Consider the following 576,716-nt stretch of genomic DNA (forward strand, 5'->3'; position numbering starts at 1 on the left):
TATAATTTAATCTATGGTATGCTCAGGGATAGAGATATTTGTTTTTTGTTTTTTTGATTAACACTGCCGATTTGTCAAAATGAACATTCATTAAAATAAACTGTATAGTAATCCTCCAAGCTATGTAAAAACTTGCATGCAAAGCACTCCAAAAGTCTGAGTTCACCGCTGACAAATACTGTCACTGGGTATATTAATGTGATGCGAATTATCTGTGACAGTTTTACTTGTAAAATCTTTTGAATATGTTCAGACAACTCAGGTCATTCTCTCAGTTGAACTCTCATGTAGCACTTTCAAATCATTGTTTCATTTCACTATTCTTCTTGTCTGTGATGGAACGTTTCGGGTGTAATTTGGATTTTCTCTTGTGCATATGTATATTAAATTTAAGATTCAGATCAGTTTTCTAAATAGTACATTTAAAGTAAAGAGACCTAATCCCTTTTAACACACAGCAATGACAAGCACAAATATTGAACCACACTAATGGGGAATCTACATTTGCCCTTTGTATCTTCACAAACAACTCAGACTGTATCTTAGAAGTGTTTATATCTTCATGTTTTTATTACATGCGAGGCGTTACAACAATTAGATACCAAATTAAATATACATTCATTTTATTTTCATACAAAATAGGAATGATCAGATTTTAATAATTTGCTGCTTATCTAAAAAAAAAAAAAAATTGCTTGAATAACAGACTTAAGCTTAGTACAAAAAATACTTTCAAGAAATGTTAAAAACCCAAAGGTTCTTGGACTCAGAACTTTGGATCCAACTGTGCATGTTGGTATTTTGTTTTCCAAACCGGAGACTATTATTGTAAATATAAGGAACAAGCAGTCCTGTCTTTTGTTTACATTTTTCCTTTTCTTTTTAAATTGGAGGAATGTTGTCAGATAATCTACTGGATAATAGTCTGCGATTCAAATTTGGCCTCACGTTGTTTAGGGTGTTTTGCTGGTCCCTCCATTCAAATTACATTTCTCCTTTGTAGGTCTCCAGCAAAGCCTGGAAAACGTGCAAGAGAAACATTGTTCGTAATTGTTCTTTACATGTGGTGTTTTTTAATGTCTCATAACTTTTTGCATCAGAGCATCAGTTACTGAATATTAGCAGCATTCAAAATTGAGTTGAATAAATTTGGAGAGGAACATATCAATACTTACCCTTGACATGCTTGCATTTCCTCTGCTGTTTCTGGAAGATCTTTATTTAGGGTCTCTGGAAGGAAGATGTTAACCACAGCTGAGACGATTGTAAGACTTCCCATAAGAATGTAGGGCAGAGCTTTATTGTATGTTCCTGTAAATCAGAAAGCAACAGAACTGGAAGTTGAAAATGGCATACTTTTTTCCAATTATACAGTAGAATATGATAACCTGACAATGTCTTTTCAAGCACATATGGAGTATCTTCTTCTTCTCCTTTCGACTTTTCCCTTCAAGGGTCGCCACAGCGAATCAACCTTGTCCATCTAACCCTATTCTCTGTATCCTCCTCTCTCACACCAACTACCTTCATATTTTCTCTCACTACGTCCATAAATCTTGTCTTTGGTCTTCCTCCAGACCTCCTACCTGGCAGTTCCAATTCCAGCATCCATCTACCAATATATTCACTATCCCTCCTCTGGTCATGACCGAACCATCTCAGTCTGGCTTCTCTGACTTTCTCTCCAAAACTTCTAACATGTGCTGTTCCTCTGATAGACTCATTCCTGATCCTATCCATCCTGGTCACTCCCAAAGAGAACCTCAACCTCTTCATCTCTGTGACTTCTAGCTCTGCCTCCTGTCTTTTGGTCATTGGAGGTGTTTCTAGGCCATCAAGTATGGGTATAATAATGGGAAAAGTATTCCATGCGGGAAATTTCTACTTACCCAAATAGATCACATAAGGTGCTGTGATACTGCCAATCCGTGCGGCAGAAGAGCACATTCCCATGCCAACATTCCTGAGTACTGTGGGGTAGAGCTCAGCTGTGTAGATGTATACAATGCTAAATGCCATGGTGAAGCCAAACTTCCCAGTCAATTCCAGTGCAAGAGCAACATAGTGAAGAGCTGAAGATGACAAAGTGAACGCAATTAAGATTTGAGAAAAAGCGCTGCAAAGTGATACTAGTTTTGTTCTCTTAACCTTTTGGAAATCATGTCCTTTCTTTCTTAAAATGTGCACTTTTATTCTACAGTGAAAGTCACAGCTTCTGCAATAGTTGCCTGCATTCATTACCTACTGTGTACTGTGCTACACAAATCTAGTCTTTTACTGGTTTCTCCTTGGAAAAATGCTTCAGAGCAAATTTGTACAAGCAGTAAATCAAGGTGCTTCCGTGCTATAGTTTTTAAACTTTGAACAACTATCTTTTCAGTGTTCATTTAGTGTGTTCACAATAATTGATAAGCAAGGAAAAAGCAATCCAAGTGGTTTGGGATGGCACTCATCAAGGCACAAAGGTCGAATCACAATATTGAGCTCTCTAAACTGCTTGATGAGACACTCACTGGTAAAACTTATTACTGTATATCTTACTATCATAATTTTATTATATAAAATTATATTTGAATACCAAGACGGCTTGCTGGCAAGGTGCATAATGCACACACATCTCTGGCAGAGAAATATGGAGGTCTTTCAAAGTTGTGTTATCAAAGGGTTTGCTTGTCAATCTTTACATCGAATATAGATGAAGTGTTCTCACGTTAGGTATTCAGCTTCCGCATTCGCAGAATGAGTAGCCTGTTTTAAAATTCTTTCTTGCTTCCTGCCTTCTATCACCCAAGCTAACCTTTGTAATTTAGCATAACCGGCTATACATTAAACATCGCTGCCATACACTTTAGGCAAACTATATTTTTTGGAGGTTTTAAGGTCTTAAAGTGTTCCAACCACACCCTTTAAGGTAACTCTGCCGCTGCCCACATACATGTAATAGTCTCCTAGAAGATAAGTGAGGTTATTTGAGTGTGTCCCATCCAGGACATTGTCATTTGATTCAAACAAGACTGGATACTCTGCTAGAATTTAGCCGTGTGAGTGCAATTTTCCAACACAGATCCTCTCCTGTCTCCACATAATCGAAAGGTGACCATTAGGAAAAACTGAGTCACACTCGGCTGAGGAATTGCGAGCATCCCCATTCTGATCGGTTCAAGAGCCGAATCCAACACATCTCCAGGAACTTGATTCCAGAGTCAATGATTACATGTGGAGGAGACTTTAACCATTTCTTGCTGGTACTGTTCCATATCTTAACACTACTTCTGTCTCCTTCCCCACTGGAGAGGTAACATTCCAGATCTAAAGAAACAGTCTGCCACACAGGGGTTTGTATACTAGTGCCTCCACATCGTTTGCTGCTCAAAATACACAGCGGCCAACCCTGATGCCTCTTCCTGTAGCTGGTGAACTATACATTTACTGAACAATGGAGGGACACTGTCAGCAAGGTCTTAAGTCTCCTTACATGTCCCGTTATCCCCTGTTAAAATGGCTCTTGGAGGTAGGGAGTCAAAAGTTTGTCTTCTTGTGACAACTACCGAAGAACTTGTTGTTGGACACTGCCAGTGACGGAGGTCATCAGGCAGAAGACAAGGCCTTTCAGGCATGGCTTAACTGGGTGTCTCCTGTTACTGCTGATAAGCACAGAAGGGCCAGGAGCCTTTGTGATGTAAAAAACATGGCATAAGAGCAGTAAAATAGAATAATTATACCTTTGATTCAAGGGGATCACTGAAGATTCTGTATAGGTTGTGGAGCAGTATGTCAGCTCTTGGAGTACTTGGTGGGTTCATGGGAGTACACTGATCCTCTCTACATGTACTTTGGAGAGGGGGTATGACAGCGACACATAAGGTGTCCTGTGGAGGTTGCTGCAGGACTATGGGGTAATGGGGTTGTTATTATGAGCCATCTGGTCTCTGTACAAATGTTGTGAGAGCTGCATCCGCATTCTTGGCGCAATGTCAGCCCCATTTACAGGGCTGCCCTTCGTCACCTATTGTTTTTTGTGATCTTCATAGACTTTAAGATTTTTAGATATAGTCAAGGGGAGGAGAAAGTCAAAAATGCAAAGACCATGATCACTTCTCTGCTTTGTGCAGATAATGTAGTCCTGTTAACAATATTGCTAGATGTCCTCCAATAGGGAAAGAGATGATTTGCAGCCAAGTGTGAAGCAGCTGGGATGAGAGCTGGCACCCTCAAGTTAGAAAAAAAGGAGAAGCAGTGTAAGGGATAGAGGTTGACAGGGAAGTATTGCTTCAAATGAAGGGGATTAAGTGCCTTGGTGTCTTGTTAATCAGTGAAGTTAGGATTGAGGATGAACTGGGCAGGTTGATGATGTGGCGTCTGCCAGTCATGTGAGCACTGCATCGGTTTGGTCGTGGGAAAGAAGGAGCTCACCCAGAGAGAGGAAGCAGTGCCAACCTTTGGAGATAGCAAGGAGCAAAGACATCTAGGACAAGCTTGGAGTAGAAGTGCTGGGCTTTCATACAGAAAGTGAAGATCTAAGTTAGTTTTATCACTTCATAAGGACACTTCCTCACTAGGTGCCTCCCTTTAGCTTTGTCTAGGGCACCTGTTGCAGGCCATTTGATTGACCCAGAACATGCTAGAGTGATTATCCAATCTGGTCAGGGGACACATTCCCCAGGCAAGAACAAGAGTGCGTCTCTGTGTACAGGATCTCCTGGGATGACCAACTAAGTCTGCTTCTGCTACCACATAAACCGGACAGTGGATAAGCAGTGGAATAGCTATGATGATACTGATGATGTTGATGCTGCTGCTGCTGTTGCTGCTGATGGCTGAGCATGTCTTTACAACAGAATAAAAGACAGCTAAAGTACCAGATGGAGTTTTTTTTCTTTAACAAAATACATCTCTACAAAAGAAGCTTATCTTACTTATCTTTCCTGATTTTTGGCTGAAAACCTGTGTTCAATTGATCTATGGCAAAGATGCCATATATACTCAATTAGATGGAGGCCTCCATCCTCAATACAACAATACAATGTGCCAAATAGCATGATTGTTTTTTCTAATTATTCAACTGAAAATAGATAGTTGCTGTTGTACTGCTGTTGTACTTTGTAAAATCTCTTATAATTTCTTTAGATTAAGTGATCATAATAAATGACATCATTCCATGCAAATGAGATCATGACTTGTTCATGAACATTTACAGCCACATTGTATTTGGTTGTACAGTCATTTTACTGTAATTCTCACAGTAAGGGATCAACTGGATGAGCAGAAGAACTCCTCCTCCAAGCACTAAGAAGGATGACAGAAGTGCTCTTCTTGAACATTTTTTCAGGAGCCATGTGGATACAACATAAGCGGGGACCTCCGTTGCAGCAGAAATAAAACAGTTCATGTACGGGTTTCCGCTCAGATTGGAGGTATTCAGAGATAAACCATAATACCCTATGTTTACTGCCATCCTAGATGCGAAACAGAAAAAGAAAGAAAAATACAGTTATTAACCGTATCATGTTTCTATCAATGTTAGTTGCATTCTATTTTTAGATTTATGTTTTTAAAAACACTCACCATAAGACAAGACACATCAGTGTGATGCATCTTATATTCTGGGATTTCAAAACATCAACCATGGTGTAAGATTTGCTTGGAATCTTTGATGGTTGCTAAAACAAAAGCAAACGATACAGCTTCTCAGAGACTGACAAAGCGACTTATCCAAAGCGACTTACAAAAAGAGTCGCTTTGGATAAAAGCGCCTGCCAAATGACAGTAATGTAATATAATGTAATGTAATGTAATGTCTGACAAACGTATTAAAAAAACAACAGTCTAAATACAATAAATACAATATAGTCAGTAGTTACCTCACAAGAAAATGGTTATCTATTGCACAAAATGAAAAGTGGAATTTTTAATTATCTTACCTCCATCTCTCTGAATATTATAGGTGGAGGCTCAATGTTGTTTTTTCTTGCAGCTTCTCTGATAATGACCTCAGCCTCCTGTATTTTCCCCTGAGTGATAAGCCACCGTGGGGATTCTGGGATGAACCTGTGTGATACATTCAGTTTACAACAAAAAGGTATTTGAATGCAAATAAGTAAGAATTCATAGATTGTATACTTTATTCTTATATTTTCTAATTAATTATCTCTTACTTAAAAATTTCAATTATATAATTGATATTTGATTTTATAATGTTAGCATACCACCACAGGGGGATATAGACCACAACGGTTGCCGACAAAACAGCAAGCAGTGTCCTCCATTCTCGGATTCCATATGCAATCCAAGGTAGAACCATGTACCCAATGCAATAAAAAAGGAAGGCCCCAAGAGTAGTGAAGACAACTCGCAGAGATTTACTCAGCACTTCAGTACCTGTGATATATGCATAATTACATGTGAACATATCTCTGCATGTGGAGTACATGAATGGATGCCCCACGGAATATGCTAAGAATATTTTACATTTCATACCTAATACAAATGTAGAAATGTAAATGGAAATCTGGGAGGCTCCTATAAAGAGGAATGTAATACAGAACATCATCCAGGATTTTGAGAAAGACTGAAGCAGGAGTGAGACACACAGGCAAGCAAGAGAGATGAAGACTATTTTCTTCCTTCCGAACCTGAATCAGAAAAAAACAGAGAATTTGCATTTTGGTACTGTGATGATGGCATTCATACATTTGTCTCTGTTATAGATATAAACAGCATGATCATGACAATGTTGCTATCAAATACATAAACAGACAGAAGAACGCTGACCAAAAAATGTTCCGTGTACATTTACGGCTGTCAAAAAAAGTTTTCTGCACATTTTCTATATCGGCAGCTGTTTGCCAACATGGTAGTAATGCACTGAAAATCTGCTGGAAGTCAGTTATTGCGTCCTTTAGTTGAAGGAACTGAGGAAAAATAGGACTAACTGATATTGTCATTTATTTCATTTCAATGTTCTGTTGTCCTTCAAATCTATAATCTAAACACCACAGAAAATAGAGAGCGGTTTGTTGCTCTTGCATCACACATCACCAAATGTACACCACTGGGTGTTAAGTTATGACAGCTGCAAAGAGCAGCTTGGTTTTGCTGTGTGCCCTCTTAAGTCACCCCTCATATATCTATCCCTTCACTAATCAAATCCCTAAAACTCTGAAAATAAAAAAAAGTCTACATCTGGTTTTAAAAGATAAATAAATGGATGTTGAAAAAACATCTTGGAGTATGTCAACATCACCAGTAGATGGGGCAACTGTCATGCTCGAAACAGACATGCTCTTTGTGATACCATGCAACCCATTACAGGGTCAGTGAGTCAAAAACCAGTCAATTTCTGGCTTTATAATAAATAACCATGACACTAGCCAGATGGACTTGTAGTATGGACTTAAGAAGCCTTGTGACTATACAGTCAGTGACAAATGTCTCTAAGGTGCAGAAGTACAAATTCAAATATCTTTGTTTCTGAACAGCTTGTTTAAAGTGGCTTTTAGAGACTGATGGATTGAATATGCACATTGCAGTTCATGTGACCAGCCAATACCTGTCAGAAAGCTGGCCTGAGATCAGGGACCCGATGAGGACTCCTATATAGAGAGTGGAGGATGCAAAAGGAACTTTCCACTGGTCGGCACAAACAAGGTCCCACTGGGAAAAGATTGGTTTGCATACATAGCAAAACTTTCAGACCTGTAAAATCCATCATGTAAATAACCATTTTAGCAGGAAGCAATGAAGCAAATGCATACTAACCTCGGTGACAATAGTGGTTTCGTAAATCTCTTTACTGTAGTTCCATCCATCTAGACATCCCTCCTGCTCAAGGTTAGTGAGGTTGATATCCCTTCCAGGATGATAACCCTGAGCAGAGAGATTTCTAACCATATCCAGCCTATATCTGTTGCATTGACTGTGCTGCTCTTGACCATCCACGTCTATAATGGGAATAATTGCATTTCTCCACTCTTCAGTTAGATTGACATCCGGAATGAGGCACTGATGTTTCGGAGCTGCACCAACAAAGACAATGTAAAGTCCATTGAATCCAGTTGACATGAAAATCGTATTCAAAAGGAAGAATGTTATCCAGAAGTAAGGACCGGTCTGGCCAAGAAACGCAGTATCTTCATCGTAGTCACCCATGCTTCACACAAGAGTCCCCCTTTTCTGAGGGAAAATGATCGTCCTCTGAAAATTCTTCTGGGTATTAGATGCTGTATCCTTCTTAAACTCTTCAGCTTGAGAGTGGTGAGGTCTCACACCATGTGGGCAGACTGAGCTTTTCCCTTTGTGGGGCAGGGTCCCAATTGGAAAAAAAAAACAACTTCACAATTCAGTCCTGAGACAGAATTAAAGCTCTTTTGTAGGTGATAACTTTTTGTGTCCCACAGTGAAACTCCAACAGGCCTATTCAAGATAAGGCTGGACTTTAGTTGAACAACCCCTGTCACTTTATCCAAGTTGAAAGAATGACACACCCTTCACTCACTGATTTGATTTACCAAAAGCACAATAACCAAAGGCCCCATAGTGGCCAATCCATCTGCCCAGCCCCCCACACCACTGTAGTCTAACTAGCAATTTCTCCAAACAACATTCCTCACTTTTAAATACCCCCAAAGACCTGCATGTGGCTTTAATCTAAATGTCGCTAAGCAGTATTAGGAATCTTGAAGGGTTATATTTGTGCTGCACTGTGGAAACAAAAATTCCTTTATGCACTATGTTCATCAAATATCAAGTTGTCAGGAATATTGCACATTATCTGTTAATGTACAGGAAGGAATGGGTAAATTGCATCACATACGTGCACTTTATCTTACAAGAATTCCCATGAGATCAAATTTTGAATACTGACAATTGATAATTTAACATGCATTATTGTTTGATGGATACTTTCTTTTTGATGCATTCCTCAAATTAGACCCAAAAAACAACAAACTGATCTATTCCATTGGCACTCACAAGAAGGAATAATCAAGGCAAGTTTCAGGTGAAGACAAGAGGGGAACAAATTATTCCTGATACCACACAGTGGTGGTGGTAAGAACATTAGTGCAAGTCAGGATAGGCGTTGATCCCCTGCTGTCTTTTATTAGCGAAGATAATCATTGCCAGTAAACCACCAGATTCAATCAACACCATAGAAATACCACAAAAAACACAATAACCCTGATCTTTCCAGGTTGTTTAGATTTTGTATTATATTATTTTATATGACTGATAACAGTGATATTTGCAGTCCCTATGTCCTCCATTGTAAGTCGCTTTGGATAAAAGCGTCTGCCAAATGCAATGTAATGTAATGTAATGTAATGATGTCAACTCGTAACTCTACTTGGACCCAAAATTGTGATAGTGTAACAAAAATACTTTCAGTATTCTGCAGATGATAGACATTCATTTGTAGCACAAGAGTAGCCTCTGTTATCCTTGCTACATGAAGAAATAGTCAAATGTTTACAACAACCCCACGTTGGGCACAGTATGTGGGGACGGCGTGGCTTAGGAGGTCGTGCAATCAGCTTTGGACTCAAACTGGTTCCTGGTTCAATTCCTGGCTCCTCCTAGTTTGTCAAAGTGTTTTTGAATTCCCCTCGAGGGATTAATAAAGGATCATTTAAATTAAATATTATTTGAAAAAAGAAGTTTAATCCCATTCTTTCAGGTGGATAATTCTCCAAAAATAGTTTGCCCTTTTGCTTGGCTGATAAACATGTATGTTTAGCAGTTTAATAAGTAATGCTATCTGTGGCTTTATGCTGTCATTGAGTAGCTGGCTTAAGACTAACTACATGTAGTCAATTTAGACAGCTTTCGAAAATGAAAAGTTTTGAAATGTAATTTTTCTGCTGAAACTAAATTTCTACCTTCTTCTCCCCCAGCATGAAAGCTTTCAAGTTGTTGCTGTTTATTTTTACAGCGCAGATACTCATCCAGGCTCTAGTCATCTCTCGTTTGGACTACTGCAACTCCCTCCTTGCCTGTGCCCGAGCCGTGACCATCAGGCCTCAGGAGCTTATTCAGAAAGCAGCATCCCGCCCGTTGTTCAACCGTCCCAAATTCTCCCACACAACTCCCCTTCTTATGTCTCTACACTGGCTCCCGGTAACCGCCCGCATCAAGGTTAAGTCCCTGGTGCTCGCCAAACATGCAGTGAATGGGACAGCCCCGTCTTATCTCCAGGTTATGGTCAAGCCACATGTCCCTAACCGTGCTCTCTGATCTGCCTCCTCTGGGCGACTGTCAACTCCATTACTCAGATCCCCTGGCTGCCAATTGAACCAGCCTTGGCTCTTTCTCGGTCTTGGCTCCTCAGTGGTAGTGGAAATATGAAATACATGTATGTAAGGCTCTGAGATGGGTATTTGGTGTCACTTCTGAGTAGTCACCTCTGATTTATGACTACTGGTACTTTGGATCCTTGGTGACTGAATTGCACCTACTGTAAGTCGCTTTGAATAAAAGCGTCTGCCAAATGACTGTTATGTAATTTATGTAATCATGTTCTTTGAATCAGCAACTGCCAAATAAGTATAACGAGATTAAATCTTAAAACATAAGAACACAGGTATGATTTCCAGACATCGTAGCGATGGTAGGATAAAGGATCAGACCAGTCAAAAACTGTTCATGCATACAGAATATAGAAATTCAAACTAACATACTGAAACATACTGTGGTGAACCAAGGTTGCAGTAGGCATAGATGGATCACTTTTTCAAGGATTATGCCTAATGTATGATTATGACTGTGTGTGTATGATTGTGTATGATTATGTGTACATATGATTATGACTATGTGTTTGTAATGCAGCATCAGGGGGCGTTGGCTGGTGTCTCCCCGAGCCATCTTTGGGGGAGCATGGGGCAGTGTCTCCCTGATCCAGCCCCAAGCCCGGATAAATGCAAAGGGTTTTGTCAGGAAGGGCATCCGGCATAAAACTTTTGCCAAAACCAAGCATGCGAATCAAACATAATAACCAGATCATACCAAATTGGTCGAGGCCCTGGTTAACAACAAATGCCATTGGTACTGATGACCTACAGGGAAGCAATGGAAACTGGGCTACTGTAGGTCAAAGAAGGAGAGGAGGAAGACGTGTTTGGAAACAGAGAGAGAAAAGAAAAGGCAAGAGTCTGGGACTAAGAGTTGGCGCTTTGAATATTTTTACTATGACAGGAAAAGGTAGAGAGTTGGTCGGCATGATGCAGAGAAGGAAGGTGGATATACTGTGTATCCAGGAAACCAGGTGGAAAAGCTCAGGAGCAGGCTTGAAGTTGTGCTATCATAGTACTGACAAGAAGAGAAATGGAGTACGAGTTATCGTGAAGGGGGAGTTTGTTAGGAACATCCTAGAAGTGAAAAGAATGTCAGATAGACTTATGTGTCTGAAATTGGAAATTGAAGGTGCGATGCTCAATGTTGTTAATGGCTATGTGGGATGTGAATATGAGGAGAAGGAAAAGTTCTGGAATGAGTTAGATGAAGTGATGCAGAATATCCCCAGAAATGGGAGAGTAGAAATTGGCGCAGACTTCAATTGACATGTTGGTGAAGGTAATAGAGGGGATGAAGAAGTGATGGGCAGATAAGGTATACAGGATAGGAACGCAGAGGGACAGATGATGGTAGATTTTACAAAAAGGATGGAAATGGCTGTAGTGAACACTAGGTACATAGGGTAACTTATAAGGGCAGAGGAAGGAGCACGCGGGTGTGGACACCTGGTGTGTCAAGGGTAGATGAGGTGATTAGTAAAAGTGAAGTGAGGAAAGCATTGAAGAGGATGAGGAGTGGAAAAGCAGTTGGTCCTGATGATATACCTGTGGAAGTGTGGAAGTGTCTAGGAGAGGCAGTGGTAGAGTTTCTGACTAGATTATTCAAAAGGGTCTTGTGAGTGAGAAGGTGCCTGAAGAATGGAGACAAAGTGTGATGGTGCCTATTTTTAAGAATAAGGGGGATATGCAGAAGTTGATAAGTTGATAAGCCATACAATTAAGTTATTGGAAAGAGTAGTAGAAACTAGACTGAGAGCACAAGTCAGCATTTGTGAACAGAATTACGGCTCTTCATGCCTAGAAAGAGTACTTTAGATGCAGTATTTGCTTTGAGAATGCTAATAGAGAAGTACAGAGAAGGCCAGAGGGAGCTGCATTGTGTTTTCATAGACCTAGAAAAAGCATATGACAGGTTGCCAAGAGAGGAGCTCTGGTATTGTATTAGGAAATCTGGAGTGGCAGAGAAGAATGTTAGACTGGTACAGGGCATCTATACTAGCTGTGAGACAGGGGTGCTGTGTGCTGTAGGGGTAACAGAGAAATTCAAAGTGGAGGTGGGACTCCATCAGGGATCAGCTCTGAGCCACTTCTTGGTTGCAGTGGTGATGGACGGGCTGACAGATGACGTTAGACAGGAATCTCCATAGACCATGATGTTTGCAGATGACATTGTGATCTGTAGCGAGGGCAGAGAACAGGTTGAGGAAAATCTAGCAAGGTGGCGGTATGCGCTGGGTAGGAGAGGAATGAATGTTAGTCACAGCAAGCCAGAGTATATGTGTGTGAATGAGAGGAACTCAGTTTGAAAGGTGAGGCTCCAGTGAGTGGAGATCAGGAAGTTGGAGGATTTCAGGTACTTGGGCAAAAGTCCAGAGCAACGGAGAGTGTGGAAAAGAGGTGAAGAGACGGGTTAAAGCAGGTTGGAATGGGTGTTGGAAATTGTCACGGGTACTATGTGATAGAAGACCATCGGCCAGAATGAAAGGACAGGTGTACAAGACAGTGGTGAGACAAGAGATGCTGTATGGACTAGAAAGAGTTAAAATGACCAAAAGACAGGTGGCAGAGCTAGAAGTCGCAGAGATGAAGATGTTGAGGTTCCCTTTGGGAGTGACCAGGATGGATAGGATCAGGAACTAATCTATCAGAGGAGCAACACATGTTAGATGTCTTGGAGAGAAGGTCAGAGAAGCAAGACTGAGATGGTTCGGTCATGTACAGAGGAGGGATGGTGAATATATTGGTAGACGGATGCTGGAATTGGAGCTGCCAGCCTGGAGGTCTCGAGGAAGACCAAAGAGAAGATTAATGGACGTAGTGAGAGAGGATGTAAAGGTAGTTGGTGTGAGAGCGGAGGATACAGAGAATAGGGTTAGATGGAGAAAGTTGATTTGCTGTGGTGACCCCTGAAGGGAAAAGTCGAACGGGGAAGAAGAATGCCTTTTAATAAATGCAAAGGTTAGTAAACTATGCAAAAAAATAAAAAACCTCAAGGAGTGATTAACAACACAACAAAGCTTGTTCATGTTGATTCCACACATCCCCAAAAGTAGAGTGCTGGTCGGTCCCAATCTTGCTGTTATTGGTCAGTTGACAAGGGTGTGGTTGAGCTGCTCAACCTACTCGTCACTCTAAGGGGTAGAGAGGACTATTCAGTTTTTTGACGCCCAGCCACCGGCAGACCCCGCTGAATGACCGGGCCTCAACCACCCCTGGTTGCTGTGCAACTCATCCAGCACCCTGATTTGGCAAAAAATCTTGTCCACCAACACTCAGGGGTTGTGACAGCTCTCTGCCGAAGACTGCAAATGCTTCTGACTATCTAGTAAAATAACCTATGGCAACCAGGATGTAATGGGTACCTTGTTCTGTGAGCCCACGGAACAAGGTATGTTGACGGCCACACATTCCATGGAGGTGAGGGCCTAATACTGCTGTAGGTAAACAAAATTCCCACTGCTGCAGCAAAGGATTATTGCGCTGGACACAATAATCTAAGTGTACAGCACCTGTCATATTACTTTATTGATGTAGTATAATATATCAAAAAGATGCTGCGATAAAGACTATCGTTCTTAATGGAAATGTCAGCAGTATCCATAACTTTTCAGTGCTGCATCATGAAGCTTGAACTCCTTGGAGAAAGAGTGTGGCTAAAACATAACAGTGTCTATAAATGATTAGCATAATTTATGGAACTCACTGCAGCAATCACTGCTTTTACCATTGCTACGTAATCTGATTAATGTGGTAGCCTCTACAGCGGCGGTTGTTACCTATGGCTTGCGAGCCATATGTGGCTTTTAATGCAGTTTCATATTTGTATCATCTCTTGCTACTACAGGACTTTTACTTTTTCTTTGAAGGTAATTAATTTTTGGCTGCTGTCTGTAGAAAAATGTTTTCAATTGAATTTACTCTGGGGAGGTTGCAGATAGGGCCAGATATCATTTTTTTATTTCTTTATATCATTGATTAGATCAACAGTGTTTCATAACTAATAGGCTTTGTTAGTTCCGGGATCAATATGTGTGATAAGGTATCTTCAATAAGTATTGAACTAGTCCAGCCCTTGACTAGTACAATATTTTTGGCCAGATGGTTGTCTTAAGTGGGTACTGCTACATGGACCCCTCTCCCAGATTCCCTTCATCCCTTTCTGGTGAGCCATCCTCTCCATCATGCCATTCACCCATTCCAGGTGGATCTTCATCCCCAAAGTAAGATCTATTTTCATTCCTGAGCCCAGAATTTGCCGCCCGTACCCGACCGGGTCGCCTCTCTTGTCGGTGTATGCTAGCTGCCCGTCCCCTGACCAGCCTTCCTAGTTCTAGGGGGTCGACGCCTCTCCAAACCCCAAGAAACCACTCAAACTCTACACAGCCTTCAATTCATCCCCTTGTAAATAAAACCCCTTAAAACACTTTACTACCTGAGTGTCTTTGCATTTGAGTCAAGTTTCACCTCCGGAATCCATGACAGTGACAGAAAGAGAGTAAGTGAGAGAGAGAGAGAGAGAGAGAGTGCTTACTCATACTTTTCAAGTGAGGGCCTTTTTGTGAGTCAAAGTTCTTCCCTTTAAGAGCAGACCACAAATCCTTTACTTATTATGACTTAATGTCTGTTATCTGTTAAACTACAGGTCAGCGAGGCCATGCTGAACACCACAAGTGATTGTTTTTAGACTCCCATAGACGGGGGGGAGGGGGGGGGGGGATAACATGCATGTCATTGTCTGCTCCTCAGCTGTCTAAAGATCACCTTCAAAATTAGCTGAGTGTTCATAACATGGATGTGAACCTGTAGAGGGAATCATCGGATTACTTCCTTCAGTGTTGGGAAATGGATGAAAATGTCACTGGTGCATTTCTGTTAGGATATGAGTTCGTTCATCAATTATGTATCAAATATATCAAAAGCACCTCTAAAATCTACAAGCCAGTCACATCTGAGAATCATTCCCTTTCTTCTAACTGAACTCACATGTCTTCCTTCCTTCCTATGCACTTTCCCTGGCTGAGCCAGGTGTGCCATAGCTTGTATCACAAACTTCAGACTCCTGCTCCTCCTGAAATGTATAATAGTACATTTCAATGCTCTTGCCCTGAGGAAGTCACTTACATGACACCGCCTAATGTAAAATACAATGAAAGAACAACACACAAAATTTGTAGCAGCTGCCAGTGTGTCCTGAAGCTGGCCCAGGTTTTCCAAGCAGAAATTTCCTTTTGTGAACAACCCCCGCAACTCACTTTCAAAGGCCAGTTTGCTGTGGCTCCACCATAATTTTCTTGATCCCATGTATGAAGATGAGTACTTGAGGTATATGGTGGACAATGAAACTCTAAAGCCTTGAGGAGTCAGAATTGTTGGCTTTCTTTTGCAGCAGGTGCTCAAGATTTCCCGAGGTGCTCATACCGGCACACACACACTTCTGTGCATTCAAATACACATATACATTTATTGTTTCAAAATAAAAGTAATCTAAAGTAGTGCCTTTGCATGCATGGTGTGCTCACACAAACGTATTTAGCTGGGGGATAAAAAAAAAATGCCTGGGTTTGCTGTATCAGGTCTGAAAAGGCAGTCTGATTTGAATGGAGTCAACCTGGACAAAAGGTGGCATCATGCTATGGGCAGATCACATCACAAACTCATTGAGCGAAGGTGTCAGTGCTTACTCCTGCTCCGCTTTGCTTGATGTCATCAGCACATTTAAGTTAAACTGGTCAGACATAGGGCTTACTCTCTGCAGACAAGCTAACTTTTTGCTAACTTTTAAGCTTTTTGCCATGGAACCAGCAGCTCCCACATCACTACCCTGGTACAATAAAAGTGTCTAATAGTCAGTTAGGTGCCAGACTACCAGAATAACTTATGCTAATAGGGTAGGTTGCGGCCTTTGTGATACTTGTAATACATGGTGCAATGTTGATCCTTCTAACTTTTTCTGATAGTATTGGGTGGCACCAATTCTAAGGCCTTTTTCAGTCATGCTTGTGCAAAGGCTCTAGGGCCTGCTGTATTCTAAAACTATGCCAATAGTGGGGTTCGTCTTGTCTGAACAGTATCTCAAACCTTTGAGGCCATCGTCACTGGGAATTACAGCAATTCCAAAAAACTTTTAATAGATCACGGCCCTAGAGATTACATGGACGTACTATTTGGGTTCGGAGTTCCTTTTTGGTGTAAGGACATCTCATGGAGATTGTCAGATGGGGGCTCCCTGCTTTTTTTTTTTCATGAGCCGATTTTACAAAAATGCTGTAAGCTGACTTAAAATCTGAGGTAACTGAATAGTGTAGTACTGTTCTGGATGTCAAAAAGAATCTTTTCCCTGCTATAGGTTATTTCCATTCTTTCAGTGCCGATCAAATATTGTTTGCCTGCTCTGAAATTTAACACTTCTACCCCATCATTTACAGGGATTGCTTCTGTTTTCAGAAGTTGTTCCTATGTTTTATTTAATTTTTTAACCACCTGTCCCTGTTCTACATATTTTTTCCCTCCTTTTACAAGAATCCCTTCAGATTCTGAACTGCTGTTTTGCAAGTAAAAAGAGTGGATCAACTAAGGGGCCAAAGAGGGAGCTAGAGCACAACCTGAAAACAACATACTCAGATGAGCAAAAGCTGGAACAATGGGTGTTCCATCAGACATATTGCCAATTTCCCATCCAGGACAACAATTCAATCTGCTAAATGTGGAAGGCAGTCTTTTTAAGCATTGTTGCTCAAAGACCACCTACTTACCTGAAAACGAATAATGTCATTGACATGTTGATACAGAAAGCTGTTGTACCAGCTTTCTCAGGATGCCTTGAACACACAAGGATTATTTGGCATCAATTGCAATGTGCCAAAGGGGAAGGAAAAGACTTGCATGTTTCATTCTTTGATCAGTATTGACAAGACTCAACTTCTTGGCAAGTTGAAGCAGTAGAGTCTGCAGTTTGGGTTCCTCCCCTGCCTGATGTGAAGCTGGACAGTCCATTTACCAAGAAGTGGCTGGGACTCCTGTGATGCCTCAGCAACATGGGGCACCGAAACCACTTCTCTCTAGCCTCACTGAAAAATACAAGTGCACCAAAGTGAGGCTGGACATGACCCTGGCAGAGTCTTGAGATGCCAAGACTGCCAACCAGCAGGAAGTGGACCCCAGCTGAGGCTGCAGAGCAGGCACAGTCTGCCCTCAGGCATGTTGACATAGTGGGACAGGTGCAGCAACAAAGAGGTGGATTTGGACTTGCGACAAGTCAATCCTACATGGACTAAGGCAACATCCGCAGGGAGAAAAAAAAGCCAGTAATTGCTGAGACTTGGCAACAACGGGAAGCAGATATGTGCACAGGCAGTGTAACAAGCCAAGTGGGGCCAGTGGACTCTCTGGGAAAACCTGGAGTGCTGTAAAATCACTTGGAGAGATCTATGGGAAATGGAGGGGAGCTAAATCAGCTTCATCATCATGGCCACCTATGATATTTTCCTAAACCCAAAAATCTCAACCGGTGGATAGGAGAAGATCCAGAAGATTCAGTTTGGCCCTCTCTGCCAAACCCCAGCAATGCTCAGGCACATCCTCCTCAACTGCAAAACCATGCAGTCCCAGGGCTTTGACATCTGGAGGCATAACCAAGCCCTATGCCAAATGGCACCAATGGCCCACCTCAATCCCCTACCTCTTCAACTGGGCACTGATCCAATACTCCCTTCATGAGAGCAAGACAGGGCCCAGCCAAAATAGCTGCAAGAGTGGCTAGCACTTTTTTGGACACCGTAAGATACTGGAAAATACAAGCTGATCTAGATCGACAATTCAAGTTTCCACCTGAGATTCTGAACAGCAATCAGATCTTATTTTGTGTTAAATTCCACAGAAATTCCTGTTCATAGTGGAACTAACTGTGTCATGGGAGGCCACAGTGGGAGAAGCATATGAATGGAAAAAGCTGAAGTACACTGACATAGTTTTTGAGGCTCAACAACAAGGGGGGCGTACACAGGTGCTACCATTAGGGGCTGAGTGCAGAGGCTTTGTGGCTACCTCCTTAACCAGCCTCTTGAATGGGGAGGTCTATCTGGATAAAGAAGAAGGACCCAAATTGGGCTGCAAAGAACAACAAAGAGGGTTAAAAGCAGAAGGGGATGCACCTGGGACTTCTGGTGTTGTTGTTGAGCCCTGTAGAGATGTTGTGGGCCTATCAACCAAGTAACAATGACAGAGGGTTCCCATCTGAAGACTCCTGATGTTGTTCATACCGCTCTCCCCACTTACAGGAAGTGATGATTATTAGAGATATCAATATATAGTCTTCTAGCTGAACTTTTTGGACATCATCTGGTCATACTGAATTGTTGTGCTAATTCCTGGACCTAACTCTGTATTCAAAGGTCTGCCTCATCCTATTCTTCAGACTCTGAATCCTACTGACGTATTCAGATATCCCCCTGCGACTCGAAGCGGCCCTACCCAAGTGGGCGCCAACCGCACTGACTACAACACTGACTACAGGCAAAAGAACAAGAGGTGTGGCACAGAATTGATAGAGATCTGAATAGCATCCTGGGACATGCTTTGTGAGGCACAGTTGAAGACAAGCTAAGGGCACTCAGTAACATCTACTTCGAGGAGTGCAAAGACAGGTGCGGGGAAAGTATAGTGAAGCTAGCCACAGTCCCAGCCCAGAAAGGACTGAGGGTGAAATACATAGAGGAGCTCCTATGCAACAGACGCCAGCTATGGAAAAGGTGGAGGATTTCACCAATACTTTTTGTGGCTGCCATTGAGATCATTCCTTATGGAGTTAGACAAGTAGTTGGGGGCATGAGAGTACCATCTGGGGACAGGCTAACCGTTATATGGATGACTTGACAAGCATTCTACAGACAGCACCATGTACAGCAAGACTCTTCAAGTGCCGAGATGAGCTCACTCAATGGGCAAGGATGAAAATCAAGTCGGCCAAGTCCCGGAGCCTTTCAATCAGAAGAGGAGGGAGGACCGATAGGATAGTGTTCATGGCAGGTGGTGAGAAGATCCCCCTGCTATCAGAGCAGCCTATTAGATTCCCATTCTCTCTAACAGAAAAATGGGCAGGCTGGTGCAAAAACAGCTTCCAGACGGCCTGGCAAGAATTGATTGTAGCCAACTCCCTGGGAAACTCAAACTCTGGTGCTACCAGTTCACATTATTCCAATGTGTGATGTGGCCATTTAAAATGTGTGAAATCCCATCGACCACAGCCAGTGGGTTAGACAGCATTGCCAACACCTACCTAGGCCTCCCTCGCTACTTCTCCAATGCAGGATTCTTTGGCAAGAATGTGCTCCAGCTTCCACTGAAGTCTGTGGGCCTTGGGTACAAGCAGGAGAAGGCCCACCTAGTGTTTGAGCTTAAGGAGTCCAGGGACCACACAATAAAAGGCGCTGCAGAAACTGACCAAACAGGGCGCAATTGGAGGGCACAGACAGAAGCAGACCAGGCTATCAGCAGATTGCAACATAGAGAGGTCATGGGGAGTGTCCAGGAAGGCTGGGCTGGAGTTGGTTCTGGAGAACAAGTCAGGTTCTGGTAAAAAGCTTTGAGGGTGGAGAGAAAGGACATCATTGTGGAGGAAGTTTCTCGGGTGGAGCAGGAGCACTACCTTGACAAGGCTGTGTCCAAGGGCAAGCAGGGGGCATGGCCCCAATGGGAAGACACCTTCCATAGGGTCGCTACCTGGCAGGACATCTGGCAAACCCCACAGAGGCTCAGCTTCATGGTTAGGGCAGCGTATGACACCCTCTCTTGCTCTTAGAACCTGTCAATATGGTTTGGGAAAGAAGACAGACGCCCTCTGTGTGGGAGAGACAACGCAGGCCTCGAGCACATCCTGTCTTCATGCAGAGTGGCACTGTCACAGGAACGCCCTAGATGGCAGCACAATCAAGTGCTAAGGAAGATGGCAGAGCACCTGGAGACGAGCAGAGCAGCTGCAAACACCTAAAACAGGCAACCCGCAAGTGTCTCCTTAATGTGACCAGGAGAGAACTGGCAGAAGCCACAAGGGGGTCACTGCTGAGTCCTGGAAAGGCGTGGGAGATGTACGTTGACCTGGTTAGGCAACTAATCTTTCCATGTGCGATCACTGAAACAAGACCAGACATCATCATGTGGTCCAAGCCTGCCAAGCAGGTCCTCATCATCGAGTTGACCGTGCCCTGGGAAGAGGGCATACCTGCTGCATGCGAGCTAAAGCGGCTCAAGTACACAGAGCTGGTGATGAAGTGCAGAGAGGCAGGGTGGTCAGCATCCATCCACCCAGCGGAGGTTGGGTGCAGGGACTTTGTAGGCCGGTCAGTGATCCAACTACCACGGGCTACAGGAACAACAGGGGCAAGGTTGCAGCGAACTGTCAAAGAGCTAGAGAGGGAGGTGCAGAAAGAAAGCTTCTGGTTGTGGGTACGGGGGAAGGATAGCAGATGGGGTCGAACACCCCAGTTGGGTCAGATGCAAGGAGTGGTGGGGGGACGTCCCTGAGAAGCCACTTGCCCACCTGGAGATATACTGGCTAGGGGGCTAAACATCAGTGAATGGTGGCACCAACTGACGACCCAGCACCACAGTGTTCATAGGCTTCCTCAATAGTGTCCTCCTATGACACCATTAGATCGATGATGTAAGGAAGTTGACAGGATTTAGATCAAAGAATGATGTCTGGTCAAGGTGTGGTTGCTGCAATCTCCTGGGGGTGGGGGGTCAAGAGCCTCTCGTCCTAGTCAACTTTTATCTGTCATAGCTACATTCAGAGAGCCCATTCAGGATTGAATGGCTAGGCTTCCATTTGTCCCCATCACTGATAAATGGTTGTCGGTGGTGGCACACATCCTGGTTGGTGAGTAATGGGGCGTTGATGGATACCCTCTAGTGCTCCAGTTTTTTGGCAAGGCACCGGAGCACTTGCTTGTGTCTCCATGTGTACCTGCCTTGAGTGAAGCTGGTCCTGAAGCCAACTAAGATGCCCTTGAGCGTTGCTGGGACTGTACACAGGGGGCAAGATGGGTGCTTTCCAAGCCACAGCTGTAGAATTGTGGGAGAGGGCACATCTTGCATGGCTTGTATGATGCAACGACTGTTGCCGTCCATGCTCCAGAGTTCGCTTCATGGGAGTTTCCTCTTTTTGACACCCTCCAACTTCCTCCAGCGATCACCCTCCAACTTCCTCCAGCTGCCTTCTTTGGCCTGCACCATGACCCTGAAATGTCTGGTTGCCTCCTTCTGCCAGTGAACCTCTTCAACCACCATGGCTCAACATTCAGTGTTACTGTACCAGGGCAAAGCGTCCTCTGCCTTGTTGGATGTGGCCCACTCTGTCCTGATAGAGGAGTGATATTTGAACTGTGTCATAGCTTTGGCTAGGGTCCACTTCCTCCCTGTTGCTAAGACAGGAGTGACGCCTTGTAGAGTTCAACGCTGCGGAGGCATTTTGAGAGTCTGAGACACTTCCTAACATGAGTGTTCATTAGCCTCTCCAGTCAATAGGGATGGGTGAGTGAGACCTCATACATGGTCTGCAGCCACTACAGTATGGGTAACAGCCCAAACTTGGAGGCACCAGAGCTTCAGTTTTCCTGGGAGTACGGTGTTGTTAATGTGCCTGAGACCGTTTGCTGTGTCCTGCATGGGTTTTCCAGTTGCTGGGTGTCATTGAAATCTTAGTTATACCCCGACCTGAGGCTCATGATGGGCTTCTTCTGGATTGTTGGGATTAGGTCATCACTGCTGTGGACCTGCTTGGCTGTAAGTTGTGCTTTTATGATGGAGATGGAGCGAGATTTGCTTGGCTTGAACTTCAAACTCGCCCGCTAAGAGTTTTCCATAAGTTTCTGTAGCAAGCATGCAGTAAATGGCTTTCTTGTTGTAATGATGATCATCCATATAAGCTCTATTGGGAGGAAGTTGGAGGCGACTCTTGGTTCTCTTGCCTCTCATTACCTACCAAGATGCCAGTATCATCAGTATCATCACATCTACATTGCCATGATGTGTGATGCCATGATGTGTGATGCCATGATGCAAGAGAGGAAATACTAAAACCTACCATGATACTGATTTTCCAGGTGCGGCTGTAGCACAGTACTGGAGATCCTGAATGTAGTATACCAAAGTAGATGAACGCCGTCCACAAGCTCTCATGGGGCACTGGCAAGGTCTAAGAAAATAAAATTAAGGTCTCACTGTTACTTCTTGGCAGTCTGAAACGAGTGCCAGATGATACTGACATGGTCCAGAAACTCTAGCTACCAGCCTTCTGCTCTGATGTGTCAACAAAGTTGTTTCTCTGCAGGAATATTGACAGCCTATTGACAGTGTCGCTAAAAATCTTTTCCTCCACGTTCAGCAGGTTGATCACGCGAAAACTTCTTGATGGATGTGAATTTCCTCTCCTTAGGGATCAGGATGCCTCCTGCTCTTTTCCATGGCCTTGGACTCTCTCCTGCCATGCTACCTTCATTAGCCTCCATTAGTCTCTAGTTGAGGTCTCCAGGGGTGTGCTTATTGAGCCGATATAGGATACCGTTGGGTCCAGCCTAGATATTACTGTATATAGATTCATTACATATCATTTCAAAAAGGATATTTTAAACAGAAATGTCAGGTTTATGGAAAAGTTAGTTCATTTCCATGCACTCAGTACTTGATTGTGTGTTTAGTATTGGATAGGTCTGGACCCAAAAGCAGACCCAGACACCAGGAAAAATGTGCAGCTTTACACTGAGGGCCAATCAGGCTTAGGAAGGAGACTCAGGTACCATGACAAGGGGGGTGGCAGGATCAGAACCTCAGGCCAAAATTGGGGTTGGGGCTGGATGGCCAGAGGGTTGAGAGCAGGAACTCTGGAGAGAAATAACACACTAATAGGACTGAGAGCAAAATTATTTTCTCACTCGAGATGGCTGGAACCTGCCTGAGCTGATCTACCACTAAAGGGTGACCATCTGGCAGTGAGCACAGCCTAAATATGGCTCCTAACAAAGATGGAGCAGTACAAACAGTCGTTTCAAAATCAGCTTGTAAGTCACACCTGGCCACTACAAAAGAAGGTACAGTGGGCCACCTTTTGCCTGAATAACTGCATCAACGCAGTATTGCCTGGGGGAGAGCAGCCTCTGCTACTGCTCAGGTGCAATGGTATCCAGGTTGCTCTGATAGTGGCCTTCAGGTCATGTGCATTATTCGATTCGATGTCTCATCTTCCTCTCGACAATACCCCATAAATACTCTATGGGGTTCAGGTCAAGGTTCCCGACACCAGCAGTCTTCCCCATGATTGTGTAACCTATTTATCCAGACTGAGACTGCTTAAAGGCTCAGGAACCATTGCAGGTGTTTTGACTTAATATTGTACTTTTTCATTGTATTCTAATTTATGAGACACTGAATTTTACATTTAACTATCTGTAAGCATACACATTTAAATTTCAAGCAATACAGGGTTGAAATTTCACTCTGTGTAATAAATCTATATGAGATACAGATTTCACTTTCTGTAATGAGTCACAAAAAATACTGAACTTCTTCATGATATTCTACTTTTTTTGAGATATACTTGTATGTAACCAAAGCTGTGGTTCACGTGTTGTGGAGCCTACAGTTTTCTTCAAATGGTTTCTTTTAGGTATATATTTACTCACTTCACTTCACCCCTCCATTTTCTCCAGGCAATTATTTTCAAATGTCAAATACCTTCTTGTGTAGTTTGGTTACAGTGTGGTTGTGTCTTTAAATATTAATTTGTTGAGTGAAACCCAGCCATAATCATTTTTTGAGTGAAATAGTGGGTGGGATTTTTGAGTTGATGGGAAAACCTTTTTATAAATATATATATATATATATATACACACACACACACACACACACACATATATATATGTATTTATTTAACCACTGGTGTGAATTCTCGCAATTTTCAGCTCACATGACAGTAGACGACAGGCTCGCTTTTCTGGGGGAATGGGGTTGTTTCCAACAGCAGGTCTTTTTCCTACTTTGTCTGTCAGCCGTACCAAATGGTTTGATCTCCACTGCCATTGTTTTTCTCGGCGACACACCACCCCACTGGTGCCTGATTCCTACACACGCCAACCTGACTGCCGCATGGAGGAACTTCAGCATTCCAGTGGATGAATCAATGACCGGGGGCAAGCAGGTACGCGCCCAGTGCACCAGATACAGGCTTGCCGACATCCAGGCCTTTTCAGAGAGAGACTTGCTACCAGGCGTGGATGTCAACCTGTCCACTGTGTCCCAAGAAGACTGCATGGATGGATGGGAATACGACCGCAGCCTTTATGCTTCCACTATTGTGACTGAGGTTAGTGAAGCAGTAACTGATCCAAGAAGAGGGATAGTTTATTCCTACCAAATGTTTTGATGACTAAAAGAAATTCCTTTGGGGGTCAAAATAGTAGACACAAAGTTAATTAGTCATGACTAGAAAATGCAAACTGAATGTGTGATTGTTTTTTTCTTCTTATAATTATTATGTATAATTATCCTAGCTGGTGTGTTTGTATGTTCATAACTTGATAACACAAATCCGGATAATGAGACACTAATGGGGGATTTACACGTGCGCACACACACACACACACACACACACACACTCACACAAATATAATGAATAGAACAAAGGGAGCATCTTCAGAAATCACCAATCTTCATATAGTTATCATACTTTCTTTGTTTATATGTATTTTTACAGTGGGACCTTGTTTGTGATAACCAGTGGAAGAATCCATTGACCTCTTCTGTTTTCTTCTGCGGAGTTCTTGCTGGCTCAGCTGTTACAGGACAGTTCTCGGACAGGTTAAGAGCAAGACAATACTAAGCTTTTGAAGCCAATCCCCAACATACTCCATTAATAGGTTACTGTGATCAATAATTTGCTCTTTCAAGTAAAGTACTTTCCTCACAGTTTCACAGTTTGCACAAGCACATTTGGGGATATAAGGGCTCCAGTTTTGTTTGAACTCTTAGCAAGTAGGGGGCATGTTGTTTTACACTGATTGTCAGTCACATCTAATTATTTTGTAGTTTAGGTTTTCTAGTGGAATAAACGTCACTTTAATAGGCAACAGTGTGTGGTGGTATATATATGTGTGTGTGGGTGTGTGGGTGTTTATATATATACATGTACTGCATACATATGTATATGTATATTCATACACACATATATATATACATACATACATACATGTGAATATATGTATGTATATATGTTTGTATGTGTATATGTAAATATACATGTATATACATGTGTGTGTATGTATGTATGTATATGTATGTATGTTATATAAATATATGGTTTGCATGAGCATGTGCGCACACACACACACTCTATATACATATTCATATGTATGTATATTTATGTGTGTGTATTTATATATGTGTGTGTGTGTGTGTATGTATGTATATATATGTATGTATATGTATGCATATGTATGTAAGTATATATATGTATGTATATATCTGTGTGTATATGCATGTGTATATATATGTGTATGGATGCATGTGCCTGTTGTTTATAAGCATACATGTGCACAGTTATCCAAATATAAATATATACTCGCACAGTTGCCTGCATCCTGCAGTATTTACTAATTTAAGTACTCATCACTATCCAAGGACATCAGCTGAACTTCTCACAATCCCCCTCTTCATATGAAGCCGGGGAAAAGCACACGCTGAAACTTCAGATTTATTTAGGGGGTCCTTTATTTCCCGAAAAATAAAAAATAAAACACTCGCAACAATTCACAAGATATGTACAAACTACTATGTGGAGAAACAAGGAAATGAGGAAACAAAAAAGACACGCTTAGCTTTGGCAGCATACAGGCAGTATTTTACCATCAGCAATCCTATCCAAATTCAACAAAGTGGCTTTTTACGGTAAAAATCCCATTTTACCACAAAATTTTCATAATTTATCAGTCCCCTTACAGGATTATTAAATTGTCTAACCATCTCCCCCCGTGGCTATCATCTGAGCAAGGCTTGTCTGAACTTCTGAAGTTTCATTCTGACCCCGAAATACTGTAACAGCATGCTCACACCATCGATAGTACACCCCCTGCTGTCCAACATAAAAATGCAACAGGCTCAACAAACGGGGACTGCAAGACAGTTCAGTGGGTTTTTTTTAATTAATTTAATTATTATCATTTACCACCTGGTTACAGATGTTTTTAGCCAAAGCTCCGTTGAAGTCCTGCCCAATTTGCATCTTACATCTATAAGTGGCCTTTTAAGTCATATCTCTCGATAAAAGACTCATTGATATTATTCTACGTTTTTCATTTCTATTTGTCATCTACGATGCCATTTAATACTTCTCTTAATTTCTGGGTCCACTTTTATTTCTGAATTTCAAAACTTTATTTTATTCCATCAATTTGCAAATATTTTCTATCAAACTTTTGGGATTTAATAAGTGCTGTTCATAGCATTTAATGGCAATAGTAAAAATCAGTTGATTAAAAATAAGTTATAAATAACAGATGACACAGGTCAAATGTTTGCTTATCTAAATGTAAAATTTTATGTTATGAAATATTCATGTTGGCATTAATATGTTTAACTTTCTCATGCAGAGCATTCACTGAGTAACTTATCTGGCCCTTCTCTCCAAGGTATGGGAGAAAAATCATGTTGCTTCTTTCTTTGGCGATCCCGACAGGGGTCCAAATCATCCAAGCATTTTCTCAATCCTGGGTCATGTTCTGCATTTTGTTCTTTTTCGTTGGCTTTGGACACATCTCCAATTACTTGATTGCCTTTGTGTTAGGTATTTTCATTTGCCTACCTCCAAATATTTTGCTGTCATTCATTTCATGAATTTTGAATCACCTTTTGCCCTTTGCCCATAGGATTTGAGTTATTAGGGCCTCGTATGCGGAACATTTTCTGCACTGCAGGCATATGCCTGTTCTTCTCTCTTGGCTATATGCTGCTGCCGTTGTTAGCCTTCCTCTTCCGCAGCTGGAATGGACTTCTCCTGGCTCTTTCTGTACCTAACTTCCTCTTGGTGCCTCTCTATTGGTAAGCGTTATCCCTCCTGGCAATGGATGCAACATTTATACATTCCTCCTCAATACTGCTTATCCCACACTCATGAACACTGAAGCCTATCCCAGTTATCATTGGGTGAAAGGTGAGGTACGCCCTGGACATGTTGCTGGTCGATCACAGGGTCACCTGTATATCCGCCACCAAATATTATTTTGTCCAATGGGTTTTTTTAATTTTTTTTTTATAATTTGTACATTCTTAGCTGAGTTTTACTATTTAGTAGATAGTTGTTTTAAGCTTTAAGAAAATAATGGTATGTCTTGTTTCTTTCACTCTGGTGTTTACTGAGACAGGTACGTTCCAGAGTCTCCTCGGTGGCTACTCTCTCAGGGAAGAGTAGAGGAAGCTGAAGTTATTGTGAAAGCTGCCGCCAAGAGGAACAAAGTTATGCCATTGGAGAGGATATTTAGTCATCTTCAGGTTAGAGTGAACTAGAATAAATTGCACACGTGGTAGGAAAACCATTTGGTTAGAAGAATTGTCCTATAGTAAATATGTATTTATTAAACATGATGCAAAATTGGCTGATTTTCACAAAGCTCCATAAAAGGGCATAAATGTATATGCGTAGAGATAGCCCTATGATTTTGTGGTAAAATCATTTAACTTAATTTTGGAAGTTTTTTCCCCTCCCATGATCTTGTAGTTTATACTGCTCTTATGTGAATTTTATAAATATAAAATGTTGTCTTAAACTCAGACAAGTGTGTACTTTTACCCAATTGGGAAGAATAGAAATTTTAAAAGAAAATCAAAACAAATCCTTGTTGACATTGATGTCCTGACTTAGGAGTAGGTTAAATAGCTTAATTGTCAGTCTAAAATCACTGAAAAGACCAACGTGATCCCAAAGAGTTCAGATCTCTGTATTTAACTTCAAAGTTACCAAATAATGTATAAGTTCTTTAGCTATTTATTGTAATGGTGTCTTTATATTTTTTCATATCTCAATATTATAAAGAATGTGCGTTTTATTTATTTGCAAGCTGGGATGGACTAACTGGATTTTTTTATTTGCAACAAATCAACCTGCAATGTGGAAGCATGTGAAAAGTACACGCTGTACACATTTCACTTGACAATTTCTTCTTTTGATCAGTTCAATGAAAGATTAGACTAAATTTAATATTTATGGTTCAGTGCTACAAATTATTCTCTGCTTGTATGTGAAGCTTAATCCCATTAGCATTTATTTCCCACATGCTCCTATTAACATGCTTTAGAATTGTTGCTTGTTGGTTTTAATGTCATAGAAAAGTACCAGTACCTGCCACTTAAACTAATTCATATACTCTTTGACGTTGTATTAAGAGTAATTTTCTAAATGCTAATGCAGTAAATAGATTTCATGGCGTCTTTCAAATTACACAGGGTAATGTGGTATTACTGTTTAACTTACTGAATTAAAATGTTACAAATATATTGTGAATGTCAAAGTTTGCTATCCTTAAATTAGTTTCTCCTTAAAGTTTTACCTCCCTTAACAAGGTCATTCTGTTCTTTTTACCTGGTTATGTTGTTGAAATGTTTGAACATGAACAAGTGACGCTTGCAAACGCCTCTTTCTAATAAAATTTGTTCAAGGCTGATGATCTACTTTAATGATTCTATAGTTCCACATGCTCTCTTGCTCTATAGACAGATTGTCAGCTGAAAGAGAGGAAGGCCCACATCTGTGACCTGCTTCGTTCTAGGAACATCCGTTGGATCTCTATCACGCTGTGGTTTGTCTGGTAATATCCCACCCTCCAGTCTGACCTCCACATTCAATTCAGTGACCCTGCACTTATAAACAGACACGCACACATGCACGTCAGCATTTGAGGTTTAGTCTTGGCAAGCACACATAACTGCATAGGAAAAAGAATAAAAAAATCAGTCACGCATCAGCCAAACAGCATGTCAGTTCATTTCACTGACAAAAAAAAAAAAATCTGCTGGTTGTTTTGCTTTAGGTTTATGTAACAGCACAGCATCTTCTGCTCTTAAGCTCATTTCCTTGAGGAGTCATGTGTTGTATGATATAAGTACAACCCCTGAAGGAAACGATCAGTGGTTTACAACAAGTAGTAATCACATGGAAAATTTAGCTTTTGAGTGCATGTGAATAATTGCAAATTCTAATTTCTTCCTGTGCTTGTTTATCCTATGATGAGCACATGATGTTGGCAAAATCAGGATGACAAGAGTCATCCTTTTACATATTCAAAAAACATATTGGACCTACCTACCAAGCCGAAATACATAACAATACTGATGGATGGCCCCAGTCTTTATATTGCCATCTGTACATTGTAAAAAAAGGAATGGAGGGTGTCTCTTGAGTGGACATATTAGACTAATGGATTGTTCCAGGTATTTGCCATTGCCTACCAGCATCCACATGTGTCAGGGTTCCTAATTCTACAGAGCATCAGGACTTCTCAGCAACATCACTTAGGGTTGGAGTTACTAGCAGAATTTTCAAACAGATTCTGCTTATTGTGGCTAAAGAGCACAGTTTTTACAGCATGATCTTCCATTCTCTGGGTGTGTGAACAGGGTAATAGAAAAATAATTAATCTGAACTTTGTACCTTGAACATGACCCTTGAAGTTTTGACTCATTAAGAACGTGGCCCCAACGTGATGCCACTAAAGTTGCTCCCTCTCTGCAATCATCTCAAGTATTGGCAAGCCATTAAATGAAGTGAGATGGGCATCTTTTGCTCTCCGTTGTCTCAGTTTTATTGAGTCTAATATGTAATCTCGGTCTGATTGACCTCCGCTTAGGTCAAAAAGTCATAACAAGGGGTGCGAAATTGAAATATTGATTTTAGTTCTTGTTTTTATTCTTTCTCAGGAACTCTTTGACATTAGGCTACTATGTTCTATCCCTGAACACATCAAACATTCATGGGAGCCCATACCTCAACTGCTTCCTGTCAGCTGTGGTAGAGCTTCCAGCCTACATTCTGTCATGGCTTTTGTTTCACTGGTGTGAAAGGCGACTGACTCTCTCTTCGATACTAATTATTGGAGGATTATGCCTATTTGCCATCCCTCTTATGCCAGCAAGTATGAATTTTCAAGGGTTGAATTAACATATCTATTTCTGACATATGCTTATCTGAACCTTAATCATATGAATGTATATATGAATACACATGCACATGCACACACACGGACACACACACGGACACACACACACACAAAAAAAAAAAACACACTGCTGATCTCTCACTTACTCTAGCTAAGCAATTTTCCCTCAGCTCAATACACTATGTACTTTGAATTCTTGCCTTATTGAAGTCATAACTCTTTTAAGTTTCTCGAACACTTTATTGCTATGTTCCCTTTAGATCTTATTTCTTTCGCTTTCGTTATGGAAATAATGGGGAAGTTTGGAATTACAACTGCCTTTGCTATCACATATGCTTATTGTGGGGAACTCTATCCCACTGTCCTAAGGAATACAGCAGTTGGTACTTGCTCCACAATTGCAAGGATAGGCAGCATCATTGCTCCGTATGTCCTTGAACTGAGTAAGTATATTCTGTTTTCTTAAGGGCAGTGCATTCATTTCACCCACCAGGGTAGCCTTTACCAGCTTAACAGCATCTAGACAACCATTAGATGTTTTCCTCCTTTTGTACACTTAAGAACATCTCTGTTTCTTGCAAAATATTTTTTTTCAATATGGATCACCCCAGTATATGTATCTTGAGAACATTCAAACACTAGTCATGTTTTTACATGTAAAACTAAAGCTTCATGTTTCAAAACACGTTGTTTATATCCATGTAAATATATCCATATATACTGCTCAAAAAAATAAAGGGAACACTTGAACAACACAATGTAACTCCAAGTCAATCACACTTCTGTGAAATCATAGTGTCCACTCAGGAAGCAACACAGATTCATTTTGACTTGTTTTAAGGACATTACATCAAAGTTGGATCAGCCTGGAGTGTGTTTTTACACTTTAATTTTGAGTGTGATTCCTAATCCAGACCTCCATGGGTTAATACATTTGATTTCCATTGATCATTTTTGTGTGATTTTGTTGTCAGCACATTCAACTGTGTAAAGAGCAAAGTATTTCATAAGAATATTTCATTCATTTAGATCTAGGATGTGTTTTTAAGTGTTCCCTTTATTTTATTGAGCAGTGTACATATGTACATCCTCTCAAGTTTTAACCTACAGTGTACTACAAAAACCATGTCCACTTCTTCATCCTACCTGCTTATCTTTATGCTGCATTACAAAAGTTGGATAGCTGAGTATACAAAAAGAATGAGAAATGGCTGTACACTTCCAGAAGGTGCTGTTGGGTAAATATGAAAGCTTTTTAAACACGGAAAATGCAACCACCATGAAAAGAAAGCTTAGACTTGTTTTAATGATTCACTTGTATAGAAAAGCCTGCTTAGTATCCCAAGGAATTATCCTATAATCAAGATGTTCATTTTGAGTTTTGGACCGAATTTCAACTAATTCCAGCAGCCATTTCAAACTTTTCTTCATTTTTCAAATGGCACCTCTTCTTTGGTTTTCTTTTTAGCTGCTCTATTTTACCATTTGTACTGAGGTTTTTTCTCAGTGTCTCACCCTTTGATATGTTGCCACAGGAAGCTATTCGACTTCACTGTCTTACACTCTTGTTGGAAGCACAACAGTTCTGTCTGGGTTGCTGAGTCTCCTGCTGCCTGAGAGCTATGGAATTCCCCTGCCTGACACCATCACTCACATGCAACAGTTTCCTGGGTAAGACTTCAATCCCCACCTCTGACTTTTTCATGGTACCACACAGTGTGCTCGGATTTTTACCCTCCCAATGTTTTAGCAAATAACAACACTTTTTATTTTACGTACAGTAATCCCTAAATTTTCATTAGGGACAGCACATTCGCAGAAATAACCAAAAAAATATTTAACAGAAACACACAAAATTGGTAATATGTAATACAAGTTTGCCACAATAAGAACTTAAACAATTACTATATGTAACAGACAGCCTTATAATTTACATAAACACCCACAGCTACAATTTGAGCTTGAAAATAAATAAAATCTCTCTCAAAACTCTACATAATCAGAGAATTTACCCACAGATTTAAAAGAATCAGGTTATGATTGAAATGTAAATCTTTTCTTTTTTTATTCAGATGTTGCAAGAAGACAAAATATGCACTAACTCACACAGCTGAAGAGGAGAATAACAGTGACCCAGAAAGCCCCAGGAAAGAAAATTCTGGAAATGCAATCGATGTCCCTGTTGCTGTACACTAGAGCCCCATTAGCTCAAGCTTTGCTTGTCATGGCAATCATCAGAAATGCTCCGGTAGCAACACCAAATTTACCAAGCATCTGCAATAAAGGATTATTTTGAGACATGGTTTGTCCACAAACAGAATAAACAAAAAAAAATATGAAAAATGTGGGAAATATATCCACTTTTTTAATGTAAAAAAAAAAAAAGTAAACCTAAAAATGAAATTTCGTCATTTATTATTTACACTGCTTGTCCTAAACACATTGTTACAAATGGGCAGAATAAGGAATTGAAAAAGTAAAGGTAAGGAACTGGTAAAAAACTTCCCGTTATGAAGAAATAACATACAGACTGTTATGTATTATACACTGGATAATATACCAAAATTTCAACAAAAAGTTCATCCATCCATTTTCCCCTGCTTGTCTGGAGTCAGTTCACATGGCATTCCCAGGTTAGCCGAGGGACATAGTTTCTCCAGCGTGTTCTGGGTCTTCCCAGTGGTCTCCTCCCAGATGGACAAGCCCAGAATACCTCCCCTGGAATACGTCCAGGAGGCATCCTGACCAGATGCCCGAGCCACCTCATCTGACCCCTCTCTATGGGGAGGAGCAGTGACTCTAGTCTGAGCTCCTCCCGGATGACCAAACTTCTCACCCGATCTCTTAGAGAGAGTCCAGCCACCCTGCAAATAAAACTTATTTTGGCCATTTTGTATCCGTGATGTCATTCTTTTTGATCACTACCCACAGCTTGTGACTATAGGAGGAGCTGGGAATGTAGATCGACCAGTAAATTGATAGCTTCACCTTCTGGCTCAGCTCCGTCTTTACCATGACAGACTGGTACAGAGTAAGCATCACTGCAGACGCTACACCAATCCGACTGTAGATCTCCCATTCCATCCCTCCTTCACTTGAGAACAAGACCCCAAGATTTTTGAACTCCTCCACTTGGGTCAGAACCTCTTTCATGAGGTTCCATGAAGAAACGCCACCCATTTCTGGCTGAGCATCATGGTTTTGGATTGCAAATCCTGGTCACTTCCCACACGGCTGCAAACCACTTCAGTGAGAGTTGGTGATCATGGCCCGATGAAGCCAACAGAATCACATCATATGCATAAAGCAGAGTCTCGATCCTGCAGCCACCAAACCGGATTCCCTCAACCCCCTGGCAAGAAATTCTGCCCATAAAAGTTGTAAACAGAATTAGGGACAAAGGGCAGCCCTGGCGTAGTCCAACTCTCACCAGAAACAGGTCCGACTTACAACCAGCAATGCGGACCAACCTCTGACACTGATCATACATGGACCAAACAGCTTGTATAATGGGGTTCGATACGCCATACTCCTAGAGCACCCCCCGCAGGATTGCCCGTGGCAAACAGGCGAATGCCTTCTCCAGATCCACAAAACACATATAGACTGGTTGGGCAAACTCCCATGCTTCCTCGAGGACCCTGCCAAGGGAATAGAGCTGCTCTACTGTTCCACAACCAGGACAAAAACTGCTCCACCTGGATCTGAGGTTCAGCAAGGTTTGTCCCTCTTCTCCAGCACTGCTGAATAGACCTTACCAGGAAGGGTGAGGGGTGTGATCCCGACAGATGGAGAACACCCTCCGATCCTCCTTTTTAAAAAGTCGCACTGTCCACCGACATCCATACAATGGTGCAGAGGTGTGTCAGCCATGACAGCCCTACAGCATCGAGCCTTGAGGAACCAAGGGTGGACCTCATCCACCCTAGTACTGACCAGATCCCCGAGCATGCCCCGGTACTGAAGAGCTTTTTGACTACTTCAGCAACTTCAGCCCCAGATAGGTGTGTCAGCTCCTGAGTCCCTCCGCTCTGCTTCCTCATTGGAAGGCGTTTCAACAGGGTTCAGGAGGTCTCGAAAGTATTCCTGCCATAGATTTACAATGCTTTGGGTTGAGGTCAGCACCGCCCCACTCCCACTGTACACAGTGTTGACAGAGCACTTCTTCCCTCTCCTGAGCTGCCAGATGGTGGACCAGAATCTCCTCAAATGTCCTTGAATCTTCACCGGAAGTTGTTTGCCATGGTCTCCCCCAACGCCTCCCATGCCCAAGTTTTTGCGTCAGCTACCACCAAAGCCACATACCACTTGGCTTGACAGTGCCTGTCAGTTACCTCTGGAGCACGACAAGCCAAAAAGGCCCAATGGGACTCCTTCTTCAGTTTGACGGCATCCCTCACCACTGGGGTCAACCAGCAGGTTTGAGGGTCTCTCCCTTGACGGGTGCCAACTGTCTTGTGGACGCAGCTCCTGTCTGCCCCCTTGAAAATAGAAGCATGGAACGTGGCGCCACTCAATGTACCCTACTTTCCTCGGGAAATGGTTGTAGCTCTGCCGGAGGTGGAAGTTGAAACTCCTTCTGACAGGGGACTCTACCAGATTTCCGCAGCAGACTCTCACCTTATGTTTGGGTCTGCCAAGTCTGACGGCATCTTCCACCACCATCGCAGCCACCTCAGCACCAGGTGATGATCAGTTGACATCTCTGTCCCTCTCTTCACCCGAGTGTCCAGGACATGGACATGGCTGCAAGTCCGACGCCACAACCATCGAAGAAATGTGGCCTTAGGTGCGTTGATGCCAAGCGCATATATGGACACCTTTTTGCCTGAACATGGTGTATGTTATGGACAATCCGTAACAAGCACAGAGGTCCAATAACAAAACACCACTTGGGTTCAGATTGCGGGGGGCCATTCCACCCAATCACCCCCTTCCAAGTCGCACTGTCATTGCCCATAGCCACAAACCACAGTCAAAACCCATACCCCTCCCACCTGAGGGTGGAGGGAGGCTACCCTCTCCCCCACCAGGTTGAACCCCATTGTATAGGAGCCGAGTCAGGGGGCAATCAATATTTTTTTCAAAGTCAGCTTTATTTCAATGCAATCAGGGATTCAAGATGACGTTTCTCAAAATCCCATGGTAAGTATAAAGTACAAGCAGATATAGACTGATATTTTGAGTAGCAGCAGAATTTTTTTTTTTACCATTTTACCATTTTAGTAACGTGATTGAATATGGACAATATTGGCATGGAGGTTTTCAAAGCAAAGTAGCAGTAGTACAAAAAAAAAGATAAGAAAGTGACAATGTTTCAGTATGTTATCAGAGTCCAATAAAGACAGATTGGCATCCGGGGCATGGGGAGGCAGTTGGGGGAGGAGCAGGGGGGTAGAGTTCAGCATCTTTGGGTGGGGCGTAATATAAGGAGTTGGGATGGTGAGAAGAAAGTTCAGCATCCTAACAGCCTGGTGTATGAAGCTATTGTTGAGTCTGGTGGAGCGGGCCCGGAGGCTCCGGTACCTTCTTCCTGAAGGCAGGAGGCTGAACAGACTGTGTGCAGGGTGGCTTGTGTCGCTCACAATCGAGGACGCATTACGGGTGAGGCAGGTGGTGTGTGTCTTTCAGGGAGGTGAGTGGGGCACTGATGATCCTTCCAGCTGTGATCACGATGCTCCGCACAGCTTTTCTGTTGTAGTCCGTGCAGCTCCCACCCCACACAGTGATACAGCTAGTCAGAATGCTTTTGATGGTGCCCTGTAGAAAGTGTGCATGATGGGTGGAAGGTTGAGGAAGTAGAGACGCCGCTGTGCCTCCGTCATCAGTGATGTGGTGTTGGTGGTCCAGGAGAGGTCTTCACTGATGTGCACACCCAGGAATTTGGTGCTGCTCACTCTCTCCACAGGAGTGCAATTGATGGTCAGTTGGGAGTGCTTGGTGTGGCCTCTCCAGAAATCAACAACAATCTCCTTGATCTTGCTGACATTCAGCAGGAGGTTGTTGTCCCTGCACCACGTGTTTAGAAGGCCGACCTCTTTCCTGTAGTGGGTCTTGTCATCCTTGGTGATGAGACCTACTAGAGTGGTGTCGTCCGCAAACTTCACCATGTGATTGGTGCTGTAGGTTTGCAGTCGTGTCAGCAGGGTGAAGAGCAGGGAATGGAGCATGCAGGGGACGTAGCAGCACAGGGCCCCCCCAGGGCCCTGATGATGCTGCTTGAGATGTTGTTGCCAACTTGTATGGCTTGTAACCTCTCGCAGAGGAAGTCCAGCAGCCAGTTGCAGCAGGAGGTGTTGAGCCCCAGATGTTGTGGTTTGGTGATCAGCTGTTGCTGGATTAGGTGTTGAACGCTGAGCTGAAGTCCATGAACAGACTTCTCACACAAGAGTCTTTGGTGTCCAGGGCTTAGTGGGCCTTTAGAGCTGAGCAGATTGCTTCATCTGTGGAGCGACTGGCCCAGTATGCAAACTGGTAGGGGTCTAGGGTAGGTGGGAGGATGGTTCTGATGTGTGCCATGACTAAGCACTTCATGGTGATCGGGGTCAGTGCTACGGGGCCATAGTCATTGTTGGGATTAGGGACCACCGCCCTAAACCCTGGATTGGGTTTCTAGATTGGGCTTTACCTAGGATTTTGGCATAGGGACAGGAACACCTTGTCCTGTGTATTAATGAATGCTATAGCTAGCTTAGGCTAGTTACTTCCCTTACTTATTACCTCCTGCTTCGACTGAATTTTGCTGTTTCCTCTCTTTACATGGTTCCATTTTGATAAAGTTCTCAAACCCATTAGCGGAAAAACACCCCTAAAATATTCGAGTCCCACATTTGACAGGGAGGATGGTGTTCTTGGGATTGACAGCTTCTTGTCTTTTTGCCAAATGTAGGCTGTATAACTGTGGCCAAACAATTCAATTTTTGTTTCATCTGACCATAAACCAGAAGCCCACAAGTCTTCTTGGTCCAGAAGAGCCTATACAAAGGCCAAGCAGTCTTTTGTCTGCCTTATTTGGAGAAGTGGCATCCGCCTTTGTCTGCATCTATGGAACCCATCAGTGTGCTGTGTCTGTTAGACAATCTGCCTTGAGAGGTTTGTCGCTACCAGCAAGGCCCAGATTCTCCAGGATGGCTTTGGTGGTTTCACCTCTCTCACTAGCCCCCTGGCCAGTACAGGTGTCCCTTTTGGCTTCCAGAGAATTTTTCACAGCATCGAAGGTCTTGTATTTTTTAATAATACTTTGTACTGTAGCCACTGGAATTTGAAACCATCTTGATATGGCGTTTTAGCCCTTTCCTTACTTGTGAGCAGCCACAATGCATAGCCACAGAGCCCCAGTGAGCTCCTTTTTCTGAGCCATGACTGTTCATGAACCAACTGCAGACAGCTGCTGAATTTCACATGTTGCATTGATCAGAACAGCTGTTTCCAACAAATCATTGTAATTTGGATGCTTTAGAGCAGCTTGAAGATTAGCTTTTCCTAAAACTTTTGACAGTTTGCAAGGTATGAGTAATTTTGAACATGTCACTTTTTGTTCAAAAGGAAATAAAAGTTGAGAAATTATTTTTTTCCCACAAAACCTCTTGTACATTTTCTTATTATCATTTGAGAGAAGCTGTTGCCGTTTATAATTAAAAAAAACTTGTTGGTTGAATAAAGTAACTTTAAGTCAAAAAATGCCCAAAATACATGCCCTTTACTTTATACAAGTCAATTTTCAACGCATGCTTTAACTTACCTGGTTGGAGCCATTTTTTTGAATCCTTTGATACCCTGACAGGGTGATCACATTTTGGAAAAAGGGGGTCAGTGTACACATGGACATCCTGAATATGGTGTACCAGTGATTTCCACTTGGCCACCTTTTCAGGCCCTGATGTTGAAGAGGTCAAACTCCAGTAAACATGATTTTTAATCCAGCGTTGCCACTCTTTCAACAGCTCAGCTGCTTGTATTTTGTGTTTTGCTCAAGTTTCTTGGACAAACCTTATGTAAAGTACAAACGTCTTCTTCTCCTTTTTGCTTTTCCCGTCAGGGGTCACCACAGTGAATCAACCTTCTCCATCCAACCCTATTCTCTGTATCCTCCTCTCTCACACCAACTACCTTCTTATCCTCTCTCACTACGACCATAAATCTTCTCCTTGGTCTTCCTCGAGACCTCTTGCCTGGCAGCTCCAATTCCAGCATCCATCGACCAATATATTCACTATTCCTCCTTTGTACATGACCGAACCATCTCAGTCTGGCTTCTCTGACCTCCTCTCCAAAACATCTAACATGTGTTGTTCCTCTGATAGACTCATTCCTGATCCTATCCATCCGGGTCACTCCCAAAGAGAACCTTAGCATATTCATCTCGAGGACCTCTTGCAACAGTCATTGTAACTGTTTCAAGGCCATACAGCATCGCTGGTCTCACCACTGTCTTGTACAACTTTCCTTTCATTCTGGCTGATGGTCTTCTATCGTACCCCTGACGCTCTTCTCCACTTCCAACCTGCTTGAACCCGTCTCCTCACCTCTTTTCCAAACTCTCCGTTGCTCTGGACTGTTGAACCCAAGTACCTGAAATGCTAAAACTTCTTGATCTCCACCCCCTGTAGCCTCACAGTTCCTCCCGAGTTCCTCTCATTCACACACATATACTCTGCCTTGCTGCAACTAACTTTCATTCCGCTCCTTTCCAGCGCATACCTCCACCTTTCTAGATTTTCCTCAACCTTGGTCTCTACTCTCAATGCAGATCACAATGTCATCTGCAAACATCATGGTCCATGGAGATTCCTGTCCAACCTCATCTGTCAGTCTGTCCATCACCACTGCAACCAAGAGGTGGCTCAGAGCTGATCCCTGATGGAGTTCCACCTCCACTTTGAATTTCTCTGTTACCTCTACAGCACACAGCACCACTGTCTCACAGCTAGTATAGATGCCCTGCACCAGTCTAACATACTTCTCTGCCACTCCAGATTTCCTCATACAATACCAGAGCTCCTCTCTTGGCATCTTGTCTTATGCTTTTTCTAGGTCTACAAAAACACAATGCAGCTCCCTCTGGCCTTCTCTGTACTTCTCTATTAGCATTCTCAAAGCAAATACTGCATCTGTAGTAATCTTTCTAGGCATGAAGCCATACTGCTGTTCACTAATGCTGACTTCTGCTCTTAGTTTAGTTTCCACTACTCTTTCCCATAACTTCATTGCATGGCTCATCAGCTTTATCCCTCTATAGTTGCTGCAATTCTGCACATCCCTTTTATTCTTAAAAATGGGCACCATCACACTTTGTCTCCATTCTTCAGGCATCTTCTCACTCTCTAAGATTCTGCTGAATAATCTAGTCAGAAACTCTACCGCTGCCTCTCCTAGACACTTTCACACCTCCACAGGTATATCATCAGGAAGAACTGCCTTTCCACTCTTCATCCTCTTCAATGCCTTCCTCACACTAATCTCTGCTACTTTGTGGTCTACAATAGTCACCTCTTCTACCCTTGCCTCTCTTTCATTTTCCACATACATCAGCTCTTCAAAGTACTCTTTCAATCTTAGCATCACTCTTCTAGCATCTGTCGATACATTCCCCTCTCTATCCTTAATCACCAGACCTGTTGTAGATCCTTTCCATCTTTATCTCTCTGTTTTGCCCTTGCTACCTCTATCTTTACCTTATGTTGTCATCTTGTACTTCTCATCTTTATATGCAAACTTTGGCTAAAACCCTAAAACATCAAATGAAGGATAACCACATATTTGATCATTAGCTTACCAAAAAGATGTTTTTATATCTGATGATAACATGATGGCATGGAACCCAAAATTAAACCTACATTCTCGGAGATCAGTCTGTACCAGTAGAGTAATCATGGTTATAATCGAAGTTATGAGGCAGAGCGTCTCCCTCTACCTCATCAAACAATTCAAGATGAGATCTCTTACTAGGTCTTAATCTGGGGCCCCTACAGGCTTGGAACACAGTTGTGAATTTGGGAAACTCAAAGTTTCTGTGCCAACACTGAAGCCAGACACCATCACCTGAAGTTCTATGAGTAAATAGGAATGAAAAAATATTTTAATGTTCTTCTATTTATAGGAAGAATATGACAATAATCATAATTTTACAATTTTACTAACCTTTGCTTGGCATATGTACTTTCAGTGATCCAGTAGAAAGCTGTGCACCCACTGTTCTACTAGGGGGAGCAGTCTGTGTGGCAATTTGACTGAAGGTGACGGGCTGTGATGGGATTATTTAATACTAAAAACAACAACATCTGTCAATGTTTACTAGTTTTACTTAAAAGGTTTGTGTGGCATTTGTATTTCAATGTACAATACTGTGAGTGGATTATATCTTTTTGTCATTGCATGTGTTTTTTTTTTAAACACTATACACATGGTTAATAATATCCTTTATATGGTTTGCGCTTTCACCTCATAGCACGAAGAACCCTGGTTCAATTCCATCAGGGGCCTGTGTTAAGTTTGCATGAGTGTGTCTGACCGATTCTCCAGTTTCCTCCCATAGTCCAAAAACACGCAAGAGGTCAATTGGAATACATTGGAAAAAATGCCCAAATGTATGAATGAGAGAGTGAGTGGTTGTTTGTCTCCTTATATGGCTGTGTGATTGTCTGGCAACTGGTCCCAGGTGTGCCACGCCACCAATGACAGCATGCTGAGGCCTATCCCTGCTCTCATTGGTGGCGTGGCACACCTGGGACCAGGGATAGGCCTCAGCATCCCCGTCACTATGACTGCAGGATAGACAGTAGATAATGAAAGGATATTTGGAACCCTCAAACAGTTCCCCTGCCTGATGTCATGATGTGAATCTACAATTCACTTGGAATCTTTGTACAACTCTGTTGTACCTTTGGATAACAACAAAATAAAAAACAAGCATTTGTAAAAGTTAGAGGAGAATCAAAGATTTATTTGTACCCATGAGTGTTCTTTTTAACCCTTGCTGAAGCATGAATACATGAAATGTTTCCCTATTATTTCTCTTCTAATCTAAATTATATCAGAACTTCTTCATTAATATTCAGGTCTGTGTTTCTCTTGCCACATTAAAAAAACACTTTTTTGTGAGGGCTGCCTTGGTCTCCAGGTCTACCATCTTCTAAGCGGATCAGATTTCAGGCTCCCTGTGCATCAATATGCGAGAGAAGCAACTGGCTAATCACAACAGATTGAATTTTGGGAATAACAAGGACAGGGCAAGGACTTTTCATAGCAAGCGAGTAGGAGTTTGCATACGCAACCCATTCTGCAGTCACTAGGTGCTGTCTAACTCGGAAGTCATGGCAATATTCCTTGATCAACCACAAACATAAACTTGGGAACTTTGGAATGGGGCATAAATTCTCCCTTAGAGAAACCTATTCACACAAATGTTAATAGGGGGCAAACTGTGCAACTGCAAGTATCCGATCATTAATTAGTATAGTGAAAAACAAGTTGCTGTAACACCATGGAATGTAATAATCAGCCAAAACTTATGATAAGAATGGCATAACACTACAGAAAAAAGTACTGATATAAGAATAAGACATTATATCAGGGGTCAGGAACCTTTTTGACTGGGAGAGCCATAAAACCCAAATATTTCTAAATATATTTCATTGAGAGCCATATTGTATTTTTAACATATAATAAATAAAATATGTCTTACTTTTAATGTGACCTCTGGTGCTGCATGGTTTTGTTCGAAGTGCCGCTTTATATTTGACCGTTTCATCAATGCAATTTTATCATTGCATTTTAGACATACCGCAGATCCTGCTCTCTCCACAAATGCAAATTCCTCTGTCCACGCAGCCTGGAATGCACGGTAATCATCGTCTTTTTTTCTTTTCGCCATCTTTTCCGCTGCAAGGGTTGAAGCGGATAAGTAGTTGGCTATCTGATAAATTTATTTCTTCATCTTTACAATTACCCAGACATGCTGGGAAGCCATTGGATAAATTTCATGGGTCAACCATGGGTCAAAACTAATTTCTGTTCATTTTAAAATGACACAGTATTATGAAGTAATCACAAGTCAGTTCCAAACTGATATTTTTTTTCAAGTCAAAATTGTCTGGGAGCCATAAGCCATCACTGGAAGAGCCATTGGTTCCCGACTGCTGCATAATATCATGGGGAAATTTCATGAAAATTCAATCTTAATAACAACTTATTTTTCCTACTTATTTTTGGCCCAGTGTATACATGATCTTATGTTTGGTCTGTACCTACCGCTTGTGAGGCTAACAGAACCATATAATCTGCAGACAATAAGCAGATGCTCAATCCTGATGCCACTAAAACGTGAGCCCTTCAGCGTCCAGGCTACCTTGAAACTCTGTCCATAAAGGTCATGAACAAGATTGGTGACAAAGTGCAGTCCTGGCAGTTTAACCCTCGTCAGAGAAACAAATCTGACTTAAACTCGGCAATGCAGACCAAGCAAGGTGTCCTGTACCCCATACTCACACAGCACTCCCTGAAGTACAGGGTTGAAAGCCCTTTTTAAGTCCCCCAAAGCACACAGAGACTGGTATAGTGAACCCCGATACACCCTCCAGGACACAATGTCTCGAGTCAGGGTCAACAGTACCACATCCCCACCATACACAGTGATGATGGTTCCTCGCTTTCCCCTCCTCAGCTGCTGGGCGGTGGATTAGAATCTCCCATAAGTCGTTCTCTATGCCCTCATTGAACTCTTTCCACTCTCTAGTTTTGCCTCAATGAATGGAGTGCTGAAGCTGGATTCTACTTGGCTTGCCCACATCTGTCAGCTACCTCTGGAACTCCACAGGCCAAAACGGTCTGACAGGACTTGTTCTTCACAGTGACAGTGTCCCTCAATCCTGGTGTCCACCAACATGTTTGGGGGTTAACCCAAGAACCATCCACCATGCGATGACTATTCCAGTCAATCAACTCAACAATTGAGACACAAAAGTAACCCACTCAATCTTAGTGTCCTCTGCCTTGCCCTGGTAGACAGCTGAAGTTTTGTTTGAGATATTAATATCAGACAGAGGACAGAAGGATCATTTGTGGGGGAGGTTGCAGGTCACGCCAAATGAAGGGGTTACCACTCATGGGCTAATGTCCCAGACCTCCGTTTGACAGTGAAGGCAGGCCAGTGCCACTATGTCCAGTGCCTTTAACATCTGTGGACAAATCTCATTTGCATTTACTTCCTTCTTGACTAACCCAATAACCTCTAAAATGACTATGAATAAAGCTTTGTCTCCATCACCAGGGGCATGTCAGTTGGATTCAGGAGTTCCTCCAAGTGCTCTTTCCAGCACTCAACAACATCCCGAGTTGAGCTCAACATATCTCCTGTACTATAGACAACTTGGGATAACTGACGTTTTCCTTTCCGACTGTTTTCTGAAACTCCTCGAGGCCAATGCAAAATCCTCTCCAAACTCTTCTCACACTGGAGTTTTTGCTTCAAGGGCTGCAGAGGCAGCAGCTGCACTGGCCCTCCTGTACCTGTCCACAGCTCAGGGGACCCCTCTCCATGTATTAAAATGAGCTGAATTGTCAGGTCCCGAAATACAGATATGTGATCCTTTTCTACTGTATTTAATACAAATTCCACTCCAGTCAATGGGAAATGGCCAATAATTTCTTAACTCACTTATGCACATTTCCTGCGGCTTCAAAACACATCGAGTATGATGGAGTGACTGGCCTGTCATATGACTATTTAGGAAATGATTGTGACTATGACAAAGTGACTCCTATCACTTCCAGCATTGTCAGAGGCAGTTTTCATAATAATCCAGCGAGTAATATAAGAGTATAAAAGTAGTCGCCTGTAGAGTAGGAGGATGGTTGTTAACATTTCGGGGAGGCCATCATAACTGTCTTTCAGTGGAACTTAGCTCAGTGGCCATCAGTTACAAGGAGATAGCAACAGCAGAGGGCAGTAACACACCGTTTGCAATGCAGCATGCTGGTAACCACTAAAGTGAAACTGTCAGAAAAGTACACTGCTCAAAAAAATAAAGGGAACACTTAAACAACACAATGCAACGCCAGGTCAATCACACTTCTGTGAAATCGAACTGTCCACTTTGGAAGCAACACTGATTCATTTTGACTTGTTTTAAGGACGTTATGTCAAAGTTGGATCAGCCTGTAGTGTGTTTTTACACTTTCATTTGGAGTGTGACTCAAAATCCAGACCTCCATGGGTTAATACATTTGATTTCCATTGATACTTTTTGTGTGATTTTGTTGTCAGCACATTCAACTATGTAAAGAGCAAAGTATTTACCGGTAATAAGAATATTTCATCCATTCAGATCTGGGATGTGTTATTTTAGTGTTCCCTTTATTGTTTTGAGCAGGGTATATCCAACCAGTAAACAGGGCTCTGCTAGGATAACTGAAGCAGGTATTAGGTTTGTCCAAGCAATATAACCACACATTATCCTCCCCACAAAACAGAAACCAGTGAGGCTCATGCTCATTGCAGGAGCTTCGCAACAGACAGGCAGGCACAGAACTGACAGGTCAGCAGAGATTGGCAGCCCAACCTAAACCTCACCAGTGTAATTTCAAATGAATTTGTACAAAAGGGTGAAAAGGCATATGAAACAGCACAATGGAGAAGTTGGTGAGATGTTCAAAGCTTGAGAAATCTTTTTTATAGCCTTAACCTACTTTAAACTCCACAACTTTATCCCTGACCTTTTTGGTGTGTTCCTTGGTCTTCAGGATGCTTTATTCTCTTAACAAACCTCTGAGGCCATCACAAAACTTTTACTTTACTGAGATTACTTTACTCCATTTTGTCATTAGATCAACATTTGATTATTCAGCAATCATCAAGCAACTTCTGAAGGCAATTTGTTGCACTCAGAGAAAAAGGGGGGGTGAATACTTTTGCAAACAGCACTTCAATTTTTTCTATTTCTTAGAAAATAGATATACAAAATATCATTGTTTTTGTACTTCACAATTGTCAGGCACTTTGTGTTTGTCTGTCACAAAAAAATGAACCCAAATTTATTGGTGATGTTACAAAATGTGGAAAAGTTCAGCGGGTATGACTACTTATGCAAGCCACTGTATAATAATAATAATGCCTTTTGAAAAACCTCTCAATCTTAACTTGTCCTTTGGTTGTAAAGAGACATTATTTTGTTGAATAACTGAATTTATCCTCTATAAAGAGGATGCATATATCAATGTTGAATGTGTGTGTGTGTGTGTGTGTGTGTGTGTGTGTGTGTGTGTGTGTGTGTGTGTGTGTGTGTGTGTGTGTGTGTGTGTGTGTGTGTGTTTAGGGGATGTAATTATATTTTCTAGATTTTATTTTCAAGTATTTTGCTTGAATTGAATACGAGTTTGTATTTTCTAATAAATTCTCTTGAAACTCCATCAACACTGGTATCGCTGCCCCTCTGACTCAGCATCTCTGCTATTATCTTCTACTTATCTTCTCAGTGATAATCAACAAATGTACTCTTTTTGACTGGATTATGGAAACTATATTTCGATTTCCAATAAAGAGGACACTCAGCTCTGCCTGGAGATACTTAAATGAAACTCGAAGTTTACTCAAAGATACCTAATAACTTTAATGTATTGAATTGTGTAGATGAGCTTTTTAGTCCAGACCAAGTGCATGACGAATCATAATGAGATGGTTCATGAGCATCAGCATGAAGCCAACCCTCCTATAGTTCCAGCAGATTTCCTCCCATGCAGTATCCGGTTTGAATTTCTCTTCTCGGTACAGCTTAGCCATCATCAAATTGGTTTAACTTTCACCGCCAGCTCTCACTTGACTGTGAGACAAATGAGTGAATTAACTCTTTGCATTTGGATTTGTGTACCTTTCAAATTGAGTAAAATCACAATTTAAAAATACCTATTGATCGCTTCCTATTTCATTTCATATCTTTCATTGTGTCAAATATATTGTTAAACATTTTTGATGTGTTCCTTTTTTTCATTGTCTTTTATTGGAGCAATGCATTTAATCACCAGCTTCCTTTAGACAGATCTGTTCCCACGATGAACATTGTCAATTATGTTAGTCTATTTGGTCTGCTCACTTCAGACACTTAAGAATTTGACTCGCTGAATGTACCATTAATTGACATTCAGAAGCCAGATGATTGAATAATGGCAGCTTGTGTCCTTAATAGGCATGTAGGAAGTACACAGACAACATTCTTATTGCTACAAATCAAAATAAAAGGAAGGGGCAAACAGCCCATCTGACAGGGCTGGGAATAAGAAACAAACAGACATTTAATTCAACATTTGTGATCATTAATGTGATTCTGAGAAAGTACTGCTATCAAATCAATTCAGTATAAAATGTAGGATTAAAATGACATTTCCATAGTTTAAAAGCAATGAAAGCGACAGAAATGTTTCTACTGCTTCACATTGAGTGCTGTTTTTGTAGTTCAAATGATTCTGTGACGGCAGTATGCTGTACAAAATCACCTAATATAGGAACAAGTACTTAATGAATGCATATGAGAACAAGTTGGGGGTAGTTCCAATTCTTAATTTCTTGTTCTATGATTGTGAGACAATGTACGAGACACATCCTACAGCACATCCTGACCAATATTGTGCATGTGTCTCATGTGCGCCTACTTTTTGTTGATCTTTTTTGGTGTACTACTTGCCAGAGTCTAAAGCTATCAGATGGAAAAAAACAAAAGTTGTGTCAGAATGAACAGTAAATTATTGTATCAGTAGAACTTTCTTGTCATAAGAAAGCAGCATATATTCGATTATATTCAATAATCAATATCATTATTTTATGTGTACTTACAACAGATTTTTTATTACGATGACTTCTCTTTCCCTCCGTGAGCTGCCATCTTACCATGGTGGATGAGTTCGTGTTTCCCAGTGATCCTGGGAGCTATGTTGTTGGGGGCTTTATCCCCCTGGAAGGATCACCAAACAGGTCCCAGGTGAGGGACCAGACAAAGTGCAGCTCAGAAGAACCTCATGAAGAAGAAAAGCTTTGGATCCAGTCTTTCTCTGCTCGGATGCAGGTCACCAGGTTCCCCCCCTAGAGCCAGGCCCGTGGCTTGGGCTTGATGGCAAGCGCCTGAGAGCCAGGCTCTCACCCATGGGGCTCGGCCAGGCACAGGCCGAAGGATTGACATGGGTCCCTCTTCCCCTGGGCTCACCACCCACAGTAAGGGCCAAGGGGGTCGAGTGTAGAGCGAGCCAGGCGGTGGCCAGAGTGGGGGACCTTGGCGGTCTGATCCTTGGCTGCAGAAGCTGGCTCGTGAGACCCGGAATGTCACCTTTAGTGGGGAAGGAGCCCGAGCTAGTGCGCGAGGCTGAGAGATTCCAACTAGATATACTCAGACTCACTTCGACGCACACTGCTGAGTCTGAAACCTGGCCTCTCGAGAGGGGCTGGACTCTTTTTTTACTCCAGAGTTTCCCCCGGTGAGTGGCGTTGGGCAGGTGTGGGCATATTGATTGCCCCATGGCTTAGTGCCTGTACGCTAGGGTTCAACCAGATGTACGAGAAGGTAGCCTCACTCCACCTTCAGGTCGGGGTGAGGTTCTGACTGTTATTTGTGTCTATGCATCCAACAAGACTTCAGTTTATGCACCCTTCTTGGGGTTCCTAGAAGGGATACTCGAGAACGCTACTACTGGGAACGCCCTTGTTCTACTGGGAGAGTACATTACTCACATGGGCAAGAACTTGGAAGGGCATGATTGGGAGGAATGGCCCCCCAAAACTGAACCTGAGTGGTGTTTTGTTATTGGACTTGTGTGCTCGTCACAGATTGCCCATAACAAACACCATGTTCAGGAATAAAGGTTTCCATATGTGCACTTGGCGCCAACACAACTTAGGCCAGAGTTCTTTGATCGACCTTGCGGTCATGCCGTCACACCTGCGGCTGCATGTCCTGGACACTTGGGTGAAGAGAGGGGCGGAGCTGCCAATTGATCATCACCTAGTGGTGAGCTGGCTCCGATGGTGGTGGAGGTTACGAGGCAGACCCAAATGTAACGAGAGGGTCTTTGGGGATTATCTGGCAGAGTACCCTGTCAGATAGAGTTTCAACTTCCACCTCCAGCAGAACTACATCCATGTCCCAAGGGAGGCCGGGGACATTGAGTCCGAATGGGCCATGTTCCGTGCCTCCATTGTCAAGGCGGCAGACTGAAGCTGTAGTAGTAAGGCAGTCAGCGTCTGTCGGGTCGCCAACCCTTTAGCTTGCTGGTGGACCCCAGCAGTGAGGGATACCATCAAACTGTAAAAAGAGTCCTATCAGGCCTTTCTGGCCTGTGGGGCTCCAGAGGCAGCTGACAGGTACCGGCAGGCCAAGCGCCATGCAGCTTCAGTGGTTGCCGGGGCAAAAACTCAGGCGCAGGAGAATTTCGGGGAGATTTTTGAGAATGACTTCCAGTGGGCATCAAGGAGATTCTGGTCCACCATCTGGTGGCTCAGGAGTAGGAAGCAGTGCTCAAAAATATGTACAGTGGGAGTGGGGCACTGCTGACCTCAACTCAAGACATTGTAGATCGGTGGCAGGAATACCTCTGAGACCTCCTCAATCCCATCGAAACACCTTCTAATGAGGAAGTAGAGCTGAGGGACTCTGGAGTGGACACACCTAATGCAACAACCATTTCCACTTTGGTGCCATCTTACAGTTTCATGACACAACCAAAAGACAGCATTCTTACATCACCAGCTTCATTGCTATCCATAACGATCCTAAAATCTTCTACAATGCCAATCAAAGCCCCCCCCACTAACTCCTGAGGCTTTGTATTTACTGTATTTGCATTGCTATTTACTATTAGCGTGTTGACAATTCCAATGGGATACTCCATGTCATGAGGCACAACTTGAGGACACAAATTGTGAAAATGGAGGACGACGTGGGCTTTAGGTTGAGGCCAGTGTGGTATGGGCCGGAGGAGGAAGGAAAGAAAAGACAAGATGAAGCGGAAGTGAAGAAGGAGATGAAGGAAATCGCAGTACGGAGGGAAGAAAATAGGGACTTCGAAGAGGAAGAGTCTTCTGATGATTATTCCAGGATGGAGGATGAGAACTTGAGGGAGGTTGCACTGGCAGGATGAGAGAACAAGGAAAAGGAGCAGGGTGGCCAAACAAGCAGTGTAAGGGGAACAGGCCAAAGAGCCACAGATGGAGTGAGCAATAAAAAGAATGGTAATTAAAAGTATGAATTTTGCGAAGTTCTGAAAAGCAGAGTTTTGGCCAAATGAACTTCTTCACTACTTTACATTCAATTCTAATTCAATTCTGAGTATTAACATCATTATGTAATGTTCTAGTGGAAAAGCATTTCATTCTTCTGTCTGTCACTGCATGCTGCCCACATAGATAGATGAGCGAAGACACATTATTTACATTAAATAAATAATTTTTGGAACAATCAGGTGAAAGTGAGCATTTTTCCACGGCACACCTGATGATCACTCACGACTCACTAATGTCACAATGCACAGTGGGCACAGTGGTTGGGAAACACTGCTGTACAGCACACATACGAAAGGACTTGGGCTTAAAAGTGTTAAACTATAGGAGGTTAGCAGAGTTCCAACTGCTGAAGCAGAGGATGCTGAAAAGACTCTTGCAAGTCCCTCCACAACCCATTACAGTATTTTTTCACTTTGGTTGTAAGGGTTGAATTTTTAGATAAAATTCTTGAACCTTTTGTGTCTATTTTCTTAGTTCCAGGATTAAACTCTTCTCATAAGTATCTTCTAAACCATCAAGAGACTAAATGTCTAAATTGGAAACTGACATCTGAAACCATAGCCAAAAAGCTGTTTTTACTCATTACAGGCTGTGGTGGGAAGTTCTATAAGGAACATGAGACGACGTCACATGGTGTTTGCTTATTGAATCTATTGCCTTTTCCTGTGCAGCATTCACTTGATCTGTTATTTCCCGTCCTCTATCCTTTCACATAAAGCTTACTTGATAAATGACCTCCCAGCTTCATTCCTCCCTGTCTTACGTTGCATTTAATGTGACACTAGAGAAAATAGAAAGCATTTTCCAGAATTTTGAAATGTATTCAGAATGTATCCAACTTGACCAATTCCACGCTTTATTTTTGCATTTTGATTTTAGCGTACCTCCAAAACCCTGGTATGCAATAAAAGTGAATTGAGTGAGTGCCAGTAGAATTATTGTGTCAAGGAGTAAAATGCTGCACCTTCCTTTTAGCCAGTATCAGCAAGCATGACCCTACCTGCTGTCATGGCCAGGAGCTATGCCCCTCTTCACGCCCTATTACTGGCTTTACATATGCCAGTGCCCCCCCCCCCCCCAAAAAAAAAAACAGGGAATAATGAAGCCCTTTCAACTCTTCCTCCAGCAACAAAGATGTTCAACATAGCATTGCCACCTGTCGAGGACCCTTCATCAGTACCAAGCAGCCAATGGTTCTGCTGTTGTATTTTCAGCCACACCATTCCAACCACCTTAACCAAATTCCACCAAAACTGAGTAAGAAATGGGTGACCTGTACCACAGGAGTCATAAGGCCCTCATAGGGCATGGCGTCCAAATAAAAAACACTAGATACAAGATCTGTTGATCCTATTCACCAACACCCGCACCTACAGAGACAATGACTGTATACACACACTAGCTTGGAAGATTAAAGAGATGAAGGAGGTGGGAATAATTGATCCTTCGACCAGCCTGTGGGCAACGCCGGTGCTCTTGGTCAAGAACAAGGATGGAACCTGCTACTTCTGCATTGACTATTGCCCTCTAACAAAGTCACCTGCAGGGACTGTCATCCCTTGCCAAAGTTTGATGATACTCTTGAATATGTTACCCTGCTTGTTCAGCTCCCTCATCCTCAGGAGTGGCTACTCGCAAGTGGCGCAAGCACCGGAGAAAACCTCTTAGTCAGGGGCTGTGGCAATTCAAAGATCTCTACAATGCCCTAGGCATCTTTGAATGTCTGTGGAGAGGTTGTTCCTCAAATACAGAATTTTAACAGAAAACTCATGTCTGTTATTCAACCACCATGTGTTGAATACACAGGGGATTAAATCCTTTATTCTAAGGATCAACCCCCACCCAGTGTGCTGCAATAAACTCTGGCATCACCTTCCCCCTAATTCTGGTACACATTCCAGAGGTGATTGATGAGATGAGAGGCCGTCTACTATGGGGGGGGGGGGCTCGTTCCAGCGCCCTCACCCATTGGACCACACAGTTACACACTGTGACACCACCAACCAGTATATAACTGCACGTATTGAAGTGAAACAACTTTCTTATAGCTATTCTCCAGTGCACAAGAGTTGGCTGTATATAGACACAAAATCTATTTTTTTCCTATTGATCCTGACCGTGGCTCCAAGCTCAACGTCATCAGGCTAATAACGCTAACTCCTGCTCTGGTTCCTCTTTATTTCACTAACACGAAAGCACCTCCAAGTACATCCCAGAACACAGGATATATTCTTATTGCTCCTCATTCATTACTGTGTGTCTTCTGGCCACGATCATGTGATTGCCCCATTTGGTAGACTTTGGACTATAACTGCCGCCATTTTGATAGTTTTTCATTAAGGCCCCTATTGTGTAGATATTTCTGAGGCCACCACAATTTTTGCAGTCTTTATACACACACACACACGCACGCACACGCACACACATTTCAGGTTGTTAAATAAGCTTTTTTGTATTTTAAAGGGGAATTTCCTGGTATCTTGTGTGTGCATATAATGACAAGACTGTTTGAATTTACACCTTATTCATCTAAAATATTGTCCTGCTTCAATGAAGACATCTGCGGCGAGGCTTTCACTCCAAACGTCGACGCTTTACTGCCAACAATTTCTCTTTATATGACTGTACGAGGGACATCAATTCTACATTCTCGAATCTTCCCGCTCCCACACCTGTCGACCCCACCTCTCTCCGCCAATCATTGGGCCTTTACCTATATGACAAACCTGCAGTCCAGTGATCAGTTGGAGAGTGACAGGTCGACAGCCTATAGCTTCTATTCCGGGGTCGCCACAATAGAACTGAACCACAAGGTTCGGTTCTAGGCCCTCCCCTCTCCCTGAACACAACATTGCTTGGTTCTGTCATTCGCTCACATGGCTTCTCTTACCACTGCTATGCCGACAACACACAGGTGATCCTGTCCTTCCCTTCATCAGACACACAGGTGGAAACCCGAATTACAGCTTGCCTGTCCGACATCTGAGATTGGATGGCAACTAACCACCTGAAGCTCAACCTGGACAAGACTGTGCGGACAACCTTTCCCCAAGACAAAGAGCAGCTCAGAGACCTTGCCATCACCATCGACAACACTGTGGTAAGGCCAACCACAACCGCGAGAAACCTGGGTGTGGTCCTACACAGCCAACTGTCGTTCTCAGCAGACGTTGCAGCAGTCGCATGTTCCTGCAGATTCCTCCTCTACAGCATTAGAGAGTTTCGCAGATTCCTCACGGAGGACACAGCGCAGATACTCATCCAGGCTCTAGTCATCTCTCGTTTGGACTACTGCAACTCCTTCCTTGCTGGTGCCCCAATGGTCACCATCAGGCCTCTGGATGTCACGATGTGCTGGGGCGGACTCGAGCAGGGAACCACACTTCGGGACAGAGATGGGTGGAAAGCGCTTTTATTCGGTTGAAGTTGCAGAACTGGATGCGAACGGGACGGGTTGCAGACCGGACCGGACGGGTTGCAGACCGGACCGGACGAGTTGCAGACCGGACGAGACGAGTTGCAGACCGGACGAGACGAGTTGCAGACCGGACGAGACGAGTTGCAGACCGGACGAGACGAGTTGCAGACCGGACGAGACGAGTTGCAGACCGGACGGCAGAGGCTGGGCCTCAACAGTACGGGTTGCGGGAGGGAACAGAGGTCACGCCGGCCGTCTGGGCCCGGCCGTGACTCGGGAAGGGAACAGAGGTCACGCCGGCCGTGACTCGGGAAGGGAACAGAGGTCACGCCGGCCGTGACTCGGGAAGGGAACAGAGGTCACGCCGGCCGTGACTCGGGAAGGGAACAGAGGTCACGCCGGCCGTGACTCGGGAAGGGAACAGAGGTCACGCCGGCCGTGACTCGGGAAGGGAACAGAGGTCACGCCGGCCGTCTGGGCCCGGCCGTGACTCGGGAAGGGAAAGGAGGTCACACCTGGGGTCCGGTCATAGCAGGGGTGAGGTCCGGGTTGGTGAGGGTGGTGGCAGGGTCCCACAGTAGTCCATGAAGACCACAATCCCCCGGTGCCAGGCAGAGAGTGCCGCTGCCCTTTATAGGGATCTCGATTAGCGGCATCTGCTGCAGCTGGCGCAGATTACAACGGGGATCAGCTGTGAACCCTGACACTGGAGCTTATTCAGAAAGCGGCAGCCTGCTTGGTGTTCTACCATCCCAAATTCTCCCACACAACTCCCCTTCTTATGTCCCTACACTGGCTCCCGGTAGCCCCCCTCATCAAGTTCAAGACCCTGGTGCTCGCTTACCCGGCAGTCTTATCTTCAGGATATGGTCAAGCCACTTCTCCACGACTGTCCACCCCATCACTCAGAGCCCCTGGCTGCCGATTGAACCGGTCTCGGCTCTTTTGGCTCCTTGGCTTCTCAGTGGTGGAACGAACCCCCGAAAAAGGCCAGAACAGAGGGGTCGCTGCTCATCTTTTGCCGTGAGCTGAAAACATACCTTTTCACGAAGCACTACCCTACTGATCGCACTTAGCCCCCAAACCCACCGAGAAAAAAACGAAAAAAAAAAAAAAAACAACGAAATTAATGTATGTATGAATATGGTTCTGAGATGGTTAATTGGTTGAGTGGTCACTTCTGACTTCCAACTACTGGTACTTTGGATCTTCGGTGACGGGATTGCACTTTTTGTAAGTCACTTGGACCAAAGCGTCTGCCAAATGCCTGTAATATGATGTAATATAAATATTGTTAAATGTTGACATTTTTTGACAAATACCTTTTAGTTATTTTTTTCCAGCTTTGCTGGTTCTGCACCAAACAAATGTTAATATGATTATTGAATTAATGATATTTCAATAATTTTGATAATTTTGAACAACTAATAATCATCATTGATAAATGGTTAGTTATTACTAATAACTAATTCGGCTCCATTCACTACACAACAGAGTCCTGACAGGTATTCCATGGAACTGCTGTGTAATCTACTTGGATAACCTCCTCATCCATGCTGCAGCTTTCCAGAATACACTGTACTACCAGAGTGGTATCTTCCTTTCTATTTGGTAAACTAGTCTTCTTTTCCATCTTAAGACGTTTTTTTTTTTTTTGTAAGTCACTTTGGATAAAAGCATCTGCTAAACGGCTGTAATGTAATGTAATGTAATGTAAAGAAGTGTCATCTGTTCTGATGAAAAACATCCTTTCCTGTGTCACGTTGTAAGTACAGCAGGGGTGATGACTGACCTGGCAAAGATAGTGGCTGTAAGGGACTTGCCTTATCCCTCACAATGTCAGTGAGCTGTGATCCTCTTGAGCCTGGCTTCCTGCTACCAGCGGTTCGTCAAGGACTTTACTACCTTTTGCAAGCCTTCTACATCGATTGATCCGGAGCGAGGGTTGTGAGGGCTCTTTCCTAGTTGCAGTTGATGCGAATCAGGTCCACGGTATTGGGCTACCCAAGCCATCTCCAAGGGGATACAATGACTCAAGTGTTGGCAGCTCCATGTGACATCCCGGCACCCAGACTTCAGCTTGGGTGACCCCTAAGCATTATCTGCAACCCCAAGTTTTGAGAACATTTATAAAGCACATCTCCAGAATGACCAGAGCAATGAGCGTAGCCTTGGCCGCATAAAGGCTGCATGGAGACGGGCCAGCTACTGGCATGGCCGACGGTTGTCGGTCCAGAGAGCTAAATCTAGAGAGATCAATCTAACACAGGAGACTCAAACATGCATCCGGTGGGCCAACAATTGTTTGTGGCCCCCGCCCCGAGTTTAATATGTATAGCACTTTACAGTGTTGTGTGCAGAGCTGAACGAACCTACCAATCACGGCAAGCAGAGAAACATTTCTCAAAATGGCCCTCAGCCTGGCTGGCTGCCTCATTTCTATTGGCCAAATGTGGGCATTCGTCCCATATATATATATGTGTATATATATATATATATATATATACACACACACACACACACACACACACACACACACACACACACACACACACACACACACACACACACATATATATATACATATATATATATATATATATATATATATATATATATATATATATACATACATACATACATACATATATATTTATACACACAGGTCAATAGCACGTAGAGACTTAATATGAGGTCTCTCTCTGACAAAATTAATCAAAGTGATGCGTACGTGGTGGGATAAAGGACAAGTAAGAAACTCAATGTAGCCTAATGTAGTCTGCAGTCACATAGCGACACCCGTCCATCGGCAATAACAGTCCCCTGTAACCCGGACCAATTCTAGGGTTGCACCCCTATTTGTGGGTCATTGTTTTTTTTAATTGCATCGCACCATTTGCATTCTCTTGCATTGCCTCAAACAATGAACATTACATTTCTATATGATGTAAAAGAAGTCAAAACAAATTAAATCAATAACAGCATAAAGGAGTAAAAACAAGCAACTTCTACCGGGTTTTTATCTGCCGACTACCATGCTGCGGTTACCAGGAAAAGAAGCGGAAATTATGGTCTCCATGCATTTAGACGTTCTCCATGAGTCTCAACATTGCGTAGACATTTGAATCTGAATACAGCAGATATAGAAGACACATAAAAAATAAATAAACAAACAAACAAACAAATAAATAAATAAATAAAATAAAATAAAATAAAATAATTAATTAAAAAAAACACATAGTCACTGACTAGAGAAATCTGATTATTATTATTATTATTATTATTATTGATACATTTATGTATGCACTTCCTTATTAATTCTCAGTTTGTTTATTTGTTTTTTCATCTTATTTTGTGTAAAAAAATCAAAATAGATTTGAGAAGAATTGAGTTTCTTAACAAAACTTTTCTTGTGGAAAACCTAATGTGGCCCAGCCCCACCGAGATTCTGCCTCCAGCAGCCCCCAGGTAAATTAAGTTTGAGACACTTGATGTAACACAAGAGGCATATCAGACTGTTACAGTCTGCTTCGCAGAACCACACGCAACACAGGACCCACCCGTGTTTCTCCAGTGCCATGGTTCTGGCAGCAGGTGAACAGCCTGTCTTTTGCGCTGCTTGTATGAGCCAGGATAACGATTTGTTTATTCGGTATGGTGTCGGCACCGGAGAACACTGGTGCAGGCATCCACCAGGAGGCCCGGCAGGGAAGCACCAGCAATCAAAACAAAACTCGAGGAGTACTCAGGCCAGGGCTGGAAGGTCAAGCAGAAGGGCACTGCCCCAGAGGAAACTGGAAGGCCAGGTGGAGAAAACGCTGGCACTCATGACTCGAAGCTTAAGGAGGGGGCTCGGTCGGGAAAAGGAACTGCCATACTCCGACAGGCAGGAGAAAAGAGACTAAGAGATGCAGACCCGACAGAACTCAGGAAAGTCCGCGGGAAGGGCGAGGTGACGCGTGAGACAGAGGGCATGAGTAGGGATGCGTAGGAACAACCTGGCAACCAGTGGGACAGAGACTATTGCTTTTGAGTCATCGTGTGTTGCCATAATGGGCGGCAGCCGTATGTCAGCAGCTGTGAGCCAAACCACAACATCATCCAAAAATTGCAATCATGGAATGACAGCATTCATATAATTTTCTTTTCATTCCCAGTGTCAGAGAAATTTGATGTTGGTAAATGTTGTGTATGAAGAAAAATATTTAATTATGATCCTTTGGCCTCTGACTAATGAAATACAAACTGGTCGTGAAGATTAGCTTTCTTGTTTAGTCGAATTTTATTTAACATTGTATACGGTATCATATAAGCAAAGTCATACAATTACAGAACACAATTAACATGAGTGCTATTCATAAAAATAAACATGATAAAGGAGAATCACATTTAAATGACATAAAAACTCTAATATGTACCATTAACATGACAGAGGACAGACTAATTCACCACCATATGTAGAAGATATCTATGAAAAGGACATGTTTTAGCACAAATTCATGACACAAAGTAATTTCCCTCTGAAAGGATTCAGAGAAATGCTTGTTTGGAATTAAATCAACTGTAAACTGATGATCGAACATCAACCTTTTTTACAGAACAATATGTGAAAACATAATAATGATACTTTTCACTGAGGAAAGGAAAAATGGTTACACGTGAAAATTGGTAACAAAAATGTGGAAGAACAATTACATTTCAAAGTGAATAAGCTGTTACTAGCCTCTGAAATCTCTAAAGTAAAAAATACACATGAAAAAAAAATTACTAAAAATCTGAAAGAAGAAAGATCGCATTTGAAACTGTAGAAATGATTCACAGCATCTAAAACTTCTACAATAAAAATACAAATGAATAAAAATGTATTTTTAACCATTTTGCAAGCTCAACATTTTCAAATAGCAAAGTCAGACAAATTATTCCAGATAGCAGCAACACCATTTTGGTCTCGTAATAAAATTAATATATATACTTGTCATAATTACAGCAGTGATGCAAGATCACAGTGACAATAAACCAGTCTGATAGAGGGGAGACTTAACATCAAATCTGACCGAGTACTTACGTTTGGTATTGTAGTTAATTTTTTTGTGGAGAATAAATTAGATCATTAATTGAGATGTTCTGTAGCTATTTGCATGATCCCTGCGTTTGGGCTGCCATCACTGCTGTGGCTTTATCCTTGAATCACATCAAACCACAATTCAGCTCCATTACTCTTACATCTAGTGAAGGACTCTGGTTCAATTCCTGCAGGGGGTTTGTTAGTGTGGAGTTTGCATGTTCTCCCTGTGTCTGCATGGACTTCCTCCAGGTTCTCTGGTTTCCTCCCATAGTCCAAAAACATCCAGAAGGTTAATTGGAATAAATTCGAAAAATTGCCCAGATGTGTGAAAGAGAGTGTGAATGGCTATTTTTCTCCATTTGTTGGCCTAAGATCCGCTGGCGACCGGTCCAGCATATACCCCACCTTTCATCCCAATGACAGCTGGGATAGACACCAGCATCCCTGTGACCCTGACTGTAGGATAAGCGGTACATAATGGATGGATGGATGAAAAAATTGCCAATGAGAGTGAATGCCTGTTTTTCTCTGGCCCTGCGATCAACTGGTCCAGGGTGTACGGTGCCTCTGGACCAATGAAAGATGTGATAGCTGAGATAGGCTCCAGCATCCTCGTAACCTTGAGTGCAGGATAAGCAGTAGATAATAGATGGAGGTCCATGCAGACAACCTTCCTTACTTCTGCTTCATAAATTATTAGTGGGGAATTCTAATAATTTCAATCTGAATCTAAAATGGGGAATGGCACCTAAATTCCATAATACCAAACAAAACAAAACAAAAAAATATTTGCAATAAACAATAGTATGAACTATACAGAATTTCTTGAAAAACTGAAGTCTGTGGGTTCCTCTTTTCTCATGCATAACTTATGTAGCAGTAGCAATACAGTTTTCCAGGTATTAAGGATGGTTATTGCTGAGTGATTGACATGACTCAGACAAGTCACCACAGTGTAAATGTGCTCTATTGTAATTGACTAAACATCAAGACTTGATTATATTTTCGAGGCTCTTGTGTCTATATAGGAATTGTGTAGAATATTTTGGAATTTTAAATTTTCAAGTGAGAAGAAATAATGTTTTTTGGGGGATACCCCAGTAAAGTTGGAATGGTTAATATGAATTTTAAATAGCCAACAAATAGTTGTATGTTTGTGACTGTGATGGCTGGTCCATCTTCAACTATAAACACAATAAACAAGTCATACACAATTTATATATACTGTACACTTAACAACATGGCATAATGTATTAAAGGCTGATAATCCTTGAATATCATCAAAACTACAGTGCTAATTAATTTGAGAGTTTTTGAGCCTTGAATCTCACTGATTTCATATCAGTGCATTTATTATTAATTACTCATTTTTTTCAAAACATAAAAATTTGTCTTACCATGCAGCCATTATTTTTCCTTTTTTTCATAACTATATTGTCACTTGTTCTCTGACAAGTTCTTGTTCCCTATACATTCTTTGTGTTTTCAAAATCTGCAGTGTTGCAGATGTTTTTTGTGTGTATGCATATATATGTGTGTATATTTAAGTGTCTGTGTGTGTGTATGTGTGCGTGTGTATGTGTGTGTGCGTGTGTGTGTGTACATTAAAAGCCTTGAAAACAGTCAAAGCATTTGACATGACACACATCAATTCTGCTGCTTCCATGTATTAACTGTATCGTTCAATAGAAAAAGCACCTGAATCATTGGACTTCATGATTGACCGGTTGTGCCGCAGTGAGAGTTGGGAGCGGTACAGGCTGCTCTCATGGTCCAGTGCATCATCAGACACCTATGTATATATGAGAGACCATGAGACTGGCTCTTTAACCTCTGTTGTCACACTTATCACTCTCTCAATAATTCACAAAATTTATGTTGTGGGAGCAGGTTTATAGCAAGAGATTTGGAATCGCCTTTATATGTTAAACCACATACATAACAGACGGTACTATGGTTGAGGAAAACCACCAGATAATCCATATATCACACAATAGCTTTCTACTGTTCAGATTGGAGTTCCCAATGCTGTATGTCTCAGAAAAAAGGGTTGGATATCATGAAATTGAATATGGATACAATTATTGAACTACTTATTGGATAATAACAGATTAACATATTCACAGGGACAGCCGCAATGGTAATAACAATCAAATTGAAGATGTGGTTGCAAGTGGCATGTAGATGAAACAATAAATGACCTAGATTAAACTACATTTAATAAATCAGATTGAATGACATTTCGGTAGACTCAAAATAAAGCAGGCTTGACAGAAGTTCATCCTTTACCTGTTACAATATAAGAATTTGTAGTGAATATCAACCGTGCCTGCTTTACTGATTCAGTTTTGGAAAAATCTGGATAGTATCCCAATCATGCCACATGTTGGACTTACGACACTATAATAAGCCGAATTTGAACTTTTGCTGTGTACACTGTACATTAGTTGCCCACCACCAATAATACAACTTCCAGCATCCATCAATGGAAATGTTACTGAGAACAAAAAACTGTCAATCAGATTTTGTATTAGATTCATAATATAAGGGCAAACAGGACTTAAATGAACTGAGATACTATTAGATTCCAAAGGTGTAACTCTGGCCCTTTTTAAAGCTCAACATGCAATTCTTACTAAGTAACCACAATATAAAATGAATAGAAAAGGTCCACATAATTTGTCTTAACATATTAATAGAGTTTACCTCTTCAAATTTCTTGGCCTTGTATTGCTCTGCTCCTTTCAGGAAGTTCAGCAGGATAATGTCACATAGCACAGTTCCCTGCATTTTATCAAGGTTGTTAGTGAGATACTCAGTGGTGCAAAAGACAAGATCTGACGTTGCCTATTTTATTACACTCACTCATTGCTTTCAAATTGTATTTTTAGGTACTTACCTGAGATATGTACAGGTCTTAGGTGGTTTGCATAACTGAATGATGAAAATTATGTGGTATTGTTTAGTGTATTTGACACATATTACAAGTAAAATTGGCCTTTAGGCAGTTTGGTACAGTTCAAGGGTAAAAATCTGTTCATAATAAATGTTGGTCGAACTGAAGAATAGCCCTGAATTCTGCTTCCCTCAGTCACCAAAAAGGAGGAAAGGAAACGGCAATATTCTGTGTATACTTGCTTTTGTTAAGTAACAAAAAGGTTGTTGAGTAGCTGTTAAACGGTTGGTGTGACAATAATTTTGATCAACAAACACAAATAATGTAAAACTCAGGTTTTTTACAAGAGCATTTCAAGTATTGTTAATACCTATGAGGTATTTTAAATTATTCAGACAAAAACCAGGCCTTTGAAAAGGTCATGTTATCATGCTATTAACACTCACCACTCCCACTGAAGTAAAGGCTGCCACCATGTTGATGAGTGTGGGGATCATGTTGAACTTCCCTGCCTAGAAACACAGGTATCAGTTTCCCAGGTATCTCAAGGCTAATTTAATCCCATTTGTTTGATCACAGAAGCGCAAGGCAGGATAAACAAGTCTATGTTGCAAATTGGCATATTGTGGTCTGATGTTAATAATTAATCAATTAATATTGCTAATCGAAAGCATAAACATTTCTGCTAAACATCTAGTGATGCTAAGAAGACATTTTTCAGACTAATAGTTTCAAAACATAATATACAAGCATTGACATACTCAGATATATTGGCTTTTATTTGATCTAAATGTCAACTAAAACTGGATTAGAAAGTGTTATGTACTTACATTCCCATTGACAAGTACATCAAAACGAATGGCAAAGGCTTTGACTAGGGTTCGATAGTCAGTTCCATTTTCCATTTTATAATATCTTGCAAACCTTAAATAAAACAAAAAAAAAAAGAAAATATATACAGTGAAGATTTTGTTAAAGAGAGTTTATAAAAAGGTCAAAAGAGTAGATACAGTAGATAAGTGTGTCTCATGCTGGGATCATCTACCATGAATAAACCATGAATAAAAACACTTTGATTTATAACAGCTAAAGATGTGATTCATTGGATGTCGTAGGAATGAAACAGGATTGTACAACATTACTCACTTTAAAGATTATTTTGTGAGAATCCACCAACAAACTGATTTTGTCTAAAAGAGCTACTCTGTCATCCACAGATAAGATCAGTAACACTTGAGGACATGGGTACAAATACACAGAGGTCACTTTTATTTAACCATAAAATAATATGTAAAAATCAGATAACATTAATTCTCAGCAAATTCTATTAAGACTTTCAAAAATCAAAGTCAATATGCCATGAGTACAATGGTAAGACATTACGTTACATTATAAAGAAGTTTATATGTGATGGACAATTTTTTTGAACAATTTGAATATTATTTCACTGCATTGATTTAATCAGCGAAAAAATCATGATCAAAATGCACTCAATTTGGTCAAAATTGACAGAAAAAAAGGACTCTGCAAATATTTAAAAGAAAATGAGAATACCTGCACCTTTGACAAAAGCAGAGGGTAAGAAAAATGCTCTAACTGCTCAAATTATAAACTTGCCAGTCTGATCAGAAATTGTTTTTATGCTCAGAACATGCACAAATCCTTAATTTTAAACAGATAATTTTTCTGGTTTTAACATATTCTCTTCAATATCATCTGGCAGCTGCTCATCTGGTTTTCCTATTTATACTTGTATATTCTGTAAAATTCTGTATATTCTGTATAATTGTTCATAAGATATCTCTATATTATCCATTCTGTAGAGTTACTGTATAAGGCACCTGTATAATTATAGTTCCATCCATATATTGCAATTTGTTAATCATACTAATCACTACCTATTTGTACATAACCTGCACACAACAATTATCCACAACACTTGCACTAGTTGTACATATTCTGCTCATATATTTTCCACCTCTACTTGCACTGGCTGTAAAAATAAGAGAAAAAGAAAAGGAAAATTGCATTTATTCTTTAATGCTGCATTAGTCTGTAAATACTGCACATTCTGTACAGATGCACTTCTGCCTTTTGCACTTCTGATTAGATGCTACCTGCATTTTGTTACCGTATCATTACATGTATAATGACAATAAAGTTTGATCTACTCTCATCTATTTGTTAAAACCCAGTCATACTCAAATTGCTGTCACTCCATGTGCAAATATTATTTGATTGCTATTTCATGTACTATTATATCACCATTACTACTATATCAACATTTCACAGTACAAAAACCTTACCAAAATGACACTTAAAAATGAAGCCATGGACATCATCGGAATCATTGAATTTAAGTACCTGAAATTATAACCTGGTGAGACATTGCTCTTCTGTGACATGGCATCCAGACGGGTGAATGAGTAAGATGGTTTACACTGGTCATCTGATTTGTCCAGGTCACACGTCCACCCGATTTTTATTCCTATCACTCCTCCCTGGTAGAAGATGTGTATAGATGAGTCTTTGAGTGTATGTGTGTGTCTTCAAACGGTTAGCAAACATGAAACAGTGCAAGGAGATTGCTCTTACTCAATTTCTGGATGTGTCGAATTTGTTTATAAATGTATATAAATTATATATTTTTCCTAGTCAGGTTTCATTTGAATTTCTACAAAAACATTATAATAACATGGAGTTTCATTTAGGGGACAAAGACACAAAATTTGACTGTATCAAAAACATGTTTTACTTTGAAATGCTTTGAAATCGATTGAAAAAAAAAGATTGACTATTCAGTTGGAAAATAACTTATAAAGGCATAAAAACAAATCAGATCTGGTTTTTACCTGGGCAAGTGATAAAGCTGCAGGAAGAACTTACTTGGCATACATAGGATTCTGTCACTAGTGATAGTAATCACCATTGAATAAAATAAAAAAAAGGCCTAATGTTACAATTCAGGAGTCAACTATCACATGCAACTCTTCCTATGCCTATGTATATTAACACCACTGGTTTTCTTTACCGATGAGTCAAATGACATTTTGACTGATAGTTGGAAAGCTAAATAACAAAATAAAAGTAAATATGGAAAAGAGTATCAGAGATGATCAATTCTCCATAGACATACATTACATGTCTTTCTATCCGCAAACCCACTGTCATGGTTCATCTTTGTTGGTGGTGCACATTCCTTTAGCAAGGCATAATATCAAACTATAGGATTGTTTTTTAAATTTTTGCTCAAAACACACCAATACATTTTAAAATAGTTTGGGACAATCTCAGGCATTTGTGTTTTTTTATTGCAGAGGTTAATGCTTTAGGGATTATGTAAAGTTGTGAAAAGAATTAAAAAAATATCCGTTATGTTAAAAGGAAAGAAATATATGGTTTTAAGGTATGTAATGTGAAATTAGGAACAAGGCATGATCGTTATCATGCTTGTGTTTTGATTGTTACGAGTTATGCACAGAGAACTTGTTTAAATGTTTTGTGATCAAGGAAAAAGTTAGCAATATTTCATATTACCTTGTCTGCTAGTATGGTGAAGTTCTGCTGAGCATAGAGAACCACGTCTCCCACTCTGAAGATGGGGCAATAGATGTGGGTGACCATGTCAAAATTGCAGGTTTCAATGTAACTCTTTGTGATGGAAGGTAGGAAGTTCCCTCTGCATGCACAGACATATCACCATTTTGTCAGAGTTACTGTCTACTGAAATAATTACTGTGATGCAAATGATCATTGCCATACTTAGTGTAGTTGAAAGTTGGAAAGCGGATGCTATTTTTGATGAAAACGGTGAAATTCTCCACTTCCATCATTGGTATCCTGTAGGCACAAAAGGAAGATAGTAAAGAAAAACACATAGATTGTTAAGTCACACTTAATCAAAATTCCTTTGCTTTTGAAGTTAAGCAACTGTTTAAGGCCAGCCCAACTTGTAATTTTCCGTGTCATCAGTGCATCAACAGAATCATGTCAACTTCACTACAATATGTTTTTGGTGCAACACACACACAAAAAAAAAATATTTTAATTGATCCTGTATTAATCCCCATGGGGAAATTCATTCTCTGCAATTAACCCATCATAGATGAATCGTGACCAATAGGCTGCAGTCGACCAGCGCCAGGGAACCAGTTTCTTGCTCAACAACACTTTGAAAGACGAGGAGAAGCCAGGAATCAAAAACCAGGACTATTTGGTTACAAAGACGATTGCTCTACCTCCTGAGCCACACTGCCCCCAATAAATAATGACTAGAATCATGGGTCTACAAGTGGAGATGCAATTATTACCCCAAAATACTGGCTATAAAATATTAATGCAGCCTCAGGGCGGCATGGGCCAGTGTCTCCCTGAGCCGGTCCAAAGCCTAAAAAAATGCAGAGGGTTGTGTCAAGAAGGGCATCCGAAGTAAAACTTTTGCCAAAACCATACATGCGATTCAAACATAATATCCAGATCATATCAGATCTGGCCATTGGTCGCAATGACCTACAGGGAACCAATGGAAACTGGGCTACTGCAGGTCAAAGAAGGAGAGGAGGAAGGCATGTTCGGAGGCAGAGAGAGAAGAGGAAAGGCAAGAGTCTGGAACTGAGAGTAGGGACTTTGAATTTTGTGACTGTGACAGGAAAAGGTAGAGATTTGGTCAACATGATGCAGAGAAGGAAAGTGGATATACTGTGTGTCCAGGAAACCAGGTGGAAAGGTAGCAGTGGCGGGCCGTGCATTTTACACCAAGGCCTTCAGTGGTGCTCCGAATCAATCCACCCCCCAATAATTACTTTATGGCTATAAAAAAATTTTTATTATGCAGAAATGCAGTATAATGAGGGGTGCATCGCAGATAGATAACTCGTTTAGTGTTAATATTCGCCCAACTCTGGACTCTTCCACTGACACCCCCTGCGCGTTATCGATCATGCACCTCGCGGCTTTGTCCGGGACGCAGCCCGGCACCCCAAGGGCCACAATTCCAAGAGTGTGTAAAGCAAGTTCTTATTAAGAAATAAACCCAACCATTTCGGCGATGGTATAAAATGACCGCGCCTCCCTGGCTCGGGGCCAGAACCTCCTCACCTGCACATCCGCTGGACGCGTCTCAGCGGGTGTGCAGAGAGGGTGAACCATCCTCTCGGGGTGACATTCATTGTACCTCGGGATATCTCTGGCCCAGGATATCTCGTAAGTGTATTTCCTTATTTTGAATACACCATTCTTGCTTGATCAGTTCCTGACCATTATGACGTTTTTTCCCTGAATGAAATCTGAGCACACCGAGACAAAGTCCGGTCCCTGGCGGGGGTCACAAAAATGGACAGAAGCCACAATAAATGCCTTTGTAGCAAACAGCTGCAAAACATAAAAAACACCAATAATAACCTTATAAACTTTCAGTATTATTAAGGGAAATAGCAGCATTTTACTCACCAAAATTCTGATCATTTGTAGACAAAATCTATCCTCCTTCCTTTCCTCAAACAGAGTTCTATTATCCTGTCACACAGATTATCTGTGCGCTTCGTCTCTAAGCACTCCCAGCAATACAATTTGCAGTGTACCTCGGAGCCTGTGAGCCAGGGCTACCAGTTGTAGTTCATGGCTTGAAAAATGTCGGACAAATCCTTTCCTGGTTGTGACAGGTTCGCTAACCTTTCCTTACGATGTCCAGCTTTTCTGCAGAACTCCATCTAGAAAATGGCTTTAACAATACATTAGCAACTAAATCGATTTCTTCTCCTCCTGCAGCCATTGTGGGTTGACAATACCGATATTAAACAAACACAACTAATTTCTTTTCGCAGCTCCCTAGTGCACTTCTCCTCGCTAATACACTTGTCCTCTCTGTGACTATGCAATCCCAGGGTGTGAATACCTGACGTTGCTGTAGCCGGTCTCTAAGTGGCGAAGCAATTTTGAAGGCTTCATTGCCTCATTAGAGACCCAGTCGCTGCATATTATGCAGAGCGGGCTTGGTGCATGGGAATCACCTGTCGCGATAAATCCATATTTCAAACAGGACTCCTGGTATTGTCTGTTGAAAGCGTTCTTTTTCTTGGAAGTCATAGGCTGTTCTCTTCACTGTGCCTTTTCCCCTTCGCAAAAACCTTTCCATAGACATTTGTTTCTTAGTCATTTTGCTAGCTGGGTTAAATTCATCTCAAGTGACCAAGATATAAATGAGAGAATCTTTCAAAATAAAAGATCGTTCAGACTCAGATAATAAATAAAACGGAAATAATTCATTATTTCTTCCGCGACCCGGTACCAATTGATCCACCGACCGGGGGCCCGGGGGTTGGGGACCACTGGTCTATATTACCTTGTTTAAATAATATGGGTATGAATAGATTAATAATACTGTTTGAAATCTGTTCAGTCAAATTGTATATAGATATATTGTCTATATATTGTATATATTGTATATATATGTATTGTATCTATATGGTGCTAAATCACAGATCAGTTCTGGACCACACTTCTCATCCTCATCTTAATGAAGTGTCGAAATCCCTGTTGATATTAAATCAGAACATGGTACTTACACCTTGACAGTGTCTATCTCAGCAGGACACCATCCTTTGATCTCACAGCTTTGGTAAGTGCTGTTGAAAGGAACACATCTTCCTGTAAAAATTCCTAAGGAGGCAAAAATAAAATATATATATTTTACTTTGAGATTCAGCTTCACAATAGTTCTAACATAAACAGTCATTACATTTTATCATGAAAAGTTGAGGTTCTTAAGGGATATGGTTACAAACCTCACCATTTTGACCTGTCTTGTTGAAGAATCTCGTGCAGTCACTGTCTTTGTTACAACTATATGATTTATCACTCTGGTTAACAGGGAAACACACAATTAATTATCCCTTTAGAAATAGTTATTCAAGGATAGGCAGTTCTGAACCATGTCTGAGCTACGTTGTGCTGCCAAAGTCATCTGGCAGCAGACCAGATGACCTGTGAATGAACCAGAATTGGTTCAGAAGAAGTAATAGGCCAAAAAAAATTATAAACCAACCAATACGGTCAACTTATTTTTGATCAAACATTCATGCTATACAGTACTATATATGGGCCAAAATTGAGCTTTTGAGATGTATGCTTTAGCTGGAACATCAATACAGTATATAAATAAAAACAGCAAGAGGAGGATCTCATCGACACTAATATATTGAGTATAGCTGACCTCAGGACAGTATCCTTGGACCTGATTCTCAGACATTATCATTTTGGTGATGATGCAGAAGACAGAAGCACCCTGCAAAATACATTTACAGCAAAAAAAACATCACTGTGTCATAATGCTGGTCATTATCAATCAATTCATTGATCATCCATCCGTCTACCCTTAGAAGGCGCTTCTCAATAGGCTTACTGGACTAGTTAAAAAAGCAGTGTTTAACCTTACTGAACAAAATGGTCAAGCGCACATCTGTTCAAAAGCATATATAGGATTAAAACATAGACACACACGTACAGACTTGGGGTGTGAATTTGTCAGGTAGTAAGTCATATAGTATGTGCATCACATGATCATATTGTACTTTCAGGACCTTTTATTTATTTATTCATTTTATTTTTGGTATACTTTCAGTTGCATAATGTTATGTTGCTGTTTAATGGTTCTTCCTTTTGATGTTTTGGGTCTGGCCGTTTTTCAACCATAACACCATTTTGCCTGTGGTGCGACAACAAACGGACAATCTCTATTCAACAGATCTTCTCTTATTTGTCCATACCTGTGTTGGAGTGACATAGTCTGCAACATCCATGACTTTGTCATTATAGTATCCATAACCTTTGACCTTTGTCATCACTGACGATTCAACAGCTGTGTCTTTCACCTGATAGGCCTTCTCATGAAGAAATACCCACCTGAAATACACACAATTTGATTATAAACTATTAGGTATGTACAGTTTTTAGCGCTCCTCTCCTATTTATGTGATCCATATTTTCAAAAATGGAAACATTAAAAGAAACGACCAGAACTTCAAGATTTAGCCTGTTCTTCTCAGATGGCCTTCTAAAACTTGTACCTTGTGCATAAAAAAGACCAATGAGTTAAGCTGACCCTTTGCACAACACAAAATGCTGTAATATAATAATATTGTCATTAATTATCAGGGCTGGCCTACAGCACGATGTATCTTATTTATTTACCTTTTGGAAATCTAATAATTGCATGTCTTTTTTTCATATATAAATGTCCCACCATTTTCAGGACACCTGCTTGAGCTGGATTTGTGGCGTATCCCGGTTTCAAAAGTTCAGCTCATACCTGCGCCAAAATTATTTTCTCCCTGTGCCCAAATTCAGTTTTCACTCATAAGTTATTTGTTCTTCTTTGTTTCCCTCTGGTGCAGCTTTTTTGGGGGGCCCTCTAGCACTGGCCCTTAGAGGGGGTAATACCGTCATGCGTCGTCTCACTGCTCTCCCTCCATTGATATCTGCCAAGTGTTTAATAAGATCGCCAGCGCTTTGTTAGTTCCCCTTCTTGGGGGTTACAGCCGCCCTCTGCTTTTATTTTTGTATCATTTACAATATCTTATCTCCTTGTGTATCTCCCCCAATGTTCCCTCTAAGCTGCGCAACTGCGCAATTGCACAGAGCTCGCACACTCAGCACACAAGGAAACCCATCCAGCGCAGTGAGCATACAGTAAATGAATTAGATATATAACATGTTTTTCGGTATCATTTTGCTGTGTAACTCAGTGAGACAGGTGTCCCGCCAATCAAACAATATGATGCAATTACGCTATGCAACCAATCACGGAATTGACAGTACTTGCGCACGTGCTCTGCCCATACACGCCATGTAATAATAAAGTGTGGCGGAGTTAAGTGACGCTAACACTAACATGCTAACCCCTTATCATCGCGAAACGAGCGGGTAGTGAATGTGATACGTCCACTCACCAAACCAAAGTAAAAAGGAAATGCAGTTCTTTTAAGTTGGAATGGCTGTCGCAGTACGTGCAAATAGAGGAACAAGTGGTGAAACTGGGTGATATTTTTTCTCATTTGAGTGAGAAGTAGTTAGCGAGTTTTCTGATGAAAAAAAATTAACTAAATGGAAGCTGTCAAGCGACACATTCAGCAGAAAAGTAATATGAATGCCGTTGGAATTATATGAAGACTCGAGATGGGAAAAGGGATCGGTACATTATTGCGGGAGAGCGCAAACGACCGGGAGTAAAAGAACGAGCTGTCAAACAAAAAAAGTCTGACTCTGAGCAAATTAAAGTTCTCATTGACAATATTTTATTTGCCATCAAATTGAACGCAATCATTGAGATAGTGCAGAATGAGACTGTGTAAGTGGTGTGTGGTCACAGCGTGCACATCTAATGTTGCTCACAGTGGTCCTCAGTGTGCTCAGGGAGGTTATCTGTATGCCCAGACATGTGAAAAATTAGAGGGAATATTGATCTGCCCTGTGTTGATTTCCTGTTTTCCTTTGTTCAAATAAAAATCTTAATTCTGCATTGTGAGTCCAGCATTTGTGAATCCTGACAAGTGTTTGTCTCGTTAGGATGTTATTGTTACTCACAATATGAATGTCAGTGAGAGCAATGATTGCAGTTAGATGTGCCTCTAAGATCGACTGGCGACCGGTCCAGGGTGTACCCTGCCTCTCACCCAATCTTCAGAAGTGGTAGATAATGAATTAATGAAAAATAAAATAAAAATAAGGAGGACTTTTACACCAAAGAAACAGAGCTTTTCATGGAAAAGGAAAGGTGCAGGACCTCCATTCAAAAATAAGGGTAAGACCACACATTTTTCAGTTCAGCAACAATGTGAGATAAGACAAAATAAAAAATAAGATTTCCCTGAAAATTGCATGAAATCATGACTCTTCATTCAAAGCGCTGCTCTTGGCTCAACCCACACACACACACAGTCATATAAAAATCCAGTATGTCAACGTTTCTGTTGTCTGTTTTCCCTGTTGCCATTTCAAAATCTTATAATAAAATATATAAAATATAAATATATACAATTATATAAAATAAAGCAGAGCCAGAAAAATGTAATGATCAATACCTTCAGGACCAGTAAATAAAATTCTTGTATTCTGGCCATTTGTTAATGTAATTTAAGTGAGAAATAAAATGGAACGTACTCACCCAACAAAATAAGTGATGATGAGAAGTTGGACAACACGATTGATGATGCCAATAGTCCAGCTCTTCACCACCACTGACTTGGTGGTTTCATATGTGAAAAAGTCAGTTATGCAAGACCACATTGCAGCACTGTGCAAGGATAAGAAATTGGCTCAACTTCTGGTATGTGTATGCAAGTGTGTCATAAAAATTTAAAAAAAAAATCTTATTCAAGCCTATTGAAGATGCATATTTCAAAAATGACGTTTCGATCTTCGGTGTAATTTTGCTTGAGAAAAAAAATATGAAAATTAAAATTATAAATAACTGAGTGCCGGATCCAGATATGTTTCTTTAGTGATGCAATAATAGACCTAACCAAATTTTTTGAACGTACGCCCTTTCTTCTGTTACGTTAGAGCTTCGAGATTGAACTGTTTTAGAAAACAGACAAATGAACAGCTGTTGCTCTCTCTCTCTCTCTCTCTCTCTCTCTCTCTCTCTCTCTCTCTCTCTCTCTCTCCTTCCATATGATATGGACTCCTCCTACTTTCTATTCACCCAGTATTCTCCAGTCAACCTATTTGATAAAGCTATGTGCCTGTAAAGAATTAAATTATAAAAGAAGGATACTTAACTTGAATCCTTGTGCTGTAGAAGATGGCAGATTTAGCAATACAATAGAAGTAAAAAAAATGTTGTTGTTCTTAGCAATATCATGTCTTAACAACTCACATCATCCATTTTATTCATTATTTAATTTGCTTCTCCGTGAGGTAAGGACGGCATGGTGGCACAGTGGTGAGAACTTCGGCCTCACAGCACGAAGGACCCTGGACCCCCTGTCTGTGTGGGTTTCATCAGGGTTCTCCGGTTTCCTCCCAATCCAAAAACATGCTGGGGGTTAATTGGAAAAAATTGGGACAATTGCCCCGATTGAGTAAGTGAATGATTGTTTATTTCTGCATGCGACTCTGCGATTGACTGGCGACCGGTCCAGGGTGTACTCCGCCTCTCGCTTGATGACAGCTTGGATAGACTCCAGAATCCCCCGCAAACCAGAGTGTAGGATAAGCAGCAGACGATGGATGGAGGACATTGTGACAGAAGTTATTTTTGTAAAAGTAACAATTCTGCATTCAAATGTAGTGATTTGAAACTGTCAATTTGGTGACGTAGCCTATCTAAAACTTAAATATGTATTTGGAAAAAATCAGAAAATCCGTACTGCTCCAATGAGTAGATTAGACTGAATAAAATTAATCATGCTTATTTTCCTTGGATGCCTTTTCAAAACCACCATGTTTTTGGTTAGGCTCATTTCATCGCTTTATTATACTAGCATGAGAAAGACTGCATAAATAATGATAATGGGGGAAGATATAGGGTTAGATATATAGATATATAGGGTTAGATGGAGGAAGTTGATTCGCTGTGGCGACCCCTGAAGGGAAAAGCCGAAAGAAGAAGAAGAAGAAGAAGAAGAAGAAGAAGAAGAAGAAGAAGAAGAAGAAGAAGAAGAAGAAGAAGAAGAAGAAGAAGAAGATATTCCTTCACACAAGAAGTGAAACCGAGCAACTACAAGATAAACATTTCTTGTTTTAAACTGCATTCCAGCCATCATATCAGATTCGAACCAAAGTGGTTTAGTATAAAAGCCTCTGTATCTGTCTCATATATCAACCTCTACATCCAAAATCTCACCACAAACCACATCCAGGAGATAACATTTCACACTAATCAGATAACAACTGCCTGTCTTCTAATGTCATCTTTGGATGCCGCCATTAAACCACAGTCACTTATGATGAGTCCGCAAATGGACTGCCATTGGATAAGAATCTGGAAGTGGAAGTATCATTAATTCACTCTCCAGTTCCTTTGGAAGAAACAAGGTTAAAGGAGTGACAGTCAAAAGGGGAAAGACAACAAACTAACTGAGGTCATACAGGGAGAGGAGGGCAAAGATGGAAGTATACCTATCTATATCTAAGCCAGAGGTAAAATAGCATCAATTATAAATTAGCATGCAAAGCCAATTAACAGCAGACAAGGATGAGGACCAAAAATTAAGATGTTGCTTTGTTTAAGTTTTATTTCTATTGTTTATAACTGGCCTTGGTTTCAGTGCTGATCGATGGCTAATAATCTTTGTTGTATTTAGATCTCTGGATGATTTGTCAGTTTCAGGGCTTTTGCAGATGGTGCTGTTATAGCCAATCTGACAATCCAAGAGGTTTTTCTCGGATAAAATATTATTTGTCGCCAAATACATTAAAACTGAGCTTTTTGTTGAATAAAAAGTGAAATGAAAAAAATTAATTACACATATTTCAACCCTTGATTTCTTGGAATTTAGATTACTGCTAAATTAAGAGCAAAATTCAGTGTCTGACTTAGAAATTAGAATAATGTGAATCAATGTTGCTCGAAGTCCAGTGTAAAGTTTCCACTGTCAGTGATAATTTATGCAGCCATGCCATGTGCTGGTCCACTGCTTTTTCTGAAGTCCACTGCTGACTAGTTTTATGGAGATGATTTATTTTTTCCAGAAACACCTGCCCACACTGGTTCAATAATCACGGTGTTACTATGTTTGAGTGGCTGACAAAAACTCCAACATGAACCCTATGGAGAAAGTATGGGGTGTGAGGAGGAAGTTTACCTGAAGGCTGATATCAATAGGCTTACATACTGTATGAGCAGAGCCACAGTCTGACTGCCTCCGTGCCCAGTCATATTGATGCAATAATTCATGCAAAAGGAGGCTCAACCAAGTATGAGTGCACAGACATGAAAACACTTTTCAGAAGCCTGACATTTCTGTTTTTCATTGATCTTGTGTAATATGGGACACTTAAAATTTGTTTTCATTATCAGTCAGCCAAAACTATCAAAATTTCAAGAAATAAAAGCTTTACATTTTCAGTCTGTTATCTATTCAATATGTGGGTTTCACTTTCTTGAATGAGTGACAAAAAATATTGAACTTTTAAAGATATTCCTGAGATGTTCCTGTATTGTCCTGTTTCCTTTCACTGGTGTTTTGGTGTTGCATTTTTTCTTTTACTTTGTTTTTTTTTACTCTACCAAGCATTTCATGTGAAGCCACACAATTGTATATCGCTACACAATTCATATAAAAAAAATAGAATTGATATGTCAAGCTAAAAGACGTTTTAAAATATACAGATCTTCAGTATATAGAAGTGTTTGTTTTTTTTAGAGTTAAAAACTTCGATCATTTGTTTTTCCCCAAAGCATCAGATAGCTGCTTAAATCTTTGTGCTGCATCATGACTAAAATGGTTTGTCTTTCTTTAACTCCTCTCCTATGTGATCATCGAAGTTTTATTAGGGTATAATGCATCCTATAATATCATATTATATTATCACCTGTATTGAGGACCAGCCTCATAAAATTGAGGTTTAAAAACCATTTCTAAAATGTTTTAATCAATTCTATGGCCTTCCAGACAGGGGTTATGTGAGCCATCCAACATTTTAGTCAGAACTCACGTGGCTTCATTTTGAATGAGTCATGTTCATAGTCAATTGATGCAGTAAATTTGACCTCAAATAAAAGCACGAATTCCACTTCCCGAACTACCATCGTCTGATGCATGGCCTTTTCTTTTTTCAAAACAACATTGATTGAGTTCAAGTATGGTAGAAATTAATGTATGCGGCAAAATTCTGAAGTCAAACTCCATTATTAATGTGAAAAATCCCAGGGCAGCCACAAGTTTACAATTTTGTCATTAAGTATTTTTCCAGGCAGAAACTAGCCTTTGCAATTGGCATATTTACATCATCAATTATCTGAATGCCTTAAATTAATTTTTGATTCACAATAATTGCCGGAAACCATTCCAATCATCTGCATAGTTTTTATGAAGATGCTAAGTCATCCAGGTCATGACACATGTTTAACCCTAGAACACTAACGTCGGGTGATTTTCACCCACACAATTCTTGTCATGTGATTTTCATTGTGTTGTCACATTATCTGAGTTTTATGAGTCCTTGGGTAGCTTCTGGCTGCTCACTGATGTTATTAATTGTATGTTTGTTTCCCTCCTCCCATCGGCCCATCTATAAATTGATGAAAACTGTATTTTATCCAGGATATATTGGGTAAAATCTACCCAACGTCAGTGATGGTGTTACTTATTTTAACATTAGTGTTCTAGGGTTAAGTTTGACTTAGTAACGTACATTTTGTTTCTTAAAGATTTGTCAACTCTTACTTCTTCACTTCTGACTGCCAGGATCTTTTGTTATACATAGTAAGCAGGGGGGTGGGCCTTCTTTTACCTTGTTCTTTGTATGAAAAGGAGTCATGAGAAGAAAATTGAAATGATTTGGTCACATGAGACTAAATCCATTCAACAGCAACAGCAGAGTGTAGCATTCTAAAATGCATACTAACATGCTGAACTGAGGAACGGCAAATAAACAACTGCATGAATAAATGTTATCTCCACCATACCATGAGATAACTATTTCAGAAACGAACATTTATCATAACAAAATATAATAAAAACATTTGTAACTGCAGCCATGCCCACAAACCTGAACCCTCAAGGTGACGTGATTATTTCAGCCTTTCACAATAATGGGGGAATTTAACAGCTTATTTCAGTGTTTATGATCTTGATTTCTAGCCAGTCATTACTTCACTTTTAGTGTAATTGTCATGCACACACACACACACACACACACACACACACACACACACACACACACAGATGTGTTCTTTCAATTAGATTAACCAGTAATCGATCCTTCAGAATGAGGCGTGACAGAAAAATAAATATCATGGAAATTGCTGCAGAAGAGGTCAGAGGATTTGTATTGATTTTCATATTTACATCCAGTAGGAGGATGACAAATGGCACTAATATTGCTTCTTCCTTCCTATCATCCATCATCATCACAATCATTTCCACTGTGAAGATTTGTCAATAAGAATGAGGAGCATTAGAGGAAAGGAGCTAGTCAGTACATTGTCATGTCCACAAAAGATAGCAACCACTTAATGGAAACTAATGGAAATGAAAATGATGAAACAGGTATTTTTATACAACTGTCTCATCACGCTGTCACATGGTGAAAATGGTAATGTGACACTAAATATGCTACTTCTACTAGAATACAGGCCTGTTATGTTGAGGGAACAACAATAAAACTGACAGCATTAAAAGTTTTTTTGCAGTTAACATCACACAGAGGTGGGGGATCTGGGTAGATGGTGGCTGGAGTCAATCCCAGTTGTGTAGATAGATCTTCTACTTCTTCTTCTTCTTCTTCTTCTTCTTCTTCTTCTTCTTCTTCTTCTTCTTCTTCTTCTTCTTCTTCTTCTTCTTCTTCTTCCGGCTTTTCCCTTCAGGGGTCGCCACAGTGAGTCAACTTTCTCCATCTAACCCTATTCTCTGTATCCTCCTCGCTCACACCAACTACCTTCATATCATCTCTCACTACGTCCACAAATCTTCTCTTTGGTCTTCGTCGAGACCTCTTGCCTGGCAGCTCCAATTCCAGCATCCGTCTACCAATATATTCACTATTCCTCCTCTGTACATGACCGAACCATCTCAGTCTGGCTTCTCTGACCTTCTCTCCAAAACATATAACATGTGCTGTTCCTCTGATAGACTCATTCCTGATCCTATCCATCCTGGTCATTCCCAAAGAGAACGTCAACATCTTCATCTCTGCAACCTCTCATTCTGCCTCCTGTCTTTTGGTCATTGTAACAGTTTCTAGTCCATACAGCATCGCTGGCTTCACCACTGTCTTGTACACCTTTCCTTTTATTCTGGCCGATAGTCTTCTATCACATAGTACCCCTGACACGTTTTCATGTACTGTACATATTTATATATATATATTAATTGGCATGAGTTTGACCATACATTTACACATTTCTTTTACATATCTATAAAACAGCAAAAAGCACATCAAATCATGTGAAACTCTGTGTCAGTTACAGCAGCTGTATCTCCCTTTTGGAAGGGAGAATAAACCAATAAAGAGAATAAACCAATTTAAAAGTAGTAACGGTGTGTTAGAGTAATTTACCTTATGTAGCAAGACTGTCTGTATTATATTATCATGTGTGAGAACCATATTCTGTTTTGCTAGCTATACAAGCTGTAACCTTATCCTGTTGTACTTCTACAATGCAACCTGTACCCACGTCCTCTGATGCAAACAATCCTGTGAAAAGTGCTGGCTGTACTAAAAACATGATTATCCCGTGAGAAGCGACACCCAACATGCGTCTACCCGTTAACTATTATCTTGCTTGCGCAAATGTAACGACACCCATTACAAATAAAAGCTCATGCTATCGAAGGGAGCTCAGAGCTGTCAGGAGACTACTACGGCGGTGCTCCAACTGACTCTCCTCACGAGCTGAACAGACGTGACTCGTCTCCTGTCTTCCTTTTCGTGTTGATGTCGGCCTTTGAACCCCGACACAGTGACAGGAATGTAGCCCTAAATGAACTGTCCCAGGCCGTCAGTATACAACAGACAGCACATCCAGATGCCTTCACACTTCTCTTTGGGGATTTTAACCATACTGATCTCAAAACTGTCTAACCAAAACTTCACCAGTATGCGCACTTTCCAACAAGAGGGAATAACATACCGGACCTTGCCAACAACCCACACAAAGGGGCCTACAGAGCTACCCCACAGACCATTCAACTAATGCCCGCATACAGACAGAGGGTGAAACTTGCCAAACCGTTTCTGAAGGAGGTAAGAGTGTGGCCAGTGGGGGCCTCCTCTGCACTTCAGGACTGCTTTGATGCAACAGACAAGGATATGTTCAAATAAGCTGCCACCTACAATAACCATACAGACATTGAGGAGTACACTGACACAGTGACCTCTTACATCACCAAGTGCACCAATGATGTGAACCACATCAAAAGCATCACGGCTCAGGCTACCCAAAAGCCATGGCTGACAGGGGACGTCTACAGGCTGCTTAGCGTTCTCCGCGCACAACAAAGCTGAACTGTTAATAAATTAAACACATTTATTTAATTTTCAGTTCAGCTTGGATATCATTTTGTGCGCAGCATAGATTTGCTGTGCGCGGAGAACACTGGAGCAGTGCACGATTGCGCACGCGCACGGCTTGGAGGGAACAGTGCTCACAAACATCAACCCACGCAAAGCAGCAGGCCCAGACAATATCCCAGGTTGTGTACTGAAGGACTGTGCAGAGGAGTTAGAAGATGTCTTCACAGACATCTTTAACACCTTGCTGGAGCAAGCCATCGTCCCATCACGTTTCAAAGCCACCATCATACCGGTTCCAAAGAAATCGTCTCCATCATGCTTTAATGATTACCAACCTGTAGCACTGACACCCATCATCATGAAGTGTTGAGGGAGGTGCTGAGACCCAGCTTGTCCAGTTTGCAGATGAATCGTTGAGGTGTAATGGTGTTGAATGTAATTACTCCGGAAATTAAACAGGAGAAGCAGCTTATAGCGGCCCATTCCCATCCTAATGCATCAACCGGCTGACAAATGTTGAAGGCTTCCTTTCACGTCCCATACAGACGCATTAGGGGCAACTTTCTCGTCATTTTTTGGCAGACCTGGAGCATCATGTCGAAGTCAACAGTTCTATTTCTCTCTAAATCTATTGAAAATAAAACTGGAGTTAGTATTTTGCATACATTTGTGTTCTCAATGAGAAATCGCATATCTCCACTCGACACCTGACGAGAAAGGGGTGCCTAATGCACCAGTATATGAATGTATGGGAATGTGTTTTCTTTTCGGCTTTTCCCATCAAGGGTTGCCAGAGTGAATCAACCTTCTCCATCTGACCATATTCTCTGTATCCTCTCTCATACCAGCTAACTTGATATCCTCTCTCACTATGTTCGTAACTCTTCTCTTTGGTCTTCCTCTAGACCTCCTGCCTGGCAGCTCCAATTCCAGCATCCACCGATCAATATACTCAATATCCCTCCATTGTACATGACCGAACTATCTCAGTCTGGCTTCTCAGACCTTCTCTTCAAAACATCTAACATGTGCTTGTTAGGGTTTTCTCACTATATTTATAACTATGTTATTTCAATTACTCACAAGATGACGACCAGACATGTTTTCTTTCTTTGAGCACAGCCATCCGTGAACAGGAGTGTATCCTCCCTGTGTATAATTTTGTTTCTGAAGCACAGTACAGTCGTCCTTGAACTAGGAACCTATCCTCCCTGAGCATATCATCCTTGGACAACACATCACAAAGCACAAAGGAACTGTATAAAAAACTATGCACAGGCGCAGCATGAGCTGACCTCATTCCTGTATGACTATGCATGAACTGTATTATCCAATTAAAGTTATTATGTAAATAAACACACTCACACATTAAAAAGCCGAGCAAGGAGGAACTGAGTCTCCCCCTCTGCAGAGCTCAAAAGAATAACTGCTTGTCTGTATTATTTCTTATGATAACCTCAGTCTCCTCTTTACAGGCTTCAACCTAGACCAGCATGAATTAGAGTTACTCTCCAACAGTGCTGTTCCCCTGATGGTGTCATCCCTGATCATATCCATCCTCGTCACTTCCAAAGAGAACCTCAATGTCTTCATCTTTGCAGCCTCTAGCTCTCCCTCCTGTCTTTTTATCAATGTCACTGTTTCTAAACTATATAGCAGTGGTCCCCAAACTACGGCCCGGGGGCCAGATACGGCCCGCCTCCACATTTTGCCTGGCCCCTGAACAATACCAGAGATGCATGATGATTTTTTTTTCATTCGGGCCACGTAATCATGACTTGTAATCTGTACCTTATCTGAAACCCCTCCCTCAAAAAAAAAAAAATCCTGGACACACCCCTGTCAAATAAAACAGAATAATGCGGAAAGGTTAGGTAAGAGAAAAATAGACTCAGACTGCAGGGTATTTAATCTGCAGTGGACAAACAATTGTTTTTTTGTTAAATTCAAAGAAAAGGCTTTTTGTCTCATCTGTCAAGACATTATTCATTGATAATGTTATCATTTATTTTCAGATTTCTTTTTCCCTGTCAAGATCCCAGAAAGGATTAATTTTTGGTTATGTGTGGCTTTCTGGAAAACAATAAATGTTTATGTTTAGATACTTCTATCGCAGGACACATGGGTTCCGCAGTTCACAGTTTCTCCTGCAATACAGTCGTGAACTTAGCAGGTAAATGTTCAAAGTAACCACAGTCTATCAACATAGACAGAACATTCAGTAAACACTTTGCAAGATAAAATAAATGTCAGAAATACTCAATATCTGTTCCTGTCTTTGTTCACTGACTCAATCAACGCAACAAAATGACTTTCTATATCCTGTTTTTTTTTTTTCACTGATTTCAAATTCTCTGAAATCCAGTTGTTGGAATAAAAATAATAATCATTTGGTCAAAAAGGATTTATCTCTCTAAGTTGAAGCTTTTTGGCACAAGTGGTAAATAACTTTGGAATTCTTTGAAACTAGTGTCTGATGCTGAAATATGTAGAGTAGGACGTGATTGTAGCACTTACTACAAATATAATAGGATTTGGTCCAGCACTATATCAGGGGGAAGAGCAGTTAAAATGGTTACAAGATAAAGAGACACAACAGACCAATAGTTTAAATGTCAGCTTGTTTATCAAAACAATTTAAGAAGTTAGAAGTAGTAGTAATTATAAAACAGTACCATATAGACATTTACACAGACACAACATTAAGTCCACAAAATCATTTGAATAGACATACAAATATGAGTATCAGTTTCAACCCTTGTTTACCTTAAAGATACAAATACCATATTTTCACGACACCGTACTAAAAGGCGCAGTCTCAGTTATGTGTGCCATTATTGTATTTTACACACACTTAAGGCGCACGTGATTATAGGGCGCAGGTTTTATATACAATCCACGCCCACACTTCCCCCTTTAATGTTCCCATGGTGTCCTCTACTACGTCCACCTGACAACAACACACACACAAGCATAAAAGTGTGAGTATTTAAAAATAGAGCGGGAGCAAAATTGAGTTTGGTATGCACATTTTGCTACTGGTAATCGTCATCAATCAAACCCATCGAAGTCCTCATCCTCTGTTTCTGATTTGAACAGCTGCTCTAAATCTCCATCAAACATGCCAGGTTTACTTTCTTCACTGTCAGAGTCACTTTCCGTGCCGTGCAGCTTTCCACCAGGTGTCCTGGACACACAATATATCCACTTTCCTTCTCTGCATCATGTCGACCAACTCTTATCCTTTTCCTGTCATAGTGCCAATACTCAAAGTCTCTACTCGCAGTCCCACACTCTTGCCTTTCCTCTTCTCTCTCTGCTTCCAAAAACGCCTTCCCCTTCTCCTTCTTTGACCTACAGTAGCCCAGTTTCCATTGGTTCCCTGTAGGGTCATCAGTACCAATGGCGGTCGTTGTTAACCCGGACCTCGACCGATCCGGTACGATCTGGTTATTATGATTGATTTGCATGTTTGGTTTTGGCAAAAGTTTTACGCCGGATGCCCTTCCTGATGAAAACCTCTGCATTTTTCCGGGCTTAGTTACGAGAAGAAAAAAAAAGATATAGAGAGTCATGTTGTTGAGTTGATTGAGTTAGTGAAAAAAGAAAGGAACAGATATTGAGTATTTCTGACATTTATCAAAGTCAAAGTGTTTTATTGAAGGTTCTGTCTATGTTGATAGACTGTGGTTACTTTGAACATTTACCTACTAAGTTAAGGACTGTATTGCAGGAGAAACAGTGAATTGCGGAACCCATGTGTCCCGCGCATTGATATGAATGCCTGATTGCGAGCCACTACAATAAGAGCCTCAACTCGACTGGATTTGACATCGGTAGGAAAACCTCCCTACTCTTCTGTTCTCTTTGCCTTTGAGGAACATGGATTTTGAACTGCAATGCCGATAGTACAGTTTATCCAAATGTCTACCGAGAGCGGATCTCAACACGGTTGTAAGAAGAGATAGCTTTCACTTGCTAATCTGCATTTACTTGCTAAAGGACTGATTGAGAAGCAAGATTTTGGTAACTATGGCACTGTGTATTCACTTTATTTTTCCTTTTATGTGACATATCTTGAATATGTTGACCTGTGAATCTGATTGGTATTGCAATTGAGGGTGTTCATTTCCTATTGGGTTAATTATCTTTTGTACCTGCAGCTGGATTTGAGTGATTTTGACATTTATTGGGCAGAATCAGGTCTTATTCAAAATATTACATCAGCAGACACAAGCTCAAAGGAATTCATATGTTTATTTACAATTTCTGCCATAAACGCTTCAACTCTGTGAGATAAGCCCTTTTTCATCACATTGCAATATATTTTGAACCTGCGGCTAGATTTGAAGGATTTTGACATCTATTGTACAGAATCATGTCCTATTCAACATATTACAGCACCAGACACAAGCTTGAAAGAATTCATAAGTTATTAACAATTTCTACCATAAAAGCCTTAACTCGGTGGAATAAGCACTTTTTGACCATAGAGCTATATCTTTTAATGATGATTCTACAAAATACATGTCAAAATCACTCAAATCCAGCAACAGGATAAAACAATAAAGCTATTCTTTAAACCTGGTGTTTGGAGCTGAAATATCTTCAATGAGGCACTATTCTACACAACGTATGTTCAAATCACTCAAATCCAGCTGCAGGTTTAAAAGATATAGCCATGTGGTCAAAAAGTGCTTATCTCAATGAGTTGAAGCTTTTATGGTGCATAACAAGCAACAGGCGGTGCATTGATAATGTCTGCTGATTGGTCCGTCTCAGTGATGCGAAATGTCGTCTACTCTGACCAAAATAGTGCGGCCCCCCAGCGGAAAAATCTCGAATTGCATTTAATAAAAAAAGTTAAATCCTTGTCTTTTATGCATTTTTTCACTTTCAAATTATCCTGCGGGCCTGATCGAATCCCCTTGCGGGCCGGTTCCGGACATATGTTTGACACCGCTGTTGTAAAGCTTCAAATATTTCAGCACCAGACACAAGCTTTAAAGAATTCCATAGTTATATGCAAATTGTCTCCAACAGCTTTGCCACGGTGAGATAAAAACTTTTTGATCCAATTGCTATATCTTTTAAACCTGCAGCTGGATTTGAGTGAATTCAATATATTTTTTGTAGGATCACGTCTAATTCAACATATTTCATAGTTTCAACTGGGTAGGATTAACTCTTTTTGACCACCTTGGCTAAATCTTTTAAACCTGCTCATGGATTTGTGTGATTTTGACATTTTATGTAGAATTATGTCCTTTTCAATATATTTCAGCACCAGATCCTAGCTTTAAAGAATTCCATAGTTACTTGCAAATTGTGCCAAATAGCTTCAACATGGTGAGATGAGCACGTCTTGACCAAATGGCTATATCTTTTAAACCTGCAGCTGGATTTTACTGATTTTGAAATATATTGTGTAGAATCAGGTCCTATTAAACATATTTCAGCACCAGTCATCAGCTTTAAGAATTCCTAAGTTATTTACATCTTGTGCCATATAGCTTCAACTTGGTGAGATAAACACTTTTTGACCAAATGGCTATATCTTAAACGTGCAGCTGGATTTGAGTGATCTTAACACATATTGTGTAGAATCATGCCTTATTGAACATATTTCAGTTCCAAACACCAGCTTTAAAGAACAGCTATATTGTTTAATCCTGTGGCTGGATTTGAGTGATTTTGGCATATATTGTTCAGAATCACATCCTATTCATCATATCTCAGCGCCAGACATCGGCTTTCGAGTATTCCTAAGTTATTTACAACTACCGGGAGTCCCAAAAACCATCAACATGGTGAGATAAAGACTTTTTGACCCCATGGTTATATCTTTTAAAAATGTGACTGAATTTCAGTGAATTAGACATATAGTGTGTAGAATCATGTCCTATGCAACATATTTCAGCTCCAGACACCAGCTGTAAAGAATTCCATAATCATTTACAACTTGTTCCAAAAACCTTCAACATGGTGAGATACACACTTATTGACCAAATTGCTATATCTGTTAAACCTGCTACTGCATTTGTGTGATTTTGACATTTATTGTGTAGAATCACGCCCTATTCATTATATTTCGGCACCACACAGCAGCTTTAAAGAATTCATTAGTTATTTGAAACTTGTTCCAAACAGCTTCAACATGGTGAGATAAACACATTTTGACCAAATGGCTATTTCTTTTAAACAAGGGATTGTATTTGAGTGGATTTGACACATTTTGTGTAGAATCACATCTTGTTCAACATATTTAAGCACCAAACACCAGCTTTAAAGAAAATCCAAAGTTATTCATAACTTTTTCCAAAAATCTTCTTTAACCCACTTGAAGATAGCTCTAAGTCAATAATTGCTTTAATAAATAAGAGTAAATATTGTGTAGTATACCACCGTTTATTTTAAAACAAATGGTCATATTAGTGATACAAAAATGTCCAAATGAGATAAATAGGATTAAAAATATTATTTCAGTCATTTATTTTAACAGTACTGATGCTTTAGGAAGTGGTAGATCTATCAGCCAATCATCACACTAATACAGATTTTGTTCGAGAAGTTACAAGAAAAAAAAAGAAAAAAATGATTTAATTAATTGAGATGTGACTCAGCGGTTACTGTAGTTGAAATAACCTGCTATTGGGCAGATAATACTAATACTGGATTTCTTCACACTAAAAAAGCCTATGTTGATTTGAAAGAAAGATAAGTAGTTAAAACAAAACATAAGTAGTTAAAACAAAATAATTTACTGCTTAAACAAGTGTAAATCCATGGAAGAATCATAAATTCATATTTGTTTCTTTACTTTAAGGGACACAAGGGTTGAAACTGAAACTCATATTTGTATGTATATACAAATTATTTTGCGTACTTAATGTTATCTGTGTAAATGTCCAAGCTATCTCTTCTAACAGTGAGATCCATTCTCGGTAGATCGTTGGAAAAACTGTACTCGTACCTTTGCAGTTCAAAATCCACATTCGCCAAAAGCGAGGAGAGTACCGATTTGTAATTACTACTATTTCTAGCCACTTAAATTGTTTTGATAAATAAGCCGGCATTTAAACTAATTATTGGTCTTTGTTGTCTCTTAGACTTTTAACCATTTTAACTGTTCTTCGGAATTTAGTTCTGGTCAAAACCCTATATATTTGTAGTAAGTGCAACATAACCTATGGCAAGCCAGCCAGGAGCAGTTGTGTGTTAAAATGAAGGAACAATATACTTAACTGAGCTCCCAGATCCAGATTCGAACAAGTCAGCCTGATTTAGAGGTAGTTTATAGAGAAAACGTTAAAATGCCAAACTCAATCATTATTAGTGGACTTACAGAGACAGTCCTGTCAAGTGAATATATCTCTACTGAGACTGAGAGCGCCACCCAGAGTTTCCTGAGTGAACTGCAAAAAATTGTAAAACTAATTGCAAAGTCCTTTGAAGACAGTCTGAAAGATGTATTGTCAAAACTTCGTAGAACAGGTGTCGTTGCAGAGGCAGAGCCTGTGAATTAGCCTGAAACCGTGCCATCACACAGAGAAATAATACAACCAGCAGTGACTCAGCCGCAAGCAGCTGAAGATGTTTCTCCTGCTAAGACCGTGGCGCAAGCTGAATGACTTTCCTGTTACTGCAATGAGCTATGCTAATCCACCAGCAGTGCAGCGAATAGTTGCAGAGCATGTGCTGAGAAGTGAAGCAGCAATGTCATTGATGAATGCATAATTTAGACAATTTTCTGGCAAAACCCTTGCGCGACTTAAGAGACAGACTTTGACACTTGGCAAAATGCTGTTGAGTTCATTCTCAGTGGTCCAGCTCTATCTGACTTGCATCGTTCCAGGAAAATATTAGATAGTTTAGTGCCACCAGCAGCTAATGTGGTAAAGCCCTGAAGGCCCAAATGCCATGCCAGCTGCCTTCCTCGAGCTCTTAGACTCAGCCTTCAGAACAGTGGAAGATGGAGATGAGCTTTTTGCTGCGTTCCTCAGTACACTTCAAGATTACGGAGAGAAGCCATTTCAGTATCTACACAGACTTCAGACTGTTCTTGTCAAAATGTTGAAAAGAGGCAGTGTGCCTGTGGATGAAGTTGATCGGCATCTGCTGCGTCAATTCTGTCGTGGGCGCTGGGTTAGTGTGCTAATAGTTAACCTCCAGCTTGAGCGTAAGAGAGACAATCCCCCTCCATTTCTCGGAGTTGTTGTTGCAGCATCGTGTTGAGGAAGATAAGCAGAGTGCTAAAGAATCTGGCAAGAAGATACATCTTGGTGCAGCAAAGCAGAAAGCCAATGCACACCTGTCAGCTGCAAACCCTCTTGAAAGTGCCCCATTAGTAGGAGATAATATCATTGAAATTAGACAGCTGGGTCAACTCACTCAATTAAAGACACAGAAAGTTGAGTCAAGTGAGCCTTCCCTTGACAGAGTTGTCATTGATTTAAAGAAACAAGTTGCTGAGCTTCAGAGCCAGCTTACAGGCAGACAAGCCAAAGTACCATGAAAGACAAAGACCAATGCATCAAAGCATGGTGCAAAGTGCAGAACAAACAGCCTGATGCTCCCTCAGCTGTTCTGATCTGAAATATTAGTGTCCACCCTTGCATTAGTTGTCCCATACACAAGATCAAATGTATAATCCAAACTCTTGATAGGCACCAAAACCTTGGATTTGGTGTATGAGAACTGCTGCAGTGTGAACACAGATCTTCAAGCTCTTCCATATGGTTACAGAGTTGTCCTGAAAGTGATGCAGCAGCAAAACAAGCAGACAAAAGACAGAAGCTTCAGGAAAGTGAGGCTACCAGATAAGGAAAGGGTTGTTCCTTCGGGACAAAGCTGTGTCATAGAATGACTAGCTCCTGTCAACAGCCAAGCCTCGGCCTTATCTAAGTCCTTATCTTTCCTGCCTGGAGGCATGGTCGCCACAAGCTGTCTACTCACTCTTCCTGATGATCCACCTAGAAAACTACCAGTTGTGCTGCGCAATGAGAGTAATCATGACATCACAATTCCAGCAAAGAGTATCATAGCTGAAATTCATGCCCTGCAGGAAATAGTTCAATGTAAGAAAAGCCCTGCTGAGCCAGCACACTCCAATAACCTCCCAAGGTCTTCTAAAAATGTAAAGCTGAACTTGAACTTCAATGGCTCCCCACTTTCCAGCTGAATGGAGAAAGAGGATAGAGAAGAAGCTGCATGCTATGCCCGAAGTGTTCGCTGTACATGATTTAGACTTTGGTCGAACAGATAAAGTAAAGCATCGGATGAAACTGAGTGATGAGACTCCCTTTAAGCACCCTCCGCAACCGATAAGTCCACAAGATCTCAAAATGCGGAGACACCTGCAAGAGCTAAGTGAGGCAGGAGTAATCCGTGAGTCAGTCACCTTTCTCTTTGCCCATAGTGGTGGTTAGAAAGAAGAACGGAGATAAAAGACTCTGCATCGATCACCGTAAGCTTAACTTCCAAACTATCAAGGAAGCTTATGCACTACCTAACCTGGTAGAAGCCTTTTCTGCGCTCACAGGCTCAACGTGGTTCTTGGTGCTGGACTTCAAGTCCAGTTATTATCAGGTTGAAGTTGAGGAGACAGACAAACTGAAAACAGCCTTTGTATGCCTGTTGAAGTTCTGGGCGTTCAATAGGATGCCACAAGGCTAATGCTCCCAGTACATTCCAAAGGCTAATGGAGAGGTGCATGGGGATATCAACCTCAAAGAAGTCTGCGTATTTTTGGACGATCTGATAATCTTTTCAGACACTACTGAAGAACATGAAACACGCCTTCTATGGTTTGAAACTGTCCTTGGAAAATGTAAATTTTTCCAAACATCAGTGAAGTATTAAGGACATGTAGTGTCACAGTACGGGGTTGAAACCAATCCTGAAAAGATCGTGGCCCTGAGAACCTGGTCTAGCCCACAGAACCTGAAAGAGCTACGCTCGATATTGGATATTACTTGCAGTCTATCAGGAATTTCTCAAAGATAGTAAAGCTGTTAAACCACCTCACCGCTGGGTACCCACCACTTAGAGTGATAAGCCAAATTAGAACAGAACTGGGATTCCTCACGCTCAATTAGGCTGTATCAGAGATGTTTGCAGATTACCTGTATGGCGTCTCTTTTACAGTGGTTACAGACAGCAACCCATTAACTTACCTGCTCACCGCCGCTAAGTTAGATACAACTAGCTAGATACGACTTTTGATGCTGATGGCCTCTTGCAACATCCACATACTAAACCTCTAACACTGATGAGTTCATCCGTCTCTCTGCCAAGACTGTTAATGCAGATTTTGAGAAGCATCTAGTCTGCCGTCCTGTGAGAACCAGCAATAGTAGTCCCATCATCCCTTTTGCCACATCTCTTGCTATGTCGACTACAGCTATTCCAGACAGCTTGGAGAACTGTGATGGTTTTCCTGTCATTCCTAGTGTATCAGAGCAAGATTTGAGACAATGGCACAAAGCAGATCCTGCCATCTGTGAAATCCTCCATCTGATGGAGACTGGGGTGATCCCTTTCCCAGCTGTGAGGAAAGAGCCGCCTGATCTTCCCATCTACTTGCGAGAGATGAACAAGCTGGAGTTGAAGCATGACATCCTCCATAGGGAAAAGGCAGATTAGCGATGAAACTCACTACCAAATAGTCTTTCCTGAGAAGTACAGAGACATGGTTATGACAAGCCTTCATGATGATATGGGTGATTTAGATTTCAACCAGACCCTTGATCTCACAAGATCCAGATTCTTCTGGCAAAGAATGGCTAAGGATATTGAGAGGACGATAAAGTGTTGCGGTGTCGCTATGTTCGTCGAAAAGCACTGCCAGAGGAGGCAGCGGCTTTAGTGAACATCCTAGTTACTGGACCCTTGGAGTTACTCTGTATGGATTTCCTTTCAAATGGACCAGACCAAAGTAACACAAAGGATGTGCCCGTGATACCTGACTTCTTCACGAAATACACAGTGGCAATACCAACTCCAAACTAACAAGCTCAAACAGTAGCCAAGTGCCTTTGGGAAAATTTCATACTACATTATGGTTTCTCTGAAAAGTTGCACAGTGATCAAGCCTCAGACTTTGACTCTAAAACAATCAAAGAACTCTGTGATGTTGCTGGCATACACAAGGTTAGAACAACAACCCATCACCCCAGAAGAAACCCTGTTGAAATATTTATTAAAACATTTTTAAGAATGCTTGGTGCACTCAAAGCTCAAGACAAGACCCACTGGCAAGACTCTGTAAAGCCGCTAGTGCACGCTTATTTTTTTATCTTTTTATTTTTTTCTTAACAGTCACACACATTCTTACAAAACCTCATTACAAGATACACATTATACTATATTCTTTATAGGTCACTTATTTCCTCACTAGCACGCGAAAAATAAAATAAAAAAAAAATAAAAATAAAAAAAAAAACACAAAAACAAACAAACAAAAAAAAAAACATCTAACTCAGTCAAATAGAGATAATATCTTCAACTCTCCAAATATTTTTTAATGGGTGCCCATTTGTCAAGATATAGGTCTGTCTGAAGTCGTAAGTTTGCTGTTATGCGTTCCATGCAGTTTACATCCTTAAGCCTCTGACGCCACTGGTCCAGGGTAGGTGGGTGGGGTTTGAGCCAGTTTACTGTGATCATTTTATGTGCAATTAATAGAAGAACTCTGAGCGAAAACACCTGGTTTTTCCTTAAATCGCTTGTCGATGCTGTATCCATAAAAAATTGCTGTGGATCAATTGGTCTGTTTAATTTTAAAATCTCACTTATTTGTTTTTTTACCTCTTCCCAGAATTTCATCAATTTAGGGCAGTCCCAAAAAATGTGGGAAAAGTCCCCTGCTATGCCACAGCCCCTCCAACACAGGGGAGAACAGTTATTATCATAAGAAGCTATTATCAAGGGAGTTTTGAAATACCTTATTCTTAACTTCCAGCTGAACTCCCTCCATGTTGGGCTGCTTAAACATTTTTGCCCGGGCAACCAAGAACTCTCCCATTCTCCATCAGCAATCACGGCATTAGATTCCAGTTCCCACTTAGCTTTCACATCCAGTGTGTCTACTAAAGTGTCCATATATATCCTGCCATATATATCTGATATTGTATTTTTAATGTTCATTTTGTTCTCAACTATCTCAATCCAATATTGTTCAAAATTAGTTGAAGCTTCTTTAATATTGTCCCATTCTTTGTGTGTCATCAAATAGTGTTGAATGTGAAAATATCTAAATAAATCCTTTAAGTCAATGTCGTATTTTGCCTGAAGTTGTGAAAAAGCCCTCAGAGTTCTTCTTTCAAATAACTGATTTATTGTGATTAAACCTTTCCCTGCCCATCCAATGAAACCACCGTCCATCTTTGCTGGCAGAAAGTCACCTGCTGCTGTTATTTTTGCTGCCCTTGATAGAGATAGAGGTAGATTCAGGAATCGTCTTGTCGTTTCCCAAACCTTAAGTGTACGGTTGACATATTCATTTTGTATCTTAAGTCCACGTCTTGCTTTTGAATTTAGAAAGGGAAGAGTTGAAAGCGACACATTTTTAACTGAACCTTGCTCTATATGCACCCATCTTGTGTCCATATCTAGTTTTATCCATGAGACCAATTTTCCAAGTTGTGATGCCAGGTAGTAACTCCGGAAGTGTGGCAAGGCCAATCCACCCTTATCTCTGGGTGCACAGAGTATTTTCAATCTCACTCTGGGCCTCTTGTTCTGCCATATAGTGCACGCTTATAATTGCACTAAGCACGAAACAACTGGGTTCAAACCCTACAACCTAATGTTTGTACGACAGTCTTGGTTAAGTATTGACCTTACCTTTAATATTCAATTGAACAATAGTGAACAGATGTCTCACACCCAGTACATAGGACCCAAGAAAGACCATCTTCAGGAGAGTTACCACCTTGCAAGGAAGGATGCTGCTAAAGCAGCGGAGGGAACAAGTCAGGTTCGACAGACGTGCCACTGAATCCATCTTAGATGTGGGTGACGGGGTACTTGTCAGAAATGTACATCGAAGAGGGAAAAACAAGTTCACTGACCAGTGGGAAGAAACAGTGCATGTTGTTGTGAGCCAGAAGGGAGACCTTCCAGTTTAACCATCCAGCCCGTAAACAAAGATGATCCACTTCAAACACTGCACAGAGACCTCCTGCTACCTTATGGGTGCTTGCCAGTCCTCAATGAAGAATCTCCCACCTTGATTAAACCCAAAAGGCCTAGAACTCGTTAACGTCCACACTGTTGAACAGGACGTGATTCTACACAATATTTGTCAAAATCACGGAAATCCTACCGCAAGAATAAAAGATATAGCCATGGTGGTCCAAAAGTGTTTTACTCACCAAGTTGAAGTTTTTTGGCACAAGTTGTAAATAACTTTAGAATCCTTTATAGGCAGTATCTGGTGCTAGAATATGTTGAATGTGAAATTATTCTGCACAACATATGTCAAATTCACTCAAATCCAGCAGCAGGAATAAAATATAGCCATTGTGGTCAAAAGGTCTTCATCTCACCAAGTAGAAGTGATTGGGCTCAAGTTGTGTACAACTTTGAAATTCTTTACAGCTGGTATCTGTTTCTGAAATATGTTTAATAGAACATGATTATGCCTATTATATGTCAGATTCACTGAAATTAAACCACAGGAATGAGTTCTATAGCCATGCTGGTCAAAAAGTATTTATCTCACCGAGTTGAAGCTTTTTTGTACGAACAATAAATAACTTTGAATTTCTTTACAGGTGATGCCTCGTGCTGAAACATGTTGAATGATTCTACACAATATAGGTCAAATTCAATGAAATCCAGCAGCAGGAATAAAATATATAGATTTGGTGGTCAAAAAGTTTTTATCCCACCAAGTTGAAGCTTTTTGGCAAAAGTTGTAAATAACTTTGAAATTCAATAAAGCCTGTGTCTGGTGCTGAAATTTTTTGAATAGGACATGATTCTACACATGTTTTTTTCAAAATCACTCAAATCCAGACGCAGATTTAAAAGATATAACCATGTCGGGCCAAAAGTGTTCATCTTGCCAAGTTAAAGCATTTTGGACTAGTTTATAAATAACTTTGGAATTTGTAAGACCTGGTGTCTGCCGCTGAAATGACCTGAATCGGACATGAATCTACTCAATATATGTAAAAATCACTGAAAATCAACCTCAACCATACAAGTTAAACGGCCATTCACTCACTTCACCGGCAATCTTTCGCTTGTTTATACCTATTTACATTTTGTTATAAATCTTTACCTGTAACACAGACATTAGCCACATTACTGGCGTCCAACCTCTTTGCCGCCGACAGCACTGAACTAATGCTGTGACCGGTTCTCGGCAAACTAATCACAGTTGGTTTCACGCCATCCTGTGGTGGAATGTGGTACTATATACTTACGAACAGTGAGTGAGAGGAAAGGAGCAAGTTGCTAACTCAGGAAATAAAATAAATTAAATATCAAAAAAAGGGGAGGGGGATGTCTAGTCTTTGCACTCTCACACACACTCAATACTTTTGACAGCAAAACATTATACAACACAAGTTCAAGGATGTTACAACAGTGGTGAGACTGATCCAAGACGACTTGTATGCATGCTGAAACAACATCTACAAACTCATAGTTTGATGCTCTAAAAACACCCAGGCACTGAACTCCAAAGAAAAGGAAAGATCTGATAGTGCACCTCAGGAGGAGGAGCATATCACAGGACTGGAGGTCGACAGGGTAAAGGAATTCAGGTTTCCTTAGCACACACATCTCCCAGGACTTCTCATCAACCTCAAACACGGTCATCCTCATAAGAAAGACACAGCAGCAGCTCATTGTCCTGAGGTCACTAAGGAAAGTCAACCTCTCTCGGGAGATACTGCCATCTTTCTACAGATGATCCATAGAAAGCTTCCTTCCCATGGAATTGTGTCGTGGTTTAAGAGCTGCACCAAGGCTGGGTGGAAGGCCTCTGGCCTCTGGATGGCAGTACAGGTGCTTGAAGACCTGCACCTCAAGTTTCCTGAATAACTTACCGCTGTGCCACTAAGGAACTGAACAGCAATCACAATAAACACTGTAAATATAACAAATAATGACAAGTTGTGCAATATCAATTTGAAGTGCAATACAAATGTCAGAGTATTTCACTCTGAGATATGTTTACACTTTTTAAAAAAAATTATATCATTTATATATTTCTATTTTTATATCCTCAATTCTCTCTTCCCTTATACTCCTTAGTGCTACTCCTGCGATCTTCTTCTTCTCCTTTCAGCTTCAGGGAACCCCTTCAGGATATGAAGTTAGGTGGTGTGAGAGAGGAGGATAAAGACAATAGGGTTAGATGGAGAAAGTTGATTCTTTGCTCCAACTCGGGCCTCCTCGCCTTATGTCCATGGAAAATCAGCTGCGTCTTCTTGTTCTGTCGGGGCTCATTTTCCAGCTTCCTCCACTTGTGAACCATCGATTCATTAATCTTAAATTCTCTCGTGACTGCTCGATTTCCATGTTCCTCCGCGTAGCTGATGGCCTTCAGTTTAAACTGTGCTTCATAAGGGTGTCCCTTTGCTATTTTCAGGGTTGTTAAAACAACGATATTCTGCATACCGCACATACCCGTTCTTTATATACAATCAACGCCCACACTTCCCTCTTCAACGTTCTCATGGTGTTCTCTACTTTGTTCGCCTTACAACAACAACACACATAGAGCCCACTGCACTATAGGGTGTGCCGCGCATTTTAAAGAAAATTTAAGACTTTTATGTGCGCCGCATAGTCGAGAAAATACCGTATTCACTCTCCCTCCTCTGTAAAACATCTAAGATGAGCTGTCCCTCTGATAGACTCATTCCTGATCCTATCCATCCTGGTCACTCCCAAAGAAAACCTTAGCATTTTCATCTGTGCAACCTCTAGCTCTGCCTCCTGCCTTTTTGTCATTGGAACTGTGCCGTACAGCGTCGCTGGTCTCACCACTGTCTTGTACACCTTTCCTTTCATTCTGGCTGATCGTCTTCTATCGCAGAGTATTCTTGACACTTTTCCCCATCCCTCTCAACCTGCTTGAACCTGTCTCTTCACCTCTTTTCCAAACTCTCTGTTGCTCCGGACTGTTGACCCCAAGTACCTGAAATCCTCCAACTTCTTGATCTCCACTCCCTGTGGCCTCACCGTTCCACCCGAGTTCCTCTCATTCACACACATACTCGGTCTTGCTGCGACTAACGTCCATTCCTCTCCTTTCCAGCGCATACCTCCACTTCTCTAGCTTTTCCTCCACCTGTTCTCTGCTCTCACTACAGATCACAATGTCATCTGCAAACATCATGGTCCATAGAGATTCATGTCTAACCTCAACTGTCAGCCTGTCCATCACCACTGCAAACAAGAGGTGGCTCAGGGCTGATCCCTGATGGAGTCCCACGTCCACTTTTAACTTCTCTGTTACACCTACAGTACACTGTATCACTGCTAGCATACATGTCCTGCACCAGTCTAACATACTGCTCTCCCGCTCCAGACTTCCTCATGCAATACCAGAGCTCCTCTCTCGGCACTCAGTCATATGAATTTTCTAGGTCTACAAAAACACAATGCAGCTCCCTCTGGCCTTTCCTGCACTTCTCTGTTGGCATTCTCGAAGCAAATACTGCAGCTGCAGTACTCTTTCTAGAGATTAAGCCATACTGCTGTTCACAAATGCTGACTTCTGCTCTCTGTCTAGTTCCTACTACTCTTTCCCATAACTTCATTGTGTGGCTCAACTTTATCCCTCTATAGTTGCTGCAATTCTGCACATCCCCCTTTTGCTTAAAAATGGGCACCATCACACTTCGTCTCCACCCCTTAGGCATCTTCTCACTCTCTAAGAACCTGTTGATTATCTAGTCAAAAACTCTACCGCTGCCTCTCCTAGGCATATCATCAGGGCCAACTGCCTTTTCACTCTTCATCCTCTTCCATGCCTTCCTCACTTCACTTTTACTAATCTCTGCTACTTTTTGGTCTACAATAGTCACCTCCTCTACCCTTGCCTCTCTTTAATTTTCCACATTCATCAGCTCTTCAAAGTACTCTTTCTATCTTCCCATTACTCTTCTAGCATCTGTCAATACATTTCCCTCTCTATCAGGCCTGGCCAACCTGTGGTTCCCAAGCCACATGCGGCTCTTGCGTTCATGTCGATTCTTGTATTTGTGTGTTTTTTTTTTGCTGTGCGTGTCAGGATCTACTCTCAGCAGCCGAGAGGAGATACGGCTGGATTCAATCCGTAATCGGCGCCAGCTGCAGCAGCGGCCGCTAATCAAGAGCCCTATAAAGGGCAGCGGCACGCTCTGCCTGGTGCTGGGGGATTGTCCCTGACCACTGCGGATCCCTGCTATGCCTTCACCCCTACCTGAAATCCTGCCCTGCCCTGCCCTGCCCTGCCCTGCCCTGCCCTGCCTTCACCCCGCCTGGGGCCCGTCCTGGTAAGACCCAGCCCTGTGCTACTCTGTCTCGGGGCCAGGGACTTGCCAGTGACACCCTGTCTACCCAAATAAAGTGCTTCAACCCTGATTCCTACCTCGAAGGTGTGGTTCCCTGCCTGAGTCCGCCCCCGCGCCCCGTGACAGTGCGCGGAGAACACTGGAGCAGCACGTGATTGCACAAGTAAAAAGCACACAAACACAAAAGTCGACATGAACGTAGGAGCCCCATGCGGCTCACGAGCCACAGGTTGGCCAGGCCTGCTCTCTATCCTTAATCACCTGGACCTGTTGTACATCCTTTCCATCATTTTCTCTCTGTTTCACCACCCTGTATAGATCATTCTCTCCCTCCTTACTGCCCAACCAAGCATACAAGTCATTGTACGCCCTTTGTTTTAGCTTTGGTACCTCATCTTTACCTTATGTTGTATCTCCCTATACTCCTGTCTGATCTCTTCAGTCCTCTCAGTATCCCACTTCTTCTTTGCTAACCGCTTTCTCTGTATATACTCCTGCACTTCCTCATTCCACCACCAAGTCTCCTTATCTACTTTCCCTCCAGATGACACACCAAGTACTCTCCTACCTGTCTCTAGCTGTACTTGTCCAATCATCTGGAAGCTCTCCCTGACCACACAGAGCCTTTCTCAACTCTTTCCTGAAAACCATATAACACTCCTCGCTTTTCAGCTTTCACCACTTTGTCCTCTTCTCTGTCTTTGTGCTCTTGATCCTCCTTGTCACCAGTCATCCTACAAACCACCATCCTATGCTTTTTGGCTACACTCTCACCTTCAACTACTTTGCAGTCACTGCTCTCTTTCAGGTTACCTCATCTATACAAGATGTAGTCTACCTGGGTGCTCCTACCTCCGCTCTTATAAGTTATCCTATGTTCCTGTCTTTTCTGGAAAAAAGGCATTTCCATCCTTTTTGCAAAATCGACCACCATCTGTCCCTCTGCGTTCCGATCCCGCATACCAAATCTGCAAATCTTCTTCATCCCCTTTATTGCCTGCATCAACATGCCCATTGAAGTCCGATCCAATTACCTCTCTCTCATCCCTGGGGATATTCTGCATCACTTCATCTAACTCATTCCAGAACTTCTCCTCCTCAAATTCACACCCCACCTGCGGGACATAGCCTCTAATAACACTGAGCATCACTCCTTCAATTTCCAGTTTTCAGACTCATAAGTCCATCTGACATTCTTTTCAACTCCAGAACATTCCAAACAAACTCCTCCTTCAAGATAGCTCCTACTCCATATCTCTTCTTGTCAGTACCATCATAGCCATAAAGCTTGCTCCTAAGCTTCTAGCCTTACTACCCTTCCACCTGGTTCCACCACTTTCCTTCTTTACCTTTTCCTGTCATAGTCCCAATATTCGAAGTCCCTATCAGTTCCAGACTCTTGCCTTTCCTACCATTTTCCTTTGGTTCCCTGTTGGTCATTGGTACCAACGGCAGTCGTTGTTAACTCGGGCTTCAGCTGATCCGGTACAATCAGGTTATTATGATTGACAGGCATGTTTGGTTTTGGCAAAAGTTTTGCGCCGGATGCCCTTCCTCACGCAACCCTCTTCATTTATCCGAGCTTGCGACTGGCTCAGGGAGCCCCCCTGAGGCTGCATTAGTGCTAGTCTTATGATATCATACATACAACTTCTAACAGCAATGTTTCAATGACCGCACAAATCACTCTGATTCTGAAGTTTTAAAGACTGAACAGTTAAACTTGACTGAACAAAAAATGTTCAATACACATTAAAATCAAGTGAGGAGTAATTTACAACTACTCAAGAATTGAACAAAATAAACGGTCACAATTGACCCAGTTATTTGTAGAAATCACAACATAAAAAGAAAAAAAAATTGTTGGAAGAAATAGACTTATTACTTCCACACATCTATATTAATTATTGATAAAACTGTGAATAGATATTGTGGTGTGTTGTGGAGAACAAAGTTAGTGGAACTTGCCACTCTCCTGCAGACCCCCTCCCCTTCCAAGAAGTGTTAATGTTATCACCTGGTCGTTGCAGTTGCAAATTCAATCAGTACCTTTCCCCCCTCCCCCCTCTCTGGTCGAAAGAGAAAAACGAGTAAAAGTAATGAGCAAACAAAGGACTTGAGTGAATAAGAAAAAAAAAAATCGTAATGAAAACTATTTCAAATAAACTGCCTTGAAAACAAATTGTGAGCATTCTGTTTTTAGCATTTTTTTGCAATTTTTACACACAAATGGAGATCCTTTTCTACATTTCCTAAAGGTGTACTTGTGGCAGATGGCACATTTCTCTGTACCACGATTTCTGTTGCTTGTAAAATAGCCAACGCTTCCTGAGCAGTGTACATCTAGGTAGGTCCTCTTGCTGTCATCTTGCTGCATGCAGCATTGACATACGTTTGGGATATGTAAGTTAGCAGCTCATTAAGAGTCCAAATCCTCCAATTCCAAACCTGCCTGTGCGAGAAAGCGCAGTCACAGGAATGGAAGTGTTCCTAGCTGTTCTTGTACACTCATGGTTATACCATTGCATGGTGGGAGAACATAATGTGGAAGCACCATGGAGCTCTTAACAAGAATTTACCATGACCTGGATGACGGAGAACCTCCAGACATCATGGAGCTCCTCACATTTCTCACATTTTCCTAAATTACATTAACATTTCTTTTCATTTATTTTGTTCTGTAACTTTTTTAAGCTGTTTTCCTCTTCAGCAATGCTGGTGGAGAGAGCTCCGGTATACGCGTTCATCCAGAATTTACTTTTTTCATGCTGCCAGGCTCTGCAAACACATGGCGAGGGATCAGATGATCGCTCTGCGATCACTGGCATAATGATCAGATCTGTCGACATCCCCGAGGAGATCTGGAGAAGAACACATCGAGGTTGCAGTGGAAAGAAAAACCAGCGGAGGAGGGAAACTAGGAGAAGGGAAGTGAGGCTGATGGAGAAGAGGAAATATAAGCCTTGTCTCCACTCTGTCTGTATGGCTTCCAGTACCCCACTGGGCAGGTCAGATCATTAATTGGTGCACCTCAGCCCATCTTCTGTACCTCTGGTAAAAAGCCCACCTGCAACTCAAATGGTGAGGACATCGATGGACTCACAGAGTGCATCACATACTACATCAAGTTATGCATCAACTCCATTGTTCCCACCGAGATTGTTCAGTGTTACCCAAACAATAAGACTTGTAACAAAGGACATAAAAGTCCACCTAAACAACAAGAAGAGGGCTTTCAAGGCTGGAGACAGGGAGGAGGTGAGAACCATCCAGAAATACCTAAAGCTGAAGATCAGAGACACTAAGGAGGAATACCTAAGGAAACGGGTTTGGAAAGTCCAGCAGAACAAGTCCAAGGAGGTCAGGTGAGATATGAGGACTATCACTGGTCTTAGGTCTGCAGGAAAAAGAGGAATTGAAGGCAGCAAGGAATGGGCCAACAAACTTAATCTTTTCCTAAATAGATTTGATCTCACAGCGTCCACACCCCCTGCATATACCCCCACCATCACCTCTGCTCCTTGCCAACTACCATCACCTACTCCACCCTCTCCCTTTCCCCCTTCTTCCACTGAGGGTGACTTGCACCCAACCCTCCCCGGGCCGTGGATTGACAGTACTCCCCCACTTTCCAGTGGCTTTCCCTCTTGACCTGCTTGTCACTTCCACCCCCACCGCCGCAATGAACATCACAGCTGACAATGTTAGAGGGCAGATGTGGAAACTCCACTAAGGCAAGGGGGCAGGCCCTGTTTGGGTCAGCCCCAGGGTGCTCAAAACTTGTGCTACCCAACTCTGGTGTTCTTCAGTACATTTTCAACATGAGCCTGAATCTGCAGAGGGTCCCTGTGGTATGGACGACGTTCTGCCTCATCCCTGTGCCAAAGATGCTGTGTCCTGGTGCCTCTTAGGATTACAGACTGGTGGCACTGACCTCTCACATTATGGAGACCCTGGAGAGACCCCCTTCCTCTACACCACAAACTTCAGCTACTGCACATAGTCTTGTTATCCCCAGAAGTTTTCTGATGACTCGGCAGTGGCCAGATGTATCAGCCAGGGTGACGAGGTTGAATACAAGGTTTCCTTGGACAACGTTGTCACATGGTGTGAGCTGAACCATCTGCAGCTCAATGTAGGAAAGACGAAGGAACTTGTGGAACTTGACCCCTGAAGAACCAAGACCACTGTCGTCATCAGGGGGGTCATTGTGGACATTGTGATCGCCTACATGTTTGCGGGGGGTAGTCACTGACAACAAACTGGACTGGGGAAAGAACACTGACGCCCTGTACAAGAGGGGCCAGAGCCGCTGCTATCTGCTGAGGTGACTGAAGTCTTTTGACATCTGTAGGAACATGCTTAAAATGTTCTATGAGTCTGCGTCAGCCAGCGATATCTTCTACTTTTATTTCAAGTTCTATTTTAATTCTTACCCTCTTGACTCTGTAGCAGGAGCTGCTTTCAACGAAAATAAATTTCCCCTGGGGGATCATTAAAGTATTCTGATTCGGATACATACATCAAAGACCATCAATGTGACTGTGCAGTTAGTCAGACCCTGTGGTTTTCCTGCTTCACTGGTGCACTGAGATGAAGACTGTCGTTTCCTCAAAAAATTGAGTCCTTGATTCTATTTGCCTGTCACAACCTAAACTTGCTCCATTGGTCTCAGATGCGGGATAGCGAGATAGCTTTTGAGCATCAGAGCAAGAAAGGTTTTCCCCTGGATAAAATTATTTTGATGGAAATGTTCTGATGTGTTTTTTTTTTTTTTTTATGTTGGGGGCGGTTGTCTGCACAACAACGTGTGATTCATGGATAAAAGAGACAACATGTACTTGCTTGTACTTTTAAACCACATCTGGGTTTGGTACATCTAATCTATTCAAAGGCAATTATGGCTCACCCACCAGCTTCTGAACAAACATGTCTGCCTCAATCTGTTCTATTTTAAACTATGCTCACAGGTTTGCATCCCTCTGTTTGGCAGAAAAGAATACCTGAGTATGTCATTTAGCCATTAGGGTCCAAGCACAGCTAATTCTTTGTCTGCAAACCACCCTCCAAACAGTCTTGTCAAACAAAACAATCGTGAAAAAATTATTGCACTTTCTATTTCTTAGTTAAAACTTAAGGTCTGAGTCACAGAAGTGATTTGAGCACAAGGGTGTATCTGATCCTGGCAATGGGCTGGAGTGAATCAGTAAGGAGGATTCATGTCACAGAAGAATTTATCCCGCTCATGTTTCATTTTAGACATGTTTGAACATACAGTATAATTAGACTGAAACATCACATTCCATTCAGGTTTTGGTTTATTTTGGGCAGACACGTCCATGCATCCTGCACTTGATTGTGAAAAGAATCTGGTCTTGTGTCTTTTGACCAAATACTGTTCAACTGGAAGCAGTATTGAGAATTGTAATATTACGATCAAATTCTATGTAAAATGTCCAAGAGTTGGGACCACAGTCTCAAAGAAAACCATTAGTAATGATGAGATGAGATGAGATGAGATGAGAACAACTTTATTAATCCCGAAGGAAATTGTTGTGCTAGAGTTTCAAGTTGGAAAAAAAACAAAAAAAAACAGTAATAGATAATAGTAGAAAGGAGGAAGAATAAGAAATATAATGAAATATGAATTATTTTAACTGTTAGCAGTAACTACAAACACACTACACCATCATGGATTAAAATCCTGCAGTGCACACAAGGTCCTCCTGCTCAAGCCAGCACATGTCCAGGCTTGTCTGAAATTTGCCAATGACCATCTGGATGATCCAGATGAGGAATGGAAGGTCATGTGGTCTGATGAGACAAAAATAGAGGATTTTGGTCTAAAGTCTATTCGCTCTGTTTGGAGGAAGAAGGATGAGTACAACCCCACGAACATGATCCCAAAAGGGAAGCATGGAGGTTGAAACATCATGGAGGATTGATGAGGCCATGTATCACAAGATCTTGGCCAGTAACCTTCTTCCCTTAATAAGAGCCTTGAAGATAGGTCGTGGCTGGGTCTACCAGCATGACAATGAACCGAAACACACAGCCAGGGCAACTAAAGAGTGGGTCCATAAAAAGCATCTCAAGGTCTCGGAGTGGCCTAGCCAGTCTCCAGACGTGAACCCAATAAAAAATCTTTGGAGGGAGCTGAAAGTCCATATTTCCCAGCGACTGCCCCGAAACCTGAAGGATCTGGAGAAAATCTGGAGGAGTGGGACAAAATCCCTGCTGCTGTGTGTACAAACTTGGTCAAGAACAAAAGGAAACATCTGATCTCTGAAATTGCCAACAAAGGTTTCTGTACCAAATATTAAGTTACTTACTTCATGCAATGAAATGCAAATTAATCACTTAAAAATTATACAATGTGATTTTCTGGATTTTTGTTTTTAGATTCCACCCCTCACAGTTGAAGAGTACCCTAAGATAAAAATTACAGACCTCAACATGCTTCGTAAGAGGGAAAGCTGAAAAATCAAGAGTGTATGAAATACTTGTTCTCCCCACTGTATTTTAAGTTTTTGTCTTCCCCCATTCCCACAATCTCACAGCTCCAAAGTTGCCTGACAAATATTTAGTTTGACTTTAGGTCAAGGTTTCCTTCCACCTTGACCTAAAGAAAAGATAAAATTGTTTTTTTTTATTTTTATTTTATTCTCAATGTAATTAATTAGGTCCTGCTAAGTCACACCAGTCCAAATACAAAACAGTTTGCTAACAAGGTGAAAGTCTCTAATGTGTGAAGGCAAGACAACGATAAGTCTTCTGAGATTACAAGAGTTTATTATAGAAACGGTGCATCAAATTAACATGAACAACTAGTGATAGCCAACAACAGTCACCAATGATCAGCAGAGACCAGCTATCGTCTGCAATTAGAAACAGCACTCAAGACTTTCTATTTGGCCGAACAGGGTGCAGTCTCCTTCCAGACCGGACACTGAATTATGTTATAGGCAAGCTTTTATAGAGAGAGGAGGGAAAGAACAGGTACATGTTTGTCAGCAAGTAAATGATTCTTTCTTAGGTACATTAGTATGTCCTACACATACACTTATCAAAATACACCAGAACAGACCAGACGATAAGACAGGTTAAGTACATGTAGCACAGCTGCTAACACAACGACATGTTGCACAGGAATGATAAGACATGTTGCACATTGCACAGCTGTTAATACTGCAAGGACACTCCGAATTTTCACCACAAAGTTCATTGGTAAAAATTTGTCCATGCAACAATAGCCTCTCAAGGTGAAAAGGATTCCATGACATATGATAAGAGCTGAGGAAGATAATATAGCAATATCTCTGCCATTCAGTCCCACTTTGAGTCAAAAGCAACATTTATATTAAGATTGCTACATACAGTATGCATCCAGTCACCACTTGTCTGAAGATGTTCTCTCATAACAATTCTAATAAGGAGTTGTCCCAGATTGTTGTTCCCTTTTATTGTCTTTAAAAGTTAAAGATGGAATACTTAAAATGACCTTAACTTATGTTGCACTTTCACTCCTTTGCAGAATGCTTTACTTGATGCATTCACCCACTCACACACCAATGGTGGAAGAGCCGCTTCGAAAGGCACTTACCAGGCAGTACAGAGCAGCTTGGGTTTCTCTCTCTCTGTCCTCCTTTCTATCTCTTTCTAGCTCTCTACATCTCTATCTCTGTGTATCTGTCTGTCGCTCTCTTTTTTACTCTAATCAGCAGAAACAGACGGCCATCCAAACAGAGCTCGACTCTGTCCGAGTTTCTGCCCGTTAAAAGTTTTTCTTTGCTGCTTTTGCCAAGTATTTGCTCATGGGAAAGTGTTGGGTTTCATAGTGTGTTCTTATCTTACTCTACATATAATATGTCATGAAACAACCGTTGGGAATTGATGATTTATGAAAAAAGACAACTTGACACTAGTTTTTACTTGCTGACAATAGCTTTGACTTGCTCTACACTATAGTCAATGCTTTATCCATCCATCTATCCATCCATCCATCCATCCATCCATCCATCCATCCATCCATCTTCCCCCGCCTATCCGGAGTCTGGTCGTGGGGGCAGCAGCTGGAGTAGTGAGACGCAGACCTCCCTCTCCCCCACAAGACGGTCCAGCTCCTCCTGGGGGACCCCAAGGTGTTCCCCGGCCAGCCAAAGGACATAGTGTCTCCAGTGTATCCTGAGTCTTCCCCGTGGCCTCCTCCCAGATGGACATGCCTGGAACATCTGGGAGGCCTCCTGGAGGCCTCCTGACCAGATGCCCGAGACACCTCATCTGACCCCTCTCTATACAGAAGAGCAGTTGCTCTACTCCGAGCTCCTCCCAAATGACCAAACTTATCACCCTATCTCTTAGGGAGAGTCTGGCCACCCTGCATTGGAAACTCATTTTGGCTGCTTGTATCCACGATCCAATTCTTTTGGTCACTACCCACAGCTCGTGACCATAGGTGAATGTGGAAATGTAGATTGACCGATAAATTGAGAACTTCCCCTTCGGCTCAGCTCCCTCTTCACCTCTTCACAGACCAGTACAGAGTCTGCATCACTGCAGACCCTGCACCGATCAGCTTGTTGATCTCCCACTCCATCCTCCCCTCACTCATGAACAAGACTTGAAGATACTTGAACACCTCCACTTGGGACAGGACCTCTTTCCTAACCTGGAGTGAGCACCCATTTCCCGTTGAGCACCATGGTCTAGGATTTGGAGGTGCTGATCCTCATCCCAGCCGCTTCACACTCAGCTGCGAACCACTCCAGTGAGAGCTGTAGATCATGGCCTGATGAAGCCAACAGAACCACATCATCTGCAAAAAGCAAAGAATCAATTCCCACCAAACCAAATCCCCTCGATGCTCTGGTTGTGCCAAGAAATTCTGCCCATAAAAGTTATGAACAGAATCAGTGACAAAGGGCAGCTGTGGTGGAGTCCAATTCTCACCAGAAACACGTTCAACTGACAATGTGGACCAGACTCTGACATTTATCATACAGAGACCGAATGCATGTTCGGTACCCCACACTCCATACTCCCCCCACCAGATTGCCAGGATTGCCTGCAATACATGGTTGAATTCCTTCTCCATGTCCACAAAACACATGTAGACTGGTTGGGCAAACTCCCATGCCCCCTCAATGACCCCGCTGAGGGTATAGAGCTGGCCCACTGTTCCATGGCCAGGACAAAAACCAGACTGCTCCTCCTGGATCTGAGGTTCAATGAACAGACCTTACCAGGGAGGCTGAGGAGTGTGATTGCCCTATAGTTGGAGCACACCCTCCAATCCCCCTTTTTAAAAAGGGGGATCAACCCCCCCCGCCTCTGCCAGTCTAGTGGCACTGTCCCCGACATCCACGCAATGTGGCAGAGGTGTGTCAGCCAGGACAGCTCTACAGCATCCAGAGCCTTGACGAACCCAGGGCGGACCTCATCCGCTCCCAGGGCCCTGCTACTAAAGAGCTTTTTAACAGCTTCAGCAACTTCAGCCCCGGACATAGGTGTGTGCACTCCAGAGTCCCATGGCTCTGCTTTCTCATTGGAAGGCATTTCAAAGGGGTTGAGGAGGTCTCAGACGTATCCCAGCCACCGATCTACAACGTCTTGAGTTGAGGTCAGCAGCACCCCACTTCCACTTTGCGAAGTGTTGACGGAGCACTGCTTCCCCCTCCTGAGCTGCCAGATGGTGGACCAGAACCTCCTCGATGCCCACCGGAAGTTGTTTTCCATGGCCTCCCCAAACTCCTCCCACTCCTGAGTTTTTGCCTCGGAAACCACCGAAGCTGCATCCTGTTTGGCCTGCCAGTACCTGTTAGCTGCCTCCAGAGTCCCACAGGCCAGAAATGCCCACTAGGACTCCTTCAGTTTGACGGCTTCCCTCACTGTTGGAGTCCACCAGCGGGTTTGAGGGTTGCTGCCCCTACAGACTTACAGCCTTATGGCCGCAGATCCTGTCAGCCACCTCGACAATGGAAGCACATAACAAGGCCCATTCTGACTCAATGTCTCCCGCCTCCCGCGGACCTCCAGAATAAAAAGAGTCCAGCCCCTCTCGAGAGGCCTGGTTCCAGACTACATGCTGTGAGTCGAGGTGAGTCTAACTATATCTATTCGGAATCTCTCAGCCTTGCGCATCAACTCAGGTTCGTTCCCCACCAGAGTGGTGACATTCCATGTTCCAAGAGCCAGCTTCTGCAGCCGAGGATCAGACTGCCAAGATCCCCCACTCAGGCCACCTCCCAGCTCTCACTGCACCTGACCCTTCCTGTGGGTGGTGAGCCCAAGGGAAGAGGGACCTATGTTGTTCCTTCTGGCTGTGCCGAGCCCCATGGGGGAAGGCCTGGCCACCAGGCGCTCACCAACGAGCTCTGCCCCGGGCCCGGCTCCAGGTAGGAGCCCCGTGGAGTCGTGTCCATGCAAGGGAAAATTGGGTCCAAGGTTTGTCTTCTTCATGAGGTCCCTCACCTGGGACCTGTTTGCCTTGGGTGACCCATCCAGGGTAACAAAGCCCCTGACGACATAGGTCCCAGGATCACTGGGATGTGTAAACCCCTCCACCACCGTAAGGTGGCAGCTCACAGAGGGGGTCAATGCTTTAGTTAAAACAAAAAACCTAAGAATAAACACAATGCCATAATCACTAGAAAAAAGAACTGTAATAATCATCAAGAGATTATTTAAAATGATCAAGAAAATATATAAAAATCAATTGAATGGTGTCTTGAAAAGACATAAATAATAGCATATATTAGCAGGAGTTTATGAAGAAATTAAAAAACTATTAGCAAATACTCCAGACTTAACAAGAATTACTCTAAACCCTTTGAGAAATAATTCAAAACATTAAAAGAAACACCAAAACATTACAAAATTACACAGTGAAGAAATCACCCCCCTCCAAAAAAAATGATAGGAGACATATAAAAATCAGTAAGAAATTACCTAAAGAACTGGAAAAATGTGTAAATTATCACATATTATCTCAGTATTTGAATTTTATCTACTTGACTTGGTTACTATTTATCAACTTCTTTATTCTATTTCATTTATTCATTTTCATTTTCCATTGCATATTTTGGTACGATATGTAACAATGATGTATCATTATTATTATATTATTGTTATAAATACAATATACAATTTTCTTCTCCTTTGTTTCAATTAACCAAAAATTACAATATTTTTTTAAAGGACTGTAGAACCTCATTACCCACTGGTATTAAGCAGTCCTGTATTTGCTTGTTTGCATCGTTTAGCAAATACATTTCACAACTAATGGGTATAGAGCATAATCCTTTCTTCCGTTCTTGCCTCGTCAAACAAATATCCAGGCCCAAACAGAGAAAAGGCTGTTTGCCAAGCAGCAGTGAAACTCATTGATTTATTATTACCAGCTTCAGACTAGTGGTTTTCTTTTTCACTCTCTGAGCCCCAGGCTATTTTTCCTGATCTCAAAACTGACGATGTAGCAAAGTAATGGCCACTCTGTTGGAACTTGTCTGCTGGAATTGTGAGTCAGGCAAGGCTTATACATAAACTCTTCAGGCACATTCTGGAGTTGCACGACACATTTAATCGGCACCTGGAGTTGATATCTTGAAATACAATCTCTATTTTGAAGTCACTATCTGAAAGGTAAGAGTTAATTTGTGTACAATGTTGTTTTTAAACTTTGAGAAAAAACATTGAGAAAGTCATGCATTTTACATGTTATGAATACAGATTGCTCCTATTTGCTTTACATGTCTGTTATTCAAAACTTCTCACTGATGCTTATACAGTATTGTGGAACACATATCTTTTAAGTACTTCAGTGTTACAAGTAAATGTTGTTAACATCAAAAACAATGTGAATTTTCCACAATTTAAATGTTTCTTGCACACCCATGCACTACTAATTAGACGGAGAGTACTAAATATTAAAACAGTGTTTCACATTCTCAGTGGGTTTTTGTTAATTGTTTTTATGTATATAATAAAAAAATCTGTGAGAGTTGACATGCACCCAATTTACAGTCAACTAAAAAACTAAATGGAAATGTTTGCGCAAATGAAAAATGAATCACTTGGCCAGTTACTCATTCATAAAACAGCAAAAATGGATAAAAAATGTTTAAAAAAAGAAGAGAAAACAATTTATTGCACACAAAATTGTAGACTGTAGTCATTATATGTCCATGTTCTTCACTATCACACATCACATGTAGTATATTGCAATTTCCACAACAACACTGAGCAGAAAAATGAAGTGTCATGGGAGAAGGTGAAAAAGAAAGAACAAAAGAATGTGATAAGGAGCACAAAACAACACAGACCACAACTAATCTGTCCTAGCCAATGAATGTTGTCCACAGATTCTGACTTTTTGAATTCCATATAGTTTATATGACATGTTATATCAACACACTACATAATCCTACAATGATGAAGCCACATACAGTATGTGAATTCTGAATTTGGTTCTTTAGGGCCAAGTCTACTCTACACATTTGACATTATCCTATCGTTAGTACAAATTATGTCATACTGAAAGGGCCACACAATGCAAAAAATGTTAAAAATCTATAAACTGTCAATATAGTCAACTAATATAGTCACCCTTATATATATATATATATATATATATATATATACATATATATATGTGTGTGTGTGTGTGTATGTTTGGCAACCGTATATCCTTCAGTTGGATCAAAACTCAGATCAGACACATATTTAAATTGTCCTTGAACTTGATGTGAAATGTCCATGTGACAGGTTTTGTAAGCATCCAATCGCCTTCTTTTTTCACATTGACAAAATGACTTTTATAGACTTCAGTAAAAGAAATATCTCAACTGGAATGTATTAAATTACATTTTTTTACATTACAGTCAAATAAGAAAATATTGTGATCTATCAGTCAGTCTGTATGTAGATCAACAAATGATTTTTTTCTTACGGATTTACTCCATTTTATGCTTAACCTTTTTGTTTTATGAAGGAAAGAAACATTTAGAAATAATACAGCGTTACACCCTTTCAATTGTGATATTCAATTATCACTCAAATCTTTTTCATGAAGGGCATGTTCAATCCTCAAAAGGACAGCTGCACCTTGACAGTGAACAAAAGAGATATAATCTCATCAAAACAGGGCTTGTTCAAAAACATTGTGCAAATGTTGCCTCTGGCTAATGAAAAGTTCTAGTTTAATAGCAAATCTATCTGACATTTTCCCTGATATCATACAATTTGATGGCACATTACTAATTTGTGGCAGATGGCGCAATGCATAAAACACTCTAACTGGTCTATTTTTTGTTTTGTTTTGTTTTGTTTTTGTGTGTTTTTTTATCAGTTGATGTTGAATGGACAATCTGAATACAGCTAAGTTGACCATTTCTGGTGGGGGTGGAGGAGGACTCAAAGGTAAGGTCTGCACTAAAAATAATAAGTTCAAATGATAACATTCATTCAAGGGATTCATTGTATAACTATGTAACCCTGTGTATAAAAATAATTTGTTCATTTTTTTTTAAATCAATTCATGATTATGATTAAATGAAAATTGTTCAAAGATGATTAAGGCCTGTAGATTCTCCACAAGAACAGACAAATTTGTTCTTACTTCCAAGGACAAAATGAAGTCCTTGGAGCTCGTCCTTGACAGATCATCTGAGCAGAACTTTTTTCCTCGAAGGTTTTGTCGGAACTGTTCTGTCATTGACCGTGAACTCGAAGTGAGAATGGTTAATAAGAGTAGCAAAAGAGTTGTTTTTCCTACTTTTGTGCTAGCACAGAAGGTTGGACAATAATGGATAGTTTTGAGATTAATACTGCAGATGTAAGTAAGGCATATAAGGACATTCAAATAGTAGGCCAAAATGTATGTGTATGAGTGGGACACAAGTGGAAGGTTTAAGCAACAGGGAGTGGAGATGAAGAAGGTGGCGGAGCACACAGGCTACCATTAACTTCCAGCATATTTTCATTAAAAACAGGGGCTGAATGATGCACTGTATGATTATGATGTAAAAGGTAATTCTTTGAACCATTAAAAATCATCACCCCTAAAACACATAATTGCACGGCCTTTGATTTTCAATTTCTTGCTGATTCCGTCAAATAAGGTAATGGTTGTGGCTTAAATATTAATTTAAACAATAGTAAAATGATCAAAAGTAGCTTTGGCTAAAAAAACACCTTCCCTGAGCCACATGCTCATTTTCAATGGTGTTTGGAAAGGTCTGAAGGTTCTGCAAACGAGGAAGCCCAATCCTGCACCAGATGAAGTGCCGTGATTAAAATGACCCACTCTGTCCATTCCCGACACTTGTCTTCCTTGCTGCCTTCATCATTTTGGGTTTCTTGTAGTAACAAAATAATATGTTTCATTCTTGCTGTTTCATATAAAAAAGTTGTTTTCTTTCCTTCTCTGGCCCCATTCAGGTCTAAAGACTCATTGTTAAGAGTAGCCATCTGACATAAGAGGTTAGCTATACTAAGAACAAACAGTAAGAAACAGATAAAGGGCTGAGGGGTTCTGTCCTACAATACACTAATATAATAGTCCTTTGACTTTGGGCGTAATATTTTTTTTTCTATACACTTCTTGGTAAGTAAAAACAGATTCAGCTTTGTGTTTTCTGAATGACAGAAAAATGGGAAGTCTGGGAAGTAGCGTTCGAATTTAACATGTGCTCGGTTTGACTGTGCGTGTGTCTGTGGTCAGAACAGCAGCTATCACTGCCTAAGACAGTTTTCCAATATAAAGAGCATATTACTCCCTATACGCGCCCCTCCTTCTTTACATTTTAAACAGTATGGTTTTAAATTAGAGTAATCGTTTTGATGCAGCGTGTGTTGATTTTATCTCAGCATGGTGGTAGTGCTCCATTAAATGGTGAGTTGTCCAATGTTTTTTTTGTTGTTGTTGTTGTTTTGTTTTTTTTATGCAGGCGATATTGCCCTTAGCATCAGCACTTGACAGCCACTGTGTTACATGTGCGTGTCAAAAATTATATTCATATTTGAAGGCATCACTTGGTTTTGACTGAACATGTTGGGACACAGTAGCTTGGGCAGAGGTACAAAAATGTTTTCATGATTGGACAAATATAAAATCCACCATTGCTATTGCATCTCAAAATTGAATTTATGCAACTAAATCACACCCATTTGAGTTTTAGCAGACAGACAGTTCAAGTAAAAGACAATAAATAATTAATAAAATGTATATGCTATCACGTGTCCTTGCTTCAAATGAATGAGCATTCAAGGACTACGTGTAGAACTTTCTACAAAAATCATGAAAAAAATCAAAATTGGAAAGCTATAACCTGAAATGGGTAAGAGAAAGTACATAAACCTATTTTACAGGCATTAGCCTGGAAGGAGAGCCCAACTAAAATCAAGAATAAGGTCCCTAGTCACAAACGCTACAAGATATTTTGCATTTTAAGGTTAGAGCAGTGTTACATTCAATACTGAAATAAAATTAAAAAAATACTTATAAGTACCTATTAAAAGAAGAAAAATAAGTGGATAAATATTTAAGATTACATTGACTGAAAATCCTAAAATCCTCATACCTAAATCGTTAAAAATAAACTATAGTCTTCCCCATTCTGAGAATTCGGTATGTGTGCCCGGCGGGACGACAGTGTGTTAATCCGACCACAGTCCTAGCTCCTTCTCTTCCATACAGGTGATCCTCCTTGGAATGCTGGTGTGTCGGGTGGAGGGAGCAGCCACAATGTTGGAGGCAGCTCCGTTTCGATCACATCCAGCAGGTCTTACAGCAGCCCCAAGGGATCTAGAGGCGTTAAGAATGCTGGAGGTAGCAGCCTCAAAACACAAGGGACATGCCTTGGCATGTCATCAGGAGGTGGGAGTTCTGGAGCTGCAAGGGGTCCAGGATTGGGGGTTCAGGTTGGAGGGGGATCCTCAAGCTCATCCTCTGGTTTTGTGAGTAGTGTTGGAGATATAAGGAGAGATGATTTTATAACAGATTCCAAGGCGATAAAGACCAGCTCTCGACAAAGATCTGGGGAACTGACGGGATCATCCTCAGATCTCGCTTACTCACCTGTTCTCAAGGAAAGAAAAACCACGACCACCATAACAACTATTCATTCTAATGTTTTTGATGGTTAGTCACATATTAAGGACAATTCAATTTATGCTTCTTCACTGAACTGTCTTTATTGTGTTTGCAGCATGCCTGTATATGTTGTATAGACAATAAACAGTGAAAGCTGATTTGATATGTCACCATGTTTCAGATAGTTCAACCCCAGGCTCATCTCCAGAGTTTAAAAGGAGGGAATATGGTGAGTGAAACTTGATTTGACAGAGAGGCTTTAGGGTCAGTCTGACCTCATAAAATACATACAATTATTTCCTTTTTTCCCCAGTGCGTAGGTTGAAATTGCATATGTTAAAGAAAAGCATCACATTTTGCAAGATTCACCATCCCCATTATCATGAGACAATGTCTCATGGGATGTCTTTTCAGTCGTTATCCCAAGTCCAGTTATTTGGGGACTTGGGATATTTGGGATTATTTTAGGTGATCATTTAAAGGAACATGTTTGCCAAATACAACAAATGTTTAGTTTTTAATTTTTTCAATGATACATTGATTTTGATATGTTTTTGTAAATTCAAAATATTACTGTCATCATAAGTGCAGTGCTTAATTTTTGGTATTTTAGAATCCATTATAAATCTTGTTATTTTATTATAAGGATTATTTTATGTTTACATTTTTTTCAAAAGTGAACATCCATTTTGTAAGGTATTTAATGTTCCTAATTTTTAACATTGTTTTTGTTTTTTGCCAGTCTCTTAATTTTATTATTTCCAACCTACTGCACAAAAACTGGTTTTAGTATTTGTTACTTTGAGGCATGACAAAGCAAGAGGTTATACTGATCACAAATCTCTATATACAGTATGGTGACTAGAGTGTAGATTGAGCCCCATTTAATAATGCAAACAGCATGCCAGATTTCAATTTAAAGTTGTTATTCTGTTGTTTTGTCTGGTGAATTCCTAGCCCGCCTCTGGCATGGGCTCTATTTGTCACACAACACCTAATATTGTTGAGGCAAGGAAAGCTATTTGTCTACATTGTTCTTAATTGGTGGATATTATGATGAGTAAACATCTTTCCTCCACTATGTAATGCATTGTTCAGATGTGGTTATTGGTATACTTTCTGCAATATCACCATTTCTTTGGAAAAAAATACATTCTGTTGGATCCCCTTTAGACTTGTTTAACGTTACTTTTCAAAAATAGCATTAGTACTTTATTAGTTGTTTATGTCTTTGTTTGCCTTACCTTGGTCAGTTTACCCAAGCAGCTCTCACCATTGCATTCCTCAAAGTCCCTCTATGTGTGTAACTTTGCTCTTTCACACTGCCAGATTGTCAACTTGTCTAGACACATGCCGAAACTGCCCAGGCCAGATATAATTTTTTTTAATTTGCTCATTGAATGTGATCTGTCTCAACTACACTCCCTTTTAGTCTGCCAATTCATTCTAACTGATTCAATGGTCTATAGTTATTTCAACACTGTCAGCCCCACAATGTAAATGAATGGGCATGTCTCTCATCACTAAACACTGCCATAGGGCAGACATTGTGGTTTTGGTTGAACAGGAATTTGTCAACACATAAATGTTTTGTTTGAAAAGCCAACTCGTTGGCTCACTATCAAGAAGCCTTTAGGTCAAACTTTTCTCACAGTCACGTGTACTCAGGGGCAACGTCTTTGTTTTCTTGCAGACTCTTCATTTGCAAATGCAGGTTCTGCCACCAGAGGACGCAGTCATAGTAGAGGTACCATGAATATTCAGACAGAACCATATTAAACCTTTTGTCATGTGCCAGTTCTTAAACAGAATGGGTCAATTTGACCTTAATACCACAGAGGGGTTGAACAATGGGGTTTATTTAAGAAAATAAATGAAAATTAGTGCAGGCTCAAGAACATAAATAAAACAATTCAAACAAATTGAAAATTTAATTTCAGAGAGTGCCATTAGAGCCAGGCTACAGAGTGCTTCGCCCACAGGAAATTGTGAGTCTGAATCCTTTTTTTCGTGGAGTTTTCATATCTTTGGCAGATGTGGCATCATTAGCCTAAGCTGAAAACAATATATAGTGGTGGGTGATCATCTACGCTGTTCTGTTTGCTGTGTAGGGACTGAACTGGATGATGTGAAGCGTCTGGTGAAAGGAAATCGTTCTAACAGTGCAAGTTCCCCTAAGTCCTCCAGTGACACGCTGCCCATCCCCCGGAAGGCCGCTGTGGAGACCAGGACCATGTCAGAGAGTGTCACTCCAGGTTACACCAGTAATAAGCCTTCTCTGGATAAGAAGGAATAGGAGATTGATAAACAATAGATTAAATAGCCACCTTGTGTGACTGTTTCCATCCAATGAAAAACCAATGAGCGTCCTCTATCAGCTGTCCTTTTTTTACTATTTCATTTTTCAATCTCACTTTTTCCATAACAGAAGAACAACTTTAGTGTAACTCATACAAATACAATAAAGAAAAAGGTTGACAATTGTCATACAATAGTTATAACAGTCAAATTAAAACAACAATGAATTCTAGACTGCACTTTACACTTTGAAGAAATTAAATTTTATTTTTCTCTTCAAACAAGCTGTTGAAAGGTTCTATTTCATCAGCTCCTAGAATTCATTTGTGGCATATGTGTTGTAATAAAATTAATGATTAACTGCAAAATAAAGTTCCGGGTGGCCTTGACAAATACAGATGTAGTAGTTAACAATTATGCAAATGAACCGCAAAATGTTTTACAATCTTTTAAGAAGCTTCTGATTTGTCTTTGCTCATTTTCAGACAACTACTGGTCAGGAGGTGTCAATGGCACAACCAACGGAGGTGGAGGGATCAATATGAGTGGCGGGCCCACATTGAGTGGTGGGAGTGGTTTGAGTCTTGGGAGAGACATGGCTGTAGGGAGCATCATGAACAGTAGCTACGGTTACAATTCAAACCCCAACAACCTATCAACTACATCCACCCTTTATCAGCAAGGTCTGTCAAATTATTTGAAGAGCCCGAAGGTTTTCCTGCGTGTGCTTTTGTGTGTGTGTGTGTGTGTGCGTGCGTGTGTGCGTGTGTGTAAATGCCGTCCTTATAAAAATGAATAATAGTCTGACACACTCAACCTATTCTCATTTTGGTGAAGAAATTAACAACACTATGAAATAAATCTTGAAAATATCAAAAAATGTTTGAAAGGGCAAGGTAGTACATCACACTACAAAACAAGTCAGTAAAACTCCCAATAATCTGTCAGTATGAGTTCTTATAGTTTTACTGAATTGTCATTTCACATTATCTTTCTAAGTACTTACAGTTGACTTGATTTGAATTATACTTTTTTCTGGTGGCAGTACTAAAAGATTTGTTTTACACTTAATTTTACATGCAATAACAGTCCTTGCCTATTATTTGTAAAAGTGTGTAATTTGCCAGTGGGTGGAGTGGTATTTTGCTGTAGTGAAACAGATATGTGCTTGAGTTAACTGACTACTAAAAAAATGAAAATAATTGAAGAGAGAAAAGGCACTTATAGCAATAAGTATAAAGCAAATTGTATTTAGGTGGGAAAACTTTCAAACTTATAATATTTGAAAGTCAGCGCTACAGTGGGTATACTGGGAAATGAAAAAAAAAAGGTTTTAATCGGTATCTAATGTGCGATCATTGTTAAATGTTGTCATAGCAGTTGCACGTAATTTTAGTCTCTTAAGTGATTTTGTCCGTCATCCAAAGCCTTTTTCATTTATGAACAGTTTTTTAACAAGATTTTAGTTAAACAGGTGGAGGTGGGGGTGGGGGTGGGGGTGGGGGGTGTACCTTGATCTGTCCTGTGCTTAATGTGAACTGGGGTTATAGAGACCTGATTGGAATTTGACTGGAATTTGGTTTTGTTAGGATAAAGTTATTGGCCCCAATTATTGCAGTATGATGCACAGCTGGGGTCAAATGGGTCAACGCGTAAGATGGGTGTTGATTTGTCTTTGGAGCAATCTATTGTCATAGTCATAGTTATACCCTAGGTTGCCCTCTTGAGTGATAGGTTTTCCAGTTTTACAACAATGGCTTTGTTAATCCTCTCTCAAATCATTTGTCATCCCTGGCCAAAATGCATCCATTACCATGAGTGAATGAGTGCCCTTTTCCCTGAAATGTAAATGGACTACTTAGCCCTGGCCCAAAGAGCTGGCTCTCACCTAATGGCCTATCAGTTTGTACAGTGATTATTTTAGTTTCTATTACTGTACAAGTCATTTGTTTCCTCACTGCACTTTACGCACATCATTTTCGAGCTGTTCTCAGGTATTATTTGTTACGTTACCCCTACTGAACAAGTGCAGTCTCTTGACCTCGATGGCTAAGCTCCTCCACAGACATCATTCTAGACATCTGCATAACAAGGCAGTAACAAATAGACAAATGTTTATTTTACAAAAAGAATTTCAACAAGGGATGTATTATGTTAATCATTGTATACAAAGGAAATTACTTGAGGTATGTAAGGAATTTCACATATGAATTTCCCATTATAATGATATTCAAACTTTAATGTCCGCGATGAGTGCTCAATAGTTTGACATGGTTTTCACACAGTGAAGAGACATGGGTTATTTTGTAAGGACATGAAACAATAAATAGATATATAAGAACAATACTAATTCTGAAATCAGAGCCAAAAATCATACCTTAATGGTAGCAAGTCGGTATTGCCCCTTGCAGTTACGCTTTAAACCTTTGTACTTGTTCAGTTTTTTCAAAGACTGTTCCATCTCTTATCGAAAAATTAAACAGGTCCAGTTGCTATGATGATATTTAATCCAAGCACCATGCCTTGGTTGACTTATAAGAGACTTCATGAATATAAGCTCCTACAAAATTCTTCAAAATATATGGGGCTCTCTAAAACACCAGATCTTAAACTGTGCAGTAAAACTATACAATGAACACAATCTGGTGCATTTGACTTAGACAATATTGCTCACGGGAAATTCAAGTTTGAAGGATTTGTCTGTTAATCTATTTACATCTTTGTTAGACGGCCTTCTACCACGTTCAGGGGTCCAGAATAACATGGCGGTCGGCTCCCCTCCTCTGAACAGTGGACTATCTGTCAGCAGCGCAGGTGGGTTTCTATAGTTTCAGAACTGTGGGACTTCTCTTCTCGGCCGGTCTCAGATAAGAAGTCACTGTTTTAAGTCTGTTTCCCCATTTTTTCCTCAGCCCAAGTTTACGGAGTTCAAAATAACCTAGGGCCCTCAAGCTCTACTATTACGACCCCCACTGGAGGCCACTCACAGTTTGGTGAGGCAGTGACAATATTTCAACACATTTGTGTCTGTTTCCTTGAATCCTGCCTGGAAACAAATGCATGCATATTTATTTAATTGATTGGTAGCTTTACACTAAATGCTGAAATAATACATGTAAAAGTCAACTTGTAAAACCTGTTAATCTTTGCATCATTTGTGTGATTGTCCAGACAAAATTTGTATCCACCAAATAAGTTTGTGAGATTTAAGGTGCTCTTTTTATTTGAAGAAAATTAATTTATGATGATAAATGCAAATGATATATGCAAACATGCAAAAGACCAAGATGAGAAAAATCATGCTGATTATTTATGAGATTGTTTCAACAATAGATCTTTAAAATCAAAAATGCATCACAGCAACAATAATAATAATGTTATCTAATGTGTTTCATTTTTGCTACTAGTAGATATGTTTTGTTTGTTACAAGTGTTTTTGAGCAAATGGGCATGAGGTTAGTTGGTGTGAGAAAAGGGGATGTCTGGTTAGGGTAAGAATGTGTAATCATTAATTGTAAGACATAATAAAAGGCAAACTGGTATATACCGTATCAGTTACGAGCCAAAACAAGATCTACTTTAAAAAAAAAAAAAATATGATGAAAAATGTTCATACAAATGTCCACAAAATTGTTTTTGGAAGATCATTTCAAGAATTAGATGATTTCCTGTATCACCGTTTTAACTGTTTTAAACATGACATTTCTCTCTATCAGTATATGGCGTTCAGAAAAATGTTCCCAGTACTGCCATTAGTACGTCAACAGGTATGAAACTCCCAAGTTTTTTTCAAGTATATTCGAAGTACCACTGTAGTCAAGTCGACAAAGCACAGCATGGGTACATTTGGTATTTGGAGTATACCTTGACATACTGCTAATCAACTGCTCTCAAACAGATTAAAATCAAAGTAAAATCACAACCCACATTTGTTTACTATTGACATATGTATGTGTAACTTTCCCATCACATGTATCATCAGCTAAATTTATCTAGGTTAAAGCAGCAGTTGTGCTATTAATTGTTTTATGAAGCATGTTATTTATGTTACAGCTGCTTTAATGTTTTGTTAGATTTTACTCAAATGGTAGATGTTAGGTTTGGATCACCTCCGGTGTGTTTTGGTTTTTATGTTACCTTTCTCTTCAGTGAGACCCAGCAGCCCTGTCATTGATGACACCTCAGGCAAAGACTTCAAGTTTGTACTGATAGAGAAGGAAAATGCTCCCATCAAGAAGGAAACAGAGCGGCTGGTGATGACCAAAGACACTGGAAAGCAGTTCATGTCGGCTCCATCTACTGCCTTTACCTGTACTGAAAACCACCACAACAAGCATTATTAGAAAATTACTGCGAAACATTAGCCTTTCTGAGACGTTCATGTTTGATTTCTTGATTTTTTTTATCCCTCTTCCAGCTCCCTACTCTGAGGACTCACTGAAGAGAGAGAAGCAGAAACTATCGGCCAGCTTGCTGACAGAGAGAACTGATGCCAAATGTAGTTGCTTGCATGCCGTATATTAAAGTGAAAACATTTAATTTTCTGAAGTAGTATGATTTACACATGCATTCATCTTTTTCAATGACATCTATTGGTATTTTATTTTTATAGCGCTGTCCCTGAATGTTCCCACAAAAGAAAAAGCCACTTTTGCAGGTACATGTTTTTCCTAGGCAAACAAAAAGTCCTAACCCTTGCTCTCAGGATAAGCAACACAGCTGCTGTATAATTAGATGCAAATACAAGTTTGCACTATATGCCATGTTATATTCTGGAATTCAAATTAAGCCTATCACTGCAAGTGTCATATACTCTATACCAAATATGTTCACATCTTGGACTATGTAAGGTTTTATTTTTTGGTCTAAACCTACATTAAGTACTTGTTTTATTCAACTGTGGCAAAGACATGAAATAATGCACATTCTCATATTAATTATTCAAAATGAGAGTTGTAATTTTTTTCATCAGACACACGTTTCCTGCTGTTTTCTTTATGGCCTAGAGAATAAAAATATAAGGGCACCATCAAAAATCAGAATTCAAAACTGAAAATTTACATTTTTTCAGATACTTTCATCTAATAATCTATTTATTCTTTTTGAGTGTTCTACTGCATTGTTTTTGTTTGGTTTAAAGTTAGCATCAATGTGCACTCTGAGTTTGAACCTGGACAATGATAACAGTTTCACTTTTCTTACAAGGAGGCACATTGTAAAAACTTTCACAAACAAAACACTTTTATGTCTCTCTTGTGTTAGAGATTGGTAAAGGTGACTCTGGTCTGAGCTCCTTGTGCTCCTGCTGCAGCTGGTGGAAGTGGTTGCTGGGCCTTTTACTCAGCCTGCTGCTCCTCCTCGGCCTACTTTTTGGACTCATTGCTTTGAGTAAGAAAGGGAAATGTGTGTGAGGTACCAGTTAAATTGTTTGAACACACCATTCAATCACCTTTTCTGATCTTCAGGTGAAGAAGTCAAACGTCTCAAGAGTCGTGTGGAAGCCCTAGAGCCCCCACGTGGTTCCTCATCCTGGTCCAGCCGCCTTGCATCTGATGTCAACATCATAGACCCACTGAAGTCAACATACACTGAAAGGGGCTCCTCTGGATCCACGTTGACACGCACTGATAATAATATCAACCTTGGGGCTGCAGGACCAAGAGGAGGCTTTACAGGATCTATTCAGGAGAGTGCTGACCTGAAGAAAGCAGTCCAGCAACTGGTCAGAGCTGAACTGCACTCAGATGATATCAGACGTAATGCAGTTACACTTTCTGGTAAAAATCAGGAGGCAGCCATGAAACAGCATAGGTGAATAAATTATTTTGTCTAATTTTAGAGTCACTCAGAGGACCAAAAGGTGACCCAGGTATTAAAGGTATGTATGTACTGTAGGTAGAAATGGACAATGGAAAGTGTGTATATTTTTTTAGCCATGTCGATCATTATCCTGACTCCATGTTCACAGGAGATCCAGGTCAACTTGGACCAAAAGGTGAGATTTAATTTCAAGAAATTATTCCAAGTTTGAAAATATGAATACTAAATCTGCATCTGATTTGCAGGTGATACTGGATATCCTGGCCTGCCAGGTAAGGCTGAGAACACAATTTCCCTTTATCTTTAGGATAATAACCCTTTCCACTCTTATTTCCAATCACTTCAGGGCCTCAAGGACAGATTGGTCACCAAGGAGCAGAGGGGCCAAGGGGGCCAAAAGGAAGCACAGGTAATGCTCAGTCATGCTCAGTTTAATCTTTTCCTGAGGGAGAGTAAATCAACCAGTGGCGGGCCGTGCATTTTACACCTAGGCCTTCAGTAGTGCTCTGAATCAATCCACCCCCAAATAATTAGTATATGGCTGTAAAAAACATCTCATTATGCAGAATTATGCAGTATAAAGAGAGGTGCATCGCAGATAGATAACTCGTGTAGCCACAATAAATGCCTTAAAGCAAAGAGCTGCGACACATAAAAAGCACCAATAATAACCATTTAACTCACCAAATATTCTGATCATTTGTAGACAAAATCAATCCTCCTTTCTTTCCTCAGAAAGAGTTCGATAATTCTGTCGCACAGATTATCCGTGCGCTTCAGCTCCAAGCACTCTCAGCAATACAATTTGCAGTGTACCTCGGAGCCTTTGAGCTAGCTGTACCAGTCAAAGTTCGTGGCTTGAAAATGTCAGACAAATCCTTTTCCTGGTTGTGACAGGTGCGCTAGGTTAAGCGTTGCCCGAACTTTCTTTACTATGTCTAGCTTTTCTTCAAAACTACATTAGTAACTAAATCCATTTCTTCTCCTGCAGCCATTGTGGGTTGACAAAACCGATATTTAACAAACACAACTATATTTCTGTTTGCAGATCGCTTGTATGCTTCTCCTCGCTAGTACACTAGTTCACTCTATCCAATCAGAGGTTGTGAATACGCTGACGTTGCTGTAGCCTGCTAGAAGGCTACACTTATATTTTTGCTTAGGGGCAGAACTGATTCCCCCCCCACCCCCCCAGACAAATTTCTTTGACTTTGACCCTCCCTGGCAACAGATGATGGCTGAAATGTGGTTGGTTAAATGCTATAATATGCATTTCTGGAAGCGGTACAACCAGCGGAAAAGCTATGAAAGGAAGTGAACAGACCATTCGGAATTATTTAATAAGTATTCATGGCCAAATAAAATTAACATCTGTGATACAGATATTTTTTTAGGCCAGCAGAGAAGGCCACGCAGGCCCTGACGGCCCACCACTGAAATCAACTGAATATGAGAAACTCCCTCTCGTAACAGGCGAGTCAGGACCTGAGGGAACGCCGGGCATCAGAGGAAGAGATGGGCTTATTGGCCCACGTGGAGAGAAAGGACCCCCTGGTTTTGGAGAGAAAGGGGAAAAAGGTAGAATATTAAAGTATTCAATGGCCCACTGATGAACCCAGCAAGGTGCTTCGTCTCTGATTTGAAAATTTCCTTTTAATAGGTTCTCAGGGTGAGCCAGGACATCCTGGTCATGCTGGTAACACTGGGCCGATGGGGCAGAAAGGTGAGGTAAAATTCAAGGTAGAATGTCAGGTAATACCTAATCAGTTGAGCCCAAAGATACACAAAAATGATCTAGCGCTCAAAGACGTTTAACTAAAAGTATTAAATAACAAGAACAAATAAATGGCCCCCAGATGTGAATTCCCAATTATTAAACGATAGGTCAAAAAATTATGTGATTGGCTTTGAGAAAATATTCAGCGATTTAAATTTTTAAGTATGTGTCACGATTCTGACAGGAGGGGTTTCTGTGTGGGATTTGCATGTCTGCGTGGGTGACCTTTGAATCTCTGATTAACTCCTATAGTCCAAAAAACATGCAGCAGGTTAGTAGGAGACCCAAAATGGCCCAAACACATGAATGGAAGCATGAATGATGGTCTCTCTATGTGGCCCTGTGATTGAGTACCACCTGGTCAGGGGTGTACTCCGCCTCTCATCTTATGATAGCTGGGATAGTCTCAAGCACTCCTTTGACCTGACTGCAAGATGAGTGATATTATTCTGTCCTCAATTAGCGTTGTCCCCACAAATGTATATCCACCCACTACAAGTTCAAGGAACAGACCAGTGTGTTCAGTTGATAGTTTAATCAGGAAAAAGTGTGAAGATGTTGTACGATAGATTTTAAGGACAGTAAGAGATACTAAAAAATGTTTTATTACTTGATCCAGGTGCAATGGGAGACCATGGTCTCACAGGAATTGCAGGTGAACACTCTTGAGATTATCACTGTTTGTATGTTATTGCCTCAAAAATCATTATGCCGTACTGAGTATAATATATTGTCTGTAGGGCCTCCTGGTCCAAAAGGTTTCCCAGGCGCAACAGGTCCACCTGGAGAGAAAGGTATGCTTTACAGTCTTTTCAAAATCTTCTTGTTTTTGCAACTGGACCTGAATTTCTCCACTTGAAGACGTTTCACCCCAAATGAAAGAGGCTTTGTCAGTTTTAATGACTTGTGGGGGCTTTCCAAATATATCTGCCAGGGTTTTGGGTGGGTCTAGATTATGGTGGCTTGTTATGTAAATGGAAGAGTTGATCGGTAGAAACTAGGTCTAGGGTTTTTTTCATGCTTATGGGGGTGTCCTTCATTGGGGACAAATGAGCAACTTTTTGGGGATCACCTGGATTGGAATGTGAAAAGGTAAAGCAAGACAAAAGAGGGAAATCTGTTGGATCACATCAACTGAGGTGCATGTGAAAGTTGCCAGGGGCTGGTTCTGGTGGGGAATCTCTCCTGGTTGTTTGGAGGGTGCAGATAGGGCTGGTCCATGTTTGCAAATCTGTCTTGATCCCAGTACAGCTTTATACACGAGTGAAAGGTTATGTCTGAAGCCCCCTCCTTTGTCCAGATATATTTTTTCTGTTTTGACAAAGATGGCTTCTTTGACTCTCTCAAACAATATGTCTTCTCTGGGCAGAATACAGACATTGCAAGGGACATTCCAAAGGAATGACCCTTGTCCTTCAGGTGTAGGTGGACCGCAGAGTCCTATCCTGAAGTGGTGGCTCTCCTGTGTTGGGCCATTCATTTGTGCAGAGGTTGTTTGATGTCACCAATGTATATATCATCACAATCCTCAGTACAAGTGACAGCATTCACCACATTCTCAATTTTATGCCTGGGTGTTTTGTCCTTGGGATGCACTAGTTTTTGCCTGAGGGTGTTGTGGGGTTTGAAATGTACTGGTATATAGTGTTTGTTGAACACCCTTCTGAGTTTCTCCAAAACAACAGCAACATATGATATGTTGCTCGCCATAACAAGAAGATTTCGACAAGAATTAACCGTAACCTGGATGACTGAGAACTTCCACATGTATGCTTTACATATACTGGGGCAAAATATACTTAAAATCCAAAAACAGCAAACAACAGACCCTGCCAGTTTATTCAGTCTGTTGCCATCCTTTGCCATGATGCCTGCGCCCCAGCAGACCACAGCAAAGAAGATGGTGCCCCAACAACAGACAAATAAAATAACTGAAGCATCCAGTATACATTGAAAGACCTGAGCCTCCTGAGGATGGAAGGCTGACTCAGGCCCTTCTTAAGGCATCCCCTGTCTTTGTAGACCACTCCAGTTTATTATCGTTGTGAGTGCTCATTTGTACCAGTGGGACTGATGTCCACATCAGTCCCACTGGTACAGACTGGAGAAGGCAGGGGCTTGTTCCTCCAGATATACACCACCATCTCCCCAATCGTTTCTTCGGGAATCCATTTGGACATACTCATGAGCTCCTTGAGGAGAATACAGGTGGAACTTCAATATCTCCATTGAAGAAATGCAGGAGAACATACACACGCTGTACAATGACCCAACATGGCACACTCCCCTGGGCTAACCAGGGTATGTGCCTAGACCCCAAGAACAATCAGCTCCATTTGATGCATCACCACCCAAGTTCAGCAAGGTCAGGGAGGTGGTCCAGTGGGCAAGATCTGCTTCAGCACCGGGCCCAAATAGGATACCGTATTTATAAGAAGAAGGACTGCTGAACCTGCTATGGACCCTGATGAGAATCATCTGGATCAAGCATGGCATACCATCCAAGTTGCAGAGAGCAGTTGTGGTCTCCATTCCCCAACACTAGAACGCCAAGATTATCGAACAGTTCAGGAGCATGGCACGAATGAATGTAGAAAGGAAAATCTTCTTCTCCGTGACGGCAAGAAGAATGACAGCCTACTTCACAGAGAAAAACTATTGATACAGGCTGCCAGAAAGCCAGGATTCCAGGGCTCCCCGGCTGTGTAGAGCGTGCTTCCATGATTTGGAAACAGATCCAGACCTCTGGGATGGAGAAGAAAGATCTGCACATCATATGGCTTGACCTTGCCAATGTCTATGGCTCAGTACCACATTAGCTCATAGCTTATTCCTTTGAATTTTTCTACATCCCAGACAACATTGGGGCCATGATCATGAACTATTTCCAGGTAATGCACATGTGATTTGCTCTGGAGAAGGTCACCATTGGCTAGCAACAACTAGAGGTCAGGCTCGCAATGGGATGCTTCATTTTCCCCATCCCCTTTGTGGCATCTTTTGAGGTCATCTTGACTGCGGGAAGGCAGGTAGTAGATTGGGTCCATCTGCCTGCAGGCCAGAGAATCCCACCCCTTGGGAGCTATATGGATGACCTGACCTCCCTGTTACAAACTGCTCCATGTACATCCAGGCCGCTTAAGACTGGATGAGCTGATCACTTGGGCCAGGATGAAGTTCAAGCCTCAAAAGTCAAGAAACCTCTGATTGCTGAAAGGCGAGAGAAATGACAGGGTCACATTCACCATCAACGGGGAAGCCATCCCCCATGTTGTGGATCAGCCCATCCAAAGCCTGGGAAGACTTTATACATCTGGTCTCTCAGACAATAGCCTGAGGAAAATTATCGATCAGCAGCCGTCAGAGGGTCTGCATAAGATTGGGTCTAGCCAATTACCTGGAAAGTACAAGGTGTGGTGTTATCGCTCCACCCTGTACCCAAGGTTGATGTGGGCTGAGAGGCTGTGTGAAGTCACTTCATCAGCTGTCAGCCAGATGTAGCCAAATGCCAACTCTTTCATCCGCAAATGGCTCAGCCTACCAAGGTGCTTCTTAACTGCTGACCTGTATAGATGGAACTCACTCCAGCTACCCCTGAAATCCATCCCCCCTGGGCTACAGGCAAGAGAAAGCAAGGTTGAAGATGGAGTTAGCAAACTTATCTGACAGGGCAGTGGCTAATAAAAACATCATGGTTAACACCAGAAGGAAATGGAGGGCCAAGGATTAGGTGCAGAAGGTGTCAGGAAGACAGCAACACCCTGTTCACTAGCCCACCACCAGGATTTGTGGTATGCCGTCAGGATTAGGCCTGCCTCAGGGAGGAGATTGCCCCTGCCATGAACAGTCCACCACAGGCACCGATGGAGGTGCGACAGGCCTAAGGCCCAGCAGAGAAGGGTCACCTCCCTGTAATAAGTTATGCATTAGAAACATTTCAGCATCATCCACAACTAGATGGGGCTGATGTGCAAAATGTAGGGGGTCTTCTAATGAGCACACCAGTCGTCTGAGGTGTGCCAGGACCAGTCTCCCCAACACCTACATAATGTGACAAAGTCACATTCCTTTCACGACATTGACATTTATGATTACACTTAGAAGGCTATCCACATTGAGCTCTGATCTGTCCAAAGTTTCTACCAAGTGTAAGGCAGTTTCTCCTTGCAGCTGCAACAAAGTGGTGAAATGTTGGGTTTCTGGTAACAATTCAAAGTTTATGGTCTCAACCTGCTTTACATAAACAGTGTCATGAGACAATTATTGTGAATTTGTGCCATATTAGTAAAATCTTACTTGACTTGTCTTAACACAGGTGACCGGGGAACTCCAGGCCTTTCAGGATTCAAGGGAGACCAAGGAGAGAGGGGTCCTCGTGGACCGGCAGGTGGGTCCCAGCATTGGTTTCATCATGATGCAGTACATTAGGACAACTACCGGTATCTTATGACAATACTTTTTATAAAAATGCAATAGTAACATCTAGGTGATTATTCTGCAGAGTTATGAATTTTTTTCATTTTTTTAGTTTTATTATGAGTTCTAAATGGGTGTCTGATAAGGACTTCTGAATTTCTTATGAATGTTGTCATATGAAACATAATACTAGTGACAGGACAAACATGTTATGATTTCAGTACACGTTCCATAACTCAGTAAAAATGTAAGTATGAAAACATTGTGCACACAGTAACTGGAACAAAAGGATGTTCTGGTTGAGACCACTGAGGCTGTGTTATATCCTATTTCCACATAATGTTTGCAGTATTAAAGTTTGGATTTTTATTCTTGTTCTTTTTAGTTGTAATTATCACTCAGTTCATATCAGTATAGTAGAAGAATTTCTGCTTCACACGTTACACTGGTAGTGGCACTTGTAGCCAGCAATTGCTAAAAAACCTTGTTTTGTAAAATCAACCTGAGGAATAAGAATAGTGTTCAGGAAAGCAGCAGTTGTTTAAGATAATGTCAATAGAACATTATACAACATGGTACAAAATTTAGATGAACTTTCAGTTTTCCCATATTGTGTGTCCAGAATACTGAGGGGGCACAGGCCAGCGTCTACCTGAGCCAGTCCAGTCCCTGAGCAATAAAACTTAACTTTTGCCAAAACCAAACATGCGAATCAATCATAATAACCAGAACATACCAGATCCGTCCAGGACCATATTACCATATAACGACTGCCATTGGGACTGATGACCTAGATGAACCAACGGAAACAGGGCTACTGTAGGTCAAAGAAGGAAAGGAGGAAGAAAAAATGGAGTAGGATTTATCATGAAGGAGGAGTTTGTTAGGAATGTAAAAGGTGAAAAGAATGTCAGATAGACTTATGAGTCTGAAACAGGAAATTGAAGGAGTGATGTGCAGTGATTTTAATGGTTATGCCCCGCAGGTGGGATGTTAGTTAGAGGAGAAGAAGTTCTGGAATGAGCTAGATGAAGTGATGCTGAATATCCGCAGAGATGAGAGAGTGGTAAATCATGCAGACTTTAATGGACATGTTGGATCAGGCAGTAGAGGGGATGAAGACGCGATGGGCAGATTTGGTATACAGGATAGGAATGCAGAGGGACAGATCATGGTAGATCTTGCAAAAGGGACAAAAAGGACATTTTATTCCAGAAAAGACAGGAACATATGGTAACCTATAAGAGCAGAGGTTGGAGCACTGAGATAAACTACATCTTGTACAGACGAGGTAAACTGAAAGAGATCAGTGACTGGTGAGAGTGTAGCCAAAAAGCATAGGATGCTGGTTTGTAGAATGACACTTGGAAAAAGGAAGATCATGAGGACAAAGGCAGAGCAGAGGAAAAAGTGGTGGAAGCTGAAAAGGGATGAGTGTTGTATGGTTTTCAGGGTGGAGTTGAGAAAGGCTCTGGGTGAACAGGGAGAGGTTCCAGATGATTGGACAACAACAGCTAGTGTTATCAGGGAGACAGGTAGGAGAATACTTGGTGTGTCATGTGGAAAGAAGGTAGATAAGGAGATTCATTGGTGGAATGAGGAAGTGCAGGAGTACATGCAGAGAAAGCAGTTAGCAAAGAAGAAGTGGGATACTGAGAGGACTGAAGAGAACAGACAGGTGAACAGGGAGATACAACATAAGGTAAAGATAGAGGTAGCAAAGCCAAAACAGAGGGCGTACGATGACCTGTATGCTCGGTTGGACAGTAAGGGGGGAGAGAATGATCTATACGGGTCGGCAAAACAGAGAAATGAAGATGGAAAGGATGTACAACAGATCCGGGTGATTAAGGATAGAGAGGGAAATGTATTGACAGATGCTAGCAGAGGGATTTGAAGATGGAAAGAGTACTTTGAAGAGAATGAGGAAGATGAAAGAGAAGCAAGGGTAGAAGAGGTGACTATGTTGACCACAAAGTAGCAGAGATTGGTATAAGTGAAGTGAGGAAAGCATTGAAGAGGATGAAGAGTGGAAAGGCAGTAGGTCCTGATGATATACCTGTGGATTTGTGGAAGTGTCTAGGAGAGGGAGTAATAGAGTTTCTAACCAGATTATTCAACAGGATCTTGGAGAGGGAGAAGATGCCTGAAGAATGTAGATGAAAAGTCTGACTGTGCCTATTTTAAGAATAAGGGAGATGTGCAGAATTGGAGCAACTATATAGGGATAAAGTTAATGAGCCATACATTGAAGTTATTGGAAGGGCTGTAGAAACGAGACTGAGAGCAGAAGTCAGCATTTGTGAACAGCAGTATGGCCTCACGCCTAGAAAGAGTACTACAGATGCAATATTTGCTTTGAGAATGCTAACAAAGAAGTTCAGAGAAGGCCAGAGGGAACTGCACTGTATTTTTGTAGACCGAGAAAAAGCATATGACAGGGTGCCAAAAGAGGAACTCTGGTATGAGGAAATTTGGAGTGGCAGCGAAGTATGTTAAACTAATGCAGCCCCAGGGCGGCACTGCCCAAGCCGGCCTTGGGGGGGGCACAGAGCAGTGTCTCCCTGAGCCTGTTGTGTCAGGAAGGGCACCTGGCATAAAACCTTTGCCAAAACCAAACATGCAAGTCAACCATAACCATATCATACCGGATCGGTAGAGGACCGGGTTAACAATGACCGCCATTGGTACTGATGACCTAAAGGGTACCAGTGGAAATTGGGCTACTGTTGGTCAAAGAAGAAGAACAAGAAGAAGAGGAGGAGGGCGTGTTCAGAATTGGAGATGCCAGGCAAGAGGTCTCAAGGAAAACCAAAGAGAGGATTTATGGACGTGGTGAGAGAAGATATGAAGGTAGTTGGTGTGAGAGAGGAGGATACAGAGAATAGGGTTAGATGGAAAAAGTTGATTCGCCGTGGCAACCCCTGAAGGGAAAAGCTCAAATAAGAAGAAGAAGAAGAGCAGTGTGTTTGACTGGTACAGGACATGTATGCACGCTGTGAGACAATGCTGCTGTTTGCCATAGGGCTAATGGAGAAGTTCAAGGTGAGACTCCACCAGGGATCAGCTCTCAGCCCCTTCTTGTTTGCAGTGGTGATGGACAGGCTGACAGATGAGGTTAGACAGGAATCTCCATGGACCATGATGTTTGCAAATGACATGGTGATCTATAGTGAGAGCAGAGAACAGGATGAGGAAAATCTAGAGAGTTGGAGTTATGCTCTGGAAAGGAGAGGAATGAAAGTGAGTCGTAGCACGACAGAGTATATATATATGTGAATGACAGGAACTCAGGTTGAACGGCAAGGGTACAGGGAGTGGAGATCAAGAAGTTGGAGGATTTCACTCAGGGTGAAGAAAAGTGTCAGGGGTACCATGCAATAGAAGTCTATCAGCCAGAATTAAAGGAAAGATGTACAGACAGTGGTGAGACCAGCTATGCTGTATGGGTAAGAAAATGTGAACTAGACTCGATATACATGACAGCAAACACACACCCACCCTCCTTAAATAAAGAGCTGATACATCAAAAATCAGCTTCTTTGTCATTCAAGGGTTTTAAAAATGATGATGGTTGTCAGAACAAAGATGCCTGAAATTAGAATCAAAAAATGATTGAATATTCATGTATGTCTTTATGATTATAGGGGAAACAGGACAGGCTGGTCTACAAGGCCCTATGGGACCAAAGGGATCGAAGGGAACTGCAGGTGAAAGGAGGGTGTTCATGTTAAGATTCTTATTGAAGAAAGCATTTCATCAGGGCAGCAAACTATTTGCTATGTGTTCCGTTTTGTGACTTTGATATAAAACGTTACATATTGCCAGAAGTTTCTGTGTATATCAGTCCAAAATGTTTGGAAAGAAGATTAAATTCAAGGTTGAGGAAACGTCCTGAGAAAATATGATTTAATATAGTCATAAAATATTCATACTTTTTTTACATTGATTTCTTTCTTTTTTTTATAATGATTATTTTTTGTGATAACATTTGTTTTAGTCTCAGTGATAACAGTCACATGTGTAAGATATATCTATAAAGATATAAAGATAATGGAGATATATTAAGTAAATATATATATATATATATATATATATATATATATTTTTTTTTTTTTTTTTCATACTTATTGACAGTGGCAACAAACAAAGAAAACTGAAGGAGCAGAGGGTATGAGGCATTTTGTTGAGGATTCTCTGTTGAAATTGCAGGTGATACTGGTTCAATGGGACTTCCTGGTGTCAGAGGACCACCTGGGCTTCCTGGAGATGTTGGTCTTCCAGGTAGCACACACTGTCACATTACAAGCATTCAATTGCACACAAATGACCGCAAACCTCATCACAATTGTTGTTTTTTTCACAGGTGCATCTGGGTCTCAAGGACCACCAGGCAAGATATAAGATCATTTGATATCGAAATTTTGCTGTAAAAAAAAAATCTCTTTATTTATATACAATAATCTTGCCCTTAATACCACAGGTATTCCTGGACTTCCAGGGCAGCCTGGAGGGAAAGGTAATGTTTCTCGTCCTTTGTGATGAAAAACAATATTCAGTATCATAATTGGTCATCATCTCAAAAGAAGCATTTTTTGTCCTCTTTCTGTTCCCATCTATGTTCAGAATCCGATTTTGAATTTTTATTACTGAGGATATAAAATTCCAATTTTATATCACACTCGAACAAAAAAGCAGCATAACAAAAGATAGGAACATTCAGTAACACCTTCGCTAAACTTCGCAGTTTAGAGAATGCTTGATGATGCACAGAGAAAAAGCACATAAAAAAACGTTATTATCTCTTACCTTTGCTTATAAATGAAGTCCATGCACCGCATAGCGATGCTGAGCGGTTTTCCTTTAGCTTAGCATTGTGGATGCCGATGTTGTGTCTTTGCTGTTCATTCAAAGCCAAATCTATCCTGGACATCCCAAATGTTTTTAGCGCGATTTGACTTTGAATGTGAGTGGCTGATCGTACATGTTTGATCGGCAAAAGTTGAGAAAAGAAAGCAGGAAAAGCAGAAAAAGCACTTTCTTACTGGACATCCACACAGCCAGCCTTTTTGTGTGTACCACTCCGTTTGAAAAGATCGAGTCTTCCATCTCCTAGTCTGAAGCAAGTCCGTTACTGCCGGCGTCGGTCTTCCCTTACTTATTATCTCTTGCTTCAACTGAAAGTCCAGTTTGGAAAATTCTTTCAGTTTAGCTATGTAATCCTCCATTTTGGACATAAAGCCAAGCAAAAGGAAAAATGATGGGGTCACCAGTGCCCCCTACCATGAGGCTCCGTTACCGCGTGCCTCACTTAGTCTGTCTTCGATGCCGCTTTACGATCGCTCGTCACGAGAAACACGTTACAGTTGTCGACGAAAAAAATTATACACATCAGCTTAAGTATGGAAATTTAGTTCATATATTAGTCCTTAATGTGTTTGAAAATTTTAATAGCGACATCCACAGAGACAGCAATACGGTCTCAGCCGCATAGCATGGCAGCGCAGTTAGCAAAATCATTGCGCAATCCAAAGTGGGCTCCGCTGGCTGCCGTGTCACCTCACGTCTCTTCTTCATATTTAAACGCTAAATGAGATTTTTTTTTTTCAGTGATTTTGAAAAACCATTCCAGAACCATTGTATTTATTTTTTCATTTTACATTTTTTTCTTTCCATAATGCCAGGTGAGGCCCAGCCTCACCTGCCTCTCCTGACTGCACGTCACTATTGTATAACCCAGATGAGCTACAGAAACAGGATCGGGTGAATAATTGTGTCCACACAGTGAGACATTGCACACTTTCATGCTGTACACAGCGACAGTCAGGCCCAGAAATATTTGTAAAATGACACAACCTTCATGATTTGGGCTCTGCATGCCTCCACATTGGATTTGAAATGAGACAACTACAGCGGAATTGAAGTCTAGACTTTAAGTTTAATTCAAGGGGTTGAACAAAAATATATGATTAAACATGTAGGAATTGTAGTGTTTTTATACAAACGCTCTTCATTTCAGGGGCTCAAAAGTAGTTAGACAAATGAGCATAACCCAAAGTACAATGTTACTTTTTAATATTTTGTGGAGAATCCTTCGGAGGCAATGACTCCCTGAAGTCTGGTGCCCATAGACATCACCAAATGCTGGGTTTCCTCCTTTGTGATGCTTTGCCATGCCTTTACTGCAGCAGTCTTCAGTTGTTGCTTGTTTTTGGGTCTTTCTTCCTTAAGTTTAGTCTTGAGCAAGTGAAATTCATGCCCAATTGGGTTGAGATCTAATGACTGACTCGGCCATTGCAGAATATTCCACTCCTTTGCTTTAAGAAAAACTCCTGGGTTGTTTTTGTAGTACGTTTTGGATCGTTGTCCATCTTTGCTGTGAAGCACCGTCCAATCAACTTTGCTGCATTTGGCTGAATCTGAGCAGAAAGTATATCCTTATATACTTCAGAATTCATCCGGCTGTATTTACAAAGTATTTCCCTGACAGAGTATCCTAATCTATTTCAGTTGTTTTTTATTCAATCCAATAACATGTTCTTCATTATGTTTATAATAGTTTAATAATAATAATAATAATGATATCAAATCAAACAACATTTGATGTATGTCTAATATCTGCTATGTCATTTGACATGCTGTTATCTTTCAGGTGAGATGGGACCACCTGGTAAAGTCATTGGTCCAGGTAAGAGGAGCATATAATTCCAGAGATCCAAATTTTGCATTACAATCTTGTGAGAAAATATATTTTGTTTTGTCTAAGATTTGTTTTATCTCTTATCTTGTTTCTAGCTGGTTCTGGTACAGTAGGCATTCCTGGACCACCTGGACCTACTGGACCTCCAGGCCCCACAGGAGCCCCTGGCTTGTCTGGTCCAATTGGCCCCTCAGGTGTTCCTGGTCAACCAGGTAAAACAAAAAGTTATAAAAATGAAAAATGCAAGGGCAGATTTGGTCAAAAGAATTTTGTTGTTCCTATATTGGTTTATTGATACATCCATTTAGGCTCTAAGGGGGAGCAAGGTGACAAGGGGGATAAAGGAGACAGGGGTGAGAGGGGACAACAAGGATACCCCGGAGAGCCAGGAATCAGTGTCACAAAATCAGAAATCCTCAGCGCCACCCAAAGTGGGGGTATGTATCCTGCTGTTTGTCTAACTCAGGGGTCGGCAACCTGTGCCTCCAAAGCGCATATGGCCCTTTGCTCCCTGTGGCTTTGGAGTATTTAATTTAAATTGATTTTATTCTGTTTTTTTTTTTAATTGCAATTCCTTCCTTCCTTCCTTCCTTCCTTCCTTCCTTCCTTCCTTCCTTCCTTCCTTCCTTCCTTCCTTCCTTCCTTCCTGTGTGGGTGTGTGGGAGGGAGTTGGCAATTAAAAGGACTTTTCTTGGCGATTTGGGACACTTTTCCACTGACATTTTTCATATATTTACCATGTTTTTTAGTAAATTTTCTGTCTGTAATTATTAAAGATTCAAAGTGTTTCTTGTCATATGTACTGTGTGGAAACATGTTTCCGCGTACAATGAAATTCTTACTTTGCTGTTCGCATTGCATTTGGCCAGCAAGCAATTGCAGAGCGTGCTAACATCTGCCACATAGGGCGCCATGTTGTGAATGAAATGAAAGAAAAGAGGGGAAGGAGAGGGGAAAAAAGCTAATCCAAACTAGGGGGGCGCAGTATGGGATTTGGAAAAAACACCTCAGCACATAAGAAGCCTACTAGGACATAACAACAGTACTCGAGACTTGCACATGTGGGAGAGAGGAAGGTGTGGGGGTAGAGATTGCCAGGTGTTGCAGCACAGAAACCTGGAGGCCATGCATGATGCCCAATAGAGGTGCTCGCACTCCGTATGCTGTTCTGCAACGAGCGGGGGAGGGGGTAAGAGCCAAGAAGCCGTTATTTCGTTTACACTAGTGATTGACTGAGTGATTTATTCAATTGTTTGAGATTGGAGGTGCATCCAGGCACTTCCCTGGAAGCACAGCTCACCAGAATCATGGCGTCTTCCGAGGCACCCTCTCCGTCTCTCCAGCGGGGAGTGTGGATAGTGCCACTGGACAGCCTGGTTGAGGGATTTCTACTTGCAGTCAGTGAGCAGGTAGTGTCCGTTTTTGTGGCCCCTGCCATGGGACTGGACTTTGTTGTCCCGGTGTGTTCATATTATCATTCAGGGAAAAACATCACAATGGCCAGGAACTAATCAAGCAAGAATGGTTTATTCAAAGTCAGGTAAATTCACTTATGAGACATCCCGGGCCAGAATGAATGTCACCCCACGAGGATTTTTCGGCTTCTCTAGACACCCGCTGAGACACGTCCAGTTGAATGTGTAGATGAAGAAGTTCTGGCCCTGATCCAAAGGATCAGGCTCATTTTATACCTCTTGATCAAAGGGTCGGAGGAAGTGCTGGTAATGACTTCCCCTGACTCCCCCGGTTTAACACTCTCTTGGAGTGCGGGCACCTGGGGTGCGGGGCGCTTCAATCCAAGCCGCTGGTCAGAGGAAATCCAGATGAACTTCCCCTGACCCCCCAGTTTTACACTCTCTTGGAATGTGAGCACCGGGGCTGTGTAAAACCGTGCTTTAAACGAAGTCGCGGTTCGGAAGAAGTCCTGATGAACTTCCTCCGACCCCCTGGCTCTGGTCGATTATCCACGGGGGGTGTCATTGGAAAAGCACGGGGTAGTGCATTCCTTGACATCACTTGATGGGGTCTCGCAGATACATTTTAACAGTCTTTGCAATTGATAGTGAAACAACGGTGTGAGGTTGGAGATTCTACAATTTGAGATAGGGGATTTCGCAAGTCCCTTTCTTGACGTGAGTATCCTTACGTCACACAAGGACTACAATCAAAACAGTAAATACAATGAATGCATGGAAACAGTGCATTACAATTATGACACAAAATCCTAGCAGTAGGACATGAAAACCTAACATATGCATCCAGTAGGGACGTGCGGTGAGGTTCATGGCTGGCGAGGCACTGACGTCATCAATCAGATTTATAAACATATGAACCCTACTGAGTAGCTTATTCACCATTTTATTCACAGCAGTTAACGTGTTTTGTTTAAAATATCATATCAGCATTCTTTACATATACAAACTGTAACATAGAAAAAAAGCACATTAAAAAAAACGTTATTATCTCTTACCTTTACTTATAAATGAAGTCCATGCACCGCTGAGTGGCGTTGAGTGGTTTTCCTTTACCTTAGCATTATGGATGCTGATGTTGAGTCTTTGTTGTTCATTCAAAGCAAAATCTATCCTGGACATCTCGAATGTTTTTAGCGCGATTTGACTTTGAATGTGTGTGGCCGATCGTTCATGTTTGATCGGCAGAAGTTGAGAAAAGAAAGCAGGAAAAGCAGAAAAAGCACTTTCTTACTGGACATCCACACAGCCAGCCTTTTTGTGTGTACCACTCCGTTTGAAAAGATCGAGTCTTCCGTCTCCTAGTCTGAAGCAAGTCCGTTACTGCCGGCGTCGGTCTTCCCTTACTTATTATCTGCTGCTTCGACTGAAAGTCCAGTTTAGAAAATTCTTTCAGTTTAGCTATGTAATCCTCCATTTTGGAAATAAAGCCAAGCAAGGGGAAAAAAGTAACTGGATGGCTGCACTTGACTTGCTAATTGTTTACAGTAGCTTGCTATTGCAAATTCTATTATTCTTTAGCCGAGTAGTAAAAAGGATCCCTGGGATCACCAGTGCCCCCTACCATGAGGCCCCGTCACTGTGTGCCTCGCTTAGTGCATCTTCGCTGCCGCTTTACGATCGCTCGGCATGAGAAACACGTTACAGTTGTTGATGAAAAAAATTATACACATCAGCTATAGTATGGTTATTTAGTTCATATATTAGTGCTTGAAGTGTTTGAAATTTTTAAGTGACATCCACAGAGACAGCAGTACGATCTCTGCCGCATAGCATGGCAGCACAGTTTTTGCGCAATCCATAGTGGGCTCCGCTGGCTGCTGCGTCACCACACAGCTCTTCTTATATTTAAACGCTAAATGAGATTTTTTTTTCAGCAATTTTGAAAAAAAACAACTAAAAATGGTGAAGTTAGGTTAGAAATAACTTTATAGTACAAATCACTGCTTCAATAGAACGATTCAAATTATTTTTTCATTTTACTTTTTTTTCTTTCTAAGATGCCAGGTGAGGCCCGGCCTAACCTGCCTCTACTGACTGCACGTCACTGGCATCCAGAGTGAATAAAGCTGTAGTAGCTTTCCTGAAAACCAAAAACTCAGGTCCACTAACTGTTGGCTAATGCCATGGTCATCGACGATACCTTTGTCCAGGTGTCTCCTTTGTCCACTCCTTTCTGGCGGATCACCGACTTTGGTTAACCACCATTCATTCCAACAAACTGTTAGAAAACAAACTAAGGAGGTTTGAAGAGATCGGGAGGGGCTTTAAAGTTGTGAGTCCGAGGTGCAGGGACTCTAGGCTGCAGCATCTGCAGTCCCTGAGGAGGCAGGTTTTTGTGTTTTTGGAGGTGCTGTCACAGACTCTGGTGGTCTTCTTATGAAGCAAGTTCAGAGATGTCTTTTACTTGGTTTATGCCTGCTCGGGGCAAATGAAATGCTTCAAGTGTGGGGATCTGGGCCACAAACGGGTTGCTTGCCCACACGCATCGCTCAAAACAAGACTGCATCCTCACTGGAAACACCAAGAGCAGGTGAGCTTCCAAGTGTTTTTGGATGCACAAATGGTAAAGCTACTGTAGATAAAGGTGAGCCAGGAAGCCAGTTAAGTGAGTACAGTACAAGAGCAGAGCAAACTGGCTTATCGCTGCAAAAGTGCTCCTGAAAAAGGAAAGACAGTTAGGTCTGGACAGACAACTTTTTTTAATGCAGCCAGGGATTCTCAATCAGACCCCTACTTCCTGAACGCTTTACGGGAATCTGGAACGCTACCTGAAACGCTTTGTGACTGATTATGGGCAGCGACCCTCCAGTGGAGGATTGTGCATAACACCATTGCCATGAACAGATACAGAGCACATTTTAAATCTGAGGTGACATGAGACTGATTTTTCTGTTCACATTCTGAAACGTTGCCTCGTTTATTGAATGCCCCAGGTTGCTGCCACTGTTTCATTTCTTGAAGGGTTTGTTTCTTGGTCTGTGGGCTATCATTACTTTCCATATGTTTATTTTTTGGTCCCGAGTACACAAAAGATAACAAGAGGGTATCAGTCATGTTACACTTTTTATCAGGCTCTGCCAAATTAGCCTTTGTCTGAGCAAGAAGAATATGGGTCCCAACAAAGGTCATGAGAATCCAGTAACAGTTTAAAAGTATTAATTAAGATTGCTTAAAAATGGAATTTGATTTATTTTTATCAATAGACGACCTTGGGATCTTTATTTGTACTTGGGTGGTTGGAGCCAATTTCTGGTCTGTAAACAACGACGAGCTGATGTTCTCATTTTAAGTTTATCGCCCTGCCACTTAAAACTGAGTATCTTCACCTTTTCCCCTTCAATGGTCTAATCCCAGCGTTTGAATAAAGGGATTTTTTAAAGTCAAACTCTTACTTTATTTATTATTGTTATTCTAACTAAGAAACATCTTTATTGTCACATTCAATTATACATAGAGCACAACATCAGCAAAATTTGATTACTGCGTTTAATCAATCATGGGTGAATCATGAGCAGGCAGGTAAGGAGAAATTACTCCAGGGGAGCAATTAGGGGTTCAGGATCTTGCTCAAAAACTCTTCAACTGGTTAGAAGGAGCACAGGAATTGAACCAGGAGTGTTCAGTTCCCAGGTTGGATGCTCTAAGCCCATAAGCCACGCCGTCCCTTGTAAAAATGTTAAGATCATGGTGATCTTGTAACATTAAAATAAAGTGTAATTTTTTTGTTATCTTTATATTTGATGTCAAATGTGGTTTTTGTTTGCTCCTGGTGTTTTATTTTCTGTGGGAAACTGGTCCATATGACTCTTTGAGCATTGAAGCTTGCAGACCCCTGGTATAACTGTATAATTTCACACCCAAGCTCTCTACTTTTGCCAGCTATAACGCACATATCCATTTCTATATTTTAATTTTAAATCAGGTCATTCTTCAACACATGTACTGCCAGGCCCACCAGGCCCTCCCGGGCCTCCTGGGCAGCCAGGAATACAAGGACCACCTGGTATGTTCAGAGCTATGTCAACCATACTAGGATATTTTACATGTGGTATGAATAGTTCATTTGATATAATAAATTGTTGCTTATTTTGCTTGTTTTTTGTTCAGGGCAGACAATACAAGGTCCCCCTGGAAGCAGAGGTCCACCTGGAGAGCCAGGTAAACTGAAATAACAAGATAGCTCTACAGTTAGATCACCTCGAAGTGTGAAGATTCAAGATAATTAAGTTTGTCAATTTTCATCCATCTCATATTAACCGAACAATTCTCAGGTATTGGAGCACCAGGAGCTCCAGGAGCAAAAGGAGAACCAGGCAACTTTGTTCCTACCTCAGGTTGGTTGCCAAGAAGATATTTAGGATTATAAATCTTGATACAAGTCATATTGTTTTCCAGATGTCATTGTTTGCTTTTGGCATTTTACTACTTTTTTGTCTCAGAAACCTTCTTTGCTGGACCACCAGGGCCTCCTGGACCCCCAGGCCCCCAGGGTAGGTTTAACAATTGGAGCAATGAAGTAACAACTAAGACTCATGTGTTAAATATTCTGGAAGATTTGTAACTTATATAACTAATGGACAAAATGGCAAATAATGGCAACATTTATTTTGAAGAACTTATTTTGCAGACTAAATGAAAATATTGACCCAATTATTTTTTCTCACCAGGTCCTCGAGGTTATGAAGGTGAGAGGTTAAATCGCCCTTTCATGACAACTTTGAATACTGCAGTGTTAGTGTCACAGCTTAAGTTTTTTAAAACAAACATGTTTTTCTTGTCCTAAAATAATTAATTTTTCCAGGTCATCCTGGGCTACCTGGAAGTCCAGGGGAAGCAGGTGTTGGTATGTTGTTGTTGCTGCTCCACCATTGTTATCTTATTTAGAAAGTAAAGCATGTTTTGACTGTTGTAAAATCATGCAAGGTTAAAAGTTGTTTCATCATACATTTTCAGTTTTGTGAGCTAAGTATTTACCCGACTTTCTATCAGTTGAAAGAGTCGTTAACTCTGGTTTAAATTGTTACTGTGATTATTTATTAATTTTCAACCTCAGGTTTTCCAGGTCAGCCTGGACTCAGGGGCCCCCCTGGACCTCAAGGACCACAAGGACCTGCAGGTAAACTCAGTTCTTTGCATTATCATTCAAGCCTTTTCAGACTGCTCTTTTCAAATGTCTTTTGTTCATGGTTTATAATAAAAATGGGAAACTTCAACTGAATATTGATTTGCAACAAGTGCCTTAAATAATGTCTTTTCCTTGTTTATAAATTAAGTAAATACATGGTCTGTTGTCCTCACAGGTGATACAAGGTTCAGCGGTCCATCCCATGGTTCTGAAATTTCCACTGGTAAGACTTTCCAGAATCTCCTGCCAGTTGTGAAAGTATTTCAATACAGATACCAATGTGATTGAAATTGTGATTTGGTTGTTGCTCTCGGAAGCCACAATATAGTCTCAGCTCACTTGGTTAAGCATGCAGCATATAAAATGATGAAAGCTATAACAGGTAGAGACATAACACTGAAGTTTCATTATAAAAGTCAATCCTGGATCCAAAGTCAAACAGCACTGATATTTAGCTCCTCTGGTCAGGCATGTTAATGTAGAGTTAGGTTGTTGCAGAACCAGAGAAAGAAGTGGTCACCAGACCACATCCTGTGTTCTTTAGAATGAAGGGTCAAGTTGTGTTATCAGCTACAAAAAAGCATTATTTGTTGTGAAAAAAATGGTCAAACTTTTGATTTGCTTAATGTTTTTTATAGTTGATTAATCCCTCGTGGAGAAATTTGTTCTCTCCATTTAACCCATCAGGGATGAACCATGAGCACTTGGCTGCCGTCAATCAGTGCCAGGGGACCAGTTAGGGGTTCAGTGTCTTGCTCAACAAGACTTTTACTGGCAGTTAGGGGTTCAGTGTCACTTCAACTGGCCAGGAGGAGCCAGGAATGTTCGGTTCCAAAGACAACTGCTCTACCTCCTGCACCACACCGCCGCTTGTATCTGTCTTTACCTGGTAATTATTTGTAGATGAGGGTAATCCTGGTCATTCCAGGTGTCTCAACAAGACGTGGGCCACCAGGACCTCCAGGACCTCCTGGTATACCTGGAAGAGATGGTACCTTATCTGGATCAGTGGACTTGGGACAGTACATTGCAGACTACATTCAGAGTGAGCTTTGGAATTATATACGTTTCAATTAATAAAATGTCCATTATACATGAATCCGAGGGGCACATGTGGACAATGTTTTGGTTACAGATCCTCATCTTGTGTCTGTAAAAAAAGAAAAATACTGAATGTCTTTTTGACCTCAAAAACACTTATCTGTCTTAAGGCAAATACTGCATCTGTAGTACTTTTTCTAGACATGAACCTATACTGTTGTTCACAAATGCGTCACCTCACCTACCCTCTCTTTCATTTTCATCACTCATCAACTCCTCAAAGTACACCATCCATGCTTGCATCACTCTTCTCGCATCTGTCATGTATTTCCCTCCTTCTCCTAAATCACCTGAACCTGCTGTACATCCTTTCTATCTCTGTTTTGCCTAGCTTTTATGAATCATTCTCTCCCCCCAACAAAGTATACAAGTCATGATATGCCCTATGTTTGGCCTTTGCTACATATACCTTTAAGACAGGAGGCAGAACTAGAGGTCGTAGAGATAAAGATGCTGAGGTTCTCTTTGGGAGTGATGAGGATGGATGGGATCTCGAATGAGTCTCAAAGGAACAGCACCTGTTAGACGTTTTGGAGAGAAGGTCAGAAGTCAGACTGAGATGGTTCAGTCATGTTCAGAGGAGGGATAGTGAATATATTGCTAGACGGATGCTGGAATTTGAGCTGCCTGGCAGGATGTCATAAGGAAGACCTAAGAGAACTTTTGTGGTCATAGTGAGAAAGGATATGAAGGTAGTTGTTGTGAGAGAGGAGGATACAGAGAATAGGGTTAGATGAAGAGGGTTGATTCGCTGTGGCAACCTATGAAGGGAAGAAGACTTAATGCTTGTTACATGTTGTCTGTCCAGCACCGACAACCAAAGCAAAGTCCTTGTAGTTGCAAAATTACTTGGCGAATATAGCTTTTCTGATTCACTACAGCCATTTCCATCCTTTTTGCGATGTCTATGATGATCTGTCCCTCTTTTCCTATACTAGATGCCAAACTTGCCCATCACTTCTTCATCTCCTTTTATTTCCTGCACTATTATGTCCACTGAGGTCTGCAGCAATTACAACTCTCACCTCTGGAAAAATTCTGCATCACTTCATCTAACTCACTCAGGAGTTTTTCCCTCTCCTCTAGCTCACAATTAATGATTAATCATTAATTAATGATTAATTATGATCTATGCACAATAGATGGGTGCAACAAACTGTATTAACAATACATACAGAATAAGCATTAGCTTGATAAAGTAAGCCAAGTAAGCACAGTAAGCCACTTTGTTCAAGTAAAGTGTAACAGGTAATGTGTAATGTTTTTTTTGGCTCTGTTTATAGCATTGACAGAAAAAAGGTTATTGTCTTGTTTGAACAAATCTACAAAGCAGAACCACTGTTTAGCAGTCTCACAGCTGTGGGAAAGAAGGAAGTGCATGTTCAGGGTGGGTTGGGTTGGGTCCTCCATGATACAGTTGGCCCTCTTTACTATCTGTTGATTAAGAGGGGCGTGGTGTTGGGGGCGCGACCCCAAACAGTCCACTGTGCAGCCTTAGCCACCCTGTGGAGAGCCGTCTTCTCTGCCACAGCGCAGCTGATGCACCACAGAGTGATGCAGGTGCAGAGAACACTCTCCACCACGATTTTTTTTAGAAAGATTGAGCCTCAAGTCCAACCCTCCTCAGTCTCCTGAGTATGTAGGGGTGCTATTGAGCCTTCTTGACCAGGTAGGAAGTGTAGTTACTCCAGGTGTGGTCCTCTCAGAGGTGAACCAGGTACCTGCAGCGATCACTTCCAGAGCTGTTCCTCCAATGTGCAAGGGGAAAGGGCTGATGACTTCCTCTCATGAAGTCCATAGTCATCTCCTTCTTTTCTTCGGAGTGATGCATTGGCTGTTTTATCTGCACCAGCACTCCAGGTGATCGCCTTCCTCTCTGCATTCAGATTCACCCCATCACTGCTTTATCCTCCCTGCAAACTTCACTATATGAGAGCTCGAATTCTCAGGGGAGCACTTCCTGGACAATTGGCCAGTACAACACAATTACAGCGACTGTGCCATAGAACATATTGTCAATAATTACCCGATAAATCTAGTTATAGAGAATTTTTTTAATTGAAATTGAGCAATACAATTGCATAAAATTTTCTAAAGCTTTTGTATCTATGTAAGTTAATCCAAAGAAATAACTTTTCTAAACCTGGCCTTGGATAACTGATTGGAAAATTAATGTACATTCTCCTTCAGATCTAGATTTTCTTCAAGAACCTACCATCAGTGCCAGTTAGTGTTAATTTTAGAGTTACATTGTTCCAAATGAGATAATGTTGTGTTGACTCACAGGAGGTGGCATGACGGACCATCTGGCACGGTCTCCTGGGCCTCCTGGGCCTCCTGGGCCTCCAGGTCTTCCCGGAGTTCCAGGGTCTCCAGGATCTCCAGGCTTTGGTGGACTCTCTGAGTCCTCATGGTCTTCAAATGAAGGGTTGGCTGATGTCGCCAACAGAGTCATCGCCTACATCCAGAGTACGATGAGCACTTGTAATGCTACATCTTAGTTTATACACACCAGTCATACTCACACTGCATTTACCATCATTTGGGTTCAGGTACAGGATACAGTGGCATTCCCGGCCCTCAAGGTCCACCAGGTCCCCCTGGCGTCATTAGTGTCAATGACATCATCAGCCTATTACAACGTAAAGCTTATTCAACGTTTTTTGAACTAATTATACAACTGAGTGTCAAGGAATGCACAATAACACTGCTCATAATTTGCATCCAGGAGAGGAGGTAAGAGGATATATCAGTGGCCCTCCTGGTCCAGCAGGACCCCCTGGAGCCCCAGGCCATGGCAGCCACACATTTGGCCTCCAGGAGGTGGCTGACCGTGTCCTGACTTTGATGAATGGTGAGTACTTAAGACAGGCATGCTAGTTACCTTTTAAAAAAAGAGCAACTGAAGAACATGATGCCGAACTGCAGGAACTTTTTTTTTTTCAGACAGGGGGATGACAGGTGCCCCGGGACCTCCTGGTCCTGAGGGTCCCCCTGGTCAAATCCAGAGGGTGGTTTCCTACATTGAGCATGGCAACAGAGATAAAGTAAATGCAGAACTACAGGATTATTTCAAGAGTAAGTCTGAAGGAAGGCATCACTGACGGCTTCGGTTTTTCTGAACCATCAACCAATGAATAGGCAAACACTTTTTTTATGGTTTAAACTTGTTTTTTGTTTTAATTACTGCTTGTTTTTGTTTATATCTGTAAAGTAAATGGTAACAGGCCAAGACGATGGTAATTAGATAGAATCTCTTGAGGAAACAGTAACACATCCATAGGATTTAATATTTTAACATCAAATTTGAACTTATGTTAAACCATAAAAAGGCTCACCTGAGTCTTTTAAAGACACATTTTTCACCATATAAAGTCAAAAGGCTTTAAGATTTAAACCAATAGAATAATTAAAATATAGGAAGAGGGATCTTTTATGAGACGATAGTTATAATCTTCATGATCATGACCTTCAGTCCCACTAACACCCTGGATGCAGGGTAAGTGTTAATCACCATCAAAATCATTTTATAATCTATATAATTAGAGCAAGAGTTAGTTAACTTTCTTTCAGTTTCCAGTTCCCTGAGCAAACTATTAAAAAAACATTTTTATCTTTATGCTAGCCTTCAACTAAAAAAAGTTCACAAAAAATAGTCATAATGAAAAGAATTGAGAAATAAAACAGTACGTTAATCATTTCAAAAATGTATTTCAAATTCATGACAATTATATTTCAAGTAACTTTTGACTATATAACTATAATTTAACTTTAGATGATGGAACCAGAGCAGCTATGTTTGGCATCCCTGGTCCACCTGGCCCTCCGGGACCCCCTGGAGACAAGGGAGATCCAGGTTTTCCTGGATCCACAGATTGGGACGTTGGCTCCAGAGGTTTCTCCAACATGGCTGTCAGAGTCAGTGACTACATCAAATGTAGGTCTCAGCAGATGCAGAAAGACAAATTGCAGAGCAATTGCTATAGTGACCGGACCCTTTTGCCCAACAACACAGCCCATGGCCTGCTCCATGACATGGGAAGCGACTCTGAGCGGGTGCTTCAAGGCCCTCCAGGACCTCCCGGACGTCCAGGAACTCCTGGTCATAGTCGATGGATGGGAACCCGGGAAAATGTAATGGACATTGTCCAGTACATGAAATGTGAGTTGTTATGAAATTTGTTGCTCTTTATGATCAAACAATTCCCATTAAGTATAAATGATTAACCTGCCCATGCACCCACCTACAGCTCAAGGTCTCTTGCACGACTCTGCCAGAGACCACAATCATGGCCGTGGGGTCCAAGGTCCCAGGGGACTACCTGGACCTCCTGGACCCCCAGGCAACACCCGATGGTTCACTTCCCAGGGAAACGCAACAGAGCTGGTGGAGTATATCAGATGTAAGTCGCTGTAATTATTAGCAACACAAATCAAAAATCTTTAGTGTAGTTAAAAACGTGAATATAAAAACTCTGAATGCATGAGACACATGTATTTATGAAATTTCCTCAAGTCATCTTAAACACCTAAATAACAAATATTTTGGAAAAAAAATCAATCAAAGCTTTATAATCAGCAAGAACTTTGCTGAAAAATAACAAGAATGTTAAAAACAATTCACAAAATTGTCCAAAGATCTGCAAGAATGCAATTTAAATCAGACTTAATTTTAAATGACAAAAGAACTTACCCGAAATTAATTAAGGGATTTATGGAGTTTTATTTCAATTGGGAGGGGGGGGGGGGGGGGGGGCAATTTCTAGACTTATGTCTATTTGATCAAAAAGGGGGGTTTCCAAAATTAATCATAGGCATTGCAAACTGTCACACTCCATGGGAAAAGCCAGGGTTCTATACAAGTCCAAATCGTCCAAGCAGCCTAATTACCCCGATACTTTGGGCACAGCTATTTGAATCAACTCAACAGGTAAAGAACACTAGCTTTCTGTAGTTGTTTCATGGACAATCATGGCTAACACAAGGACTTTACTTTGAAGACATGTGGCTACACATAAATCGGTAGGGTACTACGAACCCTTATCAAAATTACTTTAGGATCCAGAGGCCACAGTGCAAGCACAAGATGTCCCATGTTGTGAAAAAAATCTCAGAGGATGTGGTACGGAGTCAAAAGTGACACCTGTACTGGCTTCACTGATCGTGTAAGAGGTGAAAAAGAATCCAAGGATCACTACTGAGGCCATCTTGGAGAATCTGGGCCCTACTAGAGGCAATTTCTCAAGGCTGACTATCCAACAGACACTGCACACTAATGGGTTACATGGACGCATACCAAGGAGGATGCCACATCATCAGATAAGGGACTCAAAAACCTACTTGGTTCTTGTAAAAGCTGATCTGGACAAAAATAAAAAAGACTTCTGTTCTTCTGTTTTATGGTCAGATGAAACACAAATTTGTTTGGCCACAGTGATGAAGCCTTCATTTGGCTTGAAAAAGGAGCATTCCACCCCGAGAACCCCATTCCCACAGACTTTAGAGAAACTTGGCCTTGAGCACCATTGGACATTTAAGCATGACGATGACCAAAAAGCACAGAAATTGGTGAAGAAATGGTTAGCAGACAAAAACACTGACTTTTTGGAAAAAAACCCTTAACCTGAAGGAATAGGAACTCATCTCAAGACATGAATTGGTAAAAAATACCAATCGAGACATGCAAAAAGGCTGGTTTGCAATTATAGGAAGTGTTTGACTGCTGTAATAGACTTTTCCATTGATTATTGAGCTGGGTAGGAATCATTTTGGACACAGCACATTTGGTTCAAATGTAAATATATATAGTATTTTTTTTGTCCCCATAACATGGGTTTGACTGTATATATATATATATATATATATATATATTTTTTTTTTTTTAAATGTTCATATTTCATTAGTCTTGCACGGAGAAATTCCTCTTCTGCATTTTGTTGGCTGCCATCTATCAGCGCCAGGGGTTCAGTGTCTTGCTGAACAACACTTCTAATGGCTAGACAGAGCCGGGAATTGAGACAAAACGTTGGGTTCCAAGGACGCTCACTCTACTTCCTGTGCCCCGCCGCCCCCTATTTGTGAAGCCTCATCACTTCTCTTGCAGCTTATGGTGTTACTTGACATTTGGCATAACATTTCTTGCCAACACTTTCTCTTTGTGTTGGGTCTTCGTTGCAGCCCGGGGCCTGATCAACGACTTATGGAATCACTTTGAACGAGTCATCCAGGGGCCACCAGGCCCTCCCGGACCCCAAGGGCCTCCTGGGCACAGCAGACTGTTCGGCTCCCAAGCAAACATGACAGACTTAGTAGAATACATAAGAAGTAATACCCATTCTTGATTGCAGTCAGGATTTGGCCACCAATGGTGACCAAAATGCAAAATTAGTAACTGAAAATCTGCTCTCCAGCTTATGGAGCCATTGTTGGACCACCTGGGAGACCAGGACCTAAAGGGGACATCGGATACCCCGGCCCTCAAGGAGAAAGAGGTAGATCTAGAGGGATTATTTGTGTATTATATACATCAAGATTATATGGTCCTCGTTGGCAAGTACAAAAAAAAGGCAGTTTTATGTATTTAATTGAAATAAGATATTTTTCACAGGTTTGACTTGATAGAACATTTTAGTGAATTGCTTGGTGTGTGTTTGTGTGTGCACACAGGTGAGCGAGGCCCTCAGGGACAAGAAGGACTGCGAGGGCAGAAAGGGGACAGAGGTCAGTTTTCAGCTGGATTTGAGTATTGATAAGGGATGCGGCTAAGTGGTCATGTACACACACACATACACACTATAAAACTGACTTGACAAACTCATGTATTATAGTTATGAAGAGAACCTGTGATTACCCATGTGACTCCTATTACATCATGGGGCAGTAGCCCAGCTTGTGATTCAGTTTCACGAGTTCTGACAATCAGAAGCGACATGAAATCTGAAGATAATAATCTGCTTTACTGTTTATTACTCAGGAGACGTGTCACCGCTGACGAGGAGAGACCTCAGCGCTTCACGCCTTGTCACTGATAGGGTTGTGAACTAGGCAAATTCTTTTGATTTGTATCTTGATTTTGACTTCAGTCCACCTAAGGACTTGAGGAGCTTGTTAGGGAACATGCATGTGCTTTTACAGTTTTTGTTACTCTTCAGCACACCAGGATCAATTAAATCAGGGCTTAAAGAGAGTTAAATACTAGGTGCTACAGTTTTTAAAAAGCATTCATGATACATCAGTCTAACTTTTCTTTTACCATATTACATGCGGAAAACAGACATTGGGAGTGGAAATACACTATTACTATTTGTACCATTTTTTATTGTACATTACTCATCACTTTGGGGGAAATTCCTTTCTGCATTTAACCAATCATGGATGATCCGTGAGCAGCCATCTAGCGGCACCAGGGGAGCAGTTACGAGTTCAGTGTCTTGCTCAACAACACTTCCGGGAATGGAACCAGGAATGTTGGGTTCCAAGGATGATAGTTCATCGTTCAACCCCTGCGCCACGCTGCCCCTACATAAATAATGAATTTTGGCACAGCTGTCACTTTTTCTGCAAGGATGAAGCGTTTTCAAGCACAGGATGGAAGTTTGTAACCATACTGGAATCTTTCTATGGTTCCTTGTGTGTGTAATGACTAGTTAAATTTTTTTTTCAGTCATGGGGGTTACATTGTGAAGAAAGGGCTGAACGTCAGCAGTGAGCATTATGTATGTGCTTTTATAAAAATAAAGGACTTAACACAACTGTAGCAAAGAGTAAATTATTTATTTATAGCAAAAGTCTACATTCCACAGGCATTCTAGAAACTATACATATTTCAATTCATCATGGTATCGAGTTGACATTCACAATTTAACAGTTTTAATTTCAGAGAATCAATAAGGTTGGGGCTGACCTTGTGACTGTGGTCTGTGTGAAATGTTAATGGAGTCTGAGCTCATGCAACTGATCAAGAAGAGATTTTTCACATAAATAGCTACTCAGATCTCTTTGTAGAGGTCTTTAGCACACATCCCATCATTTAACATTCTGTTATGAAGACAATAGAGCTTGAAATGAAATGAACCAGGTGGCCTACAACCAGTCAGGGCCATCCTTTTTTTGGGAATCAAATATTACAGTAACCATGCTTGAGGTTATTTGAAAACAGATACAAATAAGTCTGTTGAATGGAATAACTGCTTTGAGGTTTATCCATGGCCTTTCCTGAATCTATTAAGGGTATTAGCAAGAATGACACAAACTGCATGTTTTGGAGCTGCACAATTTCTTGAGATTTGAAGAAAAGCATGCCAACTGTAATTCAAAAACTGCAGAAGGGTTCATTACTCAATATTCATTACATATTGAAATATGTGTTGAATACCATTTAAAATTGTATATCATGCTGTTTACAAGTAACATTCTGCACAGGGAAAAACTCAAGGTCAAATCAACACAAAGTAAATTTAAAAAAAAAAGAACAATCTTAATTGAACCTCGCACTGTCACAATCTGTTATTTTTTAGACTAGATCAAGGCCATTTCTACATCATGATTGCAAGTTAACGGTTAACAAATCATGCAATTCTAGAATATGCCAATCAAAGGTTAGATTCCCTGAAGACGAATAGAGATGAGGCAGATGAAGAGAAGAGTGGGACGTAAAGACACATCAGATCCCTACTGAGCTTTGGGTGGCTGGAGAGGTGTGCAGTTATATACTTTTTGACAAAAGATGCATCCTTTCTTTATCGCTGAATGGATGCTACCATATCACTGAGATGAGTACTGCAGAAAAAAAAAATCTTACAACTTGTATAGGGGTTCCGAGTGAAAGTCTTTTCCAACACATGAAGTTAAGTATCTGCCACTGGTGATTCTTTGTCCTGAACTGTTTCCGAGTTTTATTGCCTGAGTCTTGTCTTGAGACTGAAAGGCTTTGTTAAACCCTGACAGCAACAATTATTGCCTAAACTTGACATTTCATCCCCAAGGTTTAAAAAAAAAAATGCAATTTTACGCAAAAGCCAATCTAGAAACTTTAAAAACAACTCCTTTAACAGAAATACATGCAAATTTTGCATCACGTTTCTAGTTTATATTTAAGATAATGAAGTTGAAGTAGTATAAAAATGTTATCCATCTTTATTGCAAGTTTCTGAAACAAAAAGGATTGAGGAGCAAGAAATTGCTGGTAGTTTTGAATTTTAAGCAAAAGTACAACAGGCACTAGATTCTTTATTTAGAAAAAAAAATAAAATTGGTCATTATGTTGGGGAAGAAGAGCCTGACTGACTTCTGTAGCCAGCATTTGATTATTGGGAGTTGACGTTTCTAGTATCAGTTCATTGGCTAATCGTCTGAGCCATACTTAAATAGTTTTATTGTTACAGTTCAAGTTCATACAATCAATACTTCATACCCTTTGAATCAACTGTAACAACCAGCCACTCCAAATCTATTGAATATCTCACTCTAAACAATCTTGGCCAGATGTTACTAATGGTTGAAAATGATAAATTTTATGAGTTTTTGGAGTTTACGAATTTTGGTTTTAAAACTATCATCTATTTCATGTGTGTTAAATGTGAAAATCTAAACACAAACTTAATATGAAACAGCTGACTTTGCATGCCCAAACATGTCAGAACACAAATTCGACTGAATATCAACAGCTTAAGAACACTGGTGTCTGGACACAGTTGATCGATCAGATTTTTCATTTTAAAAATACCGATCTATATACCTTTGAAGAGCTGATACTGATGATTCTGTGGAAGACGGGCACATGAGTTTTGCTCTGTTTTGAGAAATAAAAATCACGTTTACACTGAGACTGAAGAGCAGAGGTGCGGAGTCTGCTTCGGAGCACTTGGTCCCTGATTAGAATCCCGTGGAGTGGACGCTGGGGATTGGGTAGAATTTGGAGATGCGGCTCTGGCTGGATGGATTAAGGCACTCTGACTCACCGCTCATCTTAAAGAACACTTCCTGCTCCTGCAGTTTCCTGGCAAACTCTTCCTCCAGAGCCTGCGGAGAAACATCAATCCGCTGGAGCAAACATTTTCAAGGAATTCTGCTTTGGGCCTTCTGAATCGACCCGGGTCAGACGAGGGACATTTCATTTCTATTCGTACCTAAATTAAATTTAATTCCTATTCCTGACACATAATTTATTCTCTACATTTTGTGTCCATGTCTGAATAGAGTGTAAATGGTGTAAACCAGTGATACGTCACTATTCATTACCAAATGAATACACAAATAATTATATGCAGGAGATATAAAATGATAGCTTTTACAAGTTTTTTTTCTATAGAGCAGCTACTGGATGAATCAAAACAACAACTGATGGATATGTTTTCAGTGCTGCAGTCCAGTGAAAACGAGACTGGAAATTTGACCATTAGGAAAGAAAATATCAGTTCATTATTCTAATCACACGAGACATTTTGACAGTTTTCTTTGTGACGGATAAATTCTGGAAGTTTAATCCCCAAGAAATCTTGAAAGTCAGTTAAATCTAACTGACTTTCAAGGTTTCAAGATTTAAAGAGGATATTTATAAGGGTGTTTGATGAGATATGACACTGAGGTCACAGTTGAACCCTGGTACCTTCTTTCTGGGTCTGAGTTTCTCCCTCCACTCCTTTAACTCCAGGCTGTGCTCCTCGTCCAGCTCCTTTAGCTTTTGGGTTTCATGCTCAATCAGAAGGTGGCACTTCTCATTCTGTTGAAAGAGGCATAAACGCACACACCCACCCACCCACACATAAGTGCTTAAGGGGCAATGCATGCTGGGTTGATGTTATATGCAAGTTGTCCATGTTAACTTTAGCTTTCTGCTAGTATTAACTTTCACTCGGTGCAGTATAGTATGTATGGTAACAATGCCCCATTTTGCTGCTTTTGGGTGCAATTTCCAGTCCAAGGGAAGCAAAGGGACTGCTGTGAGTCAACACAGCTTCCCAAGGGATAAGAAGAGAATAAAAGTGTGGGAAATTGAAACGTAATTATGTAAGCGACAACGTAACAACGTAAACAACAAGGGTGGCCTGTGAGTGATACGTTTTTTTGTCAATTTTATACAAACTAAGATATGTTGAGAGATTTTATTATTGCTTTTATGTTGCTGGTAAAAATATTGATCAGTAGTAGAGTAAATAACTGTACTAACTGTAGTTAGTAAATAAACCTCGGTAACCGGGGATCCCTTTAAAGTATACTGAGAGCTGACCTGCAGCTGCTGTAACTCCCGGATGTTGGCCTCGCACTGCAACTGAAGGTCCCGCATTTGATTATCATGCTTCTGATGCTGCTGGAGCCTCTCGTTCTTCTGTCTCTTTTCCTCTTGAGCAGCGAACTGAAAAACAGATTGGCCTTTACATTTATAGCTCCTGATTCTTGAGGGACATATTATGGCAAATATCTCAGTCCAATCAATAATGCAGCCTCAGGGGGGCACAAGCCAGTGTCTTTTTGCGCTGGTCCCAAGGCCGAATAAATGTGGAGGGCTCTGCCAGGATGAGTAACTGGTATAAAACTTGTGCCAAAACCGGATCGAACCTACAACCCTCATACCGGATCGGTGCAGGATAACAATGACCATTATTGGTGTGGGTAACCAACAGGGTTCCAGTGGAAATTGGGCCACTGTGGGTTGAAGAAGATGAGAAGTAAGGCGTGTTCAGAAGCAGTGAGGGAAGAGGAAAGGCAATAATCTAGAACTGAGAGTAGGGACTTTCAAGATTGGGACGATTACAAGAAAAGCTAGAGAGTTGGCTGACATGATGCAGAAAAAGAAGGTGGATATACTGGTGGCATACAGGTGGCAGAGATGAAGATTTTGATGTTTTCTTTGGGAGGTCAGAGGATTGATAGGACCAGGAATGAATCCATTAGAGGGACAGCACGTGTTAGATGTTTCTGAGATAAGGTCAGAGAAGCCAGATGGAGATGGTTTTGGTCATGTACAGTGAGGGGGAATAGTGAATATATTTGGCAGACGTATGCTGAAGTTGGAACTGCCAGGTAAGAGTCATAGAAGAAGACCAAAGGCAAGAGTTCTAGATGTAGTGAAAGAGGGCATGAAGTCCATTGGTGTGGGAGGATACAGAGAATAGGGTTCGATGGAGGAGACTGATTCACTGTGGCAACCCCTGAAAGGGGTAACTGAAAGAAAAAGAAGTTCAGTCCAGTCGATACCTGTTTGACTTTGTCCCGCTCCTGCTCTGGTGTGATGACAGCACCAGTGATGCGGAGGCTCTTCTTGAACATGGCCATGCGGGTCTTGGCCTCACTGCGCTGAATCTTGGGAAGCCTAGCTCGCTCCTGGGTCTGCCTGTTCTTCATCTCCTCGATCAGGCGCTGATTGTAGCGCTGCATCTGCTCCATCTCCTAAGGGGGAAACTCCTGTTAGCCTTCTACATTCAATTACTTGAAGATGGTGTGTGATAAACACACTACATGTAAGATAGCTAAAGTTGGTACCGCACTTTTTCATGTCTTTTCAGCAGCTGGTGTCTCTGCAGGAAATACTGATCCTTGAGCTGTTGCTTAAACAGCTGGTGTTTCTCTTGTAGGTGGCGCTCTTCCAGTTCCCACATGGCAGCTTCTCGTGCTGTGTGGACAGACAGAAGTTTAAGCCGCATCATATAAGGAAGCACAGGGGGCTTATGGACAAGAGCATGCCTTCAATTAGATCTAGTGTTACTATTACATCTGATTTAGTTTTGAATCTTCTTCCTGGGAAACACTTAACAAGGCAAGTGACAAAATTCAACAAGGACTGGAAATAAATTGGGATATCATGTGCGATGTCAAATTCCAAATGTAACCCCCCCCAAACAAAGAAGACAGAGAAATTACAATGAATTAAATTCTATTATGTGACTATTGCCCTTAAGAAATCAAAGAAAAATAATCTGAAAAGGCCATCATAAATAGGTTTCAAGTAATTTACAGGAAATGATTTGAAATTAAGGGTGAACACATTATCAATGAATATCTGTTCCCCAAAGACGTCAGACACAAGATCATGGCCTTGACATCGGGGGTTGGCATGGCTCAGGGGATTAGAGTGGCCTTGGATCCGAAACAATTTCTGTCTCCTCGTCTGCCAACGTATTGCTGAGCAAGTCACTGGATCCCTAACTGCTCCCCTGTAGTTTCCTTCTGCTCATGGTTTATCCATGAATGGTTAAATGCAGAGGTTGAATTTTACTGATATTGTGCTCTATGTATGACTGAATGTGTCAATAAAGGTTTGTCGTAAACCCAGAACATCAAGTCAAACAAAGATGGGCAGAGTTGACTGTTGGTGCCCTCTGCTGACCAGGAAGAAGGCACTGTTTAGTAATCAGATTTTCCAGGTTGCCACCAAACACAGAGAATTTACTTAGGGGCTGTACATGTAATGCTGATGTCAGAGCCTGGAGAATGAAAACTTCGTGTTTCCAAGCCAAAGTAAACATATACTTGTGGGAGATCAGTTTCATGTTCATAGATGTACCTGAACATTTGGCAGAAATTGTGTAGCTTGCACCTTGAACACCATCACAAAGTATTTTTTGTAAAGTTATTTCAAGTTATTTCTTACATAGCAAGTGTTATTCTCATATTGTTCTGAGGAATGCATAACTTCTAATGTAATATCAGAATCTGTGCTTCATGAAAATGCTGAGCTGCGGTCATACAATTACTGCAATTTATTATCCCACTGTTATCTTTTATATGTCAGAAAGAAAATACTGCTCCCTTAAATAAGTGTTTGTGTTTATTGGTGAAATGTGAAAAAAAATACAATTGGCACTGCTTGGGTCAGCAGTCTCTCTAAATCTGGAAAATAAAAATGAGCCAGGATCACAATTGTCTCCAGGATATTAATGGATGGATTTTATTCTGTGGAATAATCCATGAGTAGTTATAAGATAAGATAAGATAAGAACAACTTTATTAATCCCGAAGGAAATTGTTGTGAGTGATAAAACTATAAGTGTCTTAGTAACAAGTGAGGTAAGGAGTGCACAATAGTATGATAAAAGGAAAAACTGTAATGTAGCTGTTATGAAATGAAATATTGCACAGTTCTGAATATTGCACAGTTCTGAATATTGCACAGAATTATCAGAATTTTCTTTCCCTCATTAATGTAAATAAAAGGAAGACAGACTGTAGAAAAGAAAAAAAATCTAAAGGGGGAGTAAAAATAATAACTAGTCCCTCCATAATACTCAAAACTGAAGACCCCTAACTAAACAAAAAAAGTGGAGTATCTTCTGATGTTGGCAGATCTCCTCCTCATGTGACTTACCACGGAGAAGCTGCTGCTTGTGGTTCAGACAGTCTCTTTCAGTGTTAGCCAGCTCATGTTTGTGCTGCTGGATGATTTTTTTCAGAGCCCTGTCCAGATCCTGCTGCTGCTTTTGAAGGAACTCCTGCTCCTGATGGATAACATCAAACAGACATTACATATAACATGTGTTCTGTGTTTTTTGTCGTAGAACCCATTAATGAGACAGCCACTACAGCAGAATCAAAAGCAAGCCTTCCAATATCAGTACATATACATAATCACCATATCTGCTTAATATGTATCAATGTCAAGTACAAGATATTCATAATGATTACCCTGAATTGAATACGTTTCAGTGTGATGAGAAATAATTTAATTCCATTTTCATGTACATCAGTCTGAATGTCATGTCCCACCTGGATATAAATTGCTACTATCTTACAAGCCATCATGAGTGCAAAGTAAGAGTAAGCTGGCTTTAATGATGCATGGTAATTCACATTTTGACTGATCTGACTTCACACGGCATCAATTTGTTTAACTTTTGCGAAAATAACTTTGGTGCTCTTGTGGAGTTTGCGCTTTCTCTCCGTAGCCTGCATGTCTTTCCTCCCACAGTCCAAAAACATGCAGTAGCCTCATTTGAGACTGGAAATGAGGGAGTGAATGGTGGTGTGTCTCTCAATGTAACCCTGAGATTTACTTGTCCAGGGTGTGTCCTGCCCAATGACCATGATGCTGAGGGAGAAATGAATAATTTAGCTTTTAATTTTGTTTACAGAAGTTTTTAATGGAAATGCATTGAGAAAAATGTGGTGAGTATTGTATTGATCCTTGCCAGGTAAGATTTAGCATATTTCCCTTTTTGGTCTAAGACTTCGACTGAAAATAACGAAAGGAACTGAAGAAGGGAAAAGAGGGATCTTGATAAAGAGTCTAAAATTGTGTATCATGGGGGTTGATGTTTGATAACATGAACAAAGCACGATAACAGTTCAGAGCATAATACGTCTATATTGATATACCAGCCGTATATGTAAATTCATCCTTTAGAATCAATAGCCATGCGGCTGTAAATTCTATTTCACATAGACAAGAAAATTCATTACATGCCCCCCAAAACATATTCGATCCATTAATCCTGACAAACTGTTTTTAGGATGGCTCTGTGTGTGTGTGTGTGTGTGTGTGTGTGTGTGTGTGTGTGAGTGTGTGTGTGTGTGTGTGTGTGTGTGTGTTTCAGGCCTTCAGGCGTCCTGTCAAAAAGACTTCAGGCTAAACCTGGCTTGAGCTGCTGTACCAGACAGTAACTAATTAAACCTGCTGTTCTGACTCCATCCTCTGACCCACTCGGCTCCACTCAGATGCAACTATGACAAATGAGTTATCCTCTTGGACTAATAGATCCCAGAAATATATCACTCTATCAATTAATCTATCTATCAAGCTGAAAAATGATATCGCAAACAGCAATTTGAGAGTTTGCTCACTGAGAAACTGGCCAGAAACTGCAGAATAAACACTATGAAACAGCTGGAATGCACATTATGATAAATATTATCATAAAGCATTGAGGGGTATCTGAGAGATTCTGGGTTCACACTCTTGAGAAAGTTCCGAAAAAATATCTTTTGAAAAGACATTCCGCAATCTACTTTTGGAAGGGAGACGTCATTTTGTAAATGTTCACCTGGATTCATGGGGTTTTTATGAAGTACATGCAAAGTTGGTACTTTTCCAGGATGGTTGATGACAAACTCTCTGCTTTGTTTTCTTTTTGGTGGTTTTTATATACATGCAGTATTTTTTAGGTGTTAAAAGGGATCCCTGGTTACCAAGACCTCATTGTCCAATTTGATCAATATTTGAACCAGCTACATAAAAACAATAAAATATCTCAACATATAAAATTACACAAACAAAAATGTGTATAAAATTGCAAAAAAAAAAATTAACTCGGAGGCTGCCATTGTTGTTTTCAGCGCAATGCTGTCTGAATAGTGACGTCACAAGGTTGACCTGGGCTTGGTCCCATTCATTTCACCCTACCATTCAAAAACATGTCATCTTTGCAACCCCTGATACGTGAGCGAGGATGGATAACGCTGAAGACAGAAGTCAAAGTGAGATTAAAAATTGAGAAGAATAAAGATGCGAAAGAGGCAAGTCACTGGTGTGCGTGCGGCGACTGCGTTGCTATGCCAACTAGGAGAGAGCGTGTGTTGTAAGGAGCTCCACTAGTTGTCATCAGCTGTTCACTGTAGACTTACGGACTGCTGTGCGAACTAACCGAATGCCTCATTGACGCTTCCTCCGTGATCAACAGGTTTGGTGGTTGTATTCCAAACCTGGTGGTTATGTACTGAAAACTCCCCAATCAAGTCCAGCTGCCATGAGAATATATTAACAAGAATGGACCATGCCCTGGATGACTGAGAATCTCTACAGACATATAATAGGAGTGAAAAATAAAGTCATGGAAATTTGACCTGGAATGGCATTTCGGGCAATCTTAGCCATGACTACAGTGCACGGATGTAAAGGAAAAGCCACCTTTCTCATTGCAGGGGACAGCTGTGGCTTAAAAGACACAAAACGGGCAGATCCACGCATGCTGCTGGAACTGACATACAGTATGGGGGCATTGCACAGGATGCAGGACAACTGAAACAGCTTAATTATACCATTGGGACACTCCCTGTGAATTACAGAATATGATGTCCACTTCATTTAGCACATTTTGACATCATTATTGACATAACAAAACCAGGAAACACACATTAGAATTGACTACAGAGATAAAATTCTGCAGTCATTTTCAGAAAATTGCAAGAGGAGAGGAAACAGGAAACAAGAGAGGAAAGTTCAGAATGCACCACAAACCCAACTCTGGCTATCTTTTCTGATGTGCCCTGAATTATATCCTGTTTAATACATTTCACAAAAATATTTCTCACATGAGAAAGTACAAGGCACAACAGACAGATGAGTTCTATAGGAGGGTGAGTGATAAGTGAGTGATCGACCTAGGGCTGGGTAATATGTGTATATATCAAATATAACCTTACTTTGTTTACTTTTGCTGCCGGTTCTTACTTTGGTTACATCTGCTCCTCATGAACTTAGAAAGAAATAAAAATAAGTGAAAAACAAAATTACAAAAGGAAAGCTCATCAAAATAGCCAAGAAACGAATCGACGATATGCAAATTAGAGCACAACGGGTATCGAAAATCTGTTGGGGAGAGCCAAAAAGTCTAAAAAAAACAGGACAGGGTAAGTGTCAGAATTATATGCCAGACTTGAAAAAATAAAACTGTATTAGCCATGGTATTTCGCATTCTAAATGCTTGTTAAAAATGTGTAGATGTAGCTTTTCACACACATAATAAAAACAAGGAGAATTAAACTAATCTTTATTGTGGTGGAAAAACAGGTTATATGTTCGAACCCTGTTGTGTCTATCAAGAGATCTTCCAAACATAATATGGTCATCTGATATCTGTATATACAGTGGGGTAAAAAAGTATTTAGTCAGCCACCAATTGTGCAAGTTCTCCCACTTAAAAAGATGAGTGGCCTGTAATTTTCATCATAGGTACACTTCAACTATAAGAGACAGAATGCGAAATAAAAAAATCCAGAAAATCACATCATCTGATTTTTAATTAATCTATTTGCAAATTATGGTGGAAAATAAGTATTTGGTCAAGAACAAAAGTTTAACTCAATACTTTCTTATGTACCCTTTGTTGGTAAACAGAGGTCAAACATTTTCTTTAAGTCTTTACAAGGTTTTCCCACACTGTTGCTGGTACTTTGCATGGATCCTCCATGCAGATCACCTCTGTGATCAGTGATGTTTTGAGGCCGTTGCTGGGCAACACAGACTTTCAACTCCCTCCAAAGATTTACTATGGGGTTGAGATTGGGAGACTGGCTAGGCCACTCCACGACTTTGAAATGCTTCTTATGAAGCCACTTCTTCATTGCTCGGGCAGTGTGTTTGGGAAATTGAAAATAAATCGTGGTTGGGTCTTTCAGCATGACAATGCCCTTGCTTCTGGAAGGAGGTTTTCACTCAAAATCTCACGATACATAGTCCCGTTCATTCTTTCCTTTACACGGATCAGTCTTCCTGGTCCCTTTGCAAAAAAACAGCACCAAAGTGTGATGTTGCCACCCCCACGCTTCACAGTAGGTATGGTGTTATTCCGATGCAACTCAGAATTCTTTTTCCTGCAAACACGACAAGTGTTTTCTCTAACAAAAGAAGTTACAGGTCTCTGAGAGCCAGAAATCTCGCTTGTTTGTAGGTGATCAAATACTTATTTTCCACCATAATTTGCAAATAAATTCATTAAAAATCAGACAATGTGATTTTCTGCCTTTTTTTTTTTGCATTCTGTCTCTCATAGTTGAGGTGTACCTATGGTTAAAATTGCAGGCCTCCAACATCTTTTTAAGTGGGTGAAGTTGCAGAATTGGTGGCTGACTAAATACTTTTTCACCCCACTGTACATATATTTTGAAAATCTTGCTGATTGCTTTATATTTATTTCATATAGCACAGCCCAAGGTTTACCAGATCACGGGGGGGTTTCTATGAGTGAATCAAACACTTCTCACCTCCTTCTTGCGGTTCTTCAGCATGTTCTGATACTTGGATAGTTCTTTGTCCTGCTCAGCTTTGATGCGCTTGGCCTCGTCTCGCAGCCGGTTGGTGTGCTCCTGCTCCAGTTGCTCGATGGTCTGCTTCTGCCGCCTTTCCAGGTTCTCAACCTCCTGGTCGTACTGACGCTTCTTACTCTGTATGACAGATGGTGCACGACACTTTGGTAAATAAAAAACACTTGGTATGAGAAACGTTTCTGTGGATGGAGGAAATGGGCTTTTCCAGAATGTGGACAATCTGGCTAACAGCATGACAGCTCAAAACCAATGCAATCATGGGCCATCAGACACTTGAGCCACTGTATTAGACATATTGGGAATCTTTTATTACAAGCATTCTAAAAAGGCTAGTTTTATGCATGAGATACACACAGGTACATGAGCACCCATGTGCACCGACACGTGAAGAATAGTAGCAGCAAGTGGATACTGACAACCTCAGTAGTCAAATTAAACATTTTGCATGCATCAGCACCAAAAAATCGTGAGTGATAGAGCATGCTTTGATCTGATTCAATGTTCTTTTTCACATGGAGTTGTATCAGTCTGCCCAGGTGAAAGATTTTAATCATGTCATCATAGCCTGCCACTTTGTCCAGCTCTTCCAAGGGGATCCTGAGGCGTTCCCTGGCAAGCCCAGAGACCTTGTCCCTTCAGCGTGTCCTGCGTCTTCCCCAGGGCCTCCTCCCGGTTGCATATGACTGGAACACCTCACCAGCGGGGCATCCAGGAGGCATCGTAACCAGATGCCGGAGCCATGTGTACCCTGTACCCTCTCCATGTGGAGGAGCAACTACTCTACTATGAGCCCCTCCCGGATGACCATATTCCTCACACTATACCTAAGGGAGTCTGGACACTCTACGGAAAAAACTCATTTTAGCCAGTTGGATCCGCAGCCTTATTCTTTCGGTCACGACCCACATCTCGTGATCATAGGTGAGGGAAGGAATGTTGATTGACTGGTAAATTGAGAGCTTCCCCATGTGGCGCAGCTCCTTCTTCACCAAGACAGCCCACTGCAGAGTCCGCATCACCGCCGACACTGCACCAATGTGCCTTTGTCCAGAACATGTGGCTTCAAGTTCCAACGATACGACCACAAAGTCGATCATCAAACTGCGTCCCATTGTGTTTTGGTGCCAGGGGCACATGTGCAAATCTGTATGTCTGAACATTGTCCATTATGGATAGTCCATGGATGTCCGGTAACAAAACACAGCTCGGGTTCAGATCAGGGGGACCGTACCCTACCTCCCTATCATGCCTTTACAGGTCTCGCTGTCGCTGCCCATGTGAGCATTGAAGTCCCCCACTAAGATGAGGGAGTCCCAAACAGGAGTGCTCTCTAGCACCCCCCTAGGGACCCCAAAAAGGGTGGGTAGCCTGAACTGCTGTTGGGTACATAGGCACACACAACAGTCAGAACCCATCCTCCAACCCGAAGGCGGAGGGAGGCTACCCTCTCATTAACCCCAGCATGCAGGCGCAGAGTCAGGGGCAGTCAATATGCCCACACCTGCCCAGCGCATCCCACTCTCTAGCAACTCCAGAGTAAAAAGGACTCCAACCCCTCCCAAGAGGCCTGGTTCCAGAGCCCTAGCCATGCGTCAAAGTGAGTCCGACAATATCTGGCCGGAATCTCTCAGCCTCATGCACTAGTTCAGGCTCATTCCCCGCTGGAGTGGTAACATTCCATATTCAGAGACAGCTTTTGTAGTAGCAGATTGGACAGCCAAGGTTGCCTAATCCGACCGTCGGGTGGAGGCTGGAGGACAGGAGGATGGGCCAGAATGCTAAAAATTGTTATTTCTGTATAGAAGTAAAACTACACATATTTGATGAAACTTGCTGTAGTTTTCCCCATTGCAACAGGGTGTAAGAATAACAACTCTTTTTCAAATGACTTGATTTCTACTCACAGGTATGGGGATGATTGACTTACTGTGCTCTCCTGCTCAAACCGACGGTGAATTTGCTCTTTTTGCTGCTGCAGCTTATTGCTGAGGTGCTGCTGGGCCCTCTGCTCCTCTTTCTGCAGGAGGCGCAGCTCCCTTAGCTCCTGGCGCCTGCAGAAGGAGGGGGGCAGGAGTGAAACGGAAACAAAGTGACCCAAAACAAATAAAATTCTGAAATGATAGTTGGCAACCAAGGTAAACAGATGACAGACTTGAGAAAAACATTTAGAATTTTGCGGCGTTAAATATGTTTGAATGAACTGGAATGAACTGATGTTAAGATGTGGAGTCATCAGGAAACCATAGTACCTCAGGAATCTCATCTCATCATTCTTGGTGTCATTGTCAGTGATGATCTTTGATGTGGTCACACTAACTTCCACTCCATCCACAATAAATTTGCGTGTCTTTTTTAGTGTCTTCTTTTGACGTCTGGTATCCTGGGAAAATGATAGTGTTAAGAGATATTTTTGTAGGGTTGCATGTCGTTGATGCACCAAGATACCTATCAAAGTTTAAACTAAATGTGGTTCCTTTTCAATCTGTGTCTACCTGTATGGAAACAGATCCGGGCTCTTTCGCCTTGGAAAGAAAGCTCGAGATGGATAGATTCAGGTCTACGCTGTTGTCGTCTGCAGCCAAGCAAGTTCTTGGGTCCAAATCTCTCTTCCTGTTGTCCTTTGCCTTTTCCGGAACAATATTTTCATCCTCTTTTTGCATCTTTTCATTCTTTCCAGTCTCTTCTTTTAACACGATTTCATTTTGACTGGGTAGGGTCAGTGCCACCCTGAGATGGTCTTCCTTGTCCTCCTCTTTGAGTACATTTGATTCCTCCATGACAACGACCTTCTTGTCCTGAGGAGTCTCTGTGACCTTTGACTTCTCCATGTCAACATCTGTGCTTGCTTCAACCTTGGCTGTGTTAACGCTGTTATCATCATTGATGGATATCTGTAGTTGTTCCACCTCCTTCAAGGGTGCCTCTTGTTCAGCCTCTGGCTGTTGCTTTTCTTCAGTTGGGATCTTTTCTGTCTCTGCATCCTGGGCTGAAATGTTTGGATGCTCCCTTGCCGGCTCAAGGGCTGCAGAAGGGATGGCGTTCATAACATGGTTATCCACGAAAGGCTCAGTTGGTGTGGAAGCTGGTTCAACCTTCTCAGGGACTGATTCTAAAATGGATGGCGAGAGAGGGATCTTCTCATCCTCAGAGCTGCCAACGCTGACATCTGATGGAGCTCGTTTATGTCCCTGCAAGAGAACCACAGGCATGAAAAAACTAATATTACCACCCTCTAATAGAGCAACACTGATGCAGAACCGCAGGCATGAGACAACTAATGCTACCACCCTCTAATAGAGCCATACTGATGCATCAGTCAAGTTAATTTCATCATTCTTTCATTCATTATCTGGACCGTTATGCTCCACATGAGGTTGTAGGGAGGCTTAAGCCCATCAACACTGGGCAGGAAGCAGGTTTCACCCTGGATCAGATGACAGTAAATCACAGGGTCACATGAAGACACTTAAACCCATCAATCTTTCATTCACACCTAGAAACAATCTAAAGTCGTCAATTAACATAGTGCAATAATTAATCCCCATGGGGAAATTTGTTCTCTGCAATTAAGCCATCATGGGTGAACCATGGCTGCTGTCCACCAGCACCAGGGGGAGCAGTTAGGGGTTCAGGCGCTTTTACAATACATGTTTTGGTGCAGCAGTTAGCCCTCTCACCCCACAATTCCTGTCCCAAACCTGTGGGTTCTCCAATTTCCTCCCACAGTCCAAAAGCGTGCAGAGGGTTAATTTGAAAAAATTGGAAAATTGCCCAGATGTGTGAACGAAAGAGTGAATGGTTGTGTGTCTCTAAATGTGGCCCTTTGATCAACTGGCTTCCAGGATGCCAGTCGGTGTGTGGATGTGTGATCCAAAAAGGCACAGGAAGAACATCATCATCCATCAGCATTTATGGTAGCAGATCGGCACCCGTATTTATACATTCATTCAGCATCACAACAGCATGTCCTGCAATCAAGATCAGGGGGAGCTCAAGTCTTTCCCAGCTGTAATCTGGCAGGAGTTGAGGTACCCTGTGGACCGGTTAATCCATTGAGTTGTAGGGCCACATATTAAGACATACAACCATTCACGCTGATTTACACATCTTGGCAATTTAGAGTCTCCAATCAAAACTATTACATGTTTTTGGATAGAGGAAGAAAGTCAGGGAACCCAGACAAAGTGAGAACATACAAACAAAAGGCCTGCTGTCATGATCAAACCAGGGACCTTCTTGCTGTTAGGTGGAAGGACTGTGCCATCACGCTGCTAAGGTGGCACCTGGTACCCAGGTGGATGCCCATTCTTGGTAAGTCTCAATTGGCTATGATGGAAATAATAGAGCATAACTAATCCTCCATCCATCAATTGTCTGCTGCTTATCCAGGATCAGGTCACAGGAGGAAGCGGCTGAAGCAGAGAGGCCAGACCTCCCTCTCCCTGACCACTTGGACCAGCTCTCAAGGAGGGATCCTGAGATGTTCCCACGCCCGTGTCCTGGGTGGTCCCCGGGCCGCCTCCTGGTTGGACATGCCTGGAACAGCTTACCAGACAAGACTGTTCAGTGTTACCCAACAATAAGCCTTGGGTAACAAAGGACATTAAAGCTCTCCTGAATGACAAGAAGCGCGCTTTCAGAGTGAGAGATAGGGAGGAGGTGAGAACCATCCAACGACACCTAAAGCTGAAGATCAGAGAGGCCAAGGAGGATTACAGAAGGAAACTGTAGTAGAAACTCCAGCAGAACAGTACCAGGGAGGTCTGGAGAGATATGAGGACCATAACTGGTCTTAGGTTGGCAGGAAAAAGAGGAATTGAAGGCAGCAAGGAATGGGCCGAGGAAGTCAATCTTTTCTTTAATAGATTTGACCTCATGACCTCCTGCAGATACAAACCCCCACCATCACCTCTGCTCCCTGTCAACAACCATTATCTACTCCACCCTCTCCCCCTCCCCCTCTCTACAGATAGAATCCCCTCTTGTGTCCTGGATTACTGACTACCTGACTGGCAGGCTGCAGTATGTGCGTCTACAGAACTGTATGTCAGAGTGGTCAGCAACACTGGGGCCCCACAGGGGACTGTCTTCTCTTCCTTCCTCTTCACCCTTTACACCACGGACTTCAGCTACTGCACAGAGTCTTGTCATCTCCAGTTTTCTGATGACTTGGAAGTAGTCAGCTGTATCAGCCAGGGTGATGAGGTTGAGTAAAGAGCTGCGGGGGACAACTTTGTCACATGTTATGAGCTGAAACATCTACAGTTCAGTGTGGCAAAGACGAAGAAACTTGTGGTGGACCCTAGAAGGGCCAAGGAGCCGGTGACCCCTGTCATCAACAAGGGGGTCAGTGTGGACATTGTGATCGACTATTTGGGGGTAGTCATTGACAACAAACTGGACTGGGGAAAGAACGCTGACACCCTATACAAGGGCCAGAGCTGCAACTATCTGCTGAGGTGACTGAGGTCCTTCAACATCAGCTGGACCATGCTTAAATATTCTATGAGTCTGTGGTAGCCAGTGCTATCTTCTGTCTTCTATGATGTGGTGTGCTGGGGCAGCAGGCTGTGGACAGCACTTGCCATGTAAGTGATGTTGTGGGAGTGAAGCTGGACCCTCTGAGGGTACTGTCAGATTGGAGAATGCTTCACAAGGTGAAGGTCATCCTAGGCACTGTGACCAACCCACTCCATGATGTGCTGGTCAGGTATAGGAGTTCTTTCAGCTCCAGACTGATCCCACCACGATGGACCACCGAGTACCATAGGAAATCAGCCATCAGGCTGCAGAACTCCTCACTCTGATACTCTGTGACAGTTGGCTGTTGGTGAAGTCATTATGTTTAATAATTCTCTGTATATTCCATTGTCTTCTGTGCAATAAATGTTTTAAAGTACAACAACTCATATTTAAACAAAAAATTACCACATGCAATCATATACATGTAATTGTACATACACATGTATATACGTACATATATTTAACTATCTTTTTACATACCTTTAACTTTATTTTTTATTTATTTATTTTGATCTTTAGTGTTCTTTTTATATTATTTTTATCATTTGCTATTTTCATTCTTTATTTTTATATAGAGTTCTATTTTGATTCTTCCCTACTTGACAATGCAAGCAAGAGCTGCTTTCAGTGAGAAGCAATTTCCTGGCGGATAAATAAAGTATTCTGATTCTGATGAATCCAGCTCAGGCTCCTTCCCTGCCATAGAGGTGACATTCCATCTTCCTAGAGTCAGCTTCTGCAGCCGTGGATTGGATTAGTCAACACCCAGCTCACATTGCACCCATCCCCCATTGCCCATCCTATGGGTGGTGAGGCCAAGGGAAGGGGGACCCACGTTGCCCTTTTGTGTTGAGACTGCCCAGGCCCTATTGGTGCAGGCCAAGCCACCAGGTGCTACCAATCTAGCACTGTCCCTGGGGCTGGCTCTGCGGACGGGCCCCGGAAAACCGCGTCTGGACAAGGGAAAACCAGGTCCTGAACAATCCTTAATACCATTACTTACGGTCTTTTGAGTATTCAATTTAAACTTATTTTATTTTAGTTAGTTTTTTGGGGGCGCGACATGGCACAGGAGGTAGAGTAATCATCTTTGGAACCAAAGATTCCTGGTTCGATTCCTGGCTCCTCCTAGTGTGTCGAAGTGTTTTTGAGCAAGACACTGAACTCCTAACTGGTCCCGTGGCGCTGGTGGACGGCAGCCTACTACTCATGACTCATCCATGGTGGGCTCATTGCAGAGAACGCATTTTCCAAAGGGATTAATAAAGGATAAATTACGATTATTATTATTGTTATTATTATTATTATTATTCTAAATTCAAAGATTATGGTGTTTTTGTAACATTTTGTAACATTAATATACAACTTGTTTTGTATTAATACTTCATATTAAAAACAATGCAGAAATAGAACTTTGTTTTCTTAATTGCAGTTCACTGACTTCATAACTGCACCACACTATAGTTTTTTTTATACATTGCATGAAGGGAATAAAAAAATATATGCAGTATTTCTTCATATTAGATGTCAAAAAAGTTTAGTGGCTCCGGGTGTTCAGTGATAGACCGTTACTTTCAACTTAATGCATGCGAAAACAGGGCAACTGGCATAAATGTAATCTTAGCTTTGACTTGCAATTTTCAAGTGCCTGTGTAGTTCTGTTATGAGATCATATTCAAATTTGATTTCTTTCCTACAGTATTTGGTTATCGGCCACAAAAAACAAAGAACCTCCACAGACATGAAAGAAAATCATTTCTTCCTTGTCTTTCTTTTGCCCTTCTTATTGTGTGAAACAAATCTTAAAAAAAAAAAAAAACTAAAACAAGGTGTTTGGGAAAAAAAGATAAAAAAAAAATAATAATAATAATACACCCTCTGGTGCTTTCTAATAATAAAAGTTGTAGCATATCCAGTCGAAAGGATTCCATTAATAAATACCCCAAGACCTAATCAATGCAAAGAGGAATGTGAATGGAAAAAGAACAAAAGTGGACAATATTTCATATCCAAGTAAACAGACCAGATGCACTTCTGTGTCTTCTTCCTCTTCTTCCTCTTTGTGCTCTTCAATCTCCTCAGTGACCTCAGCTTTTGCCTCGGCTATTATCTCCCTCAGAGGTTTGCTGTCTGTCACCTCCGACACAAATGAATGCTGAACACAAGAATAAAAATAACAACAATGTCAGTAAAAACAAGTAGAAATGCAATTTTTTGGATGCCCATATTTTCAATCAAGTGGTGCCACAAAAATCAGAGGAACAAAGAGCACCAGGAAGATGCAAAAGCTCACAGAAAACTAAAGCCATATGGAGATGTAAAATTGCAGACACTGCAAGTGACAAATCAAGCCCAACCAAGACATGTCTTAATAATCACACAATCAACTTAATATACAATACAGGGAGACGAACTCAATCAATTTTGCCAACCTCAGTAGCACCAACCACCAGGAATAAACACAGCACAATGATGGAACCTTTTAGTTCATTACACAAGTGATTAGCCATTTGTTTTGATATTAGGGTAACATGTTGTCAACTACATCCATCACACTTGCCACAAGCTAAAATAACTCTTGGCATCCTGCAACCCCCCCAATTTGCTTGTTCACGACTGGTTTAAGCCTAAACCATTGAGTCTTTGTCCCAACAGCACTACAAAGTATTTCCCGTGTGAATTAATGTGTCCTCATTGCCTCCTCTTTGTCCATAAATGTAAATGTCTGGGGCTTGGCCAGTGCCTTAAAGTCCAATGGAGAAAGAAAAGCTTTCTGACACAGGCTCAGACACAAGGGGATGAGTCCAAGGCCTTAGCCGCACGCAGGTGAACAGATGACTTGCATGCTGCTACTTCTGCTTCCAATAGCAGGTGGCAAATGCATAGGGGATGGGTTGGTTATGGGATAGGTAATGAAAGCAAAAATGAGGGGCTGTAGTATACTGAATAACTTGGTTTGAAATGCTTTATGTTTGAGGAGCAGGTACCTGTAGAAGCTGGAGCGCATTCCACCGGTTGTCCACATTTTTGTCCAGACACCGTTTAAGGAAATCACTGAATTCTGGGGACCTGCAAGTTCATCCATCGAAAAAAATTGAAATTTCAAGTCCTGATGTACTAAGTATAACAGTAAAAAAGTTCTTGGGGTTCAAAACAACTGCTTCTTTTTCAAAAACAATACATTTAAAATAAAATGAGCTGATATGAATATAAATATCAGTTTGAATTTGATGTCTAATTGATGCATTTAAATGCTGAAAGTTTGATCTAAACATTGACATAAGTGATAAATCAAGTGACAACCAAGTGCAATAAATATCCATTTAACATTAAAAGAGAGTTTAATGTTGGAAATATGCCAATGTCAGTGTCAGTTTAACCTCAAAGGTATAAAATCCATACTTGAAGTCAATATGAATTCATTATTGACAGGGTTGGATATATGACTAACATGTGAACAATGTCAAAAGACAAAAATATCATGCTAAGTGAGTGTAAGAATTTGGAAATTTGGTAAATATTGAATTTTGCTTGGTTTCAAACACAACTTTGACAACAAAACAAAAATATTCATGGCATCAATTTCAATTACGATACAAAAGCAACTGACTGTTTGTAGAAGTAAAAAGTAGTGCCGATTCACTATAAAATTATGGCCTATGCTTGTGTTTGGCTGGCTGTGGAGCTCTACATAGAGACCCACCAGCGTGACGGTTGAATCAGTGTTGGAGGATCAGACTTTGCTATTTTCAGCAAAACTCTCATGGGGTTCATCTCGTGATTGGGTGGTTCGATTTCTGCCAGCTCGATCAGAGTGATCCCCAAGGACCAGATGTCAGCCTTGCAGTCGTATGGCCGGTCCTTGGATGTCTCACACATGACAACCTCAGGAGCCATCCTGTAGGAAAGGGGAAAAAACATATTCTGATGATTTTTCTGACTGAAAAATCTGACTGAACATTGAGGCAATTTGAAAAGGCCCTTACCAGTATGGCGTTCCAATGAAAGAGTCCCTCCTCTGCAACGTTTTGGTGTTTTTCGCAGATACACCAAAGTCAGCTGGAGGATATGTGATCCAGAAATTAGAGAAGACCCTCACTGTCATTTAAAAAATATCTTTCAAATGAAAACAAAAATATCAAACAACCCGAGAAGGAAAAATGTACCCGCAATGGGCAGAACAGCTAATCCAATCAAGGCGTTACATGAACACAAAGTTACGCAGTCATGTGACACCATAAGAACCCTGTTTGTGTCATCTCATCTGAACCCTGATCTTATGTCACTGTACAAATGCTTGTTGTGTGTTAGTTTACTAATTGGTGACTCATGTACCTTTATGTAAGCAACATAATAATATCTGCTTAAATCGAATAATCTCAGCAACACTGAGAATAGTAAGTAAATAAATTACTTACTTACTTAACCTTTATTTAACCAGGAAAGTCCCATAAAGATTAAAAAACTCTTTTTCAAGGGAGTCCTGGCCAAGAGGCAGCAAAAGAATATAGTTACATTTAAAATGAAATTAAAAATTACATACAAATAATATAAAACAGTTACAAATCAGTGAAGTTGTCTCAAGCGTTCTCAATCTGGACTTAAAGCCGTTCAAGGAAACAACTTCCGTGAGTTTCCAGTCCTTTTGCAACATTTTCTATGTAGAGGGGGCAGAATAGACAAAAGCCCTTTTTCCCAGTTTTGTGCAGACAAATGGAACAGAAAGAAACAGCTGATCATTAGAACGTAAACCGTAAGAATCAACACTTCTCTGTGTAATTAAGTTACAAATGTAAGAGGGCAACAGTCCCAGCACAGCCTTGTAAATTTTGATTGTGATAAATTTATACAGTGATTTTTTTAAATATTGAATTTTGTAATGTAATTTGTCTGTTCACTTGTCACAAACCAGTCTCCTGACATTCTGTATTTTGTTTTTGAATAATTTCTGACAAATTAGTATATTTTATTGAAAAGTAATTCACAAAGAACTGGGCAGAAATACTGTTATTTTTGTGCTGCTGTGGCAAATGAATTTCCCCTATGGGGATCAATAAAGTATTATCTTATCTAATCTTATCTTATCTTATCTTAATCAGTGCAGCCCTGCTGCGTCGCACCAAGGAATTTCCTGTTTCAAATCAGACCTCTCTGTGTCAAGATTGCACATTCTCGCTATGTCTGCATTAGTTTTCTGCACGTTCTGCTAATTTCTCCCACAATCAAAAATATGCAATAGCTTAACTCAGACTCTGAATGGCTCATTAATGTGAATGAGAGAGTAAGCGGCTGTTTGTCAATATTTGAACAACTCAACTCAACTCTGTTCCATTTGTTTCCATGAGGGTGTGTCAAACTTTTTTAGTATCATCTCTGGTGAGGTTCCAAGCAAGCTGAGCTGATATTAAAAAAATGATGTTAACAGACTGCTAGCCACTGATTTGCCCCGAGAATGTTATCAATAATTCCTTTGGACAGAAAAGTTTGAAAAACTGTCCAGCTCAAATATTATTCGAGGAACTACCCTCCTCCAGTGTAATCTTTGTATTCAAAGAGGCAGTAGTGGATAATGGTTGGGATCGCTGTGACACTAGCATCTGTGACATTTACTTGTTTTTCAGGTTCTTCCTCCACTACATAGTGTGAAAACCTCTACTATTAGCTAATTCTGTACTTTGGTGAAAAACGTTATACTATGAGCCCTAGAAATCACTGTGGCATAGCAAGCCAGAAGGCAAAACCAAACATCCCCCATTTTTAAAAAAACAAACAAAAAAACTGCAGGAGCGGCACAAATTGACATAGCTGTTGCAGCATCTTGCTACTTGTAGCCTTCTCTGACTTATGTTACGCAAAGTGCAAAAAAGTTGTTGTTTGATTCAACAAGCAGCTATTTTTTTCTTGAAATTAACACATTAAGTTGAGAATCCATTCAGCCTGAAAAAACAAAACCGTATTATAATGTCTTCACTTATGAGAGATGTGAGGGGTGCAAGATGATAAGCAGGCCAAGTGGTCATCAGGAAACGTTAACATGCCTATAAGACTTCGTTTTTAGTATGAACATTAGTATGTTTTAGAAACACCGGCGTGTTTAACTAAGAGGCAATTTTTTTTTTTTGGGGTAAATCCAATCCATAAGTTTCCAGTATCTTCATGAAAATTCTGCATTCCTCAGTTTTTTCTATATTTTCATTCTTATTACTTAGAATGAAGTCCAAAACATAAAATTAGTACTGCAGAAGGAAACCTGGAAACATTGAGTAAAGCACACAAGACATCGCATTGTTTTCTAAGCATGAAGGTATAACACTGAGCAGTATATGTTTCAGGCAGGATCATGTGAACTTGTGAGCTTCTGGCATTAATCAACATGGAAAATCTACTGAGTACAGAGGCAAACAACGTTCTTGCGCGGCTTGTGTGAAGGAGCATCAAAAATACTTGGTAGAGCTCTGCATGCCTGTCTTTTCCACTTTCAATCACAGACCTTTTGAGGAAACAGAGCTCATGGCCTCATCTACACTGTTAACATGCAAACTCATTGAAGATTTTTCCCTTGAAAAAGGGAATGTGAACTGGAAAATACACTTTCCCTGTATGTTTGACATGAAGACTGCAATGTATTTATTCAAAAACCTAACTAAAGACATATGGATTCTGAGCCTTACAAATGCAAACGCTGGCTATTAATGCATCTTAACAGTGACTGCTTAATGACGATAAGTAATGTTTGTTTTACAGGCATTTTAATAGATGATACAGACTAGGTAAGCTTCAAACGTGTTTCTAAAAGCTAGAAATTGAAAATCTTTCATACCCAAAATTGTGACTCTGTTGTGATATAAATCTAATGTTTTTCAAACGTTTGGTGACTTTAATTTTACTTTTGTATTTTTGCTTACTTTCAGTTGTTTTTAAGTCATTTTCAAAACAACGTCTTACATATTTCAGAAATCCCCATATTGCATTTTAGTGATAAACTGCTTTTTTAATTTCTTAATGATTCAGACTTTCTGAAATACTTAAAATTGAAACAGTATATTTGGTTTATGCTTCAAAAAGTTATGTTTTCATTAATTTTTTTTCAAAGCCATTTTAGGGGGATTTTGTGATCTATGGCACATTACTGGAAACACAACACTTTTTTGGCTCATTTCAGAAAAGCGTTTTCCAATGATTTTACAGAGTTAAAAGTCAACCCTCTGGATGAAAAATAATTATATAAAATAATAAAATAATTATTTCAATAGATGAAATACAATATAGGAATCTAATAAACATTTCCCCAGTCTGTTTCTGTTCCTTACCCAGCTTGACATCACCATCCATTGTCAGCAAGATGTTACCAGCCTTTAGGTCTCTGTGGATGATTTTGTTCTCATGGAGGTAAACTAGAGCCTGCAGAGTCTGCTTGCATACCACCCTGATCTGAGGCTCTGCAAGGGGTCTCTCCAGCTCTACACAAGGGGGAAGGACACACTCGTAAATCACAATGAAAAAGGAGGAACATATTAATCAGATCAATGTTACTGGCTGCATGGAAGGAGAAAATGCTGACTCACCTAACATGACGGCATCCACAGCCCCTCCAGCACAAAACTCGATGAGAATCTGCAAAAACAGAGAAAAGAGAATCCTCTGAGTATTTTCTCAATTTTACTTAATTAAATATTTTCAATAATTTTGTTCGGTTTGTTTGCAATAATTAAGTATCCCAGGAAGCCCCCTCATAATTCTTTGATAGGTACTTGAGGATGTCAGTTGTTATATAATCCTTTCCTCAACAAGATGATCTCAAATTTTGGTTTGCTTATTCAAAATAGTAAATTGTTTTCTCATCAAAACCATCCTGAAGTTAATGCTATTTAAACTGAAAATTAGGTTCTAAAAAGAAAAAAAAAATCCTAAAAAGAGTAATTTTCGGCAAATGACACCAATGGCTTCTTGCTAATCTCACATATTCACAAGCCTGAATTGAATGGGAAAAACGTATTGATTTTATTTTGGAATTAAGTGGAATTAGATTAATGAAGGACATAATAACTGTAGGAGACAAGAAAGCATAAATTAATAAAAGAGAAGTCCTGCAGTGACTGTATGCCTATACTGTTGGCGTGTGTCATTCTGTGATCAAATATAGATGAGCTCTTTTTGCCTTATTTAGTCATCATTTCGAAGTGAAAATTTGTGAAATACTTTTGTAATTCCTACCAAATTTCATGTAATGATAAAGTATGAATTCTGTTTTTATTAAAATTCTTGTGTTAGCCTTCTGAGAGCAGTACTTCACAAGCATTTTAATAAAAGCAATCTGACACATCACTTTTAATCAGATCTTTTACTGTTTAATTTCAATTGGTAACTTGTTTCAAGGCGTTGTTCCTAATTTTCTGAGATTTCTTCCTAAAATAGGGATTTGTAGTTTCTGTATATTAATTATAGTCCACATGGCCCTATCCTATATTTAACAATGAGGGATACTATACTTTAGGAGTTTGAGGTCCCTCTTAAATCAGAGGCATTGTGATTGAATCAAGTGTGCACTGGCATCTATCATGGCTATCGAAAATTCAAGACTTGAGAGAACACATGTCATAGTACGTATTTAAAATCAGCGTAAACACAGGCCTCCTCATCATGAATCTGAGCGACTGCCTTGACATAGACAATTTAAGAATGAGCCCACTCTGCATTAATGAAATACTCCATACTTTTTGAGGCATTTAAAGGCTTTCAATATGGATGCTGATCTACGAGGATTGACCAGGTTTCGGCTACATTGTGGAAATGTTTTCACACTGCTGCTAGCTGGCCTTTTAATGCTTGACCTTGGGCTTTCTGCTGTTAATAGGATTAAGGGTTATGTGGACACAGCACTGCAGGCATGGGGTATTGTGATGATGGCAGCAGGTATGGCAACGTGCATAAGATTAAACATATTTGTTTAAAGAAGAGGAAGCACCGTTGTACTTCTGAAAATAAGAAACCATTCAGAAAGTAACTGTGGTTACGAGCACATTCACTTTGGTCATTTGGTCAGTCTGCATTCCAAATTGAACCTTTCAGCACATATTTAGAAACAATGACTGAGAGCGTTTTTGAGACTTGTCTACGTCTAACAACAAGGCTCATGCAGTCTCCTGAAAATCTAACACACCAATGCAGTGTTTCTCTGTAGGTAGGTTGTCGGTTTACCGGCTATGCTGTTTTACAATAGTCTCCCCACTGGTCCCCAGTGAGCTTTGAAAAAAGAAAAGGGACACTGAGGGGACTAAAGAGAACAGACAGGAGTACAAGGAGATGCAATGCAAGGTGAAGGCAGAGGTGGCAAAAACCAAACCAAGGGTGTATGATGACTTGTATACTAAGTTGGAAAGTAAGGAGGGAGAGAATTATTTATATGGAAAGTACAGTGCAGAGCTGATAAATGAGGAAAATGAGAGTAGAACAGGCATTGAGGAGGATGAAGAGAGGAAAGGCAGTTGGTCCTAATGTTACACCTGTTGACAAGACTATTGAACAGGATCTTAGAGCCTCAGCAGAGGCCTAAGGAATGAGAAAGAGTAGTGGAAACTAGATGGAGCAGAAGTGAAAATTTGTGAGCAGCTGTAAGGTTTCATGCCTAGAAAGAGTAATCCAGATGCAGTATTTGCTTTAAGAATGTTGATGGGGAAGTCCAGAGAAGATGAGTTGATGGAGCTGTACCTTGTTAATTCCAGTGTTACATTTTTGCCTGATTGTCATATTCAACTCAAATATAACATTTGTATGATGACTTCCTGATATTAAATTAGCTTAACTATTTTCAAATTTCAGATTTCAGAAATATGTGATCAATGAAACATTGATTGAAAAATGCTGTATAGTAAGTACTTGTATTTGTAATACATATGTGATAAACTAAATTGGTGAGAAATATGGTGCTTGATAACTAAAGAATACTGTCAATATACTGTTACTCATCAAATATTGACAAAATTGTTGATGCCCCTCTGTTAATGAAAGAAAAATGCACAATAGTCATTGTAATAACAAGAAAATGTCAAAAGTTTAAAAAAATCCTAATTTACTGAAAATTTACTGATGAAAATCAGACACTGCTTTTATATTGTTGGACAGAAAAGAATTGTTTAAAAAAACAAACTAATGAACTTGGCCTGGACAAAAGTGATGGTACCCTTAACATAATATTTTAGTACACAACCTTTTGAGGAAATCACTGCAGTCAAACGATTTATGTAAGTGTCAATGAGACTTTTGTGCCTGTCATCAGGTATTCTTTTTTAATTTCAATGAACTATTTTTATTTTACTATATTTTATCAATCTCTTGCAGGAAATTATTTCTCTGCATTTAACCCATCACGGGTTAACCATGAGCAGTTTGCAGCCACTTAGAGACACCAAAGGCCACTCCTTGAGTAGACTCCTCCAGTTGTCTCGGTGTTCTTTTCTTGGTATGCTCCATTTTTGACTTTGTGAGCATAGAGCTGATGTGCCTTGCTAGAAAGGCAGACTGACTCATTCCAAGTTTGAAGACACCTGTGGGGCTATTATGAGGCCACACCATAGTTTAACATATTTCAATCTTTTCTAAGGGTACCGATAATCTTTGTCCAGGCCAGTTTTATTAGTGTTTTTTAATTATTCTCTTGAACCACAGTTCAAAAGCAATGTCTGATTTTAACTGGTTAAACACTGGTTTTCATCCATCCATCAATCTTCTATCACTTATCCGGGATCAGGTGGCGGGGACAGCAGCCGAAGCAGAGAGGGCCAGACTTCCCTTTCTCCCCTGCCACTTGTCCAGCTCTTCCGGGGGGATCCTAAGGCGTCCCCAAGGCCCATGTAGTAACAGAGTCCCTCCAGCGTGTCGGGGGCTTCCTCAGGACCTCCTCCAGGGTGGACATGCCTAGAACACCTCAGCAGAGGGTTGACCAGGAGGCATCCAAACCAGATACCCAAGCCACCTCATATGACTCCTCTCCACGTGGAGGAACAGAGACTCTACTGTGAGCCCCTCCTTGATGGCTAAACTCCTCAGCTTATCTCTCAGGGAGAAAGCTTGGCTACACGACCTTGAACGAGGTGGGGGTAAGAACATAGATCGACCGACGGTCTGGGGTTAATTTTAAGTAAAATTTTATTCATTATTACTTTTGTCAGTTTCAAGTTATTTCAGTGACCATCGAGGGCTTTGTTTTCGTTAACAGAAAGGTACGAATTTTGACCACATGTGCATTGCTTCTGTCTGGAGTTAATATGTCTCTATTTCTAACCAGAAGGCGGAGATGTTGTTCCATTATATCTCTATCAGCAGGAAAATATAGATCCATGAGTCAGACTTATTCTTATTCTTTCGGCTTTACCCTTCACCACAGCAAATCAACCTTCTCCATCTATCTCTATTCTCTGTATCTTCCTCTCTCACACCAACTATCTTCATATCTTCTCTCACTGCGCCCATAAATCTTCCCTTTGGTCTTGCTCAAGACCTCCTGCCTGGCAGCTCCAATTCCAGCATCCGTCTACCAATATATCCACTATCCCCCCTCTGTACATGACCGAACCATCTCAGTCTGGCTTCTCTGACCTTCTCTCCAAAACATCTAACATGTGCTGATAGACTCATTTCTGATCCTATCCATCCTTGTCACTCCCAAAGAGAAACTTTGGTACCTTCATCTCTGCAATCTCTAGCTCAGTCTCCTGTCTTTTCGTCATTGTAACTGTTTCTAGTCCATCAAGCATCGCTGGTCTCACAACTGTCTTGTACACCTTTCCTTTCATTCTGGCTGATAGTCCTCTATCACATAGTACCCCTGACACTTTTCTCCACCCATTCCAACCTGCTTGGACCCGTCTCTTCACCTCTTTTCCACACTCTCCGTTGCTCTGGACTGTTGACTACCTGATATCCTCCAACTTCTTAATCCAATACCAAACATGCAAATTAATCATAATAATCCATGAGTCAGACTAATTGTAAATTATTGTATTAGATATCTACTCGGTATAGACAGAGTCGTATCACTATACCAGACACTTTATCTGTTGCCTGAGGACATACTTGCTCTACGGTAAAATCCTGTGGCTTCAGGCAAAGAGACTGACAGGACTAGCAGCATGGCATGAGTAGCTCTAATAATATCACTGACACAAAGCCTTGGAGGCCTTTGATAATATGACAGAAGTGAATGAGTATGCGCTTTGACTTAGACAGATGACATCAGTTGATCAGATGGTCCTTCAATAACAATACTCACGCAGTATGAAGAGTGTGGTTCGGTCCATTTCTGTATATAGCTAATGTATGGCAGGGTGATATTCAGGTGCATGTCTTGTCAGATAAGTCTGTCAGAAAAATAACTACTTCGGCAATAAAATTATATAACAGATAAACAACATAAACACCTCTAGTATCTCTCCAGGAGTGGAGTTACTCCACTTTTAATGAAATGTTCTTTTCTGAATAGAAGATATTATACAAAGCATCACTAATACGGCATATATTATATTGTTACTTGTTTTCTATGGAAGCATTCCAAACTGCATTTTCTTCTACAGGTTGCACATTTTATGACACAATTAAAAAGAAAACTGAAAGAATACTGCTTTCTCATTTTCATGTCCCGCCCCCAAGAAAAATGACTAAAAGTAAATTAGGATTCGCAATCCCAAGCAGTGCAGGAGAGTGACGTCAGTGGCCAATCTTCTTAGTGGCTTGTTTGAGCACTGTAATACAGCACACACTCACACTCAGCTGTTTTACCTGATAGCTGATACTTGGCAGCATGGCTCACCCTAAAGCTGTCACGAAAAAATCTTACAATTATGGAACCAGATAGAATTGCAGAACGCTTCGGTATCGGATGCCTGTGACAGACCTGAGCAGATTATAGACAACTTGGCTGAATACTTTGCCCTAACAGATATTTCACAGCATGAAGGACCCTGGTTCAATTCCCACAGGGGTCCTTTCTGCATGAAGTCCCCGTTTCTGCGTGGGGTTGTTTATGCAGGTCCTCTGGTTTCCTCCCACAGCCCAAAAACTTGCAGGAGGTTAACTGGAATAAAATTGAAACAGCTGAGTATGTGCCATATTATAGTACTCAAACAGACCACTAAGAAGAAAATCAGCCACTGACGTTCCTCTCCTGTGTGGCTGGGGATTACGAATACAGATTGATTTTTGGTCACTTTTTTGTGGGGCGGGACATGAAAACGGGAAAACGCTGTTCTTTTCATTTTCTTTCAAATTGTGTCAAAAATGTGGGACCAGAAGGAAGAAGAAAATAAAACTGCAGCCCCTTATTACTCATCTTCGTTATGTTCTAAAATATGCTGCCAAATTCTGAAAATGAAAAAGCATGCTCATGCAATTTAATTTGAATTATGATCATTACTTGCTTCCATAGTTTTCTGACACTATTCTGGTCATCTTCTGAGATATTTTCAGCTATACAGAAAATTTTCAGCTATGTTGCTATTGATTGTATTCTTGTTAATTCTTCTTATGTTTAGGGAAGTTCTTTCTGATTTTGAAGTCCTTTTTTGGTCATTTTGATTTATTTCTGGCCAATTTTGTGCACTTTTTGCAGTGGGTGAAATGGTGGCACAGTGCTAGGGCTTCAATCTCACAGCACAAAGGACCCTGGTTTAATTCACACTGATGGAACAGTCTTAAGGTTTTTCCCATGTCTACGTGGTCTTCCTAATGACTGGATGTATGGGTCATTGGTAAAAAATCATGAACTCAAAACCAAATAACAAGCCCTGCAGCAGAAAATTATCCAAGTCACAATGTAGACAATAAATTAAATGTATTATAATTATATGTTGTAAATATTTAAAGTTATGCCACCCCATCCAAATGACCTCAAAAGGCAACTTCTTGACAACCTCAGTAACCTCTACTACAAAAATAAATGTAGGCTTGTCAGTGTTCTCTGCATATTGCTCTGGGCATGTCGGGAATTCCTTGAAGTGCTCTTTTGGCCACTTAACATCATTCCCAGTTGAAGCAACATGTCACACCCAGTACTATAGACAACTTCAGCAAAGCCCAATGTCCCTCTCCTGACTCATCAGACTATTTTTGAGAAACTTTTCAAGACCAACCAAAATAAACCCCCCAAATGAAACTGGTTGGAAACCAGTGCAGCAACAGGTCAGCTGCTAATGAAGGTGCTATATGGCATTCATTTTTTTATCTTAAAAATCTAGTATTTTAGTTGTGCTGGAACTGACTACATACAAACAGCATTTTCATAAATCTGCGTCATACAAGCAATCAACTTGTACAATGATTAATAGCAAGTGAACTTTGCCTCATAATGTGACAAGAGCAGAGAAGTTAAAAAAAATGGGTATAAAGCCTGACATATATCGTAAAACAAAGTAAATTCAAAACAGTCACATTGTCAAGACCCATGTGATCCCACAGTGGAAAAACTTCAATTCTGCACCAAAAGTGGGATAGTGTTTCATGACAGAAATAAGTTACAATAACTAAATTGAGACTAAACTCTGTTGAAGTTGTTCTAAAAACTAGGCTGTGAGAAATATTGTGCAAGAGTATTGCTCTTTGTTTCATCAGTTTTGGTGTGTGTAAGCTGCAAGGAAATATAAAGGCTGTGTTGTATTTATGCACACGACATGAAAAAAATTATTCTAATAAATTTTGGTCTAATTTCCTACTGATGGGGCGGTAATTTTGTGTCAAACATAGCAAATACAGAACAAATGCGGATGCTGCTGTAACCCCTGAGATCTTTTCCTGTTTCTTACCCAGAGTTTGCCCTCATAATAGAAAGCATCTAGGAGTTTGACAATGTTTTGATGGTTGCAGGAGGCCAGGATGTCAATCTCCACCATGTAGTCCTCCAACTCCTCCTCTGTCTTTGTGTCAACAACTTTGGCAGCAGCAAGGACGCCAGTCTGTTTGTTCTGTGCCTGGAAGACAAAAGCACTTATCAGGAGTTGCATGACTAACGCTGTCAAATTAAAAACATTAATCTTGCTAATCCTGTGGTCTGATCTAGTCAACAGAATATCATATTTGCAGAATATTTACAGACTTCTTGAGACAAACACAAACATTGCAAACACTCTTTCTTAAGAGTTCCATTGTCTTAACCATTCACCCACAACAAATAGACCACTTTGGCAATGACGGGAGTGTAAGAGCAACACATAAATAGTAACTGCTGAGCGGAGTCTACATAAGTCAGTAGAGCATGAGGCAGGTCTTGGTGAAGTGGAAAGTTCTTGTGTTTGTTTTGGCTATCTGTGGATAGGATGTGCTAAATGAGGCTGCTGCTATGACATGGGATGCAGCCACTTCCTAGGGACCTTTCATTCTCTGTGTTCAACTACACGCTCCATTGAAATGATATGGTTCACTGTGAATACATACAGGCTGAAAACGTTACAAGCGATTCACCACTGCAGTGAGATCTTCTAAAGTTGATATTGCTGCACAGTTACTCACCATGAGTTACAGGTGATATCACTATATTCAGGACCTTCTTGTTGAGTTATAAGAATTTTAACAGATTATTAAGCTTTTTTTGGAAGATTATAGTTCTACTGTGAGTATACCTTGCCCAGATTTTGATCTATAGTAAGTTGAACAAAATGTGAACATAGTCAATGACATAATAATGCCAAAGGCTTATTTTCTACTTCGTTCTAACTTGAGTCCAATTCATGTGAGACTTGCTGGTGGTTTGGAATGCAGAGATTCAGAACCTGTGACTGAATCATTGTGCAAGAAGATTAGGCTAACAGAAACAATCATACCAAGAAACCATTGGATGTTGATTAACGTTGAGTAAATAAGGCTATTTCAAATTGTCTTAAGTGAGACTGTATCAACAGTATCAACACAGAACAAAAAAACATCATGCAAACTGGATCCAGTTGTCACAGACTTCCTGGTACCAGACAGTGTACAGGCCTTTTCTGTGATGACATATTCTGTCATAATGCAAATTAGGTTGCTGGCTTCTGAGCCGGATATTCTTTCATAAGGTACAGCATATAGTTAAAAATGATGAGAGGACGATGTTTCGAAATAAAACACGCCTTCGAAAATTGTAAAGCAAACGCTAAAATCAGTAACAATGAGTATGTTGGTAGCAACAGACGGTTATTTAAAGGGTACTATTACCTCATCCAGAATTATATTTTTATTCAAATTATTTGTTTTGTTACATAGTTACCTTTAAAAAAGAAAAATGCTTGAAAAGAAAAATGTATTGGAAAAATCTTAACTGTTAACTTAATTATTTTATAGGATGCCATTTAATCTAATGTAAAATAATTCAGTAAATGATTTTTTTTTTTGTCTCTAATATGTTATACAGCTATTCAGATGTTTAGTTGGGGAATCTACAAGTTTTTGCCCATGTACGACTGTAAGACCAACATATCAGCCGTCTTATTATACATTTCTAATCCGCACCAGTTCCTGTTGCTGATAGGAAAACAATAAACATCACTATTTAAGAAGGAAGATATATGACCGGTTTGTCGCATCTATATTCCTCAGACACTAACGTTATTAAGATACTGATATCTGTCTGAAAGCAGGTCGTGCCTTTGACGAGAAGATATTGGATACTAGTCAATACAACGAGCTGGGAGGTGAATCAATGTATCTTTGATACATTGATTCATTGATTCAATACATATTTCATTATATTTCTTATTCTTCCTCCTTTCTACTATTATCTATTACTGTTATGTTTTTTACTTGAAACTCTGGCACAACAATTTCCTTCGGGATTAATAAAGTTGTTCTCATCTCATCTCATCTCTCATACAGGTTGTTGTAAATCTGCATGACGCATCACCACACTACATGAAAAGACAGTAATGAAACATATCTATTCTTGATGTTACATAGAAAGCCAGTCATGATTCCAAGTGAGTACGGATGAAGTAGCCCCTCTCTAATCTTCTTCTCTTTTCGGCTTTTCCCTTCTGGGGTCGCCACAGCAAATCAACCGTCTTTGACCTACAGTAGCCCAGTTTCCATTGGTTCCCTGGAGGTCATCAGTACCGATGGCGGTCGTTGTTGTCAAACCTCGACTGAGTCCGGTTTGATGTGGTTATTATGATTGATTTGCATGTTTGGTTTTGGCAAAAGTTTTATGCCAGATGCCCTTCCTGACGCAACCCTCTGCATATATCCGGCCTTAGGACCGGCTCAGGGAGACACTGACCCGTGCCCCCCGAGGCTGGCTCGGGGAGACACCGGCCAGTACCGCCCTGAGGCTGCATTAAATAGCCCCTCTCTAATCCGCATGTTAAGTCTCCAAACCTCGGTTTGTAGGAAAGATAAAAAGAGATGGCTGTAAACAAATAAATGAGTCCCACTCATGTAAGAAGAGTTTTTATTGGTGGGAATGTCAGGTTGTATGTCAATTATCCAGAGAGGTGGTAGACTTTTTGTGTGTAACGCAGCTGAGGAGCAAACAATGAATGTTATAGGTGCTCTGTATCTGTTAAATATCCAATTGAAGAAACGCTGACTTTGGTAAAACTCAGTTATATTGTAGTTGATCACGTATAACTGATAATGCTGAATATTATTCAAGGAATATAGTAGTCCACTTAATTCCATTCAAGTCCCCAGGCCGTAGGAGATAGAAGATGGTGGGTGGGTCACAGTGATACAAGACGACGACACATCCGCATGTTATGCTAAGCGTCAAAAAGAAGGATAACTGGGGATAGGGAGGTTGTAAAACACAGGCCCATTCAAAGAAAAGAAAACACCGTCAGTTAGAGTGGTTACGTACCTTAAATACTTTTCCAAAAGCCCCATCTCCCAATTCACCAATAATAGTCCATATTTCCTCTGGGTTTTCATCTCTTCTGACGTGTTCGTACTGTTTCTTCTTCTTCTCAACTCCCAATTTAAATATTTTACGGAAATTAAAAAAAGACATTCTCTATCCAGGGTCATTCAAGTCGAACGTTGACAAAGGAATTCACAGTATATTATCTTTTTTTGGTTGATCTGACTTTCGGCCTTTGAGATAACATGGATCTAGGGGTGAAACGTTGACTTCAGCGATAAAAATCCATGTTAGCTAAAGCAAAGTAGAGGTCCTAAACTACCAGAGCCACTGACACTGCCGTGACGAGTCCTGTGAATTGGTCTGTCCAACTTCGGGAGCCATGTTAAATACCTAAAACGTTGATTAAATGTTATCCTTAATGTGTAAAGTCGACCAAAAAGCAACGATACTTTCACGAAATGCTAAGGTCGCTTTTGTTCCAACTCCTCACGACCGTGCGGAGATCTTCTTAGCCAACCGAGGAAAAAAAAAAACAGTAAGGCGTCCCTTCAAACAGCTGTATTCCACAAAATGAAGGCATCGATTACATTGAAAATAAAAACCAGAGCCACTACAAACATTAAAATGAGCAAACACCATTAGGACAATGCAGAGGGACGGGTTCAGTAATCTAGCGGATTTAGTGTCATTGCGCGCTCCAGCGTCAACGCGTGTGCGTCTCTTTCTCTTCGCGACCCCTCGTGTTTGCAACATCGGGACCGCTCAATGTGTGGTTGCCCTCACCTGTACTGAAGACAACCAACATTAAAAGAAGTAGCGGGGAAATATTTGAATTATATATGCTTAAGGAACATCGTTTCGCCGTTGGAAGTGAGCGGCCGTGTGTTTAATGTAGTTGCATCGTTTCCATCGGACTGTCAGCGTGCTGGCTCGGTGTCCGTAAAACTACATGTCCCAGAAAACGTCGCAACCAGAGAAGCACTGTGAAGGCAACATTATCGCTCTCATGACACATCTTTTGGAGAGAATCTTCCAAAACAATTCGCCGGTATTATTTGTAACGTATATTACCTCATTACTTGAATTTCAAGTTTGTTTACGTTTTTTCGTCAACGTCTAACCATGTCACGTGACCACTGTCCCACTCGCCTTCGAGACGCGCCTAGCTTCCTTAGCAGCTAAAGACCGACGCGGGGAGTAAAGCACACTGTTCGGAAAATCCTTCTTATTTGTTGCTATAATGACATGGAGGAAACTACACTGGACCACGCAGAAGAGCTTCCGTCCTTGTTGTGGGGTTTGGATCCGGTTTTTTCCGCCTTCGCCCGATTACATATCTTTGACGTCCTGCAGATGACAGAGTCCCGTCAGGTACCAGGTAACAATGGCGAACAACGCGGAGGTTCTTTTGTTCAACGTATGCTCTTTGTTTCCATTTGAACCGTCAGTGACCTTTTGATGTCCGACTATCTGACTAGCAAAAGTATAATTTATAAAACACTTACATCATTGATTAACGTACGGGCTTTTCCCGTTAGCAAAGTACAACTTGTATGCAGAAGAATACTTTTGTGATTCTATAGTTACACACTATGCACCATACATTGAGCACAGCATCAGCGAAATTCGACCACTAACCCAAACTCATTCAACCCGTCATGAACAAACCATGAGCAGAAGGCAGCGAAAAAGTGGCGCCAGGGGAGCAGTTGGGCTCAACAGGAGGAGCCTGTCGAAGTGTGTACTAAGGAAAGATGTCTACATCCCTGAAAAGGGTAACTTTTATTGTGTTTATTTGAACTCTTCCTGAAAATGGCTCATAACAACCACCATTGGACCACCTCTTTACCTTCAACAATCCAAGGGACAGATCATGCCTTCTCCAAGTCTAAAAATCACATGTAGACAACATGAGTACATGGACAACAATTTCCTTCGGGATTAATAAAGTTGTTCTCATCTCATCTCATCTCATCTCATGAGTATACTCCCAACAAACCAATCAATAAAAGCTTGACCACTCTTCAACAAACTAGACATTCAAGAGTTGTATCAGCCAACTAAATAACCTAATAGTTTGACAGTTTTCTGGAACCTTGTTGAGACCAACAAAAAGAATGTCTCCATGAATTTACCAAACTCCTACCTCACCCAGATGTTTGCTTCTGAGGTCACTGATGCTGCAGTCCTCCCTGCCCTCCAGTACTTGTCAGCTGTTTTGATAGATCCCTGTGCCAGCAATTTTCAAAAGGCCTGCCTCCTTTGTTTGCTGATCTCCCTACCTCATCACTTTGGTCCACCAGCAAGTACTCAAGATCCTTTCACACAAGCAGTGATTTGAACATCTTGAACAGTCCTCCACTAAAAGGAAGGGGCATAGTTTTTATTTTTATTTTTCAAGGGAATTTAAATGAAACCACCGTACCTCATGTAATGCACTTTGAATAACTATGAAATGATTATCACACCAATATCATCTTACCATAATGCCGAATCAGTGGGAGCACCGAACTCGTTTCCATCCTACTAGCAGCAGGGTGTCAAACTCATTGTAGCTCAGGGGCCACTTAAAGTAAAATCTACTCTCAAGTGGGCCGGAAGGGTATAATCATGTCATAATAATGAGCGTTGCTTTCATCAAAAAATTTTTTATGCTTTGCAAAATAACGTCTCAGGCCAGATTGAACCTGTTTATGTGCCTTAGGTGGCCTGCGGGCTCTAAGTTTGACACCCCTGAACAGTCCCATCAGGGGATATTGATAGGCAGAGACACTCAAAATGTATTCCTTAATTCCGGCCTACTCTGCATTCTTGTTTTTGTTGCTGTCACTTCAGGAAACCCCACCTCACAAAGGTATGACTTTGGGAGGTGCCCGGTCTCTAATTGGCAGAGTAGTTTTGACGGTTCCATGGCTTCATTAGCTGGCCGATCCCTGTATATTGTGCAGAGAGGGTGTGAAGCATGTGAATCACCCGTTGTAAAGAACACGCAGTTTAAGTAGGACTCTGGGTATTTCAAAATAAATACCTGGAAAACTAGTAACAAAAAAATCACTTGATGGGGTTGCCCTTCTCAGTCTGCAGCCATCACATCATTTTCTTTTTAGTTTTAGGATGCCTGCCATTGAATGTGAAATCTTAGCATTGACAATATTTTGCTCTGTTTTGTCAAAGGTATTTACTTTTACAACTCACATCCCATCTACAAAGTGGATGTGCTTGGCACAGTGGTGTACAAGAGGGAGCGGGAAGACTTCCTCTGTTATGGAGGTAAATCAGCTGGATTACCTATCACAAAGTTTGCGTTCATGTAAATTATATATACGGTAAGGCTTCAAATATTCTGTTCCAAGGAATGTTGTGTTGGGGAGTTATTTCGGCACCCACAGTGGCAATGTTTTTTAAGGATAAATATGAATCCTGTCTAGATGGAACACCAGCCTTTGTGAAAACATTCACTCCTCATGTTGTGCAAAGACAATAAAGTAAAATCACTTTGAATTTAGATGCTTGTCAGCAGAAACACATCTGTCAATTCTCTATGCCCTCCTTTCTTTGCAGTGGATGATGGAACTGGTGTAATAAACTGCATTTGCTGGAAAAATGACTTGATGAAACAGAAGGGGGATACTAACAAAGGTGAGTTTGCAATTAAATTAATTTCACACAAGTGTTAATTAATTGTGACTCCTAAATTGTCAAAAAAAAATCAGCAAATTACCAAAACATTGAAACATTAGAAGAAAAACCTTTATTGTTCTATTCAGTTATAGATACAGCACAACAGTAGCAAAACTCAACCACTGCTTTGAACCCATCATGGATGAACCATGAGCAGAATGCATCCACTGAGCTGCTGGGGATTCAGTGTCCTGCTCAACAACACTTTGACAGACTAGGAGCAGCACGGGAATTGAACGATGAACGTTCAGTTTCAAGGATGACCACTCTAACCCTCAAGCCCTATTGGCCCAGACGTTATTCATCCTTGAATACATCTTGTGGTGCTACCTGGCCACATCATCAGTGATGTTCCCTGGGTCAGAAGGTGTTACAGGTCTTACATCAGACATCCTCACCTGGGCCACCCAACCAGGGTCGATCGGGCCCCAACTTGTGTCCAGATAACACACTCCGCCCCGTGTCCCCCTTTCTTAACCAGAGCCACCATGAAGCCTTTTAAGCCGCTCCGAAGATTTTTTTTATGGATCTTTGCCTGTGCGGGCCCCAAATCCCCAAGAGCCGTAGGAGCACAGCGGGCTTTCCACCTGTTCCTCTGACACCACTGACACCATATATTAACTAAATGTTTAAATTAACATTAATGCTCCTAATTAGATGACGGATGGTATCCTAGGGGATCTCCTTCCATATCTGGTTCAGATCTGGGAGGAGACCAGCATAAAGTTCTCCACAGCATCGCCAGATGAACACTTTCACTTCTCTTGTATGTGCTCAGGTTGAACCTGCTCTAATGGAGAGCACAAGGCACCAGTGGCTAACTTGCCAATGCCCTCTGATGGTGTGAGGCATGCATATAAGCACGTGGGGGCTACACAAACTAGAGTATCATTTTGGGTTGCTACAATGGCATTTTTGGCAAAATGGAGCAGCCAACATAATTTTTTCACTTCCATTTTTGGAGTGTCTTTGACTTAACCCTTCTATAAGGTGATCATTTTCATTTCCATCAAATGTCATGGCATCCTTTTTTTACTAATACACCACCTACTCATTATCAGGAAAGAGGTCCAAGATTACCTCCCGCTCTTTAGGTCTGATGATTTTTCAAAGTGTCCTCAAATTTTTTTGAGCAGTGTATATCCATATTCCACAGATCTATCAGCAAGTTTATCTTCTTGATATCTAAACTCCAAGCATCAATATTTATTATTTAAAAGGTCTGCTGACAGTAGCATTGTTTAGACATTGATATTGGGCCAAGGTGTGTGTGTGTGTGTGTGTGTGTGTGTGTGTGTGTGTGTGTGTGTGTGTGTGTGCGTGCGTGCGTGCGTGCGTGCGTGCGTGCGTGCGTGCGTGCGCGCGCGCGCGTGTGTGTGTGAGAGAGATGTCTTGTTTCTTTCTTATGTTTATTTTGCAGTTTTAGAAATATATCTAGTGATTTTTGTTTACTGATTAAGGTCATTTCGGATTTCCAATAAAATGCTATGCAGGTTTTTAGTGAATGTTTCCACTATCCTTCCCCTGTACATTTCTGAACCGTCACAGTCTGGTCTCTCTGACCTCTGTCTACAATACATGTGCTGTTTCTCTGATTGACTCCTTCCTGATCCTACCCTATTACTGATCAAATGTGAGGTAATTATCGATATACTGTATATCCTAGTTTGTGTATTAATTTACGTTATGTCCCCAGAAGAGGGAAAGCACAGCAATGAAGGTCATTGCTTTAACCCAGTTGCTGAACTGAAAAAGCTGAGGCAAGCTCAGCAAAGACGCTGCCTCCTGGAGATAGGAGATCTGCTCCGAGTCCGTGGCCCGGTGAAGACATTCCGCAAGCAGAGGGAGATTATTGCTTATACCTCCTGTGAGTTGAGATGGATGAACCTGCCCCAAACTTTTCAGTGTGCACTTTCATTCCTTCCAGTCAGCAAATTCTTGTCAAAATCTTCTTGTTGTGGCTACTGGAATTGATTTTTTTTCACTTGAAGATGTTTCGCCCCTCATCCGAGAAGCTTCTTGGATTATGAACTGTTGCCACAAGAAGATTTTGACAAAAATTTGCATGACCTGGATGACTGAGAACTTCCACAGACATTTCCAGTCAGCACTTTGGCCTGTTAAGTCACATCACACATCCTAAATACTGCATGTTGTAGCCAAACTGCTTTATAACATTCTTGTTTCGACAGGTCTTTAGCAAGCAATGGACAAAAATCTAAAGAATACTGTCTCGAATAGTCTGTGAAAAACCTTTCTTTTGATAGGCAATTTTTAATTAGTCAAGTCAATTGCAGAGAATCCACATAACCAATAGCAAAGCACAACCTAAAATCCTTGGCATTACCAAAAGAATCAGCAATAAACTATACAACATATTGGAAGTCTTTTCTAAATCCAACAATACATTGCCAATGAATCATAACTTCCTCAATATAAAATTACCCAAAGAATATTGCAGTTGCTTAAAACCAGAACCCCAGACATGAACCCCAAATCAGCAAATACAAAGTTACATTTACGTCTCTCTAATTCAATTCTAAAGGAAGACTCAAGTCACAAATCTGTAAACAATGGCTGTCTATTAGAATCAATACAAGATCATGTTCAACACAGGTTGTATTGTATGATGTTTGTAGATTACATTGTGATCTGCAGTGTGAGAAAGGAACAGGGAGAAGAAAATCTTAAAATGGAGGTATGCCCTGGGAGCAGAGAAATGAAGGTTAGCTACAACAAGACAGAATACATGTCTGAATGAGAGAGACCAAAGTAGGACAGTGAGGCCACGTGGAGTGGCAATAAAGAAGGTGGAGGATTTTAAGTATTTTGGGTCAACAGTTCAAAGCAATGGGCAGTGTCGGAGAGAGGTAAAGAAACATGCACAAGCTGGTTAGAATGGGTGAAGAAAAGTGTCAGGGGTAATGTTTGACAAAAGAATATCAGCTGGACTAAAAGCTAAGGTATACCAGACAGTGGTGAGTGAAGTGATGTTGTATGGTTTAGACATAGTGGCATCGAAGAAAAGACAGCAGGCAGCAGGAAGTTCTACACAGATCTGAGGGACTGCAAATGTCGAACATACTGTACATCCTAAGTACCAAGTGAAAATGTTACTATTTATTATTTATTATTCATTATTCCAGTCTCATCTGACACTACCTTGCCTCAACTCACACACAACTACAACACATTCTGTATGTGCATCCATCCCTTGGTCATTCAGTATTCGTGTGCCCGCTGGTGTGTTCTTCCAGATCAAGTTGACGACCCACTAATGACAACCCAGATAACATGGATGTTCGAGGTTCTGGAGCTCTACAGACTGTGTTATGATAAACCTCTACAGCTGCCGCAGACCTTTACAAGGTGACATGATTAGACTAAAATACTGTGTCATAATTATTGGTCAACAATTGGTTGCAAATGTTGAATGTATTTCCTTTGCAGTGACTTAGCCATCACGTCTCTCAGTAAGGCAGTAAACACAATTCTGGATTTCTTCAAGCAAAAGTCTGTGACGAGATTCAGACCCTATGATGTTGTGGACATCCTGCAACCTCTGGTATCCAGTGTGCCTCCAGCTCCACCAGCAGATGTGGCGGTGGGATAAAGCAATCAGACCAGATAGCTTATTGTATTTGAGGCGTTTTGAGATATACTATGATTCCCAATTGCAATAAAAAAATTAAAGCTGCAATAGATCCTCTAATTTGTAGGATTCTGATATTGGTTCAAATGATCAATACAATTTGAAGAAATTATTTCTGATGTCATGTCAAGCACTTTCGTGTTATACTGCATTGTACCCAAAGTGGTGATAGTTACTGACAATGACTGTGAAGATTGCTGCAGACCTTCCAGATGCAGTTTCAGAGCTACAGTCCTAAAACCGGTCTTTTTACAAGTCCCACTATCAATTACTCTGAACTCAGTTGCTTCCTAGATTTAGGAAAACGTTGCACCTTATGTAGGATAGTGGAACTAGATGCAATGATAATACTCTGCAAAGCATAATTCATCAGAATACTTTAAGATTATACCAAACTAATCACACACATGTTTGAGGTTTATTTTTGTTTTTATTTTTAGAATTATTAAAATCTGATGATGGCTTCCTTATGTATTTACACCTGTCTGTCCATCATAGACACTCAAGGACACACTTAGGAACACCTGATAAATGTTTGATTTAAAAAAAAAAAGAAAATCTGAACCTTGTTTTTTGACTTTTGGCATCCTAGGAGTCAGTGCCTGGCCCGTCTGAAAGCGAACACCTCTGGCAGCTTCTCAGAGAGGCTTTGCATTTTTTACAGGATAATGGCATTATCTACCGCAAGATAATATCCCAGGATGAAGTTTACCTGGTGAGAAATGGATCAACTCATCGTATATTAAGTTGACAATTCATGACTCATGATGTTTTTTTGGGTCCTCACCAGGTTACTGCCCAGGACAAAGAGCTACTAATGGCTGTAAAAGACATCATAAGAGAGGACTCAAAAAGAGACAAATGTGAGGAAATGAGGAAAGATACAGCCAGGACAGATGAATGCTTCTGTTTTTACTACTGCTTGTGGAAAAAGAACAGATCAGCCTATGATCAGTCTTTCATAAACCTATCATTGACTGCATACAAAAGGTTCTGACATGAATGGTTTACATATTAAAGATCTGATCCTACTTTTTGATCTACATTCCCAGCCAGACACCAATGATTTTCAGGCACTTCATTTGAATGGAATGTCGGTTGGGCGTCAGTGTTTCTCTTTCTAATTTAACCATTTAATTGGGATGCTGATAATCCGGACATTTATCTGACGACAACCAATATCCAGTGTTTTTCAAATGTCAACATCCCCACCACATGACATTTTAATATCTTACAACATGGAGATATTGTTGGTTTTAAGTGCAAAACTGGATTCTCATGTCCACCATGATTTTAATTTCTAACACCAAAGTACCATTGTCCACTCTAATAATCACTATGTTTTAAAAATAGCTATGGTAACACAACAAATAAATGATTATGTTTTTTTTTTTGAATACTCATTTTTTAGAATCACATACTTCCTCTTTCGGCTTTTCCCGTCAGGGGTCGCCACAGCGAGTCAACTTTCTCCATCTAACCCTGTTCTCTGTATCTTCCTCTCTCAAACCAACTACCTTCATATCCTCTCTCACTACGTCCATAAATCTTCTCTTTGGTCTTCCTCGAGACCTCTTGCCTGGCAGCTCCAATTCCAGCATCCGTCTACCAATATGTTCACTATCCCTTCTCTGTACATGACCGAACCATCTCAGTCTGGCTTCTCTGACCTTCTCTCCAAAACATGGAACATGTGCTGTTCCTCTGATAGACTCATTCCTGATCCTCTCCATCCTGGTCACTCCCAAAGAGAACCTCAACATCTTCATCTCTGCGACCTCTAGTTCTGCCTGCTGTCTTTTGGTCATTGTAACAGTTTCTAGTCCATACATCATCGCTGGTCTCACCACTGTCTTGTACACCTTTCCTTTTATTCTGGCTGAAAGTCTTCTATCACATAGTACCCCAGACACTTTTCTCCACCCATTCCAACCTGCTTGGACCCGTCTCTTCACCTCTTTTCCACACTCTCCGTTGCTCTGGACTGTTGACCCTAAGTACCTGAAATCCTCCAGCTTCTTGATCTCCACTCCCTGTAGCCTCATCGTTCCACCTGAGTTCCCCTCATTCACACACATGTATTCTGTCTTGCTGCGACTAACTTTCATTCCTGTCTTTTCCAGAGCATACCTCCACCTCTCTAGATTTTCCTCTACCTGTTGTCTGCTCTCACTACAGATCACAATGTCATCCGCAAACATCATGGTCCATGGGGATTCCTGTCTAACCTCATCTGTCAGCCTATCCATCACCATTGCGAACAAGAAGGGGCTCAGAGCTGATCCCTGATGGAGTCCCACCTCCAACTTGAACTTCTCAGTTACCCCTACAGCACACCGTACCAGTGTCTCACAGCTAGCATACATGTCCTGCACCAGTCTAACATACTTCTCTGCCACTCCAGACTTCCTCATACAATACCAGAGCTCCTATCTTGGCACCCTGTCATATGCCTTTTCTAGGTCTACAAAAACACAATGCAGCTCCCTCTGGCCTTCTCTGTACTTTTCTATTAGCATTCTCAACGCAAATACTGCATCTGTAGTACTCTTTCTAGGCATAAAGCCATACTGCTGTTCACAGATGCTGACTTCTGCTCAGTCTAGTTTCCACTACTCTTTCCCATAACTTCATTGTATGGCTCATCAACTTTATCCCTCTATAGTTGGCACAATTCTGCACATCCCCTTTATTCTTAAAAATAGGCACCATCACACTTTGTCTCCATTCTTCAGGCATCTTCTCACTCTCTAAGATCCTGTTGAATAATCTAGTCAGAAAATCTACCGCTGCCTCTCCTAGACACTTCCACACCTCCACAGGTATATCATCAGGACCAACTGCTTTTCCACTCTTCATCCTTTTCAATGCCTTCCTCACTTCACTTTTACTAATTTTTGCAACTTTTTGATCTACAATAGTCACCTCTTCTACCCTTGCCTCTCTTTCATTTTCCACATTCATCAGCTCTTCAAAGTACTCTTTCCATCTTCCCATCACTCTTCTAGCATCTGTCAATACATTTCCCTCTCTGTCCTTAATCACCCGGACCTGTTGTACATCCTTTCCATCATTATCTCTCGGTTTCGCAAACCTGTATAGATCATTCTCACCCTCCTTACTATCCAACCGAGCATACAAGTCATCATAAGCCCTTTGTTTTGCCTTGGCTACCTCTATCTTTACCATTCGTCGCATCTCCATGAACTCCTGTCTGTTCTCTTCAGTCCTCTCAGTATCCCACTTCTTCTTCGCTAACTGCTTTCTCTGTATACACTCCTGCACTTCCTCATTCCACCACCAAGTCTCCTTATCTACTTTCCTTCCAGATGACACACCAAGTACTCTTCTACCTGTCTCCCTGATAACACTAGCTGTAGTTGTCCAATCATCTGGAAGCTCACCCTGACCACCCAGAGCCTTTCTCAACTCCTCCCTGAAAACCATGCAACACTCCTCCCTTTTCAGCTTCCACCATTTTGTCCTCTGCTCTGCCTTTGTCCTCGTCATCTTCCTTGTCACCAGAGTCATCCTACAAACCACCATCCTATGCTGTCTTGCTACACTCTCACCTACAACTACTTTGCAGTCACTGATCTCTTTCAGGTTACCTCGTCTATACAAGATGTAGTCTACCTGGGTGCTCCTACCTCCGCTCTTATAAGTTACCCTATGTTCCTGTTTTTTCTGGAAAAAGGTATTCACTACAGCCATTTCCATCCTTTTTTCAAAATCTACCACCATCTGTCCCTCTGCATTCCTATCCTGGATACCAAATCCGCCCATCACTTCTTCATCCCCTCTATTGCCTTCACCAACATGTCCATTGAAATCTGCACCAATTATCACTCTCTCATTTCTGGGGATATTCTGCATCACTTCATCTAACTCATTCCAGAACTTCTCCTTCTCTTCAGATTCACATCCCACCTGTGGGGCATAGCCACTAACAACATTGAGCATCACACCTTCAATTTCTAGTTTCACACTCATAAGTCTATCTGACATTCTTTTCACCTCTAGGACATTCCTTACGAACTCCTCCTTCAAGATAACTCCTACTCCATTTCTCTTCCTGTCAGTACCATAATAGTACAACTTAAAGCCTGCTCCTAAGCTTCTAGCCTTACTACCTTTCCACCTGGTCCCCTGGACACACAATATATCCACCTTCCTTCTCTGCATCATGTCGACCAACTCTCTACCTTTTCCTGTCATAGTCCCAATATTCAAAGTCCCTACTCTCAGTCCCAGGCTCTTTCCTTTCCTCCTCTCTCTTTGCTTCCGAACACACACTCTTCCTCTTCTTCTTCTTCTTGTTCTTCGACCCACAGTAGCCCAATTTCCATTAGTACCCTGTAGGTCATCAGTACCAATGGCAGTCGTTGTTAACCCGGTCCGTGACCGATCCGGGATGGTATAGATGTATACATACTGATGTTTAAAAAATCAAGTTTGAGTGGTGTCCCAATAATGGCAATAATTACTCAGCTACATTAAAAGATAATGCTCTCTCTCAAGCTCTCTTAAACTCATGACATAAAATTGTAAAAGAAAAATAAACAAAGAGGAATAACTATATAGTAACAAAGAAATAAAACTTAAAATTCATTTAAGATCTCAAATTGAGCAACTTGGACTTGAGTGAAATTCAACCCATGAATTTAATGACACAGGACATGACTCCTCAGATGCAGGATTTGAACCTTTCTTTGATTATACTTAGATGGTGTAAAAGTTGTGACCTTGCTATGCAAGTGCATCTAACATGCTTTCCTGTGTGTGTGTGTGCGTGTCCGTGTGTGTGTGCGCACGCAGATATGGAGAAGGGGTGCCACTTCTTGTACATCCTGTCTGCCGTCAGGCAGAGCTACAGCCTAAACTTAAGCAAGGCAATGCTGAAACACATCCTGAAGTCACTGGAATGTGACAGTGACATCGTCAGCCTCAGCGACAACCATTATTCTATGTTTTAAACTCATGTTGTTTCATGCAGCAGATACAGGATATTATTTATCCAGAATTGGTGACATCTTATTTGTTTTGAATTAATTATGCTGCTTGTTTTACCTCAGTCCTAATGAAAATAGTGTCTATATTGATACCACATATTTATTTCAGCAGTATCTAATAAAGTTATTTGAATGTATAGTAAAGCGATATGTAAATTGAGTGTACGGGAATTTTTTTTTAATGGTAAATATATCACTAAGTAGTGATTTCTCTGCTTCATTATGCATATCATGTTTGTAGACAGTTGAATAAACAGTTTGGCAACAAGACTGGTTAGTTAGTTTGTCATAGAATGAGCCCATTTGCTTAATTTTATCCCTGAAACTTTTTATGCCTATTTCCTATGAAGTCCCACAGTGACTATTGGCTTAAAATATGTATTTAGAGAATTTAACAGGTAATTAAATATACCCTACAAAGATATTGCTATGAGTTCTATGCAACACGTTAAGACTTCAAATTCTTTTTTAGTCATTCCTGACCAAGAAATTAGTATTCCGACCCTGACTTATTTTTGACCACAGTATGAAGTTTGTTAGCACTCCTGTTCATTCTGGGCTCTAAATTTAACTTGTTCCGGTTCTTCAATAAGTTCAGTCACACAATAAAGTTGCTCCAGCACATCAAATTATTGCCACATGATTTTTATTGCCCTTCTTTCATGAATTCATGCACACAAAATTACTCTTTCAATCATTTCCATTCCAGTGTTCCCACACTACGATATATCTTTATTTACATGTCTTGATTATTAATGTCCATGGAGAGATTTGCTTTTTCATTGGTTTTTATTTAATGAGTAGCCAAATGTCTAGATTACAGCCTCAAGCTTTATTTAATTTTTAGACTTTCAATAATTCAAATCCATGAAATATATCTGGTCCAAAAATTGGATTCATTGCTGGCCAGTGAATGTAGATCATTTCCCTGCTATAATTTTTCTTCTAGTGTCCTGATAAAGTGGTGTCCAAGAGATACAATTCATTAAAATATAAATTAGTTTAATTGTTAACATTTTGGCTCCAAAGTAAACTATGGGAACAGAAACATAATTAGCTGGAATATACAATTATGTCTCTGGCCAGAGCAAGGCTTCACAAATTGTTAATATTATTTGGGACTAAAGTACTTACAATCCCTTTGGTGTGTCCTCAGGGGCAGGAATAAAAACAGTAAAATAATCATCATTGTCAAAGTTGGTCAAATGGGAGTTTTTTTCTGACTGGGTCAGATTGTCATTATATCACAGAGGTATTTGTGCCGAACATGCACCTGAAGTGTTACTCTGAGGTCTCACCAAAACCAGTTTGCACTTTGTCACTTTGCAGGCATTTTTAGTTGCCAGTCACACAGGAGTTCTTTTTAAATATTGTAAGGACTACAATTTATCTTTATCTCCAAATATTTTTACCTTGAAGACTTCGTATGAAGGATCCCCAGGTAAAAACTAAAAATGGAATTTCATGTTTCCTGTGAGTGGTCACGATATTTACCTGTTGTTGAGATCTGATGATCTTTTTCATCGAAATGGAAATAGGTTTAAGATTGTTGGATTAAAATAATTATAAAAAATAGAATGCAAAATGTTGGTACGCCATTTCAAATGGGTGCCATGGGTACCCACTATACCTCACTTTAATGTAAAATGTTAAATGCAAATTAGTGCACAGTTTGCCGATAAACTCAACATACTTGCTGCTGACTTCCAATGCCGATTTGCTGACTTTGAAGGCCAAAAAAAAAAACATGTTTGCACTGCTCGGCAATCCTTTTGCAGTTGACGTGGAAAGCGCACCACCAAACCTACGAATGGATTGATTGAGCTCCAGTGCAATGACACACTGAAGGAAAAATATGAGAGAGTGGGTGCTGCCGAGTTTGCACGTTTCATCCCCGACACAATGCCCCAGCTGCACATCCAAGCTGTCCAGACGCTCTCTATGTTTGGCAGCACATACCTGTGTGAACAACCGTTTTCTTTGATGGAGCTAAACAAAACATCACACAGGAGCCGTCTTAGTGATAAGCACCTTCACTCAATCCTGAGGATTTCCTTGTGCAGAAGATGAGACACCACCAAGTATCAGTCTCAGCCTCAAACAAGTGAGCATCACAGATCATGAACAAATTTTTAGTTTTTAATTCAGTTAAATTTTTACATTTGTTTCTACAAGACCTGTCATTTTTCTTTGAAGAAAGTATTTTTTTTTGTCTGTGTGCCTTAGATTTTTGTATTTTATTGTATTTTATTCATTTATATTTATTTTACAGTTGATAAACTCTCGGAAAATTGCAGATAGGAGCCATGAGAAAGAATACAACTGATTTGATGTATTTATTTTTATTTTCTCATTTTATTATTTGAAAGCAGTGATTGATATGATCATAGAGCAGCATGATATTGCATTTTCAGTTTATAATACATGCAATTTCATGTATGCATGTAGGTCTTGGTTCAATAGGCTACGTTCAGTCAGTTCAATATGTTTTAATAAACACTGGACTAGTCCGGCCCTTGGCTTGAAACAAATTTGATTTTCTGGGCCTCTGTGTATTTGACTTTGACATCCCTGCTCTAGGGAATCCAAAAAGGGTGGATCTGAACTGCACAGGCATAAACCCCGGTCGGAACGTGTCCCCCAACCAAAAGGGAGGGAGGTCACCCTTCGGTCTACCAGATTAAACCAGTACATGCGCCGAGTTGGGAGGCAAGAAGTATGCCCACACCTGCCCAATACCTCTCACTTGGTATAACGTCTCTTGAGATTGGTTCTCTTGAGACCCCAAGCTGTGCATTGAGGTGAGTCTGACTATATCTAGCTAGAACCCTTTTGGCCAAGCACACCAGCTTGGGTTCCTCCTCCACCAGAGATGTGACCTCTTTGCCTTATATGACCCTAACTCCTACCAATGAGACCCTGACAACTTAGCTCCTCTGATCATTGGGACACGAATACCCCTCCACCAGGATAAGGTGACAGAATGACCAGGGGATAAACGTCAATAGCTTCTTGGGCAGGGTATCTAAACAAAATATGCCAGTTATGAATTAGCAAGGCATTGTTGTATTATAAGACTAGCTATACATTTAAATAGGTATTGTCACCATCATGAAATAATTGAGACACTGATAACAAATGACAGAGAAATTAGATCATGTAAAAATTATCACAAGCAAAAAAAAAACATAATCAAACCATAATTTACATTGTGAACATGTAAAGATGTGTCAGAATAAGCAGGAATGACTGTAACAAAAAAAAAAAAATCATTAACGTTGGGGAATATGCATCCAAACGGTCAGATACTTTGTGAGGTTAATTCAACTTTGAAAGATGGCATTCTAAATAAAATTGAATCAACGTGCTCCGCATGCCGACATAAACAGGTTTGGTATACATGCGACTCATGTCTGTCGAGCTTCTCAGTCATCCAGGTCATGGTTAATACTTATCAAATCTTATTCTGGAAATTGGACTTGGTGTTTCCTTTTGAAGACGTTTCATTTCTCATTCTCGATTCTTCTTCAGTTCACATTGACGTGGGGAGTTTTGATGTATAACTGATCGGGTTGAGTTCGTCTCCGTTCGGGTGGCTTTTTACGTTCATGAGTGAGTTATCTTCGTTTACTGATGGGTCAAATTAATTCCTAGTAGCGGATTCATTTTTTCACACTAAAATAAAAGGGATAAGTCATTCGGAGATCAGCGTTTCCACGCATTTGTCGGGGGGGGGGGGGGGGGGGGGGGGTGTTGAGTTCGGTGTTCGTGCTCGCCGCTGATTGGTCGTCAGGGAAGCATCTGTTTCCATAGTTCCAGCGGTTCGTGTCTCCGGCCAGACTCTCAGCCGACTGGATGTTCAACGAACGAGACGAGCTAGCGCAGAATGGCTACTGGAAATTTTAGCAACTGCTTTTTGTCATTTCTTTTTTAAATGATATACCTTCAAATGAAGAGGGGGGCAGGGGGTTGTGAGGGACAGCGAGTGTGTCTGTGTCGGCGTCACATCTTGTCAGGGAAGACGTGGGAAAACATTTTTTTGACCGAGTGAAGCCCGTCCCACTCCTCCCCAGATTCACTGCGACCGCCGGAGCACGCAGCAGACGTCTGGAGCTAACACCCAGCACGGGCTGTGACCTCCAAGCATGCAAAGAAACCCTTTTGGAGGCACAGCAGGCCGACACAAAGGAACTATTTTAAGGTGACCGCACCTCCTTCGCCACTGGCCGTCCTGCGTGCCAAGGCGGCAACGTGGAGGTAGCTCCTTTCTTGGCTAATAGGGCGCATTTCACCTCTCACATGTGGACAATCGATACGTTTGTTGACGGATTGAATGGTGTTGGGCTCAACCGTCGGGTTGTGGGGTGTGGGGCAGAGCTGACATCTTCCTGGAGAGCCGAATTACTCAACGACACAGCTATGACGATTGGGATTTCTCAGCCTTGATATGAGCTGCTGCAGCCCCCTCGCCTGTCGCGTTTAATGCATAGCCTTTTCAGGGTCAAGATGCAGTTTCGGACTGTGCTGGACGTGAAAGTCGTGGACGTGGAGAAGAGGCGCAATCCGTCCAAACACTACGTGAGTTGCACTCATCCGTCCATGTCACCTCATTTCCCACCTTCCAGCTAGAGTCAGCGTGGCCTGCATCCAGACACTTCAGGATCCCAAACACTGCATTTGCTCCGTGAATGTGTCACAGCGAGACATGGTTCTTCATCAGGCGCGGGTGGAGAGAGCAATGGGACCAGGGGCACTAAGGCACCGTTTAAAATCTTGTTGTATTGCATTTAATCGACATATTCAAGGACATTTTTTTTTTCAACAAATCAAGGGAAACGTGATGAGCTGAGTGGCACTTGAAAGGAAAAAACACCAAACATCCAAGAACAAATTTCACAAAAATGACAAAAACTATAAGTGTCAGTTTAACCCTCATATTATGTTAAGGGTCACTTTGACCCATTGGGTCAATGGGTGAAATGGGTCAAATTGGCCCTTAACATATTATGAGGGTTAAAAAAAAAGCCATTTAACTAATTAGTCGAAATTTAGCAGAAAGTATTTACTTGAAGAGGGTACAAAAAGCCAAAGACATTGCATGATCATTTGTAATCTTTTCCATCAATATTTTGAAAGTGGTGATCCAAAAAATAAACTTGAAGCTGTTGAAGTGACTAGAAATTAATGGAAAGAATAAAACAAAACACAATACATGCAGTAACAAACTATCTTTAAGTGGAGGAAAGCTAACCTAATACTCAGTAAGTATTTGCAGAATAAAAATCCAAGATCCTTCTTACCAAGAATTGGTAAGAAGTTACCTAAAGGGAAGTCATTGCCCTAAATAAGGAAGAAGTGTATCACTTCAATTTTGTTTTTTATTTTGACTGACAAGAACATTGTATTACATTCTTATTATTGAAATTGTGTGAAGGTCAGACCAGTGCTTTGTGTAGTTGTCAAAAACCAAAAGGACTGATGTAACGTGGAATAGCTGTCATGATAGTCTCGACTGCAGACGTTAAACTAAGCAGGGTAGATTGTCAGGGTGTTCTTCCTGCTCTGCTGATTACATATAGTAAAGACAAGTTTTAAGTGTGAGCTGTATCAGCGTGTTCTGTTGTCTGGGTTTTTAGCTCTCAAAAGTGTTCATCTCAAGTCCTGCAGCCAAATAATCTTGTCCGTGGACTGTAAAGCAAAACTTAACCACAGACCATAGCATTCTTGACACTGTGTCCGAAAGATCGGGTCATTTACTGTTGTCCAAAGATTTACTAGCATCAACTTCACAAGTTCAATTTATGTACTGTATTTGCCAAAATAGGGTCTAACTTCTTGTCAAAATTCTCATGACATTAAATGTAAGACTGGATCACCCTTCTCCAAGTCATAGATAAAACTGAAGTTGAATAGACTTAGTTTGAAATACATCAGCTTAAGCCAGTGAAGCACCACATGGAGTCTTAATTTGAATCCCCTACTGTATGTTCATGAAAAACTCATGGGAAAAGTTTGCAAGTTATTGTAAGAAAATCAAAGAAACAATTTGAAGATAAGGAAGAAAATGCAAGAAATTAAAATGAAATGACCCCAGATCCAATAATTTGCAAGCACTGATCTCCTTCAGATGACACGATGTATAGAAGATGTAGTCTACCTGAGTGCTCCTAGTATTGCCTCTTCTGAAGAACAAGTATTCACTACAGCCAATTCTATCCTGTTAGCAAAATCTACTCCCATCTCTCTCTGCGTTGCAATCCTGGATGCCAAACCTGTCCATCACTTCTTCATCACCCCTATTGCCAACACCAACAGGTCCACTGAAGTATGCATCAAATACCTCTCTTTTACCTCTCGGCATATTCTTCATCACTTCCATCAAATTCACTCCAGATTTTTTCTTCTCCTTTAACTCACATTGCACTTGCGGGGCAAAGCTGCTAACAGCATTGTGCATCACACTTTTTGTTTCTAGTTTTAGACTTATCAGTCCATCTCACTCTCTTTTTGTCTCCATATAATGCCTAACAAACTCTTCTTTCAAGATAACGCCTACTCAATTTCTCCTCCTATCAGTTCCATGATAGTACAACATAAAACCTGCATCTAAGCTTCTCACCTTGCTACCTTTCCAACTGGTCTCCTGGACATACAGGCCAGGACACCTGGTGTATACAGTAAATACACCTTCCTTCTCTCCAACCAATCTCTTCCTGTCATTGTTCCAATATTCAGAGCATCTACTCTCAGTTCCAGACTTTTGCCTTTCCCTTTCTCCATCTACTTCAGAACACATCTTCCTCCTCTCCTTTTTCGACCCATAGTAGCCCAATATCCACTGGTATATGTACATAATTGGCACCAATGGTGGCCGTTGTTAACCCAGGCCTCGACCGACCCGATATGAGAGTCAAAAGTTAAAGTTGCGAGTTGGTTTTGCCACAAGTTTTAAGCCCTTCCTTGTGAAACCCTTTGCATTTATCTGGGCTTGGGACTGGTTCAAAAAGACACTGGCTTGTGCCCCACTGAGGCTGCTTATGTATATGCACTGGCATGCCGATAAATAATCTGAGAATATCCCTAAAAAACTACTAAAATCAGAAAAATCAGCCAATAAAAACAAATAAATAGATTTATAAATACAAACCACCAAAATTATTATGAAGAGCACTAATACACAAACATTTTTAGAAAGCAAACAAAAAATAAACAGCGACAAGAATCTGAGAGGATAACTTACTTCTTTATCATTCAAATGGTCATGCTTTCTTTCAAAGCCCCACCCTCATCATAATGTTACAAAGTTTTACTGTATCTTAGTTTCTTCTATTTCAATTTGTTGTAATGTTAGCGCTAATTGCCTGGTAAGGTTCTCGGTCATTCAGATCATGGCTTTTTGTTGTAAAAACGTCATGGAAGTTGGCTTTGTTTATCTCCTTAGGTCTGATTGAACTTTTTTGGAAAATATTGCAGAGTTCTTAGACTTTAGTTAGGTAATTTCTTTGGCTTACGTTTGTGTATGTGTTTTGCATTATAAGATTTTGTTTATTCTTATATGATTTACTGCTGATATGATTTACAGTTTTGTGTCATCTGAAGGAGATCAGTGCTTGCAAAGTATTGTATCTAGTGGAACGAGGAAGTGCTGGAGTATGTACAAAGAAAGTGATTCGCAAAGAAGAAGTGGAACTGAAGAGGGAAGTCTGGAATACAGGGAGAAATTGGAAGGGCATGAAGCAGGTTTGGGTGATTAAGGATAGAGAGGAAAATGTGTTGACAGGTGCCAGAGGATTGATAGTAAGATAAAAGGAGTGGTTTGATGAACTAATGAAAGAGAGCAAAGATTAGAAGAGATGACTATCGTGGATCACAAAGTAGCAGAGATCAGTAAAGGTGAAGTGCGCAGGGCACTGAAGAAAAATAAGTGTTAAAAGGTAATGATAATGTCCTGATAATATATCTGTGGCTGTATGGAAATGTTTTGGCGAGGCGGCCGTAGAGTCACTGACTGGATTATTCAGTAGCATCTTGGAGAGTGAAGTGATGCCTCAGCCATAGAGGAGTAGTGAGTTGTTGCCCATTTTTAAGAATGAGGGAGATGTACAGAATTGTAGTAACTGTAGAGAAATAAAGTTGATTAGGCATACATATTAAGTTATCGGGAATAGCAGGGGAAACATTTGTGAGCAGCAGTAGATGTCATGCATAGAAAGAGCATGACCAATACTTTATTTGCTGTAAGAATTAATACAGAAATACAGAGAAGGTCAGATTGAGCTGCATTTTGCCTTTGAAGAGGAGACTGAATGAAGAAGTCTGGAGTGGCAGAGGAATATGCTAGACTAGTGTAGGACACTGATAGGATGCCACTTGTGCAACAAATCCAGTTGTGAAATTTCTTTGCTCCTAAATATTCCACAATCAACTGTCAGCTGTGTTAAAAGAACATGGAAGTGTTTGTGTATGACAGCAACTCACCCACAATGTGGTATGCCATATAAACTGGTAAACTGACAGAGCAGGGTCAGCAGGTGCTCAGGCGCATAGTGCAAAGAGTTCGCCAACTTTCTGCTAAGTCAATCGCTGCAGCTCTCCAAACTTCATGCGTCCTTCAGATTAGCTAAAGAACAGTGCACAGAGAGCTTCATAGAATGGGTTTCCATGGCCGAGCAGCTGCATCCACACGTCACAAAGTGCAATGCAAAGCGTGGGATGCAGTGGTGTAAAGCATGCCACCACTGGACTCTAGAGCAATGGAGACGCATTCTCTGGAGTGACTACTCACATTTTTCCACCAAGCAATCTGATGGACGAGTCTGGGTTTGGCAGTTGCCAGAAGAGTGGTACTTGTCTGACTATATTGTGCCGAGTGGAGGAGGTTTGGTGGAGGAGGGATTATGGTCTGATTATGGTTGTTTTTCAGGAGCTGGGCTTGGCCCCTTAGTTCCAGGGAAAGTAACTCTGAAAGCTTCAGCTTATCAAGGCATTTTGGACAATTCCATGTTCCCAACTTTGTGGGAACAGTTTGGAGCTGGCCCCTTCCTTTTCCAACTTGACTGTGCACCAATGCTCAAATCAAGGTCCATAAAGACATGGATGACAGAGTCTGGTGTGGATGAACTTTACTGGCCTGCACAGAGTCCTGACCCCAACCTGATGGAACCCCTTTGGGTTGAATTGGAGCGGAGACTCAGAGCCAGGCCTTCTTGTCCAACATCAGTGTGTGACCTCACAAATGTACTTCTGGAAGAATGGTCAAAATATTCCCATAAACACACTCCTGAACCTTGTGGACAGCCTTCTCAGAAGAGTTGAAGCTGTTATCTCTGTAAAGGGTGGACAGACGTCGTATTGAACCCTCTGGATTAGGAATGGGGGTGGCATGGTGATGCAGTGCTTCGGCCTCACAGCACAAAGGACCCTGGTTTGATTCCGACCAGGGGACCTTTATGTGTGGAGTTTGGCTGGATGGATTGGGAATGGGATGTCACTTGAGTTAATATGCGAGTCAAGGCAGGTGAGTAAATACCTTAGGCCATATACTGTATGCAGGTATGAGCCTGTGGTGAGGTGTGCTGTAGACATGACAAGTTCAAGGTGGAAGAGGGACGAGGTTAGGGGTCAGCTCTGAGCCCCTTGTTTTAAGTTGTGATGGACAGCTGAAAAATGAGGTCACATAGGAATCTCCATGGACAATGATGTTAGCGGATATTATTGTGACTTGTAGTGAGAGCAGGGAGCAGGTGGTGCAGGAGGTGCATGTATGCTCTGGAAAGGACAGGAATGAAGGTTAGCTACAGCAAGATAGAATGCATGTGTGCAAAAGAGAGGAACCAAAGTGGAATGGTGAGGCTACAGGGAGTGGAGATAAACAAGATGGAGGACTTTATGTAATGAAGGTCAACAATCAAAAAAAAATTGAGAATGTGAATAAGAGGTGAAGCAACATGTTCAGGCAGGTTGGAAAAGATGGGGAAAAGGTTCAGTGGTAAATTTTGGTAAAAGAGCATCAGTCAGAATGTAAGGAAAGCTATACAAGACACGGGGAGACCAGGAACGCAGTATGGTTTAGAGACAGTGGCTTTGGGGAAAATACAGGAAGCAGAGCTGGAGATATCAGAGCTGAAAATTTTAAGTTTCTCTTTTGCAGTGACAATGATGGAAAGGGTCAGGAATGAGTCCATCAAAGGGACAGAACATGTTAGATGTTTGGGAGATAGTCAGAGATGTCAGACTGAGATTGTTTTGTCATGTACAGAGGAGGTATCGTGATTATACTGGTAGAATATTTATGGATGCAGTGAAAAAGGAGATGACGTTTGTATGAGAGAAGAGGATATAGAGAATTGAGCTAGCTGAAAGAGATTGATTTGAATGGGTCAGCCCAAAGGAAAAGAATAAGAAGGTGTGTGTGTGTGTGTGTGTGTGTGTGTGTGTGTGTGTGTGTGTGTGTGAGACGCACACACATTTTTGTCTTTTCCTTTTGGCTTTTCCCTTCAGGTCACCTCTACAACCCTCTCATAATTTTTTCATTCATAAACTCATAACTCAAAGTAATCTGCCCATCTTCTCATCACTCTTTTGACACCTGCCAATACATTTCCCTTTCTATCCTTAATCATCAAAACCTACTGCCCGTCCTTCCAATCTCTATCCCTCTGTTTTGCCAAGCTTTCTTTTTCTCCCTCTTTACTTTTCAACCTAGCATCCTAGTAATCATGCACCCTTGTTTGGCCCTTTGGCGCCTCTACCCCTTGCTGTATCTTCCTGTACTCCTGTATGCTCTTTCAGTCCCTTCAGTTTCACCTCCTGAAGAATCCTATCAAACTCCCCCTTTAAGATAGCTCCTACTCCATTTCTCTTCCTATCAGTTCCATGTTACTACAATTTAAAACCTGTCACTCAGATTCCAGCTTTGCTACCAGTATTTCAATCTTCCTTCTCATCATCATGTCAAGTAATTGTTTTTTTTTCCTGTCCTTGTCCCAATATTCAAAGTCCCTGCTCTCAGTCCCACACTCTTGCCTTTCTTCTTCTCCCTTCACATTTTGAACAAGCAATCCTCCTCTCCTTTTTCGACCCATCGTAGCCAGATTTCCACTGGTACCCTGTAGGTTATCAGCACTAATGGCGGTTGTTGATTACCTTGTCCACCACTGATCTAGTATGGAAGTCTTTTTAGGTTTGATTACTCACTAAAACTTCCGATAGTGTCTAGAATTATTCTATAAAAAAAGCAGAAAAACAATCCCCAAAATGACAGAGAAATGCAGTGTCGGGCTGTGCTTTTCACACCTAGGCCTTCAGTAGGGCTCCAAATCAATCCACCCCCCAATAATTAGTTTATGGCTATAAAAAAACATCTTATTATTCAGAAATGAAGTATAAAGAGAGGTGCATCGCAGATAGATAACTTGCATAGTGTTAGAATTCACACGCGGGAATGCATCACGTGACGACCAAGGCTTCCACTGACACCCCTGAGTGTAATTGATCATGCACCCCGTGGCTTTGTCCAGGCACAGCTGGGCACCCCAAGTACCCAAATTCCAAGAGAGTGTAAAACAAGTCCTTATTAGGAAGTAAACCCGACCAATGTCATGAGGCAATGTCATATAATGACCGCACCTGCTCGGCTCGGGGCCAGAACCTCCTCACCTGCACATCCGCTGGATGCGTCACAACGGCTGTTCAGTGGGTGAACGATCCTCTTGGGGTGACATGCATTCTGGTCCAAGATATCTTGTAAGTGTTTTTTCCTGACTTTGAATAGACCATTCTTGCTTAATTGCACACCAGGACAACGAAGTCCGGGAGCTACAAAAATGGACCGTAGCCATAATAAATGCCTTTATAGCAAATAGCCGCGACACATAAAAATCACCAATAATAACCTTATAAACTTAGTATTAATTAGGAAACTAGCGGCATTTTACTCACCAAAAATTCTCATCATTTGTAGACAAAATCAATCCTCCTTTCTTTCCTCTAAAAAGGTTCATTTATTCTGTCATACAGATTATCCATGTGGTTCAGCTCCAAGCACTCCCAGCAATACAATTTGCAGTGTACCTCGGAGCCTGTAAGCCAGGGGTACCAGTGATAGTTCATGGCTTGAAAATGTCAGACAAATCCTTTTCCTGGTTGTGACAGGTTTGCTAGCTTAGGAGTTGCCCGACCTTTCCGTAATATGTCCTGCTTTTCTTCAAAACTCCATCTAGAAAATGGCTTTAACAATATATTAGCAATTAAATCAGTTTCTTCTCCTCCTGCAGTCATTGTGGGTTGACAAAGCTGATATTAAACAAACACAGCTATATTTCTGTTTGCAGCTTGCTAGTACGCTTCTCCTCGCTAATACACTAGTCCACTCTCTGACTATCCAATCAAAGGGTATGAATACGCTCAACTTGCTGTTGCCTGTACGAAGGTTTTGATGTCGCCAACTCAAAATCTGAAATGTGATTGGTTAAATGCTTTAATAACAGACCATCCCGTGAACAGACCATTTGGAATTATTTTACAAGTATTCATGAACAAAATAAAATTAACATTTGTGATTCTGATATTTTTTTAGGCCAGCAGAGAAGGCCTTGCAGGCCCTGACGGCCCACCACTGGAGAAATGTCTGCAACACTTGACCAGGAAATTTATATAAAAACTTTTTTTGACAATAAGCAAGAACGAAATCTAAGGATTGTAAACAAAAACAAATCACTTTAAAATTGACACTTCAGAGACAATGTTGGAATATTTAGATTAATCCTTTGTGTAGTTTCATTCATTTGCCAAGCTGTCATTCACATCATCAGATGTTCATTACTTTCTGCCACATTTGTTACCTTTAATAGCTGCTGTGTTTAATGTGTGTTTACCTCCATTTAATAATCCATTCAGTGTCATCAAGCATTTTGGGAGGTGGAAGGTCACTTTTTTTTCCCACATTTGAAAGTTAACAAACCTGACAAGCCTCAGCAATTATTAAAACCTTCCTGATCATTTCCTGGCTCCAGCAGCCTCATTCATCAATAGCTCACTTGTTTGAAGCCAGAGTGTGCGTTGCTGCTCTGCCACAGTCAGATTTCCAGCTCATAAACAAGTCATAGTAAATGACCACCATCAAACCAACAGGTCCTCACTCATATGCAAAAACAGACCAGCAAATCCTTGGGATAAATGATTCCTGGGCACATCAGACTCTTTCTTTGTTGTTTGTTCTTCTTTGCTCTGAAACCAGGTATTCATAATGTTGTCAGCCCTCACTAGCTGACTAGCACCTGGATACACTTACAGGAGTATCACAAAACAGTATTAAGAAAACTACTGTTTTCAGTCTTTCCTGTATCTGGATATAATAAGATCTAATAAGACAAAAAAGAAGTCACATGTCAGTAAATAATCTTATATGAATCTGATTCTAATAAATTAAGTTCCATCAACAGAGGACCAGATCTCATTATTTAAAATGCCCTTAATAGTCAAAATTAGACATGGGTCTTGTTGAAGAACCGTCCTGAAAAGCCTTGCTTTTCCCTCCCTCTTTGTGCATTGTATTGTCTTCATGAAGTACATACATTGTGCATGGATGGGTGCTTAGTATAACTGGAGAGTGGTAACACAACCCAGCATGTCATATATATTTGAGCATCGTAGCTCAAAAGAACACAGTTAACAAAGTTATAACCTACATTTTTTTTTGTGGGTTATAGTGAATTCATAGCTATGGTTTCAATACAGCCATTTTCTGTCCTAATGTCTCATCATTTTTCTTAAAATGTATATTGTAGCATTTTCCTTTTTAATGTTCCATCTCGATGTTATTTGTCATATCTGTCACGCCTGCATCATATCTTCTTCTTTGATCTGAAGTCCGATCTCTATGAGTCACAGCTTTTTATTGTTTTCTAGGTCAGGGGGACCAAGTTGTTGAGATTCAAAAAGAAACCAAAAAATCAATTTTGCTGGGACAGCAGATTGAAATGGAACATTGACATGCTTGGCCTGTGTTAGGTCTAGAGGTTTTAAATGATTCCTTCTTGTGAAAACCTACCTTACCTCCATAGAAGGATGTGAAGTGGATTTCATTACAAATGAATTATCGTTGAATTTTTTTTTTTTCCCTTTGATGCAATCCAATAAAATTCAGCATCAACAAATTGGTTGTGTCAACACAGAAAGATAGCACTGTGGTTCTTTGAGTAATGTGACGTGATATTTCAATCTAATAACTAGTTTTCCTACAGTGGGAAGTTAATTATTTTACACCTCAAATGGTGGTTGCCCTGTGCAGGAAGTTTTACAAGTAAGTTAATGGTCAATTACTGAGGTTTGGTTAAGTCTGTAACATTTACCCAGACTAATAACCCAAATTATATTCTAGACCTCAGAAAGAATTCCAGGTAAGCATCAACATGCATGTTGATCAGCATAATCAAAAGCTGTGAATTCCAGTAGAGAGACATTTAAATTGGCATCACTTGATGTTTGGCATCAACTGGTATACATCAATGTACAACCTTGCCCTAGTAACTTAAAGTATACTGCTTGCTTGTTTTTTAAATGCAATTAGGTTCTTAATGTATGTATTTTGCTTTTGTTGGGTACTCAAATCTCTTCTTTTGCCGTTAATTGTAGCATGTACTGTGTAGCAGGAGCTTGTCAGTGCCAAACCCAGAAGATCTCTGTTGTGTTTTCAGCTGCTCTAGTCTCAGTGGGCTGATCTGTGGCCCAGTTTCCCTAGTTACAATATCCCCTGGGACAAGGCAAGTGACTGTGAAGCAGGAAGAGAGAGAGGGGACATCATATTTGCAATGTGTGTGAAACCAGCTGGAAATGCTTATCTTATGATGGGAGGGAAAATGAGACTGCAGACTTTGTCAAAGGGACGCGGTGCCTGGACCTTAGGGAGACTTAGGCCACTGAGTTGCGAACAAGTATCACACGGGCTCTCTTGCTTGTGTGACGTGATGAAAACAAGGTTGGCTACGACCATGTTTACTTTAAGCTTGTTTCCTGTACAAGTCCCAGTCCCATAATAAGTTATTTTCTAGAGAGTCCACAGCTGTGCTAAGCCCATGCTGGGGGACGATGTTAATAAGCTATATAAAAATCTCTTCAGAATGCCTTTTCCCACTCGAATATTTATTAACCTATCCAATACAGGGAGAAAAGGGTTGCTGTGTTCAGATGCTCATATCTGTTTGAGAGGCTGCGTTGGTGAAGCTGTGAAGGAGGGAAGAGACAGGATTTTGTTTGGGTGCTTACTGTTTTGTGTGAGGATAGTTAATGGCAGTTCTCAAGGTCTATGTTTGAGAGAGATTCATGATCTCAATAGTGACATCCACTCTAGTTCCTGAAGTAAACCCCTACTCATGTTCTCCTTTTAGAGTTTCAATTGGTCAAAAAATCTTAGACTTCCCATGAGTTGCTAAATTCTATAACTTGTGTAAGTGAATCTGTATCAACCTATTTTAATAAAAGCACATTATAATCAAATTATGATTACAGAGAAGTACTACTCTACCCACAGTCTGTAAGTGTAACAGTGATATACCTCATGAGAGTGGCAGAACTTGTGATTTTCCCATTAAATTCTGTTATTATCTTGCTCGTCTGGAAAAGAGCAATTGTTCTTTTAACTCCTGACCTTGCTTCTGACCTCAGCTTGAGACATTGGAGATTGGTGGAGGGAATATTTCTGAGACCTCCTCAATCCCGTCAAAACGCCTTCTGAGGAAGCAGAGCCAAGGGACTCTGGAGTGAACACACCTATTTCCGGGGCTGAAGTTGCTGAAGGAGTCAAAAAGCTCTTCAGTAATGGGGCTCCAGGGATGGATAAGGTCTGCGTTGGGTTTCTCAAGGCTCTGGATTTGGTATGGCTGTCCTGGCTGACGTGCCCTGCTGCATCGGCAGCTCATTGAACCTGGGATCCAGGAGGACCAGTGTGGTTTTTGTCCTGATCATGGACCAGCTCCATACCCTCAGCATGATCCTTGAGGGAGCATGGGAATTTGCCCTACCAGTCTACATGTGTTTTGTGGATCTGGAGAAGGCATTCCGTGTCCCATGGGCAATCCTGTGGGGGATGCTCTGGGAATATGGGGTGCTAAACCCTGTTATATGGACTGTTCGGCACCTGTATGACCAGTGCCGGAGCTTGGTCCTCATTGCCGGTTGTAAGTTGGACTTGTTTACGGTAAGAGTTAGACTCTGCCAGGGCTGCCCTTTATCACTGCTTCTGTTCATAACTTTTATGAAAAGAATGTGTAGGTGCAGCCAGGGCATTGAGGGGATGTGGTTTGGTGGCCACAGGATTGAGTGTCTGTTTTTTGCAGATGATGTGGCTCTGTTGGCTTATCAGGCCATGATCTCCAGCGTTCACTGGAGTGGTTCGCAGCTGATTGTGAAGCGGCCGGGATGAGGATCAGCGCCTTCAAATCTGAGACCGTGGTGTTCAATGGAAACAGGTGGAGTGCCCACTCCGGATCGGGGAGGAGGTCCTTTCCGAAGTGGAAATAGAAGAGTCTGATGAGGTGGCTCGGACATCTGGTCGGGATGTCTGCTGGGGGAGGTATTCTGGGCATGTCCATCTGGGACGAGGCCACGGGGAAGACCAATGACACGCTGGAGAGACTATGTCTCTAGGCTGGCTTGGGAACGCCACAGGATCCCCCCAGAAGAACTAGACCATGTGGCTGGTCTTGGCTCTCTGCTCTTGCAACCAGACTCCGTATAAGCTACAGAATATGGATGGATGGATGAGTGAGTGACAGTTGCAGGTAGTGGCTAGTAGTACAGATATAACTCTGGCTGGTCAGAGTTCTGGGCCGTAAAGAGTGCTGTTGTACAGTCTGATAGCCGTTGGCACAAAGGAGCGTATCAAGATGTTAGTTCTGAATGAGGGCACTCCAGTGCTACACACTATTGTCTCAGATTCACAGCCCTCCACCATGACATACTGCAGCCATTCTACGAGGTAGTCCGAGATCCAGGCAGTGATGTCAGGGTGAAGTTTCACACCCAGCAGCTTGAGGGTGGGTTGGATATTGTGGAAGGCACTGGAGAACCCATTGAAGTCAAACCCATTGAAAAATAGGTTTTGTTCTACAGCAAATTCTGGGCAACTCCGGGTCACTCCAGACCTCTTTTGTGTTGTTTTGCTCCATCTTGGCCTCAACCTTCTCCTTGTAGTTGTGTTTGCCTCCCTCAGTTTCCTCCTCAGCTCCTTCTGGAAAGCCCTGAGGTTCTGGTGATCCTTGATCATCAAAGCTCTCTTATTTCTGTTGAGAAGGCCTTTGCTGTCCTTATTGATCCATGGTTTGTTGTTTGTGAAACAATTTACCTTTTTGGATGGGACTATGTTGTCCTTACAGAATTTTTGTTTGTAATACAAGTGAGAATGATGTCTTCGAAATCTTCTTCAAAAAGACCCCCGTCAGTGACATTGAAGCATTCCTGCAGGGCAGCCACTCCTCTGTGGCTTTGCACAAGACATTTACAGAACTTGTGCTGGCTGCCTGCCATTTCACCATTGGTCAGTAGATGGTGTTGAGGTGTACCAGGTCATGGTCTGAGTTGCCCAGAGGGGGGGAGGGGAACAATTGTATGCATCCTTCACATGTCACACAGGAGGTACAGGTTTCCACATATTGGGTGAAGGTGGGTAGAACAGACGGGAAAGAGACATACTTGAAGTCCCCACTGACCAGGATGAGGTTGCTGGTGTGGCACATCTATAGTTCTGTGATCGCAGAGTGGAAGATGTCACTCGCGCTTGCTGTGGCCACTGACTCATTCCCCATTGTGACAGAGGGCTGGGAGGGTTTGAATCTCCTGTCTCTTTCGGTCTGCTCTCTGACCTTAGTGCCAGCTTGTCTCCCACAGCAAGTGCTCCTCCATATCTCCCCTGGAGTACACACAGCGGGGAGTTGTTATGTTGATATAAGTGTGAGATAATTAACATAAGGGAATGCACTATTCAACTATGCACTATCTTCGACAGTCTCTTGGTAGTTGGATGATTGAATGTCACTCATCCATTGTGTAATGGGGATCTTTGAGGTATTGAGACTGTTTGTAATCCAAAATGGTCCAAAGTGGTGTCAGCGTTTCTGAATTTCTTCATGATTTCTGTTTGATTAGCCATTGTGGCTCTCACACATCCAATGTGTAGTCTGTGTTACAAATACTTTAATCAGAGGGAAAACAAATATGATGTCTCATTTGCATTTTCAGTGGTTATGTTTATGACCTGATAGGGTCTCACACAGTGACTGAAGAGTTTTATTCTACAGTTTGGGGTTTTCACTGCTTGACTGATACTGTATGTCGGTCTGTCAGTTGACATCAATCTTTCATAGATGTAAGTCCCAGGACATGAACGTTTCATAAAGTAATTGATATGTCAAAGATCTCTAGTTTGTTGTTGCAACATTCCTAGCTTAACACAAATGTTATTCACGCATTGCATTGGTTGAACATAGATTGTGACATCTGTCTCAGGAGTCAATGGAAAACATTTGTTGCAGATTCTAATAGCAGCTGTGTTATTTTCAAGCTGTGTTGTGAAGTTAGTAAATGTAATGGTTCCAAATTAGCACATTTTGACAAAGCAATTTAACAGTGAAATGGTTTATCGTAGCATTGTTTTCCACTATTGGATATTAAAAATAGTTTGACTTTCAAGTAACATAATAATCTTCTGAGGTCCTTATGATGTTCAATTGAAGTCTTTGAATTCAAAATGGACCTTTACTTCAGTGTGTTACATTTAGGCAGCACTATGTGTTGAAAGTATCTGAACTACAACAATAGCTCAGTGTGACTCAAGTAACTATGTTTGACAAAATTTAAGGGATTTTTCAGTAATATGTCGTTTTGATGCCTCAGATACATCTGTCAAAATACACATACCTGAAATATAAAGAATACCAGCCTCTTTATTTAAATGACATATTTTTTTTTCACAGATGTGTTGACTACAAGTGTTTGTCATGCTATGTAATGGTATCTGTCAGGCTTCAATTTCCTGTTGAAGCAGCATTTCTGAGTACTGGGTCGAAGAAGAAGAAGAGGAGGAGGGCGTGTTCAGAAGAAAAGAGAGAGGAGGAAAGGAAAGAGCCTGGGACTGAGAGTAGGGACTTTGAATATTGGGACTATGACAGGAAAGGTAGAGAGTTGGTCGACATGATGCAGAGAAGGAAGGTGGATATACTCTGTGTCCAGGAGACCAGGTGGAAAGGTAGTAAGGCCAGAAGCTTAGGAGCAGGCTTTAAGTTGTACTATTACGGAAGAGAAATGGAGTAGGAGTTATCTTGAAGGAGGAGTTTGTAAGGAATTTCCTGGAGGTGAAAAGAATGTCAGATAGACTTATTAGTCTGAAACTGGGAATTGAAGGTGTGATCCTCAATGTTGTTAGTGGCTATGCCCCGCAGGTGGGATGTGAATTTGAAGAGAAGGAGGAGTTCTGGAATGAGTAAGATGAGGTGATGCAGAACATTCCTGGAAAAGAGAGAGTGGTAATTGATGCAGACTTCAATGGACATTTTGGGGAAGGCAATAAAGGTTATGAAGAAGTGATGGGCAGATTTGGTATACAGGATAGGAAGGGACAGATTTTTGCAAAAAGGATGGAAATGTCTGTAATGAACACTGTTTTCAGGAAAAAACAGGAACATAGGGTAACTTATAAGAGTGGAGGTAGGAGCACGCAGGTAGACTACATCTTGTATAGACGAGCTAACCTGAAAGATATCAGTGACTGCAAAGTAATTATAGGTGGGTGAGAGTTTAGCCAGACAGCATAGGATGGTGGTTTGTAGGATGACTCTGGTGACAAGGAAGATCAAGGGGAAAAAGGCAGAGCAGAGGACAAAGTGGTGGAAGCTGAAAAGGGAGGAATGATGTATGGTTTTCAGGGAGAAGTTGAGAAAGGGAGAGATAATGATGGAAAGGATGTACAACAGGTCCGGGTGATGAAGGATAGAGATGGAAATGTATTGACAGATGGTAGAAGAGTGATGGGAAGATGGAAAGAGTACTTTGAAGACCTGATGAATGTAGAAAATGAAAGAGAGGCAAGGGTAGAAGACGTGACTATTGTAGACCACAAAGTAGCAAAATTTCGTAAAAGTGAAGTGAGGAAGGCATTGAAGAGGATGAAGAGTGGAAAAGTAGTTGGTCCTGATGATATACCCGTGGATTTGTCGAAGTGTCTAGGAGAGGCAGCAGTAGATTTTCTGACTCAGTATTCAAAAGGATCTTAGAAGATGCCTGAAGTATGGAGACAAAGTGTGATGGTGCCTATTTTTAAGAATAATGGGGGTGTGCGGAATTTTGGCAACTATAGAAGAATAAAGTTAATGAGCCATACAATGAAGTTATGGGATAGAGTAGTGGAAACTAGACTGAGAGCAGAAGTCAGCATTTGTGAACAGCAGTATGGCCTCATGCCTAGACGGAGTACTACAGATGCAGTATTTGTGTTGAGAATGCAAATAGAGAAGTACAGAGAAGGCCTGTGGGAGCTGCATTGTGTTTTTGTAGACCTAGAAAAAGCATATGACAGGGTGCCAAGAGAGGAGATCTGGTATTGTATGAGGAAGTGTCAGGGGAACTATGCGATAGAAAACTATCAGCCAGAATGAAAGGAAAGGTGTACAAGACAGTTGTGAGACCAGCGATGCTTTATGGACTAGAAACTGTTACAATGACGAAAAGACAGGAGGCAGAACTAGAGGTCGCAGAGATGAAGATGTTGACGTTCTCTTTGGGAATGACCAGGATGGATAGGATCAGGAATTAGTCTATCAGAGGAACAGCTCATGTTAGATGTTTTGGAGAGAAGGCCAGAGAAGCCAGACTGAGATGGTTTGGTCATGTCCAAAGGAGGGATAGAGAATATATTGGTAGACGGATGCTGGAATTGGAGCTGACAGGCAAGAAGTCTCGAGGAAGACCAAAGAGACGATTTATGGACGTAGTAAGGGAGGATATGAAGGTAGTTGGTGTGAGAGAGGAGGATACAGAGAATAGGGTTAGATGAATAAAGTTGATTAGCTGTGCCGACCCCTGAAGGGAAAAACTGAAAGAAGAAGAAGATTGTGGTGTGGAGAAATTGAGTTTGGCGTGTTTGGCTAGCTCGCATAGCTAAATTTTCCAACCCGACCTTTTGTAGTCTGATAATTTATGCTTACATGCACTGTAAGTATGATGTGTGTGTTTTATATGTTACTTAAAATATATTTTTGGCGGGGCTGGCCACATTTAGTGGTGAGGCTCACATTCTTGGCCCCACCAAGCAGCCTGCTCTTTTGCCTTCCTCACTTGAAAACTGCGACACAGGCTGACTGCTTTCCCCACCAAACTGTAAGTTATTCATTATTGACCAGTATCTGTAGTGAAATATTTATTTAATTAGACTTAAATGCTTCAGGAAAGTGATCGTAAGTTAGTTAGTTAAGTTAACCTCATAGTGATTATTCATAACTATTTGAGAAGAAGAGCGTGATGGAATAATCAAGCCTCCATTTGTTTTACCATATAAATTCAGGTTTTTCTCTTTTGTCTGTCATCCTCCCTGAGCATAACAGAGGGTCTTTTCTTGCTATCTGGGACAACAGCAGCTCCCAAAGCCTGCTTTCTATGTTTTGTTGTTGTAATTTATGAGATCAATTTCCAGACTTGTTTGAAGAGAATGTTGAAATGTGAGAGAATTTGCTGCTGCTGTTGAATGTTATCGAGAAAATCTGTCCCTAATGGGATAATAGAATGTGTTAATTTTAATTCTGAGGGATATTTTTTTAGGAGTAGCTGCTGAAAACACATGGTCAAACTTACTCCACTTTGATTTTCAGACCGTAATATGCAAACGGTACAGATGATATACTGTACAATTAACGTAATCTGATAACTTATAATGCCCCGCCTACATTTACCTTGATTTGCTTATGGCTTTGTAACTTTATACTTATTTTTTAATAGTCAGATACTTTCCTCAATTTTCTCTGACCGGGAATCAAACCCAGGCCGCGGCAGCACCGACGCTAACCACTAGACCAACAAGGAATATAACGTTTTTTTTCTTGGGGTGGTGGTGGGGCATCTTTTTTTTTCTTTTAGTTTTGAGTTTTCAAATAACTTTGTGATCACATTTAGGTATGGTAATGCAATCTTTTCAAATCAGTCACTTCAATTAACTGAGGTGAAAGATGAGCAACACTTTAATTATCAAGCACAACTAATCACTTAATTTTACAACTCAAATATTATTATTATATTATTATTATTATTAAATTATATATTATATATATTATTATATTATATTTTTTTCCTCCTAATGGCTACACCTCATTAGACACAAGCATAAAGAAGCATAATGGAACATGTGGGTGACAGTTGCTTCTTGAGCCACTTTTTAACAAGTGTGGATTTGTATCCGGGCAGAGCATGTTGTCTGGAAGGGCAGCCAGAGCTTATCAGGGTGGTGACACCCTGCTACATGAAGTTTGTTGGAGCAGTGTGAAAGTGTGGCATTTGGAAAGCAGGAACTCTTTCTGCATGTGAGGCAAAATGCAGTAGATAAACACTTTCCATCTGAAACGTAGGCTTTGGACCCTCAGCATGTTTGAGTGGCTCCTCCGACTTATACCACTCTCCCTAAATGTCACCCTCATCCCCCCTTTATCCCACCTGCTTCATCAGAATGTCAATGTAGTTGCTGGCAGGTTTAGAGCCACGGGCGTGGGTGATAGGCCTATTTTACTTAACCTGAGTGATGTGCATGAATCCAGTATTTTGTTCTGTACTTGACAGCTTAACAGTCTTCTGGCCATTTGCCCCAAACACCTTGGCTTGGTGACAACTTACTGTTTTCATCAGAATTTAGAGTAAATCACATGATAATGGCCTTTCAAGAATTAGGCTGTGAAAAAGGCCGGATGTGCTTGGCGTTGACAGAGAAAAAACAAATACCTATACTCCATTACTGCTTTTGGTATAGTTTTCTGTGACTGGATGGTAAACTGCTCTGAACAATCAATCATGTTTATTTAGACTCATATAATGCATGCTAAATTTGTATTGCATGCTCTAACTATTCTTTTTAAAATTAAAACCATACAAATTACATCGTATGGACTGGTGTCACATTTGTGTCACCATGAGAACAGCACCATTGTACATTGTACATTGTACTTGATACAAATTAAATCAATTTAATTACACATTGATTTTTAGATGAATTCTTACAAATGTTTAAATCACTAATTTTTAAAAATGTAATGTCTGTTGATTTTAAAGTAATGAGAAGATTATTCAAAATTCTCATTATGTACTTTCTTGTTGATTATTAGATAATGTTTTCCAGATAAAAGATGAAAAATCATCAATATTCATGTCATGGTCCAATGATGAAAAAATAGTAAAAATTTGTCAAAGTTACCACAATTGATATTCATTTATTCAAGATATGTGTTTGCTATATTAGCCAACCCCTCCTTGATTTGACAAAGAAGCAGAACATCTCATAAAGCAGGAGTGGGCAAACTTTTTGGCTCAGGGGCCACATTGACTCAAAATTTGTCCGATGGGCCGGGTCACCACAAGATATGATACATATAAAAAAAAAAAAAAAAAAAAATGCATTTGTTAACAGCACATTTCAGACTCGTCTGACATTTGCTTTGAAAACAAAACCAGCTTGGTTTTGAAGGCTTGGTTTTGACGTTTGCTTGCGCTTCATGCACAAACTGTTTTTTTTTTGTAGCTACATGTCCAGCTCATTCATGTGAATCGGTACATCCACAGTAAAGGCTAAATCACGAAGCCAGTCTGTGCCATTCAGCTCAGGAAAATTCTCCAGTGTTTCAAGTAGTTCCAAAAATGAAATAATCTCCTGTTTGAGCTCCAACATTGATTGATCCAATCATTCAATCATTCACATCGAGTATGAATTCTGTGCCGATCTTTGGCGGGACGGATTAAAAAGACCAACGGGCCGGATGTGGCCCGCGGGCCGTAGTTTGCCCACCCCTGTCATAAAGTATATACAGTACTTAGTTTCATTAAGTTGGATTTTAAATGTGTTTTTAAATGTGTTTCATGATTAAAAGTAGATCCTGTACCTTTTTTTAAACCAACTCAAAAATACATTATGTTATGTTGCAAAAAGCATTTTTTACAGAGTGGCTCTAACACAATTTTGGTTGATATAAAACTATTAACTTTGATTGTGTGCCTGTTGACTAAGTAAATGTAAAGCAAATGTAACCTTGTCAGGTAACAGGTTTGCTTCGCTTCTGGATTTATATTCAGAGACTCAAAAAGTGTTGCCAATCAACTGGAAGCTAGCTTAAATTTTCCCCTCAAAAGCCTAATGTTATGTATCAAGTCATCCACCTATCCTTCTTCTCCTCCTCTCGGCTTTTCCCTTCAGGGGTCAGCACAGCAAATCTACTTTCTCCATCTAACCCTATTCTCTGTGTCCTCCTCTCTCACACCAGCTACCTTCATATCCTCCCTTACTACATACATAAATCTTCTCTTTGGTCTTCCTCGAGACCTCTTGCCTGGCAGCTCCAATTCCAGCATCCGTCTACCTGGTATTCACTATCCCTCCTCTGTACATGACCGAACCATCTCAGTCTGGCTTCTCTGACCTTCTCTCCAATACATCGAACATGTGCTGTTCCTCTGGTAGACTCATTCCTGATCCCATCCATCCTGGTCACTCCCAAAGAGAACCTCAACCTCTTCATCTCTGCAACCTCTAGTCCCTCTCCTGTCTTTTCGTCATTGTAACAGTCTCTAGGCCATACAGCATCGCTCTTTTCCATACTCTCCGTTGCTCTGGACTGTTGACCCCAAGTACCTGAAATCTTCCAGCCTCTTGATCTCCACTCCCTGTAGCCTCACCGTTCCACCAGAGTTCCTCTCATTCACACACATATATTCTGTCTTGCATTCCTCCTTTTCAGAGCATACCTTCACCGCTCTAGACTGTCCTCAACATGTTCTATGCTCTCACTACAGATCACAATGTCATTTGCAAACATCATGGTCCATGAGGATTCCAGCCTATCCTCATCTGTCAGCCTGTCTATCACCACTGCAAACAAGAAGGGGTTCAGAGCTGATCCCTGATGGAGTCCCACCTCCTCCTGTAATCCCTATGGCATACCCCACCACCATCTCACAGCTAGCATACATGTTCCTCACCAGTCTAACATACTTCTCTGCCCCCCAGATTTCCTCATACAATACCAGAGCTCCTCTCTCGGCACCAATCTCTGTCATATGGTTTTCTAGGTCTACAAAATGCAAGGCAGCTCCCTCTGGCCTTCTCTGTACTTCTCTGTTAGCATTCTCAACACAAATGCTGCATCTGTGGTACTCTTTCTAGGCATGAAGCCATACTGCTGTTCACAAATGCTGTCTTCTTCTGTCAGTCTAGTTTCCACCTAGTTTGCCATAACTTCATTGTATGGCTCATCAACTTCATCCCTCTGTAGTTGCCGCAATTCTGCACATCCCCTTAATTCTTAAAAATAGGCACCATCACACTTCGACTCCATTCATCAGGCGTCTTCTCACTCTCTAAGATTCTGTTGAATAATCGAGTCAGAAAATCTACTGCTGCCTCTCCTAGACACCTCCACAAATCCACGGGTATATCATCAGGACCAACTACTTTTCCACTCTTCATTCTCTTCAATGCCTTCCTCACTTCAGTTTTACTAATCTGTGCTACTTTGTGGTCTACAATAGTCACCTCTTCTACCCTTGCCTCTCTTCAATTTTCCCCATTCATCAGCTATTCAAAGTTCCATCACTCTTCTAGCATCTGTGAACACATGTCCCTCTCTATCCTTAATCACCTGGAGCAGCTGTACATCCTTTCCATCTCTATCTCTCGGTTTCGCCAACCTGCAACCTCCTTACTGTCCAACTGAGCATAAAAGTCATCGTATGCCCTTATTTTTGCCTTTGCCGCCTCTATCTTTACCTTACGCTGTATCCACCTGTACTCCTGTCTGTTCTCTTCAGTCCCCTCAGTGTCCCACTTCTTCTTCGCTAACCGCTTTCTCCGTTTAGTTCTGCACTTCCTCATTCCACCACCAAGTCTCCTTATCTACTTTCCTTTCAGATGACACTCCAAGTACTCTTCTACCTGTCTCCCTGATAACATTAAACGTCCAGTCATCTAGAAGCTCTCCCTGACCACCAAGAGCCTTTTTTAACTCCTCCCTGAAAACCATACAATACACTTCCTTTTTCAGCTTGCACCTCTTTATCCTCTGCACAGCCTTTGTTCTCTTGACCTTCCTTGTCACAAGTCATCCTACAATCTAACATCTTATGTTGTCTGGCTACATTCTCACCTACCACCACTTTGCAGTCACTGATGTCTTTCAGGTTACCTTGTCTTTCTAAAATGTAGTCTATCTGCATGCCCCTGCCTCTGCTCTTGCTATGTCCCATTCCTTTCTGGAAAAAAGTGTTCACCACAGTCATTTCCATCCTTTTCATCTACCGTTACCTGTCCCTCTGTGTTCCTATCCTGTATACCAAATCTGCCCATCACTTCTTTCATCCCCTCTATTTCCTGCACCAGCATGCCCATTGAAGTCTGCACCAATGACCACTCTCTCATCTCTGGAGATATTCTGTATCGCTTCATTTAAGTCATTCCAGAACTTTTCCTTCTCCTCAAACTCACACCCCACCTGCAGGCATAGCCATAAACACCTTCAATTTCCAGTTTCAGACTCTTAAGTCTATCTGACATCCTTTCAACCCCAGAAAATTTCGAACAAATCCTCCTTCACGATAACTCCTACTCAATTTCTCTTCCTGTCAGTACCATGATAGTACAACTTAAAGCCTGCTCCTAAGCTTCTAGCCTTACTACCTTTCCACCTGGTCTCCTGGACACACAGTATATATCCACCTTCCCTCTCTGTATCATGTCGACCAACTACCATTTTCTGTCATAGTCTCGATATTCAAAGTCCCTCCTCTCAGTCCCAGACTCTTGCCTGTCCTCTTCTGTCACTGCTTCCGAACATGCCTTCTCTCCTTCTTTTCCCCACAGTACCCCAAGTTCCACTGGTAGGTGGTAGGTTATCGGCACCAATGGCGGTCGTTGTTATCCTTGGCCTCGACCGACCCTGTATGAGATTATTGGGTTTTTTTTTCGCATGTTTGATTTTGGCAAAAGTTTTATGCTGGATCCCCTCCCTGACACAACCCTCTCCATTTATCCGGGCTTGAGAGTCGCTCAGGGAGACATTGGCCGGTGCTCCCCGAGGCTGGGTCAGGGGTACACTGGTCCATGCCGCCCTGAGGCTGCATTTAGGTTCATTTGTTTGACTTGTCTTGAAATTGATGTTATAACATTATTTTAACCAAATATCAATGCTCAAGCAAAGATGGTTTCCTGCAAATATGTACGGAAAAAACAAAGTCATCAGATATTTGAGCGAGAGAATAGTGATATACCATGTTTTTACATAAGCACCAACTGTTACTGTTGTATCAATGGGAGGCTATTCCATTGGTCTTTTTCTACATCCTAAATTATATTGTGTAACATTATAGAGACAATTGCTGGTAGCATCATAGTGTTTCATAGAAATGCCACTTGTTTACTGGCTCACTCAGATGAACTCCCAAATGTTGTTTAGATAGTTGTCAGTATTGTAGTAAGTCAGCTGCTAGAGTTTGTATGTACCGTATTTTTTGGACTATACGTCGCTCCGGATTATAAGTCGCACCAGCCAAAAATGCATAATAAAGAACGAAAAAAACATATATAAGTCGCACTGGAGTATAAGTCACATTTTTGGGAGGTGGGGGGGAATTTATTTGATAAAATCCAACACCAAGAATAGACATTTCATCTTGAAAGGCAATTTAAAATAAAAATAGAATAGAGAAAAAGCGGCTGAATAAGTATAGCCTAGTATAGCCTATTTGACGCATAAACAATGAACTGATAACGTGCCTGGTAGGCTATGTTAACGGAACATATTACGGTAAGAGTCAATCAAATAACTATAGCATATAGCACATGCTACAACCAAACAATTGGTGTCACTCTTAATCACTAAATCCAACGAAATCTTCTTCCGTGTCACTTCTGAACAACTCCGCCAACTCCGAAGGTAGACAATGCGCCGCTTCCTCTTCTACCGGTACGTCGCTTACGTCAGAGTCATTGTCACTTGCAGTTCCAATTATTCCAGCCTTTTTGAATCCCGACAGGATGGTGTCCTTGCTCTGATAGAGGGGCGATTGCGTTGCATGAAGCGGTTACACCAGGAAGGTCCTTCCGCAAAGTCATTTATATTCATCTCCTTGGCAACTACCTTGGAGTGAGGACGCAACTGTACTGTTGACAAGCCTCTCCCGGCAGCACGTTGTTCAAGCACCCATGTGTGAACTCGTTCCTCTAGCTGTGGCCACCTAGCTTTTAGCCTGCAAGTATCTTTTTTAGTTTTCTTCATTTCAGTAAGAGTAACCTCCGCTTTTTGCCAGTCCCTTGCAAGTTTCTCATAAACTTCCAACTTTCTTTCTGCTGCTCAATTGCCGTTTTCGGCTGTATATTTCCCTGCTTCCAGCTTGTAACCTGCAGAATATGATTTTCTTTTTGGTGCCATTTTTGTTCGGCCCTTCTCAGTTGCTTCTATAAGTTACCGCGAATGTTGAAATGATCAATTTTCATAGGTACAGAAGTAGCATGTACCATCTTTCTCACAACGCACTTCTGCCATGACCCGCCCCCGCTGAATTTTGATTGGTTGGTGTGTGTGTGTGTGTGTGTGTGTGTGTGTGTGTGTGTGTTTGTGTGACAATTGCTGATATATTAAAGACACACATGCAGACACAGACACAGACACATCAGAGCAAGAGAGCTCAATCATTTCACACATAAGTCGCTCCAGAGTATAAGTCGCACCCTCGGCCAAACTATGAAAAAAACTGTGACTTATAGTCCAAAAAATACAGTATATCTGAATTGTAGCCTTGTCCTAATGTGGTGCTTCTTCTCTTGGCAGGTATATCTGATCAATGTCACCTATTCTGACAATACCTCACACATCATCTACAGAAGATACAGCAAGTTCTTTGACCTGCAGGTAACACCACTCCCCACAGGGCCACACAAAGGGCACTTGTTTTTATTGTAATTCCATTGTTGCTGATTCACTGAACAGGTGTTCAAATGTATTTCATGAATATGTGTGTCTCACTTCAATGGTGACTCCTCTCTATACCTCGTTGCCTCAGTGGATCAATATGTTTGTCAGTAATTGGTTGGGGAAGGGGGAAGACATTATTTATATCCTCATTTTGTAGACATTCAACAGGCTCTCAAATCAGCACCCGCTTTTCCTCTGTCATCTCTATCCTTGCTCCCTGTCATCTTATCTCTATGTTGCCCTCAAAACCACAGGAAGCTGAGAGGCTTTCTTTGTAATGAAAGCAAGAAGTCTACATGGAGGTTTTATGTAATGTGTCCCAGTTTATAGTGGGTCGCCTTTAGATTCTCTGGTGGGGGTTTGTCTGATTGGTGGGTCCTGAACAAAGGAAGGCTTTCATTTTCTGGATAAGATGGTTTCGTGTAATGTCTCATGTTTTGTTTTAAAATAGGAGTTGCATTAAAAAATCCTCTGATTTTAAGCTGAGAAAAGGTTTGTCTACATAGTTGCACCCTTGTACTGCTGCCAGCAGACACCAGTTCTCTGGGTCATGAATGAATATCAAAAGGCTACAGTGAGAAGGTAACAGGGGTCACACCAATAGCTTCTATGTGTTACAACAGCAGGAAATTATCTTTCAGTCAGTAGAAGAAAGGCCCTCTGTGATAGGTCTCATTGACAACTAATGGGGAGATCCAAAAAAAAATAGACTTGTCTCTGATTAATCAAAATGTGGAATAAAACACACAACTAGAATTATAAATCAAATTATTCTGGAAAATTAGGTTGCCTCTCCTCAACACAAATGAGGTTGTCAAACTGGAGGAAATTAATAAACCTTAATGGTTCATGGAGTCTTGGAACAAAGCCACTTTAAAGTCAGCTGTGGAAAGTTGGTTTTATCAGTTAGGCCTGATGATGTTGGTCAACAGTTGCCTAATGTTGGTGAATTGTAGAAGAAAGCAAAGCTCTCACAACGCAAGATTAACCAGCCCGCTGTTAAGGTACAATTATTCAAAAATTCCCTATATTTATGGGGGACTGAACAAGTTTCCTCTAGCTATTGCACTGAAGTCTTCCTTTTAATTTGAAATAAGAGCAGTCAGGAAGTGTAAATCGAAGCCTGCTCAATATTTCAAAACCAAGGTTTCACTGCTAAATAAATCCACAGGGAAGGAATGATGAAGAACTTGTATCTAATGAAATTACAATAATCTTTGGTAAATTAAATATACACAGAGTCACTACAAACTGGAGTATTTTAACTTTTTTATACATATACACCGCAAAAAATTAGCATATCATGAACAAGTTTCAGAAGTTTCTGCAAGTGAAACACATTTTATAAAGATTGATTACACAGAGTTAAATATTTGAATGCCTTTATTTCTTGAAATTTTGATGATTCTGGTTTACTGATTAAGATTAAGATAAACTTTATTGATCCACATAGGGGAAATTCCTTTGTCACAGCAGTGTATCAGTCATAATGTCAAAAAAAAGGAAATAAATATGACTATAATTAGAAAGGCAGAAGACAGAAGATAGCAAGACAAAAACAAACAAACAAAAAAATCAAATAAATAGACAGCAGATAAATACACAGCAGACAAAAACAACATGATCAGGGATGACAATGGGCAACATCAAGGAACAGTGAAGGTGAAAAATACACTACTAGAACTAAACAACAGTATAAATAGAGTGCCAAAAATAAATAGCAATAAATAAGATAAATAAACAAGACTAGGCAGGATGTGTGTGGGCTGGGACGAACAAGGATAAGGACAAGAGAGACAGTGGAGTTAGGACATGATGTGAATAGGTGAGATAGTGAATGGGGTAGGGTAGTGAGATTGTGGAATTGTGGAAGCAGCACAGGAGCTCTCAGGCCAGTCAGAGTTCAGAGACCCTTCCTTAGAGTGTGTCAGGGTTGAGTGACCTGTCCAGTTTGTTGTTGATGTGGACCCCAAGGTACTTGTAGGAGTCCACTATCTTCACCTCTTCACCGTTGATGGGGATCGGTGCCTGTCTCCTCCTGTTCTTCCCGAAGTTCACAGCCACCTCCTTGTCTTGGGGATGTTGAGTAAGCCGTGGCGGGCCATGCATTTTACCTAGGCCCTCAGTAGTGCTCCGAATCAATCCAACCCCGAATAATTAGTTTATGGCTGTAAAAAAACATCTTATTATGCAGAAATGCAGTATAAAGAGAGGTGCATTGCAAAATTTGCCTGCAGGAGCGCATCACATGACGACAAAGGGACAACCAACTCTGTCCACTGACACCCCCGTGCGTAATCGATCGTGCACCCTGCGGCTTCGTCCGGGGCGCGCCCCGGCACCCCAAGTGCCCAAATTCCAAGAGTGTGTAAAATAAGTCCTGATTAGGAACTAAACCTGACCGCTGAGGCGATGGTCTAATATGACCGCGCCTCCTCGGCTCGGGAGGAACCTCCTCACCTGCACATCCGCTGGATCCGTCTCAGCGGGTGTCCAGAGAGGATCCTCTCGGGGTGACATTCCTTCTAGCCCGGGATATCTCATAATTGTATTTCCTGTCTTGGAATGAACCATTCTTGCTTGATCAGTTCCTGACCATTATGACGTTTTTCCCTGAGTGAAATCTGAACACACTGGGACAGCAAGTCCAGTCCCGCAGCGGAACGGACAGTAGCCACAATAAATGCCTTTATAGCAAACAGCTGCGACACATAAAAAACACCAATAATAACCTCATGAACTTGCAGTATTATTTAGGAAAATGGCAGTATTTTACTCACCAAAGTTATGATCATTTGCCGACAAAATCCATCCTCCTTTCTTTCTTCAAATAGAGTTCAATTATTCTGTCGTACAGATTATCCGTGCGCTTTGGCTCCAAGTACTCCCGGCAAAACAATTTGCAGTGTACCTCGGAGCCTGTGAACCAGGGGTACCGGTCGTAGTTCATGGCTTGAAAATTTTGGACAAATCCTTTTCCTGGTTGTGACAGGTTCGCTAGCTTAGGAGTTCATCGACTTTTCTTTACTATGTCCAGTTTTTCTTCAAAAAGAAAATTGCTTTAGCAATATATTAGCAACTAAATCCGTTTCTTCTCCTCCTGCAGCCATTGTGGGTTGAAAAAAAAACGATATTAGACAAACACAACTATATTTCTGTTGCCAGCCCGCTAGTATGCTTCTCCTTGCTAATACACTAGTCCACTCTCTGACTATGCAATCAGAGGGTGTGAATACACTGACATTGCTGAAGCCTGATAGAAAGCTTTGATGTCGCCAACTCAAACTCTGATTGGTTGATGCAACAGCGTAATTTACACTTATTTTTTGCGTAAAGGGCTTGCAGAACCGATTTTGCAGGCCCCACCCCAGCACTCAAAATCCTGGAAATTTCCGCTTCCCCTGCAGACCCCCCTCCCCTTCCAAGAAGTGTTAATGTTATCACCTGGTCGTTGCGATTGCAAATTCGATCGGTACCTTTCCCCCCTCCCCCCTCTCTGGTCAAAAGAGAAAAACTGGTAAAAGTAATGAGAAAGGAAACAAAGGACGTGAGTGAATAAGAAAAACATTTACTTTGTAATGAAAACTATTCTAAATAAATTGCCTTGAAAACAAATTGTGAGCATATTCCACACTGTTGTCCTTTTTAGCATTTTTTAGCAATTTTTACACACAAATGGAGATCCTTTTCTACATTTCCTACCGGTGTGCTTGTGGCAAATGCCACATTGTAGAATGATTTCTGTTGCAACTCCGACGCACTTGGCATGTTGTCGTTTTACCTTCAGAAACCCTTTTCATTTCACGTAGCGCCTGCTGTCTCTGTTTTTCCCGTTCAATAACCTGTATGTGTCTATTTCTCAGTTCTTCTGCAAGCTTGAACTGGAATGTTCACCTTGATTCGTTTGATCCTGTACATTTCTTAAACAGTACATGTGCATTTACAGCAGCCATGTCCAGAATATTATTGAATACTGCAATGGGCCATCTCCGTGTTCTGGTGCACACTGTGTAAGCCTGCAGTTTCTGATCAAGCACATCAACACCACATTTCAAGTGGTCGTAGTCCGTGATCACGCTCGGTTTTCTTGCTTGACTAACTCGACTTGAGGATGTGTCTGTCTTTAAAATGGGGACTGCATGCAGCATTAACATATGTTTGGGAGATGAGTGACTGAAATACTTGCAGCATTAACCTATGTTTGGAAGGTGTAAGTTAGTGGCTCATTAAGGATCACCCCCAACTCCAAACCTGCCTGCGCAGAAAAGCGCAGTCGCCGGACTTTGAGTGCTAGGCAGACTCCTTTGACTTTGACCCCTCCTGGCAACAGATGATGGCTGAAATGTGATTGGTTAAATGCTTTAGTATGAAAATGCATGTCTGGAAGAAGTTATGAAAGGAAGTGAACAGACCATTTGGAATTATTTAGTTGTGATTCAGATATTTTTTTAGGCCAGCAGAGAAGGCCTTGCAGGCCCTGACGGCCCACCACTGTGAGTAGGGGTTGGTTCTGGTTGCTCCACTCAACAAAACAAAAGATCATGAAAACCAAAAAAATTTGAATATTACATAAGATCGATAAAAGAAATTAAACAGAAATGTCAGGTTTCTGAGAAGTACTTGGTATCAGTACATGGTTTGGCTTCACATGTTTTACTATATCAATGCGGCATGGCATGGAGGCAATCAGCATGCGGAACTGCTCAGCTGTAATGGAAGACTATGTTGCTTTGACAGCGGCATGCAGATGATGTGCATTGATCCGATGTCTCTCATCTTTCTGCTCACCTATTATATTATCTGTGGGGCTCAGGTCAAGTGAGTTTGTTGGCCAATGAAGCATGGTTGCACTATGGTTATTGCCTCTGCTTTTGGTACCTTTGGCAGTGTGGGCAGGTGCCTAGTCCTGCTGGAAAATAAAATCAGATTCTCCGTAAAGCTTGTTGGCAGGGGGAAGCATGAAGTGCTGTAAAATTTCCTGGTAGATAGCTGTGTTGACTGCGGAACTTCAAAAAACACATTGGACCAACATGAGCATGACATGGCAGCCAAATCATCTCATCCCAAATGTCATACTGGATGTCAAGGATTCTGTGCCTCCTCACCCGTCCTCCAGACTGGGACTTAATTTCCAAATGACTTGCAAGATTTACTTTCATCCGAAAAGAAGACTTTAGAGTACCCGGGTTTCTCCACAAACCGGTTAAGATGCTTCTGACACATCATAGTGGATTAATAGAAGAAATGGGACATTTGTTTTGGATTCATCTGTGCATAGTGGCTCTTGATGGGCCACTATTCTTGAATGGATTTTGCTTGACAATCTTCCCAAGACTGAGCTTATCCCATTTACAGGTGCCCCTTTTCCTACCACAATTTTCCCCTTCACTCAATTTCCTATGAATACATCTGTCAAGACAGCAGTCTTTCCCCTGCTTATGGAGCCCACTGATGCATATCAAAGGGCCATTTAAAGGCTCAGGAAACCTTTGCAGGTGTTTTGAGATTATGAGCTGATTAAGGTGTGAAATCATAACTTTCCAGTATTTCATTTTTTCACAATATGCTAATTTTCTAAATCAGAGTTCAGGTTTTCATTATCTGTAAGCCATAATCATTACCATTTCAAGAAATTAAGGCTTGATATATTTCACATTGTGTGTAATCAATCCACAACTTATATGGGTTTCACTTTCTGAAATTACAAAAAGTATTTAATTTTTTCATGACATACTAATACTTTGAGATATAGCCAGCGTCTTCTTGAGTCCCAAGCCCAGATAAACCTAGAGGGTTTGCTCAAGGAAGGGCATCTGGCAAAAAACTTGTCCCAAAAAACATATGTGAATTGAACCTACGACTCACATGTGATTAGTTGAGGCCCAGGCTAACGACTGCCTTCGGTGTTGATAACTTGCAGGATACTAGTGGAAATTGGGCTTCTGTATGTCAAAGGAGAGGAGGGAGACTTGTTCAGAGGCAGCGAGACAAGAGGAAAGGTAGCAGTCTGCGACTGAGAGGAGGGCCTTTATATATTGGGACAGGAAAAGAGAGCGATGGTTCAAATTATAGAAGGAAGGTGGATATACAGAATTTCCAGGAGATCAGGTAAATATATCAGATGCAAAGGTGCAAGTTTAAGTTGCATTATCATGGAATTGATGGGAAGATCCCCAGAGATGAGAGAGTGGCAATAGATGCAGACTTTAATGGACATGTTGGTGCAGGCAATAGAGGTGATGAAGAAGGGATGAGCAGATGTGGCATTTGGGTAGGAACACAAAGGGACTTTTCAATTTTTCAAAATTGATGGAAATGGCTGTCATGAATACTTTTTTTTCTAGAAGAGGCTTTGTAAGTGTGGCGGTAGGAGCATACATATAGACTACATTTGTATTGTGTAATCTGAAGAACTTGCAGTAACTGCAAAGGACGTAGTTGTCACTGTTCAATCTGCTCACCTGAACACTGCCCCTCATCATTTGACTCATAACTGCAGCTTAGTTACAGAGTGAAGGTACTGTTGTGCCTCAAGTACAGATTTTTATCAGAAAACTTATTTCTGTTACTCAAACTATTTCTGATGGTGCCCATTTCTAAGAATATGGGAGATGTGCAGAATTGCGGTAAGCCTGGAGGAGTAAAGCTGATGAGCTATACATTAAGGTTATGGGAAGGTAGTGGAAACTAGACTGAGAGCAGAAGTCAGCAAATGTGAGCAGCACTATGGTTTAATGCCTAGAACAAGTATGCTGGTAGACAAGTACAAAGAAGATCAGAGGGAGCTGCTTTTTGTCTTTGTAGATCTAGAAAAAGCATATGACAGGGTGCAGATAGAGGAAATATGGTCCTGAATGAGGAAGTATGGACTGGCAGAGAAGTATGTTAGACTAGTGCTGGACATGTGTGTGAGCTGTGAGAAAGAGGTGAGGTGAGCGGTAGGTGCAAGGTATTGCATTGTACCTTCAGCAAAAAAACAAGTTAAATGTCAGTTTGCTGAAATTCAAAGCTGCTCACAGCTCAGCGTTGGTTTCAGAACTTATCAAAACATCTCAAAGTCAGCTGTTAAATATATCAGTTGGTCTCATTAGTTTCCATCATATTGATGTTCCAGTGTACTTTCAGCCAACTTCAAATGCCTTAACAAGATTGTTGTCCATATTGGAATGTAGACAAAACAAATTGATCAAATTGTAATGTGTTCAAAGGATTCACGTACAAAGTCTAAATGTACAGAAATAAAACTTAGAAAAGTTACACTTATACAGATAAGTGTATGAAATATTGATACAGTGTGACTAATTAGCCCAGGCCTGGCCAACCTGTGGCTCCCGAACCACATGCGGCTGTTACAACCATGTCGATTTTTGTCTTTGTGTGTTTCTTTTTTGCTGTGCGGGAAGAAAACTGCAGCGGCACGTGATTGCACGAGTAAAAAACACATAAACACAAATTCAACATGAACTTAATAGCCGCATGCAGCTTGGGAGCCACAGGTTGGCCAGGCCTGAATTAGTCCATTGTCGGCTCCCCTTAAAGAATCATTGATTAGTAGTTTACTTTATACATTCATCAACATTATGTAAGTTCTTCTAACTGACTGTATGGTTGAATGTGGTTGTTCTTCCACATGGCAATTTGCTGTTGGGCTGTGATTAACAAAATACCTATTGTTTATTCACAGTGATCGTTCACAGTGATTATTTTTTGGGTTCAGTCTGAACTCCATTGGATAGGGGATTATTCTACTCTAGATGGACATGGCAGCATGCGTCAAGGTAGTGGTAGCAAAGTTCCCAATAGCAGCCTTTCCTCTGACTTAAATCCTTTGATGATTGTGTTGATCTTTTTTTTTTTTTTTTTTTCCAGAGGAACCTGGGGCCTCTCTTGTTCAAACATACTATACTTGGCTGCTCTCAGCAGCAACGAGCCCCCACCACACACCACCCCTGGGTAATGCAGTTTTCCTAGTAACATACAGGGCAGGCTGTCTTCTTGGAGATATATTGGTGTCAGACTGAAATGATTCACTGATGGTTCTGCAAATAAGCAGAGCTTCTAGTGGTGTAGTGATCGGTTTTAAGAAACTTGAGCCATACTGGTGCTGTGCAGTGCTTCAAGGGGAGAAACAAGTCAGTAATTGCTATTAGACGGACCATATCAAAATGAAATGGGCTAAAACGTGCCAGCAGGGAGCTGTTTTGTCCCTAAGTTCACATTACTGGTACCTTTTACCCAGTCTGTTACTTTGCCCCACCATTTAGTTAAAAGAGAGATCTAAGCACACCACCTTTGTCACTTAAAAAAAAAATCCTTCTGTGTAATAAGGGAAATCCTCCGCCAACATCTCTGATTTTTTTTCTTTTGAAAACAAGCTGTATACCATTATCTTATTTCAACACAAACCTAAATACTAAGGGCACTGAGGATGGTTGAAGTTGTAGGCTCAGTCCTGACTGCCTTTTCCAGATGTGTGGTGGAGAGTGTCCTCCATGGCAGCTTCTTTGTGGCAGAGAAGTCACTCCATAGGGTGGTTAATGCTGCACAGAGGATCGATGGCAGCAGCTTTCCCACCACCACGGACAGCTTCACCACCAGATGCAGTAGGATGACTATCCACATCATGAAGGACCCCAACTACCTCACACACACACTTTTTGTCCCCCTTTCGTCAATGAAGAGGCTGCAGAGCAGGACCATCAGATGGTGAAGAATGAGTTCTAACCCAAAGCTCTTAGACTGCTCTGTAGACTGCTTAATAGAATAACTGTTTTTTGCCTCATAAAAAATGATGCACAAACTAATCTTTGCTTAATACAAATTATGCACAAACCAATATTTGCATAATACAAACTTTCCTCTTGCGTCTGATATGCCTGACTTGTAGGAACAAAGCACCTTCATCAACTGTGCTTATTCTGTATTATCTCCTGTATATTGTCCACAGTTTGTTGCATTCTTGTTTCATCTTATTCTATTATTTTATTACCTTTCATTTTATTGGCTGTTTAATGTAAATATCTCACACACATCTTATTACACTATAACTGTATCACTGCTACTGGCTGTCTATCAGGCCTCTTGCAACTCATTTTTTTCCATCCTCTCAAAGTGGAATGACTAAAAAAATTCTTGAATCCTTGAAAGAACTGATCAGTTTGTTGCAAATAAATTCCTAGAAAAATCAGCTGTGTGTAGATGTTGATATTTGGATAGACTGAGCTTGTGGTGTCAATGTAACAATATCAAATGCAAATATTTGGTCAGCTTAAACTGGTATTTTTTGGTTCGTTGTAATGTGAACGCCACTTTGGATAAAAGTGTCTGCCAAATGACTGTAATGTAATGATATCTAACGGAAATCAAACGTCTTTCAAATGTCCAAACATGAACCCTGAGGCATCGTTCTAATTTTACACTTATGATATGTGTGACTAGTTACAGCCTACGCTTCTGTATCATGTTAATTCACCCAACTGTGACAGCATTTTAATGGATACCTTTGTTTCACTTACAAATTTCCCCAAATGAAATTCTCTGTCTGGGTCTGATCAGAGTTTGCGTGTCTTGCTTTTTTTTTGGAGTTTCGGCTATCTAACTTTCTTTTATTGTTGTTTGTTCTGTATGCTGCTTCACCTGCTTTATTGCTTGGTGACCAAGAACTAGTGATGATCCTCATCCCTCTCCAGACCTCTCTGGTGTTGTTCTGCTGGAGTTTCCACTCCAGCTTCTTCCTGTATTCCTCTTAGCCTCTCCGATCCTCATCTTTAGGCGTTGTTGTATGGTTCTCACCTACTCCCTGTTAACACACCAGCTCTTATCATTCAGGAGGCCTTTAAAATTCTTTGTTACCCAAAGCTTGTTTGGGTAACAATGACCCATCTCAGCTGGGACAATGGCATCACTGCAGGAGTTGATGTACTGAGTTATGCACTCTGAGTCTGTCCATGTACGGCACAGAGTCCCTCCCAGTCCATGACCTCCAAGCAACCCTGAGAGATGAACTGTAACCTTTTTGGTTAAGGATTGACTAATTTTGATAATTGCACAGATCAATTCATGTATCAATTTAGTATTGTCTGATTGCAAGAAATCAAATTCTGTCATTTACAAGTTAGGTTTGAACACCATATGTACCGTGTACAACTTATCTTTGGGCACAGAAATTTGAACCTGCCATCTTTGGTTTTATGATGCTGCTTTTCACCCATTTTATGTTTTTTTTAAACAATTAAGTAATCTAAAACTAACTAAGCTACAGTCCTACACACAAACACACACATACATGCATAAATTATGTATAAAGCTTGTTTTTGTTTCTAACATAATTTTGCTAATCATGGGACTTAAATGTAAGTTATAAGTTACATTAATTCATTGTGGTAGACCACAAAGTAGCAGAGATTAGTAAACATGAAGTGAGAGAGGCATTGGAGAGGATGAAGAGTTGAAAGGCTGTTTGTCATGATGAGGTATGGAAGTGTCTAGGAGAGACCGCGGTAGAGTTTCTGACTAGTTTATTCAACAGGATCTTAGAGAGTGTGAATATGCCTTCAGAATGGAGACGAAGTGTTATGGTGCCCATTTTTAAGAATAAGGGTGTTGTGCAGAATTGCGGCAACTATAGAGGGATAAAGTTAATGAGCCATACAATAAAGTTATGGGAAAGAGTAGTGAAAACTAGACTGAGTGCAGAAGTCAGCATTTGTGAACTGCAGTATGGCCTCATGCCTAGAAAGAGTACTACAGATGCAGTATTTGCTTTAAGAATGCCAACAGAGAAGTACAGAGAAGGCCAGAGGGAGCTGCATTGTGTTTTTGTAGACCTAGAAAAAGCATAAGACAGGGTGCCAAGAGAGGAGGTCTGGTATTGTATGAGGAAGTCTGAAGTGGCAGAGAAGTATGTAAGACTGGTGCAGGACATGTATGCTAGCTTTGAGACAGTGGTGCGGTGTGCTGTAGGTGTAACAGAGAAGTTCAAGGTGGAGGTGGGACTCCATCAGGGATCCGCTCTGAGCGCCTTCTTCTTTGCAGTAGCGATGGACAGGCTGACAGATGAGGTTAGACAGGAGTCTCCATGGACCATGATGTTTGCAGATAACATTGTGATCTGTAGTGAGAGCAGAGAAGAGGTTGAGAGGTGGAGGTATGCGCTGGAAAGGAGGGTAATGAAAGTTAGTCACAGCAAGACAGAGTATATGTGTGTGAATGAGAGGAACTCGGCTGCTGCCAGGCTGGAAGTCTCAAGGGAAGAAGACCAAGGAGAAGATTTATGGGCGTAGTGAGAGAGGAAATGAAGCTAGTTGGTGTGAGAGAGGAGGATACAGAGAATAGGTTTAGATGGAGAAGGTTGATTCGCTGTGGCGACCCCTGAAGGGAGGGGAAAAGCCGAATGGAGAAGAATTGCAATTGAAAAGTTTTGGGTGGACTGTTTTCTCAGCGATCCTACATATATATATATATATATATATATATATATATATGTATATATATATGTATATATATATGTATATATATGTGTGTGTGTATATATATATATATATATATATATATATATGTATATATATGTATATATATGTATATATATATATATGTATATATATGTATATGTATGCATACAGGTCCTTCTCAAAAAATTAGCATATTGTGATAAAGTTCATTATTTTCCGTAATGTAATGATAAAACTTAAACTTTCATATATTTTAGATTCATTACACGCAACTGAAGTAGTTCAAGCCTTTTATCGTTTTAGTATTGATGATTTTGGCAAAAATCTCCATCTCAAGAAATTAGCACATGTCATCCAACCAAAAAAAAAAAAAAGTTTTTTTAATACAAAAAAAGTCAACCTTCAAATAATTTTGTTCAGTTATGCACTCAATACTTGGTTGGGAATCCTTTTGCAGAAATGACTGCTTCAATGCGGCGTGTCATGGAAGCAACTGCTGGTGGCACTGCTGAGGTGCTATGGAGGCCCAGGATGCTTCGATAGCAGCCTTAAGTTCATCCACAGTGTTGGGTCTGGTGTCTCTCAACTTTCTCTTCACAATATCCCACAGATTCTCGATAGGGTTCAGGTCAGGAGAGTTGTCAGGCCAGTTGAGCACAGTAATACCATGGTCCGTAAACCATTTATCAGTGGTTTTGGCACTGTGAGCAGGTGCCAGGTTATGCTGAAAAATGAAATCTTCATCTTCATAAAGCTTTTCAGCAGATGGAAGGATGAAGTGCTCCAAAATTGCTAACTAGCTGCATTGACTCTGCCCTTGATAAAACACAGTGGACCAACACCAGCAGCTGACACTGTGCCCCAGAGCATCACTGACTGTGGGTGCTTGACACTGGACTTCAGGCATTGTGGCATTTCCTTCTTGCCAGTCTTCCTCCAGACTCTGGCACCTTGATTTTGCGAATGACGTGCAAAATTTGCTTTCATCCGAAAAAAGTACTTAGGACCACTGAGGAACAGTCCAGTGCTGCTTCTCTGTAGCCCAGGTCAGGCGCTTTTGTCGCTGTTTCTGGTTCAAAAGTGTCTTGACCTTGGGAATGCGGAACGTAGCCCATTCCTGTACACACCTGTGCACGGTGGCTCTGGATGTTTCTTCTCCAGACTCTGGCCACTGCTTCCACAGCTCCCCCAAGGTCTGGAATCAAAACAGGTGGCACAGGAGGACTCAAGGCAGGAACAGACGAGGAGGCATACATCAACAAGGGAGGTGGTGGTCCAGCAGGCTGCAAAGGTTTACATCATCGGGGGGAGTGGCGGCCCAGTGAGATACAGGGATTTACACCGGTGGGGGTGAAGGACAAGGAAAGGGAAGCACAGGAACCAGAGAGGAGCAAGAGTGAAACGTGAAACTGAGGGGAATGGGAGCTAAGCGGAGCTAATGCCCTGGCAACCAGGGAGGTTTATGCTTTTTAACCCTCACTGAATGCTGGTGATTTGGCATGTATTGTGTTGACATGTATTGAATTCCGAGGGACACTATGGTGACATCTGGTAACTGCACTTCATTGACATCACAAGATGGGGCTAAAAGACAAAGCCTAGCGTAATGCTCTTTTAGTATGGCAGGATTTACACTGCTTTTATACAACAGGCCACAGGGAGGAAATTGCACAATGCTTTTTTGAGCCACATCAAAAGCATGATTTGCACAGGGAGGAAGGTGCAGTTACAGCTGTGGCTGTAGGCTGAAGGTTTTTTTTGTTTTTGTATTTCACATTATGGGACTTGTAGAACCATCTGACTTCATTTTGTAAACTTTGTCTGAAGCAGCTTCCATTCTTCTTTCCCTTTTGGCTTTTTCCTGCAGGGGTCGCTACAGTGAATCAACCCTCTCCATCTAACCCTATTCTCTATATTTTCCTCTCTCGCACCAACTAAATTCATATCCTCCCTCACTACATCCACAAGTATTCTCCTTGGTCTTCCTCGAGACCTCCTGCCTGGCAGTTCCAATTCCAACAGCTGTCTGCCAATATATTTGCTATCCCTCCTCTGTACATGACCAAACCATCTCAGTCTGGCTTCTCTGACCTTCTCTTTAAAACATCTAACGTGCTGTTCTCTGATGGACCCATTCCTGATCCTATCCATTCTGGTCACTCCTAAAGAGAACCTCAACATCTATATTTTTGCGACCTCCAACTCTTCCTCCTGTCTTTTTGTCAATGTCACTAGTTCTAAACCATACGGCATTGTTTGTCTTACCACTGTTTTGTACAGCAGCTTCAATTCGGATTGCTAATGTTGCAGCCTTCTCCAATATCAAGTCAGGTTCTAATAAGTCTCCCCCATTCTCCCTGTGTAGATGCTCTGACAACTGGTCCTGTATCTTGTCCGCGCTCGCATCAAATGTGCATTTAACAATGGATGGAGGGCGGCTTTGTAATGAGCCCCCGAATCATGTGGTAGTTGCGCCCGTTGGTGGAAGGTGTGTTGCTCTACTGTGATGTTGACCTTAGTCAAGAAGTGTTTTTCTAGCTCTCACAGCGTCTTCAAAAGTTGTACCTGTATCCTGTATCTCTCTGCACCAAGGCAGTGAAGTAAAGCAGCTCCCTTACAGGTTGGTCAAGGCTTCCCAGCCACATTTTTCTCTACCCAGTACTTATTAAAGCTAGGGAGCCACATATCAAATGGCATGGCCGGTTCTCCCGGACAAGGCAAAAATATAGCAGGTGTAGGAACATGTACAGACATCTTGTTTAGAGTGTATTCAGTAATGAGGACAACCTTGTGACTTATTAATAACCTTTACTAAGCTTCCAAACTCTGAAGCTCATACACATGGACTGGGGGGTATTCAAAGAGGGCGCTGATCTTGAGGAATACACATCGGCTGTCTTGTGTTAATTTCTGCACCAATGCTGTCATACCCACAGACAGTCAGTGTCTTTCCTAACCAAAAGCATTGAGGACCATTTCGATAAGAACGACCCTCGCCACATGTGGAGAGGCATCAGGGCCATCACTGACTACAAAGACAGTGCCCAGTAAGTCATCCACAACCCCACCCTGCCTGACAACCTGAACAGCTTCTTTGCTTGCTTCAACTTGTCAAGCTGCGGAGGGGCTACACATCTCTCTTAGCCAGAAACGCAGCACCAGCCTCTCGTCGTGAAGCTGCATCAAGTGAGTTCTACCCTGAGTAAGATCAACACCAACAGGGCCGCAAGACCAGATGGGGTGTCAGGCCAGACCCTGAAAAAATGTGCAGAACAACTGGCAGGGTCTTTCTGGATATTTTCAATCTGTCCCTGCAACTGTCCACGGCCCCTGTCTGCCTCAAGTCCTCAATAATTGTATCTGTGCCGAAAAGATCAGCCGTCACCTGACTCAATGATTACCATCCTGTCGCCCAAACACCAGTGATCATGAATTACTTCAAGAGAATCCTCCTCAAACACATCTGTGCTGGGCTAGACAGCCTACATTTTGTATACAGGGAAAACTGCTCCAAGGAAGATGCTGTCTTGCTACCATTTCACACGGCCCTGTCCCACCTTCAATGCCCCAACACCTACGTCAGGATGCTGTTGGTGGACCTTAGCTCGGCCTTCCTTCCTCCCAGACAAGTTTGCCTTGAAGCTCTGCAACCTGAGCCTGCCAGCCTCCCTGTTCTTGTGGATCTACGACTTCCTCACCAACTGGCCTCAGGTGGTGAGGTTGGGGAACTCCACATCTTCCCCTTGGATCCTGAACACTGGCACACCGCATGCCTGCGTACTCCGCCCTGTCCTCTTCACCCTCTTCACACGTGACTGTCTTGCCACCCACCCCACGAACAACACCATCATTAAGTTTGCAGATGACACCACCTTGGTGGGTCAAATATCAGACAATGATGAGACCCACTACAGAGATGTAGTGTGTTTCCAGTGTAGTCTTGTGCAGCACCAGAATTTGGAGGAAAAGTTGGCAGTTTATGGACTTTTCATAAAGTTGAGTTGTTTTTAAGTGTTGCAGCTGAGATCTAGAAAAAAGATTCTAGTTGGTTACAGATGACTATTATTGATACAGATAAGTTTACTGAGCTTTAAATGTACTAAAGATGGATTGAAGTTTATCTGTGTAGATCCATCTTAGCCAGATGTGATTGACTGAGGTAGTAAAGCTCCATCAATATATATGCTAATATTGATACAAGGTTCAAAGTGATCTTACTGACATTTTGAAAGGGATGGATGTACATCCATCCTGGATGGAAAAACCCATAAATTGACATTTTCAGTTCCTGATTGTCAGAACAATGTTTGAATTTTGAAGGATACCAATACCATCAATTTATAGACAAATAAGGACTTTTAGGTTCTCTTTGAGAGTGACAAGGATGAATAGGATCAGGAATGAGTCTAACAGGGGTAAAGTACATGTTACACATTTTAAAGCAGGAGTCGGCAGCCTTCCCAGTTTCCATGGAAAAGAAAACACTGGGAGCCGCAATTACTTTTTGAGATCTAAAATGAAGGTACCACTGTATTTGTTGCTTTTTGTTACCTTTACACTTTGTATAAACAACTATAGTGTGTTGTTTATGAAATCCACAAAGTGCTACAGAGAAAATGTAATTTTATTTATGTAATGAACACATTTTGAACATTTTGAGCTTTGGGCTTTCAGAGTGTGTCGCGAAGCCTTGACCTCAATTTTAAAAATAAATTCGGAAAAGAGCACTGTGTCAGTAAGAAATAAGAAATAGATATTTGCAAAATATCTTTAGAAATATTTCTTTTACCCGGTTAATGGAACTTCTGCGCACAGCATCTGCAAGCCAGGGCTATAAGAAGTTACTTTATCTTTACACACAACTGTAAGCTGTTGTCTGTGAGGCGTGAGCGGTGTTTGTTCTTAATGTAGTTCATGGTGGAGAATAGCCGCTCACATACATATATGGATCCGAAGATCGACAGGACTCCAAAGGCATATTTCTTCATGTTGATGTAGGTGTCAGGGATGGCATTCCATGTTTCAAACAGAAGTTTGTCCGGTCTTGGAAGAATAGAATAGAGTCATTTAGCAAACACTTCTATCCAAAGCGACTTATACAGGAGATGCTGAGGATTGAACCTGGGACCTCATACATGGGAAGCATGCACTCTACCACTGAAATACACATTCCAGAGATGGAAGGTTCTTAATATCACTCCATTTCTGATTCTGAACAAGAATGGCCTTCTGACATCTTCAAGGTCCTCTGTCAAACGTTTGAATTTGGACACCCACATGTCTTTGTCAGCAATGTCAGCCAGCTCCAGCTCCAGATCAGGTTGACTTACATCTGCAAATGCAGTCACATTTAGCAGGGATGGATCGATAATCAGGGGAGTGACGGAATTGTACCCCAAACTGCAAATACTGAGAATTAATCACCTTGCGTGCTTGTTTGAACTCCCTTAAAGAAGGGAAGTGAGACAGTGTGCCTCTCTGTAAATCTCTGGCTAAAACTGTCAGTTTGCACTCAAACGGCAACACCTCCTCCAGCATGTGTAGTGCTGTGCCTCCTCTCCCCTGAAGAGTTGTGTTCAGCGTGTTCAGGTTCGCTGTCATGTCCACCATGAAGTGCAGTTTTTCTAGCCGCTCCGACTGTTCCAGCTCAGTAAAGGTGAGCCCTTTGCCGCTCATAAAAGTTTTCACCTCTCCCAGACATGCAGCAAAACGTTTCAGCACTTCTCTGGACAGCCACCAGACTCTGTTCTGCAGCAGGAGATCAGACTATGTGCTTTCCACCTCATCCAGTAACAAACGGAACTGGCTGTGATTTAAACCTTTCGCCATTATTTTATTGACAATCTGAATGACAACAGTCATGATTTCTGTGCATTCTGGAGGAAAAGTTTGCGCGCAGAATGCTTCTTGGTGCAGAATGCAGTGAAAAGTCAGCATCTTTCTATCCAGTGACTTCTGCAGCAAGGCCACAAAGCCTTTGTGCCCTCCAGTCTTACTCGGTGCCCCATCGGTAGCCACTGACACTAGGTGGGTTGTTTTTATTTCTTTGGCTCTCAAACAATCAAGCACAGCCTCACAGATGTCCTCTTCCCGTGCCTGGCATTTTAGTGGTATCAGCTCAACCATTTCTACCTGTGGTCCAGCAGAGTTTACATATTGGCAGAACAGCGCCATTTGTTCAATGTCACTTTTGTCTTTGGACTCATCACAGGCGATTTAAGTCCGCTGCAGCTGACTTGATTTCTTTAATTTGCTGTTTTGTGATATATTCTGCTACTTTTATGGTTCTGTCTTCCGACAGTCTTCGCAGATAGAGGCATCTCTCTGATTTTCTGCACAATTTCATGCTTGTTTTCAAAAACTGCAAACAGGTTTTCTGAAATCTTAATGAATGACTCTTTCATATATTCCCCATCTGTAAACGGTTTCCCATGCCTAACTATTTCCTGAGAGGCTACGAAACTTGGATATGTAGTTGAATTTGCAGATTTCACTCACTTCTTGAATTGATTTTTCCTCGGATCAGCCTTCCCCATCAGTTACGAAACAGCTGTCTTTCTGTCTTCTCCCTCTGGATATTTTTCAGCAAAGGCTTTGTGTGTATTTTTGAAATGTCTTGTGACATTTGATATTTTATTGTTAGCCAGTTTTTCTCCCACAAGGCCTCCCAGGCCTCATTAAATTTATATTTTCTTCAGATATTTTTCTTTCCTTACATTTCTCCATATTTTGCCTACCGGGGGTTGAAAGTCTTGACAAATTGACGGCGTTTTGGCGGTTATACTGGCTTCTGTGAGTGTGACGTTTATTATGATTGTCGAAAATTTTTTATTTTATTTTTACATTTCAAGATCACAATAATCCTCCAATTTAGAACTAAAATTAAAAACAGTAACTAACACAGTTAGTTTGTAAAGTTCAATTAAATACTTATAATTTATTTTCCCAAGCCACTCGGCGCTGCAGTGTAAGGATGAAAGAGCCGCAGGTTGCCAACCCCGGAGCTAGATGAAAGATGATTAACTGAATAATTTCCCGAAAGAAAAACTTTAACACAACCCCGGTCTCAAAAACATTCTGTGGCCAACAGGAATGTCATGATTTTTAAAATAGATTTTACTGAGTTGATATGTTGGGAAGGCATGGGGCTAGGCCAATGCATACAAAGAAATGCTTTTTTTTTTCAGTGGATATGCAGCTCTGAATTCAGACACTTCTTCTTCTTCTCCTCCTTTCATCTTTTCCTTCAGGGTTCACCAAAGCAAATCAACCGTCTCCATCTAACCTTATTCTCTGTATCCTTCTCTCTCTCACCAACTACCTTCATATCCTCTCTCACTACGTCCATAAATCTTCTCTTTGGTCCTCCTTGAGACCTCCTGCCTGCCAGCTCTAATTTCAGCATCCGTCTACCAATATATTCACTCTCCCTCCTTTGCAAATGACCGAACCATTTCAGTCTGGCTTTTCTGACTTTCTCTCCAAAACATCTAACATGCGCTGTTCCTCTGATAGACTCATTCCTGATCCTATCCATCCTGGTCACTCCCAAAGAGAACCTTAGCATCTCTATCTCTGCAACCTCTCGCTCTGCCTCCTGTCTTTTGTCATTGTAACTTTTCTGAGGCCATATAGCATCGCTGGTCTCATCACTGTCTTGTACCCCTTTCTTTTCACTCTGGCTGATGGTCTTCTATGGCATAGTACCCCTGACACTTTTCTCCACCCATTTAAACCTGCTTGAACCCATCTCTTTACCTCTTTTCTACACTCTCCATAGCTCTGGAGTGTTGAACCTAAGTACCTGAAGTCTCCGCCCCTGAAACCTCACCGTTCCACCTGCGTTCCTCTCATTCACACACATATACTCTGTCTTGCTGTGACTAACCCCTCATTCGTCTCCTTTCCAGCACATACCTCCATCTCTGTTACTCAACCTGTTCTCTGCTCTCACTACAGATCACAATGTCATTTTGTCATCTTATCAGTACCGTAAAAATACAACTTAAAGCCTGCTCCTAAGCTTCTAGCCTTACTACCTTTCCACCTGGTCTCCTGGACACACATTATATTCACCTTTCTTCTCTGCATCATGTCGACCAACTCTCTACCTTTTCTTGTCATAGTCCCAATATTCAAAATCCCTACTCTCAGTCCCTTTCCTCATCTCTCTTTTCTTCTTAACACGCCCCTCTCTTCTTTTTTGACCCACAGTAGCCCAATTTCCACTGGCACCCTGTGGGTCATTGGTACCAATGGTGTCCGTTGTTAACCTGGGCCTCGACGGTTTGATCTGGTTATTTTAATTGATACACATGTTTGGTTTTGCAAAAGTTTTACACCAGACGCCCTTCGTGGAGCAACCCTCTGCATTTATCCGGGCTTGAGACCGGTTCAGGGAGACACTGGCTCGTTCATGTCGTCCCCCCCCCCCCCCCCCCCCCCCCAAGGCTGGCTCGGGGAGACACGGGCCAGTGCCGCCCTGAGGCTGCATTTCTCTGAATTCAGACACTAAAGTTATCAAATTTGCATTTTCCCTCTTAGGTCATTCCTTAGAGCATCACCCTTATCATATCAGTGAGAACAAAGATGTCTGACTCACTTTTTCCATATTTCTGTGAAAAGGGCAAAGTATCACATGGAGGCCTTGTCAGACCAGTCATGAGTTGTTTTGGCAGTTCAAGGCTTTTGTATTCATTTCTAATACTTTCCCTCCACTCCTGCAGAGCCCTCTGTTAAACCCTCACTGTCACATGACCATTAAGTGATGCTACCCTAATGACAGTGTGGCACCTCCCCTCTGAGTTAAAGGCAGATTCTCAGCTCATTTTATGGCAGCTCTATTCTTAGTGCTTCTTCATGTGTTGCAGATGAATGAAATAATGTCATATGGTATGTTAATAGATACCATATGTTTTGGCTACAAGAGAAAACTAGTCCTAATTTGCTGATAAACCTATTGTGGTTGTTCTGTGTCAGACCTTGGGGACTCATTGGGTATAAAGAAGGCCTTTCTGCCTTTTCTGTTATTAATCCTGATTCAATACCTTGAGATTTCAACTGTGGAGTTAAAAAAAATAGGGTTGAAATTGCTTGTAAAAATGTTGCTATTTTATGATGTTAATACCCCATATCACAAATTTAAAATGGTATTTAAAGCTTCAGCAAAGTTTAATTGTTTGACTTCAACAATAATTTCTGTAATCCTGAGACCTTGGCTCCATTTAATGCCTCCTAGCTATTTGGGATCTGTAAGACCTACATCACAGGAAAACTACTTTAGATGATTAACTTTAAAACATTAAGGGTTAGCTGTTTTTGCATACAATGTTTCATCACAAGAAGAGTTTATTTAGCATTTTTAAAAAAATATTTCTTTCTATTCAAAAATTGTACACCCATGCAACCATCATCTTTTGGTCTATATCCACCTTAAGTCAAGAGAAGAAAAAAGGGTAGATAATGCTGACATCCTATTGAAAAGATGCCAAATTAGCAAGGACTTAAAAACACTGGGACCTCACTTACACCCTAGCAGTAAATTTCTTGACAATACATCAAATTACAGAAAAATCTTCGACAAATTATCACATTATGAAGTGGAAATTCCTTAGAAATGTGCATCAAAAATCCTTAAAAACATCTGAACAATGCAATGCAAATTTGCAATAAAATAAATCCACAGCAAAAAATGAAATATTGATATTTGAAAGAAATATTGACTGATAAATCATTAACATGCTATTGATGTAGCTCGATGTAAAGATGAAGAGCAAAGTGTTGGCAAGATATGTAGGTTAAAGTTGAGTACAGCTTTGAGTGTGTAGTTCACAAAGTGCAGGTTGTATACAGATAGTTTAAATAGACAGTTAAGTGTCATGAACAGTCAATTGCAGCACTGTCTGGGTTGGATGTAAAGTGTAGAAATGTCCTGCCAGTGTCCTGCCATTTGGTTGTGACACTGGTGTCAAGTCCTGCTGGAAAATGAAACCAGCATCTCCATAAAGTTTCCATAAAGTCAGCAGAGGGAAGCATGAAGTGCAATAAAATTAGCTGTGGACTTCAGAAAACACAGTGGACCAACATAAGCACATGACATGGCAGTCAAAATCATCACCGACTGTGAAAACTTCCCACTGGATTTCAAGCAATGTGGATTCTGGTTTAGGAGTGGCACGAAACAAAGAATGCTAATCTTGTAGCCCAATGTCTAGGATTCATCTATGCATCGTGGCTCTTGATGGGTTGGCTGCAGCCTCGGTCCATTCCTCGTGAAGTGCCCCCAAATTCTTGAATGTGTTCGACTTGACAATCCTCTCAAGGCTGCGGTTATCCCTTTTGCTGCTTCACCTGACTAAAATATTGAACTTTTTTTAATGGCATTCACATTTTTTAGATGTAAGTGTACACCAGATTCTTGAAAAATTCTTGTCAAAACCTTCTTGTCGTGCCCTCTTCAGTTCAGAACTGAAGAAGCCTCTCAAATGAGGGGTGAAACATCTTCAAGTGCAGAAATTCAAGTCCAGTTGCCACGACAAGAAGATTTTGACAAGAATTCACCGCAACCTGGATGCTTGTGAACCTCCACAGACATATATTCCTGATGTGTGTATTTGTAATAGGACAGACCTGGTGATCTGGAATAAAATATTCCAATTGATGCTGTGATGCTTAGAAATTAAAATACAGAGTGAAACTATTAGGTATATGCTACAAATAAAAACAGGAATTTGAAAAGACATTTCCAAAGTTCATAAAACAGAACATGGTTGGAGAAAAATAAAGTTCTATTTGATGAATCACTAGTTCTTAAGCATTTAAAGCTCAAGTGGTAACATGTTTGTATCCATGTTGTGTACTTGACATGATTTCCATATTGCCAGATTGATGATAATGGATAAGCCGGCTTGTAAAAATCTTGATAGAAATGTTTACTTCAATTGAGCCAGTCCTTTTTTGACATTTTTAGTCTGTCAGTCATCAGCTGAATGCCAATGAGTGAGATTTTCAACCAGCTGGAATAATAGATTGCACAGTGCAGTTAACATTACAACATAGAGCCAGTCTGTGCTCACTCTGACAACAGAGAAAACATGCTCTTGTTTTCCTCGTTTTATTTTTTTTGCCTAGCTCCCAACATTTACACCAGTGGTCCAAAGCTGCACAGTATCATCCAATCACGTCCCTTCACAATTCTTCTTCACAGTCTCTCTGCGCTGGTTGCCAAGGAGACAGTGGAACGAAGTCTCTGAACTGGAGCAATGGTTTGCTCAGTGTACTTATTTTTACAGAATGTTTTACAGGAATATTTGTCGCCTTCTGGGCTTGTGTGTTTTTGTGTGTGTGAGCTTGTATGCCAGGTCATCAGTCAGACCCTCCATTAAGTTTCTTTCTTATTGTGTGTGTCTATTTTATGTAGTCTTTATAGGAGGGCCACCTGACTGCTGCAATCCCACCCTTTCTAACCACTTCTCTCTCACAAATCCCAGCTGGATGTGAACATGTTTCCCCTGCCAGAATTTTGTCAGTGGCAACAGCAAAGTGTAAATTTTAGTTGGAGCTAGAGCTATGGCGACTTTTAAATAATTATCTGACCTTCAGCTAAATGGGCTATTCAAACTCTGACCAGGTAGTGAAGGAAAGAAAAGAAATTTTGACCTCAGCTGAAACACAAGCACATACATACGACTATTGCTACTACTTTTTTTCTAGCTATTTAGAAGGATCTAATAAAACAGTCTCTCAAGTTACAGTATTTTTTTTTTATAAAAAATGACTTTCCTTTTATGTGGAAAATGAAGCCACATCCTGGGTCTTGGTTGTGATGTCATGAGTTTGACCTGAGCTTGTTCCAAATCATTTTATCCTACTGTGCAAAAACATGTAATCTATGCAAGCCTTTCCATTTGAACTCGAGAGAGATGTGAGCGAGGAGGATTACGCCAAAGACAGAAGTCAAAATGAGCTTCAAAATGAGGACAGAGGAACAGAGACGTTAAAGGCAAGAATCAGCAAAAGTTGCTGATGTGCATGCGGCAACTGCATTGCTATGCTAACAGAAAGAGTCTGTTGTAAGGAGCTCCCCTTGTTGTCATCGGCTGCACACTGTAGACTTAGAGGCACCTGCGTCGACTGACCAGGTGACTCATTGCCACTATCCTCCGTGATCGTGCCGTGCCCAATCTTTCATCATCAGATGCTACTTCTGTTGACACCCATGCAGAAGAACATCCAATGTGTCCTGCCTGTGGCATTTCTCGGAAGGGGGCTCCCTCGTCCCCCAAGGACCTTTTGTATGTCTTTAATGTTTGTTTAAAACTAGCAGCACCCTCGAGTTCAGCAGCTCAGCTCGGCGAAATGCGTCAAACACATCCAGAGAGAAGCGATAAGAACACAGTTGCGGATCCTGACATAGTTTTGTGCGTTCACAAGCAATTGGAAATCGCACCCAAAACCAGCACAATGTGGCATTATTATTATATATATCAAATATACAATAGTGTGTTTAAAGACTGAAAAAAACAAAAACTGTGTGTCCAGGAGACACACAACACAAAGACTTGAAAATCATTACTTTTTGAAAGATCTCTCAAAACCTTTGAATTTTATTGGATGATTCCATGTCCTTCACTTCTCATATCCAGGATCTGGCAAATAAGATCAAACTGAACAGATCACCTCTGTTTTGTCTGAGTTAAGTGACAATAATTAGTTATCATCCAGATTTTATGTCCTTAAGACATGTCCAAGGTTCATCACAAACTTTAAAACACGTTCTCACCATTGTCTTTATATAGGCATATTGGTAGATGTAAACATTAGCTTTTTTGTATATGTACTGTAATTTCCAGACTATAGAGCGCACCTGATTATAAGCCTCACCCACTACATTCTAAAAGGAAAAAACATTTTGTACATACATAAGCCGCACCTGTCTATAAGCCGCATGGGCCCACATTTAAACATGAGATATTTACAAAGAAAGACGGTACACAGAAAGAGTTTTCAAAGTTTTAATAATATACCTTAGCTTTTCTTTCCAAACAGTGCCTGTGACGCGGCAGTAACACAGCAGCAACACGGTAGCACAGCACTAACAGGGCTGGTTACATTGCTCCAGTTCTTCCTGGTGCCGTTTCCAGCATCTCACCATCGATTCATTTATACCAACTTTACGTACAGCAGCTTTGTTTCCTTTTTTATCTGCCAGCTCGATTGCTTTTAACTTGAAAGCTGCGTCAAATGCATTTCTTCTTGCATTTTCCATGATTTGGGTCTGTTCATGCTAATTTTATTAATGCACAAAGCTCGAAGTTACATTAAACTTGCGTCTTCCTCGACATATATATTCCAACTGTCTCACTCTTACCTTTTCTGCTCGAGTGCCCCTGGTGGCCGTTAGAAAAAAAATCATAAATTAGCTGCATCATTTCATAAGCCGCAGGGTTGAAAGCTTGTGACAAAAGTCGTGGCTTATAGTCCGGAAATTATGGTATTTTAGATCTGCTCCACCGTATCTGTAGGGCATTATTCAAAACACAAGTTTGTATGGTCTTAGTTTACTATGTCTGTTTGCACTGTCACCTCCAATACGCTGAACTGAAAGTGGAAGGAATGCTTTAAGTTTGTTGCTCCCTGTGACTGGACTGTTCTGCATAATTAACTAAAATTGAAGGAGCTGGAACATTATAAAGAACTACCAAATGTCTTGGAGGCACAAATGTTGGTCTGTAGATGTTTTTAACTGATTTAAAGAGGTTTTAATGTCATGAATCTTACATCTGATGAGCCCTTGTACCTCAATCCATTTTACTGTCTGTAAAGTCCTAACATGGGTTCTTGATAGTGATATTGCGTCGTTAATGTTGAAGATATTTTGGGCTTGTGGGTTGTCTGTCTTGGTCAGGACACTCTTAAGTAAGATTTTTCATCTCAGAGAGGTCCATCCCAGTAAAATGCATGTAAAACAAAACGGGCACTGCCAAATTCTCTTTTTAACTTTTTACAGTTACTTATTGTGTTTAGGATCTCAATACGCATCAGTTAAATTGATTTAACATTGATTGCTGCAGTTTTGCTGTTTTTTCTTTCCTTTGCTGTGGATTAGCAATATCCAAAAGGTCTCAATGACAAAATCATGTTTAAGTAAGTTAAAATTGAGAAGTGAGAAGGTGTAGATTACTTACTCCTACTAAATGGGAGGCCCTGCAAATGAATGACGACTAGCCCAGGTCAGCCCCCGTCTCTCACCGAATGACAGCAAAGACAGATAATGAATATGTTGTCAGTATATATCCATCCAACTAGGGTCCTTCGTGCGGTGAGGCCGAAGCACAAGCTACTGGGGCGCCATGCCAATTGTACAAATGTGTGCGTATGTATATATATAAATATTATTTATATCATTCTGCCAGTCTGTCCATCACCAATGCAATGAAGAAGAAACTAAGAGCTGATCCCTGATGGTGTCCTACCTCCACCTTGAACTTCCCTGTTACCCCTACAGCACACCTCAATACTGTCCCACAGCTAGCATACATGTCCTGCTCCAGTCTAACATACTTCTCTGCTCCAGATTTCCTCATACAATACCAGAGTTCCTCTCTTGGCACCCTGTCATATGCTTTTTCTAGGTCTACAAAAACACAATGCAGCTTCCTTTGACCTTCTCAGTACTTCTCTATTGGCATTCTCAAAGCAAATATTGGATCTGTAGTACTCTTTCTAGGCATGAAGCAACACTGCTGCTCACTGCTGCCAACCTGTACAAATATTTCTCTCCATCCTTACTGTTAAACCAAGCATAAAGGTCATCGTATGTCCTTTGTTTTGCCTTTCTAACTCTGTCTTTGCCTTAAGCTGTATCTCCTTGTACTCCTGTCTGCTCTCTTCAGTCTCCTCAGTATATCTACTTCTTTGCTTAGCCTTATTACCTTTCCACCTAGTCTCCTGGACACACAGTGTACCCACCTTCCTTCTCTGCCTCATGTCAACCAACTCTCTACCTTTTCCTGTCATCGCCCCAATATTCAAAGTCCCTCCTCTCAGTCCCAGACTCTTGGCTTTCCTCTTCTTGCTCTGCTTCTGAACACACCTCCCTCCTCTCCTTCTTCGACCCACAATAGCCCAATTTCCACCTGTACCCCGTAGGTCATTGGCAACAATGGTGGTCATTTTTAACCCGGGCCTCGACCAATCCGGTATGAGAATCCTGGGTCTGATTAGCATAGTTGATTTTAGCTTGAAGTTTTACTCCGGATGCTCTTCCTCAGGGAGACACTGCTCCTTGCACCCCTGAGGCTGCATTCCCTGACATATGTTTTTAACATTTTTTATATACATATGCACCTAATCATGGAAACTTTAGTCTAGATAAGGCTGTGAATTACGGTACCAATGGTCAATATGTCAATATGACATATTGACATATTATATGACAGATATATGACGTATTATTAGGTTTGATTCTCACAATGCGGGATCCAACAGCTTGCCGAACTCACGTGTGCTTTACCTGCACAATGTTTTTTACCTCACTTTATATTCAGATCAATCTATTGACTCAAGATGTAACTGGCATCAGAGGCATGCATCCTCATTGAACCGGTGTTTATGCTAATCTCACCTGATTGATAACCATGTTCTTCTTTCTCTCTTCAAAAAAGTTTCTACTGATCAATAAAAGTAAGCCATTCCTTCCTCTACTCTGACTTCTATAGATGCAGATACTTGACAAGTTCCCAATTGAGGGGGGGCAGAAAGACCCAAAGAAGAGGATTATTCCCTTTCTCCCAGGTATAACGTGTGTGTGTGTGTGTGTGTGTGTGTGTGTGTGTGTGTGTGTGTGTGTGTGTGTGTGTGTGTGTGTGTGTGTGTGTGTGTGTGTGTGTCTGACTGTCACCTGTATGTTTTCCTCGTTTATTTCAATTATTTAATTTGTACTTAGGAAATGACACTCACTCCTGGCTTCTGTTCATGTCCCTCAGCCAGTGGAAGCCAGCAGTGCAAGCATTCAGTCCCTGGTGCATGACTTCAACATGTAACAACAACAATGCCAAGTAGTAATTTTGGCAATGCTGTCACCCGTAAATTGAACTTATGTTACCGTGGAGTGCATTTTTCTGAGGTCTTAACAGGCTTTTTCAATCATCATCGTCTTTGATGGTGGGCCACATAAACTGTTACGTGTTATATCTGTAGAGATAGTGTTTTCTTAGGAGTGAATGATTTCTTTGGAGAATTAAATTTAAAAGTTAAGTCAGTCCTAAAGGGATAATTCTGCTAAGGTGGAGGAAGGCGTGTACGGAAGCAGAGAGAGAAGAGGAAAGGCAAGAGTCTAGGACTGAGAGGAGGGACTTTGAATATTGGGACTATGGCAGGAAAAGTTTGAGAGTTAGTCGATATGATGCTGAGAAGGAAAGTGGATATACTGTGTGTCCAGGAGACCATGTGGAAAGGTAGTAAGGCTAGAAGCTCAGGAGCAGGCTTTAAGTTGTACTATCATGGTACTTACAGGAGGAGAAATGGAGTAGGAGTTATCTTGAAGGAGGAGTTTGTTAGTAATGTTCTGGAGGTGAAAAGAATGTCAGATAGACTTATGAGTCTGAAACTGGAAATTGATGGTGTGGTGCTCAATGTTGTTGGTGGCTATGCCCCACAGGTGGAATGTGAATTTGAGGAGAAGGAGAAGTCCTGGAATGAGCTAGATTAAGTGATGCAGAATATCCCCAGAGATGAGAGAGTGGTAATTGGTGCGGACTTAAATAGGCATGTTGGTGAAGACAATAGAGGGGTGAAGAAGTGATGGGCAGATTTGGTATACAGGATAGGAACGCAGAGGGACAGATGGTGGTTGATTTTGCAAAAAGGATGGAAATGGCTGTAGTGAACACTTTTTTCCAGAAAAGACAGGAACATAGGGTAACTTATAGGAGCGGAGGTAGGAGCATCCAGGTAGACTACATCTTATAGACGAGGTAACCTGAAAGAGATCAGTGAATGCAAAGTAGTTGTAGGTGAGAGTGTAGCCAGACGGCATAGCATGCTGGTTTGTAGAATGACTCTGGTGACAAGGAAGGTCAAGAGGACGAAGTCAGAGACAAAGTGGTAAAAGCTGAAAAGGGAAGAGTGTTGTATTGTTTTCAAGGAAGACTTGAGAAAGGCTCTGGGTGCTCAGGGAGAGCCTCCAGATGATAGGACAACAACAGCTAGTGTTATCAGGGAGACAGGTAGAAGAGCACTTGGTGTGTCATCTGGAAGGAAAGTAGATTAGGAGACTTGGTGATGAATGAGGAAGTTCAGGTATATATACAGAGAAAGCAGTAAGCAAAGAAGAGGTGGGACTCTGAGAGGACTGAAGAGAACAGACAGGAGTACAGGGAGATACAACCTAAGGTAAAGGAAGATGTAGCAAAGGTAAAACAAAGGGCGTACGATGACCTGTATGTCCAGTTGGACAGTAAGGAGGGAAAGAAGGATCTATACAGGTTGACGAAACAGAGATGTACAACAGGTCCAGATAACTAAGGATAGAGAGGGAAATGTATTGACAGATGCTAGTAGAGTGACGGGAAGATGGAGAGAGTACTTTGAAGAGCTGATTAATGTGGGAAATGAAAGAGCCAAAGGTAGAAGAGGTTACTATTGTAGACCACAAAGTAGCAGAGATTAGTAGAAGTGAAGTGAGGAAGGCATTGAAGAGGATGAAGAGTGGAAAGGCAGTTGGTTCTGATGATATACCCGTGGAGGTATGGAAGTGTCTAGGAGAGGCAGCCGTAGAGTTTCTGACTAGATTATTTAACAGGCTCTTAGAGAGTGAGAAGATGCCTGAAGAATGGAGACGGAGTGTGATGGTGCCAATTAGTAAGAATAAGGGGGATGTGCAGAATTGCGGCACCTATAGAGGGATAAAGTTAACGAGCCATACGATGAAGTTTCAGGAAAGAGTAGTAGAAACAGAAGTCAGCATTTGTGAACAGTAGTATGGCTTCATGCCTAGAAAGAGTACTACAGATGCAGTATTTGCTTTGACAATGCTAATAGAGAAGTACAGAGACGGCCAAAGGGAGCTGCATTATGTTTTGTAGACCTAAAAAAAGCATATGACAGGGTGTCAAGAGAGGAACTCTGGTTTTGTATGAGGAAATTAGGAGTGCAAAGAAGTATGTTAGACTGGTACAGGACATGTATGCTGTGAGACAGTGGTGTGGTTTGCTGTAGGGGTAACGGAGAAGTTCAAGGTGGAGGTGGGACTCCATCAGGAATCAGCTCTGAGCCACTTTGTGTTTGCACTGGTAATGGACAGGCTGACAAATGAGGTTAGACAGGAATCTCCATGGACCATGACTGAGATAGTTTGGTCATGTACAAAGGAGGGATAGTGAATATATTGGTAGACGGATGCTGAAATTAGAGCTGGCGGGCAGGAGGTCTCGAGGGAGACCAAAGAGAAGATTTATGGGCATAATGAGAGGGGATATGAAAGTAGTTGGTATAAGAGAGGATACCGAGAATAGGGTTAAATGGAGAAAGTTGATTTGCTGTGGTGACCCGTGAAGGGAAAAGCTGAAAGCAGAAGAAGAAGAAGAAGTTCTAACTGTAAATTGACAAGTAATTCAATTATCAAATGTGCAAGTACTCAGAAGACAGTTTTAATTGTGTACTATACATATACTAATACTTAAGGGATACTTATACCGATACTAATGCGGATATGGAGCAGGGTAGTTATCTTCGTGTTACTTCGGTAAAGGTACGACAGTTGATCACTCTTTCACTTCTCCTTTTGAAACAGACTCAATACTGTACCACCTGAAGTCTTAAGAAACGAGAACAAAAAAAAGAAAAAAAATTGCATTTTGAACTGGTTTCCTCCATTATCCTCAAATTTTTGATAGCTTTAGATTGTGTTTTAATTAACATTCAAACATTCAATTTTGATTAAGAAGATGAAAAAAAAAGATGTCAGGATGTTTATCTGATGTTTTCTTTAATTTTCCTATGGATGTCTGTACATTGAGGGACACAGGTTGGATGCAACAGTGAATGCTCTTGCCACCCTGGTTTGATTGTGATGGGCCTTTCTTTGGGGAGTTTGCATGCTCCCTCTGTATCCTTTGCTTCCTCCTACAATTGAAAAACCTTCAGCAGGTTTATTAAAGACTCGCCATTGCCAAGGCGTGTGAATAAGAGAGTGAGAAGTTGTATGTCTCTAAATCTGACCCTGTGATCGACTGGTAATTTTTCTGACAGCAGGTTAAGTGGTATAGGTAATGAATTAGTCAATGAACGTTTATACATTTTCCAGGTAATTTCTTATCAATATAGTATTTCCATCGCAATTCCACCTTGAAATGATCAAAAGATGCAATCAAGAATTTCAAGCTCAAGAATAGCTTTTTGCATTCAAATGAATGATGCATTTAACCTTCTCCAGGCAGATGTTGCAGATTTGCGACAGCCAAATATCAGATTTTTCCTGCAACTACAACTTAGTTTGAGCCTGAGAGGGTTAAAGGTGAAGAAGTACGCGATTTCCAGATTTTAAAGCCTCTAATGAGCAAAACCACTTCCACTGGGGACCTATGGCAAATGTAGATGTAACTGTAGATGTCTTTGACCCGTCTGTCTTTAAATACCCTGCTTGACATTAGCCATTGATGAGGAAATATCTTGAAATATCTGACCAGGGTATAAATCCGGTTTCTCGTTTAGAGTGTCACACATTGGTGCTTTTCGATCCCATTTTTACATCACTGACATCTAGTGGTGGGCCTCAGTAAGTCACTCACGCTTGTCTGCACTGTGTCTGAGCCTCCTTTGCTTGTGTCCAATATTAACGTTGCCCTTCATGTCTCTCATCACCTTTTCTTTTTCTGTACCACTATCTTTCTCCGTTCCCTCCCTCCTAGGCAAAATCCTGTTTCGAAGGAGTCATGTGAGAGATGTGGCCATGAAAAGGCTGCGTTTCATCGACGACTATTGCAGGGTAAAGACTTCTTCTGTTAACATCCTTCATTGTGTCACGAGGGAATAACCACCAGCCTCTGAGGGATTAAAAGTCACAGCCATACTGTCCTTTTCACATGCAACAGTTCCAATGCAGACGTAACTATTTGGAAAAGTTATTGTCATTCTTCGACTTCATAGTGTGATTTTGTAATGGAAAATTTCAAAGGATCTTTAGTTAGTCAGAGAAGTACGAGTTTCATTGGACTCTTCAGTCACTGAAAGACTGAGTGATGGAAGTTCAATCCACTTATCCACTTCGTTTTGCTTCCACTTATCATATCACTGAACCAGAGTCTGATGCAGATGCAGGGTTTCAGACACAGGTAGAGGGAGGGGGCTTGCTGGTGCATAAACAATCAATTTAAAAGCCTGTTTTTGCCATAATTATATGGAGAAAAAAAATCATGATTTCAACTATTCAAAATAGCAAAAAATTAACTTTTTTTTATTTAATGAAAGAGACAATATATTTTTTTTAAAACAATCAAAAATGCTGAAATAAATGCAGATTTGCGAATCAGTCTTTGTTTGAGTTTTAAAACTGCCTGACTAAATGTCCAAATTGTTAAGCAATTCAATTGCCGCTAGCAACAAATATGCAATGAAAGCAATTAAAACTGCCCTTGAAGGACCATAGAATATTTAATAAATGGTACAAGGCCAGCTAATTCTAAGACATGTGATAAATATACTATCTATTCATTCATTCTCTCCTGCTTATCTGGAGTTGGGTCGTGGGGGGCAGCAGCCGGAGCAGTGAGGCCCAGACCTCCTTCTTCCCCGCAACAAAGTCCAGCTCCTCTGGGGGGACCCCGAGGCATTCCCAAGCCCAGCCTGGGGACATAGTCTCTCCAGTGTGTCCTGGTCTTCTTCTCGATCTCCTCCCAGAAGGACATGTCCGAAATAGAAGGAAGGAATGATCCCAATACCCAAACAACCTGAAATCACAAATCTTTAGTCATTGTGAGCCAGCTGTATTGTGCCATGTTCCTCACTTCCTACATCCTGTTTATGAGGCCAATGACTGGGAGGAGAGCAATTATTAAGAGGATGCTGCTCTCACAAGATAGTAGGATGCAGAGTCCAGCTGTGGGAATCTTGTGACCAACTGCCTCTGCAACCACCAACAGGCCCTTAAATAACATTATCACGTGATGAGAGTGTGCATCAAGGTGCAAAACATCATTAAATATGGATGTTTAGTCACAAATATGAGCCTCACTGCAGAGTTGGCTTTGTTTGCTCTGCTTATCCCTAATCAAAATCATGTAAACGTGAGAGTATTTATTACTTCGGCCATTATTGAGGAATATAATGCAAAATGGATCCTCTAACCCAAGACTTGTCTCAACAGGCGCTGGTGCGTCTCCCTCCTCAGATTTCTCAGAGTGAGGAAGTGCTGCGTTTCTTTGAGACTAAAACTGAGGACATCAACCCCCCGGTGGAGTGAGTACCTAATGTACACTGTATCATATTGAGCTTACTTGTAGTACACATGCATACACACAAAACCAACACATACAGTCAGTCATGTTTAAATGCTGACGTCGCTGAGAAAGCAGCATGAAGACGCCATGTCCATCAAATTGTCTTATTTCTCTCTGGTTGCTATGGTAAGGTTTCTTCCCAGAAATCACCGGGTGTGGGGGTGAGGGAGTACATGCAGATTGCTTATATTGCGACTATAATAATAAAAGTGAATCCACTGTGTAGATCCACCTCTTCCCCTTTGGAAAGAAAGTTTCTGTCTGACGTCTGTTTTTTACTCATTTTGCTAGCTCATTGGTTACATTTTTGGCGCTCAAGTGACCAAGATGTAACCTAGAGATTCTGGTCATTTATCAAAATAAAAGATTTTTCAAAATAAAGATTTTTCAGACTCAGATAATAAATCCAACGAAAATAATTGAATATTTCTTGTGCGGCGTGGTACCAATTGGTCCATGGACTGGTAGATCCATGGCCCGGGGGTTGGGGACCATTATTCTAGAAAGTTGATGGTCAGTCCCAAAAGTCCTCTATGTTATTGTAAATGCAGTATTCGAAGTGCTCATCCTTCAAAGACCTTTCAATGACCAAACACAGATGCCTTTTTCCAGTAAAGGTGGTCTCAAGGCCCAGTTGACTATGGATTGGTGTATTTGGGAGTAAAAATATTACAATACAAATTAATTATGTTTCATTCTGGAGCAGATTTCAACACAGGATGTTGTTTAATATTTTGAAACAGCCAGCTTCACTGAAGAACAATATAAAGCCAGAACCCTGAAGTTTTAACATTGATAAAAGCACTCTTTCCTCGTTCCTTTTTTTAAAAGAAGGGATTTTTTAAAAACTCTTCTTGTCTCATGGACTCTTCTTATCTATCTAGTATCAGTGAACAACTTTCTATGTATCATCTTATTAAACTACATGGAATCAGCTTAACAGCTCAAGGTTAAGATACGATGACCTCCCTGCTCTGCTTTCATGCAGAAATAAATATTTGTCAGAGTTTCAATAGTTTGTTTGATCACTTTACCCCAGTGTAGGAGACAGTTGGACCCATAATAAGGGTAGTACATTTTGTGTTCAGTATGAAATTGCTCACTTGATTACTGTATTAAGCAGTGCAGCTCATTTACCAGTAATAATAATGCATTTGTGTGGCTCCGTTCCTGTAAAATCTCGAGATGTCTTATATATTATTTCTGGTAAAAATTTTTGTATCACTACTTTTTTATATTCTTGATGGTCAAATCACAGAACCAGAAAAAGGAAAGAAAAAAAAGTTAGGAATAAGTAAAGGCGACATCACAGTTACAGTACATGACAGTTGATTTCTACAGACATATTGTCATGGGGATATTTAACACGCCAAATACAGACTGTTTCTAACTGAGCCTGAGCAGCAGAGATATGCTAATTGAAATTCACAAGATGCGACAGACAATGTCTCAAGCCTCAAACAATCACTCATATTATGCTGATAAAATGTGGAGTCATTGAATATTTTGATGAATCTGTTGGAGGTCTTGCGGGGCGTTTCAAGACTAGCACTCACTTTTCTGCACCTGTTGTGGAAAATAGACAGTTTTTGTGTGTGGTGTAATTTCATGCTGGTCCTGTGGCAGCAGCAGACTGCTTGTGAACTGCATCTAGTTTGTTGTATTAAAGCTCTGACATGGTGGGCATCAGAATCTTTCTCTTGAAATTAATGAAAGAAAAAAAACTCAGCAGGCTGAGCTTTGCATTCTGGTTTTTGGAGTTATGATTTTTTTTTTAAAGATTGCCCAGTTAATGGGTAGTAAGACATCATAATAAAGCATCATAAAGCTTGACTCGACTCGTGTCAGAGCTGGATTGGATGGACGCCTTTCATTCTCTAACAATAATGTTAATCCATGTCATAAATTTAGCTTATTCCTCACAACACTTGAATTTTTTTTTCAAATTCAATGGAATTGCTCTCTCATTTTAAGACAAATGAATGTTACTGATATTAAGTTTATTTTGAACTGATTTTAATTTTAACAGGTTTTTTTTTTCCCTCTCTGACTTTTTCTGCATTTTTTTCTGAATTTTGAGGGTGTTTAGGGTGAGTCGGGTCACAGGGGCAGCAGAAAGAGCAATGAGGCCCAGGCCTCCCTCTCCCCCGCCACATGATCCAGCTCATCTGGGGGGGAACCCAAGGTTTTCCCAGGCCAGCCTGAAGACATAGTCTCTGCAGCGTGTCTTTGGTCTTCCCCGGGTCTCCTCCCAGATGGACATGCCTAGAATACCTCCCCCGGGAGGCGTCAGGAGGCATCCTGCCCGAGCCATCTCATCTAACTCCTTTCCATGCGGAGGAACAGCGGCTCTACTCCAAGCTCCTCCTGGATGACCGAACTTTTCACAGGGAGAGTCCGGCCAACCGATGGAGAAAACTAATTTTGGCTTCTTCAATCCGCAATCTCATTCTTTTGGTCATTACCCACAGCTCCTGACCATGAAACTGGGAATGAGGATCAACCGGTAAATTGAGAACTTTGCCCTCTGGCTCAGCTCCCTCTTTACCACACCAGACTGGTACAGAGTACACATCACTGCAGACGCCCCACCGATCCGCTTGTCAATCTCCTGCTCCATCGTCCCCTCACTCTTGAACAAGACCCCAACATACTTGAACTCCTCTACATGGGGCAGAACTTCTTGATTGTTCCACCGGTTTCTGGTTGAGTGCTATGGTCTCGGATTTGGAGGTGCTGATCCTCATCCTGGCCACTTCACACTCGGCTGCGAACAGCTCCAGTGAAAGCTGGAGATCATGACCTGATGAAGCCCACAGAAACATATCATCTGCAAAAAAGGAGTGCCGCGATCCTGCAGCCACCAAACCAGATCCCCTCAACGCCCTGGCTGCGCCTCGAAATTCTGTGCATTAAAGGTATGAACAGAATCAGTGACAAAGGGCAGCCCTGGCAGTCTAACTCTCACTGGAAACGGGTCAGACTTACAACCGACAATGCGGACAAAGCTCCGACACCGATCACACAGGGACCAATGCCCATATGATAGGGATTGGTACCCCATACTCCCGGAGCACCCCTGACAGGATTTCCCGCGGGACAGGGTCGAATGCCTTCTCCAGATCCACAAAACACATGGAGACTGGTTGGGTCCCTCGAGGACCCTAACGAGGGTATCGAGCTGGTCCACTTTTCCATGGCCAGGACAAAAACCTCACTGTTTCTCCTGGATCTGAGGTTCAACGACCTAGCAGACCCTCTTCTCCAGTGCCTCTGAATAGACCTCACCAGGCTGAGGAGTGTGATCCTCCTGTAGTTTGAGCACACCCTCTGATCCCCCTTTTTAAAAAGGGGGGCTGATGTTGAGTCTTTGCTGTTCGTTCAAAGCCAAATCCATCCTGGACATCCCAAATGTTTTTTGCGCGAAATGACTTTGAATGTGAGTGGCCGACCACTCATGTTTGATTAGGCTTCTTTGCAGATTCTTCAGTTCACAATATCCCATTTGACTCCAGACATTGTCAGAAGTTGAGAAAAGAAGGCAGGAAAAGCAGAAAAGGTGCTTTCTTACTGGACATCCACACAGCCAACATTTTCGTGTGTACCACTCTGTTTGAAAAGACTGAGTCTTCTGTCTTGTAGTCTGAAGCAAATCTGTTAGCGCCGGCGTCAGTTTTCCCTTACTTATCATCTCCTGCTTCTTTCAGTTTAGCTCTGTAATCCTTTTGGAAATAAAGCCAAGCAAGAGGAAAAAATAACTGGATGGCTGCACTTGACTTGCTAACTGTTTACAGTTGCTTGCTATTGCAAATTGTATTATTCTTTAGCCGAGTAGTAAAAAGGATCCCTGGGATCACCAGTGCCCCCTACCATGAGGCCCCATCACTGCTTGCCTCACGTAGTGTGTCTTCGCTGCCGCGTTACGATCTCTCGGCACGAGAAACGGGTTACAGTTGTTGACGAAAAAAATTATACATTCAGCTAAAGTATGGTTATTTAGTTCATACATTAGTGCTTGAAGTGTTTGGAAATTGTAATAGTGACATCCACAGAGACAGCGATACGGTCTCAGCCGCATAGCACGGCAGCGCAGTTAGCAGAATCATTGCGCAATCCATAGTGGGCTCCGCTGGCTGCCGTGTCACCGCACATCTCCTCTTCATATTTAAACGGTAAATGTGATTTTTTTTTCAGCGACTTTGGAAAAAAAACAACTAAAAATGGTGAAGTTAGGTGTAAATAACTAAGGTACAAATCCCTGAATAAATAGAGCCATTCATTTAATTTTTTCATTGTAAATATTTGTCTTTCCATGATGCCAGGTGAGGCCCGGCCTCATCTGCCTCTACTGACTGCACGTCACTGCAACACACACTCAGATCTTAACCCGCTTCCTGATCACTGGTACTTGTAAGCATTGCACTCCCTAACACTGTCATGCGAATCATACAGTTTTGGAACCAGATAGAGATGCAGATATTTCTGAATTGGATGCCCGTGAGCAAACTTGAGGAGATTTTAGAGAGCTTGGCTGTTTACTCTGCCTTAACAGATACCGTTATCACGGTACATCACATCAAAAGGGATGCTGATGGCTGAATGTCCCCTAGCTAGCCCTAGCTAGCTAGCCCTATAACGCCAAATGTATCACATGTGATACATGAGTTTTTGAACCCTGCACATGAGTAGTGTGACAATTTTTTCCCTGAGTGACACAGTTTATACAATTAGGTACGTGCAGTGCACAGATATACCACCAGGGGGCAGTCATTTGCTCAGTTGGGGGGTTTCCAGTGATGCTACAAAATTACCATTACTAAGGAATGAGACACAGGTGGTTTTTGAAGAGGAACTTTGTCAATTCTGAAAAAGTTAAGGTAAGAAAAAAAATTCAACTTTTTTGTGAATTATCAATAGGAACAGTCACTGCTATTGATATGTGAATTCAATGATATGTGAATTCAATGTGAAATTACTTAATATGTCATCATATATGTTTTCGTAAAACCGTGTTGAAAATTACTTATCAAATTTGATACAGCAGGTGCATAAGGTCATATAACTTTAAATCAGTCAATTGTCATTTTGTTGTATTTCATTCATTATACATAACATCAACCAACATACATTTTTTTATTGTTCAGGTAAACTAATTAAATGTTTAAATTACATAATTTGGTACATTTCAAGCAAAAAAATTAGATGTACAACTTGTTGTATCATGATAATTGATGACTAGTTGGGTGTTTTAATGGCACTATGGCTAATAACTTTCTTTTGTTTACTGAATTGCACTAAAAACTAAATTCAAGGAAAAAATGCACAACAATCAGTTTTTTGTGTGCATGTGTGTTTTTGGATGGCATAAAAATGCAATGAAGATGAAGATGCTCTGAAGAGGATTGTGGATGGGAATTCAAGTGACATGGAGCAGCTAGGGGAAGATGATGATGAGGAGGAGGAAGAGAAGGAGGAGGAATGGACTCCTACTGCAAGGATTGGGGAAAACCCAGATAGCAGTGATGATGAGGATGGAGAAAACCGAGATAGTAGGGATGATGATGAAAGCCCAGATGTCCCAGAAGAGGACAATAAAATAAATACATTAAAGCCAATGGCCAAAACCCCAAAGCAGTCGGCAAGGGGCAAAGTGAAAAGAGCTTCAGTGAAAAAGAAAACAGTTTGAACGTCCATCTGTTGAGTTGGTGGAATCTGTTGAAAAAGACTCTGAAGAGAGGCTTGACTGGTCCCCTTATAAGAATTTCAAATATTTTGTGACTGAGGAAATACTACAAGAAATTGCAGAAGAAACAAGAAAGGACACGCAAAGGACAAACAAGAACAATGGAGAGTCAGTGAACACAAATGCCCAAGAAATCTAGCAAGTTCTGGGTATTTACATGCACATGGGGTTAGCACAGATGCCCAGCGTACGAGCTTACTCAACCAGAACTAAATGACAAAATAAAGAGTGACACTAGCAATGACAAGAATTGAATAAATAAACAATAATAGTCAGGAAATATCCAGCCAAGCTCTCTGTAATCTGCTCAAGTCTATCACAGGCATCAGATTCAGAAGTTGTATGCAATTCTATTTGGTCCTGTAACTGTAAGATTTGTATTACAGCCCCACGCAGTGCCATGCTAACAAGTATGCTAGCAGGTAAAGAGCTGAGTGTATGTCTTATTCTAGTGCCCAAGCAAGCCGTAAAGAAGAAAGTTTGCCACTGATGTCACTTTCCTGCACGGTTTGGGATTGCAAATACAAATTGAACTTTGATCACTTTTTTTTGTGGGCTTTCTACTAGTGCATTTTAATTTGAATTATGATATCTATATGCTTCCAGTTTGCTCTTTGGCACCACCGGAAACCTCCCCAGGTCTTGATGCTAAACTTTTTTTCACCCCCTCCAGTCTTATTTCACCCTCTCACAGATGCTATAAAATGTTGATAATCCCAGAATTCAGTTTAAATGTTTAATGGACTGTGTTTTATGAATGCTCCTCCTGTTAGCCAACAAAACAGATTGTCATTCTCTGGAGTTATCACAACATGGCAGCAAGTTGTGAATTAGCAAGTGACATCAAATTCTCATCAGGCATCACTTTGCAGGAGGCACTTATAATAGTCATGCTGGGGAGAAAGTCAACATCTCTCGAGTAAATGAAGTGAATTTTGGCAATTTGATTTCTTCCTCCTGCTGTGAAGAGGAGCATAACAAGATAGAGCAATCTTTACTGTGCTCCCAGTAGCTTTGCATCTTGTGTCAGGCTAAGCTTTTGAAGCTCCTCTCTACTCAAAGTCCTCTGCCACCTGGTCCATTTGCTGCAGCAGCTGACGGGCCACGTTCTGACTCAGCTGTAATAGATGAGTCCGACCCCCAACTTCCTCGCTATGAGGATCAATAACACTCAGTGGAGGCAGCATTGATTGAGTTAAACACTTTTAAGTATGTGGTCTGTGAAAGGTCATGTATGTGTGTGTCCAGGTGGTAACGTGTGTGAAAGTTTATTGACCCATTAGCCCTCTGTTTATGTGGATATCAAAGAGCACGAATTAAATTTGCAGCAGCTGATTTCTACCATTTCTGTTTCTTTGTCTCTCTGTACATCTTTATTTTATGATATTTGCATGTCCTTCTGACCTACTGGTGTCTGCTGATATCTATCTCTGTGTCTGTCTGACTGTCTATGGCTCATGTGGTAATCTCTTCCTTTGTCTGCTTTTTCTTTTGTTTTGTCTCTGTTGTCCGCATCTGTTTGTCTGTATTTGGCTTGTCTGTTATTTTCGACGTGCCTTCCTTTGTGTCTGTCTGTCTGTTATTGTGGCTCATTGCGGATGATGCTGGTCATAGGAGTTCACCCTCAACTGCTTTCAGTCGCGCTGCTCACTCAAGGGGCATTGTGCTGTGGTGGGTTGACATGACAACTCTCATTGATCATGTCATATTTTAAACAAGAAAAGAAAAGCTCATTATTGAATATGACTGATACAAAAGATAAGAGAGATAAGCCAAAGACATTCAAAACATTTTGCTTTTTCATTGTTGTCACAGGGCAGATGGGTAGATACACTCAGTGACAGGTCTTAATTACTTCAAAAATTGGATGGAAATTAAATGATAATTGCATGGAGTAACTTTTTTATTCTAATAATGTCCTCAAAATCTTCTTTTTCTCTTTTTTATGCTGATGAACAAATGTATTTTTTTTTGCCAAAAAGATCACTGTATCAAAATTAACAGAAACAAATTGACAAATAATTAATTGAAATTGTTCCCCAAGATACTACTTTGAAAGGTTACAAGAAGTTACCATAGCATTTGCAATTTTTTTTAAAGGAATTTACAGAAAAAGCAAAATACAAAATAATCTCATAAAATTCAAAATAAGGTGCCAACAATTCTAGACGTCATAACATCTGCACAAATCAACGCTTTCACAAATTAGGTCTGTCTAAAAATGATTGAAAATAGCATTCACACTAGAAACATTCCAAAAAGATGAAGAAGGATTAGAAAGAATCGTTAAAATTTGAAGAGGTCTGAGTGCGGGTTGTGTGGGTGTGCAATGGTTGTGTATTTTTCTTTTTCTTTAATTTTTCCGTCGTTGTGGGTGTGATTTCACCCGAGGTCCAAATAAAACCCTCCTCTACCTCCTTTTATGATAAGATGACATTATTGTGATGAATGTCGATGTGGCACAAGGGTCATGAAATGCGTCCAATTTATCGCCTCTGGCAGCAAGCAAAAGGGGAGGTGGGTCAGAAAGAACGTGAGCTACCTGAGGTCTCACTGAACGATCCATGCTGTATCATGCTGCTAAGTTAAAGCAAGGTCCCTTCTCCAACTTCCAAGCCTCATCTTATTGGTCTTCCTCCCAAAAATAAATCTACGCCATCTCTGAGAACAGTCTACATGTCTCCTCTCATTGGATTTTCTGTGATCTGATTAGCAGAGGCCACTTGCCTTGCAGAGCACCGAACAAAACTCAGTGTCTTGCAGATTTTTCAGGGGCTGAGCAACAGCCCCCCTTCTTCGGCAGAGGAGCGTACTACAGTGCTGGGACCTGATTTCACTCCCCTGCAATCAGCTTCTTATTTCTGAAGCTGTGCACCATTGATGTTTTATGTATCTTGGGTGTCGGCTAAGTTGTTTTGATGTGTCCAAATTTCACAGACTATTGTAAAATATCTGCCCAGACATGAAAGAACATACTTTTTCATTATTTATCATGTTTTTGAGGCTTACACGCACACATAAATGCACACACCCACACAAACACACAAACCGTCTTCAACATATATCTCCAGGTTTAAAAGTGAAATATCACTATACTGAAATTTGTTATTTTTTCTGCAAATTACTCAGCGTAGTCTCAAAATCATGGATGAATTAGCAACAAATCATAATCAATTTAGCAATATGTGACCAAAAAACTCAACAGGTAATGAAATTGTAATTATTTCAAATAAAAAGGATTTTCCTTCCAAAAGCCTTATATATATATCACAAAATATGAAAATTCATACAGTGAGATAGAGATAACAGTATTTTAGCATTCTTTATGCATTCTTGCATTTCAACTACTAGTGGGGTTCATGACTTGGCATGGCATAAAAGTGTGTTCATTTTCATTACGTCTGCAGTTGTTCTCCACAAGGGGGTGCACACTTAAACCCAAGCACATCAGGCTGTGCCCCTCTACTCTCAACCCCCATTCAACAGCTGTTTTATATTCATCAACTATTGTGACCTCATGCACCCTCCCCCACCGCCACCATTACTCTCTGCTGCAATTATAAATAGTATCATTGGTCATGTTATATGTACACCTCTGCACAACATTGTATCCTTATTTACATTAAAGAAAGAAATTTAGATCAACTTGCAATAAAGAATATCATTATTAACATTTATGAACATAACAGTGCTTACTGCTTTCACAAAGAGGAATGATTGTTGCCAATGATCGTCCGATTTTTGCTTAGAAAAACTCAAGCTGCGTATCAGCGTAATAGGGGTGTAATGTCTTTCCTTTACTTGTCTTCATGCTGTCTGCTGATAACATTTTTAGACCCAGTAAACACAGCGGGCCTCCCTTGTCTCCCACCGTAGTCTTAGCTTTCGGGTGAATTTGGTTTGTCTCATTATCTCTGCCTCTCACCACCTTTCTTGTTGTCCCTTTTAAATATTTTCCATGGTGTCTCTTGAGGGTTTGTTTTGTGTTGTGTAGAGCTAATGCTAAACCATAAGCATGTTCCCTGGGGTCACAATCCTAACCCACTCCCTCGTTATCGCACCGCGCCCCTCTTTTTAAGAAGCAATGCTCGAGACAGAAGTGATCAGTGATCTTGTGATTATCTTTTGGACGACTCAATGCAAGTGACTAAAGAAACAGGTTCACTCCTGATGATGAAGTGTGGTTTAGGGTTTTGAATGAATAAACGCTCATGTGTCTATGTTACACAACTGGGATGAAGCATTTCTCCCTTTGTTACAGATGTTTACAGAATGGCCTCTATAATGTCAGTAGAGCCTGAACAATGCTTGATTTTTTATTGAGCTGATGCACTTCACGTTTGGGGAATAAAAGATTCCAGTATTTGAATTTTGTATAACTTTTGACAAGAATTCAAAAGCTTTCACATCACATTGTTGAATGGACTTCAACAAGCACCTGCAATGGATGCAAATTTTACTGTTAGAAAATGATAACGTTTTGACTTGTTGAAGAATGATTTCTAGTTAAATAAAAAATAAAAAAAAACCACACACATTAGCTGTTCAGCTCTTGTCAGTATTTAAATCAATTGGTTGTATTAGGTGTGCATTTAACGTAATATGATATTTTCAAGACTTGTGTCTAATTTAAACAGTATAAATCACAAAGTGATCCAATCTCTACATACAGTAGTTGTGTCTTTGGAGAAGCCTGGATTCGATTCAGGGTTTTAAATACTTAATTAATCCCCTGCAGGAAATTGTTCTCTGCATTCTACTCATCATGGACTTACCAGTGGGCAGCCGCCTGAGTTATACAAATTCACCGTAGACAGCAAAGTAGGAATTTCAGTGTCCAGGGAAACATGTTTCTACACTGTGCATGTGACATTAAATATTATGAATCTTGATTCTTGTGCCTGGGGAGCAGTTAGGGGCTCAGCAAGTTGCTCTGCAACACTTTGATAGCCGAGGGAGGAGCTCTGGAACCAAACCAGGAACTTATAATTCCTAGATGACCACTCTTACCACACCAGCTGCTGTAGTGACATTACTGCAACGCTGAAACAAGATTAGTAAATAGTGTGGGAATAGGGGTCAAAACAAACCTGAATAAAAGGAAACTGACATTGACACTTTACTTAGAAGTAAGAGATCCCCTATGTAGGAATGCAGCTTTGCACTGACTCAGTGACCAGCTAGTCAGGGCTAGTTCACAAAAAAGTGGGGAAAATGAAAGGTCAAGGCACCTCTCTCAAAATTTGTTTATTTATTCAAGGTGTGACCAAGCAGCAGGAGGCTGTGGAGAGTCATTGACTATTGGGAGCTATGCTTATTAGTAAACATCATGTTGATTAGCCTGTATCTGACAGCCTCCTCTGATGTTGCTTAATAAATAAAACCATTCCTTTACTGACTTCTAAAATATTTAAGTTCATTTCTAAACACAGAGAGTAATTATATCTTCTTTTAATCACTATATGTTTTTTTCAAGACTATGCAACATGGGGGTTGTAGGATTTAGAGATTTCTGCATCGATGACAAACCAAATGGTTGGTGAAAAATCAAGTGAAGTGATGGCTCTTTTTCCTCGTTGTGGATAAAAACAACTGTGTGCTGCAACACCAGGGCAAGTGGGGTCCTAACAGTCTTAATATCACTGACAGCTTCATTTTGTAAATGTCATCTAGGTTAATATTTAATGGGGGTGAAGCCTTGACACTATGTCAGGACTTGATAGTTAGACAAAGCTACTTTGATCAAATGCTCATGCAGTAAAGCCTTTGTAAAATATGTCACTATATTTGGCAAATCCAAGAGTAATTTCCATCCATCTTCTGTCCCTTATCCTGGGATCGGCTTGCAGGGGCAACGGACTCAAAAGCAGACCCAAATAGAATTGCAGACAACTTCTGAATCGGACGTGCATGACAGATCTGAGCAGATTATGGTTGAATACTCTGCCCTAACGGACGCTGTCATCAACGACGTAGCCTGAGTTCACCTCAGCTACAACATGAAACTTTTGACAGCTTTCTGACTGACCTGAAATTAAAAGTGCAGACTAGCAACTATGTCGTTTTAAGGGACTCCATGATCCAGGAACAGATTGTGTTTGAGGTAGAAGATAAGAAGGTCAGAGAGAGGCTTCTAAGGGAAACTGAGCTGACACTGGAGGCAGCCATGAAGATACAAACTTTCACAGCTGTATGTGAGGACGTTTGGCAAACTGGAAGTGAGCTCCAAGACCCCGAGTAACAGTATGGCTGTTTGCGCCATCACCAATTGAGCACGGACAAACAAAATAACCCAGCCTGCACGACGGACGGATGAAAAGGTCTTCAACTGCAAAGCTGGGGCTCTAAGCACAAACCAAGACAGTGTCCAGCCTGTCACTTTGCGAAACACTTCTTCTCAAAAAGAAAAGGAGGGCAGCAAAGGAAAACTTTAAACACAGTTGAAGAAACTGATGGTACCTGTTAGCTGGCGCCAGAGCCCCACTGGCAAGTGTGACAGTGTTTGATTGGCTGTTGGATGTCGTGAGTTGTTGCAATGGAGTTCTAAACTCTGACTAAGTGTCTAACTCTTATGTGACTGAAGTTGTGGTCAAATTTAACCATGTGAAACAGTGCAACATTACTAGAATGGTGTTATATTACATAGAAACACAATTGTCTAATCATCCATAAGAATGTCATTTTACTTGTGAATGAAGAGAGTGAACAGTATGTTAAAATGTGGTCTCACTTAACGTGTGATGACAGCATGTCTTAAGTTGATGATACGACTTATTCTACCAGGAAAGGAATTGTATTTTTATGCCTTGCAGTTGTCACTACAATCCATGGGATTGTGAGAAACGTCTTGTGGAGCCCACTGTATGTCTACTGCATGTGGAGAAATGGAAAATAAAGCTGACTTGGACTTTGAAATACTGTAAGCGGGACATAAAGCAATATTTTACTTTTTGATTTTTATTTGATGGTGTTTCATCGATATCAGCGTCACTTGTCAGTGGAGTATTTCCTTACACTAAGTTGTCTCAAAGCAACATGTCCCTTCAATGAACACAAAAATACAGAAATAACAACAACCAAATAACATTAAATGAAAGAGTATGAAGACAGTTTCAGATTGCACTGAAACACCCTTTACATGAAAGTTTTGTCTCATGTGTCTCCTATTTCCTGTGGGTGAAGGATAGGATGTGCAGACAGTGCTGCTTGTCTTGCATTCAAGGGAAGTCTGATTTCAGCTTTAGGGACTTGGGTAACTTTCTCCAGTCTGGATCACATGTTTCTTTTTGCCAATGTCACCTTCCCAACTGCTTTTCTAATGCTTCACAGATGCCTCCCTTACCTCTAAAAGGACATACCAAAGATAGCCGTGATGTTGCATATTTGTAGCTTGGCTAAAACAAGAGGAAACACTAACGACTGGGACTGGGGCATCAAGAAATTGCCTCATAAAAATGGTCACAATCCTGAACAGCTTGTAACTCACACGATCTTGAAACAAAGGCTGTACCCCTTGTTGTATTTCATTCCTTGTTAGTAGGCAGATGTTAAGATTTAATGCAGTCAGGCTGTATTAAAGCCCTATTGTAAATGTGTGATGTTAACAACCAAAAGAACATTAGTGAAGAAAATTTAACTTGGGCTCGCTTTCAACAACACTGATGAGAGATGACATCTACTGTAGTTATTTGCTGTGCAATGTTTTACGATTGGCTGTCACAACTTTAATCCAAGAGAAGGTAGACACATGCAAATTTGAACATGGTGCAGCTCAATATTGCCCTACTCTTTAGTGAGCACCTCTGCATTTCTTCTGAATGGTTTATAGGGGGTTGTGTGTTGCAGGAGTTAGAGCAATTGTCTTTGGAACCAAACATTCCTGGTTGGATTCCTGGCTCCTCCTAGTGTGCCCAAGTGTTGTTGAGCAAGACACTGAACTCCTCACTTGCCCCCTGGCAGCCTACTGCTCATGGTTCATCCATGATGGCTTCATTGCAGAGAACCAATATCCCCACGTGGGATTAATAAAGGATAAATTATTATTATTATTAGATTTTCAGGGCCATGCTTCTCAAGCAACATGAATAGTTTAGTGGGCTCCTCGGGACTCTTCATGGAGCTGTTCCTTTCTATCAAACCCAAACCATTTACTGGTCTCTGCTTTTACCAATTTGATTAGTCTCAAAAAGCCATCACCTGGTCCCTACTAATAGCTGATTAAGAAAGTGAATGCCAGTATGTCTTTAAATATGGCTCTGGAAGTGACAGACCACCTTTGCCCAATGTCAACTGGGAGTTGTTCAAGACACCTTATAGCCTGTGTGGATGAATGGATAATTTAATATACATCCATAAATCCATCCATCCATTCATCTTTTCCCGCTTACCTCCTCTTGTTGATGATAATTGTTGTATGGCACGTATGGCAAAAAATGCTGACAATATGATTTTTTTAGCTTGAAAACCAAAATGTTACTGGATGTGACGATAAGCAATGATAAGAGATCATATTTTTAACATGACTTGGGTTCCGCAGGATAAGCAAACAGTCAAGCCTGCATCTCTGTGTCCCACTTTGATGACAATGAAATGTTTTCTAGTGACCAGCACACTGGGATCTTAGTGAAGAGGTTCGAATAAAGACTTCATTCATCAGCTGTGGTGACTAATATAAACAGGGGAATATATCATCTGAGGACAGACGAAAGGCCAAGAGATAAAGACACAGGAAGGACAGAGATAGGGATGATGCTTCAGAAACTAAAATAAAACAAAAGTGTATTGCATATATTATTTAGAATCAAGTATTGCACGCCAAATTGCAAAGATAGTCCATTGTAAATAGATCCCACTTCATATACTTGGAAAATGTATATCCCCATGGCAAAATTCATTACAAATAACTGTTCACTCTCTCATTCACACATCTGGGCAATTTTCTGCTTTCATTTGCAATTCTGATTGCATCATGTCTATAGCTTCTTCTTTGTTTATATATGTTGGCACGGAGTTGATGGTGGGGGGGGGGGGGGCAGAGCATACAGTAGATGTGTGAGGGAGTGAGGAGGAGGGAAGTGGGAGCCCAGAGCTCACTGGGGTGTCAAACCCATTTAAGAAAAGGTGAAGCTCCGTAGCAAACTCAGGGCCACCTTCGGCTCTAGGCGAAGGTCCCACCAAACCTTCCTAGTTTTAATCTGCTCCATCATGGACTCAACTTTCACCATATGGTTGAGTTTTGTCTCCATCAGTTTCTTCCTCAGCTACTTCTGGACGGCCCTGAGGGTCTGGTGTCCCTTAGCCATGAAGGCTCTCTTCTTCTTGTTAAGAAGGCCTGTGATGTCCTTGTTGATCCATGGCTTATCGTTATTGAAACAACAGACCTTTTTTGACGGGACTGTGTTGTCCTTTGCAGAATTTGATGTAGTCTGTTATGCAATGGGAGAATCCCTCGATGTTGTCACCAAAGTCCCTTTCAAAAAGGCTCCAGTTGGTGACATTGAAGCACTCCTGCAATGCCTCCTCTGTGGCTTTGGACCAGATCTTGACAGACCTGGTGCTGCCGTTTCACCACCGGTGTGTAGGCAGTGTCCAGTAGTACCAGGTTATGGTCTGAGTTGCCCAGAGGGGAGAGAGTGGAAGAGTTGTATGCATACCTCACGATGGCACACAAGATGTCCAGGGTTTTATTTCCTCTTGTTGCACAGTCTAAGTATTGAGTGAAGGTGGCGCAAACGGGAGCGAAGGGGACGTGGTTGAAGTCCCTGCTGACCAGGGTGAGAGCTGGGGTGGCATGTCTGCAGGTCCGTGACCACCAAGTGGATGACGTCATCGGTCCTGGCTGCGGACACAGATGGGGGAACGTAAATGAGCACCAGGGTGGAGTGTGAAAACTCACGGGGGAGGTAGTCGTGGTTAAGTCCTACTGCCTTCCGCCTAACCTTAACCCAATGATTTTGCCGGGGTTGTACCATTTCTTTTTGACGGCAAGCCGTCCTCTCTTCTTGCCGCTCCGCCTCCCCCTATCCGCGCGTATCAGCATGAAGCTAAGCAGATCTATGGCTCTGTCTGGTATGTTCACCTGTAGCCAGGTCTCTGTGAATGCTGGCTGTGGATGAGGGCTGCCACTTAGTCGGATTTGTTGGCAGGTATCTGATCATATTCGCCAGAGGCAGTCACTGATTCCTACAATCTGACAACAGTTAATCTTAGTTGTGATATTTCTCATCATGGTGTACAGCAACACTGTTTCAATGTTGTTATGGGACTGCCAGTCTTGTGTATGAATGTACCCCTTTATTAGCTTGAGTGCTGCCACAGTAAGATCTAAGGCTTTCATTAACTTTTAAAAGACTCCCAATAGTATTTAAAAGACCATTTTAAAAGACTCCATAGCTGACAGCAGACAGTATGGACACTCAGCTATCACGACATCCTATTCTGGCACTGTTGAGTTTGGTTGGTCAGCTTGTGTCTGACAGAAACATCAACTTGGCAGAAATTGAGGTTGATGTTTTAGATTAGACCTTGGTTAACCCAAGAGAAACATTCAGAAAAAGTTCATTTTGGGGTATTTGCCGGTTTTTGCTTGCCATTCTGCTTCTTCTTGCGTTCATGCCATTGGCAAGATTTTGCCAACTTTATGACAGCAAACAAGAACATTTTCTGCGGTCTGATGTTTTCAGAGGTGCTCCTCATGTGGTATCTTCCAAGTTTCCTTTGCATCTGGTCCTGGAATTCAGCTGTCTCAAAACAATCCATGATAATGGAAAAGATATTCTACAATCAACATCTTCAAAATTTTATGTCACAAAAAAGTGAAGTATCTCTATGTGACAGAAACCTGGTTTCTGATTTCTCAAATGAAATAAATCTTGGGGAATGACTGAGATACAAAGGGAGGAAAAATGCTCATATTGCCTCGTCAGCATTTCAACAAATGGCATATTCTGAAATCACGTCTTCTATGTCAACCATACGTTAACTCAGGCCACCACGCAAATCCAACAGCCTCTTCTAACAATGGAGTAGGCTGCCATGCTCAAAGACAAAATCTTCCAGGGCCTGTAGTTTATCATTGTGGTGTAATTGCATTTTAAACTGATCTTTATTTCAAATGTGATTTGAGGTAGTCTTCTGAAAGGCCTTAGACTGTAGGCAGGGTAGGAGGAAGAGGATTGTCGTGCCGCTCGGGAGTCACATGACTAATTGTATCCGTTGCAGGGTGTACGGGGTACCAGCCAAAGTCATTCCAGTACCACTTTCACTCCATCCCTCACCCTCCTCTCTTTCTCAACATTTGCATAACTTAGAGTTCTTAAGCTCATTGCTTGCGTGCATTTTTATGTGGATGCAGGAGTGCCAGGACCTTGTGACTGCATCTTTGTTGTGTCCAGAGCACCGTCTCCTGTCACTAACCATGTCCCTCTTGTGTTGCTTTTTCCTCAGAGACTATGGCTCGAAGCGTAAGTCGGGTAAGTCACCTGTTTTCGCTTTCTCTCATTCCTTGATGCTAATCTCATTTCACTTCACTCTGCTCTTGTTATCAGTGTGTATACTCATTAAATCTACATGACAAATGTCATACTCTCTTTTGACTTATCCTGCCACCAGACACAGATATTATGTTTTCCATTGTTTCTCTTTTTGGTTGGGCTCAGACAGATGTCAGGCTCTCCCACTCTGTCTCTAGATGTGTTTTGAAGACAAGGATGGGCTTTCAGAATCGCCTCATATTCTTCAGTAAAGTAGAGCATCCTGTAAAAAGAAGCACCATCCTTCCATTCTGACAACAGAGATAGAAGTTAGAGCTAAAGAAACAGGATCTGCAGGTGACCTTCATAGCAGGACATTCTAGTTACTAAAGTAGTAAGACATTGAAGAAAAAGAAGAATGAAGAAATACTTTCAACGTTATGATAAAACATGTTCTGCAACAGACTTTGAATCATTCCTGTCAGTCCTTTTTTGATGTTCTTTCAAATAAACTCAAGGCTATAAAATAAGCCCGTATTCACTTTATCCAGCATGTTAATTCAATTCAATAAACCATAGCAAAACTGCCGTTTTTACCCGAAGGACTATTCAGTAATTTGATGCAGTCAAAGGGTATGAGCCTTGTTAGTCCTCGTTGGTACTGTATGGCTCTTAGAGGGAATTACATGCAGTATAGCTGCTTAACAAAAGCACTGGCACATGTGAGTCACTGAAGCATGCATCTCTGAAACCTATATTCTAAAGATTGGTTGATGGGAAGACATCACTCACACCTCTTATGGTTTTTGCGAGAAAAAAAAACAGGAAATTGTGAAAAATGGAGAGAATTACCCAAGTCATTTGTATGCCTCTGTCTTGGTATTTAATTGGCTTTAAGTGTCTGGAGCTTGGAATTTGTTTTAGTGGTGTTTGTGCAAATTTCAGTAGTTGATAGATTCCACATTCACCACACAGTTCCACTTTATTAAACAAAATTCTGGTGAGACAATTTTTGGACTATAAACACAGAAATGGTATTATACACCAAGAAAAATCGGTCTGTTCCAGCCCCAATGAAAGCTCATTACAAATTCAATTACATCTACTGGTATATTCAATATATTTTCTTTTTTTTTTCCTCCACTGTTGCTCTGTTTTATTTCCTCTGTGTTGCTTCAGTCTTTGAAACATAATGTTTATTAATATGTATCATAACTGCCATTTTGCTACTGAACTAACCCGGTGATGCCTCACGATTTGGAGTAATGTGTGATTATTTTGGGCCCAGCTGTTGTCTTAAAGGCTATTTTTGTCAATGTTGGATACTTAATGTGCGGATCAGAATCACCGTGGACTAAAATGCTTGCAGATGACATGATCTGTAGTGAGAGCAGGGAGGGACCAGGTGGTGGAAAATCTCGAAAGTTTGAGGTATGCCCTTGAAAGGAGAGGACTGACTACACGTGCGTGAATGAAAGTGGAACGGTGATGTTACAGGCAATAGTGATAAAGAAGGTGAAGGATTTAAGTACTTAGGGTCAACAGTTCAGAGCAACTTGGAACTTGTGGAAAAGAGCTGAAGAAATGCATTCAAGCCGGTAGGAATGAGTGGAGGAGAGTGTCTGTCAGTTGTAATGTACAAAAAAAGAGTGTCAGCCAGAATAAAAGGAAAGATGTACAAGATGGCGGTGAGACCAGCTGTGGTGTAGGGTTTAGAGACAGTGTCATTGATGGAAAGACGGGAGACAGAGCTGGAGGTAACACAGATAAAAATATTGAGGTTCTCTTTGGAAGTGACAAGGGCAATAGGACAAGGAATTATTCCATCTTAGGGACAGCACATGTCAGATATTTTGGAGAGAAGGTCAGAGGGGCCTGACTGAGATGGTTTGGACATGTACAGAGGAGGGTAAGCGAATATACTGGTAAGAGAGAGTGGTAAATTTGGAGCTGCCAGGTTTTTGTAGCCTTTTGTATTTTTGGGAAGAGGATTGCGACTTTGTATGTTGCTTATTGGACAGAGGTAATTGGTGTGGTTGGCACTTTTGCCTCGTAACATGAAGGACCCTGGTTCAATTCTCGCAGAGAGCTTTTCTGTGTGGAGTTTGAAGGGGCTTCCACCAGGTTTTCCGCCCACAGTCCAAAACCATGCTGAAGGTGAATTGGAAAAATTGCCCTCCTGTGTGGATGAGAGAGTGGATGGTTATTTGTCTCATATGAGGCCCTGTGATTGACTGCACCAGGATTCACCCTACATCTCCACCAATTAGCTGCGATGAGCTCCAGCATAAAAAAGATAATGGATGGATAATTCATTTGGTGAAACTGGGATGTTGTTTCTAGCATTAACAATGGACAGCCAAAATAAAGTTAAATCATCCACGCACACATTTATTTGGCCAGCCATCAATCTTAAAATACATGCTGCGTCATATTGTACCTAAGGTGTTTGAACTTCCTGTCATGTCCTGGGTCCATAGAGTAAGGATTTGTCAGGTGTTCTTCAACTAACGTCAAACCCATGGCTACTTAAATGATGAAAAAATGATATGACTAAAAGTCTTGTGATTCTCTTGTGAGGCTTGTGAAGTCTTTCAAAATATGGCTAGATGAAATTAGATTGATTTGATCATTTTGTAGCTTTGACATTCAACCAGACCCCTCCGCTACACAATAACATTGCCGTGGGTCAAAGGACAAGGCTATGCAAATCAAAGCTTTGTCTGAAGATGGCAGTATAAGCTACATTCACATCTCTACATGTTGCTATAACAGTAGAATAAGAGGAGACTGCAAACTGGACGCTGATTGTTGCCTTTGCAGGCAATGTATCTCAGATTTGAGCAGGATGCACTCCATTTGAGAAGGCTCATGTCCTGTTTAGCACCCAGCCAACAACAATCAACTCCTGCTGCTCTTCCAGACTTTCAAAATGTTACTCCAACACATTGAATTTTTGATGGGGGCTTGATGATACTTACAGAGAATAGAATTAAGGAATTTTTTTAGGGATGTGGGCTAATATTTACATGCATTGTCATCATTAGTCCCTTAAGGAGTCACCACAGGGAGTCTGTTTTCTCCATCTAATCCTGTTCTCTGCCTCCTCTTTATTAGTCTTTCTAGTTTGGAAATTGACGGTGTGATGCTCAATGTTATTAGTGGCTATGCCCCGCAGGTAGGATGTGAGTTCGAGGCGAAGGAGAAGCTCTGAAATTAACTAGAAGAAGTGATGCAGAATATACCCAGAGATGAGAGAGTGGTAATTGGTGCAGACTTAAATAGGCATGTAGGTGAAGGCAATAGAGGGGATGAAGAATTGATGGGCAGATTTGGTATACAGGATAGGAACGCAGAGGGACAGATGGTGGTAGATTTTGAAAAAAATTGGAAATGGTTGTAGTGAACATCTTTTTTCCAGGAAAGACAGGAACATAGGGTAATTTATAAGACTGGAGGTAGGAGCATGCAGGTAGACTACATCTTGTTTAGATGAGGTAACCCGACTGCAAAGTAGTTGTAGGTGGAAGTGTAGCCAGACAGCATAGGATGCTAGTTTGTAGGATGACTCTGGTGACAAGGAAGATCAAGAGGACAAAGGCAGGGCAGAGGACAAAGTGGTGGAAACTGAAAAGGGACGAGTATTGTATGGCTTTTAGGGTGAAGTTAAAAGAGGCTCTGGGTGGTCAGGGAGAGCTTTCCGGATGATTGGACAACAACAGATAGTGTTATTAGGGAGACAGGGAGGAAAGTACTTGGTGTCTCATCTGGAAGGAAAGTAGATAAGGAGACTTGGTGGTGGAACGAGGAAGTGCAGGAGCACATACAGAGAAAGCGGTTAGCAAAGAAGTGGGGTACTGAGAGGACTGAAGAGAGCAGACAGTGTACAGGGAGATACAACGTAAGGACAGTAAGGAGGGAGAGAATGATCTATACAGGTTGGCGAAACAGAGATAAAGCTGGACAGGGTGTACAACATGTCTGGGTGATTAAGGATAGAGAAGAAAATGTATTAACAGATTGCTAGAAGAGTGGTGGGAGGATGGAAAGAGTACTTTGAAGAGCTGATGAATGTGGAAAATGAAAGACAGGCAAGGGTAGAAGAGGTGACAATTTTAGACCACAAAGAAGCAGAGATTAGTAAAAGTGAATTGAGGAAGACATTGAAGAGAATGAAGAGTTGAAAGGAAGTGGGTCCTGATGATACCTGATTGGAGGTGTGGAAGTGTCTAGGAGAGGCAGCAGTAGAGTTTCTGACTAGATTATTCAACAGCATCTTAGAGAGGAAGAAGATGCCCGAAAAATGCAGACAAAGTGTGATTATTCCCATTTTTAAGACAAAGTACGATGTGCAGAATTGCGGTAAATATAGAGGGATAAATTTGATGAGGCATACAATGAAGTTATGGGAAAGAGTAATGGAAGACTTGACTGAGAGCAGAGTCAGCGTTTGCGAATAGCATATTGGCTTCATGCCTAGAAAGTGTACTACAGATGCAGTATTTGCTTTGAAAATGCTAATAGAGAAGTACAGAGAAGATCAGAGGGAGCTGCATTGTGTTTTTGTAGACCTACAAATATGACAGGTTGCCAAGAGAGGAACTCTGGTATGGTATGAGGAAATCTGTAGTGGCAGAGAAGTATGTTAGAGTGGTGTAGGACATGTATGCTAGCTGTGAGACAGTGGTGCGGTGTGCTGAAGCATAACAGAGAAGTTCGAGGTGCAGGTTAGACTCCACCAGGGATCAGCTCTTAGCCCGTTCTCTGCAGTGGTGATGGACAGGCTGACAGATGTGGTTAGACAGAAATATCCATGGACCATGATGTTTGCGGATGACATTGTGATCTGTAGTGAGAGCAGACAACAGGTGGAGGAAAATCTAGAGAGGTGGAGGTATGCTCTGAAAAGGAGAGGAATGAAAGTTAGCTGCAGCAAGACAGATTATATTTGTGTGAATTAGAGGAACTCAGGTGGAACTGTGAGGCTACAGGGAGTGGAGATCAAGAAGTTGGAGGATTTCAGGTACTTGGGGTCAACAGTCAGGTGCAACGGAGAGTGTGGCGAAGAAGTGAAGAGACGGGTTCAAGCAGGTTGGAATGGGTGGAGAAAAGTGTCAGGGGTACTATGCGATAGAATACTATCAGCCAGAGTGAAAGGAAAGGTGTACAAGACAGTGGTGAGACCAGTGATGCTGTATGGCCACCATATCCAGCTTGTGCGCATTAAGATGTTTGAGTGCAACTTGGTGTGCTCACAAAGTGCAGGTGCAAGGATGAGTGCAATTTAAGTGGCAGTAGACTTTACATGTGCAAGGAGAAGAGGCCTGCACAACCCAACTCTCGGTGCCAATAACTGAATGGGCACCAGTGGAAATTGGGCTGCTATGGGAAAAGGAAGGAGGGAGGTGTGTACGTAAGCAGAGAGAGAACATGAAAGAGTCTTGAACTGAATGTAAGAACTTTGAAAGTTGGGACTATGACATGTCAGATGAGAGAGTTTGATGACATGATGCAGAGGAGGAATTTTGATGTGATGTGTCTAGCAAGGCTAGAACTTTAGGAGTAGGATTAAAGGTTCTCTGCAGGTAAAAAGAGTGTCAGATAGAGTGTGAAGCTAGAAATTGAAGGAATGATGCTCAGTGTTGTTAGTGGTTCAGCTCCGCAGGTGGGATGTCAGTTAAGGGAGAAGGAAAAAAGAATATTCCTCGAGGTTGAGAGAATGGCAATTGGAGCAGTCTTCAACGGACATCTTGGTGCAGTCACTAAAGGTAATGACGACATGATGGGCATGTTGGTATCCAGGATCAGAACAGAGGCAGAGACAGAGGATTGTAGATTTTGCAAAGATGATTGAAATAGCTGTTATGAATATTTTCTTCCAGAAGAGGCAGGATCATGGAGTAACTTATAAAAGTGGAGGTAAGAGCAAAAAGGTTGACTATGTCATGTATGGATGATGTGATCTGAAGTAGACTGCAATGTAGTGGTAGGTGACGGTGTAGCCAGACAGCAGAAAATGGTAAGTTTGTAGGATAACTCTTGGCAAGGATGAAGAAGAGGACAAGGACAGAGCAGAGGATTTACTGGATGAAAGTTGAAAAATGAGGAGTGTTATGTGGTTTTCAGGGAGGAGGTAAGACAGGCTTGGGGAGCTTTAAGATGACAAAACGATTGCTGCGTATGTGATCAGGAGGGAAGCTAGAAAAGTACTTTGTGTGTCACCTCGAAAGAAAGTAAAGAAGAAGACTATGTGGGCAAATTGGCTGGGGTTGCGTTATGCATCCACTAAATGGCAAATTCTTGTTTGCTATGATGATGGGTAGACTGACAGATGGGGTCAGGCAGCTATTCCCTGTGATGTTTGCAAATGACATTGTAATCTATAGTGAGGGCAGGAAGAGAATCTAGAGAGACAGACCAGAAAAGTAGAGGAATTCATGTGTGTGAATGAGAGGGACGCAAGTGGAACAGCAAGGATACAGGCAGCAGAGATAAAGAAGGTGGAGGATGTGAAATACCTGTCCAGAGCAATGGAGAGTTTCGAGAAGAAGTTAATAAATGTGTGCAAGCCGGCTGGAATGGGTGGAAAAAAGTGTCAGGGGTAATGTGCAATATAACAGTACCAGCCAGAATGAAAAAAAAGTGTACAAGATTGTCTTGTCTTGTATGGTTTTACAGTACAGTGGCGTTGAAGAAAAGACAGAGTGGAGAGCCAGAGGTAGCAGAGATGAACATGTTGAGGTTCTTCTTGGGAAAGACAAGGATGGACAGGATCAGGAATAAGTTCATCATAGGGACAGTGCATGTTAGATATTTCTGAAGTAAGGTCAGAGAGGCCAAATGTAGATTGTTTGTACATGTGCAGAGGAGGGATAACGAATATTTTGGTAGAAGGATGCCAAGGTTGAAAGTGCCATGCAGGATGCCTGGAGCAAGATCAAAGATAAAATTTTTGGACATGACAACATGAAGTTACTTAGTATGAGAGAAGAAGATACAGAGAATAAGGTTACAGGAGTTAGGATTAGAGAAATGGCTGACGCCCCTCTCAGGCATTCCAGGAGGTGGAGGCCAAAGGAAAGCAGGAGGTAGCAGGTCGGGGATCATTGGAGAGAAATATTATTGATTCTGAGGGATACTATGGGGTTGTGTTTGATCTATACAGTATAAAAACCTGGGCTTCTTCATATGATTTTTTCATGCCCTCAGATACACTTGACTCAGTTCGGTGAGCTTAAGAACACATATTTACCTCTGCTCCCTGCATCTGTGGAATATCATTCCCAGATGGTTTGGCCCCAAAGAAACTCAAAGGACTTGTTTGCCAAGCATTAGTTGAGATGACGGTTTACCTTTCTCCTGCATGCTGTCAAACTAAATAATCTTTCTTTTTTCTTTTTCTCCTCTCTCTCTCTTCCACACTTGCAGTTTGGATGTACGGCTTTACAGACAGCCCAAGGAAAGAGGCCTCAGGTAGCATTGTGTGTCTACGTCAACATATTGAATATACTAATCCTGTTGTGCTTGTAGGATACTGACCCTCTAGCTGCATTCCGTTTATTCTTTTTTTGAAGTTAATTTCTTTTCACACCTCAGATTTACCTCTGCATCTGTGTCTCTTTTATGTTGTGTCATCACCTTCTTCTTAAGCCATCTGCTCAAATTCAAACAGTCCATCGCTAGTGTGAGCATTCCCTCAAGCTCTGTGGACCTACAGGTCCACAGAGCAGCTGCACCCAGGGCCAGAAGGGCTAAAACCTTAATCCTAAATCTTCAGGTGGCAAACAGGCTTAAGCCAAGCCCACAAAGCACAACTTGCAAACTCATCTGAGACAACATGAACGTGAAAAACTCCAACCTATGGCGACTGGAACTTTTCTTTGCTATGAAATTTTGTTTTTGTGACAAATGACGAGGAGAGGCTCAATTACATGAAAATAATGGCTCCAAAAAGGAACTATTTAGAATAAAGGGGCACAGTTGGAGGAGAATACCTGCAATAGGTCTCAAGAAACTAGATATGCAAATGTCACTAAGGTTTACTTCAATGGCTAATAGCTGGTAGTGTTACAGTATAAATATATCCCTCAGCGACAATCAGGACATAGTGAGGAATAGAATATGTAGTGCAGTGTACTGGCAGTAGCTGTTTCTGATGTTGAAATGATCTCACTGAAAGATGAGAAGAAACTCATTTTGATGTAAAGGGATGGTTTAGATTTTAATTTTTTAGATCAACTCATAAAGGATTATGAAGGTAAAGTAAAGGTAAAGTAAACTTCTTTCTCTCTCCCTGTTTTCACCTGTATATTTAAGAATATTTACATTACATTGCGTTAATGCCATATTTGTCTTTCATCCATTTTTTAAAAGCATATTTTAATTTTACAGGGCACATAGTATTTCACCATATACCAATAGTATATGCAATCGTATATATAATAGTATATAGTTTTTTTCCTCTTAAGGCATGGGAGCCATTGGAGCCTTTTCATGCTCATCCTGTCAGAACAGTGTTCTATTGGGCCCAACTCCTGATCTTGATTAGTTCCTTCATATCAGACACAGTCTTCCTTTTGCTGTGAGCTTGTTTTTCTTTACATTTTGTCTTTTAATTATGCCGTCTGGTGAAATCACTCAATATTACCAAAAGCTGAATACCTTACAAGGTCCCTCAGTGCTTCACTGGTTCTTACGATTGAAATGCTAGACAGTGAATATTATCTCAGTCACAGATGCTTTTAAGAAAACAAAAATATGGATGAAAACTTGACACATGGGCAGTGCCTTCCTTTATTTTAGAAATAATAAATGTCTAGTCAGTATTGATTCATGACACTTCAATGAGACAAGGGAAGCTGAAACAAATGATATGTGCGGTATCTAAAACCGGATGTCACAAGTGCAGTAAAATTTAGCCCAACCATATTAAGTAAACCCTGTGTATTTCTTTCTTTAAATGTAAATAAACACATAAAAAGTCTTCAGGAATGCTGAACATTACCAGTTATTTCAAGAGAGATTTTCGAACTGGTTATTGGTAAATCCTCATATCCTACCCATCTATGATGAGATACTTTGCTGTGATTGGCCTAGGAGGATATAGCCATTAGAAATAAGACTGAAGGAGGAGGATGGGACTGAGATCTGTTTAGAAGTTGTATTCTCACTCTATTTATATTGTCGTTTGGTTCTGGTTGTGTATTTTCACCCTCACTGTTTCATTCTGTTGTCCCTTCTTATCCCTGACGTTGTTGCTGCTGTCTATTCGTGGATGTCTTGCTATCATCAGTATTCTAATGTCTCAATTAATATTTATATTCATATTTATTTTTTTTCTAATTTTTGACATTATATTTGTTACACTGCTGTGACAAAAGCATTTCCTCTATGGGGATCAGTAGAATTTGGTTATTTTATACTTCAATAACAAGTCATCTCCCATCACTGTGACTATCTAACGTCTGAATTCATATCAAGAGATACTTTAGATTAATATTGAAAACAATGATTGTTAATACACTATCAGTATTGTTTCCTTCATATTGCCCAGCTCTTAGACTATGGGTGTCCTGTGTGCTGAAATGCTTCATTTCAGTTGCTGTTGAGAAAGTTATCTATCGCTCTCTGCTGGATTATCAGACAGTTGATGACTGTCTTTCTTTGACTAAGGCCTCCTAAGACACTTACGGCAAAATAAGATGTATATATGCGCTCCCTCCAGCGGGTCAGTAAGAACTGCTACAGTTCATATTTGCTGTGAATGTAGAATATTTGTGCTGAAAAGGTTAAAATCCAGGGATGAAAGAGAGAAAACAGAGAGGCCAAACCCCAAGGGAAACGCTTTCTCTTTTGTTTCACATAAACATGGACCCAGCCTCTTTCACTGTGTCTCTCCCTCTCCTGCAGCCCTTCATATGTTTCTATTTAAGGCCAGCATTGCTAACTACCATGATTGGTGCACGCCCCCCCGAACTCTCTGTCCAACGGCTGACTTCTAAAAGTAGCGGAGGGGAGGCCTTTCCTCTCAACCACATTGTTGATTTTCCACAGGGAAACTTTGCCATTCTTCCACTCATTTGCTCCCTCGTCACCCCTCAGACGTTCCCTTTCTTTTTTGCTGTTTTTCCTCCAGATTTGGGCTATGGATGTCCTTTAGGTTGCAGATTTGCCCTCTGCAAACAGTTTATACTCTTTTTTGTTGTGATCCTTTCTGATGTTACTCAATCCTTTGCACTTGGCCAGGGGTCACCTCAGCTACATGGCCACAAGTTTGGGACCATGCCGTCAATTTGTGAGCTTGCATTCTGATTGGTCGAGATGGAATAGTGGCAACAGGCTGCAAGTGTCAGCCGATGGCAGCCTATTGGGCTTGTAGGAGGAGGGGTGTAGTCAGCCCGATGCCGGGGGCCACGGCAGGTAGCTGGCTGACAGCATGTTTCTTCCCCTCAGGGATTGACAGCCTGGAACCCATGATGCTGGAGCAATATGTAGCTGTGGCCAACTACGAGCGACAGGAGAACTCCGAGATCAGCCTCAAGGCTGGCGAGACAGTGGATGTAATTGAGAAGAGCGAAAGTGGTAGGTGCCACAATTCATTGTGTTGACAAGCAGAAGCAGCCCAACAGAACATGAGTAACATATCCTGTGAAAAGATTGATTGATTCTATCTGTTTCCAACTTCACCACAGTGGGGGGGAAATTAGGAGGTGCATAAGCACATGTTTGATTTCCTATGTGTCCTGTAAAGCTTGAAAAACCTCATGAAAAACCTATTTGCTCAATATTATGTCTTATCTTTTTTTTATTACAGTTTAATAAATGTATGTTATAGATCATATACAATTCTGGTATAGAAATGCTTTTATTAATTAATTTATTTATTGGGGAAATTAGGAGGTGCATAAGTACATGTTTGATTTCCTATGTGTCCTGTAAAGCTTGAAAAACCTCATGAAAAACCTATTTGCTCAATATTATGTCTTATCTTTTTTTATTACAGTTTAATAAATGTATGTTATAGATCATATACAATTCTGGTATAGAAATGCTTTTATTAATTAATTTATTTATTTGTTAAGCATTTAGTTGCTCATTTTTTTCTCTTTTTGTTGATCCATGTAATGAATGGACTAACTAGTATAGCTCAAGATCACATATGTACACACTGCCTTAATAATGACAGATTTTCTGTTCTCAAGTTGGTTTTCTATCTCAACAAGTTACGGAAAAGCCCTTGAAAACAGTCCAACCTCACTCCTCACTTTGCTGTCTCCCCTCATTTTACTTTCAGACAGCTGTAGTGTCAGTATTCGATACAACAACCCAACCACATTGTGAACAACATAACACTGAGCTCTGACATTTGTCAGAATAAGATTAAAGAGCTATTTCCTTCAATGAACAGCTGCCACATAGCAGCAGAACTGAATGTTCAGGATTGTGTTACTACCGTGAATACAGATTGTAGTACTGCTTATTGATCATGAAAAGACCCAATCAGAGGAAAGAAACTGTCAGTCAATTGAGACTTGATGATATTTCACTCTGTAATATTTCATGAACATTTCATAGACATATTATTATCCATTATCACAATTATTATTATCAAAATTATTATCATTAGTGTCAGTTAATGTTGCTGATGTGAAACATTTATGTGTTACGTTTACCATTTAAAGGAATGATCAGTTTCCTTGTTTTTTCGTTATCTATATGCCAAAGAGGATGCCACAATTATGTTCGCATTTATTTGATTTTTGTTTAACTAAATGGCAGAACATATAATAGAACCATTTCATCCCATTACCAATGACTTAATAGCAAGGGTCACCGTCTAAAAATCTGTGTCAAAAAAAGGAATATTTTTTGGCAAAAATATGCAAATTTTTCTAGAATTTCCAAATGATTTTGAGAATTGTGCTAAATGAAAAGGCAATTGCATTATGGAGTGTGTATCTGGTGCTAATTTGTCATCAGTCATAATTTTCATATAATCAGTCACTTTACACAGTCAAAATGACAAATGGAATTCAGTCATTTAGCATCAGTTCACAATCTGAACTCTGATTGGATATTAGTTTGTTACTCAGAATAATGTAAGATTTTGCTTTGATTCACAACAATCACAGGAATGGACACAACAGTTGAAATCTGTGCATGCTTAATGCTAGTAGAGGTTCTTCCAAGTAATACAACATAAATTCCCCGAGGACGGCACAAACCACTGTTCTCGGCTCTGGATAAATGCACAGGATTGTGTCAGGGAGGGCAAACCAACTCAAGTGAAACTAAATGTGCAAATCAAACTGACTACCGTACCGGATCAGTCCAGATCCAGGTCAACAACGACCCCTCCGGGTGTTGATAACCTACTGGCCCCCAGTAGAAATTGGGCTAGAATGGGTCAACACAAGAGAGGAGGAAGGTGTGTTCATAAGCAGAGAGTGAAGAGGAATGGCAAGAGTCTGGGACTGAAAGTCAGCAATTTGAACATTGGGACGATGACAGGAAAACTTTGTTGAGTCAGTTGACATCATGCTGAGAGGGAAAGTGGATACACTGTGTGTCCAGTAGACCAATCGGAGTATTGCAAGGTTAGAAGCTTAGGAGAGGATTATCCAGGTGTTCTTCAATGGAATCACCAGTTTTAGGGCTGGGCTGTAGAAAAGAGGTGAAGAAACATTTTCAAGCAGGTTGTAACAGGGGAAGAAAAGTGTCAGGGGTAATGTAGAACAAGTGTATCGTCCAGAATGAAAGGTAATATGTAGAAGACAGTGGTGAGACCAGCGACATTATATGGTTTAGAAACACCGGCACTGAGGAAACGACAGGAGCAAGAGCTAAAGGGATATGTATAAGTGTATCATAAATATATTGTGGAGACCTGGGGTTCAGCAAGACAATAATTGAGGTCAAGGATAAATTGCTCTTTAGAAGATGGCTTTAACTTAACAGAAAACATACAGTGGAATCCCAGCGTGTGTCTCACTCTAAGTGCAGACAATTAGCCTGAGGGTGTACTCCCCCTGTTATGGTAACTAACGGTGCAGGTTAGTGTCACACATCAAACAAAACATTTTACAATCATTCAACTATGGAGTTCTTTAACATAGAGCGAAGAGAAGCTCCCAACAGTCATCATCATCATTCGCTAAGGATTCTGGGGTTCTGCTGGCCAGTCCCTGCCCCTCGCTACATAGCCCCCACCAAGCAGGTTAGCTATCCTCAGCTACCTTAGCCTTCAAAGTGGTTTGGGGTCCTACGGCATCGGCGAGGTTGACTTCAGGTCAGAAGGGGGTATCCAAACTTGCCTGGAGTAGAGGTTGGTACGGGTCAAGTCTGTCTCAGTGCAGGACTACCATGCGACTCCTTTGCATTAGTCTCACTCTATACACAACAGTACATGGCCCAACCCAGTGGCTCATCAGCTTGGGGGAGAGGCCCCTTTTCCTCACCAGGCTGTAGACCCACATCAGGGCCCTAGGAGTGAAATCCTCTCCACAAGAGTGCACGTCATAGGCCTGTTTCTGTTTGGACCCCGCCTCTGTGAGAGCTTGCCTGGTTAACTTGTGCACCCCCTTGAGTCGTTCTCGAATATGGTACAGGTAATCCAAGCCAGGTCTGCCCCTCCACTTCAGGTTCAGAAAGAGGCCCAAAGGCCAGGTCCACAGGCGTGCTTAGTTCCCTCCCAAGTGCCGTGGGGGTGCACTTAGTGGACTCCTGGACTGCTGACTGATAAGCCCACAGGACCAGTTGTAAGTGCAGATCCCAATCTCGCTGCTGCTTACTGGTCAGAGTCTCCAGTTGGGTGGCCAGGGTTCGATTAAACCACTCAACCAATGTGTCACTCTGAGAGTGTAGTGGTGTTGTTGGGGTTTTCTTGATCCCCAGGCTCCAGCAGACCTTGCTGAACACCTGGGCCTCAAAGTTCCTCCCCTGGTTCTCCCCTGGTTGCTATGCAGCTCCTCCGGCACCCCAAAGCAGCAGAATATCTGGTTCACCAAATGCCCTGCCATGATGATGGCGCTCCAGTCAGGAACTGCAAATGCTTCTGGCCATTTGATGAAATAGTCCATTCCAACCAGGATGTAGCGGCTCCCTCGATTTTTAACTGGGAAGGGACCCAGGATGTTGACAGCTACATGGTCCATGGGGTTGCCCACATGATACTGCTGCAAGGGAGCGTGGGAGCACTGTGCTGGTCCCCTCTGGCTGGTGCAAACGTCACAACGGTGGACAAAAAGCTCTACATCCTGGCGGTATCTGGGCCAGTAGAATTGGGATAGAAGCCGCTGGAGCGTTTTGGTGACCCCAAAGTGACCTGCCCCCACTGAACCATGGACCAATCAGAGTACCTGTTGTCTTAGCTTGCGAGGTATCAAGAGCTGGAGGAGGTCATGGTTGCCTGCGGGGGTTTTCCAGCAGGGGTGGAGGAGGCCTTCACAAGTTAAGATGTTGGTCCATTGCGAAGAAAAAGCCTTGGTCTCCGTATCAAGCATTAAAACCACTGGCCCTGCTGGTCACTGACGAGCTTCCACCCACTGCCGCACATGGGAGAGAGCAGGGTCATTGTCCTGGTCCTCCTGAAGCTGCTTGGGCTCGAAGCTCCCAATGTCGGTGGCTGCGGAGGGGCCCAGGGGATCTTCAATGTTGCTGTCTAGGGTGTCATCGCCAGTTGTCACATCTCACAGGGCTGCAACTATCTGAATCCCTTCTACCCGTACCTCCGAACACTGACAATGTCAGCACAAGTCCTCCCAGCAGGGCTGTCGGGACAGTGCATCTGCATTATTGTGTTGATGACCCCCCCGGTGGCGAATGTCGAAATTATAGTCTTGTAAGGCCTCCAGCCACCTAACCAGTTGGCCTTTAGGCTCTCTGAAATTAAGTAGCCACCTTAAGGAAGCATGGTCAGTACGTAGGAGGAACTTTTCACCATAAAAATACAGGTGGAAGCAGTGGAGTGCCAGAACCACAGCCAAAAGCTCCCGACGAGTAACGTAGTAGTTCCTCTCAGGACAGCTAAGGGAACAGCTATAGTACGCAATGACCTGCTCTCCTTGTTCCCCTTCCTGGGACAGCAGTGTGCCAAGACCCACATTACTTGCGTCTGTGTCCACAATGAAGGATTGTCGCAGGTCAGGAAAAGCCAAAACAGGGGCCCTGATAAGTGCTGATTTCAACTGGGAGAATGCATGGGCAAAGTCCTCACTCCACTGAAACGCCCTCCCCTTCTGGGTCTGTTCATGCATGGGGTCGCCAGTGGTAGCAAAATCCTTAACAAACCGATGGTAGTAGGAGGCCAGGCCCAAAAAACTACGCAATTCACCAACACTTTGTGAAACAAGCCAGTCCCTTATGGCTGCTATCTTTGCTGGGTCAGTGGTTACTCCAGCTGCACTCACCACATGGCCCAAAAGAGATGTCTCTCACTGGAATAAGTTGGACTTCTTCGGGTTAAGGCGGAGGCCAGCCTGGCGAATGGCAAGGAAAAGGTACTTAAGATTGTCCAAGGCCCCCTTGATGTCTGCAGAATGGACAAGAAGGTCTTCTGGATAGACCACAAACTTACCCCGAGGAATATGGTCCAAGACCCTCTCCGTGAGATACAAAGGTGGCTAGTGCATTTCAAAGACCAAAGGGCATCACCCTAAACTGCCACAGTCCTTGGCCTATGGACTTGGCCTATGGAGAACACAGCCTTGGAGTGTGCCTCTGGCACCAACTCCACTTGCCAATAGTCACTCCTTAGGTCAAGGGCATTGAACCAGCTGGACCCTGTTATGTAGTCCAGAGCATCGTCCACCTGTGGCAGTGGATATGAATCTTAGCCGGTGACTTTGTTCAATACACGGTAGTCCACACAAAAATGCCAGGATTTGTCCTTTTTCCTGACGAGATCCACGGGGACCGTCCAGGGGCTGGTCGAGGGCTCGATAATCCCAGCCTCCAACATCTTCCTTTATTTTCCCTTCAGCTGCAGCCTGCTTGGCTTTAATGTCTGGGGCTGAGACAAATGTGATGCACCCCTCCAGTGTCACTTTCATGCTGGACTAAATTGGTCGGGGTACAGTCCTCACCTGTGGCTGTGAAAATATCAGAAAATGTATCCAGGAGTTTCCATAATTGGTATTTCTGACCCGTCTCCAAACACCCTCAGCTCTGGCAGAACAAGTCATCGATCTCCTGCCTAGTCTCAGCGGATGATGGCTCCGGGGTTGCTGGATTACTTACTCAGATGACCAGTGTTGAGGTTGTTGCTCCTTGGGCTGGAGATGGGGTTCGATGCAGTCCGTCTTCACCAGGAGAATGGAGTGTAATGGCTTCCACACCCAGGTATAGTGTTTCCCCGGGTAAATCAACCACAGTCCCCCATTTATTTTAGAAGATCGAGGCCAATGATACGGGATCCTGAATTCTCACTAGTCAAAATTTATGTTCAGTGCAGCTGGAGGCAGCAGTCACTGGGAGGACCTTCCATCCCAGCATCTTGGTGTGCCGACCCGTGGCAGTGGTGATGCTGTGGTGGGTGCGTTTCCAACCCCCACATACAGGATCAGTAGTGTCAGGAAGGACCCCAGGCTGGATCTGCAAGATGGTTGACCCTGTGTCCATCAGAGCCTGGCACTGGATATCATCGATGTTCCAGTCCACATACAGTTCTTGGGCTTGGCCAATACGGCCCAGCTGCGGTACTCGGCTCCTTGGTGCGGGGGCTGGACAGTTGCGTGCCACATGGCCTGTCTCTTCGCACCGAAAACACTCCTCTGTCAGCCGTTGATCAGCTGCCTTTGCTCTCCGTCGTGAAGGTTGCAGGGTTCCCCTTGAGGCCTGACAGTTTGCACCTTCATCCTCACTCTTTCACCTTCCATCCGAGGTAGATGATAGTTTGTAGTTGGTCTGCTGCTGCCCATCCTAGATGAAAATCCCAACACCTGTTCCACTCTTTCGTCTTCCCCTAGAGCTTCCGCCAAGGTCTTGGGAGCGTGCAAACTGATATGCTTTTTAAAGGTGGGGAGGTCGAAGCCCCTAAACAAAAGCGTGGAGGGCCAGCTCATCCTGTCCAGTAGCTTCAAAGGTCGGATATACTTGGCGGTCATAAGTCTGGAGATCTGCTGCATAAGCCTCCAAGTTCTCCCCCCGTCTCCTCTGGCAGGTGGAGAGCTGGTTCCTAGCATCCCCAGAGAAGAGCAAGCAACCAAACTGTTGGTGCAGAGCCCTTTCTATGGCCTGGAAACTGAACCATTGCTGTGCATGGAGGTTGGTAAGGATATTGTTGGGCCTTATCCTCCAGGGTTAAGGGCAACCTGGGTGGCTGTTTCCTCCGGGACCAGTTGTTGAACTGGGCCACCATCCACACTTGAATGAGGTATGTCTGTGGGGGCTCCTCCCCATTGTAGCAGGGTAGCTTGGTCACACCCCGCTGGGAGGTAGCTTGAGCTTCCAGGGCTGATGACATGTTCCCAGCCATGGTCATGTCTGCTGCCAAGGATGATGAATGGCTTGTGGGGCATTTTCCCAGCATTATGGCAAATCAGACCCCTTGATCAATGTCCAGTCTCCGGGGACTGTTCCTGGCATCCCCTAAGATACTCTCCACTCTAACAGGACCTACTGAAGTTATGGTGAGGATGTAATATCATCCACTTTTCTGAACCTGATTATCATTTTGCAGTCCTAATCCTGACATCTTTGACCGGAGGTTTAGGACAGCAGCTATCAATGTCAAGGATAAATTGCTATTTAGAGGATAACACCCTTTGGAAACCCAGGGCGTCTCTCTCAGCACTAACAGTTAGCCTGAGGGTGCACTCCCCTGTTACGGTAACTAACAGCGCAGTTGAGTGTCACACTTTCAAACACAACATTTTACAATCATTTAACCATTTAGTTCTTTACATAGAACCAAGAGAAGCTCCCAACAATCATCATCATCATCATTCCCAAAGGATTCTGGGGTTCTGCTGGCCAGTCCCTTCCCCATGCTACAATATCCCCATGCATACATATGTGTATGTATATCATATAGCTATCATATCCCTTCGATATCATATCAAAGGGATATCTATATGTGTATGTATGCCATATATACATATATATATATATCATACCAAAGGGATATGATATATATATATATATATATATATATCACATATCATATGTGTTTATCGAGGAGAGTAGATATTGGTAGAAGGATGCTTGGATTGGAACTACCAGTCTGGAAGCCTAGATGAAGACCAAAGAGGATATTTATGGATGTAATGAGAAGGGGAAATGAAGTTGGTTGATATGGAAGAGAATAGCATCAGACAGAGGTAGATTATTGGCTGTGGTGACTCCCTGAAGGGAGCAGCCACAAGGAAAAGAAGAAGACTCTGACATTATTCACAGCTTCCATGCCGTGATTGACCAAGCATGATCAAATATTGGAAGAAACAACAAATTGATTCAAAGTCAATCACACACATTTGTTAAGTAATCTTTATTTTTTGGCCAGTGTGGCTCAGAGGGTCACAGTGGTCGTCTGTGATATCAAGCATTTCTGGTCTGATTCCGGCGCTTCCCTAGTCTGTCTAAGTGTTTTTTCACAAGACACTGAAGCGCTGACTGCTCCCCTGGCGCTGTTCAGTAGCTGCCTTCTGCGCATGGTTCATCCATGATGGGTTGAATGCAGGGGTCAAATTCCGCCAATGTCGAGCTGCATGTATAAAAGAATGTGACAGTAAAAGTCTTCCTTTCTAAATGACGAACTGGAATAGAAACACCCCGTTACAGCAAGCCTATTGGTGATTTCTTGGTTACCAGCAATACAAACCCATTCTCATGAAATCATATGCTTGAAAAAAAGAAACATTGACAAAACAAAGTGAAAGTCTTTGCAGTGGCAGCACAAAATAATTGTTGCACATGAGAAAAAAAAAATCATCTGTTTTAAGCTGTAATTATTGTGAAGTGTTTTATTCAGGCAATTCAAGGTGAATTGGGGTTTAGTTTCTACAGCAGCCACCCCCTTTAATCCACCCCTTCTTCTTTTACTCCTCTGTACTTTGCACCTGTAATTTTACAGCTAAAGAAATCTAAGTGTGATGCAGCTGTTGCAGATACCCTATCAGATATTTAGAGTATCTTATTTGACCTTTGGGCTGTGACGGTGTTTCAGAAAATAAACCATAAAGCTAGAAGAGATATTCTGGGAGTTGAGTGTTTAATTTTTTGGGTGTTTCATGTAGAGATGCAGTATGTTATCACTGTAAAAAAAATCCTACAGCTTGGAAAACTTGGAAACTACTACTGTCCTTATCTTTACTGATTTGGTATGTGGATATATGTTCAAATTTTCTTCGCCTGCACCTCAACAGTACAAGGCATGAGGTGATCTTCCTGCTTCTTCTCTGCATGACACTCACAGAAAGGGGAAAAAGAAATGGTTCATCGGAGTAGATGCTTTCAAGATTTGGATTCTTGTCAAGTTCGAATTTAAGGAAGTTGATTTCAGTTATTTAATTTTCCCAATTTATTTCTGGAATAATTACCACTTATTATTATCAATAATAACCACTGAGCTTGCCTGCCAATGAGGCTAATTCTTATGATTCTCTTGAAAATATTATCACATTCAACAAATCATAAATGTGAACCCAGTTCGGGGGGGGTGGTGGGGGGGGGGGGGTCATGGTGACTTGTTCCAAGATGCAAAATAAATTCCACCTCTTTCCTCAGGATGTCAAAAACAGTGTTGCAGGAGCTAGAGCAATTGTCTTTGGAAGCAAACCTTCCTGGTAAGATTTCCGGCTCTTCCTAGTGTGTCCAAGTCTTGTTGAGCGAGACACTGAACCCCTAACTGCTCCTCTGTTAGCCTCAATGGCTTCATCAACCAATTTCCCCTCTGGGATTTAGGCGGGGTACATCCTGGACTGGTGCCCAGTCAATCATAGGGCCACATATTTAGATAAACCATTCACTCATTCATTTGGGGCAATTTTCCCATTTTTTTCTAATTAACCTGAATGTTCTTGGACTGTGCTTTGGGAAGAAACCGGAGGAAACCCACACAGACACAGGGAGAACATGCAAACTCCACACAGAAAGGTCCCCTGATAAGAATCGAACCAGGGTCCTTTGTTCTTTGAGGCTGAAACGCTAACCACTGTATATTCAGCTATATGACATTCAGCTATTGAACATGGGTCTCAACCCACGCTGGAGGCTTTAGAGCAGCTAAAGAGCTTCACTCTCCTGTTGGAGCTGAGCTCAGACAATCTGGGAACGATGATGGCTCATAGCAGGTTGATCTTCAGGCTGAGCAGGGGTTGTCTTTATTGCAAAAACATATTTTGCTTCGACTGAGAATGGCCATTGTTTTAGAACATACTGTTGCTGTGTGTGTGTGTGTGTGTGTGTGTGTGTCTGTGTGTGTGTGTGTGTGTGTGTGTGTGTGTGTGTGTGTGTGTGTGTGTGTGTGTGTGTGTGTGTGTGTGTGTGACCGTCATGTAGAAGATCAATACAGGGATAAGGCCTGACTCCTCTGGACATGCTATTTAGTCAAAGCTGGTTATTGACAGCTCTCCCAATGGGTATCCCATTTCACTTGGAACAGGTCTACCTCATGAACAAAACCCCTATGGTTTATGAAAAGCCTTGGAAAAGACCTTGAAATCAGCTCTGATTTTCAAGGAAAATATACCAGGAAGGGGTTGGATGGCCTCTCCAAGACTCCATATAAACACTCCAAGACAAGCCTTGAAGTGTCTGAAAGCAATACTTGAAGCAAACCGGTGGAATCACAAAGCACCTACCCTGATAGGATGAAAGCTAAATTAAGCTAAATAATTAGCAATTCATAGTTTCCTCTATTAAAAGGCTGCAGTGACCAAAGAGCTAATTCACCTCCTATTGAAGTCAGCCTGTCTGAGAATAGCCATTTTGCATTCAGCCAGGCTCAAATCATTGCTACACTGTTTCTTAAAAATTCACAAATTTTGTCCGGTTCAGGTTTAAAATTGAGCTTGTCACGAAATCTGATTCGCTGCAGAAAACCAGAAGAATGGTTTTGCAGCCTTCTGACTGCGTCTCTCTCTCTCTCTCGCTCTGCATATCTATATATCTATATGATGCAGAGAAGGAAATTAGATATACTGTGTGTCCAGACCAGGTGGAAAGGCAGTAAGGCAAGAAGCTTAGGTGCAGGCTTTAAGTTGTACTATCATGGTACTGACAAGAATAGAAATGGAGTAGGAGTTATCATGAAGGAGTTTGTTAGCAATGTTCTGGGGGTGAAAAGAATGTCAGATAGATTTTAGATAGAGTCAGAAACTGGAAATTGAAGCGGTGATGCTTCATGGTGTTAGTGGCTAAGCCCCACAGGTGGGATGTGAATTTGAAGAGAAGGAGAAGTTCTGGAATGAGTTAGATGAAGTGATGCAGAATATCCCCAGAAATGAGTGAGTGGTAATTGGTGCAGACTGCAATGGTCATGTTGGTGAAGACAATAGAGGGGATGAAGAAGTGATGGGCAGATTTGGTATACAGGATAGGAATGCAGTGGGACAGATGGTGGTAGATTTTGCAAAAAGGATGGAAATGGCTTTAGTGAACACCTTTTTCCATAAAAACAGGAACATAGGGTAACTTATAAAACCGGAGGTAGGAGTACGCAGGTAGACCACATCTTGTATAGACGAGGTAACCTGAAAGAGATTAGTGACTACAAAGTAGTTGTAGGTGAGTGTGTAGCCAGACAGCATAGGATGGTGGTTTGTAGGATGACTGGTGACAAAGAAGATCAAGAGGACAAAAGCCAAGCAGAGGACAAAGTTTTGGAAGCTGAAAAGGGGTTTGTAGGGTTTTCAGGGCAGAGTTGAGAAAGGATCTGGGTGGTCAGGGGGAGCTTCCAGATGATTGGACAACAACAGCTAGTGTAATCAGGGAGACAGGTAGAAGAGTACTTGATGTGTCATCTAGACGGAATTTAGATAGGAAAAGGAACGTAGACTTGGTGGTGGAATGAGGAGGTGCAGGAGTATATACAGAGAAAGTGGTTAGCAAAGAAGTGGGATACTGAGAGGACTAAAGAGAACAGACAGGAGTACAGGGAGATCTTCTTCTTCTTCTTTTTCTCTCGGCTTTTCCCGTCAGGGGTCGCCACAGCAAGTCAACTTTCTCCATCTAACCCTATTCTCTGTATCCTCCTCTCTCACACCAACTACCTTCATATCTTCTCTCACTACGTCCATAAATCTCCTCTTTGGTCTTCCTCGAGACCCCTTGCCTGGCAGCTCCAATTCAATCATTCGTCTACCAATATATTCACCATCCCTCCTCTGTACATGACCGAACCATCTCAGTCTTGCTTCTCTGACCCTCTCTCCAAAACATCTAACATGTGCTGTTCCTCTGATAGACTCATTCCTGATCCTCTCCATCCTGGTCACTCCCAAAGAGAACCTCAACATCTTAATTTCTGCAACCTCTAGGTTTGCCTCCTGTCTTTTCGTCATTGTAACTGTTTCTAGTCCATAAAGCATCGCTGGTCTCACAACTGTCTTGTACACCTTTCCTTTTATTCTGGCTGAAAGTCGTCTATCATATAGTACTCCTGACACTTTTCTCCACCCATTCCAACCTGCTTGGACCCGTCTCTTCACCTCTTTTCCACACTCTCCGTTGCTCTGGACTGTTGACCCTAAGTACCTGAAATCCTCCAGCTTTTTGATCTCCACTCCCTGTAGCCTCACGGTTCCACCCGAGTTCCTCTCATTCACACACATATACTCTTTCTTGCTGCAACTAACCTTCATTCCTCTACTTTCCAGAGCATACCTCCACCTCTCTAGATTTTCCTCTACCTGTTGTCTGCTCTCACTACAGGTAAAGATAGAGGTAGCAAAGCCAAAACAAAGGGCGTACAATGACCTGTATGCTCGGTTGGATGTTCAAGGATGTACAACAGGTCTGGGTGATAAAAGATAGAGTGGGGTATGTATTGACAGATGCTATAAGAGTGGTAGGAAGATGGAAAGAGTGCTTTGAAGAGCTGATGAATGTGGGAAAATGAAAGAGAGGCAAGGGTAGAAGAGGTTACTATTGTAGACAACAAAGTAGCACATATTAGTAAAAGTGATGTGAGGAAGGCATTGAAGAGGATGAAGAGTGGAAAAGCAGTGAATGTGTGTCAATGAGAGGAACTCGGGTGGAACGGTGAGGCTACAGGGAGTGGAGATCAAGAAGCTTGTTGTTGTTGTTGTTCTATTTCTATTTCTATTTATTTTTATTTTTTTTTATAATTATAACTGTTACACAGCTCTGACAAGGTATTTCCCCCATGGGGATCAATAAAGTTTATCTTATCTTATCTTATCTTATCTTATCTTATCTTATCTTATCTTATCTTATCTTATCTTATCTTATCTTATCTTATCTTATCTTATCTTATCTTATCTACCACATCTATAGATGTGGACATCAGCAGGATGACAGGATAAATCACACACTCTTACATGATGAGATGATGTGTGTCATTCTCATGTTACTGGTAATGAAGATGCAAATTGAAACTTAAACTGCAGCTGGTTATAAGGCACCAACAATGATGTTCTATATTTAAGCCTCTTCTCTTTTATCCATTGTGCTGCTTACCCTGCAGAAAGATAGGAACGCTATTCAATATGTTGCCCTGAAAAGCTGCTCTGCATTCCAGCTCTCACTGCTCTCTGGGGGATGTGTTCCTATTTAGATGCTCTCAGGGAGAATGTTGCTATTACAGTCACATGGAGGATCCTTCCAACTGTCACATTTCTAACTGGCACCATTGTCATCGCTGTCTCCTTACTGTACCAGTGACAAACACAAATCCAATAGTGTATGCTGTCTTTAGATGGAGAGAATATGCCTTTCAGCCAAACATCACTGGGTTTCACCCTGCTTTTTCTTCTGCATCACTGCTTTTCTTGTCTGTGTCTGGCTCTCCATCCCATCTCCATCCTACTTGCAGAGTCTGTTTTTATATTACACCCCCTAGAGGCTTACATGTTGATTGTGGTGTGTGTGTGTGTGGGGGAGGGGGGGCAGTTATCCTACATAACTTTTTTGAACATGAATCATCAACTAATGAATGCGCCAACCTTACTTGTTGGAGTCCAAACAAACTTCTAAGAGTCTCAATTTATCTTTGAAAAGAATGTTTAACTGATTCTGTTTGACTGATGTGCTCTAAATGAAGCTTTAACAAACACCTTGTTGAATGTAACAACCTGCAAGAGCAAGACAGTAACCCCCTGGTTCTTAATTGCTCTGTCTCTCTCTCTCTCTCTCTGTCTATCTCTATGTCTTGTCCATATTTTGACAGTTGACACACTTCTTATTAGTTGTCTCTGAAAGTCAAATTGGTTGTATCCATTGACTTGCGAAATCAGTAGAGTACTTACCTTCCATAAGAGCAGGTAATTAGGCTGATCATTGCCATATCCTCAGGTTGAAGGTTGAAACTCAACTGATTGATCGTCAAATATTCAGGAAAGGTCCTTCAAAATGCTTACTGTAAGTGTGTGTGTGTGTGTGTGTGTGTGTGTGTGTGTGTGTGTGTGTGTGTGTGTGTGTGTGTGTGTGTGTGTGTGTTTTCCAGATCTTGCTGTCTAATGATCTTCTCATTACTTTCTCATGGTGTTTTATCCTAATGTCCATTTGCTCTCCAACCGTAGTGTGTACTCCTGTCCTCCTGTATTCCTGAATGTGAGCGTTCAGTACATTTGGTAATATTTGACTAATTAATATCAGAAAACTTGAAAAGTACAAAAGCGGGTGATGAGCCAATTGTGAGATTAAAATTGATATATTCCCTTCTTTTCAGATGATTCACAGCCTTTTTGCTATAGCCTAGTGTTTTAGTCATGTTCACATAGAGAAGAAATGACCATCTCTTTATTTTGGAGCTGTCTATCACATATACTCACAATTCAATTATGCTGAGTCTCTCCTGAAGAATGACAAAATTAATAAGATGTCAGTTTAAATGTAAAGGTAATGAATGTGATGTAATATGTTAGCTCTTGACATACCAGCTGTAAACCAGGCCTTGTATATGACAAGTTTGCAATTGGCCAACTACTAGCTTTGACTTTAAGATTTTTCCCCTGGACATGTCATTAGGAATGGCCGCGATGAACAAAAAAATAAGACACAAATTTTTTTTTTTTATCTGTTGAAACAGTTTGCTCAGAATGTCCATGGAATGTGTCATATCACCTGCACAGACACTCACTAAGGTGGGCAGGCATTAGTCTGTTCTCCACTTGGTCATCGGTGTGTCAGGGATAACAGTACTATTTGATTTTTATCCTCAGAATTTCCAAACAAAACATTCATCTACAACTAACTTCAGTTTCACTGTGCGTCTTCGCTCTGCCAGCTTTCTCTAGATTTATGGGAGGTGGTTCTTGTCAAAATGATTCTTCATACCGAACACAGAGCCGACTGCTTGGCATGTTTTCGTGTCCTTATATTTAATTCAAAATAAAGAGTCTTAAGTATCAAGGGTACTTTTGAACTGGATGCCATTTTGGCAAGTTCTGACATTTTGCAGGACAGTTTGAGAGATGTTAGAATTTGGTTGGAATCGGGGGAGGTTTGACATTTGGGATATCATTGAAAAGGTTGAAAGATACTGGTAGTACAAAAGTATCCCAGTATTTATCGATTAGAATGAAATCAATTAGAAGAAAAATGATTTCTGGTGCAGTTTGAAAAAGTATAATGTCTTGGAATTTGTTCTAAATGAAAAAATATAACCTGTTTCAGAAATATCAGCATAATGCCAGTCATGATGAACTCTTCTAGATGGTAATTTCGTTTTAGAAGCATGGTGGTATTAAATGAAAATCAAGTGGATACAAAATACTACATTGGACAATATTCAGATGTTTGGAAAATATTGCATGGTTAGTTAAAAGCAAAACTTCGAAACATCGCAATATCAGGTTGCAAAGTAAATTGTTGCATTTGGTGTCCTGACATTGAAATAGCAAACTGCATTTGACCAAATATCTATATCAAAACAACTGGTTTTCTGATGGCTATCTCTTGCAATCATCTTGCAGTTATCTCGTATCTCATATTCATCAGGTGCAACTGAGATGTTCTGAAGTTCTGGGGGCTAGTGTGAAAGCATTGGTAAAATTTTCCAACAAGACAGGAGAGTGGAGGTGTGCTTGTATATGAGCACTTGCATGTTTCATTGGAAAGAAGGTATCCTAAATCAGGGCCTCAGTAAGTTGTGTTTCTTTTAGTGTAAAAAGTCAGACCAAGATATTCTCAACTTTTTCAGTCCTTTCTGCACTTCATCTTGTCAACTCATCATATCATTTGTGAACATTTTGAAACACTTAAAGTGTCACCACATCTGCATCAGTGTGCCACTAAATCCCTCACAGTGAAAAATAGCCGATAACTGTCAAAGCCAAAACTCTGGGAACCAATAAAATGAAGCTGCCTCTCCCATTTTGGCCTTTCATTTGTTCATTGTCTTCATTGTGCTGCAGTTGCAGTTATTTATTTTAGGAGGTATTTTGATGATTATGCAGGTCTTTTCCTGATATTTTTTTTCTGCCAGATACCAACACCAAGTGACACTAAGTAAGAAAACACTAAATTATTTATTCACAATAAATGCTGCAACATTGAAGCTTCCCCACTGTTTGAGGTGAAAGAAACTTAAAAAAGACAAAGTTGCTCTGTGAGACTTTCATTTTAACTGCATAAAATATTCATATTTCTTTAGTGTATACAAAAAGAGTTTTACAACACACGTCAGTCACTATGTGTGGCAGATAGATAGGTGAGGACATTCTCTTTCTTTCCTGATCCTTTCACTTCTAACCAGTCTCACTGCTAAGCTTAGTAATTATGTTTCAACATTTGTACAGATAAATATAATCTGACATGAAACCTCCAAGTCTAGCTGTGGATTATATTGAACCTGACACTTCCAAAGAGCGTTGATAAAGCAAGACAGCTGCAGTGACTCGAACTGAGAAGGTGTGGAAGAATAGGCTTTGCTGCAGCTCCTTCGTTTATTTATACTGTATCCTCAGAGGGATTTGGATTTGGATCCTCGATTTTCTCTTGTAGGAGCCACAAGCTCTGTATTATTTCACCCTCACAAAATAATACAGAGCTTGTGGCTGTGTAATCTGGCTCATGACCTTGTTTTATCTGCACTGTCGCAGAGAAGTCAGAAGTGAGTCTTTGTGAGAACGTGACAACAGATGAATTGTTCATTTAAACAGTGAACAGATGAACATGATTTGAGTGAAATCAAAACAGGTGAAACTCACTTATGTTTGTTGAGGTTTATGAGGATGAACGAAAATTATAATAAATCATGCACTGTTGGAGTAGAAAAGTCAAATTATTCAATAGCATCAATGATCAAAAGGTCTTCACCAGGCAAACTGGGGCAAATTAAAGGGGCTTTTAATTATTCAACAAACATCACATTCCCAACATAAAACAAAATTAATTCAATGAATACAAATACAAAGTAATGACATTCATATATAAGTGAAATTTCCAGCAAGCTCCATTCATCGACTACATTTGGCCGATGACATCTATGAAAATTAAGTAATACAAAAACTCAACTGACAGCATTCAATCAATTTTGACTGAATCCCAAAAGTGCATCTTTAGCTCTTCAACTAAATGTGTAGACAAAAATAGTGTGGGCTGATAGCAGATGAACTTGAAACCTTCTGATTGTGGAAAGATTTTAAAAGCCATAGACCCATGTGTGTTTGCTGTTCTTGCCTTTTTTTCCACTAGTGCTGTTTTTTCGACTGTTGTTGCGACTTTCATATATTTTCATTTAATTGAAATTACTTTGAAGAAATCTGTTTTCACTTTGACATTAAAGAGTTTTTTCCAATTTTTGTGTTAAAAAAAGCCAAAATTGATGATGATTGATTTCTGAAAGCACTGAAAGGGTAAAACATCAGGGGGGGTGAATACTTATGACAGACAGTGTATATCCCCTTCTTTTGAGGTGATTCACAACTTTCCTGCTATATCCTACAGTTTCAGTCATGTGGCCATATAGAAGAAAAGATCGTCTCTATTTTAGAGCTGTCTATCAAATATACACAATTCAATTAAGCTGAGTCTCTCCTGAAGAATGACAAATCCGATATTAGCTCAAATTATAATGTAAAGAATGTGATTCAATGTCAGCTCTAAACATTACGTATTCTTCTATGTAGTCATATATTCTTTTGGTATCATTTTTGTAAAATTTTACAGTTATCTTGTTTATTTCTGAAACAGATTCATTGAATAAAGAAAGAACTGACAAAAATAATTTTGTTTGTTGTTTATTTTTCAGGGCAGCAAAATGATGCAGTTTTAAAAAAAACACATGTGATGATGTGATTACTCTTAGAAATACAGATTAAAAAAAAAAAAAAAGAAAATTATAATATAGCATATATTATTTAACACACAAAGAGTATTTGCTGTTATTCATCCAGATAAAAAAAACACCTTCAAATCCCTTGGAGGAAAAAAATTAAATGATTAAAATGTAAATAATATGGCAATTGTAAGCATTTCGGCAGAAGAGAATAACAAGCAGTCTGTTTCAGAGAGGGATTCATGATAATAAATTACTACTTCTGGTTTTGGTTTCCACCCAAAATGACATGTGTTTTTATAATTGTGTCACGTCAGCACAGTGCATGATGGAGCACAACTGAATTTATCAGACCACACAGATTGTATTAATCAGTCAGACTCAAAAGATTCGAATGAAAAAGTGCCTCACAGAACATCCCACAGCAGAGTAGGCCTATGGAAACATATCCCCAGATTGAAATTGTAAGAAAGAAAAAGGAAAAAAAAGAGCTTAATATGTGCATGTTCTGGCCCTGTTCTGCTTTAAGAGCTCAGAGGGAAAGAAGGCAATCCCCGATTTTTTTTGTTTTAATATGGGAGCTAAATGGCAAATCTTGGTCAAAATGAACACAAAGTTTTTTTGCAGTGGTGCTGGGGGCCAAAGTGACACCATCCAGAAAACAGTGTGTCATTAGGTATGGTGTTTCTATAATGTTTACAGTGCAGAATAATAACTTCTCTTTTCTTGGTCATCATCCATTTATCCCAAAGCACATAACCTCATGAAACACAGTAACTTAGTTTGGTGTGCACAAAAGCATACTTTTTTGTGTACAAATAGAGGTCCCTCTGGGTAGATTGCACACTGCATTTCCTGCAATGCCTTTTCAGTACAATTAGGTGTTCAAGGATAGCAAATGTAGAGCTGAGATCTAAAATGACCAGAACAGTTGCATAGCCTTCTGTCAGTAATATAGTATTGAATAAATGTGACCATAAAACAAAATAAGCAGGATAAGGAAAGAGCTCATGGACTCTTTGTCTTGGAACCCGTTTTATGTGCAACCTGATTAAAGCGCCAGGATTTAACATTTTAAGAACAACTAATAGTTTAATTTAGGGTCAAAAAATTGTGTTTTACACAATTCTATACTTTTGTTTGGGTAGAGTGAGTACGATTTGTTTGGAACACATGGAGAGTGTGTAGCAAATTTGCCCTCTCCATTGTCTCTTGCTGCAATAAAATAACTGTAATGGGCCTAACTGTATGTTCCCATGTATGTGTGTTTGTGTGAGTGAGACAGAGGAATGCTGCTGAGATATGAAACATTTGATACTCTTGAATTTTTACAACTGTAAATCTGACTCCAAAGGATTCAGTGCCTCACAAGCCATGAACCTCACTACTTGCCACTTGCACATGCTATCTGAGACTTCCAATTTGTTGGCATGTCATTTTTTTCTAGTGTTTTGGCTGTCTGTACTTAAAGAAAGATGGAAGTAGACTTTCCCATTCTGAAAATTGACAGTTATTACAGACATGAAATGTTACAAAGTCGTAGCAACTGAATAGAGTGATTTCCACAGAGCAGGTACCTCGACCGAGTGAGATGAGACACTGAAATTATAAGGAAGAGATGTTAATGTTTCTGCAGCACTAGCCGCTTAACCGCCAATCTGATGAAGTAGTGAGAAAATAGCCTAGTAGGTCAAATATCTATCCAGCATTACTCTCTCTTACATCTCCTATCATATAATTCAGTCAGTGAATGTGCTGCTTACGCTTGCTCACAATGACAGTCTTAGTATTGTATGAATTTCATCATGTCTATCTTCCAGGGTTTGATACGCAACAGTATAATGACATTGACATGCTCCTCACTGCGTCTCCATGTGCAGGGTGGTGGTTTGTCAGCACAGCAGAGGAGCAAGGTTGGGTTCCGGCCACATACCTGGACACTCAGAGTGGAACCAGAGATGACTTGGACCTGGCCACTACTAGAACTGGAGAAGGTTAGACACGTTGTATCGGTTGAGTCCCTGTAGCTCAAGTTTGAGTAAGTAGTCTTGACAAAACCAGTGACGAAAGAAGAGCCAAGAGTTACCAAAGGAGAGTCATGAGTTTGGTTTGAGTCAACAAAAAGTGGAGCCCAAAAAGCATTTATTTCAAGTAAAATAGATAATGCTGTCTTCGGGATGCGCAACTTTTTTTTTTTTTTTGTTGGGTGGTGCTTAAAATGAGACATATTACATATTAGACAAATCTTTACTACTATACCAAGCTTTGGCCTCCCAGACAAAGAATCATTTAGCGGTAGCAGAACTATGTACAGTATGTTCCTAATTTTGTAGTGTCATAGTTCGATCTAAAAACCATGCGCGGTTGCACAACAAGAACAGTCATGCTATTGTTCGTCTCCTTTTTCATCTTAATTCAAGCCTGAACACTAGAGCACATTCACAAGCCTCCAGTCACATATTACCTTTGAGAGAAAAGATGCAACACTGTGATCAAATGGCATCAGATCCCTCTGACGCTTTGTATTATTATAGCATGATACTAAACTCCCCCCTACATCCTGCAATGTTTTTTTTTTGTATAAGTCTTTCTCCTGATCAGTCTGACCTTTCCGACAAAGCATTTTATCATTTCTGTTCTCAAAATGAAAGAAACCAAAAGAGACAAACATCATCCAAACAGACATGTAAGCACACAAATGTGCACAATGTCACTTGTGTACAGATCAAACAAGCATGGTGCAGGTCATTTGATGAGAGTAATACAACAAAAGAACAAGATCAACAAGAAGCCCCACAAAGCTTCCATTTATCTAGTCACTGTTTGCATGATTTTTTTTTTCCCTCAACCACATTAATGACAGCTTTTAAAGATAACTCATAAATCCATTAAAACTTTGTCCTGAAGGGAAACTAGGTTGTCTCTATGAATGTTTTGCGACTAGTGTTTTGCACTGCATGGCAACTCTTCATTCAGGCTCTCAAACTGCAATTTAGCATTCTTTATTTTCAGTTTATTGGAACAGTCAAGGCTTATGTGTTGAAAGGACAATTTTTATAATTTATTGGCACTTTAAAGGGATTTTTATTGTAAACCTATAATCTCTTTCTGAGGAATATGTCATGTGATGAATACTTTTTGTTGGAATGTGATACCATAGCTATGAAATCTATAAAATATTCATAACATAGGTTGTTCTGACAATATTTCAGTAAAGACAGAAAAAATGTAAAACTATGTTTTTTTAGCTTATGTCAATCAGAATGTTGAAGTAAGAAATGCCAGATGTATCACAGAAAAAACAGCTGTTTTTAAAGAAAATAATTTTATCAGTGGTTTGTACATTCTTTGTATGGATATTAAGAAATATATCGAGTATTATTTGCATTTTATAGAAATTCATTAATTGACACTGCAACTCATAGTTTTACTTCATGCACAATGCAGCCTCAGGGCGGCACTGGCCTGTGTCTCCCAAAGCCTGCCTTGGGGGGGGGGCATGGAGCAGTGTCTCCCTGTGCCAGTCCCAAGCCCGGATAAATGCAGAGGGTTGCGTCAGGAAGGGCAGCCGGCGTAAAACTTTTACCAAAACCAAACATGCGAAGTAGATAACCATTTCATACCAGATTGGTCATGGACTGGGTTAACAACGACTGCCATTCGTACTGATGACCTACAGGTTACTAGTGGAAATTGGGCTACTGTAAGTCGAAGAACAAGAAGAAGAGGAGGAGTGCGTGTTTTCGGAAGCAGAGAGAGGGGAGGAAAGGAAAGAGCCTGGGACTGAGAGTAGGGACTTTGAATATCAGGACTATGACAGGAAAAGGTACATCCTTTCCATCGTTATCTCTCTGTTTCGCCAACCTGTATAGATCATTATCACCCTCCTTACTATCCAACCGAGCATATAAGTCATCATACGCCCTTTGTTTTGCCTTTGCTACATCTGTCTTTACCTTAGGTTGTATCTCCCTGTACTCTTATCTATTCTCTTCAGTCCTCTCAGTATCCCACTTCTTCTTTGCAAACTGCTTTCTCTGTATATACACCACCAAGTCTCCTAATCCACTTTCCTTCCAGATGACACACCAAGTACTCTTCTACCTGTCTCCCTGATAACACTAGCTGTAGTTGTCCAATCATCCGGAAGCTCACCCTAACCACCCAGACCCTTTCTCAACTCCTCCCTGAAAACCATGCAACACTCCTCCCTTTTCAGTTTCCACCACTTTGTCCTCTGCTCTGCCTTCGTCCTCTTCATCTTCCTCGTCACCAGAGTCATCCTACAAACCAGCATCCTATGCTGTCTGGCTACACTCTCACCTACAACTACTTTGCATTCACTGATCTCTTTCAGGTTATCTCGTCTATACAAGATGTAGTCTACCTGCGTGCTCCTACCTCCGCTCTTATAAATTACCATATGTTCCTGTTTTTTCTAGAAAAAGGTGTTCACAACAGCCATTTCCATCCTTTTTGCAAAATCTACCACCATCGGTCCCTCTGTGTTCCTATCCTATATACCAAATCTGCCCATCACTTCTTCATCCCCTCTATTACCTTCACCAACATGTCCATTGAAGTCTGCACCAATTACCACTCTCTCATTTCTGGGAATATTCTGCATCACTTCATCTAACTCATTCCAGAACTTCTCCTTCTCTTCAGATTCACATCCCACCTGCGGGGCATAGCCACTAACAACATTGAGCATAACACCTTCAATTTCCAGTTTCAGACTCATAAATCTATCTGACATTTTTTCACCTCTAGGACGTTCTCAACAAACTCCCCCTTCAAGATAACTCCTACTCCATTTCTCTTCTTGTACGTACCATTGTAGTACAACTTAAAGCCTGCTCCTAAGCTTCTAGCCTTACTACCTTTCCACCTGGTCTCCTGGACACACAGTATATCCACCTTCCTTCTCTGCATCATGTCGACCAACTCTCTACCTTTTCTTGTCATAGTCCCGATATTCAAAGTCCCTACTCTCATTCCCAGGCTCTTTCCTTTCCTCCCCTCTCTCTGCTTCCGAAAACACGCACTCCTCCTCTTCTTCTTGTTCTTCGACCTACAGTAGCCCAATTTCCATTAGTACCTTGTGCGTCATCAGTACCAGTTGAGGTAGTTGTTAACCCGGTCCACGACCGATCCGGTATGATATGGTTATGGTTGACTCGCATGTTTGGTTTTGGCAAAAGTTTTAAGCCAGATGCCCTTCCTGACGCAACCCTCTGCTTTTATCCGGGCTTGGGACTGGCACAGGGAGACACTGCTCTGTGCCCCCCCAAGGCAGGCTTGGAGAGACATGGGCCAGTGCCGCCCTGAGGCTGCATTGTTATGGGAAAGAGTAGTGAAAACTAGACTGAGAGCAGAAGCTGGAGGATTTCAGGTACTTGGGGTCAACAGTCCAGAGCAGCGGAGAGTGTGGAAAAGAGGTGAGGTCCAAGTGAAGAGACGGGTCCAAGCAGGTTGGAATGGATGGAGAAAAGTGTCAGGAGTACTATGTGATGAAGACTATCAGCCTGAATAAAAGGAAAGGTGTACAAGACAGTGGTGAGACCAGCAATGCTGTATGGCCTAGAAACTGTTACAATGACGAAAGGACAGGAGGCAGAACTAGAGGTTGCAGAGATGAAGATGTTTAGGTTCTCTTTGGGAGTGACCCGGATGGATAGGATCAGGAATGAGTCTATCAGAGGAACAGCACATGTTAGATGTTTTGAGAGAACAGAATGAAAACAAAAACAGCAAGGGTGAGAATAGACAACCAAAACGACAACAAGGATAAGAGCAGAAAGAGAGTGACAATAAGATAAACATGATGCAAATGGAGTGAAACCAACAAGGATAGAAAAAAAAAAAAAAAAAACGAGTTATGGCATGACGTGTGAATGGGTGACGTCGTGAATGAGTTAGGTAGTGCGGTGATGGAAGCAGCACAGATGCACCTCAAGCCGGTGCTGTGTGCTGTTGTACAGTCTGATGGCCACAGGGACAAAGGGGCGTCTGAAGCGTTCAGTTCAGAGATGAACTTTTGGCTGAAGGAGCTGCACATTAGCCACAGCTCGTGGTGCAGGGGGTAGGATGGATTTCCAGAATAGCTCCTGGTTTGTCCTTCACCCTTACCCCCGCCACCCATTGAAGAAGGTCCAGGTTCAGTCCCATCACTATGTTATTGTGCCTGTTGACCCCAGCAGTCCTGGCACCTCCCCACCAGCACACTATACAGAAGAAGAGTGTGCTGGCTACCAAAGGTCTTGAGGAGCCCACACTTTGGGACATGAAACGACCTGTCTCCTCAGGAAGAGCATCCTGCTCTGACCCTTCCTGTAGAGTGCATCAGTGTTGTGTGTCTAGCAGTCCAGTTTCTTGTTGATGTGGACCCCAAGGTACTTGTAGGAGTCTACTATCTCCACCTCCTCACCCAGGATGGTGATTGGTACCTGTCTCCGATTCTTCCTGAAGTCCACAACCACCTCCTTGGTGTTGGAAATGTTGAGTAGAAGGTGGTACTCAGCAGTAAGCTCTACATCCCAGAAAATGTGTTGATTACAATTGATTGTAGTGGAATCGAATTTTTATTAATTAGTAAGTCCTATATCCCAGAAAATATGTTAATTGATTACAGTGGATTATAGTGGAAGCAGATTTGTATTAATTAGTAAGTCCGGCATCCCAGAAAATGTGTTGATTAATTACAGTTGATTATAGTGGAAGTGGATTTTTATTAATTAGTAAGTCCTATATCCCAGAAAATATGTTGATTGATTACAGTGGATTATCGTGGAAGCAGTTTTGTATTAATTAGTACATCCTAAATCCCAGAAAATGTGTTGATTAGATACAATGGATTATAGAGGAAGTCGATTTTTATAAATTAGTTAGTCCTATATTCCAGAAAATATGTTGATTGATTACAGTGGATTAGAGTGGAAGCAGATTTTTATTAATTAGTAAGTGCTACATCCCAGAAAATGTGTTGATTGATTACAGTGGATTATAGTGGAAGCAGATTTTTATTAATTAGTAAGTCCTACATCCCAGAAATTGTGTTGATTGATTACAGTGGAAGCGATCTGTCACCAGCCACCCTTTTGTGTAAGCATGTAACTGAACAAAACACTTAAATGGTTGTTAAAATACAAATATAACCTCTTGTTTAATTTTAAACAACCTGGCTGATATTTCAGTTAGGAGGTTGTGCAGTCGGGTGACGGCTTGGTTGAGAATTGAGGGGAATCAAAGAAGATTGGTGTTAAGTTGCAGCAGCAGAAAATGGGGGAAAAGATGCTCTAGGGCAGGGGGATAATCAAGAGATAAGAGAGTGCATGGAGGAAGATGGGAGACATGAGCAGCAGAGAAGGAATTGAATTTCCTCTGTAGGAGGATCGATAGAAGACAAGCGTAATTTCTTTCTGTCCTCCCTCTCATTACTGTTCTTACTAGCATGGGATTTAGCAGTAACTCATTTTATGACTGAAGCTCCAACAGCCTCCAGCACCGGATGCAAAAGAGGTCGGGAGTTCAAGGCAGCAACAAAGCTTTTTGTCCATCAACAAAAAGAGTGGCTTGCTTTAATTTCTCTTCTCCTGCTGCACTATGAAATGGTCAAAAATGCAAATGACACTCGTCAATGTAAAAACAAGTCACTGCCAAAAGTGCTGCAAGCATACTTGCGTAAGCAAGACTTGCGTAAGCATACTTACACAAGCATAAAGTTAGCAGAATTAACTGTCTGCTGATTAGGAAGAAGGCCCTAACCAAATTACATTAATCTTAAAATACATAATTTCCACCATTACATGGGTTATTACTTTGTATTGTACACGCTCAAAACAAAGAGATGACAAATTGTATATATTTGTTTACACACTGGTAGTTTATTTTACTGACGGAAAATAAAAACCCATTTCCTCATTTCATGATTAGTTTAGTCGTCTTTGAAGGGAAATTCACCAGTTTTAACACTTCCATTCCTGCGACTGCGCTATGTTGCACAGGCGGGTTTGGATTTTGGGGGGGATCCTCAATGACCCACTAACTTACACCTCCCAAACATATGTTAATGCTGCATGCGGCAAGACGACCGACCAAGATATACACTGCTCAGGAAGCCTTAGCTATTTTACAATCAACAGAAATTGTTGTACGGAGAAATGTGGCATTTGCCACAAGTACACCTGCAGTAAATACAGAAAAGGATCTCCATTTGTGTGTAAAAATTTCTTAAAAATGCAAAAAACAAAAAAAAGTTGTGGAATATGCTCACAATTTGTTTTCAAGGCAACTTATTTTGAATAGTTTTCATTACGAAATAAATGTTTTTCTTATTCACTCAACTCCTTTGTTTGCTCTCTTATTACTTTTACCCGTTTTTCTCTTTTGACCAGAGAGGGGGGAGGGGGGAAAGGTACTGATCAAATTTGCAACTGCAACAACCAGGTGATAACATTAAAACTTCTTGGAAGGAGAGGGGGTCTGCAGGAGAAGCGGAAATTTCCACAACTTCATTAAACTGGGGTCTGACTTATCCCAAATACTTTGGAGAAATGAAATTTGTAACAAACAAAACTCCCAGTGAATATATTCCATATTCATCTTCTCAGCTTTTGGGAGTCATGGAGCCAGAAACAGCTGGCTTCCAAATGTTTAGCTTTGGGGACTAATGCTAATAATATGAAGGTAGACAAAGTTAATGTAAATTTATAAGCCAAAATTATTTAAAAGATTTTTTTTTTACTTTATAAGCCAAAATTATTTAAAAGATTTTTTTTTTACTTTAAAAATCAAGTCTTTCTATTTCTTTTTAGCTTATCAATTACTTTGCCTTAACTGCACATAGAAGCCATTTAAGGTTACAAGCACCATTAAATCCTCATTTATACCCTTTTGTTTTTCCTCAAATTTATAGCTAATTTGCTTATTTCCAAATAGTTTGCTGCTGGTTTTAAGGGCATTCCTCATTTTTGCTAATTTCGTGATGTCATTTGTATTGTTTTTGATGTTGTGTAGCATTAATGGGCTTTTTTTTCCTCCGAGCTGTGATTTCATGATTTTCAAGTTAAGAAATAGGAAGATGGACTCAGTTTGTCTTCACTCAACACTGCTCAGCTTTAATTATGTTTAATTGAAGCCAAATGTACTAAGTGCACAGTGGACAGTTTGTTTAGGCTGAAAATGATGTATGCATTAGGTTCTACATGTTTTTTGGCAAATACAATGCAATCATAGTGGAAGTACTGTGAATATCAGTACAAACAAAGGTTACTCAAAAATTTTGATTTTTGCAGAATGGCTGTGTTGAACTGTTTTTTTTCAAATTTTTATAAAGAACTAGGGATGGATTTTCGGTCATGTGTCAGTCTTTCAAATAAATTTTACTTCGAATGCCAAAAGCTATCGTCAAATGATTTCAATTTCATTTTCTGTGTTCAAACTACAGTATTTCATTTATATGTTTTTGAAATGTTAATTCTTTGCTGAGATAAATTCATAGGAAAACTTTTTTTTCTTCAGTTCTTTTTCCACACCACCTACATTTTAGACCGTCAACCTCGTCAAAAACAAAAAATGAATATTTTCCAGAAGTTCTTGAACATAAATGTATAAAAATACTGTACAACAGAAAGGAGCCTCTGTGCCAGTGTCTCACACATCCATACTCCAAACTTAGTGCTTTTTTTTCCATATTTGTTGATTTATTGCATGTACACAGGGACACCACACAATATTAGCTTACTATTTCCTGTTTACAAAGTGTAGAAATATAATAAATAGGATTTTTCTTTTTTTTTTTTTGATTACAGTGTAGATTATCTAGTCGCCATTCTGAGGAAACACATTCAAGCACGTTGTAATGGGTGGAGAAAAGTCTCAAGGGTAATGCGTGATACTAGCATATCACCCAGAAAAAGACGGTGGTGAGGCCAGCGATGCTGTGTGGTTTAGATACAGAGGAATTGAAGAAAAAATGGAAGCAGAGCTGGAGGTAGCTGGAGGTTCTCTTTGGGAGTGAAGAGGATGGATAGGTTCAGGAAAGAGTCCATCAGAGAGACAGCACATTAGAGGTTTTGGAGAGAGGGTCAGGGAGGCAAGGCTTAGATGGTTTTATGCACAGAGGATGGAAGTGATTATATTGGTAAAGGATGCTAAGATTGGAACTGCTGGGCAGTAGGCCTGGACAAAGACCAAAGAGAAGGTTATGAATGTAGTGAAATTAGTCAGTGTGAGGGAAGATGATACAGAGACTAGTGTTAGATGGAGGAGGTTGATTCACGTTTGCAACCCCTGAGGGGAAAGCTAAAAGTAAAAGAAGATAAATTAATTACCATCTTACTTACAGAGCAGCAGGAGATAAGAGAAGAAACTCCTAACCTCTGCTATTTTGCCCCTGCACTCACTTCCCTTAAGCATGCTTATTTAACTAACTCCATATTTCTTTCTTTGTTTTCCATTTTTGGTTGCTGTTCATCCTCATCAGTTACTAAGAGACGCAAGGCCCATCTGAAGAGGTTGGACCGTCGCTGGACCCTTGGGGGCATTGTCAACCGGCAGCAGAGCAGAGGTGAACACCAATAGAATGGAAACAATCACAGTCTATGCAATCATAGATTTGAGATGCTTCATTGACATCATGAAATAGTGAATACTATTACTCAGACAATGGAATGGCTTGTTTGTTTTTGTTTTATTGATCAGTCTGTTATACGTCTTCTGCCACTTTATCTGGGGTTGGGGATATGGGGGATGCCGTCTAAGCAGAGAGACCCCGCCTTATCTTCCCCAGGCACCTTCATTCAGCTCCTCCAGGGGAGCTGAGACATATAGTCCCTCAAGGATGTCCTGGAGCTTCTCGGGCCTCTTCCTGGTGGGATATGCGTGGTACACCTTAACAGGAAAGGTGTCCAGGCATACAGGCCAGATGTCCAAGCCACTTCATCTGGCTCCCCTCAATGCCAGGAGGTCTTTGAGCTCCTCCCGGGTGGCTGAGCTTCTCACACAATCTCTAAATGAGAGTCTGAAGAGGAAACTCATTTTGGCCACCTGTATCACCCTGTCTAACTCGTATTGAATTGGCCAGGGACTTCTCCAGTCCTAGGATTAATCAGGGCCTTAAGCAGACAGGTTGAAGATGTTAAAAGGAAGGGGCCAGCTCCAAAATCTTCCCACATAGTTGGGAGCATGGAATTGCCCAAAATGTCTTGGTATGCTGAAGCTCTCAGAGTTCCTTTTACTGGAACTAATGAGCCAAAAACAAGCCCATGCCATAACCCACCCTCTCCACCAAACTTCACACTTGGCACAATTCAGTCATAAAACTACCATTCTCTTGGCAACCGCCAATCAAAACTTCACACTTGGCACAATTCAGTCATAAAACTACCATTTTCTTGGCAACCGCCAAACCCAGACTCATCCATCAGATTGCCAGATGAAGACACGGGATTTTTCACTCCAGAGAAGGCGTCTCCACTGCTCTCGTGGTGGCGTGCTTTACACCGCTACACCGCTATATCTTGGATGGAGGTGCTTGGGCCATGGAAACCCATTCTACGAGCTTTCAGTGCACTGTTCTTCTGCTAATCTGAAGACAACATGAAGTTTGCCACTTGGTGGCTGAGTTGCTGTCATTCCCAAACACTTCCATGTTCTTCTAATCCAGCTGACAGATGAGTGAGAGAGATCCATTCTTTCACAAATGTCTGCAAAAAGAGTGTGCATGCGTAGGTGCTTGATCTTATACACATGTGGCCATGGAGCTGATTGGAACACCTGATTCCCATTATTTGAATGGGTTAGCAAATACTTTTGGTCATAGAGTGTATTTTTAGTTGTTGGAGCTTGACAATCTTTGAATTTGTATCAAATCATCATTAAAGAGATTACTTAAAACTACTTAAAGAAACTACAACTTAGGTCAATAAAATGTCACACATGGTTACTGACTGTTACGCTTTAAATGCAGCTATTTTACCACTCAGCTGCCAAATTTGATCAGTCTAGTTTTCACCAGTCTTTCCCACAACTATGGCTCATGAACTTAATCCCTCTATAGTTGCCGCAATTCTGCATATCCCCTTTATTCTTAAAAATAGGCCCCATCACACTTTGTCTCCATTCATCAGACATCTTCTCACTCTCTAAGATCCTGTTGAATAATCGAGCCAGAAAATCTACTGCTGCCTCTCCTAGATACTTCCACACCTCCTCAGGATTATCATCAGGACCAACTGCTTTTCCACTCTTCATCCTCTTCAATGCCTTCCTCACTTCACTTTTACTAATTTGTTCTACTGAGTGGTCTGCAATAGTCACCTCTTCTACCCTTGGCGCTTTCATTTTCCACATTCATCAGCTCTTCAAAGTACTTATCCATCTTCCCATCACTCGTCTAGCATCTGTCAATACATTTCCCACTCTATCCTAAATCAGCTGGACCTGTACATCCTTTCCATTTTTATTTCACTGATTCGCCAACCTGTAGAGATCATTCTCTCCCATCTTACTGTCCAACTGAGCATACTGTACAGGTCATCATCCGCCCTTTGTTATGCCTTTGCTACCTCTATCTTTACCTTAAGTTGTATCTCCCTGTACTTCTGTCTGTTCTCTTCAGTCCTCTCAGTGTCCCACTTCTTCTTTGCTAACCGCTTTCCCTTTATATACTCATGCACTTCCTCATTCCACCACCAAGTCTCTAACCGAATCTGCCCATCACTTCTTTATCCTCTCTACTGCCTGCACCAACATGCCCATTGAAGTCTGCACCAATTACCACTCTCTCATCTCTGGGGATATTCTGCGTCATTTTATCTAGCTCATTCCAGAATTTCTCCTTCTCACTAACTCACATCCCACCTGCAGGGCATAGCCACTATCAGCACTGAGCATCACACCTTCAATTTCCAGTTTCAGACTCATACGTGTATCTGACATTCTTTTCACCTCGAGAACGTTCCTAACAAACTCCTCCTTCAAGATAATTCCTACTCCATTTCTCTTCTTGTCACTACCATGGTAGTACAACTTAAGCCTGCACCTAAGCTTCTAGCCTTACTACCTTTTCACCTGGTCTCCTGGACAATCAGTATATCCACCTTCCTTCTCGGCATCATGTTGACCAACTCTACCTTTTCCTGTCATAGTCCCAATATTCAAATTCCCTGCTCTCAGTCCCAGATTCTTGCCTTTCCTCTTCTCTCTCTGCCTCTGAACATGCCTTCCTCATCTCCTTCTTTGACCTACAGTAGCCCAGTTTCCAATGGCGCCCTGTAGGTCATCGGTACCAATGGCATTGTTAAACTGGACCTCAGCCAATCCGGTATGATCTGGTTATTAAGTTTGATTTGCATTTTTGGTTTTGGCAAAAGTTTTACGCCGGATGCCCTTGCCGATGAAACCCTCTGGATTTATCTGGGCTTGGGACCAGCACAGGACGACACTGGCCTGTGCCCCCCTGAGGCTTCATTCAAACTAGCAATCACATTGTAGAAGCAAATTGAAACTGATTTAACTCTGAGCTGCGAGAATGGACTGTTGTAGTTTGATCTGTACTTTTGTTACTTTGTTATGATGATGTTAATTCAAAGCACACAATGGGTTGTGGTGTGATAACTCATTGAATGCTTCACATCAAACCCTGCATCGTCCGATCACTAATTCTAGACTGCAAATTTTTCGGATTTGGTGACCCCTCCATTCTGTGTTAATTGTGAATTCTTACAGATCATTTGAAATGATTTGCACTGGATTTTGTTCCACTGGGAGAAAGATTATAGCAGTGAAGCTGAAGATGATGGTTTCACAGGAACTTTAAGAGAAATTACAGTTGTTCAGGTTCAGCCTACATGAATTCTGCTATGCCTGAAGAATTAAGAAACAGCAGGCTTTTAATCAACTTATAGATTGTGCTGTTTTGTTCAGGATTAAGGCAGGTGTTTGTGTTGGTATGGAAATTTCAGAAAATGTATGTAGGTCATAAACCCCGTTCATTTTCTCCTTTGGGAAACTCTGGGCTATAAATTGCTTTCACCTCTCAATGCTAAACTTTTGATGAGATCATTTCACTCAATTCTTTCCTCTTCCATTTTACCTCCAGAGGAGAAGTATGTGACTATCCAGTCATACAGCAGCCAAGGAAAAGATGAGGTCAGCTTCGAGAAAGGGGTCATTGTGGAGGTTATCCAGAAAAACCTGGAAGGCTGGTGGTACGTAAGGTAAGCCCACCTACCTCCCTTCTGAAGAAATCTGTCACAAGGAGCCCTTCAAGGTCAGTTTTCATTGTTTCATTTCTATGTATTTTGAACAGAAAGTGGTAATGAAGACAATAGCTCAGTGCTCGCTTCCATAATGTTATTCAGTAGGTCAGGCTAGTGACAACAACTTGACGAGTAGACTTGCACAGTACATTGACATGTCATCAATGTAATATTGCAGTGATTTTGATAGTGTCATAAAAATGTACTTAATCTGATCCTAACCCTACAACTGCCTTATAATAGCATGCAGTATAAAAATGCTGAAATAAACTGAAGATAACTTGTTAAACTCATGCTTTTGCAAAAACTTAAAAGTATCAATCATTATTCATGGAAGTTTCTCCTCAAAAACGAAGGAAAAATTCAGTAATAGGTGTCATGCAAAATATAAATTTTTGTATGTGAGTGTAGCAAACCAGTGTATTTCCTCACAGTTTTTTTTTTCCTGCATCCCTTTGGGGTAACAAAGCAGAGCTCAGTCATCTCCTGATTATAATCAAATGCTGGCCGTTGAATATGTTCCACACCAAGACAAAACAATTTTATCATTTTCCGGGGCCATTACACATGTGAGTACACATTCATAGTCTTTCCTAAAAAATTCACAAAGCCAAGAAAGTACTTAGAAATTTATGCTTACCTGCTAACTCAGGGGTGTCCAGAGAGGGGTCATAAAATGGAGTCATAAAATGAACATCAGAGATCAATCAAAACTCTCAGATAACTAGAAGCAAATCATTTTAATAAAATCTAGATTTAAGTAGCCAGTAGTTAAGTAGTAGAGTAGGAGCCACTTAAAATATGGCAGTAGATATTAATGATGTCTCAGCCTGTACAATAACTGACCAAGGGGGGAGAGACAGGTTACAAAAATACAAAAATAATTAATCTCACTTTTCAAAATTTGACATTTAACTATTATCTTACCAAAAGCACTTAATACTTTTTGGGATCAGGCAGCTCAAAAGAAACTTATTAAACTTATTCTTATTTTAACTTATTCTTATTACATGATGCCAAGATTTAAGAGGGGCATTTTCAGAAAGCTTGCTCAAAACATATAGAACACATTTTCCTTATAGTTTTCAGGCCAAGCTATCCAAAGAATTACCTTTACTTTGAAAGTTGAAAGTAGTAAAAAGTTAAAAAAATGGAAAAGGAGAAGCACGGTAGCTGCACAATAGCTACTGTATATAAATAGACTGTGCAATCAAACAATACTGAGAAATGACTGACAAGGTTGAGGAAAATATATATCATATCATATATAAATTTGCAAAAAAATAATACATATGTAGCTAGATAGATAGATAGATAGATAGATAGATAGATAGATAGATAGATAGATAGATAGATAGATAGATAGATAGATAGATAGATAGATAGATAGATAGATAGATAGATAGATAGATAGATAGATAGATAGATAGATAGATAGATCTATTTACTTTTTTCACGAACAGCACTCCTCATGAATCTCTCCATGTAACACAAACACCGCAAGATTCAAAGCTTGTATACAAAGGAAAAAAAATGAAATGTATACATCAAAACAAAAAATCAAATGAAGCTGAAATGATGAAACAGGGATGCAGAAAATGGCCTGCCGAGAGGCAAACCAGTAAGTGATGCATTTGGAACAAAAATTGCAGTTTCATAAACTGTTCTTAAAAGACTCCTGCAGCATAATAATGAATATTGCACAAGCTAGTGTCTTTTTGAGGTAGTCCTAAGCCCAGATAAATGCAGAGTTTAAATACAGGACCAAACTAAATGTTTATCATAACAGATTAGATGAGGCCTAGGTCAACAACAATCTGCATCAGTCCTGCTTACTTACAGTGCACAGGTGGAAATTGGGGAACTGTGGGTTGCAGAAGGAGAGTAGGGAGACATGTTCATCAGCAGAAGAGATAAGACATGAGGCGAGGAATGAGAGTAGCTACACTGAATGTTGTTGACAGGAAAATCTAGAAAATTGGTTGACATGATGCAAAGAAAGAGGTTGGCTAATCCATGTGTCCAGGAAACCAGGTGGAAAGGTAGCACGGCTAAAAGTTAAGGAGAAGGATTTAAGTTGTTCTATCAGGGTACTGTTCTGAAAAGGAATTGGGTAGGGTATATAGTAGGAATTTGTAGTAGGAATTTGTTAGGAATCTTCTGGAGTGAGAAATGATTGTCAGTGACGAGTCTGAAGCTACAAATTGAAGGTGTGACACTGTGTTGTGAAAGGATTATGCTCCACAGTTAGATTGTGAGTTAGAAGAGAAGGATACATTCTAGAGTGAGTAAGGTGAAGTAATGCACAATATCCCTAGAGGTGAAAGAGTGATAATTGTTGCAGACTTGTTGGTGCAGGCAATAAATCCTGGTATCCAGGATAGGACAATAGAGGTGGCAGACTTTATAAAACAGATGGATATATCCTTAGTGAATACTGTCCTTCAGAAGTGGCAGGAAAATAGTGTAACTTAGAAGAGCTGAAGCAGGACCACAGAGATAGACAACATCTTGTAGCGACAATGCTATCTGAAAGGGATCACTGACTGCCAAGTGGTAGAAGGTGTGAGTGTAGCCAGACTGCATAGGATGGGGGTTTGTAGGATGACTCTGGTGACAAGGAAGATCAAGAGGACAAAGTGGTGGAAGCTGAAAAGGGAGGAGTGTTGAATGATTATCAGGGAGAAGTTCAGAAAGACTGTAGGTAGTCAGGGGGAACATCAGGTTGGGGAGAGAGGAACTGATACTGTATAAGGAATCTGTTGTGGCAGAGAAATATGTTACAGGTACAGGACATGTACGAGAGCTATTAGACAGCGTTGAAGTATACAGTAGGTGTGACATAGAAGTTCAAGTGGAGGTGGGACTACATCAGGGATTATATTTGACCCCCTTCTTGCTTGCAGTGGTGAAGGACAGGCTGACAGATGAGGATAGACAGCAATATCCATTGACCATGATGTTTGCAGATTAAATTTTGATCTGTAGTGAGAGCTGGGAGCATGTGGAGAATATATTGAGCGGTGGAGATCTGCCACCGCTGGAATTTATCTGGAATAAATACATAATATATATTGCTTACCTTGCATCACAACATTTTGGCATTCTTCTTAGTTTAGCTGCCATCCTCTCATTTTTAGAGCCTCTTTTTAATAGAAATAAGTTGAAAGTCGCTGACTAGATGTGGAGTTTTGCATTATCTCCTGCAGTTGACTTTCCGTGACCTTTTTCTTCCAAAAGACGAGATCTTAGACTGGCTGTACCGTATGTCAATTAAGTGCCAAATACTAATGTGGGGATAGATGACAGGCTCTATGACACTACCTGCATTACACTGTAACATAATGTGTTACTTGCATTTCACTTGTTTTTATGTTTTCTACGCAGTCTCCTTTGCCAGTGGAGTTTATTTTGAAAGGCGGGGCTCAGCAGTTGACCAATAGAGCTTGATCAACTGGTCGATTGCGCTCAGCATGTTTGGCATTTAGTGGGTGGAATCATAGAAAAGCAGGAAGCAGAGATGGAGGTAACAGAGATGAGGACGCTTAGGTTCTCTATGGGAGTGACTAAATTGGATAAGATCAGGAATGAGTCCATCAGAGAGACTAAACATATTAGATGTTTTGGAGTTTGGGCCAGAAAGGGCAGGCTGAGATGGTTTGGAGGTGGAATGGTAAACATTTGGTAAAAGGATCCTGATGTTGGAACTGCCGGGCAACATATCTTGAAGAAGACTGAAGAGAAGATATATAGATATAGGGAAAGAGGACATGAAGTTAGTTGGTGGGAGAGAACAAGACAGAGAGAATAGGATTTGAAGGAGGAAGTTGATTCAATGTGGCAACCCCAGAAGGGAGCAGTTGAAGGAAAAAGACAAAGGCTTAGGTTACTTACCGTCCTTTTCTGGATTCAATATTTTACATATGGGTAAAAAAGTGGTTGAACCTAACAGCATAAAGGTCCCTGGTTTGAGTCTGACATGGGGCCTTTCTGCGTGGAGTTTGTATGTTTTCCTCTTTTCTGTGTTCTCTGGGTTCTCTGGTTTCCTCCCACGATCCAAACACCCGAATTAGCCCTGAGGGAGTAAATGTTTTTTTGTGTCTATATGCGGCCATATAATCACGTGGTGGATAGCCCAGGATATAACCCGCTTCTCACCCAACAAATGCAGCATTAGTCTTCAGTTAAAACACCTGCAGGATTACATATTACATATTGCCAGTTGTTGTTTATGGGTTTACCATGCAATATTATTCATATTTGCATTTGGTCTCAGTACATCCACATCTGAATAATTATACTAATAGTTGGAAGTTGATTTAATAATCACATGTGCATTGTTAATGACATCCACAACCATCTCTTTTGATAGTTTGCCAGGCTCTGATCACAGTCCTCTCTCTTGCATTTGAACCAGAACTGCCTATTGAGCTTGAATACTCCTGATCTAAAAATTGATTTGCCACCTTTTAAAATACTGATACTAAAATGATTCTTTTTACTTTGTGCTTTAGACATATGGGGAGAGAGGGCTGGGCTCCTGCCTCCTACCTGAAGAAAATAAAAGAAGACTTCTCACCCCGTAAGAAGACCCTGACAGGGCCTGTGGAAATAATTGGCAACATCATGGAGATCAGCAACCTGCTGCAAAAAAAATCAGTCAGCGAGAAGGACATCCAGAGTGAAGGAGAGAGTAGCACCACACCAGAACGCCACATCTCCAAGAGCGAGATCAGCTTGCCTATGCCTTATAACTCTGAGATCAATGCTGAGACAGGCAGGCGGCTGAGCGCAGGGAGGGACACCAATAGCCCGTGTCTGGGTATAGCTGCAAGTGCTGCCCTCCATGAAAACAAAACAAGAGGTGATCCTGGACCCCCAGCTGTTGCCCGAGTGGCACCTCACCGAATTGAAATCGGTGAGCTCCGTTTCCATTACAGAAGAAATCATAATGTGGATAAACTGCTTTACAGAACAAGATTTTATTTTCTGAGGAGAAAAAAAATTACCACATTTTTTTAGGTGCTGTTTCTCTTTCCAATGCTGGTGTTTTTATTGAAAAATACTAACCCAATTTAATATTTGGAGTTATTTTTTCTGTGATTTTGTCCTCACATACTAAAAACATAAATTATAAACAATTAGCAATAACGATTGGTGTCACGGTGTAACAAATGTCATGGTACAGCATGTACCTCAGTTTTGATGTCATTGTTTTTCTTTCAAAATAAAACAAAACAAGCTGTCTAAAACTTTGTCATTAAAAAAAATGCAAATACTTTTACCAGCTGATACACAGGCTTAGTTTATTCGTTACCATCTTATACATTACTCAATAAACAATGAAATTACAACCTTTTAAAGTTAGCATGTAACTGCTCACTTTGTTAGAGCTTATGTGATGTGTAGCGTTATGCAGTTGAAATTTAGAATTCCTCCATGTCTTTGAAGATGACTCAAAACAAGTTTGTTGCTGTTTTCCTTTGCACTAACAAGACATGACTCAATGGATAGAGGCTGCATCACTTTAAAGTGTCTGCAGGTTCTCAGTCATCCAGGTCATGGTGAATTCTTGACAAGAATAACTTTAAAATATTTCTGTACTGTGATATTTATTCCTGTGTAATTATCATGCAAACCCATCCATTCCTAATGTATAGTAGCAACAAAAGGGTTCATGACTGATCAAGATATTAACTTTTGTATGACCAATGTTTCTGCGAAGTTCATTGCGGACATCAACTGAGAAAGCATCGTGTACTAAACTAGCAGACCTCAACAATACTAGATAATTTTTACCCTTTGGTTTATTCACCTACCAGAATCTTATTCAACAGCTCAAACAAATACATTTGTTAGCAAAACATGTTGAGACAGTGATAAAAACAGCTCATTATTTCTTTGGAACACCTATTTTTAACAACACAATGACAGATCAGCAAGTTACCCAATGTACATCTGGCAATGGACCAGATGGACCTTCTTTACTGTAGTTTCTCTTTCAATATCTGAATAATTATACTATTAGTTGGAAGTTGATTTAATAATCACATGTGCATTGTTAATGATATATTACTTTGCTTCATCAGGCTCTCCGAACCTCAGACAAAAACCTCCTCCAAGAAGGGAAGTGAACTTGGTAAGACTGTTCTCTATTCCATTCTCTGTTGGGTTTGTAAATTACAGTGGTGGGCCGTGCATTTTACACCTAGGCCTTCAGTAGTGCTCCGAATCAATCCACCCCCCAATAATTATTTTATGGCTATAAAAAACATCTTATTATGCAGAAATGCAGTATAAAGAGAGGCGCATCGCAGATAGATAACCCGTGTAGTGTTAAAATTCGCCCGCGGGAGCGCATCACGTGACGACAAAAGGATACCCAACTCTGTGCTCTTCCACTGACACCCCCGCACATAATCAATCGCGCACCCCGCAGCTTTGTCCGAGGGCGCGGCCTGGCACCCCAAGTCCCCAAATTCCAAGAGTGTTTAAAACAAGTCCTTATTAGGAAATAAACACGACCGTTGAGGCGATGGTATAAAATGACTGCGCCTCCCCGGCTCGGGCCAGAACCTCCTCACCTGCACATCCGCTGGACGCGTCTCAGCGGGTGTCCAGAGAGGGTGAATGATCCTCTCAGAGTGACATTCATTCTAGCCTGGGATATCTCCTAAGTGTATTTCCTGAACACCAATAATAACCTCATAAACTTGCTGTATTATTTAGGAAAATAGCCGTATTTTACTCACCAAAATTCTGATCATTTGTAGACAAAATCCATCCTCCTTTCTTTCTTCAAATAGAATTCAATTATTCTGTCATACAGATTATCCATGCTCTTCAGCTCCAAGCACTCCTAGCAATACAATTTGCAGTGTACCTCAGATCCTGTGAGCCAGGGGTACCAGTCGTAGTTCATGGCTTGAAAATTTTGGACAAATCCTTTTCCTGGTTGTGACAGGTTCGCTAGCTTAGGAGTTGCCCGACCTTTCTTTACTATGTCCAGCTTTTCCTCAAAAGGAAAATGGCTTCAACAATATATTAGTAGCTAAATCTGTTTCTTCTCCTCCTGCAGCCATTGTGGGTTGAAAAAAACGATCTTAAACAAACTCAACTATATTTCTGTTTGCAGCTTGCTAGCACACTTCTCCTCGCTAATACGTTAGTCCACCTCTGACTATGTAATCAGAGGGTGTGAATACACTTATGTTGCTGACGCCTGATAGAAGGCTTTGATGTCGCCAACTCAAAATCTGATTGGTTGATGCAACAGGGTCATCAACACTTATTTTTTTGCGTGAAGGGCTTGCAGAACCGATTGTGCAGGCCCTCCCCCTAGGCAGACTCCTTTGACTTTGACTCTGCCTGGCAACAGATTATAGCTGAAATGTGATTGGTTAAATGGTTTTATATACACAACCAGGAGAAAAGCTATGAAAGGAAGTGATAGACCATTTGGAAGTATTTAATAAGTATTCATGGACAAAATATAATTAACGTTTGTGATTCAGATATTTTTTTAGGCCAGCAGAGAAGGCCTTGCGGGCCCTGATAGCCCACCGCTGGTGAATAATTACCACATAACCATTGAACCTTTAAGTTAACATTTTTCATTGCTGAAACTAAAATATAGAAATAAAACTTAAAGTAAAGATAAAAATTGGGAAATTATAGAATTGTAACTCCAAATACATTGGCAGCGAGGTAATAGGTAGCTTAGTATTGGCACAATAGAAAAGAGTTTCACTTAGCTTAACTACATTTAGTGTCTATACATTATTTGAAATGCTGAAATGAGTCGACCCTCTTGGTTATGAATAATGAAATTATGCTAAATGCCTTTTTAACGCAATGATGCCAGATACCTAAATGGTTCTGAGAGGGCTATTATGGTTCTGAGATGGCTATTTGGTAGACTGGTCACTTCTGACTTCCGACTACTGGTACTTCAGATCTTCGGTGACTGAATTGCACTTTTTGTAAGTCGCTTTGGATAAAAGCATCTGCCAAATGACTGTAATGTAATGTAATGAATCCTTTGTCCTTTGCTGACTAGGGATTCCACTTGCCCAAGCCACCAGAGCCACCTGCTGTAGAAGCCGAGTATTACACCATTGCTGATTTCCAGTCCTCCATCTCTGACGGTATCAGTTTCCGTGGAGGACAAAAGGCTGATGTAAGATGCTATTCGTTTTTACTAAGATATGACAGCGAGGGCTCACCGAATATGGATGCAAACTCAGTGTTCCCCAAAGAAACAGGACAGCTTAATCATCAACGGAGATGCATCCTTGAAATTTGTGAAGGAATTTAGGCAGAACACACTTTCGGGAGCCACAGCAAGAAAGAACATTATATTTAGCTGACAACTTTATACGCACTTATCATTTCGAATTAATGTTAACATGCAAACTGAAAAGTCACATGCAAGAACTTAGTTTTCATTAATTTTAGATGTCAAAATGATGTCTTGTAGGTTCGACAAATAACAAAAAAAATGCTTTTCAAATTAGCTACCATCTCATTTTATCCTGTAGGTGATAGAGAAGAACCCTGGAGGCTGGTGGTATGTACAGATTGGAGAGATGGAAGGCTGGGCCCCATGCTCCTACATTGACAAGCGCAAGAAGCCCAACCTCAATCGTCGAACAAGTACCCTAACCCGGCCAAAAGTCCCACCTCCTGCGCCACCTGTCAAGAAGCAGGAGTCAGTGGAGACATCTCCTCTCTCAAACTCGGCCTCCAGAGTGGCTGAGTCACCGAAAAAACCCGTGTATGAGGAACCTGAATATGATATCCCTACAGTTGGGTGTGACAAGGAATCTGACACAGATTCTCTTAAAGATGAACGCCCCCTGGATGTGACGATCAGCAACAAGTATCACCGTTCTCCTCCTTTCAACAAAGCCTCCCCTCCTGTCTGTAAGGAATCTCCAGTTTTCGCCCATCGAAGGACCTCTTTCAGATCTGTCGAAGAAGTAAGTAAAGAGGACTGTATCTACGAGAATGATGGCTTTAGGCCAAGCTGTGACCAAGAGGGAGCCCCAGCTAAAGGCGCTAGTGTGCCCAACTCTCCAAGGAGTTACCATTCTTCTACTGTCCCTCGCAAACCCTCTGGATCCTCACCTTTGCCGGGTAGACCCATGAAAACTATAACAACGGAGATGAATAGAAGAAGCCAAACTTTGGGGAGACACCTAGAGATCAGCTATAGGTCTCAGGAGAGTCCCCAGTCTTCATCAGATGAACTCAGGCAGAGCTCCAAGAAAGCCTTGGTCCTTAGTAGGGATGTTGAACGGAGGATCGGTCAAAGCCCCTCGACCAGACCCAAGCCTTCAGTCAGGCCAAAACCACTACTCACTAAATCGGAGCCCCAGAGTCCTGAGAGGATGGATATTGGCTCTCTCAGACGCCAGCTGAGGCCCACGGGTCAGTTGCGACATGGTCTCAAATCTTCTCAAGGGGAAGACTTGGAAGCAGCTTCTGTTATTTCATCAGAGGACTCGATGTGTTTGCAGAGTACATCAGATCTCTCCTCAGTTTACTCGAAAGGAAGTCGTGGTGACTCTGACTTGGAAGGCCCCAGTCTCTACCTCTCCTTGGATTCCTATAAGAAAGTCCAGGACTCTGAGATCAGCTTTCCGGCTGCTGTAGAAGTGGATGTTCTGGAAAAGCAGGATAGTGGTTGGTGGTACATTCGTTGGGGCACTGAGGAGGGCTGGGCTCCCTCATACTTCTTGGAACCTGTCAAACAAGCAGCTGATACCAGTGGGCTAGAATCTGACCGGCACGGCAGTGTGGGGAATAAATCCAAATGCCTGGAGAAAAACGAACAGGATGTTCTTGCCCTCAATAATATCAGCGTTCAGGGTTTGACCACACAACATCAGGGTTTGAGAAGGGATACGCCACCAATTCCTTCCAAACCTCCTGGTGGCTTCTCTAAGCCCTCTGGAATTGTTAATGGTGCTGTACGTATGAGGAATGGGGTGCGCCAGGTGGCTGTAAGACCTCAGTCTGTATTTGTGACCACAACCCATCAAGCTAAGGACACTCACTATATGACAGGGTCCCTGAGACGAAATGACAGGGGCGATCACTATGGCTCTGGTTCTGCTACTCTTGGCATACGTCGAAATGCCTCCTTCAGCACCGTGCGGCCACATGTAGTTGTTGAAAGTCAGACAAGGCCTGCTGAGCGTTCAGGCCTGGGGTCCTCGGGGAGCGGATTTTGCACGAGTAAAATGCAGGACTCCCATGGCAGATTTAGCCAACGCAATGGAATCCCGGTGTCTACGGTTCGTCCCAAGGTGATCGAGAAGAGCCAAATGATCCCTAACAACCTTGGCAGGGATGTTTATGTATCCATTGCTGACTACCATGGTGATGAGGAGACAATGGGTTTTACTGAGGGCACCTTTCTAGAAGTCTTGGAGAGAAACCCAAATGGTTGGTGGTACTGTCAGGTGCAGGACAGCCTGATTCCCCGCAAAGGCTGGGTCCCCTCTAACTACCTGGAGCGGAAAAAATAAATTCACATTCTGCCCAAGACCCCCTACCCATCGAAGTGACCCAATGGAAGACAGTGCAAGCCTCCCGAAGAATATTACCCAAAGACTCCCCAAAAGCAATATGACCATGACACAAAATGAAAAGAGCCAGAACTCCCACTAGGAAAACGTGTTCAGATCGAAAAAGGAATAACACTCAGTGCTGTTTTATTCAAATGTACACAAAGAGAAGTGTATAGTATTTTGTCCCACAATTAATCAAATCTGAAAGACTGGCCACGTTTGTGGAGGACAGTGTCTTTAACATAGAACTTGATGTAAATGGGAGTGAACCTCTCAAAGAGGTTTTGTAAGAGGTTTTGTAATCTGTAATACAAGTATTGGCTATGGCCCAATAAGTGCCTTTTGTAAGTCCTGAATGGTGGAAGGTAAAATGTTAAACCAACCAAATTTTTTAAATGTGCCATAAGCCTATCAACTCCACCTCGAGTTTTTCCATAATCAAATGCTCCAATCATGTCCAAGTAAAATGGAGTGCTGTAATTGGTTAAACACATCATTCAGATACAAAAAGAGATATTAATAGGGACTTGAGTCACCAGTGAATTTACTCATTTTAAACCACAGACATGAAGCAAACCAACATTTACAATGCTTAGTCCGTGGGTTTATTCAGCTTGTTTTTTTGTTACAATGTCTTCCTTAGAGAATTATTTCTGCTTTCTTGTGACAGTCGGTAGCAGCCTATAATTGTAGAAGCTTGTGGCACACGTAAGGTAGCATCTGAGCTGACACACAGGTGCTTAGGTCTGATACACAGGTTTAGTTTATTGGTAGATCAGTTTTTTGGCCATTGAAGTTAAAGGTTTTAATACCAGTTTATCAATGAGGAATACATACGATAAACTGCCACGTTTAAGTTTACCGCCAAGGTCAACAATTAGATAGATCTTTAATTTTCCTGGGAAATAAGAAACTACTTAAGTGACAAAGTCATCTGCAGAGCAGTTATCAGGTTATCTAGGTAGCTAATGAAGAAATAATGAATAGCCATAACTTTGGTTTAGTTTAACTGTCGGCTTTTATTACCTTGAACAATTGATTTTGTATACTTTGTTTCTTTTGGATATAATTAACACTGCTGTTAAAGAGTATATATTCATGAAATACTGTAAATACAGTTAAATAATTAAATCCCAGGGATATACTTCCATAGCATTGAGCCTAAAATGTGATCCAACTGAGTCATATTGTTTCATTGGCTACTATTATATGTTATTTATTGATTTAATAATATAGTGTATTCAACAAAATGCCTTGGAAAAGTCTCTTTCTATCATTTCTTGGCAACATTTGATATATGTTTAAAGAAGCACATTTTGAAGAGTTGATACAGCTGTGATTTACTCAACAAAATAAAATCATGATATATATACATACAGATATGTGTGTGTGTGTGTGTGTGTGTGTGTGTGTGTGTGTGTGTGTGTGTGTGTATCTTGAATTTATTTTAATATTATAACATCACAAAATCTCAGCAATGTCCCTAAATCACAGTAGACATTCAATGAGAAAACACTGACGTAAATAATGATCTATTTACTACTACATTTACAGCTGAAACACAAATTAAAGTTTACAAATGGCTGATGTTCAAGACTGCTGAAATACATTTTCTAATGAACTTTTCATTATGTCTCTGCTGGACAGTATCATGTTATTGTTAAACTAAAGTACACTACCCGCTAGATCACAGTTATATATTCTAGCAATATACTTTTTGTTTTATTTATGTTCATGTAAATATGATTGCACAATGGCAATAATGAAGAATGAAGTGGTTCAGTTGGTAAATTATTGCACTTTAAAGGGGTTTTTATAGTGCATTAATTGAAAGATGCAGTGTATACTCAGCATATTATTATCAATATTTCTTTCGTGTTATTTAACATCATAGTTCTCTCCTCACCTCATGGGAAATTGAGCAGTTCAAATAGGAATCAATTTTACCATATTATCCTGGGGTAAGAATTGGATAAACCAAGACCTCTTGTGGATGTTTAGTGGTACTAAGACATAATTTGTGATGACCTCCAACATCCACACATTTCCAGCAGTTCTACCTCAGTGCAATAAGAAATGCACTGCTGGTCAGTGAATCTGCCAACACTGTACAGGACTTCACTTTTTAAAAAAAGCAAAAACTAGATTTGACGATATCATGAGCAAATAATATTTGCGATCTAATTCATAGAATTTGTTTTTAAGGATGAAAATGACATTTATTTCACTATAGTGATTTTTTTGATGGCCACACAATTGATAAAGTGAATGAAATAATTGCGGTGAGGGCAGCTTGTTCTCACCTCAAGAATATGGCATTATGTAAATGTGTTGAATCATTATTTTGTTCTTATTTTAGCTTCAGCACATATTGTTATTATTGTTCATTGCTCTGTCTTTGATCAAGCTGGTTTTTGTTTAAGCTGACATTGCAAGGCAATAGTTTAAGCCTGCTGTTTGGCTTCATAGCTTCAGTTGTTATTCACCTCTTTACTTTCTTTAATTAGTTAGACTCTGTACCTACGAAAAAATGTCCAATTTAAACAAAAAATGTGAATTATGCTTCAACAAAAAGAAAAGTATCACAGACCTAGAAAAATATGCTATTTCATTTGTTGAGTGTAGATATTCCCTGTTAACCTGGCACTCATGAGTTTTGTTACTTCTGGTGTGGGAGTTTGCCAAAAGAGCGCATGTCTGCTCATCCTGCCCAAGAACTGTCAAAATCCCAATGACTTATTCTCTCTTGACATTACAGCTATCTGGATCTCTTTGCGTATGGAACCTCGAATTGGTCCTCTACGCTGTAACATATGTGCCTGAATGGAATTCAGTAGCTCTCTGTTCTTTCTTCTTACTGGAGTTATTTTTTGTTTGTTTCTTTCTTTCTTTTGCTTCTTTCTATCTTTCACTTCTTTATTTCTACCTTTCACTTATTTCTGTCTGTCTGCACAGATGCCTTGTATCATTTTGTCCAGTTCCTTTTCAAAACTTAACACCAATCACAGCAATGCAAGTGGCATTTGGAAGTCATGAAAGTGAGGTGCTCATTTTTCAGCTCTTTATTTCAGCCTTTTGAATTCAAGGATGTATGCTAATAAAAAAAAACAAAAAAACACTTTTCTTTGCTAAACCCGTGGAAAGCCTTGTTAGCATGAGGTGCAGCTCTTTGTGTAGAAAAAAATAAGGATAGCCATTTCTTTGTTTTGTTTTTTTTTTCCTGCAAAGGTCACATGACTTTCACCTCAAAAACCCTACACGCTCACCCCTTGTCAAAATCTTATAACAACAGTTGGACTCGATGTCTTCCCCTCTCATCCAGGAGGGTTTTTCAGAAGAACTGAAGAGAACTGAAGAAAGTGAAATGTCATCAAGGGAAGAAATCAAGTCTAGTTTCCATGATAAAATTTTGACAAGGATTAACCATGGCCTGGACCTGCTCACCTTTCATACATTGCCACCATTATAAAGAAAGGAAACATAGGAAAGTGGTGTGACGCAGTCGCAGCAAGCCTCTGAAAGAATTACAAAGAAGCTTTGATCATTAATTTTCTAACTGCCTGATAGCATAGTATGATTATTTTCTGAATTTTTACTTTATGAATTTCAACTAATCATATGGCCTACTCGTTGAAAGGAATGCACCCATGAGAGGCACCAGATTCACCCCATAGACGTAACTTTCTATCTGGGTAAATCATTCTGAATAAATAACAATCAGTTGCATCGTTGGAGCATTCCCACTCCTGCTGTTTAGCCTGATTTATATCGTAGTGTGCCTTCTTTTCTGGTTTGCTCGAGTGATCTTAAACACCGTAACAGCAAACGAAAAGTCAATAGAAAAACAGCAGTTGGTCTAGCATTCGGTATTGCACAAAGACACTCGAGTATTTTTTTGTTGATATCTTGACCATATGCCCTTTTGGGTGCATAAGAAGCTTTACCAGCTTGCAAAGTTGTTAATAAAAGTTAAAAATGTTTTCACTGAATGTAGTAATTCTCAGATATCTGACAAATACAAACGCCTTGGGTCTTTGGATGTTCCTCAAAAAATTCCTCAAAATTTTATACCATAAACTTAACGCAAACACCGTCAGAAACAAGCACAAGCAAGCTCAATACATTTTCCAATACAAAAGTTAGCCTTCATATTTTTACTCTGGTACATACTGAAACATTTGGGAGGTTTTCCCTTTGCCCCCAAATAGTCCAATAGTTGTGCACATTGAGGTGGTGAGTTTTAGGTTGGTTTGAATCAGGCCACACTAGCAGAGTAAGACCCCAAAGAAAACACAAAGTCAATTTCACTTCAAGGTGTATGTCTTACTTACAGTATAGAGGTTCGGCCCGTAGCAGCACCAGTGTCCTCAATGGCAAATGACTTCAGTTGATGTGGCATGTCTGCCTCCAACATGCATGGAGGCCACTTTTTGAAGCAGAAGGTCATTTGGTCCAGGGGGTGAAGAGAGAGCTAAGAGAGAGGCCCCATCCTCTTTTGATTGTAACAGAGATATAAAAGCTCTGGGGTATGCAGCACCTTAAGCTCTGTGATCTGAAGCCTTTGCTGGATGTTCCTCCTCTGCTCTTCACTTCTCTGCGTGTAAGAAAGGTCATCAAATCTTTCCTTGAAATGGCACTGGCTTTGACTGAGAAAATTGTTTTCAAGGAAATATCAAGGCGGGCCCATAGAGGAGCGTTCATTTTTGTTCCTAAGGCATAATGGTTTGGGAAGAGAAGGTCAAGGGTGTCTTGAGCATGGGATGCAGGCTGACACGAGAAGAATTGAGTCATAGGGTCTGAGGAGGCCAAGTGTCAATCGGATGGCCAAGATATGAAAGTCACATAAAATATAAATCCTTGAAACAGGAGTCTGTTTTTATCACTGTTGTTCAACCTGTAATGGGAAATAGAACCATTCCTAACCCTAATTTAATAGTACCCGATCTCAACAAAAAGTCTAAACTTCATCTAAGCTTTTCTAGCCCCTGCAACTGGGAGGTCCAGTGAAATTCAGAAACAATTCTCTGTCAGTTCTCCCTTATTTCTCAGTTTGATTTTGAGAAAGTAATTGACCAATGTGGTAGTCCAACATGGAAGCTAAATGGTTTATTCCCTTCTCAACGATAATTTGCAATGTAAGCGAATGAAAAAGGAGCATTGTGTTTAGTTTTTGAAGACATTGTTCGATCAGAGGAAGGGCAGGTTTCCAGTGTGGGTAAGTGTGTGTGGGTGGGCTAATTTACAATTTGATTGCAAGAGAAAGGAGATAGCAAGGATTTGTGCTTTTAGTCAAGGGATTGAGTTAAAAGAACAGAGGAACAGGAACATCCTGTTTTCTTATGTAATTTAACAATGTTCCTGTTTAACATGGCAGCAGGCATTAAAAGGAGCCTTGTCTTTTCTCCAAAGCGGTGGCTGTATCAAAGAAACTGGGCTTTTCTCAGTTTGACTACCCATGTTCTAATTAACAACCATGTGTCTTGATTAAGCCAAACAAGTCCAGTGTTTTTTAACAGGTTCTGTATCAGATTTTGCCTGGTGCCCTTTTGCACTCAGCCATATTTTAGCAACAGAGGTGAGCTGTTAGGAATGATTGGCGCTTACTGACAAGTGGGAAGAAGCTGCCGAACCATCATTGTGGCACCGATAGAATAACCTCTGGCATTTCCCTACAGTAGAGAATTGTGAGCCAAAAAATTATGGCGTCAAGCAAATTCTAATAACTCAAAGCAAAACAACACTCGATGAAACTAACAGTTACCGCTATACCACTGCAGACTGTTTGTCAGACCAAAGGAGGTTTTTTGTTGTTCTATCCATATTGTTTATTTTTATGTTATATCCCCCCACTTTTTCAAGCAAATTCTGCAGAGATATTTTTCAAGAGGTCGTGCTTTTAGGAGGCTACAGGGCCTTTTTGTAAATGTCAATGAATTATCCATGAGTCTACAGGCCACACCACCTGACATCGTGACAGGACGGCAAGCTGAATAGTTCGCATCTTCATGCTCTAAATAAAACCCAAACACATATCCTTCAGATCAGAAACATTCTGCAATTGTACATTCCTTTTGAAAAAGTACATTTTGTAATCTGTAATCTGTAATCTGTTTCATTTGGACAATTCTTGTTTTTTTTTCCCTTCTTTTTGGCATCTTGTACGTGTTTACATTATATCTCACATTATCCAAATAAAGACAAATATGTTAAATGTATTATTTTCGGTGCTGTTTGTCATTTGTCTTAATCTCCTAAATGGAAAACGTCACATCCCACCTGCAAAGTATTCAGAAATTCTGCTGCAGCAGTCATACAGATTCAGATAGTCGTAATTTGTTTGTTTTTTCTTGTGCAGGAATAAGGTGGGTTTAGTTATGGCAAAGCAGAAAAATGCTGCTGCCTTACGGAGTGGTTAGGAGAGTGAAAGAAATGAAGGATGAACAATAAGCCCAGATAAGATTTAATGCCTTGACTGTACAGCTCAACACATTAGGACCAATCCTTATGTTTCACAGAGACAGTATAAAACATATTTTGATAATTATTTCCTTTTAAACTGCAAGGCGATGAAAGAGTTATTGAAAGTGGTGATGATTTAATATATTTACAATTTCTCTAAACATTTTGCACAAGAAAAAGAGATGGATTTGCTCATCAAATAAGTATGTATTTGCATAAAAAGCTACCAACATGCCATTTTTTGGGAATGTCCAATTTGTAGGAAAAAAAGGGTATGATCTGCTGTTTGAATGATGATTGAAAAACAACTTTATGGTCACATTCAGCACAACATCAGTGAATTTCGATTCCTGCATTTAACCCATCATGGAGCAGGAGGCAGCCACTGAGCAGCGCCGGGAGAGCAAGGATTAAGTGTCTTACTCAACAGGACTTCAATAGGTCATGATGAACGGAAGAACTGAGGCAGGGATGTTCGGTCCCAAGGACAACCCAACCCTCTAAACTTACAATGTGATATGCCACCCCTCAAGTAGCTGGATCAATCAATAATGTTGGTTGGAGGCTGGAAAAGCATCAAGGAAAAATCAGATCTGATATGTCTGTTGTTTTCAAAATAAAAATGAATATTTATAAACATATGCCATTTTCGAAAGAGAAAGTACGGGACGCTGCTTTGTTCTTCATTCACTCCTTTAAAGACAACTATAATAAGAAGACAATAATGATAAATACCATCTGAACTAAATCCCATGGCCATGCTCGGAATATGACACCTTGAGTCTGTGAGCAGGACAACAGGAAAGAGTAGGAGAGCTATCGAGGAAAACAAACCCCAGTTTACAGTTACCCCTAACCTGACTCCAGTCTCACTAAACCCTTCACCCGAGTAGTCATTCTAAACTAATGCACATGTCAATAACCAAAACAAAACATTGAATCTAACCCTTAGAATAAGGGGACATGGTAAGGGTTGGGATAGGGTGTGAAACTGACTCAGAGTTAGGAATTGGTTGAGCCTATGGCAAAGATTATGGGGTCATGGTCAGAGTTAGAATTACACTTGGCTTTAGGGAAGGATTACTTTGGCCTTCTTACCTGAGTCCACTTTCAATGATTTAATCGATGCTATGAATAAATTAATACATTTTGGATATTCACTACTGGAATCAAACTAGCAAATTTGTGCAATAACTAATACAGTTATAAGTTGCTAACCAATTGGAGTAACATCATAGTAATTTTAATTTTTCCAATGAACTTAGCTCTAGTCAAGTGATTGTAGTGATTAAGAATGTTTGAAGATGCATGCTACTAGATTGTTAAGCCAATGCAGCTTACGTTAGTAGTGAATAGCAATGTTTTTTGTGTATGTTTTGTTTGTTGTTTCTGTTATCAATGAGTTGATGCCTTGTTTGGCCTCATTTCATGATATTTCACTTGACACCCGAGTCAGAACAAACATCTTTCGTCTCTAACCATGAATAAAGAACCACAAACCACAGCCCTACCTGACACCTGTGTCCTGGTAGTGCCATTGCATACAATCATTGCAAAGTAGTAATGAGTTGTAAAATAACTATACTGGAAAAGAAGACAGAAATGCACTTTGCTGCAGTTTGTGTAGATTGTTTTATTTTTTGACTACTTTAAGAATCTGAACCCTGTGAATCATTATGCTCAGAATGGGAGCCAAACCCAGATTGTGGATCTGGTGTGACCAACTGTATGATCCAGACCAAACCAGATGTGTTCAGCGAGAGACATTAGACCCCAATCCTTCCCTTCAGGTAGTGGCGTAGCTTATACAACACACAGAAGGACTTGGGCAACAACGAAACCTTCAAAGACACACTGGACTGCACTGACTGTATTCACACACACACAAAGCCAAGAACTTACTTCTTTTGGAAGAATTTACTGCTTTCTTTGAAAAGCTCTTTTTTATTTATCATTGGTTTAGCTTGAGGTTTATGACTGATTGTGAAGCAATATATTGGTTATTTCTCTTTTTGTAAGGCCTACCTCCCCTTAGTGCTTCTTCCAAGTATTGGACCAGACAAGTGCTACACAAAGCTTGACCTCAACGCTTCCCCCAACAGGGGCCAGAACATAATCCTAACCCTGTGCCTTCCAGTTACCTGTATCTCTTAACGCTCAATTGCAATCCCAGCGTCACCTCCAGCCTGAAGGCTAAAACCTGGGTTTGTAATTACTTTTCAGGCTAAAAACAAAAAATTAAAAGCAAAAAAACCCTCCGGTTTTACATCAAGGGAAAATTGGCAAGTTCTCCCACTAGATCGCTTTTATACAGCACTGTTTCCAGCCTCTTCCCGGTTTGGTATTTAGATCATGGTAGAGATTTACATACGAATATACCTGAACATTTAAAACTCAATAGATACATTGACACATGTATGAAATTCTATTATGAACAGCCACCTTTATTTTCAAAGCATTAATAAGAATATTGGATGTTAACATTAAAAGATGACGATCCAGAGCTGGGTTATGAACGATCAACTGAACAGTACACTGGACACTCTTGTCTCGATTATTCTTTTTATGGCCTTATTACTCATTACTCATTGGGCTTATTACTCATTTTATTCACACTCCAAAATAGACGGAGGAGCAAAAAAATGTCCAGAGGACGTGCTTCATTGCAATGCAAGTCATTTTAGATCAAGTACATTCTGAGAAATATCTCAGTCAGACCCACTTGTCAGCATTAAACCTCACATCAACAGTCGTAGCTGGGATAGATAGCTTGTTTGCAAAAGATAAGAGTGTTTTTTGATTTGCCCACTATTGCCAAAACCAAACATCAAACATAATAACCAGATCATACAGGATCGGTCAAGACCCAGGTTAACAACAACTGCCATTGGTATTGATGACCTACAGAGAACCAATGGAAACAGGGCTTCTGTATGTCAAAGGAGAGGAGGTAGGCATGTTCGGAAGCAGAGAGAGAAGAGGAAAGGCAAGAGTCTGGGACTGAGAATGGGGACTTTGAATATTGGGACTATAACAGTAAAAGGTAGAGAGTTGGTCGACACGATGCAGAGAAGGAAAGTGGATATAATATGTGTGCAGGAGAACAGGTGGAAAAGTAGTAAGGCTAGAAGCTTAGGAGTAGGCTTTAAGTTGTACTATTATGGTACTGACAGGAAGAGAAATGGAGTAGGAGTTATCTTGAAGGAGGAGCTTGTTAGGAATGTTCTGGAGGTGAAAAGAATGTCAGGTAGACTATGAGTCTGAAACTGGAAATTGAAAATGTGATGCTCAATGTCATTAATGGCTATGCCCCGCAGGTGGGATGTGAGTTTGAGGAGAAAAAAAGTTAATTCACAGCTAGGTGAGGTGATACAGAATGGCCCCAGAAATGAGAGTGTGGTAATTGGTGCAGACTTCAATGGGCATGTTGGTGCAGGTAATAGAGGGGATGAAGAAGTGATGGGCAGATTTGGTATATAGGATAGGAATGCAGAGGGGCAGATGGTGGTGGATTTCGCAGGAAGGATGTAAATGGCTGTAATGAACAGTTGTTCAGAAAAGACAGGAACATTGGGTAACTTATAAGGGCAGAGGTAGGAGCACGCAGGTAGACTACGTCTTGTATAGACAAGGTAACATGAAAGAGATCAGTGACTGCAAAGTAGTTGTAGGTGAGATTGTAGTATTACAGCATGGGATGGTGGTTTGTAGGATGACTCTGGTGACAAGGAAGATGAAGAGGACAAAGGCAGAGCAGAGGACAAAGTGGTGGAAGCTGAAAAGGGAGGAGTGTTGCATGGTTTTCAGGGAGGAGTTGAGAAAGGGTCTGGGTGGTCAGGATGAGCTTCCAGATGATTGGACAACAACAGCTAGTGTTATCAGGGAGACAGGTAGAAGAGTACTTGGTTTGTCATCTGTAAGGAAAGTAGATAAGGAGACTTGCTGGTGGAATGAAGAAGTGCAGGAGTATATACAGAGAAAGCGGTTAGCAAAGAAGAAGTGGGATACTGAGAGGACTGAAGAGAACAGACAGGAGTTCAGGAAGATGCGGCGAAAGGTAAAGATAGAGGTAGCAAAGGCAAAACAAAGGGCGTACGATGACTTGTATGCTCGGTTGGATAGTAAGGAGGGTGAGAATGATCTATACAGGTTGGCGAAACAGAGAGATAAAGATGGAAAGGATGTACAACAGGTCCGAGTGATTAAGGATAGAGAGGGAAATGTATTGACAGATGCTAGTAGAGGGATGGGAAGATGGAAAGAGTACTTTGAAGAGCTGATGAATGTGGAAAACAAAAGAGGCAAGGGCAGAAGAGGGGACTATTGTAGACCACTAAGCAGCACAAGTAAGTAAAAGTGAAGTGAGGAAGGCACTGTAGACAATGAAGAGTGGAAAAGTAGTTGGTCCTGATGATATACCTGTGGAGGTGTGGAAGTGTCTAGGAGAGGCAGCGGTAGATTTTCCCACTAGATTATTCAACAGGATCTTAGAGAGTAAGAAGATGCCTTGGTGACAAGGAAAATCAAGAGGACAAAGTGGTCGAAGCTGAAAAGGGAGGAGTATTGTATGGTGTTCAGGGAGGAGTTGAGAAAGACTCTTGTTGGTCAGGGAAAGCTTCCAGATGATTGGACAACTACAGCTCATCATGGAGACAGGTAGGCAAGTACTTGGTGTATCAGCTACAAGGAAAGTAGATAAGGAGACTTGGTGGAATGAGGAAGTGCAGAAGTATATACAGAGAAAGCAGTTAGGAAAGAAGAAATGGGACACTGAGAGAACTGAAGAGAGCAGACAGGAGTACATGGAGATACAGCATAAAGTAAAGATAGAGGTAGCAAACTCAAAACAATGACTTGTATGCCCGATTGGACAGGAAGGAGGGGGAGAGTGATCTATACAGGTTGGCAAAACAGAGAGTTAAAAATGGAAAGGATGTACAACAGGTCCGGCTGATTAAGGATAGAGAGGTAAATGTATTGAAAGATGCTAGAAGAGTGATGAGAAGATGGAAAGAGTACTTTGAAGAGCTGATGAATGTGGAAAATGAAAGAGAGGCAAGGGTAGAAGAGGTGACTATTGTAGACCACAAAGCAGCAGAGATTAGTAAAAGTGAAGTAAGGAAGGCATTGAAGAGGATGAAGAGTGGAAAGGCAGTTGGTCCTGATGATATACCTGAGGAGGTGTGGAAGTGTCTAGGAGAGGCAGCCGTAGAGTTTCTGACTAGATTATTCGACAGGAGTGAGAAGATGTCTTGAAGACTTGAGACAAAAAGTGATGGTGCCCATTCTTAAGAATAAGGGGGGGTGCAAAATTGTGGCAACTATAGAGGGATAAAGTAGATGAGCCATACAATGAAGTTATTGGAAAGAGTATTGGAAACAAGACTGAGAGCAGAGGTCAGCATTTGTGAGCAGCAGAACTTCATGAATAGAAAGCATGCTACAGATTCAGTATTTGCTGTGAGAATTCTTATAGAGAAGTAAAAAGAAGGCCAGAGGGAGCTGCATTGTGTTTTTGTAGACCTAGAAAAAGAATATGACAGGGTGCCAAGAGAAGAACTCTGGTATTGCATGAGGAAATCTGGAGTGCAGAGATGTATGTTAGACTGGTGCAGGACATGTGTGATAGCTGTGACACAGTGGTGTGGTGTGCTGTAGAGGTAACAGAGAAGGTCAAGGTGGAGGTGGGACTTCATCAGGGATCAGCTCTGAGCCCCTTCTTGTTTGCAGTGGTGATGGAGAGGCTGACAGATTCAGAATCTTCATGGACCATGATGTTTGCAGATGGCATTGTGATCTGTAGTGAAAGCAGAGAACAGATTGAGGAAAATCTAGAGAGGTGGAAGTATGCTCTGGAAAGGAGAGGAGTGAAAGTTAGTCGCAGCAAGACAGAGTATATGTGTGTGAATGAGAGGAACCTGGGTGGAACGGTGAAGCTACAGGGAGTGGAGGTCAAGAAGTTGGAGGATTTCAGGCACTTGGGGTCAACAGTCCAGAGCAGCGGAGAGTGTGGAAAAGAGGTAAAGAGACGGGTTCAGGCAGGTTGGAATGGGTGGAGAAAAGTGTCAGGGCACTATACAATAGAAGACTATCAGCCAGAATGATAAGAAAGGTGCACCAGACAGTGGTGAGACCAGCGATGCTGTATTGCCTAGAAACAGTTACAATGACGAAAAGACAGGAGGCAGATCTAGAGGTTGCAGATGAAGATACTAAGGTGCTCTTTGGGAGTGACAGGATGGATAGGCTCAGGAATGAGTCTATCAGAGGAACAGCACATGTTAGATGTTTTGGAGAGAAGGTCAAAGAAGCCAGACTGAGATGGTTTGGTCATGTACAGAAGAGGGATGGTGAATACATTGGTAGACAGATGCTAGAATTGGAGCTGCCAGGCAGGAGGTCTCGAGGAAGACCAAAGAGAAGATTTACGGACGTAGTGAGAGAAGATATGAAGGTAGTTGGTATGAGAGAGGGAGATATGGAGAATAGGGTTAGATGGAGAAGGTTGATTCGCTATGGCGACCCCTTAAGGTAAAAGCCGAGAGAGAAGAAGAAGAAGAAGAAGAAGAAGAAGAAGAAGAAGAAGAAGAAGAAGAAGAAGAAGAAGAAGAAGAAGAAGAAGAAGAAGAAGAAGAGCGTTTTTGTCATTTTTTTTCACTTGTACATGTAAGCAGAGTGGCTGGATAAATCTCTCTGAAAGGCCACTTCATATTCCAGTGGTGAATATTAACACTATGAAGACTGGATTCTGGAGGTCTGCATATTTGGGAGAATGCTACATGCTTAGACATGAGCAAGCAAATTAAGCAGAATTAGAAACATCCCTGCCATTCACCTGAAGACAGGCAAAATTCCAACTGACTATGATGGAAAACCCAAAATGCCAAAATAGCTGCGTAAGTTTAAATTGTTTGGAGGTCACAGGGTCGCGAAGGTCAATTTTCAGCAAAATGGATATTATAGTGAAACTATGTAAAAGATTGCAAACATGCTGGTTGATGGTTGGAAGGACTTAACTTGAAATTTCTTGAAAGTTGAAAAACAAGTATTTTTTCACTTTATCTGTGTGGTTTTTACACAGATTAAGCTGAAACTACTAATATAGTTAAATGATTCAGGAAGTGGCAAAGATGATCTTGAGGTTGGAAATAACTTACACTGTAATGTTAAAGTCATTTGAAGGATTTTACTGATGGCCACATCAGGCTGTATATATGACACACTTTAACTTTGAAACTGGAAACATTCTGAGTAGGATACCACAATAACATATGACCTGAGTGTGTGCTGGATTTCTACTTACAATCCGGTTGCCTTTTTTGCACAAATTCATCTCACAGCAACATAAAATGTCACTCACTGCCTTCATTGTCTGTCTATAATATCAAACAGAGGAATAAGCAAAACTGCGACAGCAACTGCTACTTATTGGGAGTAAGTGACAAACAGAACATGAGTGTTCAAATCTTAGCAGGCACCTTTATTATAAATAACTTTTTGTTTTTATTACTTTGTTTTACTTCTATCAACAAAGTCTATCAAAACCAGAAGACCTTGAAGAAAAAAACAAACAAAAAAACATTCTACTGCATTCTACACTAAGGGGCATGGCCTGTCACCCCATGGGACTATGGAGTGAAGGCATTGTTTAGGTCGGGGGCATTTTGGGCCATGGAAGATCACTGTCAGTTTAGTGTTGGTGTTAGAGGAATGAAATGGGAAGTCGACTTCTTCTCCGCAAGCCTTCCTTCTCACACCACTGTACCATGATTTCCTATATAACCCCCTTGGACCCTAAAAGTGGACTCAAATTTTGTTTTCATTTACGTTGTAATATTAGTACCATTACAGACACTTACAATCATGAATCCCCTATCCAATGAAAACCATGGATTTCCAAGGTGAATAAAAGAGAGAATTATACGCTTTGTATTTTTCAAAAAAGCTTTAAATGCATTCTTAGATCAGATGGAAACTGGCTATTGGTAAAGTGGTATAAATTATACCATGAAAAACATGGCGTGTTAGATTAAACCGAAACTTTATGAAGCAGTTAAGGACAATCTGTAAAATCTACATCAGTAAGACTTGTAACACATATAATTAATAATAATAATAAAATAATCCAAAAAGCAAGATTGGGCATGTAACAAAGAGGGTCCAAGAGGGTCCGAAGGAAGCTGTACTTTCCCAGGAGGCTGTGGTCTTTCAACATCTGCAACAATCTCCTGTGGATGTTCGACCAGATCTTGGTTGTCAGCGCTCTTTTTCATACTGTGGTGCAGTGGGGTTGCATTACTTCAAAGGGGAACTCCAAAAGGCTGCAAAGACTGATCAGGCAAGCTGGTTCTGCCTGAGACTGGACTCCCTTGTGACAGTGGCAGAGAGAAGATCCTTGACCAAACTACGACACCAGCCACCTTCTGCACACTGTCATCCTAGCCCAGCAAAGCTGGAGCTTCAGTAAGACTTAACCAGGAACATTCACGGAGACAAAACATGATCATCGGAATGCTTACCCATGTTTGGTTCAACAAGGGCAAGCAACTGCTATTTCATAAGAATTGAGATGCATCATTTTTACAGTCTCGACACAGATCTTGTTAATTGTTAATTAATTGTTGGGATTAATTGTCAGCTCATAAAAAATCAACAAAATATGAAAAATAAGACATTTCAAAAGAGTGTCCAGAGTAACCTTGAGGAAATTAGCATATTATCTAAATATGAACAAGAACCATTTACAATGTTATTCAGTAGGTACAAGAAATGTTTATAGTTAATAGGTAAGACCCCGAAATTTAAAATATCTCTTTTCAAAAGAATTGATGATTAATATTTAAAGGTCAGAAAAAGCAATACTAAGATTTCTTTTGCAGTCAATCTGCATATCTGACTTGTAACTTTCTTGTTGATACTTATCAACATTAGATAAGGGTCCAAATATCAAAGTATTAGCCCCTCCACTGCCTGTCAATGACCACTAATATAGTGTATGAAATCAAATTTGGTGAAATGTAAATAAACAGTTCAAAGGAAAAAAATATTACCCATTAAATTTTAATGATAAAAAGTAAACACACAAACAAACAAGTAAAAATGAATAAGATAGGGAAAAGCATTGATTTGGTCAGAATGAGAACAACATAAACAAACACATTACAATCAATAGCCTCTTAAAGTGACATTAATCATCACTGTCGTGTGATGCTTTCTGACTATCTTGATGAGCACTCGAAGTACAGAACTGGGAAGTAGGACTCCCTATAGTTACACACACTAAGATACATTTCACACACAAACACACACACACGCACACACACACACACACACACACACACACACACACACACACACTGATTGCAAACATCTCACTGCTGAGGTTGGACAACTCTAAGGTTGGCTAATTAGCTAAGATGTTGTGATGATTGCCTAAATTTATGTGGATTGTTCACCAAAACGAAAAAAAAAATTACAGGTGAACTGGACAAGGGGCAGGAATAAGAGATAATGTTAAATTCTGTGTATCATTCCACAGCTTGGAAATAAGGGGCTACACTGCTCCGCCTGTCAATCAGTCATGAGACAAGCAATATGAAATGCATTATTTCTTTAACCTGAGTGGTTCTGCAGAATCTAAAACCTCATATACAGGTGGCCCCTTTTGTTGCATTTTGACAGAGGTCATGTTGTGGCTAGCTGCAGTGATGCCTTCAAAAGCTGTCCTGTGATATGGCTTGCTAAGCTAACAAGACTCCACAAATACACAGCCACATACTTGTCCACAGCTCAGAGCAGAGCTCACTTGTGAGCAGTCATACATGATTTAAAAAAAAAAAAAAAGCCCCCTGAAATGTCAGACAGACAATATTCCAATAAAGGTTTTTGGAAAACAAACATTAGAACTCTGATCTCTGATCTTGACAAAGAACACAACCAAAACGTTCTTTTATCTTCATTTCTATGAAAGCACAACAATGATAATAAGTATTTTAAATACATAATTCAACATTCAAAGGTGTGGAAACACTTCAAGCAGTAGCAAAATGAGAGTGTGTCATTGGAGAAAGGGGATGTGAACCATCATTGTCAACTGGAGAAAACCAGAGCAGCATATGTTTGAGCCCCATTTGATTATCTACAAAGTTACGTGTATTTTCAATTACTCAAAGGAAAAAAGCACTATGGACATCTTTGTGATATCCTACTATAAGCTATGGCTTCTCTTTGTGTTTCCATAGTAGCCTGAGATCATTGTGAATTGATTGGGAAAAAGCCATTTGAATACTCAAAATAGGATATGTGTATACCCCTAAACTTTCTCCCATATAGCATCTTCGCTGGTTATGAAACAACGATTTCACAAAGATTGTTGTTTAAAAATGGGAAAATGTCTTTAGGAAATATCTAAATGGTTTATAAAAATACTTTATGTGCTTTTGGACCTATGAGTGAACTGTTTGCTCCAAAAACAGCTTTTGTTGGTCATTTGCTGCATGGAATCAAGTGTCGCCAAGCATTTTTGACTAATTTCTAGTCAAAGATATATTTGTGGTGTTTAATCAAATGTCTTTGCAAGTTCTCAGTCATCCAAATCATGGTTAATCCTTCTCAAATCTCATTGTGGCAACTTGACCTGATTTCTTATCTTAAAGACATTTCGCTTCTTCAGATCTGTGATTGACTTCTGACTCAGGTGAGTCTCCAGAATATCTTTGTCCCCCCCATCGACACTCACATTAACACAACAACTCCATCTAACCTCGAATCTGCTAAACGACTCACTTGTTAACGTCATAAGCCATCTCAGCTTAGACCAGCCCCAGCAGCTAACACAAATGTTGGTTGTACTCTCTGTCACACATCCTTATAAATCCCTATGAATATTATGTATGGGTAAGTGTGGGGGGCACTTTATGTTACTTTTTTTTTTTTTTCGGTAGTTTTAGGAATTACATATTACATTTAAATGTTCGCTTACATTTGCATAGGTACGTGTCTAATTTTTCATATGTTTTGATACTTCTGATAAACTAAGTATAAAATCAAAAATCAAAAATAAATATATGATCCTTGACATTTAGGATTACAGGGTGCATGGGCAAAACTACTTGCACAATTGCATTTTGACATGTCACATGTGTCACATTTAATGTGAAATTTGAGGTTTGCATCAAATAATTAAACAGAATTCGACATAGTTAAACTTAAATTATAATCCTTGTCAAATCTTGTTTACAAGATTAACCATGATCTGGATGACAGAGTTCTGGCTGGTTATGATAGTTAACAATCATGCCTGTTGGCTGTAACTGGAACTGCCGGCTTGCAGAGAAATATAGTTTTAAGACTTGAGGTCTGACACCCTTTAGAAAAAGCTGGAGTAATTATCTAAAAATTACATGGAAATATGTTAAATGTGACAGCGTCTTAAATGCCTGTGGAGGTTATCAGTTATCCGGTTGAAATGGCCAATTCTTGTTGAAATTCTTGTAGCAACTGAATTTGATTTTCCTCCCTTGAAGACGTTTCAGCGCTTTTCTGCGTGGCTTCTTCACGTCAAATGGACTGTGCGAACTAGAATCGGAAACTAGCACCAGTAACTTCTTGAAATGCCTCAAACAAATATTTATTCCTTTGGAGTGTTTCTTTCTGTTATGTGATTAGACAACTTGACAAGAAGTTAGACAAATATACTCGGCAGAGGTTTGAAAACCATGAGATATCTGCATGGAGCAAATTTAGCTTTAAGGCAGAAGGCTGTTAATCTTGTGGGCTCAGGTACCACAGCAACAGCCCTTTGAGTGAACTTGTTAAGGGAGATATTCTTGAGGACATGTCATTTCTGTCACCACTGGTCACAGTGCATCAGCCAGGGGGATATACAAGTAGCTTTTATCTTAAAACGCAAACAAATGAACAAAAAAAACTGAACTGTCTGGCCCTGAGGAGAATCTTTTTTTTCGTTGATTGTTTATATGTCATTGGCCTCTCGGTCAGTAACAGGGTGTTTCTGCGAGGATCTCAGTGCAACAAACAATACTGCAGAGAGCGAGCAGCTGCCGAGCATAACAAACAACAGTTGCAATAAAACTACCATGATGGTACATTTGATGATGCATTTACAAGCTGTGTTACAATCCTAATTAATATACACAGCACTGAGTTGCATTTCTAATCACTCTAGTCACTCACCGGAAACCACAAAGATATAGGCGCGTTTCTTTTTCAGGCTCAGAATCACACGGACACAAGTTGTGATGTACTGAAGCAAGAAGACGCAGAAGTAGAGCCATGACTGAGACATTGAGCGCCAGTGGCTTCAAAACGGCGACCGCCTCTGGATCATCGCTCCACATTTTCAATCCCTTTGGAAATGTCTATTGGAGTCTTTGGAGATTCCACCGTGGAGCAAACACATCTGGTATTCATCATCTTGTCAGTGTCACGTGAAGAAACAGACCTTTATGGCGAAGCGGAAACTGCCTCGAAAAATACAAAGACTAAAACAATAACAAACAATACCAGAACAGCCTTTCTTTCCATCTATGGGATTCCTGTGTTTACGAGGACACTGTTAATACCTCTGTTTGCTTTCTATGAGCTCCGGTAGGTCTTGATGATGTCCTTAATCTGGCGTCTACAGATTGGGCAGCAGGCATTGGACATCTTTTTGAGCTGGAGGCCACAAGCGTAGCAGAGACACATGTGTCCACAGGCATAGATGACCGTGTCCACTGTATTCTCGTAGCAAATGGAGCATTCGTCGGACCGGGGTCCATGGACAGATGGAAATGGAGGGGACTTTGGGAGGCTGACTGGTGAATTTGGGCTTGTGCCTGTGGTGGATTAGAGATTTTAATAGTTAAATACTGTAAGATGAGGAAGCAAGGTCCATATACATGAAGTGAAACGAACCGCAAAATATAAATTGTTATGCTTCAGCTGAGTTTCAAAACATTTGAAATATCAAATCAATGGCTTATGAATCAAAAAATGAAGGAGCTAAGATTTAGGTCGAAAAAACAGAAATTAATTATATTACCGGTATATTAAAAATGGCGAGAGAGATGAGATAAATATCAGTCTTATTGCTACACAATTTAAGATACTCTAATTACCTCCAACTATCCTGATGTAAGCATATGTACTGTAGGTAATGAACAAGAGTTGCCGTAGAAAGAAATGCTTCAAATAGAAGTCGACTGCTTTATATTTCTAACAGCTGATCCATGTCAACTCTGCAGTAGCAGCAATTACATAATGCTAATTTGCAACATTTATGAAGAGTGAAGACTCTTGACTGAAATGCCTTGTATCTGTGACCTACTGTACAGGTTTGTTTTGGTGTGTGCATGTGAGCATTGAAACCTGGACTGATCTCACGAAGAAATAAATTACAGATCTGTTGCATGACACTTTTCCTGAGATTTTCCTCTTGTGGTGACCCAGCGCTGACATGTATAATGAAGCCAGGAAATAAGATGACAGAATCAGAGAATCCCATATCAGTTTAAGGTTTAATCCTTAACTGGAAAAAGATCAGAATTAATCTGACACCTTAAAAATGTTATAAAAAAATCCCTGATTCCAATTTTAATGATGTTACGTTTACAGACTCTACTGCTGGTGCAAAAAAAAGTCAAGGTGCACTCAAGAAAATTTGTTTTGTTCTTCAAAAACCAAATATTTCGTGTAATTTAACTGTAATATATATCCACTAGAAATTGTCCTATTCTTGTCCAATTCTTTGAAATTGTTTGTGCCTTTTTTTACGCAATTTTTTGAATTAATAGGAAAAGACATGTGTTTGCACTTGTTTGAATACAATCAGATACAGGTCTCTTTTGGAACTAGGAGTAACCACATGATCAAAAACCAAAACACAAACATGTGTGGGCTGAAAACATCGTACTGCAGATTATACCTCGAAAGTAAACAACACCATCACAGTGGTCTCTTAGCTACAGTGTTCTTCTCATCTATATTTGACAGTTTAGCCACAATCGGCGAGCAACCCCCAAATAGTAAATGGAAATTTGGAAATTTAGATGATGTTTGATCCTAACTAAACATAAAGAACTCAATCTACATAAAAATAGATAAATAAGTACTACAACAAATTCTACATCATCATATGAGCATATAACTAAGTAGACATAATTATGTAGTCAGCTGGGTGACAGATGGTATCAGATGAACACACATCCTGCAAAAAAGCTGGCCCATAAACAGAGCTGACAACAGTGCCCTTAAAGCAGAGACATCATTAAGGGCCACTACAGGCACATGACTCCTGGCATGAAAATGGGCACTCAGTTATTCTATCAATAAAGTTTGAAGCAGTATTGCATTGGGACACCTACAGTACATAACATAGTAACACGCGCTTGCTTCTATTATGGAACCACATCTGCTCGATTACCCATAATGGGCAATATTAAGTTCCCTGAGGGGCTGTTGATTCAATGACGCTTCCCTTCCCAGGTCTACCTACCCCCCGCTGAGCTGCAATACGCCGCAGAGCGCAGGCCTCCATTCAGGACCGGGTCCAAGCTGCTGCTGCCCAGGGTGCTGGGGGGGTTTGGTGAGGAGGATGGAGACCCAGGACTGGATGAGGCCCCAGGATCTCCAGTGTGAGTGGAGCCTGGCGAGTATAGAGGAAGGCCTGGGTCAGGAGTCATTGTGGTCAGCTGATACACAGAATTGAGACTAACTGGATTTGAAAAATAAATACATATTTTAAGATTTCAAAGTTTTGCTTCTGACTTTTATTTTATTTTTTGGGGGGTAGTTTCTAGAAAATAGTGATTTCTTGTTTTCTCTCACATTCTTTTTGGATAAGATATATATCAGCTTCTTGGTGTTTTTAAGGTAATATCTTTACGTATTTTTATGTATCTCTGTATTATTCTTGCAGAAACTGCTGTATTTTTTGGTTGACTTTTCTTCATATCCTACTTCTTAACTTCTTCTTTTTTGAAATAAATGATTGATCAACAGATCTCAGGACTCAGGACTGATAATTGAATAACTTCCTATAAGACTGAATCACCAAAAAGTGGCTCAGACCATGCGTTAAGTTATATATAAGCTTTGTGCGTCCTTGCAAATATGGAGTGTGCATGTTCTTTGCATATCACATTCATTTGTTTTCTAAAATGACTGATTCCGAGCAACAGTTCACAATAGGAAGAAATGTGGAGAAAATAAAACTCCCTGTCAAATAAGATGCAAGAAAGAGTGTAAAAATATGCAATCATTCAAAAGAGTTCCTTCAAATGCTTTGGTGCCAATAAACACAGACAGCTTTAATTTCCACCCCGGTGGCTTACTACCAAAATGAGCTATACAAAAATTGGAACAGGAATTGGCTGCTGGGTGAGCATTATATGTTCAAGTTTGTTGTCATTGAAGATGCCGTCAAACAGGTATTGCCCCTGTTTATACCCTCCATGGGGATCACCATCTCATTAGGCCCTGGAGGTGATGCCTTCTACATGGTCTATGCTAGCTCAGGGCAGATGAATGTGGGGATGTGGGCAATAAATGGATGGCTTGTCCACAGGGAACTAGAATCAGAAGGCCATTCGATCCAACCAATGGTGAAACAGTGCCAACACCAGGCAGCCCACTTGGGCTACTCTTTCTGCGCCAATTGACACTGCAGCACCTGGTGCCCACGTGCCCGCTGGTGTCATCAAATCTTCATAGCCGCCGGTACTGCACATCCAGCAAAAACAAGTCCTTTGCCTAAAAATAACAACTCTATGCAAAGTGAGCATGCATCGCAACCCCCCTCAAAAGTAAACCCCTACAAGACAGAGGCTTCTGCCAGAAATTAATTGCTTCTGGCAAGAATGGGAAAAAAAAAACAGAACCTCTTTCATTCCTTAAGTTTATGGTAGGAAGTTATTAAGGAGAAATGGGTGAAATGGGCCAGCAATATTTATTCAATTCTTAGGCCAAAAGAAAAAAAAAGGAAATTGAAAAACTTAAACTTGAAAGTAAAAATATGAAGGAGGGAATGAGTGGAGATACACAGGCCACCGCTGAGTCGTTGCTGAAAGAGGAGACTGGAACTTGGCACACTCCTCCAGGAGAGGGGAAAAGGAGCTCTGGTCAGATCCCAGTTTCTCCAATTCAAAAACATTGATGCCCCAACTCTTTCTTTTCAACTGCAAAAGATCAATGACTCATCGTAAGCATTACCAAATTGATGTTTTGGAAGCTTATTCCTCCAGGGGAGGAATGCGCATATCACTATAGCCACAAACACATTTTGATCCTGGGGTGATGGGAGACTGTTTGCTGTGTTCACACTCTGAACATTGCTTCCTTTGTATATTGAATGACCAAGGTTGATGCAACTTTTTAAATGGATTTTGATTTTTAAAGGTTATCTTTCCTTCCACTTGTTTATCTTTGATCAAATGTATTCCAGCTAAAATAAGAAGGTACCAGTGATGTAAATTTTTTGGCTTGAGTATTTGGCTGACCCAGATGAATACGGCTCGTGATCTAGGAAATGATGATCTAATAGCAGTTTTAAAAGCCCTAATTAAGACTCATTTCAGAGTGGAATATAATCTGAGGGACTTCATGTCTACTAGGGGAGTAAGAAACATATTTTGCTTTGTCAACACTGTGTACAGTGGGAAGCGGGGCGCTGTTGGTCTCAACTCGAGACATTGTAGATTAGTGGCAAGAATACTTCTGAGACCTCCTCATGTTGAAAAACCTTCCAATGAGGAAGCAGAGCTAGGGGACTCTGGAGTGAACACGCCTATTTCGGTCAAAAAGCACTTCAGTAGCGGGGCCCCGTGGGTGGATGAGGTCCGCCATTGGTTCCTCAAGGCTCTGGATACTGTAGGGCTTTCCTGGCTGACACGCCTCTGCTGTATTGCGTGGATGTCGGGGACAGTGTGCTACGTGGATGTCGGGGACAGTGCTCCAACTACGTGGGGGTAGTTGTCACACCTTTCAGCCTCCCCGGTAAGGTCTATGCAGCCGTGCCGGAGAAGAGGGTCCTCCGGGTCGTTGAACCTCGGATCCAGGAGTGTGGTTTTCGTCCTGGTCATGGAACAGTGGACCAGCTCTATACACTCGGCCGGGTCCTTGAGGGGGCATGGGAGTTTACCCAACCAGTCTACATGTGTTTTGTAGACCTGGAGAAGGCATTTGACCATGTCCCGCGGGTAATCCTGTGGGGCGTGCTCCGGAAGTATGGAATACCGAACCACGTCATATGGCTGTTTGGTCCCTGTATGATCGGTGTCTGAGCTTGGTCTGCTTTGCCAGATGTAAGTCGGACTTCTTTCCGGGGAGAGTTGGACTCCGTCAGGGATGCCCTTTGTCACGGACTCTGTTCATAAATTTTATGGAGAGAATTTCTGGGTGCAGTCAGGGCATCGAGGGGATCCGGTTTGGTGGCTGCAGGATCGAGTCTCTGCTTTTTGCAGATGATGTGGTTCTGTTGGCTTCATCGAGACATGATCTCTTGTTTACTTTATGAAAAAAAGGATTTCTTGTAAGGCTAGAAGCCTCACTAAACAAGAGGATTAACGACAAGTTTTAGCAAATGTAATCAAAATAATAAAGTCTGTTGCATCATTCTTTATGTTCTCAAGTGGGGTATCATATGGTATCACGATTGTTTTCACATACATTTTGGTTTTCATCATTTTCTTTGCAGTGTGCTATAGTCCTTGTCATGGAAACAGTCAGGCTTCAAAATATCTCTTTATCTGCTAAAAAATATCTAAATAGACAATTTGAGCATAGCTTCACACCAATTAAATAAGTTACTGACAAAAAGACCCATAAATTCACAAATTCAAATGAAATACACAAGAAAAAAAATACTTGTAAAAAATAAGAGAAAATATGCTTCAAAACAAAAATGTTTTGACACTAAGCAAGTTACCTCAAATACTTAAAGGATGAAACACATTAAGGCAAAACGTTTCTTTGATTATCATGTCAGCTTGACGGTTTGGTGCTCCACATATGCAGCTCACTCGTTTCGCCTCTTCATGTTTCAGAATCCTCTGCCTTGACATGTTCCTCCCTCCTTCTGTGTCTCTGCCAATCCCTTTTCATCCCACCTTTTCATCAACAGATGAAAATATGACCAGCTGCAACGGACAGTCTGCCTCTATCAATCAACTTCTACATCCATTTATTCAGGCCAATAATACTATTGATTGGCATGGAACTGTACTGCAATACAGATTCTTTTAAAATCAGACACATAGAAATACATCATCTAAGATCCAGTTTTTCAAAATAAGCTCAAGTCAAGTGGAAATGAATCCCTCTTTACAAATTGTTACCAATTCCTTATATATAAAAAAGAAAAACCAAATACCTCAAAATCAAGTTATTGCTCAGCTCTATGTCGATCTATTATCCATCATTTTTATCCATCATTTTAGCTCTCCATCCATCCATCCTTTCACTCCACTCACTTTTACCAATGTGTGGAGGTAGAATGTTCATGCAAAGCATGGAAGCTATTTGGAGAATGTGATAAGCAAGGCTGGTGGGGTGGCATGAGGAGTGAGGGTCCAAGTACAAAGATGGGCTGGGCAAACCCCAGATGAATACTCCATACAACCTGTAACTTCTTTTGTAAGAGGCGCCTTAATCCTCCATACGTTACCTGTATTAATGGGACCTCTTTGAACTGGTTATCAGAATAAAAGACACTTGTCCAAAACCTCAAACAGTCATACTCCAAACTCCACTATGGCCAAGACCAAAGAGCTGTCAAAGGAAAGAAATTGTAGACCTGCACCAGGATTGGAAGACTGAATCTGCAATAGGTAAGCAACTTGGTGTGAAGAAATCTACTGTGGGAGAAATTATCAGAAAATGGAAGACATACCAGACCACTGATAATTTCCCTTGATCTGGGGCTCCATGCAAGATCTCAGCCCATGGGGTCAAAATGATCACAAGAACGGTGAGCAAAAATCCCAGAACCATGCGGGGGATCCTCCGAATGACTTGTAGAGGGCTGGGACCAAAGTAACAAAGGCTACCATCAGTAACACACTATGCCACCAGGGATTCAAATCCTGCAGTGCCAGACGTGTCCCCCCAGCTTAAGCCAGCGCATGTACAGGCCTGACTGAAGTTTGCTAGAGAGCATTTGGATGATCTAGAAGAGGATTGGGAGAATGTCCTATGGTCAGATGAAACCAAAATATAACTTTTTGGTAAAAACTCAACTTGTCATGTTTGGAGGAGAAAGAATGCTGGGTTGCATCCAAATAACAACATATCTACTGTGAAGCATGGGGGGGGGGGGGAGAGAGATCATACTTTGGGGCTGTTTTTCTGCAAAGGGGGACCAGGATGACTGATCCGTGTAAAGGAAGAATGAATGGGGCCATGTATCCTGAGATTTTGAGACACAACCTCCTTCCATCAGCAAGGGCAGTAAAGATGAATCATGGCTGGGCCTTTCAGCATGACAATAATCCCAAACATACCGCCTGGGCAACAAAGGAGAGGCTTCGTAAGAAGTGTTTCAAGGTCCTGGAGTGGCCTAGCCAGTCTCCAGATCTCAACCCCATAGAAAATCTTTGGAGGGAATTGAAAATCCGTGTTGCCCAGCGACAGCCCCAAAACATCACTGCTCTAGAGGAGATCTGCATGGAGGAATGGGCCAAAATCCAACCAATAGTCGGTGAAAAACTTGTGAAGACTTGCAGAAAACATTTGACCTCCGTCGGGGGTATATAACAAAGAACTGAGATGAACTTGACCAAATACTTATTTTCCACTATAATTTGCGAAAAAATTCTTTAAAAATCAGACTGTGATTTTCTAGATTTTTATTTTTTGCTTTGTCTCTCATAGTTGAAGTGTACCTATGATGAAAATTACAGGCCACTATCATCTTTTTAAGTGGGAGAACTTGCACAAATGGTGGCTAACTAAATACTTTTGATCCCACTTTATTGAGTTTAGTGACTATCAGAGACAGATTGTCATCTAAAGACCTTGGGCCTGTTAAAATATATTGCCCACCTGATTTGGTAATTCATTGCGAATAGTTCCATATGGCTTAATCATGAAAGTTCCTTTTGGAGCTTCTAGTAACTTCAACATTCATATTAATATACAATGACTGATTCATGGCACTCATAGACAACACTACTTTGTAGTTAGTCTTGTTGTATTAGCAGTGTGCCTTGTGCAAACTGCTTTTTTTGTGATAAGAAAAGCATTACAGCATTTAAATACTATTTCAATCATCCAGTGGCTAGTATAGTAATTTGTTGTAGCTTCATAGTGTAGTTTTAAACCAACTATATTTTGAAAATAAGATTCCTCTGCGTACCTCCAGAGGTTGCTGATGTACCACCACTGACACAAGCAGTATTGATCAAGATATCCTGATGTGAACGTACACAGGCTAAGACACCAAAAAACAAAGAATGAGAAAAAAGAACAACACTGTCAGCAAAATAAGAGGTGTAAAGCTTTTTTTTTGTAAATTATTGACATTACCTCCTGTTAATTTATATATTATACCTTTTTTCACTTCTGGTTACATTCTAAACTGTATATTGTTTGCCCTGAACTTATACATGCAATGACAACAAAGTTGAAGCTAATTTGATTCAATTTTTTAAATGCTGGGGAATTTCTGAAAGAGGAACCAAGCATTATTGTGTGCAAATATTGGCAAATTATAAAATCAGCCTAAAACACAGTTAAGCAAAGAGTGTTCAGAAAAAAGTATTGCCCTTTCACAGTTATTTCACAGCAGGAGACCAGTGAGATAATTTGTTATAATAGCTAGAATCAAGTCATAATATCATCAGTATGCTAATGATAGTGTAGGATTTGATCAACAGTCAGTATATTTTCATTCATTGATTTTCCATTGCTTGTCCTGCTATTAGGGTTCTGGGGACACTGGCGCTTTTCCAAGCTGTCATTTGGATGAGGCATACTTTAATTCCCTGAATCTGATCAAAAGACGTCTTTTGACATTATCATAAAACCAACCCTCTTGTATCAGTAACATTTCATCAACAGTAGGAGATTTTATCTTGGTTTATTCTAATGACTGACATCAAAAAAAATATTGTAAGTCCCCTGGAAAAAAAGGCCCTGCTGTGCCTTGAATCAGCAAAAACCAAAGCTGAATTTCTGCAAGCAAAAGCCAGAATATCTGGTGAAATGTTAAAATCATCAGACTGAATATCCAGGCTTAATGGCTCTGCTATGTCTTTGTTTGTTTGTTTTAAGATGGAGGGTGCACCGAAGGTGCTAGGTTGATAGCCATGCACTGCTATTGTCACAAGGGCTAAGACCTTGCCTGGTCATAGTAAAAGAAAATGCATCAAAACAACTAATTAGAGATTAGTGTACAGTATGAAACCATGGAGGTCTGGATTTGGAGTCACACTCCAGGTGAAAGTGGAAAAACACACGCCAGGCTGATCCAATGTTGAAGTAATGTCCTTAAAACAAGTCCTAATGAATCAGTGTTGCTTTCTAAGTGGACAGTTTGATTTCACACAAGTGTAACTGACGTAATTGAAGTCACATAGTGGTGTTTAAGTGTTCCCTTTATATTTAGAAACTATGATTTCTTAACATGAACTATTTCCATTATATGTCTGGATACAACTTATGATGCAATATATGCATAATAAAATGTTTTCTCTATATAAACTTAGGTCATTGTCTTAAAATCTTGTTTCTGTTTGTTTTTGTTTTGTTTGTTTAGATTTTTTTAATAAAAATTGCAATCTAATTTAGTGAAAATACAATTTCCAAGGGCGTCATGGTGGCACAGTGTTTGGTGCTTCTGGCTCACAGCATGGACCCTGGCTCTATGCCAATTAGGACCTTTTGAGGAGTTTGCACGTCCCCCCCCGTGTCTGCCTGGGTTTCCTCCGGGTTCTCCTGTTTCATCCCACAGTCTAAAAATATGCAAGAGGTTAATAGGAAGAATTGTGAAAATTGCCCATATCTGTGACCGAGAGCGTGAATGGTTGTCCGTCTGTATATGTGTCCCTGCAATTGACTGACGACCAGTGCAGAGTGTACCCCTGGGTGTGCTGTCCTGTGTATTATGGTATAGTTTTTCTCAAATCATATTTCAGCTAGCTTGTGTTGTCAGGTTCTCTGCAATCTGCCTGGGGCCATCAGAATAAACATTGAAGGCAGTGTTTGCACTGTAAGAGAGCAGATATTGTCAGTGCGATAGCCAATCGGATCTCAAGTCTGCCACACCAAGGCCAGCTGGAAGGTGTTACTGAACTGGGTTTTACCCTGGAGCCAGGCCCGGGGGCAGGGCTCAATGGCGAGCGCCTGGTGGCCGGGCCTTCACCCATGTGGCTTGGCCAGGTGCGAAAGATATGATATGTGGCGCCAAGACGCTGTGGAATTATGCAAACACTGTTCGTCACTGGCAGTTTATGATTATTAGGTGCCGCCCTGTCTGTCTGCTGAGGGAACTCACAGCGATAGATCATACTTTCTATGTGCCACCTAACAGCTAGTTATCTGTGTGGAGGGAAGTATAGTTGGGGGCCTGAAATGGAGTTTCAAGCTTCAAGTCTCATATGCTTCACTTGTCTCTTCTTCTTCTCCTTTCGGCTTTTCCCTTCAGGGATCGCCACAGCGAATCAACCTTCTCCATCTAACCCCATTCTCTGTATCTTCCTCTCTCACACCATCTACCTTCATATCCTCTCTCACTACGTCCATAAATCTTCTCTTTGGTCTTCCTTGAGACGTCCTACCTGGCAGCTCCAATTCCAGCATCCATCTACAAATATATTCACTATCCCTCCTCTGTACATGACCGAATCATCTCAGTCTGGCTTCTCGGACCATCCACAATAGTCTTCTATTGCATAGTGCCCCTGACACTTTTCTCCATCCTTTCCAACCTGCTTGAACCCATTTCTTCACCTCCTTTCCACATATGCTTTGCTTGTCCTTAGGTTAACCAGCCTTAGGTTTCCAGATAAACTGCTGCCTGGCAAAGTGGCCACCCAGCTGAGACATTTTGTCTACACTGCTGTTAGAAGCTTGCTTCCCACCACGGCTTGCTCACTTCCTATTTTGTCTCTTACCAAAGAGCTAATAAAAGAGCAATGCCTCTTCTAGCTAATCCTATGACTCTCTGGATATACTTACTGATCCCATATATGTATATATAAGTAAATATAATTACAAATGAGTTACTCCTGAGCCTCCTAAACCTCAGGTCATGACAGTGGCTTTAACTTCGAAAAATGAGGAATGTGGTTTCACTTTTTCAGAGCATTCAACACTATCTACAAATAGACTGCTACCTCAGGGAGAGAGTGAAATAAGCACTGCTCTCAGCAGAGATCAATATTCTGATCTGTATGTTTGCAACCCTCAACACTTAGCCAGAAAATGTTATTTCCACCCCGAAGTATTTCTTAAAAGATACAGTAACCAGCCATTGAAAAAAATGGTACTTCGCTTAGGACCCCTTACATAGGGAGGATAAATATTATGTTACCAATTAATGAAACACTGGTTTTACTGAACTACACTTGAATAGACCACGCTGTAAGCACACTGCATGCCAGTGTCATTACTGATGTGTGCACTGTACTGTATAATTATTACTGGTTTATATTCTACATGAAAAATTATCTAGTTGTGTAATAATTCAAATGTCTCGAAGAGCAACATTGCAGACATTTAACCCAAAGAATCTTTAACAATGACCTTTGAGAAAAAAAGAATTAGCTGAATGTGTTCTGTCTACTCCTATTGAAATCTGACTGAAACCTGAAAACAGTGTGAAGAAGGACAAAAACTTTTAGGGTTTTTAGGGAGAAAAAAATTATTTCCTGTTCTGATAATTGTATATTGTAATTGGCATTGTAAACTAATGTATTACATTTTCATACATAAAACCATCACTGTTAGGCTAAACCACCTGGTGTAGCAAAAAAAAAAAAAAAAACGCCCAGCTGTAGTTTCAGGTTAACCTTGTTCTACACAACTCAAGTTTAATTTTACTGTACAGCTGCTTCTGATTCTATTTACAGAGGAATTAAATTGTTTAACAGGTTAAACTACCTTTATATCTGCCCATATGTCTCATCAGGCAAAAGCAGAGGTTACATGCTAACATACACAAAAAAATATTCCGACTGACAAGGTTGCTCACAGCCTCTCAATTTATCTAAAACTGTGATATTTTTGTAAACCAAAAATGCCAGCTGACAAAGTGTAATTTCCCTTCAAAGCTCAATGAAAGTTACATTTTTAACTGAGAAGAAATGTGTTCGCTGGACTTCAAAAGAGCTTTTATAGCAGCATCTGCTCAATTTCCTGTCCCTTCCCCCACAATCATGTTTTGTTTTTTAATTTTTTTTTACTTTGGATGGTGAGTCAAATGCAGATAAGTGCTTTGTCTGGAGCAGTTATATTGTTCTGATTGTAATAGTATTTAGACACTTGTGTCACACAATTTGCCTCTTGTGATATCTTGATTTTAAAATTCTGCAAAGACCAATTTAATTTTTAATGTCTTCAACCATCAAAACACTTCTGACTAACTTCAATATTCGAAATTAAAAGTTGATTGAATTGAATTTAGCTTTTGTTTCTTCATTTTCACAACCTGTTAAATCTGCTTTTGCAAGTTCACTGCTATAAATCCTGTTATCTGCAATGTTTTCTTTGGAATATTGCTAGGTTTATTAGTTACATTCATCTTATCTATAGCCTTCTGTCGATTAAGACAGTTATACCCCTGTTTTCAATTACAATTTGAAAAAACTTTTTTTTCTCTTTCTCAAGTGTTATAAGTAAGCCAAAATTACAAACTCTTTTGTCAGAGACAAACATATTCTGCTTTTTGAGAACATTCTTGTAAGTTTTTTTTTCCTCCCTGACTTTTTTACTCCCTACTTACCCAGTATCTTCAGCTGAGTCACAGCTCCATGCAGACCAAAAAACATCCAGAGAGGCCGAGAGTTGTCCACGCAGACCTGCATGCCCACATTAACGCCATTGTGGCTGAGGATGATCTCCCCTTCTTGGTTGACCAAGAAGCCCAGGATTTCATTGCTGTGGAGAGGAATTGGCACCCGACACACTGCCCAGAACTCCTTCCTGTCCACCAGAGCCTCTGGAGTGTAGGGTAGATCACTTGGGCGAAGCATTGCTGGGTCACACGATGTCACGCCATATGACAGGGAACCTGAACGTGTTTGGCTTGACTTTGTCACTTTGATGAAGACAGTCTCTCCAGTTTCTAGAGGACGACTGGTGAAGACCAGCGTTCTCTCCTCCCAGGAGTGCTCCGATCGTGCCACCGTGTGCTCATCCAGCGTTTCAATGTGGGCACCATGCAGGTGGTGGAAGTGGAGGTCACTCTCTATGGCAGTTGGGAGGAGTGAGGACTGCTCAGAGTTGAGAGAATTTTGGGGGATAGGGCAGGTGGAGGGGGTGGAAGCCAGGTGGAGTGTGTGGCCGCGGGAATGATTATGTGAGAAGCTCCTGTCCTCTTGCTGAAGGTTGAGGTCACAAAGGCTAACAGAGAGGCGGGAATTGTTTGCCTCGCAATGCAGCGAGGGGGAGCGCACAGTAGTGAGGGAGCGTGGGCGGAGGCAGTCAGGAGGAGTGATCTTGCTGTCTGAGGAACAAAAAACAAGAGTCCATTAATAGAAGTCTTACAATGATTTACTTAATTATGCAATTGTGAGTGCTGATGGAGTTTGGAATCAACTGAATCCAAACTGTGACTTCCCAGAAAATTTTTAAATCTGCAACAGTATTAAAAAAGGGAATATGAGATTTATAGCAGGGGTACGACTTGAATGAAAGAAGCTAATGCACTCATACCCATGAACTGATGAATACTCTTGTTTCATTCATTTTTTGTACCAATTACAAAAGAAAATTACTGTCAAGAAATAAATAAGTGAATCATCTGTACATCTGTGTAGAACATATTCTCACTCCCAGTGCGTCAACTCACTGAGTAATAGTGAATTTTCCCACATAGCAACATCTTAGACACCCCTTTTTCATTATTTCTTGGTTAACCTAGAGCAGGGGTCGGCAACCCGAGGCTCCGGAGCCGCATGCGACTCTTTCATCTTTACACTGCGGCTCCGAGTGGCTTGGGAAAATAAATCATAAATATTTGATTGAAGTATATTCCATTTGTTTTAATTCCTTTTTTTAACTTTTAGCTCTAAGTTGGAAGATTATTGTGATCTTGAAATATTAAATAAAATTATATTTATTATTTTTCGCCGTTCAAAATAACGTCACACTTGCGGAAGCCGGTATACCCTAGCCGGTAAAGTCACGATTTGCAGACGCTGTGCGCAGAAGTTCAGGAGCAGAAGTCCCATAAACCAGGTAAAATAGATATTTATGAAGATATTTTGCAAATATTTATTTTTTATTGTTTACTGACACAGTGATTTTTTCCTGATTTATTTTCAAAATTCAGGTCAAGGCTCCGCTAAACGCTCTGAAAGCCCAAAGCTCAAAATGAGTTCATTACATAAATAAGACTTAATTTTCTCTGTAATACTTTGTGAATTTCAGAAGCAACACACTACACACTTGTTTATACAAAGTGTAAAGGTAATAAAAAGCAACATATACAGTGGTACCTTTTTTTTTATTTTAGACGTCAAAAAGTAATTGCGGCTCCCAGTGTTTTCTTTTCCGAGGAAACCGGGTCCAAATGGCTCTTTGGGTGTTACGGGTTGCCGACCCCTGACCTAGAGTATCACATCGACATCATCTACATCTATATCTAAACCTAATCTGTATTTTCAACGTCTTTCTATTCTAAATGAGAAATCACGTTCCTCCATTGACACCACATCCTGGAAGTAGATGCTCCTTCAAGTTGTGAAAAAATGATGAGAAAGGGGTATGTAATGCATCGATAAGAGAGAGAATGTGTCGTTGATGCGCACATGTGTGGACTCATTCCTTGTGAGCCATAGAACAATATCACTCTCCAAAACTACTGAGGTCACATGCTGATTTACACTGAAAATTTACGTCAACTGACAACTTTGTTTGCCGTTTTGTTCTAGGCTTTGACATAGTAGCTTAAAGCAACACCTCTAAAAGCACCCACCCTCCTTTACACACTCTGGTCTGGTTGTGAAATCCCAGGATCTTGACAGAGAACCCTTTTTCACAGATCCTATGCAAGAATGACTTGTGAATAAAGAGTCGATGACCTCCCAACCCTCAAATCACAGGTAGGAGGCTAGAAAGACACTGAGACAATTCCTTTGTTAATGCAAGAGATGCAAATGTGGGGCACAAAGATGAGAGCCTGTGACTTGTTTCTGGATCTGGATGTATGGGGTCTATGGAAGTGACCCCCAGGCCACCAATGGTAAACTGCAGCCACAGCAAAGCAGCCAAGTCTCTTATGAAGATGAAAGAGACTTGTTTTTCCATAAACAATGTTTGTTTACAACTGGAGAGTGTCTGAAACTTGGTTGTTTGGAAAAAGGATTTTGTAGAAAAGCATCAATTTTACTTGAAATAAAAAGAGGATAAGGGGCAGAAATGATTAAAACAAAAATAGTTCATGTAAAAAAATACAAATGGCTTCTTTGGCCAGAAATGAAGATTCCCTGTCTTTGGTTGTGTTGAATTGTGTGGATCATGACTGACACACTGTCTGAACAGTCCTTGTGTACAAGACTGAGACTCCATCACTCCATCACGTCAGATGTAAATGAAGAGGTCCTAACTCACTCACCCAGCCATGCGATAATGGTTTATTGAGAGTAAAGGCCTGTAACTATGCCAACTGTTTTCTCATAGAAGCATAAAATGGACATTACAGAGCTTCTTGTTCACAGACCTGTGATAATTAAACACTTCCGCTGACAAGTGTCTGTCCCCAAACAGATGACAATGACTAGCATCCCAGCACCAATTTTGTCCATTCCAGTAAACTCTGGCCTGAGAAGAATGTAAGAAGAAAAAATAGAGAGCTGAGCTGCAATCAAAAAGCACAATCTACTATTTTTGCGGATACAATTACGTCCTTCAGAGAGTAGACAATGATTAATTAACAGTGCAAAATAAACAAAGAATAAACATTCAAAGATAAAGTGAACACAGATATACAGGTCCTTCTCAAAAAATTAGCATATTGTGATAAAGTTCTTTATTTTCCATAATGTAATGATAAAAATTAATCTTTCATACATTTTAGATTCATCGCACACCAACTGAAATATTTCGGGTCTTTTATTTTTTTAATACTGATGATTTTGGCACAGAAATGCAGCCTCAGGGCGGCACTGGCCCATGTCTCTCCAAGCACACACACACACACACACACACACACACACACAAACCATGTGACACACTATATAATGGTATAGATGGTATGGTGGTATTAATAATAAATGAATCATTAATATGAACTAATAAATAATTTAAAAAGATAAAATATTATAATAAATTACTAATTAAACATAAAAATGCAGCCTCAGGTCGGCACTGGCCCATGTATCCCAAAGCCTGCCTTGGGGGGGCACGGAGCAGTGTCTCCCTGTGCCGGTCCAGAGCCCGGATAAATGCAGAGGGTTGCGTCAGGAAGGGCATCCGGCTTAAAACTTTTGCCAAAACCAAACATGCGAGTCAACCATAGCCATATCATACCGTGGACCGCGTTAACAACGACCGCCATTGGTACTGATGACCTACAGGGTGCTAGTGGAAATTGGGCTACTGTGGGTCGAAGAACAAGAACAAGAAGAAGAGGAGGAGTGCGTGTTCGGAAGCAGAGAGAGAGGAGGAAAGGAAAGAGCCTGGGACTGAGAGTAGGGACTCTGAATATCGGGACTATGACAGGAAAAGGTAGAGAGTTGGTCGACATGATGCAGAGAAGGAAGGTGGATATACTCTGTGTCCAGGAGACCAGGTGGAAAGCTAGTAAGGCTAGAAGCTTAGGAGCAGGCTTTAAGCTGTACTATTATGGTACCGACAAGAAGAGAAATGGAATTGGAGTTATCTTGAAGGAGGAGTTTGTTAGGAACGTCCTAAAGGTGAAAAAAATGTCAGATAGACTTATGAGTCTGAAACTGGAAATTGAAGGTGTGATGCTCAATGTTGTTAGTGGCTATGCCCTGCAGGTGGGATGTGAATCTGAAGAGAAGGAGAAGTTCTGGAATGAGTTAGATGAAGTGATGCAGAATATTCCCAGAAATGAGAGAGTGGTAATTGGTGCAGACTTCAATGGACATGTTGGTGAAGGCAATAGAGGGGATGAAGAAGTGATGGTCAGATTTGGTATACAGGATAGGAATGCAGAGGGACAGATGGTGGTAGATTTTGTAAAAAGGATGGAAATGGCTGTAGTGAACACCTTTTTCCAGAAAACACAGGAACTTAGGGTAACTTATAAGGGTGAAGGTAGGAGCACGCAAGTAGACTACATCTTGCATAGACGAGGTAACCTGAAAGAGATCAGTGACTGCAAAGTAGTTGTAGGTAAGAGTGTAGCCAGACAGCATAGGATGGTGGTTTGTGGGATGACTCTGGTGACAAGGAAGATGAAGAGGACAAAGGCAGAGCAGAGGAAAACGTGGTGGAAGCTGAAAAGGGAGGAGTGTTGCATTGTCTTCAGGGAGGAGTTGAGAAAGGGTCTGGGTGGTCAGGGAGAGCTTCCAGATGATTGGACAACAACAGCTAGTGTTATCAGGGAGACAGGTAGAAGAGTACTTGGTGTGTCATCTGGAAGGAAAGTAGATGAGGAGACTTGGTGGTGGAATGAGGAAGTGCAGGAGTATATACAGAGAAAGTGGTTAGCAAAGAAGAAGCGGGATACTGAGAGGACTGAAGAGAACAGACAGGAGTACAGGGAGATGCGGCGAAAGGTAAAGATAGACGTAGCAAAGGCAAAACAAAGGGCGTACGATGACTTGTATGTTCGGTTGGATAGCAAGGAGGGTGAGAATGATCTATACAGGTTGGCAGAACAGAGAAATAAAGATAGAAAGGATGTACAACAGGTCCGGGTGATTGAGGATAGAGAGGGAAATGTATTGGCAGATGCTAGAAGAGTGATAAGAAGATGGAAAGAGTACTTTGAAGAGCTGATGAATGTGGAAAATGAAAGAGAGGCAAGGGTAGAAGAGGTGACTATTGTAGACCACAAAGTAGCACAAATTAGTAAAAGTGAAGTGAGGAAGGCATTGAAGAGGATGAAGAGTGGAAAAGCAGTTGGTCCTGCTGATATACCTGTGGAGGTGTGGAAGTGTCTAGGAGAGGCAGCGGTAAATTTTCTGACTAGATTATTCAACAGAATCTTAGAGGGTGAGAAGATGCCTGAAGAATGGAGACAAAGTGTGATGGTGCCTATTTTTAAAAAAATAAAGGGGATGTGCGGAATTCTGGCAACTATAAAGGGATAAAGTTTAGCCATTAGCCATAAAATGAAGTTATGGGAAAGAGTAGTGGAAACAAGACTGAGAGCAGAAGTCAGCATTTGTGAACAGCAGTATGGCTTCATGCCTAGGAAGAGTACTACAGATGCAGTATTTGCGTTGAGAATGCTAATAGAGAAGTACAGAGAAGGCCAGAGGGAGCTGCATTGTGTTTTTGTAGACATAGAAAAAGCATATGACAGGGTGCCAAGAGAGGAGCTCTTGTATTGTATGACGAAGTCTGGAGTGACAGAGTATGTTAAACTGGTGCAGGACATGTATGCTAGCTGTGAGACACTGGTACAGTGTGCTGTAGGGGTAACAGAGAAGTTCAAGGTGGAGGTGGGACTCCATCAGGGATCACCTCTGAGCCCCTTCTTGTTCGCAATGGTGATGGACAGGCTGACAGATGAGGTGAGACAGGAATCCCCATGGACCATGATGTTTGCGGATGACATTGTGATCTGTAGTGAGAGCAGACAACAGGTAGAGGAAAATCTACAGAGGTGGAGGTATGCTCTGGAAAGGAGAGGAATAAAAGTTAGTCGCAGCAAGACAGAATATATGTGTGTGAATGAGAGGAACTCAGGTCGAACGGTGAGGCTACAGGGAGTGGAGATCAGGAAGCTGGAGGATTTCAGGTACTTGGGGTTAACCGTCCAGAGCAACGGGAAAGAGGTGAAGAGGCGGGTCCAAGCAGGTTGGAATGGGTGGAGAAAAGTGTCAGGGGTACTATGTGATAGAAGACTTTCAGCCAGAATAAAAGGAAAAGTATACCAGACAGTGGTGAGACCAGCAATGCTGTATAGACTAGAAACTGTTACAATGACCAAAAGACAGTAGGCAGAACTAGAGGTTGCAGAGATGAAGATGTTGAGGTTCTCTTTGGGAGTGACCAGGATGAATAGCATCAGGAATGAGTCTATCAGAGGAACAGCACATGTTCGATGTTTTGGAGAGAATGTCAGAGAAGCCAGACTGAGATGGTTTGGTCATGTACAGAGGAGGGATAGAGAATATATTGGTAGACAGATGCTGGAATTGGAGCTGCCAGGCAAGAGGTCTCGAGGAAGACCAAAGAGAAGATTTATGGACGTAGTGAGAGAGGATATGAAGGTAGTTGGTGTGCGATAAGAGGATATGGAAAATAGGGTTAGAAGGAGAAAGTTGATTCACTGTGGCTACCCCTGAAGGGAAAAGCCGAAAGAAGAAGAAGAAGATTTTGGCATTCAGCGCCATGAAAAACCAAAATTCCTATCCCAAAAAATTAGCATATCATGAAAAGGTACTCTAAACGGGCTATCAACCTAATCATTTGAGTCAACGACTTAACTCTAAATACCTGCAAAAGATTCCTGACGCTTTTAAAACCTCTCAGCCTGATTCATTACTCAAAATTGCAATCAAGGGTAAGGCTGCCGACCTGACTGCTGTCCAGAAGGCCATCATTGACACCCTCAAGCAAGAGGGTAAGACACAGAAAGAAATCTCTTATGGAATAGGCTGTTCCCAGAGTGCTGTATCAAGGCACCTCAGTGGGACGTCTGTGGGAAGGAAAAAGTGTAGCAGAAAATGTTGCACAACTGGGACCCTGAGGAGGATTGTGGAGAAGGGCCAATTCCAGACCTTGGGGGAACTGTGGAAGCAGAGGACTGATACTGGGGTAGAAACACCCAGTGCCACCGTGCACAGGCTTATGCAGGAATGGGCTACAGTTATGCATTGCCCAGGTCCAGCCACTTTTGAACCAGAAACAGCACAGAAGCGCCTGACCTGGGCTACAGAGAAGCAGCACTGCACTGTAGCTCCGTGGTCCAAAATACTTTTTCGGATGAAAGCAAATTTTGCATGTCATTCGCAAATCAAGGTGCCAGAGTCTGGAGGAAGACTTGTGGGAAGGAAATGCCAAAATGCCTGAAGTCCACTGTCAATCACCCACAGTCAGTGATGCTCTGGGGCGCCATGTCAGCTGCTGGTGTTGGTCCACTGTATTTTATCAAGGGCAGGGTCAATCCACCTAGTTATCAGGAGATTTCGGAGCACTTCATGCTTCCATCTGCTGAAAAGCTTTATGGAGATGAAGATTTCATTTTTCAGCACCTGCTCACAGTGCCAAAACCACTGGTAAATGGTTTACTTACCATTGTATTACTGTGCTCAACTGGCCTGCCAACTCTCTTGACCTGAACCCCATCAAGAATCTGTGGGGTATTGTGAAGAGGAAGTTGAGAGACACCAGACCGAACCAGACCAAATACTGTGGATGAGCTTAAGACACGCCGCATAGAAGCAGTCATTTCTGCAAAAGGATTCCCGACCAAGTATTGAGTGCATAACTGAACATAATGATTTGAAGGCTGATTTTTTTTGTATTGAAAAAAAATATTTTGGTCGGATGACGTGCTAATTTTTCGAGGTAGGGATTTTTGTTTTTTCTTTAGTTTTTTGCCAAAATCATCAATATTAAAGCAATAAAAGGCTTGAACTACTTCAGTTGTGTGTAATGAATCTAAAATATATAATAGTTTAATTTTTATCATTACATTATGGAAAATAATGAACTTTATCACAATATGCTAATTTTTTGAGAAGGATCTGTAATTTAATGGTACTGAGATGAAAGGATGACAGATTGAACAACATTAAATCTGGCATTTATTTTACTATAGAGAATAGCAGCTGAGTTTTCTGTACAGTTAATGCAAAAACAGTCATTCAGTAATAGCATACAAGAGCAGGTGAGAAAATGAAGTGGACGTAAAAGCAGAAAAAAAGTCACATATAACATATAATACAATAATAGCATAATGAATTTTACTGTAACATTGCAAATAGCAATAGTGCAAAGGGCAAAATAGTACAATCTATTGTAATGTCCAGTGTTTAGGGAGCTGGCCAAGGGAGGGCATAGTGACAAGGTGGAGGCAGTGGGAGAGCAGGAAGAGACTTCAGCATCCTGACAGCCTGGTGAATGAAGCTGTTGGTGAGTCCAGTGGAGCGGGGAGAGGTAGCTTCCTTTACCTTCTTGGCTGGCATCACTCACAATCGATGCTTTGGGGGTGAGGCGGGTGATGTGTGTGTCGTTCAGGGAGGGGAGTGGAGCACCGATGATCCTTCCAGCTGTGTTCACGATGTGCTGCAGAGCTTTTCTGTTGTATTCTGTGCAGCTTCCGCCCTATATGGCAATATACACAGTATATGGTCAGGTTGCTCTTGATGGTGCCCCAGTAGAAAGTGTACATGATGGGTGTGGGGGCTCTCGCTTGCTGGAGTTTGCGAAGGAAATCGAGGTGCCACTGTGCCCTCTTTGCCAGTGATGTAGGGTTGGGGGTCCAGGAGAGGTCCTCACTGATGTGAGGTGTCCGCAAAGATGTCCTTAAGCTTTTCTACACAGTCCTTCAGAATCTGACAAGGGATTTTGTCTAGGCCCCCTACAATGCATTCATTGATTGTGGAGTGTTCTCTTCCCCCTGCTGGCAGACAGGGGGAGGGCTTGGTCATGATGGTATGCTGGGGTATTCTGTGGATGTGTGTTGTGTTGTGCCTCAAACCGTGCAACGAAGCTGCTGAGGTTGTCGTCCCTGAGGGTCTGGATGCCCTGCCACAGGCTCCTTGCGTCTCTGCTGTCTTTCTGTTAGGTTGTTGGTGTAGTTGTCTTTGGCTTTGCCAATGCTATGTGACAGGTTGCCACTTGCAACTCTCAGGCCAGTTTCATCTCTGGCTCTGAAGGCTTTGTCTCCATTCCTCAACAGCCGCAACAGCCACTGCCAGCCATGGCTTCTGGTTAGCTCAGGGAAAGATGGTTTTGGTGCGAGTCACATCATCAGTGAATCTGCTGATATAAGAGGTAACAGTGTTTGTATATACACATATACATATGTACATATCATTATAACATATAATATACAGGTCCTTCTCAAAAAATTAGCATATTGTGATAAAGTTCATTATATTCCATAATGGAATGATAAAAATTAAACTTTCATATATTTCAGATTCCTTGAGTAGTTCAAGCCTTTTATTGTTTTAAGATTGATGATTTTGGCAAAAAAGTAGAGGAAAACCAAAAAACCCTATCCCAAAAAACTTAGCACATGTCATCCGACCAATAAAAAATAAAAAAAGTGTTTTTACTACAAAAAAGGCAACCTTCAAATAATTATGTTCAGTTATGCACTCAATACTTGGTTGGGAATCCTTTTGCAGAAATGACTGCTTCAATGCGGCGTGGCATGGAAACAACTGCTGGTGGCACTGCTGAGGTGTTATGGAGGCTCAGGATGCTTCGATAGTGGCCTTAAGCTCTTCCACAGTGTTGGGTCTGGTGTCTCTCAACTTCCTCTTCACAATATCCCACAGATTCTTGATGGGGTTCAGGTCAGGAGAGTTGGCAGACCAGTTGAGCACAGTAATACCATGGTATTAAATGGTAAATGGTTCACAAAGTAAACCATTTTGGCATACAGCCAAGTAAACCATTTACCAGTGGTTTTCTCACAAGTCTTCCTCCAGACTCTGGCACCTTGAGTACCGAATAACATGCAAAATTTGCTTTCATCCGAAAGACGTACTTTGGACCACTGAGCAAGTCCAGTGCTGCTTCTCTGTAGCCCAGGTCAGGCGCTTCTGCCACGGCTTCTGGTTCAAAAGTGGGTTGACCTGGGGAATGCGGAACTGTAGCCTATTTCCTGCACACGCCTGTGCACGGTGGCTCTGGATGTTTCTACTCCAATAGCTGTCCACTGCTTCCACAGCTCTCCCAAGGTCTGGAATTGGCCCTTCTCCACGATCTTCCTCTGGGTCCGGTCACATCTTCTGGTTGTGCAGCATTTTCTGCTACACTTTTTCCTTCCCACAGACGTCCCACTGAGGTGCCTTGACACAGCACTCTGGGATCAGCCTATGGGATCAGAGATTTCTTTCTGTGTCTTGCCCTCTTGCTTGAGGGTGTCAATGATGGCCTTCTGGACAGCAGTCAGGTCGGAAGTCTTGAGTAATGAATCAGGCTGGGAGTTTTTAAAAGCCTCAGGAATCTTTTGCAGGTGTTTAGAGTTAATTCGTTGATTCAAATGTTTAGGTTAATAGCTTCTTAGAGTACCTTTTCATGATATGCTAATTTTTTGAGATAGGAATTTTGGGTTTTCATGGCACTGTATGCCAAAATCATCAGTATTAAAAAAATAAAAGACCTGAAATATTTTCAGTTGGTGTGCAATGAATCTAAAATATACGAAAGATTAATCTTTATCATTACATTATGGAAAATAATGAACTTTATCACAATATGCTTCTTTTTTTAGGAGGGCTTGTATATACACATACATACATATATACACAAACACACACACACACACACATATGTATACATAAAACAATAGATTGGTTTATTGAACAAAGTTCAGTAGAAGGTAGATGTGTGGTAGGATAACTTGGACTTGGATAAGAGATTAAATGTTTTCACAGGAGGAAAATCAAGTCCAGTTGCCACAGGAGGATTATTTTGACAATGATAAGAGAGATCACGGACTGACAAATGCTATACAAATATCACATTCCTTGTGTCAATCCTGAACCCGAGACAACATCAGAAGCATCTTACCTGGGCTGTGGAGAAAAAGAACTGGACTGTTGCTTCATGGTCCAATGTCCTCTTTTCAGATGAAAGTAAATTTTATATGTCATTTGGAGATCAAGGTCCCAGAGTCTGGAGGAAGAGTGGAGACGCAAATCCATGTTGCTTGAAGTCCAGTATGAAGTTTCCAAAGTCAGTGATGGTTTGGGCTGCCATGTCCTGTGCTGTTGTTGGTCCACTGTGTATTTAGAAGTTTACAGTCAATGCAGCCATCTCCCAGGAAATTTTAGAGTACTACAGGCTTCCTTCTGTTGACTAGCTTTATGGAAATGCAGATTTAGCAGGACTGAGCACCTGCCCACACTGCCAAAGGTACCAAAAAGGCACAAAAGGTATCAAAGACATTGGGGTTACTGCACTTGATGGTTGCTTTTCCTTATCCATAAGTCCTTATCAAAATATGAAGAAAGAAAGGCTTGACATATTTCACCATGTGGAATAAATCTATATGATATGTATATTTCACCCTCTGATATGAGTGACAAAAATTTGGAACTTTTTGGTGATCTTCTAGGTTTTTGAGATGTAACCATGAGGCAGAGTGCTGACAGCTGTGCCAACATGCTGCCCACGTCAGATTAGTAAACAGTTTTTGTTTACTTTTCAGTAAATTCATGTTGTGTTGAAATTAATTTAATACCACATTTATAATCAAAATATGGATAAAATATTCTGTGTATGAGCACTCTGACATTTCTGTGGACATTTCTTCCGTTGCCCATCAAACCATTTCCTAATTGGATTGCAATTGGTTAAACTTGTTGCAAGACCTCTAGGAGGAGGTGATGTGATGATACGGGGTTTAAGTTGAAATTAGTTGTTGAAGGTTTGCTTGAGTCTCCCAGCCAACAAACACTAACAGAGGGTAAACTGATCACATTTCTAAAATTATCTAACAGAAATATTTTAACATTTTCAATGTATCACAGAGGTTTATTTTTCTATTCACATATTCACATATCTTCCTATCATTTCATTCTGGCTTGCCGTATTTTTTTACATCCTCACTCTTCAAAGGACAGATATTTAAACATTTTGTTAGCTCAGAAAACAATACAATGACCATGAATTTATTTAGAGCATGCGTGACCTCACCAGCTGCACACAAATAGTGTTGCACCTGCATTTTTTTAGTTGATAAACTAATGAGCTGTATTCATCCTTTTCAAATACACCTCACAGATGCTCTCCTTCATTGATGCAGATCAGGATTTAGCATTGTCCAAGCAGAATTGAATTGTTTGTGTGTGTTTTTTGATTGGTTAGTGTGTGTGTGTGTGTGTGTGTGTGTGTGTGTGTGTGTGTGTGTGTGTGTGTGTGTGTGTGTGTGTGAGCGAGGGAGAGACTGTGAATGTATCTCATGTAGTAAGTAATTGTAATAGGGCCATTAAGGATGCAGCTGCTAACACCGTAAGCTTGGTGGTGTGAGTTGGCAGAGAAGAAACATCTCTAGGAGTTTCATCATCTAAGTCTTCTTTTTTTTTTGGAACGAGTTTCCAGTCAAAGCTATACCTGCCAGGCAGAGCCATGACTCAATTGATGCAGTGGTAAGTTCTTTTAAAGAAGTGAAATTTGGCTGACCCCATTTGCCAGTTTTGTCCTTTATTCCCTTTTGGTGAGAATAATCAAGCCCCTGTTGGTCAAAAATAATGCAGAGTACAAGGACGCATTACGGCATGTCTATTTTGGCCAGTGCAAGCTTTGGCTTGTCCCATAAATGTTTTTCATTAGGGTATGGTTGAAAAGCACGTTAGCTAATGCTGTGTATGGAGGGAGAGGCTGGCTTAGTGGCTTTTCAAGCTGAAGCAGATGGAACAACTCGGTGGTTTGAGCCAGTGATAGAAAGGGGTGGGAGCAGGGATTTACTCTCTCTTTGTCCAGCAACCCCTCCCAAACACACACACACACACACACACACACACACACACACACACAAATACACACACACACACACACACACAAATACACACACACATGCACCCGACAGTCTATCTGACAGGGCATTATCCATATTCTATGGAGTTTTTCAACTGAAGTCTGCAAAGGTGAGGGAAGTGCTGAAATGGGGAGGGAGAAATTAAAATGGGTAGATTTGAAAGAAAAAAGACATACGATGAAAGTATATGTAAAGCATCCAGCTAGCATCAGCTAAGAAGGGAGACATGAGAGAAAGATTTCTAATGAGATTTTGCAGCCAACTGCCACACAGCTCTGACCTTAGGATTAAGAGACTACGCAAGTGAGAGATGAAAAGGAGGAGTGACTCTAGAAAAGAGTCAATGGAGTCAAAGAGGTCTTTGTCAAATGTGTTTGGGATGTTCCTTTTTCTCTGTCACTTGTCCAATATTCAGTCCCTGATCAGGATGGGTGGCTTTGAATCCTGCACTTTGGAAAAGAGCAGTAGACTCTCAGAGTGACACATAGGCATATCCAAGTGCCAGGCAGAATTCCTGCTAAGCAAGAAAAGCTCTGTCCCTATGGTCTTTGCCAGAATTGAGCATTACCACTCAGCATGCCAGAGCCCCAAAGTTATGACCTCATCATAAGGTGCTTACACGCAAGCCTCCTTGTTGTATTCCTGTGCTAGACCATTGGGGAAAGTTAATTACTTATTTCTCAAAAAAAAAGTAAACAGTAATATAAGATGGAGAAGGTATTTTTAGTTTGACAAATACCCCTGAAGTTTCACAAAAATACAGTTAATCTGTCCTCCAAAACAACTGATGAAAATGCAGCCTTGTTTCAAATTTTATACAAATAAAGCAAAGCAAAAGAGTATCCATACTGCTGATCAATTGTAAATGAATGGGCTGAAAGTGCCAAATTCTAAAGTGCACTTGAAAAACAGTTATTATTTATCATATATTTTTTAAGAAATGTCCACCGTTGCTCCAATGTTGGAGCTATGAGCAGAAAATCAATACTATCACATGTTTCCATTTCAATCTTCTTACCTCTTCTTCCTTCATTGTTGCTGTCAGTAAAAAAACACAGAAAAAAAACCTAAAAAAAGAGAAAATCTCAAATTCTGCTTAACTGTAATTCATAGCATCATCTAGACTAAAGTTTCCATGACAAGATGCACATGTACATAAAAATGTTAAATTCATATGTCAGGGAATGCAGCCTCAGGGGTCCAAGGGCCAGTGTCTCCCTGAGGAAGAGCATCCGGCGTAAACCTTATGCTAAAACCAAATATGCTAATGAAACCTAAGATTCTCATACCGGATCAGTCGAGGCCCGGGTTAACATTGGTGCCGATGACCTACAGTGTACCAGTGGAAATTGGGCGGCTGTGGGTCGAAGAAGGAGAGGAGGAAGGCATGTTCAGAAGCAGAGAGGGAAGAGGAAAGGCAAGAGTCTGGGACTGAGAGTTGGGACTTTGAATATCAGGACTATGACAGGAAAAGGTAGGACGTAGGTCGAGGTGATGCAGAGAAGGAGGGTGGATAAACAGTATGTCTAGAAGACCAGGTGGAAAGGTAGTGAGGCTAGAAGCTTAGGAGCAGGTGTACGGTTGTATTATCAGTATGAGTTATCCCGAAGAAGGAGTTTGTTAGGAATGTTCTGGAGGTGAAAAGAATGTCACATAGACATTAGATGAAATTATGTAGAATATCCCAAGGGATGAGAGTGGTAATTGGTGCAGACTTCAATGAACATTTTGGTGCAGGCAATAGAGATGATTAAGTTATGGGCAGATTTGGTATACTGGATTGGAACGCAGATGGGAAGATGGTGGTAGACTTTGGAAAAAGGATGTAAATGGCTGTAGTGAACACTTTTTCCAGAATACAGAATGTAATATCTCTAGACTACATTTTTTTAAGATTACAGGTTGGCGAAACAGAGAGATTGAGATGGAAAGGACGTAGGTCTAGGTGATAGGTACAGAGAAGGCAATGTATTGACAGATGCTAGAAGAGTGATGGAAGATGGAAAGAATACTTTGAATAGCTGATGAATGTGGAAAATGAAAGAGAGGCAAGGGTAGAAGAGGTGACTTTTATAAACTACAAAGGAGCAGAGATTAGTAAAAGTGAAGTGAGGAAGGCATTGAAGAGGAAGAAGAGTGGAAAGGCAGTTGGAAGAAGACTGGAAAGGCAGTTGGTCCTGATGATATGACTGTGGAGCTGAGGAAGTGTCTAGGAGAGGCAGCAGTAGAGTTTCTGACTTGATCATTCAACAGGATCTTAGCAAGTGAAAAGATGCCTGAGGAATGGAGACGAAGTGTGATGGTGCCCAATTTTAAGAATGAGGGGGATGTGCAGAATTGTGGTAACTATAGAGGAATAAGGTTGATGAGCCATACAATGAATGTATGGGAAAGAGTAGTTGAAACTAGACTGAGAGCAGAAGTCAGCATTTGAAAAGAGCAGTATGGCTTCATGCCCAAAAAGAGTACTACAGATGCATAATTTGCTTTGAAAATGCTAATAGAAAAGTACAGAGACGGAAGATAAAGGAGGATAGACCTAGAAAAAGTAGATGACAGGGTGCTGAGAGAGGAACTCTGATATTGTATGTGGAAGTCTGGAATGGTAGAGAAGTATGTCAGACTGGTGCAGGACATGTATGCTAGCTATGAGACAGTGGTGTGGTGTGCTGTAGGTGTAACAGAGAAGTTCAAGATGGAGGTGGGACTTCATCATAGATAAGCTCTGAGACCCTTCTTGTTTGCAGAGGTGATGGACAGGTTGACAGATGATGTTAGACAGGAATCTCCATGGACCATGATGTTTGCAGATGACATTGTGATCTGAAGTGAAAGCTCCTACTATATAAAAAAATAAGTGAGTTTGTTAGAAGCTTCTAAAAGTACCTTATTTTTCCAATTTTCTTTTCTGCTGTCTGGCAATTTTCAGTAGATTTCTGATACTTTTTTTCAAATAATTCTTTTACCTTCCTTTTTTTGCAATATTGTAATGCAGTTTCAAAGAATCACTCCTGATATGATGTTTAAATGTCATTGGTTCACGATATTTTATTTACTCGGGGTTGTTAGTAATTTCTAACACTTACCCAATCAATATTTGAGTGGAAAAATAAAAATAAAGATATGAGATGAGCATTTATAAAAAAACAGAAATAATCATGTATAAACGTGGATAATACCGAAAAGGTGGTGAAAAAAGGAAAAACAAAGAGAGTTGAGGAGAAAAAGAACAGCAGGCTGATGGTCACTTGAGTCAAGACACGAAAAGTAAGTAAAATCAATCAGGTTGAGAGATTTTTCTGACTAGCACAGGTCATAGAACAGAAATTTAGATGGTAAAATAACCGCAACCCAATTCTTCCCGTGTTCGTTCTTACCCAGTAGCTGCACGCCACGAGTTAGACCATAGATGTCGATGAGCGCCCAGAGAGGCTCTACAGTGTGGATGCCGCTGAAGAACAGCATCGGACTGGATTCATTGATCCGATAGAAGACGCGACCCTTCTTGTCGGCCCAGAAAGCGATGACATTGCCCTCGTTGGCAAACTCTTCAGGCAGGGCTTTGGCCCAGAAGCCACTCTGCGACACCAAGTCAGGACAGGCGTACTTAGGCAGGTTGTCTGGATTTATTCTACATGGGTCTTTGGAGGTGAAACCCAAACGCAGAGCGCCGCTCCAGCAGCACTGTTTTTTGGTAATCTGGGGAGGAACAGGAACCATTTTACAACTTTTGCCATAATGACATTATACTATTGACATCTCACAAATGACCGTTAAAACCTTCAATTTATGGTCTGTTTAACTTCTCCTTTCACATGGATTTTTCCTCTTGGTGTGCTCAAACATAGTAATAAAATTGATATACTGGTACACAGTTCCAAGTGTAAAAGAGATTAAAACAGTGAGACACAGAAATGCTCCCCATGCTGCCCGATTGTCTCCATCCGATTGGAAGAGGAACTAAATATTTTAGTAGGTAAATTAATATTGGTGGCTTTTGTTTTCGTTAAAACTATTACAACTGTTTAATATACTAAGTGCTTTTAACAGACACAATCTGTACATGAGGCATCATGTTGCACATAAGCAAACTGTATCACATCATATTAACTCCCGCTCATTTATCTGTGGATTATTTTAATACTTATCAGTTCATGTAAAATAATTTTGTCTTTAATTTTAGCCATTTCAAACGTGGTCCCTCATAAGTGTATGGTTAAAGGAAAGTTAACAGGTCCAGTCTAGGATCAATTTTGACATTTCATATTTTATCACTCGACTGTGTCAAAGCAATGACACTGGATTACTTTACGGGAGTTGGGCGGTCCATTGATTGCCATTCTTGAAGCTTTGCATACATAAACAGAGCTGGTTTCTGTGATGACATTCATTTACGCACTATCCTGGAGTCCATCCCAGTTGTCACTGGGCGAGAGGCAGGGTACACCCTGGACTGGTTGTCAACTGATTGCAGGCATATAGAAAATAAAGCCATTCACATGCCTGGCCAATTTAGGGTCTCCAATTGACCGGCTGGATGTGTTTTGGACTATGGGTGAATCACTCATAGAATCATATTATGGTATGTTACTATTGTAACTGAGCTAGGATTTAATTTGTTATTTCACTCACATGGTAACCCAGCGAATGACTGACCTTGAGGCGCACTTGCTCATAGAGGGCAATTGGACGGTTGCTGAAGGTGATGGCGTTGCAGAAGCTCCCCTGCCTCTTGGCCGTCTTTTGAGTAATGTCCATTACAATCTGGGAGCCCTTGGCATTTGGGTGAAAGAGAAGGGGATTGACGGGTAGGGGCCCACTGATACTGCTGCACTGGATGGGGAGGCACCTCTTGGGTTTGTGGTGACATCGATGGGACGTGGACGGGAACGGGCCTACAAGGGAGTCTACGGACACCAGAGAAATACGGATGGTATTTTTTGATAAGAGGCAGCAGTTTATTTTTGTTACAGTAGTTACTTTTACATCAACTGATAAGTGCATTTGAGTTAGTAAGGTGAAAAACTATCCGTGGCACATTTCAAACTCAGATGTCACAATTTTTTGATCAATACATTACTTCCAGAAAGCAACTCTGACAGCAATCAAATGTATCAAAATGTTTCACAGATATCAGTTATAACACAATCCCTCTAGTTTTCTAATTCTGAACTTTGTTGTGTAATAACATTAATCCATCCCTTGACTTCATTGTAGAGTTGCTAAGTATATTACTATGCGGTCAGTGACTGTATTAGTGATCCCCCAGTTACCCCCAGTCTTAGTCTTAATACAAATCAAAATCACTAAAAAGTAATTTTTTCATTAAATTTTTTTTCCAAATAAATTTTTTGTCAAATTTCGGCTATATTATTTGTCTTGCTTGTGTTCTCTTATATTGGATATAAAGCCCAGGCAACTGAACCTGAATTTGTTCCCTTGAAGACGTTTCACCTCTCTTCTGGGCGGCCAATCTAATCAAATCTTTGATGGATTCTTCCTGTGATTTGGGGGAATAACTGGCGAAAGTGAGATGCTGTAGTCGTGAATAAAATATATCTTTTTACTACTAGATTTATTATAATTACTCACGGTCTCTCTTCTCTTCTCTTCTCTCCTTTCATCTCCCATCTATCCCTCTCCCCCATCCCCCTCTCCAAGTCTTTGTTATACTGAAAGAAACAAAATCACTATAAAATGAATAAAAAGATAATGTTTGCATTAAGTTGTTGCTGGCGTTTGTGCGGATGCCTCCAGATTTAGGGTAGTTTGTCATTTATTTTCAGACAAGTTCATGAAAATTTGTGAAAAATTAATTAACAAGAAAATACATTTTCACAGAAAAAACAACAAAAGTAGCTGCTGAATATGTTGCAGTAGCTTTTTAACATTCTTATCCATGCATTTTTCTTATTGATTTCAATGTATTGTAACTTCTTGCTGGGCCAAGCAGGTTGTAATTTTTTGATAGGTTTTTTGAATAAGATTTTATTTTCAATAGATTTCTGCACCACCACACGATGCAATTGACCATCTGTGTTAAAATACCTGTGAATATAGTTGTTGTTTTTTTTTTATTTTATTTTTGGTTTTGCCAAGAGATAGAATATTTTTGGCTGTACTGTTTGATTTAAAAGCAATGATTGAATTGACAAACAGAAGAAATGTAATCCTGCTGATGTTGAGCAGTCATGATAAGATCTTACATGTAGAAAATACGCTGTTCTTTTTGTCCTCTGGCCCCTGGCTGTTTATCCAGAAATGACCCTCAAAAGCATGTTGAGCCATCCTCATGGCCTTTTGTCTTGGACAGAGCTGTTGACTGAATGAGGAGCATTGGGCAAATTGGGCTGAATGAATTATCAGGCTATAAAGGAGGCACAGCTGCTGCATGTGAATTTGTGTTCCCAAGCAACCGTTGCATCTGAAGGTCTCAATCAGCTTTTACTCTATTGTGGTCATCAATCTTACAGCACATAACTTTTGATTTGCCAGCAAACAACAGTACTATTTTTTAAGGCTTCGATTCCCTCTAATTCCAATTTTACTTGCTTTTCTTCTGAAACAAACAAACAAAAAAAAAAACTTTTCTAATTACAGCGAAAAGATCATGCCAAACTTAAACTCAACATCCCATATTAATTGATCTGCAGCGGATATGCTTGTAAATGCACAGAGCAAAGCTTCACATGTATGTTATTACTTTCTCATGTGAACTGTATTTGAATGTATTAAGAAAAAAAAAATTAGGAGATTTATTGGATTGTTTGGGGGATTTTAAAGCCCCATGAGTTATCTGACCGAATAAACTAGAAAATAAGCAGTCATGCTCACATCTGTACCATATCTCCCACACCTTTTCCTAGCAAAATTTAAAATCTGTTCACTTCTTGCTTTCTTCCAGTGCATACTTTAAAGTTCAGTGAACACAAAGTACATTGACCTTATCAGAAAATGACAAAGATTGTCAAAATTAAGATTTAATGCCAACAGAATGCTTCTTTGCTAATGGAGAGAGTAGGCTCACAACTGCCCTGAAAAGCTATGAGACTTCAGGCCTTTGGCAGGAACATTCACCTTTCATATTAATGACAGCATTTTAAATTCTATAACCTTTATACAATTTTCACTTGAATACTTTCAATAACCAGCTGTTTGATATTTCTCTAACATCAGAAAGACAGGTTAAAGTAAGTAATATCAATTATTACACAATATCAGCTTAACAGCCAAGTAACATTCCAGCCAAGAGGATATATCCAGCTCTAAATAGCAATACAACAAACTGATCAGATCTTTAATAAGATAAGATAAGATAAGATAAGATAAGATAAGATAAGATAAGATAAGATAAGATAAGATAAGATAAGATAATACTTCATTGTTCCCCATTGGGGAATTTTGAGTGTTGTAGCAGCAGCATAGGGAAGGAAAGATATCAAAAGACATCTTCTTCTTCTTCTTCTTCTTCTTTCAGCTTTTCCCGTCAGGGGTCGCCACAGCGAGTCAACTTTCTCCATCTAACCCTATTCTCTCTATCTTACACTCTCTCACACCAACTACCTTCATATCCTCTCTCACTATGTCCATAAATCTTCTCTTTGGTCTTCCTCGAGACCTCTTGCCTGGCAGCTCCAATTCCAGCATCCGTCTACCAATATATTCACTATCCCTCCTCTGTACATGACCGAACCATCTCAGTCTGGCTTCTCTGACCTTCTCTCCAAAACATCGAACATGTGCCGTCCCTTCGATAGACTCATTCCTGATCCTATCCATCCTGGTCACTCCAAAAGGGAACCTCAACATCTTCATCTCTGCAACCTCTAGTTCTGCCTACTGTATTTTGGTCATTGTAACAGTTTCTAGTCAATACATCATCGCTGGTCTCACCACTGTCTTGTACACCTTTCCTTTTATTCTGGCTGAAAGTCTTCTATCACATAGTACCCCTGACACTTTTCTCCATCCATTCCAACCTGCTTGGACCCGCCTCTTCACCTCTTTTCCGCACTCTCCGTTGCTCTGGACTGTTGACCCTAAGTACCTGAAATCCTCCAGCTTCTTGATCTCCATTCCCTGTAGCCTCACCGTTCCACCCGAGTTCCCCTCATTCACACACATATATTCTGTCTTGCTGCGACTAACTTTCATTCCTCTCCTTTCCAGAGCATACCTCCACCTCTCTAGATTTTCCTCTACCTGTTGTCTGCTCTCACTACAGATCACAATGTCATCCGCAAACATCATGGTCCATGGGGATTCCTGTCTCACCTCATCTGTCAGCCTGTCTATCACCATTGCGAACAAGAAGGGGCTCAGAGCTGATCCCTGATGGAGTCCCACCTCCACCTTGAACTTCTCTGTTACCCCTACAGCACACCGTACCAGTGTCTCACAGCTAGCATACATGTCCTGTACCAGTCTAACATACTTCACTGCCACTCCAGACTTCGTCATACGATACCAGAGCTCCTCTCTTGGCACCCTGTCATATGCCTTTTCGAGGTCTACAAAAACACAATGCAGCTCCCTCTGGCCTTCACTGTACTTTTCTATTAGCATTCTCAATGCAAATGCTGCATCTGTAGTACTCTTTCTAGGCATAAAGCCATACTGCTGTTCACAGATGCTGACTTCTGCTCTCAGTCTAGTTTCCACTACTCTTTCCCATAACTTCATTGTATGGCTCATCAACTTTATCCCTCTATAGTTGCACAATCAATAAAGATATCAAAAGACATCAAGATTAATAAATAGGTAATAGGTAAAGACAATAAAAAGGACAGAGGCAACAATGATAAAAGAATAAAAAATATATATAACCAACTGCCACAACAGGAACAAGGCAACAGTTTCAGGTAGTTGCCAGTCGTACCGATGCGACTCTGGCAGGTAAGACTTATGTGCTGTCTAGACTGTTATTGCACTATCTGATAGCAGTGGTCAAGAAGGAGCCTCGAAAGCCTTCATGTAAAATCATTTCTATTTTTCTTCTTTCGGAACTAAATCGCGCCAGGTTCAAAAGCTTTAGCCTGAATGCAAACACTTTAATTTTGAATACCATGAAACCTCCCTTGTTTAACTTATTACAGTTATTGTTACTCTGCAGTTACTTTCCCATCATATCTGAGAGGGCACTTTTTACTCACAGCCTGAGATGTCGAGATGTGACTCCTTGATGTATATCGTGAAAATGTATCCGATTTGACAGCTATCTCGTGCTTCATGTGTTATCCGGGGGAAAAAGGTAACTTTAACAGCCTCACAAAAGTAATTTTGCAGAGGATGTCGTTTTCCAAAAAAACAAGGTGAGAAGCTTGCATCTCCTCTGTCCCCCAAGTCTCCCTCAGGTCTTTATGCCACTAATAGCAAAAATTCCTCATCACAGCACCCAAGCAACATTCTGTTACTCCAAGCTGTTACTCCAAGATGGCTGCCTAAGGTCTCTGTACCTTGACGCCACAACCTACATTCAACTCAATAACACAATAACGTCCAATAAAGTGATCACACTATTACGTATTACATACAGATTACAACACTAGTGTCTGATAAAACAGTTAGCCTGATAAATGACCTGCTCTATTGAACGTTAGTCATTTATAAAGAGATCTATTTACTGATGATCAACTTAATGTTAAATAAAGGAATAGCTTGTTATTAATGTTCAATAATTAGGAAGGCATATACACAGTGTAATTATTCTTTGTACTTCTTTTTACACAGGAAAGAGTATAAATGGAGCTGTAAAAGACTATAAAACCAAAGCCAAAGCAAATTGCTGTGGCTATTATTGAAGGGACCAAGTTCACAGTCATGATCTGACAGGTAGTCCTAATTTTAGAACAGCGGAAGCGTGACGAGTTTGGAACACAGTAGTGGCAACAGCCTCAGAGTTAATGCACCCAAGTAGCACACTCACAGCAGCCTACTCCATGCTTTGCTATGAAAAGCTCAGAGAAGGGCTCATACAAACACAGCTTGTACTGACAAGACAAATATATGTCACAGCAACTAGATACACATGAATTATCCAAATACAGCTGTCAATGCTTCTTACATATTGAGCCGAGCAATATGCATAGTTAAAGTGCATTATCCCATAATGAAAATTAATAATAATTTATCCTTTATTAAGGATCATCCATGATGGCTAATTTGCAGTGACCGAATTTCACGGGGATTAATGAAGGATAGATTATAAAAAATAGATGAATTACTCTGAGTACAATAGAATGAAACAAGTGAAATTATGTATTGTATATGAGACATGATTTTGCATACTTGTGATATACATCTTTTGAACGTTGTTTCCTGAGTTTCACAATATTTCTCCACACTCGCACACTGTAAGGGATTGTTAATGTACTGCTATTAAAACTGAAATGAGAGAATATGTTCACAGTTCAGTATCAAGAGCTTTTGATGTATGTCACATGCATTTTTTTGTGATGATGTGCTGGAAGCACAAACAAGATTCTGCTGTTATTCAACTTCTCAGTGGATCTTAAGAATTGGGCAACAAGCCTAGAGGAGCAGTGACAAACAGCATCTCCGCCTGATGCAACACAAAATGAAACAAATCACCTGAAAATTTAAAGCCATTAATCATACATGCTATAATTGCATGCTGTGTTGTAACACAACGATGAGGACTACAGGGTAATAACTTCGATATACATGACAGACATCACAGATATACTCACATGCTAAGTATGTAACATGTAATAGTCAGTACTTATCTCTAGCAACAGTAACCATATCATGCCTGGCGACACAGGTAGCTACCTATTCATGATTTATGACACCTTGTTTGTGGGAACCAAAGGACAGGGAATGTTGCTGCGGAACATCATTTTTGCATACCGAAAGAGAAAGAATGCACCCTACACAAGGAACTCTACCTGAAGTCAGATAGATACAGCTCCTTCATTTAAGGTCAATGTTTTCGAGCACAGTTCTTGACATTTGAAATTCCCTGTCCTTGAGAAACAAAATAACAAAAACACTTTATTGAAGGGCCAAAAATTCAAGCATCACTGTTTTGTGTGTTTTTTTCCTCTCCAAAACATTTTCAGCCGATGCCTATAAGCTCTCAGCTATACTTAATCAAATGTACGTATCTAGCTTGGAGACATTTTATGATCTTAAATAATGTTCTTTTTACTATATCTATATTAAAATGCATTATTTTTAAAATAAATAAATGCACAATATGATCATCCATCCATGATCTCCGGACTCGGGTTGCGGGGGCAGCAGCCTGGTGCAGTGAGGCCACCCATTCCCCTGCCACATTGTCCAGCTCCTCTGGGGAGACCCCAAGGCGTTCCCAGGCCAGTCTGGAGACATAGTCTCTCCAGCATGTCCTGGGTCTTCCCCGCGGTCTCCTCTCAGACGGACATGCCCAGGAGGTGTCCTAAAGGCATCCTGACCCAGATGCCTCAGTCACGTCATCTGACTCCTCTCTATGCAGAGGAACAGTTGCTCTACTCCGAGCTCCTCCTGGATGACCGAACTTCTCACCCTACCTTTAAGGGACAGTCTAGCCACCCTGCGGAGCAAACTCATTTTAGCCGCTTCTATCCGCAATCTTGTTCTTTTGGTCACTACACACAACTCGTGACCATAAGTGAGAGTGGGAAGGTAGATAAGTGAGGGTGGGAAGGTAGATTCACTGGTGAATTGAGAGCTTCGCCTTGTGGCTCAGCTCCTTCTCCTCCACCACGACAGACAGGTACTGAGTTAGTATTGCTGCAGAGGCCGCACCAATCTGCCTGTCGATCTCCTGCTCCCCTTCTTCGTGAACAAGACCCAAAGATACTTGGACTCCTCCACTTCGGGCAGAACTTCAGCCGTGACCCAGAGTAGGCATTCACTTGTTTCCAGTTCAACACCATGGTCTTGGAGGTGCTGATCCTCATCCCGGTCGCTTCACACTTGGCTGCGAACCTCTCCAGTGAGAACTGGAGATCATGGCCTGATAAAGCCAGCAGAATCACAACATCTGCAAAAAGGCAAACTCGTTCATACGGCCACTGAACCAGATCCCCTCGACGCCTTGGCCATGCCTAGTAATTCTGTCCAAATGAACAGAATCAGTGACAAAGGCAGCCCTGAGTCCAACACTCACCGGAAATAGGTTCGACTTACAACTGGCAATATGATCATTTACCTAGATATTTACAAACTATTGAGTTAAAATAATCTTCCTGTTAGGGATACATATAGGTGTTGTATTTGCTTTGCATGTCATAACTGTAATTTGTGAACTCAAATCCAAGAATTTTATCACGCACTGCCCTTCAGTGATGACATGAGTGAGACAGTCTCTAATATGGCAGAACCTTGACATGGATCACCAAACGGATGGACTCTAGAAAGCATATGTATATATATAATCAGGGGGTGGGTTTATTCAATTACAATGACCCACACAATTTAGAAAACTTTCCAAATCCAGAATATTGTCTTCTCAGCTGTAGGTTTATACCTCCACTACAAAAAACAGGTTTATCCTTTTGCTCTTTGAGTAGAAATTAAAACACTTTAATCTCCACGATCCACCATCATTTTCAAACACTTTCAGCAACAAACATACACAAATGATTATTTTTAAATAAGTTATTTCACAGGAAGTGATTAACAACAACAATCTTTCCAGCAATTCAACTCGAGATTCCACTCTGATAAACCTCATAATAATTTCCATACCTTGAAGATGAACTGAGCTTGGTGATGAAACAGAAGGCTGCTGACATGCCCACAGCATCATACTTAATCATATGTGGTTTATGATAAAAAGTCAATTACAATGGTTGCTAGTGCATTAACATTATCCCAATGGAGTGTTGGGCTACAACTAAAATCTGGGAACTAAAAATCTGGAAACTATTCTCCTATTGAATAAACAGGTCGATTATTTCAGTAAAATGTGTGATCCGTGAAAGATGGATTTTTTTTTACAGTGAAAACAGAGATTTTGGTTACACTCCATTATATCAAATTCTTTTTTTTCTTCTTTTCGTTTGGATGCTCAATTAAGCGGTCATCACAGTAAATCTACTTCCACCGCAATGGATGAAAATATTGTTTTGTAAAAACGTGTTTTTCTTACTTATATTTTTTCTCAACTCATCTCATAGAGTTATGTTTGAGAATATCTTAAAAAAAAATCTAATTTGTGAGCAACAACATTGTTTTGCAGCAATAACCTAAACAACACCAGACAGAATATTAACTTAAAAAGTAAAATAAATAATTTAAAATTCAGCAAAATAAACTATAAAAAAAAAAAAAAAATGTTGCTATCAGTTACATAAAAACATTGCATTACAAAAAAAAGGGAAATTTCTATATTGTTTATTGTGTCTTTTATTTTATTTTTGTTTTTTCATTAGCAAAAGATTGAATTCAGAGCCAGTCTGGAAGAGTTTCAATATCAAAGTGAAATCAAACATTACCTTATATGAAGACACACAATTAATGTTGCTGGTCCATTGACTGTGACACGTGTCTGACAGTTAAATTTCATACCAAATATGATACTATGATGGGTATTTAAAAAAAAAATCTTCTCGTTATCATTACATTTCCTCTACTTATAAATCAAACCTATTTTCACATTTTTCAATACTGTGATTGACTGGTGACAGGTCCAGAGTGAATCTTGCCCAATGACAGCAGAGATAGGCTCCCGCTCTTCTGACTATGAGTGCAGGATAAGCGGAATAGACTGATAAAGAAAAAATTAAAGGAATGTTTAGTAGTGTCATCATTCCTAAACCTTTGTTCACACTTAGGACAACATACTTCTGCCTATTATTTTAATCAACTTAGCCGTTGTGTTTTGGTGATCCTTTCTTTAAGAACATAAAAGAAACATCATATCACAACACATAACTCATGCAAAAAGTCGCTGATAAAATTGCATTCCATGGAAAGATTTTCATGTTTTGGATAAATATGTTATATGTAGAACCCCTGACTGTTTCTTCAAAGTAAGTTTCTAAACTGATCTGCACTTTGTATGGCATTATTCATGCCCACATATAAGAGATAGCCTTTGAGGGAGATGACACACATGCGCCAAGAAATGTCACCTGGCCATGACGTATATGTTTCTGTCACTTCATGGCAACCTGTGCCACCGATTAAAGTATCAATTCAAATAAACACAAAGAGACGAGGAGATCAGCAGTGGTTAGGGGGCCTCATACTGCGTTAACTAGCCAGTTAAAATCATATAATCTTCATTTGGCACACAGGAACACAAGGCATATCCCATGACATTATGGAATGCGATAAGAACAATGACTGTATTTGTGACCTAACTTTGCATTTGGAGACTGAATCCAGTAGCCCTGACAGCATCTGATTCTGGCCCACTTTTAGTCAATCACACAAGTACAACTCCCACACAATCTGCTGACTCAATAATGCAAAAAATGAGCTCCGGTGCCTCACTCCTGTAACAAACAGCAGTGATGATACTATAGAAAGCATAGATTGGTAGCTCGGAAAGCAACAACTTCCTAGTACAGACATCTGAACAAGTAGGATATTTTAAGCGCAGTGAGTAAATACAATTCATTTTAAACTCTCCAGTAGCGGGGCCCTGGGGGTGGATGACGTCTGCCCTGGTTTCCTCAAGGCTCTGGATGCTGTAGGGCTGTCCTGGCTGACATGCCTCTGCAGCATTGTTTGGCATTCCGATACCCCTTTTTAAAAAGGAGGATCAGAGGGTGTGCTCCTACTACAGGGGGATCACACTCCTCAGCCTCCCTGGTAAGGTTTATTCATCAGTGCTGGAGAGGAGGATACACCAGGTCATTGAACCTCGGATCCAGGAGGAGCAGTCTATATGTCTACCAGTCTACATGTGTTTTGTAGACCTGGAGAAGGCCTTTAACTGTGTCCCACGGGCAATTATGTGGGGGGTACTCTGGGAGAATGGGGTACCAAACCCCATCATACAAGCTTTTCGGTCCCCGTATGACCGGAGCGTGGTCCGCATTGCCGGTTGTAAGTCGGATTTGTTTACGGTGAGAGTTAGACTCTGCCAGGGCTGCCCTTTGACACTGATTCTGTTCATAACTTTGTGGACAGAATTTCTAGGCATAGCCAAGGCCCCAAAGGGATCCGGTTTGGTGGCTGTGGCTAGGATTGAATTGAGTCTCTGCTTTTTGCAGATGATGTGGTTCTGTTGGCTTCATCAGGCCATGATCTGCTCTCACTGATATGGTTCACAGTCGAGTGTGAAGCAGCCGGGATGAGCATCAACACCTCCAAATCCAAGACCATGGTGCTCAACCGGAAATGGGTGGAATGCCCACTCTGGGTCAGGGAAGAGGTGCTGCCCCAAGTGGAGGAGTTCAAGTATCTCAAAAGTGAGGGAATGATGGAGTGGGAGATCGACAGGTGGATCGCAGCGATGCAACGATTGCAGTGATGTGGACTCTGTACCGGTCTGTCATGGTGAAGAGAGAGCTGAGCCAGATAGCAAAGCTCTCAATTTACTAGTCAATCTATGCTCCTACCCTCACCTATGGTCACGAGCTGTGGATAGTGACCGAAAGAACCAGATCACGGATACAAGTGGCTGAAATTAGTTTTCTCTACGGGGTTGCCGGACTCTCCCTTAGAGATAGGGTGAGAAGTTTGGTCACCCGGGGGGCGTTTGGAGTACAGCCGCTGCTCCTCCGCATAGAGAGGTATCAGATGAGGTGGCTCTGGCATCTGGTCAGGATGCCTCTTGGACACCTCCCGGGGGAGGTATTCTGAGAATGTCCATCTGGGAGGAGGCCACGGGGGAAGACCCAGGACACACTGGAGAGACTATGTCTCTAGGCTGGCCTCGGAACGCCTTGGGGTCCCCCAAGAGGAGCTGGACAATGTGGTGGGGGAGAGGGAGGTTGGACCTCACTGGTCTGAGCCTCGCTGCTCTGGCTGCTGCTCCCACAACCTGACTCTGACGCATTGGAAGATGAATTGATGGATTGATAGTTTGAGAAATATAGTCATATCCTAAAAAGTATGAAAAATTACAGTAAAAGAAAGCAACCAAAAGAAGTGAATTTGTCAGCATCAAGACAAACCTGGGCTGTGGGAAGCCATGAGAAAGACAACCTATCCTGTTCATAGCCTGTTAATTATATCTTTTTATTTATAAATACCCCTGTCCAGCCAAATAAGTTTCATTTTATTTAAAATTAACACTGATACAAAACTGACAGAACACAACCCTACATTTTTATGGATTAAGTGAAAAAAAAACAACTATTGTTCATGGAGCACTTAAACAGTTGCTACAAAACAATAAAATGATCATACTACAATAATATGCAATGGAGCTGGAAATTCCCATTACTATCTTCTTAGATTTTAAAAAAATAAGAAAATCCTAAACAGCAAAGAAAGAGAAAATAAAAAATAATAATTACAACAAAAATGTCTTTACTACACAGTTAACAGTACCTTGATCAAATTGTAGAACTTGAGAATTGAAATCTTAGGCTACGCATTGGCTTACATGGTCTTTTTGGAGGCTTTGCTGCAATTCTTGGCAAGAATTACTGTATTGGAAAGACGCACAAAAGCTGCAGTTCTATTGGTGATATCTTGTTGTCGTGGCAACTGGACTTGAATTTCTTCACTTGAAGATGTTTCACTCCTAATCCGAAAGGCTTCTACAGTTCTAATGACCTATGGGGAGTTTCCAAATATAACTCCAGGGTTTTGGGCGGGTCAAGGTTATGGCGGATTGTTGTGTAAATGAAAGAGTTGATCTGCAGAAACTATTCTGGTCAGAATACAGACATTGCTGTCTTGAATGGCCCTTGTCCTTCAGGTGTGGATGGACCATGGTGTTCTGTCCTGAAGAGGTGGCTCTCCTGTGTTGGATCATCCGTTTGTGCAGAGGTTGTATGGTCTCTCCAATGTACACATCATCACAATCCTCAGTGCAAGTGACAGCTAACACCACATCCTCCATGTTGTGCCTGGGTGTCTTGTCCTTGGGGTGCACCAGTTTTTGCCTCAGGGTGTTGTGGGGTTTTAAAATGTACCGGTATCTGGTGTTTGTCGAACACCCTCTGGAGTTTCTCCGAAACACCAGCGATATACTGTGTGATGATGTTCTTTTGTTTGTTGTCTTCCTCCTGTTCGACGTTCCTGCTTCTGGTGGTTTCTGATTTGGCAAGGCCTAGTTCAGGTAGCCACAGGATCTCGAGGCTTTCCTGATGAAGAATTGAAGAAGCCTCTCAGATGAGTGGTGAAACATTTTCAAATGAAGAAATTCAAGTCCAGTTGCCGAGACAAGAAGATTTCAACAAGAGTTCATCATGAACCGGATGACTGAGGACCTCCACAGACGTGTAGCTTCAGTTTAGTTTGATCACCTTTTTTGTTCCTCTCTGCTATTAGAAACCCATCATGTTGTGCAAGTTGTCCATGATAATACAGTCACTATACCTGCTACAATTCCTGTATCCCTCCTATATGTCACTGCTTTCAAAGTTTTGTTTTTTATTCATTTCATTTTAATTTTATTTATCCAGATAGATTTTCTCTTGTTCATAATTTGCTTCAGGCTTTATTTCAGTATATAAATGTAGGAATAGAGAATTGTCTAATGTAATTCTAATTTTGAATAGAACTTTAACCAGAAAAAATGGTTACAAGTACGAAAAAACTGCCCAACAATATCTAAAAAAAAGAAAAAAAATCAATACCAAATAGTTCCATTTTGAACTACCGCAAGTTGAAATTAAACCAAATTAGCTAGAATTAGCAAACACAAAATTTGATCAACCATTTTGAAACTCATTTTGGACTAAAAACTGCCCATTTCATGGAGGAAGAATTTGTATCCACTCATGCTGAGCACAGCTCAACTTCAATTTTAACCAGAAGAGATGACATTTACGGTAACATTGAATTAGATACATGACATTAGATACATGACATGCAAATTTGTCAAGCATCTTTTAATATATATATATATATATATATATATATATATTTATATTTATAGGGGGCGGCATGCCTACTGCTCATGGTTCATCCATGATGGATTCATTGCAGAGAGCAAATTTCCCCACATGGATTAATAAAGGATAAATGATCAGATCAGATGACCAGATCAGATGATTATTTATTACCTCTTGCTTCACAAGTTGGCCCAGGAAGTTTAAATCCAAGGATTGATAGGTTCTAGACCCAGACAGTCAGAGAAATCAGTGTAATTCTCATAACCTTTTCCATGACACAGTCTAAAATGAATAGCACTTCTGGCAAACAATGGATAACTCATCTAGAACTCTCACTTTGTTTTTATTACTGGAGTTTATTGACTGCTCATGACACACTAACATAAAGGAGAATATGGAGGTGCTTGATGATGAGACCAATATGAAGGAGTTACAGCCTGATCTCCTGTCTTAGTCTGCCTTCTTTGACAAATTGGATTTATCTTGGGGCTTTAATTAGAACGATCAGGTGGTCCAAACCAGACAAGGCTGCAAGACTGGGAACGTTGCTGCTCCAGAGGCTCACTGAGATAAAGCCAGAATAAGTTACTTACTATAAGTCACTGTGAGAGAGCTGAACAACAACAACTCTAAGCTCTATTCATTCTTCTATGATGCTGTACTTTCAACAAGCTTCCCCACAGCGAGCTCTCAGAATACAGACCTGACGCTGTTCTACATTTCCTGGGGAACCTGCTGACTTATGGCAGCAAACATCCAGTTTTTTATTCCACTTATCATGCCGTGACCTCACTGCCATCACAAAGCAATTGGAAATGAACCCACCGGAGCGCAGATCCCCTGTCTTTGTGAGTGAGGGGAACGACGGAGTGCAACAGGGGTGGGCGGAGGCGGGTGGGAGGGGTCGCAACTTCATCCCTCAGAAGTGCCTACAAGCCGATTAGCGAAACACATTAACCCTTAGGGGTAGGGTGACATCCTGTGTTTAGCGGCTCCAAGAAAACGCGAACGCAGCTTCGGGAACGCGACTCTTCAGACCGCGGTGACGTTACTGTGAGCGAAGAATAGGCTAAAGTGGCACCTGATTAAGCTAACTGCTATGAATGAATCCAAACAGGCCTAAACAAAACAGCTTTCAGGGATGGAGAATAATAATGATAATTATTATAATTATTATTACTATTATCATTATTTATTCATTTATTATTCTATTATAATTATTAATACTACAATGATAATCCTTTCCTTACCGTATAATGCATTCCGCGTTAGCTGACCACCCATGGTTTAATTGTTGTCTCTAGCGTGCGTCAACGCTGTGGATTATTCGTGCGCTCCATCCAAAGGCAGCAGCAGCATCAGCTTGCCACTTCCCTCCCGGCTCCAGGATGAAAACACGAGGCGAGGAGTCCACACCTCCTTCTTCCCGGCGAACGGAGATCGTGTCTCTGCCTCGAATCCCGCCCCCTCGAACATGACCGCACATGCGCCCCTCCGACCTTCGTCCCGCTCACTCACATCGTCATTTGCATAAAAGGTGGAGACTTCGACCAGTTTTAACACTGTAGCTGCCATGCCTCAACCGGGAGAAACAGGGGAACGGGACTTGGACGTATTGCGCGGTAGATTTAAAATATGTTAGTACCATTCATCCATCTATCCATCCATCCATCCATCCACCCATCCGTCCATCCATCGTCTGCCGCTGATCGTGCACGCAGGGTCGCGGGGGATGCTGGAGCCTGTCCCAGCCGTCACTAGGTGAGAGGAGGGGTTCACTCAGGACCCAGGATGGGTTTCATTTGTACACTAGGACAATTCTCCCATTTTTTTTTTATTGTCCTTATGCATGTGCATCTATCCCGTTCTATGTGCATGATAATGACGATGACTGTTGGGAGCTTCTCTTAGTTCTATGTTAAAGAACTCCATTGTTGAATGATTGTAAAATGTTGTGTTCAACGTGTGACACTAACCTGCTCTGTGAGTTTCCATAACGCGGGAGTGCACCCGCAGGCTTACTGTTGGCGCTGAGAGACACCCCCTGAGTTTCCACTGTTCGCTGTCTGTTAAATTAAAGCAATCTTCCAAAGAGCAATTTATCCTTGACTGCGATTGTTGCTTTGCTAAACCCTAGCTCACCACAATATGTCTATTTCATTCCTCTTTTGTTTTTTCATAAGTTGTCATATTCTTCTTCTTCGTCTTCTCCTTTTGGCTTCACCCTTCGGGGGTCGCCACAGCGAATCAACCTTCTCCATCTAACTCTATTCACTGTATCCTCTCTCATACCAACTACCTTCATATCCTCTCTCACTACATCCATAAATCTTTTCTTTGGTCTTCCTCGGTCCTCTTTGGTCTACACTTTTTTCCAGAAAAGACAGGAACATCGGGTAACTTAGTAACTTAGTCCTTTTGTAGTTACTGCTAACAGCTAAGACCATTTATGTTTCATTATATTTCTTATTCTTCCTCCTTTCCACTATTATCTATTACTGTTATGTTTTTACTTGAAACTCTGGCACAACAATTTCCTTCGGGATTAATAAAGTTGTTCTCATCTCATCTCATCTCTCATCTTAGGGCACGCAGGGGCACACAGATAGACTACATCTTGTATGGACAAGGTAACCTGAAAGAGATCAGTGACTGCAGAGATGTTGTAGGTGGGAGCATAGCCAGACAGCATAGGATGGTGGTTTGTAGGATGACTCTGGTGACAAGGAAGATCAAGAGGATAAAGGTAAAGCAGATGACAAAGTGGTGGAGGCTGTACCGAGAGGAGTACAGGGAGATACAGCGTAAGGTAAAGATAGAGGTAGCAAAGGCAAAACAAAGGGTGTGTGATGATTTGTATGCTTTGTTGGACAGTGAGGAGGGAGAGAATGATTTATACAGATTGGTGAAACAGAAATAAAGATGGAAAGGATGTACAATCGGTCAGGGTGATTCAGGATAGAGAGGGAAATGTATTGACAGATGCTAGAAGAGTGATGGGAAGATGGAAAGAGTACTTTGAATAGCTGATGAATGTGGAAACTGAAAGAGAGGCAAGGGTAGAAGATGTGACTTTTGTAAACTACAAAGTAGCAGAGATTAGTAAAAGTGAAGTGAGGAAGGCATTGAAGATGAAGAAGAGTGGAAAAGCAGTTGGTCCTGATGATATACCTGTGGAGGTGTGGAAGTGTCTAGGAGAGGCAGCAGTAGAGTTTCTGACTCTATTATTCAACGGGATCTTAACAAGTGAAAAGATGCCTGAAGAATGAAGACAAAGTGTGGTGGTGCCCATTTTTTAGAAAAAGGGCAATTTGCAGAAGTGCAGCAAGGGACAAAGTTGATTGGCCTTACAATGACGTTATGGGAAAGTGTAGTTGAAAGTAGACTAAGAGGGGAAGTCAGAATTTTTGAACAGTGTCATGCCTAGAAAGAGTACTACAGATGCATGATTTGCCTTGAGAATGCTAATCGAGAAGTACAGAGAAGGCCAGGAGGAGGTGCATTGTGTTTTCGTAGACCTAGACTTCTTCAGACTGGAATTGCTGGAATTAGAGCTGCCAGGCAGGAGGTCTCGAGGAAGACCAAAGAGAAGATTTATGGATGTAGCGATATGGAGGTAGTTGGTGTGAGAATGGAGGGTACAGAGAACAGGGTTAGATTGAGAGGGTTGATCTTATCTTATCTTATCTTATCTTATCTTATCTTATCTTATCTTATCTTATCTTATCTTATCTTATCTAATCTTATCTTATCTTATCTTATCTTATCTTATCTTATCTTATCTTATCTTATCTTATCTTATCTTATCTTATCTTATCTTATCTTATCCAAACTGCACCAGTTGTGACTTTCAGTAGTCTGACACATCATGAGTCAACGCCTAGTTCTTCCAGCCCCAAACTAGTTAAGCTATCATGAAACCCTGGCTGTGGTGTAGTGCTGGAATCTCCAGACTCCCTATCACATGTTTCTTGGCTCTTTACCTCAACGATGGTGGCTGGGTCAAGATCCACAACAGCAACACAGTTTGACATGTCTGTAAGCTTGGTGTGGCGTCTCAAAGTACTGTGTTGTCGAGAGGTGTTAAGGACTCTGACGAGGACCCATCCATCACCACTCATGGTTGCAATGGATCTACCAGCTCCTTGTTCCAGAGGGGTTGACGCCTCTCCTTGCCACTTCCTGTTACCAGACTCCTGTGACGCGACCCCAGAAACAACCTGGACCCAGCACGGCCCTCCAATCATCTCCAATGTAAAATCGAACCCCTTAAAAAAGCAGTGACCCGGGTTCTGGCTGGCTGGCGCACAGAGTAGCTTTTTCGACCTTTTTTTGGTTTGTGCATTTTTTAAGCTTAGTTTTTCATTATTTTTTTAAATATACATATCCCCCTTTCACCTCCCCCATATCTTCCTCATCTCGGATATTTCCCCTTTCACCTAACCTCCTGCTGCAGCAGATATTTTTTCTCAGACTAACAGACTAACAATAAGTTAACCATACAAAAAACTTTTTTAGCCGCCTGAGCTAACGCAGCCAATGCAACTAACGCAACCAGCGTTATCAGCTCACCCCGTATAGTATGGAATATACAAGTGATTCCCAAGTCCCATCTACCCTGCTATACTGCCTGGATCTCTGGTACCCAACTGGATCTCCGATACTGCTCCACTGTAAGAGACCGAGTGGAGAGAAGATCATGAAATCTCATGTTCTCAATAGTTTCCTCAAAATTTCTCCATACTTTTATAATTACCATTCCAGTTTGACAGGAGCTTTGTTCACACTGCTTGAGTGAGGAAAAATAACTGTCCCCTTCGTTTGTGTGGGACCATTTTGTGTCTTGGTTATTTATATCTCAACACTGTTTTTTATGTCAGGTCCTTTCCTCTGTATATGATCCTTGAGTAGTACTGGGAGTGTGAACAACAACTGGAATTGCCCACTGTTTTGTCCATCCAACTTTGTCAGAACTGAGTAGCCTGACAGCCCGATTACTCTGTTCCTGGGGTAGCTCCTGTGTGGCTGCAGCATCAGCCTGCCTGACGTTATCGGAATTAAGCTGCTTGGTCTAAAATTGTTCTCCAATTTTCCTACCCATCTATAATTTTTTGTGGTTTTTGCCATTATTTTAGGTTCCATCTTTAAATTAAATTGGAGCAGCATATCTTGAATTCCGCAGATATCTGACACCACCTTGACCTGCTCTCTCGTCACTCCTGAGAACAGATCCAGAAGGCCAAGTGGGAGAAGACTGACCACCATGTCATCTGGTTGGACCTTGCAAATCCATATGGATCAGTCCTACAGCCGATCAGCTACACTATGGAGTTCTTCCACGTGCCTCCCTCCATCAAGAACCTGCTTACAGCGTACTTCAGCGACCTGCAGATGTGCCATCTCTCCAATCTTGTTTGTGGCAGCCTTTGAGGTAAGGCTCATTGGATCCAAACAAATGGTTGGTGGGATCAAGGTATCATCTGGTCAGAGGCTTCTCCCTTTGAGGAGCTACAAGAACGATGACAAAAGCCTCCTTCAGACAGCATTGTGTAGTGTACAGCTCGACTGCTAAAAAGGATGGACTGGTCGATGACTTTGGCACGATCACTCCTGTTGTTGGTGGAGAGAGAATCCCCCCTGCTGGCCGAACAATCCATCCAAAGCCCGGGGAGGCAGTATACAACCAAGCTGTCTGACAAGCAGATGGGGAAAACTGTCATGAAGCAGCTAACAGACAGCCTGATAAGGATCAACCAAAACTAACTCACAGGTAAGTACAAGGTCTGGTGCTACCAGTTCACAGTGGGTAATATGGCTGCTGAAGATGAGTGAGATTGCCTAATCTGCTGCAAGAAAGATGAATGGAAAAACCAACATATTCATCCAAAAGTGGTAAGGGCTATCATAGTGCCTCTGCGAAACAGACCTCTTTGGAAAGAACACACTAACTGCCACTGTAATCCATCAGTAAGGCCCATATGCAAGAGAAGACCAGAGTGGTCCTCAAGCTAAGAAAGTCCACTGATAAGGCAGTAAGGAATGCAAACACCAGGGTTCCTATGGGGCGGAAGGGGTATGCCCAGACAGACGTTGAACAGGCTGTTAGCAGGATGCAACACCAAGAGGTCGTTGGCAGAATCCAGGTGGGTAGAGCAGGAATAGGATGAGGGTGGCACCTTGCTTTTGGTCCAAAGCCAACTCCAAAGAGAGAACAGAGATGGTGGTGGTGGAGGTGGCGAGGATGGCGGGCCGCAGGGCGGCTGGACAACTTCAGTGGGAATTGCTGCCTTGAACATTGGTTGGTCAGGTTTGTGGAAGATGCCGCAGGCAAGGATCAGCTTTTTCATTCACACAACATATGACACACTTCCCTGCCTTGTAACCTCCACCAGTGGTTTGTAATGCTGCTACCTCTGCAATAACCGCAACACAAGCTTCCGGCACATCCTGTCAAGCGGCACTATTGTGCTCTCTCAGGTACGCTACCGCTGGTGCCACGACCAGGTCCTGAGGAAGTTAGCTGAGGTGCGGGAGAGGTGTCGACAAGATGACAAAAAGTCACCACCAGCTGAGAGCAGCATCAAGTTTGTTTCAGGCAAAAAGAAGCAGGCCGACCCCTTTTCCCTGACAAGGAGTGGGAAATGAGGGTTGACCTGGACAGGCAACTTCAGTTCCCCAAAGAGATCACCGCCACACCTCTCAGTATTGCATGGTCCAGCAATGCAAGGTCAGCTTGCCTCATCAACCTTACAATCCCACATGAAGAGAGGATCAAGGCTACCTTCAAGTACAAAAAGGCCAAATATGCTGACTTGGCTACTGAGTGTTGGGAAGCTGGCTGGAAGATCACCATCTACCCTGTTGAGGTGGGATGCCGTGGCTTTGTAGGACTGTCAACCATATGCCTCTTGAGGAATGCAAGGGTGACCAGAGGCAGGCTGAAGAAAGTAGTCAAAAAGTTGGTGGAGGAGGCAGAGAAAGGCAGCTTTTGACTCTGGCTAAAGAGGAAGACCAGGTGCTAGGGAAAGAACAGCTAGCCCCAACAAGCTGCAGGAGGTAAAAACCATCAACTGCAGGGAGTTACAGGGAGATGCCCCAGTCGCTGCCCGGCTTCCAGGAGACATTCCAGGCATAAAGTAGCGAAACATTGATGAATGGTTGTTCCTGGCTGATGATCCTTCAGCGGGTGTCCCTGCGGCTGACCCATGGGCACTGGCACTAGTGGAGGTGCGACAGGCAGAGATGCCCAGCAGGAACTCCCATCTACTTGTACGTTTGCTAGTTTTCCACTCCTGATTATCTCTGCTTTTGTCTCCTCTCTTTCGCCGCCGTATATGAGCGAGTGCAAACAGGAGCAAATTGTTTCAATTCACTCAGCTTTGAGTGGCTGTAGATTTGGTTGGTGATTACTAAACCTCATTGCAGCAGCAGCTGGAAAGCATACCCTGGTTTCTCTGAAAACCATAGCTTGAAAAATCTATGAGTACAGCGTAACACAGGGTCCAAGAAGCATGCATGGGTAACTGATAGCTGTTAAGTACTGTTACAACACAACTTGTGTGTGTGTCCACCAATCGACAGAGGCAACACAGCATTCTGCCAGCAGAGGAGGGATTGTTGTCTAATTTCAGGTGATTTGTACTGAAGTGAAAGAGAACCTTACAGCACATGCTGACTATTTTGAAAGTCAAGAGTGTATTTCCTGGAGTAAGTATTATCTAGAATTGCAAGGCAGGTGTGCAGCAAAACCTTCTATTAAGTTCTCTTTCTGGAGCCCCATTACAAGGCTGCTTAGTGAAATCTCACACAGTCTAGAGTGAGATGGAAGACAGGTGGAGTGATTTTTGCAGAGGCAACCTTGGGGATCATGAACAGAAAATGAGATACATGGAAAAAGCAAAGGGGAGAAAGGTGACAAATAGAGTTATGGGGCATTTGCACAGCTTTGGCTGTAAGCATTAGAATAACGATGTGTCCTCCTTTCTTTATATGAGTACACTTATTTATTAACAAGGGTGAAAGTTGAGTGCAGAAGATGTCTGCAGTAATGTAATGCTTTTCATCAGACTGAACAAGAGAAGTAGGGAAGTGATAATTCGATCTGTCACTCTGCTTTAACATATTTGAAACCTGCTAAACCGTGAGCTAGATGATTTTGAGGAAATATCTTATCTCTTCAGCAACCACAGAAATCACAGTTTCTATGTCTGTCTAAGATGCTACAAAATGTGATAGGGTGGAGTGATGCCTTTCAGTGGGGAATCACTGCTAATATGAAAGTATTTAATCATCATTCAAGGTGGTTAGTCATAAACTATACTAATATTTTCTTCCCTGGTGATGAGGTGATGAGGGGGATTCTTCACTGTGAAAAGGATTATTTGTGACAATCTGAAAAACTAGAAATTATGGAATAAGAACAGATATAGATGAATAAAAAAAAAAGAAGAAAAATGAAGTGGCCAATGAACAACAGTTGTAGCATTCTACTTCTTCACACAGAAGTACTGAGCAAATACACAAAACTGGTAAAAATAAACAAGTTCCACAAAATAGTTTTTTTCAAATATTCAGAAGGTTCCTACAAAACTACAAGTTTGTCAGCACTTTTGTAAATATTCTAACCACAATCAGATGCAGGACCAAACCATTTTTTAGTTATTTTCTTTCTGATTTTGAAGCATGTCTTATCATATAAAGTGTTTTTTGAACTATTTTTGACAACAGTTCTGATTTTAACAAAAAATGTTGGAAACGTTGTTTATCTGTCTTATTTGTTTGTTTGGATTTAAAGACAAGAGTTTCTCCAAAGAGTTTCTTCTTGAATTTTAGATCTTTTTGCAAGCACTGTGTTATTTACTTAGCAAGACAAATGGACAAAATAGATCAATATAGAATTTATAACTATATATACTGCTCAAAAAAATAGAGGGAACACTTGAACAACACAATGTAACTCCAAGTCAATCACACTTCTGTGAAATCATAGTGTCCACTCAGGAAGCAACACAGATTCATTTTTACTTGTTTTAAGGACATTACATCAAAGTTGGATCAGCCTGGAGTGTGTTTTTACACTTTAATTTTGAGTGTGATTCCTAATCCAGACCTCCATGGGTTAATACATTTGATTTCCATTGATCATTTTTGTGTGATTTTGTTGTCAGCACATTCAACTGTGTAAAGAGTAAAGTATTTCATAAGAATATGTCATTCATTTAGATCTAGGATGTGTTTTTTAAGTGTTCCCTTTATTTTTTTGAGCAGTGTATATATATATATATATATGTATATATCAGAATTAAATAGATTTTTTTAAGGTTGTTTTGTGTTTTTCATTCTTTAAAACAATTATGACCTCTCAATTGATTCATCTTCTACACTAACTCATCTATCATACTGAATTTCCTCAAAATGATTTGAGAGATAAGAGGCCTGCTATTGCATTACAGACCCTCGGATTGCTAATACTCAAGGTTGGGGATCCCTTGCTCTTCAGTGTCTTTGAATCAAAAGTACTTTGAAGAACTGCTGTGTGGTAGGACACAAGCAGGAATGAGAGGAATATATATAGTATTAATAGTATTATACAGCATTTAGATAGCTCAATACACAATGCTTGGCTTGGCTTGGTGCACATGTCAACCAAATTGAAATGTACACAAACTGGTGCATACCTTACACAGGCTCCAACTTGGCTGTCTCTTGTGCACTTTGTGACATCAAATTAGCTCCACAACTTTTTAAATTCTATTTCTATAGAATTTCTTTTCTATTCTATTTTGGAGCTCTATTTGTAGTTCTACAGTTTTTGCAGCTAAACTAGCATTGTTCATTAGACTACACAGCTTTTGCAAATATCAAGGCAGACAGTCAAAAATAACAGCACAAAGTATGTTACAATTCAGTAGGATTCTAAACAAAGGGTCTCAATACTCTCCACTTTTTTCTGCATATGTTGGTAATTCCTCTCTGTTCAGATCATTGAGAATTTGAAACAGCAATTTTTATCATGATTGGATGTTTATTGCTTATTGTGTTGGGTTAATACAGGACAGCTGCAGTGCAGGGAAATGCATGAATACTTTCGGATGAATTTTTGGCACAGTAGGCAAGCCTGTTGACTCAATGGTTTCCAAATCACACCTGTTATCCAGTGCAATGAGTCCTTCTCAACTTTGGCTCGATTTCTCTCTTCAGATATTACCTCTGTGTTTGTACACTCAAGGAGCTAAAACAAGATCAAACGAAGGCGTTCGTGACAGTGTTGTGATTATCCCATGGATAATCCCATTATCATCCCACAAATGATAATACCAATTGTCAAGTACTTGCTTGAGTAACAGTCATTTTAATTAGTCACAGGAGAGGCCGCAGATGATATTGCCTGGGGTGAGTGTGAGTGTGCATCTCTTTCCCTTTGGGATGAGGACATCGATTAGCATATTAAGTTTTTAGTTTTTATCTGGTCTCTGGTCCCTGCAGTTAAGGTCAGCTGTGTCTTCATTGTGTGTTTGTTGTGTGTTTGTTGTCTTCCTCCTGTTCGACGTTCCTGCGTCTGGTGGTTTCTGATTTGGCGAAGGCTCAATCAGGATAGCCACATGATCAAGGCTTTCCTAATGTGCTGTACCACGGTCATGCTTCCTTCGGCGGTTGATGGGATGTTCTTGGCCCGGTGGTGTAGAGTTCTGATTATCCCCAGTTTGTGCTCAAGGTTTCCTCTAAATGCAGCCACAGGGCAGCACTGACCTATGTCTCTCCAAGCCTGCCTTGGGGGGGCACGGAGCAGTGCCTCCCTGTGCCGGTCCCAAGCCCGGATAAATGCAGAGGGTTGCGTCAGGAAGGGCATCTGGTGTAAAACTTTTGCCAAAACCAAACATACGAGTTGGCAGTGACATCCTCCCTTATGAAGTTGATGTGGGTGTCGATTGAGTTGCGGTTAGTGGTCAACGCTTCTTGATGTTGACCCATGTGTCATCTACATACTCCTCCATGTGTAGGTTCACAACTATGGGGAATACAGGCAAGCCTATGGTGCATCCACGTTTTTGCTTGTAGAAACCGCTATTGAACAGAAAATAGGTGGTCTTTAGACAAAAATCCAATAGGGTTCAGATGTGATGCATGGAGAGTTTTGGTGTTTTTTTCAAGGCGTTGTCTCTAATGAGGCGCTCCTGCACTGTGATTGCATCTGATGTTGGGATATATGTGAACAGTGAGGCTAGATCAGTGGTTCTTAACCTTGTTGGAGGTACTGAACCCCACCTGTTTTACATGCGCATTCACCGAACCCTTCTTTATTGGATCGAGGATCGTTTCGTTGATAGGTACAAAGAACAGGCAGAGTAGCCTTTTCATCGAATCTGGCTCCCTTCACCTTGAATTCAGCAAGCGCTATGTTCTTGTAGTTCCCATCTCCATGCAGCTGAAGGAAGCCTTCCCTTAGTTTTGCCGGTGCTGGACTAGAATTGCTCATTTTGTCATTCCAAATCATGCAGTTAGGACATCGATTCCAATCATGTTCCGTCATACATGTGAATCCGTATTGTACGTATTCTTCCGACCTATTTCTTTTTTTGCCCGTCATAATTAGTATGAAGGGATTAAAATATTAAGAAAGAAATCACATGACGTACCATCATGACAGTCACAAGTTACTACAACTGAGCGCGCCAAAATCCCTACAGCACGGATAGGCCAAGCTATGTAGCGTGATCACCTGCAGCCAGTGATGTCATCACCGATGTGTGTCTTGACCTCCGCCGAACCCCTGAGACTGACTCACCGAACCCCTGGGGTTCGATCGAACCCAGGTTAAGAACCACTGGGATAGATTGAGCGACACCATGGTTTCATACAGGTCCAGCCTGATCTGCTTGACCTCACTGGCAAAGTCCTGAGAATTATGGATATGGTGTGTGGTGTTGCCAACCAAAGTTGACAATCTTTGCCACATGTTTGGCAATGTTGTATGTGACAGAGTTTATGCCACTGACGATGCGTCTGAGAGGAGCTCCCTCCTTGTGAATCTTCAGGAGTCTGTAGATGCAAGGCACAGTTAATTATAAAGAGGTTTGTTTATGGCCGCATCTTTTTCTAGATGCTGTTGACAGCTGACCACTTTCTTCTTGTATACGTTGGTCAGGTCCAATTTCAGGGTTTTATACATTGTTGTGTCCCAGAAGAGACTGTCCATCTTTGCTTGGGAATCCTTTTTTCCAGAACCACTCTACATCGACCTTTGTCGGCCGGAAGGATGATGATGCTCTCATCCTTCTGGTGTGAAGAGAGTGCTGTCTTCTCTTCAGGTGCCAGATTGGATGGGGGTGGTTTGGCACTGGAGAGTGCTGCTGAGACCTTGATTTTGCTCAGCTTCTGTATTAGAGATGTGGTTGTTGCATATAGCTGTTTCAGTTGCCATGATGAGGCCTACTGTTCGGATCTGATCTGCTGTGACTGCAAAATTTAGTCCCTTAGACAGGACGCCAAGCTAGTCACTTGATGGCTGGGCAAGTTCCCAACCTAGTTCTTGTTGTCGCTGTTGGTGGTATTGTTGTTACTGTTCCATGGATGGGTTGTGTTAGAATGAGCCCTGTTTTGTTCAGAGGTGGAACCCACACGCAGCCACAAGACTCGCCACTAAACAAATAGGAGCTGAGGGTACCTGGTTTGTGATTGGTACACAAAAAAGTTGAGGCAAAAATGAACAAACCAGGTAGGAGGATGCTGGGTAGCAACAAGCAGATGAATGCTGGGCACGAAAAGGCAGAGTAACTCTTGGCAGGAATAGGTAGGAATAGGTAGAAGAACACTGGGCAGGAACTGTGGACCTGTTCCAGAACTCAAGGGATTTAGCAAACAAGGGTTAAGTCCATTTGCCACAAGATCCAACAATAACAACTTCATACTGCATCCACGTGTTTTGGAAAAGAGAATCAGAATCACTTTGTATGGGGCAATTGGATGTAGCATGGGGTAGCATTGGCACTAAAGAAAGAAATGATCTAGCATTTGTAAATAAAACTGTCGGGTTAGGATGAGTGGACCGACAGTCATCTGGGTAGAGAATGAAGCGGAGGCAGGATGTAGCCTTGTAATGAACAGGTGGAGGTGAAGAAGGGGTCATAGAATGTGTTGTTAACCAGTACCCTCTGTGGCCTGTTGGTGAGGAAGCCGATTACCCCCTGATGATAATGAATTGGTGATTGAGGTGGAAATGGGTCATCAGCTTCTTGGCCATTATGTGGGGTTGTGCAGAATGGAAGGTGGAGGAGAAATCTGTAAACAAGAGCCTGACTGAGTTGAGGGGGGTATCAAGGTGTTTTTTTGGATGAAGTCGGTGATGAATATCTAAGCATCAGCCATCCCTCTGCCTGCCCGGTAAGCAAATTGGAGAGGAACAGCCATGGGTTCGGTTACTCTGGTACTGCGAGTTTTTACGAGTATCTCCATGGCCTTCATCACCCAAAAGGGGAGAGCCACAGGCCTGGTAGTCATTGAGGACCTTTGCAGTTCCCTTCTTTGGGACAGGAATCACTGTTGAGTGCTTCTACATCTGGTGCACTGTGCTGCAGGACAGGGAGTTTCTGAAAAAGAGATGGAATACTCCACCCAACAGCTGGTAACACTGTGCCGCAAATACTGTCTGATCCAGACACAGTGTTGATCTTAGTTTTCATTTGGGCTCTCAGCACCTCTGTTTTGAAGGCCATGGCAAAGCTGTCCAATTTGAGAGAGGAAGCTGATGTCTAGCTGGGAGCGGTTGTCAGTGAAGAGTTCAGGTCATTGGGCAGTAATGATTGGTTGCAACAGGGGAAACAGTGTTCACTGAGGTCATATTTTTGAGCCCCATATTTCTAATGTTTTGTATATCATCAGAGTCCAGGGGAGTGGGAGGGCTATTTGTGGGCATGGGGGGGTGAAGAATGAAGAGAGAGAGAGAGAGTTCAGCATCCTCTCCGCCTGCTACATGAAGCTGTTGGTGAGTCTGGTGGAGCGAGCCCGGGGGCTCTGGTACCTACTTCCTGAAGGCAGGAGGCTAAACAGGCTGTGTGCGAGGGTGGGGATGGTACTTTATGGGTGAGGCGGATGGTGTGTATGTCTTTCAGGGAGTGGAGTGGGGCACCGATGATCCTTCCAACTGTGTTCATGATGCGCTGCAGAGCTTTTCTGTTGTAATCTGGTCAGCTCCCACCCCACACAGTGATACAGCTGGTCAGGATGGTCTTTATTGTGCCCCAGTAGAAGGTGTGCATGATAGGTAAGGGGGCTTTTGCTTGCTCGAGTTTGTGAAGGAAGCTGAGGTGGTGCTGCGCTGCTGTGCCTTCTTTTCAAGTGATGGGGTGTGGGTTGTCCAGGAGAGGTCCTCTATGCATAAAAACCCAGCCCCGCCATATGTTCTTTATACTCTCTTACAGGCTACTCTGTGCCCTGCATGACTTGAATCTTTTGAGGCCTCAAAATAAATATACAAAGACCATTCTTTGTCATTCACTGACTTTCTTAAAGAAGCTCCAAACAAAAAAATCCTCTCCAGCCGTTATCCTAGCCCGGATACCTCAGCGCTTCCCCCTCTCCTGCCTCCTCTCACGTCGCTTGTGGTGTCTCCTCTCCGGATGAGAAGATGCAATCGAGTCAGGTGTAGCTGCGAGTAGGCGGAGTAGTCCAAGGTCTTTGATTGTCTCGGTTTGTAACGAATCCATGGTGATGTGAGGCTGGCCTGTGTAGATAAAGTAAAAAAGAAATGAGTCAAAGCAGGAAAAGGAGCCACATTTGGACTCATTTTAATTATATTGATGGCTCCAAAGCAGAGTGCATTGTCTGCAAGACTAAAAATTCATGTAAAGCTGGCTCAACCAATAACCTCCACAGGCACCTGAGAACTGTCCACCCAACAGTTCCACTGGAGAAGCTTGAACCTGGTATTAATGAAGGTGCCAGTGTGTCATCTGTAACTGTTGCTGCTGCTAATGCTGCTGCTGCAGTGTCAGCAGCATCATTCAGCAGCGACCACCACAGCTGCCTAAAACATCAACCCACAGCTCAATGAAACTGTTTTTGGAGAAGTCTTTGACCCCTGCAAGACAGAAAAAAAATGACGAAGAGCGGGCTGAAATGATTGCATTAGATTTTTGGCTATTTTCAGTTGTGGATGACAAGGGCTTCAGAAAGTTTACACATGCACTCAATCCAGTGTATGCCATTCCAAGCAGGAAAACCCTCTCTCAGAAAATTATCCCAGACCTGTATCACCGAGAACATGCTTCACTACAAGAGAGGGTTAATAAAGCCACAGCAGTTTGTCTAATAACTGACACTTTAAAGTTGCTTAGTATAAAAAGTTAAAAGTAAAATTAGTACAACGTTCACTGTAGAAGTGAAAAAATAAAGGGTATTATAATATAGTAGTATAATACCTTTTTTTATTAATCATTCATTCATTTTGTGCATAATGTTACATTATTATTAGTAATATATTGATTGAAGCAACAAAAAAATCTGAGGGGCCTTTTGGGAGCAGAAAGAGCCATCTCTTTTTAGTGAGCCGAAAGAGCTGGTTCTCTAAAAAGGGCTGGAATTCCCATCACTACTAGATATCTAGCAGATCTGGTCCACCCTACTTGTAATCCAGTGCAAAAGCCAAACAGGATGAACGAGAAATGTGCGAAGAACTACAATAAATCACCGCTATCACCACTATCTTGGATTGAGATCCAGGATGAAGAAGTAAAAAGGATTTTTTTTTCTTATTTAGAATCTCTTTCAGCTCCTTGGTCAACAGCAGTTTGTTGTGAGCAAACATGGAGACCTTTTTTGACAGGGATGATTCTGTCTACACAAAAGGAAATGTAGGTTGAAACAGTCCTCTCCTCCTTACTGATGTTACTGGACTGGAATATAATATTTTACCAGTCCGTCGAATTGAAGCACCCCTGAAGATTCTCGATGCTGCCCAGTGTCCACTGTTTAATGTTTTTTGTCTCATTATCTGCCTGTCTAACAACTATCGAGTAGGCCGGAGCGAGCAGAATAGAGTGACAGCAGCAGAGCCAAGGGGGGGTAGGGAGACAGCTTTGTAGGCATTAGGGACGGATCCTGAATATTTTCAAGAGTTTTCTCTGAACAGGGTTTTCAGGTGTGACATACTGATGTAATCCATTATGTAGAGGCCAACTCCCGAACCATGATGCTTCCCCGTACATTCGGTGTCCTAGTCTAGCTATATTGGCTGGCCAAAACAGTCTGTGTAGTGACATGCCATTGTTGTCACTTTTGCCTAAGCATTTTTCTGTGAATGCTAAGATTGAAGCCATCTGATATTCGTGCATAAGGGTTCACATTAGTCTGGAGTTTGTCTATTTCTCATGATGTGAACTCATATTAGCTAATATGATGGATTGAAGCACTCAGTGTTTACCTTTCTCACATTTGAGTCAGGCTATGATGCTGCTTTTTTTTTTTTTTTTTTTAAGAGTGAAGGGTCTGAGTGATTCGTTGCTGGGTGTGCAATTTCTCATCCGGGAGTGGAGCTGAAGCTGGAGTAGAAAGTCTCTGGAGTATTCGATCCTCTGTCTGTCAGGTAGGCATGGAGGTCAAGGCAGGACAGCAGGATAGAAAGTGACCAGATGAGTGCTGGATATTTTTGGTTGGGTTGTCAGGGACAATAGATTTGTGGGCTGGTAACACTGGTAGCATTAAGCTCAGACAGCTAACAAGTCTTTGTTCTTGTTAACTTCCTATCAGCCTGGTTGTTTGCTAGTTGTCAGCCCAGTTAGAAAAATTGGCTATCATTGCAAGGGATTAGAAATGTGGTGACGCACGGGATGAGGAGTACAAAGAAGAGGAAAAGGACCTAAAAAAAAAATCTGAGAAAACTAAGCTAAAAACATTGACCTGGAACTGGAAGACAAATGCCTCATCTGAATGCAACCTTCTTCTTCTTCTTCTTTCGGCTTTTCCCGTCAGGGGTCGCCACAGCGAGCCAACTTTGTCCATCTAACCCTATTCATCTGTATCCTCCTCCCTCACACCAACTACCTTCATATCATCTCTCACTACGTCCATAAATCTTCTCTTTGGTCTTCCTCGAGACCTCTTGCCTGGCAGCTCCAATTCCAGCATCCGTCTACCAATATTCTCTATCCCTCCTCTGTACATGACCGAACCATCTCAGTCTGGCTTCTCTGACCTTCTCTCTGACCATTTTTCTCCACCCATCCAAACCTGCTAAACCCTTGACACTTTTCTCCACCCATTTCAAGCTGCTTGAACCCGTCTCTTTGCCTCTTTTCCACACTCTCCATTGCTCTGGACTGTTGACCCCAAGTAAGTACCTCAAATCCTCCAGCTTGTTGATCTCAGCTCCCTGTACTCTCACCGTTCCACAATGGTTCTTCTCATTCACACACACACACACACACACACACACACACGCACACACACGCACACACACACACACACACACGCACACACACACACACACGCACACACACACATACACACACACACACACACACACACACACACACACACACACACACACACACAGTCTTGCTGCGACTATCCTGAATTCCTCTCCTGTCCAGCGCATACCTCCAACTCAACCTGTTCTCTGCCCTCACTACAGATCACAATGTCATCTGCAAACATCATGGTCCATGGAGATTCCTATCTAACCTCATCTGTCAGCCTGTCCATCACCATTGCAAAGAGGCTCAGAGCTGATCCCTGATGAAGTCCCACCTCCACCTTGAACTTATCTCTTTTATTATCCCTACAGCACACCGCACCCATGTCTCACAGCTAGCATACATGTCTTGCACCAGCTAACATACTTCTCTGCCACTCCAGATTTCCTCATACTATACCAGAGCTCCTCCCTTGGCACACTGCCATAAGTTTTTTCTAGATCTACAAAAACACAATGCAGCTCCCTCTGGCCTTCTCTAGGTCTATCCTCCTTTATCTTCCTTCTCTGTACTTTTCTATTGGCATTTTCAAAGCAAACACTGCATCTGTAGTACTCTTTCTAGGCATCAAGGCATACTGCTGTTCACACACGCTGACTTCTGCTCTCAGTCTAGTTTCCACTACTGTTTCCCAAAACTTCATTGTATGGCTCATCAACTTTATCCCTCTATAGTTGCCATAATTCTGGACATCCCCCTTATTGATAGCACGTATAGAACATAATTATATTCATAAGAGTCAAAGTGTTTGTCTTATGTGCAGTATGGAGACATGTTTTCCTATACAAGGAAATTCTTTGCTGTCCATGGTGCAACCAGATAAGTGTAATCATAAACATATTGATGTTATAGTGCAGGGAAATGTTAACCTACACAATATTAGAGATTTAAACAGTATTGGTCGAGAGCAGCATCTGTGATGTAGTTGGCTGATGACGTATTTGCCATCCTGACAGACTGGGGTCTGCCAGACAGGAAGTCCTGGAGCCAGTTATAGAGAGCAGGACGCAGGGCGAGGCTGGACATTTGTCGATGAGTTTGTGGGAGATGACCGTGTTGAAGGCAGAAATATGTGACTTTGAATCTGACATATCTATGGAGAATGTACAGTTATTGCGGACAATGTTGCGTGAGGTAGATGGTCTCTGCTTATGTAGCCCTTTCAGACCTTGCGGTTTAATTGATTCATATCAGAAAGCACCCATTGTCTCTCTCTCTCTCTCTCTCTCTCTCTCTCTCTCTCTCTCTCTCTCTCTCTCTCTCTCTCTCTCTCTCTCTCTCTCTCTCTCTCTTTCTCTCTCACACACATACACACACAGTGTTTGACATACAGAGAGGAGGAGCGGGTGATCAAACTGCCAACCTTATTATTGAAGGGACACATACACTCTGCTAACGGAGCCATAGAACCCCCCCAAGAGAGGAAAGAGAATTAGTTGAAGCAAGACAGAGTATGGAGACAGGATATGAAATGAAAGTAGTTGGTATGAGAGGAGGATACAGAGAATAGGGTTAGATGAAGAAGGTTGATTTGCTGTGGTGACCCCTGAAGGGAAAAGACGAAAGCAGAAGAGAAGTGTTAAATGATATGCAATTTATTACTTACAGATATTTTGTCTGGGCTGTGCATGGAATATTCATCCATTTACTAACTTTAATATGAACTGAATCTCAATAAGCATCTGTGAGAGAAAACTTTGGGATGTTAAAATGTTACATACTCTGTCTTTAGCTAGCTCTGCTGAATGACCCAATAAACAGAGTACTCACTACTTTTATAAGCAATGGCTTTTTCTTTCAAACTGTAATTATTCTATAAAATGACATAAAGCCTTGTTAAAAAAAAACAAACAAAAAAAAAAGCGTTCAAGAGAAAACATAAACTTTCATTGAGTGAAAAAGGAAAATCCCTCAAATGATTGGATGCATTCTCAGGCAAGTCACTGCGGTGAACTAATTATAATCACACATGTAAAGGGACCTCCCTCTCCCTCTGCTCTGCAGGCATGTTGATGTTTCTGGTGGATTATCTGTATGTTGTGTAAGGGACCATGTGAAGAGGGGATTACATACTGCCTTTACCATCTGTCACCAGTTGTGTGGCCAGGAAGCCTTTACTACAAGGGTTTTAGTGTGGTAATATAATGGATTTTGTTTAGGACCGTTGATAAGTGAGGAAATGGAACTTGCCACCACATTCACTATAATAAAACCGAGCCGATCTATAGGCTGATTTACAGGATTAACACTGCCTTCATTTTCACACACATCTGCTCAAGGTTTTATATTTTAACATTTCACAAGAGGTTTGAAACTAGGCTTAAACTCCAGATTTCATGGTTTTATTTTCTGCAACTTTTTTTAGTACAGCTGTAACCAACCATGCTCAGCATCATTCACACCATAGCAGCACTCATCGTTGCCTGCCCCCCACACCAACCATCGGCCCACACAATATTTGACAGACCTGCAACTCAGTGATCATTGGAGGGCAGGAGTGCGACAGATCAGAGTCTGAGAGAACCGAGGGAAAAAGGGGGCCATGGGAGACCGCAATGGAGGGAGGGTGAACACCAACACATTGGGCCAACACTAAACTGTCACTGATAGCCAGTAATTGGGGCCAGCCATTGCAGCAGGTGTCCGCTTGTATCCTTCTCATCTCCATCTCTCTGTTCTGCAAACCTGTAGAAATCATTCTCGCTCCTTACTTTCCAATTTATCATAAAAGACATCATATGCCCTTTGCTACTTTTGCTATGCACTACTTCACACCGTACTCCTGTAGGCTCTTTAGTCCCCTCAGTTTCCCACTTCTCTGCTAACCTCTTTCTCTGTATATAATCGCTCCTGCACTTCCTCATTCCACTTTCCTTCCAGACAGAACACCAAGTACTCCCCAGCCTCTCTTCCTTATCACATTAGCTGTAGTTGGCCAGCCATCTGGAAGCTTCTGCTGACCTCAGTGTTTCTCACCTTCTCCCGGAAAACCATGCAACACTCCTTTTTCAGCTTCCACAACCTCATCATCTGCTCTGCCTTTGTCCTCGATCTTCCTTGTCACCAGATTCATCCTACAAACCAGGATCCAATGCGGTTTGGCTATGCTCACCTACCACTACTTTGTAGTTACTGATCTCCTTCAGATTACATTGTCTATATAAGATGTCTACCTATATGCTCTTTTAAGTTACCCTATATTCTTGCCTCTGCTGGAAAAGCATATTTACTACAGTAATGCCCATCCTCTTTGCAAAGTCTACCATCTGTCCCTCTGTGATCCTATCCTGGATACCAAACCTGCCCATCATTTCTTTATCCCCTCTATTGCCTACACCAATAGGACCACTGAAGTCTGCACCAGTTAGCACTCTCTTACCTTTGTCTTTCTCCTTGAACTCATATCTAACCTGTAGAACATAGCCAATAACAACAATGAGCACCACACCTACAATTTCTAGCTTCAGACTTGTCTATCTGGCACTCTTCACCTCCAGAACATTCCAAACAAACTCCTTCAAGATATCTCTGACATAACATTACACGTTACAATCATTTGGCAGACACTTTTATCCAAAGCAACTTATAAAAAATCACTTTGCCATCTCAATACCATGATGGCACAACTTTAAAAACTATACCTAAGCTTCTTGGCTTTCTACCTTTCCACCTGGTCCCCTGGACACACAGTATATCCATCTCAGTTCTCTGCAGCATGTTATCCAACGCATTAGCTTATCCTGTCATCTTCCCAATATTCATAGTCCCTATTCTAAACCCAAGACTCTGTGCCTTTCCCTCTATTGCTCAACTCCTGAACATGCCGACTATTCACCTTCACTGACCCACAACAGCCCGATTTCCACTGGTTTCCTGTAGGTTAATGGCACCAATGGCAATCGTTTATTTGGGACTCGACCAATCCTGTAGTAGAGTTGTAGTTTTGATTTACAATGCTGTTGCTCAGGATGTTCTCGACTGTGCCCCTGCAGAAGTGGTCATGATAGGGACTGGGGCTCTGGCTCTTCTCAGCTTGCGGAGAAAGCAGTGATGCTGGTGTCTTTTCAGTGACAGAGTATTCATGGACCAGGAGCGTTCCACTGACACATGCACACCCAGAAACTTGGAGCTGCTCACGCTTTCCACAGGAGCACTGTTGATGGTTAGAGGGTTGTGCTGGTTATTATTTTCATGTGCTAGTTCTCCTGAAACCCACAACAATCATTTGCATCTTCTCTATGTTCACACACAGAGACAGAGAGACCCAGCGCTGGGTCATACACACACACACACACACACACACACACACACACACACACACACACACACACAAACCATGTGACACACTATATAATGGTATAAATGGTATGGTGGTATTAATAATAAATGAGCCCGGATAAATGCAGAGGGTTGCGTCAGGAAGGGCATCCGGCGTAAAACTTTTGCCGAAACCAAACAATGCGAGCTAACCATAACCATATCATACCGGATCGGTCGTAGACCGGATTAACAACGACTGCCATTGGTACAGATGACTTGCAGGGTACTAATGGAAATTGGGCTACTGTGGGTCAAAGACCATGCACAAGAAGAAGAGGAGGAGTGCGTGTTCCGAAGCAGAGAGAGAGGAGGAAAGGAAAGAGCCTGGGACTGAGAGTAGGGACTTTGAATATCGGGACTATGATAGGAAAAGGTAGAGTTGGTCGACATGATGCCGAGAAGGAAGGTGGATATACTGTGTGTCCAGGAGACCAGGTGGAAAGGTAGTGAGGCTAGAAGCTTAGGAGCAGGCTTTAAGTTGGACTACTTTGGTACTGACAAGAAGAGGAATGGAGTAGGAGTTATCTTGAAGGAAGAGTTTGTTAGGAACGTCCTAGAACTTCTCCTTCTCTTCAAATTCCCATCCCACCTGCGGGGCATAGCCACTAACAACATTGAGCATCACACCTTCAATTTCCAGTTTCAGACTCACAAGTCTATCTTGCATTCTTTTCACCTCCATAGCGTTCCTAACAAACTCTTCCTTCAAGATAAACCCTACTCAATTTCTCTTCTAGTCAGTACCATTATAGCACAACTTAAAGCCGGCTCCTAAGCTTCTAGCCTTACTACCTTTCCACCAGGTCTCCTGAACACAGTATATCCACCTTCCTTCTCTGCATCATGCTGACCAACTCTCTACCTTTTCCTGTCATAGTCCCTACTCTCAATCCCAGGCTCTTTCCTTTCTTCTTCTCTCTCTGCTTCGGAAAGCGCCTTCCTACTCTCCTTTGACCTACAGAAGACCAAATTTCCACTGGTGCCTTGTAGGTCATCTGTACCAATGGCGGTCGTTAACCCGGTCCTGGTATGATATGGTTATTATTGTTGATTCGCATGTTTCGAACTACATTTAAAAGTCACATAAAATCATGATTCAGACTGAGTCCATGTCGCTTACACATTTGCAAACTGTGCATGGGTGGACACTAAATCGGGTTATAGACTCTCTTTATGGTGGAAGCCTGAAATCTGGTCTCCAGAGACCTGTTTTAGCGTAACATTTGTGCAAATTGCTGTGTCAACATGGATGAATGCTTTACAATCACCTTGAAAACAGAATGCATCATGACCTCTATTTCACAGGAAAAATACATAATAGACAAAAAACAATTACCAAGATGTGAGATTAAATAGAGAATCAGCACAACTGAAAATATACTCAACATGACTCACTAAAGACAACCTTATGATAGTTCCCCCCCTTATGCAGGTATGAAACATGAGTTAATGTGAGATAAAAACACTGCTAGGCGCTTATAATAACACATTTTTACAAAGTGTGAATGCAGCCAACAAGTGCAAGAGGAGCTTGAATCCTCCCAGGACAGACAGTCTATATCACAACTACATATTTGTTTTTCCTGTTGGGCAGGTGTTAGGAATGTTTCAAACACTCCAGGCAAGCAGCTGTACTGTTGTTGCTTGATTGTGTTAGGGGTCACCCAATGAAACTGTGCAGTCTGTTGGAAAGGGTTCATTACTTCCAGGGTTCTATCTTTAGTATTGACCAGAGTGAAGACAGAAACACAGACTGCTGTGCTTGAATGACAAAGTAAATATGTTTTAATTTTTTCTAATGACCACATCTATGACAATGTACCCAGCATTTTATTTGTGCAGTTTCACACACAAAAAAACAAAAAAAAAAAAGCCAAGTAGGGATGAATTGTCTTTGTTTCCCAAATTTAGTTAAATGCTTCCATGCATGACATGATGCAAACCATAAAGCTCATATTGGGAATCAATAGCTCATTTAAATCAAAAGAAACTTTTATCAACAAAACAATCTAAACTGTCTGACTTGATCATTTTATAGTTTTGTTATGGTAAGTAGATAGTAACAGAAAATATTCATGTCAGACATGCTGCAGTCATTTTTTTATGTGACTTCATTTTTGAAAACATTGATATACTGTACATAACACAGGGAATATTCTGAAAATGATAAGAATACTGTCAGGACATCCATCCATCCATCCATCCATCCATCCATCCATCCATCCATCTTCTCACGCTTATCTGGGGTGGGGCAGCTGCCGGAGAAGTGAGACCTCCCTCTCCCCGCTACACCATCCAGCTCCTCTGGGGTGATTCCAAGGCATTCCCAGGCCAGCCTGGAGACATAGTCTCTCCAGCATGTCCTGTGTCTTACCCGTGGTCTCCTCCTAGGTGGACATGCCCAGAATACCTCCCCCCGGGAGGCGTCCAGGAGACATCCTGACCACATGCCCGAGCCATCTCATCTGGCTCCTCTCTATGCGGAGGAGCAGTGGCTCTGAGCTCCTCCTGGATGACTGATCTTCTTTCCTTATCTCTAAGGGAGAGAGTCCAGCCACCCTGCGGAGGAAACTCATTTTGGCTGCTTGTATCTGTGATCTCGTACTTTTGGTCACTACCCACAGCCTGTGACCATAGGCTCAACTGCTAAATTGAGAGCTTTGCCTTTTTGGCTCAGCTCCCTCTTCACCACGGCAGACCGGTACAATCATATGGGGACCGAACAGCTCGTATATAGGGGTTCGGTACCCCATACTCCCAGAGCAGCCCCACAGAATTTCCCGTGGGACATGGTCGAATGCCTTCTCCTGGTCCACAAAACACATGTAGACTGGTCGAGCAAACTCCCATGTCCCCTTGAGGACGCTACCAAGGGTATAGAGCTGGTCCACTGTTCCACGACCAGGACGAAAACCATACTGCTCCTTCTGAATCTGAGGTTCAACGGCCCGACAGACCCTCTTCTCCAGCGCCACTGAATAGACCTTACCAGGGAGGCTGAGGAGTGTGATCCCTCTGTAGTTAGAGCACACCCTCTGACCCTTTTTAAAGACAGGGATCACCACCCTGGTCTGCCAGTCCATTAGCACTGTCCCCAAAATCCATGCAATGCGGCAGAGGCGTGTCAGACAGGACAGTCTTGAGGAACCCAAGGCAGAGCTCATCTAACCCCAGGGCCCCACGACAGAAGAGCTTTTTGACTACTTCAGCAACTTCAGCCCCGGAAATAGGTGTGTCCACTCCAGCGTCCAGGGGACACTGTTGCAATGGGGTCTCGGAGGTCTCGGAAGTATTCCGGTCAACGATCTACAAGTCTCGAGTTGAGGTCAGCAGCGCCCGGCTCCACTGTGCACAGCGTTTTCCTTGGATGACGCTTCCAGGAGAATAAAGCCCCCGAAAACATAGCGCCAGGGTCACTGGGACATGCAAACCCCTCTACCATGGTAAGGTGGCAGGGAACTGTCAGAACAATGTATGATAAACATCAATGTACAAATTCTGTGCTTAATTCATATTATATCTTACGTTTGAACTTTCAAATATTTTAACAGTATATCAAACTCGTTATCATTGAGAGGAGATAGCAACTGTAAGAGATCAGTTAAGGTTTGACTGCGGTGGAAACATTGATGAAAAACAACTTGACACTGCAAAGCCTTACATTTAACATCAGAAAAAACATGAAACATGAAAATGTGAAACACACCATGAATTTGGTTTGTAAAGTTTTCAGTAAGTGATACAGAAGTATCTTTTAAAGGATATAAGAAGGGAAAACCACCTGACTGGTATGCAAGGTTGGCTTTGTTTTTCAAGATGACTTCAATGACACAATAATAATTTATTCTTCATTTAATCTGTGCGGGAAAATTTATTCTCTGCAATGAACCCATCATGAATGAACCATGAGCAGTAGACTGCCAGGGGAGCAGTTAGGGCTCAACAACACTTGGGCACACTAGGAGGAGCCTTAAGGTCATGCAACAAATCTATTCTAACATAAAATAAGAAATAAGTGTTTGTTTGGCTGAAATTAATGAATAACACTTAAAGAGGAAATTTGTGTGTTACAGCAGCAGGGGAGTATTGAAAAGTTTAAATTGTCAACAAGGAGGAGCCTTGCATAGGTGTTTTTGCACTCTAGTTATTCCCTTGTACAAATCACTTGGTTTGTCAAACTGCACTGACAGATTGATCCGGACCAAATCCTCCACACAAAGTGACAATACGGTAACCCAGCTGTTAAATAGATCACAAATGTTAGTGGAATGATAATGAAAATGATACTGGCAGTAGATGCCACTGCTATGTAGATGTAACAAGCTGTAGATGCAACAAGCTATGTTTATAATGGAGGTCAATGGATATAAGTAAGAAAAATCATACGACAACAAAACAAAGAGAGTTAACATTTATAGTCAATGAAAAAAAGCCCAAAATTGACATTTTCTTGCTTTGTCTCCCAAAAAGTACCGGAAAAGCAGCATTTGGCCCCAAAAGATTTGAGATTATGAATCAAAGCGAGCAAACTACGTGTGTGTGTTTGTGTTCAAGTTGCTTAAGGGTGAGGTTGCCTGATCCTTGTCTCAGTCAGCTGTCGCAGCCATCACCATGGGAACTGTTGCAATTGTTATGGTTGGTTGTTAAGGCAACCCAGCTCAAAGTCGCTTTTCTCCCTTGCACAGCTTTGTTACTCTTCTCACTGAATTCACTTAGAGTGCTGTGTTCCTGTGACTTGTGCCAGCGCAGACTGTGCTGAGATGAGAGCGATGATGTGAAAGGGCAAGCTGGGCACTTACAGTGATTACCACAATAATGGATCAAATTTTATTTATTCTGTGGTCATATAAACACTTTGTAATCCAGAAACTGAACTAGTTTGCAGTGGGGTACATTTTGTGTTTAAGATGATTGTGTTACATCTGCGATTCAAACCAGTTGATTATGGAAGGAGTTCTAAAAGGCTTTGCAAGGATATCCGTGTATTGTTTTTTTCACTACACAAGAGCAGTGATCAAAATCAAGGATCACACAGTTCACTGCACCATGATCCCCCCCACCCAAAACAGTAGTCAAACTCAAAGAAATTATACAAATACCAACAATAGTTATTCAAAAAATAACCTGCATTTTCCTGAGAAGAAAAACAGCAATATATCCTAGAAATCATAAAGGATTTCTTTGACAAAACTTTAGAGCCCAAAATTCCCCTTTTCTTTTTGGAAAAAAAGAACATCAGAATGGGGGTGGCAGGGTGGCGCAGTAGTCAGCACTTCTGGCCCCAAAGGGACTCTTTGATCATCTGCTCACCAGTCCAGGGTGTACATTGCCTCTCAACTAGTTAGCATCCCTGTGACCCTGACAGCGAGATAAGCGGTAGACAACAGATGGAGGGGCAGTCAGAATCTACTTTAATATCAGCAAAAATGTTCCTAAAAATATGGTGAAAAGCAAGTAATCAACACATTGTCATGTTTAAGGAAGGTGTATCTGACCCAAACACAAGGTAGGGCGTCTTAAAGGGTCCTTGGGGGGGAGGGGGGGTTAGGGTTGCTGTGGGTTTGTTTGATGGAGTTTTGCATAATTATGGATTGTTGTAAGAAGTTTTGATCTTGCGACGCCAAACAAGTTAAATCTTTTTCTCCTTTGAGCATTGTTTACCGTTATATACATTTTTTACGGTGGCGCATTGCACTCACTTTATCAAGTAAATTACCTGTGATACATGTATTGTTTTCAGATAAATTAACTTTTTATGTTATTGTAGGTGAAGTGTCGGCTCTGAAAGAGTATTTTCTAAGACTGGGGAGCTGGTGTCTAAGAGGAGAAATCACCTTGGAGCAAAGACACTCCAAAAACTTTTGTTCCTCAATAAAAATTCATAAACTAATCACTATTTGTCTTTTATTTCCTATGATTTAACAGTTAAAAAAATGTGTACATTTTGTACATATGTGTACATAACAATTGTAACTCAAATTTGCTATATTTTATATACCAACTCAGTTTAGCATTTACAAACCAGGAATTTCTTTACCTGCAATGATTAACTACTGCAGAGATCACTATTGGGTGACCAACACAGTATCAATACAGTGCCCACACAGTTTGTCTAGTGTGTCAATACACTCCTTGAGGTATCATCATCCCATCACAAGGGGGGATATGCATATGCTCATCTTGAGCATATGATCTAAGATCTAAGACAGTAAACCCAATAGTTCATCAGAGAGCAGATTTTTTTCTCTTACCTTTGAGAATTTCCTCTTGAGTCATCCTCACAATTTTGTTTGTTTTGTTCTAAGATCGCCCAAAAAAATCAACAAGAGAATCTCTGAGGAAAAAACAACAATTACTTATACTGCATTTCCTGCATGGGGTTGTTAGTAGGGGAGAGGCATGGTTGACCTTTGATTGGTTGCCAGTTGTCTCCCAAAGAGACACATACAACCATTCACTCCATCATTTGCATGCCTGGGCAATTTAGTCTTCAAATAATTCCATTTTGGACTGTGGGAGTAACCCAGGGGAGACACAGGGAACATACAGACTCAGCACAGAGAAGACCACTATCGGAATGAAACCAAGGATATTCTTGGCATAAGGCAGAGGGAATAATCACTGCCATCTGATAGCTTCACATAAAGTCAAAAGAAATGAGCAAAAAACAACTACCTGATACTTTGGAACAACCCAGTTCCCCTTGGCTCTTGGAAAGGGAAGTATACCTGTCTTGGTTCAGACAGGCTTATATTCACATGCAGATAACAAAAACAGACTATATGTTTTCAACATTTCCCCTTCTGTTTATCATGCAATGTGAATAGCAGGTTGTTTCACTCCACGGTACCACTTCATAACGGTTTTCAGTACGGATATCATTTATAGTATTCACTTTATACATTTAGCAGTTCAGGAAAAAAAAGCATGATTATAGCAGTTCAGAACCAAGAAACCATGATTATATCCAAAGATGTAGCGCGAAGTCCTCTTCTTCCTCAGAATCATCTTCTTGTCTCCTTTCCTCGGGTTTTTGTTTCCAGGGGTACATTTGTTCCATTCGCATTTCAATATGGGTTATAGCTGTGGTGATGAGAGGATTTACAAGGGTTTCGTAGACAAGGAATACAACAACATCTACACAAGGTCAGAATTGCAGCAAACACTGCTATAGCTACTAATATTGAGGATACAAGAGACTTGTACTTCCCAAAACGTTCAACCACGAGTCCCACATCGAGGTGTCCACCCCAGAGTGCTCCTTCATCTTATTGTTGAGGGACCGGAGTCCTTCAATGGCCTTTGTCAGACTTCCGTCCGCAGCAGTGTTGTTGGGAGTGAACGTACAACATTGCTCTCCAAACATGGCACATACGCCACCTCTCTCGGCCAGGATCATATCTAGGGCTGTACAGTTCTGAAACAACATGAGGGAAGTAGCCTTTAATTGATCATGCACGGCCTCAAATCTGCGCTCAGTCCAATTTCCTAATTTCTGTATGTTGTAATGGATGTAGTTTATTCTGTCAACATTTTTGTTTGTGGTACACCACCAGCAAATGGTTGATTCAAAACTGCAACTTGATCAACCAATTTGTACTCATCAGGGACCCCTCTAGGCTCCTATAGCATCTATGTATGTTGGGTCCCCATCACTCCAGGAAGGGGACTGTCGAGGTCGATTCAGCTACAGTTTGTCTGTTACCAATCCATTAGATAATTCTGACATTGTAATGGGGAATATTGTTCCGTGAAAGTCTGTCAAACAATCTATCATCCCCACACCACCACTAAATATCGCTATGAAACAACATTATAAAAGTTGAATTTACACTTATAATATTGGTACATGATGAGGTTGACAAATTTCCTAGTTTAACAGCATCGGATGTTCAATTAATGCAAGAGAAGTTTCCATTTGGCACATTTTCAGAAAACAATGTTTTTTCTTTCTCATTCATTGTTAAAGGGAAAGCTTCCTCCAGATATGAGCAGTCTTCGCTTGGCCGTTTATAATTCATGAGATTTATCAAATAACGCGGAGGAACTGCTGCTGGAACCACTCGGAGCAGAGGGCGTAGGCTAATGCAAACTACACAATCGGATGTGGTTAGGTTCGCTGCCTGTTCTACAAATAGGAGCCAGTTATTTTGTTGACCTGAAATTCCCGTCACAAATTCAAACCAGTCATCTGTTGTACCATCGTTGTCCACACTAGTAGCCACTATTCCTGCTTGACAGGTGGAATTACCAGCTGTGCAGTATTAGGCATGGAACTGTTTTCACATATTAATATGGAGAACTTAGGGTCAGCCCCTCGGGACCAAGCCCAGAACAGTAAACCCCAGCAGGAAGTGTTAAAGACATTTGCACTGGGAGGTCTTATACTAGTGCCTGAGCTACTGTGAGTGCATTAGGATGTTTCGCAGGGAATAATTCTACCCATTTGGATGTAACGAGGCAATACTTTTTCCCATCACTTGGACTCAGTTCTATAAAATCCATGTGGATGACTTCGAATGGATATTGAGGTGCCGAGAAGTTTTCTCGTTTAGGTCTCAGATTTCATGGGTAATTATGCTTTGCGCATATTAGGCATGCCCTACAAAAAATGTTTGAGTATGTATTGAATCCATAAGTTGTATAATATTGATGTATTTGTCCTGCCATCCCTCCTTTTGAGACATGTGTCTTCCCATGGCTCAATATTGCTGCCCATTTATAAAGGTTCTTTAGTAGGATCGGTTTGTCATTTTGTCAGAAATAAATATTATTTTTAGGGTTGCGCCATTTTGCTTCCATAATTCTTTTTCGACTGTAGGACTTTGGTTTTGCATTTCCTGCAGCGTTTTTAAATCTAAAGGGTCATTTTGTTGCGCGTGTAGGGTTTCAATTGTTCCTCCTGCTGCTGCTTTGGCTGTTTGATCAGCAAAAATGTTTCCTAGTGATATTACATTTTTGTTTCTAGTGTGTGCTGCATATTTGCACACTGCTACTTGTCTTGGTAGTTGTACTGCACTTAATTGATTAGTGAACAATTCAGCATGTGTTACGGGCTTGCCTGTTGAGTTAATCATTCCTCTATTGTGCCAATATTGCGCAAATGTATGTGCAGTGGCATAAGCATATTGGCTGTCTGTATATATGATTACTATTTATTTTGTTATTAGTTTACACCCTTCTGTTAGACCTATTAATTCTGGAGCTTGTGCTGAGTAATGTGATGGTAATTGTCCAACTTTCAGGATTTCTTTTTGGGTTCCAAGAGCGTATTCTGTTTGAGTTTTTCCAAATTCATCCTTTTTAGAGGAGCCATTCACAAACAGGGTTATCCCTGTTGATAGTGGTTGGTCTTTTAAATCAGGCCTGCTTTTGGCCGACCTTTCAGCCAAATCCTGACAATCATGTCTTGTTCCATCCTCAGGTAATGGTAATAGGGCAGCTGGATTTAAGGTCTTGCACCGTTCTATCGTCAAATGTGGCTGCGACAATAAGGTGGACATACAGATGTCTCGCTGGTGAAGCAGCTACCACAGCTCGCACACAGTGTGGTAGAGCGCAGGCAACACTATCTAATTTAGAGGAGAAATATGCTACTGGCTTTAGTTTGTCCCCATATCTTTGAGTTAGGACAGATGTCATAAAATAGTCTTTACAATCAACCATTTGTACGAATGGTTTGCTGTAATCTGGTAGTGCCAATGCTGCACTAGAGACTAATGCCTGTTTTATCATGCAGAAGGCATCTTTCGTATCCTGTGTCCATGTCAATGGAGCTGTCATTTTCAGATTCTCTTCATACATCATTTTTATTCAATGGGGCAGTGATTTCTGCATTATTAGGGATCCAACTTCAACAATAAGTTGTCAGGCCTCGGAATGACGTTATCTGTTTTTTTAGTTAATGGCTTTGGTGTTTTTAGAAGAGCTGCCTCTATTATTGTTCTTCCCCCAGAGCTTAGGTTGTGGCCAAAATACTTAACTTGTTCTCTACATAACTGTAATTTTGTCTTGTTGATTTTGTGTCCTTCATTAGCAAAATGTCTCAGCAGTTCCATAGTGTCCTTTTTGCAGGCGTCGTAGTCAAGGGATGCCAATAACGCGTTGTTCACGTAGAGTAAAACTTGACTTCCTTTGCCATACTTTGCCATACTGGCACTCATGACTTGAGAATAGATGGTTGGACTTTCGCAATATCCTTGGGGAATATATACTATATACTGCTTTCCGTTAAATGTGAAAGCAAACCAGAATTGACTATCTTTGTGCACTGGGACTGAGAAAAATGCATTGCTCAGATCCACCACTGTAAACACTTTGGCACTCGGCCTGAGCGTATTCAGTAGTGTATAGCCCTTCACCATTTTGGAAAGGGAAGTATACCTGTCTTGGTTCAGACAGGCTTATGTTCACATGTAGATAACAAAAACAGACTATATGTTTTTAACATAGGGGTTTCGGGGACCAGAACAAGACTGACCCTCTCACTTCCCGTGATGGTCTTCTGTGCAACAAACTTTATGTCACTCCTTACTTATTACCAACACTTGTCTTCAGCCACTTTTCGGCAGGGACCTACTGTTCATTTATCGCACAATGCAGTACCGGGACTAGCCTCCCTACTCTATACCAATTCTCTAATGTTGTATCAAGTTCGTATCACTCAGGATATGATGTGAGCTGAAAAACAAAGAGTGTGCTCCTTATTCGGAGGTAAATGCTGCATGTTTATACCAAATAACACTGCGCCTGATGGATCAGTGTCTCGAGCGCTGACGGGATTAAGAGCACTGTCCATAAAGTTAAAAGAATCCTCAGGTGTGGATAACTTGTTTGAAAGATGGTTGGAGAACACCTATGGTAAATGGAAAACCCTCTTCGCAGGCGTGATTACCTCGCTAACGGTTGTAGCAATATTTGTACTCTGTGGCTGCTGTTGTATCCCCCGTCTCAGGCCACTCACAATTAGGGTAATAGAAAAGGCAATAAATAAACCCCCGATTTGCGACCAAGCTGTCAGGCAGTCTCTCCTGGTAGTAGAAGATCCCATTGACGACGACGATTTATCACTGGAAGAGATGACTACTGACATGCAAATGACATATTGAATGTAAAGCATCCTCAGCTGTGGTGTGACAGTCACAGCGAGAGGGACTGTTAAATACACAAGCCACGGTTGTAATACATTATGTTTACCTCACTGAATAAGTGCCATACCATCCCCCCCCCAATAGTTAGTTTATGGCATAAACTAATTATTGGGGGGTGGATTGATTCGGAGCACTACTGAAGGTCCAGGTGTAAAATGCACGGCCCACCACTGGTTTATGGCTATAAAAAACATCTTACTATGCAGAAATGCAGTATAAAGAGAGGTGCATCGTGGTTAGATAACTCGAGTAGTGTTAAAATTTGCCCGTGGGAACGCATCACGTGACGACGAAGGGATATCCAACTCTGTACTCTTCCGCTGACACCCCCTACGCTTGATCGATCACCCACCCTGCGGCTTTGTCCAGGGGACAGCCCGGCACCCCAAGTGCCACAATTCCAAGAGTGTGTAAAACAATCCTTATTCGGTAATAATGGTATAAAATGACCGCACCAGAACCGAGGCTAGAACCTCCTCAACTGCACATCCGCTGGACGCATGTCAGCGGGTGTGCAGAGAGGGTGAACAATCCTCTCAGGGTGACATTCATTCTGGCCCGGGATATCTCTAGCCCGGGAATTCTCGTAAGTGTATTTCCTGACTTTAAATAAACCTGTCATTGCTTGATCAGTTCCTGACTGTTGTGATGTCTTTCCCTGAATGAAATCTGAACACACTGGGACAACAAAGTCCAGTCCCGTGGCAGGAGCCACAAAAATGGACAAACATGATGGTCAAATCACGTTATCATTCTGACGTTATCCTCCTGCCGTGATTTTTTAACGGGGTAAAAGAAGGATCAAAGGTATTCGAGAACAGAAATTGTAGATTCCAAACGGTCGACAAAATTACAGGTAAGCAGTTTCCTTTTCTAAAAACTGCGATCAGACACTATAAATTACTGGAATCGACGATTGACCGTAATCTGATACGGAGTACAGTCTGAAATTGGGAAAGGAATAAAACAACGTTGGAAAATTAATCAGGTAAAAGATGAAGTGACAAAGAGGAACTGGTTTCATATGAATTGGTTTGGAAATTAGAAAAAGTTACCAGAATAGCTAGACATAGAATTAAAGAATTAAAGAATCTAGAAAAGTGGTGACTGAGTCCGAGATCAGTCGAGATCAAGAGAATCTCTGAGACACTGGCAAGAAAGCATAGGGGGGGTTTTACAACTCCACCTAAGTGGCAGGAGCCACAAAAACCGACACACCTCTTGCTTTAAATGCAATTTCTTAACTTCTAATTAGTGAGTCACATTCACCACCAACAACCAATGGAACCCTGCAGCTGGTAGGAGCTGTTCTTCAGCACCACCAGACTCTGCTGCTGCCTGCCTGAGCAACCACACAAACGAGACACATCATCAAATTTAATTTAAATGGCCTTGTTTTGAACAGACAACTACTTCACATTTTGGCCTCTGTAATGGTGCATCTACTGACTTTCTGAGTTTCTGAGTCTCTGTAAGCTTTGGTGTTGTCCTTGTCCTTGGTGTCCTTGAATGCCTTCTAATGATGCTTGAGCCCAACTGAGATGTTCCAAATTTAGATTTGCATGTACACCATTGTCTCATTTTTTGTTACTTTTTTTGTGAATTTACCGTCAGAGGGAGATGCTAAGCTGTCCGCTGAGAGATTTCAATCCTGAGTTGAGCTTTTGGCTTTCCATCAACTGAATATGATGACGGAATCACCCTTTTTAGCATTTCCATAAGTGCAGATGACTGACCTAATGCTCCTTATCCTGTTCCACTGATAAAGGAAAAGCAAGGGGCTAATAAAATAAGGGTATTATTGATGAATTCAATATTTTTCAAACATATATTTTGTCAAGTTACACAATTGTGTGGATCATTTAGCGGATGATTAAAGGCAATCAGAAAATGATGCCAAAAAAGCTTTAAAACAAACTACTTTAATACGTAAAAACAAATACATTAAAACAAACAAACCCAAAAAAGAGAAAAACACAAAAAGAGAAAAGGAAAATTCCCCTGAAGTTACTCACTTGCTTAACAGGCAAGTGTATCATGAACTTCATCAACACTTTGGGGTCATTGGCCTGTGTTGAGCTGCCATCTAGTGTAAATCAATAAGAAACAACCGTATAAAAGCTGTCAACGGGCCTGCTGTATGTGCACTGCCTCACATGCACATATTGTATAGGAAGAACAAACCTGCCATCAGCTTATCAAGAGTTGGATACTGAATAGTATGTTTAAAATGCTGCTATTCTGCCTCTTTTGGTTGGGTAATTTGTGAGCTATCTTGAAGTGACATCACAGTGTATGTCAATGGGTATATATATTCCACATAAATACAAAATCTGATTTTTTTGTTTCGGATGCAAAAATGATAAATAAAAAACAACCACTTTCTTTCAATTACAATTATAATTGACAAAAAAAAAATGCAGATTCAGTATCATTTCAATAACATACTATCCCTGACACCATGTAATTATTTTTTGCAGCTTACCCATAATTAATACATATATGCATAAATACAAACACCACCTAAGTTACATATGTTACATTACTTTTATGTTTTTCATTTCTTTTGGCTAGAAATATGTTTTAATATTTGCTAGTTTGCTTTTAGCATTATGGTGTTTGGTGATGACAGCAAGTCATCCGTTTTTCCTAACTTGACCAAATCAGTACAGCAGTTGCCTCCTAGTGCCTTATCACTATAATGTCTGAATGTATGAATTACGAAAAAAACTACCCCCCAAATACCCCCTTAAAATTGTTCACAGTGCACGGAACTTTGATATAACCTTTCAATGCCAAAGAAAAAAATAAGAGGAAAAACACCTAATTATATCAAGTAATTGATATTTGGTTTGAATGAAGGTTGTGAACACGCCCATTTTCTTTCACAGTAAATTGTTGTCGATGTTAAACTGAAAATTGCTTCAAAGGATGCGGTTTTCTTAATATAAACCAATGTAATATTCCTCAAATTATTTCAGAATTTCATGCATATTCTAATATATATCTATATATATATACGCTGCTCAAAAAAATAAAGGGGACACTTAAAAAACACATCCTATATCTGAATGAAATATTCATATGAAATACTTTGCTCTTTACACAGTTGAATGTGCTGACAACAAAATCACACAAAAATGATCAATGGAAATCAATTATATCAACCATGGAGGTCTGGATTAGGAATCACACTCAAAATTAAAGTGTAAAAACAAACTCCAGGCTGATCCAACTTTGATGTAATGTCCTTAAAACAAGTCAAAATGAATCTGTGTTGCTTCCTGAGTGGACACTATGATTTCACAGAAGTGTGATTGACTTGGAGTTACATTGTGTTGTTCAAGTGTTCCCTTTATTTTTTTGAGCAGTATATATATACATATGTATATGATGCAGCCTCAGGGCGGCACTGGCCTGTGTCTCCCCAAGCCTGCCTTGGTGGGGCACGGAGCAGTGTGTGACTGAGCCGGTCCCAAGCCCAGATAGGAGGGTTGTGTCAGGAAGGGTCCAGCGTAAAACTTTTGCCAAAACCAAACATGCGAGTCAACCATAACCATATCATACTGGATTGGTCAAGGACAGGGTTAACAACGACCCCCATTGGTACTGATGACCTACAGGGTACCAGTGGAAATTGGGCTACTGTGGGTCGAAGAACATAATCAAGAAGAGGAGGAGGAGTGTGTGTTTAGAAGCAGAGAGAGAGGATGAAAGGAAAGAGCCTGGGACTGAGAGTAGGGACTCTGAATATTGGAACAATGACAGGAAAAGGTAGAGAGTTGGTCGACATGATGCAGAGAAGGAAGGTTGATATACTGTGTGTTAAGGAGACCAGGTGAAAGTTAGTAAGGCTAGAAGCTTAGGAGCAGGTTTTAAGATCTACTATTATGGTACTGACAAGAAGAGAAATGGAGAGGAGTTACCTTGAAGAAGGAGTTTGTTAGGGGGGTTCTAGAGGTGAAAAGGATGTCAGATAAACTTATGAGTTTGAAACTGGAAATTGAAGGTGTGATGCTCAGTGTTGTTAGTGGCTATGCCCTGCAGGTGGGATGTGAATCTGAAGAGAAGGAGAAGTTCTGGAATGAGTTAGATGAAGCGATGCAGAATATTCCGAGAAACGAGAGAGTGGTGATATGTACAGACTTCAATGGACATGTTGGTGAAGGCAATAGAGGGGATGAAGAAGTGATGAGCAGATTTGGTATACAGGATAGGAATGCAGACGGACGGATCGTGGTAGATTTTGCAAAAAGGATGGAAATGGCTGCAGTGAACACCTTTTTCCAGAAAAAACAGGAACATAGGGTAACTTATAAGAGCGGACGTAGGATCATACAGGTAGACTACATCTTGTATACACGGGGTAACCTGAAAGAGATCAGTGACTGCAAAGTAGTTGTAGGTGAGAGTGTAGCCAGACAGCATAGGATGGTGGTTTGTAGGATGACTCTGGTGACAAGGAAGATCAGGAGGACAAAGACAGAGCAGAGGACAAAGCGGCGGAAGCTGAAAAGGGAGGAGTATTGTATGGTTTTCAGGAAGGAGTTGAGAAAGGGTCTGGGTGGTCAGGATGAGCTTCCAGATGATTGGACAACAACAGCTAGTGTTATCAGGGAGACAGGTAGAAGAGTACTTGGTGTGTCATCTGGAAGGAAAGTAGATAAGGAGACTTGGTGGTAGAATGAGGAAGTGCAGGAGTATATACAGAGAAAGTGGTTAGCAAAGAAGAAGTGGGATACTGAGAGGACTGAAGAGAACAGACAGGAGCACAGGGAGATACAACGTAAGGTAAAGATAGAGGTTACAAAGACAAAACAAAGGGCGTACGATGACTTGTATGCTCGGTTGAACAGTAAGGAGGGTGAGAATGATCTATAAAGGTTGGCAGAACAGAGAAATAAAGATAGAAAGGATGTACAACAGGTCCGGGTGATTAAGGATAGAGAGGGAAATGTATTGACCGATGCTAGAAGTGAGATGGGATGATGGAAAAAGAGTACTTTAAAGAGCTGATGAATGTGGAAAATGAAAGAGAGGCAAGGGTAGAAGAGGTGACTATTGTAGACCACAATGTAGCATGAATTAATAAAAGTGAAGTGAGGAAGGTATTAAAGAGGACGAAGAGTGGAAAAGCAGTTGGTCCTGATGATATACCCGTGGAGGTGTGGAAGTGTCTGGGAGAGGCAGCGGTAGAGTGTCTGACTCTATCATTCAACAGGATCTTAGAGAGTGAGACGATGCCTGAAGAATGGAGATGAAGTGCGATGCTGCCTATTTTTAAGAATAAAGGGGATGTGCAGAATTGCGGCAACTATAGAGGGATGAAGTTGATGAGCAATACAATGAAGTTATGGGAAAGAGTAGTGGAAACTAGACTGAGAGCAGAAGTCAGCATCTGTGAACAGCAGTATAGCTTCATGCCGAGGAAGAGTACTGCAGATGCAGTATTTGCGATGAGAATGCGAATCGAGAAGTACAAAGAAGGCGAGAGGTAGCTGCAGTGTGTGTTTGTAGACCTAGAAAAAGCATATGACAGGGTGCGAAGAGAGGAGCTCTGGTATTGTATGAGGAAGTCTGGAGTGGCAGAGAAGTATGTTAAACTGGAGCAGGACATGTATGCTAGCTTTGAGTCATTGGCACGGTGTGCTGTAGGGGTAACAGAGAAGTTCAAGGTGGAGGTGGGACTCCATCAGGGATCAGCTCTGAGCCCCTTCTTGTTCGCAACGGTGACGGATGAGGTTAGATAGGGATCCCCATGGACCATGATGTTTGCGGATGACATTGTGATCTGTAGTGAGAGCAGACAACAGGTAGAGGAAAATCTTGAGAGGTGGAGGTATGTGCTGGAAAGGAGAGGAATGAAAGTTAGTAGCAGCAAGACAGAGGATAAGTGTGTGAATAAGAGGAGCCTGTGTGGAAGGGTGAGGCTACAGGGAGTGGAGATCAAGATGTTGGAGGATTCAGGTACAACAGTCCAGAACAGCAGAGAGATTGGAAAAGAAGTGAATAGACGGGTCTAAGCAGGTTGTAATGGGTGGAGAAAAGTGTCAGCGGTACTATGTGATAGAAGACTATTGGCCAGAATAAATGGAAAGGTGTACAAGACAGTGGTGAGACCAGCGATGCTGTATGGCACTGTTCCAATGACAAAAAGGCAGGAAGCAGAGCTAGAGGTTGCAGAGATGAAGTTCTCAGGGTTCTCTTTGGGAGTGACCAGGATGGATAGGATCAGGAATGAGTCTATCAGAGGAACAGTACATGTTAGATGTTTTGGAGAGAGAGTCAGAGAAGCCAGACTGAGTCTGTCCAGTCATGTATATGAGAATATATTGGCAGATGGATGCTGAAATTGGAGCCGCCAGGCAGGAGGTCTCGAGGAAGACCAAATAGAAGATTCATGGATGTACTGAGAGAGGATATGAAGGTAGTTGGTGTGAGAGAGGAGGATACAGAGAATAAGGTTAGATAGAGAAGATTGATTTGCTATGGCGACCACTGAGGGGAAAAGAGAAAAGAAGAAGAAGGGGGCATTACCCACAGCAGGGAGTTACATAAGCAAGTGTGATATTAATTTATGCTTGCAAAACCAAATATAAAAACAAGGTACAAACCCAGCTTACTACTAGTAATTCCCGGCCTCCAAGGCAGGAGTCAAATCCATTATGGGACTATGTCTAGGAAGAGCCCGATCTCCTTTGCTGGCATGCCTGACCCAGGGCTTACTGATTGTTTTAAACAGCTTGTAATCATTTTTATAATTTAGTGATTTTATCCATTGGCAGTTGGTGCTTAGAAATATTTCCCCCGCACAAATGGAGCTTCTGGTAGACATCAACAGTGGCACTGTTTGTAAATTAACTGTTTGTAAATTAAAGATGTGTGAAGGAGAGAAAAAGGGTGAGACTAAATGGTGTTTTAGCCAGTGTGCGGTTGTCTTCCACTGGCTCACCTCAGGCCCTGTCCTTTCACCTCTTTTATTCATTCCATATAAAAACAAGTGCCAGAGTCAGCATGAAAAAAGGAAAATTAAGTTTGAGGAAGACTCAACTTAATTGTGTTACTCAACAAAGATGCAATACCTGTGGTAAATTGTTTTAATGACCTGATGAATGATCTTATTTTTAGGAAGAGACCTCAATGAAATCTTCCTGTTTATTCCTGGCGAGAAGTGGAGACAGTACAGATATTTGGGAACCAGCACAGACCGCTGGAAACCAGTAGTCTGTGCCAAGAGCCACCTGCGCATGTACTACAAATTGAGAACTTTTAATGTGAAACCAGTTTTTATGGAAATGTCTTATTCTTTCATTGAGTGTGTGTTAACCTCTCTTGATCGGCTGGTTTGGGTCCCTCACAGTGAAAGACCGAAATGGGCAGAGTAACATAGTAAGGATGTGTAGCAGGATTGCAGTGATCTATCTGGTGGAGCTCTTTGTGTAGTAGAGGAGTCACGAGGACACTGGGAAGGCATTAGCTCGCCTGTCTGACTCCAGCCAACCAAAGAATACAGGCTGCTGTTATCAGGTTGTTGGTACATGGTTCCTAAATATAGGACAAATAGGTACCAACAATAATTTATAAGCAGAATGGAGCATGCACCTTGTCTCTGTGGTTTGTTGCTGTTTCTGTCCATATTGGTGATGTTTGTTTCCCCTTTTCGCCTGCTGGCGGATAACAAATTGCTCCTCACAGGAACAATATAATTCAACTATAGCTTTCTAAATAAATAAAATGAAACCAATGTGGGGGAGGTCACCCAAGGCAAACAGGTCCCTTTACAGGGACCAGATGAAGAGCGGCTCAAAAGACACCCCATGAAGAACAACATCATTCAACCCAGTTTTCCCCTGCCTGGACGTGGGTCACTGGGGCCCCTCCTGGAGCCAGGGGCGGGGCTCGATGCAGAGCGCCTGGTGGCTGGGCCTGCACCCATGGGGCTCGGCCAGGTGCAGCTCAAAGGGATGACATGGGTCCCCCTTCCCCTGGGCTCACCACACACAGGAAGGGCTAAGAGGGTCTGGCGCAGTGTGAGCCAGGAGGTGGCTGGAGCGTGGGACCTTGGCGGTCTAATCCTCGGCTGCAGAAGCTGGCTCTTAGGACATGGAATTTCACCTATCTGGCGGGGAAGGAGCCGGTGAGAGGTGCTGGGCAGGTGTAGGCATATCGATTGCCCCCCAACTTGGCGCCTGTACGTTGGGGTTCAACCCTGTTGAAGAGTAACTCAAAGTCATGCTGGTCAAGGTTGAAGCCTGTAAAGAGTAGACTGCGGTTATTATAAGAAATAACACAGACAAGCGGTTATTCTTTCGAGCTCTGCAGACCCAGCGCGCTCTTTGGAGGCAAGATCCAGAGAATCCCACTGAGTTCCTCCTTGATCGGCTGTTAAATGTGTGAGTGTGTTTATTTACATAATAACTTTCATTGGATAATACAGTTCATGCATAATCATACAGGAGTGAGGTCAGCTCATGCTGCACCTGTGCATAGTTTTTTAAACAGTTCCTTTGTGCTTTGTGATATGTTGTCCAAGGATGATATGCTCAAGGAGGATAGGTTCCTGTTCAAGGACAACTGTGCTTCAGAAACAAAATTATGCTCATGGAGGATACACTCCTGTTCAAGGATGGCTGTGCTCAAAGAAAGAAAACATGTCTGGTTGTCATCTTGTTAGTAATTGAAATAATATAGTTATGAATATAGTGAGAAAACTAACAATTCCCTCCTGTTTATGAGATTACGAGCAATGTTAAACACTTCAGCATCATCATGGCTTGTTGGTACATAGTTTACAGAAAACACTTCATACAATATTATCGTCATCTTCCACAGTCGAATGATTATAGTTTTCTTTTTCTGAATCACTCATAGGCAGTTGCTCATATATTTGTCCAGTGTAGTGAGTCTGTGGTTGGGTCTGCACTGCTATTATCGCCATCTGGACAAAGGCTGCGGAAGCCATTTTAGCAATCATTCTTCTCAAACAAGGAATAATGCACATCATAAACAAACAAAGTAGGATAAGAGTCAAAATTACAGGCGTAAGGCATTTCAAAACTATATGCCACCAAATTCTGTTCACAATCCATCCAAGAGGGTCAAATTGTGAAAACGGCATTAAAGTGTTACTGTCCTCTTTACACTCTAACTGGTTCTTTAATGCGGTCAATTTGTCATGAATAACTGTGAAATTGTCACGCATGTCTGGGATGTATGTGCAGTAACCTGAATGGTCTAGCATGTATTATTTCAAATGGTGTCAATCCATGCACTGTGGGAACTATGTGCACATACATTTCTACCATATCTATGCACTCTAGCCGTGTCTTTCCTGTATGTTTCATACATTTTCTTAGTCTGCTTTTTACTGTTCCATTTGTTCTTTCCACTCGCCCTGCACTTTGTGGATGATAAGAACAATGTTTCTATAAGTCAATATCCAAAACTTGACTATTTACAACTTCATTTACAGAATGTGGCCCATTATCACTGTAAATTCTATGCGATATGCCACGGGTTGGCAGAATGTATTTACAAATAGCTTTAACTACAGCTTCTGCATCAGGTTTTGTAGTGAGTGCAATTTCCACCCACTTGCTGTAGCTGTCAATCATTACCAAACAATATCTGTATTTTCCTACAGAAAATAATTGAATAAAATCCATGTGCATCACTTGAAAAGGATATTGTGGATCTGGAAACCTTCCTTTCTTTTGTCTTAAGTTTCCTTGAGCATTATGTTTAATGCATGTTAAAAATTGAGCACAAAAATTTTCTCATTAGGAATTTAGGTTAATGGTATAGATGTGTTGTGATATGAGTACCTCCGTCTCTCCATCTCTCCTGTTGACAAATTGCAAGGCCCATGAGTCAAAAGAGCTGCTGCTTTAAATAATGATTTCGGTAGGATGAGATTTTCCATTTATCATCAAAATTCCATTGAAGTCTGTTGCTCCTCTCTTGTCTTTCAGCAGCTGACGCATTCTCCTGAGCATCTTTTAGTACGTCATTGTCAATAAATGATGGTGTGGTAGATAGTTTGTCAGCATGCATGCTGCATTTTTGCTTCCTTTGCTATTTTGTCAGCAAAGGCATTTCCTTTTGTAATATCATCTGTTCCTGATTGATGTGCTCTGCATTTTACTACTGATGATTTTCGTTGGAGCAGAATAACTTCAAGGAGTTCTGCTAAGAGTGCTGCATGCGTGCGTTACTGTTTTCCCTGTAGTCGTCACCATGCCTCGCTGTTGCCACATTTTTGCATAAGAAGAGTGTAGAGTAGGCATATTGGCTATCAGTGTAAATTGTTACATCAATCCCTTTTGCTGCCTTGCAGGCTTCTGTCAATGCTACAATTTCTGCTGCTTGAGCTGATAGTGACGTCGGTAATGCCCTTGACCTGGTTTGGGAGTTCTACTACAGCACAGCCTGTAGGTGTGACACCTCTGTCATCTTTAACACGACCATTAGGTAGTGGTGTGTCTTGCAAATCTGGTCTTGATAGAACTACTTGTGATATTTCTGTTATGCAATCATGAGGTGGGCCATCTGTTGGTAAAGGTAAAAATTAACCTGGATTGAGTTGTGTACATGGTTTGATGGTAAGATGTGGTTGACTTAGGAGCACAGCTGTAAAATATAGTTGTCCAGCTGGAGAGAGAAATAACAATTTAGCTTGCAGTAGGAGAATATCTACTGCATGTGATACTAATAGTTCTAGTGGATGAAATAGAACGACATCAGCCAAATTTTTTCTACAGCTGATACATTTTTTCTATAGCTAGAGCTACCCTGCTGCTTGTACACATGGTGGGAGAGCCCTAGCTACACTGTCCGACTGTTTTGAGTAGTAAGCTACTGGTCTAAACCTATCCCCACATTTCTGTAAGAGTACTGATGTCATGTGTGACTGTTTACAGTCCACAGTTTGGATTAATGCCTTATTGTAGTTTGGATGCGCCAGGAGGGATGCACTACAAAGTTGCTGTTTGATTTCCACAAATGCTTCATCTGCTTCTGGTGTCCAGGTAAGAACATCGTTCATATCCGATGGGTTTTCATATACCACTTTCAAAAGCGGTGCAGTCATGATTGCAAATTCTGCGACGAATGCTCTACAATAGTTACATAAACCAAGGAAAGACAGCATTTCTGTCTTTGTTCTTGGTTTAGGAGCTTTCTTCACAGCATTTTTTCTTGCTTCAGTTATTTGCTTTCCTTTTTGGGGAATGCTGTGACCCCAAATAAGTTACTTCTTCCTGCACCAATTGTAATTTCTCCCTTTTTTACTTTTAGACCATGTTTATGTAGGTCCAGGAGTAATTGAACTGAATCACTCCTTCATGCATCCTCTGTGTCTGCTGCTATAAATAGATCATCTACATAGCTTAGCACTTGGCTACAATGTTAAGGCCTGAAATCAGCAATAACTTTTTGGATCTCTGCTGCAAAGATTGCTGGACATACCCCTGTGGCATTGGGTGTATGTATATCTTTTTCCATCAAATGTGAAAGCAAACCAGATTTGGCTGTCTGGATATACTGGTATGGTAAAGAATGCATTGCTTAATCGATTACAGTGAAGTAAGCTCCAGATGGTGTCAGGTTATTCAACATCGTGTGTGGATCAGGCACAACAGGTGCTCTAGCAACCACCGCTGAGTTCACTGATTTGAGGTTTTGTATCATTCTCCAGTGTTTACCATCAGCCTTTTTCACTGGGAAAATTGGTGTATTCTTAAGAGAATCAGAACATAGTCTTAAAAAACCTGCATCTGATAATTCTTTGATTACTGATTTTATTCCTTTGATAGCATCTGGTTTCAGGGGTTATTGTCTCACATTTGGCCTAAAGTCTGTTTTTGGAACGATCACTACTGGCTTTGCTGTTTTCAAATTTCCCACATCTGTAGGACCATTAGTCCGTAGGTCTATCGGCAGTTTGTTGAGAAGTTCCTTTGTTACATCATCAATTAGGAAAATATTTTCTTTAATGTTTTGTAATTTCTTTCCTGAGAAATGTTTGGTCGCATAGAGTGTGCACTTCCAGTTTAATTGGACTCTGTACATTCCCATTGAGTCACTTACGTGTTTTTGACATTTTGAGCCTAGCACTGTGCCAGTCTGTTACTTTCTCTGCTTGTTTGGCTTTTGTTGCAAAATATTTCCACTGCGTTTCCATGACTTTAGTCAATGACATATGTGGTGACCCATTTGACACAGTGAACAGTTTCAGCTCTTCTTTTGGTAATCTTACGTGACAGAACATATTTCCTTGTCTGTGAGAGACAAGATGCGTCAATGTAACTTTTAGTGTACTTTTCTCAAAAAACTGTCTCTCATACTCGTCATCATCATTGTCGATTGCCATGGTTACATGCAGTCGATCGGGTGTTTCTGGACCCCATGAGAATCTTTTCACTTGTTGCACCACATTTTTTAGTGCATCTATTGTTTCCTGCTCCTCAGCGCTAATGAACGATAGCTATGAAGATCTTCTCTATTGATCACCATTTGTTCAAATTTTCCTTGGAGCCATGAAACCCATGCTGTCATGCCTCCTTTTACTGGAACCACTGAGATTCCTAACTTTGCCATTGCGTTTCTTCCAAGAAGTGGGACAGGACACCTTGGATCAATGATTATCTGTACTTGGCATGATCGGGTTGTATTTGGATGTGTTATAGGAATCTTTTCAGTAAGTGTTTGCGTGTTGGCGTGTCCATGGGCACTTTGGACTTTTATTTTTGTGTTTGAATATTTTATTTTCGGAGGCGCTCTGATCAAAACTGTTTTGCATGCTCCTGTATCACACAGGAATTCTGTTAAGACTCCATTAACTTCCAAATTCATGTGGGGTTTTACTGTCAAATTATTCAGTAGTTCCCATGCACTTGCTATATTTACACTTTCTAGTTCTTCTTCTTCTTCATCATTCTCATCTGAATGAGGTGGGGTGCGTGCACTTGGTGAGGGTGCACGCTCCTCACTTCACCTATCTTCCCTGTCATTTCCTCCTTGTCTCTTTTGCCCACACTGTTGTGACCAATGGCCTGTTTTACCACAATGCCAACATGTGTCATCTTTCTGTCCATTCTGTCTTTTCTCATTTCCACTCTGATATCTAAATCTTCCTCTACTCCCTCTCTGGGGTCTTCGTCCTCTACGACCTCCCCGAAGCATTACCAATCCTTCGTCATCATCATCTTCCGTTACATAAACTGACGTTTCTTTGGCTGTTTGTAATTTCTCCGCATGCCTCGCATATGCCATGACACTGTCTACTGTCGCTGTTTCCCAATCAATCAGACATTTCTTTACCCGTGCACGTATTTTCGGATCAAATCCCCTCATCAGACCAAGTTTCAGAAGAAGCTGGTGAGGAGAATTATCCTGCTCATTGAATTCTAATCCACTATGGTTTCTAAATTTCCCTTCATAGCTGAATTGAAACTGTGTAACAGTTTCTCTCATTTCTTGTTTGCATGCAGGCTAACTGGGCATGCGCTGCAGTGGCTACATGCAGTGGTCTTGGTCTGTTTAATACTGCTTGTACAGCAGCCAGATAGTCTCCATCCATAGGACCATCTGTTGGATGTTGAAAAATCCTTTGCTGGAAATTTCTTCCTGTATAATCACCTCCACATCTTGCCCATTTTAATTGAAAGACATGGTTGAAAATTTGTTCTAGCTTCAATCTATTCAATCTATATGACTCAGCCAGCCGGAAAACTGCATCTTGGAATGTCTCCCAGCCATCCTCTGGTTTAGGCAGAGCTGCTGCAGCTTCTTTTGCCTTTTTATGTGACCATGGTCAGTACAAATACATGTGGGGGGTTTCCGGATCGTGTGGATTCGGAACTTGCATCACAGGATAAATTTTGGCCTAATCTACATCATAGCTTTTGTTAAGGTTCTTTCTCCGTGTGTTGTATGGATGTGTTGGTTCTACTTTTACTTGTTCTTGTTCATCTTTGTTACCTCATATGACGGCAGCTTTTTAACATCCGGGTATAATGGCTCTGGAACCCTCCCATTCCCCCGTGTGGCATCTCCTGTGGTGGGGGTTGCTGCAGCACAACTTTGACGACTGTTTCATTATCTTCCTTCTGATCATAGTTTCTTTAATCTGATCTTTAATTTTGTCTTTTTTCTTTTTTTGTATTCTTTGCGTTCGTATAGGGACTTGTTCTATCCATTTTTCAACTTTTCTTACTTTGTCAAACTTTTGTCACTCTTTTTCTTGTTTTTGCATTTTTCATGTTCATCCATAAGTTTTTCTCGTATTATTTTTAATGAAGCTAATCTTAATTTTCCATCCCAGTTGTATTTCTTTTCCATTTGCTTACATATTCTACATTATCTGGATCCAATTTGTGCATGAACTTCACATCCCCTTCCAGGTCTTTTTCATTTTTACTACCATAAGAGTTTACCATTTTCCACTACAGGTTGTTGTGGTTCACGATCAGTCACAATGTTCACAGAGATCATCGACTGTGCCAAGCTTCTACAGAACCTAGTATTCTGCGGACACAGCTGTCACTGCAAACCAACTTTCTCAATTTTAACCATAACCAAAAAATTACACTTACTTCAGAGACCGACTCTTGTCAGTATAAAAATCTCTTTGAAGTAACAACACACACACACACACACAAACCCCAGTACACTCTGCTGTACTTTCTTTTCTGAGGGCTAAACGTATAATCCTCTCTCTACTTTCTTTCAACGGAAAAAGTATAAACCACATCTACTTGGACAAAAGTATAAACCATACTCTGTCTGTTAATTTGGTGTTTCCTCCTCGGACTCCTCGGATCCCGTGAATCCAGCGATGGCAGGTGTGAGGAGGAAATTCTATCCACCGGCCAGGTAGAGAATTCACTCTCCGCGTCTTTCCCTCAGATCACTAGATCTGGCTGTCGACAGGCTTCCTGTTCAAAGATGGCTGTGCTCAAAGAAAGAAAACATGTCTGGTTGTCATCTTGTGAGTAATTGAAATAACATAGTTATAAATATAGTGAGAAAACTCTAATAAACCCGGTAGATGAAAGGGTAGCCTCCCTCCGCCTTCAGGTGGGGGGATGGGTTCCGACTGTTTGTGGATATGCACCTAACAGCATTGCAGTTTACCTGCACTTCTTGGGGTCCCTAGGGGGGCTGCTAGAGAGCGATCCTACCGGGGACTCCCTTGTCCTACTGGGAGACTTCAATACTCAAGTGGGCAACAACAGTGCGACTTGGAAGGGTGTGACTGGGAGGAACAGCACCTGATCTGAACCTGAGCGGTGTTTTGTTTGTCCATAACAAACACCATGTTCAGGCATAAAGGTGTCCATATGTACACTTGGCACCAATGCGCCTAAGGCCACAGTTCTTTGATCAACCTCGTGGTCGGGTCGTTAGACTTGCGGCTGCAGTTTCAACTCCCACCTCTGGCAGAGCTAGAACCACTTCCCATGGGAGGCGGGGGACATTGAGACAATTGGCCATGTTCTGTGCTTCCATTGTCGAAGGGGCAGACCGGGGCTGCAGCCGTAAGACAGTTGGTGCCTGTTGGGGCGGCAAACCTCAAACCCACTCATGGACCCCAGCAGTGAGGAATACCGTCAAACTGAAGGAGTCGTCCTATCGGGCCTTTCTGGCAGCCGACAGGTACCGGCAGGCCAGATGGCATGCGGCTTTGGTGGTCGCTGAGTCAATAACTCATGGGAGGTGGATGCCTGCTCCCACCATGCCTCATCGGAGGCAAGGGAGGAGTTCGGGGAGACCGTGGGGAACAACCTCCGGCGGGCAACGAGGAGATTCTGGTCCACCATCCGGCGGCTCAGGAGGGGGAAGCAGTGCTCTGTGAACACTTTGTACATTGAAAGTGGGGCGCTGTCGACCTCACCTCAAGGTGCTCTAGATCAGTGATAGGAATACTTCCGAGACCTTCTCAATCCCGTCAAAACACCTTCCAATGAGTAAGCAAAGCCAAGGGACTCTGCAGTGGACACATCTATTTTTGCTACTGCTGAGGCAGTCAAAAAGCTCTTCAGTAGCAGGGCCCCAGGGGTGGATGAGGTCCACCCTGGGTTCCTCAACGCTCTGAGTGCTGTCCTGGCTGTCCAGGACAGGCTGTCTTGGCTGACGCACCTCTGCAGCATTGTGTGGACGTTGGGGACAGTGCCGCTGGACTAGCAGACCGGGGTGGTGAACCCCCTTTTTAAAAAGGGGGATCGGAGGTTGTGCGCCAGCCACAGCGGGATCACACTCCTCAGCTTCCCTGGCAAGGTCTATCTAGTAGTGCTAGAGAGGAGGATACGCCGGGTCATTGAATCTCAGATCCAGGAGGAGCAGTCTACATGTCTACCAGTTTACATGTGTTTTGTAGACCTGGAGAAGGCCTTCAACTGTGTCCCAAGGCTAATTCTGTGGGGGGTGCTCTGGGAGTATGGGGTACCAGACCCCATTAATCGAGTCTCTGCTTTTTGCAGATGATATGGTTCTGTTGGCTTCATCAGGCATGATCTCCAGCTCTCACTGGTGCCGTTCACAGCCGAATCTGATGCGGCCGGGATGAGGATGAGCACATCCAAAATCGAGACCATGGTGCTCAACCGGAAACAGGTGGAGTGCCAACTCTGGGTCAGGGAAGAGGTCCTGCCCCAAGGGGAGAAGTTCAAGTATCTCAGGGTCTGGTTCACAAGTGAGGTAAGGACGGAGAAGGAGATGAACATACGCATTGGTGCGGCATCTGCCAGAAGGCAAAGCTCTCAATTTACCGGTCGATCTACATTCCCAGGCTCACCTATGGTCATGAGCTATGGGTGGTGCCCGAAAGAATGAGATCGCAGATACAAGCGGACGAAATAAGTTTTCTCCGAAGGTTGGCCGGACTCTCCCGTAGAAATAGGGTGAGAAGTATGGTCATCCGGGGGGAGCTCGGAGTATAGCCACTGCTCCTCCGTATAGAGAGGTTTCAGATGAGGTGGCTCGGGCATCTGTTCAGGATGTCTCCTGGACACCTCCCGGGGGAGGTATTCTGGGCTTGTCCATCTGGAAGGAGGCCACAGGGAAAAACCCTGAGAATATGTCTCTAGGCTGACCTGGGCATTCCTTGAGGTCCCCAAAGAAGCGCTGTACCATGTGGGCGGAAAGAGGGAGGTCTGGGCCTCACTGATCTGGCTGCTGCCCCCTCGATCCGACTCCAGAGAAGCAGGGGAAGATGCATGAATGTAAACCAATAAGGAAGTCAGACAAGAGCACAGCAAGGATATATCTGGAAATAGCAAGCTAACATACACATTGATACTGGAAAGTAGTTCAAGTATGTTACAAACAAATTTTAACAATCACATTCATGAAAAACAAACGACCTACATTGGACGGTGATCACACCTGGATGTCCTACCATATTAAGAAATGATATCGATACACTTAACAAAAACACCAGCAACAACCACATCAACATCAAAAACAAGAACACAACAACAACCACAATAATAACAATTATGTTATTATATATACCATCAATATCATCATAAATAGCAGAAATGTAAGACATGGATGAGGGTCAATCTGAACACCAATGAGCCAATGAGAAAAATAAATAAATGATAATAGACAAAGGGGCGGAGGTAAATATTGAGTGGGTCAATAAAATTATCTTTAGTTTAGTTGTAATGACAAGGAGGGAATACTTCTAGCATCTTGCTTTTCCATAATTATAAGACAGCAACAAGGCAGTGAGAGTGTGTGTGTGTGTCTTTGTGTTTGTATAAGTCTGTGTGTATAAGCCTTGCAATCTTACAACATTTGCATTTTGATTGTGCAGAGCCATTTGTTGTGAAGATCACATCAAAGCTTGTCTGAAAGGCAATAGATTTAGTTTTAAATTAACTATTCATTAATTTAACCCTTAAAAAACTGGGCGCAGGGTCCACTGGAAACCGGGTCCATATTGACAGAAACTGAACGGTGTCAGACGCTAGTAATGACACTTTTGTTTGTGCCATCATTTTACAAAAAAGAACAAAAAGAAAAAATAGACCCCCACAGTATGCTGAAGTAAATTGTAATATTTCATGCATAGAATGTTAGTTTGGATCAAACAATAACATTACCCATTTTAACCAAACAAGGTTAATATAACTGTCTCAGACATGCATGGATGCTGTGTATTTGTGTATCAGTGTCACTTGAAAGTGACACTGCATCAGGAAGATATTTATTTACATTGAAAATGGGCTTTTGTGGGAAGACGTCTATATTGTCACATTTCAGTTAGCGACCTAAAATTGAATGCTTGAAAAACCCCTCAATAACTTATGAACAGGCTCTCGATGTCTACGCAATATCTGACCGCTTGATTACAAGAATGGAGGCACAAAGAGCACTTGGAATCAAGAATGGGTTTTTAAAACACTCCCTCTTCCTCGGGTCTCTGCATGGCACGAATTGAAGGATTTTGGATCTTTTCAGAACTAGTGGAGTTGCTTTTAATGGTATTCCTATCAGGGAAAATCTCAGCTCACCTCCACTGAAAAAACCCTCACTGGGCTGCAGACAATGGTATTGGAGGAACTGAAATACGATGGTGAGAAGAAAGGCTTCTGTTGTTTCCACATTCTCTATTGTATCAGCTATTGCATTAAAATAACTGCTGTTTTTTATGAATTCTGCCTCAATGGAGCTTAACTGCTTCTTTCACTGCCCTACTCAGCTATCCCCCCCAACACCTTTGTCGAGGCTTCATACAACTGGCTAAAAATGTTAAACACTACTGCTGCTGCTCTCTATTTTTACAGCACCACAATCAGAGTTCACAACTCTATTTTCCATAACTTCAAAATATGTATTTAATTATAAATAATAAATGCTGGCTACATCTGCACAAGAATGTCAAGCGATATTCTTTCCTTTAGGGAAAATATGTCCTTATGGTTCAACCTTTTGTCACAAGGTAGAGAGGGTTGCATCACATGCTCTCACAAGAGGGCACTGTTTTGACACTGGTCACCATGCAATAGATACAAACTAAACCACATCTGCTGGGCTCTCAAATTCTATTCCCCCTGGTATTGGAGAGGATTTTTAATCTTAAGGATAACGGGAAAAATCCATTTAACTTTCTATTTAATTTAGATGACTCTGACATTGGAGGGCCAAAGAACAAACGAGCCTTAATGTGACTTTGGATGAGGAGCGTGCCAACACAGCACGCTTTTGATGTGTTGGCACAAGACAAACATTCTGATTCAACACGAGTAGCTCTCTTCATGCAGCTGTTGGCATTTCCTGAGATGTAAGCGTGTAATTTTTCAAAAGGAGAAAAAATTCAGGGATCCTATGGAGAATATAGGGACCCAGAGAACGAAAGGAGGAAAAAAGTGCCAACCAATTCTTGAGTGTCTCTCCTGAGAAAATCATCTTTGGAACTAAGAGTCCTTTGATGAAACCATTTTCAGAGTGATAAAAGTAATCTCAGTAATGTAATAAAAAAAAGGATAGAAAATAGATAAACATAAACAACCACTCATCTGCTTCTGTCCCTTTGCTCCCTTTTGTCAAAAAATAGTCTGAGTGGAGATCAAGGAGATTATGTCAAATAACATTGGAAAGCTACATAGAGTGGGGAGAACAACTATTTGATACACTGCTGATTTTTCAGTTTTTCCAACTTGAAAAGCATTTAGAGCGCTGTCATTTTTATCATAGGTACTCATCAACTGTGAGTGATGGCGTCTAAAACAAAAATCCAGAAAAACACATTGTATTATTTTTAAGTAATTAATGTGCTTCTTATTGCATGACATAAGTATTTGATACATCAGAAAAACAGAACTTAATATTGGGTACAGAAACCTTTGTTGGCAATTTCAGAGATCAGATGTTTCCTGCAGTTCTCGACCAGGTTTGCACATACTGCATCAGGAATTTAGGCCCACTCCATCGTACAGATCTTCAGGTTTCGGGGCAGTGGCTAGGCAAAAGCAACTTTCAGCTTCCCCCAAAGAATTTCTAGGGGTTCAGGTCCAGAGACTGGCTGGCCACTCCAGGACCTTGAGATGCTTCTTACGGAGCCACTCCTTAGTTACCCTGGCTTTGTGTTTGGGATCGTTGTCATGCTGAAAGAACCAGCCATGACCCATCTTCAAGGCTCTTACTGAGGGAAGGAGGTTGTTGACAAGATCTTGCAATACACAGCCCCATCAATCCTCCCCTAAATACTGTTGTCCCGTCCCCTTTGCAGAAAAGCATCCCCAAGGAATGATGTTTCCAACTCCATGCTTATCGCTTGGGATGGTGTTCTTGGGGTTGGACTCACTCTTCTTCCTCCAAACATGGCGATTGGAGTTTAGACCAAACAGCTCTATTTTTGTCACATTAGACCACATGAAACTTCTTCCATCTCTTCTCCAGATCATTCAGATGGTCATTGGCAAACTTAAGATGGGCCTGGACATGTGCTGGCCTGAGCAGGGGGACCTTGCTTGTGCTGCAGGATTTAATCCATGGCGGCATAGTGTGTTGAGATGTGGTCCCAGCTCTCTTTGGGTTATTGACCAGGTCCAGTCGTATAGTTCTGGGCTGATCCTTCACCTTCACCATGATCATTGATGCCCTGTGAGGTGAGATCTTGCATGGAGCCCAAGACTGAGGGTGACTGAACATGATCTTGAACTTCTTCCATTTTCTAATCATTGTGGCAACAGTTGTGGCCTTCTCACCAAGCTGCTTGCCTATTGTCTTACAGCCCATCCCACAATTTCATCCCTGATGTCCTTCCACAGCTCTCTGGTCTTGGCCATTGTGGAGAGGTTGGAGTTTCTTTGATTTTGTGGACACGTGTCTTTTAAACAGGTAAGAAGTTCAAACTGGTGCAGTTTATACAGGTAATGAGTGGAAAATAGCAGGGTGTCTAAAAGAACAACTAATTTGTCTGTGAGAGCGCACATTCTTACTTGCTGGTAGGTGATCAAATACTTATGCAATAAAATGCAAATTAAGGACTTAAAAATCATACAATGTGCTTTTCTGGATTTTGTTTAGATTCCGTCACTCACTGTTGAAGAGTACCTTTGATAAAAATGATAGACCTCTACATGCTTTGCAAGTGGCAAAAGCTGAAAAACAGCATTGTATCAAAGACTTGTTCTCCCCACTGTAGATGTAACTGAGACACACATGCATAATACAGTAGACCTATTCACTTTCAAATTTAGTTCAAACTTAATAGCACTTAATTTTGTCATTATTACCTTTCTTCAAGGTCTATATTAGATTCACAGAAGACAGAATGTCTTCTTATCCAACGCTCCCTTTTTCATACACACAATTAACAGCTTGTCATGGAATCTGATTTTATCTAACATTCACAAAATAATTGTTTATGTTAGAATTGTACACATCAATGTCAGAAGTAATTAGATAAACAGATGGAAAATTTAGAGGTATGTCATTTTTATCATAGGTACTTTTCAACTGTAAGGGGTGATATTTAACCCCAGCAAGATTGAGTTTTTGGGGTTCATTAACTTAATTTGACTCTACAAGGGACTGCAGGACAAACCCTCCAGTGTACAAAACCAGCAAGACCTTTAACAAGTTAAGATGAAGAAACACCGAGCAGGACAGCCAATCAGAGACAGAGCATGCAGCATTACACTTAGACTCCCATAAAAATGTTAGCAGGTTGTAAAAAAAGTTCTGCTGACATCGAAAGGCCAGTGAACACTGGTCTATTTGAAGCAAAATCTACTTTGGCGGCGAATGCTACCTTGTTGCCAGACTATGCTATCAAATCCTTGAAAGCGTTCACAAGATTAATTTCTCATAACAAACAATTACTTCTATGAAGTCAACATTTAACATCCAAAAGAATTCTGTCTTTTGCAAATAACCTCAGGATTGTACTACACATTGAAAATAACATAAAAGGTATCATAAGGACATTTAGTTTTAAAGTTCACAGTTAAAATCAATTAATCAATTTATCCAAACACCTCCACCATTATGAGATTTGCAAGACCAAGTATGAATGCCCTGCATAAAATCAATACTTTGCACATTCCACATTTTTCCATCATCCCAAACACATGAAATGGGAAATACATTACAGGTTAATTGTCTCACAGGTGCATAACTAATGTAAAACAAGGTGCCCATAACCAACACACAAAAAAAAAATCTTACCACATCATACACATTTGAAAACCAGCAATAAATAAATCAAAACCTCAAAGTTTTACATTTTCTAAATTTTAAAAATTCTATTTATATTCCAACAGTTAATGTGTCAAACTGATGTCCGGTTTCTCCTATACATACAACCAGCTTGAAACTCTGATGATGTTTACAAACTGGGCACCTGTGTTACTTATTGATGTCTATTTTGGGGGGAATGCGCAAATAAATTTAAATAAAACAACACACTAAAACACAATTAGGCCCATAAATCCAGAGCATTCTGTATGGTCCTGCTGGCTTAACTGCTTGGAGAAATATTAAAAAATAAGGAAAAACTATACATAGATAAAGTCATATAGGTTGTGATGATGTAATTCACAATTGCAGTTCAAAAAACATTCAGGGCTAGACAAAAAAAAATAAAAGATCATTTAAATTGAGGCCACAGAAGTTGAAGTATTCTAACTTTCATTCCTAGTATTGATCAATCACTGAGAACACTGGGTCATGCACATCTGTTGTACAATTCAGCCAGGCCTCTTTATTTGGCTCTTTCTTTTCTGTCTTAAACAGCAAAGTCTGTCTGTTTCGCGCAGTGAAGTGATTTTTCAAATACAACAATGACAGTATTTTTATGGGTACTGCTATGCTACAGCAGAGCCATGGATTTACCCTTCATAGAAACCAACCATTACACGATTGTTTTGTAAACACACCATAAATGCTATGACCCTGAAATATTTAATTTTGATTGTTTCAAAAAAGTTTTTTTCAAAGCTTTGTACTCTTATCGCACTTATTTCCCAGCTCTTATCTCTTGTGAATATTTTGAAGCTTCATATACATCTTTTAGCATTTTCTTCTGAGCAGATCATTTTTTTTTTTCCTGAGCAGTGGCAGATATTGTTTTAATGTATTTTCCCAATGTTATATGATATCTAAAACAGCAAAGTAGATCTAGAAGTATTTTAATGTTTCTCTCATTTTGTGTGCTGAAGGGTCCATCTTTTTTTCTGAAGCTAATTAACCCACCCTCCTCCCCCCCAAAAAAAGACATAAAGTAGATTTCATATTGCACTTGTTTGTATATTCTTCTTCTTTTTCCTTTTGGCTACCCACCACAGCAAATCAATGTCCTCAAACTAACCCTACCCTCTTCTTTCACACCAACTAACTTCATGACCTCTTTAACTACATCTATCAATCTTCTCCTTCCTGGCAGTTCAAACCCATGCATTTTACATAAGTATTCACTATTCACTCCTCTGTACATGATCCAACCATCTCAGTCTGGCATCTCCAAAACGTCTAGCGTGCTGTTCCTCTGATAAACTCATTCCTCTTCCTATCCATCTTTGGCATTCCCAAAGACAACCTCAACATCTTTATCTCTGCTACCTCCAGCTGTGCCTCCTGTCTTTTCTCAAATGCTACAGTCTCCAAACCATACTGCATCGCTGGTATCACCAATGTCTTGTATACTTCTTTCAGTCTGGCTGATACTCTTTTAATCACAAGTTACCCCTGACACTTTTCCTGTTTCAACCTCTTTGAACATGTTTCTTCATTTCTTCTCGACACTCTCCGTTAATCTGTACTGTTGACCTGAAGTACCACCCTCCACCCCCTATAGCCTCAGCATTCAACTTGGGTCTCTGTCATTGGCATATTGAAATTGTTTTTATATTCTCCCTTAAATGTCTTTTGAAAAATTACATTTTGTCATTTCTATTATAACTTGCTTCCTGCTCACAAATGCCATTGCTGAAAAATAGATCTTCGAATCTTTCAATGATGTCTTATTGATAAGCTAAAAGCAGAAGGGGCAAAAGTAAAATAGACAAAATGTATATGTTCTTAATGGGTCACCAATGTGATGAATGGAGAATTTCAGTTAGCGTCACATGGCAACGCATTTGAAACCCTTTCTCATCATTTTTTGACAAACCATGGAGCGTCATGTCTAATGCAGCCTCAGGGCGGCACTGGCCAGTGTCTCCCTGAGCCGGTCCCAAGCCTGGATAAATGCAGAGGGTTGGTCAGGAAGGGCATCCGGTGTTAAACTTTTGCCGAAACCAAACATGTGAAATTAATCATAATAACTAGATCAAACTGGATTGGTCGAGGCCTGGGTTAACAACGACCACCATTGGTACCGCAGGCTTAAAGGGAACCAATGGAAACTGGGGTACTGTAGGTCAAAGAAGGAGAGGAGGACGGTTCGGAAGCAGAGAGAAGATGAAAGGCAAGAGTCTGGGACTGAGAGGAAAAGCTATGAATATTGGGACTATGACAGGAAAAGGTAGAGAGTTGGTCAACATGATGCAGAGGAGGAAAGTGGATATACTGTGTGTCCAGGAGAACTGGTGGAAGGGATGTAAGGCTGGAAGCTTAGGAGCAGACTTTAAGTTGTACTATAATGGTACTGAAAAGACAAGAAATGGAGTAGGGGTTATCTTGACGTAGGAGTGTGTTAGGAATGTTCTGGGGTGAAAAGAACGTCAGATAGACTTTGGAGTTTGAAATTGGAATTTGAAGGTGTGATGCTCAAAGTTGTTAGTGCCTATGCCTCGCATTTGGGATGTGAATTTGAGGAGAAGGAGAAGTTCTGGAATGAGTTAGATGAAGTGGTGCAGAATATTCCCAGAGATGAAAGACTGGTAATTGGTGCAGACTTCAATGGTACAATGCGGCGTAACTTATAAGAGCAGAGCTAGGAGCAAGCAAGTAGAATACATCTTGTATAGACGAGGTAACCTGAAAGAGATCAGTGACTGCAAAGTAGTTGTAGGTGGGAGTGTAGCCAGACAGCATAGGATAGTAGTTTGGAGGATGACTCTGGTGACCAGGAAGATCAGGAGGACAAAGGCAGAGCAGAGGACAGAGTGGTGGAAGCTGAAAAGGGAGGAGTGTTATATGGTTTTCATGGAGGAGTTGAGAAAGGCTCTGGGCGGTCAAGGAGAGTTTCCAGATGATTGGACAACAGCAACTGTTATCAGAGAGACAGGTAGGAGAGTACTTGGTGTGTCGTCAGGAAGGAAAGTAGATTAGGAGGCTTGGTGATGGAATGAAGAAGTGCAGGAGAATATACAGAGAAAGTGGTTAGCAAAGAAGAAGTTGAACACTGAGAGGACTGAAAAGAACAGACAGGAGTACAGGGAGATACAACGTAAGGTAAAGATAGAGGTAGCAAAGCCAAAAAAATAAAGGACATACGACGACTTGTATGCTCAGATGGACAGTAAGAACGGGGAGAATGATCTATACAGGTCGGCGAAACACAGAAATAACAATGTAAAGAATATACAACAGGTCTGGGTGATTAAGGATAGAGAGGGAAATGTATTGACAGATGTTAGAGGAATAACAGGGAGATGGAAAGAGTACTTTGAAGAGCTGATGAATATGGAAAATGAAAGGTCAAGGGTAGATGAGGTGAGTATTGTAGACCACAAAGAAGCAGAGATTAGTAAAAGTGAACTGAGGAAGGCATTGAAGAGGATGAAGAGTGGACAGGGTTAGTCCTGATGATATACCCGTGGAGGTGTGGAAGTGTATAGGAGAGGCAGCGGTAGAGTTTCTGACTAGATCATTCAACAGGATTTTAGAGAGTGAGAAGATGGCCAAAGAATGGGGACGGAGTGTGATGGTGCCTATTTTTAAGGATAAGGGGGATATGCAGAGTTGCGGCAACTATGGAGGGATAAAGCTGATGAGCCATACAATGAAGTTATGGGAAAGAGTAGTGGAAACTAGACTGAGAGCAAAAGTCAGCATTTGTGAACAGTAGTATGGCTTCATGCCAAGAAAGAGTACTACAGATGCAGTATTTGCTTTTAGAATGCTAACAGAGAAGTACAGAGAAGGCCAGAGGAAGCTGCATTGTGTTTTTGTAGACTTAGAAATAGCACAGACAGGGTGCAGAGGAAGAGAGGAACTCTTGTATTATATGAGGAAATTTGAAAGGGCAGAGAAGTATGTTAGACTGGTGGAGGACATGTATGCCTGCTGTGAGACAGTGGTGTGCTGTAGATGTAACAAAGAAGCGCAAGGTGGAGGTGGGATTCCATCGGTGATCAGCTCTGAGCCCCTTCTTGTTTGCAATAGTGATGGACAGGCTGACAGATGAGGTTTGATAGGAATCTCCATGGACCATGATGTTGCAGATGACATTGTGATCTGCCGTGAGAGCAGAGAAGTGGTTGAGGAAAATCTGGAGAGGTGGAGGTATGCGCTGGAAAGGAGAGGAATGAAAGTTAGTCGCAGCAAGACAGAATATATGTGTGTGAATGAGAGGAACTCGGGTGGAACGGTGAGGCTACAGGGAGTGGAGATCAGGAAGCTGAAGGATTAGGTACTTGGGGTCATAGAAAGTGTGGAAAAGAGTTGAAGAGATGGGTTCAAGCAGTTTAGAATGGGTGGAGAAAAGTGTCAGGGGTACTACGCAATAGAAGACTATCAGCCAGAATGAAAGGAGAGGTGTACAAGACAGTAGTGAGACCAGCGATGCTGTATGACCTGGAAACAGTTCCAATGAAAAAAAGACAGGAGGCAGAGCTAGAGGTCGCAGAGATGAAAATGTTAAGGTTCTCTTCGGGAGTGACAAGGATGGATAGGATCAGGAATGAGTCTATCAGAGGCATGGCTCATGTTTTGTAAGTCGCTTTGGATAAAGGCGTCTGCCAAATGACTGTAATGTTAATGTTAATGTTAGATGTTTTGGAGAGAAGGTCAGAGAAGCCAGACTGAGATGGTTCAGTCATGTACAGAGAAGAGATAGCGAATATATTGGTAGCCGGATGCTGGAAATGGAGCTGCCAGGCAGGAGGTCTCGAGGAAGACCAAGGAGAAGATTTATGGACGCAGTGACAGAGGATGTGAAGGTAGTTTGTGTGAGAGTAGAGGATACAGAGAATAGGGTTAGATGGAGAAGGTTGATTCGCTGTTGCGACCCCTGAAGGGAAAAGCTGAAAGGAGAAGAAGATGGAGTGTCATGTCTACATCAACATCAGAATTGTATCCAAAATAAAAGCATGATTTGTATTTTGCACATCTTTGTGTTCAACATTGGACATTGTGTTTCTCTACTGATGCAGGAGTGGAAAATAAATGCTTCTCCAGATTCGCCGAAAACCAGAAATGATGAGAAAGGATTTCCGATGTTGTGGCGCGGTTCACAAAGAACCCTGGTTCGATTCGACAGGGGGACCTTTCTGTGTGGAGTTTATATGTTCACCCCCTGTTCTAGTTGGTTTTCTCCCAGAGTCTAAGAACATGCACCAGGTTAATTTGAAACATTAGGAAAATTGCCCAGATATGTGAATGAGAGATAATGGTTTTGTATATGTGGCCCTGAAGTTCACTGACTACCAGTCCGGGGTGTCCCCTTCCTCTTACCTGATGGCAGCTGGGATACGCTCCAGCATCACCCACAACCCTCAGTAGGACAATCAGCAGATGATGGATGGATGAATGGATGGATTGATGGGTTCCAATGCGCTGGTATGTGACTCAGGCTTGGGAGTGAAAATGTGCAATCATGCATGGTTTTGATACTTACAGCTTTGTTCTCACTCTGGGTTGTTCTTTACAATTATGTAAATAGTTAATGTCTGAGAATGACTCCTCTAATTCGAGTTCCATATATTATCATTGAGTGAACAAAGCCTCCCTGTCCAGTGGAGGGGTTTCCTTCACAGTCAGATTTTCCAAACAAGTGAGTCCTCTTATAATGATTGTATCACCCTGTAGCTGCAAACCAAAGACAGTAAGTACACTCAGAGTGAGGAGGTATACTGTTTGATTGCCACATGCAGTAATGCACCTGCATCCCCATCACCATCATTTTCTCACTTAGTAGAGACAGACAGATGGTGTTGAAAGCATGACTTACAGATCTCGCCATCTTGCACATGGGTGCAGATGTAGTTGAGCAGACAAATGGTGGCATCCCCAACCAGTTGGGGCTGATAGGCACACTGTAAGGGTCTTTAAGGGGGGTGTGACCAAGGACCAGGGGTGCTCCAAGACGAGTCTCTCCACGGATTTCAGAGGGAGGGGTGGGGGAAGTCATTGGTAGGCAGCCACACTGCTATTACCGTATTTTCCGCACTATAAGGCACACCTAAAAGCCTTTAATCTTCTCAAAAAATGACAGTGCGCCTTATAATCCGATGCGCCTTATATATGGAGGAATCCAGGTCTCTAGTCCTGAAGGGTGGAAGGGTGGAAGGGTGACCAACCGGTTTCGCTTCTCCCTAGGAGGCTCCCAGATCCCATCAGTCACGTAGAAACTGGTGAAAAGCCTTGGCAAGATCTTTGACTGCTCCCTGAAGGATACAGCCTCTATCAGGGCTACCAACAATCAGCTGGAAGACTGGCTAACATGAGTGGACAAATCAGTCTCCCGGAGAAGTTTAAGGCATGGATGTACCAGCACGGTATTCTGCCCAGGATATTGTGGCCCTTGCTTGTCTATGAATTTCCTATATCCACTATGGAAGAGTTTTAGTGGAGGGTCAGCAGCTACCTCCGACGCTGGTTGGGGCTTCCCCGGAGTCTCAGCAGCAATGCCCTCTATGGCAATAAAAACAAGCTGACCCTACCAATCAACAGCCTTACTGAGGAGTCCATGGTCACCAGGGCAAGGGAGGTTCTCCAGTAAAGGGAATCGAAGGACCCAAAGGTTGCTCAAGTCGGTATCGTGGTGAGGACAGGCAGTAGGTGGAAGGCGCAAGAGGCGGTGGACCAGGCAGAAGCTTGGTTGTTCCACAAGGAGCTTGTGGGGTCTGTGGACACTGGTCGGGCAGGCCTGGGAACTATTCCGACAACGCACCTCAGTAAGCGCAAGGGCAAGGACAGGCGGGACAAGGTCCAACTCAAGCTGCGGGCTGGTGTCGAAGAGCAGCCTGCGAGCCAGTGGGTCGGGCTGGGGCAGCAAGGTGCATGGACTAGATGGGAGGAAGCCATGGACAGGAAGATCTCATGGACGGAGTTGTGGAGGGCTGAACCACTTCACATAAAATTCCTCATCCAGTCGGTCTATGATGTCTTGCCCAGCCCATCAAACCTCTTTCTTTGGGGCAAGAATGAAATGCCATCATGCACATTGTGCCAGGGAAGGGGAACTCTGAAGCACATCCTTAGCAGCTGTCCGAAAGCACTTGGAGAGGGTCGCTATTGTTGGCACCATGACCAGGTGCTTAAGGCAATTGCTGAGTCTATCCACTCTGCCATTGACCACAGCAAGCACTTCCAGCCACAGAGGCATGGCATGACATTCATCAGAGCCGGGGAACAACCTTCTCCTCAACCAAAGACCCAAACAGGACTTCTGGGAACCGCAAAGGACTGGCAGCTAAGGGTGGACCTCTGCAAACAGCTGGGGTTCCCTGAGAACATCATAGAAACCAGCCTAAGACCAGACATCGCCCAACACTCAGAGTCCTCCAAGCAGGTCATCATACTAGAGCTGACTGTGCCCTTGGAGGAGAGAATGGAGGAAGCCAGCAGAAGAAAGAGGGAGAAGTATGCTGAGCTGGCGGAAGACTGCCATAACAGGGGGTGGCATGCACAATGCTTGCCCATTGAGGTTGGGGGAAGGGGCTTTGCAGGGAGGTCTCTCTGCAGGGTCTACAGTCTCCCGGGCATCACAGGGGCACGCAAAAGGAGAGACATCTGTTCAGCATCAGAGGCCGCTGAGAAGGCATCCAGATGACTCTGGATTCAGAGGGACAAAGTGTGACTGAGCGCTTCTTGGTCACAGGTCAGGTCGGGAACTGATCACTCCCGGCCGGGTCGCCTGGGTGAGGGGGTCTGAAGTTGAAAGACCCGAAACCCCCCGTGACCTCAGGTACTATCACTGATGATGTGTCCAAGAAACTGCATCACAAGATGTATCTCATAACCGCATCAATATTGGTTAATTATGGCTACCATAGTCAGGGGGTGTTGCCGAAGTGGGGCCGGTAAAAACGGTATAGGGGGAATTCCAGTCCCACACCACTTGTGTGTGTATAAAGACTCCAAAATGGCACCTTTCAAGAGACACCCTTACGAAGCAGAGTTTAAACTCGAGGCAATCAGTCACGCAGTCGAACATGGGAATGGAGCAGCAGCTAATCAATGCTAATCGAGCTAATCAATGGTGCGGAAGTGGAGGAAGTGACAAGATGACCTGCGTCAAGAAAAGATGACTAAACAGAGTTTCTGAGGGAACAAAGTGAGATGGCTACAGTTAGAGGACAAGCTTGAACACGGGGTTGTTGAACAGGGAGCAGCAGGTAGAAGCGTCTCTACAGTCACTATTCCAATGCAGGCAGCAGCAAGCGACATGAACATCAATGAATTTAGAGGCATCCTTCTTTGTGCTTTCGTTTTATGAAACGCTTTGAACTGTGACAAATGGAGTTGGAAATACATTGTTTTCTTTGAAGGCGGCGCAAATACCGGTAAGAGCTACTAGTAGGTATGTTACCGTATTGTGAATGCACCAACTTGTTTTGGGAGTGAACAGAGTTGTCAGAGCGTTGGTTTGTATTCTATTAATAAAGTTTGACTGACTTATCTGACTGTTTTATTGACATTCCCTTTGGCACAGCTCCATGTATTGGATGCATAATGCAACTCCAGCCACTACAGTAGCTTCTATTATACACGCCTTATAATGCGGTGCGCTTACATATGATTCTTTTTTAAAACAGGCCATTCATTGAAGGTGCGCCTTATAATACGGTGGTGCGGCCGCCACTCAGCCCCCTGTGCTTCTCTGCTCCAGGCTGGTGTCCTCAGTGGTTGCAGTCTGCCCAGTATGTCAGTATATCAGTATCTCTGATGCTCATGAGTTCGGCTGGGTTATACTTTGTGCGTTTGTTGTTAGTGGAAGTCCAAAACCTACTAGTGGCCTACTAGTTTGCTCCATTGTAGTTGTTTAAAATTAATATTTGGTTGGAGTCCTTCATTTGAATGGATCTTGTCGGCTCCGTGGCTTCCGTAAGGTTTGGTGGGATACTAGCTGAAGTAGGACAATTTACACTGGAGGGGAAATTATGTGGTCTTAGCCAGTATGATTGTTCTTCTTCTGTGGTCAATATTAAATGTTTTATTTATAAACCACTTTTTTCAGGACAGAGTTCCACCCATGAAGGATACTTTGTATGCCCAAAATAAATAGTATAGAATAGATTAGAATAGAATAGAATAGAATAGAATAGAATAGAATATGCCGTTGTTTGTGCCCCAGAGGGGACATTTCAAATTACACAGCAGAACTACCTGTACATGAAGTACAGGTAGTTATGTAGGTAAATATTAAATGTTAAACAGTAGCGTAAAACAGTGGTCCCCAACCCCCAAGCTGCGGAACGGTACCGGTCGGTGGATCAATTGGTATCAGGCCGCACAAGAAATAATCAATTATTTCCGTTTGTTTCATGACAATGATATATGATTATTTGATTGAACCAAATCTATATTGCTCACGTTCCATGAACCAGTATTCACATTTTTCATTTGTTATGTTTCTATGACATAGTAAACATATATAATGTATAATTAATATATATAATTACATTTACGCAAACACAGAAACAAATGCAATTGACAAGTTTAAAGGCGTGTGATTTTTAATGATCCAACAATTTGAAGCCTGTGGTTCAGTTCTTAAAACATCACCCACAAATTAGGTCCAATGAAACACACACCTTTCGTCTGTGTTGCCCGTCTGTTGTGATGATATCTGAGCTTAAATCATGCTGCCATCTTAATGTGTGTGGCAGAGGTGATGGATGGGAGCCCAGTCTCTGACAGGGAGGTCAACAGCATCTACTACTCAGCCACCAAAGGGAGAACATGAAATACCTATTTCTTATGTCAACTATGATGCTCATGCTTTCTGACACCACATGCACTTAAAGCTGATCCTCCAAAAATGTAATCTCTCACTTGTTGATTTTTCTATCTTTAGGTCTCATCCTTGCATTTTGCTTCACAGTCCTTGTTGTTCAGCAGTTTTTCTTTATTCCTTGGCTGTTTTGCTTTTTTACTCACCAAAAGGAAATAAAACCAAGTCAGGAGATTTATCAGAACCAGAATCAGAATCTGTTTTGTCTTGGAGGGGCAATTAGAGGGTACATAGGGTATCATTAGCATCAGAGAAAGGATCCAGCATTACACATCAAACCGTACAACCTATAATAGACTGCATATGGATACAAACCTAATTTAATTGATTTCACTGCTACATACTTAAGCAAGTGGTGTAGGATAGACAATCTGATTTTATCACTTCCAGCAACCCAGTGTTGACTGGGCCCATATGGATATCTTTGATGTCAATGTTTTGATTTAAAGGTCACCCATATTGCAGCTTCATTATGTAATTGTGTGTCCAAGTGTTGTTAAGTGAGATGCTGAACCATGAACTCCTCCCCTGGTAGCCTACTGCTCATGGTTCATCCATAATGGCTCCATTGCAATAAATGAATTTCCCCACAGGGATTAATAAAAGATAAATTATTACTATTATTATCATTATTATTATTGTTATTATTATTATTATTATTATTATAATTGCCTCAGTGCAACAGCATTTTATTTCAAACAATGGAAACCTGTGACAGGTCCTTATGATTTATGAATTTACGAATTTGTTCCTTGAAATGTGCACTGACTTACTATACAGTTATTTTTTTAATCCATAATGTATGAATAATATATTCCCGTGGTTTATTCTGATAAACATTTTAAACTCATTTTAGAGACCTAGTCTGAGCATGTGAAGTGAATTTGAATGACGTCACATGAATCATTTTTTTATCTTATTATCAACTTTTCTTCATTGCTCATGTGCAGTTATATATATTGTTTCACAATATATTACATTAGTATACTGAAATAAAGGCACATGGGAATATGGCAAACAACATAGGAAAGGGAGGACTTTCATAACAAATAACTAAGAACTTGTACTGTTCCAACATGGGTCACATAAAACTGAATATTTGGATCACCAGTACTGTGCCCTCATGTGCTTTTTTCTTCTTAAAATCTTTAGTTTCAGCAGCAACCTTTTCTCATTTGAACATTTTGTCATGCTCTTTTGGAATGGGCTATAAAAGTATGAATTGTTATCATGACTATTACCTGAAATAGCCCCAGGGAGCAATTTAGAGCCCTCTGTTGGCACTGCCCGGCGTCTACCCGAGCCAGCCGTGGGGGGGGGGGATGCTCCAGCGTCTCCAGTGTCTCTCCTCAGATAAATGTGGAGGGTTGTGTCAGGAAAGGTATCCGGCATAAGACTGTTGCCAAAACCAAACACTTGAATTAACCATAATAATCAGATGATACCGGATTTGTTGAGGCTCGGGTTAACAACAACCGCCATTGGTACCAACGACTATCAGGGAACCAATGGAAACTGGGCTACTGTAGGTCAAAGAAGGAGAGGAGGAAGGCTTGTTTGGAAGCAGAGAGAGATGAGGAAAGGCAAGATTCTGGGACTGAGAGAAGGGACTTTGAATATTGGGACTATGACAAGAAGAGAGAATTGGTCAACATGATGCAGAGAAGGAAAGTGGATATACTGTGTGTCCAGGAGACCAGGTGGAAAGGACGTAAGGCTCGAAGCTTAGGAGCAGGTTTTAAGTTGTACTATCATGGTACTGACAAGAAGAGAAATGGAGTAGGGGTTATCTTGAAGGAGGACTTTGTTAGGAACGTTCTGGAGGTGAGTAGAATGTCAGACTTATGAGTCTGAAACTGGAAATTAAGGTATGATGCTCAATGTTATTAGTGACTATGCCCCACAGATGGGATGTGAGTTTGAGGAGGAGAAGTTCTGGAATGAGCTGAATGAAGTGATGCAGAATATCCCCAGAGATGAGAGAGTGGTAATTGGTGCAGACTTCAATGGGCATGTTGGTGCAGGCAATAGAAGGGACGAAGAAGTGAAGGGCAAATTTGGTGTAAAGGATAGGAACGCAGTGGGACAGATGGTGGTAGATTTTGCAAAAAGGATGGAAATGGCTGTAGTGAACACCTCTTTCCAGAAAAAACAGGAACATAGGGTATCTTAAAAGAGCAGAGCTAGGAGCACGCAAGTAGAATACATCTTGTATAGACGAGGTAACCTGACAGAGATCAGTGACTGCAAAGTAGTTGTAGGTGAGAGTGTAGCCAGAGAGCATAGGATGCTGGTTTGGAGGAAGACTCTGATGACAAAGAAGATCAAGACGACAAAGGCAGAGCAGAGGACAAAATGGTGGAAGCTGAAAAGGGAGGAGTGTTATATGGTTTTTCAGGGAGAAGTTGAGAAAGGGTCTGGGTGGTCAAGGAGAGTTTCCAGATGATTGGACAACAGCTACTGTTATCAGGGAGACAGGTAGGAGATTACTTGGTGTGTCATCTGGAAGGAGACTTGCTAGGAGACTTGATGGTGGAATGAGGAAGTGCAGGAGTATATACAAAGAAAGCCATTAGCAAAGAAGAAGTGGGATGCTGAGAGGACTGAAGAGAACAGACAGGAGTACAGGGAGATACAATGTAAGGTAAAGATAGAGGTAGCGAAGGCAAAACAAAGGGCGTACGATGAGCTGTATGCTCAGTTGGACAGTAAGGAGGGAGAGAATGAGCTACACAGCTTGACGAAAAAGGGAGAGATAATGATGGACAGCATGTACAACTGGTCCGGGTGATTAAGGATAGAGAGGGAAATGTATTGACAGATGCTAGAAGAGTGATAGGAAGATGGAAAGAGTACTTTGAAGAGCTGATGAAGGTGGAAAATGAAAGAGAGGCAAGGGTAGAAGAGGTGAATATAGTAGACCACAAAATAGCACAGAAAAGTGAACTGAGGGAGGTATTGAAGAGGATGAAGAGTGGACAGGGTTGGTCCTGATGATATACCTGTGGAGGTGTGGAAGTGTATTGGAGAGGCAGCGGTCGAGTTTCTGACTAGATTATTCAACAGGATTTTAGAGAGTGAGAAGATGCCCGAAGAATGGAGATGGAGTGTGATGGTGCCTATTTTTAAGCATAAAAAGGATATGCGGAATTGCGGCAACCTCATATAACCAACTGTGTCCAACTACACTAAACAGGAGGTATCCGGGGCTCTCTGGAACTGCCGGTCAGGAGTGAAAGAAAAGGCAACAGATTTCATTACGGCCCGTATATCCACTCCTACACTAAACTTTCTAGCTCTAACAGAAACATGGATTACACTGGAAAACACAGCCACACCAGCTACCCTGTCAAATGTGTACACATTCACTCACACCCCCAGAGCAAATGAGTGTGGCGGTGGAACAGGCTTGTTAATCTGCCCGGAATGGAAATCCTCTCCTGCTTCCGTCTCACACTTTCTTCCATCCTCCTTTGAGTTCCATGCCGTCCTTGTCACTCACTATTATAGTTGTGTACCGTCCACCTAGGCCCTTCGAGTTATTTCTGGAGGAACTTGATGCACTCATATCACACTTCCCCATTGACGACCTTCACCTCTCTCCCTCCCCTCCCCCCTCCGGTCATCAGCTTAACCTAATCTTCACCAGAAACTGCCCTCCGACTAACATCATGCGACTAACATCATGCCTGTTGATAAGAAACAGCTCTCAGATCACCATTTCATCACCTGCACCCAAGCCCTCTCCCCCTCCTCCTCAACTTCCCCCACTGCCCACCTGGTCTCTTCACACAGACACCTCACTTGGGAGACCCTAATACATTCCCAGGCCGGCCTGGAGACATAGTCTCTCCAGTGTGTCCCGGGTCTTCCCCGTGGTCTCTTCCCAGATTGACATGCCCAGAATTCCTCCCCCGGGGGGAAAGTGTCAGGGGTAATATGTGATAGAGGATTATTGCCCAGAATGAAAGGAAAGGTGTGCAAGACAGTGGTGTGACCAGCGATGCTGTATGGCCTGGAAACAGTTATGATGACCAAAAGACAGGAGGGAGAGCGAGAGGTCGCAGAGATTAAGATTTTGAGGTTCTCTGTGGGAGTGACCAGGATGGATAGGATCAGGAATGAGTCTATCAGAGGAACAGCATATGTTAGATGTTTTGGAGAGAAGGTCAGAGAAGCTAGACTTAGATGGTTCGGTCGTATACAAAGGAGGGATAGTGAATATATTGGTAGATGGATGCTGGAATTAGAGCTGACAGGAAGGAGGTCTCGAGTAAGACCAAAGGATGGATGTAGTGAGAGGAGATATGACGGTAGTTGTTGTAAGAGAGGAGGATACAAAGAATAGGTTAGATGGAGAAGGTTGATTCACTGTGGCGACCCCTGAAGGGAAAATCTGAAAGGAGATGAAGCAGAAGAAGAAGATGAAGAGGAAACAAGGAAGATTTCTGGCTCTCACAGACCTGTAACTTCTTCAAGAGGCTCCTCTGTCCTCCACTTGTTACCTGGCACTTGTTTGAACTGGTTATCAGTATAAAAGACACATGCCCACAACCAAACAGTCACACTCCAAACTCCCCCACCGAAAAAAGGCGGTGTCAGAGCCCTACTCAGATGGGAGAGGCAAATACTGAGTGCTCCCCATATGAGCCAATGTGCATTTGCTCCATGGGAAGGTGGACAAACTCTACGCCAATGTTAACCACATGCATTTTCCATCTCCTTTTACATAGCTCCCTGGCCTGCAGCACAGTGCCCAAAATGTGGAAACACTCAACAGCGATCCCAATCCCAAGAAAGGGGACATCTGAGGCCATGAATGACCTTAGGCCAGTGGCTCTCACATCATTGGTGATGAAAGCCCTAGTCAATTGTAAAAACTGAAAACAGAGTAACTGAACCCTGGTTGATCCTGTCCAATTTACCTATAGAGCTTGCAGAGGGGTGGGGGATGCCAAAATCTTCCCCACTGACTCCATACGCAGACACCTGAAAACCCACACAACACAGCCAGGCTCCTTTTGCTGACTTCTCCCCAGCCTTTAACACCCTGCAAAAATACATATTTGCAGAGAAGCTGAAGACCCATTTCCACCTCAACAACTGGCTCATCCAGTGGATCCAGTGAAGACGGTTGTCCTTGATCGGTCCTGTTCTGACTGTATGTTTTGAGGCTTTTCGGTACCGAGAATGACCGCTCCACCACTGCTATCTTAGCTGGAATGGTGACCACCGGTCGGCGCAACTATGTCGCCTCAGGAACAGTTTGGATGAGATCCTGCTGGGCCAAAAGGCTGAGAAGCTGCCCAGGAGATTTACATTCATCTCTCACCGTTTGTGAGCTATACACCCCAATGAGATCAGCAAAAAATAGCTGGATGGCTGCACTTGACTGTTTAATGTAGCTTGATATTCCTAATTCTATTATTCTGTAGCCAAGTAGTAAGAAGATCCCTGGGATCAGCGGTGCCCCCTACCATGAGGCACCGTTACTGCGTGCCTCACTTAATGTCTCTTCGCAGTCGTTTTATGATTAAGAAAAACACATAACAGTTGTTGACGAAAAACATTAGACTGATCAGCTAAACTATGGAAATTTAGTTCACATTAGAAGTGTTTTTTTAACAGTAACATCCACAGACAGCAATACGGTCTCAGTGCATAGCATGCTAGCACAGTTAGCAGAATCATTGCGCAATCCATAGTGGGCTCAGCTGGTGGCCGTGTCACCGCACGTCTCTTGTTCATATTTGAGCAGTAAATGTGATTTTTTTTTAGCGATTTTCGAAAGAGATAACTAAAAATGATGAAGCTATGTGGGAAATAACTTTATAGTATAAATCACTGAATAAATATAACCATTTAATTTATTTTTGCATTTTGCATTTTTTTCTTTCCGTGATGACAGCTGAGGCCCGGCCTTCCCTGCCTCTACTGACTGCACGTCACTGGTCATCAGGTTCTCCAGCTGGCAGAGGCAACTGGCGGAGGCAATCATCACCACCACCATACATGTGGAGCCAGTAGACGGTGAAGGATTACAGATACCTGGGTACTGTCTTTGACAACCTCCTGAAGTTCTCTTCTAACACTAAGTTGATCAATAGGAAATGTCACCACCGGCAGTATCTGCTCAGGAAGTTGAGGTCATTTGATATTAATAGCACAGTACCACATTCTATAACGCCTTCATTGAAAATGTAATGACTTTCTCCTTCACCTGGTTCCATGCCATCACCCAACTCAATAGGAATCGCCTGGAGTGCACCGACTTCGTCTGCTTCAAAATAATTGGTCAACCCCTCAGACCTCTCTCCCACTTCCATGACAGACAAATCTTGCAGATCAGTCCCACATTTTCCACATAAGCCTTTGAGTTGCTCCCATCAGGTCGCAGACTCCACTGCCCCACCTGGCAGGGCACATGGGGTAGCCATGAGCTCCCCAATTGCTCTTTGGGGACAAAAAGTTTCTTCTGATTTATTATTCCGTGTTCTTGATTGGTTCTGGATCATCTGACAAGGTGTTGTTGCTTATTTGTCCAATCCAAAAATACTAGCTTCCTTTGAGCGCCCTCCTGAGTACATTTTCTCTCATGTACTAGTGTTGACTTATTAGGAGGACACGTATCTGGGTGGGATAACGTCTGTTCTCCTGTTTTCTAAGGTTCTTTTCTTCTGCTAATTGTCTCGAGCGGAATGGAGGTTAGCCGCAGCAAGACAGAATACATGTGTATGAATGAGTGGGACCCAAGAAGAAAGGTGAGACTACAGGGAGTAGAGAGGAAGATGGAAGGTGGAGGATTTTGAGTGCCATGGTCAACAGTACAGAGCAATAGGGATTGTGGAAAAGGGGTGAAGAAGATGGTATCAGCACGGATGAAAGGAAAGGGGTACAAGATAAGGGTGAGACAAGCCATGTTCTATGTATTTTACATAGTGGCACACGGGGAAAGAAAGGAACCAGAAATGGAGGTAGTAGAGATGAAGTTGAGGTTCTCCTTGGTAGTGACAGGATGGCATGAATCAGGCATGAGTCCATCAGAACCTAGTATTGAACACTGTAGTTAGTGTTAAAATCTACCCACGGGAACGTGTCATGTGACGACAAAGGAATACACTACCCCGTACTTCTCTACTTACATCCCCCGCAAGTAACCGTTCATGCGCCCCCGCGGCTCTGTCCAGGATGCGGCCCTGAACAGCCCCACAGCCTAAGTGCCCAAATTTCCAAGAGTGTGAAAAACAAGACCTTAAAAGGAAGTAAACCTGACCTTTGTATCAAAGGTATGAAATGAGTGTATACATTCGACTGGAAGTGTCTCAGCGGGTGTCTAGAGAGGATGAACAATCCTTGAGGGGTGACATTCATTCTGGTCCGCAAATTCTTGTAAGTGTATTTCCTGACTTTGAATAAACCATTCTTGCTTGATTAGTTCCTGACTATTGTGACGTTTTTCCCTGAATGAAATCTGAACACACTGGGACAACAAAGTCCGGTCCCATGGTCCCAAAATTGACAAATTGGTGACCCCGAGGTGATGGTCAAATGATGTGATCATCCTGATGTGATCCTCCCGACGTGATTTTCAGCGTGATAAAAGAAGGCTTGAAGGTATTCAAGGATTGAAACTGTCGATTCCGAACAGCCCGCAGAATTAAAGGTAAGCAGTTTCCTTTTCTAAAAACTGCAATTGGATATTATAAATAACTGGAATCGCAGAGTGACCGTAATCTGATACAGAGTAGAACCTGAAATTGGAAAAAAATAAAAAATAAATTGGAAAATTAATCAGGGAACAGACAAAGAGACAGAGAGGAACTGGTCGATCAAAGTTGGGAGTCAGAGGGACATTGTGTGGGATCCGTAGTTATAGAAAGAAAGGTTAAGAAGTTGAAGAAGAGAGAACTTCCAGAGGAGGTGATTAATCTGTAACGGCGATTCATCTGTAACCATTCGAGGTTAGGAAAACCTCTGAGACACTGAGAAACGAGTCAGTGGGAGTTGATAACTCCACTTTACGGAATATCGGACATAGTGAGGCAAAGGTCCGTGCCTGCCATTGGCATTCAAGATACCGCCCCCAAGGAAAGGGAGGAGGTGACATGATGTAAGATTAGTCGAGGTCAGGACAGCCTCTGAGACGCTGTGAGAGGAGACAGTGGGAGTTGAGGGCTCCACCTAGTGGGTCAGCGGAACTGATCGCACTGTGTGGATCGCCAGTGTTCAAGATACCGTTCTCATTATTATAGTAAATGTTTGTTTTATGTTTGTGTGAATGCTGTGCTTAGCCGCTACAGGTAGTTGGGTCAGTGGAGACCTAGCGGTGGTAATGAAACTGACATGCTGGCGGAGTAAGTCGTAGCTACAGATTGTTGAAAGGAAAAAAAAAGGAAAACACTTTGGTGTTTGTGCGAAAGCCGTGCTGGATTGCTGAAAGCCGTTGGGTCAGTGGAAACTTCGAGAGGGCAACGAAATTGGCAGCCAGCAGAACTAAGAGTGAAGGGACAGATTGTTGAGTGTGTAGAAAAAAAAAACTAAGGAAAAAAAACCCAATCATACGATGGTGCTGGCAGAGGAGGGTAAAGGTGATCCATCCACCTTTGCCGAGAAATGGAAGTTGATCGTAGAAGCACTCACATCTGGGGCGTACACGACAACTCCCAGTTGATGACCGTGAAAGTTAAAAAAATTGAAAAATATGTGAAAGAACGAAGTTATTGGCCTAAACCGGATTATGCCGGACCCCTAACAAGAATGTCTAAGGCACAATTATTAAGCAGAAAAACAAATAGGTGAAACACAGGTGAAACTCTGATGAGACGACTACTCTACCCCACATTGCCCCCTCCTTACTACACCCCCAGCGAATCCCCAGCAGCTCCTTCAACCAGCCTCCTCCTCATGTTTCAATAACTGGCATGGTAAAGGGGAGGGGACAACTTATCCCAATAGAAGATGAAGACACTGACAATTATGAGGCAGGCAACAAAAGTAAGGTAAGAGGGATAGCCATGCCGTCCGCCCCCCCCCCCCCCCCCAAACCAGGTTGCACCACACAAAAAGAGCCAGAGGAAGTGGATACAGGTACCAGTTTCTGCGACGATGATGAAGTCGACAAAATTGTGAGACCGTGTGAGGCCATGATGGAATATTGGACGGATGAGTGTGACAGAATTAAAATCTTACTGGCTGATGCTGAGCAAACACACGATCGAGTGCAAACAGCCTTAAGTTACGGCAAGGAACCGCTGGAGAGAGTGAAATTAGAACAAGACAAGGGTTCGGTGCTTAAATGCGCGAAGAAGTTACGATCAGAGGAGAATGAGGCATGGTAAAATCACCAGAAGCATCGAGACAACTTAATGGAGCTAATAAATGGAGCAGGACACCAGTCGAATAGAACAACAGCAACGCAATTAAAGGGCAAATGGAAGGTAAAAGGTAAGTCAAGATGATTAGGTAAAGGAAAGGATGAAAAACAGGATGTTGTAATCACAGGGCAAATGATAACACGATCAAAGGCTAGAGCTGCAAGAGCATGAACAAGTTGCGGAAAGAGTAGGCCCCGCATTGAGATAGAGAGCAGAACAGAGTCAGAGTGTACAGATGGTGATGATGATTCGGTCAGAGCATGCCCGCCTGGGAATAATACCCCAGAACCCGAAAAACTTAATGTAATGCCCCTAGTGATAGATAAGCTGGGCCAAGAACGTCGTAAGCCCTATGCAATGACAGATGTGGCTGCTATAGTCGCCAGACTGCCCCCTACTGGCTGAGGCGGGGGAGCCTGGATTACCAAATTGATGGATGTTACTACAGGAACTAGCCTGGCCCTGGGAGACATGCGCAGCATATTGGCGGCTTGTGAAGTTACCGCACCCACAATCTCTGAAATGAAAGCTGGCACAAGTGCTCTGGGACATGAAACACCTCTCAGACAGGTGCAAGGTACCCTCCATACAGCCATTCAGGAGTCATTCCCCCGTAATTTGACTCATGTCGCTGCCATCAAATATTCCCCGAAAGAAGGTGAGTCAGGCGTGGTCTTCTTGATGCGAGCTGCGGGAGATTGGGAGTCTGAAGTGTGTGTTTGCCCACAAGGCCCTACAAGTGATGTTGCAGTAGCATGGTTCCGGATGGCGGTGTTGTATGGTTTGGCAGATGAGGCATCAAGTGCCCTGACAGATGACCCTCTATTGATGGGATGCGAGTTGACAGAATTCTCTTTGAATGTGGCCCATGCTGTGGAAAGACATGCGGACAAACAGAAAAAGATCAAAGCTAACCATGAAACAACACAGATCATGTTGTTGCAACTCCAATTGAAAGAGGCGCAAAATAAAGCCTTAGAAACCAAGAGGGGTTCTCTGCCCCTGGCTTCCCCGAAACCTGTCGCCTGAAATTATCCACCGCTCATCTTCTATCAGCAGGCTGAGCCCAGTCATCCCCCATATAATGGACCTCGCATCCCTCAGAGAGGGAGGGGACGTTTCATGAGACAGGGCCCGAAACAGGAGGGCCTAACGTACCTGGTGCATGCTACTGTTGCGGACAGATGGGACATTTCTGGCGATACTGCCCCAAAGTGCAGCGACAGTCACATCCAAACCCAGCAGTGGAGCTGTCAACCCCCGCCTCAGATATGACAATCTAATCGGCAGAACCCACAACCTCAGGGGTATACAGGTCCCGCTATACACCAGGCCCCGATGACTGCCCTTGCATCACAGCGGCGCCCGTGGAATGACCACTAGGGGTGCCCCGCCCCAGCTCACCTTAGACGACAAGACAGTGCAGGCGTTGGTGGACACAGGAGCTACCGTCCCAACCTTGCCAACTGCACTGGCTCTGGACCCGTTGTGAGCCATCATGACCGTGGTAGGGGCTCAAGACTACCCCTCTCACGCCTGCTACGGTATCTTGTGCTACACAAACTTTGTCACTCTTTTCCTATTAACGATTTTATCATTATTTTTATTATTATTGACTATTTCCTATTAAGTATACGTACACTTGGCTAATTCTCCTGGCATGTTCAATTGTTGCCTACATGCTTTGTTGAATAACGTACAACTTCCTGATGACGTTGAGATCATCCAATATGTGGATGACATCCTAATTGAGACTATAAATCCCGAATCATGTCTAGAAGCCACCAGAAATATCCTTCCAAGACTAGTGGACCTGGGCTACAAGGTCTCTAGAACAGTCTTGGTGGTCAATGTGTTAGTCGAACAAACTGTTCGTCGAACACACTGACTGCCACACTGACAAACACTCCAGCAGGACTCTCCCTGACAACCATCCAAATAACCTCAATCCTGCAATATGCTAGACTGGATAATGTACGCGACACAACGGAATTTCTTGGACTCCTGAACTATCACAGGCACCACATCCCTCATTTTGTGGATCAAATGGCTCCTATGAGACAGATGATGGCCAAAGCATGATCCTCTGACCTCTCGCCCCCCCTTAAATGGACTCCACATATGGAGGTGCATTTCATCAAGGTTAAAGGCCTAATTAGCCAAGCAGTCACTCTTACCATGCCAGATTACTCCAACCCTTTTGTTTGGAAGTGCCTGAATGAGGGCATTGTTAACACCACTCTTTTTCAGCAGAGAGGGAGTGGACAGGCAAAGGGTCAAAGAGCAGTATTAATGTACTACAGCTCGAAATTGGATCCTACTGAAAGGTCGCAGCCTGCCTGCACAAGAGCATTTGCGGGCATTGCTAAAGCAACTGAAAAAAATGAATATATGACAATGCAATACCCACTGATAGGTTACACAACACATGGAGTGCAAGCGTTCCTGGAGTCCACTTCTGCTAATGCTGAATGAGATGGAGGAGGAAGGCTCTCAAACAGAGATTGAATAAAAGCTCTTGGATAAGTATGGACCCTGGCCGACGAAAGCAGCTACAAGAACTAGGCACTCTATGGGAAAAGTCGGTTTGGACAGAGTATGGAGCAAGAACAAACGACGAAAAGTTCTAGAAGACGCCAACGGTAGAAACGGTGCTCCCTTTGGAAGCTGCACATTGGGTAATTCGAGAAGCACACGGCCCAAGTCACAAGTGCCAAAAGAAACAGTAAGGAGGCTCAGGGGATGTTGGTAGCCATATTTGAAACAGAAGGTAATGGAAACATTGGATGGGTGCATAGTATGCGACCAACACAACCCTTAACCAGGACTGAAGACAAGGAAAGGTATGTTCCCATTACCAAATGCTCCTGGTCACACGATATGGATTGACTACACCTATATGGGGATGGACAAAAGAACATGTGGGTATTGATATATGTTGGTAATAGTGGATGCCTTCTTGGGGTGGGTAGAAAGGAAGATGCCAACCAAGTAGGAAGATGCCAGCTGTGTGATTAAAGCTTTGATCCAACATTACGTGCCGTACCACGGGTTCCCTGGAGAAACTCGATCTGACAATGATGTGCATTTTAAGAATAAACATTTGAGACAGGTAGAATTGCACTTTGGTATCAGACACAAGTATGGCTCAGTGTTCCACCCCCAAAGTCAGGGACTGGTAGAGAGAACCTGTTGGACCGCACTAATGGATTCTGTAGTGTTTCTGTCTTCCCGCAGGCCTGAACCAGAAAAAGAAAAAACAGACCGAGACAACAAGGCCCTCGACTGGGTATAAGTTAAGAAGTTCAAGAGCAGTTGGTGGACGCCCTCCCTGAGACATTGCGTTACCAGGAGAAGACTGGATCTCCAGTGAGAGCGAGGACGAAGAAGAAGAGCCAAAAGGGGCGGTCGGGGACACACCTCCGACTGTCTGAAGAAATACACTTTTAGGAAAAGTTGGTGAGGCAGGTGTGCACCTCTGTGCTCAGTGCAACACGATCCAGAGGCATTACACGAAGACGGTACCCAACAGAGGATTGAACAGTAAGAAAGATCTATAAAAGCTCAAGAACAATCGTCCAACTGAGAGTGCATGGTGCAAGACCGACACCTCCGAGCATCCGTGGGGAGCGCCCTATGACAATGGCAATGTCCATAAAATTAAAAGGATTCTCGGGAGTGGATAACCCGTCTGAAAGATGGTTGGAGAACACCTTGGGTAAATTGAAAACCCTCTTCGCAGGCATTGTTACCTTGCTACTCACGGTCATAGCAATATTTGTACTCTTTGGATACTATTGTATCCCCTGTCTCAGGTCATTCACAATTAGGGTCATAGAAAAGGCAATTGATAAACCCCCAACTTGCCACCATGCTGTCAAGCAGGCTCTCCTGGCAGCAGAAATTCCCTTTGACGATGAAGATGCATCACTGGAAGAGATGACTACTGACACGCTGTGGTGTGACAGTCACACCAAAAGAGGAGCTGTTAAAATCCCGAGCCACAATTGTATTACATTATGTCTGTCACACTGTATAAGTCCCATATCATGTGATGGCTGCCTAGGCCAGGGGGCCGGGTGGAGAATTTCCCCTGCACTATTGATCACACTAAAATATGTGGGAAGGCCAGCAGGTTTTCGCTCCACCCACTATGTTTTGTATGCATTTATTGTATTAACTGTTTTTTTTTTTTGTCGTTCTTTTGTGATCGGAGGATTCTCAAGTCAAGAGAGGGACTTGCAAAATCTCCTACCTCAAGCAAAAATTCCTGCGGTACTTGCAAAAACTGTTAAAATGCATCACGTGACGATAAGGGATGCACTAATCCGTACTTCTCCTCTTACATCCCCACTCCTAACCTGCAGCTTTATCCAGGGTGCCGCCCTGCGCGGCCATGAACCCCTGGTGCCCACATTCCAAGAGTGTTGAAAACAAGACCTTTTAAGGGAGTAAACCCGACCTTTGAGTTATAGGTATAAAATGAGTGTGCCCCCCTGGCTTGGGGCCAGAACTTCCTCATATACACATTCGACTGGATGCGTCTCAGCGGGTCTCTAGAGAGGGTGAACGCTCCTCGCATTCACTCTGGTCTGGGAATTCTTGTAAGTGTAATTCCTGACTTTGAATAATGCATTCTTGCTTGATTAGTCTCTGTCCATTGTGATGTTTTCCCTGAATGAAATCTGAACACACTGGGACAACAAAGTCCGGTCCCGTGGAGGGAGCCACAAAATCGGAAAATAGTAGCAGAAAGAGAAATATACTAAAATGTGATGATCATTATTATTTTTTTTGTTATTCTATTTGAAGTTTCTATTTGAACTTTTTATGCTGTTGGCTCTCTAATCTATAATTTCTGTATTTCTGCCCTGAGAGTGCCTTGGATCCAGACTTAAAGTGGATTTATTTGCCAACTGTTAATTCAAACCACGTCATAAACTACTCATTCTTGTACAATCAAAATAAATACAAACAGTAAAATATTGCAACATTGAAGTGCTTAAATAATTTAATTGTCAGGGTTGGGCTCAAGGCAGGCGTATGCTAGGTGATCGCAGAACGGTCGCAGATTGCAGTGCATTGGGAGCACATGGCCGGCCCTGGTTACTGGCAATCAGTGGCTTAAAAGCCAAATCTTTGCCAGGTCATTCAAAAGTTTCCCTCTGTCTCTCGCACCATTGGCGCTTCTTCTGTCTCCAACGCTGGTACTCCCATTTGTGCCTTTCCCTTGCTGGTGTATGTCAGTACCTCTTGCCTGGCCACCCATACCTACCAGGCTTTGTTTGCCAGTGTAAGGCTGTGCCAGCTGCCCGTCCCCTACCGGGCTTCTTCCCCCATCGGCGTATGCTACCACCTCCTTCCTGTTCCTGCCCTGTGTTTTTCTGCCTTGCCCTGTCCAGCATTATCCAACCTGGCTCGACTGTACTGCCCAGCATTCCCCCACCTGGCCTGCTTGTTCCTGCCCAGCGTTCCACCACCTGGCCTGCCTTTTCCTGCCCAGTGTTCCCCCACCTGGCCTGCCTTTTCTTGCCCAGTGTCCTGCTGCCTGTTTCGTACCTGTTCTGTCCTCCAAGTAAACTAGTTTTCAACCTCCATTTCTTTAGTGCGCAGGCCTGTCTCTACATTTGGGTCCTAGCTCCGAACTTTAACAATAATCAGAATAGAATATTTTAAGCAAATAAGATAATCATAAATTGTAAAACTTGGTTTTTAGTTAGCATGTATGGTGTGTTAAGAAATGTCTACATTGAGCTGACCTCTGCAAATTAAAAATGTGTATGCTGATTGGACAGGTTGATGTTGAAGACATTCTGACCAAAAATGGATCCAGAGTGAGCTCTTTATTCACTCCATTCTTCAGAATATAATGAAAGAAAAATCACACAAAAAAAAATAACATTTTCAAAACACAATCACTTTCTAGTTTTTCTCACTGACATCACCTCAAAGGGGGATTCCAGGGGTGTAAAGAATTTAATCAATTCAAGTGCAGTACCCTGTAATTTAATGGCCGATGCTTACTGATGAATTTGAATCTGACAGCCTTGTGGGTGGGTGAGCCTCAGTTACTTATACCCACGCACATACTGTGTTTGATATTAATTTCACTATTCAGAAAATAATACACCAAAGTCTCTTGCTGTGTTATTTAAATGTGTAGTGGTCCACCCCATGATGGGACACGGAAACATGTGTGTACCAATCAGTTTAGCTCCGCCATATGATGATCTCAAAATTTGGTAAATTTTTGTAAATCTCAAAATATCCACTGCGTTGATCCACCGTTTCCCCTTCAAAAAGAAACTTTCCGTCTGATGTCTGTTGTTTTACTCATTTTGCTAGCTTGTGGGTTACATTTTTGGCGCTTAAGTGACCGAGATGTAACCGAGTTTCAGGGTCAATATGTGCATTAGTTCATCTCAATACATTTTTTAATAACCGTTGAACTACTCCGGCCTTCAACTCGTAATGATTTTTAAATTTTGGCCCACTGTGTATTTGTGTTTGACAACCCTGAACTAACTCTTTTCTCGATCTCCTCTCACACTTCATGTCCTCTGTCACTCAGTCTAGATACAGTTGTGTTCAAAATAATAGCAGTCCAATATGAATGACCAGATCAATCACTGTTTTGGTATAAATCCCATTTTTACATGGCATATAATTTACCAGTGGGTGTAGTAGAAGCAGCTAACAGACCGAACATTCATGATATGAATGCTCCTGAATCTGTGTCATTGAATAATTAAGTTAAGGGGTATGTTCAAAATACCATATTTTCCCCACTATAAAATGCATCGGATTATAAGGTACACCTCCAACAAATGGCCTGTTTTAAAACTGTTTTTATATGTAGGGCGCACCGCATTATAAGGCTCACAGAATAGAAACTACTGTAGTGGCTGGGGTTTCATTAATAGAATATAAACCAACGTTCTGACAACTCCGTTCACCCCCAAAACGAGTTAGTGTCAGGGTCTCACACCTGGGTTCAATTCGTAATCGGCGCCAGCTGCAGCAGCCGCTAATCAAGATCCCTATAAAAGGCAGCGGCACGCTCTGCCTGGCGCTGGGGGATTGTGGTTGCCCAACAACCCTGACCACTGTGGAGCCCCCATGGCCCCTGTCATGACTGGACCTAGCTGTGGTTCCTGGGCTACCCCTTTGCCATGTTTATCCCCATGATGCCTGTCACCACTGGACCCCGAGTGTAGACTGGGACCCCCTGGTGGACCACTGGACCCTGACCCTGTGAGAGCCCCCTTTGGACCCTGACCCTGTGAGACCCCCTGGTGGACCACCGGACCCTGAGTGTAGACTGGGACCCCCTGGTGGACCACCGGACCCTGACCCAGCCCGAGATCCTGCCTGGCGCCCTTCCTGCCACAACCCAGCCTTGTGCGACTCTGTCTTGGGGCCAGGGAGTTGCTGGCGACACCCTATCTGAGACACCCTGTCTACCTAAATAAAGCGCTTCAACCCTGATTTCAGCCTTGAAGGTGTGGTTCCCTGCCAGAGTCCGCCCCCGTGACAGTTAGTGCATTCACAATACAGTATCGTACCTTCCAGTAGCTCTTACTGGTATTTGCACCGCCTTTGTTGAAAACAATGTTTTTCCAGCTCCATTTGTCAAAGTTCAAAGCTTTTCATAAAGTGAATGCACCAAGCAGGACCGCCTCTAAATTCATTGATGTTCATGTTGCTAGCTAGCTTCTATTTGCTGCTCTCTGTTCAACAACCCTCTGTTCTAGTTTGTCCTCCATCTGTGGCCATCTCGCTTTGTTCCCTCAAACTCTGTTTAGTCTTCTTTACTTGGCGCAGATCATCTTGTTCCTTCCTTCACTTCCGCACCATTGATTAATTAACGTTGAATTCTCTCGCCGCTGTACTATTCCTGTGTTCTACTGCATGACTGATCCCCTTGAGTTTGAACTCTGCGTCGTAAGCGTGTCTCTTGAAAGGAGTCATTTTGCGGTCTTATACATCACACAATTGATGTGGGACTAGAATTCTCCTTTACAGCTTTTACCACTGCTACTTTGGCAACACCCCCTGACTACAGTAGCCATAATTAACCAATATTGATCCATAAACAAGGCGCATCAGATTATAAGGCGCACTGTCATTTTTTGAGAAGATTAAAGGCTTTTAGGTGCGCCTTATAGTGCGGAAAATACGGTAATAGCAGTATGGAGTTCAGTCAGTGAGGTCATTCATTATGTGAAGAAACAGGTGTCATTCACAACTCATTGTACAGTTTCAGCATGATTCTGTCAGCTGGATACATTGCTTCTGCAACTTAGTGGTAATAGCAGTAGTGAGGCATCCATTTCAAGTTCTTCCTCTGCCACTTGCACAGAAAGACATCATGGTTATTTATCTAATTCTGTGTAGAACAGTAGAACAGTAGGACGGGGATGCTTAGTCATCGAAGATGCCAAACAATGATGGTAGTAGGACTCTGGACAACTGATTATCATTCAGTGTTATCTTCTCTGTAACTCCTGATGTCACACAAGGTCAAAACAAGGAAAACAGTAATCCAATGTCACAGAGGAGTGTCTTGTGCTTGTATAATGCAGTGGATAAGTTTACAAATGGTTACATAAGATGATATGATCCCATGATCGATTTTTCCAAGCTTCAAGATACCAATACTGTATGTTGCTGGACGAAAAGTGTGTGAGACAGTCAATACACAAAAAAGTAAAAGTGTGTGAGTGGCAAGTAAATACTGCTATGACTTTTATCAGAACTGCAAAGGATTTCCTCGCAGAGAGTAGAGCAAAGACCCTCCCCCCCCCCTTTTTTTTACTTCATCAAATGGTTTCAGCTACGGTAGTAACAGATGGGCAATGCTCTTGCCAAGACCTGTTAATTGAGGAGTCAAAATGAGTTTCATAACATTTGAGGTAAAAACACCACTTACACTACTGAATTAGAGCACAAAAAATTCAAATTTTGATTGAGATAATTTTTTTCTTGATAAAAGTATCCAATCATCTTCAAACACTTTAATTAATGCCTTATGTATTCTCAATGTCAAAAGCGTCATCAGTAGATATTGTTGAGATAGCAGCATCATTGAAAAAAAAAGTGTCATCAGCTGTCAATGCAACCCAGTCTAATGGTTGAATTGGACAAGGCTTTTTATTCAGCCACTTTATTTTTTCAAATTTGGACAACCTGAGGGGAATATATGAATCCTACGAGGAACTGAATATTAATGATAGATTTTCATAATGGCATAACTTGAACAACTCATCAAGTGATGCCGAAACTGACTTTTTGTTTTGCCATTTACAGTGAAGCTGGAACCGAACGGTTGGATCAGGCTGGAAGCAATCCAAATTTTGCAGTTTGTGTAATTCTTCCATTGTGCAATTATATGGCATCGAAGGCCTCTGAGGAAAAGCAATTCTGAGAGAAATCGAAGGCAAACACCTTTGCCACGGACATAAAGGCCTCATATGTGTCAGGTTTAAAAGCCGAATCCATAGGCTTTGATCAGATCAAGTTCAAAAATTCTGTTTATTTAAATGTCAGGAGCTAATGGAAAGATCTGCCGATGAAAAGAGCAAGTTAATGTGGCATGATAAGCTATGTTGTGTCTGTCTGTCAGGGTCCACAGACTTGAAGAACAAACCCGTATGTGTCGCAAGCATGAGATGCCACCCAGTGTTGAATGAAGACTGTCTCCTGGGAGATAAAATATGACTGCAAAATGTCACCTAATTGGAAGCACTTGGATCCCATTTACATTGACCACAACAAATCATTGGAGGAATTCAATCCAGTGTTTATAGCAGGAAAAGCAGGAAGAAACTGACATATTCCTGTGTAAATGCATTTGAATATTGACAATTACACAACTAAAGTTTACTGTTGAGATATGTTTTATATTCTGTTTGAACTGCAGCATTGCGGCTTTTTTTTAACACTTCAGTTTAAGTAAAAACAAAGGGTGCTCTATTGAAATAAACAATATGATCTGGAATGTTCACTCCTTGGGGACCCATAATGTAATTGTTTTGATTATTTATTTCCATGATTCTTGACATTACAAAGAGGGTGCTATTTTGTTTATTTAATTGAATGTTTTGTTGTTTTTGTTTTATTTACACCTTTGTCAGACTATTATGGTGTCTAATTATAGAGACAAAGGCAGGTGTAGCTTGGATAACAAGAACCTTATAGATACTTCTTCATCTTTCAGCTTTTCCCTTCAGGGTAGGCAGAGCGGATCAACCTTTTGCATCTAACCCTATTCTCTGTGTCCCTCTCTCTTATACCAACTACCTTCATATCCTCTCTACTACATCCGTAAATCTTCTCTTTGGTCTTCCTCAAGACCTCCAGCCTGGCAGCTCGAATTTCAGCATCCGTCTACCAATATATCCACTATCCCTCCTTTGTACATGACCAAACCATCTCAGCCTAGCTTCTCTGACCTTCTCTCCAAAACATCTAACATGTGCTGTTCCTCTGATAGACTCACTCCTGATCCTATCCATCCTGGTCACTCCCAAAGAGAACCTCAAAATCTTAATCTCTGCGACCTCTCGCTCTTCCTCCTGTCTTTTGTTCATCATAACTGTTTCCAGGCCATACAGCATCGCTGGTCACACCACTGTCTTGCACACCTTTCCTTTCATTCTGGGCAATAATCCTCTATCACATATTACCCCTGACACTTTCCCCCCGGGGGAGGAATTCTGGGCATGTCAATCTGGGAAGAGACCACGGGGAAGACCCGGGACACACTGGAGAGACTATGTCTCCAGGCCGGCCTGGGAACGTATTAGGGTCTCCCCAGAGGAGCTGGACCATGCGGCAGGGAGAGGGAGGTCTGGGCCTCACTGCTCTGGTTGCTGCGCCTGCGACCCGCTTCTGGATAAGCAGATGGATGAATGGATTGATTCTTTGCCATGATTCTCTCATGGCTGTCTCTTCTTACAGTGTCAAAGTTTTTGTCAGATTTGCAAAGATGGAATGCAGGTGGACTGTTTCTGGCATTTCTCTTGCAGCTATCTAGCCACAAACACCATGTTGATAGTCCCACATTCTTTTTGGAAGCAAGAAAATTCTGTGGTAATTATCACATCACTAAAGTCTTTTGGGCTGTGTCAATCACTCTCTGCAGTGCTCTTCTGTCTGCCGCCACGCATCTACTATGTCACACTGTTGCGCTGTATGTCAGGATGCTCTCGATGAATTCTTGATAGGTCACAAGCAGCTTCTTGGCCATATTGGTTTTCCTGAGCACACCACATTGCAGAATAAATGCCTCCCATCATCAGCTCAGCAGACAGCCTGCCCGACACCCTGAATGCCTACTACAGCCGCTTCCAGCACTATTCCCCTCCTACTTAAAGGATACAACTATCACCTCACCCGATCCCTCAATACCATGCAGACGGTTAAGAGGGCTCAACAGGGGCTGTACTTTTGGAGGAGGCTGAGTACATTTGGCATGTCACCTCTTCTGTTCTTCTATTGTTGAGCGCATCTTAACCAGTTGCATCTCTGTGTGGTATGGCAGCACCACTGCTGTGGACCGCAGACACCCGCAGTGAGTGGTAAAGACTGCAGAGAAGATCACCAGGAGTCTGCCAGAGCTTCTTAATCAGTGCTGTAGTGTGTGCCAAAGATCCTGCTGTTAGTACACATCTTGTTATGCATGTATACACAGAGACCCTGTTCTATACTCATGCTCAGAATCTTTGTTGCTTTCTCTTTGTTAACTCATTATTGTGTGTAAAGTATTTCTATGGGGCGGCACGGTGGCGCAGTGGTTAGCGCTTTGGTCTTTCTGGGGGCCTTTCTGTGTGGAGTTTGCATGTTCTCCCCATGTCTGCGCGGGTTTCCTCTGGGTTCTCTGGTTTCCTCCCACAGTCCAAAAACATGCAGGTTAATTGGAAAAAATTGGGAAAATTGCCCCGAATGATTGAGTGACTGTTGTCTGTCTATATATGTGGCCCTGTGATTGACTGGCATCCAGTCCAGGCTGTACCCAACCTTTCGGCCAATGACAGCTGGGAGAGGCTCCAGCATCTCCTGTAACCCTGTGCAGGATAAGCGGCAGATGATTGGAAGTATTTCTATGTATTTCTAGTATATTCTAGTATATTCTATTTCTGAAATAGGCCATCATTAGAAGACAGTTTAAATCTTAATCCTTCACTCTGTTCCTTAGGTCAGAGTTCACCCCTATATTACAGGTATCTGCAGGATTCCAAGGCATGCGTTATGAAAAGACCACATGTATATCTTGTCACCAGCTGGGGGAAAGTAAACTTGAGAAAAAGGCCAAGCCTGTGGTCTTGAACTTACGGAAATGAGTCAGCAGTAATACTTGTTCCATATCTCAACTCAAATAACTGTTATCACCTCCAAATATCAGCTAAATCACCTCAATATTTCGACCCATGATAATGGGTACCAGACAAATAACCGAAACACTGTCCTCTCTACAAATGGATGTTTTGTGTGTTTCCAAGACACCATTTATCAGGTTACATCAGCTGATTCATCATTTTTGGAAACACCTTCTCTTATCTTCAAAAGTTACTATTGGAAGGTGATAATGACTTCAGTTTTATTACAATTTTAGTTAAAAAATGTTCTCTTTGTGTTTGCTATGTTTTAGCCTTTTAACAGCAGGACATGATTATTAAGAATCAGTTTTGGTCCGTATGAATGAACACATCAACCGAAATTCCCTCCAATAGACCAACTAACAAAAAATGGATTTGTACCACAGTAAAGTTGCAAGAGATGGTTAGAGCACAGCTCATAAATCTGTCATTCAGCTGACAGTCATGACTCAACGACAACAGGATACCACATAAAACTGCCACAACTGACAGAGATAGTATCTATCAGGTGGTTTACAAACATCATATACATTTTATGAAACATGTACCCCATGCTAGAGTCACTACAAAAAGGTTTGTCTGAGACCATTAAACATTTCAATTTAAACATTTTCAGTGTATCAGAGGTAGATTAAGGTACATTTTTATTATGAGTCTAAATGAAAAAAGGGAGCAGAATTTATTTTGGGAGCAAGAACAGTTGTGTCAAGGCCAGGCCAATCGGTATCATGGTTTTAGAAAAGACATGCTTAATGTAATTTCGCTTCTGAGAATTGGGAACATCTTTGCTGTGTCATTGTAAAGAAATTACATAACAATTACTCAATTAATGAGATATGGCAGCATGATAAAGAAAATTATTTATGTGCCCATTGCTGTTTGTCATGAGATGTATGCCTTGAAATGATCTGTACACTTCAAATCTCCAACTCTCTGTACAAAAATAATAACAAAATAATCAATATGTCTGACTGGAACTGAACTAAAGGTGTCATCTTTGCCACATTAACATAAACTTGACGGTGTTTTTACTCGTCATCTATTTTTGGTTGTTAATTTAGACTACAAGATTCATTTACTTCATTTGATGTTTCAAGTGTCAACTGCCAAACACCAGGAAACTTTCAGATATAAAACTTCATTTGACCTTCTACTTACTCAGGGGGTAGTAGATAATGACTGAATTTTCATTAGTGTTTCATTTGTATCTATTTCATCAAAGATGTTGGCTTAAACATTTTCGAAAATTGGTGTTATACCCAATGTGCTGGGCTGTGTGATTAGCGCTGATTGTGACCATTATATGACTATTGTTCATGTGAAATGGGATATATTTTATGACATTAGGTATTTCTACTTTTGGTTTTTACTTCATTGATTTATTTTAGTTTACTTTATTAATGTATATATTTATTTATCTATGTTTATAGTTAGATTTACGGTGCAGTGTATTCACCACTTTTGAACCAGAATCCACATTTGTTATTTTGTTTTTAAATTGATGTAATTTTTGGCATTAGTGTTGAAACCATAGCAAACCCTAATCCTGCAATGAACCTGAAACAAAATTTTGACAACTCACATAAAAACACAAATTGTAAGTCCATGACTAATGTGTTAATCCAAATTGTGTGTGTGTGTGTGTGTGTGTGTGTGTGTGTGTGTGTGTGTGTGTGTGTGTGTATGCAAGTCTGTGTACTTGTAGCATTTGTTTGTAGCATAATGTCCTTCTGAAAAAGGTTAATCTTTTTTGTCAACCTCTGATTTGTGTCCCTAGTAATAAGGCAATCTACAATGCCATTTTCCTAATTCACTCATGAATGCTTCAGTCCTAACTGATTGCAAATATGTCCAATACAATGGACTAAGAAAGGTTTTAATGCCCATTGTGTGGCACAATGGACCCTAATTGTCAATTATTCATTACTCATGGGAAGAAGATGAATTGAACTGTTCAAAAATTCAAATGTAATAAAGCATTATTATTGGTGGGGGGGAGGGTACTCTACAGGAGTGAAGCAGGAGAGCTGGAACATCTTGGTCCTTTGTCTTACTCTCTAACTAAACTCATGAAGCAGCTTCTTCTACATAGCTAAGGTAAAAATTACAAGTAAATGTTAAATCTGTCTTTATTGATATATTGTTTTATTATGAGGGAGATTAATGTATTTCAAAGCTCCCTGTTTATTTTTGTATGTTTCATTCATCGTTCTTTCATGTGACTCTAATATTATTATAGAGTACCTAAAATAATAATAGGCTTTGTAATTTTAACATGGTCATTATCTACAACCCAACATGTTGCAGCAAGTTTTATAGCTTCCCAAACAATCCTGGAATACAACAACGCTTTCTCTCCAAAAATTGAAGTACAATTGTAACACCTGAAAAAAAAAATTAAAAGTAAGAAGGCCAGGAAAATAAACAAATAAATAATAAAAAAAGAAAAAAAAAATCCACTCTAGTTTCTGGTTCATTCCAAGTCCTTTAAACATCCGACGTGTAAAACAGACTCGAAAAACCATCACCCAGATATATATTCTTAAATAATTTTATTCTAGGTGTTGTATGTTTAAATTATCACTGTTAACTTCAATTGAGACAAATTTTCAACAGTTTCATGTGAAAGTTAAAGATGGGAAAGCCACAAAACAAAACAAAACAAAACAATAACTGGGTGCACAGCTCAAGTCCAAACATCAAGGTCCACTTGGCAAACTCATGGACCACCATGTGATAGTATCACAGGTTCTGGGGAAAGTGGTGATCCAGGTCGCATTGCTGGGAGTAAATCTGGATTGCTAGAAGGGTGGAGAGGGTTCTGTGAACCGCTTCACCGCACCATCACCTGTAGAGTGCAGCAGGGTGGTTCTGATATTCCTCACCTCCAAGCCTTGACACACCTCCTGATAGACCTGCACATCAAAGATCCTCTTTTGATCACTGTGAAGCTCCTCTGGGACCCAGAAGCAATTGAACATCCCATCCATCAGCTTCTCTGTGGTCATAGTGGTATTCTGGTCTAGGATTGCATACATTTCTGGCCATTTGGTGAGATGACCAGGACATACCTGTCTCCCTAGTCACTCAATGTGCCAGAACCAAGGATATCCACACCAACACTGTCCAAGGGGGCTGCCACCTGATACTGTTGCAGGGGAACATGAGTCCTCTCTGGTTCAGGCCTGCGGGAAGAGAGGAACGCTACAGACTGTTAGTGCAGTTCAGTCGGCCTCTGACAGTCTCTGCTTAGGCGCGATGCACATAGGAAACCTCTGTTTTTCCGCTTGATAGTTGTGACTTGAACATTCTTGTGATGCGTTCGATGTAGTGGCCAACAACTTCAGTTTTTCTTATATTTTTCAATTTCTTTTAAATTTTTTTAACTTTTATGGTCATCATCCGGGGGGTGGTCGTGTACACCCCAGATGTGAGCATTTCTACGATCACCTTCCATCTATTGGCTAAGGTGGGGGGGGGGCACCTTACAAGTAAACTCTCTCTCTCTCTCTCTTCCTATATATATATATATTCATGTCTGCAGCCCAGTGGATGGGGACCTTTGCTCATGAGGACCGAGGACCAAATTTACTCAAGTTCAGAGATTTCTATGATAGCTCAATGTAGCTCACCCGAACAACGAGTCATCAAAAAACACATAAAAAGATGAAAATTGAATACATTTTTGGTCGGTTCATAAAATTGTTAGTCAATCCTTTCTGAGAATGGACTAGACACAGGTTACCGGTATGATACTGTTTACTGGCGATCACAGTTGATCATAGTTTGGTCTTCAACTGATTCTCTTTGTGCTTTTGGTATTTGGAAGGAAGCTGAATAACCAGTAAAGAACCCATGAAGTATCCAAATGTAGTGCTAGTCTGGGCAAATATTAGGAAAGACACTAAACATCTGTCAAGGTTCAAGGGAGATGCAGGCTTCACAATGTGAGAAAGGGTTTAACGAATGACCAGTTTATTGCTGTATAATTGGTCATATTACATGGTGACATTTACAAGGGAATAACTTGCAAAAGGACAAAAGAAAAGAGAAAAAGAGAAATTCTGAAATTCTTCTGGAACTCTGGAAAATAATGCAGTCCTTTGCAAATATATATGTGTGTGTATTCAGGATACAATCAGTACTTTCAAATGCTCCGATTGGGTCCAGGGCCTTTGTATACAATGGCAATTAAAAGTCTTGATTCTTGATTAGTAGCTTTTCTCTAATTGTCTCTATCATATCAATATACTTAACCTAATATAAACTATCTGGCTGAACCTTAACAATTTAGCACCAAGCATCTTCTAACATTTTAAATTGCCACGTTGACTCAAATCACAAGCTGCACCAGTCAGCTGAGGCTTAGCTGTCTCTCATCGTTATAGCAACAACACAGTTAATGCTGGGGTGGGGGTTAACATCCATTCCTTCCGGCCAAGATATCAAACACAGTGGTAACAAAGAAAAGTGGGATCATAGTTAATTGGAAACTTTGAATGTTGCTACTGCTATTGACTGGCTTTTGAAAGTTAATCTTTCACATGGCAACTTTCACATGGCAACTTACATGGTTCACTTACAAGTCTGCCAGCATGACTAGCCAAAATACGCTCAATCACCAGGTTTCCAGTATTGAACAACTCTACATTAACGTTGGTTGAAACTCAAGTTGAAAGTCTGGTTGGAAAATAAAATTATTGGTATGATTATAGCTAAACTATGGTAATATTTCAGGTACTTATGTAGCTGCATGCCCAGTAGCTGCGTAAACTTCACACATCCTCAAACAAACTGATAAAAAACCCAGGTCTGCTTCAACTCTACATTGAGACTGAAGAATTTGATATTACCTTTTTTTATTAATCCTTTGTTTAAGAAATTATTTTTTGCGTGTACAGTTCTCATATTCACTACATTCTCTCAATTTTTTTTTCTTATTTTCTTTTGCCTTTCTTGTTTATTTGTTTTCTTACTTTCAGTGAGTGCCTTAGAATAACTTAATGTTCCTTTTCCTGCACTGCATCATTGTTCTTAAAGCATTTTGTAAAACACTTTAACTTGCCTTTATGCTTTTTTGTCTCTTCGTTGCCATTATCACATCATCGTGTCCAATGGAAAGCTTTTGATTTTGCTTTTTATGGTCCCCATCCATTTTATTCTACTCAAAAAACAACCTGGAAGTTTTAAGTTTGTGAATTATAAGACAAAAAAGCCAATTAAGTGAGTCACAGTAAAAATCTAGGTCTGTATATTTTTGAGAGGAATCTCCAAACTGTCTGATTTTAGAGAAAAATGTGAAATAAAAGAAACATTGACATCTTTCTTTCTTTCTGGGGAGTTCTCTTCCTGCTTCCAAAAACAGGAGACTTAGCCATGCTGAAAAAAATGGAGGCCTATGGCCTTATTGTGTACAGACTACAAAATCCTGTCCAGGGCACTTGCCAACTGTCGGGGTTCAAAGGCCGACATCAACACTCTCAGACAGGAGACGAGTCAAGTCTGTTCAGCTCGCGAGGAGAGTCAGTTGGAGCACCACCGTAGTAGTCTCCTGACAGCTCTGAGCTTCCTTCGATAGCATGAGCTTTTATCTGTAATGGGTGTTGTTACATTTGCTTAAGCAAGATAATAGTTAACGGGTAGACACATGTAGGGTGTCGCTTCTCACGGGATAATCATGTTTTTAGTACAGCCAGCACTTTTCACAGCATTGTTTGCATCAGAGGACGTGGGTACAGGTTGCATAGCAAAAATATAACAGGATAAGTTTACAGCTTGTATAGCTCGCATATCAGAATATGGTTCTCACACGTGATAATATAACACAGACAGTTTTGCCACATAAGGTAAATTACTCTAACACCAACAGACTGAAGGGTTTTCTTGGTAACATCAGCCACGCAGATCAATCCTATTGTGTCATGGACAGGGATATAGCAAACCTCCGGTGAAGGATTCTGCATACCAATTATGCTAAACTTTTAGTCTGGCTCTGCGAAATTAGCTATTTGGCTGTTCAGGAAAAAAGGAGGCTCATGACCAATGAAAAGAGAACCCAGTCACAGTTTTAAAAGTATTAATTACGACTTGCTTAAAAGTGAAACTTAATACGTTTTCATTAATGGACCCCAGGGGGGACTTTTTCTATTTGGGCGGTAGGAGGCGATTTATGTTCCATTAACAACAACATTTACTTGATGTTTTTATCTTCAGTTGATCTCCCTGCCAGTTAAGCTCAGTATCTTTAAGTTTTCCACTTTGATGTGTCCTTGTCAAATACCAGTTTTAATTTTTTTTTTTTCAGACTCTGAAAAAACTCCAACAAAAGCTTTCTTTTTTGTCTGCCCTATTTTATTCTACTCTAAAAACAAATGCTGTTATGCAACTTGTGAGTTTTAAATTTCTGAACCATACCACCAGGTGGCATCCATCGGGCGGGGGTCCCGTTACCTCTCTGAGATCTGGACCTTCCCCGCAACATTGCCCTCCCGTTACATAGACTGTTGCTACTGACACTGGCACAAAAAAAATAATTCTTTTATGTTGTTGCTCTTGAAATTGATGAATCAAATTTTGTAATAAATAAATAAATAAATAAATAAATCACATAATCACAATAGATAAGCACATAGTCATGTGCCCTAAGTATTATATGACAAGTAATTTTCTTTCAAACTTCATCACCTGCATTATATACAATCATTAAAGCTCTGAAGATTTCTGTTTATTCATCAGGGTTCCACCGTCAATGCGAATCAATCATAATAACCAGATCAAACCAGATTGGTCAAGGCCCGGGTTAACAACGACCGCCATTGGTACTGCGGACCTACAGGGAACCAATGGAAACTGGGCTACTGTAGATCAAAGAGGGAGAGGGGGAAGATTCGGAGGCAGAGAGAGAAGATGAAAGGCAAGAGTCTGGGACTGAGAGGAGAAACTATGAATAGTGGGACTATGACAGGAAAAGGTAGAGAGTTGGTCAACATGATGCAGAGAAGGAAAGTGGATATACTGTGTGTACAGGAGACCAGGTGGAAAGGATATAAGGCTGGAAGCTTAGGAGCAGGCTTTAAGTTGTACTATCATGATACTGACAAGAAGAAATGGAGTAGGAGTTATCTTGAAGGAGGAGTTTGTTAGGAATGTTCTGGAGGTAAAACGAATGTCAGATAGATTTATAAGTCTGAAACTGGAAATCGAAGGTGTGATGCTCAATGCTGTTAGTGGCTATGCCCAGCAGATGGGATGTGAGTTTGAGGACAAGGAGAAGTTCTGGAATGAGCTAGATGAAGTGATGCAGATTATCCCAAGAGATGAGAGAATGGTAATTGGTGCAGACTTCAATTGGCATGTTGGTGCAGGCAATAGAGGGATGAAGAAGTGATGGGTAAATTTGGCATACAGTATAGGAACGCAGAGGAGCAGATGGTGGTAGATTTTGCAAAAAGGATAGAAATGGCTATGGTTAACACCTTTTTCCAGAAAAAAACAGGATCATAGGGTAACTTCTAAGAGTGGAGGAAGGAGCATGCAGGTAGACTACATCTTGTATAGACGAGGTAACCTGAAAGAGATCAGCAAAGTAGGTGTAGGTGAGAGTGTAGCCAGACAGCATAGGATGGTGTCTTGTGGGATGACTCTGGTGACAAGGAAGATCAAGAGGGCAAAGGCAGAGCAGAGGAAAAAGTGGTGGAAGCTGAAAAGGAAGTAGTGTTGTATGGTTATCAGGGAGGAGTTGAGAAAGGCTCTGGGTGGTCAGGGAGAGCTTCCAGATGATTGGACAACAACAGCTAGTGTTATTAGGGAGACAGGGAGAAGAGTACTTGGTGTGTCATCTGGAAGGAAAGTAGTGAGGACGCTTGGTGGTGGAATGAGGAAGTGCAGCGGGATAGACAGAGAAAGTAGTTAGCAAAGAAGTGGGATACTGAGAGGACTATAGGAAACAGACAGGAGTACAGGGAGATACAACGTAAGGTAACGATAGAGGTAGCAAAGGCAAAACAAAGGGCATACAATGACTTGAATGCTCAGTTGGATACTAAGGAGAGCAAGAATGATTTATACAAGGTGGCAAAACAGAGAAATAAAGAAAGAGAAAGTAGCAGATATTAGTAAAAGTGAAGTGAGGAAGGTATTGAAGAGGATGAAGAGTGCAAAGGCAGTTAGTCCTGATCATATACCTGTGGAGGTGTGGAAGTGTTTAAGAGAGGCAGCGGTAGAGCTTCTGACTATTATTCAACAGGATCTTAGAGAGTGAGAAGATGCCAGAAGAATGGAGACAAAGGGTGATGATGCCCATTTTTAAGTATAAGGGAGATGTGCTGAATTGGGGTAACTATAAAGGGACAAAGTTGATGAGCTATACAATGAAGTTATGGGAAAGAGTAGTGGAAACTAGACTGAGAGCAGAAGTCAGCATTTGTGAACAGTAATATGGCTTTATGCCTAGAAAGAGTACTACAGATGCAGTATTTGCTAATGAGTGCTAATAGAGAAGTACAGAGAAGGCCAGAAGGAGCTGCATTGTGTTTTTTTTAACCTAGAAAAAGCATATGACAGGTTGCCAAGAGAGGAGCTCTGGTCTTGTGTGAGGAAACCTGGAATGGCTGAGAAGTATGTTAGACTGGTGCAGGACATGTATGCTAGCTGTGACACAGTGGTGTGGTGTGCTGTAGATGTAAGAGAGAAGTGCAAGGTGAGGGTGGGACTGCATCAGGAACTTGGGTGGAACGGTGAGGCCACAGGGGGTGGTGATCAAGAAGTTGTAGGATTTCAGGTACTTGGGTTCAACAGTCCAGAGCAACAGAGAGTGTGGAAATTAGGTAAGGAGATGAGTTCAGGCAGGTAGGAATGGGTGGAGAAAAGTGTCAGGGGTACTATGCGATGAAAGACTATCAGCCAAAATGAAAGGAAGGTTGTACAAGAAAGTGGTGAGACCATCAATGCTGTATCGCCTAGAAACAGTGACAATGACGAAAAGAAAGGAGGCAGAAATAGAGGTGGCAGAGATGAAGATGTTAAGGTTCTCGTCTATCAGAGGAATGGCTCATGTTAGCTGTTTTCGGTGATAAGGTCAGATAAGCCAGACTGATATGGTTCGGTCATGTACAAAAGAGGGAAAGTGAATATATTGGTAGACGGATACTGGAATTGGAGCTGTCAGGTCTCGAGGAAGACCAAAGAGAAGATTTATGGATGTCGTGAGAGAGTATATGAAGGTAGTTGGTGTGAGAGAGGAGGATACAGAGAATAGGGTTAGATGGAGAAAGTTGATTCGCTGTGGCGACCCCCGAGGGGAAAAGCCGAAAGAAGAAGAAGAAGATTGAATTTAGAATCTCCTTTCTTATTTCCTTTTGTTTAATTTTGTATGGATAATTACATACATACATACATACATTCATTTTGCTGTCTATTTATTTGTTGATTTTTTCTTGCTATCTTCTGTCTTCTGCCTATGTATTTATATTCATATTCATATTTATTTCCTTGTCTTGGTTTGTCTTGGTTATGCTGTTGTTATGCTGCTGTGGCAAAGGACTTTCCCCTATGGTGATCAGAAATCTAATACAAAATAATGTTTGTACATTCATATGATCATGATCAAGTTGAAATAAAATGCCAAAAAATGTCAATATTTAAATTGTAATTTTCATTTTGTTCAATTTACATGATACCTAGTTGGCCTTTGCATAAAAAATTAATAAGAAATGTTACCCGCCAGCCAAAATTATTGCCCACCCCTGCTCTGGAACCAAACTGCATGTTGTGGAGGTATTGAGAAATGGGTGTTTAAATGAGATTGAACTCTATTCTCTCCAGAGCCAGCAAAAAAAAAAATACAACAACTCAAGAACCAAAGTTTTTCAAAACTATTCACACCACTGGCCTGCCGTGAGAGGCATGTTCCTCATAACATCATTGTTTTCCATTCCTTTTCAAGGCAGTACCATACTTCTTTGAGGATTACTGCTGTTAACTTTTTACAAATAACCTTGAAATTGTGTCCTACTATCAGCCATCCACAGCCCAATCATATAAATATTACTCCCCAGTGCTGCATTACAGATTCTCTTTCTTTTTATGTGTATTTTTAGGTGGTTATCTGGACCAACAAAATGCTAGTTATTCATGTTTGTTTGTTTGTTTGGTTTGTTTTTTTTTATTCTTGATAAGCAAAATCTGTTTGTGTCACTTTGTTTTAAGTCATTTACCAGTGTGTGCATTTACTGTAATTTAGTAATTCTACAAACAATATTTGGTTGTGGTTGTATTCTATTGGTACAGCTGTAGAAAACACAAAAGACATTGCCCTGGTAAGGAAATTTTTAACCACACACAATTACTTTTCAACATGATCATCGTAGGTTTTGGCTCCTTACTCTTAGATACTGTATGTAGTATCTGCTGCTGTATTGGCCAATTCCGTCTCTGAGAGTGAAATTGTCAAACAGTTGACAGAACCTGAGAATTTGTTTTAGATGCTATTCCTCACCGAGGATACGGCGCAGATACTCATTCAGGCTCTACTCATCTCTCGTCTGGACTACAGCAACTCCCTCCTTGCTCCTGCCCCTGCGGTGACCATTAGGCTTCTAGAGCTTATTCAGAAAGCGGCAGGCCGCCTTGTGTTCAACCGTCCTAAATTCTCCCACACAACTCCCCATCTTAGGTCCCTTCACTGGCTCCCGGTAGCCGCCCGCATCAGGTTCAAGACCCTGGTGCTCACCTACCGGGCGGTGAATGGGACAGCCCTGTCGTATCTTCAGGATATGGTCAAGCCACATGTCCCTGGCCGTCCCCTCAGATCTGCCACCTCTCGACGACTGTCCACCCCATCACTCAGAGCCCCTGGCTGCCGATTGAACCTGTCTCAGCTCCTCTCGGTCTTGGCTCCTCAGTGGTGGAATGAACTCCTGGAGAAGGTCAGAACAGTGAGGTCGCTGCCCATCTTCTGCCGTGAGCTGAAAATGTACCTCTTCACCAAGCACTACCCTACTGCCCCCCCCCCCCCCCCCCCCAAAAAAAAAACCAAACAAACAAAAAAAAAAAAAAAACGAAGAAATGAATATATGTATGTATATGGTTTTGAGATGGCTATTTGGTAGAGTGGCGACTTCTGTATAACGAATACAGGTACTTTGGATCCTTGGCTATTGAATTGCAATTTTTGTAAGTCGCTATGGATAAAAGCGTCTGCTAAATGACTGTAATGTCATGTAATGTCTGCTATTTTTTAATTGTCTGGCCTATTGATGCAGTTTTATGCAGGGATTTAAGTTTTAATGTCTGCATCATATAGTTTTTTTTTTTTTTTCCTTTGTTGTTTAAGGTCTCGCAATAGCTGCTTTGAAAGCTTTGAAACAATTTTATTTTTGTCAAGCTGTGATGCTGGAGAGTTGCAAAATATAAAAATAAATACATAAAAAGATAGATACGTAGATTAATAACATCTGCTTACAATAGTTGTTCATACTTGAATCTACCAGTCATGACATGAAATGAAGTCTTGCATAAAATGATTAAGCCTCTGCTTAGGAACAGATTTTGGGCTGCTCCCTTTCAGTAGAATGAAAACATCACCTCCCAGTGAAGCATGTGGGCTCAAGCTGAACTGAACTGAGCAGCCCTGTCATTCAAGCCACAAATGGACAATCCAGCAGAGGATATTTTTACAGCAGCTATCATGCACAGCACAGAAACAGTCATTTCATGTAACTGGACTGACTGGGATGTTTTTTGATTGTTGACATAAATGTAACCCAAGCATGTCTTGCCTTTTTTAATTACTTTAGCACCCGGTGCAAGGGTTTTTTAACAAAACAAACATATCTATCCGTCAGGATATTAGGGTTGTACACACTGGATACATATATTGTTATTTCTTTTTATCTATTTATTTTTTAATTTCAATTGGATGATAATATATGCAGCCGCCCCCCCCACACATATATATATATACACATACATATATGTATATATGTGTGTGTGTGTGTGTGTGTGTGTGTGTGTGTGTGTGTGTGTGTGTGTGCACATTGCATTGCTTATAAAACTTAAACAGATGGACTTTGATTTGCTTTTGACTAAGTGACATTAAATCAGGTGAAAACTCCATGTGCTTCCATTCCGAAATTGAAAAGTTGTTCAATCGTATTTATGGTGAACCAAAACAATTTTTCTGAGGCATTTTTTAACTACAGCCATAAAACACATCCTTCAAAAATAGCCAGGTAATCTTTTTTTTTTTTTATGGGTTTTTGTAACACATAATTCATGATATCCTGGATACCTCATTTATATCATTTGTTTTGGATTGAAATAAATAAATGAAAATGAATAAATCAATAAAGAACTTTACTTCCTCACTGATGCTGTGTGGACATTTGGACCACCTGCCTCTCGTTCTTATACTGTTCACTAATCAAAGAGTTTTGTGTACCACTCTCTCTTTGTGAGGTGTCATGCAATATGTTTAATATGATTATAATCAAGGGTAATTTTTTTTTTGTTTTTTTTTAATGAACACAACCCTCCTTTAATTTCCTTTTAGTGCACATACCCCAAAAGGGAGATCAGAGGTCTGAAAAACAGTTGAACCCGACACCCACAAATTACTTCCAGTATGAAAAGCTCTAACTGGGTTGAAAATATTTTTTGATCTATTGGTTCTTAACTTTAATCTAAAATGAAATTGAGCTGAAAAGACTCAGATAGAAGGTAAACATCAACGTTGGCCTTTACATGGCATGCTGCTATTTTAACTAGATAAGAGATTAAGTGTTTGGGATCAATGGGATTTTCATTTACTCATTTGTTGCAGGGTAACATTTTTCAGTTTTGTGGACTTTCATCATATGGAAGTGTTACTCTATCCTGTTTTATGAAATTAAACACAGATATATAGAAAGTGTGTTGAGATCATGTATTAAAGTGCAAAGGGTGGTGGATAAAAGAGGGCAGCCTCTGTATTCTTGAAGAGTTGAAAAGACAAATGGATGCAGATCAGATGCTAGGGATCTGGAAAATAAGTATTGGAATATTGTGAATAGTAAAGCTCAGCCAATGGACACACGATGCAGTGTACAGTGTCTTCCATGGCATGGTATCAAAAATATCTTAAGACCTCAATTTTATTTCATATTTTATTTTATCTTATTAAAAAACCATAGTGAAGAATTTGACAGATTAATACAATTAATAATGGGTAAAATAAATATATAAATAAATTAATAATTAATCAACCGATGACAAAGAAAGCAAAGCATTATGATCTCTTGACCTAACATAAAACTCAGTACTCATCCATCAAAACTTTACCAAACAACTCTACAGTATATTCATAAAGATATTCAAAATGGTTTCTAAAAGGGTCAATCACTATCGTTAAGTGTCATACCCCTGCTCTGTATGGTCTCTGTTACACACATAATTGCTTTGAATCTTTACGGACCTATTAATATTGATACATGTTATTTAAATCTGCAGGTTAACGACTCCCTGGACCTCATTAAGATTTGACAGGGTCAAAGTAGGCCTCCAGTCTCATCCTAGGGGGCCTGATAACACTTTTAATAGAGTGCAGCTTTGATTTAGTATGCTCTCCTTGCCATTTGGACTAAAGATATGTTTGTCTTTTAAAGGAAGTGTCTGTCCTTTTAAGAGTATGAGTTACACTGGCCAATTGGCCGGTCACTAAAACCCTCATTGTCCAATGAAAACTTTACAGCCATTATTTCTCCTATGTTAAATGACTGTCGTGGCTAAATACTCTATTTTCATTTGCCCCATGGTTTTGTTTGTGAATAATACTTCTTGTTATTTTATAAACACAGAAGTGCATGTCAGGGATTTTTACTGCCTTTGTATGGCATTGTGACAGAGAAAAATGGGCTGTGATTTAAGTGTAGGGTTTTCTTGCAAGAGGATTTTCCGCACAGCAAACACTGGTTGGAACCCTGTTGTGGTCCTGTTGAAGGGTGGTGCCAAGGGGAGCCCTGTCCCAGAGAGAGGAGGGAGAGGAAAGAACCAAAAAAGAAAAAAGGAGTGAAGATTGGAAAAGTGGAAAAATTGAAAGAAATTTGTCATATTTTCCACACAAATAGCTCCAAGTAGCTGAAACCATGGTGAAGATGGTGTCAGAGAGGAGGACCGTTATCTTTTTGTGAGTTAAACATGGACTGTTTGTTGAGGCTTGTGGTAGAAACAGCTCTATTTCGAGCAAGAGGGGCCGCAGCGCTGTGCTAACGTTAGCTTCATGAGTTGGGCCTGGTTTGTGTCGTGTTACAAGCCGTGGGTGTGTGGAGACAGAGGAGCCTTATTGGGGAAAGAATTAACCTGGTTGAGGGAGAGTTCAGATTCCTTGCCTGTTAACATGAGGGAAAGGGTGAACTGCGTTGAGTAGCTCTTTCTGTTTAGCCCCCTTTGCCCCAACTTTGGGGTGAAATATTGAAGTTGTAGTGAGAGATACTAATCATTGAAACACACTTATTTTTGTTGCTTTAATTTACTTTTACAAAAGGAGGTTCCTTCTTTTTTGTCCAGGCCTGCTTCATCAGTTTGCTTCATAAAATAATTTTGTTGAACCACAATTCAAAAACAATGCCTGATTGTCAATGGTTAAGTTTCACGATATAGTCTTTCACAGTAAGCAAAGTGACCAGTGGGAAATGAGGCATTTTTGTAAAGGGTCTCTCCATATTGTCGACTCACTGATGTGTTCTATCGCTTCCTTGCTTTACCACTGAACAGCAGACAGGGTGTGCAGAGCAGAGGCAGGTTTTGGCACAGTTGTTGGATCCAGAGGCACCGGAGCAGCTTAAGTGCCAACACAATCAGACGGATGAACAAAGGCTAAAATTCTCAGCTCGTCGTGATCTCTCTCTTTCTGTTTCTATGCTTGTCTGCCGCTCTCTCTCTTTCTTATTTCTCTGCTGTGTCGCCTACTTCCTTTGGCCGGTTCACTTAAAATGAATAATTAGCCCCACCGTGACTGCCACCTCCAACACCATCCCCTAATTAAGAGTTCAACCATGAATAATTACAATGGCTGTTTAAAACCTTAGCTGAAGATGAATATATTCCGTGTTGCCAACATTTTAATGTGTCATTCAGATACAACGGACCCTTTTTCAAAGATTTGTTTCATGATGTAACTCCTTGGGTCTTCTCAGGTGTCACAGCTACCATTTCATGAGGCTGTCAAAATGATGCTGTAAAATGGGATACCAGTTGGCAGCAAGTAGCTTAATAGGCATTTATACAACCTGCTTAAGCCCAGCAGTGGAGACACTGAGAGCTGATTCTTTGATAATTTATTGCTATGCTCAATTAAAAGCGGACCTCTTGTAGTGTTAGCAAGGGGTTTAGCTAAACAAGCAAGCATTGAAATAGCTACTTATATGGTAAGCAATGTTTGGGCATTCAGTAAGTCAAGGTGGATAAATGTTTTTCTGCTTTTGAAAAACCTGATATATTTATTAAATAATACTGCTTTGCATTAAAAATGGTTTCAAAACTGCCTTTTGTGTTAATTTGTATGCAAATATGTACGCTTTTTTGCTTTTTCCTTGTCATAAAATCCAAGCCCTTGTTCGTCCCTTGTGCTGTTGATATCATCCCTTTGTTCATTACGTAAGAAAGTCATTGCCCCTTTCTTTTCTTGTTAGGTCCCTGTCTAGGGCCGTGAGACCAAAAAAAGGTTGGGAAAGAAAGTATATAGATAAAGCATATATTTATTAAATGCAAAAACCACGTTAGAAAGTGTTAAGTCCTTGGCTCCTTGAATGTATATCTTTGGAATGATGTCATGGCCAGTATTAAAGGGCCAGCACCCCAGCTGGGATCAATAGGGAACTGCAATCAATTACCAAAACCCTCTACTTCTAGGCCTTCTGCATGGCAGTTCCAACCCCAGTATCCCAATATATTCACTATCCCTCCTCTGTACATGATCTCATCTGCTGATAGACTCATTCTTGATTCTATCCATCCTCTGCACACCAGAAGAACTTCCAACATCTTTATCTCTGCTACCCTCAGCTCTGTTTCCTGTCTTTTCTTCATTGCCACTGTCTCCAAACCATACAGAATCGCTGGTCTCACCACTGTCTTGTACATCTTTCCTTTCATTCTGGCTGTTACTGTTTTACAACACATTACCCATGACACTTTTCTCTGCCCCTTCCAGCCTCTTGAACATGTTTCTTCATCTCTTTTCCACACTCTCCATTTATCCATTGAATTTTAAAATCCTTCACCTTTTTTATTTCCACTCCCTGTCACCTCACTGTTTGACTGGTCCCTCACATTCACACGTCTATTCTGTCTTGCTGCTGGTAACCTTCATTCCTCTCCATTCCAGAACATACTTCCACTTCTCTGGATTTTGCCCCACTGAGAGAGAGATCGAGAGATCGAGAGATCGAGAGATCGAGAGATCGAGAGATCGAGAGATCGAGAGATCTCTGCTCTCCCTGTAGATCACAATGTCATCTTCAACCATCAGGTCCATAGAGTCAGCCATCACGGCTTTACAGAAGAGGGGGCTGAGAGCTGACCCTGAAGCAGTCCCATGTACACCTTGAACTTCTCTGTCACACCTGCAACACATCTCACCACTGTCTCAGCCCTCATACACGTCCTGCACCAATCTAGCATACTTCTATGCCACTCCAGACTTCCTCATACAAAGCATAGTTCCTCTCTTGGCACTCTGTTGCATGCTTTTTCTAGGTCAACAAAGGCACGTTGCAACTCTCTCTGACCTTCTCCGTGCTTCTCTACCAGCAGTCATAAAACAAATACTGAATCTGTTGTTCCTCATCCCTGTAGTCTACGCCTCGCCTTACAAGTTCGTAGTCCCAGGACTCTGCGCCTCTCCTTGCAAGGTTCCTGTTCCTGAGACCCCTGTGACATAACCCCAGAGACAACCCGGATCCAACACAACTCTCCATTTGTCTCCCTGATCAAATAAACCCCTTTAGACGCGTTACCTACTGAGCATCCTTGTGTTTGGGTCAGGCATAACCTCTGAAATCATGGCAGCCCAACTCCCATCAGTTGACACCGTGTTTGACCACACACAGGTTGCCTTGAATAAATGTTTGCCATTGTTGTAACAATTAACAATGGTCAGCTTACTTCTGTGGAGCAATGAAATTTTGACAAGCAGAACAGTTCTATTCAGAAACCCTTCTGTCAGTGATCAATCAAAAACAAATACCTGGGTTTTGACTGTCCAGCAAATATTCGACAAGTGCAGTGGCCCCAAGAATTTCCCAAGGTCAAATTGACAGTTCCTACTCATGAAATAAGGAACACACATGAATATGACCAAACTTCTTCATCTTCACCAACGATCCCCAAAGTACAGGAAAGAGGTCATGGTTGAGAAATACATGTTATCTAGTATTTATTTTTTACTGTATATTCTTTTGGGGGAGATATTCACTGAAGTTAGATTGACTCTCTAATCCCCCAAAACATCATTTGGGAGGTGATCCCTAATGGTGCCCCAACTCCACCTTGAACTTCTCTGTTACCCCTACAGCACACCATACCACTGTCTCACAGCTAGCATGCATGTCCTGCACCAGTCTAGCATACTTCTTTGCCACTCCAGACTTCCTCATACAATACCAGAGCTCCCCTCTTGGCACCCTGTTGCATGCTTTTTCTAGGTCTACAAAAACACAGTGCAGCTCCCTCTGGCCTTCTCTGTACTTCTCTTTAAGCATTCTCAAAGCAAATACTGCATCTGTAGCACTCTTTATAGGCATGAAGCCATACTGTTGTTCACAAATATTGACTTCTGCTCTCAGTCTAGTTTCCACTATGCTTTCCCATAACCTCAACCTAATCCTTCTATAGTTTTTGAAATTTTTCACATCCCCCTTATTCTTAATAAATAGGCGCCATCATAACTCCCTAGCTTTTCCTGTCATAATCCCGACATTCAAAGTCCGTACTCTCGATCCCAGGCTCTTTCCTTTCCTCTTCTCTCTCTGCTTCTGAACACGCCCTCCTCCTCTCCTTCTTTGACCTACAGTGGCCCAATTTCCACCGTTACCCTGTAGGTCAATGGCACCAATGGCGATCGTTGTTAACCCGGTCCTCAATGATCAGGTATGATCTGGTTATTATGGTTGATTCGCATGTTTGGTTTTGGCAAAAGTTTTACGCTGGATGCCCTTCCTGACACAACCCTCCGCATTTTTCAGGGCTTGTGACAGGCTCAAGGAGACACTGTTTCATGCTCCCCCGAGACTGGCTCGGGGAGACACCGGCTAGTTCCGCCCTGAGGCTGCATTTTGGCTATGCTTTATATGATATAGAAATATTTACTTTGGGGGTTAAAAATAAGAAGAAGCCAGGCAAGTATAATGTTGAACAGACCAGAATAGTTATCAGTCATCCCATATGCAGGTCATAAATGGACCACTAATACAGTTTTATTGTACAATAGCTTAAGCAGTCCACAAATCTCTTGCTTATCTAAGAGCAAGTGCTTAAACAGTCAACTAAAAAGCTATTGAGTGAAAAGGTAACACAAGAGTTCTTGCCTTGATCAACAGCCAAACTCCGACACTTGTTCTGCCGCTGATCAGTGCCAAGTAAATCCCATTAGTCTCAGTGTTCTGTTAGTCAAACTGGTGGTAATGCCAATACAGACAAAATGGCAGATAGAGGGTATAAAAAGCATTTGCTCTAACTTAATTTAAAATAAATGACATTCAATGATTGAAACTATCCTCTGTGATCATTTGAAGTCGCACTTTTTTTCTGCTGAGCATGAGGCAAGAGCAATCACCCTAAATTATTTTGACTGAGATAAAAAGATAAATGAATAAATTCATACATACATACACTAGTACGCCCATTTCTAAAGTGAGCAAACTAGTGAATGGAGTCATGATATAGCAACTTTCACTGTACCTTTTGCTTTCATAACTTATTGTGTTTCAAACATTCAGCCAACATGATTTTCAGTGGGATCAATAAGTTAATCTTTTTGGGTGGTGGTGTTGTCATGACTGTTTCTTATTTAGTCATTGTGCTTATTTTATTTTATTTTTTTCATTTGAGTGATGCACTCCTTGTTTTATTGAGCTGACAATTACTTGCGCAACATTTGATGTTTTTCTTGCCAGGGAAGCTGCAGAAACACAGACAATAGTCAGTGGCGAGATGCGGATTAGGTGTCAGGTGAAAAGACTTTCTTTAAACCAGAAAGAATCATTTCACATTGCTAAAAAAAAAATACGAAAATATTATCAAGCTTATACATTAAATGTCCCATAACATTTGGTTGGAGCCTCTTAATGTGCTGGTAAAATATATCAACTATACTACAATGCATCAAAACTCAAAAATTTGCTGTCTAAATTCCATCCCTCCAATTTGGAATGGCTCTTTTAATAAGTACAATTTTGTTTTACAAAATCTCATCAACCGCGGCACCTGAACTAAGCCCTACCGTGCAAAATTGAGACTAGTTGGAGCAAAACGACAATTGGATTGTGATGGTCTGTTGACCATCTATTATTGTTACTATTATTGCCTCTAATATTGCCCACACTTCAACTGTTATTGTGTGCGCAAAAAGAAAAATAGGTGCATCAAGACAAAATAAAAGCAAGGATGAAATTGGAGTGACCCGGGTTGTTGCCATTTCTTATCCCTTGCCTTTATTTCATCAAATGGATGGATTACATTTTACGGTGCCTTGTGCTTTCAATGCAACAAAAAGAGAGACCATTCAAGTATCACATATGTTGTATAATGGATCAAGAACTTGCTTAGAATAAAATTGGACCCAATCAAACCTTTCGGTGGCCAGTTCCTTATGTTTGAGTCTCTAAAGACTTCTAATCAGTTGTGTTGCTGTTTTGTTGCAAATCTGATGCAATGGCTATTGGCATATCGGTTAACATCCGAGTGCAATTTTTCACATCAAAACTGCTTCAGCTGAACTGCAACATCAATTGAAACTTTTTTTTTAGCACTCATTGGCATGGTCATTTTTAAATATGTTGTTAAACTGGGGAACACATGGACTTTAAAATATCTATATTTTAAATGGATGATTCTCGTTACCTCACGCTTCCATCAGAATTATATGTACATTAGGCATGTAATGAGATAACTGCAGGCTATATTATTCTTGTGAAAGAATTGAAGATTTATACAAACAACTGTTTTTTGTTTCTGTTTTTTTAAGCCCTTATGAAACATTCTGGTAAACTCTATGCTCCGAAAATTAATTAAATCAGCATGTTTATGAGATAAATTGCTTTTAATTTATTATCTGTTATCATTTTCAGAATTATATATGCAATTGGAAAACAAAACATGTTAATGTTATCATTTATCTGATGTTTAGAAAGAATAAGAAGAATTTCGTAAATTGACTTTTCTTACTAACAGGCCATTATTTAAACACAAAATGTCAGCTTTTAAAATGATTCTTAAAATGAATAACATAAAAATAAGAATGGAAAAAAAAATAGGATGTCTGACATTGATTAAGCCCGTTCTCAGACCTTTCACCTTTGTGTTGATTGGACTGACCCTCCTCCCCTCCATTTTGATAGATTTCCCGTTCATATCTTCCAAGACATATCTTCAGGTAAAGAAGAAGCAGATAGCGGTTAAATGTTCTGTAGGGGGTCACAAATCCAACTTGTAGTTCTTGCTTGCGGTCTCATTCTTTGCCATTCATATCTGTATTAATGTAAAGCTTTCTGGACACTTTCCAGACAGTCTTTGCCCCCTTATTTTTCCACAGAAGAACAGAAATCCAATAGTCCATTATCACATGTTAAATCCCTCAGTTGTAGTGAAAATTAAATTACATTCCGTCTTTGCCCAATTTTCTTTTTATCAGAAAGAACTAGTTAATCATAAATTATCATTTAAACAACAAGCGTCACAACAAATGTACAATTCTATGCATCAAAATAGAAATGGTCCCACTAACTGGGTTTTATTGTTTAACTTGGAGTCAAATAAGGATAGAATTTAAAACAAATCATTGAAAAAAAAATAACCATCAATAAGAGTAAGTGCGGGTAAATTTCGTGTTGACCTTTCTTTGTGAAGCATTCAAGACACACAAAAGGTATGAGGCATGTTGTCTTTGGAGGTTCTCAGTCATCCAAGTTAAGAGGGGAATTCTGGTCGGAATCTTCTTGTTGTGGCAACTGGACCTGAATTTCATCACTTGAAGACATTTCAACCCTGACCCGAGAAGCTTCTTCAATTCCGATTACCAGTGGGGAGTTTCTTAATATATCTGCCAGGGTTTTAAGGTCTAGCATATGGTAGCTTGTCATGTAAATGTAAGTGTTTACCTGCAGAAACTAGGTCTAAGGGGTTGTTATGCCAATAGGGGTGTCATTCATTGGGACAAAAGAACAACGTCTTTGGGATTAACTGGATTAAAAGGTGAAGCTAAACAAAGGAGTGAAACCTGTTGGATCCCATGAACTGAAGATCTCATGTGGATGTTACCGTATGCTGCTTCTGGTGGTGGATCTTTCCTGGTTGTTTGGAGGGTACAGATGGGTCTGGTCCGTGTGCATATCCGTCCAGGTATTGATACCAGTATGGCATTGCATATTTGTAAAAGGTTGTGTCTGAAACCCGCTCCTCTGTTTGGGGATGTTTTTTCTATTTTTGACAAAGATGGCTTCTTCGACTCCTCTCTTGAACCATCTGTCTTCTTTGGACAGAATAAAGATATTGCTGTCTTCAGAGGAGTTGCCCTTGTCCTTCAGGTGGCGGTAGACCATGGAGTCCTGTCCTGAAGTGGTGGCTCCTCTATGTCAGACGTCTGTTTTTGCAGAGGTTGTTTGGTCTCTCCAGTGTAAACGTCATCACAATTCTCAGTGCAGGTGATAGCAGACACCACATTCTCCATCTTCTGCCCGTGTGTTTTGTCCTTGAGAAGAAATAAAAGTCCAATTGCCACGACAAGAAGATTTTGACAAGTATTAGACATATTGTGTCCAGGTTAGAAGTGATTGAATCTGTGATTTCAGGGTGTATTTTAGAGTTGAATGGAAATAGTGAGGGAATGAATTGCACGTTTTGGTTGTTTTGATATTTCTTTATTTTATTTTTTCTCTCGTTTGATATCTAGGGCATCCTTTAGTATTTCTTTGTTTGTCTATCTTTTGTATCAATGATAACCTGCATAGTAGAGAAACATGTCAGAGGTGAGCATGTTGAGTTGATGCTCAAACCGTGTGCTGTGTCAGTAAATCAGTGATCGCAAGCAAGCGGAAGATAAAGAAGGGAAATATGCAGAATTGGTCATGCGTGAGGGTATGTGCTTCAGCCCCCTGGTGGTGTGGAGGGCACCACTTGAACTGCGATAGAGACTCAACAAGGGACTGATGAATGCCAGCTTAACTACTATCGTTATGTCACGATGTACTGCTTTTGTGTTTTCTTGGCGCTGATGTTCATTGCGGCTGATCAGTAGTTGCCAGAGGCCATTCTGAGATTTGGCAAAAGGATTCTTCAAATGATAAAGTCAGGGAATCATACAGAGAGGTTTGTTAACCTCTTTGTATTTTTCTAACAACAAACCTGAAGGATCAGTCAGACAGAGAATTGGCTAAGTTTTCTTTTATGTTGCCCACTAACATTTATCTGATATTAACAATGGCACCATCCAAGTCAACTGGACAATCATTATTGGCTTTTAAAGCAATGTGTGTGGCAGAAGATGGTGATGAAATGTAAGCCATGTTTTTTACTCCCATTTATTTAGATGTATAATGACATCTGTATTATTTCTGCAGTAATATTGTAGTGTGGCGGACACAGAGGGCTGTGGTCTCTCACCTCACGGGACTAACGGTCGGGGCACGTGGTTAAGCCGGGTAAATATAGATGATCCCGGATGTTCCAGTTCCAGTTGTATTTTGTTGGTGTTTCAAATTAAAGAACCGAACTCCTGTACTCCTCCGCCATTATTTCATCATTGAAACACCACAGTAGAAATATTATTTCTACATCACGATCAGCTCTGCAGCTTTCATCACTGTCTTCCACCACACATGTTGCTTTAAAAACCAGTAATGATTAATCCTGGATGGTGCCAAAGTTACGATCAGATAAATTATTATAGGTAACGCAAAAGAAAGCTCAGCCAATTCTCTGTCTGACTGATCCCGTGTTTCTTCTTAGAAACATCCTGCGTCACTTTCTAATTTGGAGACTCTTTTTGCCAAATGTCAGAACGGCCTCTGGCAGCCGTAATAAAGGTCAGTGCCAAGAAAACACACAAAGAAGTACATCATGACATCACGATAGCAGTTAAAACGGCATTCATCAGTCCCTTGTTGGGTCTCTATCACAATTCAAGTGGTGCCCTCCACACCACCAGGGGGCTGAAGCACATGCCCTCACGCATGATCAATTCCACAATTTCCCTTCTTTATCTTCTGCTCGCTTGCAATCACTGATATGCTGACACAGCACACAGTTTAGGCATCAACTCAACATGCTCACCTCTGACATGTTTCTCTACTCTGCAGGTTATCATTGATACTAAAGGAAGACAAACAAAGAAATACTAAAGGATGCCATAGATGTCCAGCGATACAATAAAGATAATAACAAATAAAGAAAGAAATAAAGAAATAAAGAAATAACAAAACAAACAAACTGTGCAATTCACTCCCTCACCATTCCCAGCTCTAAAAAAAGCACAGAATTCACAGATTCAGGCACTTCTGACTTGGGCACAATATGTTTAATAACTTCTGTGCGCATTGAATGCTTCACAAAGAAAGCTCAACACAAAATGTAACTGCATTTATTTATCCAACATGGATTCCAGTGCCTGTTAATATCTCTATAGCCCTTCCAAAGACAGATATTAATTTAATAGTAGAAAAGCAATCTCTTTCACTTATTGCCAGTGATTTCCATCATTCCAAGATTCCCTTGCGCCATTTTACTCACAATCCAGTGCTTTATAAATACACTTGATACACTTAGGAGACATTAGTTCTGGACAGTGAGCACACGATGAAAGACAGAAACCTGCTGTCGGTGGGCCGTTGGCCCGCTGTGGATAATGGCAGCAGATTGACTCGCCATGCTTTGTCAGTCTCTCTGCCATCTGCTGGTAGCAAGATAGTCTGCTGCAAAGACACCCCACCTGAGCAGCTCCAGAGCAGTCCTTGCTAAGCCTGGACTGAGTTCAGGTGGCTGTAACATACAGAATGTCTTCATATTTGAAGGGATGCCCAGAGACTTCATCTCATGTATTCAATGCCAGAAACAAAGCACAGTTTAATTAATGTTGTAGAAAGATGCAGTTTGGATCCAACCGGTAAAAGAACAGAGGTTGTGGAAAATTTGCGTAGAAATTTGCGAGCCTCCTTTTCCCTATGATAATTATTGGCAGACAAATTCTTGAGCCAGTATCATTTTCATTTTCTTGAAGCATACAAAGATTAAGGAAGAAACTACATAAGGGAGAAACAAGACTTCAATAAACTCATAAATAAGGTGATGTAATGCTTCTGCCATCATCAAGATGTGATTCTGATTAATATACTGAAACAACTAGCTTCACCAGATGACAATTTTTTCCTATTGGGAAGATGTCACTTTAATTTGATCATGGTGTACATTTGAGTTCTTGTATGATTTATGACTTATATGAATGATAATAATATCTTAGGTTGGAGTTAAAATCAAGTTATGCATAAGAATGTGAGCAGTTTTACAAGATGAAAATAATGAATATTGGTCATTGAACCATCCAATTGAAAACTATAATGAAACCAAAAATGTCAGCATTGAAACAATGTTGATAATCTACTGTATATCTATGGGAGGATCTGGCTTTATACCATCAAATAAGGAATCATTGATTTTTATACTGATGTTGATACTTTTGGTAGTGTCGTGCTATCACTTTTAATAATAAGACCTATTGGGCTCCATCAAACTTCCTGGTAATAAACCTCGAAGAAGCTGACCTCGATGGCTTATGAGCGACCGGTTGGACAGGCATGCTTACAGGACTCTGCAAATTATGTTGGTACTGACTATTTCATCATCAAATTCTAGTAATGCTTTTGATGAGAAATAATGATTTGAGCTTTTAATTTCCTTTTTTAACAGAAATAAGACGTAAGGCAGAAAAAAAATGTCCTTTAGGGAGCAGCTTGTGGTTAAGACATATTTAGTTTGGCTGTATTTTAATATAGTTTAATATAGTCACAGTGTTGTCTGTGATGTGTTTTTTATTTTTTCTTTCTTTCTTTTTTTAACTGCAAGTGATTTAATGCATTTTAAATTTGGTAGTACTCACGTGAGAGTCAACTACAGTGTAGAAATTAATTGGTAGCAGTGTGCCTCTGCAGCATTTGTATTGCAAATTCTGTTGGCTCCAATCAGTGTCTCCACCACTGTCCACCAAGTGAAATACTACTTGTTCTTGTCAGGTTTTACAGCATATGTGAGCGGCACACCCTGCCATGCTTAATCAAACGGCAGAAAATCTTTAAGAGTGTAAAGGAGCAATTACAGTATAGTCAATCAATAATGACGGTGTTCGAGGAGACCAAATGACTTTTAATGGATTTTAAAAGGTGCTATAAATAATTCCATACACCTTGGTGTATAATCACGGGTGAGTGCCAGGTGCTGTTTAGCGGAATATCCAGTCGCTTTTATCCAAAGCGACTGACAAAAAGTGAGTGAAATTCAGTCACCGAAGATCAGTCGTACCAGTAGTCAGAAGTCAGACCACTCAACCAAATAGCCATCTCAGAACCATATATATATATACATTCATTTCATCCTTTTTTTTTTTTGTGGGTTTGGGAGAGCAACCCTCTCCACTTGAGTGCACATAAGTTAGGAGCAGAGCTCCCCATTGAGGTTGACCTCTCTTGTGCAGCACCGTGGCCGGGGAAAGCCAAAGTGTCACTACAAATTAATGGCATCTGAAAGGCAGCGTTTCCATCTCTGGATGCTGCACACAGACCTGGGCGCTGTCTCCATTCCTGTACCAGAAAGGTTTGATGCACCAGATCTAGCCGGGTTTTACGTCAGCCTGTTCACCCCATCTGGCCTCTGCAGAGACCCCGTCAGCAGAATGGCCCTGCGAACACATTCATATTCACTTGACTTCTTTTCTGAATCTGAGTTTCTCTACAGTGGATGTTAATCAAACCTGCAAAGCTGAAGAGTTTGGAGAGGTCTGCTTGAACAGTCAAAGCAATTAGAGACAAGAGGTGTGAAAACAACAGCTGATTAAACTATCATGTGCCAATATTTCACATGTGCACTTGTTAATTTTCAGCATATGCTTTTTTATTTTGAATCTTGAGTTAGAAAGAGCAAGAGTGTATGTCATTTCTGCATCTCACAGTGACTCATTGTTACTCCAAGTTCACAGAGTATCTTATCGCCTCTGCTCACGAAGTGACACACCTATGTTATCAGGAAAAGAAAAATGTTTTCGGTACTCTTTCCTCTTCTTGTTTCTCCGTTTTGATCGAGAGCTGTGAGCTGCAGCGCTGTACTCACTAATGCGCCCACTCAGATAAAGCCTTGTGCACATCCTGCCAGAGAAAAGCTCAGTGTCAGTGTACAGTTTGGTCATTTGGGGAAGCATAAGCCAGATGAGCTCTGTGCACTGTGGGCTTCAGTCATGTAGTTTTTATATATTTTTTTTAAGTTTATGAATATGTATTTTTTTTTCAAGTTGATATATTTATACACACAAAAGATGCACAAGACAGTGGTCAGACCAGTGATGCTGAATGGTTTGGGGAGGCATTGAAGAAAAGTGCTGGAGGTTGCAGAGATGAAGATGTTGAGGTTCTCTTTGAGAGGGATGAGGATGGATAGGATCAAGAATGAGTCCATCAGAGGGACAGCACATGTTAGATGTTTTGGAGAGAAAGTCTGACATGGTTAGATCGTGAGGAGAGGAGTGATAGTGAATATATTAGTGGATGGATTAGAAGGGAGAAAGACCAAAGAGAAGATTTATGGACATAGAGAGGGAGAGAGCACATGAGTGTAGTTGGTGTGAGTGCAGAGAATACAGAGAATAGTGTCAGATCAGACGTGGGCGTTTTATGGCCCCTGGGCCACATCCAGCCAAACTGGATGGAAGTTTTGCCAAACTATTTTCTTTGAATATCTTAAGAAGTATTTTCAATTAATATTGAATTTATATTTATATATTAATATTTGAAATAATTAATATAATATATTAATATTTATATTTTTCTTTTGTTTGATTTTTTATGGATGATTACATACAAAATACTTCATATGATCATGAATGATTTTAAAGTTGAAATAAAATGCCAAAAAATGTAAATATTCAAATTGCAATTTTCATTGAGTTCAATTTACATGATACCTAGTTGGCCCGCGCATAAAAATTAAATGTGGCCCGCCAGCCAAATAATTGTCCACCCCTAGGTTGGATGAGGTAGGTTGATTGGCTGTGGTGACCCCTGAATGGAAAAGCAGAGAGGAAAAGAAGATGTAGTTATTTACACACACAAACACACACAACTACATCATGTACACATAGAAACACAAGCATGTCTATGTCAGAAAGTGTAATTTTCTGGACCACGTGTTTTGTTTGATTTGGTTTTTGGCTAAGCTCCTTATTTACTGCAATAGACTGACTCATTGAACCTCCTTTCCAATCCAGACAGAGGGATCCACCAGTTGCTAGGGAACTTTTCATGTTGTGTTTCTTGGAGATACGCTGAATCTCACGCTGACAGCTTCACACTTGGCGGCAGACTGCTTTAAAGTATATATAAGTTATTGAAAATGCACATTTTTACCAATATGGGTTATGGTTTAGGATACTCAACTACATTAAGGTTGCAAAGCTTGGACCACGTCCTGATAAGAAACACATTTATTCAGATTTTTTTTGTTCATAACCCTTTGGATTAATTCGGTGTGACTTGCAGTTCTTTCTCAGACATGAAGTGGGGCTGCAGGGCTGCCCTTTTCCCATATAAAAAAGGGGACTAAAGGGGGTTTTAACTGAGAAAATTGAGATTTATAACAAAGGTATTGTTCACTGTGCCCATGTGTACTTCTATACCAGAAATAGGTCTGAAACCAGTCAATTTACTGATATCTCCCAAACAGGAAAAACATATTCCATTAGCCTACACTTGCAGTTTAGACAGCGGTATGGTGTGAAAAAGTCATCATACCCTTTTTTTGGCTTTTGTTATGTTTTGCCACAGGAAAATCCGAACGGTTGTTTTCAATATTAAAAATCTCAGTCAAATGTCAGTCACTGAACAAGACTGCAGCTAAATGTAGCGCTTCGGACATCAGAGCCACTGATGTCCCTCTGGGACATTGCTTTCAGTTTCATCTGCTGCTTCTGTCAGAGGCTTGGTGATGGGTTTCTCTGAGTAACACTGGCTTTAGATGCCTTTTAATAGTCTAAGGCCAATTTTATGCACGTAAGAAAGACACAGAGCTTTAGTATAAGGTACACACACATAAGAAGTCATTACAGAATTATATCGTCTGTGGCAACCGCTGAAATGTGTCATTGACTGTAAGTTACAATGCCACATAGTCGTGTTTAGCAAAATTTCCTGTTATATAAGTCATGTTGTGCTGATTGAGATCGTTGACATTTTTACAACTCAAGCAGAGATCAGAAGACTCACTGAAAAACTTGGTAGACTATTTCAAACTCAGCCTCAGGATTTGATCGTTTTGAAGATCTTCAAATTTCTAACGAGCAGGTCACTAACAGAGCAAATGGTCATGTTAAAATGTTAAAATGAAAATGCTTTTCCTTTGTGGCCTTACCTCCAGTGTATTGAACCTCCACTTTCTACATATATTGATTGTCAAAGAGAGAGGAGAGCCACTCCACTTGCTGTGTTTTTCTAGTCCTTCATTCTCTTTTATTCAAAATGAAAATCATCTATTTTCATGGCTCAAATGCGTTACACAGGTAGTGACAATCAGAAAATCAATGCTGCCAATCAGGAGCAGCAGTTGGCTGGCATGAGCAGGTAACCCCTACCAAGATGTGCTCAGATATGCGTCTGATGTTGTTTGTGAAATTTGAGCAGATCAGGCCATGACATTGACACTGAAACTGCATCTCCAAACTTTAAACCTGTCGTTACACAGGCGGTAACATGATCGTGGAACGATCGGTTGGACATAACATTCAACATGACTTGAGAAGTTTTCTGATGACTGCCATCATCAAAGATGATGATACAGGACTTTGTGGACTGCAAAACTGCCTCCTAATAAACTCAGAAAAACAAAGGAGCTGGTGGTGGATTTCCACAGGAACAGACTCACCCCGACAACGGGGAACATCCAAGGGATCGACATTGAGAGAGTGGTACCTTGGTGTTCACCTGAACAATAAACTGAACAAGTCAAACAACACTGAGAACGGACTGCACCTGCTGAGAAGACTCAAGTCCTTTGGCGTGCAGCGGGCTCTTCCCAGGAATTTCTTTGACACTTTAGTGGTCTGTAGTGCAGTAGTCTGTAGGAGCAGCTGCCTATCAGTGGCTGACAGGAAGATTGACAAACTGCTGAGGAAGGCTAGTTCCATCTTGGGGGGTCCCATGGAGTGCAGGGGGTGTGAGAGAGGAGGGTTGTAGCTAAGCTATCATCTCTGATGAACAATGCCTTCAAACCCCATGCAAACCATCATGAAGGCACTGAGCAGCTCCTTCAGTGACACACTCCTTCACCCCAAGTGTGTGAGGGAGATAATCCCCAGGTCCTTCCTGCCAGCTGCTGCACAATTATTTAACACTCAGCTCTGCTCTCGATACATCTTTCATTCATTCATTCATTCATTCATTCATTCATTCATTCATTCACACCTTTATTCATCTACTCAAGTGTCCACTCGTTCACATCCACTCCCTCGGACACCATAGGTGTTCATGTTTATACTGTTTATATTGATTAGACTGAAAATGTATTGTCATATTGTTTAGATGCAACTTGTTAATACAAGACCTGCCCATTTATATTGTTGATGCTCTTTATTGTTTATTTGTCCTTTTTTCTATTTTTAATAACTCTTGTTGCACTGTCCACTTTCTGCTGTAAATGGTTGAAATGTTCCCAATGTTGTATTATTAAAGGATTATTCTATTCCATTTGACTGCTCATGGTTCATCCATGATGGGTTAAATGCAGATAAGGAATTTCCGTGCAAGAGATTAATAAAGTATATATTATTATAAAATGTATATAAATGTCAGGCTGCTGCCAGTGACGCCAGGTGTCATGAACCCAACCAGTATGCAAGTTTCTGCTTATGTGATCTGGCCATTCCAGCTTTTTTAATGCAGTTGTAAGTTTATTGTATTTGCAAGTATGACTTTTGCAGACTCTCTAGGAAGGAGTTGAGGCTGAAAGCTAGAATAGGCAATTTTTGAATAATGCAGAGACAACTTTGGTTCAGAGAGTGCGGCAAATACAATTAGATAAATGCATAACTTGAGCAGCTACTATGTAAATTCCACTGATTGTAGTTTAGCTCAGCAGCGGTCATAGCATGGGAAGGTGAGGGTCGTTGCAGGGAGAGTAAGAGAGTCAATACAGAGGGCTAAAACAAGTATTTAGTCAGCCAACAATTGTGCAAGTTTTCTTAAGTAAAAAAAAAATTAGAGGCCTATAATTTACATCATAGTTACACTTCAACTATGAGAGACATAATGAGAAAAAAAAATCCAGAAAATCATATTGTCTGATTTTTAAAGAATTTATTTGCAAATTATGGTGGAAAATAAGTATTTGGTGAAGAACAAAAGTTAATCTCAATACTTTGTCATATACAATTTCCTGGCAATGACAGAGTTCAAATGTTTTCTGTAAGTCTTCACAAGTCTTTCACACACTGATGCGGGTATTTTGGCCCGTTCCTCTATGCAGATCTACCCTAGAACAGTGGTTTTGGGTCTGTCGCTGGGCAAAAAGGACTTTCAACTCCCTTCAAAGATTTTCTATGGGGTTGAGATCGGGAGGCCACTCAAGGACCTTGAAATACTTCTTACAAAGCCGCTGCTTCTTTACCTGGGCGGTGTGTTTGGGAACACTGTCATACTGAAAGACACAGCCACGTTTCATCTTCAGTGCCCTTCCTGATAGAAGGAGGTTTTCACTCAAAATCTCACTGGCTTAAGCAAGGAGACATGTTTGGCACTCTAGGACTTGAGTCCCTGGCGACGTATTGTGTTACTGATGGTAGCCTTTGTTACTTTGGTCCCAGGTCTCTCTGATAGCAGGTCATTCACTAGGTCCCCCGTGTGGTTCTTGGATTTCTGCACACCATTCTTGTGATCATTTTGACCCCACGGGCTGAGATCTTGTGTGGAGCCCCAGATCGAGGGAGTTTATCAGTGGTCTTGTATATCTTCCATTTTGTAATAATTGCTCCTACAATTCATTCTGCTTACTGATTAGAAATTCAGTCTCCCCAGCATGGTGCAGATCTGCAATTTTGTTTCTGGTGTCCTTTGACAGCTCTTTGGTCTTGGCCATAGCGGAGTTTGGAGTGTGACTGAACATATGGACAGGTGTCTTATGCACTGATAACCATTTCAAACAGGTGAAATTAGTACAGGTAACAGGTGGAGGACAGAGAAGCTTCTTAAAGAAGAAGTTACAGGTCTGTGAGAGACAGCAATTTTGCTTGTTTGTAGGTGACCAAAAACTTTACTGAGGAATTTACCAATTCATTCCTTAAAAATCCTACAATTTGATTTCCTGGTTTCTCTCCCCCTCATTCTGTCTCTCATAGTTGAAGTGTACCTATGATAACAATTAAAGGCCTCTCATCTTTTTAAGTGGGAGAACTTGCACTATTGGTGGACGACTAAATACTTTTTTGCCCACTGTAATTTGGACTCACTCCAACTATTTTCCGGGTTTTAAAAATATAGTATATATTATTTTTGTACCTAAACTGATCATCTACATTGCCATTGTGTTTTTTTGACAATAGTTTTGGAGCGAAAATATTTAAGTATTTAAGGCATCCTCATTTGATTAGCAGGTGGGGACATTACTGGTCATCTCAAATCTAGATACAAATGACAGGCATGCTTGGAGTATAACAGTTTCTTGGCATTTTACAAATAACCTGTTTTTAAAACCAAAGTACCAGTATATTACTATTTAAATGACCAGTATGACCAGTGACCAGTACAATGACCAGTACTATTTAAATGACCAGTTACTACAAAGATGTTATTTTGAGTGGACAGGCAGCCATAAAGAAGCAGTGGGTGGTAACAGTCCTAAAAGACAATAATATTTTCTGGCTCATTGAAATATAAGAATGGGCTCTTTTATAACTGGCATATCCAGAAGGGTAGAAGCGGTTGCTTCAGTAATGTTGATTGCTATGCCCAGGAGATATATTTATAGAACTGGGCCGTTAGTTGAAGAAATACTTTTGACTTTCAAAAGGAATTGGCTTGAAGAGAGTGAAACCATTGTTAACTATCATTAGAGAAAAAAACTTTCAAAAGCAAGATACTCATGATAGGCAAATCATGCACATGCAAAATGTTCAGTGATTAATTTCAATAGCCTTATGAGGCACATCACGATGTGTCTGCAATTACATCCCTGCAAGTTGAGCCCCTTTCAGTGAAAAAACCCTACAGTCTAAGTTTTTAACGCTTAGACCAAACTGTGAGCAAAGCTACAACATCAAATTGCATGCTGTGATATGGGCTCTTCGCAAAACAGATAAATAAATTCAAAATACTTTGTATGCTCAGCATACATTACTCCAGTAAGCCAGAGAGCTTATAAACAGAGCCATAATCAATACAAACAATAGCAGTTTCATCTCAAGATATGAGACCTGTCTGAAGTACCACAAAAAAGCCTGGAGTGTATCACAGCCAGATGAGCCCTCAGAGAATTTGAGGACTGAAAAAAATAATATTTGCCAGTCATATCCCATTATGGTAAAAACCTTTTTTAATTATCATTTATTAATTTATTTTTGTTTTGTTTTGTTTGTGTGCTAGATTTTGATCTGTTCAAAGATTTTCACCCATGAATTCAAGGCTACTGTTACCTATGGGAAAAGGTAAGAGATAAAGTAGAGCAGGTTTAAAGGTGCAACACAATAGTTCCATATTTTTCTCTTATAAATTACAGAAACTTCCCAATTCAGAATGAAATTTCTCTTGCTGAGTGTTTGATGAGACACGAGTTATACTGATGCCGTGGAGATGAATTGAAGGGATATAGAAGACGGTGAAACAGAAACAAAAATACTATGAAAAAAGATAAAGAGGAAACAATTCTGATTCATGAAAAGCTCAGTGTTACCACTTCATCAATCGCCCATCACATTGTATTGATTTCAACAATTATTATTACCATACAATGACAATAAGCTTCAGCTGTTGTCAATATTTGAATGAATTGTTGGCTTTGAAATGACAACCTTGTGTCCATTTAAAATGAAATAAAATGTTCTGGATTTCGTGATTTTTTTTTCCTCCATTAATCCACAAGCTAGTCCTTAAAAAAGTTAAAACATTGGATTGCACATACACATACACACACACTAAGACTTACATAAAGATGGAATGAAGAGATATATTGGACCTCAACCAAAATATCTGAAACACTTTAAGTCCCACATTCCCACTCTCATATTCTCTATCCCACTGCAGTCAGCAGTCGTTTTAGCAGCAGATAAGAGTGTGCCGTTTTCTGACACATGATGTTATTAGAACTTAGCTGGGTTTTAATGTGATGCAGACAATCCTGCCAATCCCTTTCTTAGATTCATGTCTTTGGATTAGAAAGTGTGAGAGGGTAAAAAAAGGCAGAAGAAGTCCACTCAAGAGCAGTGAGGAAAATATGAGTCATTTTAAAAAGGATAATTTAATTTAGTGACATATTGAGTAACTGTAAATGAAACACAATATCAAAATTTAGCATGGTAAAAAATTACTACTACTACTCCCTCACAGCAGCTACAGTCTTGGCTGTCAACCCTCCTTGCCCCGAATGTCATCACTCCGAGCTGTCCGCTGCCTCTCCAGCTGTCACCACACTGCTAATGGTTGTCACCCAGGCTTTCCTAGGAGGCTCTGGCCAAGCCAGTCTTGTCAGTATGAAGAGATACCAATTATGTCACTTACTCACTTCCCCAGTAAAGTTATAGATCAAGATCATTATACAATATTCAACAGTCGTCCGCCTATCATCTAATCAGGGATGCTATGCAGCTACAGGTTTACAGTTGACCCTCTGAACCCACGTTTGCAAGCACCTTTGTTTAGAAGACAGTATTTAACAAAGACGCACCTGGCTCCATCCTTCTTCCTGACTAGGACCACAATGGGTGCCCGCAGGCTGTTTCAAAATTCATCAACCCCCACCTCCAGCATCTCTTAAGCCTTTCTGCTCTGTGGTATCCTACGAGGCAAAAAACAGCTGACAGGCCTACAGATGAATTGAGTGTGCCCCATGTGTCAATTGAGCACCGGACCAGGCTGCTGTGTTCTCATCTTTACCAACAAAGATATCAATTAACAATTTTTTATGTTGTTTCCAATTCTGGTCCACCCGAAAGCCCTACATTGGATTTAGTCAAAACACCAAGTATCAAGCTGTGATGCACTGAGTGACACAGTGTCTTGAACTTGTTTCTGCTCATCCTTTCTACCAGAGCACCGCTGATGGTCAGGGGGTTGTGCTGGTTGTCTCTTTCTTGATATCTACAACAATGTCTTTCGTCTTCTCCACGTTCAAAGAGAAATTATACTGACTGCACCAATCGCCACCTCGCTTCTGCAGTTAGTGTCATGTCATCCGCACACACCCTTGGGGCCCCCCTGTGCTCATAGTTATTGTCCTGGATATGTTGTTGTGTTGAAGTCCAAAAGCAAGTTGCAAAGCAAGGGATTGAGCCCCGGGCCGCTACTTCACAGATTATTTTTTAAGCAGCTGGGCCTGGAATATAACAACAACCATTTTAAGATATTTATGGGTATGTACAAATTTTAACTACACATTATTTTCACATGTAAATGACAAAATAGAGAGGATGCCCTGGAAATATTATTGTCTTAACATTCATGAGCAAATTAGATAAGATTTTCAACAGGTTTGAATCCAGCTCCGGCGCCCCCCGCAGATCCCCCACTGTTCCTCTGAGCCACAACCCCAGGACTGTCACTCTACACCCCCCACCAACTCCTGCAGCAACCACTTCACACCTTTTCAATCCCCAACACAGACTCTGCCTTACCGTCTACCCCACAGACCAGACTACATAATAGCCAGCCAGGTGATAAGAAAGGTAGAGACACTTACACAGAGGAAAGCTGATGGGCTGGACGCCATCATACCTCGGGTGCTGAAGACGTGCTCTAGCCAGCTCTGTGGAGTACTCAAGCACGTCAACCTGAGCCTTAACGTTCACAGATTCCCAGTACTGTGGAAAACATACTGCCTGGTCCCAATGCTTAACAAAGGGCTTGCTGTGACCTCAAATGACCACAGGCCAATTGCACTGACCTTTCGCATTATGAAGGTGTTGGAGGGACTGGTCCTGGCACACCTCAGACCAATTGTGTGCTCATCATAAGACCCCTGAAGTTTGCAGAACAGCCCTACGTAGGCGTGGATGATGCTGTAATATATTTGGTCCACCCTGGACAGATCTAGCACCAAAGTTTGTGTCATGTTTTTGGGCTTTTTCAGCAACCTTAACACCATCCAGCCCATTCTGCTGAAACTGGAGAACATATAGGTGGATGCTCATCTTTCACCAAGTACCCCACAGGGACAAATAAAGTTATTCTGGTCATGTGGATCAATGACTATCTGAAGAGCAGACCACAGTTTGTGAGGCATCAGAGTGTGTGTGCTTGAGAATCTCATCAGTACCTTCCAAGAATGAAATAAATGATAGCGCATTTCCCTGGGCCACCCCAGGGAACTGTCCTGTACTCCACTGTAATCTGAAATTGGGCTACTTTGGGTCAAAGAAGGAGAGGAGGAAGGTGTGTTTGGAAGCAGAGAGAGAGAAGAGAGAAGAGAGAGAGAGCCTTACCTTTACTTATAAATGAAGTCCATGCGCTGCTGAGCGGCGCTGAGCGGTTTTCCTTTACCTTAGCATTGTGGATACTGATGTTGAGTCTTTGCTGTTCATTCAAAGCCAAATCTATCCTTGACATCTCGAATGTTTTTAGCGCGATTTTACTTTGAATGCGAGTGGCCGACCGCTCACGTTTGATTGTCAGAAGTTGAGAAAGAATGCAGGAGAAGCAGAAAAGGCACTTTCTTACTGGACATCCACACAGCCAGCGTTTTCGTGTGTACCACTCCATTTAAAAAGACTTCTGTCTCCTAGTCTGAAGCAAATCCGTTAGCACCGGCGTCGGTCTTCCGTTACTCATTATCTCCTGCTTCGACTAAAAGTCCAGGTTGGAAAATTCTTTCAGTTTAGCTATGTAATCCTACATTTTGGAAATAAAACCAAGCAAGAGGAAAAAATAACTGGATGGCTGCACTTCACTTGCTCACTGTTTACGGTAGCTTGCTGTTGCAAATTTTATTATTCTTAAGCCGTGTAGTAGAAAGAATCCCTGGGATCACCGGTGCCCCCTACCATGAGGCCCCGCCTCACTTAGTGTGTCTTTGCTGCTGCTTTACGATCGCTAGGCACGAGAAACACGTTACGGTTGTCGACGGAAAAAATTATAAACATCAGCTAAAGTATGGAAATTTAGTTCATATATTAGTGCTTGAAGTGTTTGGCTGCCGCGTCACCACATGGCTCTTCTTCATATGTAAAGGCTAAAAGTGATTTATTTTCAGCAATTTTGAAAAAAAAAAAAACGACAAGAAATGGTGAAGTTAGGTTGAAAATAACCTTATAGTACAAATCACTGAATAAATAGAACCATTCAAATTTTTTTTCATTTTACTTTTTTTTCTTTCAATGATGCCAGGTGAGGCCCGGCCTCACCTGCCTCTACTGAGTGCAAGTCATTGCTTCAATGACTCTCGCAAGATGACTGGGTGTTTCCGGTCTTAGTCATACAATCCTGACATGGGCAACCCAGCCGGGGTTGATCAGTCCCCGGGCTTGTGTCCAGGTAGCGCACTATGCCACGCTTCCCCCCTCGTCAACCTTCTCTGAAGCCTTCTCAGCTGCTTCCAAGATGTTCTTGGTGGCTCTTCGCCTCTGTAGTCTGCATATTCCTAGGAATCTAAGGACATGATGAAGGGATCTGCTTCGAAGCCCCTGCAGCCGAACTCAATAGGCTTGCAGCAGGCATTCAAACCGTTCCTCCGGCACTCGGCCACAAGCTCTAAATGTTTTGGTCTTTTCCTCTCCTGGGCTTCCTCCATTCTGTCCTCCCAGGGAACTGTTAACTCGAAGAGCACCACCTGCCTGCTGGAACACTATATGGAGTGTTGTGGCTTTGATGTTGTCCAGGAAATGTAGTTGCCTCCCAGATCAACCAAGAGTTGCCAGCCCCTTGCTGTTGAAAGCAGGCCCCCTTGTGTCTTCTTGGAGGGTTCAGGTTTCCCCCATGCTGGGACAAAGGCAATCGCTCTCTTGGTTGGCTGTTGTCCCTTGCTGATGTTGATGCCGGTGCAGATGGTGTCTGCAATTGCCCACAGGACCTGGTCGTAGCGCCATTAGTACCTCCCATCTCCAAAGGCCTTTGAGCAACAGCTGAGGATGTGTTCTAATGATCCCTTCCTCTGACAGAGCAGGCACTGGGGTGCATCTTTCAGGCCCCAGGCGACCAGGTTAGCGGGGCTTGGGAGGACATCATACATAGATTGAACGGGGAACTTGAAATGATGTGGCTCCACCCTCCACAGATCAGTCCAGGTGATCTCGCGGCTCATGACATGCTCCAGGCCCCGCTGCTTATACGATTGACATTTTTGTTGGACTGACAGGGAAGAAGGCGCTTGGGTAAGATTCTCCAATTCTGCTGTCCCTTGATTTGCCAATTTATATTGACGTGGGACACTAATGGAGTCTATAAAAATGGTGGAGGTGAGGGGGTCAAAAGGGAAGGCCATAGAGCTTTTTGTCTTAGCAGAGTGCATGAGATAGTGGACATATCCTTTTTAGTAAAAGTGGCAGGTCTACACTAACCATGGCGCAGACACCAGACCAGTAACTGGGAAGCTGCAAACGTTAAACATTATTACCACAGTACCATAATAAATCTGCCCGAGGCCAGAACAAAGAGGAGGCATTAGACCAGGTAGAAATGTTAAGAGTGTGAGCACAGCATAAGGGATCAACTTTGCCAAGCAAGGAGCCACAGGAGACATTGTGATGCTCAAAACAGGTGTACTTGCCAGCAGTAGGTGTGAAATCAGGAGAGATAATGATGTTCTTTACAGGATGAAAAATGACACTCAGTATGGTGCAATTGTCAGGCTGTGCAGACATAGTCAAGGCAAGCATACAGTGACATCCCTTTGGATCAGAGGGAAAGAGAGGGGCAGGTATAGTAAAAAGGATGGGGCGAGCTTAGGAAAAGGCAATGCAGTTAGACATGTTCAGCAAGGTCGCAATAGCAGCCATACATGTGAACCAAATGTTCTTTTCCGTGTAACCGGTGGCAACTGCAATAGCAGCCATGGGAGAAGCAAAAGATGTCTGAGTCTGGGTTACCTGTCTGTCTATGCCCACTCTGACTACGGTAACATTTTGTGATCCAGATGTAGACCTGGGCTAGGAGGCCGAAGTGTTGAGTACTTGACATGGTATGAAATTAATTTTTAACAGTGCCATGGTTTCAGATCCTGGTTGATCAACTGCGTATAAAATATGTGGCATTTCCCGAGTCAGAACATCTATTATGATTCCTGAATTGAGAGGGACGTGGATTTTTGGGGAGCTGTTTTATCATTAACGGGTGAGGGTTAGATCCCAGTCTGCCTACAGAAGGGGTGTGTGGTTATATCAATACCCTGGGGGTTTCCAGGGTCCCATATAAGTCACTACTACACCTGACTAGTGGTAACACCGGGGGTTTGAAGCAGGACATCCTCATGGGAACCCACAAAGATACATGTCATACCCTCTCCATCCCAGAGCCAAACAAGTGAGAGCCAGGTGAGCTGTGGTATTTTACCCACAGTAAAGTTGGCGGTACAATCACTAGAGAAACCCGAGATGACAGTAAGAGTTGTACCCATGACAATCTAATGTTCTAAGTAACTAACAATTGTAAAAAGTAAAGCTGGCGCTTGTGAATATATCCTTGTGTCTAGCCTAGCGACACTGACTAGAGAGAACTTGAACTTTCCTAACCTTGTGTTCATACAGAGGCTATGCAAAAGTAACATGTACTAAATTATTCAAAGGGTTCTTTTTTTTGTTTCCTTTTTTTTTGTCTTGAGATGTTTTTACACCTCTGTTGCTGTCAGTCACAGAGTGTGTAACATTATTCTACGGCAAAATTTCCTTCACAGAATTTGTGGGTTTCACATTATATGAGCTGCTGATCTTATATTTATTAATGTGATTCTCTATCATTCTTCTTCTTTCGGCTTTTCCCGTCAGGGGTCGCCACAGCGAGTCAACTTTCTCCATCTAACCCTATTCTCTGTATCTTCCTCTCTCACACCAGCTACCTTCACATCCTCTCCCACTACGTCCATAAATCTTCTCTTTGGTCTTCCTCGAAACCTCTTGCCTGGCAGCTCCAATTCCAGCATCCGTCTACCAATATATTCACTATCTCTTCTCTGTACATGACCGAACCATCTCAGTCTGGCTTCTCTGACCTTCTCTCCAAAACATCGGACATGTGCCGTCCCTCTGATAGACTCATTCCTGATCCTATCCATCCTGGTCACTCCCAAAGAGAACCTCAACATCTTCATCTCTGCAACCTCTAGTTCTGCCTGCTGTCTTTTGGTCATTGTAACAGTTTCTAGTCCATACATCATCGCTGGTCTCACCACTGTCTTGTACACCTTTCCTTTTATTCTGGCCGATAGTCTTCTATCACATAGTACCCCTGACACTTTTCTCCACCCATTCAAACCTGCTTGGACCCGTCTCTTCACCTCTTTTCCGCACTCTCCGTTGCTCTGGACTGTTGACCCTAAGTACCTGAAATCCTTCAGCTTCTTGATCTCCACTCCCTGTAGCCTCACCGTTCCACCCGAGTTCCTCTCATTCACACACATATATTCTGTCTTGCTGCGACTAACTTTCATTCCTCTCCTTTCCAGAGCATACCTCCACCTCTCTAGATTTTCCTCTAACTGTTGTCTGCTCTCACTACAGATCACAATGTCATCTGCAAACATCATGGTCCATGGGGATTCCTGTCCAACCTCATCTGTCAGCCTATCCATCACCATTGTGAACAAGAAGGGGCTCAGAGCTGATCCCTGATGGAGTCCCACCTCCAGCTTGAACTTCTCTGTTATCCCTACAGCACACCGTACCAGTATCTCACAGCTAGCATACATGTCCTGCACCAGTCTAACATACTTCTCTGCCACTCCAGACTTCCTCATACAATACCAGAGCTCCTCTCTTGGCACCCTGTCATATGCTTTTTCTAAGTCTACAAAAACACAATGCAGCTCCCTCTGGCCTTCTCTGTACTTCTCTGTTAGCATTCTAAAAGCAAATACTGCATCTGTAGTACTCTTTCTTGGCATGAAGCCATACTACTGTTCACAAATGCTGACTTCTGCTCTCAGTCTAGTTTCCACTACTCTTTCCCATAACTTCATTGTATGGCTCATCAGCTTTATCCCTCCATAGTTGCCACAATTCTGCACATCCCCTTTATTCTTAAAAATAGGCACCATCACACTTTGTCTCCATTCTTCAGGCATCTTCTCACTCTCTAAGATCCTGTTGAATAATCTAGTCAGAAAATCTACCGCTGCCTCTCCTAGACACTTCCACACCTCCACAGGTATATCATCAGGACCAACTGCTTTTCCACTCTTCATCCTCTTCAATGCCTTCCTCACTTCACTTTTATTAATTTTTGCTACTTTGTGGTCTACGATAATCACCTCTTCTTACCCTTGCTTCTCTTTCATTTTCTACATTCATCAGTTCTTCAAAGTACTCTTTCCATCTTCCCATCACTCTTCTAGCATCTGTCAATACATTTCCCTCTCTGTCCTTTATCACCCGGACCTGTTGTACATCCTTTCCATCTTTATCTCTCTGTTTCGCCAAGCTGTATAGATCATTCTCACCCTCCTTACTATCCAACCGAGCATACAAGTCATCATAAGCCCTTTGTTTTGCCTTTGCTACCTCTATCTTTACCTTTCACCGCACCTCCCTGAACTCCTGTCTGTTCTCTTCAGTCCTCTCAGTATCCCACTTCTTTTTTGCTAACCGCTTTCTCTGTATACACTCCTGCACTTCCTCATTCCACCACCAAGTCTCCTTATCTACTTTCCTTCCAGATGACACACCAAGTACTCTTCTACCTGTCTCCCTGATAACACTAGCTGTTGTTGTCCAATCATCTGGAAGCTCACCCTGACCACCCAGACCCTTTCTCAATTCCTCCCTGAAAACCATGCAACACTCCTCCCTTTTCAGCTTCCACCATTTTGTCCTCTGCTCTGCCTTTGTCCTCTTCATCTTCCTTGTCACCAGAGTCACCCTACAAACCACCATCCTATGCTGTCTGGCTACACTCTCACCTACAACTACTTTGCAGTCACTGATCTCTTTCAGGTTACCTCGTCTATACAAGATGTAGTCTACTTGCGTGCTCCTACCTCCGCTCTTATAAGTTACCCTATGTTCCTGTTTTTTCTGGAAAAAGGTGTTCACTACAGCCATTTCCATCCTTTTTGCAAAATCTACCACCATCTGTCCCTCTGCATTCCTATCCTGGATACCAAATCTGCCCATCACTTCTTCATCCCCTCTATTGCCTTCACCGACATGTCCATTGAAGTCTGCACCAATGACCACTCTCTCATTTCTGGGAATATTCTGCATCACTTCATCTAACTCATTCCAGAACTTCTCCTTCTCTTCAGATTCACATCCCACCTGCAGGGCATAGCCACTAACAACATTGAGCATCACACCTTCGATTTCCAGTTTCAGACTCATAAGTCTATCTGACATTCTTTTCACCTCTAGGACATTCCTAACAAACTCCTCCTTCAAGATAACTCCTACTCCATTTCTCTTCTTGTCAGTACCATAATAGCATAACTTAAAGCCTGCTCCTAAGCTTCTAGCCTTACTACCTTTCTACCTGGTCTCCTGGACACACAGTATATCCACCTTCCTTCTCTGCATCATGTCCACCAACTCTCTACCTTTTCCTGTCATAGTCCCAACATTCAAAGTCCCTACTCTCAGTCCCAGACTCTTTCCTTTCCTCCTCTCTCTCTGCTTCCGAACACGCACTCCTCCTCTTCTTCTTGTTCTTGTTCTTCGACCAACAGTAGCCCAATTTCCATTAGTACCCTGTAGGTCATCAGTACCAATGGCGGTCGTTGTTAACCCGGTCCGCGACCGATCCGGTATGGTATAGTTTTGGTTGTCTCGCATATTTGGTTTTGGCAAAAGTTTTACGCCGGATGCCCTTCCTGACGCAACCCTCTGCATTTATCCGAGCTTGGGACCGGCACAGGGAGACACTGCTCCGTGTCCCCCCAAGGCAGGCTTGGAGAGACACGGGCCAGTGCCGCCCTGAGGCTGCATTAATGTGATTCTCTATCATTAAAGGAAGTAATGGATGCCACCATTGAGTCAGGTGTCTCTGCATCTGTGTCTCTCCACAATGAGGCAATCTGTGTGCTTCTTGTAACATAGTACTCATCAGACCCGGTGGGAGTACTGGTCTTCCATCTGACGCTTTCCAGACCCCTTCTTGCTTCTGTGCCCCTTGTTCTAACCACACATTTTTGTCTAGGGGGAAGCTTTTTCTTGTTCTTCTATCAACATATTTACATCACATGATGGCAAAATGTCGTACACAGTTTTCTCTGTTTGCAACATTACACACTGAATTATGTCACCTGCTGCTCTTTTCTCTGATCGATGTGCTTCGTTTTTTCCTTGTGCAATTACTGAGTTTGTTTTGTCATGTCCTTTACACTTAACCACCGGCCAGCCGGTGTGGTTTCATCAGTGTGTCAGGTGTTGAATGTCTTTCTCATGTTTAATAGGAGGTTTTGATGCGGTCACAAATCCAGCCCTGATCCACTGACTGAGCTTAACCTGTATTACTCCTACAACATATGCTGAATATATATAGATGTTTACATCCTTTCCCTCCACCCACTCTAATGCTTTTATCATTGTCTGCAGTTAAGCTACTTGTGCTGACTCCTTCCCTCCACTCTCTCTGTTATCATCTCCTCAAAGCCATCCTGTATCAGCCTCACTACTGCAAGTGCTGCTCTTAACCCTTCGCCTAGGTCACCTCTGACAGCAGCCATCCGTGAACAGTGTTTCCTTTGCATCTGAAAGCAAATTTATTTGTAGGTCTGCCTTATTCTGACATCCTTTTTTACTCTCTCTTTCCAGATATGTTATTTGCCATCCTATATGTTGTCAGCCATGTTAATTCCTTCAGGTGAAAATGTTATGTGAGGTGCTGTTATGGCTTTTTCTAGTCTTTTCTGTCTTAGTGACATCATTTTGAATGCTGAGGAGTTTATGTATGCTACTGTACTATGTGTTAGCATTTCTGTTAATGCATGTCCCGTGACTATGCGTGCTGTTTTCTGCAAAATTTTTGCTACTCCTGCTGCATATCTTGTGCATGGAGGGTGCCTGTTTTCTGTGGAATCCAATGTTACACTTGCATACATTAAGACTTTTCTTTCATACCCCTTTTTTCTGAAAGAGTACACAATTTATTGTGTGTGCTCTTTCAGATACATCCAGGTAAAAAGGCAAAGAGTAATCTGGTATAGAGAGAGCCCCCGCTTTGGACAACTGTTTAAGCTGGATGCCTCTTTGTTGATGGAGAGAGGAGTAATTGGAATTTGAGTCTGTACCCAGTCAGTCAAAGCAAGTAGTTTTTTAATCATTGGGCCCAGTTCTTTTAGCCATTTTTTACCATTCCTCTTCCCCTAGTGTAAGATTCAGCCAACCCCTCCGTACCCATCAATATGTGAGGTGAGGTAAAAGACTCCTCAGCCCCATCAATGCTGGTTTGAAAGGCGCCATAGTACACTTCATCAGTGTCGCGATCATAATAAATTGTGATATGGTAGTATGGTTGAGATCAGACGGAGGAGCATAGGGATGGAGCATGTGGATCCATGTTTTCCAGGATTGATACGGTGATAGACACCAGTCCCCACTAGATGTCAGCCCATAAGCCCAGTGCAGCAGGTGTATTGTCCACAGCCAGCAAAATATCTAATCCTGAGCAAAGTCTGCCCATGGTGCAGTTAAAGGGCTGTCCGTTAGGAAAAGTAATAATTAGTCCTTCAGGGTTGTATAGAATGGAGGCTCCACCGAATTGTCTCTTCCCATCAGATTCAAAGGAAAGTGAGGGAAGACTATCGGGGTTCAAAGGCTGACATCAACACTATAAGGAAGACAGGAGACGAGTCAAGTCTGTTCAGCTCGCTAGGAGCACCACCGTGGTAGTCACCTGACAGCTCTGACCTCCCTTCGATAGCATGAGCTTTTATCTGTAATGGGTGTCGTTACATTTGCGCAAGCGAGATAATAGTTAACGGTTAGACGCAGGTTGGGTGTCGCTTCTCACGGGATAATCATGTTTTTAGTACAGCCGGCACTTTTCACAAGATTGTTTGCATCAGAGGAACAGGATAAGTTTACAGCTTGTATAGCTCGCATAACAGAATATGGTTCTCACACATAATAACATAACACAGACAGTCTTGCCACATAAGGTAAATTACTCTAACAGAGACCACAATAGCAATGTTCAAATATCTGTCTCAAAGGTATGGTAAATGGCAGAGTTTCAGGTGCACCCAAGAAACCTATTAGTTTTGTTATGTTGTCAGAGAGGCAAGATGAAGACACAGTACCATTCAATGTTGAGTATTGGGCCCCAGAGTCCACCAAGAATGGCAGTTGTGGATAAATTACTCTGATTCTCATTTAGGGGTCTGCCAGTCCCTCATGATCTGCATTCCTTGGGCCCTGTCAATTCCACGGTTCAGATGCATTGAACCTATGCCGATCAGTCAGTGGAAACTGACCTTGAGGAGGAGTGACATTCATGTTTGGAGCTTCATGAGGGTCTGCTTATGTTGCTGCACTGGACTGTGCAGGGGCGTGGTCCTTGGGAGTGGGTTAAGGTACAGGCTCCATGTTGTATCCACCCCAGCCGGCTGGATTTGGGGGCTGGTGTGGACAATTTCTCTGCCAGTGACCAGGAGGTTGCTGCGCTATCTGAGGGCTGGTTTTGTGAGCTTTCTTACCGTCTGACACCTTGCATTTGGCATCATCTAACTGTAACGTTGATAACTGTTTGAGCAGTTTGCTGTTAAGCTGAGGTTTCCACCTATTTTCGTCTGAGTGTTCTGTAGTGGTCGGATAAATGTTTTTTATCAGCAAGAATAAGAGGAACTTTTTGTTTCTATAACTGGGCTTAATTCTTGGAATCCACCCTCATATTTGTGGAAATTTGATCTCTGCAATGAACCCATCATGGATGAACCATGAGCAGTAGGCTGCAAAAGGAGCAGTTAGGGCTTCAGTGTCTTGCTCAACAACACATGGGAGGAGCTGGGAATCCAACCAGGAATGTTCGGTTCCAGATGACTGCTCTACCTCCTGCGCCTTGCCGCCCCCATAACCTCTTACCCGCTGTTCTCATAACCTCTCAATTCACTTCATACGGCTTTAGTGATTTGGCTTAATGAATATTACTGTAATAATTTGTTAATGACTAATAGCATGTTGATAATGATTGAATGTGAATGTAAAGCTGCACAGGATACGGGGAGTAGAGATAAAGAAGGTGGAGGATCAACCACTCATTTTTTTCCATCTCATTCAGATTGTTGGTGATTTTTGGTCAAAAACTCCAGGGACTTTTAATAAGAGTGGATTACTCCCCCTTGGTTTTTCTGTCAGACAAATGCCGCTGCTCTCCTACCTTCTGTTTTGTGTCAGGGTACTTCTCACCAAGACTTGTTTTGACAAGCCCCATACATCAGCCTCAGTCATCTGACATCAGTCAAGGTTTTATATCACTGGTTAGAGAGTAACAATCAATGAAGCTCATATTTTATTTGCTGCTTGAAATTGTCAGGTGAAGCAGACATTGTTTTTGGTTACACCACTATCATTGCAGTCCTGTATCATTTTATCTTGTCTTAACAGAGACAGTCTATTATGTTTTACATGTGAATGTGAATGCTTGTAGCCCCTTGAGTTACCTTTCTTTCGTAAACCAAATAATTTTGATAAAGGTTTAAGCTTCACAGAGAAAAGACTTATGTTGAACTTATAAAAATATAATTCCGTAAGGCAGGGGTCCACAAACTTTTTCCTGCGAGGGACAAATAACATTTCCCTTCCCTGACGGGGGGCCGGGCCAGTTTGTAACAAAAAGTGTGACGATCGCAGACGTGTCTAAACGTAAATATGTATTGTTTTACAGAAAGCCACACATAACCAAAAATGAACCCTTTCTGGGATCCTGACAGGAGAAAAAAATCTGAAAATAAATAATAACATTATCAATTAAATAAATAACACTATTTATCAAATAAATAATAACCAAATAACCCTCTTCAAGTTTTTCACAGAAATAAAGACCAAGGAACATTAACTTTCTTGTAGACACAACTGTTTGCAGCTCTCATATCAAATTCACTGTGAAAACCAGAAAGCAAGCAGGCTATGAAACTGATCCGATACCAACACAACACATTTCACTACCAGTATGGTTGTAAAACAAATTTTATCCCAGTAGATGTCAGTGGGGCTGATAGGCAAACTGCAGAGGGTCCAGCATCGATTTCCCCCTTGGCCTCAGGTAGGCTAATACTGGTCTCTCCAGATCCTTCATCACATGAAATGTGAGGGTAACTGGACCAATAGTCTTCTGATGGTAACAACTTCTTGGGCACAGGAACGAGGCAGGACGTCTTCCACAGCACTGGTACTTTCTCCTGGCCAAGGCTCAGGTTGTAAAGGTGTCTCAGTAACAGGGATAGCTTGCTGGCACAGGTCTTCAGAATCCTGGGGGAGATGCTATCAGGACCTGCGGTCTTGAGCTGATGGAATCTCTCCAACTGTCTCCTGAACTGGTCTGTGGTCACAGACACAGGGGGGCCGGGAACGATAACCACAGTGGATTGAAAGGGGTGGTGCGCAGGGATATTGGATCCTCAGCTTGGCCTCCTCCTTCCTCCTGTAAATGTTCCTGCACAACCTCAGCATGACTTCATGCTGCAGTTCTTCTTGTTCAGCAGTTCCTTCAGGTCTCTGGTAATCAACTGCTTGTTGTTGAGGTAGCAGTGTACCGTTTGGGCTGGTAGGATGGTATGTTCACAGAATGTGATGTATTCTGTGCTGCTGTCCACCATATTTTTCTGTCTGGGTCAGTTGCCCTAAAGCAGTCCTGTAATGCATTAGAAGCCCCTTCTGTCCAATTCCTCACTATCCTTGTGTGAACACGCTGCTTCTGCACACAGGAACATAATTAGGGGTTAACAGAACTAGCTTGTGATCTGATCTGTCCAGTGGTGGGCTGTCAGGGCCTGCAAGGCTTTCTCTGTTGGCCTAAAAAATATCTGGATCAAAAATGTTGAATATATTATGTCCATGAATACTTATTAAATAATTCCAAATGGTCTGTTCACTTCCTTGGCCTTTTTTCTGTTTGTGCCACTTCTAGACAAGTATTTTCATATTAAGGCATTTAACCAATCATATTTCAGCCATAATCTGCTGCCAGGCAGGATCAAAGTCAGGGCCTGCACAACCCCTTTACGCAAAAAATAAGTGTTGATGATGCTGTTGCTTCAACCAATCGGATTTTGAGTTGGCAACATCAAAGCCTCGTAGCAGGCTACAGCAACATCAGCATATTCACACTCTATGATTGCATAGTTAAAGAGTGGACAAGTGTATTAGGGAGGAGAAGCTGCTAGCGGGCTGTGAACAGAAATATAGTTGTGCTTGTTTAATATTGGTTTTGTCAACCCGCAATGGCTACAGGAGGAGAGGAAATGGATTTAGTTACTAATATATTGTTAAAGCGATTTTCTTTTTGAAGAAAAGCTGGACATAGTAAAGATAGGTTGGGCAACTCCTAAGCTAGCGAACCTGTCACAACCAGGAAAAGGATTTATCCAACATTTTCAAGCCAGGAACTATGACCGGTACCCCTGGCTCACAGGCTCCGAGGTACACTGCAAATTGTATTGCTGGGAGTGCTTGGAACTGAAGCTCACGGATAATCTGTACGACAGAATAATTGAACTCTTTTTGAGGAAAGAAAGGAGGACGGATTTTTCTACAAATGATCAGAATTTTTGGAGAATAAAATGCTGCTAGAACCCTAAATAATAACGAAAGTTTATAAGATTATTATTGGTGCTTTTATGTGTCGCAGCTGTTTGATATAAAGGCATTTATTGTGGCTATTGTCAGTTTTTGTGGCTCCTGCTACGGGACCAGACTTTGTGTATTCCAATTTCATTCAAAAAACGTCATAATGATCAGGAACTGATCAAGCAAGAATGGTTTATTCAAAGTCAGGAAATCCACTTACGAGATATCCCGGGCCAGAGATATCGTCATCAGAGATATTGTCGTCATGTGATGCTCTCCTGCGGGCGAATTTTGACACTACATGAGTTATCTATCTGCGATGCATCTCTCTTCATCCTGCATTTCTGCATAATATAATATTTTTTTACAGCCATAAACTAATAATTGGGGGGTGGATGGATTCGGAGCACCACTGAAGGCCTAGGTATATAATGCACGGCCCGCCACTGGATCTGTCAAGGGGAGGTTTGGAAAGTGGCGCTGTATACATCTTTGGTATTGGCATACAGTAGATCCATTGCTTTATTTTCACGTGCAAGGAAGCATGATTAAAGTCTCTACTAATGACCAAGAATATGTCCGGGTGCTTGGCCATTAGAGCAGCAGTGATGGAGCTGATGATGTCATGTGCAATCACGGCATCCACTGATGGAGGGATGTTAATGGTAACCACAATGGTTGACAGGAACTCCTGTGGCAGATAATATAACCGCGATCTGACAACCAGAAGTTCAACGTCCTGGGTACAGGGACGCGCACGTATCCAGGATTACACCACCTCTTGTTCACACACAGTATTACCCCTCTTCTTGCTGCTGTCACTCTTAAAGCCAGTTACCACAATGTTGTCGTCCAGGATGTGCGAGCACAGTCAGAGTTCTGTGAAGCAAAGAGCACTACTGGGAGAAAATAAAAAAAAAACTTGGTGCATTCATAGCTCCAAGGTTATGGACCAGGAACAGATGCAGAAAAATTCTGAAATGTATCTAATATATATTTATTCATTTTCTCATTCGATTCCAATATTTCTAATATCTTGATCTGTTTGTGATATGTGTTTTTGAAAATGTCCAAATCCCAAATAAAAACTTAATTTGAAAATAATATCCTTCTTTGAAATGTATGTAATGACTAAAAAGGTGAAAAGAATTGTCCATTCACAATTTATTTACCTACTTATTTACTTGTTGAATATAGCCACATCTACAGTAAAATGCCTCAGTTTATTACTTAAATATTTACATTTTAAGTTTTTGAGGTTCTGCTACTTCTGGTGCCTTTGGTTATTTGTGTAGGACTGTGTGTTAACTGAACAGGCGTCAGACTACAGTCGGGTTGGTGAAGCGTGCCTTACTCCTATCTACCAAGCAGATAATTCATTAGGATGGATCGATTATAGCCTCTCGTATAATGATCTCTCCTGTATGTCTCACTTATTTGTCTGTGGTGGGAGGGGTTGTGTTGGTATTAACATGCTGGAAATGTAATAGTCTTATCACTTGACGATGATAAACATTGCTAAAGATTACCATGCTTATAGGCACAACCTGGCACAAACACAGAGAAACACAAACAGCATGTGTGACCCCCTTCTTACATCCCTCAGGTGCTTTTTCACACTAAATATCCAGAACAAAGTGGCTTTGTGAGCAAGCCAACCCTGATTACAATTATGAGACACATTTGTCAAATAATTTCTGAGTGCCATGAAATATACTAGTTCAGCAAGAAACCTCCTGTTTTTTATAGCAACAGACAAAGGGCAGCATTTTTGATCTATGGCTTGCTGCGGAAGGTATTTAAAGAAAGTTTAAAGGTCAGCGTTCATATTTTTGATTGTTGTCAAAACATATGGCCCCTTTCATAGCCAAGGTGCAATATAATTTCCTGCTCCACTCATTTGGGGTCTGGACAAACAACGTGTGCCAGAACCAAGTATATACTTTACTGGCAGGGAGGTGAAAACAATGGAAAGTCTGGATTAAAAAGTCCCTTGTCCAATGAAAGAAGCACCAAAGGGGTCGGGCTAGCCACAATTGTATTAAAAAAAGCCAGCGAAGGTAGACTACTGAGGTTTATGTTGCCCTTAAATTTTCATCCAAAGAATCTTCCATCCATTACTGTAGTCATGACACTTCGCCTCAATTGCAGCAACCAAACAGTATGGGTCATTCCCATAAAGCAACATCACTATCCATCTGCTGACACAAAAATGTTTAAATTAACAATTAAAAGCAATTTTATCACTTATTCACCATTCAGACTCTTACCTGGTGATAAGAATCACTTTACTTTTCCAAATGGTATTTTTTTACCAGTTGTTTTTTATTCAATTTGTTACTGTTGGTAGTTGAAAAAGGGGACACCTACCCCACCCTCTGCGACCGGACCGAACTAGATGGGTGCTCGTAGTTTGACAATTTTTTGCACCTGATTGTGAACTGCAGTACCTCTTGGCATAGAATGTTGAGAGTCTGATATGGGCTTTTTGTGACTCTCTGTGTATCAAAGGGGAATATGTTAAGGAGCGGGCTAGTGGGCTAGTGTCACTTGCTTCACAAATGGTATGCAGATCTTTGACATGCAGTATTGCAAGAATATGTACCAAAAAACCTTGCAGTTTCATCCTTTCTTAATTGTAGTCTGCAGCTTGTTTGTCATCTTTGCTTATCATCTTGTGCTGCCACAGTAAGCAGTTCAGTCAGTCACTCAGGCAGGGGGCTGTCAGAAGAGATCCTCTGGGATGATCGAAGGAGAAGGTCTTTGTCTGTAATGTTTCAGGTGCTGGCAAATCGTTGCTAATGACTCAGAGGAGCAGTGCAAGTGTATGACAGCTCGGTATGGTTCCACACAATGTTAACTGTTTTTGAGTACTGCAGAAGATTGACAGTATTTTGGGACATTAATAAATACTCGCTAAATGACCAGTAATAATTATAGGTTTATTTTTTTGCTCGCTTGTTTGGTTATTTGTTTGTTTGTTTGTCTGTATATTTTGTACATGCTGTCACTATAAACAGCAAAACAGCTGCAGTGTGACACACTGATTAATGAGCCGTGACATTATTATCAGTTGTAAACCCTGTGACTGAAACTGCATGTCATTGCTAAACTGTGATATTTAGAGAGGTTCATAGGGTTGCAGTGTAAACATAGAGTGGTGCCAGCAGACTGTCACGCACCATTTGTCAAGTGTTTTATTAGAATAAAGCAATTGAACTCTTGCTTGCTAATCGAAGACATGATCTCTGTTGATTATGTCGACATATTTTATTATGATAATTTATCTTGTGTGTAATGTTATTCATATAAACCCCCAGGAATAAGTAATTAGCTTAATCTGATTTGTTTCACAATGTGGTATCTATAATACTTTTAGAGCAAAACCCTTCCGGATGCATTTTCAATCAAGTGTAAATATAGCATTGACTGCCACAGAATCAAATTAATTCAAATTAGAATTTTTTATCTTAGTTTTGTTTCAACACCTCAAGACCTATCCAAATAGGATCCAAATACTAGTAGCTCCTCAAAACCAAACAAAAAGCTTGAAAAACAGTGAAGTATATTTAGAAAGTCCTTATAAACACAGCCAAAGTATCAGCCAGAATGAAAAGAGTGGTGTACAAGATGGTGAGACCAGTGTATGGTTTATAGCAGACCAGGCCATTTTACGGCCCGCAGTCCACATCTATTTTGCTTTTTTATCTGGCTTGCCAAACATTTTTATTTGAATATTTTAATAAGTACCTTCAATCAATATTGAATTTAGAAACTAATTTTTTCCTTGTGTTTAATTTTGTATGGATGATTACATACAAAATAATGGCAGTACATTTATATGACCATTAAAGATTTTAAACCTGAAATAAAACGCCAAAAAATTAAATATTTAAATTGCAATTTTCATGTTTTTCAATTTACATGATACCTAGCTCGCCCGTGCTTAAAAATTAAATAAGAAATGTGGCCTGCCTGCCAAAATAATTACCCACCCCTAGTTTGGAGACAGTGGCATTGAGGAAAAGACAGGAAGCCAAGCTGGAACATTTTGAGGCTGTCTTTGGGAATGAAGAAGATGGATATGATCAGGAATGACTCAGTCTGAGGGACAGCAATTATTAGATGTGTTGAAGATAAAGTCAGCGGCCAGACTGAGATGGTTTGGACATATACAGAGGAGGGGTAATGAATATATTGGTAGAAGGATGCTATGGTTGGAACTGCCAGGCAGGAGGCCTCGAAGAAGACCGTAGTGAAGTTATATGGCTGGAGTGAGAGAGGAGGGGAAGTTTGTTCGTGTGACAGAAGAGGATACATAGTTAGATAGAGCTAGTCAATTTGCTCTGGCAACCCTGGAAGAGAGCAGCTGGAAGGAAAGAAGAGGCACTATGTTTTGAAAATCCTTATACACACAAACTTTCTGTCAAAATACTTCAAAAAACCTGTACCATTGAAAAGGAACTGTTGAAATAACAAGTGAGATCCAAATAGTACGGTATTTTTTGGATTATAAATCGCTCCGGATTATAGATCTCACCAGACGAAAATGTATATAAAGAACAAAAAAAAAACATATATAAGTAGCATTTTATGGGGAAATTTATTGATAAAATCCAACACCAAGAATAGACATTTAATCTTAAAGGGCAATTTAAAATAAAAATAGAATAGAGAACAAAAGGCTGAATAAGCAAAACCTATATGACACATAAACAACGAACTGAGAACGTGCCGGGTAGGCTATGTTAACGTAACATACTACGGTAAGAGTCATTCAAACAACTATATCAAATAGCACATGCTACAACCAAACAATCAGTGTCACTCTTAATCACTAAATCCAACAAAATCTTCTTCTTTGGTGTCACTTCTGAACAACTTCACCAACTCCGAAGGTAGACAATGCGCCGCTTCCTCTTCTTCCGGTACGGTGCTTACGTCAGAGTCATCATCATCGACACTTGCAGTTACAATTATTCCAGTCTTTCTGAATCCCGACTGGATGGTGTCCATGCTCTGATAGAGAGGCGATGGCATTGCATGAAGAGGTAATACCAGTAAGGTCCCCCTGCAAACTCATTTATATTCATCTCCTTGGCAACTACCTGGGTGTGAAGACGCAACTGTACTGTTGACAAGCCTCTCCCGGCAGCATGTTGTTCAAGCACCCATGTGTGAACTTGTTCCTCTATCCTTGGCCAGCTAACTTTTAGCCTGTGATTAGCTTTAGTAGTTTCCTTCATTTCAGTAAGAGTAGCCCCCGCTTTTTGCCAGTCCCTTACAAGTTTCTCACTAACTTCAAACTTTCTTTCTGCTGCTCGATTACCGTTTTCAGCTGCATATTTCACTACTTCCAGCTTGTAACCTGCAGGATATGATTTTATTTTCGGTGCCATTTTTGTTCAGCCCTGCTCAATTGTTTTTTAAGTTACTGCGAATGTTGAAATTCTCAATTTTCATAGGTACAGAAGTAGCAGGTACCATCTTTTTTTCACAACGCACTTCCGCCCCCTGATAAATGGTATTCCTTCCACCAATCCACCACGTCCTGGGTCTAGGTCAACAGACCACCATCACCACTGTACACAGTGGTGACAGTGTACTGCTTCCCCCTCCTGAGCTGCGGAATGGTGGACAAGAATACTCTTGGCACCTTTCGAAAGTCATTTTCTGTGACCACACTGAACTCCTTCCATGCCCAGGTTTTTTGGCATGGGAGGAGTTCAACACAGCTGGGTGCTGCTTAGCCTCCTGGTACCTATCAGCTGCTTGCTGAACCCTAAACAGACAAGGAAGGCTTGGTAGAACTCCTTCTTCAGCTTGACGGCATCCCTAACCTCTGGGGTCCATCAACAGCTTCTGGGGTTACCGCCTCAGCAGCCATCCACCACTTTACTCCGTAAGGTGCTCTGGTCTGCCCCCTCCTCAGTGGGGGCACAGAGGATGGCCCAATTGATCTTAATGTCCCCCACCTCCCCGAGGATGCGTATGAAGCTCCTCCGGAGGTGGGAGCTAAAACCCTTTCTGACAGCGGGCTCTGCCAAATGCTCCCAACACACCCTTACAATATGTTAGGGTCTGCAAGATCTGACCTGTGTCCTCCTCCATCATCGGATCTAGCTCATCACCAGGTGGTGATCAATCGAGACCTCTTCCACTCTCTTCTCCCGAGTGTCCAGAACATGCAACCAATCAATTCCGATAATACGGCGACATAGTCAATCATTGAACTGCGGCTTGAGGTGGGCAGGTGACAGGTGCACATGTGCAATCACATCTTTCCAGGTTTCATTGTCACTGCCCATGTGAGCATTGAAGTCCCCCAGTAACACGAGAGTTCCTGACAGGAGTGCTCTCAATCAGCCCTTCTTGGTACCCCAAAAAGGTTGGGTAGTCTGAAGTGCTGTTGGGTGTATAAGCAGTCAGAACTCATTCCCCGACCCAAAGGAGGAGGGAGGCTACCATCCCATCCACCTGGTTGAATCCCAACTTGTAGATGCATAGACAGGGGACAAACAATATGACCACATCTGCCCGGCACCCCTCACCGGAAGCAACACCAGAGTGGAAATGAGTCCAACCCTTCTATAGCGGCTTGGTTCTAGAGCCCAAGCTCCGCATCCGCAAGTTCAGTCTGACTGTAACCTCTCAGTCTCCTGCACCAGCTAAGGCTCATTCCCCAACATAGAGGTTTATCTTCCAGTTCTGGGAGGTCTTCTTCAAGCAAATAAAAGTAACAGTCAGCCTGACATCTGGATAACGGTCATACGAAGCACAAGGTCCAGGAAATCAGCCACTTCCTGTGCACCTTCTGCTGTGACAAGCATCATCAATGGGCCCAATTACTCCTCTGGGTGGAATAGTCTGGCCCTCGGTCCCATGGGAGACGAAGGAGTCAGGGTTCATCACCTTCCAGGACAGTTCCTGGGGAAGGAGTTGGTTGTCATGGCCTTGTGAAGCTCCAACAGGACCACGCCCACTTGCCAGTCACAGCCCAGCTCCAGCTAATTAGGTCTCACTGCACAACTGCCTAAAGCTTTCCTGTGTTTTGACCAGACATACACTATTTGGCCAAAAGTATTCGCTCACCCATCCAAATAATCAGAATCAGATGTTTCAATCACTTCCATGGCCACAGGTGTATAAAATCAAGCACCTAGGAATGCACAATGTCTTTACGAACATTTGTGAAAGAATGGGTTGCTCTCAGGAGCACAGTGGATTCCAGCATGGAACTGTGATAATATGCCACCTGTGCAACAAATCCAGTTGTGAAATTTCCTCGCTCCTAAATATTCCACTGTCAGCTGTCAGCTGTACAATACATGTTCTAATAATATATACAGCAACTCAGCCACGAAGCGGTAGGCCACGTAAAGTGTGTTGGTGGATGCTGAGCCGCATAATGTGAAGACGTCGCCAACTTTCTGCAGTCAATCACTACAAACTTCATGTGGCCTTCAGGTAGCTGAAGAACAGTGTGGGGAGACCTTCATAGAATGGGTTTCTGTGGGCAAGCAACTGCATCCAAACCACACATCACCAAGTGCAATGCTAAGTGTCAGTTCAAATTGATATAGTCTGAGAATATAAACACACACATCATGTTACAATTATTGTTCATATGTTATAGATCTGTCGTACGTCACAAAATGATTCCCTAATAATAAAAAATAAATACATTTCTGCAGTTTTAACTTCAAATACATTTTGGTTTTTGATATAATGTTTTGGCGAAGAAGATGAAAAGAAGCTGAAACACTTTTTATATTTGGTCTCACGTGCAATGAATTTTAAGTTTGTCAACTCCATTTCTGTAGCATTTTCTGTTCGCAATTTGGAGCCTGTTCATGGAAAAAAAAAACATTACATGTGTGATTCTGTCTTTCAAGAGCTTCTGCCATTACTTGCTCATACCAGTGGATTGGCTCTCAGTCCGCAGAGCGAGGGAATGATTTGCAGAAATGTCTTTACCTGTCCCCTGGGCGAATACATGATGGCATTCAAGTTCTGCCTGCCATATTTCTAAAGCTGCCAGCCTGACTATGATTTTCTTTTAGAAAGGTACAATTAAAGATCTTGTTTTTCCCCAATGATAAGGTTCAGAGGTGATGGATATACTCTAATGGAATGACCAATTTCACTATTTCATATTTTTTATTTTGTTTGTGGAAACAATTCATTTGCATGTCACTCCAATCTAATTTCTCAGAAGCTGTTACTGAAACCAAGGTACAATCACAGCATAAGGGGGTCTCATGTTCCCACTGAATAATCGATCTGTCATTTAAGTGCTAATTGTGACTTCCTATAAAACAAGAGTAACGATGGGAATTACTTGAAATGTTTGGAACAGTATCTCATTTGAACTACAATTATGGTGACAGTCGACACACCACACATACGCCAAACAAGACTTGTTCTAATGAATGTCCAAATGAGAAAGTGCAGCTGTAAAAAGGCTAATGTGGATGTCGGGAATAATTCCTGCTCTATGGATTCATGTAGAAGAATAAAGCCAGATGTTTGGTTATAGGTTGCATCATTCCTCAGTGAGCAGCTGTTTAGAATTAGATTTGTATAATTTGATATTTTGTATCACAGACCATTGAGCACCTATCGATAAAAATTAAGGGAGAGTTGCGAGAGTTTGATGCTACTTTACATTGATTTTAATAAAACAAATTCAATCTCAAACATTTTTCTTTTGTTTGATAAAGACTTCCTTTGTGCTTAATTTTCTTCTAATTGGATCTTTGCGTGTCTTCAAATTCAGCGGATCCTGTGGTTTGTGAATTACTTGAGTTACATTTTAACCCTGCGGTTTCTCACTTCCTTCCTCTATTTTGAACCATTTGTGCTTGAACTCCCTTTGGTTAGTTGTTTCATTCTTGGACTAAATCACTGTTTTTCCAACAGCTCTGTCAAAGATTTGACAGAAGAACATTTGAGTGGCACAGTGGCGCGCAGTGGTTAGCACTTCCGCCGCCCCCCCCCCCCCCCCCCAGCATGTATGACCCTGTTTTGATACCTTTCAGTGTGTATATTGTATAATTTCCCTGATATCTGCATAGGTTTCCTCCGGGATCTCTGATTTTCTCCCACAGTTCCAAAACAATACAGAGGGTGAATTGGAAAAATTGCCAAGATCTGTGAATGATAGAGTGAATGGTTGTTTGTCTATGTGCAGCCCAGCAACAGTTGTGGCAGTTAAGCTTCAGTTTTCATCCATGTTCAACCACTTATCCAGGATTGGCTTGCGTGGGCAGCAGCTGCAGCAGAGAGACCCTGGCCCTGGCCGCTTAGCCCTACTCTTCCGGCCCTAAAGCCGAAGGACATAGTGTGTCCCTCTAGTGTGTCCTGGGTCGTCCTCCATGGACATTGGACATGCCTGGAACACCTAACCAGGGAGGCATCCAGGAGGCATCCTTGCCAGATGTCCGAGCCTCCTCATCTGACTCATCTCCATGTGGAGGAGCAGTAATTCTAGAGAAGCTGAGAAAGCTCATTTCAGCCACTTGGATCTGTTACCTTGTTCTTGCGCTAAAGCTTCAGTTTGTGTTGTTCAAATTAAATGTATTGAGTTTCTCAGTTTTATTTTTTTATTATGGTTATGCATATGATAATGAGTGTGGTTGAAATTGTGGTTATGGTAATTATGATTACGGGTGGACGTCCATTGCTTTTTTGGCAAAAAGTCAGTGTCCATTTTTAGAGGGACTTTGCAATCGCCTCCTTTCCTGTTCCTACTATTGACGCATATTTTCTGTGTTCTAAAGTCCTCGTTGTGAATGTCACTCACAGCCGTTTAATTTATGTTCTGTTTTTTGCCACATTCCCATGCATGACAGGGGAGCCTGGCCGCTAACACAACCTAACTATTTAGCATCAGGTGATGTTTTTCAACATTTTCACTCACTATACTCCTCCTTTTCACAGCTGTTGTTAAACGTGATGTGTAGCACTCTATCCCTACAGCTGGACTGCCAGCTTTTGCGTGGGCATGGCCGCTTGGCATGGTAAAATTGGCCATGGCTAAAGAGGAATTTGCTACCATGGAGAGTCTGGATGGTGAGGCAGCCCAAGGATTTTGTTACTCCACATGGTGCTCAAGGCCAATGCTTTATGGCGGCTCTGTTGATACTTTCACCATTTGAAAATTGTCACCGTGAATGCCTGCTATCCTAACCCTCACATACAGGACTTTTCTCTACAGCTGGCAGGTTTTACAATTTTTCAAAGGTGGACCTTGTGCATAGCTATCATCTGGCTATCATCACCTTGGACAGTGCCCCCCCATTCCCCTCAGAATTCTGGTCGGCACTTTGAAGATCATTGGGTGTGAATGTGCACCTACTGCTGCATATCACCTTCAGGATAATGGCTTGTGTGAAAGGTCCCTCCAATCATTCAAAGCATTGCTGCCTGCTGTGCTGTCAGATGGTTACTGGGTGGACCTTTTACCTTAGGTTATGTTTGGGTTCCTTTAGGCCCCAAGGAGGACCCTGATGCATCCTCTGCCAAGCTGGTACTTGGTCAGCCACTTGGTCAGCCCAAGAAGGAAAGTAAGTCACAAGTTTTTGCCCGAGAGCTCTGCTCCTCCACCCGGTCTGGTTGCTCACCCTTTATGTCCAACAGCGCTCTAGTACCAGATCCCACTCACCACAGTTTTCCACGGGTCTTTTTTGCTAGCAGAGATCATCTTGGCTCATTTTGTTTTTGTGACATGATGCTCATCACTCAACTCTCCAACCTCAAAATAATGGCACATTTCGGGTTCTTGAGACAGGCCCTGAGGATTTTGTGCTAGATACTGTTGGGTGTAGGGAGTGGATCACACTGGACAGGCTTTAACCGACGCACAGGGTGACAGATGAAGCTCTGTTTTTGGCCAAGGTTCCCCATCGGGGCCACCCTCCTTTAAGGATCCGGGCAGCAAATCCACAGGTTCAATGGTCTGTTTCTCCTTGTGTTTTGGCTAAGGGACAATGCAGTCACTATGGCAGTCTACTCAAGCCCACAGTGAGGGACTAATCTGTTTCCATGAGTCCCTTTTGGGTGTTCGGTGAGGGCTGTGTGGCCATTATCTACACCGCCTGCACTCCAAAACAATTAAATTAATTTGCCACAGCGACATAGCTTACTGGAAATGACAGACGATGGAAAAAAAAATTGCAAAGTAAAACAAATGACAGGTTTCAAAATGTTTACGAGTATAGCCCAGACTTAGGGCAGCTGGTTCTTCAATGAAACCAGTCATGATGCTCCATGTGTCCACTCACACATATACATTCAGATGACATCCATCACTGCAAAAACAAACAACAAACATGAGCTTATGTCTTAACTATAATGACATTTTTTTCATACATATTTTCCATGACTTATTCATCAATCCTTTTTGGGTGGCAATGTTTTGCATACATGCTTGCATTTAATTGATCTTCCACAGCTGTCATTTCCTTGAAAGCAAACCCCACACCATAGCAACTCCTGGAGGATTCGGACTTCATGCCTGTTTCCATTTCAGTCAATACCGAAAGGCTATTTTTGGGAGAAAAATAAACTAACCATTGCCGGAAACCTTTTTTAGATTGTAAATGCACCACAACACTACTCCTCTGACCTTGTAGTGCAGACATCTATGTCTGCAGGACAATGGCATGCTAAAGAGAAACAGTTTCCTCACTGTCAGTAGCCACTTATTTTACAGATAATGGTTGTTATATTTCTTCAACATACACATTTTACGTTTCTCTTGCCTGCAAACATCGTTGCGTTTTCCCCTGCCAGTTGCTCCATTTTATATCTCTTGCTGTTTCCCATTCCCGCAACAACATGGGGGATATTCTGCCCTGTCAACAGGCTTTTAAAAAATGATTAAGTTTTATTTTCTTAACACATTTTCTATGAAAGGTGGTTGAATTGCAAGTTGCATGAGCCATTGGGCCACTGTTGCCCTGGTTGGCCTGCCTATCTTATTTGCAAATCTATTGAATCTGACTGTTATACCTCTCTGGTTGTTCCTTGTAAAGTTAAATCCTTGTGATTCAAATACATTTTAAGCTAGGACGAGTACTCAAAATAATTAAATACATTACAAGGATATCTGAACCCCAAGTAACCCTCAGCCAATTAGTCTGTACAAGGAGTGCAGATATCTAAATGAACTAAAGAGGAGTCCATTGTATTTCCATTTTAAAAAAAATGGTGGATCACCTTTGTAGCCCCGGGAATGTTCGGCATAGTAAAAAGACCCATGTGTACAGATATGATAGCATATGAGGGTTACACGGTCTTCTTTCTCTCAACTTGTGAAAGTAACATCAATCTTATGTTGCACAAAAAATCAACTCTTTAAATATATTTAATTTTAACACTACAGGGTGGAAGCCATGTAAGAAAACCCCAGTGCCTGATTAACAGTGTGACTTATGGAGTCTCCACAATCTGACATCCCATGATGCATCACGCAAAGGTCGAGTACTGCTTTGTTTTTGTTTGTTTTTTTGATTTTATCCTAGGTTCAAGAAAATGCAAAAGGAAATGCATAGAGAACAGGATTGATAACTAAGGAGTAGGAATAGGAATATTTGGGACAGCATGTAAAACCAACTAACAAGTTAGTGAAGTTTTTTAATATATCCATAGATTTCACCTAAAACTACATTAACATTAAATTTCGAATAGCTTCAGTTGCAGCATTACCACTTTATCTTGTGTGTACTGAAATGTACATAAAACAATATAATACATAACTAAGACAATAATACATAATAATATAATAATACAGGGCAATGATAATTGACAATAATACAGAATAAGAAGACTACATAACATAGACAAAATCATGGATTCTAAAATGTCATTTTTCTGTTTTCCTGTCATAGGTATGTAGCTTGATGTTATGATACAGTAGCATCATTTGTCATTGCAAACAGATAAAACTCTTTTGTCATTCATGATGCAAATGTTTCATTTATCTGTAGACATGTATCAGCGGCATTATATCAGTGTAGCATCTGTCCAGAGTCACTGATTTCTAATGTCTTATCCATCCCAATATGTATTCTATTAAATAATTTATTAACAGCTTTCCTTTTGGCTAAATTATGCATATATGCATGCATACATATGAACAGGAGTGAACAATGAAAAGTGTTGGCTGAGATGAGCAGAGAGCCTGTTCTTGATCCAGTGTGTTGAGCGGTTGCTATACATTAAGATGGATATGGTTGATTTCTAGAATTAAAGATGCATTATACGGAAATGTCAAATGACTCTATTATTACCTTTTGTTTGCTGCTTGGATGCAGAGGTGACGGATTGGTTTGCACTCCTGGTTGTCTGACCGGGTCCTCTTTGGATAAGCATCTTCCTGTTGTTTTTAAGTTTCCACCTCAGGTCCGAAAGCATGAAGTTTTTTAATCTATTATTCTAAATAGTCCAGGAGTGTATATGGGAGAAAATGGTAATATGTCTCTAGATGTGGTTCTGTGATCGACCAACAACAACTTATACACGGCCTTATGGACAACTTGGCCAACTATTAAGAGCCTAACCATTGATTTGATACAAATTCTAACTATCCCAGTTCTGATTTTTATACAGAATTAATGTTCCCCAGGATAACAGTTTTCATATATGTACCTCACTGAAACAGCCGGCTCATTATATTTGTGATTTAAAGAAAGTGTTTACGAATTATGCATCACTAACTCTGAATATCTGTATATATCTATATTTACTTATTTATTATCATTATATATTTATTCAAGTCATGAGTAAACCATTCGCCACACTCTATGCCATAATACATGTATTGTGTCTGCATGAATGACACGCAAAGCTGTGTTTCTGTCAAACTCCTGAGACAAACTAATCCAAGGTAATAAAAGTTAGAAATGAGCCATAGAACTTAAAATCAAGCCATTTCCTCTCCAATGATTATGGGGTTGAGAGTTCTGACAAGAATTGGAATTGCAGTGATTTTCTTTGGAAATGCTTAGCTTGCTTGCTAGGTGAAGACAAATGATTGAGTTGGTTTCATTTGTATAGAATACACCATTTCAACATCAGATATGTTGCTGCAAAGGTCTGAGCAGTGTAAGCCTCGGTGACTGTGATGGCTGATCATGATAAAACTTCATAGACAGTAATGCTATATCCGCACTTTTAAAAGACACCACTTCATTTATGTTTAGCTTTTAATTTTGATGATTCTGAATCAGGAGTGTGAGTTGTTTGTATTATTGATTCCAATACAAGCGTTCCAGAACTCTAGTACCACACAGCATCAACACATCTGCACATGAGCATGAGATGCATGAACACATATTCCAATAGTTCAACGTTTTCATCCACAGAGGCTTAAAAGTTTCAAAGCCATAATCCCATATTCTGCTGCGAACTTCAATTTTCCATATTCCCCCAGGGTCATGCTCCGTCTCATGTTTCATTGAGATAGGTTATAGTACTTGAGCTCTGTGCAGAAAATCCTCACCCCTGCTATTCAAAAGGACTCTGCATTCTTCTGATCCAGTAGCCTTTCCACGATTTCTTTACTAGCACTTTTTGGCTCACAGCTGGCATCATTTTGACAGATCTCCTCATCTGGTGTGCAGAGGGCACTATTTAGCAGACGTGTTGGACCCCGAGAGGTATGCTTCTGCATTTTTGTCTGTAGTATTATCGAAGTTTCATCTATCTTGTGACTGTCACTGCTCTGTCTTTCTCCTTCTACTCCTTTACTATCCACCTAGGATAAGACCTGTCTTCTATGATGTCCATTAATACTGGGGCTGCAGGGCCAGTGGGCCTGCTGTGTCCATGCTGGCCTTCCCCTGCAGCCAAATTAGCCTGCTGACTTGAAGCTGCTGACAAACTGTGCGCTGAGACACTGAGAAAGCTGATATTACAAACAAGCTCCAGAGATGAACAACTGAAGTAAGTGCCTCTCCCCAATGAGGGGAGCACTCTTTTAGATGTTGTTGAAGGCTAGCCTTTATGGGGCTGATTAAATAGTAAAGCATATATATGTTTTATATGGCTTTTTTTTATTTTTTTTTATTACCTTTGTACACAATTCGCCTGGAATATATAATTATTATTATTGTTTTTTTAATTGTATTTTTCATTTATTTTCAAGACTCTGCGAACAATCACATCTTTTATTGTATGTCTCACAATGGTAAGCAACACTAAAGCAGAACCTTCTCCATTATTTTCAAGGATGTCCCTTTGCTTTAGAAAATGCCTTTAGATAATGAATTAGAAAAAGAAGAGGTCACTAAAAACAATTTTCACTCAATTCCAAATACATGAAGTAACCGAAGATCCCTGATGCATATCATATATACAGTTGGGCAAAAAAGTATTTAGTCAACCACCAATTGTGCAAGTTCTCCCACTTAAAAAGATGAAAGAGGCCTGCAATTTGTATCTATCAAAAATTCTCAAGGAAGGACCCCCCAGGACCGATTGTCAGGATTATCAATTATGTCATGTACGACATCTCCAAAACTCATTGAAAAAAATGTGGATCCTCCGGTTGGCAACACCGTCTACACACCACATCAAGAAATCACAGGAATTTGACAGCAAGGTCAAACAAATCATACTGGGTGCTGATGGAACCATTATGTCCTATTATATCACTTTTCAAATTCATTCTTACAAGAGATGCAGTCATAGCAATGAAAAAATGACTGCTAAAGGACAACACTCTTGCTAACAGAACCAACATTGCAACTGACCACATTTGTGCCCTTTTGGACCTCAAACAATTTATTTCCAGTTCAATGGCTGTTTCTTCAGATACAAACATGGAGGTGCCATGGGTGCATTGTCTATTTCAGTTATGTGTCACTGAAGGTTCTCAGACATCCAGGAAGCAGTTAATCATTTTCAAATTTTGCCAAGGCAATTGTACCGTACTGTTTTTCTGGTGTCTGCTGAAAGAGTCTTTCAGATTAAGAAAAAAACTAAGTCCAGTTGCCAGTTGCAAGATTTCACAATGATTATATCCACTTATCCTCACCTGATAGCAATGGTTCCTTGAGTAAATCTAAGCTGTCATTAAGAGAGATGCAATGTACACCCTTGAACCAGTCACAAATTAACCACACGGAGCAATAGAAAAAAAAAAAAATCATTTACTCTCACACATACCTACAGACAAATATAACATTCTATTAACCCACTGCATGTTTTTTGAGCTCTGGAACGGAAGAAAAAGAATCTGCCAAAAACAAAGCAGAAAAGGGGAAACATGCAAACTCAAAACAAGGTTTCATCAACAGACAAGCCAGAAACTGTCTTGTGAGGTGGTCATCATGGAGGTGCAAACTTAATTGAATTTATTTTGGTTCATTCTTATGGTGGCACGCAACAAGCATCCTTATTTCATTATGTCGGGGGCTTTCTCAATTCCATCGTTTGAGCGCTCCTTTATTCTAATACAGATTTGTCAACTGACAAATGGATGCAACAATGAATGGAAAAATAGTAACCATGCTTTATATATTGCCATATTTCATAACTGATATGAATAAAACTGAACTAATACCTTTCACCCTGGTTCCTTTACAACTTGGAAGGGTTACATTGGATCTGCCACTAATTGTAATAAAGATTTCTTCTTGAATGCCATGGGATCATTTCAGTAACACAGCTGCTCTTAATGTGGCTATTAATAACTGGAAGTAGAGAGGGAGAAAATGGTGGATATGGTGGTGTTTTTATGTGTGTGGTGTGTGTGTGTGAGGGTGGGGGGGGTGAGGGAGAAATGAAACTGAATAAAAAGAGGATGTTAAGTTTAAAGTTATAAGTCAGAGTGCAAACAATATGAGAAAAAAAAAGAAAAAAACGAAATAGAAAAAACAACTTGCATTTCCATGTCTGTCACTTTTAATGCAGACATATTTATGGCTTTAATGGCTGAAACACCAATGGCAATGACATACTTACATTTCTGAGTGAGGTTTGATCATTTACTCTTCAATATATTCTTCAGCACAGTCAATAATCTCCAGATGATCAACCCTATTATTAGTATTAAGAGATTTAGAACTAAAGAATTCGAACAGTAGGAACTAAACAATTTCAATCACTCATTTAAATGCTGGGCCAAAAGCTTCTGTGCCTTAGACATTAAAAATATTCCAGCTTTTGATGAGAGATTTATGGCCAGCAAGATATAAAAGGCTGGATAATGGTATGAGTGAAATCTTCAGGGGCAGAGCTTCTAAAAACACACGACAGCCTGGTGCAGAAACAAAGAAAACAATGATTAGCCTACAAAGCAGGTGTTGAAGTATATTGTATAATCTAATATCCACTCAAAAATGAGCAGAACATTAGTGATTGATCATTTTATTTTAAGATAATATTGTGGCGGACACAAAGGGGTGTGGTCTGTGTCCGCCACAATATAAACTTTATTGATCGCCATAAGGGTAATTCCTTTGTCACAGCAACGTAACAGTTAAAATGTCAAAAATTAGAAAAAATAAAATAAATATGAATATAAATATAAATAGAGCAACATTAGAAATAAAAAGATAGCAATACATCCAAGAATAAATAGACAGCAGCAACAACAATGGGGATAATAATGGACAACATAAAGGAACAGTAAGGGTTAAAAATACACAACCAGAACTAAATAGAGTGAAAAAGCAAAGACAAGAAATAAAATTAATGAACAAAAATAGTCAGGATGCATGTGGGCTTGGACCAACAAGGCTAAGAAAGATAGTAGAGACTTTTAAAACCTCTATTTGTTGTTTTTATGGAATGTGGGTAACTTGAGAGCAGTTGTACTAAAGACCATGACCTCAATCATACATGTCAAACCCTTCGTAACTAACTGATCATCGTGTTGGTGTTATTATTGTTTATGATGAAGAAACAATAACATTTAACACTGTGTGTGTGTGCATAAACAACATATCCCTTGTATCAAAGATAGTCCCATTGTAATCTTGAAAATCAAAAAGTCTTACTGCATTAATCTATTCATGACACTAAGCTGCACAATGATGTTTTATATTCTTTAAAGAATACCAACATTTCATGATGACATGATGAAATTATTACTTTTTTGATCACTGGGATTTCCCCAACCCACTTTCACACACAGCTTGAATGATTTTTGTTTTGATTGTCATAATACTTAGTGGAAGAAGGACAATCAAGTGAGAAAAATTAAAACTAAAGGGGTCGCTGGACAATCTCAAAAGGTTTACCTTAGATAGCATAACTACATGACCGAGATCAGACAGTGATCTCAAGCTTTCACTTGAAAATTTCATAGCTGAATGTGAAGTGGCTCGAATGATGATCAGCACTTCATAATCCAACACCTGGAAAGAGGTGAGGCCCCCCTCTAAGTCAAGTATGTGGTGAGGATATTTATCCATCAAGGTCGAGCATAGAGTACCATCATTGCTCCTCTCCTTACTGGTGAAGTCTTCCAGGCTGTTCAAAACCCGGGACATAATAAAGTGACTCTGTGTCTTGGCTGGTCTGGAAAGAACTTGAGATGATGCTGAAGGAGCTGGACCAAGTGGCTGATCTTTGGGATGCCTGGGCTGCTCTTCAGCTTCTGCCCCTGCAACCTCACCCTGGAAGCGGAAGACGATGAATGGATGGATTGATGAATGGATATTCCAGTTACTGGTACTTCAAAAAGCATGACTGAACTTACAGGGACCTCATTCCTTTCCTGTAATGATATGACTTACTGTTAATTTTTCATATTAATTTCCATCACAATACATCAAATATCTTACATGTTTACACTATCAGCATTTTTCTGACTTTTCAGATGTGTTTGATAATGTGATGTTCAATAGAATGTGAAGGTTTTTGTTGTCATTAATGCAGTGTCTCTGAGAGGCAAGAAAATTTTGACTCGCTCAGTTATGATGTTATGTGTTTGTGCACGGTTTGCATGGGGAGGGAATAGCAGTGGAGCTGGTAGGCATACTCTCAAATTGTGCAAAGATAGCTTTGCTGAAAACATCCATATGGTCTGATTGTTATAATACCAATCAAGACACCGGGTAGGGTGCCAGGGAATTAGAAAGGAGCTCGGTAGATTAGTCTCCTGTCTCACCGTAATGATTTCTATCTGTTATATAGGGTAACCTTGAGTCCTGCAGGGCCTCACTCCATGGAACCAAAAGGACATGTCTCAGGTGAAATGAGCTGTTTTCTGCACATGCGGCAGTTATTGTTGTGTTCTTCACTTTGATGGTATCTTCTGGGACCCATGGTTTGCTCACAGAGGTTAGTTCATCAGAGCTTTGCATGCATATTAAGATTGATTTCACGCCCTAGGGCGTCAGAGAATAGTGTGTGTCATTGTGAGCATGTGTCTGTGTCTGTGTGCGTGTGTGTGTTAGAGGCTTAAGACAGACAATAATGTGCCTTTTTCTCCTTAAATGGACAATACTGGCCTGTTCTCAATGACACACATAAAACCTCTTCTGAAAAGATTAAAAGGCAAAGGCTGATGCTGCAACATAAAATTGCAATTCATTAATAATTTAGATAAACTTTTTAATTAAATCTTTAGGATGTTTAATTATTTAATAATACAGTGTTTATTAATGATTTATCATTGATAAGCATTACAAAAATCTGAACTAAAAAACGGAAAAAACAAACAAACTTTTCTCAGGAAATAAATTAACTTGGCAGAGTGGCAGGGTGGTGCAGTGGTCAGTGCTTCAGCCTCCCAGCACAGAGGACTCTGGTTGGATTCGGACCTGGGGAGTTTGTGTTGGAGCTTGCATGTTCTCCCCGTCTGCGTGGATTTCCTCCCACAGTCCAAAACATGTAGGTTAGTTGGAAAAAAATGGGAAAATTGCCCTGAATGAGTGAGTGAGTGAATGGTTATTTGGCCCTTGGATTGACTGGTGACCAGTCCAGAGTCAACCCTGCCTCTCGCCCATGACAGCTGGGTTAGCAGCCCAGCATCACCCGCCGCCCTGAGTGCAGGATAATAATCCCGCCTAATAATGGTGTACATATAGATATTCTCTTGGGAAAGACAAAACTTCACTTTTACTACTTAAATGTTTAGGTTTGGAGGTTTAACATTCTGGATTGACCAAGAAGCACTGTAGTTGTTCAATAACAATGTTAATCCTCAAAAAAACAACTTGCCTGATAATTGTGCACACAGTGTATAGAGACAGACAACCATTCACTCTCTTACTCACACATCTGGGCAATTTTTCAATTTTTCCAATGAACATGCTGCATGTTTTAATACTGTGAGAGGCAGCCAGCACAGTCACGGGGAGAACAAATAAATGCCATGTAGAAGCATCAACAACTGCACCACCGTGCCACCCTCCTAAGTAAAATATGTCCACTAAAACAAGTTTTCAAATTGACAAAGTAAAACCATGATTAATATACATCATATTGAAGCATATGAGAAATTCCCACAAATTCAGCATCATTAATGAAGGATTCAGGGAAGCGTTCAAATTTTGCTCAATTCTAGTGTTATTTATTTAGCTTATTTTATTGCCATATATTTTGTGTCTTTAGGTGTAAAGAAACTCTCTTCAATACTAGCCAAAATGTTTGGGGTATCTGCAAATGTGATGTGGGACACTATAATTAGGTGAGTCATGAAGTTCTCCTGCCGATATAAAATGTTTTTCTCCATTGGCATACGCATCATTGAGTTATTGTTGCAGTGTCTTTGAATATTCTAACCTCACCATTATCGCCTCACTTGTAAAAAAGACGCCTATTTGGAGTCCCTCAGATGACACTGGTTATTTGACCAGGAACTGGCAATGACTTCAAAAGTCAATATGTATCACAACCCGTGGGTTATGATTTGATTTGATTTAATTGAATGGATCACCACAGCAAACCCAGTGTATCATAATACGGAAACTTAAATAAGGTTTGCAAAGAGTTAGCAGGACCAAATAACATATTTGTTTATAACACCTCAATCTTTTATTTTAGTTCTAAGTAGGGCAGGCATGGCACAGGAGATAGAGCAGTTGTCTTTCGAACTGAACATTCCTGGTTTGATTTAAGGCTCTTCCTACTGTGTCCAAGTGTTGTTGAGCTAGACACTGAACCCCTAACTGCTCCCCTTGCAGCCTAATGCTCATGGTTCATCCATGATGGGTTCAATGCAGAGAACGAATTTCCCCATGGGGATTAATAAGGGATAAATTATTGTCAAGTCAAATAATTGTCACAATGTGACCCACCTACTCACCATCGTGGATAGGACTACTAGGTGGCTGGGGGTGGTCCTGTTGTCCTCCACGGCCACAGCGGACATGTCTCGAGCATTTCTGTCTTCTTGGGTTGTCCGTTTTGGTACCCCATCAAATGTTACTTCGGACAAGGATCCGCAGTTCGTGTCATCACTCTGGTCGACGTTGGCTGACGTTGGTCTTTGGGGATGACGGTGTACTGTGCGACGGCGTACCACCCTCAGGCTAATGGCTTGTGCAAGCGGTTTCACTGGTCCCTGAACGTGGCGTTGCGGGCTGCGCTCTCAGGCGACAATTGGGTGGACCGTTTGCCGTGGGTCTTGCAAGGGTTACGCTCAGCTCCTAAGGATGACCTTGATGCTTCCCCCGCTGAGCTGGTGCTTGGTTAGCCATTGTGCGTGCCAGGAGAGTTTTTGCCTGAGAGGTCTGCTCCACTTTACCGTCCGTTTGCACCCCTAGGTTCGCATTTTCTGGGCCCGGCCCACCACTGTTACCCACGGCCTTTCGTGCCAGTGGGGCTCATGTGGGCTCGTTTTGTGTTTGGTAGGCATGATCACCGCTCGCAACTGCAACCCCCATATGATGGGCTGTTCCGGGTGCTTGAGGCAGGCACCAAGAGTTTTGTTTTAGACATGGGCGGGCGGGCAACGGCCCTGCAAACCAAACGTCCGGCGCCTCCTGTTGTCGTGCCCGAGGGACGTCGGAGCCATTTCGGCAGACTCATCAGGACTCCCGTGCAGGGCTAGTTGTGTTTCCTAAGTCCCTTCTGGGTGTTCGGGGGGGGCTGTGTGGCGCACACAAAGGGGCGTGGTCTCTCACCCCACGGGACTAACGGTCGGGGAGCGTGGTTAAGCTGGGTATATATATAGATGATCCCGGATGTTCAAGTTTCAATTGTATTTTATTGGGGTTTCAAATTAAAGAACCGGACTCCTCTACGCCTCCACCATTATTTCATCGTTGAAACACCACAATATATATATATATATATATATATATATATATATATATATATATATATATATATATATATATATATATGTATCCATCAACAAAGAATATATATATATATATATATATATTCTTTGTTGATTTTATATTGATATTTATACATTAGCAGTAACTTTGTAATTCAATCATGGTATTGAACATAAGTCTTGCTTTCCTTGCTCTGCTCGTGAGGACAGTGTGAGATGATTTGCAGATATTATGTTTTACTTGGGGAAGAACAAAAATTACATTTTGATGATGACTCAGGTGAGTGGCACATATTGCATTTCCTATATGTGAATGCTCCATTGTAAGAAAATGAAAGTTACAGCTGTTCCAGTGCTTTGACAAAATAATCAGCAGTGATTTATTGATTTTTGTTGTGAATTTCCTCTCTTTGAGACTGGAGAATGGTTTTATGACAACAGTCTCTGGAACCAGTTATTTGATTGTGGGATATAGAAAAAAAAAAATCTCAGTATTGTAAGAGGAAATAATCAATTAGGGTTATAATAAAAATATCCAGCACTGCAGTCGGCATTTTCTTGGAAATGGATACCATTTAATACATTTCAAGATGAAACCATCAAAGCGCAGCTAAACAAAATAAGGCTCCATTTTATGAACTTGGAAGAATTGTATGCAGTAAGGTGGAGATAAGAGACGGTTGTATAGCTGCTGTCTGCTGAGGAAAAGAGGACTAGATAACGGCAGCAGCTCTTCGGGCTTCCAAAGCTCAAACCATCTACTTCAGAGTAGTTGGATCTTAACTGTTTTGCATTCAAGGGTGTTAGATACAGTACATAGAATACACTGCTTAACCTTCAAAGGGGCTGAGGCGAAAAAAAAGAAAACTACTACTCTGTGGCATTCCAGGGTTTGTAAGAAATATCTGGATATCTCGAAATATGTAGTTCCTATAAATGCTTAAAAAGACCCTTCTTCGTAACAGGAGCTCACAATGGGAAACTCAATTTCATTTTAGCTTAATGATCATCTATGCGCGAAAACATGAATGGTTAATTGTTTAATCTAGAAAAGAGCAGTGGAAGTAATATGTTGCTGAGCTGGTTTAGAGTCAGCGGGTGATTCCTTTTACGCTCCTCTCGACAGAAATGGGGAGGCAGGGGAGTGTAGGGGCCACCATCAGGTTCCTGGGCATCTCATCTGACTCGTCTTGGTCTGTGACACCCCCCCATTTATTGAAATGTGAATTTCAATAGAATTGGACTCATCATGATTATACAAGTGGTGGGTTGTGCATTTTACACCTAAGCCTTCAGTAGTGCCCTCCGATAATTAGTTTATGGCCATAACATTACTTATGGCTAACATAACTTATGGCTAAAACATCTTATTATGCAGAAATGCAGTATAAAGAGAGGTGCATCGCAGATAGATAATTCGTGCAGTGTTAAAATTCGGCCATGGGAGGGCATCACATGACGATATGATGTGATATATATATATATACTGCTCAAAAAAATAAAGGGAACACTTGAACAACACAATGTAACTCCAAGTCAATCACACTTCTGTGAAATCATAGTATCCACTCAGGAAGCAACACAGATTCATTTTGACTTGTTTTAAGGACATTACATCAAAGTTGGATCAGCCTGGAGTTTGTTTTTACACTTTAATTTTGAGTGTGATTCTTATTCAGACCTCCATGGGTTGATACAATTGATTTCCATTGATCATTTTTGTGTGTTTTTGTCGTCAGCACATTCAACTGTGTAAAGAGCAAAGTATTTCATAAGAATATTTCATTCATTTAGATCTAGGATGTGTTTTTTAAGTGTTCCCTTTATTTTTTTGAGCAGTGTATATACATATATATATATATATATATATATATATAGTATATACGTACAAATATATACATATACATGTTTGTATATATGTATATATGTGTAGTTTTTGCCATTATTATTTTTTGTTTGATTTTGGACAACATTTGCATGTCACACTTTGAAGGATATCCTCTTTGTCTTCCTAAACCGAGCAGATTGGTTGCTATATTGAAAAGTAATGAAATAAGCATCACCTGTTGTGTTTTTCATTGTCCTTTTTAGACTATTTTGACTAGTTTGTTTATCATTGGATATAAAGATGAAGTGGGCTATACAGACAAGGCTCATTATCATCAGTGCCGTTCTGGGCTTTTAACTAGCCCCTCATTTTTATTTTCTGATGACTATTTGTCTGTTTTGCTGCCATCCCGTTAGAGATTGAACACTTTGCATTAAAAAGTGGGCCACCCTGGCAGCTTGACAAATGAAGGCAATAGCATGTTTGGAGACACCTCGTTCAACAGCTATTGAAGTTGATAACTTATAATTTGCATATAGATAAGGCACTTTTACCTAGACTAAATCTTAGCATATAAAGTAGAAAAGTAGAATATTATATTTATTTATTTATGTTCTCAAACACAATTATGCTGACAAAAGCTGGCATACAATTTGAAGGTGGATTGATTCAAATGTTCTGGATGGTGCTTGGAATTCAGTAAAAGGCAATACTGCCACTGTGCCACATCAGAATGTAATTACAAATGACAAAGATTCATTAGGCCTCTAAGAAAATGCAGAAAAAGGACAATTTTTCTGTTCATTGTGACATTTGTTGTACAATAACTACCTCTTGCAGAATCACACTGTAAAGTTTACTGTCACCTGTACGAATCATGCATGAATTACTTAATCTGATTAAGTATTGAGTGCATGCAATGTGCTGGAACTGCTAATTATATGCAAGTTAAATAGCGTAAAAGAAATAAATCTGTTCAGATATTTAAATATCTATAAAATACTGACAAAGGCATTTAGTTTGAGTTGCTAATGGAAATTGTTCAAGTTTAAATCAAAAACCAAACAATTACTTACTTTAAAAGAAGATAAAATATCTCACTGTGTGGATGTTGAGAGGATGTTTAAAACTTAAATCCACAATGTAAAAAGCTTTCATTGGTATCTTTGTCAATTAAAAGTTAGAGTTTAATATCCTTACATTTTACCAAAATGAATGTTCAGAGCACTGGTAAACATTCATATTTGGTCAAACAATCTGATTGTACTGGAATTAGATTGCGTGTACATACATACATCTACGTAAATATATACGTATATAACGCGTATATATACGTATATAACGCGTGTGTGTGTATATATATATATATATTTAGACAAAAAACCATTCACTCACAATATTTCCCAATTAACCTGAATGTTTTTGACTGTTGGAGGAAACCGGAGGAAAATTGTTAATTTTTAAAACCTATGAACCATATTGTTTGATTTTGATTTTGATCTTATTTTGAAAAATTACAAGATAATTACATGAGTACTCAGCTTCTCTGTTTACTCAATTAGAAATGTAACATTATGTTTGCATATTTCATCTGGCTTGAATACACTTAAGGTGTGAGTGTCAGTGTTTTTTTTCCCCCTGAGGTAATCCAACCTCAAAGGGCAAGAGCCACTGTCTTTCTCCGCTGGTCATAAGTCCGGATAAAGGCAGAGGATTGTCCAAAAAGTGCATCCAATGTACAAGTTGTGCCGAAACCAAATATGCGAACCAGACCCACAAGTGTCATACGAGATCAATTGAGGTCTGGGTTGACAACGAATGTGATTGGTGATGATTGGTGCAGATAACCTACTGGGGGCTGGTAGAAATCAGGCGACTGTGGGTCTAACAAGGAGAGGGGGAAGGTGTGTTCAGAAACATAGAGAATGAAAGAAAGGGAAGAGTCTGGGACTAATATTAGGGACTTTGAATTTTAGGAAGATGACAGGAAAAGTCAGAAAGTTGGTTGATGTGATGCAGGGAAGGAATGTATTTGTAAACTGCCTGCATGTCCAGAAGACCAGATGATAAGGTAGCGAGGCTAGATGTTTAGTTGCAGGCCTGAAGTTGATCTATAGAGATTGTATGTGGTAGTACGTAGTTGGAGATATCTTGAAGGAGGAGTTTGTTTGGAGTGATCTGCAGGTGCACAGGAGGAATGTGAGTTAAAGGAGAAGGAAAGAATTCTGGAGTGAGTTAGATGAAGTGATGCTGAATTTTCCCTTGATGAGAGAGTGGTAATTGCTGCAGACTTCAGTGGACATGTTGGTGCAGGCAATAGAGGGGATGGACAGGTTTGGGATCAAGGATAGGTACACAGAGGAACAGATGGATGTGAAAGAAATGTGAACCACTGTACTGAATACATTTGTCTAGAAGAGGAAGGTACAAAGCGAAGGTAGGAGCACACCGATAGACAAAATGTTGTATAAATAATGTAATCAGAAGGATATCAGTGACTGTAAAGTAATGGTAGTTGAGAGTGCAGCCAGACTGCATTGGATGGTGGTTTGTAGCATTAATCTGGTGACAAGGATGAATAATAATAATAATAATAATAATAATAATAATCACTTATCCTTGACCAATGTTGAATTTCATCAGCAGAATGAGCATACTAAGGTAGGTGTAATTCGCTTTCACTTTATCTTTGATGTGATCCCAGCCACAGCAAACTACATGCCACAACCAATTAACATATGAAGTCTACTCTGTGATTTTTATTAATTACTTATTTTTGTATGTGAATTTTGTAACACTTAAAATAAACAAACAGTCAGGGTCCTTTGACAGCTTTGAAAAATACAGCCATGTTGTATATTCAAAGATTCCTCAACAGCATCATGTATTGCATTTCTTCAATCTCAATTAACAAGTTGATAAATCTAACCTACCCTACGCAGCAAAACTGATTATGACGTGCCCGGAGCAAAGCAAACCCAGACGGAATCACAATGAATGGTGTGGGTTGGAGTCAGAGATATCTGTAGTGTAATTAAACTGGAACTGGAGACTTCATCTGACTTCTGAATAATGAAAAATAGATCAAATTCAGAAACACAGTCATTCCTCTTTGTGTGAGAGGAGGGAGGCCGGAGGACTTGGTGAAATAGCAAGAGAGCCTCATCTTCTTTTTATTTATTTTTTCTTTATACCTTTTTGTCTCTGTGTGACATGACATGGTTCTGTTATCAGTTAAGCTGTGGTTTTGAAGGTTGGCCTTATTTCCCAGGTTATTGTGCATGTTTTCCTGCCAGCAAGTTGTTATCGTGCAAGCTGGCATCTTCAGATGCCATGGCCAATGCTTGTGGGCTCCCCGTGCTGACACAGAACCACAGGATCAAGGTGGGTGCAAGACATTTGTGCCGGTATTTTTCAGTGACTAAGTCAATGACAAATGTCAATGATGAATTTCTTCAATTTCTTCTTCTTTTAATTCTTTCCTCTTCACCTATTAGAAAAGTCCTGTATGAATCTGGGAAAGACTCCAGCTTCCCCTCTGAGCTTGAGTGTACGATCAGCTGCAGACGGTGGATAGATAGATGTTGGATTTTGTTCCCATGTGTAGTCCAGATTTTTCTGCCATTCCTACACAATGGTTGTGGTTCATACATCAGGAGTGTGTGGGTGGTGTGATGCTCTGCATAGTTCGAGGACTGTCTCTCTTTCTGCTGAGCGGGGCTGATGAACACACGTGAAGTTACCCTGTCTGATTCATTTCTCCTCTTTACAGGTCGGTGAAACAGTAACTAAAGTTAACCAACGGGGGTCACTATTTTAACAGAAAAGATGCTGCTGCAAGGATACGAGGACGTGATTGTGAGGCTAACAGATTAACAGGATTAACTGGTGTATTCTGAGTAATGATGGCACTCCTGATGTTGGTGCTGTTTTTTTTGTCATCTGAGGTACACAGCAATGTTGCCCATGTGAAAATATGGATCATGCAAAGATGGATTCAGACTGCATTTGTTAATGAATGTTGTCACTCTTTCTGCTTAGCGGGGCTGATGTACAGACCCAATGTTACCCTGTCTGATTCATTTCTCCTATTTAAAGACATAAGCTGTTTATATGGTGCCAACTGGTGCCTGTAGCAAATAGAAGTCTCTACTGTTGAAACATGTGTTCTCAGTTGGCAACTGCTCATGATTCTCAATGACTGCAATGCCAAAAAAAAGGTGAAGCAAGCAAGTGCTAGCTGCTACGGCATGCAACAATGGCTGGCAAAATGTTCAGGAGGGAAACACACTCTCTTAAACAGTAGAGACAGTCATGACTGCAAGTTTCCTATAGTTTCAGTACAGATTAAACCACACAGTGGTTACTTCTGCCTTCTTGGATCAGGGAGGCATGGTTGTTTCTGCCCAGTCAACTTCATGACCAAGCTCAACTCTCAGGGAAAAAGACACAAATTCTTTCACAGACAATGTGTAAGTAGGTGGTTGTTAATAGCCATATGACCACAGGACTCGAGCTGGCTTGCTTGGACATGGGAGACAATGCTGTGGTATTTGCCCGATACCTTTAACCGGTGCATAAGGGAAATATTCATATTTTGTCAAAAGGATCTACAGAATTTGACTCACATGGGAGATGGCCACTTACCTGAGATTAACTCCAAAGTTGGGCTGTTGATTGGTATAAAGGGATGGGCGAGCAGACACCTTAAGGCAATGGTTGATCAGGCCAAATATGCAGAGGCAGAGGAGAGATTCCTGTAAATTGTTTGATTACCAGCTTGGTGGCAAAGCCAAAAGCCAAGCAGAGAGTTGTCCATAAAATACATGCTTTTTTTGTTTTCGGCATTTTAGGAAAAAGATCTTAAAAAGAGAACGTATAAAACCCAGGTCAAACTGTCACCATGTCCCAAAAATAGAGCTAAGTCTTTACATGTAACTTTATATATAAACAGGAAACAACAATGCAGCAAGGGTAAACACACCACACAAAATCAAACACTGGACTCAAAAATAACTTACTAAGTCTCCAATGAAAGCAGAGAACAAATAGTAGCAAGGACAAATGCATCAGCCCAAAGCAAAAACCTAACTCAAGAATAACTTGCTGAGTCACTAGCGGGAGCAGAGAACAACTAGCAGCGAGGACAAACACACTAGACACAAGCAGAATCTGTCTCAGCTATGGGACTAGATATGTCTGTGGAGGTTTCCAGTCATTCAGGTCATGGTAAATTATCATCAAAATCTTCTGGTCACCTAACTTGAATTTCTTCATTTGAAGATGTTTCAGACTCATCTGAGGGGGATTCTTCAGTTCTAATGGCTTAAGGGGGGTTTCCAAATAGGTTATGATGGCTTGTTGTGCAAATGGATGAGTTGATCTTAAGAAATTAGGTTGAAGGGATTTGTTAAGTTAACAAGGTTGTTGTTAGTTGGGAACAAAGGTAAAACTTTTAAGGATTTATTTGGACTATTACAGTGAAAGTAATTAAGAACTGGGTTGTAGATGCCACATGCTGGGGTGTCAGGGTTGGTGTTTGTGTTGACAGCGGCTGGTGGGTTGATGAAAACCAGTTTGTCAGGAAGTGGTCTATCTATTTCACCTGTTAGTTAGTATGTATTACTAGAATTGGAGCTACCAGGTGGGAGGTCTCGAAGAAGACCAAGGAGAAGATTTATGGATGTATTGAGAGAAGATATAAAGGTAGTGGGTGTGAGAGAGGAGGATACAGAATATAGGGTTAGATGGAGAAGGTAGATTCACTGTGGCAACCCCTGAAGGGGAAAGCCAAAAGGAGAAGAAGTCAATATGTATTGGGAGGGTGTGAGTAGGGAGTCCGTATTTTTTGTTGACAGAAAAATGTAAAATCAAACTACAAAAGGAGCTTTTGGAACAGCTAGCTTTGTTTATACTCAATATGCGTATATATATATATATATATATATAGCCAAGTTTCTGAAAAAATATACTTTGAACATCCTATTGCTTGAAATGCAGTGTTTACATTTTCTCTCAGGCATTTATTTTCAGATCTGTTTATTGCATCTCAAGAATTATTGTATCTATGTATCTACCTCTTTGTATGAGCAGAGGTTTAAAAATCATTGTGCATTCAATCTAGATGTTTTCCCTGTACTCTATTTTGTTAGTTATTTTTTTGAATGTCTGGAGCTTTCAGATAAGTTTGTTGCAGATGATGTAGCTCTGTTGACTTCATTAGGCCATGATCTCCAGCTCTCACTGGAACGGCTTGCAGCCGAGTATGATGCGGCCGGTATGAGGATCGGCACATCCAAATCCGAGACCACGGTGGAATGCCCACTCTGGGTTGGGGAAGAGGTACTGCCCCAAGTGGAGGAGTTCAAGTATCTCAGGGTCTTGTTCACAAGTGAGGGAAGGATGGAGTGGGAGATCGACAGTCGAATCGGTGCGGGGTGATGCAGACCAGTCTGTCGTGGTGAAAAGGGAGCTGACCCAAAAGGCAAAGCTCTCAATTTACCGGTGGATCTACGTTCACACCCTCAGTTATGGTCATGAGCTGTGGGTAGTGACTGAAAGAACGAAATTGCAAATACAAGCAGCCAAAATGAGTTTTCCAATGCAGGGTGGCCGGACTCTCCCTTAGAAATAGGGTGAGAAGTTCTGCCATCCTGGGGGAACTCGGAGAAGAGCCGCTGCTCCTCTGCATAGAGAGCAGCCATATGAGGTGGCTCAGGCATCTGGTTAGGATGCCTACTGGACACGTCCCAGGGGAAGTAATCTGGGCATGTCGATCTGGTAGGAGACCACGGGGAAGAGCTGGGACATGCTGGAGACACTATGTCTCCAGGCTGGCCTTGGAACGCCTTGGGGTCCCTCCAGAGGAGCTGGACCATGTGGCAGGGGAAAGGGTGGTCTTGGCCTCACTACTCCAGGCTGCTGCCCCGTGACCCGACTCCAGATAAGCGGGGGGAAGATGGATGGATGGATGGATGGAGCTTTCAAAACCATAAACTGCAAGTAGGTAAAGAAGTAAGTAAAGATTAACAAATCTTGTGATAGAAACAGCATTGCTGATGAATTTCCTCAGCTTGTTATGACACCATCTATGATGCACCCTTGACTACTCAGAGTAAAAAAAAAATGAAAGCATGTTCTTAGACAGCCAAAGGGCTCAGGGTCCCTAGGCTCTGAGGGTCTTCAACATGATTCGCTGCCAGTGAGCTACTTCAATGATGGAAAATGACACTTTGATATGGTGGCTTGTACAAACATTTGGAAAATTATCAGCCAATACACGCAAGTCTGTGGGATGGACGGGGATGATACAGTTTGTGATTCTAAAAAGAAGGAAGAGAAACTCCAGTACCAGAACCAAATTGGTTGCCATTAGTGTTTTTGGGCCAAATTACCCACACTAGCATGAAATCCCCAGAGTTGGTCATTAGAAAAAAGATGTGCATACTTCCAATCTTTTCCTATGTGTCAATTTCATTGAGTGATACCTTTTCTAGAATTAATGTATCTATTCAAATCAGAATCCGAAATGCTTCATTGATCCCAGAGGAAATTGAGTAAATGATTCATTGCTCAATTGTAAAGTGTTTATGATTACAGTAATGGAGTGGATAGGACAGTAAAAAAGTCAGCTTTGTCACGTAAGTGCTGTGTCTTCGGAAGAGAACACATTAGATGATAGTAGTACCTGCTTCCCTGTGAGGTAGCCTCCCAGTTGACCAGAGAATCTGAGAGACCTTAAAGTAATATTCTCAATTGGGCTGACCTGAAATATATTCCCGAACTGAGGCATTGACTTGCCACTGTGCCTCCCTAAACTACAGGGGAAATGGAACACTCAAAATCCAGTGCTATAATGAGGCAACCCGGGAACATGGGCTCATTTCCCAGTTAGTCTCTGAAAGGTTAGCCCAGCCCAATTAATCCTCCTGGTTAAAAAGGTCACAATTTTGTGCTAAAGCGCTTGGGAAAAGGGCCTTTCACGGTCACCTCATTACTTAGACTTTATCATGCTTCATTATAAAGTCGCAGACATTGTTCAAACATAATTGAAGGAAGTTAGTTAGCGGCTTCATGCTTTACCTAAAGGTGAACAGAAAAGAAAATAACTTTAGTCATATTTGAAGTAGAACTCTTAAAGGGAATAAAGAACAAATGCGGGTTAGTTAACACTAACCAATAGATCTGACCTTATACATCAAATAAGTTTAAATATCAAATTCATTTTTGCGACAGTGTTGTACTGACATGAATTCAAGATCCGATTCAGGAAAATAACAAACAAAGAAACACAAAACAAACAAAAAAGCTACTGCATTCTCTAAGCAGGACACCAGTTAGCAATGACCATCCATTCTTCTGTTAAAGCAGGAAGGCACAGACTTCAATTTCCCAGGCTAGTTAATCCGGCTTCATCAGGGCAATTCTTCCCAGGCCAGCCAAGGAGCATAGTCCCTCCAGTGTGTCTTAGGTCCTCCCTCCTGACATGACCTGGTTACCCCAGTAGGGAGGCATCAAGATGCCCGACTCAACCCATCTGGCTCCTCTGGGTGTGCAGGCTCTACTCAAGCCCCTTCCAGATGACTATCGTAAGCTCCTCACCCTATCTCCACAAGAAAGCCCAGATATCCTGCAGAGGAATCTCATGTTGGACGCTTGTATCCGTAATCTGGTTCTTTTGGTCACTCCCCACAGCGTGTAACCATACGTAAGGGTTGGAAAGTCGCTCCACCAGTATATCAAAAGCTTTGCCTTTTTGCTCAGCTCCTTCATTATGACAGATGAGTGAAAAGTCTGCTTTACTGCTGATGCTAAACTGATCTGCCTGACATCTCCAACACAATTCTTCCCTCATAATGAACAAGACCCAGAGATAGTTGAACATCTCCACTTGGGTTAGACTCTCATCCCCAACCAGTTGTGGGCACTACTACTTTTCTGGCTGCTTCACATTTGGCATAACTCAGGAAAGTAAGAGCTGGAGAGTAAGGTCTGATGAAGCCAGCATAACTGCATTATCTGCAAAAAGCAGAGACCCAATCCTCAGGTCACCAAACTGGATATTCTTGACACTCTGGCTCTGCCTTAAAAATTCTGTCCATGAAAATTATGAACAGAATCAATAGCAATGGGCAACCCTGGCAGAGTCCAACCTTCACTGGAAATGAATCTGATTTATTGCCAAAAATGTAGGCTCTGACAGCAGTCATTGGGACTGAATTGGCCGTATTATGGGGTTTGGTACCCCATAATCTCAGAGCAGCCCTTACAGAACTCCCTGAGGGACATGTGAATACCACTTCAAGGTCCCCAAAAAACACATAGACTGGTTGTATAAACTCTTCTGCACCCTCAAAGACCCTGCTCAGAATATAGAGATAGTCTGTTGTTTCCCAACCAGGATAAAAATCAGGCTGCTCCTCCTGAATCGGTGAGATGACAATCTGAAAGAGCCTCCTCTCCAGCACCCCCCAATAGACCTCTACAGGGAGGCTGAGGAGTGTAATCACCCTCCGATTCCCATGTACAGGGGAGTATAACGACCACGATTTCGAAGTCCAGAGGCACCGTGCCAGATGTACACATGATGTTACAGAAGGGTGTTAACTAGGACAGCCCCCCATCCAGAGCCTTGAGGAACTCAGGAGGGGATCTTGTGGGGCCCTGCCACCGAGGAGTTTCAATTCAACCAAGGCAACTTCACTCCCAGAAAGTAGGTGAGGTCAGTCCCTTGTCTCCAGATTCTACTTCTTCCTGTTGGTTTGATTGGGTAGGTCTTTAAAATATTTCTTCCATAGTAGCACAACATCTCCAGTTGATGTCAACAGCACACCATCCCCACAATACACAATGTTGACAGTGCAATGCTTCCCTCTCTCAAGCTGCCAAATGATGAAACAGAATCTCCTCAAAGCTATCAAGAAGCTGTTTCCATGGCCTCACCAAACTCCTCCCACATCAGAGTTTACCTAGCAACCACCAAATCAACTAGCAACTTAGCCTGCTGACACATTTCAATAGCCTCCGAAGCCCCACAAGCCAAAAAGACCTCATTGGATTCGGTTTTCAGCTTGATGACATCCTTTACTGCCAGCACCCCACAACAGGTTTGGATGGTTAACACCTTGACAGGCTTTGATCACCTTACATTCGGAGCCCTGTTTTGCTGCCTAAAAAATTGAGTCACTGAGCAAGGCCGACTTGAATTTGATGTGCTTCGTATCCTCTGGGAGATAGTCGAAGTTCTGTTGGAGGTGTAAGTTGACTTTTTTTTTGGCTGGAGATTCTGCCAGATGTTCCCAACAGACCCTCACTTAATGTTTTTGTTTGTCAGGCCTGACTCACACTGCCCCACCATTGGCGGGACGGGGATGACTCAACCCATTCATGCCTTTCCAGGTCTCACTGTCATTTAATAATAATGTATACTTGAATAATCCTATAGATGATAAAGTTGATGATCCTTACAATGAGGTTATGGGAAAGAGTTTTGGAAACTAGAATGAGCGCAGAAGTCAGCATTTGTGAAGAGCACTATGGCTTCATGCCTAGAAAGAGTACTACGGATGCCAATAGAGGAGTACAGAGAAGGCCAGAAGGAGCTGCATTATGTTTTGTAGACCTACAAAAAGCATATGACAAGGTGCCAAGAGAGGAACTCTGGTATTGTATAAGGAAATGTGGAGAGGCCGAGAAGTATGTTAGACTGGGGCAAGATATGTATGTTAGCAGTGAGACACTGGTGCGGTGGGCTGTAGAGGTAAGTTCAAGATGGAGGTGGGACTCCATCAGGGATCATCTCTTAGCCCCTTCTTGTTTGCACTGGACCATGATGTTTGCGGATGACATTGTGATTTGTAGTGAGAGAAGAAAACAGGTTGAGGAAAATTTAGAGAGGTGGAGGTATGCATTGGAAAGGACAGGAATGAAAGGTAGTAGCAGTGGTAGTGAGGTTACAGGGAGTGGAGATCAAGAAGTTGGAGGATTTCAGATAATTGGGGTCAACAGTCCAGAGTAATGGAGAGTATGGAAAAGAGGTGAAGAGAAAGCTCTCAAGCAGGTTGAAATATATATATATACATACTGGTCCCTCTCATAAAATTTGCATATTGTGATAAAGTTCGTTATTTTCCATATTGTAATGATAAAAATTAAACATTCATATATTTTAGATTCATTGCAAACTAACTGAAATATTTCAGGTCTTTTATTTTTTTAAAACTGATGATTTTGGCATACAGCTCATTAAAACCCAAAATTCCTATCTAAAAAAATTAGCATATCATGAAACGGTCCTCTAAACGGGCATTTTTTTTCTGTGGGAAGGAAAAGGTGTGTCAGAAAATGTTGCCAACCAGAAGAGGTGACCAGACCCTGAGGAAGATCGTGGAGAAGGGCCGATTCCAGACCTTGGGGGAGCTGTGGAAGCAGTGGCCTGAGTCTGGAGAAGAAACAACGAGAGCCACTGTGCACAGGCGTGTGCAGGAAATGGGCTACAGTTCCGCATTCCCCAGGTCAAGCCACTTTTGAACCAGAAGCTGCGGCAGAAGCGCCTGACCTGGGCTACAGAGAAGCAGCACTGGACTGTTGCTCAGTGGTCCAAAGTACTTTTTTCGGATGAAAGCAAATTTTGCATGTTATTCGGAGATCAAGGTGCCAGAGTCTGGTAAGAAGGAAATGCCAAAATGCCTAGTCCAGTGTCAAGTACCAACAGTCAGTGATGCTCTGGGGCGCCATGTCACCTGCTGGTGTTGGTCCACTGTATTTTATCAAGGGCAGGGTCAATGCAGCTAGTTATCAGGAGATTTTGGAGCACTTCATGCTCATCTGCTGAAAAGCTTAATGGAGATGAAGATTTCATTTTTCAGCACGACCTGACACCTGCTCACAGTGCCAAAACCACTGGTAAATGGTTTACTGACCATGGTATTACTCTGCTCAACTGGCCTGCCGACTCTCCTGACCTGAACCCCATCAAGAATCTGTGGGATATTGTGAAGAAGTTGAGAGACACCAGACCCAACACTGTGGATGAGCTTAAGGCCACTTCTGAAGCATCCTGGGCCTCCATAACACCTCAGCAGTGCTATCAGCAGAATATCTCCATGCCACACCACATTGAAGCAGTCATTTCTGTAAATGGATTTGCAACCATGTATTGAGTGCATAACTGATTTGAAGGTTGACTTGTTTTGTATTAAACACCTTTTTTTATTGGCCGGATGACATATGCTGATATTTTGAGATAGGGATTTTTCTTTTTTCTTTACTTTTTTGCCAAAATCGTCAATATTAAAACAATAAAAGGCTTGGACTACTTCAGTTGCGTGTAATGAATCTGAAATACATGAAAGTTTAATTTTTATCATTGCATTATGGAAAATAATGAACTTTATCACAATATGCTAATTTTTGGAGAAGGACCTATATATGTGTATGTATGCTGAAAAGGAGAAGAAGAGGACTTTAATAATCTCTCATGGGGAAATTCGATCTCTGCATTTAACCCATCATGGATGAACCATGAGCAGTTGGCTGCCATCCATCAGCACCAGGGGAGCAGTTATGGGTCCAGTGTCTTGCTCAACAACACTTCGGAAACACTAGGAGGAACCGGGAATCAAGATGTTTGCTCTAACTCCTGCCCTACGCCACATAATTTCTCACATAAGGGTTAAAGTCTTGCAGTAGAGCCAGGTACTCCCCAGTAGGAGTCTTCTCCAGCGATTTTTAATTAAATTAAGACATTTTGTAGTTTTGATTTTTTTTTCCTTTCTCTTTGATCGGGTTTCTAGGGGCCAGTAACAATGACTTCACACCAAAGCTCACCCACATAGTATACATTAGAACTCAAATTAATCTTCAGTTTTCCACATTGACTCACCACAATTCGACATTCCTGTTCCTCAGTATCAGACCTCATGTCACATGCACCTCTTAGACATAACTGGCTGATTCTCAACAACACATATTGAAGCTTCAGACATTTGAACAGATTGCTGCAGAGTTTAACCATACAGAATTGATTACCAGACCATGCATTTATCACATTGACTCTCCTGTATAAAAGCCATTGGGATTTTTTTTTGACTATAGAATTTTTTTTTTCCAGTGCTGAATATTTGTGGAAATATTCAAACTTCACAGAGAAAGGCCTCCTGAGGGAATCAGATCAGAATCCTTCTTGCTGCGAGACAGAAGTGCAAACCAATATGCCACTGTGCCCCCCTCGTCAGATCATTGGATATTTTTTTTAATGTCTTTATTGTCCTCTGGAGTCTTCTCTTTGCTTTACAGACAACGGGGCTACACAGGAATGCTAAAGCGTGCTAGTTCAGAAAATTCACAAGCGCAAAAAGTGTGAAGTAAAACATATATTTTCTGAACCTATAAAACAATAGCAATGAGCCCAGCCTTTTCTCTCAGAGGTTCCTTAAAAATATCTCCTATTTGACATGTGTCATATAAAATTCTGTAAGAGCAGAAGCACAGCAGCTTACTCTTTGCTGCAGTGAAAAAAATGCCCATGACTTACAGTTACAGACAGAGAACATGGCACACATAAGGACATCTCAGCTGGGACAAGTAGCCTCAATTCATTGACATGTGTCTACCAGACGTTCCCTATGCATGCAAAAATGTGCAGGGGGCTCATTCTCTTCTAACTATACGTTGTTTGTGATGCAGAGGTTTCACATTCCAATCCAAACTTCAAGAAATAGTCACTTTATATGTTGTGAATCCATGTAATATATGGGGTTCACTTTCTGAAATGAGCAACGAAACAATATACCTTTTCATGACAGTCTAATTTCTTGAAATGTACATCTAACCAGTGTGCAGAAGACTCGAAAAGTACTGTCATTAAGTCAGAAAATTTGTTAGTTTTGTAGGACAAAACCCCTCAGCAGTTTTTCTATTTTTGAGTAGAATTCTTGACCCCAGGGCAGCATGGGACAGTGTCCCCCTTGAGCCAGCCTCAGGGGGGGACACAGGCATGTGTCTCCCTGAGCCGGCCCGAAGCTCGGATAAATGCAGAGGGTTGCGTCAGGAATGGCATAAAAATTTTACCAAAACCAAACATGCAAATCAAACAGACAAGGTTGATTTGCTATGGCGACCCCTGAAGGGAAAAGCCGAAAGCAGAAGACGACTTGACAAATTACTTCATATGTTTACTTTTAACATAGGGTCTTTAGACCTGAATGGGTCTGGGGAGTGAAAGAAAAAAAAAAAAAAAAAAAAATGAAACATTTTATCTGTACAAGAAACCCACTGTAATGAAGGCAGGAAGGTGGACTACTGTTGGGAGTGGAAGGGTCGTTCAGAGCACATCTAGTGCTACCCGGAGTGGGTTTCCTCCTCTCTTGCACCTTCCTTTCAAACTCCATTGAAGTAGAGTAAGCGGTTCAGGGAAGATATCTTTTAGTTAAAACTATTTTGATCATTATATTGTTTATTAATTGTTCTGAGTATTATTTACACCCCAAATGAGGGCACAGAGAGACAAGTGACTGAATGAAATGGTACCCCCACCAAGGGTATGATTTTAATATTCCGGAGCATGAGCAGTTACATCATAATCGTACATCCAGCCTCCCAGTGCTCTGAGGCAGCTGCTCTCTTCCCATTTCCCGGTGGATGCATGGAGAAGCATAAGCTCTAGCCATTACAAATGGTCCTGTGCACACGGTAAAATATCTGGCTCATCTCAAAGATTTTGTTTCAAGCATCACTGTAACATCTTTTAAAACTTGATATATTACCAGAAGGTGTTCCTAAGTATTCATTGCATTAGCTAGGATTCTTATAAGGAAGAATCTTGCTTAAACATGCCTTTTGAGCACATTTGAGTTTTATGAACGATTGTTCATTAGGGGACAGTATTGGTAGCTCATAGTAATCGCTGCATGTATAACTGACACAAGGCTCTGTTAAACTTAAAGAAAGATACTGCACTGTCAGGACCTGTCCCTGTAGACAGGCAAGCAGGGGAACACTCTTCTCTTGCTTTACCCTGATGTTGGTTTAAAAAAAAAAAAGAAAAAGTTAGTTAGTCTCTATCTGAGCACTGACCAGCCAAGCCAGAGCTGTGGGTATAAATGTGTGTGTGTGTGTGTGTGTGTGTGTAATATTGCAGAGTCTGTAATTAAGGCTCAGATTGGTTATTGCAGTGCAATAGCAGTGTCAATACTTTTTTTTCAGGTCTGCTCGTTCAGAGCAGTTTCTCTCTAACAGCCTACAAGAGCTTTTGGACATCGGATAACAAACATCTAAGTTTTATCTGCAACCTTCATCTCATATGAGTTAAGATCAACACGAAGGCTACCAAGCCAAGCGGAAGCGCTCACAGGCTGTGCAGAGACCGTAAACAAAAGGGGGAGTAAATGTGGAGGACTGAGAGCCAAGCTTCAGCGAACACCACACACTCTCCCATCCTTGCCTTTTTTCTTCCAAATGTGCAGTCTTTGGCGAACAAAATGGAGTTACGACTGTTCACCAGCTACAAAAGAATCGTGACTGGAACGTCGTGGTATTCACTGAAACATGGCTAAATGACGGAACACCCAACACTGCAATCGATTAGTCAGGCACCTCGCTCTCCAACCGGATAAAAACAGACGCCTCAGGTAAGACAAGGGGTGGAAGTTTGTGTATCTATGGTCAACGAGGCTTGGTGCATGAACGCCATCACTGTTGGTAGACATTGCTCAGCTAATTTCTCATGGCTAAATGTAGACCATTTTATCTGCTGAAGGGGTTTACTTCCACCACAACAGCTGCTTACATAAAATCACCAGATGTCGACTCCAAGATTGCTATGGCCGAACTTCATACAGCCGTCAGCAAAACAAACTGCACAACTAGAGACTGCATTTATTGTAGCCGTTGACTTCAACCAGTCCAACCTTAGGACAGTACTCCTGAAATTCCACCAACATGTCTCCTGCCACACCAGAGGGGACAAAACCCCTGACCATGTCTATACCAACATCCCTGGAGCCTACAAGTCAACATCTCTCCCCCACCTGGGTCAGTCAGATCAACTCGCTTTGCACCACACCCCCAGGTACTCACCACTAAACTGTGTGAAACCAACTGTGAAGACCATTAAGGTATGACCAGCGGGGTAGATTATACACCAGGACAGGTCTGGAGAACGTCTGCCTCTCAGGGTACATGTGGCTCTCACATAGACATTGAATCTTACACCCAATCAGTAGTGGAACATAACCACAATTGACAGAGTCACAGAGAAACAGATTATCACATAAGATCCAGTTGAATAATCAGGTCATAAAATCTACCACTGCCTCTCACAGACACCTCCACACCTCCATGGATATATCATCAGGACAAACTGCTTTTCCACTCTTCGGCATCTTTAATGCCTTCCTCACTTAACTTTTACTAATTTGTGCTACTTTGTGGTCTACAATAGTCACCTCTTCTACCCTTGCCTCGCTCTCATTTTCCCCATTCATCAGCTCTTCAAAGTACTCTTTCCATCTTCCCATCCCTCTTCTAGAATCTGTCAATACATTCCTCTCTCTATCCTTAATCACCCGGACCTGTTGTACATCCTTTCCATCATTATCTCTGTTTCGCCAACCTGTATAGATCATTCTCACCCTCCTTACTATCCAACCAATAGTAAAGCCTGCTCCTAAGCTTCTAGCCTTACTACCTTTCCACCTGGTATCCTGGACACACAGTATATCCACCTTCCTTCTCTGCATTGTGTCGACCAACTCTCTACCTTTTCCTGTCATAGTCTCGATATTCAAAGTCCCTACTCTCAGTCTCAGGCTCTTTCCTTTCCTCCTCTCTCTCTGCTTCTGAACAAGCCCTCCTCCTCTTCTTCTTCTCGACCCACAGTAGCCCAATTTCCACTAAAACCCTGTAGCCCATCAGTACCAATGGCGGTCGTTGTTAATCTGATGGAGAGTGCAGATCCTGTGACACCCAGACCCTTGAGGGTGGAGACAAGGATCTTGCGGTTGACTGTGAAGAACGCGGCTTACAGGTCAAGAAGTACAAGCACAGACAAGAGAGAGGCCACTCTCACTTCCTTCAGTGATTGTGACACTGCAAGGAGGGCTGTCTCTGTTGATGGACCTACTTTGAACCCTGACTGAACAGGGTCCAGGAGGTAGTGAGAGAGTTGATTAAAGAGTTGATTAAAGACTGTGCGCTCAAGTGTTTTTAAGAGGAAGGGTAGTAGGGAGACGGGTCTATAGTTTTTGACTTCAGATGGGTCGAGTGCTGGTTTCTTGAGCAGCTGAGTGACCCTCGCAGACTTGAAGGCAGATTGAAAGCAGCCTGTCTGGAGGGACGTGTTGATAAGGTGAGATAGGAAGGGGAGAAGGTCTGTTGCTATGGAATGTAAAAGACAGCAGAAATTCTAGCAGTGTCATGACTCGTTCAGTATTTCTCTGTTGGTTCCGCCTCTGCCCCATCATTCTACCAGGCTCAACCCCTTTATCAGCTGATTCACCTTACCTGGATACACAATTTGACAACTGAACAGTGCTAAGCCCCAGCCATTGATGCAAAGGGCGATGTCAGGTGAAGTTCTATAACCAACCAGCAAAGTAACTCTAAGCCTTATCAGCATGATATCACTGGAATCATGGGAGTGTCGATGCCAGAATATATGGCTTTGGTAACCCTTACAACAATGGAGAATTGTGTTTTGACTTCTGTCTTGGTTATAAATATGAAATTAAAGGTATCCCTGTCCTCAAAGATCTGTGGTGTAGGACTAGGTGTTGATATCCCTTGATAAAAGCATACCTAAGGCACAGATTAGACTCTATGAGGTTCAAGTGAGCAATGGCTTCCTTCGGGTTGTCAAGTGGGCGCCCTCCTACAGCGAAATATTTCCAATCAGCGAAATATTTCACTGATTGGCCCACGACATCTCCAGAGGGTTTAGCAGTGAATCCCAGCGTCCCAGGTTCACTCCCTAGATGCCATCAGCTCATTTGAAGGCCCAAGTTGGATCTTTTCTCTTCAACCACAGCCACTGGCTCCTGTTCTTAGCAGCCCTGGAGAGGTCCTTGACTGCCTGACTGTGGGCGTGTCCTTGTACTCCCATCTCTCGAAGTAGCCTAGATGTTGAGGTGGCTATGAAACCTCTGCAGCCTACTTCCACTAGAAGAACCTTCGCTTTCCAGCCTTGTTGATGAGCATCTACAACAAGTTCAGCATATCTCAGCTTCTTTCGTTCATAGGCCTCCTCCACTGCACCCTTCCAGGGCATTGTGAGCTCTATGCTGTAGACGAGCCAGAGTGACAATGACGACAGAACGAGGTCTGGTCGCAGGTTGGTGGATGCAATCTCAGCAGCTGGGAAACAAAGTTTCTTGTTCAGGTCCGCCATCAGCTTCCAGTCCCGTGCACTGCCAAGTTGCCCAAGGTCAGTTCTCATGAGGGCGAGGCTGGCTTGCCCATGCCGCACAAATGGAGTTGTGTGCCAACGGGATGACGGGGAAGGGAGGGCGTTCATGCTCGTCCGTTGCAAGACATTTTAGCACCTGGTTGTGCCGCCAGGTATAACGGCCTTGGGTGAGGCTGGTCTTGCATCACACTAAGATGTGCTTCAGTGTTGCTGGACTTGAGCATAGAGGGCATGTAGGGTCTTTGCCATACCACTGGTTTAGATTTGCAGGAGAAGGCAGGACATCATAGGTTACCCTGATGGTAAAGCTCGCCCATCCACTGGCTTTTCTTCGCCTGTGACACAGCTTGTGCGCGCCTTCCTTCTTCCTCTTCTCGGCGAACTTCCTGGACCACCAGTTTGCCTCTGTGGGTTGGATTGGCTTTGCTCCAGGCTGGTTTACTGGCCCCGAGCCCAAGTCCATTCCTCCCCTCCTGAACTCAGCCCACGATGTCCCTGTGTCTGAGGGCTGCCTTTGCCTGTGCAGTTGCAGCCGGCGGGGTCCACTTCCTCCCAGTTGCCAGGATGGGGGGCACTTGGGCTACAAGTGGGTCACTCGAATCCAATCTAACTTTGGCGTACTTGTACTCCTCTGCCAGACTGGAAATGGGCAGGTGTAGCATCCCTTTGCTATAGAGCCCAATGCTGCTGAAGCACCTGGGAAGGCCAAGCCACTATCTTGCATATGGGTTGACCAGTCTCTCCAGCTTTCTACCTTTGAGAGCGGAACTTCATATAGGGTTAGTGGCCACAGGAGGGTGGGAGTAGTCCATACTGCATGCACCAGAGCTTTAGCTTCCCCGAAGCGGGTTTCTGTCAATGTTCTCCAGGCCACTGGCAACCTCCTTCCTGAGCTGCTCTATTTGCTCTGTATCCTTGAGGGAGGCATCATACCAACGACCAAGACTCTTCACAGGCTTCTCAAAGACCGTTGGAATGGGTTCTTCTTCAATGTAGAGGCGGTGGTCTGACAGTTTCCCCTTCACAATGGAAATGCTTCTGTTCTTGCTCGGCTTGATATATATATGAGCTCCCCTTGAGCTCACCAGATGGCCATGCAGCCAACCAGATAGGTCACATCATAGTCAACAAGTGGCAGAAATCATTACTTGAAGTGTCAAGAGTCAGGGCTGGAGCCAATGGAGAGAGTGAACATCATCTATTGACTGCTAATTTGAGACCCAAATTCAGAATGGTGCCCACTGAGAATGGAAGTAGAAAACATTTTTATATCGCTAAGCTCAAAAGACGTGAGATGAAACAGGACTTGATTCTGGAATTACAGAATTGCTTCCCGACCCTTACATTGGTTGACCAAGATGATGTTGCCCTGAACTGGGACAAGATCAAGACTGCATACACTCATACAGCAGAAAGTGTTGCTTGAAAGATGAAAAATTAAGAATGGCTAGGACCTGGAACTTGTTAGATGATAGATGACTGGGAGAATCTGAAGGAAAAGCTGTTGAACATCAGGACCCAAAGGATACAAGAACAAACATTTGTATGGTGCAGGATTAAGAACAGAGAATAGAATGGGGCAAGAGCTGACAAATGTGCCTTCATTGAAGGCATTCTTGCCTAAGAAACACAACTAACTGCTGCTTAAAGAATGTATTCTGGTTAGGGAGAGAAATAAGCATGGTTTACTAATCGGCTGTACAGACACACACAAAATAAGGTTGTATTATAATTAAGGTGCGCAAATGAAAACTTGCTCCAGACGCAACACATACCATGTTCTGTAATCACTCCATCGGCAAACTTCATATTGCCTCAGAAACTTGTAACAGTTCTCGCAAAATAATCAGCCTTGCAAATTTCATGTGCATTAAATCATCCATAAAGAGTTTTTCTTTCTGTCATAACGGCAGACAGATACTACAACCATGTCAGTGACTTTTACATGGTGTTTTTGTTTCTCTTCACTTTGATGTTTCTCTCTTGTGTGCCCCCCCCTTCCCTTGCCTTCTCCGTTCTGTCGTTCTTTTCTGCAGAGTGGAGGAGGGAGCTTGAAAAGATGCTCCCTGTCCTCACTGACGCAGCTTCTACAAGTTGCTTTCCAATTCACAACATCATTATGTATCAATTATTCATAGGCACTGAAATAAAGCAGTTTGCCACTTCTATCTCTTCTATAAGGAGTAAAGTAAGAATAGTAAATGAAAAGGCACAACAGTGGCGCCAACTTCAGTGTGAGCGCAATTAAAAATATCGCTTCCAGGTCACTCCCTTAAAGGGCTCAATGTTCATCAATTTACGTTGTCTTTGAATGACTAATAGAATGGATTATGATCAATGTAAAAACCTCTGCACTTGGAAAAGGTGAGTGCCACAGCTTTTTTAGATGCATAGAATACATATGCATACTTCTTGACTGAACCTGGGCATTGTTTAGTCTTAGTTTCAGGACGAAGGACATTGGGAATAATTTAAAGCAAAACATACTCAGATTTAAACACAATCCCTGTTTCATATGTTTCTCTCTCTATCTTTGTATATATACGGTATACATCCATCCTGTCACGATTTTGCCTCCAGGCATAGCTGCTACATCACGGGATACACAATTGCATTCATCACAGGTTGCATGGCTACCACTTGTTCCCGGTAATTAGGGAGGGCTTAAAAGAAAATAGCTCCAACCACACCAGTTGTCAGGTTGTGTCCACACTGCTACCGTCACTCGGGTCACTCTGAGTTTCTGGACTTTGGAGTTTGTGTTGGGGATAACCCCTCATCCTCTCACTTAACTCCTCTGTATGGGGAGAGGGGCTATTTCTCCCCTGTATGCCTTCCTTTCCACTGTGTCCATACCCCCTTTTGCCCATTGTTCTGGGTTTGTTTGTGGGTACAGTTAGGGCAGTTGGATTTTATGAGTGCAGCTCAGTATTCTACATTGTCCAAGGGGAAGCAGGAAAAGAAGAGTATGCTGTTCAAACCAGATTGGAAAGCTTTTTGATTGTGGAGAGATGAAGCAAAGAGAAGGGAAAGACAAAGAGTTAAAAATTCCAGCCATGATGACGATCACAAAAATCCAAGGTGTGTTCACCCCAGCAACACTAAATCTGACTCTATCACCTCTATGATGCAAGGGCCACAAGAAACGCGCAGTGTGTTCCTAGTACGCCTGACTTCGGCCTTCGATGTTCATAGCGGTCTAACCAAACCCAACCCCATGGCCGTTGAACCGCTCATCTCGTACGAAGTTCATCTGAAAGAGCATTTCCTGAGCCCAATGAGGCATTACCTGGAAGACCTGCCCACTGTCAAGTATCCTGCAGCATGCAGAACATACAGAAGAACAACTCCAGAGGACGGAAGATGACAAGAAGCAAACAAGACAAAGGAAGCTGTAAGATGTGCAACTTACCATGTTTGCTGCATGCAGGCCGCCTTTACAGTATTACCAACACCATCCAGGCAGGGTTGGGAGCAGGAGGGGGAGAGGATGTGGGTGAGGCAGTTTCAAGGGAGCCATTATTGTGGGAAGCGTGGGTACTGGCAGGCGGAATGTCTGGAGAAATTGGGGAGGCCAGCCTTCCCAGGATCAAGCTGATGGGAAAGGGGAGCTGTGGAGGAGCAGACTCCGGATGAGGACCATCATCTTTCGGAGACGCGGGTAGTACACCCTACACTTACTCAATCAGGTAAAACATTTTCACAAGTTTACTATGTATTTTAGTACAGGTGGCTATAAGAAATTTCTAGAATTAACACCAAAAGTTTCCAATTATCCAATTAAGGTTCTTGTGGATTCGGGGGGGTACTTATTCGATTTTACGAGCAGACGTTCTGCCACAACACCCAAACACAAATGTGTGAGGACGTGTAAAAATAAGATCTAGTGGAGTTCCAATAAGAGAAAATTGTTCATTGCCCTTAAAGTGTGAATTAGATGGTCAGATGGTAGAGCATTCCTTTTGGTGTCATAATATTGTCCTTTGAACAATTTGATGGATTTGTTGTGCAGCTTTGGCGTTACATTCTACTCTGGATGGTATCAGGGTGTTGAAAGAGACTCAATAACCCTGGTGTCAGATGGTTAAATCTGATCTAAACATAACCTTGTATGTCTATGAGTGGAAATTAGAAGCGCACAGGGAGGCCAGCGATCTTATTTGCTTTGCTCACATACACAGCATTGCAGCTGATAGCTACAGTGGGGTAAAAAAGTATTTAGTCAGCCACCAATCTTGCAAGTTCTCCCACTCAAAAAGATGAGAGAGGCCTGTAATTTTCATCATAAGTAGACTTCAACGATGAGACAGAATGCGAAAAAAAAATCCAGAAAATCACATTGTCTGATTTTTAAAGAATTTATTTGCAGATTATGGTGGAAAATAAGAATTTGGTCAAGAACAAAGGTTAATCTTAACTCTTTGTTATTTACTCTTTGTTGGCAATGACAGAGGTCAAATGTTTTCTGTGAGTCCTCACAAGGTTTTCACACACTGTTGCTGGTATTTTGGCCTATTCCTCCATGTAGATCTCTTCTAGAGCAGAGATATTTTGGGGGCTGTGACTGGGCAACACAGATATTCAACTCCCACCAAAGATTTTCCAAGGGATTGTGATCTGAAGACTGGCTAGGCCAGGGGTTGGCAATCTTTAACACCCAAACAGCCATTTGAACTAGGTTTCCATGGAAAAGAAAACTCTGGGAGCCGCAAATAATTTTTGACATCTAAAATAAAGGTACCACTGTCTATATTGCTTTTTATTACCTTTACACTTTGTCTAAACAAGTAATGGAGCCTCAGGGCAGCACTGGCCCGGGTCTCCCCAAGCTTGGCTTGGGGGGCCATGAATTTGTAATTCATTTTCCCAAACCACTTGGAGCCGCAGTGTATGGATGAAAGAGCAGCATGCGGCTCAGAAGCCACTGGTTTCTGACCCCTGGGCTAGGCCACTGCAGGACCTTGAAATGCTTCTTACGAAGCCATTTGTGACAGAAGGTTTTCACTCAAAATCTCACTATACATGGCACTGTTCATTCTTTCCTTTACACGGATCAGTCCTCCTGGTCCGTTGGAAAAAAATATAGCCCCAAAGCATAATGTTTCCACCCCCATGCTTCACAGTAGGTATGGTGTTATTTTGATGCAACTCAGCATTCTTTCTCCTCCAAACACAACTGGTTGAGTTCTTTACCAAAAGGTTCCATTTTGGTTTAATCTGACCATACAGTAGGACATTCTCCTAATCCTCTTCTGGATCATCCAAATGCTCTGTAGCAAACTTCAGACGGGCCTGAACATGTACTGGCTTAAGTAGGGGGACACATCTGGCACTAGTGGATTTGAGTTCCTGGCAGCATAGTCTGTTACTGGCGGTAGCCTTTGTTACTTTGGTCCCCGCTCTCTGCAGGTAATTCAATAAGTCCCCCTGCCTGATTCTGAGATTTTTGCTCACTGTTCTTGTGAACATTTTAATACCACGGGATGAGATCTTGCATGGAGCCCCAGATTGATCGACATTATCAGTGGTCTTGTATGTCTTCCATTTTCTAATTATTGCTCCCACAGTTGATTTCTTCACACCAAGTTGCTCACCTATTGTAGATTCAGTGTTCCCAACCTGGTGCAGGTCTATCGTTTTGTTTCTGGTGTCCTTTGACACTTCTTTGGTCTTGGCCATTGTGGACTTTGGAGTGTGGCTGTTTGAGGTTGTTGACAGGTGTCTTTTATTCTGATAACTAGTTCAAACAGGTGCCAATAATACAGGTAACGTACGGAGGACTAAGGCGCCGCTTACAAAAGAAATTACAGGTCTGTGAGAGACAGAAATCTTGCTTGTTTGTAGGTGACCAAAAACTTATTTTCTACCATAATTTGCAAATACATTCTTTAAAAATCAGATAATGGTATTTTCTGGATTTTTTTTCACATTTTGTGTCTCATGGTTGAAGTGTACCTATGATGAAAATTACAGTTCTTTTTAAGTGGGAGAACTTGCACAATTGGTGGCTTACTAAATACTTTTTTGCCCCACTGTATATGAATGACCAGTCCCTACATTGCACATCTAATGCCAATCAAAGGCCAGACAGGGAATAGGAGAAGAAATGGTATGGTGAAAGAAAGGCAGAGGAAGTGTTTATGAAACATGTGTCTTGGACAGAAAAGGTAGCTGCCGTGAGTTTGTCCCTTTCTCCATCTCAGGAAAAGGTTTGGTGTAAACCGACCCCCCACTTATTGTTAACTAAGCCAGCAGATTGTTAGTGGCGAGAGTTGGGTCTGTGGTTGCGTAGCTGCTCTGCCTTGGGGACTTTGAGCCGGCTGCAGGGGATTCCAGTGTAGAGTATAGCACTATAGGAAATGTGTATTGATTGATGTTGGACAACACTGTGTTGGTCCAAAGGTCCGCAGAGCTCATTGAGGAACAGGGAAAATGCATTGATCTGTTCGCATTGGTAGGAACAGAACATAGCCTGGAGTTGTCTGAGGACCCGCCTACTTTGTGGGCCTCTCATAAGTATGATGTAGGGCTCATGAAAGGAGTTGAGCCCACGATATGGCACCTCAAGTCTGAATTTAGGCCACGTTTAAAACAGTACCCCCTAAAGAAAGAAGCAATTTATTGCATCATGCTAGTATTCGTGTCATTGCTAAAATCTGGTATTATTCTACCGTGTGACTCTCCTATCCGCACCCCTAATTTTCCAGTTAAAAAGTTTTGAGAGGAAGGTCTGTTACTCTGGCTGTTACTTTTGTTGTGACTACTACATTTGTAGCTGTTGTATTCATGTTTGCATTTAGTGTTTTTATTTATGTTGTGGCTTTTATGTTTGTTGCGTCATGATTTTGGAGGGTCCTGATCCAAATGCAAGAACACTCTGAGGAGGTAAAGCATTCTAAGGGGTTTATATACAAAGGAAGGAGTCTCAGGACCTTGCAAGGAAAGGTAAGTTGTAGACTTCTGGGCTTTGGAGAGATTGGCGTCTCACGAACCAACAAGGAAAGGCGATCAGACTCACGGGAGTCTCAGAAACTAGGAACTTGCGAGGAAAGGCAATCTGAGTCATGGGAGTCTCAGGAACTAGTACCTTGCGAAGAAAGGCAAGATGTAGAATTCTGGAACAAGGACTGCCGCAATGCAGAGGTGCCACCCCAGGAAAGGTGTCCATGTGGCAATACCCACTTCAGACAACAATCTGGCCATGATGGGTCGGCAGCAGGCACCTCCTAAGCTCAGGCGTACGAAGCCCAAAGATCTGCAGTGTGCACTGCACACTTGCCAGAGTTCACCTTCCTGCAGGGCTGCTACTTGACGAGAGCCTTTGGTGGTGAACTGCAAAAACTGATAACCCCGGATTCCAACAGTGAGCCTTCAACGCCACCGAGAAATGATTAGTTAACATAAGTGAGGTTGGAAATGTTTGCCTAAATATTATGTAATTGCCATTTACTGCCATCTTTGTGGACATGAATAATAATTAGCCTGTGGGAAGATGATATAAAATTCAAGATAAAAATTCACAACACATAAGTGATAAATATATGGTGAAAATCCTTGGAAAAGTATCTATAAGGTTCAGGCTAGATCAGACCTGGGAATTTTATTGCCCATCCACCCCGTTTTGCTTTTTTATCTGGCCCACCTAATTATTTTCTTTGAATATTTTATGAAGAATTTTCAATCAATTTTGAATACAGAAACTCCTTATTTTTTTCTTTTGTTTAATTTTGTATGGAAAATAATGTCCTTACACTTAAATGATCATTAATGCTTTAAAGTTGAAATAAAGTGCCCAAAAAAATTTATATTTTGCAATTTTAAATTGCAATTTTCATTTTGTTCAATTCGTTGATACCAGGTTGGTCAGTGCATAAAAAAGAAATAAGAAATGTGGCCCGCCAGCCAAAATAATTGCTCACCCTAGGGTTAGAAGCAAAATAATGAAGTTATTACAATTATCAAAGTGCAAGTAACTGAGAGCTATGTGTGATATTAATGAGGCAAGTCTCCTGTTTTTCCTCTGTATAATTCACTCCTCGAAAGACTGAACCTAGTAGTCCAACCAATTTAAACATAATGTGATAATGAGGAGCTCTTCATAAAATGAATTTAAGTCCCATCTCAGCACCCACCCCACTGTATGGCACTGCATCTACTGTATATTATATTGCCATACAGTGGGGTAAAAAAGTATCGTCAGCCACCAATTGTGTGAGTTCTCCCACTTGAAATGATGAGAGAGGCCTGTAATTTTCATCATAAGTACACTTCAACAATGAGAGACAGAATGTGAAAAAAAAATCCAGAAAATCATTGTCTGATTTTTAAATAATTTATTTACAGATTATGGTGGAAAATAAGTATTTAGTGAAGAACAAAGGTTAATTTCAAATCTTTATCGTATACCCTTTGTTGGCAATGACAAATGTCAAACATTTTCTGTAAGTCTTCACAAGGTTTTCACACACTGTTGCTTGTATTTTGGCCCATTCCCCCATGCAGATCTCTTCTGGAGCAGTGATGTTTTGGGGCTGTCACTGGCCAAACAGATTTTCAATTCCC

General features: G+C 41.4%; 8 protein-coding genes and 3 pseudogenes across 16 annotated transcripts; 4 read left to right on the plus strand and 7 right to left on the minus strand.

The window, feature by feature from the left end:
* Nucleotides 1–545: 545 nt before the first annotated feature.
* On the minus strand, nucleotides 546–8,272 carry slc22a5 (solute carrier family 22 member 5). Its single transcript, XM_086176740.1, has 10 exons — nucleotides 7,759–8,272; nucleotides 7,550–7,653; nucleotides 6,478–6,632; nucleotides 6,207–6,378; nucleotides 5,922–6,048; nucleotides 5,566–5,660; nucleotides 5,242–5,456; nucleotides 1,890–2,072; nucleotides 1,176–1,311; nucleotides 546–1,017 (listed from the first exon to the last, which is right to left on the minus strand). Exons 1-10 carry the CDS (start codon nucleotides 8,146–8,148, stop codon nucleotides 954–956), a joined length of 1,641 nt encoding a protein of 546 aa, XP_086032866.1. The 5' UTR covers nucleotides 8,149–8,272; the 3' UTR covers nucleotides 546–953.
* A 15,971-nt stretch (nucleotides 8,273–24,243) lies between these two features.
* On the plus strand, nucleotides 24,244–35,167 carry LOC147216994 (organic cation/carnitine transporter 2-like). Its single transcript, XM_086176638.1, has 12 exons — nucleotides 24,244–24,639; nucleotides 25,030–25,133; nucleotides 26,960–27,114; nucleotides 27,197–27,368; nucleotides 27,692–27,818; nucleotides 29,037–29,131; nucleotides 30,240–30,454; nucleotides 30,739–30,921; nucleotides 32,014–32,149; nucleotides 32,551–32,665; nucleotides 34,799–34,897; nucleotides 34,946–35,167. Exons 1-12 carry the CDS (start codon nucleotides 24,244–24,246, stop codon nucleotides 35,165–35,167), a joined length of 2,019 nt encoding a protein of 672 aa, XP_086032764.1.
* A 22,299-nt stretch (nucleotides 35,168–57,466) lies between these two features.
* On the minus strand, nucleotides 57,467–71,661 carry LOC147216995 (P2X purinoceptor 3-like). The gene is made up of 12 exons (XM_086176989.1): nucleotides 71,275–71,661; nucleotides 68,879–69,014; nucleotides 68,326–68,397; nucleotides 67,903–67,972; nucleotides 67,679–67,772; nucleotides 64,878–64,955; nucleotides 64,653–64,794; nucleotides 63,480–63,616; nucleotides 61,946–62,039; nucleotides 61,562–61,627; nucleotides 60,926–61,003; nucleotides 57,467–60,011 (listed from the first exon to the last, which is right to left on the minus strand). Exons 1-12 carry the CDS (start codon nucleotides 71,394–71,396, stop codon nucleotides 59,889–59,891), a joined length of 1,212 nt encoding a protein of 403 aa, XP_086033115.1. The 5' UTR covers nucleotides 71,397–71,661; the 3' UTR covers nucleotides 57,467–59,888.
* A 35,673-nt stretch (nucleotides 71,662–107,334) lies between these two features.
* LOC147216996 (uncharacterized) lies at nucleotides 107,335–148,365 on the plus strand. 3 transcript variants are annotated; one of them, XM_086176714.1, is made up of 52 exons: nucleotides 107,335–107,452; nucleotides 109,158–109,228; nucleotides 111,507–111,950; nucleotides 112,084–112,131; nucleotides 113,596–113,649; nucleotides 113,843–113,890; nucleotides 114,014–114,166; nucleotides 114,686–114,883; nucleotides 116,928–117,014; nucleotides 117,113–117,193; nucleotides 117,917–117,967; nucleotides 118,350–118,511; nucleotides 118,618–118,698; nucleotides 118,813–118,857; nucleotides 119,463–119,588; nucleotides 119,666–119,956; nucleotides 120,040–120,078; nucleotides 120,169–120,195; nucleotides 120,266–120,292; nucleotides 120,367–120,429; nucleotides 121,494–121,598; nucleotides 121,681–121,743; nucleotides 122,417–122,452; nucleotides 122,538–122,591; nucleotides 126,113–126,184; nucleotides 129,861–129,923; nucleotides 130,426–130,497; nucleotides 130,580–130,606; nucleotides 130,697–130,732; nucleotides 132,866–132,901; nucleotides 133,009–133,125; nucleotides 133,222–133,350; nucleotides 138,311–138,391; nucleotides 138,496–138,546; nucleotides 138,660–138,722; nucleotides 138,828–138,878; nucleotides 139,056–139,073; nucleotides 139,190–139,231; nucleotides 139,442–139,504; nucleotides 139,689–139,736; nucleotides 140,442–140,558; nucleotides 142,901–143,083; nucleotides 143,167–143,256; nucleotides 143,343–143,468; nucleotides 143,561–143,692; nucleotides 144,390–144,551; nucleotides 144,630–144,776; nucleotides 144,865–145,017; nucleotides 146,792–146,938; nucleotides 147,025–147,105; nucleotides 147,281–147,334; nucleotides 147,588–148,365. In XM_086176714.1, the coding sequence occupies exons 2-52, from the start codon at nucleotides 109,168–109,170 to the stop codon at nucleotides 147,656–147,658; spliced, it is 4,776 nt and encodes a 1,591-aa protein (XP_086032840.1). In that variant the 5' UTR covers nucleotides 107,335–107,452; nucleotides 109,158–109,167; the 3' UTR covers nucleotides 147,659–148,365. The 3 variants fall into 3 exon arrangements, with proteins under 3 accessions (XP_086032840.1, XP_086032842.1, XP_086032841.1); XM_086176716.1 differs by having other exon boundaries at nucleotides 139,451–139,504; XM_086176715.1 differs by having other exon boundaries at nucleotides 107,336–107,452; nucleotides 114,014–114,157.
* Nucleotides 148,366–148,376: 11 nt separating this feature from the next.
* On the minus strand, nucleotides 148,377–183,595 carry LOC147216997 (STE20-like serine/threonine-protein kinase). Of its 2 annotated transcripts, XM_086176717.1 has the most exons (18): nucleotides 182,925–183,595; nucleotides 179,905–180,069; nucleotides 172,678–172,726; nucleotides 172,423–172,572; nucleotides 169,099–169,171; nucleotides 168,816–169,010; nucleotides 168,100–168,181; nucleotides 167,136–167,267; nucleotides 162,082–162,777; nucleotides 161,839–161,969; nucleotides 161,517–161,640; nucleotides 159,527–159,706; nucleotides 154,917–155,046; nucleotides 153,100–153,224; nucleotides 152,810–153,001; nucleotides 151,842–151,967; nucleotides 151,221–151,334; nucleotides 148,377–150,634 (listed from the first exon to the last, which is right to left on the minus strand). In XM_086176717.1, the coding sequence occupies exons 1-18, from the start codon at nucleotides 183,072–183,074 to the stop codon at nucleotides 150,488–150,490; spliced, it is 2,961 nt and encodes a 986-aa protein (XP_086032843.1). In that variant the 5' UTR covers nucleotides 183,075–183,595; the 3' UTR covers nucleotides 148,377–150,487. The 2 variants fall into 2 exon arrangements, with proteins under 2 accessions (XP_086032843.1, XP_086032844.1); XM_086176718.1 differs by lacking the exons at nucleotides 179,905–180,069; nucleotides 182,925–183,595 and adding an exon at nucleotides 174,273–174,341.
* A 469-nt stretch (nucleotides 183,596–184,064) lies between these two features.
* On the plus strand, nucleotides 184,065–195,540 carry stn1 (STN1 subunit of CST complex). 4 transcript variants are annotated; one of them, XM_086176723.1, is made up of 9 exons: nucleotides 184,065–184,305; nucleotides 186,102–186,197; nucleotides 186,489–186,566; nucleotides 188,275–188,475; nucleotides 189,866–189,977; nucleotides 190,059–190,212; nucleotides 190,853–190,975; nucleotides 191,051–191,123; nucleotides 195,079–195,540. In XM_086176723.1, exons 1-9 carry the CDS (start codon nucleotides 184,173–184,175, stop codon nucleotides 195,234–195,236), a joined length of 1,128 nt encoding a protein of 375 aa, XP_086032849.1. In that variant the 5' UTR covers nucleotides 184,065–184,172; the 3' UTR covers nucleotides 195,237–195,540. The 4 variants fall into 4 exon arrangements, with proteins under 4 accessions (XP_086032849.1, XP_086032845.1, XP_086032848.1 ...); XM_086176719.1 differs by having other exon boundaries at nucleotides 188,305–188,475; XM_086176722.1 differs by having other exon boundaries at nucleotides 188,305–188,475; nucleotides 190,059–190,173.
* Nucleotides 195,541–199,127: 3,587 nt separating this feature from the next.
* sh3pxd2aa (SH3 and PX domains 2Aa) lies at nucleotides 199,128–334,089 on the plus strand. Of its 2 annotated transcripts, XM_086176724.1 has the most exons (15): nucleotides 199,128–199,850; nucleotides 224,330–224,410; nucleotides 251,643–251,718; nucleotides 255,834–255,910; nucleotides 257,288–257,379; nucleotides 274,609–274,634; nucleotides 282,063–282,107; nucleotides 285,087–285,215; nucleotides 304,914–305,027; nucleotides 313,520–313,603; nucleotides 317,138–317,255; nucleotides 321,812–322,215; nucleotides 323,387–323,436; nucleotides 325,357–325,476; nucleotides 325,838–334,089. In XM_086176724.1, the coding sequence occupies exons 1-15, from the start codon at nucleotides 199,755–199,757 to the stop codon at nucleotides 327,830–327,832; spliced, it is 3,507 nt and encodes a 1,168-aa protein (XP_086032850.1). In that variant the 5' UTR covers nucleotides 199,128–199,754; the 3' UTR covers nucleotides 327,833–334,089. The 2 variants fall into 2 exon arrangements, with proteins under 2 accessions (XP_086032850.1, XP_086032851.1); XM_086176725.1 differs by lacking the exon at nucleotides 282,063–282,107.
* A 10,080-nt stretch (nucleotides 334,090–344,169) lies between these two features.
* neurl1aa (neuralized E3 ubiquitin protein ligase 1Aa) lies at nucleotides 344,170–391,804 on the minus strand. 2 transcript variants are annotated; one of them, XM_086177272.1, is made up of 7 exons: nucleotides 391,600–391,740; nucleotides 377,949–378,028; nucleotides 377,013–377,263; nucleotides 375,734–376,055; nucleotides 359,274–359,996; nucleotides 348,831–348,980; nucleotides 344,170–347,172 (listed from the first exon to the last, which is right to left on the minus strand). In XM_086177272.1, exons 3-7 carry the CDS (start codon nucleotides 377,112–377,114, stop codon nucleotides 346,931–346,933), a joined length of 1,539 nt encoding a protein of 512 aa, XP_086033398.1. In that variant the 5' UTR covers nucleotides 377,115–377,263; nucleotides 377,949–378,028; nucleotides 391,600–391,740; the 3' UTR covers nucleotides 344,170–346,930. The 2 variants fall into 2 exon arrangements, with proteins under 2 accessions (XP_086033398.1, XP_086033397.1); XM_086177271.1 differs by lacking the exon at nucleotides 377,949–378,028 and having other exon boundaries at nucleotides 391,600–391,804.
* A 9,491-nt stretch (nucleotides 391,805–401,295) lies between these two features.
* On the minus strand, nucleotides 401,296–415,220 carry LOC147217001 (uncharacterized; annotated as a pseudogene).
* A 101,507-nt stretch (nucleotides 415,221–516,727) lies between these two features.
* On the minus strand, nucleotides 516,728–518,970 carry LOC147217002 (uncharacterized; annotated as a pseudogene).
* Nucleotides 518,971–568,633: 49,663 nt separating this feature from the next.
* On the minus strand, nucleotides 568,634–575,357 carry LOC147217003 (uncharacterized; annotated as a pseudogene).
* Nucleotides 575,358–576,716: the final 1,359 nt, after the last annotated feature.

This window comes from Fistularia commersonii, chromosome 29, assembly GCF_037954325.1.
Source record: "Fistularia commersonii isolate RoL2024-O1a breed Wild chromosome 29, RoL_Fcom_v1.0, whole genome shotgun sequence".
NCBI lineage: Eukaryota > Metazoa > Chordata > Actinopteri > Syngnathiformes > Fistulariidae > Fistularia > Fistularia commersonii.

Bases quoted from the DNA above. Each gene is read 5' to 3' on its own strand.
- neurl1aa (XM_086177271.1), bottom strand. From the start codon at position 391,633: ATGGGTGGTCAGCTAACGCGGAATGCATTATACG. The intron at 377,264-391,599 runs GTAAGGAAAGGA...TGGTGTCCGTAG, and splicing joins AACGCGGAATGCATTATACG to ACTCCCTTGTAGGCCCGTTC. The intron at 347,173-348,830 runs GTAGGTAGACCT...AATCCACCACAG, and splicing joins GTATTGCAGCTCAGCGGGGG to GCACAAGCCCAAATTCACCA.
- LOC147216994 (XM_086176638.1), top strand. From the start codon at position 24,244: ATGACAGTAGACGACAGGCTCGCTTTTCTGGGGGAATGGGGTTGTTTC. The intron at 27,369-27,691 runs GTAAGCGTTATC...TTACTGAGACAG, and splicing joins CTCTTGGTGCCTCTCTATTG to GTACGTTCCAGAGTCTCCTC. The intron at 30,455-30,738 runs GTATGAATTTTC...TGTTCCCTTTAG, and splicing joins CATCCCTCTTATGCCAGCAA to ATCTTATTTCTTTCGCTTTC.
- LOC147216995 (XM_086176989.1), bottom strand. From the start codon at position 71,396: ATGTGGTCTTGCATAACTGACTTTTTCACATATGAAACCACCAAGTCA. The intron at 64,795-64,877 runs GTATGGCAATGA...CTGTGCATGCAG, and splicing joins CCAACTTTCAACTACACTAA to AGGGAACTTCCTACCTTCCA. The intron at 63,617-64,652 runs GTAATATGAAAT...ATCTTCTACCAG, and splicing joins TCACCATACTAGCAGACAAG to GGAGGAGTGATAGGAATAAA.
- LOC147216996 (XM_086176714.1), top strand. From the start codon at position 109,168: ATGGACAATCTGAATACAGCTAAGTTGACCATTTCTGGTGGGGGTGGA. The intron at 113,891-114,013 runs GTGAGTCTGAAT...TTTGCTGTGTAG, and splicing joins TGCTTCGCCCACAGGAAATT to GGACTGAACTGGATGATGTG. The intron at 118,858-119,462 runs GTACATGTTTTT...CTCTTGTGTTAG, and splicing joins AGAAAAAGCCACTTTTGCAG to AGATTGGTAAAGGTGACTCT.
- sh3pxd2aa (XM_086176724.1), top strand. From the start codon at position 199,755: ATGCATAGCCTTTTCAGGGTCAAGATGCAGTTTCGGACTGTGCTGGAC. The intron at 224,411-251,642 runs GTAACACCACTC...TGACTTCTATAG, and splicing joins GCAAGTTCTTTGACCTGCAG to ATGCAGATACTTGACAAGTT. The intron at 305,028-313,519 runs GTTAGACACGTT...CATCCTCATCAG, and splicing joins CACTACTAGAACTGGAGAAG to TTACTAAGAGACGCAAGGCC.
- slc22a5 (XM_086176740.1), bottom strand. From the start codon at position 8,148: ATGGGTGACTACGATGAAGATACTGCGTTTCTTGGCCAGACCGGTCCT. The intron at 7,654-7,758 runs GTTAGTATGCAT...ATCTTTTCCCAG, and splicing joins AAACCACTATTGTCACCGAG to TGGGACCTTGTTTGTGCCGA. The intron at 6,379-6,477 runs GTATGAAATGTA...CATATATCACAG, and splicing joins CATTTCTACATTTGTATTAG to GTACTGAAGTGCTGAGTAAA.
- stn1 (XM_086176723.1), top strand. From the start codon at position 184,173: ATGGAGGAAACTACACTGGACCACGCAGAAGAGCTTCCGTCCTTGTTG. The intron at 186,198-186,488 runs GTAAATCAGCTG...CTTTCTTTGCAG, and splicing joins AGACTTCCTCTGTTATGGAG to TGGATGATGGAACTGGTGTA. The intron at 190,976-191,050 runs GTGAGAAATGGA...GGTCCTCACCAG, and splicing joins CCCAGGATGAAGTTTACCTG to GTTACTGCCCAGGACAAAGA.
- LOC147216997 (XM_086176717.1), bottom strand. From the start codon at position 183,074: ATGTCTTTTTTTAATTTCCGTAAAATATTTAAATTGGGAGTTGAGAAG. The intron at 172,573-172,677 runs GTGAGTCAGCAT...CCCCTTGTGTAG, and splicing joins TGTGGATGCCGTCATGTTAG to AGCTGGAGAGACCCCTTGCA. The intron at 151,335-151,841 runs GTCAGCTCTCAG...CTCTTTCAACAG, and splicing joins GGGAGTTACAGCAGCTGCAG to AATGAGAAGTGCCACCTTCT.